Source organism: Staurois parvus, unplaced genomic scaffold, assembly GCF_062004578.1.
Source record: "Staurois parvus isolate SC_StPar_1 unplaced genomic scaffold, SC_StPar_1.0 ptg000425l, whole genome shotgun sequence".
NCBI classification, from domain to species: domain Eukaryota; kingdom Metazoa; phylum Chordata; class Amphibia; order Anura; family Ranidae; genus Staurois; species Staurois parvus.
This window is the reverse complement of record NW_028318221.1, coordinates 463136-941957: the sequence shown is the minus strand read 5'-3', so window position 1 is coordinate 941957 and position 478822 is coordinate 463136. Positions and strand designations below refer to the sequence as shown.

Below are 478822 nucleotides of genomic sequence, written 5' to 3'. Positions count from 1 at the left end.
TTAGACAAATAGTCGTAACAATATTATTTTGGATAGCATGGGGAGAGGTCAGAGCCTCTGTCAGGTTTTTATGACCTGTATGTACCTGGTATGGAGGATTTGCCCTTATGGCCTCTCCTTGTGAAAATGACCATCAAGTGAATGGAAATCTCTTAATGTTATACACAGACAGCAATACAAACCGTTTAATGACCAGAGGTCTTTGAGGCTTAGATGCCCAAACCAAATTTGGCAAACTCTGTATGCTTCTGAATGCATCAGCTAACTAAATGTCACTCATATGCCCACCTAAATAATTTTTTTAAGAAATATAAAAGTTTTATTTGGTTTCCCATTGTACTTATTACCCTACTTGTATTATTTTACATATAACAGTTTTAATGTAATTTTTACACACTGTTAAACTTTGTAACGCTGTATAATTTTCTCTTTGCTTAACTAAACCGCTGTGCAGAATGAGAGGGGCACAGTAAAATCTTCAGGCAGAGAAGATTGTTTGTGATCACCATGGTTTGTTGTCACGGTGATCACATGATTTGGAACCACAAGGATTGTATCTAAGTTGCTAGTCTGCACTGCTAGTTCTTATCTCCAACTCCAATGAATGTTCTTCCAGCATGGGAAGCTTTGCATAAGAACATTTTAGAGGCCACAAACTCAAGCAGCAATAAAAAGCTGTTGCAGCTTCTAACCCTTCACTCTACCAGAACTGGCTGAAGTTACACTTTAAAGCTGAATTCAAGGAAGGTGAAAAAAAAACCCTTGCAGTGAGACTTCCCTGCACTGCAATAGTTTAATGCTTCTTAAGTCTAGGAGTAGAAGAATAAGCTGTAATATATACCTTACTGCTTGCTTCTCCCAGCCACCTGCACTTTCCTTTCTTCTCTGATGCTTCTGGGTTTGGATGGGCCGTCAGTGTCCTCAAATACAATGCAGGGCTGCTGGCCCTTCATTGAACCCACCTATGTCAAAGTGTGACCACTGGGCGGAGCGCCAAAAAAAGGAGCTTTGGGTAACTAGTTGTACAGAATGTCAGAAGCCTGCTGGAGTGAGAATCAAGATGAATATTATAGCTGACTCCTCTTCCCCTATAAGGAAGGGGAGTAGAGGGGGGGTTCTTACTGCAAAGGACATTTTTTTATGCTGCCCAGAGTGAGGCTTTAGGTTCAAAAACACGGTTTGGAAAGTCAGAGCCATGATAGAAAAATTTAAATTGCTTTCACTAAATCACATATGGACATTTCAGTATTTGGTGATTTTACAGAACCTCAGAATAGTTTTATCTGATATTTTGTATTCTACTAGACCTTTTTTGTACAAAAGCAGGAGAATTTATACTAGATGTGCAAACGATCCAAAGAATCTCCTGTAACCTGTCTTACAAAGGATCATCAAATACTGTACTGCAGATTGATGTTGTTTTTTATCTGTTGTATTCAGTTTCATTTTGTATACAATTTGAGAAATGAGGTCCTGAAAATAAAAACTACCGAATACTGGCAATGTTGGCAACAACTACATATATACACTGCAGTATTATCAATTTTTAACCACTTGCAGACCAGCGATATACCCATACACCTCTGGACTTCAAGTAGTTATACCAGGTATCATCCTGATACCATTCTGCGGTCAGCTCTCTTGTAAAAGCAATCGGAGCTATTTCTTTTACAAACAGTGGGAGGGGACACCCCCCTAGTTGCCTTCTGTAGCTCTTTTGGGCTCTCCCCCCCACTGGGAAACCTGATCGACCATCCGGCACATCCACTAGCTAGCTGGACGTCCGAACAACTGAATACTGGCAATGTTGGTGATAACTACATGGCAGGGCTATCAATGTTTTAATTATGTTTTCAACATTAGAAATAATATTTTCACCCTTAGCAACTGTTTTGTTTTTTGTTTTTTTCAGTTTGTGTTTTAATGGCAAGGTCACATGATTACTTTATTTGTAGGCTATTCTAAAACACTAGAAGCCCTAGCTTTAAATGTTAAATGTTTGGTCTGCTTAAAAATATGAAGCGTGAGTGACTCCTCCATTATATGCAGGATATAATGTTCATTCAGTCTCTGGGAACTCCATTAGAGAGGAAAACCTACCTTACCTCACAATCCAGTGGCTGTTGCGTTTTAATGTATGACATGTAGTATAGTTGTCGCTGCCAGAAATGGAAGGAAAGAAACATGCAAGAAGTCCCCTCTACTAAAGTCCCCCTTGGGCTAAATAAAAATTTTATTCTGCATATATGGGTGGGGGACACCACGATTTATTTTTTATTTTTTTTGGCCAGGACTAAGTACTGTATAGTCTTAAACCTAAAGGGACGCTAAAGATCTAAATGCAAAAATATTGTTTGGTGTCTGTATAAAAAATAACATTGATTACTTTAGGCTTCATTTACACTGGCAGTATCAAACCTGAGTTTATATGTGTTAGTGGACATATTTAAATGGCTATAAATTCATACAATGTTTTTTTCACACTGTATTTTTACCTACATTCACGTGTATTCAGTTTAGAAGCATTTTGAGAAAATAGAATTCTGTGCATTTGGGATCCAATTAAAAACTATAAACGCAGCTAAAGCAGGAACATCAAAAACACAAGAAAAAGTGATCTGGAAGGCATAACCTTTGTTTATATTTTCTAGATAAGTTCAGTGTAAATGAGGCCTAAACTCTCTTTTAGATAAATTAAGACAAATACAGCAAGCAAGCTAGATTTACCATGAAGTTTATGTAACAAAACACAAGAATAATACCCTATGAAATGCTGCTGCTATATTGATTTCTATTATTACAGATGTTATCTATGTATAGAAGCAGGCTAATGTGATTGGTCATAGAGTATCTTAGTAGGTATATCCACTTGTCGGCTTTCAAAGACCCAGTGAAACTGAAGACATAACAATTTAAAGGCAGTAACACGGGGTCTTTTAAAAAATGCTGTTTACATTTTTGTATATATAAAAAGGCTGACATACATAGATATGGCAAATGTGTGTTTTTATATATATGCAGATTGGATGTCATCAAGGTTAATGTATACAAAATGCATGTAAGATAAGAATTCCACCAAGCATCATCATGTTTTTCTATGCTTGCCATGCTGTGCTGCTGTCATTATGCAATGTATGATTCATCCATGTAGCAATGTGTAAAAAGTACCAGCCTTGATACTTAGGATCATATGCCATATTTTAGGTTAGAATGACATGGATCAATTAATAGGCAGATATAAAAATGCACCTATATATACAAATATACCGTTATGCCAGGCAGTCCTAGACACATGTAGAACATATTCTGTAGAATAGCTATACAGATATGTGAACTACATGGACTTATCAGCTTTGTCAGTCAATTTTAAAAGTAGTTTGGTGGCCAGAAAAGAACTCTTGTCATAACTATGAAAGACCTTATCAGCCATTACAGTGTAAACTGTATGGTGATTCCCTCGTATTGACCCACCTATTTGCACTCATCATGCAGGCTTGTGGCTGAAGACCTGCATGGCAGATCTAAATATGGCACTGTGCTGTGTGAAATAGAGTAAGAGAGTGCATTATTTTATATTTTAACTCATTCTCTGCTTACAGTCTGGCTTAACAGAGATTCAAAACAATCAAATCAAATGTAAAAAAATATATATACCTTTTAGGCAGAATTATGAGTTTAAAAGATGCCTGTATTTGAAATATCCTTTCAGCTTGCTTACTGAAAGGAGACCCTACTCCTCAGTCTTCCTTTCCTTTCCTCTGCATGTCATTGGGAGCTGCTTTCTCTTTTTGAGCATTTGATTTTAAGGGGTCTCTACCGAAATAGCAGAACTATAAAATATAATTCACAAGTATGAAGCATTAAAGAAAGTTTCAATCATTTTTGTGAGGCGATTGAAAAATCTGTAATAGAGGTCTGCTGCAGTTTAGGATGTATATTGGAAGGATTAGAAAAAATGCTATACATAAAACACTAGGAAAAAATAAAATCCTTCACAACTAAGTATATATATATATATAAAATATAAGTATAAAGAGAGAGCATTAACTATGTACAAATAATCTTTTTTCCCTTATTTGCACGGAAATTTTTTATCACATTATGTGCCTTGCCTTCTGATAAATGATGAAATAACCACTTGCTCATTTGCTGCATGCTCTGACAGGAAATATGAAATGTGTACAGACATTAAACAGTTAACAGTTTCTGATTCCTTATAATTTAATGTGTTTTAATTTTTACTTCTTTTGTTTTTCTTTTTAGTCATACACACACACACACAAAAACACACACACATACATTCACACACACATACATTCACACATACACACCTATAAGAGAGGCTGTTTAGTATATATTTTGCTGAGAAGAATATGTATTGCATCTCCAGTATCCCCTTTTAAATATTATAATGATTATCCTGTCCGTTTGAATGTAAAAACACTAAAAAAGCAAATGGGCGTATTCATAAACTAGGGAATGTGACATCCACTGCAGGTGAATCAATCACTATAATTAAAAAAAATGCATTCACCAGGAAAATTCACCTGCACTGAAAGTTTGATGAGTGTCACATTCTCTGCTGTATAACTATACTCTTCATTTTTTTTCTAGATCCTAGTGTCTTTTTTCCTGTATCCTTATAAATTATGTTTTATTTTCTATTGTATGCATTACATTAATCAGAATATATCACATGTATATTATATATAGTATACTATGCATAACAAAGGTGGAGCAGCAGTTGTAGCTGAATATTACAAACAGGAAATATGTGGTATGTTCTTAGAAAGTTTGTGTCCTATCAGATTGTGCTCTGAGGTTGTGCAGTCTGCGACAATATATAATACTTAATAAAGGCATTAAGGACCCATTTAGATCTTGTACTGCATTAGCGCACGTGTATTAATATGTGTTGCGTTAAAGCGGAACTATACTCACCTCCGATCTAGAAAGGCCAGGTTGAGATGACGTCACTCCTGTGCATGCACAGCAGTTCTTTCATCTCGCAGATGTATATTGGGAACAAACAAATAATAATGTTTTAATGCAGAGAGTCATAAGAGACATAGTTGGGAATTTGTATAGAGTATCTATGAAATTCTGACATGCCCCCACTTGATAAACATCAGTGTGAGAGACAGGATTTGTGTACCGGTTTGAGACAGGTACATTCATCTGGGGCACACACTGAGTATGGAGGTGCACTGAGACCAGTGTGTCCCTCAGTGCCAAGCTGTGCTTCCTACTGTCACGCAGACAGCAGCGGGGAGTTTTGTATCTGGATGAGTGGAGCCCACCCATGTATTCACAGACACTAGTTCCCAATCAGGTCCACTCCCCTTGCGATTGACATCAGGCAGCAGGTGGATCCTTAGTCAAAAGATAGCCTGCTATTGGCTATAGAATGAGAATCCAACAGCGTCCTTAACAATCAGTGACAGGCAGGAGTGGCAAATATGCCACTATGCTACATTGCGTACAGGTAGAGGCACTTTGAATATCTCTGTACACCAACTTTCAATTGGTCCTAATTACCTCCAGTGTTAACATCTACAAATTAGAGGTAATCATTTTTTAATTTGGTGCTTTAACACCACTTTTTAAAAGTGGCGCAATATGAGAAGTGACGGAATAAAGGTACCGAAACTGGTGGCAGGGAATTTTTAATCTGGTGCAGGCCATTTTAAAGGGCGATATCACTCGAAAAGCGTTGGTAGTGATTTATTGAATTCCCCTGACATAATGTCTCTTCTGCATTAAAAGCCTACCTTGCTGGAAAATTTCTTAAGTCACTTTCTACTTTGAAGTAGTGGATTAATTTAAATAGGCTTGCAAATGCACTAAATAAGATGCATGTTACATTTTTGGCCGCAATGAATGTTGCACTGCAGTTCGCAGTAGGTGCATTGGGGTGCCATTCAGAATAATTTTTTTTTTTTAATCCAGATAGTTTGCAAATCACATACTCTGCCATCCTTTTGTATACATTTTTCTTAACAAGCTTGCTGTTTTAACGACCAGCCAATTTAACAGCCTCTTTAAATGCTTAGATCAGATGCATTCAGTTCATTTATATTTCCTTTTCTTGTACAGTGTCTAGGATTACACAATTTATTATACCTTCTGAATTCCTCTGATTCCCTCGTACAACTGATCCCTGTTGTTATATTACTTCATATTGCCATGTTTTACAATGCAACTCATGTCAAAATAATACAGATATTCCATTTTGTATAATTGCTAGACATTTTTTGTATACTTAACATGCTTTTGCTTTTTTATACTCTACACTGCTGATCATTCCTTAAAGTGATGCTAATACTATAATTCAGACAAGTTGCTTTTACTTCATTAGATTTGTAAAATGGGAATTAAAGAATCCTGGCCTTTTTCATCAGTGATCTGATTGCCATGTAAATTAAAGATAAATATAATTGTTACAAGTCTGTTTTACCCTGAAAGTTTATCTATGTACAGTGTCACAAAACATTTGTGAAAAAAACCCACGAAGATAATTTTGTAGTTTTGAGTAGTGAAAGCAGTCAGGCTTAAAAGTTTGTGTTGCATCAATTTGACATCAATTTGAAATGTTTCTGAAATTATTTAGAATTCATTGACAGGTGCATTTAACCTGCAGTTGACTTCCTTCTCACCTGCATTTGACCTACTTCAAGCTGGTTTTGTGTTCCTATTGACTTATATGGGGATGCAAAATCTAATATGAACAAAAGCCCATTGCCATAGGCCCTTCAACATTGTGAAACAATACAGTTTTGCTTGTGCAACAGTTGATGCTCCAAGTTGAAATTTTGCTCTTTGCCTAATGTTAAAGATAAAAAAAAAAAAAAGTTATTACAATCTTTGTAAAAAATAGCTATCAGTAATGTAGAATTGCATATTAAATGCTAATCTGAATAGGCAGCATAACATTTTTTTAAGTCTTGACAAAAAAAAACTCTAATCAAAACTGCAAATTCCACATAATGATAAAAATTTTGACTCACATGCTAAGCTAATTTGTTTTCTTAAAACATTTGAAAACTTGCAGAGCAGAAAATGCAAGCTGCAAGCTCACTGGTCCTCACTAACAACTGCTAACCAATCAGTGTGGTGTTGGATCATGTGATCACCATGACAACTATGACATGGAGGTCATGTGATTTTGGCAGTACACAAATCTCTCCCAGCTTTAGCTGCCAACAATTTATTTATGTGCATTTGCCATGCACTCAAAAAATTAAATGAATACAATGTTTTTAAAGAAAAGTATAGTAGTTAAATAATTATTTAAAAAGTAGATGAAACATGTTTGCATTTTGTCCATTTATCAGCCTACAAGAAAAACCTGCACAGAGAGTTTAAAGTGTTACTACAGTCTAATTTTGTTTTTTTTAATTAAAATAACAAACATGTTATACTCACCTGTTCTATGCAGTGGTATTGCACAGAGTGGCCCCAGTCCTCCTCTTCTCACGTCCCCCGGCTGGCAATCTTAGCTCCTTCTCTTTTTAGTGTGTCCCCATTGCAAGCTGTTTCCTATGGGACACACAGTGTCTGCTTGCTCCCGAGCTGTGTGTCTATTAAGCTGCGCTCCATAGACACACACAGCAGGACTTAGCTCTGCTCTCCACTTCCGCCTCACTGCATTTGATTGACAGCTGCAGGAACCAATGGCTCCTGCTGCTGTTCGAGTCCCTGTGTGAAAAAGAAGAGAGGGGAGAAGAGATGCAGCCATGCACATCACTAGATGTATTCTCCCCTCTCTTCCCCTTCACAAAGGGAAGGGAGAGGGCAGAAAAATAGAAAACAATGCATTAAGGTAAAAAAAACATTTTTAGCTTTAGTATCACTTTAAGTTTGCAGTATAAATCCTTATATGTCCTTAAATAATGAAAATGATATACATAGACAAATAGGTCTTCACTGGATACTGACACTGCTATATTTGATCTGAGCACCCACAGATCAATGATCTGTAGTCATGAAAGGGTTAACCACTTGCCCTACACCCTATAGCAGAAGTACTGCTACAGGGCTGCGCAAAATCACGTTTATATACGCACCCTCCGCCCTACCCGCACTGCTATTGATGTCTAAAGATGTCAATCACCAAGTCCCGGCTGGCATTCACCGATTGTCGGAGAAAGCTGACAGGGGAGAGACCTGTGTGTAAACAACACAGGTCTCCTGTCAGCATGGACATGCTGTTTTGTATCTCTCTGCACAAAACAGCATGTCTCCCTAGTAAAACACACACAGCACACAGTTAACCCTTTGATCACCCCAGATGGTAAGCCCTTCCTGCCCAGTGTCATTAGTACAGTGTAAGTGCTTTTTATTAGCACTGATCACTGCATTAGTGTCACTGGGGATGTCACTGGCAGTCAGTCAGTTCCCACCCAGTGTCAGAATGCCCGCCGCAGTCCGACTATAAGTCGCTGATCGCCGCCATTACTAGTATGAAAAAAATAAACATTCCAGTATATATACCATCATTTATAGACTCTAAAACTTTCACGTAAACCAATGAATTTACACATATTGGGATTTTTTTTTATTAGGAAAGACATTTAGCAGAATACATGTTGGCCTAAATTTGTGAAGAAATTAGATTTTTTAAATTTTTTATTGGATAAGTTTTAGAGCAAAAACTCAAAAACTCTTCTTTGTTTCTCAAAATTGTTGTTCTTTTATTGTTTATAGCGCACAAAATAAAGAAATGCCATTTACGTACCTCATGAAGCCTGACTGGAATACGACCAGGACGTTACTAGGAAGTTATGCCTTGTCATTGCTGCTCACCTCCACCATCACAGAAGTGAGCTTTTCCTCTGGATCGAAGCACCTCACATGCTCTGATGCAGTAGCCCTGAACTCAGTGTCTGAGAGCTTGCTCCTGTGATGGAGGAGGTGAGCCATAATGACTAAGACTCACCTAGTACTGCCCTGGTAGTTTTCCAGTCAGCCTTCATGAGGTACATAAATGGCCTACACTTATAGCAAGGGTATTTCTCAACTATAGTCAGAGATACACAGTTTGTTATTATCCACAGACACCCCTTATCTGCCTGGGCAGATTTTTGGTAAAGGTGAACTATCCCTTTAAGCACTGTTGAGGTAGAATGGTGAGTATTTGGATGCTGCTAAATCTTCTAAGCATGTCCACTAATTGGCTATCAGGTAGGTGGGAAAATAGCAGAGTGGGTGGGAGCAAGTTTCCCCGGGTTCACTGAATACTAGGACTTGTAGAGCACATAAGTGCCTGTCTACATGTTCTCCACAAGAGCCTGGATGGTCACTTAGTAATAATGTAAGTGGCCACCAGTCTAGTTGGTTTTAGCAACAGATTTAATTTAGTTATACCATGGTAAAACCTTAGTGTATTGTGAAAAAAAACATATAGTATTTATATTGCTGATTTGATGTGTGCTACGCTCATTACAAGACTGATTTTTAAAATAAAAGTGCAATTGTCCTGTACCTTTTTTCCCATGTGAGCTTGTGGACCAAATAGTGCTTTTCTCGAAATTATTCATTCTGGTCCATTATCCTTGCTTTTAGTGGTCTGCATAGCAACCCAGCTTAGCCATGGATTTATGCTGCTTTTCAGAGCATTAAGGGCTCGTTCACACTTGACTGTTTTACCAACGCTTGCCAAACGCCCCTATAGCGTTTGGCAAGCATTAGTCCGGCGTTTGTGGAGAGTTTTTTAACGCTCGGCAAGCGTTAGTCCGGCGTTTGCGGAGCGTTTTTTAACGCTCGGCAAGTGTTAGTCCGGCGTTTGCGGAGCGATTTTTAATGCTCAGCATACACCGCATGCGCGGTTTAGCAGCGGTTGCTAGGCATTTGCCGAGCGTTAAAAACGCCCCATAAACGCCTATAATGAAGTTTGAATGGTGTTACCGATCCGCAAATGCCCCGCAGCCGGCTGGGCGTTTGCGGAGCCGCACCATAGACTGGAATAGGAGGCTTCAACGCCTCCTGACTCGACCAGAGGTGTCCGTTTTGCCGCGCCGCTAACGCTCCCGTTAGAACAGCACCATGTGCTGCAATGTGCAGAATTGTCAGAGGCGTTTGGGAAGCGGTAAAAACGCTTCCCAAACACCTCTCTGCCGCCTGCACACAACGCTAGTGTGAACGTAGCCTAAGACAGCCAAGTGGTGTGCACTAATTAAACCACCTGCCCAATAACTGGCACAGGGAGTCTGTGTAGTTATAGGGGCAGTACTGTTGTTGTTTAAGGTTCTGCCGAGACTTGTAGAAGCATATCCTTACATTCACTAGTAAGACATTAAAAGACTGTATAGAAAAGTAGTCCAAAAAGACTGCAGTACAGCACAAAGATAGCAAATATCTCTGCTTGTAATATATTCACACAGGTCAGATTGATTTAAATGTTAACAGCAGAGATATTGCTACTCTTTTGGTTGGACATGTGAAAAGTCTATATTGCACATGCTTGCTGACGTTGAGTGCAGTTTTTACAGGCAATTTGAGAGTTAATTAAAATGCTAGGAATGTGTTAAGACAATATGGATTTTTATTGTATAACAGGCCCACTTTAAAATGTAATAGTATGAGAAATAATTATTTAATCCAGTATTATTTATGGTTTATAGGATAAAACAAAATACTTTCTTTGTTTTTGCCACAGAATGAGCCATGGTCCTACTTTTGTTTATGTACTCTGTTTTTCTGTTTTATACAGATAAAGGAGATAGCAAGCCCTGTGAACTTCTTATCCATAATCTGCTCTAGCTAGAGATGAGAGGTTTTTAATAAGCTATATTTAAAATATCAGTGTATCCAAAATATGCATTTATATAACTGGGAATGTCTGGTGGACCATTTCTCATGATGGTTTCTTATATCTTTTTGGGACTTCAACAGGAAGGACTTTCCACTATAGTTCCTGGTTTAGCCCCCATTCTTACACCTTACTGCTACAACAGGGTTGTTCCACATTGTGCCAACTCCTTGTGTTGCATTCTCTTTAAAGTAAAATACATTAAAAATCCTATGTATTTGGTGGCTTTTCCCCTCCCCCCAACCCATTTTGGTCAGATGTTTACCAGTATACAACCTGTTGCCAAATCCCCACTAAACTCCATCCCAGCACAGTTCCTTGCACAAAACCAGCACAATAGTCAAAAACATGTATGGTACACCTAATCAATGCAAACCCAATGTGTATTCGCATACTATGGTTGAGCAAAAGAATTGTTCCCCAGAACTGGGAGAACTCAAGAAATGGAGGGTGTTATACATTACCCTAGGTTTACACCTAAGCGTTTTCTGCAGAGTTTTGCAGAAATGCAGTACAGTCCATTTAACATGATTTCCTATGGGACGTGTTCATACCTGTGCGTTTTCACCTGGTCCGTTTTTTGGAAAGGGTCAAGGACTTTTTTGAACACAGAAAGTTGCATTTTTGGTTTTATAGACTTCAATGGAAACTCAAAAAAGTATGTATTGCATTTTTGCTGTATTTTTGCCGCTTTTTTTATGTGTTTTGCATTTTAAATCTGCCTAGCAACAAGAAAAAACACATAAAAAAATGCAAAACGCATCAAAAATGCAATTGCAAAAACACAACGCAAAATGCAATGCAGAAACAGCTCAAACGCAACTTACATAGGTGTGAACCTAGCCTTACCCTCAGCAGAATCACTAAACATATACACACTTGGGCTTGCTGAATTGACTACAAATTCTCAAGGCTATACACATCTCTCCCAGAATAGCACTCTTCTTCCTACTTATGTGCCTCGACTCCAAATCCTGCCGGGAAAAGTAACCCTCTAGATGGGGAAGCTCTGTCAGGATCCTAAACCTTTTTTTCCCTACTTCTGGCCTCCACTCTATACTCCTCTCCCCAAATTTTTTTTTCTCCAGTATCACTCTTCCTAATTACCCAGAACCCCTTCTACATGCACCAAACCTCCAATCACTCCTTCTCACCCCTGCATCCTTCACCCCCCATTCACCTCCAAGACACACCCACCTAACCTTAGACAACTATACTAAACACTGGCATTCACTACTCACTATTACTTAATCTGCCACAGGAATAACTTGGTCTCTGAAGACATATGACTTTATGTCACACTGAAACTGGTTGAAAATTGTAAAGTAACAGGATCACATGTATTGTACTTTAATCCTTTACCTGTCAGCTTAGGTGATTCGTGGGCATGCTGAGATTCCTAAACATGACACCAACCAGGGTTTGCATAGTCACTGAATAAAAACCTCCAGACAAAGCCCCTGTGGGCAAGCCAGTGTGACCTAACCTCTTATTCAACCGGCTGTCTCTTCTTGATTGCCTTGGTTCCTCTCATTCCCTGGAGCACAAGCCCATATTCAAGATTAATCCTCCACTGAAACAGGATAAATAGATTCCACATCAGTTTCCCTAACAAGATGTTTGTCTTTACTGAAGAACACTGAATGAATAGTCAGCCATATAGGACCATGGCAGCACCATATTTAAACAGGTTACATCAGTTTTTGTGACAAAGCAAAGAAGAAAGGGAGAGAGAGAGAGACATACCCTAGGAGAGGGTAAAGCATTGTCCCAGTGTTCCTCAGAATGAGGAATGTGGTCGATCTTACCTTAGCAATGAGGAAAAGTTCTTACACTTTCCCCACCTTGAAGGGGATGCTCATGTAGAAAGACTACATGATCCTTACAGGCCAGTTATAGATCAGAAATAATGTTTTTTTATGGCCACAGTTTGAAGGCACACTGCAGTATCCCACCAAACTTTTTATATAGCCCTCCAAGGACATTCCATACTGGCAGGCCATGGATGCTGAGCAGCCTAAGGTAGGGTGCCATCTTACATAGTTACTATGTTTAAAGGCCATTACAACAATTACTGCCCAAGCTACTCATACTTATTGTGGTGGTTCAGGGGAATTACAACAGGATATATACTGCACTCCCTTACACCTTTAAAGCTGAGGTTTAGCTTTAATACCTATAGCTATAGTGACCTACGTTACCTGTAATGATGTACTATATGTCCTATGGCAGGGCTTGAAAAAGCCACTTGCCAAATGCGAGGAGAAATTTCTCTGTGGCAAATGGCGAGCAGCGAGCACAGATGAAGCATGGAGCGACTGCACCTGTGCTCCAAGCCTCATTGTAAGCCGAGTTTCGCTTTACAACTTCCGGTTTCCGGCTTCTGCGGCACCGCCGCTGAGGGGACAGGTGCAGGAGAGGTCCGCTCTCCTCCACTGAGAGGAGACACCCTCTCCACCGCCACGGGGGACTCGGAAGGACTAGGACTAAGTACTGTATACATGTTTTATCACTATAATGGAGTACAGGTGAGCTGGGATATATATTACTCAGTAATGTATATCCCAGCTCCCCTGTACTCCATTATAGTGATATGACATGTATACAGTAATGATTACTGTATACATGTCATATCACTATAATGAAGTACAGGGGAGCTGGGATATACATTGCTGTGTACAGTTTTATATTTTGGACTCTTTATTCTAAAGAAAAATGTAATTTCATAAGCTTTAAGGGGGCGTGGTTGGGGGCAGGGTTGGGGGATGGTCTGGGGGTGGGGTTGGAGACGGACCTGGGCAAGGTTGGGTGGGGCAACTGGTGGAGAGTAAGGTTTGTGCCTGGCTAGTAGGTCTAGACTGGAAATTTTAAGCCCTGTCCTATGGTGTGCAGACAGCTGGATTCTGAACAAATCTTCTGTGCAGGGATACCAGTCCTCTTATAGCACTGAGATGGTTAATAGTTCCAAGTCTTCTATGAAGTTGCAAGCTCTCTTCTCTCTTCCTTCATTGGGAAAATGTATTTCATAGTGTACACTGCATGTAAAGGAGAATCCTACAATTCATCAGATTCTCCTCTATTTACTGCAGCTTCACAGAAGACTTGACGTAATAACCCTTACAGCACCATAGGTTCAACATCAGGAAGAGGACAGCATCCCCCCACAGAAAATTTCTACAGGAATGTGGGACAAATTTAATTACAGGTACGTTAGGTCACTAAAGCTAAAGAGAAGGTTTTTGACTAAATTTTAGCTTTCAAACATGTACTGTTGCTATTTCTTCTGTATTACCTGCTAATTTACAACTAAACGTTCACGTCTGACCTCTGCACTTGTACTTGAAGTTCTGTCAATAAAAATACTATGGAAAAAATACAAAAATTAAGATGGATAGTCGTGGGACTCTTTTGTGGCAACTCCTCAAGGCTGGATATTCAAGCAATAGTATTGTTCCTAGACAAGGAGACAATTAAAACAATTCATGTTTTCATTCACCAAACTATATTATATGCTGAAATAGCTCTTTTTTGTGTTCTGATCTTTTAAAGCTTTATTTAATAGCAATGCGCAAGTAATGAGTGTAGGAAGTTATCCCTTGCAGTGGGGCTCTTATGTGCGCTTCTGTGAAAGAAAAGCAAGGCTTTTTGTGGGAGGGTTAAGAGAAGAGTGAATGACACATTCCTCACACTGTATTATAGTTGGAACTGCACCAGGATAAGAGCACTGTGAGTAATATCAGGCAGGAGCAAACTGTTATGTGTATAGTAACTAGCAGTGTGCATGCATAGGATGCTAATTATTATTGGTAACTTATTTACATTGTGCTGTTTCCAAATAATAGTTTTTCCTGGAGTTACACTTTAAGATTGTTGCTATAGACTTTTTTCGTGTTTTTGTTTATACTGCACAGTATTTAATAGTTAAACCTAGATCATGGTAAATTGCCCATTTTTTTTTTTTTAGAATACAAAGGGCTGATATAAAAATCTTAATGTAGGCCTCTATTTTTGAATTAAGGCCCCATTGATAAAAATGGAGTCTCAGAGCATGCCTGTTCACATAATTACATGGCAATCAGTTCATACCTAAATTGTTTAATACCTACTCCTTCCTCTGTGGTCTTATATTTTTTCTGTATTTTGTGTTTTCTCTTGCGTCTTCCAAAGCTCCTGAATATATGCAATTAGTTGTATTTGTCCTACACCTTGTGGGAGTACAGGGGGAGGGGATATCCACTTAAACTTGTCAAGGATTGTATGTAACAGGAAGGTCATACTCAAGGAAATAGTAATCCTGTATGTATTTTAAGATAAACCAAATCTAGGATGTCCTTCTCCCCTTAATTTTAGTAGGACATATGTTAACTGCAATTTAGTCAAAAGGGGCTGTGAAACATTGTGTCTATGCAGTCTCATCTAGCTGCTGGATGGTTAAATTGTGGAGTGATTTACATTTTGTTGAATCTAAATCACTGAATTTTTAATCTGTATAGTTTTTCATGCATAGAAATCTCCATTCCTTCCATTGTTTGTTTTTGGGGTTCTGGGGCTTGAGGGTGAGAGGAAATGTGTTTCCCTATTTTTTTAAAAGCAAATAGTTTTTTTTGTAAGCAACCAAAAACTAAACTAAAGAAAAATATATAAAAGAAAAACATGAAACCCAAATTTTCTCCTCATTTTTTCTAATTATGGAGAAAGGAAGGTTTGTCTGGTTTCAGTGGATCTGAGTATATGACTTTAAGTGTGAATGAAATTTTGAATGTGTAAAGTGTGATTCTGCATGTGCATATGCCTAGAAGGAGGCTGAAATTTCAATACCTGAATTTAGGCCAATCACCGAGAATAAACTGTGTTAAATAGACAGAACACTCTATGATATGATGCGTGTTGCCCCTTATTTCATTGTCCCATCATTTTTCTCATGTAAGCATACAGGAATGAAAAAGATAATTAAAAATTAATGTCATAGAGAATACACTTATTTAGTGTGTGGAAATTATTTAGTGGTTGAGTGAAACTGTGTGAGATCAAAGATCTAAAACATTAAAAACATAGAATACATTTTCAGTAGTTTGGTTTTTACAAATTGTAAGTTAACATTTTCATGGGCTGAGAAAACTGTGTATGTACAGTATTTCTCCCAAACAATGGCATTAAGTTGCACAGAAAAGTGTCACAGACCAGTCAGTCAATGGGGACCATGGCATTCTGACTGCTCATCAACATCAGGCTCATTGATGGCATTGCAAGCTTCAGAGTAATAAGTGGATGAAAGCTTCCCACAACTAAGGTATGTAAGACATTTCTATTGAGGTGTCACTTGTGTTATTACAATAGTCAAATAGTGGCGAGCATTTTCAAAGGAGGATCTATTTAGCATGGCTTCCATTTTTACAATATGTATTGCTTTGGAAGATGTCTTAATTGTGGATCCCCATACTTCTACACTATTTGCACTGTTTTATTTGCCGTTTAGGAGGCACAAGTTCCTAAGTGATAAGTTAACCATCTTCTGGCATCCTAACTAAAACTTTCTGTGCAAAATCAAAAAGTTGTAAAAATCATTAAAAAAAATTACAAACAAGTAAAATAGTTAAAAGACAGGCTTATGAAAATACCTGGTATTTGGACTACATTTGATGCATTAGACCTCAATTAATATGCAGGCATACATGAACTGTTGTACAACGCTGCATACAATTCTTTTTCTCTATACACTTCCAATTTGACAGATTTAGGTTTTAGTAGTTAATATGTTTTCTTTTTTTTCTGGTATGCCAGTCACTACCTATTTTGAATATATTCAAAACATAAGATAAGTTACTTACAAAGACTGTGCATTGTGTTCAGGCAGTCTTAACTGTGTCTCAGCAGCACCATCCCTAGACAAGACCCCTGTCTTAGTGCAGCTTGGCAATATACATGGTCACATTTTCTGTAAGGACTAAAAAATGTTTTAAAATGATATATTTTAGTCAGGTAAGTATCAGATACGTCATAAGAAAAATATGTGTGTGTGTATGTACGTGTATAACTCTCTCTCTCTCTCTCTCTCTCTCTCTCTCTCTCTCTCTCTCTCTCTATATCAAACCCAACACTCCATAACATAGTAAATGATTTGCGGATGCCACACATCTTTTCTTACAAAAGTTACATCATCTTTGCTTTAAAAATGCTTCATCTTCAATAAACAACAGTGCTCCTTCAGCTAAGAGCCACTGCTGTTTATTGAAGATGGAATATTTTATCATTTGGAATAAATTTTGGAAGAAAAGGTGTGGGGCAGCCTTGAATCATTTACTATATATACTATATTGCCAAAAGTATTGGGACGCCTACCTTTACACGCACATTAACTTTAATGGCATCCCAGTCTTAGTACGTAGGGTTCAATATTGTGTTGGCCCACCCTTCGCATCTATAACAGCTTTAACTCTTCTGGGAAGGCTGTCTACAAGGTATAGAAGTGTGTCTATGGGAATGCTTGACCATTCTTCCAGAAGCACATTTCTAATGTCAGGTACTGATGTTGGACAAGAAGGCCTGGCTCGCAGTCTCCGCTCTAATAAATTCCAAAGGTGTTCTGTTGGGTTGAGGTCAGGACTTTGTGCAGGCCTGTCAAGTTCCTCCACCCCAACTCGCTCGTCCTTGTCTTTATGGACCTTGCTTTGTGCACTGGTGCACAGCCATTTTGGAACAGGGGCCATCCCCAAACTGTTCCCATGAAGTTGGGAGCATGAAACTGTCCAAAATGTCTTGGTATGCTGACGCCTTAAGAGTTCACATCACTGGAAGTAAGGGGCCAAGCCCCGAAAAACAACCCAACACTGTAATCCCCCCTTCACCAAATTTTACACTTGGCACAATGCAGTTAGGCAAGTACCATTCTGACAACCACCAAACCCCGACACGTCCATCGGATTGCCAGACAGAGAAGCATGATTCATCACTCCAGAGAACATGTCTCCAATGCTCTAGAGTCCAGTGACGGTGTGCTTTACACCACTGCGTCTTTACATTGCACTTGGTGATGTAAGGCTTGGATGCAGCCATGGCCATGGGTACCATTTCATGAAGCTCTCTATGCACTGTTGTGCTAATCTGAAGGCCACATGACATTTGGAGGTCTTTAGCTATTGACTCTGCAGACAGTTGGTGACTTCTGCACAGTGTGTGCTTCAGCATGCGATGACCCCACTGTCATTTTACGTGGCTTACCACTTTGTAAGCCTCAAAGTGGTAAGCCACGTAAAATGACAGCAGGGTCAGCGCATGCGTCAGATGCAGTGGTGTAAAGCACACCGCCACTGGACTCTAGAGCATTGGATACCTGTTCTCTGGAGTGTTGAATCATGCTTCTCTGTCTGGCAATCCGATGGGCATGTCCGGGTTTGGCGGTTGCCAGAACGGTACTTGCCTGACTGCATTGTGCCAAGTGTAAAGTTTGGTGGAGGGGGTATTATGGAGGGTTGTTCCCAGTTGCTTCCACTTTGTTATAATACCACTAACAGTCTACAGTGGAATATTTTGTAACGAGATTTCACGGATGGATTGCACAGGTGACAACCTATCACGGTACCACGCTTGAATTCACTGAGATGAGAGCAACCCATTCTTTCACAAATGTTTGTAGAAGCAGTCTGCATGCCTAGGTGCTTGATTTTATAAATATAAATAAACAGCGCAAACATAGACCTCTCTCTCACAACAAATATATAAAGTGCAAACATATATAGAAAATTATATTAGTAGTGAAAGTCCATCATGATAATAGACAACAAAAGTTCAGAAAATTTGTGCAAAAAGATCAAAAATTCTTCTAATGAAAAGAAAAACTTCCACCTTCCACCCGTGCAAACCAACATCAAATACACTCACCAGATATAGGTGAATGAAACGCCTTTTAGGAATTTTTATGGGATCCTAAACCCTCTTTCGTGTCCACTCTATAGGAATCCTCACCTTCAGTATAGGCTCCACCATACAACCGGGGAGAGAAAATCTCAGATAGTGTGATATTGCAAACTACCGTTTTTAAATAAAATCAAGGATTAAGGCCACTCACATTTAAATCACTTTAAAAAGGCATATTTATTGGGACAAGCTTCTTCCAGATGGACAATGAATGTCAGACAACCTCCTCAGGAATCTCACATCACAGCTCCAGGATACAGCAGAAGCTCCACAGAGATCAAACATGCACAGATCCCAAAAGATGGCCGCTGGAACGCACCGCTCAGCGTGCGCTCCACTCACCGGAAGTGACGTCAGACGTACGGGGTAAAGACCGGAAATGCGTCAACGCGTTTCGCCCCTCCCATCGGCCGTTCTCAAGACGTCTTGAGAACGCCCGATGGGAGGGGTGAAACGCGTTGACGCATTTCCGGTCTTTACCCCGTACGTCTGACGTCACTTCCGGTGAGTGGAGCGCACGCTGAGCGGTGCGTTCCAGCGGCCATCTTTTGGGATCTGTGCATGTTTGATCTCTGTGGAGCTTCTGCTGTATCCTGGAGCTGTGATGTGAGATTCCTGAGGAGGTTGTCTGACATTCATTGTCCATCTGGAAGAAGCTTGTCCCAATAAATATGCCTTTTTAAAGTGATTTAAATGTGAGTGGCCTTAATCCTTGATTTTATTTAAAAACGGTAGTTTGCAATATCACACTATCTGAGATTTTCTCTCCCCGGTTGTATGGTGGAGCCTATACTGAAGGTGAGGATTCCTATAGAGTGGACACGAAAGAGGGTTTAGGATCCCATAAAAATTCCTAAAAGGCGTTTCATTCACCTATATCTGGTGAGTGTATTTGATGTTGGTTTGCACGGGTGGAAGTTGGAAGTTTTTCTTTTCATTAGAAGAATTTTTGATCTTTTTGCACGAATTTTCTGAACTTTTGTTATCTATTATCATGATGGACTTTCACTACTAATATAATTTTCTATATATGTTTGCACTTTATATATTTGTTGTGAGAGAGAGGTCTATGTTTGCGCTGTTTATTTATATTTATCACATTTTGTGTTCATCACATTGCACAGCAGCAGGATAGATCCTGTAGTAGTGTTTTTCACTTGGCGCAGGAAGAATTTTTAGCTTGATTTTATACACCTGTGGCCATGGAGGTGATTGGAACACGTGAATCCAATTATTTGGAGGGGTATCCCAATACTTTTGGCAATATAGTGTATAGTTATATATACAGCACTGTGCAAAAGTTTTAGGCAGGTGTAAAAAAATGCTGTAAATTAAAGCTTTCAGAAATCGAAGTGTTAACAGTTTATTTTGATCAATTAATATAATGGAAAGTAAATGAACAGAAGAGAAATCCAAATCAAATCAATATTTGGTGTGAGAACCCTTTGACTTTAAAACATCAATTCTTCTAGGGTACACTTGCACACAATTTTTTAAGGAACTCGGCAGGTAGGTTATTCCAAACATCTTGGAGAACTAACTACAGATCTTTTGTGGATGTAGGCTGACTAAAATACTTCTGTCTCTTCATATAATCCCAGACAAACTCCATGATGTTGAGATTAGGGCTCCATGGGGGCCAAACCATCACTTCCAGGACTCCTTGTTCTTTTTTACACTGAAGATAGTTCTTAATGACATCAACTGTTTGTTTAGGGTCATTGTCCTGCTGCAGAATCAGTTTGGGGCCAATCTCATGACTCCCTGATGGTATGGCATGATGGATAAGTATCTGCCTATATTTCATTATACACTGCTCAAAAAAATCAAAGGAACACTTTTTAATCAGAGTATAGCATCAAGTCAGTTAAACTCCTGGGATAATTATCTGGTCAGTTAAGTAGCAGAGGGGTTTGTTAATCAATTTCAGCTGATTTGGTGTTAATGAAATTAACAGCAACGGTTTTACAGGTGGAGGCCACTGACATTTTTTTTTTCCTACTCATCTTTTCTGACTGTTTTTCACTAGTTTTGCATTTGGCTAGGGTCAGTGTCACAACATCCTCTAGTGGGCCCTGTGATCACTGCCTGGCATCATAGAGCTCGATTGGCATTTTCCATTGAACACCAGAATTGGCAGGTCTACTGGCACCCTGTGCTTTTCACAGATGAGAGCAGGTTCACCCTGAGCACCCTGAGAAGCCATGGAGAATGTTATGCTACTTGTACCTTCATTCAGCATGACCATTTTGGAGGTGGGTCAATGATGGTCTGGGGAGGCATATCTATGGAGGGACGCACAGACTTCTGCCGGCTAGACAATGGCACCCTGACTGCCATTGGGTATCGGGATAAAATACTTGGACCCATTGTCAGACCCTACGCTGGTGCAGTGGTTCCTGGGTTCCTCCTGGTGCACGACAATGCCCGGCCTGATGTGGTGAGAGTTTGCAGGCAGTTCCTGGAGGATGAAGGAATTGATATCATTGAATGGCCCCCACACTCGCCTGACCTAAATCCAATAGAACAACTCTGGGATAACATGTTTGCTGCCAAGTTGCACCTCAGATTTGCCAGGAGCTCAAGTGATGCCCTGGTCCAGATCTGGGAGGAAATACCCCAGGACACCATTTGTTGGACTAGCCTGCTGCATCATTTTTTTACTTTGATTTTCTGGGGGTGTCTTTGAATTCAGTCCTCTGTAGGTTGATCATTTTCATTTCCATCAAACAGTGGGGCATCCTTACATTCCTAAAACCCAGTCCATATCAGTATAGATATCCAGCATGATATTTTTCCCCATTGAGATGTGATGTGTTTTCAAAGTGTTCCTTTAATTTTTTTGAGCAGTGTACTTATTTCAGGATAATGGTCCATATTTGGCATATAGTTTTTTAAAGCTAGTGTTCAATTTCCTATTTTATTTTTACCCACCTCCTGACTACTCACATTAAATATATTGCGAGCGGGCAGCAGGTGCAGGCACGGTCACATACCTGTACATTGGCTGATTCTTCTGGGTTCAGCAGTGCATATGCGGATGCCCTTCCAGCCTGTGCTGTGATTGGACCTAGCATGAGTTTGGCAGCTAATTTCAGCCAATGATTTGTGTTCAATCACACACAGAGTATGGCGTTTACAAAAACACAGAAGTCTGCGTACAGGGAAGAGCGATTTGGCTGTTTCTTCTTACAAAGCAAGGAAAAAAATAGCCATATACCAAAGTAGATGTTAACTCCTTCCTAGTCAGTGTCATTAGGACAGTGTCATTGTACAGTATTATCACTATTAGTGTCACTAGCGTCGTCCGTGTTGGTTAGTGCCTTCCCAGATAGTGTTGTTAGTGTCAGATTTCCCTCCACCCTTCAAGAGGCTCACTTTGAGTTTCTAATCACCACCATTAAAGTATAACTTCTATAGCTTTGTAAGTCCCAGTATGTATACCATAGTTTGCAGATGCCATAACTTTCGTACAAACCAATTAATATACACTTTTTTTTTACCAAAGACATGTAGCAGAATACATTTTGGCCTCAATTTATGAAGAAATTTGATTTTTTTTTTTAATGGATATGTTTTATAACAAAAATGAGAAAATATTGTGTTTTTTTTCAAAATGTTCAGCCTTTATTCATTTATATAATAAAAAAAAACGGTGATCAAATGCCACCAAAAGAAAACTATTTGTGTGACAAAAATGCTAAAGACTTCATTTGTGTACAGTGTTGCATGAGCACGCAATTGCCAGTTAAAGTAATGCAGTGCTGAATAGCAAAAAATGGTCTGGGAGTAAAGGGAGTAAAACCTTCCAGAGGTCCAGTGGTTAATTTAATGCTGGTGGAAGCTCATGGGTGGATCCAAGTAAGATGGGCATTTCTAGTGTGTTCTCCAACAACCAAGTTGAGCAGAGGAGGAAGAATCCCTCTGAGGCTTTTTCATACATCAGCTTCACATTATAAGACTGTGTGCCAGGGCTCAGGCTTGGAGACCAGTAGCTATAGCAGTAGAGAGGTTCTCACTGACTAGTAGTATAAACATACAAGCAAGTCACCTTGGTGGGGTGGCATGGGCTCACCCGAGGCACAGAGTCTAAGCATTAACAGGTATTCACCAGAGCTTCTGATAGTGGAGATAGGTTTTGCTGTGTGATAGAACCAGTTTGCAGTCCTCAGGATTGCCACACCAGGAGGTGAGCAAGCTAGGGTCCTGTAGCAGATAGGCATCAAGCAGAAGCGTAGTCAGTAAACAAGCCAAAGTTCGGCAACGTGGTTGCAGGTTTGGATCAAGTAGAAGCGTAGTCCAGGAACAAGTCAAAAGTTGGTACAAGTGGTAGTGAACATACAGACAGCAGCATGAGTGACAAAAGCAATATATTAGCTGGAGAGTGTACAATAATCTGGAATAGAGGCAATGCAAAGACCAATTGAATAGAAAGTTTGTGGAAGGAGCAAAGAGTTCAAGGTTCACCAGAAATAAAGTTCAAGAAAAGATTGTCAAAAGAATTGTCCAAATTGCTCTCCAGCATACCAGGTGACTCAGCAGGAAGAGATACTGCCAGACAAAGCACGCTCACGTCTGGGTTCAGACACTGTTTTTCAGATCTTTGTCTTGACAAGGGCCCCATAAAGTGACAAAATGGTATCATTCTTGTACTCTACATCGCTGTGCTCCCTCCCACCTCATTAATCAACATTCAAGCTAGTCTTATCTATCTAGCAGTTGTTCTGCACCAAGCTGGAAGACTTTACACATCAGGCAACTACAGATCTGGAGCTGGAGACAACTAAAGACATTGTTGAAGCTGACACTCTTTGGACTCATAAGGTTACTACATTAAGGCCCTCAAGGCAAAAAAATGAATACTCATACAACTTTTTAAGGTCCAGCCCGAGGAACAGAGGCTTTCTTAAGGAGACCACCACCCTTAATTCTGTCTCTGGCTTATCGATTTAAAATTTTCCCTGCAACCCTCCATAGAACTATAATTATTTTTCAGTGACAAGGTAGCCAAAACCCAAAGCAAAGATATGTACTCTATTTTGGTGTCAAAACCAAAAAAATTTAAATAGATAAGTAGAGGGAACATAACTACTTCAACAGAAGCTACACCTTCTATTTCTATATGTACCAATCAGGTCCAGATTAAGAGCATCATGTGTCTGGTGCAAAGGATTTTGGTGGGCCTCTTTATGGAAAGCAGTGGATGCAGCAGAGCAGATTTGCAGATTTAGGAGTGGCAGAGATATGATGATATGATGTACTGTATGTAACCTCATATCCCAGCTCTCTTTTTACTAGCTGCCCTCCTGTGTTTCCAGAAGCCTGTGCTGGCGTGTGTCCAAGCTTGAGAGGGTACAGCCACACAGGCCTAACACTAGAGATACATTTGATTTGCCAGTCTTCTTCCCTAAGCACCATGTGTCAGCATGTGTCCTAAGGTGAAAGCTTACCTCCCAACGTTCAAACTTGACAATGAGGACAAAGAGGGAGATAGAGACCTGTGGCAGCAAAAAGTGGCTGTGGTCAAACTTTACTGTTGGAGGGGCTTAAGGGCATGGGTAAACAAAATTCAGGCTTCGGATATGTGCTGGGGGGGGGAAGGAAGGGTGAAGAATTTGTGCTAGAAGGTTGGGTGAGGGGCCTTTGGGAGGGGAGAGGTGTTTTGGAGGGGGTAGACCAGTATGTACTAGGGGGCACTTTGGTGGGGACTTCTGCTAGAAGGTGGGGTGTGGGAGTCAGATATCTACAGGGGGCACTTTTAAAGAGGAGAGGACTTCTACCAGAAGGTGGGGTGGAGAGGGGTCAGATGTGTACTGGAAGGGTGCTTTGGGAAAGGAAAGGACTTCTGCTAGAAGATGGGGTTGAGGGGTCAGATATGTACTGTGGGGGGATTCTAAGGGAGAGTAGAGGTGGTGTGAAGGGGGATCAGATATGTACTAGGGGGCACTTTAGGAAGAGAAAAAACTTCTGCTAGGAATTGGGGTGGAGGGGGGGGAGGGTTAGGTATGTATTGGGGGGTCACTTTGGGAGTGGAGAGAACTTCTGCTAGAAGGTGGGGTGGGGGCTTCAGTTACTACTGGGGATGTGCTTTGGGAGGGGAGAGGATTTGTGCTGGGAGGGTGGGGGTTCAGATACATACTGGGGGTGCTTTGGGAGGGGAAAGGACATGTGCTAGAAGAGGGGGCAGAGGGATTTAAAACTCCCCTTCTAGCACACATCCTCTCCCCTCGCAAAGCACCCCCTAGCACATATCTTCTTCCCAAAATCACTCCTATTAAGTGTACATCTTTGGTAACAACCCACACCCCCTTCCTTGTCACTGTGTCCCTCTCCCCAACACGTTTTCACTTATATCGTATTTATTACAGACCACAGATCAGCGCGACTCAGACAGAGTAGTGTCCCACCTCCTCCTCCTGTGTACATGTAAATAGCAGAGCTGAGGAGACTGCTTCGGGTGTCCATTTATAATGCAGCATTGAAGGACTGCTGCTCAGTTCTCTGGCATTCTCAGAGGATACAGTTCATAAAGCGGTGGGGAGTGAAGTGATCTACAAACGCTTTGAACTGTAGGAAACGGTTCCTCTTACTGTAATCTCCGAGAGCCGCAAATGGAGCAGTGGTAATTTACCGCTTCTTAGTAAACTAAGAATCTCGCGAGATTACAGTAAGAGATTAGTCAGACACACAGTTTACTAAGAAGTGTTAAATTACCACTGATTCGTTTGCGGCTCTCTCAGAGGAGACCGCTCAGTACCACACTACACTGCTTGCACACACACACGTTTTTCTAACTTGCTCTACCCCATCGGGGGTTGTGAAAGCCAAGGGGGCTTTTCCACAGTCTTGGGGGCTCTGATTGAGGAAGAAGGAAGTCAATAATCTTCCTCCTTCCTCCTCAGTTCTCCCTGGGATTCACTCATCTGGGAGGGAGAATTTACACACAGATTGCCAGTGAAGGGCTGACATCGCTCCTTCATACACTGGTCGTTTCTGTCTCTGTCAGTGACAGATTTTCTGTGTGCAGAGATGATCAGTGGAGAACATGTTCATTTCTGTTTCGTAAACCACTAATGACCTGAGATCAGCAACAATGCTCAGGATCGCCGCTGATCTCAATTTCATAAAAGGACACGTCAGTCTGCTCTGCTGTGAAATAGTGTGACAGGCAGCTGATGTGGAGAGATGCCAGATGCCATACAGAGATGTGATCGCCGAGTGGGACCGCAGGCACCCTGCAAGGGACCCAGGAGTTGCTGGAGGCTGCACTAATGTGCCGTTGCTGGACAAGTTACTGGAGTCAAGAGTCGGAACCTGTCCCTGCACTTAGCTCCTCTCCGGGGCTCAGCCTTAATTGGCAGCTCCAATAGCCCCTACTTTAATCTAGCCTGGTACCAATAATCATCAAGGATCAACATGATAACAAATAATGACAAAATCTTTTCATATTTGACAGAAGACTGGTGATGAGTGAAAATTATTTGGTTCTATTTGCTGGTCATTCTTCTAAAATCAATGTAAATTCAGGAAATTGTGAACTTTAATCCAAATTCCTCTGAAATCAATGTGTGGCAAATCTTTTAAATCAGTTATGGCTATTTTGAAGGCTAAAAGGTATGCAACTGTGAAATGGCATGGGGAGCTGGGCATTGCCCTGGGAGATATGTACCAATAAAAAAAAAATGTTTAGTGGGGAGAGGGCCCTATGCGGTATTTTATGGGTGACATTGGAAAAATACAAATTCTTTAAATTACGTGCTTGGTAGATGCCTTTAAGCTGTATATTGCGGAACAGCATGGTTTTCACAAACAGCCTGAACGACACTGCATGCTGGCATGACATAATTTGCATGTGTAATACTTTTTTTTTTTTTTTAATGTTGGCTGGCTTTAATCTAGCAGCAACAACCTAATGTGATTAATAAAAGCTAGGAAAAAAATAGCTTTCTTAATTGTACACTACAGGGGGTTATATGCCACCTTCTAGTGATTGGATGCTGGCAAAAAGAGATGTTAGCACCCCCCATAACCCATCACAATCCCATCAATCTTCAATTTTTTGCTAGTGTATTAGATGATGGATGTGTCCTCTCTAATGTAGGAGATTGCTGGCTTTATTTGTGATTTTCCTACATGATTACGTGGCTCAAGTACTCAGCTATTCATAGGCCACACTGGCTAATGTCACAGTTGCCTGATAACTGCCCTGGGCATGCAGCAGGGACTATATCCAGACCCTGCTGCAGGAGAAGGTGCAGGACCAGTCTGTAATGTTCCTTTAGCATTGATCCCTACTCTCTGTGCCTTCTTTGACACCCAAGGCAGTTCGTGGAGTCTGCTGCAGTATGAAGTCTAGAACTGTGGCAATCTGCATGGCGTGACCCCACCCCCGATAACCCCTTCAAGTGTACACCAATATGAAATGGGTGAAGCGGGGTTACACCTTTACAACTGAAGTCTATCAGGCCCTCAGGAATGATAAGCACCTGCACCATTAAAGGTTATGTCTGGGTGTCCCCTGGTCACCACTCCCTTGCCCCTTTGGCATTAGTGGAGCATGCACTCACACTTTTCCATCCTACCCCTGGGTTTGACTGCTGGGCTGTGGCATGACTGTCTGACACAGCTTTATATGTGGGCAGTACTTACCCCATATGTTGCAGCCATAGGAGGCCGCTGTGCCTGTTTTTTTTTTTTCACACAGCTACGTACTTTCTCTCCATCAGCACCATCTGGGGTCCTGCTGACTATACTTGTGCATGCCTTGATTTGGGAGCCTTTCCTTTATGGACTCTATGGGGCTGGTCACAGGCTGCTTTTCCCTTTGAGTGTAGGGCAGCACAGAAAAACTTGCTGTAGAACATCAGCAGTTTAGGAGTTCCATCACACAGCTATTAACCCTTTCCTTCATGGCTGCATGAGACCCTATTTCTTCACCCTCACAAACCATGGAAGGTTCCATACGGAGAGGAGATGAGGCAAGAAGGCCTTCAGGTACACTTTTTTGCCAATGGGTCTAAAGGAGTTTCTGTACTCCCCTGGGGACCCTAACTCACATAGTAATGGAGCCTGCTCTATGGCTTACTGCCTTCCCTGCACAGCCTCTTACCTGGCCCCTCAATTGCTCCCCATTCCCCCATTTAAGCAGGGATGAAATGTCCTCTTCCATGGTGGAGTTTATGGGCAAACTTACTGCCCTTTGTGAGAACTTGGGCTGCAAGAGCCATAAACAACCTCTGTCTCTCCTTCATCCTTTGTCTCAGATTCTGACATAACTTACATCTTTATTCAGGAGAGGAAGAAGGTAGCTAAGATGAAGAGGGTTCAACTTCTTCATACTCTGAGTACATGGGAGAAGGCCACTTCAGACATTCTCTCCCCTAAACATAGTTACACAACTTCTATCCTGGTACACAAGGTACAAGCCTGTTTAAAATTGGAACCTTCGGTATCTGTCTTTCCCAATGTCTCCAATATGGGCTCAATATGTTAATATGTCTATGATGGTCCCTGTTGAGAATAAGCCAGTCTTTAAGGCCTGGTTGACTAGAGATTGGATTCACTCTTAAACCCTTTCACTGCCATCAATGTATGGCATACAGCAGCACAGAAGCAATTCCACCTGGCCAGGTCAGTATGTCATACATAGGATGCATTTCCCCTTCTGTTAAAAGCCCATGGTCATGCCACTCCCTAGCCTGTTGCCACTACTGCTCCTGACCTGGGTCTTCCCCCACCATTCAAGATCACTATCTGACATCCCCCCACCACTCTAAATTCCTCCCCCCACAACTTTGATGGTCTCCACACAACTCCAAACCCCTGCCACTCTCCCTCCAGCAGTTCTGTTGGCTATCCTCCTTTTCATCCTGCTGGCTATCAGCTACTGTTACGTGCAGGGGATTCAAAAGGGAAAGCAGGGAGGGGGGTTACACATGTCATATTTCCTTACCCCTTCATTTTTGAATGAACACAATCACTCCTGTGTTCAGTCAAACCTGAAGCATAGTAAACAGTGTTTTTAGTTTCTGAATGAACAGGAAGCCTATGTAAAGAGTGCATGTTCATTAATTCAGTAAATATGCAGCTGAGAAGGAGTTTGAGGGTTCTGTGTCCTCAATCTCTTTCTTTATCTATGTTTAGACCCATGATAGTGTACCAAAGCCCCCAATATGGCTGTTAAAGAAAGAAAAGAAAATTATTAAAAATAAGAAAAAAAAACATAGCTAAAGTGCTTCTAAAAGCTTAAGGTTCTTTACCTTCATGCATTCTATGCATGAAGGGAAATACCTTCTTTGTGCAGCATCCTCAATCCTTACCTGAGCTCCCTGCAATCCAAAAGTGTTCATGATAGCCTTGGTTGTATGGGGATTCTCCCTCCTTTTTGACTTGAGACAGCAGCGGGAGCCCAATGACTCCCTTTGCTGTAAATCACAGTTGTTGTCATATATAAAGGATGAGAAGTGATAATTATAATTATTGTTGTTGAGGCAAGAGTTCTCTAGCTTATATGGAATGGAAAACTCCTCTATCCAAGAAATTAATTTTCCCACAGCAACTTGGTTCATCCAGAAAGATGCATTTATTAGGTTCTGGAACAGTCCAAAAGATAAAGGCTTGGCCAAAGGTTTTGAGAATGACACAAACATTTTTCACAAATCTTTTTGTCAGATGTTACTATGGTATACTGAAGTATAATTAAGCATTTCATAAGTGTCAAAGGCTTTTATTGACAATTACATTAAATGTATGCAAAGTCAATATTTCCAGTGTTGATCCTTCTTTTTCAAGACCTTTGCAATTTGCCCTGCCATGCTGTCAATCAACTTCTGGGCCACAGCTTGACTGATGGCAGCCCATTCTTGCATAATCAATGCTTGAAGTTTTGTCAGAATTTGTGAGGGGTTTTTTGTTCACCTGCCTCTTGAGGATTGACCACAAATTCTCAATGGGACTAAGGTCTGGGGAGTTTTCTGACCATGGACCCAAAATTTCAATGTTTTGTTCCCCAAGCCACTTAATTATCACTTTTGCCTTATGGCAAGGTGCTCCATCATGCTGGAAAAGGCATTGTTCGTCACCAAACTGTTCTTGGATGGTTGGAAGACGTTGCTCTCGGAGGATGTTTTTGTACCATTCATTATTCATGGCTGTGTTCTTAGGAAAAATTATGAGTGAGCCCACTCTCTTGGCTGAGAAGAAACCCTACACATGAATGGTCTCAGGATACTTTACTGTTGGTATGACACAGGATGGTAGAGCTCACCTTTTCTTCTCCGGATAATTTTCTCTGTGTGCCCCAAACAATCAAAAATGGGATTCATCAGAGAAAGTGACTTTACCCCAGACCTCAGCAGTCCAATCCCTGTACCTTTTGCAGAATATCAGTCTGTTCTTTTCTTGGAGAGAAGTGGCTTCTTTGCTGCCCTTCTTGACACCAAGCCATCCTCCAAAAGTCTATGCCTCACTGTGCTGGCAGATAAACTCAAACCTGCCTGTTGCCATTCCTGAGCAAGCTCTGCTCTGGTGGTGTCCCAATCCCACAGCTGAATCAACTTTAGTAAATGTCCTGTCACTTGCTGGACTTTCTTGGGTGCCCTGAAGTCTCAACAACAGTTGAATCTCTCTCCTTGAAGTTCTTGATGATCCAATAAATGGTTTATTTATGTGCAATCTTAATAGCAGCAATATCCTTGTTTCTGAATCCCTTTTTGTGCAAAGCAATGATGACTGCATGTGTTTCCTTTGCAGGTAAATTAATATTTGTGTCATTCTCAAAATGTTTGGCCAGGGCTGTACTTGCAACAGATGACAAAATCTAGCAGAATATTTGTAAATATTACAATGAACAGCAGCCCTCAGAGTCCTGTGTAAAATACTTCATATCAAGCATCGAGACACTACACAATCCAGCATACTGTATGTCTAATCAATAACATGCACCTAGGTACCGTCCATATATGAAATTAGGTGTGTTATGATCTAGACCTGTTCTTCCATAGTGAATAATCTAACAGCCCTACCTTCCCTCTGAAATATCTTTGAGTAAAGCTGGAAGGTATTTCTGATTGGTTGACCAAACACTTGATCTTAATATGATGATTAAAGTCATTACAGTGTTTACCAGGTAAACAAGCTACCCTATGAATGCTATTTCCATGAATACCCTCTCAAGTCTAATTACTATCATTAAATACTTCTTGTTATGGTCAAATCACATTATTTGTCACCCAAAATTAGGGTAAACAACGTACCCTTTGAAAAATGCTATTTACTGTAAGCAAATACTCAATAAATACTTAAGTCCTCTTTTCATGTCATCATTAAATACTGGCCAAATTGCATTCTTACCAAATTGCATTAACTTGGCCCCTATACCTGCATTTTACAATCCCCTATAGATAACTTTCTTTGACCCTTTTGATATGTAAAGTGCAACTTGTCTTTCAGCTGTATGTGCTAGCCTCACATTCAGTACCTATGTACACATTAATATATATATTAATCCTACATTATATCCTACATTTTATATATATATATATATATATATATATACACACAGTGGGGATCGAAAGTTTGGGCACCCCAGCTAAAAATTTATCTTAATGTGCATAAAGAAGCCAAGGAAAGATGGAAAAATCTCCAAAAGGCATCAAATTACAGATTAGACATTCTTATAATATGTCAACAAAAGTTAGATTTTATTTCCATCATTTACACTTTCAAAATAACAGAAAACAAAAAAATGGCGTCTGCAAAAGTTTGGGCACCCTGCAGAGTTATTATCTTGTACTGCCCCCTTTGGCAAGTATCACAGCTTGTAAACGCTTTTTGTAGCCAGCCAAGAGTCTTTCAAATTCTTGTTTGAGGTATCTTTGCCCATTCTTCCTTACAAAAGTCTTCCAGTTCTTTGAGATTTCTGGGCTGTCTGTCACGCACTGCTCTTTTAAGGTCTATCCATAGATGTTCAATTATGTTGAGGTCAGGAGATTGTGAAGGCCATGGCAAAACCCTCAGTTTACGCCTCTTGTTGTAATCCCCCGTGGATTTCGAGGTGTGTTTAGGATCATTATCCATTTGTAGAAGCCATCCCCTCTTTAACTTCAGCTTTTTCACAGGTGGCATCAAGTTACCATCCAAAATTTGCTGATATTTTATTGAATCCAGTTTCTTCTACTCGTGAGATGTTCCCTGTGCCACTGGCTGCAACACAACCCCAAAGCATGATTGATCCAACCCCATGCTTAACAGTTGGACAGAGGTTCTTTTCATTAAATTCTGTGCCCCTTCTTCTCCAAACGTACCTTTGCTCATTCCGGCCAAAAAGTTCAATTTTAACCTCATCGGTCCACAGAACTTGTTTCCAAAATGCATCAGGCTTGTCTATATGTTCATTTGCAAAGTTCAAATGATGATTTTTGTGGTGAGGACGTAGAAGAGGTTTTCTTCTGATGACTCTTCCATGAAGACCATATTTGTACAAGTATCTCTTTATAGCGGAATAGTGTACCACAACTCCAGTGTCTGCCAGATCTTTCTGAAGGGATCGTGCAGTCAAACGTGGGTTTTGAATTGTTTTTCTCACAATCCTGCGAGCTGTTCTGTCTGATATTTTTCTTGGTCTTCCAGATCTTGCTTTAACTTCCACTGTTCCTGATGACTGCCATTTCTTAATTACATTCCGAACAGAGGATATTGACATCTAAAAACGCTTCGCTATCTTCTTATAGCCTTCTCCAGCTTTGTGAGCGTCAACTATTTTCAGTTTCAGTTTTCTAGACAACTGCTTAGAAGAACCCATGGTGCTGATTGTTAAGGCAAGGTCAGATGAGTCTGGGCATTTAAAACCTTTGAGATTGACATCACCTGGTCTACCCAGACGATGATTGAGAACAATCCATGACACTGGCAGGTCTCAGCTTGGCAAAGGGGGCAGTGCATGCTATAAATTCTGCAGGGTGCCCAAACTTTTGCAGACGCCATTTTTTTGTTTTCTGTTATTTTGAAAGTGTAAATGATGGAAATAAAATCTAACTTTTGTTGACATATTAAAAGAATGTCTAATCTGTAATTTGATGCCTTTTGGAGATTTTTCCATCTTTCCTTGGCTTCTTTATGCACATTAATACAAATTTTTAGCTGGGGTGCCCAAACTTTCGATCCCCACTGTATATATATATATATATATATATATATCCTACATTCCCCCACTTGGATCTGTTCTAACTAGAGCTGATCTACAAAACAGGTAATGGATGCTTTACAATGGCTAGAAATAAAATATGTATTTGAAACTGGTTACATCTCTTCACCAGCCTCTAAAATACCCAAGTGAACCAGTTATTAAATAATATAACTTTAGACAATGACTAGCAAAGGGTAGCAAATATCCACAGCCCACGTAGCTGTTAGGCCTTATCGTAGCTTGAAGTTCCACTCAAGGTTATTGTGTATTTCATACATCCCACTGAATGTAATGCTTGGTCCACTAAAAGCAATTGCTCCAATCCATATAAACCAAGGTTTTTCTCTATCTCCTGACTCAGGTGTTTAATTTTTGAACATGATTTATTAAAGCAGAGCTCCACCCAAAAGGGGAAGTTCCGCTTTAGGCCTTTGTCCTCTTTGGGGAGCGGGTACCCAAATTTGACAGGTACCTGTTCCCAATTCCGCTGTGATTGCCTAGGCGATTAGACGCAAAAGTTGTCCTCCCCCCTCTCTCCGAATAATCTTCTGGGACACGTGACAGGTACCAGAAGACTACAGGGCCATTCACAAAGCGCGGCATCTCGCACATGCTCAGTGGGCACCTGGCTGTGAAGCCACAAGCTGTCACAGCCGGGTGCCCACAATGAAGATGCTGGCGTCGGGGAGAGAAGATGGCCAGTGAAACCAGCCGTGGTGAGGACACCGCTGGACCGAGTGTCAGGTAAGTGTCTGTATTTTAAAAGAAAGCAGCTACAGTTTTTGTAGCTGCTGACTATAATTTTTTTTTTTTGCAGCTTTGCTCCGCTTTAACTTTTCATCACCAGTCCAACATGAAACTTCTGCCAGCAAGAATTTTCTTCGGTAATTTTCTGTAGACAGACCCCACATTGCCTTCAATAGAGCAATTAATTGCTCTATTACTCTATTCAATACATAGTTTCACTGAATGGGACCACAAGATGGTTTAGATGCTATCAGTGTGGTCCTAATGCTTGTCAGATCATCGTTCCAGACAAAACAACAGTAAAAATAGTATTTTCACCGTGAAAGGTAGAAAGTACACCCATATATGCCATAGTCTTCTGCATATTATACACTACTGATTCAACAAAATTCAAACTACGACTAGAGTGATAAATTTCACTCACCCCTCTTATAAATTTAGAGAAAGCCACCCAAAGTATTATATCCTCAACTTATGTCATCAATGCAAAAATACTCAGACCCCCATTAAGTTATGCTATGCAAAACAATTGTGTAGCATCACACCTTAGAAATAATGATTATTGGGTTTAAATGCCTTTCTCTGGTTTTAAGATAAAGATCATGAATTAAAACAGAATGAAAATAAAATATTAAAACAAATAGATCAGAAAACGTAGGGAGGTAGAAATTTTTTTTTTTTTAAATCACAATGTAGAGAGTCCATTATTTTTAAAGTCCTTGTAATTCATTGTATTGTGGACTTCTGTAATTCATTTACATTTTTACAGTTCCCTACCCCCACTGCCATAGAGATGTAATTTGCATTCAGAGACACATCTGAGAGACCCCCATCTCGGGCTGTCCCTGCACCTCTGGCATCCTGTAATCTCAATTGTTCTAATAATTTGTCACATTCTTAATTCATTTTATCATATTCAATTTGCAAATGGCCATATTTGTGTTTTAACTGAGAAAATGGTATCCAGGTCTTGAACTTTTGCTTATTATTTTCATTAGCTTTGTTTTGCACATTAAAATCATAAGTCTTTGACCTGGTAAATCCCCCTTGGCTGTTTGGATTAGTTTTTATCTTCTGATCTTTATGTTCAATTTTTGTCTGTCCGGACCAATGTGGCTACATCAACTTTTACAGCCTGATTTTTTTATTTTCTCCATAAATGATCTGCTCTTAACAAAATGTCATTTAATTTACAAGGATTTGGGGTAACCAAGAAAATATTTTCCTGGATATCCTCATGCAAAGCATCTAGAACCATACTCTTATGTATCAAGCAGTCAATAGTCAAATGCAGGACTATTACCAACCAAAAGTTCCATAACAATAGCTATCCTGTGTGACAAATCATAGGGAGATTAAGCCTCCATGCTCAAATGCAGGACTATTACCAACCAAAAGTTCCATAACAGTAGCTATCATGTATGACAAATCATAGGGAGATTAATTCCACAATTGTATGATCTTCCCATGAATGGTAACATCAGACCTTACACCATACAACACACACAATAATTCTAGTAATATATCCCTTGTCCTAAGAGGCTGAATACAGATCTGTTTAATTCGCAACCAAAGTTCACTCTCTATAGCATGGATGTCACTCCACTTCCTCAAACTCAATCTTTCCAAAACTGAGCTCTTAGTATTCCCTCCAGCCCGTGCCCCTCCCCTGACTTCTCCATCAAGATCAATAATACAACCATTAGTTTCTCCCCTCATGCCAGGGTGCTAGGTGTAACCCTAGACTCCCATCTATCCTTTCAGCCCCAAATCCAATCGCTGTCCAAATCTTGTAGACTTCACCTCCGCAACATCTCAAAGATATGCCCGTTCTTAACCTTGGAAACTACTAAGCAAGTTATTCACTCCCTTGTTATCTCTTGCCTTGACTATTGTAACTCCCTCCTCATTGTCCTACCTCATCGCAGGCTATCCCCTCTTCAGTCTATCATGAATGCTGCTGCCAGACTCATCCATATTACTAACCATACCGTATCTGCCACCCCTCTCTGCCAATCCCTCCACTGGCTTCCCATTGCCCAACAGATAAAATTCAAAACATTAACAATAACATATAAAGCCATTTATAACTCTGCCCCAAATTATATCACCAATCTTGTCTCCAAATATCACCCAAACCGCACTCTCCGCTCCATGCACGACCTCCTGCTCTCTAGCTCCCTTGTTTCCTCCTCCCATGCTCATCTCCAGGACTTCTCCAGAGCTTTCCCCATCCTCTGGAACTCTCTACCCCAATTTATCAGACTATCGCCTACTCTACTAACTTTTAGGGGATCTCTGAAAACCTATTTAGGGAAACCTATTCTGCCCTCAGCTAATAATGGAATCTTCTACTCCTCCTACCAGTCCGTCCCCCACAGTTACTACCTTTTGTACCACTAGCCCCTCCCTCTTAGATTGTAAGCTTCCAAGGAGCAGGGCCCTCCTAACCCTCTTGTATTGAACTGTATTGTTGCTGTATTGTCTCCCATTATATTGTAAAGCACTGAGCAAACTGTTTGGCGCTATATAAATCCTGTATAATAATAATAATAACTGTGCATGACTCTTTCTACATCAGATGGATTTAGACTGTACATATCTCTGGCATGCTGCAAGTCACAAAACTTTTTAAAAATCTGTTTAAATCATGTTGAGGAACCATTCCTATTTCTTTAAGAACTGCATCTAATTCTTTCAGTTTCAAAGGTTTCATTACAAGCTGTACTTCACCTATGCTATTAACCGGTTGCCGACCAGCCACAGTACATATACTGTGGCAGGGCGGGACCTCTGCGCAAAATCACATATATAAACATGATTTTGCATATTGGGTAGGGGGCACTCGCCCAACCTACCCGCGCTGCCGATCGCGGCCGCAGGTGTCAATCACCGGGTCCCAGCCGGTCATTACCCTCTGGGTCTTGGGGATTTCCGGAAAACAGTGACTCCCTTGTACTTTATCTGCCGCTTGATACTGACTCAGCTTGTTTGACTCTGCTACATATACCTACCTGCACCTGGCTTACATTATGACGGCTGCCATACTTACCTGCCACTGCACCCTCTGTCCTGCACCTGGCCTGCATCCTGGTCACTGCCATACCTGCCTGCTACTGCATCCACGCTCCGGTGTCTGGTTCCAATCTGCACCCTGATTGCCGCCCTACCTGTCTGCTGCTGCACCTACGTTCCTGCACCCACACCTGGCCTGCATCTCCTGGGTCCCCAGCTACCTGCCACCAGCTCTAGACCCACACCTCACTCGTGCCACTCCTGGCTCCGAGTGGGAGTTGTAAGAGGATGCCCTCTCTCCACATCAGGCTCCCCAACCAGGTACGTGACAGTACCAGAAGGCCATGTCGGAGCCTGAGAGAGGGGCCTCTCCTCTGGAAGAAATCTGCCAGCATATTGCTGCACTGACACAAGCCGTCAAGGGCCTGCAAGAGGGGTACAACCGCCTGGAGGACCGTTTCCAGGCCCTATCTCCACCGGCATCCTCTGCTAGCACCACAGCGACACCCTCTCCAACTGTCACTCCAGGAGCCATGGCAAGGCCTTCTGTGATGATGTTGCCCCCTGAGCCTAGGTACCCTACACCCGAGAGATTTTCTGGCGACCGCCACAAATTCAGGGTCTTCCGAAACGCATGTGAACTGTATTTTGCGTTGCAACCCCGCACCTTTTCCCTAGAGGCAACCAAGGTGGGATTTGTGATCTCACTTCTCCAGAGCGAACCATAAGCATGGGCCCACCATTTGCTGGAGAAAGCAGATGCCAAACTATCCTCCCTAAGCGGTTTCTTTGAAGCTATGGCACAGATTTATGATGATCCCCAGCGATCTGCGTCTGTGGAAGCCGCACTACACTCTCTCCAGCAGGGTCGCAGGGCAGCTGAGGACTATGTAACCGAGTTCTGGCACTGGAGCGCTGATACCAGATGGAATGACGCTGCCCTACATTATCAGTTTCGATTAGGTCTTGCCGAACCCCTGAAAGATGAGTTAGCTTGAGTCAGAGTACCTAATACATTGGAGGAACTTATCAATCTGACTATCCAAATTGACCGCCGACTTAGTGAACGAAGGCTGGAAAGATCCGCAGGTCAAATTTGCCCCACATGGATGCTGCCCAGGGTACCACCTGCAACAAGCATGGCATCAACCAGTCCTGCCACACCCAGTTCTGATGGATCTGAGCCTATGCAAATAGGTATGAGTGTGTACCTATTTGCTATGAACCACACTCACTCCGGAGGAACGGCAATGCCACTGACAGGGCAACTTATGCCTCTACTGTGGAGAACCCGGACACTATGTACGGAACTGCCCTGCAAAATCACGCAGGTCTCTGACCACCCTGCGTGCTAAAATACCCGCTGTCAACCCTGCTCAGCTCACCTTCTCCGTCTCGTTTCAGTTTTTGGGTAACCGCTATAATTGATTCCGGGGCCTGCAGTTGCTTCATTGACGCAACTTTTGTTTAGCAACATCAGATTCCCTTAAGGGCCAAAACACAGAGACTGACAGTATTTCTGGCTGACGGATCCAACATTAAATCTCGGGCAGTCACACAGGAAACGATCCCATTCCCTGTGATAATATCTCCATCTGGTCACAAGGAACTATTACGCCTGGATGTCATTTCATCACCACTATTTCCAGTCATCTTGGGGATCCCATGGTTGCAGGCCCATAACCCTGGTGTAAATTGGGTATCTGGTGAAGTGGACTTTAAATTGGCCTACTGCCATGAGCACTGATTCCCTCAAGGTCCTGCGCCGTCCAGGCCCCTGTTGTGCATGGAAAGCGATACTGAAGTAGGCCAGTTAGTTCCATCAGCATACCATGACTTCCTAGACGTCTTCAGTAAACGTGGTGCAGACAGCCTTCCACCTCACAGGTCTTACGATTGCCCGATTGAACTTCTACCAGGAGCTGAGATTCCCTTTGGTCGGATCTTTCCGCTATTAGAGCGTGAGTTGGAGGCATTGAAGGACTACATTGACGATAATCTCAAAAAGGGGTTCATCCGCCCCTCCACCTGTCCAGCTTGGGCAGGAATCTTCTTTGTTAAAAAAAAAGATCACTCCCTCCGTCCATGTGTGGACTACCGGGAATTAAATAATATTACGGTAAAGAATAGAAACCCTCTGCCACTCAGAACTCAGAACTCTTCCAGAGGCTCGGAGCAACGACTGTATTCACCAAACTAGACTGAAGAGGGGCCTACAATCTCGTAAGGATCAGAGAAGGGGGCGAGTGGAAAACAGCCTTCTGTACCAGGTTTGGCCACTATGAATACTTAGTTATGCCCTTCGGGCTATGTAATGCTCCCGCAACCTTTCAGCATCTGGTGAATGACATCTTCAGGGATATCTTAGACGTATTCCTGATTGTGTATCTCGATGATATCCTGATCTTTTCTGCTTCCGTCGAGCTTCACCGGGTCATGTGCAGAAGGTCCTTTGTCGCCTCCGATTACATGGACTTTATGCTAAACCAGAGAAATGTGAGTTTGAACAACAGAGCATTCAGTTCCTGGGACTAATTATATCCACTGAAGGCTTCAAGATGGACCCCCAGAAAGTTTCTGCCATACTAAAATGGCCTGCACCAGCTGATAAGAAAGAAGTACAGCGCTTCATAGGCTTCGCCAATTTTTATAGAAGATTTATCAGGGGGTTCTCGGCCATCATCACTCCGATCACCCAACTGACCAAACAGGGAGTCCGATTCCGTTGGACACCGGAAGCTCAAGATGCTTTTGAATCATTAAAGAGACTTTTTACATCAGCGCCCATATTAAGCCATCCAGATTCAGTACAACGTTTTGTGATAGAAGTAGATGCCTCGGAGAGTGCTGATGGGGCCATCCTATCACAGCAACAAGGTCTAAAACTTCTGCTTCACCCTGTTGCTTTCTTTTCCAGGAAATTATCCCCGGCAGAGAGAAATTACGATGTAGGGGACCGTGAAATACTGGCCATCAAATCAGCCTTTGAGGAATGGAGGTACCAATTAGAGGGAGCAGCACATCCCATCCTAATCTACACCGATCACAAGAATCTGGAGTACCTGAAGACGGCAAAATGTCTAAAACCCCGACAAGCCAGGTGGGCACTCTTCTTTTCTAGATTCAGCTTCCACATTACCTATAGACCAGGCTCCAAGAATGTCAAACCTGATGCCCTGTCTAGGATGTTTGATGACCCGAAGGATCCACCTACCCCTGATACAGTGCTCTCAACAGGTAACTTCTGCCTCTTACAACCTGATCTTTTCTCGCAGATCCAGCAGGCATCTTTTGGGGCTCCATCCCCTCCAGGAGTAACCCTGTCCTCCAGAGAAGGATTATTATGGTCAGGAGACAGAATCTTTGCACCTGAAGTCACCCGACTGACAGTTTTAGGGCTATGTCATGACCATCCGCTGGCGGGACATTTCGGGGTCCACAAGACCCTAGACTTAGTACAGCATCTGTTCTGGTGGCCTGACTGGGAGGTGAATTGCAAGGCCTACGTGAACTCCTGTCCCACATGCATCCGGAACAAGGGCAATAAGAGCAAGACCTGGGAATTATTGAGGCCTCTACCAGTTCCTGACCATCCTTGGAGGATGATATCGATGGATTTCATTGTAGAGCTGCCACCATCAGAAGGATGTTCAGTCATCTTTTTTATAGTGGATCAGTTTTCCAAGATGGCCCACTTCATTGCCATGAAAGGAGTACCACTTGCAGCGGAAACAGCCCAAGTCTTTATAAAGGAGGTGGTGAGGCTCCATGGTGTTCTAGGGAACATCGTTTCGGATCAAGGGGTGCAATTCACCTCAAAATTTTGGAAAGCCCTTTGTGAGAAGTTGAAAGTTGGACTCTCACTCTCTTCTGCCTATCACCCTCAGACTAAAGGCTAGACAGAGAGAACCAACCAGACCTTGGATCAGTATATTTGATGTTTTGCATCTTTCTCTCAAGATGACTGGGTATCACTTTTACCCTTAGCGGAATTTGCCTACAATAATTCAAAACACTCAGCCACAAGACAATCTCCCTTCTTCTCGAACTATGGATTTCACCCTGCATTTATTTCCAATTTAATACCTGAACCCAGTGATCCCAGCAGTCCAGGATACCTTTGAATTCCTGCAGCAGAATAACAAGATGCTACAGGAGACAATCTCAAAAGCCCAGCTGGATATTAAGAAGTTCTTTGACAGAAAGAGGAAAGGAGACCTGGTCCTGGAACCTGGAGAAGAGGTATGGTTGTCAACAGCCAATCTAAGGTTAACCTGTCCCTCAAAGAAATTAGGCTCGAAATTCGTGGGTCCTTTTCCCGTAAAGAGGAGAATTAATGACGTAGCATATGAGCTCATACTACCAGATTCCCTAAAGATTCATCCTGTATTCCATGTGTCACTGCTCAAGACTACAGTCTCTAACCCTTTCCCAGGTCGGGAATTGGGGCCACCTGAACCAGTAATCGTCGACGGCGAAGAAGATTATGAAGTTGAAACCATTGTTAACTGCAGGAAAAGGAGGAACCAGCTCCAATATCTGATTAAATGGAAAGGGTATGGTCCTGAAGACAATTCTTGGGAGCCGGAGTCTAACATCCATGCTAAAGAGTTAATCGAGGCATTCAAGTGCAGGCACCCAGAGAAGATGGCCCAGTTGGGCATCCGGAGGCTGCCCTTAGGGAGTAGGCACTGTCAGGGATCCTGTCGCCATGCAGCCGTGCGACGGCGATGGATCCCCTTGAGCCACGGTGGTGCGAGAGCACAGGCACGGGAGCATGCAGCCGCGCATGAGCAGTAACGCGGAAACTCGCGCATGCACAGTAAGCGTACACATCACACCAGGTGGGATATTTAAATCTGCAAAATAGTAAAATCAATGCCTTCTGGTCTACAGCATTCCTGCACATATTCCTGATCCTGTTACCTGCATCCTGGTCACTGCCATACCTGCCTGGTACTGCATACACGCTCCGGTGTCTGGTTCCAATCTGCACCCTGATTGCCGCCCTACCTGTCTGCTGCTGCACCTACGTCCTGCACCCACATCTGGCCTGCATCCGGATCTCGTGGGTCCCCAGCTACCTGCCGCCAGCTCTAGACCCACACCTCACTCGTGCCACTCCTAGCTCTGCGCCCTCTGTTCCCACTATCAGGGGTTCCGAGCGGGAGTTGTAAGAGGATACCCTCTCTCCACATCAGGCTCCCCAACCAGGTACGTGACAGGAGAGCAGAGCTTAGCTTTCCGAGACAGCTTGCAACAGTGAAGTACACACCCCCGCCCACTATTAAAACACTCCCCTCACACAGTTAACCCTTTGATTTCCTAAAAACGTTCAGTTTACGTCTAGTGTCAGTGTTTTGTTTTGTTTTTGCACTGATCACTGTATTGGAGTCACTGGGGATGCCAGTGACCCCAAGTCACTTCTCCCCCCAGTGTCAAAATGTCCACCGCAGTCCATAAGTCACTGATCACCATCATAATTCGCTGTTCGCCGCTATTATTATTGTAAAAAAAAATAAAAATTCCAGTATATATACCGCCATTTGTAAACACTATAACTTTCATGTAAACCAATTAATTTACATGTATTGGAATTTTTTTTAGCAAAGACATGTAGCAGAATACATTTTGGCTGAAATTTATGACAAAATTAGATTTTTACATTTTTTTACTGGACATGTTTTATAGCAAAAAGTCCACAATATATTTTTTTTCTCAAAATAGTCATTTTTTTTGTATAGTGCGAAAAATAAAAAACGCACAGGCGATCAAATACCACCAAAAGAAAGCACAATTCATGGGAAAAAAAAGATGGAAATTTAATTTTGATGCAGCGTTGCATGACCGCGCAATTGTCAGTTAAATTAATGCAGCACCGTAACACAAACCGCTTATGTAACCGCTTCCTGACCGCCCTATAGCAGAAATACTGCTACAGGGCGGCAGAGGTGTGCAAAATCACATATATATACATGATTCACGCTCCTGTGGTTTTTATGCCCCTCCCAGATGGCGTCAGATTGCCTTCAGTACACCAGTCATCACATTTAACCCCTTGATTGCCAGGAAGACGCTCATACACAATAAACCTCCATTGCTAGTAAAGTGTCTGAAACAGATCAATACCTTTGATCAGATCAGCGTCCCCAAAAACGCAGCATTAGCGGAATCAGCACCGGCACCTGCCAGCACCTGCGTTTAGCCTCTACGCTTACCCCCCCTTCTCTCCCAGCAAGTGCAGTGTCAGTAGGTCACTGGCACTTGATAGATTGCACACAAAACTGCAGTGCTGGCAGAATCAGGCCTGATCTCTGTTAGCACTTGTCGGTAAATTTTGATGACTCTCATATGCAGCAGAGTGCCTATACTAGTGCCGCGCTACCTTTTGGTGAACTGGCGAGAACCAGCGGTCTAGTACATCCTGGTCTTTCACATACCTCTTAGATTGTAAGCTCCCAGGATCAGGCCCTCCTAACCCTCTTGTATTGAAGTGTATTGTTGCTGTATTGTCTCCCGTTATATTGTAAAGCGCTGAGCAAACTGTTGACACTATATAAATCCTGTATAATAATAATAATACCAGCACTACAGTATGACTTGGCGACGTGGCGATTCCCTTAAGTGTAGTACAAGCTAGTGCAGTGGAAAGCACAAGTATTGTTCAGATTTATGAGGGAAAAGATAGTCACGTGGAGCCCCCCCGATGCCCAGACTACATGGGGAGAAGTGGCAAGATAGTTTGGGTCTTTGCGTCATCCTTCTCCATATGGGGTACCACTTATATGTGGACAGTTTTTATTCAATCATGCCACTATTTATACATTTGTACAATCTTGGAACTGGCGCATGTGGCAAAGTGTGACCTAATGTGTGCCCACTATTAGAAGTGGGTGGATGCAGGGTGGTATATTCCAATGGTGGACATACCACACACTTTTTCTGGCAGAGAATTCTTCTCTTAGTCCACAGGCTGCATACAAAAAAACAAGAACATAGCATATACAGTAATACCTCGGTTTACGAATGCCTCTGTTAACGTAATTTTCGGTTTACGAATGAAAATCCATTGAAAATAATGCCTCGGTTTACTAATTTTTTACTAATTTTTTTCACAATACTAAGTGTATGTCAGTGCTGATTTTTAAATGCAATTGCCATCTTTTTTTTTTCTTCCGTATAGGTCACAACATTAGCTGTCAGTTTCCCAGAGCTAAAGGATACTTTGTATCTTTTAAGAAACTGAAAGGAAACATTGTATCTTTTAGGAAACTGAAAGGAAACATTGTATCTTTTAACTTGGGGAAATAAACTAAAAGAAACTTTCTTTCAGCTGGAGGGGGACAGTGACTGCTGAATTTCTGAACTACTGTATAGTGAAGGAAAAAAAAAATGGTAATTACATTTAAAAACTGGCACGTGACAGCTGAGTGAATTGCCTGCAATTAAAATTTTTTTTTAATTACCAGCAATTCTTTTACATTCATCTGTCAGTGGGGAAGCCATCTGACAGCTGAAACATTAACACATGGTTGTCACTACTAAAATACCGCATGAGTTAATCAAATAACTCATGCGGTATTTTAGTAGTGTTTACTGTTTTTCTGACCTTCTGAACGGATTAATTGGTTTTCAATACATTCCTATGGGAAACAGTGTTTCGGTTTACAAATTTTTCGCTATATGAAATGTCCTGCAGAACGAATTAAATTCGTAAACCGAGGTACTGGTGCATCACTGGACTTTGAATGGTTATACCAGGATGATGCCTACAGCTGCAGGTATCATCCTGGTATCGTTTTTTTCAGCCAGCGATCGGCTTTCATGTAAAAGCAATCCTAGTGGCTATTTAGCGGCAGGATTGCTTTTTCAAGCAGCAGAAGATGATGCGCCCCTCACCCACTGCCTTCCACGGCCTTCTCGGGCAGTCCCGTGCCATCGGGGCAACCTGAGAGTGCAGCCAGTGTTTCTGCTAGCTGACCATAGAGCTGATTGGAACCCAGAATGGTGCCAATCATCTCTATTGCCTAAGAAATCAGAAGCTACAAACATTTAATCACTTCAGTTTCACAGGATATAAACAGCGCCATTTGTAAATTGGGAAAGCATCTGATCCCACCGATCTTGGTTTGATTAGGTAATGTAAGGGCAGAGGAGATATAAGAGTCTGATAGAACCCAGATTTCTGAAAAAAGTATATATGACAATGCCCATTGAAGTTATAGGGGATAATTTCATTCCCTGTGATAGCATTAAAAGTGATAAAATAAATTAAAAAATCAAAATAACTTTAAAAAAAATACCCTCGCCCTGCGCACATCTGCGTTCATGAGCATTGACCCTGTGCCAGTATGGAAACAGCGGTTGCACCATGCATGTGAGGTATCGCCACGAACGTCAGATCAAGGGTAGTAATTCTAATACTAGACCTCCTCTGTAAATCTAAAATGGTAGCTTGTCAAGGCTTTTAAAACGTTGCCTATGGATATTAAAAACGTATGCAGTTTGTCGCCATTGCACAGGACATGCGCAGTTTTAAAGCATGTCATGTTTGGTATCTATTTACCTTGCATACCATCATCTTTTATATTGTACCAAATAATTGGCCAATATTTAGTGTTTTTGTGCATTAAAAGTAAAAAAAGTGTATTTTTTTTAAAAAATTGCGTTTGAAAAATCGCTGCGCGAGTACTATGTGACATAAAAAATTGCAGCACCCACCATTTTATTCACTATGGTGTTTGCTTTAAAAAAATATATAATGTTTGGAGTTTAAATTAATTTACTAGCAAAAAATACAGATTTTTTTCATGTGAACAAAAAGTGTCAGAAAAGGCTTGGTCTTCAGGTGGTTAGAAGAGTAAGAGATGTGTGGCATAAAGTGCCCCCACCCACCAAAACGACCCCTTTTTGGAAAGTAGACACCCCAAACTATTTTCTGAGAGGCATGTTGAATCAATAGAATAATTTATTTTTTTACCACAAATTTTTGGAAAATGACAAACAAAAATGTTTTTCTTTTTTTTACACAAACTTGTCATTTAAATGATTATTGCTCACACATGCCATGGGTATATATGGAATTACTCCCCAAAATACATTTTGCTACTTCTTCTGAGTATGGGGGTACCACATGTGAGAGATGTTTTGGCAGTCTAGCTAAGTACAGGACCCCAAAATCCAAAAAGCACCATCACCTTTAAAAAAAGGGCTTTATTTCCTCATTACACTTCCTGACTACCTATCACAGTTTTGGAGGCCCTGAAATGCCAGGATAGCACCAAACCCCCTCAAATGACCACTTTTTGGAAAGAAGACACACCAAGGAATTTGATCAGAAGCATAGTGAGTATTTTTCAGATCTCGTTTGTTGCCACAAGTTTTTGAAAATTGAAGAAAAAAAAACAAAAACATATTTTTTCTTTTCTTTTTTATATTTCAAAACCTTGTGAGAAAAAATGAGATCTGCAAAATACTCATCATGCCTCTTTTTAAATTCCTTGGGGTGTCTACTTGGGGTGTTCCAAAAAGGGGTAATTTGGGGGGGGTTTGGTGCTATCCTGGCATTTCAGGGCCTCCGAAACTGTGATAGGTAGTGAAGAAGTGAAATGAGGAAGTTACGCACCTTCAGGCTTTCAAAGTGGTCATTGGATTTCAGGCTCCTGTATGTGGCTAGGCTCCCAAAAAGTCTCACACATGTGGTATCCCCATACTTGGTAGAAGTAGCAGAATGTATTTTGGGGTGTAAATCCACATATACCCATGGCATGTGTGAGAAATAAATAATTTAAATGACATAATGTGTAAAAAAAAAAAAAAGTTTTTTGTAATTTTCCAGAAACTTGTGGGAAAAAAAATAAATCTTCCAGGGACTCAGTATGCCTCACAGCAGATAGCTTAGGGTGTCTACTTTCCGCAAAGGGGTCATTTATGGGTGTTTGTACTGTCCTGGTATTTTAGCACCTCAAGAAATGTGATGGGCAGTCAGAAAGTCAAAGCTGTGTAAATTCCATTATCTATACCATAGTTTGTAGACTAACTTTCACACAAAGCAATCAATATACACTTTGTGGGATTTTTTTAACCAAAAACATGTAGCAGAATACATTTTTGGCCTAAATTTATAACTAACTTTGAGTTTACTATATATTTTTTATAGCTGAAAGTAAAAAATATTGTTTTTCTTCAAAATGTTTGGTCTTTATTTGTTTATAGCTTGAAAAATAAAAAGCGCACAGGTGATCAAATACCACCAAAAGAAAGCTAAATTTGTGTGAAAAAAAGGACGTAAATTTTGTTTGGGTACAGCATTGCATGACCGCACAATTATCAGTTGAATTAGTGCAGCACCGAGTAGCAAAAAGAGTCCTGATCATTAAGGGGGGTAAATGCTCAGGAGGGCAAGTGGTTAAAGTGTTACTAAACCCACAACAGTAAAATCAGTCTGTATATGCAGTAAAGCATGCTTGTTATACTCACTGTGGAACCTAAGGGGTTAATCCTCTGCATTGTGTAAAAATACTGTTTGATCCTGACTTCTCTGCTCCTCCTCTTGTTCAAATGTCCATGTCTTATTTATAAGACAGACTGAACCGTAGTCATTCTGCGCATGCTCAGATTAGTGTGTATTGCTAGAGAGGTATATTTTTTTTTCAGAGAGTGCATGTGATCAGCACAGGGCCAATCAGCACTGTCCAGACAGAGATCAAGGGTTTTGCATCCTCCTAGAGCAGAAAAGAGAAGGATTAAAGTGGTGAAGGTTTCTGTGAGTAATTGTTTGCTGCATGGAGGGATAGGTGGTTGAAGAAAAGAACACTGTGAAGGTGATGAGGCTGTGATCAGAGAAAGGAAAGAGGGTGTTGTTGAGATTGTAGGGAGTGCAAAGATTGGAGAAAACAAGGTCTAAGGTATTCCCATCATATCAAACATAAGGGTGTGCTGAAAAAACATGTGCAAGTCCATAAATCAAATAAGTGAAAGTCCAATATATATAACTCATGTGACAAATATATAACACTGTGAGCAATCCACCACCAAATCAATCGAATGCACTCACCAGAGCTAAGTGCTGATCAAATTATAGACCAGCCTTAGCGCTTTGGCTCTTGGAGCGAAGAAAACAGCAACCTCCAGACTTTAGATGTAATATTCTGCAGTATTAGATTCCAGCTGATAGACACCCTTCTATAGTATAGGCAGGAAATGAGGAGGAATACTCTGCAGCCACTCTTCCATGAGTGGGCAATCACCACAGCTCCATGTATATCGGGACCGCATTCAAAAATAAGGAAGAAGGTATTCCCATCAGAGTGAGTGGAGGACTGTGTCCATTTTGTTAGGGCAAAAGATGAAATTAGGTTGAAGAGCTGGGATGTAGCCGGATTGTTAACACTATTGGGGATGTTAAAATCTCAAAGAATGATAGTGGGTATTTCAGAGGAGAGAAAATAGGGTAGCCAGGCAGAGAAGTCATCAAGAAAGCATGACACCAGTCCAGGAGGCCGTTAGATCACTGCAGTCCTCAGAGAAATGGGAGAAAACAGCTGAATACAGAGAGTCTAGAAAGAAGAGAAGGATAGAGAGGGAGGGGTAAGAAGGACTTGAAAGGTGCTCAGTGGGTAGAGAAGCAAACCAACTCCACCTCCTTTCCGACCACTGGGTCTGGGTGAGCGAGTGCAGTGGAGGCCTCCATGGGAGAGGGCTGTGGAAGAAACAGAATCTGATGGTTGAGGCTAGGTTTCTCTAAATGCTAGTAGGTTAAAGGAGTGGGAGACAAAAAGGTCATGGACAGAGGTGAGCTTGTTACAGACAGAGCTGGCATTCTAGAGTGCACATGAAAAAGGGGGGGGGTGGTTATTGCTGGAGGAAGGAGGATGCCTGATGTGGGGGTGAGATACTGGAGGACCAGGGTTCGAGGAGATATCCCCCAGAGGTTAGGAGAAGAAGGGGGGTGAGGAAATTAAGATAGGAGTGGGATGTATATGAGTGCACATGCCTTCCTGTCCTGATGTTTGGGTCACCAGGTGGGTTAAGTATTAGCAGGAGGTGATGAGAGCAGTAGTAGGGCGATGGTAGAAGTGAGGGTGATATGTATAAGCTTTGGGGTGGAGAAGAGGAGTAAAAAAATGGGATTTTGAGAACAGAGGATACCAATATAAGAAGGAAGAGCAGAGGGGACATATAAAGGGTAGATGGAGTGGGACTCAGACTTGTAAGAGTTGCTTTCCAAGGTGACTTACAGTCCATCTAGAGTGGAGTAGAGTTCTTTGTTGTTGCTTCTTTCTGCTTTAGTTATCCTGCTTTAGTTAAGGTGCTGTGTTCAACTGCTGCTGGGCATTCCTGCAGAAGAAGCACTCTCACAGAAAAAATGCGATATCTGTGACTGTGCCCCGTCTGTGACTTCCCCCATGAGCTGATCTTAATTTATAGGGAGATGATCAAACGAGGAATCCTTCCCTGCCCCAATTAGGAACTGTTAAGGAGCACATGAATTGGGGGGGGGGGGGTATTGGTCAAAGCCAGACCAGCCACAGACACAGGCCAAAGTTATAAAGGATAATTGATTATTTGATCACAAAAAATCAAAAAGGAGGTGAGAATCAATCACCACAAACAGACAAACAGACTCTTAGACTAATTACCCTACTTTTTGCAGAGAGCCAGTAGTGAGACAGTTAAGATGGATTTAGACAGCAGACAGCAGCATTTACCTGTGAAAAAGCAGAGGAGACAAGATCATGGCTGTGTTCAACTGCTGCTGGGCACTCCTGCAGAAAAAGCACTCCTGCAGAAAAAGCACTCATGCAAGAAAAATGCTCCATCTGTGACTGTGCCCCCTGTCTGTGGGGTGTAAGTTCATTCGTTGTGTTTGTTAAAGTCACATACATAGCTAGATCACATTTTAATGTATTCATTGTGATTCAATGTGATTTGTGGGTAGCTGTAAGAAATGTGTTCATTGTGTGCATTTGTGAGAGATATGTAACATCAGTGTATGCAAATGTATTGCAGTTTTGCAGAACTAAATTCAGTTTTGGAATGAAACACAATGCTGCTTCTGTCAGTTTTGTTAGCTAGCTGTCGGCTAACCATTAGTAGGACATCACTGTAAAAAGGCATCTGTATACAGGCGAAGATATAAGAGCTTCATAGTAAAAAAGGCATCAGTATACAGATGAAGATAAAGGAGCTTCATTTGAAAGTGAAAGAATCCACACGAAAACTGTATTTGGGACTGTACTTCACCTTATTTCATACATCATGGATCTAGATAGGAGTTTGAACATTCTGCATCAAACGTCAGAGACCAGTTCTCACATGTCTGGCTCCAGATATTCAGTGCATTCCAGCATCTCATGAGGCAGTTCTGCAGGTCTCAGAGCAAGAGCAAAGGCAGCGTATGCAGAGGCCTTATACGCTCAAAAAGAAGCTGACTTGATGAGGCATAAAGCAAAGTTAGAATCCAACTCCTTGAGACAGGAAGGCAAACCATGAAGCAGAAAGCAGAGCTAGAAGCTAGTATGCACATATTGCAGACCAAAAGGGTGGCAGCAGCAGCATTAGCAGACATCATGTGTTGGTTCAGCAGGGGATCTGCTCCAAGATCTTGAGGAAATAGAAACTCTTGATTCAGAGCAAAGGACTCAGAAAATGTCCAGAACCATGCTCCAGACCAAGTTACAATGGAGTATACCTCTAACAAGGCTATTTTCAACACATTCCCACAGTTTCCTGACTTGACATACAAACAGCCCTCTCCGGAAAGGCCTATACTGTCCCCCACTTTCTATTTTACCTCTGAATCTGTTCCAGCACTAAGGGTACACATTCAAGAAAACAAAGATGATGGCAACCCTCAGCATCCATCACACAACACTTTCAACCAGTACTCCTCTGCATCATTCAGATGTTCAGTGGCAAACTTCAGATGGGCCTGGACATGTGCTTTCTTAAGCAGAGGGACCTTGCGGGCACTACAGGATTTCAATCCTTGTCGGCGTAATGTGTTACCAATTGTTTTCTTGGTGACTGTGAGATCATTGACAAGATACTCATGTGTAGTTCTGGGATGATTCCTCACTGTTCTCCTGATCATTGACACTCAACGAGGTGAGATCTTGCATGGTGCACCAGACCTAGGGAGATTGAGAGTTGTTTTGTGTTTCTTCCATTTGCGAATGATTGCACCAACTGTTGTCACCTTCTCGCCAAGCTGCTTGGCGATAGTTTGGTAGCCCAGTCCAGCCTTGTGTAGGTCTACAATCTTCTCCCTGACATCCTTGGACAGCTCTTTGGACTTTGCCATGGTGGAGAGTTTGGAATCTGATTGTTTGATTGCTCCTGTGGACAGGTGACTTTTATACAGGTAACAAAATGAGATTAGCAGCACTCCCTTAAGAGACTGCTTCTAATCTCAGCTTGTTACCTGTATGAAAGACACCTGGAAGCCAGAAATCCTGCTGAATGATAGGGGATCAAATACTTATTTCCCTCATGAACATGCAAATCAGTGCATAATTTGTTAGACATGCATTTCTTTTGAATGTTTTGTTGCTATTCTGTTTCTCATTGTTACAATACACCTACCATTCGATGTTTAGACTGATCATTTCTTCGTGAGTGGGCAAACATTCAAAATCAGCAGGGGATCAAATACTTATTTCCTTCACTGTATGCAGTGTTAGATAATCAAAGTAATCGCTCATTAGCCAAGTCAGAGTTCTTTAATGTGTTTAACATAGGTGGTGAAGTGTTTTCTTAGACACAAAAAACATGCTGCGGTACTATGATAAAAAAAAGGCGTAGAGCATCTAACTTCACTGTTCAGTTTGTTGATGGGAAAACACACATGAAACTTCCCACTCTCATTGAATGTGACATGATGCTGGATGACAGGTCAGAAATACCAACACCTGAAATTACATAGCATTTCCTCCATCTGAAATCCTTAACAGATAAGATCCCCACAATTGACCCAAATGCCCATATACTCCTCTCGCTTTAGAGAGATATTCTCAGGGTGCACAAAGTGCGTGAGCAGATTGACGGACCCCATACTGCTCCCTATGCACAATGTTTAGATTTAGACTGGGTCATAGTTGAAGTATCTTTAGGTGGGGCTCACACACCAGCAGACGTGAACTCATTTTAGACAAATGTGCTGCCAAAAGGGCACGCTTCCCTATTCAGCCCATGCACCAGCTACAGTTGTGTTCAAAATAATAGCAGTCAGACATCACTAACCTGATCAATCACTGTTTTTGGTAGAAATTATATTTCTACATGGCAAATCATTTACTAGCAGGTGTAGTAGAGTAATAGAAATCCAACAGACCCAACAGTCTTGACATGCATGCTGCTGATTCTGTGTAATTGAATCACTAATTGAAAGGGGCATGTTCAAAATAATAGCAGTGTGGATCTTAATCCAATAGAAAACTTGTGGGGTGACATCAAAAATGCGGTTTCTGAGGCAAAACCATGAAATAGAGAAGAACTGTGGAATGTAGTCCAATCATCCTGGGCTGGAATACCTGTTCACATGTGCCAGAAGTTGGTTGACTCCATGCAACACAGATGTACAGCAGTTCTCAGAAACAGTGGTTATACAACTAAATATTAATTAAGTGATTCAAAGGAAAGCAAAATCTTCAAACATTTTTCAGTTTATATAGTGAATGTTTGAGTTTGTAAAGAAGAATACAAACACTGCTATTTTTTTGAACAGTCTAATATTCACTTTTCTTCAATTTGTTTAGAGGAACAACACAAATTTGATATATTTTTCTTCATGTTTTGATTTGGAATAGAATGTGTAGTGTTCCCAAAGCATTTGTGTGTATGGAAATAAAAGCTATTAGAAGGATTTTGAGCTTTATTCACTTTTTTCAACACACTGCTATTATTTTGAACACAACTGTATATGCGAGTAAAAGAGACCTATACAGCTTGCGAACTACAGCCATGCACTCCCTCATTATTATGCCATTCAGGGACCACAGCTCATAGCATTGAAAGTTTAAGTGACAACACCCCAAATGATGAAAGGCCTGCTATGTCCATCAAAGATCATATGTTCCTTGATGTAGTTCAAAAGGAGATGCTTGTAGATGAAGCAAACCACTGGATATCACCCCTACCATTTCGCTCACCATGCCCTATACTACCAAACAACAGGGAGCAAGCACAGAAGCAGCTCCTTGTTCTACAGTGCTCTTTTGCAAGAAAACCTGAAATGAAAGAACATTTTGTTAACTTTATGCAAAAGATCTTTGACCATGACCAAGCAGAACCTACCCCACCACTGAAACTGGGTAAAGAGGGTTGGCATCTACCACCTCAAATACCTATCACCCTCAAATACCAGGGCATATCAGAGTAGTTTTTGATTCTAGCCCTCAGTATGATAGCATCTCACTGAATGACGTACTTCTTAGCGGCCCTGGTTTGAATAATATGCTGCTAGGTGTTCTTATACATTTCCGCAAAGAGCAAGTTGCAGTTACTACTGATGTACAGAAAATGTTTTATTGTTTTGTGGTTAGAGAAGATCACTTTAACCTGAGGTTCCTTTGGTTTCAAGATAATGGCCTCAACAAAGAATTACAGAGTTCAGAATGAAAGTACATGCCTTTGGAAATATTCCTTTGCGTTCCATAGCCATTCATGGTCTAAGACAAATAGCTAAGCAGGAAGCGAGTCCTTGTCCTAGGTGTTGATCCTCTGCCCCTTCAACAGCGTTCAGAAGTAAGTTGGAATCTCCAGACCGATAGTTTTACCTTTCAAGTGTCCAGAGAGGTGAAGCCAGACACACGGAGAGGAATCCTAGCCATAGTAAACAGTCTTTACGACCCATTTGGGTTTTCAGCCCTGATCACTATGCAAGGCAAAGCCTCAGTAAGAGAGCTCTCAATAGATCAATGTGACCGGGATGCCACACTCTCACTAGAAAGATAAACTCAGTGGAGAACATAAGCAGCAGACATGATTCATCTGGAAGATCTTAGTATGTGCCAGTGTCACTAACATCTACAGTGTGAAGAGAAGTATATGTCTTTTCTGATGCTTCCACTGTGGCGATAGCAGCTGTAGCATATCCTAAGGTCATAGACAGTAATGGTCAATGTCATGTAGGCTTTACTATAGGTAAATCTAAACTAGCTCCACAACCAGCCCACACAGTGCCACATTTAGAGTTATGTGCAGCCATTTTGTCAATTGAGCTAGCAGTATTAAGTCTTGCAGAAATGGGCTTTGAGCCCAATGCAGTTAAATATTACACTAACAGCAAAATTGTGTTAGGCTATATTCACGATACCTCCAGAACATTTTATGTGTATGTCTCAAACAGGGTAGTCTGCATTAGAAAATCCACTGAGCCAGATCAGTGGTGGTATGTTACCACTAGTCAGAACCTGGCAGATCACACTACCAGACTAATTCAAGCAGCTCACCTGAAACATACCAACTGGTTGTCAGGCCCAGATTTCTTATGCCATGCAGATACAAGCGAGCCACCTGAAACCATGATATTTGACCTTATTGAGCCAAATTCTGACAGTGAGATCAGATCTGGGCAGCACAGTGGCTAAATGGTTAGCACTTCCGCCTGGCAGTACTAGGGTTGTTGGTTTGAATCCCAGCCACGGCACCACCTGCCCGGAGTTTGCATGTTCTCCCTGTGCCTGCATGGGTTTCCTCCATGTACTCTGGTTTCCTCCCACACTCCAAAGACATGCTGGTAGGTTAATTGAATCCTGTCTAAATTGGCCCTAGTATGTGTATGTATGAATGTAAGTTAGGGACCTTAGATTGTACACCCCTTGGGGGTTAGGAACTGATGTGAATGTATAATATATATATGTACAGCGCTGCGTAAATTGACAGCGCTATATAAGTACCTGAAATAAATAAATGAATAAATCTGAAGTGACAGCCTTGGCAACTAAAGTGTATGAGCACTGGTTAGGCTCACATAGATTTCACGGATGTGAGTTGGTGAAAGGTATAGCAGCACTTATTCACATCAATAAATCCTTTTCCAGGAGCACCACTAAACAATACCTCCGACCTGTCTCAGATTTAGCAGTCCTTTTCAAGAAGAAAGAGTTATCTAGTTAAATGTTACTGTAATTCAAAGATATATAGTAGTGGTATATATTTATACCAGGCAGGGAATGTTCTGTATATCATCATTGTGTTGTGTAGGGAGGCATCAGGCATTCACTGCAATTGCACCTGTTTTAATTATTCCTTTCAACAAGAATAGGGAGTGTCTTGTTAATAAAGAATCTGTCACAGCAAAAGCCATTTTAGAACACTAGTCAAGGTCTCCTCTATTCTCCATGAAGAACACCAGTGAAGGTCTCCTTCAGCTTCTCTTTGACACACATATGCCTGTAAGCTCATTCATTGTGTTTTTTAAAGTCACATACAGAGCTAGATTGCATTTCAATGTATTCAATGTGATTTGTAGGTATCTGTTTTAAGAAATGTGTTCATTGTAAGCATTTGTGAGAGACATGTTTACAAGCATATTTTAACTTCAGGTTATTTGATTGTTTTGCAGTTTTACAGAACTAATCACAGAAGTAAATTCAGTTTTGGAATAAAACACAACGCTGCTTCTGTCAGTTTTGTTAGCTAAGACTCAAAAGAAATTTTAGAAACAGCACTCAACCGTGTAGCATATACAGTGATTAACAGATCATCCAAGATGAACGTCCAATAATAAAAAATGTCCAATAATAAAAACTTAATCCATAATACTGTGTGTGTATCTTCTTTAAAGTGCTCAGTACTCAAATCAGCGTAAGACATGACTAGTGCTCTTCAAAAAGGTGCTTTTTTAAGGTTCTCTTCAGTGACCTCCCTATCAAAACCACACTCACCAGAATTGATGGATCCCTTGCTTGCGCAATAGAGTCATATAACGCTTTATCTGGTGGTGGATTTTCTTTCCTTTTTACTTTCCTTTCATCCTTCCAGCCATACACTTAGTGTATCCTAATACTTTGTGGAAACCAAAGGGAAAGAGGAGGCCCTCATAGTGTAATACTGCTTTTATTTTAAAAATATATAAGTATTGCACTTACAAGAGATTAAAATCAAAAGGCTGTATACACTTGCCAGGCAGCACATTCGCGTGCGTTCCACCGAACAGGACGTAACATCACCAGAAACCAGAAGCTCCGCTAACGTGTTTTACCCCTCCCACTGGGCATCCTCAGAAACAGGAAGTTACGTTTTCTCAAACTCTTTTATATACCTCATATGCTCCTCCTCTTCCTATTACCCAATTCTTTTTCCTGTACTGTATGTGACTCAATTCCTGTGCCTGTCTATAGATTACCGGATGTATTTGCCTCATATCTTAGAGGGTGATAGCACTTCCTGTCTACCTAATATACTAGGAATTCCGACCTCATTGCATATTTAACAACAAATTATAAATCAATGACAATATCTGGTCAAGAATGCCAGAAAAACAAAATATAGATTTACCTCCAAAAAGGTTTTTTTTTTTTTTTTTTTTTTAAACAAAATTTTCCAAAAATAGTTATAAAAATCTGTTTCCATCCTTAGATCATTTAATCTATTAGATATGTTATTCTCCCCAAATATGATATTACCAATTAGAAATGAAACAATTTAAATCTATTTCAATATTCAGCCCTTTTGGGGTCAAGGTCCCCATCTGGTGAATCCACTGTTTAATTTTGTGATATCATTTTTTAAGGTCATTCCCCCTCCAATACTTACATTGTTATAGTTACATAGTTAGTCTGGCTGAAAAAAGACAAACGTCCATCCAGTTTACCCATATAAAAAAAAAGTTATAATCCTACACCCATAGTTGATCCATATTAAGGCAAATAAACCAGCAAAGCATGATCCAATTTGCTGCTTCAGGGGGAAAAATTTCTTCCTGATCCCTCGAGAGGCAATCAGATATTCCCTGGATCAACTTTACCTATAACTGTTAGTAACCAATTATATTCTGTGTATTCAAGAAAAAATCCAGGCCTTTTGTAAAGCAATCCACTGAGCTGGCCAGAACCAACTCTTGAGGGAGTCTATTCCACATTTTTACAGCTCTTACTGTGAAGAGACCTTTCCATATTTTGAGATTAAATTTCTTTTCCCCTAGATGTAAAGAGAATGCCCCCTTATCCTCTGCGATGACCTCAGGGTGAATAACTCTACCCCGAGTTCACTATATGAACCACTGATGTATTTATACATGTTGATCATATCCCCCCTTAATCTCCTCTTCTCTTAGTTCCTCCAATCTTTCCTTATAGCTGAGCTCCTCTATGCATCTTACCAGTTTGGTTGCCCTTCTCTGCACTTTCTCCAGTTCCCCAATGTTATTTTTGTGAATTGGTGCCCAAAACTGAACTGCATATTCCAGATGAGGTGTTACTAGTGATTTGTACAGGGGTAAAATGATATCTCTCTCTCTGGAGTCTATACCTCTTTTAATACAATAGAGGATTTTTCTCTCCTACTCTGCCAATGCAAATGCTACTGTGGGCACAATGCCAACATGGGACAAACAGACACAAAGTGGGGGGAGAGCTACTAGGTTTAGGCCTGACTACTGACCTGCAAAACTGTAGGGGATCTGAGAAGCATGCTTCACTAGGGCAGCCCACGCTCTTTGGCTGCAGCTCCTGGCCGGTCGATGTGCCAATACACTGGGCTCGTATCCTGTATTCAGAGCCTGGCATGCCTCTGTCTCTGCGGGCCTCCAACATTAGCGTGGAGTTTATTCCACGTTTCAGGGCCTCTCAAACTTGTCTCTGTGCGCCTCCGATATTAGCATGGAGTTCATCCCCTATTTCAGGGCTTCGGATGCTGCTGTCTTGGACACTGGTGCTGAGCTTGTTCCCTGTTTCAGACACTGCCCTTGGCACCAAGCTCTCCTCCTCTCTAGAACAGATTATCCAGCGAAACATCCAACCTTTAGAGCACCTTTAGAGGTTACAGGTGAAAGCTTGACTTTCACTTTCAAGAAATCCCAACAAGTAGCCCAAAGAGGACTGTCTAGAAGCAGTCTAGACAGCCCATTGCACAATCTGTCAGTACTCCACTAGGGCCTACAGTGCACCTGCTGTCACATTTATAAAACGGCACCTCTATCTATCCCCACAAATTTAAAGAGTGTAGGGTCCTTATTATGGAATCTCCTAAAATGGTTGGACAAGCTATGATTCTTGTACCCTTTTTTAATGTTATTATTATGTTCTCTGAGGTGTGTCTCCAACTTCCTAGTGGTCCTTCCTCTATACTGCAATTGACATGGGCATTCCAAAAGATATGTTACATATGTGCTCCCACATGCAATACATTTATTGATTTTATAGTTCCCCCTTGTGCACTAGATTTGAATTGTGTAGATTTTCTAATTCTCTGGTGAACCGATCTACAAGCTACACACCTTCCACAACTAAAAAGCCAACCTGATCTAGAAAAGTACTGGCCGTTTTAGGTGGGCTTGTAACATTTTTTTACCAACCTTGTTCTTAGTGTTGGAGGTCTTGTGTATAGGAAATGGGGGGTCTTGAGCAATATTTTTTCCAAAATGACATCTTTCCAAAGGATCGGCCAGTGTTTATTAATTATGCATTCACTTTTTCTGTATTGTCGGTTCTAACCTGTGACAAGAGCTATTCCATAATCCTTTGGGATTATTTTTTTTTTTTTGTGCTCAACAGTTCCCCTCTATTCATTTCTTTTACTTCCCTCTTAGTGATTGAGAGTCCCTCCCTGTGAGAAAGGAGGGAGCCTTTCTCACAGAATTTGTCTATTAAAATATCCGCTTGTGCATTGTAATCTATCTCTTGGTCACAATTTCTCCTGACTCTCATCATTTGATTTTTAGGCATTCCCCTAAGCCACCTAGGGTGGTGGCAACAATTAATGGGTATATACCCATTAGCAGGGTTCAAAATTTAAAGTCCTGAGCTACTAGCCTACTAGGACTTAAGAGTTACTCATCACCAATTGCCCCACCCAACCCCTACCCTGCCCCACCCCTAATCCCGCCCCTAAAAATGCACACATAAATTATCTCATGTAATGGCACTGTTAAACATTTTATGCAGAATGAAGGAAGGAAATGGAAAGAAGAGAGAAAAGGAGGGAGGGGTGGAAGAAAGAAGGAGAGAAGGGTGGAAGAGAGAAGGAGGGGTGGAAGGAAGGGAAAAAGTGAGAGGGGTGAGAGAGGGGTGGAAGGAAGGGAGAAAGGGAGAGGGGTGAGAGAAGGGTGGAAGGAAGGGAGAAAGGGAGAGAGGGGTGAAAGAAAGGGTGAAAGGAAGGGAGGGGTGAAAGAAAAGGTGAAAGGGAGGGAGGGGTGGAAGAAACAAGAAAGGGAGGGAGGGGTGGAAGAAAGGGAAAAAGCGAGGGAGGGGTGGAAGGAAGGGTGGGATGGAAGGGAGGGAGGGAGGAGGGGTGGAAGGAAGGGAGGAAGGAAGGGGTGGAATGGAGGGGTGGAAGAAAGGGAGGGAGGGGTGGAAAGAAGGGAGAAAGGGAGGGAGGGGTGGAAGGAAGAAAGGGAAGGAGGGGTGGAAGCGTATAAGGAAGGGAGGGGTGGAAGGGTAGAAGGCAGGAGTGAAAAGATGGAAGGGAGGGAAAAATGTTAGTATCCAGTTATATTCTGTGTATCTAAGAAAGAATCCAGGTCTTTTTTGAAGCAATCCACTAAAATGGTCAGAACCAACTCTTGAGGGAGTCTATTCCACATTTTCACAGCTCTCACTGTGAAGAAACCTTTCCATGTTTGGAGATTAAATTTCTTTTCCTCCAGATGTAAAGAGTGCCCCCTTGTCCTCTGTGATGACCTCAGGGTGAATAGCTCTACACCGAGTTCACTATATGAACCACTGATCTATTTATACATGTTGATCATATCCCTCCTTAATCTCCTCTTCTCAAGAGAGAATAAATTCAGTTCCTCTAATCTTCCCTCATAGCTGATCTCCTCCATGCCTCGTATCAGTTTAGTTGCCCTTCTCTGTCATTTCTCAAGTTCCCCAATGTTCTTTTTGTGAATTGGTGCCCAAAACTGAACTGCATATTCCAGATGAGGTATAACTAATGATTTGTACAGGGGTAATATGAGATCTCTCTCTCTGGAGTCTATACCTCTTTTAATACAAGAGAGGATTTTGCTCGCTTTAGAAACCACAGCTTGGCATTGCATGCCATTATTAAGCTTGTGATCTACCAGAACTCCCAGATCCTTCTCCACCATTGATTCCCCTAGTTGTACCCCCCCCCCCCAGTATGTATGATGCATGCATATTCTTAGCCCCCAAGTGCATAACCTTACATTTATCAACATAAACCTCATTTGCCACATAGTTGCCCAATTAAACAGTGCATTGAGGTCGGCTTGTAAGTTGCAGACATCCTGTAAGGACATTATTCCACTGCACAGCTTGGTGTCATCTGCAAAGACTGAAATGGGATTTTTAATCTAAGACCATATATTGTTTATAAATATATTAAAAAGTAAGGATCCCAACACTGAACCCTGGGGGTACACCAATGATTACCCCAGACCATTCACAGTATGAATTAACCCCTTAAAGTAAGGAAGGGAGGGAAGGAAGGGTGGTGAAAAGAAGAGAGGGAGGGAGGGTTGGAACGAAGGGAGGGGTGGAAGGTAGGAAAGAAGGAATGGAGGGGTGGAAGGAAGGAAGTGGTGGAAGGAAGGAAGGGAGGGAAAGAAGGGTGGAAAAAAGGATGGGAGGGAGGGGTGGAAGGAAGGGAAGGAGGAAGGGAGTGATGGAAGGAAGGAAGGGGTGAAAAGAAGGAAGGGAGGGAAAGAGGGGTGGTGGAAGGAAGAGAGGGAGGGAGGGGTGGAAGGAAGGGAGGGGTGGAAGGTAGGAAAGAAGGAATGGAGGGGTGGAAGGAAGGAAGAAAGGGGTGGAAGGAAGGAAGGAAGGAAAGAAGGGAGGGGTGGAGGAAAGGGAGGGAGGGGTGGAAAGAAGGGAGAAAGGGAGGGAGGGGTGGAAAGAAGGTAGAAAAGGAGGGAGGGGTGGAAGGGCAAAAAGGGTGGGAGGGGTGGAATAAAGGGACAAAGGGAGGGAAGGGTGGAGAGAAAGGAAAGAGGGGTGGAAGGAAGGGAGGGAGGGGTAGGAGGGAGGGGGGGCTGGAAGGAAGAAAGGGAGGGAGGGAGGGGTGGAAAGAAGGGAGGGTAGAAGGATGGAAGGAAGGTGTGAAAAGCAGAAATAGAGGGAAATATAGTTGGAAGGAAGTGAGGGAGGGAGGGGTGGAATGAAGAAAGGGAGGGAGGGCTGGAAGGAAGAAAGGGAGGGAGGGAGGGCTGGAAGGAAGGGAGGGTAGAAGGATGGAAGGAATGTGTGAAAAGCAGAAATAGAGGGAAATATAGGTGGAAGGAAGTGAGGGAGGGAGGGGTGGAAGGAAGAAATGGATGGAGGGGTGGAAGGAAGGGAGGGGTAGAAGGATAGAAGGAAGGGGTGAAAAGAAGAAAGGGAGGGAAAGGGAAGTGGAAGGAAAGAAGGGAGGGAGGGGTGGAAGCAATGGACAACGGGAGGGAAGGGTGGAGAGAAAGGAAAGAGGGGTGGAAGGAAGGGAGGGAGGGGTAGGAGGGAAAGAGGGGTGGAAGGAAGAAAGGGAGGGAGGGCTGAAAGGAAGAAAGGGAGGCAGGGGTGGAAGGAAGGGACGGGTAGAAGGATGGAAGGAAGGGGTGAAAAGCAGAAAGAGAGGGAATTAGAGGTGGAAGGAAGTGAGGGAGGGAGGGGTGGAAGGAAAAAAGTGAGGGAGGGGTGGAAGGGAGGGGTAGAAGGATGGAAGGAAGGGGTGAAAAGAAGAAAGGGAGGGTAATAGAGGTGGAAGGAAGGGAGGGAGGGAGTGGTGGAAGGAAGAGTGGTATGGGAGGTAGGGGTGGAAGAGAGGGAGGGGTAGAAGGATGGAAGGAAGGGGTGAAAAGATGGAAGGGAGGGAAAGGGAAGTGGAAGGAAAGAAGGGAGGGAGGGGTGGAAGCAAGGGACAAAGGGAGGGAAGGGTGGAAGGAAGTGGGGGAAAGAGGGGTGGAAGGAAGTGAAGGAAAGAGGGGTGGAAGGAAGGGTGGGATGGGATGGATGGAGGGAGGGGTGGAAGGAAGGGAGGGGTGAAAAGAAGAAAGAGAGGGAGGGAGGGGTGGAAGGAAGGGAGGGAGGGGTGGAAAGAAAGGAGAAAGGGAGGGGTGGAAAAAATGTAGAAAGGGAGGGAGGAGTGGGATGAAGGGACAAAAGGAGGGAAGGGTGGAGGGAAAGGAAAGAGGGGTGAAAGGAAGAAAGGGAAGGAGGGCTGGAAGGAAGAAAGGGAGGGAGGGCTGGAAGGTAGGGAGGGGTAGAAGGACAGAAGGAAGGGGTGAAAAGAAGAAAGGAGGGAAATAGAGGTGGAAGGAAGTGAGGAAGGGAGGGGTGGAAGGAAGAGTGGTATGGGAAGGAGGGAGGGGTGGAAGAGAGGGAGGGGTAAAAGGATGGAAGGAAGGGGTGAAAAGAAAGGAGGGAAAGGGAAGTGGAAGGAAGGAAGGGAGGCAGGGGCGGAAGCAAGGGACAAAGGGAGGGAGGGTTGGAAGGAAGGGAGGGAGGGGTGGAAGGAAGGAAGGGAAGGAAGGGTGGAAGGAAGTGAGTGTTGGAATGAAGGAAGGGAGGGAAAGAGGGGTGGAAGGAAGGGTGGTGTTAGGGATCGCCGCGGCGCTGGTCCCGGCGCAGGCGCAGTGGGATGCGGGCACTAGGTCCGGGCCGGCCGCGGCGGCGAACTCACGCATGCACACTGAGTGACACGGGTGCGCGCCAGGCACCAATGACAGCGCAGGGCGGGGTATTTAAATCGCCCTGAGCTGTCACTGGTTGCCGTTTGGTCCCTTTCTGTTCCCTGATCTGTGTACCTGTATTTTGGATAAGTTGCTGACCCGGATTGCTTTGACATTACTGTACTCTCCTGCCCTGACCCTTGGCTTGCCTGACCTCTTTCCTGGATGTCCCGTTTGTTCTGATCTACTGTTGCTGACCTGGCGTGTGACCCGACTATTCTCTGCCCGCTGTTTTGTACCTCGCAGACCCCACGGCTCCCGACCCGGCTTGTTTGACCCTGCACCTGCTCAGCCATCCATCCCGTCGGGATCACCTTACCTCCTCACATCAGGCTCTTACTCTGCGGGAGCCCTCGGCAGATACCTCTACCATTGGTGGGTGTGCCCAGTAGTCGCGACCTGGTCTCGGAGCGCTCCAAGTCCATCCCCACCATCAGGGGCCCTGGTGAACAAGTGCTCCGGGACTTAGACTCCGCGCTCTGGAAGCACCTGACCAGTGGATTGCTAGAGGTACCGCCGGGCGGTCCCTTACAGTACCAAACGGCCATGACTGAGCCTGGAGGAGGGCCCTCCCCACTAGAAGACATATGCAGGCACTTAGCAGCCCTGACTCAGGCCGTGTCGTCCTTACAGGACAAGTATACAAACCTGGAAAGTCGTTTCCAGACCCTAACCGTATCTGACACTACCACGCAGGCCCTGGTTTCGGCCTCCCCGGCTGGGGAAGCCCCGGGGCTGGCCACGGGGGCTGCTGCTGCGCCACCTATGGCCGAACCCCGTGTCCCCCTGCTGGAACGTTTTCGCAGTGACCGTACACGTTTTAGGGCCTTCTGAAACTTCTGTCTCCTGTTTTTTAACTTACAACCCCGCACATTTACGACAGAGTCGGTTAAGGTGGGGTTCATAATCTCATTACTCCAGGACGAACCCCAGGACTGGGCCCATCGGCTAATGGAGAACCAAGACCCACACCTTGGGACAGTAAAAGATTTTTTTGAGGCTATGGCCATCCTTTATGACGACCCACAGCGGGCAGCTTCCGCTGAATCGACACTATAAGCCCATAGACAAGGCCGCCGGGCAGTGGAAGAATATACTTCCGAGTTTAGGCGATGGATGGGAGACACACGATGGAATGATGCCGCCTTGCGCCACCAATTCCGCATTGGGCTCTCTGAAGCACTCAAGGATGAGCTGGCCCGAGTGGGCCTACCTGAGTCCCTAGAAGATCTCATGGCCCTAGCCATCCAAATTGACCATAGATTATGGGAGCGCAGGTCTGAGAGGTCCAGCCAGGGTCATGGAAGTACATGGGCCCCGGTCCAGAGTGCAGGCCAACCTTCCACAATGGATACCCGGACCCCAGCTCCTGTGGACACCCAGGAACCTATGCAGCTGGGTCTGGCTCGGCCTACACTATCCCCCGAGGAACGCCAGCGGAGTCCCCTGTCCCCTGTCCCCTGAAAACGAGTAAGTCTACCTCTTCATTTTCTTCCTTTGCTGTGGGGGATGTTAGACAGTCCAATTACTTAGCTGTACCCCTCTCCTTCCAGCTTCCAGGAAGAATCGTGGAGGTGAAAGCCATAGTTGATTTGGGGGCATGCAGTTGCTGGATATTGACTTCGCTCGCCAGCAGGAGATTCCCCTACAGCCCAGAAAAAGGGGTCTTAATATATTTCTTGCTGATGGCTCCCAGATTAAGTCGGGAATAGTTGATCAGGAGACCTCCCTTATCCCTACCACTATAGCTGGACAGCACCAAGAACTCCTTTGTTTGGACGCCATCGCGTCACCTCTTTTCCCAGTCATTTTGGGGCTCCCTTGGTTGTGGGCCCACAACCCCCAAATTGACTGGGAGACCGGGTCTGTTCTGCTCACCATACTGTCAGGAACACTGTCGCACTTCGGGCCCCGCGATCCCCCAGGTTCTCCTATGCTCTGTAGGGGATACCAATTTAAAACAGGTCGTTCCAGCAGCCTATCATGGCTATCTGGACGTTTTCAGTAAGCGAGGGGCAGATACCCTGCCCCCTCACCGCCCATATGACTGTCCCATAGACCTGTTACCTGGTTTCGAAATTCCTTTCAGCTGGATATTTCCGTTATCTGAATTAGAATTGGGGGCTCTCAAGGAATATATTGATGAGAGTCTCCAAAAGGGGTTCATCCGGCCCTCAACTTCACCAGCAGGGGCTGGGATTTTCTTCGTAGAGAAAAAAGATAAATCCCTGAGGCCCTGCATTGACTACCGTGAGTTAAACAAGGTCACGATTAAGAATCGTTATCCGTTGCCCCTGGTCCCAGAACTCTTTCAGAGCCTGAAGTCCGCAGCTATCTTCACAAAATTTGATTTAGGGGGTGTATACAATCTGGTACGCATAAGGGAGGGGGACGAATGGAAAACAGCCTTCCGCACTCGTTTTGGGCATTTTGAATACCTGGTTATGCCTTTTGGACTCTGCAATGCCCCGGCCACGTTCCAGCACTTTGTGAATGATATATTTAGGGACTACCTGGATGTTTTTGTAGTCGTCTATCTAGATGATATACTGATATATTCCCCCTCACTTGAGACTCATAGAAAGCACGTGGCAAAGGTATTAGAGCGGTTGCGCCTACACGGGTTATATGCCAAGGCTGACAAGTGCAGTTTTGAGCAGCGCAGTTTTGCCTTTTTGGGACTGATCATTTCCACCACGGGGGTCGCGATGGACCTTAGAAGGTCTCAGCAATTCTGGAATGGCCAATTGCTACAGATAAGAAGGGGGTCCAACGCTTCATTGGATTTGCTAATTTATACAGGAAGTTTATTGAGAACTTCTCGGGTCTGGTCTCCCCCATAACACAATTGACCAAACAAGGAACCCGTTTTAGATGGACACCTGAGGCCCAGGAGGCCTTTGAGTCTCTGAAAAAATTATTCACCACGGCCCCCATTCTCGGTCATCCGGACGCTTCACTGCCGTACGTACTGGAGGTGGACACATCAGAGAATGCAGTGGGGTCCATCCTGTCCCAGAGGAAAGGCACCAAGGAACCTCTACACCCAGTAGCATTCTTTTCAAGAAAGTTGACCCCGGCTGAGAGGAACTATGACATTGGCGACCGAGAATTGTTGACCATCAAGACAGCGCTAGAGGAGTGGAGATATCTGTTGGAAGGTGCCACGCATCCGATTTTGATCTTCACCAATCACAAAAATTTAGAATATCTGAGGACAGCAAAGCGCTTACGACCACGCCAGGCGAGATGGGCACTCTTCTTCTCCCGATTTTCGTTCCATATAACGTACAGACCTGGATCTAAGAATACGAAGCCTGACGCGCTTTCACGCATGTTTGAGTATCCAGAGGAAGAGCCTAGGCCGGATACCATTTTATCTTCAGGAAACTTTCTGGCCCTCCAAACAGAGCTTCACTCTAAACTGCAGGACGCATCCGTGGCAATGTCAGCCCCATCCGGGGTGTCCCTCCAGAACAAGGGGGGACTCTTATGGAAGGAAGGGTTGATCGCGGTACCGGAAGGAGTCCGAACACTGGTCCTGGGACATTGTCACGACCATCCGATGGCGGGGCACTTCGGCTTGGCAAAGACTCTGGATCTTCTCAAACGCTCATTTTGGTGGCCAAGCATGACCAAGGACTGCGAGCGTTATGTCAAATCTTGTGCCATCTGCCAAAGAAACAAGTCTCCTAGAAGTAAGGCCTGGGGGCTACTACGCCCGCTATCGATACCCGACCGGTCCTGGCAAATGATCGCCATGGATTTTATAGTTGAACTTCCTCCGTCCCAGGGCCACACAGTAATTCTCGTTGTCATTGACCATCTGTCAAAGATGGCCCACTTCCTACCCCTGAAGAATACCCCATCAGCACTCGAAACAGCACAAATCTTCATACGAGAAGTGGTAAGATTACATGGAGTTCCGGAAGATATAGTCTTGGATCGTGGAGTTCAATTTACCTCCAAATTTTGGAAAGCGCTATGCAAGGCGTTGGGTATCAAACTGTCCCTCTCCTCCACCTTTCACCCACAGACCAATAGGCAGACGGAGAGGACTAACCAGACCCTGGAGCAGTATCTGAGATGCTACACGTCCTTCCTACAAGATGATTGGCTGGCACTTTTACCTTTGGCAGAATTCGCCTATAATAACGCAAATCACTCAGCCACGGGGCAGGCCCCGTTTTTTGCAAATTACGGGTTTCATCCCACTTTTCTTCCCGATCTGGTCACCGAGAGTTCAGTCCCGGCTACTCAAGACACGCTTTCCTTCTTCTCTATCAATAATAAGCTACTTCAGGAAGCTATCTCTAAAGCCCAGGAGGATAACAAGAGGGCCTTTGATAAGAAGCGAAGAGGGGAACTGGTGACAGGGCAACGACTAACTTAAAGATGTTGTGTCCATCGAAGAAATTAGGACCGAAGTTTGTGGGTCCTTTCCGTGTGAAGCGAATGGTCAACAAAGTGGCATTTGAGCTCATCCTTCCGGAAACCTTCAGAATCCACCTGGTGTTCCATGTATCACTGCTGAAACCAATTATCCTGGATCCTTTCCCGGATCGAGAGTCCAGACCCCCGGAAGCCGTAACCATCGAAGAGCAGGAAGAATTTGAGGTAGAAGCAATTCTAAAGTGCTGAAGGAGGGGGGGCCAGACCCAGTTCTTGATTAAATGGAAAGGCTATGGTCCAGAAGAAAATTGCTGGGAACCGGCCCAAAATGTTCATGCCCCCAGACATGTCCGGGAGTTCCTTCGTGACCACCCATGGTGGAGGGATCGGGTGGGCATCCGGAGGTTGCCCGTAGGGGGGGGGCAATGTCAGGGATCTCCGCAACGCTGGTCCCGCCGCAGGCGCAGTGCGCCGCCTCGCACCGGGATGCGGGCACTAGGTCAGGGCCGGCCGCGGCGGCTAACTCACGCATGTGCACTGAGTGACACGGGTGCGCGCCAGGCACCAATGACAGCGCAGGGCACGGTATTTAAATCGCCCTGAGCTGTCACTGGTTGCAGTTTGGTCCCTTTCTGTTCCCTGATCTGTGTACCTGTATTTTGGATAAGTTGCTGACCCGGATTGCTTTGACATTGCTGTACTCTCCTGCCCTGACCCTTGGCTTGCCTGACCTCTCTCCTGGATGCCCCGTTTGTTCTGATCTACTGTTGCTGACCTGGCGTGTGACCCGACTATTCTCTGCCCGCTGCTTTGTACCTCGCAGACCCCACGGCTCCCGACCCGGCTTGTTTGACCCTGCACCTGCTCATTCATCCATCCATCCTGTCGGGATCACCCGACCTCCTCAGGGAGGGGTGGAAGGAAGGGAAGGGTAGAAGGATGGAAGGAAGGGATGAAAAGAAGAAAGGGAGGGAAATGGAGGTGGAAGGAAGTCAGGGGTGGAATGAAAAAAGTGAAGGAGGGGTGGAAGGAAGGGAGGGGTAGATAGATGGAAGAAAGGGGTGAAAAAAAGAAAGGGAGGGCAATAGAGGTGGAAGGAAGGGAGGGGTGGAAGGAAGAGTGGTATGGGAGGGAGGGGTGGAAGAGAGGGAGGGATAGAAGGATGGAAGGAAGGGGTGAAAAGAAGGAAGGAAGGGAAAGAGAAGTGGAAGGAAGGAAAAGTGGGACTGAGCAGTGGAAGGAAGGGAGGGAGGGGTGGAAGGAAGCGAGGAATGGAGGGAGGGGTGGAAGGAAGGAAGGGTGGAAGGAAGTGAGTGTTGGAATGAAGGAAGGGAGGGAAAGAGTTGTGGAAGGAAGGGTGGGGTGGGATGGAGGGAGGGAGGGGTGGAAAGAAGGGAGGGGTGAAAAGAAGAAAGAGGGAGGGAGGGGTGGAAGGAAGTGAGGGAGGGAGGGGTGGAAAGAAGAAAGGGAGGGAGGGGTGGAAGGAAGGGAGGGGTAAAAGGATGGAAGATAGGGGTGAAAAGAAGGAAGGGAGGGAAATAGAGGTGGAAGGAAGTGAGGGGTGGAATGAAGAAAGTGAGGGAGGGGTGGAAGGAAGGGAGGGGTAGATGGATGGAAGGAAGGGGTGAAAAAAAGAAAGGAAAGGCAATAGAGGTGGAAGAAAGAGAGGAAGGGAGGGGTGGAAGGAAGAGTGGTATGGGAGGGAGGGAGGGAGGGAGGGGTGGAAGAGAGGGAGGGGTAGAAGGATGGAAGGAAGGGGTGAAAAGAATGAATGGAGGGAAAGAGAAGTGGAAGGAAGGAAGGGAGAAAGGGGTGGAAGGAAGAGTGGGAAGGTAGGGAAGGAGGGAGGGAGGGATTGAGTGGTGAAAGGAGAAGAGGGAGGGATGGGGTGGAAGGGAGAAAGGGAGTGGTGGAAGGTAGGAAGGGAGGGGTGGAAAGAAAGGAGAAAGGGAGGGGTGGAAGGAAGGGACAAAGGGAGGGGTGAAAGGAAGGGAGGGAGGAGTGGAAGGAAGGAAAGGAAGGGGTGAAAAGGAGGAAGGGAGGGAAAGAGGGGTGGAAGGAAGGGTGGGAGGGATGGGTGAAAGGAAGGAAGGGAGGGAAAGGGGTGAAAGGGAGGGAGGGTAGAAGGAAGTATGGGAGGGAGGGGTGGAAGGATAGGAGAGGTGGAAGGAAGGGTAGGGAGGGAGGGTGGGGTGGAGGGAAGGGTGAGAGGGGTGGAAGGGAGGAGGGGAGTGGTGGGTGTAAGGAAGGAAGGAAGGGGTGGATGGGAGGGGTGGAAGAGAGGAGGGGAGGGGTGGAAGGAAAGAGGGGAGTGGTGGAAGGGAGGGGTGGGTGGGTGGAAGGAAGGGAGGGGTGGGTGGAAGGAAGAAAGGGAGGGGTGGTTGGAAGGAAGGAAGGTGTTCAGTCACAGGAGGAGGAGCATATGAGGTATATAAAAGAGTTTGAGAAACCAGAATTTCCAATCTCTGAGGATGCCCAGTGGGAGGGGCGAAGCGTGTGATGTCACATCCTGTCCGGTGGAACACACACGAATAGCACTATTCCACAGGTGTTGTACTGCCCGGCAAGTGTATACAGCCTTTTGATTTTAATCTCTTGTAAGTGCTATACATATATATATATATATATATATATATATATATATATATTTAAAATAAAAGCACTATTACACTATGACGGCCTCCTCTTTCCCTTTGGTTTCCACGAGGTAATAGGATGAACTAAGTGTATGGCTGGAAGGATGAAAGCAAAGTAAGAAGGAAAGAAAATCCACCACCAGATAAAAGTTATATGACTCCATCAAATCTGGTGAGTGTGGCTTCAATGTGGGGGTCACTGAAGAGCACCTTAAAAAGTACTTGTCATCTTTTTGAAGAGCACTAGTCATGTCTTATGCTGATTTGAGCACTGAGCACTTTAAAGAAAATACACACACAGTATTATGGATTAAGTTTTTATTATTGGACGTTTTTTTTATCAATGGACGTTCAGCTTGGATATGTTCTTGGATATTGGACATTAATCACTGTAATATGTAATATTACACTGTTGAGCGCTGTTTCTAAAATTTATTTTGAGTCTTAGTGGAGCACATTTGAACATCTGCACCGTTAATTTAATGATTTAAAATGTAAAATGTATGTAATATGTAGCCATAGCGGAGTTCTCATTTTATTAATATAGTTTTGTTAGCGAACAGTCGGCTAACCGTTAGTAGGACAGCACACATAACATTACATTTATTAGGTTTAACATTAAACCTCATTTACTATATAGGTTCCCAATAAATAGTGCATTGAGATCAGCTTGTAATTAAAATATGTCCTGTAAGGATGTTATTTCACTGCATAGCTTGGTGTCACCTGCAAACACTGAAATGGTGCACATAAACCATGTGCGCAGGTACAATTTAAAATTTACAAATATTTTGTAATTATCAATTCAATATAGTGATAGCTTTTTGATGAAGTAGGAAGTTTGTAAATTATGTTTGTGTTCACAGTATTGTTTTGATAAACATTTGTGCAACTATCGCAGGACATAAAAGATCAGTAGAACCTTATTTTCATTCTGCCAATCCTTTGCATTCAAAACATTTATGGTGTGGGGGTATTTTCCAAACTCTGAAAACTGTAAGAGAAAACTAAAAAAGGGAAAATGGTCTGCCCACCTGAGTTTGAAAGTGGAGCACAGGGCCTGGCAGTAAAAGGGTTATAGCAATCTACTATTTGCTTCCATGAAGATCTGTTAAACCCTGGTTTGTCTAGATGGATGGATAAGTCCATTCTATGGTGCTTGGAGTTCCTCTCAACTGCCATGAGGTATTGCATGGAAGGTCTAGGAGCCCTCCAGAAAATGTTCTGGATCATATTTCCATTTTTTACAGATGTGTAGACTTCTGTGGCTCAATTACTGGCTGTCAAAACTGGCATGTAAGATGCCCCTAGAGCAGACTGTTTTCTTGGGAGGATGCCTTTTTGGTGTGAATTTGGACTTCTTTTATCAAGGAGATCACCTGTAGTGAGAACACACCTTGCAATAGGGCCACAAAAAAGTATCTGTGGCCAAACTTTGTCTTTCAAATATCGTTGCATCCCTTCAAACCCAACCAGACAATTTCTTCCAAGCTGGCAAAGCCAGACACCAAGCCTTCCTCCCAATGATGGGACATTATTTAAATGGGGGGACCCGTATCAGCCTTTGTGGCTGCCTGGGTAAGGGATGTCAGAATCAACTGGATCTTTGTGCTTCTCCGCTTTCCTGCTTTCCGCCTTTCAATCTGTCCACCTCCTTGCAGCCTGCACTGCATCAGTTGCTTGCCCAGGGGACATTGTCCCTGTAACTTAGAATCTTTGGGGTGTTTACCCCAACCTATTCACAGTTCTGAAGGCAAAGGGCAGCATTTGTCCCAACCGTGAACCTGAAGTGGCTGAATGTTTTTCTTTGGGTCCAGAAGTTTTGCGTTTAATCTGCCAGGTCACTACCTCTCCTCAGCAGGGGGATCTCCTGGCTTCCGTGGACATACAGGATGCCTCATCCTTATTGCACATCACTATTCTCCCTTCCCAACAGTGTTTTTTGCAGTGGGAAAACATCACATTCATGTGTTGCTCTACTGTTTTGGCCTGTCTATGGCCCCATAGGTCTTCACAAAAGTGCTGGGTCTTGTATTGGCTCTGCTTTGCTTTCAGGGTGCTCACATTGTGGACGCTCTAGACAATCTGCTATGACAAGCCTGTTCAGCTCAGACATTCACTAGCAATGTACAATGAACAGCAAAGAAGCTGCATCCTCAGCTTTTAGAAGTCTGCATTGGAGCAGACACACAGCCTGAAATGACTCTGACTAAGTCGGAATCGCACCGATATGACCACTTCAATTGTGGACAATAGGATGCGATTTCTCATGCGATTTGAAACTATCAAATCACATGACAAGACGCACCGGTATGACAGGGCACTTAAGGTGTTAGTGCCCTTTGCGAATATCAGTCCTTTCGATTGTTAGGATTGTTAAAGATCTGGGGCACCCTGAGCACAGTATGTGGAATCATAATGCAGGAAACCACACTATGCTGACAGTGGGAGGAGCTTAAAGGACCTGAGCCTACTCCCTGTATGCATAGCACACATACTGTATGCTGCGGTCTTTGTACCCAGAAAATATGCTTTAAAAAGACCCAGTTACCAGTGCAATCTTTTTTTTATTTAAATGCTTTTATATTGAAGCAAAGATACAGATACATGCATGATATTTCTTAATTGCTTAATTTTTCTTTTATTAATAAGCTCTGCAAGATAAATAGGATTCCAATACTTCTGGTTGTGTTGCATCCTACTTTCTTCCTGGCACTCTTGTAGCTGTCATTGTTCATGCTCACAGTATTTGAGGGGCTTGTTGATAGCACAGCTCTTTAAAGTATCTCTCAAGAGCTGTCAGGCCCACAGAATGAAAAAAAAAACCTCTACTTCATTCATTCATTCATTCATTCATTCATTCAGTAATACAGTCAGCATCTGAAAGCCCCAGTAATTATGCTTAGTAGTGTTTATTTAAACACAGTAACTAATGCCTAGTAGACAAAATGAGAATATGAGATGAAAAATACTGCTTTCGGAGCGATCAGGGGTACACAAAATCACGTATATATACCTGATTTTGATTTCCAAGTATTCGCGGCCTCGCCTTCAATCACCAGGTCTCGGCCAGTGATTAATTGCTGACGCCCGATGATCGACAAGCATTACCGAAGGAGGGAGAGAACTGTAAATAAACAATACAGTTCTCTCCCGTCAGCTCCTGCACACTGCTATGCATGGCTTCGCATAGCAGAGCCATGCAAAGCAGTGTGCTTACAGTGAAGCACACACACACACAGAATAAAACAGGACACAGTTAACCCTTTGATCGCGCCAAATGTTAACCCCTTGCTGCCCAGTGCCATTAGTATAGTGGCAGTGCTTTTTATTAGTGGGAATTGCAGTGACAACAAGTCATTTCCCCCCAGTGTCAGAATGCCTGCCGCAGTCCCATTATAAGTCACTGATGGCCGCCATTACTAGTAAAAATTAAACATAATTAAAATCCCAGTATATATACTGCCATTTATAAACGCTTTAACTTTCACGTAAACCAATTAATTTACAAGTATTGGGATTTTTTTTTAGCAAAGACAGGTAGTAGAATACATTTTGGCCTAAATTTATGCAGAAATTTGATTTTATAAATTTTTTACTGGACATGTTTAATAGCAAAAAGTTAAAAATATTGTTCTTTTCTCAGAATTGTCGGTCTTTTATTTTTTTTATAGCACAAAAAATAAAAAAAACGCACAGGCGATCAAATACTACTGAAAGAAAGCTCTATTCGTGGGGAAAAAAAGGACATAAATTTCATTTGGATGCAGCATTGTATGACTGCGCAATTGTCAGTTAAAATAACATAGCGCCGTAACGCAAAAATGGCCTGGTCAGGAAGGGGGGTAAATCCTCTGGAGGGCAAGTGGTTAATACACAGCTTTCAAGAACCGATCACAACAGTTCATACAAAATTATCTGAAGGGACGAGCTCAAAAATTTTCTCATAAGATAACAGAACGAACAAATTTTGTTTAATCAGTGCAGTATTTTTAAAAAAAAAGCGAGTGACCAAAACCGTGCATGCTCGGAAACGAAAGAATACTATACAATACAATAGATTATGTCATCGTGGGATGTTATATGTTGTCTTACAAGAATTTTCATAACTTTAGTAACCTATTCATTTTTGATATGAGACTAGCATGCAAAATAAATGGATGGTCATTTGTCTGAAATTTTCATGTGTACGAGGCTTGTGCCACTTTGTTAACAGCATCCACATCAGCCAGCAAAATAAAAGAGCCCAAAATATTCTGGCAAGTACATGTGAAGTTTTTAAACATTAACTCTTATCTAAAAAAAAAAACCTAGCCAAAAGATGCAAAACACACACTCTCAGTATAAATATGGACATTTTCAGCAGGGACAGCCAGAACCTGTCTCTGATAACACTGAGTCCCAGTTCACACTAGAATGCAGTGTCGGAACCAAGTGTTCTGTATGGGTTTCCCACACTGCGTTCCAAATGCACTGCAGTTGCAATCTGCAGGGGGTGTCAATGTTAAAGTGATTCTAAAGGCATTACATTAGAAAAAAAATAACAAACATATCTATGCTTACCTGCTGTGTGCAGTGGTTTTGCACAGAGCAGCCCAAATCCTCCTTTTCTCAGCTTGCTATGGGAGTACCTAAGCATGCGCACTCCCCAGCTGCTGCTCCATATGTCCATTCACACACGGAGCCGCAGCTGGGCCACACCCCCTCTCCTTTCTCATTGGCTCACTGGCTGTGATTGACAGCAGCAGGAGCCAATGATGTGTCAGTGACACAAGTGTCAGTTAGAGTCTGCTAGAATCAGACTGTCCTTTGCAATATCGCAGTCCTGCTAGAAGTCGCTGATCGCCACCATTACTGGTATAAAAAAAAAAAAGTATAAATATCATAGTTTGTAGACACTATAAATTTTCCGCAAACCAATCAATATGCACGTATTGGGATTTTTTTTTTACCAAAAATATATAGCAGAATACCTTTTGGACTAAATTTATGAAGAAATTTGATTTTTAAAATTTTTTTATTGGATATGTTTTATAGCAGAAAGTAAAAAATGTTTTTGTACGTATTTTTCGTGTATAGCACAAAAAATTAAAAACTCAGAGTTGATCAAATACCACCAAAAGAAAGCTATATTTGAGCGGTAAAAAAATTATATAAAATTAATGTATGTACAGCATTGCATGACTGTGCAATTATCAGGTAAAGTAATGCAGCGCTCTATCACAAAAAATGGCCTGGTCATGAAAGGGGATTAATCTTCCGGAGGTCAAGGGGTTAAAATACCTGTCTTCCATTCCCTAATACTGCGCTTCCTCTCCTACCAGGCACAGCGTGGAAGTTTTAGTTTGCCTCACCTGCCAGCTGCCTGTAGCCAGTGAGGGGAAGACAGGAATGCATACCCCCCACCATTACATACAGCTGTTGAGGGGAGGGTGGTGGTGGGAGGACACTGGATGGGGGGGGGGAATGCACCTTCACCTGTGCAGACAAAAATCCTTGCACCGGCCCTGAATAAGATCAACCAAATAGGAAATTAAAATGGTTGTAAAGGCTCAAGGTTGTCCATCTTCATGCATTCTATGCATCAGTGCCCACCATTCCTTCCATCTCATCAGTGCCCATCATTCTGTGCACCTCCTCACATTCCGCCATTCTGTGCCCCTTCTCACAGTCCGCCATTCTGTGCCCCTCCTCACATTCCAAAATTCTGTGCTCCTTCTCACAGTCAGCCATTCTGTACCCTTCCTCACAGTCCGTCATTCTGTGCCCCTCCTCACATTCCGCCATTCTGTGCCCCTTCTCACAGTCCGCCATTCTGTGCCCCTTCTCACAGTCCGCCATTCTGTGCCCCTCCTCACATTCCAAAATTCTGTGCTCCTTCTCACAGTCAGCCATTCTGTACCCTTCCTCACAGTCCGTCATTCTGTGCCCCTCCTCACATTCTGCCATTCTGTGCCCCTCCTCGCATTCCGCCATTCTGTGCCTCTCCTCGCAGTCCGCCATTCTGTGCCCCTCCTCACATTCTGCCAGTCTGTGCCTCTCCTCAAATTCCGCCATTCTGTGCCCCTCCTCACAGTCCGCCATTCTATGCCTCTAATCACAGTCCGCCATTCTGTGCCCCTCCTCCCATTCCTCCATTCTGTGCCTCTCCTCACAGTCTGCCATTCTGTGCCTCTACTCATAGTCCGCCATTCTGTGCCCTTCTTCGCATTCCGCCATTCTCTGCCCCTCATCACATTCCACCATTCTGTGCCCCTCATCACATTCCGCCATTCTTTGCCCCTTCTCACAGTCTACCATTATGTGCCCCTTCGCACATTCCGCCATTCTGTGCCCCTCATCACAATTCTGTGCTTCTTCTCACAGTCAGCCATTCTGTACCCTTCCTCACAGTACGCCATTCTGTGCCCCTCCTCACATTCCGCCATTCTGTGCACCTCCTCGCATTCCGCCATTCTGTGCCTCTCCTCGCAGTCCGCCATTCTGTGCCCCTCCTCACATTCTGCCAGTCTGTGCCCCTCCTCACATTCCGCCATTCTGTGCCCCTCCTCACAGTCCGTCATTCTGTGCCTCTATTCACAGTCCGCCATTCTGTGCCTCTCCCCCCATTCCGCCATTCTGAGCCTCTCCTTGCAGTCCGCCATTCTGTGCCTCTCCTCGCAGTCTGCTATTCTGTGCCTCTCCTCGCAGTCCGCCATTCTGTGCCCCTCCTCCCATTCCTCCATTCTGTGCCTCTCCCCCCATTCCGCCATTCTGAGCCTCTCCTCGCAGTCCGCCATTCTGTGCCTCTCCTCGCAGTCTGCCATTCTGTGCCTCTCCTCGCAGTCTGCTATTCTGTGCCTCTCCTCGCAGTCCGCCATTGTGTGCCCCTCCTCACAGTCCGCCATTCTGTGCCCCTCCTCACATTCCGCCATTCAGAGATATGCTAAAAATGGCCCAAGAGACTGGCATGAGTTGGCCAGACAGTCTGCTTATTGCCCTATTTAGTGTCAGATACACACCAAGGGGAGAACACTCCCTATCCCCTTATGAGATTTTGTTTAGCTCAGCCCCCAGATTTGGTTGTTATTTTCCACAACAGTTGCAATTACAATTTGATGTGTTAACTGATTATGTGACTGTATTATCATGTGAATTAACCTGTATCCATGTCCAAGTGTTTTCTCCATTCCAGATCCTGAGTCAGATACAGGAACCCACAGCCTATTACCGGAGATTGGGTATTCATAAAGACATTTATGAGGAAACATTCCTTTGAGCCAAGATATGATGGTCCCTTCCAAGTTCTGCTGACCACAGCCCCTTCTGACACGGTGGCCAGGAAGAACACTTGGATACACACCTCCCACTGCAAGAAAGTCCCAACCCCTGAGGAAAAGGCGTCATCTACACCATGACAACTATGTTGTATATCCTTTTTCTTATAAGTCTGACAGAGGCTCAACAGGTGGATATCACTGAAATAGGTGACACCACTATATTTTGGTACAACTCATCCAACACTCATGTAGCTATATTCACCCTTGATTTCTGTAGTATAGATCCCATGTGGTGCTATGACCATAATCTATATGATCTTGACACAACGAGCATGTTCCGATAGTAGTGACCAGGTATACATATGTGTCATGGATGATTACTAGGGACCAAAAGATTAGAACCAGATTGGAAGGGATTTGGACTGGTGAGTATGCTCTTACAAAGGCCATTATGCCTCTCCACATCCTAGCAGAAAATACCCATGACCCAATGCCTGGCCGTAGGAGGAAGCAAAAAGCTCCTTCTGGCAGTTTTGACCCACATGTGTATAGATGCTATTGTAGTCCCAAGGGACTAAATAAATTTAAAGCCAAAGACCAAGTAAAGCAGGCTTTGAATCCCTGATTCCCATGATAACTGTTAATAAAAATGTAGATTAGATAAATTACATATACTACAACCAACAGAGGTTTGTGAATTACACCAGGGATGCCCTTCAAGGAATTGTTGACCAGCTAGCCCCTACATCCTACATGACATTCCAGAATAGAATGGCTCTGGACATGATTTTAGCAGAAAAAGGAGGTGTCTGTAAAATTATAGAAGGAACCGGAACATGTTGTACATATATTCCTGACAATACTGGCTCGAATGGTAAGGTTACTCTGTCTATAAAGAAATTGGAAGATCTGTCAGTTGAGTTGAAAAAGAATTCAGGGATCACAGACTTGTGGGATCAATATTTCAGTTGGATGAGTGGGTGGCAAAAGATACTTGCCCAAATAGAGGTAACTGTATTAATAATTCTGATTCTCCTGGCCCTGGTTGTATGCTGTGTTATACCATGTGTGAGGAAATTGATGAGCACAGCTGTAGACAACAGAACACCTACCTTCCTGAACCAGGAGCAAGAGGATCTCCATATGATAGATGAAGAAAAACCTTATACCCCATTACGGTCCCTCTCCGCCAATAGTAATTTCACAATTTTGTAGGGATAGCATCTGACTTCCTTATGTACAAAGTCTGTGGCAAGGGGGGTGATGAAATAGTCATCACCTGTCTAACGTACAGCATAAAAGAGTTCCAAGGTACATAAGGACAGATGAGCGAGGCTTTATAGGGACAGAGTAAAATAGTCATTTTAAGGGGGGACTGTGATGGATTTGGTAAAATGCCTATTTAGTTTCCTATTGAATATATATATATATATATATATATATATATATATATATATACGCTATTTCTATAAGTTTTATAAATATTTACTTTTATACTTTAATACATATGTTGTGTGAATATTTTCTGCCTGCTGGGCTTTGTGGTACTATAAGAAATCCTTGCTTAAGAAATGTCTGCTCACACACACAGACCCCCTCCCACCGTGTGATTTGGGAAACAAAGGAATGTTTTTCTTCTCTATCAGATAAGATGGAAGAAGATCACACCTATACCATGACAGAGATTGTTTTCGTGTGGAAATGACCAATCAAAGACTAATATAATGCTTATGCTGTTGTCACATGACTCTTGCATCATTCTGCATATATAACTTCACTTTCTCATTATAATAAACTAGAAGTATTCATAGACTGAACTTGTGTGTCAGCGTGAGTCTCTTCCAATGTGCGCACATTCCAAAGCTAGCGTCATAAATTAGGACAGGAACAGATAAGCACTGGACGATTAAGTCCTCTACTAAAACAGTCTGGGGGGGAGAGCCCACATGGGGGGAGAGCTGCACACAGAAGATTTTTTTACCTTAATGCAAAGAATGCATTAAAGTAGAAAACCTACCTTTATGACCACTTTAAATAGGGATCTAGTACATCACATTGATCTGCCCCTGATGATGGCTTATTGTCCTGAAATTCATATGGCGTGTCCAGAAGTGACATGGGACACTCATCTGAGTTGTGTGTGCCATTCACTAGAAACATGAAAGTGAATTTTTTGAGTCTTTTATAAATACAATCTCATTTGATCTGCATGAACTGTGGCATCTTTTTTTTCTTTGTATGAAGTATATGGGTGCCTGTCAGCGAGGATACCTGATGCCAAATGCTAATTACTGGACGAGAAGAAGGAAGGAACTCTTGGTGATTTGTGGCTGATCTCTGCACAAGCACTGTCTCACCTCGCATGCACTAAGAGGTCAGATTATCTGGTAAGAGGCTTTGTATAGATTTTGATGGTGGTAGAGACACAGCAGTGCTTTGGAATATCATTTAAGAGTTGAGCTACAGGCACCCGGGCGAAATATAAAGAAAATAAGTTATTTTGCTTCACAGATGGGACTGTGCAGACTCATACTGGAGAATGATTATAATTATGTTGTATAGTTATATGAAGTGTATGTCCCTTATTTCCAATATCTGATGGCACTATCAAAGAACCTGTGCCATGGGAGGTGAAGTGATTTCTGGAGGGAGTTGAGAGGATTGGCCAGAGTCAAATGTACAGCACCTAAGAGTGTACAATAAACCTTTCTGGTCCTTCATTTTTAGGCAAAATGTGTAAAAAACACTCCATGGATACTTTTTTTTTCTGTGTTTCATCATACCTCTCAACAGTCCTGGATTGGGCAGGACTTTCCCTCATTTTCAACTTTGTCCCACGGTCCTGGTGTACAGGGGCTTTATCCCGCATTACTTTATTCTTTATATTCTAACTTCCAGCCGAGCAGGATCTGCAGTAGTGTGAACTGTGTGCACCTCTTGCACAGCCAGCGATTGGGGGGCATGCCAGTGGGGCTTGCAGCCACAATGAGAAAGCTTGCAGCTGTTAACCCCATTCTGTGATGTCAGGGATGGCCTGGCCGATATGCGTTTCAGGGGCTACGTCCCCTTTGTCAAGCAAGCACTGCATAGACAAACAGCCGGCATGTATACATTGCTGGCCAGGGAAGATGGTGACAAAAGGCAGTATCAACTGGAACTACTGCATGTGCACCCACAGTGGTGTATAATAAACCTGAATTATACAACGCTGCGGGTACACATGCAGTAGTTCCAATTGGTCCTTCCCCTTGCCACCTTTTTCCCTGTTGGCACTGTATAAATGCTGGCTGCTACACAATGAATGGGGTTTTTAAAAGGGGGCGGAGCCCCTGAAATGCATATCAGCCCTGCCCATCCCTGACATCACAGGTTGGACTTGACAGCTGCACACTCTCTCATTGCAGCCCTGCTTGTTCGCCAAACGCTGGCTGTGCTAGATGTTCACACTGCTGCAGGTTCTGCTCGGCTGCACTCATTTGTTATCAACCTGATGCCTGCATTCTTGCCTCGGCTCCTGTATGCTGTTAATCAAGATTTTAGAATGTAAGTGTATGTTTAATTGGTGTCTTTGTGGTTTAACTAACTTTTGAATCTTGCACTTTGTATGTAATCACCGCTGAATACTGCATCCTGTATGAAACGCACACCTGAATCCTGCACTCTGTACATAATGCATTCCTGAATCCTTCCACACTTTGTGTAACGCACTCTTCCACAGTTTGTGCAAAATTATTTGTAATGGAAGCTTTTTATTCTTTTTTTTTTAAATGATTGTGCTGGGGTTTGTGTACGTTAGACTCTTGCTTGTGGCACAGCAATCAAAGCATATTTTATAGGTACAAGGTAGAAGTATTGTTTAACCACACCCCTTAGGCCCCTCCCATCGTTAAGCATTTGATCACGCCCGTTTTTGCCACTGCGTGCTACGCACACTGCAGGTCGCTTCCTCCCTCAAGTGTCCCTCATGTAAGTGCAAACACTCTGCATAATGTATCTAATGGATGGAGACTATCAAAGAGGCTGACGCAATGCCTGAAGTGACTTACAACTCGCCAACCACTCCTATTAGTCAAAGTGAGGCAGGGAGTATAATCCCGATAACATTAGAGGCAGGACAAATAGTCCTAGAATAGAGTGAAGTCACCCCAGTGAAGACACAGACAGTATGAAAACCCTAATTCCCTACTTTATATACAATTTAAAGAAAGTGTTTTGACTTTAAAACACTTTAACTACTCCTTTTACATGCATATGTAAGAGCGCTAGAAATGCACTAAGAAAAAAAAATGATCCAACTTCTCATTTATGTCAAAGTTTATTGCATATTTAATACAGAATATAGTAGATCTAATAACATAACTATATGCCACAGTATAAACATTATTAGGCATTGTATGAGTTTTAAACCAGCCACAGGGAACTAAATGTAATTAATATAAGAATGTAAAATAATAGAAGTATAACAGTATACTGGTAATTTGTTACTATTTTTAATTACGCATAAAGCTAAATTTAAGTAAATTTCTGCCATTTTAACAAGTAAGGCATATTTTTTAGATATGTACCCATTATGTAATATTTATTTTGAAAGAGTTTTATTCGTTTTAATGTATAAATTCAAGTAGTGTCAACCACAAATACAGGAGTTCCAGTAGATTATTGCAACTTATGTGTACAGAATGAACTACAACCGTACATATGGTTGACAAAGGGAAGGGGATCACTTGAACAAGGAATCAGGGTTGGAACAAGAGTGTTGCATGGAAGTGTCTGGAGGCATGGAGTATCGCCAAAAGGGGATATAAAATCTCACATACAGTAAATTACAAAGCGTGATTTATCTTAAACCAGTAATTTCCTTTTCTCTCAATAACTGAATAGTCTTTTCACTATGCTTAAATTGTATGTAAAGTTTTACATGCTGAAAGTCATATGAAATAACAATGCTTGACAGGTATCTCAGGAATATGCTGATATTTTATGTGACATGCCTGAAACTCCACTTTATTACAATACACAGCAGACAGACTGAGGTTTATTTACTAAAGCTGGAGAGTGGAAAATCAGGCTTACTTCTGTATAGAAACCAATCAGCTTCTAACCTCAGCTTCTCCAATTAAGCTTTGACAATAAAACCTGGAAGCTGATTGCTTTCTATGCCAAAGTAAGCCTGATTTTTTACTCTCCAGCTTTAGTAAATGAACCCCACTATGTCTAACGTATACTTTAGCCAGGGCTGCATTAAGAGCATTCCCAGAGCCCCCCTTACATCAGAGTCCCCACAGTTCCTCTTTACAGTTCAGCAAGGGGGAACTCTGCAGACTCTCATGTGGACTCTGTTGTCAAGAGGAACTTTGATGTAAGGAGGTCTCTGGTCATCCTGTCCTGCCGCTCCCTCTCCTTGCAGTCTATTTCACATTGGTGGAAAAGCAGCCAAGTGCCATGATGTCACAACACAGTGTTCACCCATACCAGCGGCCTGCCCCTGCTGAGCTGGCCCGAGATATAGATGAAGAGATGTAATCTGAAGTGGCCTGGAAGAAGGAGGGAGGATTGAAGAGGGAGGGGAGCCAGCAGCATGATACAGACTGCCAGTGCTCAGCCAATGAGAAATCAGCTGTTATCAGACCTGCAAATGAGCAGTGTTCCTGGCTGGTCCTATATTAAGGTAGAGGACTGGAGCTGCAGCTCCAATAGCCCCCGCGTTAACCCAGCCCTGTCTTTAGCAGTATAGCAACCTGGGCATTTAGTTTAAATGGTGCTATCCTATCAAAATATACTTTGCAAAGACAGTGGAAAAAGCAAGGACCCTAGTGTTTTTAATAGGGAAATTGAGTTTGGGTGTGTAATATTTTGGTATTTGGCAGGAAAAGGGACCCGACTTATTGAAAGTCTGTGATTTTTACAATATTGATCAAAATTTCTGTCTGCACAACCTGTTGAAATATCTATAAAATCTGTCTCTTAAATGTTCTTTCTAAGTTAAGAGCGAAAGAATGGCATTTTCATACAGTTTTTCATTTTTTTTAAGGTTTAAACAAAATTACACAAACCACTGTGTGACAGAACTGTTTATGTCATTAAGGTGAAAAATGACAGTGCATACTCTGTCCTCATTTCCAGAATATGTAGGGGAAACAGAAACTCAAGGAACAGTCTATTAGAAAGCAGTTTAATATTCCTGACAATCCTATATAACTTCTGAAAGTGATATAGTATGTATATATTATAGTATATGAAATAGCACAATATTATATCTTTCTTAGCAGTTGTGCTTATGTGTTATGTTAACAAATATATGACAGTTCCAGAAATACAATACATTAAGTACTTCTTAGTTCCAGAGGCTTTACGCTGTCAGAATAATCTGCCACGACTGGCTTCTTTAAAAGTGATCAAGGAAGGTCGGTGTACTGAGCGCATTGGCGGATTGACTTGTTCAAACAGTGGCAGGTCTCCATATTGTGTCCCGCCTCCATCCATGCTCAAAGTAAACTCACCAGCTTGCCTTTCATTTTCATCTTTAAAACCTCTAGCTGTTCCTTTCTGATCATCAATCTTTGGCCCAAAAGCCCAATCTGTAGGAAAAAAAAAAAAAAAATCCATAGAAAGATATTTCAAACTTAGGTACTATATAATTCCATCACTGCAATAACTATGAAATTCACTCAATATATAACATACAGTAGGTATAAATAAGAATAAGATCTGGGGCCACAGCAAAAATACATATAATACATTACTTTAAATGTCAGTTAAATCTTTAGGATATACTGGAGCCACTGCAAATATCAATAGGAAAACTCATACAAATGAGCGCAGAGAGGCCACTCCAGGTGGAAACATGTGAACAGTTAATCATGAGCTCACCACTGCTGCCTTGTTAATCATATGCATGATGAAGAGAACTGGAAAAAAAGGCGCTGTGGAAAATGCTCTCAGACAAGCACCTTAGTGGAGGTGCATCTTTATTGGGTGAGATAAAGTAGCAAGTATAATAAAATTAACCAGCCTGAAGTGGACAGTGTGATTCCAATGGACGGCCCGTCCGCTCTGAGGGGAGCTGAGATCAAAGAATGCTCCTGTCGGCTTCAAATCACGTGGTGTCAGCGTACCAGCGTCCTGGGTGGTGTCACCATGGCAAACGAAGGCAGTGTCCGGCGTTGGCTTCAGCTGGGAGCATATGTGGGGTTACCAAGACGACATGTTTCGCGCAGTTGCGCTTTGTCAAGTCTCTGGTAACCATGGCCGGCGGCCATTATATAGAAGACCATTAAAGGGAAGGCTGGCTGAGTGTAATTAGCAGGGGATGGGGTGTCAATCAGAGCGGATGGCTCGTCCTGAAGCAATGCTGAATACAAATTTAAAGGTACAGATTGCAAGTTATAAAAAATGATATGTATAAAAACAATAGCATTGGAAAGCATGATATACTTTCATCTTTAGTAAAATAAAGGTAATACAATGACAAAAAAAAAAACACACAAGTTAAAAATGACATCGCTGGTTCATGGAAGCTATGTCAAAAATTGCGTTTACAGTGAGGTAATTATGGGTATATGGGCAAAGAAGGGAGTAGGGAGAAGTGAATGCTAGGCATATGAAAATGACTGTATCAAAGGTATATGAAAATGACTGTATAAAAGGTATGACTAAAAGGAATATAATAAAATCAATCCTGGTATCAAATTAGGTAGCTCATATGTTCATAATTAAATAAATATAATATAATAGATGCGTAATAACATGTATTCGTAATTGAGTGCACAGAATATATACATGGTGACAGTGCAGATTAAAAAACAAGGATTAAAAGAAGACAATACTGTATGTAATAAAAAACACACTGGAGGATCCTAGTTCCGGGGACTAGAAGTCAAACTTGTTAAATAATGCTATGGATTTCAAGATCCTCATTGAGACCATTGGGGGTCATAGAACCTAATTTGTAGATCCAGAACGTCTCTCTCTTACACAAAAACTGTGATCCCCTTCCTACATTTGACGACAGAATTGGTATCTACAGATGCAACAAAAGAGGTTGTCTCACCTGTCAGTCCATCACCCATGGCAGATCACAGTTTTTGGACTCCCAGGGCAACAGCTACCACATTCGTCAGTTTATAACGTGTGCAACTGACCACGTCATATACGTTCTCACATGCCCATGTAAGCTCCTATATGTAGGCCGAACCACACGCCCTCTACGCAAACGCATAGGGGAGCACAGAAGACTTATAAGAGATAGATGCGATAAGCATAGTGTCCCTAGGCACTTTTTGCAATCCCATCAAAATAATTTCAGTCTTCTTGAGGTCTTAGCAATCGAACATATTCCAAAGGGTACATTTACTGACAATGAAAGACTAGCCCGTTTGTGTAAGAGAGAGACGTCTCTCTCTTACACAAAAACTGTGATCCCCTTCCTACATTTGACGACAGAATTGGTATCTACAGATGCAACAAAAGAGGTTGTCTCACCTGTCAGTCCATCACCCATGGCAGATCACAGTTTTTGGACTCCCAGGGCAACAGCTACCACATTCGTCAGTTTATAACGTGTGCAACTGACCACGTCATATACGTTCTCACATGCCCATGTAAGCTCCTATATGTAGGCCGAACCACACGCCCTCTACGCAAACGCATAGGGGAGCACAGAAGACTTATAAGAGATAGATGCGATAAGCATAGTGTCCCTAGGCACTTTTTGCAATCCCATCAAAATAATTTCAGTCTTCTTGAGGTCTTAGCAATCGAACATATTCCAAAGGGTACATTTACTGACAATGAAAGACTAGCCCGTTTGTGTAAGAGAGAGACGTTCTGGATCTACAAATTAGGTTCTATGACCCCCAATGGTCTCAATGAGGATCTTGAAATCCATAGCATTATTTAACAAGTTTGACTTCTAGTCCCCGGAACTAGGATCCTCCAGTGTGTTTTTTATTACATACAGTATTGTCTTCTTTTAATCCTTGTTTTTTAATCTGCACTGTCACCATGTATATATTCTGTGCACTCAATTACGAATACATGTTATTACGCATCTATTATATTATATTTATTTAATTATGAACATATGAGCTACCTAATTTGATACCAGGATTGATTTTATTATATTCCTTTTAGTCATACCTTTTATACAGTCATTTTCATATACCTTTGATACAGTCATTTTCATATGCCTAGCATTCACTTCTCCCTACTCCCTTCTTTGCCCATATACCCATAATTACCTCACTGTAAACGCAATTTTTGACATAGCTTCCATGAACCAGCGATGTCATTTTTAACTTGTGTTTTTTTTTTTTTTTTTGTTATTGTATTACCTTTATTTTACTAAAGATGAAAGTATATCATGCTTTCCAATGCTATTGTTTTTATACATATCATTTTTTATAACTTGCAATCTGTACCTTTAAATTTGTATTCAGCATTGCTTCAGGACGAGCCGTCCGCTCTGATTGACACCCCATCCCCTGCTAATTACACTCAGCCAGCCTTCCCTTTAATGGTCTTCTATATAATGGCCGCCAGAGACTTGACAAAGCGCAACTGCGCGAAACATGTCGTCTTGGTAACCCCACATATGCTCCCAGCTGAAGCCAACGCCGGACACTGCCTTCGTTTGCCATGGTGACACCACCCAGGACGCTGGTACGCTGACACCACGTGATTTGAAGCCGACAGGAGCATTCTTTGATCTCAGCTCCCCTCAGAGCGGACGGGCCGTCCATTGGAATCACACTGTCCACTTCAGGCTGGTTAATTTTATTATACTTGCTACTTTATCTCACCCAATAAAGATGCACCTCCACTAAGGTGCTTGTCTGAGAGCATTTTCCACAGCGCCTTTTTTTCCAGTTCTCTGCAAATATCAATAGAAGTCTGCAATATAATTACAAATTGTAACAAAATAACAGTAGAAATAATTCAAACTATAAAACCTAACATGGCACCTGTATCAAATAGTTCAAGTATAGAAATGGTTAAAGCCCAAAAGCAAACATTTATTATACTGCAGCTTACCATTCCCATCCCCGCAGACTGACAATGCTGCTGTCCATAGGTCCCCCCTTTGTGTGGGCACTCTAATATAGCAGGTGTGTTACTGTCCAGATCACCAGGTTGAATCAGAGGGGGGAAAAAAGCCTAAGAAAAGAAGACTGATGCAGCCACCACATCTAATGATCGATAATAGCTGTATATTACATTACTTTTTTTGATTTGGGGTTTAATACTGCTTTAACTACCCACAAAACATCAAATGGCAAACTATGGAAAGAGTAACAGCTGCAAATAGTGCAAAGCTACTCCTCTGCTACACATAGCCATCCGGGTAAGTATTCATCAGTGTCTTCTGCTCAGAAGCATAGATTGCTGTCTGTATGGATGACAGGACGTATGACTTGGAAATGTGCACATTTCCTTGTAATATAATAGCAGCTGGATATTGAAACTCCTCAAAATGCAATGAATATGTAAGTAACAAACCAGGAATTTTGGTATGGATAGCTAGATATACTGTACAATCACTGTCAATTGAACTCTATATTGAACTCTATATCTATTGTACACAAAACTGAATACTCATCCAAATCATTCACTTCTGTATATGAAGCTTAAATTCTATTTTACAAATGTAGCACCCTCCTAGATAAGTACTAAGATAAAATAGATTTAGTTCTGGCTCACTGTGTTCGGTGGAACTGTATTTTTGTTGTTAGGTAAATTTTGTTTGCCTCACTATAATCAGTGCAGCTGCATGTAATTAGTTAGGTGTTTTCAGTGTCTCACAAGCTGCTGTTTTGATTGCTTCCTCCGTGTCTTTAGAACTTTCTGGTTAGTTCTGGAACATAGGTGTGGGGTAATGTAAGTGGGCAGCATGAGCATTTATATTGTCCCAGCCAATCTTGGTGGAGCCATGCACAGGTGACTGCAGGGAATGGGTATAAATAGCATAAGTGTGAAGTGAAACAACAAGAAGCGCACCAACCTTGTGCATTACCTCAGTAACAAAAATGTATTTAGTAAAAGAATGGTACTCACAAACAGCGAATAAAAACAGGCATGTAAGTCCTCCAAGGGACTTCAAAGGCAAGAGGCCAGCGCGAATCCCATCATGGGGGTAGGCACTCAGAGCTCTGAGGAAGAAGGCATGACCTTCGAAACGCGTCAGCTGTACTGAGTGCCTACCCCCATGATGGGATTCGCGCTGGCCTCTTGCCTTTGAAGTCCCTTGGAGGACTTACATGCCTGTTTTTATTCGCTGTTTGTGAGTACCATTCTTTTACTAAATAAATTTTGGTTACTGAGGTAATGCACAAGGTTGGTGCGCTTCTTGTTTCACTTCACAGTTCTGTTCGGGCTTCCCCAGCCTTGGTTTGGAGCTGCACGACCTTGTATACTCCGGTGGTTGCTTTTTTGGAGTTTTAATTTCATCTACTCACCAGCGGCCTGGGTCCCGGAGCGCAGGAGAAATCGCATTTGGTTCATTATAAATAGCATAAGACCTGGGTCAGAATTGCCTTGACCTGTAGAGGGGAAATCCAGCCTAGAAGGCATGCTGACGTCCTGGGCAGCCAGCGTGTCTTCTGCTTTCTGCTGCTCATCAAGGTCCTGTCCTTGCTGGCATGGGGACCTATTCCAGCCTTTTCAGCCAGGGTGCCTAGGTTACCCTGCGATACTTTCTGGGTTCTTCAGGGGTACCTAAGCAAAATACCTAAAAATGTCTCCAAATTGTCCAATAATTGTGTATAAGCCTGCAGGGTGACTAAGCCTGCTTTTTTGTTACATAAAGCCATTGTACAATATTACAACTGTGGGCACTGAGCAGCCCAGCTACCAACATCCCAACAACCACTTTATTGCTTTCAAAGAATAAATCACCTCTAATGTTGTGTGTCACATGTGTGAATGCAGGTGCCTCGAGATTGTTTATAACTTTAAAGGGCGCCTTAACGAAGGTTGCCAACAATGACTTATTCTACAGTTACTTTACAGAAGCTGACGAAGAGGATTTATTTCTTGGGGATCTAGTCTGGTATCACTGGAAAGGGAGTTTGGAAGATATTGGAAGGAGGCAGCCAATTATCCAAGGACATTAGTGAGTACAGACCGGTATGTGGTATTGCTGTGGAAGGTGTCATTTTTATAGTCAGGTGTGCTGGGAGGGGATTGTGGAGGCATAGATATGCTGCAAAGGTGTGCTGAAGGGGGGTATTAGAGGCAGAGGTCTGCTGGCAAGGGGCATTGGAGGCAGTGATGTGCTTGGGGAGGCACTGGAGGCAGAGATGTGCTGGGGGAGGCACAGGTGTGCTGGGCTAGGCATTGGAGACAGAGGTGTGCGGGGGGAGGGATTGGAGTCAGAGGTACTGTATGCTGGGGAAGGAGGGTGGGACAGTGGAGGCAGAGGTGTTCTGAGGGAGGCAAAGGTTTGCTGGGGGGGGGGGCATTGGAGGCAGAGGTGTGCTGGGGGAGTGAGCATGGGAGGCAGAGGTGTGCTGGGGCACAGGATATGGGAGGCAAAGGTGTTCTGAAGGAGGGATTGGAGGCAGAGGTGTTTTGAGGGAGGCATAAGTTTGCTGTGGGGGGGGCAAGGGCGTATTTGCCTAGGGCGGCACTTTTCAGGGGGGCGGCACGGCGGCAGTGCCACCCCCTTTCCCACGGAAGGGACACTTCCATAGGAAAAAGACAGGGGCAGGGCCGCCATGGCTGAGGTAGCGGTGTAGCAGCAAGATCTGTCCCCCCATGAAGATCTGTCCCCCTGACGCATCTGCGCATGTCACCGGCTGCAGACGAGAACGGAGTGGTGGACGAATCCCCGGTGTGCGCTCGGAGCGCGTGAGGGGCGGGGCCCGCTGTAAGTGCTGGGATGTGCAGGAAGGCCAGAAGGAGGAAGCAGAAGAAGATGAGGTCAGGGGGGCGGAGCCCCCCTGCTCCTTTGCAGCTGCCGCCGCCAGAGATCGTGGGGGAGAAGGCACACAGGCACCTGGTGATCCTGACACCATCTGGAGGAGCCGCTGCTGGACAGGTCAGTGCTTGGAGGACTGGTGCTCCCTTGGTCCTGTCTCACTGTCCCCTGATACACTGCCCCCCATCCATCACACTGCCCCCTGCCCCCACATGTCACCCTGCTCCACACCTGTTCCACTTCCCCTTCCTGTCCCCCACATTGTCCTCACTACCACCCATCTGTCCCCACTGCCCCTCACCTGTCCCACTGCGCTCCTCCTGTCCATCTGCCCCTCACCTGTCCCACTGCGCTCCTCCTGTCCCTCTGCGCTCCTCCTGTCCCTCTGCCCCCCACCTGTCCCTCTGCGCTCCTCCTGTCCCTCTGCGCTCCTCCTGTCCATCTGCCCCCCACCTGTCCCTCTGCGCTCCTCCTGTCCATCTGCCCCCCTCCTGTCCATCTGCCCTGATCCTGTCCCTCTGCGCTACTCCTGTCCATCTGCCCTGATCCTGTCCCTCTGCGCTACTCCTGTCCCGCTGCCCTGATCCTGTCCCATGCCCCCCCGTCATGCTGCCCCCCATCTGTCCCTCTGCGCTCCTCCGGTCCCACTGCCCCTCACCTGTCCCACTGTGCTCCTCCTGTCCCACTGCCCCTCACCTGTCCCAATGCGCTCCTCCTGTCCCACTGCCCCTCACCTGTCCCGCTGCCCTGATCCTGTCCCCTGCCCCCCCGTCACGCTGCCCCCCATCTGTCCCTCTATGCTCCTCCTGTCCCACTGCCCCTCACCTGTCCCTCTGTGCTCCTCCTGTCCCACTGCCCCTTACCTGTCCCTCTGTGCTCCTCCTGTCCCACTGCCCTGATCCTGTCCCTTTGCGCTCCTCCTGTCCCACTGCCCCAATCCTGTCCCATGACCCCTGTCACGCTGCCCCTCACCTATCCTTCTGCGCTTCTCCTGTCCCGCTGCCCCGATCCAGTCCCATGCCCCCCGTCACGCTGCCCCCTACCTGTCACCCTAGTGAGGTCATTCATTCTTTGAAAAACAGGTGGCAATTATTGCCCTTATTTAAGGAAGGTAAGCATCAAATGTTCTACATGCTGGTTGCAGTGCATTTCTCTCTGCAATTCTGAGGAAAATGGGTCGTTCCAGACATTGTTCAGAAGAACAGTGTACCTTGATTAAAAAGTTGATTGGAGAGGGGAAAACATATAAAGAAATGCAGAAAATGATAGGCTGCTCAGCTAAAATGATCGCAAATGCTTTAAAATGGCAACCAAAACCTGAAAGATGTGGAATAAGCGAAGAACTACCATTCGAATGGATAGAAGAATAGCCAAAATGGCAAGGACTCAGCCAACAATCAGCTCCAGGAAGATCTGAGCACTGACAGGATGACCCCCCTTTCCTTCAACCTCTGCAGCAATGCTGCCAGCACTCATACGTCTATTTCCCAAAGACAACCTCTGGATACGAAGCTGAGCACGTACACTCAACTTCTTTGGTCGATCATGGCGAGGCCTGTTCTGAGTGGAACCTGTCCTGTTAAACCTCTCTATGGTCTTGTCCACCGTGCTGCAACTCAGTTTCAGGGTATTGGCAATCTTCTTATAGCCTAGGCCATCTTTATGTAGAGCAACAATTCTTTTTTTCAGATCCTCAGAGATTTCTTTGCCATGAGGTGCCATGTTGAACTTCCAGTGACCAGTATGAGAGAGTAAGAGCAATAACACCAAATTTAACACACCTGCTCCCCATTCACACCTGAGACCTTTTAACATTAAGGATTCACTCCCCTACTAAAACTCACTAATGATCTACTAACTGCTAAAACCAATGGCCACTATTCTGTACTCTTACTACTTGACCTCTCTGCAGCTTTTGATACTGTTGACCATTCCCTCCTCCTCAAAAAATTCCACTCTCTTGGCCTCCGAGACTCTGCTCTCTCCTGGTTCTCATCCTACCTATTGCAGCGCTCCTTCAGCGTTACCTATAACTCTGTCTTCTCCTCTTTACTCCCTCTTTCTGTAGGGGTCCCTCAAGGTTCTGTCCTTGGACCCCTTCTCTTCTTCATCTACACCTCCTCCCTTGGTCACTTGATAAACTCCCATGCCTTTAAATACCATCTCTATGCTGATGACACACAAATCTATCTTTCTACTCCTCACCCCTTCAGTCTCCTCTCGCATTACTAACCTACTAAGCGACATATTGGCATGGATGTCACTCCACTTCCTCAAACTCAATCTTTCCAAAACAGAGCCCATACTACTCCCTCCAGCCCGTGCCTCCTCCCCTGACTTCTCCATCAAGATCAATAACACAACTAGAGATGAGCGAATTATTCAAAAATTCGGTTCGGCTGATTTGCCGAATTCGCGGAAAAAATTTGCTTCGAGCCGAATATATTCGCTGCGAATTTAACTTATAAAAAGGGTGTTTCTGGGCTTCAGAGAGCCTTTATATTAGTGCAGAACACTGTACCTTTAATTTAAATGCCCTTGGAGTCTGCTGGGGAAGAGAAATAATACTGTCAGTCAGTATGACATGCAGATGAGTGCCGTCGATCTTAGAATCACCGCACACTTCACTCATTTGGGCAGTCACGGGGCCAAAACCAGAGTGTGGAGCCACAGTGTGGCGGTGGAGGCAGCAGCAATGGGAGGCCATACAGCACCCTATGACAAAATGGAACCCACCAGCAGTGTGAGGAGACCTGAAAGTGGCACATGGCAGAGTGTGGCGATGGAGACAGCAGCAATGGGAGGCCGTACAGGGACCCATGACACACTCTGGACCTGGCAGCAGCATGAGGAGGCGGTACAGGGGCCCATGACAGATTACGGGCCTGACAGCAGCATGAGGAGTCGGTACGGGGGCCCATGGCAGATTACGGGCCTGGCAGCAGCATGAGGAGGCGGTACAGGGGCCCATGGCAGAGTGGCGGAGCGTAAGCAGCTAAAATTGAAGGCCATACAGAGGCCTATGTTAAAAAGTCCCCCCAGCAGCAGCGTGGGGAGACGACTATCAAGAGTCCAATGGCAGAGTGGCGGAGCAGAAGCAGCTTCAATTGAAGGCCATACACAGGCCTAGGTTAAAAAGCGGAAGCCGTCAGCAGCGTGAGCAGACGACAGAGACACATGGCGCAGGGTGGCGGTGGATGCAGCAGTATTCGGAAGCCAAACACAGGCCTCGGTTAAAAAGCGGAAGCCGTCAGCAGCGTGAGCAGACGACAGAGGCACATGGCGCAGGGTGGCGGTGGAGGCAGCAGCAATGGAAGGCCATACAGCACCCTATCACAAAATGGAACCCACCAACAGTGTAAGGAGACCTGAAAGTGGCACATGGCGCAGGGTGGCGGTGGAGGCAGCAGTATTCGGAAGCCATACACAGGCCTAGGTTAAAAAGCAGAAGCCGTCAGCAGCGTGAGCAGACGACAGAGACACATGGCGCAGGGTGGCGGTGGAGGCAGCAGTATTCGGAAGCCATACACAGGCCTAGGTTAAAAAGCGGAAGCCGTCAGCAGCGTGAGCAGACGACAGAGACACATGGCGCAGGGTGGCGGTGGATGCAGCAGTATTCGAAAGCCAAACACAGGCCTCGGTTAAAAAGCGGAAGCCGTCAGCAGCGTGAGCAGACGACAGAGGCACATGGCGCAGGGTGGCGGTGGAGGCAGCAGCAATGGAAGGCCATACAGCACCCTATCACAAAATGGAACCCACCAACAGTGTAAGGAGACCTGAAAGTGGCACATGGCGCAGGGTGGCGGTGGAGGCAGCAGTATTCGGAAGCCATACACAGGCCTAGGTTAAAAAGCGGAAGCCGTCAGCAGCGTGAGCAGACGACAGAGACACATGGCGCAGGGTGGCGGTGGAGGCAGCAGTATTCGGAAGCCATACACAGGCCTAGGTTAAAAAGCGGAAGCCGTCAGCAGCGTGAGCAGACGACAGAGACACATGGCGCAGGGTGGTGGTGGATGCAGCAGTATTCGGAAGCCAAACACAGGCCTCGGTTAAAAAGCGGAAGCCGTCAGCAGCGTGAGCAGACGACAGAGGCACATGGCGCAGGGTGGCGGTGGAGGCAGCAGCAATGGAAGGCCATACAGCACCCTATCACAAAATGGAACCCACCAACAGTGTAAGGAGACCTGAAAGTGGCACATGGCGCAGGGTGGTGGTGGAGGCAGCAGTATTCGGAAGGCATACACAGGACTAGTTTAAAAAGCGGAAGCCGTCAGCAGCGTGAGCAGACGACAGAGGCACATGGCGCAGGGTGGCGGTGGAGGCAGCAGTATTCGGAAGCCATACACAGGCCTAGGTTTAAAACTGGAACCCAGCAGCGTGAGCAGACGACAAAGACGCACATGGCAGAGGATGGATCTGGCAGCAGTATGAGAAGGCGGTACAGGGGCCCGTGGCACAGTGTGGTGATGGGGGCTACAGCAACTGGATGCCAGAAAGTGGCCGATAGGGCTATATACTGCATGACTACATAGGTGGTTTTTATAGTACCTTATTTTGGCCTCCCTCTCAGCAGGTGTGAAAAAGGCCACCATTTTTGAACGGTAGCGAGGGTCCAACAAGGTGGACAGCCAAAAGTCATCCCTCTGTCTGATGGTTATTATTCGACTGTCGCTACGCAAGCAACCGAGCATGCTATGGGCCATTTGTGCCAAGGAATGCGAGGGACTCCCTGCCTCCATCTCCACAGCATACTGCCACGGTGCGTCTGGGTCCTCTGTCTCCTCCTCCTCCTCTACCAGATGCTCCTGCTCCTCCACTCCTGTCCGCTGAGTGGAAAAACCACCCATTTCACTCAATAATTCCTGAGCACCAATGTCCTCCTCTACCTCCTCCTCTTCTTCCTGTCCTGCCCCCACAGGGGTCATGTGGCATTGAGATCTGTGCGCCACGTCTACCGCACCCTGACCAGCCATTGTTAACAGCATTTGTTCCAGGACGTGCAACAGAGGAATGACGTCGTTCATCCCATAGTCCTGCCGACTCACGAATAGCGTGGCCTCCTCAAAGGGCCTGAGCAAGCGGCAGGTGTCACGCATGAGCTGCCAATGGCTGACATCTAAGTTACACAGGGGAGTACCTTTATCCGCTTGTAACATCAGGAAATCGGTGATGGCCTTTCGCTGTTCGTAAAGGCGGTCTAACATATGTAGGGTTGAATTCCACCTTGTTGCAACGTCGCAGATCAGGCGATGCTGTGAAATTCCGTTCTGCCTCTGCAGCTCAAGGAGGGTGTGCTTTGCGGTGTAGGAATGGCTGAAATGCATGCAAAGTTTACGTGACATTTTAAGGATGTCTTGCAGTGGGATGGTGGATTTTAGGAACCGCTTGACAACCAGATTGAACACGTGAGCCATGCATGGCGCATGGCACAACCTTCCTTGACGCAGAGCAGACACCATGTTCTTTCCGTTGTCGGTCAACAAGGTTCCGATTTTCAGTTTGCGCGGAGACAGCCATCTGTCGATTTCTCTGTTCATTACACTCAGAAGTTCCTCCCCTGTGTGACTACGTTCGCCAAGGCATACCAGGTGCAGCACAGCGTGACACCGTTGCGCTCTGCACATGTGATATGCCGGTCGGGTAATGGGACTTGGCACGGGGGTGGCAGCTGAGGACACGGCGGAAGAAGAGGTGGTAGAGGCGGACATCTTTGCTGGACCAAGGACGTGCAAACGTGGAGGCAAAAGCGGCGTGACCTGTCCAAGTTGCTGGTGCGGCTGTGCCGGCACCACGTTCACCCAGTGGGCCGTAAATGACATGTACTGTCCCTGACCGTAGTTACAGCTCCACACGTCGGCGCTGCCGTGCACTTTGGCAGAGACCGACATGCTCAAAGACTGGCCCACCATCTCTTCTACATGTGAATGCAGGGCTGGCACTGCCTTTTTGGCGAAGAAATGCCGGCTTGGCACTCTCCACTGCGGCTCGGCACAAGCCATCATTTCACTTGGAAAGGGAGGGACTGCAGCACCAGCAACTTGGACAGGAGGATGTTCAGCTTCTGCACCGTCGGGTGCGTGCTCGCAAACTGTTGTCTCTTGGAAACGGATTCCAAGAAAGACTGCTGACGGAATCCGTGAAGAGGAGTAGCAGGAGAAGGAGCATCTGAACGAGCGGAAGATGCCAACGAGCGACAACTCCCCTCAGCAGAGGTGTTGGAGCCTTGACTGGCTGATAGAGGGCGATTGACGTCGGGTGACGGAGCAAGTAACGGAGCGGGTGATTGAGCAAGGGCTGGGGCAGGCAGAACCGCCGTATCTTTATCATGGTTTTCCCAGGCCACCGAATGGCGACGCTGCATATGCTGACGCAACGCTGTAGTCCCAACATTGGCCCCCTGGCCACGCTTGACTTTCTGGCCACATAGTCGACATACGGCTACGTTTACTTCCTCGGCGGCTTGACGAAAAATTGCCACACCGCCGAGTAGGAAACTTTGCCCCCGCTACTCCTCACTGGCTGACTGCTACTTCCTCCGTGCACACCGGCACCACTACTGGCCGTTGTGGTAGGCTGCAGTCGAGCTGGTGCTCTACTCCGTGGCCGTTTGGCTCCACTGACACTGCTGCGACCCTGCTGCCTCCTGGGCAACCCACCGACTGTTTTGCTCGCTGGCAAGCTGGCACCCTCTTCTCCTGATGATGCGGAAGCAATAGCCTGTTGACGACGAGGCTGCCAAGTGCGATCAGCCTCATCATCATCAATTAGGGTCTCCGCGTCACTACTAGCCCCCTCGGCTGCGTGTGGGTCAGGAGACAGACCTGTCTCTAGACCGGCTACCGAGCCACTCTCCTCGCCAGCACTTCTTCGCCTGGCTGCTGAAGAGGCGGATGTCTCCCCCCGTTCCTGACCGCCCTCTGTTAGCTCTTCCTCACTGTACAGTGGGGCTGAGCCCACAGCATGCGATACTTCGCTTGGTGAGGGAACACCAAAGGACAGGGGCAGGTCGAGGACACGTGATTTCAGTGGGCTTGCTCCCGGGCCATGCCAACTAACGGTTGTGTCTGACGTACCCACCGACCGTTGGCTGTAGGTGTCAGAGGTGACCTGGGAAGAGGAAGACGACCGAGTCAACCAATCGATGATGGCAGGGTTGTCGGTGGAGACACGACTGCTGGATGACACCGGGAGCACTGGCCTCTGGCTGCGACTAGTGCTGCCTCGACCCCTTCCTCTTCTGCCACGTCTGCTCGCTCCTGAAACATTGCCTCCTCTGCCACTCCTCTGCGTGTTGTCTGACATACTCTTTAATTCAATAAGCACCCCAAAAATAAAACCGGATTTAACTCTTTGAACGTACAATAGTGGTTGTGAAGCAGAAAGTCAGTTTATTTAGCACAATCGGTCAATTGCAGCTTGCCGTTGGCTGGAAACTGTACGTTTCTGTCACTGGAATGCACTAATCACCCAAAAAATATTACCGCCACCCGGCGTGTATATGGATTTAACTCTTTGAACGTACAATAGTGGTTGTGAAGCAGAAAGTCAGTTTATTTAGCACAATCGGTCAATTGCAGCTTGCCGTTGGCTGGAAACTGTACGTTTATGTCACTGGAATGCACTTATCACCCAAAAAATATTACCGCCACCCGGCGTGTATATGGATTTAACTCTTTGAACGTACAATAGTGGTTGTGAAGCAGAAAGTCAGTTTATTGTACACAATCAGTCAATTGCAGCTTGCCGTTGGCTGGAAACTGTACGTTTGTCACTGGAATGCACTAATCACCCAAAAAATATTACCGCCAGCCGGCGTGTAAATGGATTTAACTCTTTGAACGTACAATAGTGGTTGTGAAGCAGAAAGTCAGTTTATTTTGCACAATCGGTCAATTGCAGCTTGCCGTTGGCTGGAAACTGTACGTTTATGTCACTGGAATGCACTAATCACCCAAAAAATATTACCGCCACCCGGCGTGTAAATGGATCTAACTCTTTGAACGTACAATAGTGGTTGTGAAGCAGAAAGTCAGTTTATTTAGCACAATCGGTCAATTGCAGCTTGCCGTTGGCTGGAAACTGTACGTTTGTGTCACTGGAATGCACTAATCACCCAAAAAATATTACCGCCAGCCGGCGTGTAAATGGATTTAACTCTTTGAACGTAGAATAGTGGTTGTGAAGCAGAAAGTCAGTTTATTTTGCACAATCGGCAAACTGCAGCACCAACTGTGCACGACAGCCACCAAAAAAAAAAAGGGTGTATGTCACTTTAAATTTTCGATTCTTTGATAGCTGTGGCCCTAAGTAACGATTCTGTGTTCCTGAGTAACAATTCTGTGTCCCTGAGTAACGATTCTGTGTCCCTGAGTAACGATTCTGTGTCCCTGAGTAACGATTCTGTGGCCCTAAAGTCTCTGTGGCCCTAACTCTGTCCCTCAATACACAGAGGTCTGTCTCTCTTGAATGACCGGAGGCTAATGGAGAATTCTAAGATGGCCGCGATTTATAGCTCCACCATTACACAGTGCTGGCTGGCTGGCTGCTGATTGGCTAATGCGATCACATGTCATGATTCATGACTCATGAATGCATTATGGGTCAGCGCGCCTTGTCTGCGCGCCTTCCCAGAGATCCCCGCCCCATCTTCTCTGTCCATTTTCTCCTGTCGCCACACATGTCGCCGCCATTTTTGGGAAAATTCGATTCGTGCATCCGAAGTTTGCTAATCTTCGGATTCGTCGCGAATAGAATTTTTCCAAATCTTCGGAACGAATTCCACTTCGTCATGTTCGATTCGCTCATCTCTAAACACAACCATCAGTCCCTCCTCTCATGCCAGGGTGCTAGGTGTACTCCTAGACTCCCATCTGTCCTTTCACCCCCAAATCCAATCGCTGTCCAAATCCTGTAGACTTCACCTACGCAACATCTCCAAGATACACCCGTTCTTAACCTCTGAACTAAGCAACTTATTCACTCCCTGGTTATCTCTCACCTTGACTATTGTAACTCCCTCCTCATTGGCCTACCACATCGCAGGCTATCCCCTCTTCAGTCTATCATGAGTGCTGCTGCCAGACTCATCCACCTTACTAACGGTTCCATATCTGCCACCCCTCTCCGCCAATCCCTCCACTGGCTTACCATTGCCAAACGGATAAAATTCAAAACATTAACAATAACATATAAAGCCATTTATAACTCTGCCCCAAAATACATCACCAATCTTGTCTCCAAATATCACCCAAACCGTACTCTACGCTCCTCGCACGATCTCCTGCTCTCTAGCTCCCTTGTCTCCCCCTCCCATGCTCGTCTCCAGGACTTCTCCAGAGCTTCCCCCATCCTCTGGAAGTCTCTACCCCAATTTATCAGACTATCGCCTGCTCTGCTCACTTTTAGGCGATCTCTGAAAACCTCTCTCTTCAGGGATGCCTATTCTGCCGTTAGCTAATAATGGAATCTTCTATTCCTCCTACCAGTCCATCCCCCACAGTTATACCTTTTGTACCACTAGCCCCTCCCTCTTAGATTGTAAGCTCCAAGGAACAGGGCCCTCCTAACCCTCTTGTATTGAACTTGTTGCTGTATTGTCTCCCTTTATATTGTAAAGCGCTGAGCAAACTGTTGGCGCTATATAAATCCTGTATAATAAATCCTGTATAATAATTGTAGCAAAGTGTCATTTCGTTAGTGTTGTCACATGAAAAGATATAATAAAATATTTACAAAAATGTGAGGGGTGTACTCACTTCTGAGATACTGTATGTAGCAAAGAGAAATCCAGCAATGAGATAACCCCACATATTTAGCAAACAGACATCCCCAATATTTTTAGCAACAAGATACCCTTCATATATCCAGCAAAGAGACGTGCCCCATATACCCAGCAAGGAGATATCCCCCATATATCAAGCAAAGAGACATCCTGCATTAATTCAGCAAAGAGACATCCTGAATATATTTAGCAAAAAGACATCGACCATATATCCAGCAAAGATAAATGCCCGTATATCCAGCAAAGAGACATCTCTGTATATCAAGCAAAGAGAAATTCACCATATATTTAGAAAATATCTATATATCTAGAAAAGAGACATACCTCATAAATCCAGCAAGGAGACATCCCCCCATATATCCAGCAAAGAGACATCCCCCATATATGCAGCAAAGAGACATGCCTCATATATCCAGGAAAGAGACATCCCCTATATACCTAACAAAGATACATCCCCAATATATCCAGCAAATAGAAAAGAGACATGCCCCATATATCCACAAAGGAGACATGCCCCATACATCCAAAGAGACACCCCCCACATATTTAGCAAAGAGACATCCACCATATATGTAGCAAAGAGACATCTAGCAAAGAGACAACCCCCATATATCCAGCAAAGAAACCTCCCCCATATATTTAGCAAACAGACATGCAGTAAATGTCCAGCAAGGAGACATCCCCCATATCCAGCAAGAGATGGCCCTCATATACAAAGAAAAGAGACATCCTGCATATATCCAGTACAGCAACATCCCCCATATATGTAGCAAAGAGACATCCAGCAAAGAGACATGCCTCATATATCCAGCGAACAGACATGCCGCATATATTTAGCAAAGATAAATACTCATACATTTAGCAAAGAGACATCCCCTATATACCTAGCAAGTAGAGATCACCCATATATCCAGCGAAGAGACATGCCCCATATATCCAGCAAAGAGACATGGCCCATATATCCAGGAAAGAAACATCTCCCATGTATCCAGAAAAGAGACATGTCCCATATATTTAGCAAAGAGACACCACCCATATACCTAGCAAATATAAATCCCCCATATAGCCAGCAAAGAGACATGCCCCATATATCCAGCAAATAGACATCCCCCATATATTTAGCAAAGAGACATCCCCATATATTTAGCAAAGAGACATGCCCCATATATCTAGCAAAGAGACATGCCCCATATATCTAGCAAAGAGACATGCCCCATATATCTTGCAAAGAGACATGCCCCATATATCCTGCAAAGAGACATGCCCCATATATTTAACAAACATTCCGAAATATATAGCAAAGAGATATGCCCCATGTATCCAGAAAATATACAGTCAGGTCCATAAATATTGGGACATCGACACAATTCTAAAATTTTTGGCTCTATACACCACCACAATAGATTTGAAATGAAACGAACAAGATGTGCTTTAACTGCAGACTGTTAGATTTAATTTGAGGGTATTTACATCCAAATCAGTTGAACGGTGTAGGAATTACAACAGTTTGCATATGTGCCTCCCACTTGTTAAGAGACCAAAAGTAATGGGACAGAATAATAATCATAAATCAAACTTTCACTTTTTAATACTTGGTTGCAAATCCTTTGCAGTCAATTACAGCCTGAAGTCTGGAACGCATAGACATCACCAGACGCTGGGTTTCATCCCTGGTGATACTCTGCCAGGCCTCTACTGCAACTGTCTTCAGTTCCTGCTTGTTCTTGGGGCATTTTCCCTTCAGTTTTGACTTCAGCAAGTGAAATGCATGCTCAATCGGATTCAGGTCAGGTGATTGACTTGGCCATTGCATAACATTCCGCTTCTTTCCCTTAAAAAACTCTTTGGTTGCTTTTGCAGTATGCTTTGGGTCATTGTCCATCTGCACTGTGAAGCGGCGTCCAATGAGTTCTGAAGCATTTGGCTGAATATGAGCAGATAATATTCCCGAAACATTTCAGAATTCATCCTGCTGCTTTTGTCAGCAGTCACATCATCAATAAATACAAGAGAACCAGTTCCATTGGCAGCCATACATGCCCACGCCATGACACTACCACCACCATGCTTCACTGATGAGGTGGTATGCTTAGGATCATGAGCAGTTCCTTTCCTTCTCCATACTCTTCTCTTCCCATCACTCTGGTACAAGTTGATCTTGGTCTCATCTGTCCATAGGATGTTGTTCCAGAACTGTGAAGGCTTTTTTAGATGTCGTTTGGCAAACTCTAATCTGGCCTTCCTGTTTTTGAGGCTCACCAATGGTTTACATCTTGTGGTGAACCCTCTGTATTCACTCTGGTGAAGTCTTCTCTTGATTGTTGACTTTGACACACATACACCTACCTCCTGGAGAGTGTTCTTGATCTGGCCAACTGTTGTGAAGGGTGTTTTCTTCACCAGGGAAAGAATTCTTCAGTCATCCACCACAGTTGTTTTCCGTGGTCTTCCAGGTCTTTTGGTGTTGCTGAGCTCACCGGTGCATTCCTTCTTTTTAAGAATGTTCCAAACAGTTGTTTTGGCCACGCCTAATGTTTTTACTATCTCTCTGATGGGTTTGTTTTGTTTTTTCAGCCTAATGATGGCTTGCTTCACTGATAGTGACAGCTCTTTGGATCTCATCTTGAGAGTTGACAGCAACAGAATCCAAATGCAAACAGCACACTTGAAATGAACTCTGGACATTTTATCTGCTCATTGTAATTGGGATAATGAGGGAATAACACACACCTGGCCATGGAACAGCTGAGAAGCCAATTGTCCCAATACTTTTGGTCCCTTAACAAGTGGGAGGCACATATGCAAACTGTTGTAATTCCTACACCTTTCACCTGATTTGGATGTAAATACCCTCAAATTAAAGCTGGCAGTCTGCAGTTAAATCACATCTTGTTCGTTTCATTTCAAATCCATTGTGGTGGTGTATAGAGCCAAAAATGTTAGAATTGTGTCGATGTCCCAATATTTATGGACCTGACTGTACATGTCCCATATATCCAGCAAGGATACATGCCCCATATATGCAGCAAGGAGACATCCCCCATATATTTAGCAAAGAGACATAACCCATATATTTAGCAAAGAGACATGTCTCATATATCCAGCAAGAAGACCTGGCCATACATCCAGCAAAGAAACATCTCCCATGTATCCAGAAAAAAGACATGCCCCATATATCAAGGAAGGAGACATCCCCGGTATATTTAGCAAAGAGACATGCCCAATATGTTTTGCAAAGGGACATGCCCCATATATCCAGCAAGGAGGCAGTCCCCATGCATCCAGCAAAGATACCCCCCTTATATTTAGCAAAGAGACATTCCCTATATATCCAGCAAAGAGACATCCCCAATATATTTAGTAAAGAGACATGTCCCATATATTTAGTAAAGAGACATGCCTCATATATCCAGTAAAGAGACATGCCTCATATATCCAGCAAAGAGACATGCCCCATATATCCAGCAAAGAGACATGCCCCATATATCCAGCAAAGAAACATCTCCCATGTATCCAGAAAAGAGACATGTCCCATATATTTAGCAAAGAGACACCACCCATATACCTAGCAAATATAAATCCCCCATATAGCCAGCAAAGAGACATGCCCCATATATCCAGCAAAGAGACATCCCCATATATTTAGCAAAGAGACATCCCCCATATATTTAGCAAAGAGACATGCCCCATATATCTAGCAAAGAGACATGCCCCATATATCCTGCAAAGAGACATGCCCCATATATCCTGCAAAGAGACATGCCCCATATATTTAGCAAATAAACATCCCCAAATATATAGCAAAGAGACATGCCCCATATATCCAGCAAATATACATGTCCCATATATCCAGCAAGGATACATGCCCATATATGAAGCAAGGAGACAACCCCATATATTTAGCAAAGAGACATACCCATATATTTGCAAAGAGACATCCCCCATAAATCCAGCAAAAAGACATGTCTCATATATCCAGGAAAGAGATATCCCCCATATATCCAGCAAAGAGACATGTCTCATATATCTAGAAAAGGACAAGACAAGAATTTTACACATGAGTGTATTATTTTTTTATTGTTCGTTAAAACTACATGTATTGCTAATGGAGATCCCACGCTGCTGTTCTTTTGTTTTTTTAAGCTGTTTCTGGATCTTCCCAGGTCTATTGATAGCTGCAGGATCTTGTTAGAAATTGTCATTCCATCTGCTCCCCATCTCTATAAACTATTGGACACTGGAATTTTCAGGTTGGGACTTGTAGTGCGCGTATGGGTTTGTGATTGTTTTTTATACATCCAGCAAAATTACCCCCATATATTTAGCAAAGAGACATCCCCCGTATATCCAGCAAAGAGACTTCCCCCATATTTAGCAAACAGATATCCCACATATATCCAGAAAAAGACATGTCCCATATATCCAGCAAGGAGACATGACCATACATCAAGCAAAGACTCATCTCTCATGTATCCAGAAAAGAAACATGTCCCATATATTTAGCAAAGAAACATCTCCCATATACAGTTGCAAGAAAAAGTATGTGAACCCCTTGGGATTACGTGGAGTTTTGCATGAATTGGGCATAAAATGTGCTCTGAACGTCATCTAAGTCACAACAATAGAAGAACACAGTCTGCTGAACATAATACTACACAAACATTAGATGTTGCCATGGTTTAATTGCACATAACATGTAAACATTCACAGTGCAGGGAGGAAAAACTATGTGAACCTTTGGACTTAATAACTGATTGACCCTCCTTTAGCAGCAATAACCTCAACCAAACGTTTCCTGTAGTTGCAGATCAGACCTGCACAACGATCTGGAGTAATTTTGGATCACTCCTCTTCACAAAACTGTTTCAGTGTAGCAATATTCTTGGGATGTCTGGTGTGAATCGCTCTCTTAAGGTCATGCCACAGCATTTCAATCGGGTTGAGGTCAGGACTCTGACTGGGCCACTCCAGAAGGCGTATTCTGTGCTATTGCAGCCATTGTTTTGTTGAATTACTTGTATGCTTTGGGTCATTGTCCTGTTGCATCACCCATCCTCTGCGGAGCTTCAGTTGGCAGACAGATGGTCGTACGTTTTCCTGCAAAATGTCTTGATAAACTCTGCAATTCATTTTCCCATCAATGACAACAATCCGTCCAGGCCCTGAGGCAGCAAAGCAGCCCCAAACCATGATGCTCCCTCCGCCATGTTTTACAGTGGGGATGAGGTTTTGATGTTGGTGTGCTGTGCCTTTTTTTCTCCACACATAGTGTTGTGTGTTCTTCCCAAACAACTCAATCTTGGTTTCATCTGTCCACAGTATATTTTGCCAGTAGTGCTGTGGAACATCCAGGTGCTCTTTTGCAAACTTCAATTGTGCTGCAATATTTTTTTTGGACAGCAATGGCTTCCTCCGTGGTGTCCTCCCATGTACTCCATTCTTGTTTAATGTTTTCCTTATTGTAGATGTGTCAACAAAAATGTTAGCATGTGCCAGAGATTTCTGTAGGTCTTTAGCTGACACTCTGGGATTCTTCTTTACCTCATGCAGCATTCTGCACTGTGCTCTTGCAGTAATTTTTACAGGGTGACCACGCCTAGGGAGAGTAGCAACAGTGCTAAACTTTCTCCATTTGTAGACAGTCTGTCTTACCGTGGACACATGAACATCAAGGCTTTTGGAGATACTTTTGTAACCCTTTCCAGCTTCATGCAAGTCAACAATTCTTGATTGTAGGTCTTCTGAGAGCTCTTTTCTGCGAGGCATGGTTCACATCAGACAGTGCTTCTTGAAACCAATAACCCAAAACAGGTGTGTGTTTTTTAAGGGCAGGACAGCTGTCAGCAACACATCCAATATCATCACACTGATTGGAGTCAAGGTTGGCTCACTCCTGGCTCCAATTAGCTCTGGGAGAAGTCATTAAGCTAGGGCCTCACATACTTTTTCCTCCCTGCACTGTGAATGTTTAAATGTTATGTGCAATTAAACCATGGCAACATCTAACGTTTGTGTAGTATTATGTTCAGCAGACTGTGTTCTTCTATTGTTGTGACTTAGATGACGTTCAGAGCACATTTTATGCCCAATTCATGCAAAACTCCACGTAATCCCAAGGGGTTCACATACTTTTTCTTGCAACTGTATGTAGCACTAAGGCATCCAGCAAAAAGAAAACTCAAATATAGCCAGCAAACAGACATGCCCCATATACCCAGGAAGGATACATGCACCATATATATCCAGGAAGTATACATGCCCCATATATCCAGCAAAGATACATGCCCCATTTATCCAGCAAAGATGCATGCAACATATATCCAGCAAAGATACATGCCCCATATACCCAGCAAGGAGACATGCCCCATATATCCAGCAAAGAAACATCTCCCATGTATCCAGAAAAGAGATATATTTACTAAAGAGACACGCCCCATATATTTAGCAAAGAGATATCCCCCATATATTTAGCAAGGAGACATCCCCATATATCCAGCAAAGAGACATCCTTCATTTATTTAGCAAAGAGACATGCCCCACATATCCAGCAAAAGGGACATGCCCCCTATATTCAGCAAGGAGACATCCCCATATATCCAGCAAAGATACATGCCCCATATATTTAGCAAATAAACAATCCCCATATATCCAGCAAAGAGACATGCCTCATATATTTAGCAAAGAGACATCCCCCATATAGCCAGTAAAGAGACATGCCCCATATAGCCAGCAAAGAAACATGCCCCATATAGCCAGCAAAGAAACATGCCTCATATAGCCAGCAAAGAAACATGCCCCATATATCAAGAAAAGAGACATGTTCCATATATTTAGCAAAGAGACATCCCCATATATCCAGCAAGGAAACATCCCCCATATATCCAGCAAAGAAACATGCCCCATAATATCAAGAAAAGAGACACGTTCCATATATTTAGCAAAGAGACATCCCCCATATATTTAGCAAAGAGACATCCCCCATATATTTAGCAAAGAAACATGCCCCGTATATCCAGCAAAGAGACATCCTCCATATATCCAGTATACCTAGCAAATATACATTCCCCATATATTTAGCAAAGAGACATGCCCCATATGTTTATCAAAGAGACATGCCCCTTATATTTAGCAAAGAGACATGCCCCATATATTTAGCAAGGAGACATGCCCCTTATATTTGGCAAAGAAACATCCCCATATAGCCAGAAAAGAGACATCCCCCATATATTTAGTAAAGAGACATCCCACATATAGCCAACAAAGAAACATCCCCATATAGCCAGGAAAGAGACATGCCCTATATATTTAGCAAAGACACACTCCCCATAAATCCAGCAAAGATGCATCCCCTATATATGTAGCAAAGAGACATCCAGCAAAGAAATAACCCCCATATATCCAGCAAAGAGATATGAAATATATACAGTAAAGAGACAGCCCCCATATCGAGCAAAAGACAGCACCCCTATCCAGCAGAGATATCCCCCATATATCCAGCAAAGAGACATGCCCCATATATCCAGCAAGGAGACATGCCCCATATATCCATTAAGGAGACATGCCTCATATATATAGCAAGGAGACATCCCCCATATATTTAACAAATAGACATACCCATATATACCCATATATTTAGCTAAGAGACACTCCGCATATATCCAGCAAAGAGACATGCCTTATATATCCAGGAGAGAGATATCCCTCATATACCCAGCAAAGAGATGTGCCCCATATATTTAGCAAAGAAACTCCCTCCATATATTTAGCAAAGAAACTTATATTAAGCAGAGACATCCCCAATATATACAAAGACACATCCCCTATATATCCAGAAAAGAAACATCCCCTATATAATTAGCAGAGACATCCCTCATATATTCAACAAAGAGACATCCTCCATATATTTATCAAAGAGATATCCCCCATATATCCAGCACGGAGACATGCCCCATACATTCAGCAAAGAAAAATATCCCATCTATCCAGATAAAAGACATCCTCCACATCTGTAGCAAAGAGACATTCAGAAAAGAGAGAACCCCCATATAGCTGGCAAAAATAAATGCCCCATATATCCAGCAAAGAGACATCCCTCATATATCCAGCAAAGAGACATGCCCCATATATTTAGCAAAGAGGCATCCCCATATATCCAGCAACAAGACATCCTTCATTTTTTTAGCAAAGAGACATGTCCCACATATCCAGCAGAGAGACATACCCTACATACCCAGCAAAGCGACATGCCCCCTATATTCAACAAAGAGACAAGCCCCATATATACAGCAAGGAGACATCCCCTATATATCCAGCAAAGAGACATGCCCCATATATCCAGCAAAGAAACATGTCCCATATATTCAGCAAAGAAACATGCCCCATATATCCAGCAGAGAGACATCCTCCATATATCCAGCAAATATCCAGTCGGCTTGTAAATTGGAGACATCCTGTAAGGATATTATTCTACTGCACAGCTTGGTGTCATCTGCAAAGACTGAAATGGGATTTTTAATCCCAGACCCTATATCGTTTATAAATATATTAAAAAGTAAGGGTCCCAACACTGAACCTTGGGGTACACCACTAACAACCCTAGACCATTCAGAGTATGAACCATTAACCACTACTCTCTGAATATGATCTTTTAGCCAGTTTTCTATCCATTTACATACGGATTTTTCCAAGCCTGTAGACTTTACTTTACACATTAGCCGTGTGTGGGGAACTGTGTCAAACGCTTTTGCAAAATCCAAGTATACCACGTCCACTGCCACCCCTCTGTCCAAGGTTTTGCTCACCTCCTCATAAAAAGAAATCAGATTTGTTTGTCTGTCTTTCATGAACCCATGTTGTCTGTTGCTTAACCACTTCCTGTCTGGCCCATGTCTATAAACGGCCGGACGGGAGCACTGCCGAAGCGGGTTGACGTTTCTTAACGTCACCCGTATTCACTCCCTGGGAGTGCGCGGCACCAATTGCTGTACAGGACCTCTGTGTGAGGTCCTGATTCATGTGATCACTGATTGGCCAATCAGTAATCACATGAGCAGTAGTAAACAAGTTGTCACTTCCTGACATCAATGCTTACTACTTGTGAAATATGTGAATGATCACAGAGGTCACATGGTACAAGGCTATTCACAACAGCCTTGTACCATGTGACAAGCTGTGACCAATCACAGCTCACACAGTATTTCTCAATTGCTGCAAGAATGCAGCCAGAGAGAAATAGAAATGATTGCTTTTACAGCCTTTATGGGTGTAAAAGCAATCACTGTAAAAAAAGAAAACAAATCTTCATCACCCCCTACAAGTAGTACAGTGTTACCATGGTGACACTGTACTGCTAGGGTGACAGTATGTTAAAAAAAAAAAACAAATATAAAAAATAAATAAAAATGTAAAAAAAAAAATATAAATATATTATATATTATAATTTTTGGTTATGAACTAATTTGGGTTATTTTGTTTTTACTAAAAAGATAGCTGGATACATTTTGGCCAAGATTTATGAAGAAAGATTATTAATTTTATAAGAAAAACACTTTTTTTCAAAATGCTTGGACTTTTTCATTTATATAGCAAAAAAATAAAAATCCCAGTGATTAAATATCACCAAAATAAAGATTTATCTGTCGCAAAAACATGCTGAAAATTTCATATGGTACAGTGTTGCATAACCGCACAATTGTCATTCAAAGTGTGATAACACTGAAAGCTGAAATTTGGCCTGGGCAGAAAGGGGGTGAAAGTGTCCGGACTTGAAGTGGTTAAAATGTTTTTTTCCATCAAGAACTCATCTATGTGGTCTTTTATTAAACTCTTCAGTATCTTTCCATCTATATATGTTAAACTAACAGGTCTATAATTACTTGGTAAGAATTTTGATCCATTTTTAAATATAGGCACAATATTGGCCTTACACCAATCCAGTGGTACTATGCCAGTCATTAAAGAGTCCCTAAAAATTAGAAACAATGGCTTTGAAATGACAGAGTTCACTTTTTTAAGGACCCGTGGGTGTATGCCATCCGGTCCAGGTGATTTATTCATCTTTATTCTGTCTAAATATTTTTGGATCATATCAATTGTGAGCCAATGTGGATCATCTGGAGCTGTGTCAATACCATTCCCATTATGGAAAAGAGCTCCCCCATTCTCCTTTGTATACACAGAGTTGAAAAAGGTAGTGAACCCCTTGATGCCGCCGTCACACAAATATGTGGCCTCACAGAACTGGGCTTTTTTCCGTGGGGCCGTATATTTGCGTACTTGTCTTTGTGCTGGGAGTGCGCCGCTCTCCCAGCACAGAGACCGCGGTGTCACTGAGAGCCCTGGATCCCGTTCTAACGATCAGGTCACATGATTGCTGTGATAGCCTCTGATTGGCTATCACAGTGATCAGTGACTGTGCAGCCCGGCCCCCTTGTTTTTTTCGCTCTCTATGAATGGGGAAGAGAGATACATTGTATCTCTCTAACTCCTGGCATAGAGAGAAAAAAAAATGTTTGTAAAAAAAAAAGATAAATAAATAAATAAATATAAAAAAATAAAGAAAAATACATAGACCAATGTTTGATCTAGTTCAGTACCAGTATTAGTGTTTGGGTCAAGGTCAGGGTCAAAGGTCAGGATTTAAAAAAAATTGGTGTCAGTTAGTGTTAATGTCAGTGTGTTTTAGGTAAAAAAAAAAAAAAAAAGACAAAAACAAAATGCACACTATTGTTTCTCGGCTGTACTACGGGTAGAAACAACAAATAACACACATATATGGTATCGCTGCGATTGTCAAGAGCTGGAGAATTTCTTTTGGGTTGTTCTTTGGTGGTAGGTTATGGTAGTAACAAGAAACACACAGCTAAATAAAAACAAATATTTTTTTTTACTATTTTGAGCCAGTTTTCCTTTAATAATAAATAAAAAAAATCAGGAGCTATTCATTACCATTTACCACCAAATGAAAGCCCAATTTGTCCTGAAAAAAATCAAGGTATAATCCACCTGGATGTACAAAGTAGTTGTGATGATATGTACGGTTTTACTATCACATGTCAACGTTGCAGAATTGTGCTTAGGCATTTAGATTTGTTTTACCCTTAGGCATGAAGGGGTTAATAAATTTACCATCTCTTTGTCCCCAGTCAGCTTTATTTTGTAAAGGGCCTACATACTCAGACCTGACCTTTTTACTAATATATCTGAAGAATTCTTTGGGGTTTATCCTGATATCTTTTGTAATCTGTCATTCATTTTCAATTTTTGTGGTCTTGATTTCTTTTTTTGTATATTCTGTTATATTCCGCATATATCCAGCAAAGAGACATGCCCCATACATTTAGCAAAGAGAAATCTCCCATATAGCCAGCAAAGAGACATCCCCCATATATGCAGCAAAGAGACATCCAACAAAAAGACAACCCCAATATATTTAGCAAAGAGACACGCCCCATATATTTAGCAAAGAGATACACCCATATATTTAGGAAAGAGACATCCCCCATGTATCGAGCAAAGAGACATGCCTCATATATCCAGGAAATATATATCCCCCATATATCCAGCAGAGACATTCCCCATGTATTTTGAAAAGAAAATTCTCCCATATATTTAGCAGAGACATCCCCAATATATCAAGCAAAGAAACATCCCCCATATACTTAGCAGAGACATCTCCCATATATACAGCAAAGAGACATCCTTCATTTATTTAGCAAAGAGACATGCACCACATATCCAGCAAAGAGACATGCACCATATATCTAGCAAAGAGACATGCCCCATATATTCAGCAAGGAGACATACCCCATATATTCAGCAAGGAGACATGCCCCATATATCCAACAAAGAGCCATGCCCTATATACTGTATCCAGCAAATTGACATCCCCCATATATCCAGCAAAGAGCCAAGCCCCATATATCCAACAAGGAGACATCCCCCATATATCCAGCAAAAAGGCACCACCCATATATTTGGAAAAGAGACATCCCCCATATATGTAGCAAGGAGACATTCAGCAAAGGGACATCCCCCATATCAAGCAAAGAGACATGCCCCACATATCCAGCAAAGAGACATCCCCCATATATTTAGCAAAGAGAAATTCCCCATATATCCAGCAAAGAGACATCTTCCATATATCCAACTAAGAGACATGCCCCATATAGCCAGCAAGGAGACATGCCCCATACATCCAGCAGACATCTCCCATATATCCAGCAAAGAGAAATCTCCAATTTTTCCAGCAAATAGACTTCCCCAATATTTTTAGCAGAGACATCCTCCATATCCAGAAAGAGACATCTACCATATTAGGTAAAGAGACATACCCCATATATTTAGCAGAGACATGCCCCATATATTTTACAAACAGACATGCCCATATATGTAGCAAAAAGACATCCAACAAAGAGACAATCCCCATATAGCCAGCAAAGAGACACCCCTCATATATCCAAAGAGACATCCCCTATATATTTAGCAAAGAGACATCCCCCATATAGCCTGCAAAAAAACATCTCCATATATCCAGAAAAGAGACATGCCCTATATATTTAGCAAAGAGACATGCCCTATATATCCAGCAAAGAGACATGCCCTATATATCCAGCAAAGAGACATGCCCTATATATCCAGCAAAGAGACATGCCCTACATATCCAGCAAAGAGACATGCCCTACATATTCAGCAAAGAGACATGCCCTACATATTCAGCAATGAGACATGCCCCATACATGTAGCTGTCAGGGTAAGGAAGCTTTGTATCGGCGTACATCTATGCGCCAACGCTGGGTGCCCGTCGGCCGTGGCAGTGCACATGCAAGTGCGCACGTCGGCATGCACAGGTGGGCTATTTAAACCCCTGATGCACTTAAACCTATGCCTTCTGGCCTACTATGTTCTGTGCTTGTTGCTTGTATCCTGATTCCTGTTACCTACCTGATTTGACCTGACCACGATTGAACTTTGCCTGCACTGACCCGGCTCATCCCTTGACTATCTGCTTGCTTGCTCCCGGTACCTGATCTGCCCGGTTTCTCGGACGCTGCAACCTCTCCTACCTGTGACCATCTCTGGTTGCCAGCTGCCCGCGGTTGTCCAAATCTTCACTCACCTGCATCCGCAACTGACCTGCATCCTGGTCTTCCAGGTCATCACCTGCCTGCTGTCACCTCAGACCCACCAGACACTCATGTCTCTGCTGGCTCGGTGCCTTCTGTTTACCCTATCAGGGGTCCCGAACGGGAGTGGTAAGAGGATGCCCTCCTCCCCACGTCAGGCTCCCTAACCCGGTACGTGACAGTAGAAAAGAGACATGCCCCATATATCCAGCAAAGAAACATGACCCATATATTTAACAAAGAGACATCCCCCATATATCCAGCAAAAAAAATCCCCATAGAGCCAGAAAAGAGACATGCCCTATTTATTTAGCAAAGAGACATGCCCCATATATCCAGCAAAGAGACATGCCCTACATATCCAGCAAAGGACATGCCCCATATATTCAGCAAGGAGACATGCCCCATATATGTAGCAAAGATACATGCCCCATATATCCAGCAAAGAGACATACCCCATATATTTAGCAAAGAGGCAATCACCATATAGCCAGCAAAGAGACATGCCCCATATAACCTGCCTTGTGGGTTGCAGTACCAGGACTGGCCAGCGGGTGCTCTCAGCAACCAGAGGCTCACTCTTGCAGTCAGCCAAAACACCTGAGGCTGATTGCAGGAGGTGCATATAAGGAATGGCCAGACTTGCAATCAGGGCCTTGGTGTATGTTTCCCAAGAGCCCCTGTACCTGCATCCTGTCTGCTTCCTGTCTGATCCTGCTAGATCCCTGACTCTGATTGCACTCCGCCTGTCCTGACCTCTGCTATTCCTGACCACTCTCCAGTCTGCTCCTTTGGTACCTTGTCTGCCTGATTGTTCCTGACCCGGCCCGTCTGACTACGCTCTGCCTGCTCCTTTGTACCTTGCCTGCCCATTTGCTACTGACCCGGCCTGCCCAACTACGCTTAGTATTGTTCTTTTGTTATCTGTTGGGGGTTTTGGTTTGGTTTGTTTGCACTGTGTTTATGTTTAGTCTTGCACTGCGTTTATGTATTGTTTAGTCTTAAATAAATTATATTGTTTATACTATATCTGAAGCCTGCGTTTCCCCGTGTCAGTCCACACATCTCTGGTCATACCCGGAGCCCTGACAGAGACATCCCCCATATTCAGCAAGAGACGTGTCCCATATATCCAGCAAGAGACATGCCCCATATATCCAGCAAGAGACATGCCCCATATATCCAGCAAAGAGACATGCCCCATATATCCAGCAAAGAGACATTCTCCATATATTCAGCAAAGAGCCCCCCCCCATATATTTAGCAAAGACACATGCCCCATATATTTAGCAAAAAGACATCCCCATATATTTAGCAAAGAGACATGCCCTAAATATTTAGTAAAGAGACACCCCCCATATATGTAGCAAAGCGACAACCCCCATATCCAGCAAAGAGACATCCCCATATATTTAGCAAAGAGACATACCCCATGTATCCAGCAAAAAGACATCCAGCAAAGAGACACCCCCCATATATGTAGCAAACAGACATACAGTAAATAGACAGCCTCCAAATATCCAGCAAAGAGACATCCCCCATATATTTGGCAAAGAGACGTGCAATATATATCCAACAAAGATAAATCTCTATACCTAGCAAGAAAAAGCCGCCATATCCAGCAAGGAGACATGCCCCGCATATCCCACATAGAGACATCCCACATATATTTAGCAAAGAGTCATCCCACATACATCCAACAAAGAAAGATCCCCCATATAGCCAACAAAGAGACATGCCCCATATAGCCAGCAAAGAGACAACCTCCTTATAGTTAGCAAAGAGACACCACCCATATAGCCAGCAAAGAGAAATAGATAGATCCAGAAAAAAGACATCCCCCATATTTTTAGCAAAGAGACATCCTCAATATTCAGCAAGAGACATCCCCATATATCCAGGAAAGAGACATCCCCCATATTTGTAGCAAAGAGAAATGCCCCATACAGTATATTTAGCAGACATGCCCCATATAGCCAGCAAAGAAAGATCCCCCACATGTATACAGTATGTATATCCCAGCTCCCCTGTACTCCATTATAGTGATATGACATGTATACAGTAATGTATATCCCAGCTCCCCTGTACTCCATTATAGGGATATGACATGTATACAGTAATCATTACTGTATACATGTCATCACTATAATAGAGTACAGGGGAGCTGGGATATACATTACTGTATACATTTCATATCACTATAATGGAGTACAGGGGAGCTGGGATATACATTACTGTATACATGTCATGTCACTATAATGGAGTACAGGGGAGCTGGGATATACATACTGTGTACATGTCATATCACTATAATGGAGTACAGGGGAGCTGGGATATACATTACTGTATACATGTCATATCACTATAATGGAGTACAGGGGAGCTGGGATATACATACTGTATACATGTCATATCACTATAATGGAGTACAGGGGAGCTGGGATATACATTACTGTATACATGTCATATCACTATAATGGAGTACAGGGGATCTGGGATATACATTACTGAGTAATGTATATCCCAGCTCCCCTGTACTTCATTATAGTGATATGACATGTTGTATATACAGTATGTACTTCTAGTCCCTCCGAGTCCCCCGCGGCGGTGGAGAGGGTGTCTCCTCTTAGTGGAGTAGAGCGGCCCTCTCCTGCACCTGTCCCCTCAGCGGCGGTGCCGCAGAACTCGGAAACCGAAAGTTGTAAACCGGAACTCGGCTTCACAATGAGGTTTGGAGCGCATGTGCAGTCGCTCCATGCTTCATCTGTGCTCGCTGCTCGCCGCTCACCACAGAGGAATTTCTCCTCGCATTTGGCAAGCGGGCGAGTGGCTTTTTCAAGCCCTGCCCTATATATTTAGCAAAGAGACACCCCCCATATATGTAGCAAAGAGACATGCCCCATATCCAGAAACAGACATCCCCTATATAGCCAGCAAAGAGACATGCCCCATTTATTTAGCAAAGAGACATGCCCCATAAATTTAGCAAAGAGACATGCCCCATATATCCAGCAAAGAGACATTCCCCATATATCTAGCAAAGAGACATCCCCCATATATCCAAAGAGACATCCCCCATATATCCAGCAAAGAGACATCTGCCATATGTCCAGCAAAGAGACATCCCCCATATATTTAGCAAAGAGACATCCTCCATATCCAAAAACAGACATCCCCTATATAGCCAGCAAAGAATCATACCCCATATATTTAGCAAAGAGAAATGTCCCATATATTTAGCAAAGAGAAATGCCCAATATATTTAGCAAATTGACATGCCACATATATCCAGCAAAGAGACATTCTCCATATATCCAGCAAAGAGACATGCCCCATATATTTAGCAAAGAGAAATGCCCCGTATATTTAGCAAATTGACATGCCACATATATCCAGCAAAGAGACATTCTCCATATATCCAGCAAAGAGACATCCATATATTTTTAGCAAAGAGACATCCTCCATATGCAACAAGAGACATCCCCCATATCCAGCAAAGATACATGCCCCATATATTTAGGAAAGAGACATACCCCATATGTTTAGCAAAGTGACATGCCCCATATATCCAGGAAAGAGACATCCCCCATATACACAGCAAAGACATACCCCATAGTTATGGCAAAGAGACATCCTCCATATCGAGCAAAAAGACACCCCTCATATATTTAGCAAAGAGACATGCCCCATATATTTAGCAAAGAGACATGCCCCAAATATTTAGCAAAGTGACATGCCCCATATACCCAGCAAACAGACATGCATTATATATCCAGCAAAGAGACATGCCCTATATATCCAGCAAAGAAACATTCTCCATATATCCAGCAAAGAGACATCCCCCATATATTTAGCAAGGAGACATCCCCATATATTTAGCATAGAGACATGCCCCATATGTTTAGCAAAGAGACTTCCCCCATGTATTTAGCAAAGAGACATCCCTCATATAGCCAGCAAAGAAACATTCCTCATATAGCCAGAAAAGAGATATATATTTAGCAAAGAGACACCCTCATACATTCAAAGAGACCCCCCCATATATGTAGCAAGGAGACATCCAGCAAAGAGACAACCCCCATATATGCAACAAAAAGACCACCCATATATTTAGCAAAGAGACATGCAATATATATCCAGAAAAGATGCATCCCCCATATAATTAGCAAAGAGACATCCCTCATATAGCCAGCAAAGAGACATGCCCCATATATCCAGCAAGGAGACATCCCCTATATATCCAACAAAGAGAGACTTGCCCCATATATTTAGCAAAGAGACATGCCCCATATGTTTAGCAAATGGACATCCTCCATATATCCAGCAAAGAGACATGCCCCATATATCCAGCAAAGATCTATCCCCCATATATTTACAAAATACATTCCCCATATACAGTATCTCCCAGAAGAGAGTACACCCCTCACATTTGTAAATATTTTATTATATCTTTTCATGTGACAACACTGAAGAAATGACACTTTGCTACAATGTAAAGTAGTGAGTGTGCAGCTTGTATAACAGTGTAAATTTGCTGTCCCCTCAAAATAACTCAACACACAGCCATTAATGTCTAAACTGCTGGCAACAAAAGTGAGTACACCCCTAAGTGAAAATGTCCAAATTGGGCCCAAAGTGTCAATATTTTGTGTGGTCACCATTATTTTCCAGCACTGCCTTAACACTCTTGGGCATGGAGTTCACCAGAGCTTCACAGGTTGCCACTGGACTCCTCTTCCACTGCTCCATGACGACATCACGAAGCTGGTGGATGTTAGAGACCTTGTGCTCCTCCACCTTCCCTTTGAGGATGCCCCACAGATGCTCAATAGGGTTTAGGTCTGGAGACATGCTTGGCCAGTCAATCACCTTTACCCTCAGCTTCTTTAGTAAGGCAGTGGTCGTCTTGGAGGTGTGTTTGTGGTCGTTATCATGTCGGAATACAGCTCTGCGGCCCAGTCTCCAAAGGGAGGGGATCATACTCTGCTTCAGTATGTCACAGTTCATGTTGGCATTCATGGTTCCCTCAATGAACTGTAGCTCCCCAGTGCCAGCAGCACTCATGCAGCCCCAGACCATGACACTCCCACCACCATGCTTGACTGTAGGCAAGACACACTTGTCTGTACTTCTCATCTGGTCACCACCACACATGCTTGACACCTGAACCAAATAAGTTTATCTTGGTCTCATCAGACCACAGTACATGGTTCCAGTAATCCATGTCCTTAGTCTGCTTGTCTTCAGCAAACTGTTTGCAGGCTTTCTTGTACATCATCTTTAGAAGAGGCTTCCTTCTGTGACGACAGCCATGCAGACCAATTTGATGTAGTGTGCGGTGTATGGTCTGATCATTGACAGGCTGCCCCCCCCCCACCCCCCCACCCCTTCAACCTCTGCAGCATTACTGCCAGCACTCATACGTCTATTTCCCAAAGACAACCTCTGGATATGACGCTGAGCACGTGCACTCAACTTCTTTGCTCGACCATGGCGAGGCCTGTTTTGAGTGGAACCTGTCCTATTAAACCACTGCATGATATTGGCCACAAATGCTGCAGCTCAGTTTAAGGGTCTTGGCAATCTTCTTATAGCCTAGGCCATCTTTATGTACAGCAACAATTCTCTTTTTTCAGATCCTCAGAGTTCTTTGCCATGAGGTGCCATGTTGAACTTCCAGTGGCCAGAATGAGAGAGTGAGAGCGATAACACCAAATTTAACACACCTTCTCCCCATTCAGACCTGAGACCTTGTAACACTAATGAGTCATATGAGACCGGGGAGGGAAAATGGCTAATTGGACCCAATTTGGACATTTTCACTTAGGGGTGTACTCACTTTTGTTGCCAGTGGTTTAGACATTAATGGCTGTGTGTTGAGTTATTTTGATGGGACAGCAAATTTACACTGTTACACAAGTTGCACAATCACTACTTTACATTGTAGCAAAGTATCATTTCTTCAGTGTTGTCACATGAAAAGATATAATAAAATATTTACAAAAATGTGAGGGGTGTAGTCACTTCAGTGAGATACTGTATTTACCAAAGAGATATCCTCCATATTCAGAAAAGAGACATGCCCCATATATCCAGCAAAGAGACATCCCCTCTTCAGGGGTATACAGGGGTATCTTGGCAGTGTAGGATCCAAACTGGGTTTCGCTTGTCACTTGTGTCCAGCAGCAGGTGAGACAAATAAGGGCTGAAAAAAGAGATTGCTATGGCCTGGGACTCACAAAGCTACCTGAGAGAGAGCTACATGTGAAAATTGCTCTGTAAGAGAAAGAAAAAAGAAGGTTTGCAAAATACTTGTTTGCTTGTTGGTAATTAGAAAAAGCTGTGCTCAGTAGGTGCATCAGTGGTCATATGGTACTGACAAGCCAGCCCGCTCCCAGATGCTCGATTTGATACATTTATCACCAGGAAGTGGCTGAAGCCAAAGTCCTTTGTCAGCACCTAAGATTGTAGGGCGTGGGATCCTGGTCTGCTATCTGCAAGCAATCCCTGCTACTTTAAGGAAATGGGTCAGCCAATGGAACCATAAGACTGAAGACCAGCTAGAGTTCTCAAAATCATATTGCTGGATAGTATTAGATTTAGCCCATGGTAATTTAATGGGTGGACACCTGGGTATAGAAAAAACTAAGAGGAGAATCACCCAGATATTATTTTGGCCAGATTTACATGCAGATGTCAAACAGTATTGTGAGTCATGCCCTGAGTGTCAGTGCTTCGCACCATTGCTCCAGTTTTACAGTTTACTGATACTTTTTCCAATTATTGAAGTGGCTTTTGAAAGAATTGGCATGGATCTTGCAGGACCAGTGATAAAATCTACTCAGGGCCATCAGCACATACTGGTAATACTGGACTATGCCATACATCCAGTACAATATGCTATTCTCTTACGTAGTACCTCAGCTAAGGCTATTGCCAAAGAACTCATCCAGGTATTTAGTCGCATGGGTATTCTGAAAGAGAAATTAATGGATCAGGGCACAACATTTTTCTCTAGAGTCACTAAGGAGTTATTCATAATCTCCTATCTCCTTACCTCTGTCTACCACCATGAAATTGATGATCTTGTGGAGAGATTTATTAAGACACTCAAGAACATGTTAGTGGTGGACAATGATGGGAGAAATTAGGATTTTGTTTTACCATACCTCATGCTAACTATATAAGAGGTGCCTTGGGCATCTACACGTTACTCACCTTTAGAACTAATGTACAGTAGAAATGCCAGGGTATTGCTAGATATTTCATAAGAAAGACCGCACCCTAAATAAGCGCCATTAAGCATATATCACAGATGCAGGATAGAATCATGGCTGTCATGCCGCTTGTATGGGAACATATGGAACAAGCCCAAGAGGCACAAAAAATGATTTTCAGGGTACCAAAAAAAAACCCAAAAGATTTATAACCAGGGTACAAAGATGCGTACCGTTATCCCTGGAGAAAGAGTGCTGGTACTAGTTTCCACAGTTGTGAGTAAATTCCAGGCAAAGTGCTAGGATTCATTTGAAATGATGGGAAGTAGGGGAAGTAGGGGAAGTAAACTATAAAGTCCACCAGCCAGGAAGAAGAAAACCAGAGAAAATATATTATGTCAATCTCCTAAAACCTTGGAAGGACAGAGAGACTTTGCTGGCAGTACTAACCCCCAAAAGAATACAGCCCCCACTGTGGTGCCCATAACTAAAATGCTGTTAGTGGTCCAAAAGAATGAGGTAAAAGACTTTCTAGGAAAGAATAGAGATTTTTTTTTCTCCAATAACTGAACTGGTCACAGGTATACATCATAACAAAATTACAGAATCTGGTGTCCATGCAAATGAAAAGCCATATAGAATACCTAAAGCCAGGTGGGAAGCAGTTGCACATGAAATAAGAAACTTGTTAGAGTTGGGAGTGATAGAGGAGTCCCACAATGATTGGTTAGGTCCAGTGGTGTTGGTCCTAAAGCACGACGGAACCATAAGATTTTGTATTGATTTCAGAAAGTTGAATAGTGTATCAAATTCGATACGTTCCCAATGCCTTGGGTGGGCAAGCTCATTGACAGATTGGAAACTCCCCAGTACATAAATACTTTAGATCTGACTAAATGCTGCTTGCAGATACCCCTAACGGAATCTGCAAAATGGCATTCTGTACCCCAGAGGACTCATTTCAATATAAGTAAATGCCTTTTGGTTTTCATGGTGCTCCTGCAGACAAGACATGAACACTGTACCGCCTGTATACAGCTGCTTATTTGTTCGATGTGGTCATCCACAACCTTGATTGAGAATCTCAGTTGTCCCAGTTTTAATCAGTAGTAGATTTCCTTAGGAAAGCAGGACTGCCAACCCCAAAAAGTGTGCCATAGGCTTGGCAGAGGCCAAATACCTTTGCTACATTATTGGTCGAGGAATGAATAAACCTCAGATAAATAAGATTGAGGCAATTCAAAAGTGGCCCCAACCTATAAATAAAAGCAAGTCTGTGCTTTTCTAGGAATCACAGGATACTATAGGCATTTTATTTCCAAGTTTGCCACCACTGCAGCCCCACTGACAGATATGACAAAAGGTAGAGGGTTGGTCATAAGAATCCTGAGGCAGAGAAGACATTTCAAAAAGCAAGCTCTGATCCCAGTTTCACAAAGGAGTTTGAAGTACAAATGCCTCTGATGTGGGACTGGGTGCTGTACTGTCCTAAATCAGAGATGGAAAGGAGCATCTGACGTTCTAACTTAGCAGAAAGGTTAACAGACATGAGAAAAATTATGCCATTGTTGGGAAGGAAGGTTTGGCTATCATATGGGCCTTAAATGTTCTCAAATATTACCTGATGGATAGACAGTTTAAACTAGTCACTTATCATGCCCTTCTCAAATGGATGTGGGATAATAAAGGTGATTCCTGGCTCTACAAGCATTTAAGTTTACGGCTGAACATAGAACGGGGAAATTTCAGGACAATGTAAATGGCCTCCATTTCGTGTCCATTTCCTTATTGGGAAAGTTCCTCAGGCACAGGAGTTTGAACAGGGGGGATATGTAATATAATGAAAGGCAAGGTGGTTGAGGGACGGTATGTTTCACTTCCCCTGGCATACTTTCTTATGTGGGGAACTTAGTTGGAATCCGGTCTGGGTTTTCCAGGGCACTTTAGCAGTGTGGGATCCAAACTGGGTTTTGCTTACCACTTGTGACCAGCAGCAGATCAGATAAATACGGAAGAGCTGAAGTGAGAGGTTGCTCTGGCCTGGGACTCAGGAAGCTACTTGAAAGCATGCTACAAGTGGTACTTGCTCTGCAATTGCAAAATTCTTTCTTTTTTTTTTTTGGTGACTGGGAGAAGTATGTAGTGCTCACTTCTGTAACTTTCTGTTTTGTTTTAATTGTGGGTAGAACTTGGCTATGGAATAGGAATGAATGGGATGGCCAGAACTGAAGAACTTGGATAACTGTTGAGGACTTGCTAATGTCTCTGGCTACTGTAAACTGACTTCAAATGTGCTGTCCACCCGTGGGAGTGATGGTGCAGTGAACTAGCAGACGTAAAAAGGTGCTGCATCTTGCTAAAATGCCCAACCATCTGGCTACTGCTGTCTCAATTTAGAGAAATGGGGTTGATTCTGGCTGCTTTGCACTGGCACTAAGCTGTCCCCTGGACCTGGACACAAAGTATTGCAACTTTATTGTCCTCTCTATTGAGGTTTGGGGTAGGTTGAGGTGGAGGTTACTCACTCAGTTCCTTTAAGTAAATCCTAGAATCCAAGCGGCTGCTGTAGAGGCACACTGCCATACAGACCTGGACTTGATTTCAGAATGAGAATAAAATCCTATAATGTTGCGCTCCCAAAACACTCCAATTTATATATGGAATCACTTTATCTATGTCCTAAGAACCATATGCAGAAAAAATAAAAAATATATATATAATAAATCAAATGACATAAAAAATATACTGAATTGATATTAAAAGAAACCTCCGTGATTATACTAAAATAATACCTGTGATTAAAGAATGAATATAACTTCACTTATAAAAAATTATTCAAATGATCAATGTGCATAAATAAATTAATAAATGCATATGTGAAAACAGTGTCCCATATAATAAAAGTGACTTTGTGCTGTTAATTAATCTTCAATCCATATTGCATGTGAATCCGTGACTGATTGTGAATCCTCCCATTAGTGCAGATGTACGCTCACCTCCTTCTCTGCCTGTAATTAGGCTATATGCGCTTTTGGTTCTCCTCCTATGGAACCTACTTGACTAGGACTCCCTCCTTTGGAACAATGGATATCCGCCGCTATTAACATATGCTCTGGGATTGATCCCTTCTCCAGAGGATGCAACTCCTCTATACTCTCATCTCCATACGGCTCTCCACATAGGAAAAAGATCTCAACATGGTGTTTTATCCTTTATAAAGATTGGCTTTATTGACTCCAAGTATAACACTCACATGTGTTGTATTCAAAATCCGTATCACAATATGAACCGAGTCCTCCGCTGACTGTCAGAGGCATGCACCCGTAGTCCGGCAAACGAACTGACTCCCTCCGAGTGACGTTACAGTCCCACCCCTACGCGTTACGCCACTAGTCACGTGGCTTCATCAGGGGGATCAAATCCCCCTGATGAAGCCACGTGACCAGTGGCGTAACGCGTAGGGGTGGGACTGTAACGTCACTCGGAGGGAGTCAGTTCGTTTGCCGGACTACGGGTGCATGCCTCTGACAGTCAGCGGAGGACTCGGTTCATATTGTGATACGGATTTTGAATACAACACATGTGAGTGTTATACTTGGAGTCAATAAAGCCAATCTTTATAAAGGATAAAACACCATGTTGAGATCTTTTTCCTATGTGGAGAGCCGTATGGAGATGAGAGTATAGAGGAGTTGCATCCTCTGGAGAAGGGATCAATCCCAGAGCATATGTTAATAGCGGCGGATATCCATTGTTCCAAAGGAGGGAGTCCTAGTCAAGTAGGTTCCATAGGAGGAGAACCAAAAGCGCATATAGCCTAATTACAGGCAGAGAAGGAGGTGAGCGTACATCTGCACTAATGGGAGGATTCACAATCAGTCACGGATTCACATGCAATATGGATTGAAGATTAATTAACAGCACAAAGTCACTTTTATTATATGGGACACTGTTTTCACATATGCATTTATTAATTTATTTATGCACATTGATCATTTGAATAATTTTTTATAAGTGAAGTTATATTCATTCTTTAATCACAGGTATTATTTTAGTATAATCACGGAGGTTTCTTTTAATATCAATTCAGTATATTTTTTATGTCATTTGATTTATTATATATATATTTTTTATTTTTTCTGCATATGGTTCTTAGGACATAGATAAAGTGATTCCATATATAAATTGGAGTGTTTTGGGAGCGCAACATTATAGGATTTTATTCACATTTTTTCACATTGGTAGTTATGTGTTAGATGTTTGCGATCCGACTATATAGAGGACATATATTTTATGTTGTATATTAGGGAGACCTTTTTTTGTTTTCTGGCTCGCAAGACACTTTAAATATTGATTTCAGAATGACTTCAGTTAAGCCTAGCTGAAGCTGGTAAAGTGTGTGAGGCTTCCAACTGCTCATTCTCTCTCTCTCCCTATCGCTCTCTCTCTTCTGGCCTTCCTTCTGCCCAGTCGCAGAGCCCCCCAGCACAGGGTCCCTTCTAGGTGACTGGACTCTGCTCCCCGACTGCGAGGCTTCTGACTATTTATGGAACTGTTCCCCCACCTACTGTGCCCTGTCTTCTCAGGGATTGGTGGGAACTCCATAAATATTCAGGCTGCAGCCTCTGTTCCTCCACCTTAGGTACTAGAACTATCCAGTGAATTCTAGAAGCCAAGAGGAAGTAACAGATCCACAGCCTTGAAGCACTGCGCTATCAACAACAATTAACCCCTGCTTCTCTGCCTACACAGCAGCCAACTAAATTTGCCTCACCTAGTAACTAGGAAGCTGCTACATGTATAAATATCCTGTACTCACACAGTACAGCGCAACTCAATTGAATAAAGAGTGTGCAACTCCTTACTAAAAATATACCAAAAAACAAATGGTATAAAATAAATACCTAATAATAATTCAAACATATTAAGTGTCCATGTGAAGTCCAAAATAAATATTCAAACATGAAATAATCAGTGACAGAAGAAAAAATGTTCTCTTCAGTACTCAAACCATTGTGAAATAATACCTCACGTCCCATTTGAACAAGTGCCAAATCTTGTAATCAAAGCATATGAGCTATACGCCTGCATACAAGGGGCCTAAAGCTGGTCATCACAGTAGAAATTGTAATGTGCAACACAAACAACTCAGGGAAACTGTTCAGAGAATCTTTCTGTCTCTCTCACTCTCCCCCTTCCACCTCCCCCATGGGCACATGTAAACTAGATAGTTTCAGGTATATAACGGTGCTCATATACTATACAATCTGATTGTACAATCTATGTACAATCTCCTTTAGATTGACCAAAACTACATAATAGAATGACACACCTATCTATCCAATCACTCTGTATTCAATCAGGCAGGCCCTTGCACTTCAAAGTTGATGGTAGATCTAAAGGAGATTGTCCAATCAGATTGTATAGTTTTACAGACTTCCACAGACATAATCTCCTGTTTTCAACACTATAGCTCTGCTCCACATTGCCCAGCAATTTCTCCTGCTCTGTTATGCACACTCTGCCAAATGAATGATCTATGTAGGAAGAAGAGGTACAAAATGATCCATCAGCAGAGAAGGACATTGGCTTTAACTGGCAAGTCAAAAAATAACAGCAGGATCAACAGGTAAAAAACCTGTTACTGGAGGACATAGAAAATCAAAAAGACTGCTTTGCTAATGCTAGAGAGAGACTGCATCATATATGTAATTTTTTATTTTGCCTTGAGTAACACTAAGGTTTAACTTCTTTGTTTCGAAGAAAATTTTCCAGGTCCAAAGAAACCATGCTCCTCTCAATATATCAATGCTTATTTTATTGAGAAAGAAGGCCTCACTGATGTGGAATGTATAAACCATACATGGGTCAAACTTTGGCCTGTGCATCAGGGACCAGCTGAACTTTGATCTATGTATGGGCTGTTGTATTTTTCTCCTCAGTCAGTGCTGTCAGCGCTGATCAATGTATTTTTACGATGAGAAGTTTCCCCACTTTCAGAATACAAAGGCACAGCAGGAGGATTCCTGCATCCATCTTGAATGTGTGGATGGAGGAATCAGCTATGGGCTGCCTAATAAGTGAGAATGTTTAACTTGTTGCTATATAATTTTGTACTACCATAACCCGAAGTCTGCTGCATAGACAAATCTTGCTGTCTCGCATAGACTCATATGTCTTGTAGCGGTATTTTTTTTTTTTTTTTTTTTTTTTAATTTAGATATTTATTAAATTTTTCATATTATTACAAAAACCCAAAAAGGGAAAAAAATTTTCATACAAATAAACATTTCTAACATTTCTATCTATCCCTTACTAAAAACTCTTTTCTTTCCCATCCCACTATCCCCCCTTCCCACCGCTCCTCCCCCCTCCTCCCCCTCTGCAGACTCTATCCCATTCTACTCTCTTGAGGCTTATTAAATTTTTTTTTTTTTTTTTTTTTTTGCTAACATCCTGGTTCATATTTTCCTATATTTCTCTTTCAATCCTGCTCTTTCCCATTTTTCCCATCTCCTGAAATAAACTCTCATCTTATCTTCCTGCATATGATATGATCTTTCCATTCTACCTATCTGGTTTACTCTATTAATCCAGTCTTCCTCCTTTGGTACCTCAGCCCTCCGCCAAAACTTGGGTATCAACCCTTTCGCCGCATTCAAGAAATACCAAATACCTGAGTCTTTATATTTATTTACTGATGTCTCTACATTGTGTAGGAGGCACGTCGTTGGGTCTAACCCTATGTCAATTTCAGTTATTTCTTTAATCAATTTGACTATTATCTTCCAAAAAGCCTGGATTTTCGGACATTCCCACCATATGTGAAACACCGTGCCCATCTCTCCACACCCTCTCCAACACTTATCTGAGTCCTCCCCATTCATCTTGTGCTCTACACTCGGTGTAATGTGCCATCGTGTCACACACTTATAATTAACCTCAACCTCTCTCATACTCACATTATCGTGTATCAATCTAAACATCTTTTTCTGTCTATCTTCGTCAAACCCAACTCCCATATCTCTTTCCCATTTTGTGATAAAGATTAACTTTGTGTTTGTGTCTAATTCTGTGAGTATTCTATACACTTTTGAAACACCGTGCTTCCCATCTCTTCGTGTCTCTAACAACCTTTCAAACATATTCCACTCCTGTTTTACTCTCAAGGGTTTCGGAAGATTTCCAATAAAACATTTCAATTGATGATATTTCCACTCATCTATTCTAATAAAAATATCTCCCTTATTCTCCATTAAATCTTTAAGTGGTCTCAATTCCCCCCCCACCAAAACATCTCTCAGTTGGGTATCCTCCTTTCTAAACCATCTCCCCGATATCTTATTTTTTCCCGGAGGAAAGTAATCAGTATTTGTGAGAGGCATTAATATAGAATTAAATTCCCATTTCATGTTTTTGTGTAAATTATCCCATATCCTAAGAACATTTAGAGTGTAGATACTTGTGCTTTCTTTAATTCCCCTAAACTGTGGTGGAACCCATATCGTCTGGTTCAATCTAGTGCCACTAAGATCGTTTTCAATTGTTACCCAACTTTTCCCCTTATGGTTAAATGTCCAGTCATATATTCTTGCTAAGACCACTGCTTTATAGTATCTCTTGACATCTGGTAGACCCAATCCCCCTTTCTCTTTAGTCCTGCTCAATGTTTCATATGCTATTCTAGGTTTTTTATTCTTCCATATGTATCTTGTTAACATTTTTTTCATTATCTTAAAGAAGGCTTCTGGGATTTTAATTGGTACCATTTGAAATCTATACAGTATTTTAGGCATAATTACCATTTTGACTAAGTTTATACGTCCTATCCAGGATGGATTTCCTCCTTCCAGTCTTTTTAGATCTTCCCTGATCTCATTTATCAAAGAGATATAGTTTAATCTATACAGGTGCTTAGATGAGGCAGTGAGTTTTATTCCTAAGTATTTTATCTCTTTTTCTCTCCATATAAAGGGGAATTCTTTTTGTAGTTTTTCTTTTTCGTTCTTTGATATATTAATATTCAGGATCTCTGTTTTCGTTGGATTAATTTTTAAATTTGATAGTTCACCGTACTCCTTCAGAATCTTCATTATATTTGGGAGAGTTATTCGGGGGTTCCCCACATAGAACAATAAGTCGTCCGCAAAGGCCGCTACTCTGTGTTCTATAGATTCTATCTGAATTCCCTTTACCGATCCGCTATTTCTTATTGTTGACAACAAAGGTTCGAGTGACAATACATATAGCAGGGGGGATAGTGGGCAGCCTTGTCTTGTACCATTGGACATTCCAATGGGTTCTGATCTCTCCCCATTTACCGTGATGATTGCAGTAGGCTCCCTATATAATTTACTTATCCACTCTCGCATTCTATCGCCTATCCCCAGCACTTTTAAGTTGTCCATCATAAAGCCCCAGTCCACTCTATCAAATGCTTTCTCTGCATCAATTGACAAGAGCACTACCGGGGCTTTCCCTTTTCTACTTTTCTGAATAAGCATGAGGGTTCTCAAGCCGTTATCTCTACCTTCTCTCCCCGGTACAAAGCCCACCTGATCTCCATGTATCCATTCAGGCATCAAGTCCCTCAACCTGTTTGCTAACACCTTTGCATACAGTTTAGTGTCAGTGTTCAATAATGAGATAGGTCTGTAGCTGGAGCACTGAGATGGATCTTTTCCCTCCTTATGAATAAGCACTACATGGGCCTGTAGGGATTCTCTCCTCACTTCCATCCCACCTCCCAGAGCATTCATATATTTCTCCAGTTTGGGTAACAGTACTTCACTAAATTTCTTATAGTACTTAACTGTATAACCATCCGGGCCTGGGCTTTTTCCCCCCCCTGTGCTTTTTAATGCTGTTTTGATTTCTTCCTGGGAAATTTCTGCGTCTAGGGAGTTCAACTGTGCTTCACTTAGTTTTGGTAATCCCGCATTTTTTAAGTATGTCATCTTTTTTTTGTTAATTACCTCTTGAGTTTGTTTTAGAGGGCCTTGGGGACTAATATTATATAACTTTTTGTAATACTCCGTAAACACTTTAATAATCTCTTTATTTGAGTGGACCAACTCCCCCTTTGAGCTTTTTATCTTTTCTATATAGTTCCTATTTTTCTTTTTATTCAAAGCTCTCATTAAATATCTTCCTGGTCTGTCTCCCCATCTATATCTCTCATTCAAAACCCTGTTGTATACTCTTCTCTTCTCCTCATCCATCAATCTCTCTAGTTCATCTTTTTTATCCAATAACTTCTGTCTCGTATCTTTTGTTATTTTCTTCTTATGTATCTGCTCTAAATCCAATATTTCTTTTAATATCCCACTGACCCTCTCTCTTCTTTCCTTTTTCTTCCTTGCTCCTGCCGCTATCAAGATTCCTCTTATGAATACCTTATGGCTTTCCCAGACTGTGGCTATCGATACTTCCTCTGATTCGTTCTCCTTAAAGTATACCTTAATCTCTTTCTCGATTTTCTGAACTACCTCCTCATCCAGAAGAAGAACCTCATTTAACCTCCACCCTAATCCTCCAGTCCACCTTCTTCCCCATTCCATTTTCATTACGACCGGAGCATGATCCGAGAACGTCCTTGTCTCTATGTCAATTTTAACCAGGTGATCTATAAGTTGATGGTCTATTAAGATGTAATCTAATCTCGAGTATATCTCATGTGCATTAGAGAAGAAGGTATAGTCTCTGTCTTTCATATGCGTTATTCTCCAGGTATCCACTAGTTGACATTCATGCATCACTTTCTTCAAAACTCTCAGAGACCTACTCCCCTCTCTCTGCACAGAAGAGGTATTATCCCTTTGTGGGTCCATACAGAAATTTAGGTCTCCAGCTACTATCAAACGCCCTTTTTTGAATTCCATTAATTTTTTCAACAGACCCTTCATATATATCTCCGGGTTTCTATTAGGGCAGTATATATTGGCTAAAGTACACTCTATCCCCTGAAGTCTACCTTTTAGGAATAAAAACCTCCCCTCCGGGTCGGTTCTTCTATCCTGCAGCTCAAATCTCGTATTCTTTGCCAAACCTATTGCAACCCCTTTTGCTCTTTTTATTGGAGAATCTGCATAGTACCATATTGGGTAGTATTTGGATTTTAATTTCACGTTTGCCTCTATCTCAAAATGCGTCTCCTGTAAAAATACCACTGACGTCGCCCTATGATGTAACTCATTAAACAACCTAAATCTCTTCCCTGGACAACTCAGCCCATTCACATTATAAGTTATAAACTGTATTTCTTCCATCTTTCCCTATTAACTCCATCTCTCTTCTAGATTGCCTCTTCCTCTTTGTCCCTTCTGTCATGCAGAGTATTAACCCAATACCTCCTCCCCTCCCTCCCACCCAGCTCCCGTCCCACCCAACTCCCCTCCCCTCCCCCCTCCCACCCATTTTCCCATCCCACCCCCCTTCCTCCCCCTCCCCTCTTTTTAGGCCTGTTGATTGCCTACCAATCATTTGTGGTAATACTATCCACTTTTGATTTAATCTATAGGGGAAAAACTCCAGCCCTGGACAGCATTCCGCCCCTTCCCCCCCTCCCCCTTAACCCCTAAATCCTACCAAAATATCTCAATAACAGTGGTTTGAGGGCGGAAGGGACAAGGCGGAGAGAGAGAGAGAGAGAGAAAAAAAAAAAAAAAAAAAAAAAAAAAAATGTCTTGTAGCGGTATTAAACCAAAAACAACAATTAATATATAGCAGTCTACCATTCCTTAGTATAAATAAAGAGAAAATGTTTTCTTTAGTTTGGGCTAGAATGGAGAGCAAGTAGAATACCTGTCAGGTTATTTTTGTTTTATGTGTACCTGTTAGGGAGCTTCACAATCTGTATTTGTCCTGTTTGCCATTAATATCCTAACTGAAAGTAATAGAAAATCAATTTTGGGTTGTCCCCAGAACAGTATGTAGTGCTACCCATGTAGGAGCCACTGAATAGAGTGGGATCCCTGTTCCTTGCCATGACCTCCTTAAGAGCCTCAGCCCTTTAGACATGAGGTTGAACTTGTAAACATGCAATGTTACAGAAAATCACTCAAAATTACTTGCCACTCAGCAGTAACTCCTTGTCAAAGAAGCAGGTTCACTTTGTAAAGAAAACCCATTCAGGTGCAAGGAAAATAATTAAAACAGCATTTTTGCTTGCACATGATTGCATGGTGGAAATCAGCGTTCTGATGTTCTGGCCAAAAACATGCTTCCTGTCCTAGGGTGTCTCTAATCTTGATGCACAGTAGAATTGTTCATCTGGGGAGAGGGTAGTTTTTGGATGAACTAACACTTTTTTAAGTAGTTACAGAAACAGTTTTTCCCACTTTTTGGGATAGTTTTACATAAATGAATAAAAGCTGATCATTGTAAGCCCTTCTGTCAGTGGTAAATGGTTTGTTTCAACCCTCTTAACTGCCACTTTTGCTGGACAGCTTGGTCACACATCTGGTGTGATTTCAGATGTGATTTGAGTTGCGCAGAATTTCATGACGATGTAAATCGCATTGGTTTTAATGGTGTCCATTCCCATCAATGCACCTCAGCATGGAGCAATTTTGGAAAAAGTTCCTGCAGTACTTTGGTGCAATTCCAGCATGATTTTGGCCCGATCAAATATGCAAACCATATCCAAGTAGCATCACATAATCTGAAAGTTTTATCTAAATCTGATTGCAGCAGCGTAAATCCAGACTAAAGGAAGTTGAAAAATAACATTTACCAGTTAGAGCAACAGCGAAACAAATAAAGGCCTAAAAAAGAAAACATCTAAGAACTGATACGCTGTAATATGTTTTTTTTTTTTTTGTTTTCGAGTTTAATACTGTTTAAAGGTCTTCGAATGTACTGGATCTTCTGGAGTCCTTAACTTTACTGAACACTGTGAGAGATATCAACAAAAAATCAGATACAGCTGTACTACTGGAGCAGATGCACAGTGGGACCAGGGAGATCAAGGCCTATGCCACAGACTTTTGCCAAGTGAGGCCAAAAATGGCAGTGAATGAATAATGCAGTCGTTTCATTTGGATGATATCACATATTTGCAATAGTAATACGGGCCCATGGGGAAATTAACTCAGTTTTCCAAATTTGTTCGATAATTCGAATTCGAGTAAATTTGTATTTGTAATTGTCACAGTCAGTCAGTTATGTCCCACAGCCTAATGCAATTCTTAGAATTGAAAAATTCGGGGCCGCCGAATTTTGCATTATATTTATTCTATTGCATCTGAAAATATTGAACATGTATAGTTTTGATATATGAATAATGAATCCACCTGATATATCAAAATTGAAAACTAATATAGCAATCTTCTGAAAAAAGTACAAAATTCTTTTAATCCACCCAGACCAATGAAGATACAAAACGAATGCCGAAGATACAAAACAAATTCTGAAAACGAATCGGTTCAACATAACCAATATGACAAAACAAAATTCTTCAATAAACGCATACGAAACTAAACAAAAGTTTGTGGCGTACACGTCTAGTGGCTGTAGCATATACAACATAAAATAATTTGAGAGGTCTGTACTTTTCTTTAAGGCTAGATTCAGGAATTCGGCCACTACAGTCATGTGAAAAGGTAAGTAGAAATTGTTGAGTTTTCTGTTATCATATTTGAACATTACAATTTCATTGAAACAGTGCCTATGGATAAAAAACAAATACAATTGGCACACAAAATTGACACTATGTATTTATTCACATAGTATAAATTTATGAAAATACAGATTTTTAGAAGTACATCCCTACACTTACCACCACTTAAAATCCACAAAATTAGTGTCGCTTTATACAGATTTCCTATTAGGGTCTCCAGGGCAGGGAAGGAAAATATCAATGTTAAACAAAAAACTTGTTTAAACCAGTAACTACTCTATCCAAAACTAAAACAAAAAAATATATTTTCTTTCAAGGATATTCACTAGAGCAGAAAATGTTGGTATAAGACCCTGGTGACCAAGATGCACTCTGCAGGCCCTCTGCGTGCGACCTGCAGGCTATTGGTAACAATAGTTTACAGAAAGGTATTTGGATGCCGAGCACCAGGTCACACACTAGAATGCACAGAAAAAAAGAGACTACTGTGGGTGGAGTTATCTCTTCCTAGGAGAGAAGTAGAGCCCAGGATCCATGACGGGGAGCACCATATTCAGTACTGACAGGTGACTGCACTGCAGTCTAAGTCACTTTTACATAAAATCACAGAGCAGGATAAACAAAATGGCAGCCATGAGTCCTACTGGGTGGCTCTACAGCCACCCAGATCACTTTACATAAAATCTGGAATCCGACTGCAAAAAAAAAACCGGCAGCCACATGCTTGTTTAAATTCCTTTGCTAAAAGACCAATTATAAACATAACCTAGCAGGCAACAAATTAAAGCCCATCCCTGGGCAAACCATAAATGCCCGGCTCCCACTCACTCATCAATATTTAAAAATACTGTCTGGTGCAATCTTATACTTGCACTGTCTGTGTCTCTTGCTGGTGCTGTATCCGGGTGTGGGGTACTGGTAACTGGTAACCAAGCACTGCACGTGCCTGCATTGGTTGCCCCTGCCAGTCCTCTCAATATGACATCATCACAGCAGTCCTGGATCCTGAGGACACCACTGGACAGCCAACAGGAAGTGTCCACATCACACAAGAAGTGATGTGGACACCTAGAGAGGGACCCTATCACCCCTACAAAGTTGAAGATAGACTTTGAACTGGACTGTCACGTGACCATTGATTAAGGTTAGCAAAAGGGGCACAATTTGGTAGTTTGTTTTAAATTTTCAAATAGTTGGGGGTGAAGGGGGGGTTAAAGAATTCTTAAATAAAGCAGAGCTTTCTAGATATCAAATCCTTATTAAAAATAGCTTGTATTTGTATTCATGGATCATTTAAAACACTTCCTAGATAAAAAAACACTGGCCACAGATATAATTTCACAATAAAATAATAATGATATATTCAACCCAGAAGGGTATCCCTTATAGCAGGAGTAGGCAAACTGTGGCTCTCCAACTGTTGCAAAACTACAAGTCCCATCATGCCTCTACTTCTGGGAGTCATGCTTGTGGCTAATAGAGTCCTGCAATGCCTCATGGGACATGTAGTTCTACTACAGCTGGAGGTCCTAAGTTTACCTGACTTATAGGGACGGTACAATCAACCCTACTATCAATTCAAAAACAATATACAAGCATGGGACTTTTTCCAGCATCAATAAAATACACATAAAGTGTCATATAATTTATATATTTATTATGTATCAATAAAAGAGTTTTCTTTCAAATATCTAAGGCTTACATATACACCCTAGCAGATAACATTACTAACCACACTCCATTTATAAATTTCTCCCTCCTGTAATATATAACATAACACAGACTCATAAGTGTGTGAATGTCCAAGGATCTTCAAATAGGCATTACCTCTCTTCATGCATATTCCAATTTGCTTGAGATACACCACTGAAGCAAACCCTCTCTAATTTTAGTAGGTTCATCACAAGATACCAAAGTTACAGTTACACTAAGGTCTTGTGTGGACAGGTGTTGATGTCAAACTCTTCCATTTCAGTGAGATGTAGTGCTACTCAAACACATTCTTTTGAGCACAAAACATAGCATTTGGCAAAGAAAACCATGCACTTGATCTGCTTTGCCTGAACCCAATCGGGCCTTAGTAGAACCCACTGTGTGTGAAGGAACACATGCAACAAAGTGGGTGAAACACAGCCTCTAATATGTCAACTTCACTTCACCACTGAAGTCACTGGGAAGCTGCTGACCTATGTTTGACATGTGTTTTAAACACACCTCAAATGCAAGAAAATGCCATTATGCAACTAATTAATCTAATTCTCCAAATAGTAATGAGTTGCAATGTTTAAAATTAACTTTCTAAACCTAAACATTTCAAATGAGAATTTCTGGACTGTATTCAGAATTTATAGTTAGCCATGAATTCCAGGATATCATTATAAATCATTTATTTTAAAGTGAACCTGTTACTAGTGAAACATAACTAAAAAGTAAAGTCGGTGTTTTATAGGTCATAAGTCACCTATAGGTTTCAAAGTCACTAAAGAGAGCTTGCACATACCTTTAATTAATAACAATAATAATTACCTTTAATTTACAATCTTTCTGAAGCATGACCTGGGAGCTGTGTGAAAAGTTCCATGCATAGAAAGAATGGCCAGCGCCCTACAACTTCCCCCAAGGCAGGGTGGGAGATTGTATACCTAAGTCTATGCAAATTCTGACTTTCAGAAAGTAATTTGTTTTCCTTAGGATTTTTGGGGTCTCTGGTGGCATTCTGAATGAGAAAGGTGACTCTTTAAACATACGATAAGACATCATGGTGCTTTCTATTAAATGCTGGCCTTACTTTGTAGCTTAGCTCATTTGTACAGGTTCTCATTTAGCCAATTTTTCAAGGTTCTGTAATACGTTTCTGCTCATATTTTATGGTATCTCCTGTCTCTAAATTCAGTTTCAAAACTGAAGTCCCTTAGACAGTAATAGATCTGTTTAAATGATGAATAATGGATCTAGAGGTTTATTTTTCAGTAACATTAAGGGTTTGATTAGTTTTGAATAAAAACAATGCTTAATAAATATGTATCTTGCACTTTATAGTTAGATAGTTACACAGGTAGTCTGGCTGAAAAAAGACAAGTCCATCTACAGACACAGCAAAAATGTTTATATGCATCCTTTAATGTCTATTGCTTACCCGCAAAGTCATGCAGAAGATCTTTCATTAAATGGCCCACAATTGCATATGCTACAACTATAACCACAAGTGCTGCCATCAACAAGTACAGGACATACTTTGGCAACTGGATAGCATCTAAAGCAGGAGGTTTATAATCCCGGTACAGTGGTTCCTCGGTTTCTTCTTCCATGTAGTATTGAAATAATAATTGTCCACCATCCATGCTCTGGGACCACAAATTCCCCAAATCTAGGTCATTGTTTACAGAACTCGATTAGTACTTGCTTCTGTAATGTTGGTTTCTTCCAGTGAACAATATTGGCCATTCCTTATTAGACATTGTAGGCATGTGGAGGTTATAGTTTAAATCCAAAGTTTATAGATTCTGGCTCCATAGCTATTCATTTTATTACCTGCTTCTCTCCTGCGTTTCTAATGTAGGTTTAAGTAATACCAATAGATGAAAGTCCCAGAACAGCTTACACTTTCCTAAAATTAGCAATCCAGTTTAATACATTCCTTAGTGAGCCTGTCTGCACCTTCCATTCCTATGTTCTGTGCTCCCATGCTTAGTGTTATTTTAACCTTGTTAAGTCTCTATACCAGAGACTTTGGTTCCCTCCCCCTACTACACTTTAGGTTACCAGAAGATGATCCCATGACATAACTAGTCTTCATGCATACATTAAGGTATTAAGGAGCTAGCACTTCCTCCTAGGAAGTTCTCTGGAGGATTCTTTTCATTGTCATGAATGTCAAGGTTGAAAGTACAGCTAATGCTTAACACCATTCATTAAGCATGCTAGCTTATGCAACTGAACATTACTATGAATATTTTCTAACCAGTTATATATGACAGTCTTTCACCTACAATTTAGTAGTATAGGACTGTTTGTGATGCAAGAGAAACTGCAAATCAGTTGCCATCCAATTTTATTATATTGTTTTATTTTATAGTTTAATTATGCAAATGCATACAAACAAAGGTAAGTCATCGATACATTTGTTTTCACCCCATGTGCTGCAGGCAAATGAAAGGTTAATGAAACACAGGCAGGATCTGAGGGGATTGCTAATCATATAAGAGGATCGGAAGAGAGAGAAAAGGAGATTGCTGAAGGTGACGTTGGACTCTATGTAGACCTTACATGCCTCAAAGATAGCTGGAGATGAGCAAACTGATTTCATGGGAGGTCATGTACTTAATTAGTTTAATTAAGAACATATGATGTACTATAATAGCATGTGCGCGTGTGTTTGTTTCAATTGTGCATGCTGAAATACAGTATATAAACTGTATTGCTTAGTTTTAAATATAATGTTAACGTTAGCATGGGCATGTACATTTGGACATAGAAATATTTGTGATGATTTTGATCTTTTTTCTGGTGGGTCTGAGTAGGGGGAGTATTTCCTATAGACTGAGTACAATATACACAATAAAGATCTGTGAAATATGTAACATACAGAATGCATTGTATAATATAGATAAAAGAGAGTGTACAGCACAGTATGCATAATGGATCAGTGTGAAGTATATAATACAGAGCAGTGTAGAATGCACAGCACATTGTGAAGTACAAAATTTATAACAACACAATATGGGGAAATATGGTTTAAAAGCATTCAACACAATGCAGAAGCAGAAAAACAATCCTTAAGAGCCCATTCACATTTAAGCGTTTTTTCCCAGTCCATTAACATATGTTGCATTAACGCAGGCCATTCGTTATGAAGATATATTTTAAAATGCTCTGTAACCTGTTGGTGCTATATAAATCCTGTATAACAAAATTTTAATGTCACAATATATGATCAAGTTGTAAGAAGATATTATCAACATGTATAAATACATAAGTAGTCCATATAGTGATCTTAATGAAAAGATATTCACCTTAAGGTCACAGCAGAGGACATCTGGGGGAAAATATTTAATCTCCAAATACGGACAGGTTTATTCACAGTAAGAGCTGTGAAAATGTGGAAAACACTCCCTCAAGAGTTGATTCTGGCCAGCTCAGTAGATTGCTTTTAAATAAAAACTAGATTCTTTCCTAGATACACAGAATATAACTGGATACTAACAGTTATAGGTAAAGTTGATCCAGAGAATATCCGATTGCCTCTTGGGGGATCAGGAAGGAATTTTTTCCCCTGCAGGAGCAAATTTGATCATGCTTTGCTGCTATGTGCCTTACTCTGGATCAACTGTGGATATAGGATTATAATTTTTTTTCCTCCTTTTATGGTTGAACTAGATGGACTTGTGAAACCACCCTGGAGCGTAGAACTGGAAGTGATGTCATGAGGGCAGGCTGGTAACCATGGCAGTCCCAATCCTTGGAAAAAAGGGCCAACAATGGGTATACGAGGAACAACTGGCACACAGATAGATAGGCATTACTAGTGAGTGACGTCTCAGAGGAAAGGCAGATTTCATAATGAGATGTCCTTTATATGCATAGGTCTTGTTGCCATAACTCTATTTCCCCACTCATTACTCCAGGTCCCCTTGTATCTAACTGGCCACAGATGCCCACAGTAAAGATGGAAGCTTACAGGATCATGAGGGGCCAGTGAGTAACTTTGGAAATGCAAGGAACACAAAGGATTACATTGCAGCTTATGCCTATTTGCATGGCATAAGCTGCAACTGTGACGGCGGTGCTTAAAAAAAAATAAAATGACTGGCTTTTATTCCAGACTCCTTTAAAGTGTAACTAAACCCACTGCAACCAATTTTGATGTATCATCAAGAAATTAAACACTAAAAACAACAGTATATACATTTCATAAAAATAATATTTCTAATTACCTTATGTGCATATTTCTGTGGTCATGTGACATTCTTTTCTTTCTGCATAGCATATTTTAATAGGGCTGGGTGCAGCAACACAGAAAGCTCAGCATAGCAGGGAGTAGGCTTTGTCAATCATCCTTGCTAAAGCCACCATGCATTGTCCAGTGAGCAGAGCCTGTGATGTCATGTTAGGGGCAAAAAGCACAAAAACACACAATCACTTCCAGTGCTTAGAGTTCTACTGCAAAGTCTCAATATACAACAGACCATCAGTGGCAATAGGTAAACATCCTTCAGGTATGCTCTGCAGGTGCAGCCCTTCTCAAATCAGGGAATCTATTGAATGACTGTAAGCACCTAGTGCTTTACCATAAACATATCTTTTGTAAAATAGCAAAATGAATACTCACAAAACTGGAGGATCTGTAACAGCAATATAACACTAAACACTATCCAATGTGGGAATCAAATAGCCTGACATGCAATACCATTGCACTGGCAAGCTGATGCGTTTTGGGGACGCACCCCCTTCCTCAGAGTTAAGCTTACCAGCATACACATCATATATATATATATATATATATATATATATATATATATATATATATTCAACTGAAGTATGTACCATCCACAAAATGGGGCAGTTATCCAGCCATAGACAGGGTCAGAGGTTAGTCTCTATAGTAATTAAAATATGCAAGGAATGCAAGTCCATCCATCTACTAAACCCGATAACTACACATAAATCACCAATCACATCAAAATGTGTCATGATCAAATTTAAATGAATTATACCTCATATCATAACTCATGTCATAGCAAATAGCATCGCTACTATATCTTGAGCCTATGTGACCATAAAAGGTTATAGGGCTCCCAAAAGAGTATAAAAGGTGGCCAAAGGCCGCTGGAGCACAAGCCAGTAGTAATTAGCACCATTGGCGGCCTGGAAGTACATTGTCTTCCAAACGCCGACAGGAAGTGGAGCACTGGAAGTGCATCGCTACCCATACAGAAACACAACAGTCTGGAAGGGACACTTAAGAACTGCACTGCCGACTGTGTGTGTCTGCATATTATGCCTCCATATGAATGAACAAATGTGCATACAATATGGTTGCTTCATGGATGGAGAAAATAAATAATAATCAATTATAATTTATTATTATTATTTTTCAGTGTCCTGGCTGCATTTGTGCAGCAGTGCCCCACAGACTTCTATGGGGCTGTGTTCCAAGACTGAAGATGCTCAGAAACAGTAGACAATAGAGCAGTAATACAAGGGTGCAGCCAAAGCAATGGAGATTGAAGATGTTGGGATGAAGGGCCCTTCTCCTCGGTCCAGGCAACAATGGCTGAGTTAACCCACCTTCCAACTGTCCACACCTGGGATATGAATAGCAAAGGGGGTTGGACAGTGTTTCTCTACCAATTATATGATCAGAATTGCTTCAATTAAGACTGCCTGGCTCCTGGTACCCTGTTGGTGGTTGATATAGGCCACATCTCATATAGGCTGGTATCTATTACCTACATGAATGTGGTAGAAACAACTTCCCCAGTGTCAAGGCTGGATTGGAAATCCATCAAGCTAGGGAGTTTCTTGCTTGGCTGGAGAGGTGCATAGGGATGTTGAGAGAAGGAGTGTGCATACGATGTTGCATTGGAGAGACAGTGAATGGAATTGAGCAAAAGGGTATGACCTCCAATGAAGCTACCACAAGGTTCAGAACCCTCAGAGAATCTCAGCAATGTCTCTTTGATCTTTATATCTGAGCATGAAAGTTTGTGATCTGGAAGAAACACTTTGGCCTGGGCTGTGTCCAGAAAGAGGGCTAAGTATTCTAGGTGTAGCACCACCCTGTAGGAGCTGCTGGTTAAGATGGGTCCTCTGTTCCTTGCACCGACCTCCTTGAGAAACTTCAGCCCTTCTAACACACTAGTTTTAGTGTACAAAGCATGCAATATCACAGAAAATCACTGAATGTAATACTTAATAACCAGTAGTAATACAATAATAATGTCAAAGAAAACAGGTACTGAACCAGTTATTAAAGGCAAACTTAATATATTGTAACCCAATATGGTTGGTAACAAGGCAAGCATAGAAATGGATTAAAAATGGTAATAACACAATTTAGCATAGAGTGATTATTGAGAAGGACTAATCATGCGATGAGATTTGGCATCCAGATCAGCATAAACAGTACCACAGTCACCTATTGTGCAGTAGTGATCAGTGATAAAGCTTGAGTTACTGAAAACAAGAACTATTCTGCCAAAGTGCGTTGATGGCAAATACTGTATGCTAAGCGTAGACCTACTGGATGTGCACTGTCCACAGAAATTACAGAAAAGGGAGAAGGAAACAAAGGGGACTTGCAGGATGGTTTTACAGGATGGCAGGCCTTTATGTTGCTCTTCTGCTGGCTATCGATGGGGCCCTTTAAGATGCATTGGTGCACTTAACAAGTTTTAGTAAATCAGTATGAAGTATAGGTGTGGTAAAGGTGAAGTATACTTTATACTCTGCCTTCAGTAACTCTGTCCCTGCTAGCAGTCTGAACAATGGACAGTGCCCTCTCACCAGTCCCAGTGGTGCAGCTGTGAACTCTCATTGTAGAAAGGGGGGCCCCCACAGTTTCTCCACCGAATGCCTCCAGAAATTCAGTGGTGGGAGGTAGAGGATTGCTCTGGTCTCCCTGTAGCAATAGTGGAGATGCAGTCTATGCTATGCTGCCTCGGGTGTCTCCACTGGTCTGGCCTCTCAGCAGTCTGGTCAGATGTGTGCTTATTGCTTCCCTTGGCCCCAAGAGGAAGACGTTTCCTGGGCAGTTCGATAAAAGCCATCTCCCCACTCCTCCTACTTCACAGTGTCTCTTGGGAGCAGTAGTGTAAAGTTAATTTGCCCAATTATTTGGCTACTGTCCTGAACTACAACTCCCATGTCTCTCAGCATTCTCCAGTTCATATGCTTTCTTGGCTATAGCTCTCCTCTTGCTATCTGGAGGACAGTGCAACACAACATCAAGTATAGCAGTAAAAAGTGAAAGTAAACAGAGGGCAATGTTTCCTTATCCATGTTTCTACAGTCTAGCAACTGGCTTCATAGGAAATGGAAAGGTTGGAGAACAGACCCTTTAAAAGTTTATTATCCAAACTTATGTGCCATTGCTAGCCCCTGCGTGGGCGTACCTTTTGCCTTGTTGGGAGTTTGAGCACTGTTTTCTCTATTATGCCCCTTTTTTTTTATCGGTGCAATTGATAGCCCCTGCGCGGGCGTGTTTTGTTGCCTCTGTTTTATACTGTTTAAAATTAATAAAAACCATTGAAATATAAAAGTTTATTATCCAAATGAAGGCTGAGTACTTGAGGAGATAGAAATACCCAAGGAAAGCAGTTTAGAAACCTTCCATTGTGAAATAAATATTTTTCCTCTGACGTCCGCCATGTAATTAAAGTGATTTTTTAAAAGTGTTTCAAATTTTCTATCAGCAGAATCTTTGAATGAAGGAATGTCTTTTATAGGCACCATAAGAAGTGTGTCTAAGATTAATACTGCAGTGTGTACTACTGGAACAGACCACGTTTTAGTGAACTTTTTTTTTTCCAGCAATGATTCTCGGGGGGGGGGGGGGGGGAATCTTTTACAGTTCAACTCAATCATCATAAAATTGCCTATTCTATGTGTTCATGAATGGGGATTGTCTTTTGAGAACCAGATCTCTTAGTACCCAAGGGGGCATGGCAAGACAGAGAATGGATGTAGGACAATGCCGAGGCTTTTGTACACAGCAAAAGCACGTGCCTTTGGATCCCCTTACCCTTAATGTCTGCATCCTCTAAAGGAGGCATTTCACTTTCCAACTCTGGAAGAGATGGTGGCAGTGGAGGAGGTGCTTAGCACTTTGTGCTTTGGAAAGTGAAAGCTGTGTTAACCAATTGATGACCAACGATGAACTGGTACCTCAATGTATTGGAAGGGTGATATCTTGGTCATCACTGCAGCTAACAAGCCGCTATATTACTTTTAAAGGCAACAGAAAAGAGTCCCACCCTCCTCCATCTTTCCCATGCTCTCCCAAGCAATTGGAGAGCCTGGTAAGCTTGTGTGACGTCAGAAACCAAAGCAACAAGGATTTCATGACTTACGTTTTTAGTTCCTTTGTTTACAAGCCATTGCCAGCTTGTGTAGCAGCAGATCAAACTGATCTTGGTTTTATCTGCTGCTTTGGGGGCCAAAGGAGAGATCTGGGGTCTCACAGATACCAGATCTCTCCATAAAGAGGGATGTTGTTCATCCCTTGTAATAGCAATAAAAATTATAAAAAAGTAAAGGTTTAGTGTAACAAAAAATATAAAATTAATAAAGATAAGAACTTTTAAAGTGCTCCCATGCCCCTGTGCAAAGGCAAACACACATGGTGGTCCCGCACGCATGCATAAATAGAGATCACATCCCACATATGAGGTGTCACCACGAATGTCAGAGCAAGACTAATAATTATAGCACCAGACCTCCTGTATAAATCTAAAGCCATAGCCGTAAATACTTTTAAAGAGTCACCTAAGGCTAATTTAATGTACAGTAGCTTGTCACCATTGCACGTGTGCAATTTTAAAGCATTACAGGTTTGGTATCTATGTACTCAGCGTAACATCTTTTATATTTTACCCCAAAATTGGGTATTATATTGTGTTTATGTGCACTAAATGTAATTAACCACTTGCCTACTTGGCACTCCTATTCCCTTCCTGCCCAGACGATTTTCAGCTTTCAGCGCTGTCGCACTTTGAATAACAATTGTCTGGTCATGCAACACTGTACCCAAACAAAATTTTTATAATTTTTTTTTTTTTTTTAGACAAATAGAGCTTTCTTTTGGCGGTATTTAATCACCACTGGGGTTTTTAATTTTGCTGAACCACCAAAAAAAAAAAAAAAAAATTCTGTTCTAAAGTTTTGTAAATAAGTGATTCTTCTCCTTCACCGATGGGCAGCACTGACAGGCATCACTGAGGAGGCACTAATAGCCAGTACTGATGGGGCTACACTGATGAGTAGTGTCCTGATGATCAGTGTAGATGTCCCCCTGAGAAATGCCACACTCAGCTGCATATTTGGCACTCAGAGGAGAGGACTGCTGATAACCGGCATTTCCTATTTACACTGTGATTGGACACAGCTGGTCACATGGTAAAAGGGGGCTTTGATTGGCCCCTTACTTGAACACATTATCCCCCCCCCCCCCCCAAAAAAAAAATTGCATTTGAAAAACTGCTGCACAAATACAGCGAGACATAAAATTTGCAACACCCACCATTTTATTTTCTAGAGCATTTGCTTAAAAATATATATGTTTGGGGCACTATACAATTTTTTTTAGGAAAAAAAAATGCTGCTTTATACACGTTGCAGAGGAATGTCAGAATTGGCCGGGGGGCTCAAGTGATTAAAGCCAACAGTGGTCCAAGAAAGTGCGACATGGTTGCAGAAAAATACTGCCTGAGCTAGAATCAGATGTTAAAATAGGGTCCTACTCTGATGCAAGGGAAGCATCATCACTGAGAGGTTTGTTTTCCAAGCCTTTGGCAGAGTGAATGTTTTCCTGAACTTTTGTTGCAGCTTCCTTGAGCCTAGTTTCCACCAGTGCAATCGATGAGGGTATTCTCTCATGGGGTACTCAGTGTAGGGTGTGGAAATGGGGTATATTCATGAAGGAGTAAAGAACAACCCCAGTGTAGACCATTTGGGTTCAACCTGTATGCTAAATATCGTTTACACCTAAATAGAGGTGGGTCTTGCCGAGTCAGGGGGATAGGTTTAAGAGAAGGCTGGAGGAGTATTTAAATTAGGATTGGGGGAGGGGAGATTAGAATATAATGGAGCAGACAAGTCAGACACTAATGGAGGGTAGAATGGAGAACAATGGGGTGGGGACTATGACAGGGGTAAAGGAGATTCCAATGTTAAAAATATTGTCAATTACACAGTACTATTTGTACAAAAAAAATATATGCAAAGCACCAGTGCAAAGTGCAACAATGTTTTAAAAGTGTTTGTTCACCAATGCCAAAAGTCTGCCAAGCAAAATAGGAGTTGGATGCTTTGGTGAATGAAGACAAGCAGGATTTAATTGGTATTGAATTCCTTTTCCATCAGGCTGAGAGGACAACAGGCCCCCAATGCTGGGTTCTTGTTCAGAGATCCCTCTTCTTGGTAAACCAGGTGCTAAAAGAAGTTGGGGTGGGGAAAGAGAGGTGCACCTGTACCATATATGAACTTGGTTTCCAACTAATTAGCAGTTTTGATTATAATGGAGATTGGTTATATCATTGTATACAAGCATACTGCAAGGATTCTTGTATAACAGAGCAACTAACTGTTGAGGTTCCCTCATCCTGAAGAAGCAGGGTAAGCCCAAGAAACATGTTGACAGATGGAACACAGGTTTATGATGTTGTATCTGCCTATATATTATGGTTTCTTTATCGTATGTGGTGTTATTGATCTACACTTATTTAACATACAAGTATAGGTTTATTTCATAGATCCTTAATCCAAATTTGTATATATGTTTTGTTTTGTGTTTTTTTGGCTACCGAGATGAAATCCTCAAGTTTCAAGATATTCTTTAATTTCTGAATTACCACAATTACGCTCAATAGATTTGTTCAAAAAAATTTGCAGGTGGTAAACAGAGCAATAAAAAAAACTTTTATTGCGGTATAGATCACCTACAAAAATATACAGATTGAAGGACTCCCCCCCCTCCCCCCAACCATAAAATCTGTATAATTTCTGGCTTAATTCTTCAAATAACCAGGCTATTAAATTCCCGGCTATGCTCTCATTCAGAGAAAGAGGGTAAAAGGAAAAGGTAGTGGTATCTGTCTATGTGAGAAACGATCTCAAAGTTTGCGTGAAAGAGGACTTTGTTGATGGAGTGTGATGGTGCTGCTGCACTAGTGTGTGCTACTTCATAAAGTTAAATATTGCAGTTTTTTTTTTCTTCTTCTTCAGGGTCTCCAATGTTAAAGTGATTATAAAGCTGAACCTCCTCCCCTGGGCACAGCTTGACTAAGTGTGTCCAGAAGCTATCACCACAGGCAATCGCTGGCTATGCAGAGAGCCCCAAACAGCTGTGGCCGCTAGCATCCTGTCATAGTGAACGGGGCTGGCAGCCAAACTTTAGCTGCCGAGAGGCCTTAGCAGGAATCGTATATTCCTGCGGCTACTATTCACACCTGCCCTAATTGCCAGTGTGAATACAGACTTACCCGCAGTAGGGAAATTTTCCAATCACCTACAAAGTAATTGCCCTCAAGTGTAGATAGGAAGTGAGGAGAAACTGGTACAAACCTGCACATTTTACAAATTTTTGCTGCTTTTCAAGAAATCTTATTTGGCATCTAATGTTTGCAAAAAACCAAAACAAATTGGATTTGTGTTTGTCTGCCTTGATGGAATTTAAATGTACACTATGTTGCCAAAAGTATTGGGACACCTGCCTTTACACGCATATGAACTTTAATGGAATCTCAATATTAGTCCAGAGGGTTCAATATTGTGTTGGTCCACCCTTTACAGCTATAACATCTTCAACTCTTCTGGATAGGCTCTACACAAGGTTTAGGAATGTTTGACCATTCTTCCAGAAGCACATTTGTGAGGTCATGCACTGCTGTCGGATGAGAAGGCCTGGCTCGCAATCTCCGCTCTAATTCATTCAAAGGTGTTCCATCAGGTTGAGGTCAGGCCAGTGAAGGCCAGTGAAGGCCAGTCAAGTTCCTCCAATCGAAACTCGCTCATCCATGTCTTTATGGACCTTGCTTTGTGCACTGGTGGTCAGTCACAGAAAGGGGCCATCCCCAAACTGTTCCCACAAAGTTAGGAGCATGAAATTGTCCAAAATGCCTTGGTATGGTGACGCCTTAAGAGTTCCCTTTACCAAGCCCAATTTCTGAAAAACAGCCCCACACCATAATCCCAAACAAAACTTTACACGTGGAATAATGCAGTCAGGCATGTACCGTTCTCCTGGCAACTGCAGACACAACCATCAGATTGCCAGAGAAGCATAATTCGTCTCTCCAGAGAACACATCTCCACTGCTCTAGTATTAACAAAAATAAGCTTCTCAGATCACTTTTTCTGTGTTCAGATGTTCCAGCTTTAAAGAAGTTTTAACTGAGTGTAGTTGTGTTAGGACATATTCACCATGCACTTCTAAGTGGGCGTAAACAATTATTTTTTCTCTAAATGCCCTAAATGAAGATAAAACACAGTGTAAATAGCAACATTGAAAAAAATGTATTTATTACAGGTACTTCTATAGCACCATCAATTTACACAGCGCACACACACCTCAAAAAAAAAATTAAAGGAACACTTTGACAACACATCAGGACTGGGTAATGTGTTAGAAATGTAAGGATGCCCTGAAAATCAAAGTGAAAAAATTATGCAGCAGGATAGTCCATTTTGCTGAAATTTCATTGCAGCAACTCAATATGGTATTCAGTAGTTTGTATGGCTCCCATGTGCTTGTATGCATGCCTGACAACACTGGGGCATGCTCTTAATGTGACGACGTATGGTGACCTGGGGTATTTCCTCCCAGAGCTGGACCAGAGCATCACTAAGCTCCTGGCCAGTCTGAGGTGCAACCTGGCGGCGTCAGATGGACCAAAACATGATATCCCAGATGTATTCTATTGGATTTAGGCGTGGGGGCAATTCAATGGTATCAATTCCTTCATCCTCCAGAAACTGCCTGCATACTCTCGCCACATGAAGACAGGCATAGTCATGCACCAGGAGGGACCTAGGACCCACTGCACCAGTGTAGGGTCTGACAATGGGTCCAAGGATTTCATCTCGATACCGAATAGCAGTCAGGGAGCTATTGTCTAGCCTGTAGAGGTCTGTGCATCCCTCCATAGATATGCTTCCCCAGACCATCACTGACCCACCACCAAAACGGTCATGCTGAACGATGTTACAGGCAGCATGTTTTCCATGGCTTCTGCAGACCCTTTCAAGCTTGTCACATGTGCTCTGGGTGAACCTGCGCTCATCTGTGAAAAGCACAGGGCGCCAGTGGCAGATGTGCCAATTCTGGTGTTCAATGGCAGGGCCACTAGAGGACATCGGGCCCTCAGGCCACCCTCATGAAGTCTGTTTGTTTGGTCAGAGACATTCACACCAGTGGCCTGCTGGAGGTCTCTGGTAGTGCTCATCCTGTTCTTCCTTGCACAAAAGGAGCAGATACCGGTCCTGCTGATGGGTTAAGGACCTTCTACAGCCCTGCCCTAGAGTCAATGCCTGTCTCCTGGAACCACTTCCATGCTCTTAAGACACTGCTGGGAGATACAGCAAACCTTCTGGCAATAGCACATATTGATGTGCCATCCTGGAGGAGTTGGACTGCCTGTGCAACCTCTGTAGGGTGCAGGTATCACCTCATGTTACCAGTAATGACACTGACCCTAGCCAAATGCAAAACTAGTGAAAATGGTCAGAAATGATGAGTAAGGAAGAAAAAAAATAGTCAGTGGCCTCCACCTGTAAAACCATTTCTGTTTTGGGGGTCATCTCATTGTTGCCCATCTAGTGCACCTGTTAATTTCATTAACACCAAAGCAGCTGAAACTGATTAACAACCCCCTCTGCCACTTAACTGACCAGATCAAGATCCCAGGAGTTTAATTGACTTGATGATATACTCTGATTAGAAAGTGTTCCTTTAATTTTTTGATATGTATTATTGTACATTCACATACTAGGGACAATTTAGACAGAAGCCAATTAACCTACCAGAGTGTGGGAAACTGGATTACTCCGAAGAAATGCACACAAGCACAGGGAGAACATGCAAACAGTGCCATGGTTTGGTCTCGAACCAATGACCCTAGTGCTAACCATTTAGCCACTGTACTGCCTCTACATGCATATATATATATATATACACATACATACACACACATACATACATATACACACATATACACACCCAGGTTTGACATAGCGTTAATGACGCCTAAGAAGGAACTGCCCTCACTATGAAAAGATTTGCTCTTAGTTTTGTCTCCAGGACAAGTAACAAAGAGAAATCTCCCTTAAAGGCCGATGAAATAAGCCCTGACAGGTTTCAATTAACTGCCACTCCATATAGGAAAAAAAAAAGGCTCCATTCTTTGATCTGGTCCAGACTTAACAGCACTTTTGACCTCAAACAAATCATCATTACAAATCACTACATAGAAACATTTTTCTGATGTTGCAAAGTTTAATTTCATTAGTTTATATACTTTTGTAAGAGTTGATAGCCAGCTTAAAATTTAACAGACATGTGGTCTTGAATTAAAATTTCATATTTATATACATCTAATATACAAGAAGTGCATCTTGTCCTAAATTAGCTCTACAGCATATCTAAGGTGAAACATGTTTTTCTTATTTTGGATGACGTAGGGAATGTTTAAAATCAGTCAGGTTTTTTCCAACCATATGTGTCCCATTTATATGAATTACCATCACTTCCTGTCCCATAGACAAAACAGGAAATGAGGGGAAATTTCTAAAGTAAGGGAAACCCCTTCTTGAACAGTTGTCACCTGAATAAATGTCTCTGCTGAAAGATTTCCCCTCTATTCCTGTGCGATAACTAAAATGTTTTATTTTTCCCTCACCTGTAATACCTGTTACAATAGTCACCAAGACAAGCAATAAAAACCTGACAGATGTTCTAACCCCTTACAGCTTTGTTCAAAATAAATAAAAATTGTTTTGACTTAGTAACACTTTTTTGCCTTTTGGTTATACCAAAAATAGGATTTTTGTGCTAACCGGAAAATCCTTTTCTTAAGAGTTCCATGGAGGTATGCAGGTTTCAGAGACATCTAGGTTATACTGCGGGCAGACAGCAGAATTTTGACACGGACGAAAAAAAAACAAAAAAAGGGACCAGCCTGGTGTAATTCTTTGGGTTGATGTAGTATCCTATTCTGTAGCATTGTAGTAGTCTATGCCACATATAGTGAGATATGAATGGCTTCCACTCCACACACGGTTCGCAGGGGATTGCTCGCTCAGCACAGACAACATTCAAATGCCTTGCATTTTTCTCAATGAATGCAAGTTGTTCCCTTATTGGACACAATGAAAATTACATCACCACTACACCTTCCTCTGCACCTTGAGAGAAAAAAAAAAAAAAAAAAAAAAAAAAAAAGACATTCTCTGAATGGAGGCCACATTTAGAGAGTAAACCCTGTGATTACTAGGCAGACGGGCAGCCACTTGATGTGGCACCCAGCAGACTGCTGTTATCACTGCAATCAAGGCAGCTTCTACAGAGGCAGTTTTGTTACCACATATGCATAATTACAAATATGCAAAATATATAATTGCTCAAATTCAGCTTTAAAGCATTAATAAAGTCTGAATTTTTTTAAATAATTTAAATAATCAACATGTTATATTCACCTGCTCTGTGCAATGTCATTGCAGAGAGCGACCCCAATCCTCCTCTTCTCAGGCCCCCTCCCTCGCCAGCGATCTTGACTCCTCCTCTTGTATGTCCCCATAGAAAATCACTTGCTAGTGGGTACACGGTGCATGCTCATTCCATAAACCATACAGCAGGACTTGCGCCCCCCGACACTTCCTCCTCACTGAACCTGATTGACAGCAGCAGAAGCCAATGGCGCCTACTGCTGTTCGAGTCCCTGTGTGAGGAAGAAGCCAGGGGAGAAGAGATGCAGCTATGCACAGCACTGATTTCTTCTCCCCTCTTCCCTTCAGAGAAGGGGGAGCACAGGGAAACTGAAACCGTTTTTTTTACCTTAATGCACGCAATACATTAAGGTAAAAAACATTTTTAGGTTTAGTATCACTTTAAGCCCCGAGGCGTGAATAATAATTTGTTTGAACCATAAAAAGTGGTGCAGGGGAAGCTGGTTCCCCTTTGCAGTGACAGGCAAAGTGGGTCTTCCCACCCTGAGGCCAAGGGCTCCTACTGATGTGGTGGAGCTCTTACCCACAACATCCCTAATGAGACATTGACTCTTGAAGGGTGAAAAATTTGCTTTTTTTTGTGCTCTTCAGACCTGACATTTCAACCAAGGGTTTTCTGCAGGTCCACCAATAGACTCACTCTGGAAATAAGACAGAAGACATTCACTAACCTGCCAATGCAGTAGTGCAGGGCATGCACACTTGAAGTGTTACTAAACCCACAACAGTAAAATCAGTCCGTATATGCATTAAATCATGCATGTTATACTCACTGTGGAATTTAAGAAGTTAATCCTCTGCATTGTGTAAAATGGTGTTTGATCCTGACTTCTCCCCTTTTTCCAGTGCCCCCCTCTTATTTCCTGAGTGTGGAGTCATTCTACACATGCTCAATTTGGTGTGTATTGCTAGAGGTTTTTTTTTTCTTGGGAGAGTGCATGTGATCTGTACAGGGCCAATCAGCACTGTCCAGACAGAGGTCAGGGGTCATTTATCCTCCTAGAGCAGAATGAAAACTCCACCTACAAGCTTCAACAATTGCACTGCTGGACACGGATAGAAGTCGCAAGACTGCTCTAACTGCTAATGAAAAAAAGTATTTAGCAGTTTATATTTACTGAAACAATTGTATTTTCATATTCTGTGTATTGTTGGCGACCAGATATAGTGAATTCAGGGTACTGGGTTTGGTAAAACTTTAAGGGTGTTATGAATAGAGGAATCAACATGAAAAGAACATGGATTAATTTTATGAGTTCAGTCAATTCTCTAATGTTTGACAACCTACCAACACAGCTTTGGCAGGCTGCAAAGCAGAGCCTGCCAGAGAAAACCAGGATTTTGAAAAAAAACTTCCAAACATACGGGTTCCTAAAACACTGGCACATCCTCTACAAGAATGACCAGAGCTTTTATAAAGAGGTATTGAAGTAACATGAGCATGGGAACAGTTTTTGAAGTCTTAGGGCCCCTAAGAGGTCCCAGACTTGTTACACCACTAAAAAAAAAACAAAAAAAAACTGTCTGCACTTTTAAAGTGACACACACTGCATCAGAGATTAAATAGCCTCTCTAAACCTTGGAGCTTTCGCAGATACATGTGAATCCTCCGAAGCAATATCATCAGGCAAGGATTTTTAAACACTCTTTGGCAGATAGAGCCTCTGCAGCAGAAAGCTCAGAGGCTGCTAAAGCTGCTGGCAGGTTAGAGAAGGATTCTGGAAGGTGTCGTGTTGAGGTACACTTATAGCCTCTGCAGATAGTCAACACTCAAAGTTGCAATTTGGTCTTTACAATGCTGCTTAACTGCAGTAAAATCCTCATGGGATAAATTCAAGGTTGGGACCACACATGGCAGATAATGAAGACTGAAGAATGTAGAGAACCCTAGCAGGAGACAACATTCCATGTCCTTGAGAGGGAGCACAGCAGGCTGCCACAGAACTGTTGTGTATTGGATCCTATGTATTGCACTGCGTGGCAGGGACAACCTCAGAATACCAAGGAACTAGCAAACTGGTTTCTAAAAGCAGGCGTTTAAAACAGCCAGGGGTGATGACGTCACGGCAGCAAGGACTAACCTAGATGGAACAGCACTCTTGTGATTATAGTGGCAGCAAGGTGCTACCCTATGCTGAATGGCGGGAACAGAAGGTATGCTACACTGCACCTATTAAAGCTGCACGCAATTCCTCAACATTTTAACCCTTTCTGTGGAAATCAAAAGTAAAAAAAGGGAAGTGATGGTGCTCTAGATCTAGAAAGTGTTCTGCAGCTAACAGGTCAGAAAGCACCACAAGGCAGAGCCCAGTGCTCAGAGGTCACATTTCAGACAGGTTCTGCAATGCTTTTGCTCATGATATGCTGGTTCTGCACAAATAGACTAGCTCAAGTAGCAAATAGTGCAGTCTTGTTTGAAGAAAAAAATAAATAAATGGCTAGTTCTTATTCCTAAGAAAGGTGGGAGCGGGAGAGGTAATACCAGACTGTTATTTTTTAGTGTCCAAATCCTCCTGTAGACGGCAATATAACCCAGATGTCTGAGTCCATTGTTCTTCAGTGGACAAGAAAGAAAATGCAACACATAGGATAAACTATGTTAAGGTCAAAGATACGCTGGGAATGAGGTTTGCAAGCTCTCTGTGCAATAATGTATCCTGCCAGTATTCTTTTTTCACGGACAGACAGCTGTGAAATTTCATGAAATAAATATGACAAAGCAGCAATGCACCTTTAAGAAAAAAAAAAAGGAGTAAAAAACTTTAACTTAAGTCAGCTCCTGGATTTGGTTCACACTGTATGCATACTGAAAGTCCCCGCTGTTCTCGTAGTTGTACATATCCAAAGCCACCTCACAGCTCTCTCTCACCACTTGCTCCACATCATCCATATGCTCCCTAAGTGCATTTAAACAGTCTTCTCGGGCAATAGAGCCCAAAGCTTCAGCACACTCATGGCGCACCATAGGATTCTCTTCCATCAGATCCAATGCTGCCGCAAGCCCTGGGACTGCTGCTTCATGCTGCATTTGACCCAAAACATATCCGATTTCATGGCGGAACAGAGAGCCACCACACTTTAAGCCTGGACAGGGAAAAAATAAAAAAATTTAAGATCAAGTCACTCTGTATATTCCTTCTACGAGAAAGAAAAGAAAGAAAAACTGTATTAATTTTTGTTTTTCAATTTAAAGGATTAGAAACTGGGTTTTCACAATTTTTAATTTGTATAAAAATTTTAAAAATTTCTGTGAATCCAGTATCTAAAATTAGCTAAACAAAAGACACCATATGACATGACTTACAGGAGTGCAAGCAGACAAAATTAACGTAAGATTTTATGTATGATTTAATACATTAGCGAATATATAAAACGCATTAAACATCAGTGAAAGTGTTAGTGTTGCATTTGATAAACAATTTGGAGTGCGAGTAAGCTGGCTTGGAATTACAACAGATTGAGTGAACAGAATGTACAACCCCTGGAAAAACGTATGGAAATCCCAATCTTGGAAAATGTTCATTCAATTGTTTGTGTAGAAAAAAAATGAATCACTTAAAAGGCCTCAAATCTATAACATTCCAACCTTCTGGCTTTTAGAAACACTTAAAATAAAAAAGAAAGAAAACTGTAGTCAGTTGCAACTGTTTTTGAAGAACAAGCAGAGGAAAATAAATATGGAATCACTCAATTCTGAGGAAAATATTATGGCATCATAAAAAAAACAACCACTACAGTACACCACTAGTACTTTGTTGCACCACCTCTGGCTTTTATAACAGCTTGAATTCTCTGAGGCACGGATTTATCGACAAACAGTATTATTCATCAATCCGGCGCCAACTTTCTCCTATTGCAGTTGAAAGGCCAGCTTTGCATGTTGGAACCTTGTCATGGTCCATTTTCTTTAATTTCCACCATAGATTTTCAATTGGATTGAGGTCAGGACTATTTGCAGGCCATGCCATTGACATTATGGGGTTTATTTACTAAAGCTGGAGAGTCCAAAATCAGACTCACTTCTGCATAGAAACCAATCAGCTTCCAGGTTTCATTGCCAAAGCTTCATTGAACAAGCTGAGGTTAGAAGCTGATTGGTTTCTATGCAGAAGGGAGTCTGATTTTGGACTCTCCAGCTTTAGTAAATAAACCCCCATATGTCTTTCTTAAAAAGGAAAATTTTCATGGATATGCCCTATGGCAAGATGCATTATCATTGTGAAAAATGATATCACCAAACATCCTTTCAATTGATGGAATAAGAAGTGTCCAAAATCTCAATATAAACTTGTGCATTTATTGAAGATTTCATGACTGTTATCTCCCCCGTACCTTTACCTGACATGCAACCCCATATCAACAAAAGTTCCAGCATCATTACCCTGCCCAATGCAGGCTCGTGATTCATCACTGAATATCACTTTCATCCAGTCATCCACAGTCCATGATTGCTTTTCTTTAGCCCACTGTAATCTTGGTTTTTCTTTTTAGGTGTTGATAGTTTTTGTTTGGCTTTTTTGTATGTACATACCATTTCTTATGATATCTTACACTTCGGTCACAGCCTACCGTTTCTACCCATTTTTTTTTGTTGGCATTTTCTTTTTTCAAGGCACAGTTTTCTATCTTGATGCTTTGATGTCTTCCTTGGTCTACCAGTACACTACCCTTTTACAACCTTCCCATTTAATTTGTACTTGGTCCAGATTTAAGACAAAACTGACAGGGAACAACAACTAACATCTTTTGCAACATTCTGTGATGATTTACCCACACAATCTTTTTGAAGAAGTTTTATAATCCTCTCCCTTTGTTTCAACTGACATCTCTCTTGTTGGAGCCATGATTCATGTCAATCAGCTTGGTGCAACAGCTCACAAAGTTGTGTAAGCACTCTTTTACCTACAGACTAATTAGAAGATGTAATCTGATGCTTTAGAACTGAAAAGTAAAAAGGGTGATTGCATAATATTTTCCTGAGAATTGAGTGATTCCATATTTTTTTTCCTCTGCTTGATCTGCAAAAACAGTTGCAATTGACTACAGTTCTTTCTTTTTTATGTGTTTCTTCATGCCAGAAGGTAGAAATGTTAAATAAAAAATAAATAGTTTTGAGGCATGTCCTTGATGGTTTTATTTTTCTCTACACAATTAAACAATTGAATGAACATTTTCCAAGAGTGGTGATTCCATACTTTTTGCCAGGGGTTGTAAATCAAAATTATTACAGTTATGCCTTGAAGAAAACTTGAGGCGATTGGGACAACAGGAAGGAAGGTATCAATCCTGAGTTAGTCTATTCCATTGTTAAGAGCAACCAACAAGCTTTAAAAAAATTCTACTGCCAAATGATTTAGAAGATTGCAAGATCAAGGTAAAAAACAAGCACATTCCCTCAAAGAGTAAAGATAATACAGGGCTTGGTGCAGTTTTAAGTTGTAAGCGAAGGATGGGTGGCCTCATATCACTGCAAACCCGCTAAGTGGACTGTTATAAAAGAACAAACCCACATTCTAGAACACAGACATCTACTTAGATCATAGCCCTTTATGGAGGGCCCCATGCACTCATCCCAGAAACTATAGGGGGGGGAAAGGGAGTCAGAGCTCTGCTCTTACTTTAGGAGTAGGATATGGACAGGAAAGCAATGGCAATTTTTCCTCTTCCTTTTAAGAAGGCAGACAAGCTGTCTGGGCTGTCGTGGAGAAGATAAAAAAAAAAAAAAAAACAACCGTCAGACGGTAACGGCATTTCTATGAACCTCCCAGTACAGCACACCTGAGAGATGAGGGGCTCCTCCCTACAGTAAACACAAACAATTTACAGCTGTTATAAGTTCCCTCCCTTCCCCTCCAGTCTGTAATAAAATAACTACTGAAACCGGTCCACAAGGGGAATCATACACAGGCACTCACCAATTACAACTTTTAGGGGTTTTGTCCTCTCTCTTACTAGGATGGTAAGTAGGCCTGCCATCCTGGAAGGTTCGTAGAAATGCCATTTCTGGTAAGTCTAATGGTTGTTTTTCTCCTATCATCTTCCAGGATGGCACCCCTGAGAGGATAATCAAGTAGCCGCAAGCCTACCTTAGGCTGGGACCACAGCCTGTAGCATCTTCCAGCCGAAGGCCAAGTCTAACTGCGACAGCACTTCAATCCAGTAATGTTTAACCCCTTCACGTCGACATCACACAAATATGCAGCCTCAGAGAACTGGGCTTTTTTCCATGGAGCCGCATATCTGCGTACCTGTCTGTGCTGGGAGCGCGTCGCAAAGCGCACTCCCAGCACAAAGACTGGGGTGTTGCTGAGAGGCCCGGGTCCTGTTCTAACGATCAGGACCCTGGACTCCTGGCCACATGATCACTGATAGCCAATCAGAGGCTATCACAGTGATCAGTCACTGTGAAGCCCACCCCCATTGTTTTTTCTCTCTGAATGGAGGAGAGAGATACATTGTACCTTTCTATCCCTTTGTAAACAACTGTTCGTACATTAAAAAAAAACAAAAAAGGAAAAAGATAAATACATTAAAAAATAAAAAAAATACCTAGATCAAGGTTTGATCTAGTTTAGTTGTTTGGGTCAAGGTCAAAGGTCAGGTGTCAAAAGTCAGGATTTTTTTTTTTTTTTTTTAAATGGTGTTAGTGTCAGTGTGTTTTAGGTAAAATCCCTGGTATTGCTGGCTTTTGGGTACAGATATTAGCACCAATTGCGCCACCAGCTCCTGAACTCCTTCCAAGAGATCTTCCAGAGGAAGCCATGTTAGGGTGATCATTTGTGGGGGCCTTGACGAGAGCTTCAGGCGATAGCCCTCTCGTACTAGTTGGCAGATGTAGGCACCGAGATTTTCTCCCATTGGGAAGCAAAGTGTGACAGGCAGCCCACAACCCTGATTCTGGCGTCACTTGATTTCTTTTGTGCCGACTCCTGGGGAGGAAAACAGCAAATTTCTCCTTTGCCTTCCCTTTGCATTGCCCTGATTCTTATTCAGTTCCTTTTTGGGGACCTACTGGTTCTGCCCTAAGCTCGACGAAAAAAAAAAATCTCTTATATTTTTCCACTTGGGATTAACTAGGAATTTCATCCCCTTCTCAGAGCACCTGGACAACACATTGCCCAACCCTAGGCCAAACAGCAGCCAGCCTTCAAAGGGGAGATCACATAGTTTACCCTTCGAAGTGATGTCACCTTCCCATGCTTTAACCCAGAAACCCTTCTGGCTAAATTAAGAAGTGCGGCTGTTTTGGCTGAGGCTTTAATGGCTTCAACCGCAGCATCCACCAGCTAGGCTACTACCTTCCCTATCACTGAGAGGGAATCTAGCACTTTATCTGACTTGGTCCCCTGCGACAGGTGTTTGAGCAGTCTTTCCATCGAAAAGTCTGTACTTCTGGCAATGCAGGTTGCTGCCAGAGCTGGGGCCATGGCAGATGTGTTCGCATCCCATGCCTTCCTTAGGAGGGATTCAGACCGTCGGTCCATCAAATCCTTAATGCTCCCTGAATCCTCGAAGGAGATCATACCTATTGGTAACATACAACATCGCGGCATCCACCCTGGGAAGCTTAATTAATTTATGTTCCTCCTCCTCCTCTTTAAAGGGGAACCTTCTTTCCAAGTCTTAGGTCTGACCATTCTCCTTTGAGGATCTTTCCATTCCTGTAAGATTAAATCCCCTTAAGGATTGGTGGAAGGGGAGCAAGAAAGCATGGGCCTCAACCAGGCTCCTAGACATCTTTATCCTGTGTTGAAGTGTCTCTGGGATTTCTTCAGTGGTGTACACCACCTGAAGGAGCCCCTCCAGCAGGAAGAGGTGCTGCCAGGCTTAACCTCCTCCCCTGCTTCACTACCCAGATCTAGGTTCACCTCCTCCCGAGCTATGGTCTGATCTAGGCTGACAATCCAGCTCTCCCTTACTCTCCTCCTCATCCCTGGCTTGGGCTGGAGGAAGCATCTGGGAAAACAAAAAGAAAAAAAAAAACTGAGGTCAAGGCTTTCCTGTGAGGACGGGCCTTCTTTAGGAGTTCGCTCCTTTGGGCCTGGGCCCTGTGGCTGTACCACCAAGGTTCGAAAAGACTGGATGGTGGCTACCATCTCCGCTTGCATAGATGCTAGGAAGTCTTTCATCAAGCTTGAAGCCTCTTTCCCTGCCAGCTTGTTAATGCATCTATAGCAAAATGGTTTATCAAGGAACCTAGCTAGCTTCCCCCCACAATAACCACATTTCCTAGAGGAGCTAGAGCATGCGGGTACAGAAGGCGGTCTATCAGTGGACTTCTGGATCCTGCTTGGGGATTCTGAAAGAGAGAAGAGGACCACCAATTGTTAGTTTCTCTCTCACTTCCTATCCCAGGCCGCCTGCCAGGCTTTAACATATAATTAGGGGAGGGGATTGGGGTACTCACCCAGCCTGACCAGATTGACCTGACATGGTCCATCTAGACCCCCTCTCTCCCCCTCAAGTAAGGCACTTACCAAGTCCCGACTTGAACTTGCCTGCAGTCACCGGTGCTGCCATCCCTTCCTCCTGTTTCATAAGGTGGTTTGGCATGGTCTCTGCTGCAAAAGCCAGGTGTGCCATCCTGGAATGTCAGCTAACCGCTCTCAGCCACCCTGCTGTCCTCCTAACTCCCCGGTGTCCTATGGCGTCTCTCAGACCTCTTGCGAGCCACATTCCTGACACCGCCCACTTCCAGTCACGCAGCCGGAAGATCCTGTGGAGCCAGAGGCTTGGAGTGCACACCAACCTCTTCATGTTACTCTGCTAGCCGATGGGTACTGAAGACCATGTGGGGGAAAAGGAGACAGCAGCCAGGCAGTGTTTTTGTACCTTACAGCGGCGGTTCACACTACCCTGTGACCGGAGCGCTGGTGCCAAGTGGGGGCAACCTATGAGAAGGAACAAGCCTGCAGATTAGTTCAGCCCTCCCCAGCCTCCTTATGCCTGCCTCACCGGGGTACCATGAGACCCTCCCCAGTCTTCTGGTCACAGAAAACAACAAACGTTCCGATGTAGGGAGAAACACAAATCAATAATGGAGGGGTCTTATAACAGCTGTAAATTGATTATTTCCTGTAGGGAGGAGCCCCTCATCTCTCAGGTGTGCCATCTGGAAAGGTGATAGGAGAAACATACTTTATGTAGTAAGTAGTGGTGCACCAAATTGAAAATTCTGGAGCGGAAACCAAAAATTCAGGGTGCACTTGGCTGAAAACCATACTGTGGGGAGGCTCAAATACTCAAATTTTTTTGTATTTTCTTTAGTTTTAATGTGCATTTTTATTTTTTTAAACGTATAAATTTCTCTGCTATCACATAGGGGACCAAGAGTCCCCTATGTAATAGCATATAAGCGACAGATCCTCTTTGTAGGGGCCAAGGGGTAGGCAGTGTACAAAGTGAGGGAGAAGCGTACACAGCCTCCCTCACTTGCTGCCACTAAATATCATTGCCGGTTTTTGACAATTTCCAGCTTTATTTTCCCTTCACTTTATAGCTCCGAGCAGGAGCTATCATTTGCCCAGTCGCTAAAGTAAACAAAGGGGCAGGGTCACTGGGTAATGTCACCGGGGTGAATGACAGCTCTTCTCGGAGCTATAAAATTAAAAAATTAAAAAAAAGCCAGCAATTGCATTTAAAAAACAGCAATGATATTTAGCGGCAGCAAGTGAGGGAGCCTGTCTATATACACTGCTCACCTCATCTCCTTTCTTCCCCCACCCCGCCCTCCTCTCCCCCCTCCTGCACTACACACAGGCCCCCAATCCCCCGGATAGTCAGTCTGCCCCTCTGCCTGCAATTATCTGTAGCGACATTTTCCTATCGCCAAAATGCTGATAGTGCTATTTTCAGCCGATAAGTTTCAGCCTCCGGAATTTCGGTGCATCCCCAGTAGTAAAACTTACCATCTGTCAAAGCAAGGACTGCCTCCTGGCCCCCAATATTGCGAAGTGCAAACATTGCACGATATCTTTCAAATAATGGCAATGTATCATCTAAAAGGGCATCACGCAGAGAAGGAATATCCCTTTCTGTAGAGGGTGGTGCAGGGTCTATTGAAAGGTAAGGATTGTCATCATGGGTATCAGGATGGTCTTGAAGCCACTCTATCCTGCGTATAGCCAACTGACATGTTTCTGCTACCTGGAGAGAAAAACAAAAATGATCTTTTCCTGTAAAATGACAGGCTGATAGGCACAGTATTTATACTGACAATATTTACATAGTAAGAGCGGATTAACAAAAAAAACAGAAAAAAAAAAAAAAAAAAAAAAAAAAACAGTCCATATAGTTCAACAAATGGAAAAAAAAACCTTTTAAAGCACAATCCAATTGCAAAATGCATTAACTCACAATCATCTGGTAGGCTCTCATAATGACCAAGGTGAATAGATGAAAGCCCATCTCCAGACAAAAACATTTTTTTGCCATGCAGTGGGGCTGTGCCTGCACTGCACGGGTCAACTGCTTGTTTTGTCTAGGGGGTGAGCAGAAAAGCTCATACTCACCTGATCCTTTGGAAAAAAGGCGCTCTCCTCCCCTATGGTCCAGCGGTGGACTGTTCCTGGTCTGTGGAACCTGCTCTGGGCGTGACATCAGGAACAGTCCGCTATTCAAGACTGATGGAGCAAGGGGGAGCCAGACCAGTCCCGTGCTGGGAGGATCAAGTAAGTTATCTCCACTCTCCTCTTCCCTAGAAAAAAGAACAAGCAGTTAACCTATGCAGTGTGGACACAGCCCCACTGCATGGGAAAATGTTTTTTTGCCTGTAGTTGGAGTTTAAGTATAAGATTAAACTAGTGGACCTAGAAGATTAATTCAAGGAAACAATATAACAATGAAGGGATTCATGAACCTGTTTCAGAACCTAAGCTACGACCCCATAAGTACAGAACTCTTACCTGAAATAAACTTGAAAAATGTTTAACACACAGGTGTTGAATCCTAAAGTAGCCTTAAAGTGTATTTACAAACCTATAGTCTTTATGAGCATTTTGGATATGTTGTACAGGCATCCATGTTGCATCAAGCAACACTCCTCAAACGCCCTGTGCGATGTAAAAAACCCCACAAGGCTAAAATGAGAAATTATCACTTCTGATGCTTTGCAACTGCACCTCAAACATACTGTAAACTCCATATGCGCATTTACAGTGCATTTAAGGCACAGCTGTGGTGAGTTTCATTAGAAGTGAATTGAGGCAGTTGAAAAGTGTCAACACCTGCCAAACTCTGCAGGCAGCGTTAATTTTGCCTTTCATTAAAGAATTAAAGTGAACCTTCTCCACCTTCCTTAAAACCCACAATGGCATGCATCTCTGCAGAACACTCTCAGAAACAGAACAAAAAACGCTTAAAAATTAAGAAAAAGTCACAGACATAAGTGTTTTGCATTTATTTCCATCTTTAGATATTACTGAATATTCTATGGGGAAGGGGGAAGTAAAACAGAGGGGGAAAAAGATCCCTGAAAGAGAATTAAACGGTCTCAGAGCACAAAAACGTAAAAATGGCAAGGTGCAACAAAGGCTATTCTTTCAAGCGCCTACAGATGAAAAGCCTATAACTTAAAACAAGTGATCAAATAAAATTCCATACCCCTCAATTAAACACTGTGCTGCCCTCTAAATTAGTTTTTTGTTGTTTTTAATTACAGACCAGAGTGATGCTGTGGAGGAAGAACACATAATGCACAACTAAAATCATAAAAAGATCTATAATCCTTATAATATTGTGCTTACTGTATCACTTGTTCAAGAAAGACACAATTAGCTAATAGAAGGATATTACAGCTTGTGGCTTGAACACCCTCTGCTTTATTCTTTTCTTCTATCCATAGGGTACCCTAGCAGACATTACATAAAATCAATCGCTGTGTACGGCCCTGTGTATCATAGGCCACAACATTATGTTTGCTCTGTAACTCTTTCTTAGGAGAAGTTCAGGCCTCGCAGAGTGAGCCAGTCTTCTCATTCTAAACCCAATTACTGCAGGAGGAATGCCTAGGAAGTAAAGCAACCTTCCTGTAGCTCTGTAGTTCAAAATTGACCTACTGATCACAAACTGTATATTTGGCTCTGGACTCTCCAACAAGGCTATAAAAGCAATATGGCTACTGCATTCTAAATCGTTCTCTCATTCAAATGTGTTCTGAACCTCTAATTTTATAAAACGAAGCCAGTGGTCGGCAAGCCGCGGCTCGCGAGCCACATGCGGCTCTTTACACACTTTAGAGCGGCTCTTCTGTGTGCCGGGCGCCCCCTCCCCTCCCTCCTCTCGGGCGGCCGCCCCCTCCCCTCCCTCCTCTCGGGCGGCCTCCCCAAAAGTCAGGACTCTGCAGCTGTCAGGATGTAGGCGGGGCAGCCAGGATGTAGGCGGGGCAGCGTGACGAACTCCTCTCCTCTCACAGTCCGCCCTGAAGACCAGAACGGCGCGGGAACACGGCGAGAGGAACGCGCGGAGCAAAGGTAAGTGAATTGACACAGGGGGGACTTACTATATGGGGGACTTACTATATGGGGGATGAATTGCTATATGGGGGATGAATTGCTATATGGGGGATGAATTGCTATATGGGGGATGAATTACTATATGGGGGATGAATTACTATATGGGAGATGTATTTTCAGTTTTAAAAATGTGGCTCTCAAAATAAATTTCAATCGTGGTTTTGGCGAGATTTGGCTCAGTTGAAAAAAAAGGTTGCCCACCACTGAACTAAGCAAACAACAAACATATTCAAAGCTATAAAAGATAATTTTATTATAAAGATAATAATTATGCAGCATAACAAATGTCAAGTTTGTACTGTTAGACATTTTGAAAAGGAGAGTTACCTCAATAACAGGATCTTTGCTATATTCTTTAAGAAGTTCAATCATTTCAGGATCTCCAATGGCACCTAAAGCTTCTCCTAGTGAGTAAAAAGCAGGAAAAAAATTAATATACCAAACTAATTGATGACAACTTCTATGATGGCTAAAATAGGGAATAATTGGGATGATTTGTAAAAGCTAGATCAAAGTGTGTGTTGTCAGAAGCTAGCAATCAGCTGTCTGTTTTATATAATGGCTGTTAAGGACATATAAATGATCATACCGATATTGTTCAATGATCTCTCAGGAGGTCATGCAAGTATGGAATAACCTCCGTGCTATTCAGAGCTGAATTGTATCTACATGGCTTTCATTTCTGCTGGACAAGTGTGACTATACGTGTGCAGCAACTGAGAGGAATGTGAAATCACATGGGCAAGGTAATCAAATTACAGTCTGTTGGAAGGTTGGAAAGATCCTAGTTAGGGTTATCTATAACTGCTTGTGACTAACAATCTGGCAATTTTGATATTACTTGGCCAACAAACAGAACAACACATGGGCAAAAGCTGGGGCAACAGGTGCAAGTTAGTCAAACCAATTAGCCAGAGCCTTTGATTAAAATATAGGGCCTTTCTTGCCATGGTTATATGCAATCAGATTGCAACTTCCTAACTGTGGAATGACAGTGTGAGGGAAAAAAAAAAAAAGAAAACCGCAGAGGTCAGATTCTGGAGGCCCCTAAAGACATTCTTATTGGCCAAAACGTACTGGGCAGAGCTGTAACACAGACATCACACCGCTGCATTGGGTTCCAATTAGTGGCCTTACATAGGACTTCTATATGCTGGATTTCTTTCCTTGAAGCCATTTTATTGCTTGAATTTTTTTTTTTTGTGTTTTATAAACTACACTGCACAATGGTTCTACCTGGTTTGCTGTGTGTGTGAACTTTGCAGCACAACTACCAGTCTGTACATAGATTGCTGGGAGCAGTAGAAGAAGAAAGGATCATGATCAGCTTTATGGTTGCAATCACAATATTCCCTACAAATACATTCCTGAAATTTGCGGTTTGGGATTGCTGGGTGCTGCAGTGGTCACAGGCTGGGAACCATGAACACTTAATGTGAAGAAATGTCACCAGCACACCTAGGATTCCTCAAACAGGTCCAAAAATGTATTCCGTGGTCACATACTTAAAACAAAGGCATTTGTTTGCACTATGTGACCACGGAATAAAACTTTGGACCTGTTTCAAGGAATCCTTGGTTTGCTGGTGACATTTCTTCACATTCAGATTTATATTGCATTCCTGCTGGCTGAGGATTAGATTAGTTTGATGTGCTCTCTATGCTTAGATTTCTGGTGAGTGTGCAATTCACTTCCTGGTGTAGTGTGTGACCACAGAAAGAATATCTTCTAATAATCTATTTAGAAGTTGTTTCCTCTACACTTGGATTTGCACATTGTGTGACTAGACAATTAAAAGGATCAGTACACCTTTAGACAAAACATAATACACTTTTTTTTGCAGGTAAATGTGTATTTATTATTTTTTGCTTCTGGAGCCTCTAAAGCACTGCACCAGTGATCAGCAGATTGCTGGTGCCATGCATGTTTCCTGCAGATCTGTCAGTGTATGTGTTCCCATACATCTTGTACTGGAAAGCAGATACTGATAGGAAGACTCAATGAACTATCATGGTGCTCTACAGAGCCATAGTAGTTCATTCAGAACTACAAGCCGAAAGCCGCAAAAGCTGTCAGAACGTGTAATGTTCTCGTTCACAGAATACTGTGAATGAATGATGCAGCCAGGTGGTTTTTTAAAAATAAGACAGCTAGTGGGGATGGGGGGGCCAGTCCATTCGTAACATGCAACACCTAGAATATGGGTGTAACAGGTTAGGAAAGGTGAACTTATTATTTTTTTTCTGGATTGCTTTGTGAGCACCTTGGTGTATTGTGAGAAGCACAGCACTTCAATTTTTGCATGAACAATGAAACTATGCTGATTTATTTGAAGAGTAACCCCACTTTCGTTAAGAAAAAACCTTTTCTTCTGTGTGATCTATGTACAATGCAAGGATTTTAAAGGTTAGGTCCACCTTTAGGAACACGTTCCACTTGTTTTTACACATTCACTCCCTGTGACAGCAATACATGGAGAAGTTCCCCATAGCAGCTTTCACTTTTTAAAAACAGTACAGCAGTGCAGGGCTCGGCCTAACGGCCATGTCATTCATTCACAGAGTTCTGTGAATTAACTACAAGTCCTGACAGCCTTAGCGGCTGTCAACTTGTAGTTCTTTGATTCTTCTTGTCAGTATATCCTGTTTGCCCCTACATCCCATAGGGACAAGAGATATACTGACAGGTCTGCAGGAAACCTGCATGGCACCAGCTATCTTATGATCGCTGGTACAATGCTTTACAGCTCCTGCAACAAAAAATAAACATTTTTTTACCTGCTAAAAAATGTGCATTTATTTTTTGTCAAAAGGTGAACTTATTCTTTAGCAGACTCCTACCTTTTGTTATTCTGAAGGAATAGCCATTTGTTTTTCTGGATCTATGTGCAATCTGTATGGGAGTGGTTTTATCAATCAGCTACTACACCTGCAGGCTCTAATGAGGAAAATTGAAGGGTCTGCATACCTTTAGACCTGGTTCAAACCAATGCGGTGCGGGAAACATTGTGAATCCTGTGTGTTTCCCACACCGCATTGCAATCACATCGTGTTCATGTGATCTGGTGCGGGTGTTAATGATAAATTAATGACACCCCAAAACAGACTGCAAAAAAAGATGCGATTGCCAGAAAGAACACCCATGCAATGCGATTCAGGTGAGGATTTAAAAAAGCGTCCTGCACCTTTTTTTAGTGCAGATTCGATTTGAGCTAAAGTGTATGGCTCAAATTGCACAGACAGTTGCCTGTAATTCACACAGGAATGAAGCGCGATTCCTGTGCACAATACATGCGGTGTCCCGCACCGCATAGCATGAACCCGGGCTGAGATGCGATTTCCCTTTGGGAGTATCTTGCCAAAAATGACATGTAAAACATGAATATAAAAAAATCTGATCTCTCTTATGCTAGCCATATACTAGTAAAAAAAAAAAAAAAAATTCAACACTCTTTCGAAAAACATACACAAGGTTGTGAGGCCAAGTGATATTGTCATCATGTAATGACCGATTTCAAATAATAAATCGTTCAATGGGCATAAATTTATCAGTTTTTTGTTCCTTTTGTCACATACAGTTGGGCTCAAAAGTTTGCATACTCTGGCAGAAATTGTGAAATTTTGGCATTGATATTGAAAATATGACTGATCATGCCAAAAAAATGCTCTTTTATTGAAGGATGATGATCATATGAAGCCATTTATTATCAAATAGTTGTTCGGCTCCTTTTTAAATCATAATAACAGAAATCACCCAAATGGCCCTGATCAAAAGTTTACATACCCTGGAATGTTTGGCCTTGGTACAGACACACAAGGTGACACATACGGGTTAAAATGCCAATTAGAGCCACATCTGTGGCTTTTTAAATTGCAATTGGTGTCAGTGTATAAATAGTCAATGAGTTTGTTAGCTCTTATGTGGAAGCACTGACTAGGCTAAATACTGAGCCATGGGGATCAGAAAAGAACTGTCAAAAGTCCTTAACGTAACGGAACGTTATAAAGATGGAAAAGGACATAAAAAGATGTTCAAAGCCTTGAACATGCCAATCAGTACTGTTAAATCACCTATTAAGAAGTGGAAAGTTCAGGGATCTCTTGATACCAAGCCAAGGTCAGGTAGACCAAGAAAGATTGCAGCCATAACTGCCAGAAGAATTGTTTGGGATTGTCTAGTGTATGGGCACCATTAGTGCAGACTTCTGGGAAAACCAGTGAGCCAATCACTCGCAGAAAATGACATTTTCAGGGGGCATTTTGTACATTATCTGGGAACAGAACACCTCCAGAAAGCCACATTGCATTTTACAGAAAATTACAGCACTGCAAATTGAAAAGCAAAGGTCATTTTAAACATCCAACAGTATTTTTTTTGTATTTGCTAATTTTTCTTTAACAAAAGTGGAGTTACCCTTAAAGCAGAGCTCCACCCAAAAGGGGAAGTTTTGTTTTAAGGACTGTTCCCCTGCTCCCCATCAAGGATTGGCACCTTTGAGGGGCAGGGGGGAGCGGGTACCCAAATTTGACAGGTACCCACTCCCAATTCCGGTCCGATCACCTAGACGATCGAAAGCGGAAGGTATCCTGCCTCCCTGTAGTCCTTTGGGACATGTGACAGGACCCAGAAGACTACAGGGCCATTCATGAAGCGCAGCGCTACTCACACATGCGCAGCGGGTACCCGGCTGTGAAGCCGCAAGCTATCACAGCCGGGTGCCCACACTGAAGATGCCGGCCTCCAGGAATACAGGACGGCCGGTGAAACGGGCTGCGGGGGACACACCACAGGACCGAGGGACAGGTAAGTGGCTGTTTTTTAAAAGTCAGCAGCTACAGTTTTTGTAGCTTCTGACTTATTTTTTGACAGGGTGAGTGGAACTCCGCTTTAAGTTGTTGCTTTTATCTCATTTAAAATTTTAAGCATGGTTGTATGTTCATGAATATTTGTTCCACATTGTGTAATATATTGAAGGCACAAGCGCTGCAATCTACGTCAGATAGCGTTTAGTTTTCTATCCACTCATTCTGTGGCTGCCTTTTAGCACTTAGCGGACTATTGTTCTGTTTTTTTTATTTTAACCAAAGTCATATAGCCAACAAACAATTGTGAGAATATGGGCAATAGCTGGGCAATCATTACATAGTGTTGCATGATAACCAAATTAATTAGCCAGAGACAACCAAAAGTTGAAGAGTTCCAGCTGTTATCTAAGACACCCTAATATGAGAAGTTAAAGACAACAGGGGACACAAGATCATGCCCTACATATACAAAGAATTGGTAAAATCATCTAAAAACGTTTGATAGGTTTCGTTTTTTCTAATAAAATGTAGCCATGGCCTGTTAAACCGGCGTGAGTCCAGTAGGGGGCAGCTCTCACCTGCCTCATGGCGCACCATAGGCTCCTGGCTCCGATCTCTCAGCACGGCGCACAGTACAGGAAGCGCGCTCCGGTCCCTCATCTGCCCCAAGCAGTAGGCCAGTTCATGCTTCAGTAACGCCGACTTATCGCTGAACCCACGGCCGATCCACTCCACAGCATTCGGGCCACCTATATTGCGAAGAGTAAACAGCGCCCGGAACCGCACTGGCAAAGGTCGGCTTGTGTCCACCAACACCCGACCCACACTGTCAGTATCTCCCTTAGTGGGCGCCATGTTACAGGAAAAGCGGAGGGTGGGTGACGTAAAGGTAGGAAGAGGCGGGGCTAGGAAAGACGTTGCGTGCACGGGTTTGTGACGAGCAGTACGTTGTGGATTATTCTGAGTTTCAGGAATAACTTTGTTATGGTAATGTAAGATTTTGCAGGTTTGTAGACAGCTTCACCGTTTATGGAAGTTGTTTTGTTTTTATTTTGTAAATTACCTTTGTAACATTACAGCCTTTGTTCTTCTCAGCTCAACTCCTGATTCGTCATTCTGGTGAAAAGATGGGTAAAAAGGTGCACACAATTTTTTTTGAGGGTGTGCCCCTTACAATTTTTACATTAAAAAAAAAAAAAAAAAAAAAGACTCAAGAGGGGCAGAAATGGGGTCTTAATGTGCTCAGATGTCCCCCCAATGCCCAGTGGATGCAACAATTCTTAGAATGGAAAAAAAGGTGTTAAAGGCCCACTTATGGTTTTGGTGATGTCATGCTTGAGGAGTAAGAAAAAAGCCAAGAAAAGGCTTAGTTGTAAAGTGACAAAATGTGGAAAATTTCAAGGGGTATGAATACTTTTTCAAGGCACTTTATATTCAGCAAAGAGGCAGCCCGATATATTCGGCTATTGTATACCTCTGGTCATTCTTTGGTAAAAAGAAGCCACATTGGGCAAAAAGGCACAACCATTTTTTTAGGCGGTTGTACCCCTTTTCAATTTAAAAAAAAAAAGGCTCAGAATAGGTGTCATAATGGTCTCATACGTTCCTCAAACAGATGCAACTATGCTTAAAATGCAAAAAAAACAAGGAATGCGGTGTTAAATGGCAACTCCTGATTTTGGTGACATAACCAGGGCAGCCATCAAACATTTTGGACCTCCTTGCACAGCTTTAGGCCTGCCCTCCCAACGGGCTTAACCACCAATATTTCCCTTATATTCAGCAAAGAGACATCCCAATCCAGCAAAGGGACATCCCCATATATTCAGCAAATAGCCCAATCCAGCTAAGAGACCCAAATTATCAGCAACGAGACATCCCAGTATATTCAGCAAACAGACATTCTTGTATATTCAGCAGAGAGACACCTCATATGTTCAGCAAAGAGACAGCCCCATATATTCAGCAAAGAGCCATCCCCGTATATTCAAAAAAGAGACAGCCCAATCCAGCAAAGCAACCGTCCCAAATATTCAGCAAAGAAACAGCCCCAAATTATCAGCAAAGAGACATCTTCATATATTCGGCAAAGAGACATCCCCATATATTCAGCAAAGAGAGCCCAATCCAGCAAAGAGACTTCCCCATATATTCAGCAAAGAGACACCTCATATATTCAGAAAAGAGACAGCCCCATATATTCCGCAAAAGGGCATCCCAATTTAGCAAAGAGACAACCCCACATATTCAGCAAAGAGCCCCAAATATTCAGCAAGGAGACATCCCCATATATTCAGCAAAGACAGCCCAATCCAGCAAAGAAACATCCACCATATATTAAAGAGACAGCCTAATCCAGCAAAGAGACATCCCCAATTCAGCAAAGAGACATCCACATATATTCAGCAAACAGACAGCCCTGTATATTCAGCAAAGAGACACCTCATATATTCAGCAAAGAGACCAAATATTCAACAAAGAGACAGCCCAAATATTCAACAAAGAGACAGTCCTATATATTCAGCAAAGAACCCCATATATTCAGCAAAGAGACAGCCCCACATTCAGCAAAGAGCCTAATCCAGCAAAGAGCCCAAATATTCAATAAAGAGTCCCATATATTCAGCAAAGAGACAGCCCCATATATTCAGCAAACAGACATCCCTGTATATTCAGCAAAGAGACTTTCACATATATTCAGCAAAGAGACACCTCATATATTCAGCAAAGAGCCCAAATAGTCTGCAAAGAGACAACCCCAAATAGCAAAGAGACAGCACAATCCAGCAAAGAGACATCCCCATATACTCAGCAAAGAGACATATCTTCATATATTCATCAAGGAGACATATTCATCAAAGGGACAGCTCAATCCTACAAAGAGACATCCCCATATATTTAGCAAAGAGACATCCCCATTTACTCAGCAAACAGACATCCCTGTATATTCAGCAAAGAGACAGCCCTATATATTCCACAAAGAGTCAGCCCCAGATTATCAGCAAAGAGACATCCCAATTCAACAAAGAACCATCCCAATATGTTCAGCAAAGAGACATCCCAATCAAACAGACAGCCCTATACAGCACAGAGGCAGCCACATCCAGAAAAGAGACAGCCCCAAATATTTATCAGAGACATCCCCATATATTCATAAAGAGACAGCCCAAATATTCAGAAAAGAGAGCCCAATCCAGCAAAGAGAAATCATATATTCAGCAAAGACATAGCTCCATATATTCAGCACAGAGACATCCCAAGCCAGTAAAGAGACAGCCTCAAATAGTAAGCAACGAGACAACCAAATCTAGCAAAAAGACATCCCCATATATTCAGCAAAGAGAGAGCCCAATCCAGCAAAGAGACAGCCCAATCTGAAAGGCATCAACATATATTCAGCGAAAAGACAGCCCAATCCAGCAAAGAGGCATCCCCATATTTTCAGCAAAGAGACAGCCCAATCCAGCAAAGAGGCATCCCCATAGATTTAGCAAAGGGACTGCCCAATTCAACGAATCAACATCCCCATATAGGAAAGATACAGGCGGACTGAAACCTGGACACATTACTCAAAACCTGTACTGTCTGGGTGAGTCTCAAGTGGCGACACTAAGTGTCACTCCCCCCTTCATAATACAGGGGCCCTGCACAGAGACCCCCATTAAATCAGAGTCCCTTTTTTACAGCACCACCCCCCCTCCCGGGGCTGTCTAAGGGAATTGCCAGGGGGTCTGATATAAGGGCACTCTGATCTAAGGGGGGCTGATATAAGGGGACTCTGATCTAATTGGGGGCCTTTAAGGCGGAATGCTAATATAGAGGGACTCTGATCTAGTGGGGGGGTCTCGGGGGGGGGGGGTTGCTGACTGCTGATCTAATGGCTTGTCGCCAATCATTAGATCAGTAGTCAGCACCCCCCTTTAGAGATAAAAATCAAAAAATGTGGCGCTACTCATAAAAATCAAAAAATTATTTTAAAATCTATATAACAAATATAATACACCTCGTGAAATAAATATATATATAATAATAATCAAGTGGTCATAGTGATCAAAAATATATAATAAACTAATATCATAAAAAATATAGTGTATAAATACTGTGTAGTAAGAATATTAGTGACAATTTCTAACACATGAAAGCAATAAACAATTATAGTAATTAAACTGTGATCAATCATGCAAATAAAGTGCAAAAAATTTCACACTAAAAACACAAATGAAAAATAAAATGTGTAGACAAATGTCCAATGGGTGGGTGACACCACTACTGCAATTGCAAGCACACGTGATCGTAAAGTGACTCCAGGTGCAGAAACTCCAACACACGGCTAGATTAGCCTCTCACCTCCAAGCTTCGACCCGTGAAGGTCAAAGCGTATAGTGGGATCAAACCCTCAAATCCTCTCAGCATCTACTGATATCCACTGATCCACTTTCCCCATCCATAGATATCCTTCTCTAGGGGTCGATAATCAAGCAGTGGCTCCTCTTATGGGATATGGGTATGTGCCAAAAAAATAAACACAATCTCCCATAGTGTAGCAAGTAAACTTAATGGAAAACAAACCATAGACATATGGAGACGACTCACATCCGTCCTCAAAGATGACAGCTTTACAACCCTATGCTTTTGGGTGTAATCTGCATGGGTGTACAGGAATCAAAAAAGGTGCACCAAGATGGCCACCACGCCGGAAGTGCGTCACCACGTCAGGCCGACGCGTTGCGTCACAATATCATGTGACTTCCTCAGGGCTCCCCCCTTTAGAGACCCCCCATTAGCTCAGGGTCACTTTATATCAGCACCCCCCTTACAGAACCAGTTAGGTCAGAGTCTCATGCACCCCCCCTACCCATTAGAGACCTCCATTAGATCCCCCTTACAGAAGCAATTAGGTCAGAGTCTTCTCATATTAGCGACTCCTGCCCCTAAAGACCCCAGTTAACCCTCTCTACCGGTGGGAGGCGCTGCGACCAAGGAAAAGTGGAAGCTGTAGTTTGGGGGGCAGAGCTGAGAGGTGGAGCAGCTTTACTATAGCGCTATATTCCTCCCACTGTGCAGGGGTAGAGAAGGGGGAGTATGGGCAGGTGCTGCTGTGCTGGGCTGAAACAGGATTGGAATCCTCACTGGTGTTGTGGTGCACTGAGAGCAGAGCACCTGGCACTTGCTTTGGCACTGGCACATGATGGTTGGTCTGGAGATATCTGTGTCCAGGTTTCAGGCAGACTGAAACCTAGACACAGATGTCAAAACCCAGGCTGTCTTGGTGGCCAGGTCTCTCGAGAACATCTGGTTTCAGGAGACGTCACTTCTGGTTTGAGGAAATTACCATTTCCAAGCCCTTTTATTGGCTTTTTAAGGCTGAAATCAACTCTTGTTTTATCCCTCTCTTCATTCTATGGTAAGAAGATGCTGCAATAAGTAAAAAGGTGCATAAAATGTTTTTGAGGGGGGCGTGCCCCTTTAAAATGTTCACAGTTTTGGAAGAAGGCTCAAAAAGGCAGAAAAGTGTCATAATGAGTTTAAAGATCCCCCAAACAAATTAAACAATGTTTAAAACACAAAAAGGTATGTGAAAAAAGCTGTTAAAAGGCCATTCGGGGTTTGTGACGTCACTTCCGGTTTGAGTAAATGGGCGTTTTTTAGCTTTTTTTCCTTGACTTTTTAAGGCTGAAATCAACTCATGTGTTATCCCTGTGGTCATGCTTTGGTAAAAACACACTGCAATGGGTTAAAAGTCACCAAAAAAAAAATTTTGGGAGGGGGTTTTCCCCCTTTAAATTTTAACATTTTTGAAAAAAGGCTCAGAGAGGCAGAACAAGGTGTCGTAACAGGTTTAAAAGTCCCCCGAATGGATGCAACAATGCTTAAAACGCAAGAAGCTCCACTTCCAGTTTCGGTGACGTCACTTCCAAGAAAGAGTCTGTTTCTATTGCTCACCATCTAGAAGCTTTTGAGAGCACGATGTCTGTTTTTGTCTTGTATGATGATCAGTGGAGAATTGATTTCTTGCCAGAGTGTTTGTGTTTGGCATTGTATTTACAATCAATTCTTTGAGTCCTTGAAAAGCATGTACGGTGCTTTTTGGCAAAAAATGAAACACCGCTGTCATCTGGAATTTGGGCCCTTTAAGAACATCACAGCCTCAAGCGCCGCTGTTTATAACCTAAAATGTGGGCATAACCAAAGTCCCACTGAATTTTTCCCTGTTCGCAAAAGTGCTTACCAGCTGGCAAAGAAAAAACCTAATTATGACCAACAAGAGTTTAAATCCCTTTTCTATGAAGCATTACCCACCAACAATAAGGTGAGGCTAGCTAGACTACCAAACGGCGTGTTCACATGACTGGTTGGTAAAGATGAGTGATAATGCTTGCTCTATCCATCAGGCTAGTGAACATGGAGTGAAACAAGAGCAAAAGTTAGGCTCCAGGATTGTGGCGGAAGCTACCATTTCCCCTCAATCATTACATTTTGAAACTAAGAGAAAAACCGAGGTAGTAAGGTGAAATAGGCCAAATAGATCCCTTAGAGTGACACCTGCTATCCCACTAGTCAGAAGGGGGGCATAGGTCACCAGATAATCATGAGAGGGAACAGGGCCAAGGTTTATAAATAGCCAAAAGGAAGATATCGAAAGGCCCAGGGTTACACAGGAGAGTTGAATTTCAAACTCCACTAGGTACCCTCAAAACCAGGGATCCCCACAAGTAAATAGGGGTCCACCACAAAGACCGAGACCACCAAGTCTGAACACTGGTTCTGATTCTGACATGTCCAATCAGTCTAGGCTAGGGGTTAACAGGACTCACAGGAATCAAGACCATAACCAATCTGATTCTAACAGTTTTGATTGGAGCGATTGGCTGGACAAATACAGGATTTTGTCACCCCTGGATGCATAATAATTCTTTTTTAGGGTCAAATCCAGTGGCCAATCAAGGGTCACAGAATCCCGAAACTCCCAGGTTGCAACTGATCAGAGGGATACAATGAATGAAATAGCAGACAAGTTCTAATGCCAGTTTCTCCCTAGACCTTGATAAGGGGGAACATGATTTCCTGGCCAGGGAATCTCAGTCATTGGATATTACCCTCTCTCCTTTCTTTCAGTGTTTGCCTAATCCCTCTGATATAAGCAGGTTGCTAAACGCAACTGAATGTCAGGATATCACCTCAGGTCATAATCCATACAGGAAGCCAACCACTAAGTGCAATGCAGTACTCAAGAGGCCACAAAGTCCTTGTATTCTGGTTAAAAATTAGAATTCATCAACACAAGGTAGATTGTCACAAATCATTTCTGGAGATGCCCACACAGATCCTAGAACATGCTAATGTCATGAGCGAACTCTTCTAATCTGATGGGAGATATTTTTTGTGTCTGTGGAGTTCCAGGATTCAGTCAGCAGCCCTGTTTCAGGACTAGTGGATATTGGTTCACAAGTGACCATTTTATCACAAGAACACTACCTCTAGGTAATACAGTCTGTTGGAAGGCAACATGTTTTTATATCAGACATTTATGGATTCTTACTGCCTGGTTAGCAAAGAACCATTTGGCGTGCTGGAATGTCAGTAAAAGAAGAATTTACAATGGGTCATTTGTAACAAAAGATTGCATACCAAAATCTTGGTCCTGACAGTTCACACATACCCCCTAGTGGTGGGGCATGGAGAAAAGAGCCTCAGCCCAGATTCCCTGGTGACATGAAGATTAAAATGACAGATTACATGGCTTCTAGCCAGAAGGGAGAAACTGGATGTGGACTAGAATGTTGACCTGGGTCAAAGCATTTTTGACAATCTAGCAGTGCCCCCTGGTGGAAGCAATGACATACTTCCAGGAGGATGGCTGGGGTAATACTATACTTCCTAGTGATTAGGATAGCCCCTTATATGTTATGGATTGTCACTGATTGGACGGAGGACTACATCGGGCAGGTTGAGGGTGTTTGGGTGGTGTCTGTGAGTGCTTTAAATGCAAGGCCTGGCCATGCTTGCGTCCCTTTTCTATCCAGAGACCAGCCAGATACTGCTTAGAGGACAAATTTACATATCATATCATCTTTGCTCTTTCATCTCTATATGCTCTGTAATTTTCGCTTAAGTTTCTCTGTTACTGTTTTACTTTCTTTGTAAATAAATAGGACCTTTGCTTCTTTGAGCATTGTGTTTATTTTTATAGCTAATATCATAATGCATTATTACCATCAATATTGTCAGAGCTTAGACATACTAGCTAATTAGAGGGATTGACAAGATAGTACAAATTTTAATATAAGTAGGGGGAAATCAAAAAACAACTTCCTATTTATTTATTTATTTATTTCACAGTCCCTACTTAACGAGCCAAAACTTAAAAGTTTTGATGGCTCATTAGTCAGTGTTGGTGGGATCCTCTTCAAGTAATGGGTACTGTGTGGCTTAAGCTGAAGTTAGGAAACAGTTATTAGACACCCTGTCACTATTGTCACATTACCTAGCAGTCATATTATTATCAAAATAGATCTTCTAAGGAGACTAAATACAATCATTGATTATGTCAATCAAGTACTGTGGTCACAGGTTACACCACCTATAAACTATCAGAAATTGTACTTGCCCCACTCCAGGCATAACTGCCATCTAATTGAAGAGTAGACTAGCTGTATCAAAATTAATTTCAGGAACAGTCACTTGCCCGGTGTCAGCGTACTTGGAACCAATCATCATTGCCTCAAAGGGGATGATGATCATACTGATAGAGTTCCTCTGGATAAAATAAAGTGTATCTCTATATAAGACAATGTCTTGACAATTTTTCTCTTTTGGGAGGGCCCTCTAAAGGGAAGACCATTCCCAGTATCTAGCAGGAATCAAAAGGGTAAAATGTATTTGTCCCTATTAAAATCAATGGCATTGGCAAAACTTAGTATGCCCTGCTAAAGTTACAACCAGAACATAATTATGTGAGCAACGAACTTATAAAACAAATAGCTGACCCAGAAATAATTTGATTTCTTACACTCTACGCTGGATTTCAGACCCCAATGATGACTGAAGATTATAATTCAACTGCTAGGTGTTTATCTGTAACCATAGAAGGTAAAACAACAAAGCATATGTTTCTTGTATTGAATAATCCCCAGAAACAAGTGTACATTTGCAACTAGTTGCTACATCGTTTCACTATTCAGATCCATTTGATCAATGACTGCATCTGAAGTAGACTAAAAGGGGACCCTGAGGGATGCAGCATACCAGCTCACAGAGGGGGGCGTATCTTGGCTACAAAGCCGAGTGGACGGAGGTGAGCTGGGCTCCATGCCGTCCAAGCGGTGCTGCTTGCTCCTAGGGTAGTACTAACTGCACGGGCGATACACACATGCCAGCACAGAGTTACATAATTACATATAGTTACATAGTTAGTCTGGCTGAAAAAAGACAAAAAAGTCCATGCAGTTCAACCATAGAACACAGAGAAAGTCTAAATTCGGTAATCTCAGCAGGACCTGTGGGGATATCTACTACATACATCTCAAACCTTTCCTACCACTGCTCCTCAGCTATTGTGCCAGCTAAGATGGCTCCTAAAGCAGCATCAAAGGAGGATCCGGTGGCTTCCACGCCGAAAAGCCCAGCTATTATGGAGCACTTACAGCAGCGCTCTCTCTCATACCTCCACTCCTGCCTGGCCTCTGTAAGAAAGTCTTCCTCATTAGTAGGAATTTGAGACCTCAGAGGTTGTGATGGTCTGCAGAGAGAGCTGTTTATTTTGAGTAAAGCAGGATACAAGGAATGTCTAGTATTTCAGAAGGAGAGTGACTAGATGATAATATTCTTTCCAGAGTGCAGAGATCTCTCTGAAAATATGTCCATCTCTAGTCCTCTTATGTATGAACATGACATAATACAAGTTACGCATTATCCAAGTATAGAAGTAACAACCCATTGTCGCATATATGGTTTGGATCTATAGTAAGCCACATAACTCCTCCCAACCTGCTGATAGAAAGTCTTTTTTGAAAAAAAGAAATCCATGCATGACAAAATGGCCTCTTTGTTCTTGACAAAGACATATAGCAATAACGTTCTGTTACATTATGGCATTAATATGTAGTTTCAGAGACTTTTATTATTTAGAATAACATTGAACTTTGATACTCAAACATCTGTCCCTCAATCCACTATAACCAAAAAGTGCATTCTTCTAATACATTTTTGTAACTGATTTATCATCTTTTAAAAAAAAAAAAAAATTGATATTGAAAATATGACTGATCATGCCAAAAACTGTCTTATGTAAGTATAGTGATCATATGAACCATTTATTATCACTTAGTTGTTTGTCTCTTTTTTTTAAGTCATAATGATAACAGAAATCACCCAAAGGGCCCTGATCAAAATTTACATACCCTGGAATGTTTGGTCTTGGTACAGATACACAAGGTGACATACACGGTTTAAAATGGCAATTAAAGGTTAATTTCCCACATTGTGGCTTTTTACATTGCAATTAGTGTTTGTGTATAAATGGTCAATTATTTTGTTAGCTCTCACATGGAAGCACTGAGCAGGCTATATACTGAGTTATGGGAAGAAGAAAAGAACTGTGAAAAGACCTGCATAACAAGGTAATGGCAAAAGATATAAAAAGATATCCAAAGCCTTGAATATGCCATTTAGTACTGTTCATTAACTTAAGAAGTGAAAAATTCAGAGATCTCTTGATACAAAGCCAAGGTCAGGTAGACCAAGAAAGATTGGAGCCACAACTGCCAGATGAATTGTTCTGGAAACTAAGAAATGCCCACAGGTAACCTCTGGAAAATAGAGGGTGTAGTTGTTTCAAGGAGTACAATATAATACTTGAATAAAAATGAGCTGCATTGTTCAAGTTACCAAAAAGAAGCCTTTACTGCACCAATTTCCGGTTACAATATACCCCACAGCACCTTGACATGCCTCACAGTTTCTGGCACACTGTATTCTGGAGTGAGTCAAAAATAGAGCTTTTTGGTCACAACCATAAGCGTTATGTTTGGAGAGGGGTCAACAGCAACAAGAATACCATCACCACTGTGAAGCATTGTGGTAGCTCACTGATGTTTTGGGGAGGTGTCAGATCTAAAGGCAAGGGAAATGAAAATACTCGCAGACAATTTGCATTCTTCTGCATTAAAGCTGTGCATGGTACGCTGTTGGACTTTCCAGCATGACAGTGACCCTAAACACAAAGATAAGTTGACCCTCCAGTGGTTATAACAGAAAAAGGTAAAGTTCCTGGAGTGGCCATTACAATCTCCAGACCTTAATATCGAGCCACTCTGGGTAGATCTCAAATGTATGGTTCAGGCAAAACAACCAAAGACTTTGCATGACCTTAAGGCATTCTGCCAAGACAAATGGGCAGCTATACCACTTGCCAGAATTCAGGGCCTCATAGACAACTATTACAAAAGAGTACATGCTGTTACACTGTTCAACAGGTAAAAAGTTTTGGGCATAAAATTAGCTAATCTTACATAATTTTGGGGTGCTGAAATGAAAATGACCCTAAAAAATGTTGATTGGCTCTAGTTTCCATGATATATTCACCCATCTAATGACGTAAGCCATTCAAAATTATGATGCAACTTCAGCTGCATATTGCGCAATTGATACTGGTGACCAATAGAAAATTGCATGTATACTGAGATGATGCAATATTATCCTTTAATTGCATCACTTCACTGCATAAAAGCTGCAGTATCTGTAGCTGATTTACATTTCGTTTTATGCTTATATAGGCTACTCAGTAATGCCTCGAACTTGTGTGAATAAAGCAGATAATTTCTGCTATATCTGCGGTGAAATAACTTTTATCTCACAAAAAAGGAGGATAACAGGAATGATTAAGAAAGCCTACAACTTGTATTTTGGCTGCAAGATAGGAGACCAGGACAAGAGCTGGGCACCACATATATGCTGCAATTCTTGTGGGACGGCACTGGAGCAATGGTTGAATGGAAAAAAGGCATCTATGCCTTTCGCTGTGCCAATGATTTGGAGAGAGCCAACAGATCATGTTAGTAATTGTTACTTTTGTATGGTGCCTCCAATTGTAAAAGGGCTAAATAAGAAGAAAAAGTTATCTGTGCACTATCCAAATATTCCATCGGCAATACGTCCAGTTCCTCATGGAGAGGGGCTACCAATTCCTAAAGCACCAGAATCCTTCGTGGTTGAGTCAAATGAGGAAGAACCTGAAGCGTGTAGTCATCAACCGTCAACCTCACTTGCTTTATATTTGTGGAAAGACATCTATCTATATAATTATTGTGCATTATGTAGTCATTACGCTTATAGTAGAAAACTTTCCGTTTACAGAAAAACTAGAGCCAATTGACAAATTTGATTGTTATATTTGAACTCAGAATGTGAAATTCATTAAGAAATGGATCCTTTTGTTTCCAAAACTGGCAAAAAATAAAAATTTGTTGAACAGTGTTATTGATGCTAAAGAGGACAACACACAGTATTAGAAAATAAGGGTATGAAAACTTTTGAACAGGGGTCATTTCATTTGTTTACTTGTTGCCTTGTGTTGGGTTTTTTTTTTTTCATAAATGATTTATTGATAGTAAATAGCAGTGATAACATATATAATTCAAGAATTACATAGATGTAATCACAACAAGAAAATACATTTATGAAAGAAAACATGAATATTGATAAAGAACAAAGTACAAGTCAGATATGAACTGTTATGGTCATCCCAATACAGAAATAAATGTGCAAGCCCTACACTGCACTGAAATGCTTAAGTCTGCAGGATGGACAGGGTGAAAGCACATGGATCCTCTGCTCTGAAAATATAAATACAAAGTGCATCCAGCTTTTCATTTTTCCTATAAATTTGTTTTGCAGAAAATACAAATATATTGGGATTAAGAATAAAAAAAAGGACGGGAAGAAAAGAAAGGAAAAAGAGTGGGAAGGAGAGAAAAAGAAGAGAGGGAGAGAGAGAGAGAGAAGAGGAAAAAAAAGGGGAGGTTAGGAGAGGAAAAACGTGTTTCAGTCCTCCTCTCCAACCTGAAAGAGCCTCCGAGCTCCCCACAATCAAGAAAAAAAAAAAAACTAAGGGAGCTAGATCATCTCTTAATGATGATATCCGTGGGGGATAACTAGGACAAATCCCCCAGAATTGTCTGTCTGCAAACCAAAAATCCAAAAGAACGCCTTCCAGCTAAACCACTTAGGTAGGTCTCAGGTAGTCGTCAGAAGACTTAAAATGAATCCAGTTAAACCAAGTAACATGAAATATCTGTATACGTTCATGCAAAACATGAATAAGCTCTTCCATTTCCTCTATTTTGTTAATTCTCAGAAACCATTCTCTAATTGTTGTGATTGTCTGTGAGTGCCAGTGAACTGGTATGCACATCCTGGCCGCATTCACCATATGCATAGTGAGGGATTTGAAATATTCATTTCTGGGGCAAATTGAATGATGTAGTAGATATTGAGATGGCATAAAATCCAGAGGTAACATCGTGATCTGACAGATTATTTTATGGACAGAGGACCAAAAAGATTTCAAAAGGTCACAACTCCACCAGATATGAAACATGGATCCCTCCGCTCTGCTACATCTCCAGCAGAGGTTGGATACCGAGGGGTAGCATTTATGCGGGATCGTTGGGGTCCTATACCATCTGCTCCTGACTTTATAGGAGTTTTCCTGGATCGCTACATTTAGTGAACCTTTATGTATATACTCATTAAGCTTTTCCTAGTCCTCATCTGTGAGTGAGAGATCTTTTTCCCAAGCCCATCTTGCTCTATCCGGTGCAGCTGGAGAGTCCACTAGCAGTAAATAGTATATTGTAGAAATCAAATGCCGTTGGGGGCGTTTTTGAGTTCCCAAAGACTCGAAAGCCATGAGAAACCTAGCCCATGGAGATTCCCCATTTGTGGGTTGTAGATAATGTTTGATTTGCCTGTAGGTCCAAAATGAAAAGGTTTTTGCAGAGGAGATAGACTCAAGGTGTGCAAGTGTGACAAATTTACCCCCGAAGAAAGAAATGACTTCTTGAAACTTCTTCGTGGGGCCACTTTAGCTTCAGGAAAGAGTCTGACAGCCCAGGAGGGAAATCATTGTTGTTACAGAGAGATGTTAAGGGACTAAGGACAGACAAGAAAGATGGAAATTTACAGGCCTCCTGAAAAGCTTTTAAGTGGGGGACCTGTAAGGGGATGAGTTAGAAAGTTTTTTGGCCAATGTTTGGGAGGAGTCTAGGGCAGGAATCGCGTAGAGATTGTTGGGCCAGGTTTTTTTCCAGGTCTAACCAAGATTTTCCTGGAGTATGGATGCTTCTATCCACAATGTGAACTAGTTGGCAAGCCAAATAGTATTTATGGAGGTCTGGGAGGCCAAGTCCACCTTTTAATTTTGGGAGAGTGAGTCGGGAGTATTTAATGCGGGGCGTTGAGTTTTTCCAAATAAACTGGGAGCAAGAGCTATTGAAGATTTAAAAAAATAATTTTGAGAGAGTTATGGGGATGGTTTACATTACGTACAGCAATCTTGGAAGTACGTTAATTTTAATTAGCGCTGATGTTCCGAACCATGAGAGAGTAAGATTAGCCTATCGTTTAAGGTCTTCCTGAATTGTATGTAGAATCGATTGTGAATGGGAAGTGGTCCTTACATTAGGTCACTACAGATTGCGGCAGAGATATTGAGGACGTGAGATTTATGATAATTAATCTTCAGATTGGAGAGGGCATTAGAGTGTTCCAATTCTCTGGGCAAAACAGGCAATGAGATCTGGGGCAGTTGCAGGAACAACATGAGGTCATCAGCAAATGCAGCCACTTTGTACTCCTTACCTCCAACAAAGAGGCCCTTTATATCTGGGTTCAACCGGATTCTATTCAAGAAGGGTTCTAGTGTTAGAAGGCATAGTGGGCAACCTTGGCGGGTGCCGTTGGTAGTAGAAAAGGCCTCTGGCAAGTGACCATTAGCTTGGACACGTGTGGTCAGGTTGGAGTATAACTCTAAAATGCTAGCCAACATCCTGGGAAGTAACCTGATAGCTCGGAGAACTTCCTGCATGTAAGCCCAAGCCACCCTATCAAACGCCTTTTCGGCATCAACGGATAGGAAAAATCCCTGGGTCTTGCTAGATGTGAGCAAATGATGAAGGTTGAGTGCTCTAATAGTATTATCGCGAGCCTCTCTTCCCAGGACAAAGCCCACTTGGTCTAACCCAACCAGAGAGGATAGCAATGGAAGCAGTTTGTTTGCTAACATTTTTGCATATAGCTTTATATCTACATTAAGAAGCAATATTGGTCTATAGTTTTCAACCCTGGATGTGTCCTTTTCTTCTTTAGGGATAACAGTAATATGTGCTTCTAGAAACCTTTTTGGAAGGAGACCAGAGTCTCGTAGTGAGTTAAGCATTTCCAGTAATCGGGGGGCCAGCACCCCTTGGAAACATTTATAGTATTGCATTGTCAAGGCATCTGGACCTGGGCTTTTCCCCGTTTTCATCTGTTTCAAAATCTTGAGGCACCTGTTGGGAAATGGCCTTCGGGCCGTATTTTGTCAGGAACTTCCTGATAGGTATGGGAGTCAGGAGTAACTTGAGTTCCCGAACGTAAATTTTAGAGCTTATAACACCTCAGAGTAAGTAGGAAATGCAGACAGGATCCCAACAAAATGAGGGTCAAAACTCCACAATAGGTGGAGTCATGAGAAAATGCCTTGGAATCTCTTCACAGTATGGAGTAGGGAGGCTAACGTCCAGCGTATGTGGGGTCTATAGCCACTAAGCAAATACTCAAGTTTCTTTAGTCTGGGATCCTATCTGCAACTTCCATTTCGGAGAGAAAACATGCATAATAATATGAACATAGATATCAGGTAGCAATAATAAAATAAATAAAAAGGGGGAAGGGCTATTTGCAGAGAGAAGGGGGGAAAAAGGGGGTGGGGTTGAAATGAGGGGGAACGAGAACTGCTAAAGTTCACAATCAAAGTCTGCTGCAGTCAGGTGAGCTTGCTAAACAGGTGTACTCCGATCAGCATGTAGTTACTAGTTAAAACAGAGGCAGTCACTTACAGTATCTCCCAGAAGTGGGTACACCCCTCACATTTTTGTAAATATTTTATTATATCTTTTCATGTAACAACACTGAATAAATGACACTTTGCTACAATGTAAAGTAGTGAGTGTACAGCTTGTATAACGGTGTAAATTGCTGTCTCCTCAAATAACACAGCCATTAATGTCTAAACCGCTGGCAACAAAAGTGAGTACACCTCTAAGTAAAAATGTCCAAATTGGGCCCAATTAGCCATTTTCCCTCCTCAATGTCATGAGACTCTTTAGTGTTACAACGTCTCAGGTGTGAATGGGGAGCAGGTGTGTTAAATTTGGTGTTATCGCTCTCACTCTCTCATACTGGTCACTGGAATTCAACATTGCACCTCATGGAAAAGAACTCTCTGAGGATCTGAACAAAAGGATTGTTGCTGTACATAACGATGGCCTAGGCTATAAGAAGATTGCCAAGACCTTGAAACTGAGCTGCAGCACGGTGGCCAAGACCATGCAGCAGTTTTACATTACAGGTTCCACTCAGAACAGGCCTGGTCATGATTGACCACAGGAGTTAAGTGCACGTGCCCAGCGTTATATCCAGAGGTTGTTTTTGGGAAATAGACGTATGAGTGCTGCCAGCATTGCTGCAGAGGTTGAAGGGGTGGGGGGTCAGCCTGTCAGTGCTCAGACCATACGTCGCACACTGCATCAAATTGGTCTGCATGGTTGTCGTCTCAGAAGGAAGCCTCTTCTAAAGATGATGCACAAGAAAGCCTGCAAACAGTTTGCTTAAGACAAGCAGACTAAGGACATGGATTATTGGAACCATGTCCTGTAGTCTGATGAGACCAAGATAAACTTATTTGGTTCAGATGGTGTCAAGCCTGTGTGGCGGCAACCAGATGAGGAGTACAAAGACAATTGTGTCTTGCCTACAGTCAAGCATGGTGGTGGGAGTGTCATGGTCTGGGGCTGCATGAGTGCTGTCGGCTCTGGGGAGCTACAGTTCATTGAGAGAACCATGAATGCCAACATATACTGTGACATACTGAAGCAGAGCATGATCCCCTCCCATCGGAGACTGGGCTGCAGGGCAGTATTCCAACATAACGACCCCAAACACACCTCAAAGACTACCACTGCCTTGCTAAAGAAGCTGAGGGTAAAGGTGATGGATTGGCCAAGCATGTCTCCAGACCTAAACCCTATTGAGCATCTGTGGGGCATCCTCAAAGGGAAGGTGGAGGAGCGCAAGGTCTCTAACATCCACCAGCTTCGTGATGTCGTCATGGAGGAGTGGAAGAGGACTCCAGTGGCAACCTGTGAAGCTCTGGTGAACTCCATGCCCAAGAGAGTTAAGGCAGTTCCGGAAAAGAATGGTGGCCACACAAAATATTGACACTATGGGCCCAATTTGGACATTTTCACTTAGGGGTGTACTCACTTTTGTTGCCAGCAGTTTAGACATTAATGGCTGTGTGTTGAGTTATTTTGAGGGGACAGCAAATTTACACAAGCTGCACACTCACTACTTTACATCTTAGCAAAGTATCATTTCTTCAGTGTTATCACATGAAAAGCTATAATAAAATGTTTACAAAAATGTGAGGGGTGTACTCACTTCTGTGAGATACTGTATCTGTGTAAAACAAAGAAGGAGATCATAAAGATCAATCTTTCCGAGGAGCAGGTGAAGATCCTAGGCTGTATCTGTCCATCTTGCTACGAGAAGGGTGAGGGATCGGCAAGGTGGGGTCTAGGCTCCATCGGTGGGTATGTGATCTTTGCACTTTGGGCGAAGGATTGCTGGAGACCATCTCCAATGGTTCCGAAGGGAATAGAAGGCGTTCCATTCCGAAAGTTCCATCAGGGAGATATCAAGTTCATTGCAAAATGTGAGGAGATCTTCAGGGGTGCGGAGGAGAGCAGCGCGCCCCCTGGAAGTTGCAGACAAGCAAAATGAAAATTTCCATCTATATGGGATGCCCCTGACTCTAAGAACATCCAGAAGAGGTTGCAGGGCTGTATGATTCTGCAACATGATCTGGGATAGATCTTGAAAGCGTTTTATCTGAAAGTCGTATGTAATGCGGCTTTCTGCATTTCCTCTTAAGTTAACTAAGCAGCATATAGTATCCCTCGGAGGTTCCGAGTTTCTGGGTCAGGGTCGCAGGGCTCTATGAGCCTTTTCCATTTCTATAGGGGTATCCGATGGTCGACCCATTAAGTCATTAATGATTGTGCACAGCGTAGATTGTAAAGCCTCTGATTCCACTGCCTCTGGTATCTCCCAATTTCTAATGTTATGGCGTCTGCCTCTATTATCCAGATTTTCAATGTGCCTGTGTACAGTATGTCCAGGAGATGTGATAACTGGGCATCATTGGTACGCTGATCTTGATGGATAGCATCTGTGTGAAGATGCAAGGTGCTTTCAACCTCATCAATCCGCGAGGCCATAGCCTGTATGTCTGCTCTCAGGTCACTGAGTGCCATTGTGACCGTGTTCTTATTCAAGGTCAGTGAGGCTCACACACTTGTTCGGGAGAGTGTGGGGTGCATCACCTGTTGTTGCTGGCGAATCCGAGCAGCTACCCGGGGAGCCGGAGGTCCCAGTATGAGAGACTGCATGGCCATCCGAGGCCTGTGTGCAGAAGAGCTCTGGGATATGTCTGGTGAGTTGCATACCTGGGTTATTCAGTGCCCAGGAAGTTGGGGCACTCCGCTTGATCTTTCCCATGCTCAGCTGATATGTAGGGCTGTCAGGAATGGACTTGCCAATGGTGGTGGGACTCACATGCCTTGTGGGCTGCAGTACCAGGGCTGGCCAGCGGGTGCTCTCAGCAACCAGAAGCTCACTCCTGCAGTCAGCCATTAGCTGAGGCTGATTGCAGGAGGTGTATTTAAGGAATGGCCAGACCTGCAGTCAGTGCCTTGGTGTATGTTTCCCATGAGCCCCTGTACCTGCATCCTGTCTGCTTCCTGCCTGATTCCTGATTCTGCTTGATCCTGACCCTGAATGAACTCCGCCTGTCCTGACTTCGGCTATTCCTGACCACTCTCCAGCCTGCTCCTTTGGTACCTTGTCTGCCCGATTGTTCCTGACCCAGCCTGTCTGACTACGCTCTGCCTACTCCTTTGTGTCTTGTCTGCCCGATGATTCCTGACCCGGCCCGCCTGCCAGCCCTGACTGCTCTTATCTGTGTATATTCCGTTATCAGTTGGAGGTTTGGTTTTGTTATATTGTGCGTTATATTTGTGTATAACCCTTAATAAATTATATTGTTACACCATACTTGAGCCTGCGTTTCCCTGTGTCAGTTCACGCATCTCTGGTCTTACCAGGTGCCCTGAAAATGGCTCTCTGAAAGTTGAATGCCCCCATTGTGCAGGAGCTCCAAAGTTACACAACCATCTTGGTCAATGGTCAAGTACCCCCCCCCCCCCGTGTTGTTTTATAATTGTGCCATTCTGTTGTTCTGGATGTTAATTCTGAAATTTTAGGCAACTCCTACCCTCATATTGATTAGTGGTTCAAAATTAATAATAACTACTGCAGTAGGGAACAGACACAAAAAGATACACTCAGCATCTTTCCAAATAACTGTTCTGTTTGTTCAGTGCATTTTACGTTTTTTTTATATACATGAGTATGTCGGTATCACATTATTGTTACAATTGTACTTTTATGGTAAGAGGGGACATTACATAGGCAGGCTAATTTCTAATCAGGATTGCAAACGTAATGAAAACATTAGGGCCGTGTGCAGTGGTGTATTTAGGTTTTGTGCTGCCCCAGGCATCACAAAAATTGGCACCCTCCCACCCCACAGAAAGAGCCTGACATTGACCAAGAAAACCCCTGCCCTCCACCTGAGTCTTCCACTACCACTGACCCCCATACACCAGCCACCATCCCCCATGGCGACAGAGAGAGACACTCACCTTCACAGCTCCGGACATCCCCAGGAAGGAGAGTAGGGCTGTGCATACACAGTCATGAAACCCACAGCATCTCTTGGAACCCACCAGGTCCCCATGCCACATGTGTCCCATCTTCCATCCCTTCTTCCAAGGGGCAGTGCTGGCCCCCCTGAAAAATGCCGCCCTAAGCAAATGCCTTGTTTGCCTTGTGGTAAATACACCCCTGGCCATGTGTACAGTGAGTGCAGATTACAATACACAGGCAAAACATACAAAATAGAACACAATTTTATACAGAATTTACACATTTCCTTTACATTGTTATGACCTACAGTTGAACATAAATCCCATACAAAATAAGAGTTTTGCCTGCTCACTCATGTTTTCTTTAACCACTTGCCCTCCAGAGGCTTTACCCCCCTTCCGGACCAGGTAATTTGTTGCGTTATGGTGCTGCGTTACTTTAACTGACAATTGTGCTGTCATGCAGCACTGCACCCAAATTAAATTTACGTCATTTTTTTCCCCACGGATAGAGCTTTCTTTTGGTGGTATTTGATCAGCTTGCAAATGTTATTTTTTGCACTATAAAAAAAAGGCCAACAATTTTGAGAAAAAAAAAATATTTTTGACTTTTTGCTATTAAACATTTCCAGTAAAAAAATTTTAAAAATCAAATTTCGTCATAAATCTACACCAAAATGTATTCTGCTACATGTCTATAGTGGGACTGCGGCGGGCATTCTGACACTGGGGGGAACTGACTTAGTGTCACTGACATCCCCAGTGAAACCAATACAGTGATCAGTAACTAATAAAAAGCGCTGACATTGTACTAATGGCACTGGGCATGAAGGGGTTAATATCTGGGGCAATCAAAGGGTTTACTGTGTGCTGAGTGCCATTTTACATGATGTTCTGTGTTTGTACTTCACTGTAAGCACACTGTTTTGCATGGCTGTGCTATGCACAGTCATTCAAAGCAGTGTGCATTAGCTGACAGGGAGGACAACTGTTTTGTTTACTGTTTTGTCTCCCCCCTGTTGGAGATCCTCAGCAATCACCAGGTGCCGGCGAGTAATCACCAGCTGGGACCCGGTGACTGACAGCCGTGGCCATGAATGGCGGCGTGGGTAGGGCGCGCCACGCCCCCTACACAGAAATGCAGAATCACATGTATATGTGATTTTGCACATTGCTGCCGCCCTGTAGCAGTATTTTTGCTATGGGGCAGCGCTAAAGTGGTTAAAAATGGTACTGTATATTACCAATCCTCCAAGGGTACGCAAAGGTTAGAGCACAACTGTATCTAGAGCAGGGGCGGACTGACAACTCATGGGGCCCCCGGGCAATAGGGGATCATGGGGCCCCTGTGTCCTTGCCCAAACTCAAAAAAGCCTATGAAAAAGGTACCAGGGGCATCTTATGGGGACCCCTACTGACCCCGGGCCCTCGGGCAGTGCCCCAGTTTCCAAATGGTCAGTCCGCCCCTGATGTAGAGCAGGAAATAAAAAAAACAAGTATAACGTTCTTGATTATATGTTTCACTTAAGTCATTTACACTTATCAACATGAACCATTCAGGGCTCAGTCTTTTCTGCGTTTCTTTCCAAATCACTTGCCCTCCTGAGGATTTACCCCCCTTCCTGACCTGGCCTCTTTTTGCTATTTGGCGCTGCACTATTTCAACTGGTAATTGCGCAGTCATGCAATGCTGTACCCAAACGAAATTTACGCCTTTTTTCACACGAATAGAGCTTTCTTTCAGTGGTATTGATCACCTGTGCGCTTTTTATTTTTCACGCTATAAACAAAAAATGACCAAAAATTTTGAACAAAAATAATATTTTTTACTTTTTACTATAAAAAATATATAGTAAACTCAAAGTTAGTCATACATTTAGGCCAAAATGTATTCTGCTATATGTTTTTGGTAAAAAAAATCCCATTAAGTGTATATTGATTGCTTTGTGTGAAAGTTATAGCATCTACAAACTATGGTGTATAGATACTGCAATTTACGGCATTTTTTGCTATACAGAGCCGCACTAGTTTAACTGACATTTGCACGGTTATGCAATACTGTACATAAATGAGTTTTCTTTCGGTGGTATTTGATCACCTATGTGCTTTTTTATTTTTCATGCTATAAACAAAGACCAAAAATTTTGGAAAAAAAATTATATTTTCTCATTTCTGTCATAAAAAATATCCAAAAAACTCAAATTTCTTTATAAATTTAGGCCAAAATGTATTCTGCTACATGTTGTTTGTAAAACAAAAATCCCAATAAAGTGTATATTGATTGCTTTGTGTGAAAGTTATAGCATCTACAAACTATGGTATAGATCAGCAATGGGCAAACTACGGCCCGGCGGACCTTTTAATCCGACCCGCGGAGCGTGATAAAAAAAAACACAGCCAGGGCAGGCAAACATTGGCTGTCAGGATGTGTGTAGGCGGGGCAGCGTGACGAACGTGAAGGGAGCTAGGCTCCTCTCACAGTCCGCCCTGAAGACCGGAACGGCGCGGGAACACGGCGAGAGGAACGCGCGGAGCAAAGGTAAGTGAATTGACACAGGGGGGACTTGGCTTACTACTTGGGGGGGGAATAGTACTGTGGGGGATGAAATACTATATGAGGGATGAATTAATATGGGGGATGAATTAATATGGGGAATTAATTACTATATGGGGGATGAATTACTATATGGGGGATGAATTACTATATGGGGGATGAATTACTATCTACTCTTAGTCCGGTCCCCGGGTCCAATATATGAACCCATTGCGGCCCTCAAGTCAAAAAGTTTGCCCACCCCTGGTATAGATAATGGAATTTACACAGCTTTTACTTTCTGACTCATTTCTTGAGGTGCTAAAATACCAGGACAGTACAAACACCCCAAAATTACCCCTTTATGGAGAGTAGACACCCTAAGCTATCTGCAGAGAGTAATATTGAGTTCATGGAAGATTTTTTTTTTCCCACAAGTTGCTGGAAAATGACAAACTTTTTTTTTTTTTTTTTTATCCACATACAGGAGCCTGAAATCCAATGACCACTTTGAAAGCCTGAAGGTGCGTAACTTCCTAATTTCACTTCCTCACTACCTATCACAGTTTCGGAGGCCATGAAATGCCAGGATAGCACCAACTGCCCCCCCCCCCCCATATTACCTCTTTTTGGAAAGTAGATACCCCAAGAAATATAAAAAGAGGCATGGTGAGTATTTTGCAGATCTAATCTTTTCTCACAAGGTTTGAAAAAGAAAAAAAGAAAAGAAAAAATATGTTTTTGTTTTCTTTCATTTTCCAAAAACGTGGCAACAAAGGAAATCTGCAAAATACTCACCATGCTTCTTATCAACATCCTTGGTGTGTACTTTCCAAAAAGTGGTCATATGGGGGGGGGGGGGGGGATTGGTGCTATCCTGGCATTTCAGGGCCTCCGAAACTGTGATAGGTAGTTAGGAAGTGTAATGAAGAAATAAAGCCGTTTAAAAGCCTGAAGGTGCTTACTGGACTTTGGGGCCCTGTATTCACCTAGAGTCTAGACTGCTAAAAAGTCTCTCAAATGTGGTATACCCATACTTGAGAGAAGCGGCAGAATGTATTTTAGGGAGTAATTCCACATATACCCATGGCATGTGTAAGCAATAAATCATTTAAGTGACAATTTTGTGTAAAAAAAAAAAATATTTTTTTTTTGTAATTTTCCAAAAACTTGTGGTATAAAAATAAATTCTATTGACTCAACACGGCTATCAACAAATAGTTTGGGGTGGCAACTTTCCAAAAAGGGGTCGTTTTGGGGGGTGGGGGCATTTTATGTCACACATCACTCACTTTTCTAACCACCTGAAGACCAAGCCTTTTCTGACACTTTTTGTTCACATGAAAAAAATCTGTATTTTTTTGCTAGGAAATTACTTTGAACCCCCAAACATTTATATATTTCTTTAAAGCAGACACCCGAGTGCGCATGCGTGGGCGGCCGGTATCCATGTCCCAGTATTAACTCCTCACACCCCCGGCACTAAAAGCAGCCTATACACGGGCACCAAGCCCCCACTGCTCCTGGGACTCACCCCGGACCTAGACCAGACCTCGGGGACCCGGACAATTGCCAGGACAAATAGCAGGGAGGAGAGGTGGCTGCTCCCAGCTCTCGATCCCTGCGGGGAGCAGGGGATCCAAGATGGCACCTGGGTTGGCGTCCACAGCCCCTGCCACCTCCTCTGCCTCCATCAATCCAGCACCTCTCCCTCAGAGGGCAAAATCAGGCCCTACGCTCGCTACTGGCCTGGACCAGACAGCTGCGGCTTCACCATCTGGGGTGAGTGACTCTCCATGGCCCCCCCAGTCACCTTCCAGCCCTGCACTACCCGAGTCCCAGGCTTCGACCTGTTCACTAGGCCGCGATTCCCCTGCCTCCTCCCCATTGGATAACGAGATGGCGGCCATCTTTTTTTAGCCAAAGTAGTGGCCTAGAACCTGAATCTGACAACCCTGCTCCCTCACAAGCAATCCTTCCAGATCCACCACAATACTCAGGTGATGCAACCCTAATAGCTCGGTTTGCAGATTTACTGCAACGCAAATTGGGTAGAGCTACAACAAAATTGGCGGCTGACCTTAAACAAGATTTTCAGGATTGGGCCAACGCCTGGACAGTATCGAACCTAAAGTTGATGCGACAGTCCATAGTGTATCCCAAAATTCTAATATGATTACCGACTTGCAAGATCGTTTAGAGGAGGCTTATTCTAAAATTGATCATTGGGAAAATCGGGCTAGGCACTACAATTTCCGCATTTGAGGGCTCCCTGAGTCAGTTAAAGAGCTCACTATCTGCGCACAAACCCTCATGCGGTCCGCATTACCCGATATCGACAATCTTCATACAGAAATTGATTGTATACATAGAGCATTGATCCCCCCTAGACAGGGAGGGCCTCCTAGGGATATCACTGTTAAGCCACACTTTTTTCAGGTCAAGGAAGCGGTTATGAAGTATAGTAGGGAAACTCCAGATTTGGAATTTCGGTACATAAGATACAAATATTTGCAGATGTCTCTACGACCACTATCCAGAAGCGGCGATCTCTTAAGCCACTACTTTCCCACTTAGTGCAGAAGGATATACGGTATCAGTGAGCCTACCCTTTTCGCCTACAATTCAATTTCAATGGAAAACCTTACGGGTTCTCTACATTCCAGGATGGCGAAGAACTGTTACTTCAGTTGGGCATTATTTCCCGTAGCCCTACATCCCATTCCCCAGCAAGATCTGCTTCTCGGCCTCCGCCGCTTTCACCATTGTGGACTGCTTAAGTCTAGGAAGACGAAGTCACCGAAACCACCCAGAAGACTTCTTGAGGTTAACATTTCATTCTGTGGGTTTTGTTGTGTGATTTCTTGACATGTGGTGGCTTTTCAGTGGTTCCTTGGGAACACAGGCTACCACTGCTCGGGTGCTTTGAGAGGATTGGGGGGGGCCATAAGGTTACATCAGATCCGTCTGCTGACTACAGTATAAGAGGGTTCGGGTTTTTTTCCTTTATTGCACTATGTTATTAATAGGTTATTGTTCTTGTTGGTGCCACGGAGTGTCTATGGGCCCTGCTTGATTTGGAAGACTCTCCCCTGAGTTGTTTCTCTGGGTAGATACATTCCTTTACAGGGCTATAGCTCTGATACTACAGGTATATTGTTTGAATTGATTATATTATTATGTATATTACCATCGGTTACTCGACACAAGGATTTTTATATTCCGAATGTCTCTTTTTACTTCCTTTTTTTGTTTGGAATCTTTTTTTTTTTGTTTTCTTCTTTTTCAAGGGTCAGCCGTCAGTATCCCTGGATTCTTTGGACCATTCCTATGCTCCGAGAGTGGATAGTTCCCATCATACATAGTTCCTTAGTTGTTGATTATGTCTTCTCCACGGTCTAACAGCGGAGCTATCTGTTTACTTTCTCACAATATTCAGGGGCTTAATTCCCCCTCCAAACGTATAAAGGCCTTTAATTCATACTACTCTTTTGGGGCGGGCATTGTTGTCCTGCAGGAGACACATTTCCCCCCTTCATTCACCCCACAATATGTTCATAAAGATCATCCTGTTTGTTATTTTGCCAATGCTACAGAGAAAAAATGGGGAGTTGCCCTTTGCTTGTCTTGCCATCTTTCGTTTGCCGAATCTAAAATTATCCGTGATAGGGAGGGACGATATCTTCTGGTGAAAGGCCACTTAGGAAGACACCTATTCACTTTTTTTAATTTACTACACTCCAAATACCAATCAGGTGGAATTTTTTCAATCCTTATTGAGCTCCATGGCCTCGGAATTTGAAGGCGATGTTATTTTGGCTGGTGACTCTTAATTATTCCCATTACTCTAGGGCTCATAATTGCTACTTTCATATCGAGCATATATTCCTTCATACACACTCACTCCCCAGATTGCTTACAGCTAAAATCCTTTCTACACCTTGGTCTGACCACGACCCGATTTCTATAACACTCATCCTGGATTCATGGTAAGACTGCTTATTACTGGCGCCTTAATGAATTTATTTTGGGCAATGCCTCATATTGTCTGGACATTTCCTCACATCTACAAATATACTTTGAACTCAATAAAGCAGAGGATACGAACCCGGCTATTAATTGGGAAGCCCATAAGGCCTTGGTTAGGGGGTTTATCATTCAACTCTCATAAAATACATATATAAGAAAAGTGCAGCGCTAAAAGGTATATACTCCAGTCTGGTAATAAAATATAAAATAATAAAATTGGTGACAGTTCGTGATACGTGATCGGTACAGGAATTGATAGTGACTTCACGTTTCAGTGGTGTGTTGGTAAATAGTAATAATACGCACTCACCAGACGCAAACCAGCGCCCTCCTCTGGACTGATGTCATATATAATTCAGCTCCTGTATCTTGAAATTTGGGTTCTGAAAATGAATGTTAGCTCACTGGGGAGCCAACTAAAAAATGGCCCATAGTGTAGTATTTTTAAAAATTAAATGTATTAATCCGCATGGTTAAGAACATAAAAGGTGTACAAGCAAATGGTATACTGACCATTTAAAATAAAAAGATGGCCGCCGGACCTGTGATAGGTGCCGACGTCACGGCGTAATGGCCCCTTTGACGCGTTTAGTGCTACTTCACTTCTTCAGAAAGGAATGGCCACCCTTTATGTTCTTAACCACGTGGATTAATAAATTGAATTTTTAAAAATAAATTTCAAGATACAGGAGCTGAATTATATATGACATCAGTCCAGAGGAGGGCGCTGGTTCCAGTGTAAGCTGATAAGCATCCTGCACATCCATTAAAGAGGCCTCTACCTGGATGCTTATCTACATACACCACGGGAGACGATCGTTTAGCTGCCTACCACCCAGAGGGAGGAGAGTCCGTTAAGATGGGCCAGCTCATCCATCCCATCCGAGGGACCTCTGGTCTTATTGATTATATGCGTATTGAAAGATACACATCTGGTGAGTGCGTATTTTTACTATTTACCAACACACCACTAAAACGTGAAGTCACTATCAACTCCTGTACCGATCACCTATCACGAACTGTCACTTATTTTATTATTTTATATTTTATTACCAGACTGGATTATATACCTTTTTAGCGCTGCTCTTTTCTTTTATATGTATTTTGTGAGGTTTTATTTTGGTTACCTTTTTATGTGCTACAGCTGCTACATCATTGAGCGCTCACTGATTGTATTTACTATATATCATTCAATTCTCCTCGCGACTTAAAAAAGCTCGAAATAATCTACTTTTCACTAAAACTCAAGTATACAGTTGCAAGAAAAAGTATGTGAACTTGGGATTATGTGGAGTTTTGCATGAATTGGGCATAAAATGTGCTCTGAACGTCATCTAAGTCACAACAATAGAAGAACACAGTCTGCTGAACATAATACTACACAAACATTAGATGTTGCCATAGTTTAATTGCACATAACATGTAAACATTCACAGTGCAGGGAGGAAAAAGTATGTGAGGCCCTAGCTTAATGACTTCACCCAGAGCTAATTGGAGCCAGGAGTGAGCCAACCTTGACTCCAATCAGTGTGATGATATTGGATGTGTTGCTGACAGCTGTCCTGCCCTTAAAAAACAAAAAAGTTGAGAAAGTTTAGCACTGTTGCTACTCTCCCTAGGTGTGGTCGTCCTGTAAAAATGACTGCAAGAGCACAGCGCAGAATGCTGCATGAGGTAAAGAAGAATCCCAGAGTGTCAGCTAAAGACCTACAGAAATCTCCGGCACATGCTAACATTTTTGTTGACACATCTACAATAAGGAAAACATTAAACAAGAATGGAGTACATGGGAGGACACCACGGAGGAAGCCATTGCTGTCCAAAAAGAATATTGCAGCACGTTTGAAGTTTGCAAAAGAGCACCTGGATGTTCCACAGCACTACTGGCAAAATATACTGTGGACAGATGAAACCAAGATTGAGTTGTTTGGGAAGAACACACAACACTATGTGTGGAGAAAAAAAAGGCACAGCATACTAACATCAAAACCTCATCCCCACTGTAAAACATGGTGGAGGGAGCATCATGGTTTGGGGCTGCTTTGCTGCCTCAGGGCCTGGATGGATTGTTGTCATTGATGGGAAAATGAATTCCAGAGTTTATCAAGACAGTTTGCAGGAAATCGTACGACCATCTGTCCGCCAACTGAAGCTCCGCAGAGGATGGGTGATGCAACAGGACAATAAACCAAAACATACAAGTAAATCAACAAAACAATGGCTGCAACAGCACAGAATACGCCTTCTGGAGTGGCCCAGTCAGAGTCCTGACCTCTGTCCGATTGAAATGCTGTGGCATGACCTTAAGAGAAAGATTCACACCAGACATCCCAAGAATATTGCTACACTGAAACAGTTTTGTGAAGAGGAGTGGTCCAAAATTACTCCAGATCGTTGTGCAGGTCTGATCTGCAACTACAGGAAACGTTTGGTTGAGGTTATTGTTGCCAAAGGAGGGTCAACAGTTATTAAGTCCAAAGGTTCACATACTTTTTCCTCCCTGCACTGTGAATGTTTACATGTTATGTGCAATTAAACCATGGCAACATCTAATGTTTGTGTAGTATTATGTTCAGCAGACTGTGTTCTTCTATTGTTGTGACTTAGATGACATTCAGAGCACATTTTATGCCCAATTCATGCAAAACTCCACATAATCCCAAGGGGTTCACATACTTTTTCTTGCAACTGTATCTACCAGTGTTGTATAATGAGTGTGTGCTCAGGTCCTTGCTAAAGGCATTAGAATAGTTTCATGAAAGGTACCTACTTTGGGAGGGTAAATGTCCCCTAGTCTGTTTTCTAGTAAACCTGGTTAACCTCTCACTGGCTCCAATTTAGGGGTACATTTAAATATGGAAGTAATTGCCCATGTTGTTCCCATATAGGAACTGGAGACAAGGTGCATTCAATAAGTAAGGGTAAGGATTTTAAAATACTCTCCTTTATTAATTTTAACACAAGAAACTTGGTTTATGTCGTCACTTGCACACTTTGATAAGTTCAGTATTTGGGTCGTACAACCCGTAGATTGAGGGATTTGCTATATGATCACCTTTATGATATTTGTAAGGAGTATTCTACAAATGTAGTGAATCATTTTAATGAATGTCATGATGGCATTGTTTCTACAGTGCAGATTTAAGGTATGGAAAGGGTTGTAGTCCCTGTGAGGGGGGGAGACAGGTTCAGAATACTGTGTAAAAAAGACGTCTTTTGGATTTTTAGTGTGGGCACTAGTAAATCTTGGGTTAAATCATGAGTCGGATGTGTCATACTATAATGAATAGAATATTTTTTGATGGAATATAAATTTTTACATACATCTTCAAATTATGTGTGCCATATATAGGGTTTTTGTTTCTTTTTTCAAAATATTTGGTACTGTGTTTTTGATAAATTTTTAGCAACTAGTTTGTTTCAATGAACACAGCAGTTGCAGCTGAGTAATTGGTAGCCACATCTCACTTGTTAACTCAGGTGTTTTTCAGGAGTGTTTTCAATTAGTAATTATTTTGTATGTGTGTATATATATCTGTATGCGACAATGTATCTTTGAGCTATGACTAAGCGCTAGTGGAACGTGAAACTAATATTTGTGGAATATGCTATAAGAAGAAATAAAGGTGATTTTACTGTATGTGCGGCCATCGGCTATTGGTTTGTATATTGTAGTCTGCTGCTTACAGTGCCAGCACCTGAGATTTAGTGTGTGTATGGTAGTGGAAGAGGGAACTGACCTGGAGCTCTGTTTGTTGTTTTATAATGAAAACATTGCTGAATTCCTAAAATTGCACACAAGGCCTTCCTTACCTGTCCTACAAAATGAGGGCTATTGTCTGATTCCATGGTCCGGAACCAGCCCCAATGGGATATAACATAAGTTTACAACAATTTAGCTGTTGTTAAAGTACTATTATTAGTTGCTGGAATTACCTCGACCCAATTAGAGAAAACATCAACTACAACAAGAGCATTGTTGTATCCCCCCTTTTGAAGGTGGAAAAGGACCTATATAATCAATCTGAATAGCCTGCTAACATACATCAGCAATAGACACTCTTTGTACTTTAGGTTTTTCTTTTCCTTTGGGACTGTTTTGTAGACAAATTAGACAAGACCTTTCATGACAAAGGGCTCTAGGATGAGGATGCCATAGTTTGAATTTCATAAGCTCAAACAAAGAATCAGGTCCTGGGTGTGCAATAAGGGAATGATTGAACTGCAAAAGAGCACTGGCCATCCTTGTTGGAATATAAGGTACCAACTAACCTTCAATATTTCTGCACTGATTATAAGTTAGACAAATTTCAGGGTCCCCCTCTTTGTGACCAAATCAAATCTTGTAAAGGAGTAGCCTTATCAAATTCTTTTTCTTTGATTGCTATGTTTACAATTTCCTTTTTCATGTCAGGGTATCTATCTATGCCTGTCAAAGTAACTTTTTTGCAGCTTTGTCAACACAGGCATATCCTATGACATATTCATCAGTAGACAACTTCTGATGTTAGGAACTAGATTATAGGTCTTGACAGTTGATATTCATATCTGCACCACATCCTTAAAGAGTCAATACATAGAAAACAGAATTACTGGGGTACTTTAACGGTGCTTTAACACAAATATATATAAACAAAATTGTTAAAATTTTGTTTCACAGTTTATTGGATTACATGAATAAAACATTTAATAAAAACAGTGTAATGATGTAACATGGTCTGATTGTCCTCGTTTCAAGATTATGAATGCTCCAACATGTTTTGTCCACAGGGCTTCTTCAGGGAGAGTTTACTATTTAGAAATATTGGAACTGTGTAATAAAACAATCCATAAATATCAAGCAAGAATAATACAATCCATCATTCATTTTTTATCTGCAAAAAGTAAGCCATGGCATATCTTACTAAACTACCAACGAGTCTTGTATTTAATAGTTAATCAGTAACATAAATATAGATGTCAATCTCAAGTTAATGCCCAAGAGGAAGGTCTTTAGTGGTCGCAGGAGGTACAATTGGACCTGACTACACAACAAGAAAAGACAACACCTCAATATAAGAAAAACTGAGAAGACCAACAAAGCGTTGAATGCTGCATATGTTTAACTGATAACCTACAGGGGAGGTTACAAAACAAAAGCACAAAGGGGAGCCCGTATACAATAGATGGGGTACTATCAGCGCATAGCACACTATTAAAAAAGGCAAACAATTATCTAAAAGGGTTTGCAGTGTGCAAATTCCATAGCCAAAATATTACTTATTTACCCCAGTTGGACTAAAATAATCAAAAGTCTCCATCCAGGCTAAACCCTATTTAACTTGCAGGCATTCAAACTATATTTTATACAGCAATAGCCCAAAGTTCACTATAATGCCAAGTATATTAATTGATTCAGGTTAAGTAATAGTCTGAGATCTCAGATACATAGTAAAATAATTGGGTGTACCTAAAGAAACTTCTGAAAATGTCTAATCTTACCATAAGAGCTGGAGGATCTGGAAAGCTGAGTGGACCACATGGCTCCAGCAAAATGGCCTCTGGGGACATTGACCTTTTGTACCCCCCATCCCGCTGGTGTGTGACATCACCGGTGGGGCATGGGCGCAGAGGAACGGCACCACACATGCACTGGATGGCGCACATCCACCCAGTGTGTGGCTGGAACTGCCAAAGGATCCAGAAAGAAAAACCAATATGGTTCACTAAAGAGGTACAGTAAGTAGGATAGTTAAGGAGAAAAAACAACACTTATGCTGAGGGAGACCTAGATGCGGCAAACCACTTAACAATTACTTTAATTCAGTCTTCTCAGAAATAAATTGTACAAGGGGCATTCAAATCAAACTAGGACTGTTGAGTTTATGTAATAAAAACACATTTCAAGGAGTGGAAGCTTAATTTATTTTTCAACTTACTACCCTGCTACATTCATACACTTATCCCAGCATTTTACTAATGCCTGGAAAGCTTCGGCATAAAAATATTTTCAGTACGCCTGAACAATCCGAAGTCTGCTTCATTTCGTTATCATTGTGTTCACCGTTCCCACAGAAAGATTTGTCTCTTGTGCAATTTCACAACAGGTTATGCGTCAATTATCCAGGATCCAATGTTCCACACACTGAATGTTCACAGGAATGACTGCTGTAGGCTGGGAACCACAACGGCTGGGTTTGTCACTGACAAACGTACGGCCATCTTTGAAAAGTTTACACCATTCAAATGTCTTACTGCGGCTGCGCATCTCATCACCCTACTGAGCTTGAAGTCTCTTGTAGATATCCTCGGGTTTTACACCTTAATTCACAAGAAACTTAATAACCCCACATGCTGTTCCATGCATGCACTAACACTGTTGTCTGCCATCCTGACTAACAGTCTCTGGACTTGCCTGCAACATGTGCGCCGCCTATCAGTAATAGGACACACTTGCTACTTACTACTGCGTGGAGTACCACCACGCTGGCATCCCTTTTTATACTTATAAAATTAAAAGTCCCGGTTTGACTTGAACACCTTTCATACTAGCAATAACAAGATGGGGAATCTGGTTCTAATAATGACTGTTCATTTTTAGGATTTTTGGAGACAGAGGTAGCAGAGAAACTGTCTCAGTTAAAGCCTAATGGGCCCTGATGGTATTAATTTTAGAGTTTTAAGAGAACTTTGAGGTGTAATTGTTGGACCATTGACGGGTCTTTATAATAATCTCTTGTAATTTGAGAAGTTCCTCATGACTGGCAGGCAGCTAATATTGTACCTATCCACAAGAAGGGCAGCAAGGTAGACAATTGTCAAACAATTCTTTGCCTACCTCTGAGGCAGCCAGTTGCACCGGCGAAACTGGTCAGGAATGGGCTATTACCATACTCCCAGGCACCCCAGTGAACTCTCAATGGTCCTCTACAATGTGATAAGTACTCCATCTCTACCTCAAATGCTCTTTTCATGCTTTAACTTTACCAACTTTGAAAGGAACTTCTTTGCCAATATTTCAATATGTATTCAAGGGGACTGCCTCTATTGTTACCTAAAATACTACTTTGATGTTTCGATGTTCCAATTTCGCTAACTTTGGAAGAGGTTTATGCACTTAAAAGGGACTGCCTCATTGTTACTAAACTCTACCTAAAAACATAATTCTCACGTTTCTACTCCATCAAATTTGGAGGAACTTTGTTTCAGGATCACTAATTAAACCTAATTAAAGCATCTCCCATGGATGTGTCATGGACAAGAATGTCATCCATCAATGTATGAGGGAGGCTTCCCTGGTTTATGTCCTCTGGATGGTGCCCCAATATCAGGCACCTGAGGGAGGTGAAGCCATCATTTTTACATAGTTGTCACTACAGATATCCTCCTCTGGACTACATGTGTATGATGATGCTTTGTCTGGGACACCCTATTTCCATCCCCAATATGATATGTCTGACTGACAGTTCAGTGTAAGAGGGAGGCTTACACATTTTGCAGCATCCTCCCCTGGATTACACAACCTTACTCATCTACGGGATTCTAACAATTATACCCTTTATCCATGGTGATTTTGATTGGCAGACACATACATATATGATATGGAGCATGTTCCCTATAAAGAGGACTATGAATGATCAAGTTCTGTAAATTTACACATAGCGCATATGCATTCTTTATGGAGAGAGATATTAATGTTACCAACTGATTTGTCTGTTGTTTTGATGGGTACTCCCCCTTTGGGGGATGTTACTTGGGACCTGTGAAGTGTGGTATGATTTTTTTTCTGTTTTTAGAAATGTTTGTTAAATAAAGAAACCATTGTGTGCCATTGACCACCAGCCCTTTAATTATTGTTTTTCAATATGAATACATATACACAAACCCAATATTCTGGTTGAGTCCATAACTAGTTTTGTTTTTATGCAGTTTCTCAAGGTAGACAATTACGGGCCCTTGTGTTTAACATCTGCTGTAGTCAAGTTAATGGAATCACTCCTGAAAAGAAGGATCATTGATCACTTAAAATACACAACTTGCTGGACCCAAAGTAGCATGGCTTTACTGACAGCAGATCATGGCAGACCAATCTGATTTTTTGACCGTGTTACGAATGTTTTGGACCAGGGTGGTGCTGCGTGAACATAGCATATCATGATTTCAGCAAGGCATTCAATACAGTTCCACATAATGAACTAATACAAAAGTATTGGATAGATACCAGAGTATGGTAGTAAATGGGGTTCACTTGGAACAGAGACCAGTCACTAGTGGTGTACCACAAGACTCTGTACTAGGTCCTGTTCTATTTAATCTATATGTAAGTGATATAACTAAAGGTTTGTTGGATAAGGTGTGTATTTTTGCGGATAATACAAATGTTTGTAATATGGTTGATATCGCTGGAGTTGTCTAACATGGAACATGATTAGGTATTGCTGGAAGATTGGTCAAAGAAATGGAAACTGCAGTTCAATGTTTCTAAATGTAAAATAATGCATCTAGGGAAAAATAATCGGACATTGGGGGTACAGTGTTGGCCAGCACCACAGAAGAAAAGAATTTGGGGGTACTTTTTTCAGATGAGCAAACAGTGTTACCAGGCAGTAGGAAAAGTGAATAGAATTCTAGGATGCATCACTAGAGGGATCACCAGGAGGAGGAAGGAGGTCCTGATTCCCCTGTATAGATCTTTAGTGAGGCTTTATTTAGGATATTGTGTCTAGTTCTGGAGATCTCAATTACAAATAAAATATTGGTAAGAAAGAACGGGTCCAGAGACAAGTAACAAAAATGGTAAAAGGTCTGGGGGATAAAATATATCAGAAGAGACTTCAGGAACTTAATATGTACAGTCTGGAGGTAAGAAGGGAAAGGAAAGACATAACTGAAACCTTTAGTTTCAGGGAATTAATAAGATTCAGGTGGGCAGTATTTTCAATATGAAACCAAAATCAAGAACACGGGGACATGACCTTAAACTAACAGGAGGAAAGTTCAAAAATAATCTTAGAAAGTATTATTTTACTGAAAGGGTAGTTGATGCTTGCAATAAACCTTCAGCAGAGGTAGTGAGCCAGTCAGCAGCAAATGGCTTCAAACATGCTTGGGACAAACATGGATCTATACTCAGACAAAAAGTTAACGAAAACAAAAAAAAAAACTAGCAGACTCGATGGACCACTTGGTCTTTTTTCTGCCGTCATTCTATGTTTCTAGTTAGTTCCAACAAAGAATGATAGCTTAGACATCAAGCACCAGCAGCAACAGCACCACCATAGACTGGAGGATAAATTACCCTCAACAGTAATAGCACCTGAATACCAGCACCAGGCAATCCGGCACACCACCATAGAAGGGGGAATTACCACAGTGTACAAACACAGGGAATAATCCAGACAGCCTAAGAACTGATAAAAGGGAATATGAAAGGGAAGATATACAGCCATGGCCAAAAATACTGGCACCCCTGCATTTCTGTCAGATAATGCACCACTTTGACCAGAAAATGTTTGCAATGGCGACAAGAAATTGCATCCTGGCACCAGGGTTCACACACACTGCCTCCCATAGACTTCTATGGGAAGTCGTGCCCCAGAGACTTCTATGGGAAGTTGCGCCCCACAGACTTCTATGGGAAGTTGCGCCCCACAGACTTCTATGGGAAGTTGCGCCCCACAGACTTCTATGGGAAGTTGCGCCCCACAGACTTCTATGGGAAGTTGCGCCCCACAGACTTCTATGGGAAGTCGCGCCCCACAGACTTCTATGGGAAGTCGCGCCCCACAGACTTCTATGGGAAGTCGCGCCCCACAGACTTCTATGGGAAGTCGCGCCCCACAGACTTCTATGGGAAGTCGCGCCCCACAGACTTCTATGGGAAGTCGCGCCCCACAGACTTCTATGGGAAGTCGCGCCCCACAGACTTCTATGGGAAGTCGCGCCCCACAGACTTCTATGGGAAAACGCCTCCCATAGACTTCTATGGGAAAACGCCTCCCATAGACTTCTATGGGAAAACAGCTCCCATAGACTTCAATGGGAAAACAGCTCCTATGGACGTCAATGGGAAACTGCTGCCCATAGACTTCAATGTGAAAACTCCTGTCTAAAGCAATTCTATGTGAACACTTATTTCTGCATGCCACTCTACTCTATCACTTGCGAGCCTGGAACTTCACAAACACAAACTCGAACAGGACCCTTTTCTTAATGGAGCTCAAAACACAATGCATGTAGACAGGGCTGCTGTTAGATATCATGAGGCCCCATACAGCCTACCTGACAGCCCACCCCCCCACCGCCAGAGAAAATATCAAAATTATATTTATGGTAAAAACTAAAAACATTATTAATTCCTGTTAAATCTAAATGATATAGCTGTACTGAGTTAATAAATAAAGCTGTGTGTGTAATTGAGGTCTTGGGGCTCATTCATATGGGTGCTGTGGCCTGTAATCAGTGGCTTGTTTATGTGGCTGGAGCCACAGGCAATCTATGCTACACTATGGAAATGCTGCAGGTCCTAATTGGACAGGCATATGGGTGCAGGTGTACAGCCCTGAACACAGACAGTGAGCATTCAGGGCCACTTCCCCATGCCTTCACAGCTGTCAGATTAAAACCTGTGTTCATACAGCTGCTGTGTCCCCAAAGTGTAACAGGTGGCTCCAGCCACATGAACAACCCACTCATTCATGCTGTATAGCCCAGAGGACCTGTGTGAATGTGGCATTTTTGACAATGTTTTTTCCTCAGCCCATTAATTTTAATGGGCTGCCTAACGTGTGGGAACATGGAAAAAAACTGCAGGCATAATATTTTAAAAGTGTGTTGCACCTAACCACACAGTAGCGTGGTCGCATGTGTTTTGGTGGCTGTGAATGCATCTGTGTTTACTAGACATGTGGAGGTACAATTAAGTATTCATGGCTTTTTTTGTTGTTGTGCAGGAAAATGCATGCCCTTGCATGCGTTTCTGCACCACAAATAGTGTAAACAAGTCCTAAGGGCCAGTTCACACTATAGAAACGCAGAAACGTCTAGATGTGTTCCGGATGCATTTTTGCATGCACGTTCTTTATGTGTTTTTAGCGTGTTCCGGTGCGTTTTTATGCATTTTTGACATGTTCCAGTGCATTTTTTATGCATTCCAGTTAATTTTTTCCTCTCTTTTTCTTCAATTTAATTAGGGACATGTGCATTGCAGTGCATTTTTGGTGCGTTTTGGTGCATTCCCGTTGTGTTTTTGATGCGTTTTACCGTGTCACAGTACAGTTCTGTGCAGAAAAAATGCAGCATGTTCTACTTTTTTTTCTGCAACTGGAACGTATTGAAACTGCAAGAACTGATGTGAACTATGACATTGACAACCATATAACCTACTTAGTGTAGTGTGAACTGTAGTGTAGTGTAGTATGAACTGTAGTGTGAACTGGCCTTGAGGGCTGGTTCACACTATAGAAACATTGTATAGATGCGTTCACGGATGCGTTTTTGCATGCACATTTTCGGCGCTTTCTGGTGCATTTTTTACGTGTTCCAGCGCATTTTTTATGCATTCCAGTTCATTTTTTCTCCTCTCTTTTTCTTCAATTTAAATAGGGACATATGCATTCCAGTGCATTTTTGGTGTGTTCCAGTGCGTTTTACTGCATTCCAGTACAGTTCCGTGCAGAAAAAATGCAGCCTGTTCTACATTTTTTTTCTGCAACTGGAACACACTGCAACTGCAAGCACTGATGTGAACTATGACATTGACAACCACATAACATACTTTCTGTGCATTTTGGATACAGAAAAAAGTAACTGAAAGGCATGTCGTGTTAACTGGCCTAATGGTTATTATAGGTAAGGGAATAGGAATTGTGAAGGCAATCGGACTAGTGGTGAGATTCAAGTAGGAATCTTATAATAATGCTAGATTTGAGCTGTAGGTGATAGGAAATGGGACACATTAACTAGATCAATAAATAAATAGGTAAATAAAAAGAGTTGAGCAGTGATATATATCTTTGCAGAGGGAACAAGGGATGACAGGGGGATGGGGGGGGGTCAAGTTATATAAGGAGAGAGGTTTGTAGTAGTGAACAGAAAGGGATCAGCAGTGTGGAGGAGAGGAGAGAAACAAAGTTGCAATCAAATGTAAACAGAAGGAAACTTGAAATTGTCAAACCCCTGTGAAGCAGTGCAGGAGCACAGCTAACATTCACAACACTGAGCTACTGTGTGATAGAATGACAGGAGGCTAACAATGGAATTTAGCAGCTGCAGATGGGCTTGTTAGCTGCCCGGGCCCTCCCTCTGCAGCTGATGGGGCCAGGCCCCCAGCAGGAGGGCCCAGGGTACCCCCTTATCAGCGGCCCTGCATGTGGATCGCATCTGTGTGAACCACCTCAATAGGAATACAAACTATCAATGGAGTCTGACCTGAAGCATTGTCCAATGCACTCCTAACATATTTTTCATACAAGGCGAATGACCATTTTCAACTGATGTCAATAATCTAGAATAATAACATATAGCATGTAATTTAGTATCCAAGCCTGGACACGGTTTTGGCCATTTTTGTAACAGTACTGATGAAATTGTCTCATCACCCACATACACTTGAATGTAAAATGGTTAAGAGGAATTTGTATTGAAAATGTAAAACGGAAATACTGAGTTTATAAGGTTTTTCTTTAAATATTCAAATTGTAGGTCCTCTCCTATTATTGAAAGTTGTGTCCTCAGTATGTCTCAATAGTTCTTAAAGATGTTTTGCTCTTTCAGCAAGGTCCTCAATAAATTCTCAAAAAAAAAAGCCCAAAAATCTTAAAGTAGTTACAGTAGTAGGCAATGGCACTTCTTGAAAAGCTTTTACTCTTTCTTCCATTGCCAGATATTTTTAACACCTAAGAATTTTACTTCAGGCTGCATGATTTGAACCTTGTTCAAATCCATTTTTACTTTCAATAGTATTTTATTAAGGTTTTAACAGAATACAATGAATAGCCATCAACACTTCCAGTAATAAGTAACATAGGATAACAAAAGACAAGAAGCCCATAATGAATGCAGAGGGTTACTTACAATCAACAAATGTCTGGTTATAACATCTAGATTCAAAATAAAGCTAAAGGAAACTATGGTCAACATCCCCTAAGCATCACTTAATAATCTCCCTAAAAAGGAACCGCTGGTACCAGACACCTCAGGTCTCTGCTTCAAATACTCATTGTAACAGACTACCAGAAAAAGAAGAAAGGAGAAGAAGAAAAAGAGTCATATAGATAGAAAGAAATGTCTGGAGCAAGATGATCAAATGACATACATACCCTGTCCCCACCAATCAGTTATAAAGTAATTTTCATAAAATCAGCCCAGGTTCCCATGTACTTTCAAATCTAGCAACGGTATCATAAAGTATACTAACAGCATTCTCCTGAACCATAATCCAAGTGATCTTCTTCTTCACTTGGGCAACCAAGACAGAGGGTTGCTTTCATGCCCTAGCAATAGTCATCTTTGCCCCCAGTAGAACAAAGAAAATTAAGCGTTGTAGACGTCGAGGGGCATCCTCCACTCCTGCATTAAGCAAGGCCACTGATGGGGTCAGAGGAATAACTATGTAAAATAGCGAATACGCCATTCCAAAAGCCTATTAGCCATGGATATTCCCACCATACATAAATCATGGATTCAGTCATGTCACTTCCTCTAAAACAGAGAGGAGAAGCCAAGGGATACATTTAGCTAGCCATATGGAAACCAAGTACCAACGGGTAATTAATTTAACATTAGCTAAAGATACATTCATAATACCAGAGTATGATCTTAAAAAATGTTTGTGCCAACTCCCAACCTCAACCTCCTCCCCTAGATCTTGTTCCCAGGCAAACATATAAGAAAATTTGGAAGAAGTGAGTAGCAATCCGTATATGAGAGAAATACCTCCTCTCTGGCCAGTGTCCTGTGTGCACCATTTTTCATCTGGAGAGTACTTGGGTATGAGGGACCGCAAAAAATGCGAGATTTGAAGAAAACATTTGGTTTGGGGTGTTTCTAAAACCTCGACACAATAGCGTAACGGAAAGGGCCCTCCATGGGTAAAAACTGTCCAATCTGATAAATCCCTTTGTTAAGCCACCATTTAAATGCTTTAATATCCCATCCCAGTGAAACGTTTGGATTATTGAAAATATCGGCTAGCGGAGAAAATGGGGAGACCAAAGCGAAGTTAGCCTTGAGCCTGTCCCAAAGTGAAACCGAGTGGGATAGGGTTGGAGCCAATATTGGCAGACGATTCTGAAGGGGACACCAAAGCAAATCTAGCGTAAACCCTGGGACTGTCACTCTTTCCATATAGGCCCAATCTGGTTTATCCCTTCTCCTGTAGGCCAATGAAAGTTGGGCCAATTGAGCTGCCTGATAATACCTATAAAGGTCCAGGAGACCCAGCCCACCCCTGGTCTTGGGACAGAAAAGGATCTTTTTAGCAAAATGATGGCCCTTATTGCCCCAAATAAATCTAATTACTGAAGATTGGAATTTCTCCAATACTACACGTGGAATAAGAATGAATGGGGAGAGACCGGAAGTAATATAGAAGTCGTGGGAGCAAGGTCATTTTAATGGAGGGAAAGAGGTAACAAGAGGGTAGAAATTAACAGTAGAACTAAAGCAGTCAACATGCCTTCAGGTTTATACTGCAAAAGAGGAAAGTATCAAACGTGTACGTTACATCTAGAATTGCATAACCATGAAACTCAAGAGTTATGAAATCTGTGATATAAGATAGTGAGAATCTTTTTTCCATTTCACATTGGGTATTCTAATCCTGGATCACCCTGAAAAGGGATGGTATTACCATTGATTTCCATAATCGTGTTATATTATTTTTTGCTGCGTAAAGAATGTGGATAATGACTATACGTGTTTTAGGGGGGAACTTGTCCAGACCAATGTGGAACAAGGCTAATGCTGAATATGGTTTTACTATATTGCCTATTATTTCCAAAATCACTTTAAAGACATTGCTCCAAAAAGATGTTAAGGATTTACAAGACCATATTATGTGAAAGAGGGAACCAATCTCTCCAGCATAGTGAAGAGCAAGTACAGTACAGTTTGGATAGACGAACTGGGGTCAGATACCACTGGTGCAATAACTTAAGATATAATTCCCAGTGGGAGGCACAATGGGAAGCTTTGTAAGTTATTTTGAAAGCCGTATACCACATCTGATCTGAGATGGGTTGAGGCAGGTGAAATTCCCAGTTTTTTAGAGATGATGTTTTGGAGTTGGGTAATAAGTCTATCAGGAGAGAGTAAAATAATGATATTCCTTTTCCTGTATGTTTGGTTTTATTGAGGAAGAGAAATAGTTCTATTGGAATTGTTACAGTACAAGGGATTTGTTCACTGGTTAAGCAGTGTGTAATTCTGATATAGTTGAATCTCTCATTGGAGGGTAATGAGAATTTGTTTTGGAGAAAATGGAAAGGAGCCAAGTTTTGTTCCATATAGTTGAGATAAAGATAGGGAATGAATACCTACTTTTCCCCAATTGGTTAAGTTAATGTCGGGGATTTGATATTGATTTGTAGGTTGGGAATGTGTGTGATAGTAGGGTTGACCAGGCTTCTAAACAGGGGTGTGTGTGTTGGGAGGGTCTGGTAGGGGTGGAGCGTAAAAGAAGAAGAGTTTGTGGAGTGTTTGGGTAGAACAATGAGAGTTCCATGTTAGTCCATATTTTTGCCCTAGTTAGGTGCCACCAGTAGTAGATCTGATCAAGGAGTGCTGCTAAATAGTAAGTGTGTAAGTGCGGGAGGTTGGCTCCTCCTCTGTGGTAGGGGAGGATTAGTATGTTATTGGTACATCTGGGTCATATTGATTCCCATATGAATCATGAGAACTGTCTTTGTTTAGCTTGGAAGAATTGTATAGGAACGGGTATAGAAAGAGTTCTGAAGATATAAAGTAGTTTGGGTAAAATGAACATTTTTAGAGCAGCAATATGTTCCAGTTTAGATAGACCAAATGTTCGAAAGGATTGGAGTTCTTGTGGGAGAGAATGCAAAAATACTTTGTGATTTAGAGCATAGAGGCGTGATGTTGAGGCGGAGATATTAATCCCCAGATAGGGAATAGAGTTTTCCACCCATGTGATCAAATCCATGAACGGCCTCACAGAACTGGGCTTTTTCCACAGGGCCTCTAATTTGCATACCTGTCTTTCTGCTGGGAGCGTGCCACATGGTGTACTCCCAGCACAAAGAATGGGGTGTCACTGAGAGCTCAGAGTCCAGTTCTAACGATCAGGATTCCTAATTCCGGATCACCTGATCGCTGTGATAGCCTCTGATTGCCTGTCACAGTGATCAGTCACTGTGAAGCCCACCCCCCTTGTTTTCTCTCTCTGAATGGAGGAGAGAGATACATTGTATCTCTCTCTGTCCTTTCAGAGAGAGAAAAAAAACACAAGTGTGTGTAAAAAATAAATTAATTAATACAAATTAACAAATAAACAAAAATACCCAGATCAAGGTTTGATCTAGGTCTGTGCCAGAGTTAGTGTTTTGGTCAAGGTCAGGGTTATTTTTTATTTTTTGGGGTGGCAGATTTTTTTTTCTTCATTTTTAAATTGGTATCAGTGTCAGTTAGTGGCAGAATAAAAAAAAATCAAATTGCGCACCACGGTTTCTAGGCTGTACTACAGGTACAAACAACAACTAACATACACACATGTGGTATTGTTGCGATCGCCAGGAGCAGGAGAAATTATTTTGGGTTGTTCTTTGGTGGTAGGTTATGGTAGTAGCAAGAAATATACAGCAAAATTTTGAAAAAGTTTTTTTTTTTTTTTTTTTTGGGCCAGTTTTCTTTTGGTAATAAAACAAAATCAGGATATATCCATTACTGTTTACCACTAAATGAAAGCCCAATTTGTCCTGAAAAAAAAAACATGAAATCCACCTGGATGCACAAAGAAGTTGTGATGATATTTATGGTTTTGCTAACACATGTCAAAGTTGCAAAATTGTGCTTAGACGTGAAGATTTGTTTTACCCTTAGGCGTGAAGGGGTTGAGGAAAATCTCTTGATGTTCCTCTTTTGTAAGGGGTTTAAATCAAAATGTCATCCACATATCGCAAAACCTAATCACCATACTGTAGTGGATCCACTACTTGGGAAGAGCTTGATGAAAATAAACAGGTGAACTATGGAATCCTCTGGCATAATCTAGCAAACATATATGCCTTGTTGTCAAACATGAAACCAAAACTCAGAGCAGACTGAGGAGTTATTGGGACACTAAAGAAAACATTTGCAATGTCAAGTGAACACTGAACAGTCACCTTTCAACTGACCCATAATTATAGAAGCACCAAATGAGCTACTTGAGGCGTGTACTTATTAACCATTCGCAGGTTTAAAACTAAACACCACACTCCTGATTTCTTTCTTACTGCCCACACAGGAAAGGAACAAGAATTACCTTCCACAATTACCCTTTGCTCTAGTAGTTCACTGATTGCCACTCTAATATAAGGTATTGCCTCTGCTGGTAACTTATATTGTCTCTGGTATGGAGGCAATACATCATCCACAACATGTACAGTATTGTTCATTTTACCATAATCAGTGCTTTTTGTTATCCAAATCTTTGGAAACCTCAGTTGCAACTGACTTTTTAAATTACTGGCATTAACAGCTGATACAGTAAATATTTCATCCCTGGGTTCTGAGAAAGAAATCACTTCACAAACACATCTTTGTCAATCTCTCCACAAAGTAAGGGTGATTAACTCAACAGTGTTTTGCCTAGCCCACTTGTGGCAGGTAACAATATAAAAGGAACAGAAGATTTCTTTATCTAGGACTGATGCTTTGTTTTTAAAGGATAAGTTCACCTTTGGGAACATGTTACAGGTTCCGCTCGGTTGCTGCCGTCGCTCGACACCCTCCCTCTGACAGATGTTCCCTCATACTATATGTCACATAAAACAGTGCGGCCGTGTGGGGCTCCGCCCACACGGCCACATCATTCTTTCACGGAATTCCAAGAATGAATGAACTGCAAGTCCCGACCGCTTTAGCATAGTTTTCAGTGAACTACCACGGTGCTGTGGAGTGCCATGGTAGTTTATTGATTCTTCCTGTCAGTATAGCTGCATACTCGTAGATACCATGCCACAAGCAGATATGCTGACAGGTCTGTAGGACACCTGCATGGCATCAGCAATCTACTGATTGCTGGCGCAATGTTTTCCATGCTCCTGTTGACAAAAATAATAAATGCACATTTTGTTTTACCTACAAAAAAATGTGCATTTATTATTTTTGTCCTAAAGGTGAACTTATACTTTAAATGGTAATTTTACTAGAAAACTTTGATATGCAGCTATACCTTCTCTAGTAAAACCAGTTAACTTAATTTTCTTGCCAGAAGCAGGCTTCAGTTTGTGATTACTACAGAAGATTAAATCACCTGTGTCAATTAGGTGGAAGCAACCGCCTGTTCCCTCTGCTGTGAAACGTCTCAAACAAGCTGGGTCTCTTAGGTCTGTGGGCTGTTGGCAGTTGAAGGATGAAAGGGCTTACCCTCAATTTCAGGATCTTTAAATGGAGCATCTCTCTGAAAATATGTCTCTCTCTAGTCCTTTTTTTATGTACTGTATGAAGATGATGTGACACAAACAGTAGTAAACTAAATTTAAAAAGTAACAATCCACTGTCGCATATATGATATGGATCTATAGTAAGCCACATAACTCCTCCCAACATGTTGACAGAGTCTTCTTTGGAAAGGCTTTCAGACAGAAATCCATGCATGCCAAAATGGCTTCTTTGTCCTTGACAAATGAATATATTAATAACATTCTATTACATTATGGCATTTATATGTAGTTTCAGAGACTTTTATTATTTAGAACAACATTGAACATTGATGCTCCAACAGCAGCCCATCTCTCTGCAGCTAGCATTGGCTGATCTTTGACACTCAGACACTGCATTGGCAGTGTCAACACAGGAGCACCAATCAATGCTGCAGTCTCTCCCCGCTAAAGCTGATATGAGCTCATGGGCAGCAGTGATTAAAGAGGCATTCAGGCAAGAGGTAGATGTTATTAAACAGCAGGTCAATGGCATAGCAACCACGGTAGAACATCTTTCTACCTCTGCAGTACAAGTTTCTATTGGAAACAAGAGAAAGTGCAGGCACATCACCATCTCTGATAGCTATACGGTTGAGAAATGAAGATGCAGAAAACCGCTCTAGAAGAAATAACATCATATTGCGAAGCATCCATGAGGCCATCCCTGGCCCTGATCTTTATGCTATCTTGAATAAAGTATTGGAATAGAAACTAGATGACCCTATTGAATTAGATAGGATATGCACAGAGTAGCAGGACCCAGGAACCCCTCTACCAATGGCATGTGTTGTGCAGGATGCACTACTATCGCATTAAAGAAGATATCCTATGGAGAGCATGGCTAATGGGCCCAGTAGAATATGACAGGGCACAGATAACCTTCTATCAGTTCTATCTAAAGCTATGATTGCCATGAAGAGAGCAGTGAAGCCCCTTCTTGACCTCATCTGGACCCATGGGGCACTGTACAGTTGGGGACACACATTTGGCATGCGGATAAGAAAGGAAGGAGTGACTTTTCCAATTGTCAACACCAGATCAGATACCAGCTCTCTTTGCTTTCCTTGGAGCTAAATCTTACTGATGTGCCTGATTGGCTGGATCTCTTCAGGAAGACTGATACTAGACCAGCTAAACGGGTCTAATACAGAAATTAAGGCTCCTTTGACTCCAATAAGAAGAGGTCTACCATACACCACCTCTAACTTGGGGATGTTAACTTGAACCCTGCAGGGATCTTATGAGAACAGAATAGACTGAAGTGAACTGTTTGAGGGTCTCCTGTGAGTAGCGTTTAGTATGAGTACCCGATTAGAGACTGTCTACCTATGCTTATTATTGAACTTCCAGAATTTCGATTGTATTTTTTGTGCACAGCCATTGGCGACTATAGGTGCTGTTTTTAATTTTTATTTAATCCTTAATAATACATTCCCTTTTGTTATAAAGGGCAATATTCTGGGTACAGTACTAGTACTAGCTGGAGGGATAGGTGCAGATATCATCATTAACCCCCACAGGGTTTGGAAGGAACAATCCTCTGGTCTGACTACTTAATAAAGGGAGGTTTAGCCTCTCCTCCCTTAGTCAAACAACGGCATTCATTATCTTTAGTGAACATATGGGAGGGTACCAATATATGGCTTTGTATTTTTTTTAACATTATCCCTCAACAATTATAAACGTTTGGTTGTAGGAAATGCAGAATATTTCACTTAAAACATAAATAAATACTTTCCTTTGAGATCACAGAATTACATACAAGGCTATTGCTGTTAGTTTGGGGGTTTTAGGACTACTGACTGAGGAGTAATGTCTATCTAAAGAACACACCCTTTTTTTGTGTGGAGTTTTTACGATGTATTATCTCACAATACTTGGACGTTCCTTATTGGGCATGTTACCTTAGATTATTTATAAATCATTTTATATTTATAATATTAATAGAATAAATTGGATATAGCTTGTAAACGCTTGTCTCTTTAACAAAAAGAATATTTGCACCGGTCTTCTATTACTTTTTTCTCTTTTTATTTCCTTCTCTTTTCATTGTTCCTATGCATACTGAATGAAATTGCATGTTCCCTGATAACTGATACAGGCCAGCGGGGTTCTCTCACTTAGTTTTTACATCATTCCCGGGCTAAGACATTGTGATCAGAAATCAAGGGCTTGTTGGCCGTATTGATTTCTGAAAGTGGATATGCTATCTATCTGAAAGATTTCTGAAAGTGGATATGCACAAAGGGGGTTTTCTAATCTGTGGCCCAATTCAGGCTTCAGTGTAGGAATTCACTTTTAATGATACATTGGATTGCTGAGATGTTTTGCCTGTTCTGGTCCACAAGGGTGTTCTTTCTCTCAGCGATGCGCAGATGGCACTCTTTCTATAACCACATTTTTATAGTGGTTTTCCTAACCTCAGGGATCTTGGCAGATGATTTATGATAAATTAACCTTCCACTTTCTTACTAATCTTCTTCCTCTTTTTGTTTGTATTTTCACCTTCTGCTTTGGTGTTAGGGTTTTTTTTTTCCTGCAGTCGGGCATTGGGCTGTAAATTCTTATTTGTATAGAAAAAGGTGTATTTAGAGCTAAAGCTCCTTTTAATGCTAAGGGCCGTTTACTTGCTTCTGTAAAGCCAAATACTCAGGAAGAGAGCAGATTTAAACAAAATTTCTGATGTTTTGAATATATTACATATTTGTTGTGATAATCCATATTGATAATTTATATATATATATATATTTTTTCTTGACAATACAATTATTACGATTAACCACTTCAAGTCTGGACACTTTCACCCCCTTCCAGTCCAGGCCAATTTTCAGCTTTCAGAGCTATCACACTTTGAATGAGAATTGCACGGTCATGCAACACTGTACCTATATGAATTTTTTAGCATTTTTTTGAGACAGATAAAACCTTATTTTGGTGATATTTATTCATCACTGGGAATTATATTTTTTTTTCTATTTAAATGAAAGTCCAAAATTTTGAAAAAAAAGTATTTTTCTTATAAAATTTTGCAAATAATCGTTCTTCATAGATCTTGGCCAAAATGTATTCATCTATCTTTTTAATACAAAAAAATAATAATCCAGATTAGTTTATAACCAAAAATAATTTGTCAACATTTTTATTTTTTTTATATTTTTTTTTTATTTTTTGTAACATACTGTCACCCTAGCAGAACAGTGTCACCATAGTGACACTGTACTACTTGTGGGAGGTGATGAAGATTTTTTTTTTTTTACACGAATTGCTTTTACACCCATAAAGGCTGTAAAAGCAATAATTTCTCCTTCTCTTTGGCTGGATTCCTGCAGCCATTGAGACATATTGTGTGCGCTGTGATTGGTCACAGCTTGTCACATGGTACAAGACTGTTGTGAATTGCCTTGTACCATGTGACCTCTGTGATCATTCACAAATTTCACAAGTAGTAAGCAATGAAGTGACATCTTGTTTACTACTATTCATGTGATCACTGATTGGCCAATCAGTGATCACATGAATCGGAACCTCACACCAGGGAGTGCGCACAAGCAGTGGATGCGGGGGCACGTTTAGAAACATCCCCCCGCATCGGCAGCGCTCCTGTCTGACCGTTTATCGACATGGGCCGGATGGGAAGAGGTTAATACTGGCCAATTATGTACAAGGAAGGGTTTTTTTTTATATCTTCTGCATGCATTTTTATTTAATTTGTGGAATGAATCTATGGTGGGCTTGCTCAGCCTGTGTCGCTTGATCTGGTGGAGATCAAGCTGGGGGCTTCTCTCTCATCTCTTGTCCAACACCCCTGGTAGTGATGACAGGTGGTTGATGACACAGAGTGGCACAAGGGCCAGTGTAACAGGCAGTGCCAGCTGATGTTTGCAGGAAACAGATGACAGTAGACCAGGCAGGAACCAGGAACTGGAACATGGTAACACTTGATTGACAGACAGGAGCATGGCCAGGACACAAGCCAAAAGGTCATCAACAGTCAGGCAGTGAGGTAGAGGAACATTAGGCAGAGCACAAAGTCAGGGTAGGTACACAGCCGGGCAGCGAGGTACAGAAGCACAAAACAGGAGCAGAGTCAGAATACAAGCTGAGGTCACAGAGGAACATTAGGCAGAGCACAAAGTCAGGGTCGGTACACAGCCGGGCAGCGAGGAACAGAAGCACAAAACAGGAGCAGAGTCAGAATACAAGCTGAGGTAACAGCAGGCAAGCAAAAATCCAAAGAGGTCAGTGGCAAGCTGAGTCATGCATGGTTAGATAGGTATAGCAGGTCAAGGCTCAAGATAGGTAAGAACTAGCTGAAGACCACTCAGCAATCCATTCATGTCATAGTCCAGCCTAAATAGGCTGTTTGGCGCCAGTACTGGCCATGTGTGTGCATCTGTTTTCAGCACACGTTAATACGTAATAAACTGCAGACTGTCAGCTTTAATTTGAGGGTATTTACATCCAAATCAGGTGAACGGTATAGGAATTACAACAGTTTGCATATGTGCCTCCCACTTGTTAAGGGACCAAAAGTAATGGGACAGAATAATAATCATAAATCAAACTTTCACTTTTTAATACTTGGTTGCAAATCCTTTGCAGTCAATTACAGCCTGAAGTCTGGAACGCATAGACATCACCAGACGCTGGGTTTCATCCCTGGTGATGCTCTGCCAGGCCTCTACTGCAACTGTCTTCAGTTCCTGCTTGTTCTTGGGGCATTTTCCCTTCAGTTTTGTCTTCAGCAAGTGAAATGCACGCTCAATCGGATTCAGGTCAGGTGATTGACTTGGCCATTGCATAACATTCCACTTCTTTCCCTTAAAAAACTCTTTGGTTGCTTTTGCAGTATGCTTTGGGTCATTGTCATATTCCCAAAACACTTCAGAATTCATCCTGCTGCTTTTGTCAGCAGTCACATCATCAATAAATACAAGAGAACCAGTTCCATTGGCAGTCATACATGCCCACGCCATGACACTACCACCACGCTTCACTGATGAGGTGGTATGCTTAGGATCATGAGCAGTTCCTTTCCTTCTCCATACTCTTCTCTTCCCATCACTCTGGTACAAGTTGATCTTGGTCTCATCTGTCCATAGGATGTTGTTCCAGAACTGTGAAGGCTTTTTTAGATGTCGTTTGGCAAACTCTAATCTGGCCTTCCTGTTTTTGAGGCTCACCAATGGTTTACATCTTGTGGTGAACCCTCTGTATTCACTCTGGTGAAGTCTTCTCTTGATTGGTGACTTTGACACACATACACCTACCTCCTGGAGAGTGTTCTTGATCTGGTCAGCTGTTGTGAAGGGTGTTTTCTTCACCAGGGAAAGAATTCTTCGGTCATCCACCACAGTTGTTCTCTGTGGTCTTCCAGGTCTTTTGGTGTTGCTGAGCTCACCGGTGCGTTCCTTCTTTTTAGGAATGTTCCAAACAGTTGTTTTGGCCACGCCTAATGTTTTTGCTATCTCTCTGATGGGTTTGTTTTGTTTTTTCATCCTAATGATGGCTTGCTTCACTGATAGTGACAGCTCTTTGGATCTCATCTTGAGAGTTGACAGCAACAGATTCCAAATGCAAATAGCACACTTGAAATGAACTCTGGACCTTTTATTTGCTCATTGTAATTGGGATAATGAGGGAATAACACACACCTGGCCATGGAACAGCTGAGAAGCCAATTGTCCCATTACTTTTGGTCCCTTAACAAGTGGGCGGCACATATGCAAACTGTTCTAATTCCTACACCGTTCACCTGATTTGGATGTAAATACCCTCAAATTAAAGCTGACAGTCTGCAGTTAAAGCACATCTTGTTCGTTTCATTTCAAATCCATTTTGGTGGTGTATAGAGCCAAAAATGTTAGAATTGTGTCGATGTCCCAATATTTATGGACCTGACTGTATATGTGTGATTTTGCGCAGCTGTGCCTCCCTGTAGTCGTACTTCTGCTATAGGGTGGAGGGCAAGTGGTTAAAGGGGTGGCCATTGGAAATTAGATACAAACAAAACAAAAAAGTCCTGTAGCCCAAGGACTTGTTGAGCTTCATGACTGGTCTACTCTAGATTCCTCTGAGAGTACTAGTGAGGATTACTTAGAACAAGTATTCTCTCCCTACAAAATGCACAATGAGGTATTTAGTCAGCAGTTGCCATGCATGTATGTTTGGATGACTGTGCCTACCAGGCTACTGTCGGTAAGGAACGCCAAATAGTGGCAGGTATAGGAATAGTCTGGATGCACCTCCAGTAACCATCGGATACTGGATTGAGCCTAGAAGCAGCTAGGCAGCAGAGTTGACAGCAATCTTCAATATTATTGAAATGGCAACATTAAAGAGCTCACAAATGTAACTGATTCCAGTTTCAAACAGTTTCTTAGAATATTTGCCAAGCTGGCCACTCTCTCCCATATTATTCATCTTGGCTTTGGAGCCCCTGGCAGAAGCTATCCGTATGCATCCTGATATTAAGGGGCTGGATGTAGCCGGTTCCCAGCATAAGTTGTCGTTGTTTGCGGACGATATATTGTTGTCAGTTACTAATCCGGGGGTTACTCTGCCCAACCTATTGGCGGTCCTAGATTCCTTTGCTGCTCTTTCAGGCCTTTATGTAAATCCCGCTAAATCTAAAGCCATGTCTAATACCCTTTCCCCCTTGCTGCTGGCAACACTGAAAACAATCGTTTTCTTTTCCATGGCTTTCAGCCTTGCCATACCTGGGGATTAAGATCACCTCATTTTACAAAGGACTTTATCAGGCTAATTTCCCCTCTGTCATTAAGGATTTAATGGAAATGTTGTCTTCTTGGGCTTATCTCCCGCTTTCGTGGTTCGGTAGATTTAATGCAATCCGTACGACTTATCTCCCTAAATTATTATATGTGTTTTGGGTTTTACCGATTCCTGTCCCTTTGCATATCTTACGCATTCATCAACGAAAGCTTCTGTCTGTCATCTGAGGCTCCTCACGCCCTAGAATTAATAAAATAATTTTATTTGCCCGTAGGACTGAAGGTGGACTGTCTGTCCCAATTCTTGATGCTTACTACCTAGCGGAGAATACTGCTCCACTAGCCCATCTTCACACGTCGCACAATAGTCCCTTGGACCACAGTAGATCTGATGGACTCCAACCCGACGCCACTTTCTTTGCCGTGGCTCCCCCGTTCGTCACCCTTTGCTTCATAGGCCAACAGTGGCACGCGCTTCAACTTTGGGACTCCATCAACTATTCTGCTGGTCTCATTTCTGCTCACTTACCTTTGATGTGCTTACTCCACAACCCATTGTTTCCCCCAGGCCTTGACAATCCTAGACAGTTTGCGTGGTGGCCAGCTCATGGCTTCAATGACATACACTCCTTGCTCTCTCCTACTCAGATACTTACTTTTGAGACTCTGCATTCTTCTCATGACATCCCGTTGAGGGAGCATTTTAACTACCTCCAACTCTGTCTCTTGTCTTAGCAACAGTAAAAAAATAGTATAGATATAAAGGAGCCTTGATAGGGGAGATAAAACACAAAGTGGCAGCGTATGCGGATGATACACTGTTCTATGTGGCTAACCCTAGGTTGACATTACCCAACTTGGTGAAAATAATGAAATACTATGGAGATATGTCAAAGCTAAAAATTAACCTGGTAAAATTAGAGATATTAAATATTAACGTCCTGATAATGGGAAAAAGATTTTGTAAAAAGAATTTTTCTTCTCATGGCGGGAAAGAGAATTAAAATACCTGGGGATTAAACTGACCTCATCCTTAAAGAACTTATACAAACTAAATTATATCCCACTAATAAACGATATAAGGAGGAATTGAGAAGATTATCGGTAGGACCATCTTCTTGGATAGGATGAATAAATTTGATAAAAATTATAATCGTCCCAAAAATACTATATAAATTCCATATTGCCTATACAACTTCTGGGAGCCTATTTTAAAATAATGAAAAAATTATATTGAGATATATTTGGGGAAATAAAAAAACAAGAATAAGCTATGAAGTGTTATGTAGGGACAAGGATAAGGGGGGTTTAAGTGTGCCTGATTTTAAGAGATACTATTATGCAGTGTTACGTATTTTTGATTGAACATATACTGCACCAAGAAAAAGTTGGGTGACTATAGAAAACATATTAAGTGGGATACAATTGGATAAGATAGTATGGATTCCACATCAATATTGTATATTAGGAGATAGTACAAGCACTTACAGACGAATTGCAATTAGGGTATGGGATATGATTCATAAACAAATGGGGTGGGAGTTTAACTCTATGTTTATGCTGTTGGTAGACATAGGGAGGGAAGATATCTCAGGTAAATGGATAAGAAAAGGGAAAGCACAGTTAAAGGATAAAATGGATGGGGGGAAAATTTGCTCCTTTCAGGAGTTATAAAAAAAAAAAAAAAGAGGAGTTGTTTTCCTCGTTAAACGAATGGAGATATCTCCAGTTAAAACATTTTGTTAGCTCGCTCCCTAAGTCCTTAAGACCAATGATGAATTTGAATTTACTAGAACAACTTTATACAAATAAAACATATTGAAATGATGGGGGTTGCCCCGCCTTTGTACATGGAAAAATGGGAAAAGGGAACTTGGAATAACATTTGACGAGCAACAGAAAAAGAAAATATTTACATTAGTACACAGATTGATAGATGTGTGGCACATAAACAAAAAATGGATAAATCACCTTTATGTTGGAAAGGATGTGGGACAAAAGGCACAGTGGCACATATATGGTGGGAGTGCCCTAAAATTCAGGAGTATTGGGAAGAAATAATTTATTTAATTCAGGAGATAATTGGGGTTGAGGTCCCGAAAGATCAAGGCACATGCTTATTCCATAAAACTGAGTCTTTAGTAGAAAAATATAAGAACTCGTTGATATTTCATCTGATAATTGCTGCAAAGGGGTTGATACCTAAATTTTGGCAAGAGAAGGAAATAACAAAAAGAAAAGACTGGATAAGAAATGGGATAAGTTGAAAGAGCAATTTAAAGAAAAATAGAGAGGAGATAAGAAAGGAAGAGAGAGAAGGGAGCCTGGAGAAGGAAGAGAAAATAGGAGGAGCAAGGAGATAAGGGGAATAAAATTAGGGAGCAGAATGGGGAAATGGGGGTGGGGTGGGGTTTTTCTTTAGAATAAATAGGTATAAGGGAATTGTGTAATGTCACATTTTTTGGAAGTTTAATGGTGTAATGTGATATATTGAAAATCAATAGAATATTTATAATAAAAAGATCATATATACTGTATATTGACCAAAATACTTAAAATGTTAGCAAAAATCACTTATAAATATGTACCTGTCTTTTTCACTGAGTCCATGAGTCCATTTTCCTTCACAGAAACAAGTCATGGAGCTGGTCAGTAACCGCCAAGAGGCCAAAGTGTCTGAACTATCCAAAAGGGGGAGTGGGTGGAGGCTCATTGGATACTCCTGATGGCGAGTCTACAAAGATAGCCAGAGATCATCGCCTGGGTGAAACTGGGTCGGGACTGCCAGGCCGGATGTTATCCATCCCTACAGATGTTATACATTTCAAAAATGGACCCAGCTAAGGTCACAAATAGACAAAATAAACTTTGCAATCTTTAAAGTGATAGCGCTGAAAAAAATACAAATACAATATTAATATTCAGTCCCAACATGTGAATAATTGGTGCAATGGTGCTGTATCTTTAACGGTGATACTCCATATTGAAATGACAAGTGCTTCACTGTGTTCACACTGGTGCCCCACATAGATGCAAACTCACCGTCATTTCATGACCACCTATCTCTAGGTAAGTCACACTCGGTTTTTGGGACTATCCCAGTTTGCAATTCGGTCCTGATGGCAGATATTCCTTCGTGCCCTTATAACCGTGGTTGCTGGTAGTAGCCAGTAACTTTCCACTAGATCTGCATCAATGTTATTAAACTCCTCTCCTCCACAGGCAGTGTTTCAGCATAAATCAAAACAAAACCAGACATCCATAGTGTAAAACTGTAGAAAACTTTAATATGGGGTCAAACAATAGAAATGCCACTCACAAAAAAGTGCCTTTCCTGGCACTAGGTGTATTCAGCTTTGTATATTATGAATGGGAATTAAGATGGCAGCCACATTCCAGCATGTGTTCCAAATCCCGGAAGTGACATCAGCGGAAGTTGTGTCATGAGCCCTCAACTAGTTTCGGCCAATAGATCGTCCTTTTTGTACTTCCTGAGGACGATCTATTGGTCGAAATCAGTAGTTTGCTGATGCCATGGAGGTCTCCTGCAGGCCTGTCAGAATATCTGCTTGCGGTACAGAATGTATGGTCAAGTAGATAATCTGACAGGAAGCTTCAATGAAGTACCACAGCGCTTCACAGTCCATGAATGAATGATACTGCTGTGTGGGGCTCCGCACTGTTTTCAAATTTGACATAGTATGGGGTTAAGTTTCTGTGTACTCTGTCAGAGGGAGGGAGGCCGTGGGCACGGATGCAGCTATGGGAACATGTTACATATTGCACCCTAAAAATGTTCTAAAGGTGAATTCATCCTTTAACCCCTTTACGCCTAATGGTAAAACAAATCTAAATGCCTAAGCACAATTTTGCAACGTTGACGTGTTCATAAAACCGTACATATCATCACAACTACTTTGTACATCCAGGTGAATTATACCTTGTTTTTTTCAGGACAAATTGGGCTTTCATTTGGTGGTGAATGGTAATGGATATCTCCTGATTTTTTTTTTTATCATCAAAGGAAAACTGGCCCAAGGGAAGCACTGGAGAAGTCCTGGAGACGAGCATGGGAGGAGACAAGGGAGCTAGAGAGCAGGAGGTCGTGCGAGGAGCGGAGAGTACGGTTTGGGTGATAATTTGGAGACAAGATTGGTGATGTAATTTGGGGCAGAGTTATAAATGGCTTTATATGTTATTGTTAATGTTTTGAATTTTATGCATTGGGCAATGGGAAGCCAGTGGAGGGATTGGCAGACGGGTGGCTGATACAGAACGGTTAGTAAGGTGGATGAGTCTGGCAGCAGCATTCATGATAGACTGAAGAGGGGATAGCCTGTGATGAGGTAGGCCAATGAGCAGGGAGTTACAATAGTCAAGGCAAGAGATAACCAGGGAGTGAATAAGTTGCTTACTAGTTTCCGAGGTTAAGAACGGGTGTATCTTGGAGATGTTGCGGAGGTGAAGTCTACAAGATTTGGACAGCAATTGGATTTGGGGCTGAAAGGACAGATGGGAGTCTAGGATTACACCTAGCTCCCTGGCATGAGGGGAGGAACTAATGGTTGTATTATTGATCTTGATGGAGAAGTCAGGGGAGGAGGCACAGGCTGGAGGGAATACGAAGAGCTCAGTTTTGGAAAGATTGAGTTTGAGGAAGTGGAGTGACATCCATGCCGATATGTCACTTAGTAGGTTAGTAATGCAATAGGAGACTGAAGGGGTGAGGTTAGGGGTAGAAAGATAGATGTGTGTGTCATCAGCATAGAGATGGTGTAGCAATCCTGCACAGAGATGGATGCAAACCTCCATTTTGGCAAAGGCCTCCATCTTCTACCATTTTCTACTCCCAAATCAGCTTCCCTCATTCCCCCCTCCCTCTCCGTTGAGTGACATGTGGTTCCTGGTTGCGGAGTTCGAAAAGGCATCAAGGCCCAGCGGGGAAGCTCATGACTATAAACCCCAATTAGCCTGGCACCCCAAAAGTGGGTTTGCGAGACTCTTGCTGGAGAAGGATCGTAAAGCCATAAACCAAGTCCTTCACTGAATTCAAAGACATTCCAGATAAGCCATAAAGCAGACATCACATTCAAGACCCACTGTCCCCTATGATTACATATCTTGGATTATGAGAGACTTACATAGAAACCAGGCATATATTCAGACCGCTCACTTTAATACAAGTCGCCTGATAGGTTACACCCCCTAGCTGACAGCTACAGGAGAGCAGAAAATGATATCTCCTCAACCATCCCAGCAGGTATGTCATATTTCATATCTAGATGTTCAGCAGATGATTCTGCGTATTAATCTACTCGTGGATAGAATGTTATATGTATCCAGGGAAAGTTGTTACCCTGATTTCAGCTTGTGAGGGATTTTGGTCCTGGCTGGGGCCTCCACCCACAACTCCCTCCCCAAATGAAGCGATTGGTTCTCTGCTTCAAGGAGACACCCTGCTGAGTTGCTAGAGAAGCTGTTATGCTTGGAGCAGAAAGCTAAGCTGAGTTGAAGATTCTTCCTTTTAACATCGGAACCAACTTTTGGAGATAAAGCACCCTTTTGGCTCAGGAAACTTGAAAGCTGCTTAAACCAAGGCTTCTGGCAAGTACTTTATCTAAATTCCTTTCTGTTATCGCTTTGCTGTGTTATTGCTCTCTGTGTGTATGTACAGTGGGGATCGAAAGTTTGGGCACCCCAGCTAAAAATTTGTATTAATGGACATAAAGAAGCCAAGGAAAGATAGAAAAATCTCCAAAAGGCATCAAATTACAGATTAGACATTCTTATAATATGTCAACAAAAGTTAGATTTTATTTCCATCATTTACACTTTCAAAATACCAGAAAACAAAAAAATGGCGTCTGCAAAAGTTTGGGCACCCTGCAGAATTTATAGCATGCACTGCCCCCTTTGCAAAGCTGAGACCTGCCAGTGTCATGGATTGTTCTCAATCATCATCTGGGAAGACCAGGTGATGTCAATCTCAAAGGTTTTAAATGCCCAGACTCATCTGACCTTGCCCCAACAATCAGCACCATGGGTTCTTCTAAGCAGTTGTCTAGAAAACTGAAACTGAAAATAGTTGACGCTCACAAAGCTGGAGAAGGCTATTAGAAGATAGCAAAGCGTTTTCAGATGTCAATATCCTCTGTTCGGAATGTAATTAAGAAATGTCAGTCATCAGGAACAGTGGAGGTTAAAGCAACATCTGGAAGACCAAGAAAAATATCAGACAGAACAGCTCGCAGGATTGTGAGAAAAACAATTCAAAACCCACGTTTGACTGCACGATCCCTCCAGAAAGATCTGGCAGACACTGGAGTTGTGGTACACTATTCCACTATAAAGTGATACTTGTACAAATATGGTCTTCATGGAAGAGTCATCAGAAGAAAACCTCTTCTACGTCCTCACCACAAAAATCATCGTTTGAACTTTGCAAATGAACATATAGACAAGCCTGATGCATTTTGGAAACAAGTTCTGTGGACCGATGAGGTTAAAATTGAACTTTTTGGCCGGAATGAGCAAAGGTACGTTTGGAGAAGAAGGGGCACAGAATTTAAGGAAAAGAACCTCTGTCCAACTGTTAAGCATGGGGTTGGATCAATCATGCTTTGGGGTTGTGTTGCAGCCAGTGGCACAGGGAACATCTCACGAGTAGAAAAAAAAATGGATTCAATAAAATTTCAGCAAATTTTGGATGGTAACTTGATGCCATCTGTGAAAAAGCTGAAGTTAAAGAGAGGATGTCTTCTATAAATGGATAATTATCCTAAACACACCTCGAAATCCACGGGGGATTACATCAAGAGGCGTAAACTGAAAGTTTTGCCATGGCCTTCACAATCTCCTGACCTCAACATAATTGAAAATCTATGGATAGACCTTAAAAGAGCAGTGCGTGACAGACAGCCCAGAAATTTCAAAGAACTGGAAGACTTTTGTAAGGAAGAATGGGCAAAGATACCTCAAACAAGAATTGACAGACTCTTGGCAGGCTACAAAAAGCGTTTACAAGCTGTGATACTTGTCAAAGGGGGCAGTACAAGATATTAACTCTGCAGGGTGCCCAAACTTTTGCAGATGCCATTTTTTTGTTTTCTGTTATTCTGAAAGTGTAAATGATGGAAAAAAAAAATCTTACTTTTGTTGACATATTATAAGAATGTCTAATCTGTAATTTGATGCCTTTTGGAGATTTTTCCATCTTTCCTTGGCTTCTTTATGCACATTAATACAAATTTTTAGCTGGGGTGCCCAAACTTTCGATCCCCACTGTATATATAAGCTACATCTTTTTCTGTAAATATTTTTATTGCACCCTTTTGACCTTTTAGTAATAAATCTTACTTTCTGAAAGTGTTGAACTGTTTCTAAAGCTCTTTAATGAAAACTAACAACCCGGCCTCTGAAGAGCGCTACTGTGTGTGTGTTTTAAACTTCGGTATATCTCTGCCTGCGGTGACAGTGGTATACCGATGCTTATGTAAACATCATAGTGTTATTGCTGATTTTGACTAATTTCCTCTTTCTCTGTACAAAAAGGAGGTGGTGGCAGTGTGAAGGATTAATTGCGTAATTAACTTGACCCAGTAACAATCGCTCCCAGGCTGCAAGTACACAGATTGTGGTCCATTAGCTGGAAAATCTTTGTGCAGGGTGCAGCTGGGCATGGCATTGTTACGCACATGACAGCGCGGTTGGCTAGTCCTTCGGTCACGAGTTTGGTGAGAAGGGCTGGGGTCTGACGCTGCTATCGTCACAGATGGTACTTAAAGCCATGGGAATTTATCAAGTGACCAAGGGAGGAGGTGTATATGGAGAAGAGTAGGGGTCCAACCTTGAGAGACCCCTACAGAAAGAGGGAGTGAAGAGGAGGTGCCAGAGTTGGAGTGCCAGGAGAGAGCAGAGTCTCAGAGGCCAAGAGTGTTTTTTTTTTTTTTTTTTAGGGGATGGTCAACCGTATTAAAAGCTGCAGAGAGGTCAAGTAGTACAAGTATGGAGTAGTGGCCATTGGTTTTAGCAGTTCGTAGATCATTAGTGAGTTTTAGTAGGGCAGTTTCAGTGTGGTGTAGTGAGCGAAAGCCAGACTGTAAAGGGTCAAGAAGGTTGTTGTTAGTGAGGTAGGAACTCAGGCGATTGCAGACTAAGCATTCTAAGAGTTTAGAGGTAAATGGGAGCAAGGAGATGGGTCTTACGTTGTTCAGGTTGGTGGGGTCCAGGGAGGGCTTTTTAATTATGGGAGTGATGTATGCATGCTTTAGAGGGGAGGGGGGGGCACCGTTAGAGAGGAAGAGATTGAAGATGTGAGTGAGGGAGCATAGGATGGAAGAAGAGGGTGACCGTAGTAGTTGTGAGGGGGCAGGTAGTGAGACGGGCTTCTGAGAAAACCTTAGTGACCTCTTCAGTAGTAGCAAGGTCAAAAGAGGAAAGTGTTGAGGGTTGTTTAGTATAAGGTATGCTAAGTGCGATGGATGTCTGTGCAGTGGCGATGCCCCTACGAATTGCATCAATCTTGTTTTTTTAAATGATTTGCAATCTCGTGAGCAGTGAGTGAGGTACTGGGTGGAGGTGAAGGTGGAGAAAGTAGAGAGTTAAAAGTAGAGAAGAGACGACGAGGACTGGATGATAAGCTATTGATGAGAGTGACAAAGTAGGCTTGTTTGGCAGCATCAAGGGAGGAATTGTATGTGAAGAAAGCAGATTTATATAGGGTGAATGCTTGGTGAGATTTGGATTTATGCCACACTCGCTCCAGTGCACAACTACGTCGTTTAAGATTTCTGGTGTTGTCAGCCTGCCATGGTTGTAATGGTTGGGACCTGATGCTTTGTGGTGTTAGAAGAGCAAGTGAGTCTAGTGTGAATGAAAGCAAACTGTTGTAAACAGAAGTGGCCAGGTCAGGGCAGAGATTCTGTCATAGAGTTGGTCAGTTGCAGAGTGGAAAGGAGCAGGGTTAACGTTGTGAAGGTTTCTGTGGGTAATTGTTTGCTGCTTGGAGGGATAGGTGTTTGAAGATGAGGACACTGTGAAGGTGATGATATTGTGATCAGAGAGAGGAAAGGGGGTGTTTGTGAGGTTGTAGGGAGTGCAAAGATGGGAGAAAACAAGGTCTAATGTATTCCCGTCAGAGTGAGTGGAAGACTGTGTCCATTGTGCTAATGCAAAAGATGAGGTTAGGTGAAGAGTTGGGATGTAGCTGGGTTGTTGACATTAATGGGGATGTTAAAATCTCTGAGAATGATATTGGGTATTTCAGAGGCGAGAAAGTAGGGTAGCCAGGCGGAGAAATCATCAAGAAAGCACGACACCGGTCCAGCAGGCCGATAGATCACTGCAATCCTCAGAGAAATGTAAGAAAACAGCCAAATGCAGTGAGTCTCGAAAGAAGAGAAGGATAGAGGGAGGGTTAGGGAGGACTTTGAAAGGTGCTCGGGGGGAATAGAAGCAAACTAACCCCACCTCCTTTCCAACCACTGGGTCTGGGTGAGTGGGTCCATAGAAGGCCTCCATAGGAAAGTGCTGCGGGAGAAGGAGAATCTGCTGCTTGAAGCCAGGTTTCTGTAATTGCTAGTAGGTTAAGGGAGCGGGAGACAAAAAGGTCATGGACAGAGGTGAGCTTTTTACAGACAGAGTGGGCATTCCAGAGTGCACATGAAAAAGGGAGGGTGGTTTTTGGGAGCGCGGGGACTGATATTAAATTGAGGGGAAAAGGGTGCCTGGTGTGGGGGTGAAATAGTAGAGGACCAGGGTTTGGGGAGATATCCCCAGAGGTTAGGAGAAGAAGGGTGAGGAAAGTAACATGGGAGTGGGATGTACACGAGTGTACATGCCTTCCAGTCCTGGTATTTGGGTCAGCAGGAGAGTAAAGTATCAGCAGGAGGTGATGGGAGCAGTAGCAGGGAGATGGTAGCAGTTTGAGTGATATGTATAAGTTTTGGGGTGGAGCAGAGGGGTAAAGAAATGAGATTTTGGGAACGCAGGATAGTAATATGAAAAGGAGGAGTAGAGACAGCATATTAAAAGGTGGAGTGGGGCTCAAACTTGTAGATGTTTCCCAGGGTGTTTTCTTGCAGTCCATCCAGCATGCGGCGCTCTCCCAGCACAAAGACAGGTACGCAAATATGCGGCCCCATGGAAAAAAGCCCAGTTCTGTGAGGCCGCATATTTGTGTTACGTCGGCGTCAAGGGATTAAGGATAACATTTATCCTGTAAAGATTGAATGCAATAAATACATTTTATTCCCAAAACCCTAATCTAGGGATCTTTAGTCTCAGATTGCCATCTAGTAAATAAACTTAGTTATATAATTAGGGTCATATTATCCATTATTTGCTTACATAATCAATAACTATTGATTATGTAAGCAAATAGTTAATTGATAATATGACCCTCCAGTTAGGAGTAAAGAGTACCACCTACACCCACTGGTAGGATCCCTGAGTTACATTTTTTAGTGTGTGTGTGTGTGTGGGGAGGGAAGGTAGTAAATAAACAAGTAAGCACAGAGTAAGCAAGAGATCTTCCATCCTGATAGACATCTTCCAGCTTGAATAGACATGAGAAACCACACACACATCATCCACCTCTCGATCTCCACTCATCAACATTCCTGTTCACCATTGATGCTCATCTGAGATCAACTCCATTTCGAAGGACAGACTCTATATTACTTGATACAGCTCCATCAGTAGCCATTTTGAGGATTTGGTTGGAAGCCATCTTACGTAAAACTTGTACTCATCATCACTATCCAAAATCTCAATGTTCCCCCTCACTTGTCTTTTGTACCCACTCCATCTATCCCCAGTCCCTTTTGCCTTTCCTACTCCCCTTCCCTATTTTATGCTATTGTTGAGTTTAGTCCTGGAAGGTGTACAGAATATACTGTATATTTGAAGTACAGTTTTTTTCATAAATGTTGATTTTGCAATGTATGACCTGATCCTATAAATGTACTGTATGGTTAATGTACAATGCATTTTCCTACTTTTTCATTTTTCATTACTTCCCATCCTACAACGATTTGCCGAATTTAAGATCTGGACTGTAACTATTGCCTTTTTTTTGTGGAATTGTACAATTGCAAGTGTATTCATCTGTGTGTTCTCCTGGATTGACTGTATTTTTGTATGCTTGTACAAATGAAAAATTATATATATATATAAAAAAAAAAAAAAAAAAAAAAAAAAAAAAAAAAGAAGTGTGCCAGTGACCCCCTATATACAGTGTATAAAAGTACATGAGCCAATGTCGAAATGCTTTCTTTGTTGAAAAATAACTTGCTTTGACAATTGTAGTAAATACTTTAATGCACAAAGGTGGTTAAAGCTAATTTATTATAAAGTACAAACAAAAATAATATATGCATAGAAAATTTGTTCATCATAGCACCTACTGAACATGACAAAGAGAGCTGGTGTACAATATGCTGAAATTCCATCTTGTTATATAGCTGATTATTTGACCATTTACAGATCAGTAGCTGGACCGCCCCATCCATACTCTTCCTCCTCAGAGCTTGTACTTATTGCACGGGTAAACTTCCTGCGTAAAGCATCATGCTCATAATCTCTACTGTGAAGCAACAAAAAAAAATCATAGTGGCCAATTATTCTTAACAGAAGTATACTGCAGTAAATTAAACTTTTATCAAATGTTTTTAGTTCTCTTTTATATTCAGGCAAATTTTATGTGGGGACGGTTTTCAAATACGAAAAATAAACATAAAAGATATTCAAGTAAACCGCAGCTTTCTGAATGTGCTATTTATAGAACTGAACTCCTGTCTAACATTTGTCTCACTTAATCTGGAATTCTGCACAATTGGTTAACAGGCTAAGGATGTATTAGCAGCAATGAAGATGAGGGTTGGTGTTATAAAAAAAAGCAAAAATAACATTAATACTCACCTATATCCATGTGATGCTGCAGCTGTCCCATGTTGGCTTTAAGCACAAGAACTAAGCAATCACATGACCAATGATCGCTCAATTCTTGGAGTTGACAGCAGTGCCTTTCAGTGACTGCTTTCTCTGCTCTGCCCCTCCAACGGTCACTGGAGAAGGGACAGGTACAGCTGGCTTTGATTTTCAGCTCAAAGGAGGAGTCAGATGTCCATCAAGCAGATTGGTAGTGGAAAAACAGGTTTGTGCTCATATTACCAAACTAAATATATCCACAATATCTAAATATATGAATCATAAATAGTGTCCAATTTGTGGAAAAAAAAATGTATATATATATATATATATATATATATATATATATATATATATATATATATATATATATATATATATATATATATATATATATGCGCCAACTACAGTCCAAACACCAATAGAGGATGATCTTTTTCTTTGTATCTTTAAACGATAATTTCCAAATCAATATCCAGTGTCCAAACAAATGCACCGTGAAAAAATCCACCACCAGATAAATTGAATGTCGGTAGACCCGACAACTTTGTCGGGATCCTTCCTGAGTCTGAAACAGCTCTGCCACAACTCTGGGTCACAGGAGTGCAAAAGTAAATGCACTACTGTGACCCACAAGATAAGTATGGTCAGAAAAGCTTTTAAGATAAACTTACAAAAGCTTAAAAATAATATTCTGGTAGAATTAGCTTTTTTTATGCAAGTATTTATTTAGAACAAAATTTATTTTTCAAAACTTTTGTTTTCCCATCACAAAGTGTCAGAGCATCTATGAATTAAAAAGTATGACATGATTTCTGTGTTTAAAGCGGAGTTCCACTCAACCTATCAAAAAATAAAAGTCAGCAGCTACAAAAACTGTAGCTGCTGACTTTTTAAAAACAGCCACTTACCTGTCCCTCGGTCCCGTGGTGTGTCCCCTGCACCTCGTTTCACTGGCCGTCCTGTATTCCAGGAGGCCGGCATCTTCAGTGTGGGCACCCGGCTGTGATAGCTTGCGGCTTCACCGTCGGGTACCTACTGCACATGCGCAAGTAACGCTGCGCTTCATGAATGGTCCTGTATTCTTCTGGGACCTGTCACGAATCCCAAAAGACTACAGGGAGGGAGGACACCTTCTGCTTCTGATCGCCTAGGTGATCGGACCGGAAGTAGGAGTGGGTACCTGTCAAATTCGGGTACCCGCTTCCCAAAGGTGCCAATCCTTAATGGGGAGCAGGGGAGTAGTCCTTAAAGCGGAACTTCCCCTTTTGCGTGGAGCTCCGCCTTAACTATGAATTGGTCTAGATGTCACTTAGGCCGAAATCTTAAAGGTCACATTAATGTTGCACAATATCAAAGTTACAAGACAGGAAAATGGGTTTACAACCTGGAAAATGTGTTCTGCAAACAAATTTTGTATGAATCAATTAAGGCCAGGGACTCTACAATGAAAAAATTGGCTACCCAAACAAGTGAAATTAGTTGTACACGAATTCTATTGTCCAACTGACACTGCATTGTTCTGGGCAATAAGAGAAACCAACAAGCTGAAGAGAACAAGCTATTTTATTCAGAAATTTCTGTGTACACAGGTGGCTACTGTTCTCAATGTTTGGAAGAATAAACAAGAGACAAACATAAGTAACCAAAATGAACAGTGGGAAGGTTTCTATACATGGGGAAAAAAAAAACAGACAAAAACCCCCCCAAAAACAAAAAAAACGGGCAAAATCAATGTATCACTTGGTCTTTTTTCGAACGCCACTTTCTCTGTTTCTAGATTCATGTTTCTATGAAATAGGGACCCTCTATATTCCAATAGTAGGAGGACAAAATATATCAAAATATCATGAAATTTAATACGACTATTAACTCTAGAAATATGCAGACACTTTTCAATGTATATACTTTTTGTAAAGGTTGCAACCACCTATAAACATAATAAGTTTGTGCATTCCATTTACTCCTGCCTACCTCCAATCTGATCTGCTTAATAATAAAAAAAAAGGGGGGGGGGGATCTGTCCCCTTCCACATGGGTGGAATGGAGGGCCCATAGAGTAGAGCAGGCTGTGTCTACTCTTCATATGAAGCGTGGACATGGACCTGTCATCCGTCTGCTCACTGTGGCTTGTGACCAGTTGCCAAGTCGCTTAATAGGCCCTCACTCTTCAAAAAGGCTGGGCACCCCTTGTTTACAGGGATTCAAAATTATATCTTCATATCCATCATCAGACATCCTGGGACTCGCATCTTCCAGCCACCATTTTGGGAAAAAACATCACCCATTGATCAGCAGCCAACTTTGACGGTCTGGTCAGCAGCCATTTTAAACAGTACCTGTTTTAACCAGTGATTCCCTACATTCGCTTTTGGAGGGTAACTATAGTGTATAATTCTCATGGTGATTTTTGTTTGCCTAATTAATAGGGTAATTGCAATAATCTTTGCTTTAATTTTATTAATTCTTCACTAAATAACATAACAGATTTTCTTTTTTTTCTTCTTTTTCTTTGGCCGTATCGGTGCATCCCACAGACGCATTTAAACCTTTATTCTTTCTGCAGGAGACCTAAACTGCTCTCCAATCACCTCTATGGTATTAGAAACCGGAAACTACCTCTATACGGCACTTCCACTTGCAGTGTTTTGTTTACCAGCTATTACTAGCTCGTACAAGCATTGAATCAGACCGATCTTGGTCTGATCGGATGCTGTTAAGACTAGAGGAGACATCTGGGGTCTAATAGACCTCAGATGTCTCAATAAAGAGGACCTGTCATTGCTGATTGTTGTCAGAAAGGATGTTTACATTCCTTGTGACAGCAATAAAAGTGATAAAAAAAAACATTTTAAAGAGACAGTGTAAAAATAAAACAAATAAAATAAACTAAATAACAAAAGAAAAAAAAATAAAGCGCCTCCATCCCCGGAATGCATGTCAGCCCTGCGTGCATACGCAATTGATGATCGTACCACATAGTATTTTTGGGAGTGATTTGCTAACAGAAATCACACCACAGCACTTTTGGGAGCGGTTCTCATAACACGCGGCCGCTGGCAGCCTTAACAACCAGTGAACAGCATCAGCGGTTCCCCCACTAAAAGCTTAATGTAAACAAAAGAATTACAGGCAATTAAAACTAGCGTGGGAAATCCCCCTCAATCCAAATCAGACCATTCAGGTCTGGTATGAATTTTGTGGGGAACTCCAAGTGAAATTAAAAACAAAAAGGCACGGGCCTTTCCCCCAAAATTCATGATCCCTTATCCGAGAATGTAGGTTGCTTCTCCCTTTCTCCTGAAGGCCAGGATGGCCTTCATCCTGAGCCACCTGGAATGCTGGACAGCTCCCTGAACAATTTCTTTAATGATCCTGCCTTGACCTTGTTTAGCGTGAACCTTGAACCCTTTTGCTCCTACCAAGAACTTCCCGATTTAAGCCATGTCTCTGCACTTCCTGTTTGCCAGATTATTGTGCCTCCTCTAGTCAGTATCTCTCTCTGGCCTCTCCTGCTGCCATCCATACCTTCACTACCACTTATTACCAACCTTTGGCTTGTTCCTCGACTATGCTTCTATTTGATCCCTACCTGCTACAGTGGATATAAAAACGCTTGTTATTTTATGGAAAACACTATGTTGTTCTTAAAATGTATTTTTGAGCACTAATCTCTGAATATATGGCAATGTGTATGTAACCATGAAGAGAAGATACAGAATTCCAGCAACCTTACACATCAAAATTATTACTCCTAAAGGCGCATTTTGACCGAATTGATAGTTGGTCATAATTTTGAGGTAAGCTGCTACATAGTGGAAGAGGGCATACACACGATGAATTAAAATTTCACACAAGATTGTGAAGACACACACAGTTCACAAATTGCTCAATATGGGCACTTTTTTTTTATAATGTGGACTTTTGGATTGATTATTGTTTAAGAGATATTCAATTTTTCATTTTGATGGACTTTTTGAATTGTATTTCTAATTTTATTCACTAATGGGCATTTAATTAATGGTGTTTTTATGAATTAGTTCTTTACTTTTTTTTGGGAGCAAGTGAATAGCAGCACTGGGTCACTCATTATTCAAGCTGTATAACTAACTGTGACAAAACAGTCAAAGTGAAAATAGCATTCCCACCGCGAGGGAAGTTATTAGTACCCTGCCTGTGATCTAACATTTGGTCATGTGACGGCAGGGGGAGGCAGCTGTGAACATCCAGATCTGAGGGTCTCTCACCATGAGGGGGGTTTTCATCACCCTGCCGGTGATCCAACCCTCAGTCATGTGATGAATATCCATATCTGAGGGTTTGGTATGACGCCTAGCTGCAGAAGGTAGGACAGCGAGAATGCGAGAGGTCTGAGAAGGCATCTGACTGTTGCTGGAGTGAAAATCCAGGATTTGGTGATCTGGTATGAAAACAGCAATCAACAATGTATAGAGGAATTGTCTGTATAAAAAAATGAAAACAGCCGAACTGAAGATGTCCAACCTTCTCACGAGAATAAATTAAAGTATAACCACAGGCAAAACTTTTTATTTAAGTTTTGGATAGAGTGGAGAGGGATTAGAACCTCTGTCAGGTTTCTATTGCTGTCATTGCTATTACCGTTAGGGAGAGTCAACCCTCTCTATTTGTCCTGTTTACCATTATCATCACAGTTGAAAGTAAAAGAAAATACCAAATTTTGGGTTGTCCCCAGAACAGTAATAGAGGGGACATTATCCAATTGGGACACGAGTTCTGTGACCGTTTTGCCTTAAGTTCTACTTTAAATTGTGCTTTCTGAGCAAGTTCAGGGATATAGCCACCAGGGCACCTGGAAATGCATAGTGCTCAAACGTTCTGCTGGTGGCAGCATACTCCATACAAGAAGTAAAGGGTTGTGCTCCCCAGTGAACCCCACAGTAAATTAGTTAACACAAGCATACTAACCATGCTGTTTTTTGGGGTCCTGAGAGAACCAGAGCTTGTCACAAAGTGTATGTAGTGTGCCCAATTATGACCAAATGAGGGTAATAATTAGGTAAAATATCAGTAATGGGTGAATGGGTAGAAGGACAACATGCTCTTCTGACTGTACCTGTTTGTGGTCTCGCGTGACAGCTGGTTATCGGGAGGCTGCATCTCTGTTTCCTAAAAAAGACAAACACATATTTTCTATTTGTAACAGGCAGACAAAATCAATACAAGATAATTAGGTAAAACAAAGTACTACAGTTTTGCTAATCCAAAATGTAAAATACTTTCACTGTGATAGAGGTTGAGAAAATTATTGATAATAATTTTCTCTTATTTGCACAGAATAAATGCTAAAATTGTGTGTTGTCAGGCTATCTGCATTGGTATACCTCCTACCTACCTTTATGTGCTACCCAAACTTTAGTATATTAGTCAGAGGAGTTTTATCAAATTGTTGACATGACTACTGAAATTAAGATTGATTGATTTCTCAGAAAATATATTTGTCTACTTTCCCCAGGGTGAAATGCTTTCCAAACATATTAAATAGGCGTTCCAGCTCTTCCTCCCAAAAATTAAAAGTCAGCAGCTACAAATACTGTAGCTGCTTTTATTTTTAGGGCGCTTACCTGTCCAGGAATTCAGTGGTGTCCTAACCCCATGCTGGTGCGCCATCTTAAGTAAGGGAAACCAGCAGTGAAGCCTTGCCGCTTCACAGGCAGTTTCTTACTGCACATCCATGAATCGCGCTGCACTCTGTGAATGGGCCGCAGTCTTCTGGAACCTGTGAAATGTCCCAGAGGGCTGCGGGGGGAAGGATGGGAGGGCAAAGTGAGCTGGAAGTGGGATCCTGTCAAAACCAGGTACCCGCCCCCCTCCTCCCCAAAAGGTGGAACACCACTACATAAGTACATACAGGTGAAACTCGAAAAAGTTGAATATCGTGCAAAAATTCATTTATTTCAGTAAGGCAACTTAAAAGGTGAAACTAATATATGAGATAGACTCATTACATGCAAAGCAAGATAGTTCAAGCTGTGATTTGTCATAATTGTGATGATTATGGTTTACAGCTCATGAAAACCCCAAATCCACAATCTCAGAAAATTAGAATATTACATGCAATCAATAAAACAAGGATTGTACATAGAACAATATCGGACCTCTGAAAAGTATAAGCATGCATATGTACTCAGTACTTGGTTCGGGCCCCTTTTGAAGCAATTACTGCCTCAATGCGGCGTGGCATGGAAGCTATCAGCCTGTGGCACTGCTGAGGTGTTATGGAAGACCAGGATGCTTCAATAGCAGCCTTCAGGCCTTCTGCATTGTTTGGTCTTATATCTCTCATCTTTCTCTTGGCAATGTCCCATAGATTCTCTATGGGGTTCAGGTCAGGCGAGTTTGCTGGCCAATCAAGCACAGTAATCCCACGGTCATTGAACCAGGTTTTGGTGCTTTTGACAGTGTGGGCAGGTGCCAAGTCCTGCTGGAAAATTAAGTCAGCATCCCCATAAAGCTCGTCTGCGCAAGGAAGCATGAAGTGCTCCAAAATCTCTTGGTAGACGGCTGCGTTGACCCTGGACTTAATGAAGCACAGTGGACCAACACCAGCAGATGACATGGCTCCCCAAATCAACAAGACTGTGGAAACTTCACACTGGACTTCAAGCATCTTGCGGTGTGTGCCTCTCCATTCTTCCTCCATACTCTGGATCCTTGGTTTCCAAATGAGATGCAAAAGTTGCTCTCATCAGAAAAAGAGGACTTTGGGCCACTGAGCAACAGACCAGGTCTGTTTTTCTTTAGCCCAGGTAAGACGCTTCTGACGTTGTTTGTTGTTCAGGATTGGCTTGACAAGAGGAATAAGACATTTGAAGCCCATGTCCAGGATCCGTCTGTGTGTGGTGGCTCTTGATGCACTGACTCCAGCCTCAGTCCACTCCTTGTGAAAGTCCCCAACACTTTTGAATGGCCTTTTCCTGACAATCCTCTCCAGGCTGTGGTCATCCCTGCTGCTTGTGCACCTTTTTCTTCCACATAACTTTCTATTAATGTGCTTTGATACAGCACTTTGGGAACATCCAACTTCTTTTGCAATTACCTTTTGAGGCTTTCCCTCCTAATGGAGGGTGTCAACGATGGTGTCAGGTCAGCAGTCTTTCCCATGGTGGTATTTCCTACTGAACCAGACTGAGAGACCATTTAAAGGATCAGGAACCCTTTGCAGGTGTTATGGCTTAATTAGCTGATTAGAGTGGGACACTTTGGGACTAGAATATTGCACCTTTTCACAATATTCTAATTTTCTGGAGATTGTGGATTTGGGGTTTTCATGAGCTGTAAGCCATAATCATCACAATGATGACAAATCATGGCTTGAACTATCTTGCTTTGCATGTAATGAGTCTATCTCATATATTAGTTTCACCTTTTAAGTTGGATTACTGAAATAAACAAACTTTTGCACCATATTCTAATTTTCGAGTTTCACCTGTATTGCACCTTTTCACAATATTCAAATTTTCTGAGATTGTGGATTTGGGGTTTTTATGAGCTGTATGCCATAATCATCACAATTATGACAAATCACGGCTTGAACTATCTTGCTTTGCTTGTAATGAGTCTATCTCATATATTAGTTTCACCTTTTAAGTTGCATTACTGAAATAAATGAACTTTTCAACGATATTCTAATTTTTCGAGTTTCACCTGTATCTATCATGGCAACACAAAACAAATTATAAACCTGTTACTTTTTTGGCAGGGCAGAAGACCTGATTTTTCTCTGCCTCAGTTAAAGTGATTCTAAACCTTTTTTTAACTTTTTAAATAACAAACATGTTATAATTACTTGTTCTTTGCAATGGTTTTGCACAGAGCAGCCCCAACCCTCCTCTTCTGGGGTCTCAGGATGGTTCTAAGACTCCTTACCCCAGCTGAGTGCTAAGGGGGGTGCAGGTTCTCTCCCCAGCCCTGCTGTCAGTGTCCATATACACAGACAGTGGAGCTTCTCTCTGCCCCCGCCTCTTTTTCATAGGTTTTGATTGACAACAGCAGGAGCCAATGGCTCCCACTGCTATCAATCTGCTTTGTGAGGAGGGAGAGAGCTGCTGCTCTCGTGTACAGCGCTGCATCGAGATCATGTTTCAGGTAAGTATTGAAGGGGGGGGGGGGGTCCTGGACACAGGAGGTTTTTTGCCTTAAAGTGGTTGTAAACCCAAATATAAAAACAATTTCCTTTTTTGCCATAAATTAATACATTTTAATGTAAACATACATACAGCTCTGAGTTTACCTCAGAAAAATGCTCCCTTAGCTTGTCCCAGCCCTCCAAAAACCGCTGGTCTGTGGGCATGGCTTAGGACCAGAGAATAGTAGGCGGAGAGTCACACAATCCCTCCGTTATACACAACCCTTCAGCCTCGGCTCAAGAACATGCACAACTATCTGACATCTCTATGCCTGCGAGTATGCCTCCTGAGCGCATTCAGGGGAATAGACAGGTGCCAGTGACTATGTCAGGTCTGCTTACAGCACAGGATCTGTGTTAATCAGGAGAAAGCTGGTAAGAAGGGGTTAATGTTAAAAATCCTAGGAATCCTCTTTAGCACAGCCTGTCACTCACAGAAGAAGGGGAGTGGCAACACCATTTTTCTGCTTGTGTCGGATTTATTCTGTTCAGAAGAGCGGGGGGGGGGGGGGGATTTCTGGTGAATAGGATTGCTTCAAAATACCAAACTAAGTTCAAATGCTTAGTAAAAGGTAAAATCTATTCAACTGTAGGATTGGATTGAATTGTGTTTTATAGGTTTACAACCACTTTAATGCAGAAAATGTAAATAATGTAAAAAAACCATAAGGCTTCAGAACCACTTTAAGTGGGCAGTACAGTGGCTAAATGGTTAGAACTTCCGCCTGGCAGTACTAGGATCGTTGGTTCGAATCCCAGCCACAGCACCTCCTGCCTGGAGTTTGCATGTTCCCCTGTGCCTGCGTGGGTTTCCTCCGGGTACTCCGGTTTCCTCCCACACTCCAAAGACATGCTGGTAGGTTAATTGGATTCTGTCTAAATTGTCCCTAGTATGTGTGTATGTATGAATGTGAGTTGGGGACCTTAGATTGTACACCCCTTGAGGGTTAGGGACTGATGTGAATGTACACATGAAGGCGCTATATAAGTACCTGAAATAAATAATAAAGTAACAGTTTGCTGATTAAAGAATTGTAGTAGGCTGATACGAAGTCAAGTTTAGGTATCTACGGGCGTGTCCAAGATGGCAACGGGACAAGTCACATGAGCCGGAGCTCCGACGGGGTGCAAGGCAATCCGGTCGGAGGCACTGCGGCAAGCGAGGGCACCAAGCGGAGGTGAGACGGGTGATTATTGCCCCCCTCCGTGGCGGCGATTCACTTAGGCCCACAAGCCCACTAACCTCTGCATCCCTGCAGCTGGGGAGCATAGAAGGGGCCCGCTGCATCCCCCCTGGGGACACCTGAGGTTCTACCGAATCAGACATCAGCTTCTCTACCTGCTGACCTACTGTTGTAATCTGAGACCTCCACTGGGGCCCTTAATCTGTTTGATTTGAGAGATCCTTGCGCAAGTTTATATATACTGAGGGGCCAGGAGTAGGCTCAGAGAATATGATGGCCTAGTTACAAAAGCCCTGACACAAGGTGGTGGATTAATTAATACTATCAAGGAAAGACACCGCTGCTATGGGGAAAGCGGATAGGAAGCTCTCTACCCCACGTTCCAGATCCCCCTGCCGGCCGAACGATCCTACAAAGCGCAGCATTCCAGAGTTATTCCGGTCCCGGACGCCAGAACACATAAAGGCTTCCCATCCTGCTTCTCCCACAGAGTCGCCCCGCAAAACGCTTCCCGCGCAAAGTAGGACACCAGCCACTCCATCCACGGCCCATCATCTTGATACACCACCTCTCAATATAGAGGACTTGAAAGCGGTTGCATCAGATATTAAAGAACCCTCTCTGCTGCAATAGCAGATTTACACGTCGACATGCAGGCAGTAGCCCAAAGGCTCAAAGCGGTGGAAGATAAAGTTATCACACAAGACCTTGCCATTCATGATATGCGCACGCTGGTGGATACACATACCATGCAACTAAGAGAGCTTGATCGCCACATTGAAGACCTGGACAACAGGGGTCGACATCATAATTTGAGGGTACGAGGTGTTCCTGAAGCAATCGAACCCGGTCAACTCACTCAAACGCTCTTAACCATTTTCAATGATCTATTAGAAAGACCACAAGAGTCTTCTATTGAGTTTGAACGCCTCCATAGGGCGCTGCGTCCGAAAGGTAGAGAGTCTGACCCCCCAAGAGACATAATTTGTTGCTTAGTTGATTTCCGTCTTAAGGAGGAAATATTGCGTAGAGCGCGGGAGCGCAATCACGTGCTATATAATGGTGCAGATATAAAAATTTTTCAAGATCTATCCCACCTTACCCTGCAACGCAGAAAAGATTTACATCCTTTACTGGGTTGCCTATGTTCAAGGGGTATTGCCTACCACTGGAGATTCCCATTTGGCCTCTCATCAACACACATGGGGAGATCGGCGCTCCTGAGATTTCTGGAGGATGTAACACCGTTCTGCGAGGCCCTTGACATTCCAAAAGTAGATATACCCACTTGGTCTGGCAACTCCCAACTCCCACCCTAGGAAGCAGAGGAAGAACCAATGGAGGCCCACTCAGCTGGTTATCATGGAGGAACAAGGCGTCGCAGACTCTTCCACCACACCTCCTGCAAGCCGAAGGCTCAACATTGGGGACAATCCTCCAGCCTCTCCTGCTCACCATAAGGCACGTCATGAATGACACTTTTCCTTTCGCCCTTCACACCATACTCGTGCAGTATAGTTTAGTTATTTAATGGCTTTTTCTGCAATGGGGCTATGATCTCAAGTATTTCTCTTCCAAACCCTGCCTCCTTTTTATATGTGAAGAGAATTCCAACCCCCTGGAGACATAACGCTAAGGTATATGTATTACATCGGACTGTCCTCTCTTTCATGAACAATATCTGCTTATTATATGTGTACACCGATTTTGACTGTGGACACCGAAACCATAGTGGCGCTTGCTCTCTGCGGGCTGTATGCTAGCGGTGCCCACGGAGCGGTTTCCTGAGATGACCGACTTTGAAGTTTGTAGGATTGATCAATGATGTCCTATCACACCAGGCTGGTGACCTCAGCTGAGGCAGAAACATGTTACTGTTTTGAGATCCAGTGACGTAGACTGTTTATCGCCCCAGGCATGTGTCTGAGTCACTGAATCTTAACATATTTCGCAATTAGTCTCCCTAGTTTGGGCAATTCTTGCGATTGTGATCTCATGTTTATCTTCATTTGGTATACTGCAGCCTTCTTGAGTTTCCAGTCAGATACGTTTTATGATCCACGAGCTATTCCGGAATGAGCCATATATTTGTAAGTTCTTATGTAATATTATAGTTCGTGATATTGCTGATACAGACCTATGCCTTGCCTAAGCACGTTCCTCGCCTATTATGTTTATCGTCAACAGTCTTGATTACCTATGTAGGCTTATAATGCCTCCCCATACGCACACATACGCATTCAGATTCATGCAGTCCCAAGCGTGAAAGTGCAGATAAAGCACTACTGCCCTTTCCCCTTTCTCCCAGTATCTAAACAATACTAACCCCCCCCCCTTATAGCTTGACTGTCTCCACATCGTTCCCAATTGTGGGCATAATTTCCCTAGCAATCTAGGTTCCACCTTACTCCCCACCACTAACCCTTTATCTGCCATTAGACATGATGTGGCACCATGTATACTAAATAAGATTTCACTGAAATGGTAGGCACAATATCAATGTGCTTTGAAGTTGTGTTACTTTTTAACTATGTGTTTTTGGATTATGTTGGACTACGCTCTAGACCGGCCACAACCACAAGCTACTTATTCAGTGGGGGGGGTTTTCTCATCCGCGATTAGCCGGTGTTTAACTACATATCAGGTTGTGGACGGTAGTACAGCGTACGACGTACTGGTTGAGATCAAGATTTCTCCTATTTCAGGAATATAAAACCTCAGTTTAGCTTGAGGGTAGGCTCTTGGCTTACGTTTTAGATTGTTACAATGTTATGTACCTGTTATTACTATGGTTTCTTGTGCAACTAATGATTTCTCAGTCTACGACATGTTATAAGAAACCGTCTCATGCTGTCTTCTTTGGCCATACTATATGACGTAGGACCAAACACAGATTGGAAAAATCACTACTAGTATCTAATGCGTATCTTGGAATATTCTAGTATTATAACTGTACAATTACACCACATCTTGTGTCATAGTAGCACCTTATGCCTCCCCAAGACAGTATTACACTTGACTAAAACACATTAGCAATGACCCTCAGACCATATTCCCTCTATACCCACGAGAGCCCATCTTGATTCATACACACAAACTTTCACGGTCTTTTAACTAACACACCTTTATATGTCTTAGTTCACACCTTGTCCCCCATGCTTCCACGCGAACCTCTCTCCTTAACAACTAGCTGAAATCCACCTATCTCCTTGTGTCATGGCTGTTTTATTAAACGTTACCTTATACATAATTTTCATCTACCCGATACAGGGCGGGCCTTTGATGTCTTTGGTGGGTCTGCCCTGAGGTACCTCACGGAGGCCACCTCTGGTTCAGACACATTTCCGACCACTTCTATACACCCATACACAATATACTAAGTAGCTTTTCCACACATAAGACTACTTTTTTAGGACGGCGTAGCTGGACTACTCTGTCCCTGGAGTTTATTTCACTAGAGAAGTATTGGAATCACACGGCATCACAGCTTTTGGTTTTTGAGTGTGAATATCTAATGCTTCGCACCTCTACTGTTCTCGGATTCTCTGCACCTTTTTTTTTTTCTGTCTTTCATTCTATCTCTCTCCTCTATCTTGGCCCTTCTCCCAACCTCCTCACCCCAAGGAAAAGGGTTTTTTTTTTTTTTTTTTCTCCTCTTAAAACAAAATGTCCACTACACGTACACCAGTACGAACTCAGCATACACTCACTGTAGCATCTCTCAATACGAGAGGCTTAAATATACCGGAGAAACGTTCTCAACTCTTAACATACATGAAAAGTTTACGAGCAGACGTGCTTTTCGTGCAAGAAACACATTTTCGTGCTGATCATACCCCCAAGTTTGCTAATGTCCACTATCCCACAGCGTACCATTCAGTTAATACAGAGGTAAAAGCAAAAGGAGTATCCATTTTGATCTCCAAAACACTCCCGATCATAATTACCAAATCTCTTGAGGATCCAGAATGCAGATTCCTCTTCCTTAAAGGCAGCTTACACAACAAACCGCTAACTCTAGTAAACATTTATAGCCCTTATACAGCGCAAGTGAGTTTTTTTTCCACAAAATCTCCAAAATTCTAGCAGCATTTCAATCGGGTATCTTAATTCTTGGAGGTGATTTTAATGTGGCACTGAATCCTTTAGTAGATACGTCGACAGGCCTCTCATCGAAACCCTACCGAGCTCTTAAACAGATTAAGATCGAATTGAACGACCTTCTTCTCCATGATACATGGCGTACACTACATCCCTCTGACAAAGACTACACTTTTTTCTCAGCGCCACACAAACATCACTCCAGAATTGACTACCTATTTCTGTCGCAAAAAGACTTACATACATTGAAGTCAGCCTCCATTGAACCAATGATTCTATCTGACCACCATCCCATTACGATGACTTTGCAGCTTCACGATGCACCTCCTACTTCTAAAACATGGAGATTAGATCCCTTTCTTCTTACGGACTTACCAGTTATCACTCAAATACGCAAATCTTTGACCAATTATTTTAGGGAAAACTCGTCCTCGGAAACGACTCCCCTTACTCAATGGGAAACACACAAATGTGTGATTCGTGGACTCTTGCTTTCCATAGCTGCCTCTCAGAAACGTAAGGCTCAGGCGTCCTTTACCTCCATACTTCAAAAAGTACGTACACTGGAATGCTTAAATAAACGTTCTAAGGCTCTCGATTCTGCGCACAAACTCGACCTAGCCCGCAAACAACTTCGAGATATAGTGGAAAAGAAAACAAAGCGTAATTACATTTTAACTCAGAAACTCTTTTACCAACATGGAAATAAGAGCGGCAGGTTCTTAGCCCGGGCCTTGCAATCCAAAAAAGCGCCTCGTACCATCTCTCACCTTCACTCTAAACAAGGTCACTCACTTACCACCTCCAAGGATATAGCAGCTGAATTCAAAAACTACTATACCTCCCTGTATAATCTGCCTTTACCACCAAAACCAACAGGGGACGCCAGGCCATGTAAGGCCATTATCCAGTCTTTTCTTGCTCAATTCCTCCCTAAACCCATCTCCCAGTCACAAGCAAAAGACTTGGAAGGTGCTTTGACGCTGGAAGAATTGCAACAAGCCATTGCACAATTATAACCAAGCAAAAGCCTGGGACCTGATGGATTTACGACCACATATTATAAACCTGTCATCGACGTCCTAGCACACCCATTCTTAAAAGCTTTCAACTTATTAGATACCCCAGGACAGTCCATGCGCCATCTATCAGAAGCCCATATCACACTAATACCTAAAGAAAATAAAGACCAGACTTTACCAGCAAACTATCGCCCGATATCCTTACTGAATGTCGATCTCAAGATTTTTGCTAAGATATTGGCCAATCGCTTACTGCATATCATAGACTCTACTATTTCCACTGACCAGGTGGGGTTTGTTCCCGGTAGAGAGGCTAGAGACAATACGATCAGGGCAATCAACATACACCATTGGTTAACACAGAAGAAACAATCTGGCTTTTTTCTCTCTTTAGACACTGAAAAGGCCTTTGACAGATTGGCATGGGACTACATGGAAGCAGTACTGGTTAGCCTTGGGCTCCCTCCCCGTCTTTTGAACTTTATTATGTCTCTATACACTGCACCGACGGCTAAAGTGAGAGTCAATGGTCTCCTTTCAGAAGCCTTTTCCATAAGAAATGGGACCAGACAGGGCTGCCCACTATCCCCCCTCCTATTTATTCTCACGTTGGAACCCTTTTTGAATTGTATTAAACAGAATGAAAATATTAAAGGGATTTCTATCAATGGCAATACTCATAAAATAGCAGCCTTTGTGGATGACATCTTACTCTTCTTGACACAACCACATACTACACTACCTAATTTATTGCAAGACTTCAATCTGTTTCAGTATCTGGCCAATTTTAAAATAAACTTTAACAAATCACTTAATGTTTCAAGCACTTAATGTTTCCCTAACCCAGGACCCGATTAGACAAGCAAAATCTAATTTTCCCTTCACGTGGCAATCAGAAGCCATCACATACTTAGGAATTCAATTGCCAACCCATCTCACAGAGCTTTACGCCAAAAACTTTCTACCCCTTTTGCGCACCATCACTAAAGATCTGCAACAATGGGATAAACCATTTTTCTCTTGGTTTGGCAGTCAAGATGAATGTGCTTCCAAGACTTTTATACCTAATACAAGCAATTCCAATTAAATTGCCCAACTCCCTCTTTAAGTCTTCCAAAACATTATGTACCTCGTTTCTATGGTGCAATAAACGCCCTAGAATTCGTTCTGACCAACTAACCATGCCTAAAACGGGTGGAGGTATAGGGCTACCTGACATCTCCCGATATTACCAAGCTTGTCAAATGGCAAGAATAGTTGATTGGTCCACGAACCAAGCTCGTAAGGCCTGGGTTGAAGTGGAAGCTGCTTTTTCGGAGACCCCACTCGCCACTTCTCCCTGGCTACAAAAATCTCACATTCCATGTGAGCTCAAGGAACACCTTCTTATAGGCCCTACTTTGTCCTGTTACCACCAGATCGGCAAGAATACAGCATTCTCATACACCCCGGGTCCACTCACTCCTGTCAGAATGAATCCAGACTTCCCCTCGGGTATGTCGCATGCCTTTCTGGTGGGATCTGGCCCCACAGATGGCTTGAGTCTGCACCAATTCTTTAAAGACGGAGTGCTCTTATCCAGAGACCTCCTGCTGAATAAATGGCCTACCCGGATCTTAACGCAATGGATGTATAGACAACTCCACCATTTCATCCACAGCTCCCCACATCTAAAAGCTTACACTAGAAGTTTGACTCCCTTTGAGAAACTTTGCGCAACGGACTCTCCCCAGAGACATGTTATTTCCCAGCTTTATTCTTGTCTAGAAAACACCAATGACCTCTCAACGAGGAAAGCTTGTAAAGCCTGGAGCGCGGACCTACAACTCCAACTATCGCCGGAAGACTGGGACCACATATATGAACACCTACACAAAGGGTCTATATGTGTTTCCACGCAAGAAAATAACTTTAAAGTGTACTCTAGATGGTATAGAGTTCCATCATTGCTTCACCACTTCAGCCCCAACGTATCAGATTTGTGTTGGAGATGCCATCAAACGACGGGTACACTCCTACACATTTGGTGGGACTGTCCATTGTTGCAACCCTTCTGGGAGAAAGTCCAATACACAATTGCACAAGTTACTACGTATGCCCTAGACCTTTACCCCTTCTTTACCCCCCCTTTTTTTTTCCCTTCCCCCTCCAACCTCTCTCTTACTGTCTTTCTTTCTAACCTTTTTTCACACCTGTTATTTACTTGTATCACTTAGTCTCTACCAGCCAAATAGAGCATTTACCTACACACAGTTATGACTAACTTCAACCATAGCATATACTCTAGTTATGAATATGTAAACAATGAACGTCACAATTTACAATGCTTTCCACCACCCCTATCATCACACTACCTCACCATTAAAAATTTGACGAGAGTCAAGACGAGATAACACTCACCAACACTACTTCACCCATTTGCCTCATGTTATCCACCATTTTGCATTGTATGATTGATGTAATGTTTTACACCACTTGGTCTTGTACTACTGTTTACAATTTGCCCCGCCTGCAAAACGGGAAGCAACATGTTATGTCGCTGTTTTGACTGATCTATGGCTGTACATGCTCTAAATGCTTTTTTTGTCTTCTCTTATAAAAATAAAATATTTTTGGAAAAAAAAAAAAGATTAGGTATCTACACTGGTGGCATTAGATAAAATTCGTGTTGTGAAAAAAAGGAAATCTATGGTCACGGCATACACTTTTAATTTATAACACCAGTCTTGTAATTGCAATAAAAACAAGTTATATTTGAAAACCCAATATAAGCTTACTTGAAAAATCCCCTTTCAAGAGAGATTTGTTTGTCTGATGGCCATCTTTCCAGAACTTCCCTTCTCCTCTGCGGTTTACTTTCCATTTGTAAGGACCATATATCCCAAGGTACCTTGCTACCTGCATCAGTGATTCCAGTACTGACCCTGCTTTCTAAAACCCCTCCTTTAAGCACCTCTGTAGTTCAGTATGTAGGCTCTGTGAAATGTGTGACACAGCAGTGTCTGCCCACAGAATAAGTAAATGTGTGGGGATCTTCACGATTCAAGTTTACAAACGTCAAGATCAGACCTGGGAAAACCGAGGTCCCTGGGCCACACCCAGACCTTTTTTCTGTCCCTATTCAGCCTCCACTTTCAGCATGCCTCTCTGATCCTCTCAGCTTCCCAAGAAAGCTGAAGGGCTCAGAGACACATGCTGACAGATGCCTGTATGGAGAGCTGCAAGAAATGGAAGGAGAAAGCCTGAGGAGTCAATTGGTACATTTGCATAATGCGTTTTTTTTACGAGTGGTACACACAATGAGAAAATTGAATGGAAAAAAAAAACGCATTTGGAGTGATCATTTGGTAATGTATTCATTAGTACACAGTTTTTGAGAGCCAATCATGACAGTTCATGCGAAAATATCCTAAGGGACAAGCACAAAAATGTTTCTCGTAAAAGAATACGTATCTCATCTAATTAAAGAATGCTTTGCATTAATTAGAAAAAAATAAACATTGACGGGGCAAAATGTTCAAAAGGGGACTGTAAAAAGAGGGTAGGACGGTGGGTACTACTGGCACAAGGTGTGTGGAGGGTAGGTTGGGGGAAAATATAAGTAGGAGAGGAGTAAGGTAGGTATGACAGCAGGCAATATGTGTAGGAGAGAAATCCAAAGATAATGATAGCTGGCAATGTATGTGCAGGAGAAGAATAGAGAAGAGTAGGTAGTATGTGCAGGAGAGGAGTGCAAACAATGGACAGCATGGCCAGAAAAAAGGTACCAAGGGTATGATGGGACAATATGTGCAGAGATAGTTACAGAACTCAGTGTGTGCAGAAGGGGCAGCACAGTGGCGAAATGGTTAGCACTAGGGCACTACCTTCCTGGAGTTTACATGTTCTCCCTTTGCCTATGTGGGTTTCCTATGGTGACTCCAGTTTCTTCCTACACTCCAAAGACATACTGGTAGGTTAATTTACTGCGCTCTAAAACTGGCCCTAATATGTGCATATATGAATGTGAGTTAGGGTCCTCAGATTGTAAGCTCCTTGAGTGCAGAGACTGATGTGAATGTACAAATATATGACTTAGTACTTGGTGGCAAATCCCTTGTTGGCAATCACAGGGGTCAGACGTTTTCTGTAGTTGGCCACCAGGTTTGCACACATCTCAGGAGGGATTTTGGCTCACTCCTCTTGGCAGATCCTCTCTAAGTCTTTAAGGTTTGGTGGCTGGCGCTTGGCAACTCGAATTTTCAGCTCCCTCCACAGATTATCAATCGGATTAAGGTCTGGAGACTGGCTAAGCAACTCCAGGACCTTAATGTGCTTCTTCTTGAGCCACTTCTTTGTTGCCGTGGCTGTGTGTTGTGGGTCATTGTCATGCTGGAACACCCATCCACGATCCATTTTCAATGCCCTGGTTGAGGAAAGAAGGTTCTCACCCAAGATTTGATGGTACATTGCCCCTTCTATCGTCCCTTTGATGCAGTGCAGTTGTCCTGTCCCCTTAGCAGAAAAACAACCCAAAAGCAGAATGTTTCCACCACCATGTTTGACATTTGGGATGGTGTTCTTGAGGTCATAGGCAGAATTCCTCCTCCTCCAAACACAGCGAGTTGAGTTGATGCCAAAGACCTCGATTTTGGTCTCATCCGACCACAGCACTTTCAACCAGTCCTCTTCATCATTTAGATGTTCAGTGGCAAACTTCAGACGGGCCTGGACATGTGCTTTCTTGAGCAGATGGACCTTGCGGGCACTGCAAGATTTCAATCCTTGTCGGCATAGTGTGTTACCAATTGTTTTCTTGGTGACTGTGGTCCCAACTACCTGGAGATCGACAAGATCCTCACGTGTAATTCTGGGATGATTCCTCACTGTTCTCATGATCATTGACACTCCACGAGGTGAGATCTTGCATGGTGCACCAGACCTAAGGAGACTGACAGTTGGTTTTTGTTTCTTCCATTTGTGAATGATTGCACCAACTGTTGTCACCTTCTCACCAAGCTGCTTGACGATAGTTTGGTAGCCCAGTCCAACCTTGTGTAGGTCTACAATCTTGTCCCGGACATCCTTGGACAGCACTTTGGTCTTTGTTATGGTGGTGAGTTTGGAATTTGATTGTTTGATTGCTCCTGTGGACAGGTGTCTTTTATAAAGGTAATAATATGAGATTAGCAGAACTCCATTTAAGAGACTGCTTCTAATCTCAGCTTGTTACCTGTATGAGAGACACCTGGTAGCCAGAAATCCCGCTGAATGATAGGGGATCAAATACTTATTTCCCTCATGAACATGCAAATCAGTACATAATTTGTTATACATGCATTTATTTTAAATTTTTTTGTTACTATTCTCTCAATGTTACAATACATCTACCATTTGATTTTTAGACTGATCATTTCTTTGTGAGTGGGCAAACATTCAAAATTCCTTCACTGCTTAAAATTACTGCAATATATACCTGTAATACATAAATAAGAGGAGTAATGAGCATACTTAGGGGAGAATTACATGCAGAAGAGCATGGAAGGAAAAAGACAAAAGTCAGTTTGTGCATGAGAAAACTGTGGACATTATGGCATCAAAAAATTTGTGCTGAAGAGGAGTATGGAGGGTATGAAAGCATGAAAGCAGAAAGTGCAGCAGAGCTGACAGCATGAAGCATGTGTGGGAAGTATGATGGGGTTAGTAAGTGCAGGGATATGACAGCAGGCAGTACGCCTGCTGTCATACAAGTGTGAAAGGTATTATGATGCAAGCAATATATGCAGGAGAGGAATGTGAATGCCATAACAGTGGACAGTGTGTGTAGGAGAGAAGTACAGTGGGTATGACAGCAACCAGTAGGTTCAGGAGAGAAGTGAGGAAGATAAGACAGTAAGCAATGTGCTCTGTAGAGGAGAATAGAGGTTATGACAGAAAGCAGTATATGCAGGAAAAGAGTACAGAGTATTACAGGGGGCAGTTTATGTGCAAGAAAGGAGTTTTAACAGTAATGATAAAGGGCAGTGTGTGCAGGATAGAAGTGCAGTGGGTATGACAGCAGGTTGTATGTGCACTAAAGAGTACAGAGGGTATGACTGCAGGCAATGTGTTCAGGAGAGGAGTGTGGAAGTTATGTTTTGGGGCAATATGTACAAGAGAGAAGATTGAAGGGTATGACTGCAGGTAGTATGTCCCAGAGGAGAATGTGAATATTAGTATGGGCGTATATATTTTCAAGACAGAAGTGCAAAGGGTATGACAGAAGGCAATATTTGAATGAGAGTAATGTGGATGGTACTATGAGGGGGGCAGTATGTGCAAGAAGGCCTTATGTGCAGTAGAGGAGTTTGGTAGGTATGAAAGAAGACAATGTGAGTAGCAACTCCTAGATTGAAAGCTCGAAAGAGCAGGGCCCTCAATCCCCTCATGTTTTGCATTGTATCGGTATTGTTCTGTCACATGTTCTGTCCCCCTTTGTAATGTACAGCGCTGAGCGAACTATTGGCACTTTATAAATACTGTATAATAATAATAATGTGCAGGAGAGTATGCCTGCAGGCATTGTGTGTTGGAGAAAAATGCAGTGTATGATGGGGGCATTATGTGCACTAAAGGCGTGTGGAGGGTATAGACTGGAGCATATGTTGAAGAAAAGTGCCAAAGTTATCACAGCGGGCAGCATGTGCAGGATGGGAGTGTGGTGGGAACAGGATACAGAGGAAAAGATCAATGGGCATCCTACACATACACACTTACTGAGAAGCACTAAAATTTAACTTTTTCAATGGCAGAAAGTAAACAAGGCAAAAATAGGTTTAGCAGAGAAAAAGTAAAGATCAGGGCATACTGGAACCAAATCACTACCAGGACTTAAGCTGCATCTGCCATCGTGTCTGAAGATACATCTATCCAGAGTCATGTTGAACCAAGAAATTAGCAATCAACATTCATCATCCCCAAGTGCAGACATATAGAACATCTCTTAATGGAGAGAGGATCCCACCAATATCCAGAGGTTGTCTGTTGAGAAAATCTGCCTGCCAAATTTCCACCCTGGGAATATGCACTGCAGAGACTGCCGAAACTAGAAACTCCCTCCAGGACAGGTTAGACTTAAAGTATAAGTTCTCCATTTGCACAAAAATAATAAATGCACATTTTTTTGCCGGTAACAAAAAATGTGCATTTATTATTTTTGTCTGCAGGAACCTGTAAAGCATTGCGCCAGCAACCAGCAGATCACTGGTGCCATGCAGGTCTACTGAAGACCTGTCAGTTTATCTGCTTGACCGTACGTGATGTATGGGCTAGCTAGATATACTGAAAGGAAATTTCAATGAACTACCACGGTGCTCCACAGCGCCGTGGTAGCGCATTGAAAATTACAAGCCAACAGTCGCGAAGGCTGTCAGGACTTGCAGTTCATTAATTCACAGAACTCTGTGAATGAATGCCGTGGTCGTGTGGGGGAAGCCCCACATTGTTGCGCTGTTTTCAAATTTGACTGACAGTACAGGGAACTTCTCCCTGTACTTCTGTCAGAGGGGGGGAGGGGGTGGGAGGTGGGGGCCAAGGGCGGCAGATGCAGTATTGGGAACATCGCAGATGTTGCACCCTAAAAACGGGTAGAACATGTAACATGTTCCCAAAGGTGAACTTATCCTTTAACTTTCATTGCAGCTAAACAGTTCTGGTGCCCCCTAATGATGCATGCCACAATTGTAGCCTTTTCTGACTAAACAAGGACTAGGTGATTAATTAGAATGGGGGTCTAGTGATTTAACCACTTTCCATCTAGGCATAGTACAACGGCCAGACAGGAGCAGCGCCAATGCAGGTAGATTTACCCGAATGTCTCCCCACATCAAAGGATTACAGATCACATTACTAACTAGAGGACACATGAATTTGGTCCTGTACCATGTGATTGCTGTGTTTGATCACAGCCGTCTTATCGTAAACAAAAACTGAAAGTAAACACCGGTTCTCTCTCCTCTCATAGAGATCACCTGTGAGAGGAGAGAGAACCATTACTGCAGCCTGCAACACACAGCCCATCACACAGTGTTAACATACACAAAACAACAGTGCCAGCCTGCCCAGTGTCCGTAATCACGGCTTCCAGTAAAATGCAAATAAACAGTGCAGCCAGCCCCCCAGTCACAGTCACACCTGTCCTAGTGCTGCCAGTAATACACCATACCAGTGTCCATATCACTACCATACCAGTGCCCTGATCACCGCCACACCCCATACCAGTGCCCTGATCATCGTCACACCCCATACCAGCGTCCTGATCACCGCCATACCCCATACCAGCATCCTGATCATTCCCATACCAGCGTGTAGTGGATTGTGATAGACAGTCCACGTTCTATTAGATGATCAGTAAAATGACAATTTTATAGTCTTGCTACTTTCTGTTTCTTGCTCTTTAAATTCCTTCCTCTCTTAAGTAAACAATCAGATATAGGTTGACAGAACAATGATGATAATTAAGATGGCGCCTTCATCCGGAGTCTCACCCGAGGTGACTCATTAGGAGAAAAGTATCTTTTAATGTAAACAACCCCCATAAAAGGGAATGAGTCTTTTTGGGGAAAATGATTGGAAGATATCAACACGGATGGAAGAACACGCAGAAACCCAGTGGACTTGTCACCCAATCAATGTATATGCTTTGCCTGCATCATATGCCCTATAAATGATACGGTTAGTTCCTCAATAAAACAGAATTTTAGGAAGTTGGCAAACTGCGAAGTGTCAGTGTCTTACTTCCACATGCACGTATTCTCACATTAATTTGGCTCACTGGTAGATCACGGTAAATGGTCTGTAAGTGACCGAGTCCACAACAAGCGTCCTGATCATTGCCATACCAGAGTCCTGACCGCTGTACTTGTACCAGTGTCCCCAATTGTTTCCTCTGTCCCGGTGCTCCAAAAATGTGAAAGGTAGTTAGTAAATTAGATGCATAATTTATGCCCCTAGGAAGCTTTAAGCCTGGTACACACAGTGCGTTTTTTTTCCCGTTAAATCCTGGTGGCCGAACAATAAAAAACAGAATTCTGTACTAAGCAATGTTAGTGCAGTGATCTCTCCCAAGGTGCCTATGTGTTCTGACAAGGGCACTGTCGCCCCTCCTTTCCCCGCCAGAACACACTAAAAAGAACTTACAGCCATTGGCCATCAGATGCTGGTATTCCAGTACATCCAGTCAACAAAAACTGGTCCTTAGACCAGCTTCATTCAAACTGACAGTTGTACGCATGGTCAGAATGTCAACCGGTTCCTGCTGAATCAGCCAATATTTGGACTGTGTGTACCCAGCTTTAAGGTGCTCCTTGGATTTTGTATCTCTCGGTGTGGCTAGGCTGTGAAAAAGTCTCACACGTGGTATTTCCATACTTGAAAGAAGTAGCAGAATGTGTTTTGAGTTTCTAATTCTAAGAATGCACATGCTGTGTAGAAATATGCACACCATCCTAGAGCATTAGAGTGTAGTGATCAGTTGCTGGCAGCAGACAGCAGCGGAGGGAGCAAGAGCCGCATAAGCAGATTCCTCTGTAGCGCAGGCTCCTATCCCAAGCAAAGTGATACCAAGTACACTTCACCTTGGACTTTTCTAGCAGCCTGGAGAGCAATGCCAGCAGTAGCTGCAAGAGGAAAAGAAGGTCAGTGTATAAAACACATACACTGGGCATAATAGCTGGAGTTCTGACTACGTCCCCTGCCTGGGAATCCATTCAACATCCTCCCTATTCTCTCTGTACAAGGTCAACTACCCCCCATTATTTAAAAAAGCTAGAAGAGGATTTTCGGGTTTGTGTGACTCATGATCTATCTTGGTTAGGCAGGTTCCATTTGGTTAAAATGACTTTACTGCCACGCATCTTATATTATTTCTGCTCATTACCGATTGCTATAATCCCTTCGGAATTGGCTAAATTTCAAGCCAAACTTATTCATTTTGTCTGGAATGGTAAGGGGCACAGGCTATCGAAACAGGTTCTTTTTGCACATAAAACAGCTGAGGGGTTGGGTCTTCCCAATTTGCTATGCTATTACCAAGTTGCCCAAGTAGCTAATTTTTCAGCTTATGAATCTTGGTGCACACAGGAGGCAGGCCAAAGGGGAGGGATATCGACAATTTACAGGCTGCTGCTTACTTCCACTGATAAGTTCCCTATATGAGGGCTTGGGACTCAATCTTGCTTTTGAGAAAAATAACGAGCATTGGCATTCCACTCTCCACCTGGCCTATAAAATAATTCTTAATATCTCCCTTGTGGAAGCAAATATAAAGGTAATGACCAGAAGGTATATGGTACCTGCTCGGCTTTCAAATTTGTATCCGACTTCCTCACCGTTGCTTTAGTGGTTGTCAGTTACTGGGTATGATGTAGCATGTCTGGTGGGAGTGTCCAAAACTACGGGGCTCTGAATCGTAAAGTCACTGGGACTCCGGTCCCTAAGTCACCCCAAATTGCTCTGTTGAATGAGCCGGTGGAGGACTTGCCTCACTCCACAAGAAACCTGTCTTTCATATTTCTAGCGGCCAAGCTCACGATAGCTCGATTGTGGAAAAAAACCTTCGGTCTTTATGTCACTATATAGGCATAAGGTCTCCTGGATAATGTTGAATGAGCAACTTACTAGAGTGAACCTTGGGCAAAATATGTTCATGTGGACCTGTGGTAATGCTTCCTCTCCTGCCTTCAAATGGGAGCCATATCTCTTTCCCTCCTCCGGGTTTCTGCCCCCTTTCTTTCATTTCTTCTCTCTTTTTTTTTCCTCTTCTCTTGTTTTCTGTCTCTTCATCTCTCGGTCTTCTTGGACTATACTAGTTTGTTACAAAGGACCGAGCCGTGTTTTATATAGGAACCTCAGCCTGAGCTTAGTCGCCAGGACCGAAGCTAATCCTACCAAGTACCACTCCTTATGTAGGAGGTTCCTGACATGTTTATGCATCGTTTGTTTGCTTTACACATTAATTTGCCATTGTTACTGCTTTTGCGTTATCTGTATATATATCAGGGCCCTGGCCCTGCACAACTGTACCTTTTATCATTGTACCATATTTTGGTCTTACTGAATGTCTTTCTACTTTCGTACAACTAATAAAAAAGATTGAAAGTCAAATTTAGCTTTTCTCCTAAAGACTTTCATTGTATTCATTTTTGCAACATGGTCTTGAGTGATTTTGTTAGGAAAAATACTTTTTTGTGTGTGCATTTGTGGGAGTATTTTCTAGTATAGTGACCCACAGGAAATGTTGATTCTGAAAGGAAAGTAAAGGTTTTCTGACAAATTTGTTGGGGTGTACTAATTTATGCTGAGCGCTGTATATGCGGCTGATTCGAGCGGCCACATGTATGCGGCCTTTTTAAAAATTCTTACCGTGCTGAAAGCACACTCCATGTAAGGTAGCTGGCTGTGATCGGTAAGCTCCCAATGTATATTTGCAACTTTCCAATTATGTGACCGCCAATCACAGCAGTCACATGACCCGAAGGCCCACCTCCGCCACCTAGCTGTTAGAACCCTTAAAGAACCCTGGGAGCAAAAAGGTTAATAATTCCTGGTTAAACAATCCTTGAATAGCAGAATAGTCCACAAATCTCTACATCCCGCACACGTCAGCTAAGCGAGCTTCCCAAAATCTATGAAAGCCATTTGGTGAACCTCTTTGAGGAAACTGGTTGGGGTGGACCAGTATGCAGTGGTGGATGCTTGGCAGATTTGGATAGCTTGTTTTGCTTAGTACATGCAAGACTCATGAATTAGAAAACTGGAGCAAGGAACATTGTGATGCAGGATAGAAAGGTTTACCCCAATGCATGTTTATTGATTTTCCAGTGCTGAAAAGACAGTATCCCATAGAGGATAGGTTTAACAACTGTTCTGCTGATCGCAAGTGCGAGTGTCCCATGGATCTGAACAGAACAAAGGACCCTCCAAGACACAACTTGGATAGCATGTAGTGCTGTGGCACACAAAGTAGAATGTGACAATCATCTTTTCTGGAACACAACAACAAAAAAAAATGAACAAAAAAATCATTAAATAGAGGATGGTGGCCAACAAAATTTGGTGGAATATTAGGTCTTTGAGTACCAGAACTATGATTTCTTCTGTTTTAGAGAAACATCAGCTGGCTGAAATTCAGCTGCCGGAGTCTCTGCTTCTAGATGTCCAACATTCGAGGAGCAAGTGCTTCCTGTGCTAAGCTTGATTAGGGCAAATTTGGTACTGAGAAGATGGGTCATCTGCAATTGCCCTTTCTTTTGGTGCCAGACATGGTTCAATAGCCAGAATGTTATGTACCCTTAAAGAAAAGGAATGACCAAAATCAAAAGCAATAGAAGCCAAGTGTGCATTATCACTGCATGTGATAGGGTAATATCACCAGGAACATACCCACTGTTGCAATGCTGCATGCTCTGCACCAAAGAGGCTGCTGGACTGTATATTAGGAGTAAAACTGCAGAATCGCTATCCAGATGGTGCTTGGTTACTACAGGTAACTGCTACTCTATGCAGTGATCCAGTTATGACTATTCAACCAAGACATGTTCTTCTTGGCTGCCAACTGGAGGATGGTTAGACAGTAGCACAGATCCCCAACAAAATATGATATGTGTGCACAACAGCATTATAAATTATATAGTTCTAACAAACTGCATCTGTCCTGTCAAATAATAGAGGCACTGGGTCAAGAGAAAAGTGTGCTGACCCGCAGGCATTTACACACAGCCGCACTTACAAGGCCATTGAAACTGCATCAGAGTTCCGGTCGAGACCAGTAAGGGTAGTTCTAGACTGTAAGCTCGAAAGAACATGGCCCTTGAATTCCTCATGTTTTGTTACTATATTGTCTCATGTTCTGTCCCCCACTATAATGTACAGCGCTGAGCAAACCTTTTAGCGCTATATAAATACTGTATAATAATAATAATTAAATGGCGGTCTGGGAAAACTGTCCAGGAACCAAGTGTAAAATGTGCAGCTCCGAAGGCTACAATAAATTGTTGGGTTAACTTACAGAAAACATCTCAACTAAGCTTGCAGCAATGGTTCAGGCCAGCAATGATAAATTAGCCCTGTCTTCAGAAAGAGGTACAGGGCGAAAACTGCCACAGCTCTGGACCTGGAAACACAGAAAGGAATCCCTATATAAACATCAGTGTACTAGTGAACTGAGAAAACCTGTGCTCATTAGCTAACTGGAAAGACGTCCAGGATTTTCAGTATCAGTTGCTGTTAATAGTAGAAAACCTTCCAATACAGAAAAAACTATATCAGAAAGATAGATATCCATTCTCATGAATGCATTATACAGAATTGGACAAGTGTAATGTGGGAAAGATAATACCCTTATGGAGGCCAGCCTTCAGTTTTCTTGTGCCTAGTGTTCATTTCTCCTGTAAGCAGCAGTTATAGCCCTACATTGCTTAAACTGATTCTAAATGTTGTAATTTTAAACTTTAAAAAAAAATAACAAACCTGTTGTACTTACCTGCTCTGTGCAATGGTTTTGCACAAAGCAGCCTCGATCCTCTTCTTTTTGGGTTCCCTGCCAGCAGTCCTGTCTCCCCCCCCCCGCTGAGTGCCCCCAATAGCAAGCTTCTTACTATGGGGGCTCCTGAGCTGCGCTCCTGTGAATGAACATTGTCCATAAACAGAGCGTGGTTTGGCTCCGCCCCCTGCTCTCCCCTCATTGGCTGACTGGCTGTGAGTGATAGCAGCAGGAGCCAATGCCTCCCGCTGCTGTGTGAGCCAATAAGCAGAGAGAGACCTGAGAGAGACTATGCTCTCATCGCTGGATCGGGATGGGGCTCACGTAAGTATAGGGGGGTAGCTGCACCCTGAAGGTTTTTTACCTTAATGCATAGAATGCATTAAAGTAAAAAAAACCTTCTGCTTTTAGAACCACTTTACCATCAAGCGGTGTCCCCCAGTGGATGATAGAGTAATTACTATAAATTTGAGATTCCACAAGCTAACGTCACAAAAGGCTGTCCAGTATGGAACCATTCAAAATTTCAAACGGCCATCTATTTGACTGTGCAAAGACAAAATATATATAGCATAGATATATAGACACATCCCAACTATCAATTATCTTTCCTTTCTATCTAGGTATACTCTCTGAACCTTGTACCTGAAGGTAATGAGCATGGTGAAATTGCAGAGAGTCTGATACAGCAGAAGGGATAACACACAAACACACTACATTAGATGATTGAGAACAGGTGACCTGGAAGTAAACCTGTTTGATGTACATGAGGCGATGGATAGAGAAGATATAATTTTATAATGGTCATTAACAGTTTTGAACAATATAAAAATATATGTTTTTTGTTATGTTGACACCACATGGTGGTTTTATATTATCAACATGGCAGTTGTAAGACTTTTTTTCATGGCTATAGTACTCTCATAGTAGGATGTATAGGTCTTTTTTTCCCCTTGTAGTCACTACCAAGAATCTCCATGTGATTTTTTAACATTATTAGCTTTGTAGCTTGCTGACAGTTGTGCTTTCTTGCAACATTTTTATATTAGACCTTTTTCAAAAGTACCTGTGAAGGGCTGTAAGTGTTGTGAGATGGTGAATTACTTCTGAAATGGGAACGCTGTCCATCTGGTGACTGGGGTCCACTGTACAAAGCATCTTCAACAGGTGAGTGGGATCTGTAATTATAGGAAGGATCATACGGGGAACTGATGTTATGGTAGGAAGGATGATATTCAAGTACTGGTTCAGAAGACCGGGCTAATGCAGGCTCTTGGAATTCCTCATCCAGTTCATGGTCAGTGTAGGCTCCACCTTCTGCATCAGTCTCCTCATAATCACTGTTGGCACGACTGTCACAGCTCAGGTAATCTGTAGATTTAACTGACGATTCATTTAAAAGGTCCAGTGGTTCATCTCCTGAAGGCTCAGCCTTAATATAAAAAAAAGCAAAAGAAAAAAAAAAAGCAAATGTTAAAGAATCATTGACATCACAGCATCTCTGTAAAAATGTTTCCGAGTAATTTTGTACCTTATCCTCAGTAGTCCATATTGCTCTTGCTTGCTCAGTTTGAATTATTTCTTTCAAGCTTCGAAACCAGGAATCACTTGCGCCACTCAAGTTAATAACGGCTAAAGTAAAGAGAAAAAAAAAACGTGATTTATTTTGTACTCACTGTAAAATCCCTTTCTCGGAGTTCATTGACTGACACAGTTTTCTCCTTTATCCATAACCAAGAAGGGTTTTATAGCTTCACCTACAGGAGTAGGACACTAGGTAGAAAAAAAAAAAAAAAAAACTTGGCACCTCCTATAGGCAGTCCTCTCTGGGCATAAAACCCCCTCTCTGCTATAGGTCTCCAGTCAGTCACAAGCAGTGTCAAAGGAGAAAACTCCCTAGAGGGGTGGGACACCTTCCACTGAGGTGGAGTGCATCATAACAGGGAAGGGAGGTTCCTGCTCCTTGCTGGCATATGCCTACCCAGTTATCTGCCTAATCCAACAGGATACAACGGCAGAAGAGGCCAGGCTTTTCTTCGGACCTTCTGGGGGCACAGAGAGAGAAGCAGACCTCCGAAAAGAAGCAGTCACTGCAAGGCACATGCAATTGCACGTACCACATCCAGGGGGCACAGAACCATCTCCTTAGGGTGTGACAGCTGAGGGCACAGAGAAGGAAGGACAAAGCCCTCATGCGAGTGAAAATCCGACACCACCTTTGGCAGAATGGAAGGGAAGGGTGAAAGCACCACCTTGTCCTGTTGTAGAACCAGATAAGGTGGCTTACAGAACAAAACCTCTAACTCTGACACCATCCAAGCCAAAGTAATATCAACAAGAAGGCAGCTTTCTGCAAAAGTGTAAGGAAGGGAATATCCCAAAAGCACAAATCCAAGGCCCATGGAGGCAATGGAGAGCGGACAGGGCCACCACAACGAACCCACTGAAAGAAAATGTGAATAAGAAAAGCAGGGCCTAGGACACTGAAAGAAAAACAGAGTAGAGAGCAGACCCAGAGTGTGCGAAATGCAATCCCCTTATCAAAGCCACAGAGAAGGGAGGCCAACCCCCAAGCCACCAAGAAGAGCGAGGATGGAAACCAAGCTATCCGAGTGCGATGAAAAATCTGCCACAGGATAGACTTACGAGTATGTAACATAGTCAGAATCACCGATCCAGACAACCCCCCCGGCCACCAGAAGCTGGCATGCAATTAGCCACTCCATCAGGCCAACGGCGGCAAAGCAGTGGGGAACACAGGCCCCTGAGATAGAAAGGTCCTCCCAAAGAGGCAGCTGCCAGGGAGAGTCAACCCCCAACCGCACCACATCGACATACCAAGGATGGTGAGGCCAATCCAGAGCAATCAGGCTAACCAGGAACCTTTCAACCTCTATCACGTGTAGTAGACAAGGATCAGTTCGAGGGGGGTCGCAGGAAGTACTGATCCCACTGCGCCACTAACGTATCCGTCCTGACTGCCTGAGAACCCAATGATCTCGCCTAAACCATGGAAACCTCCAGTTAAGGAAGGGTGCCAGAAGGTCCACAACCAGCATCCCCCCAAGCGAAGGCAGAACCCATGGAATATCTCATGGTCCATGGACCACTCGCACTGATCCAGCATCTGACGGCTGAGATAATCTGCCTTCCAGTTCTTGCCCCTAGGAATATGTATGCCAGACAGAGCCAGGAACTAACCTTTTCGCCGATCTCAGAATGTGAGATGCCTCCAGTGCTGCTGCTGCACCTCTCGAGATTGCCGGACAAATTATATATACAAATCTGGCAGCGTTGTCCGAAGTATCCAAAGCAGCAGACCCTATAGATGATCCAGCCAATGATCCAGCCCAAAGCTCTCGGACAGCGATGGGTAGTCGTGTCTCCTCCGGAGTCCAGTGACCCAGAGCAGAGTCCATTTCAAGACTCCACCCTAGCCCAACAGGCTGGCATCCATTATGACCACAGTCGAAAGGGAAGGAAGGACTTTTCGTTCCAAAGAGCCAGAGACTGCAGCCACCAGAGCAGAGAGGCCTTCCCTGACTGCTTCAGGCGAAGCCAAATTTCCAAGGAAGCAGGTGAACTTCCCCTCTGGAAAGGATTTCTACTTCAGTGTTCTCATATGGAAATGGGTATATAAAACGCTTTGAAGGTAGCCACTATCAGGCCCAAAAACCTTTCTGCAGTAGTGTGTACGATGGGAGGAAGACCTTGACCTGCTCTGATAGAGAAGCAGCCTCAGGTACTCCAAGCACCCAGACATTGTAAACACAGACTTCCTAAGTTTCACAATCCGACCCAAGTCCGTTGTGAACACAAAGATCTCCACACTGTCTGTCAGGAACGAAGAAGTCTCTTCGAGGAGGAGCAACTCGGCCAGGGACCTGGCCAAAGCATCCCTTGTCATCAAAACAAGAGAAGGCCTGGGCCCAAAACTGTGGAAAAGCACATGGGAGCAGAGACCAGACCAAGAGAAAGCACCGCCAGTATATAGAGTGCAACTCCGAACCAAAAACAGAGGAAAAGCTGATGCCCCCTCTCAGATGGGAATGAGCAGTGAAGCGCTCCAGACAATTATAGAAACCAGGTAATCTCCCAGAGAAGAGAGGTCATCACTGAGTGCCCAGATTCTACACTGGACTAATGAACCCGCATCAGAAACCGATGAAGCGCTATTGCACAACCAGAAAGAATGATCCTGTGAACCCACTGGTCAGGGAATAAGACGAGTCAGAAAAAACATTTATGCGAAACCCTTCACCCAGGTAATGGGTGTTCACAAATCAACGCGTTAACGAGGACCTATTCATTATAAAACAAATCAATCCCAGCTGATGAAGATGGGACACAAATTCACGCATGCAGAGAACAATGGATTAGCAGTCTATCGCCCTACACACTCGGCCACCTTGTCACAACCGTGGGGGCTGGAAAAAGGGGATGAAAATATGCTGTGAAGATGGGCCCAGTTTCCAGACACAGTCCCTGCCGCATCGTGACCTGAAAGAGGATGGGACTCCTACTTCCCGTAAGGTACCAGATACTGCCATCCAATACAGCTTCACACAAATGGTCGCCCCAAAAGGCAGGTCCTCCAGAGCCTGATTGACGTTCAGGTAACTGCCCACCATGGTTAGCCAAGGGAACAGCCGAGGCCCCACAGCTGCCACAAATTAGGATAGAAACTGAGCCGCATGAGGGATGCGCCATAAAGAATGAATCCTCGGACTAGTGCCACGTACACTATGGGAACAGGCCTTAAAATAAAGTGTATCGCAGGACCCAGGCCCATGCAGCCGGTGACTAGAAAAACCCAGGCCGTGGCCAACACAGGCTGCAAGACTAACCCCGCAACGATGAACACTACAATGGATCACTGCCTCTGCACTGCACCTGCAGAATCCCTAAAGCAGGGGAATTCCTCAACCGTTGGGACACTCATATTGCAACAGACCTGATGCAATATCACGGTTCTCACAGCAGACACTGGAGGTACTAGGGCCTGGGCCAACACTGGCTGCAGTGCCTTGACATAGATAGAAATCCTGACCCGGGTGACCACTACCGCCGGACAACCTGGAAGGTCCCCAAAAGGCAGGGACCCATCAATGTTAGCCATAACATTATGTAATGCATCAGCCATCCCATTCATGCTGCATACGGGATGTTTTGGAATAGCGATAACCAGATGGGCCCACCCCCCCAGCAGCACAGGAAGAACCAAGCTTCCACAATAAACCTCGGGTTCTATATAACAGACGGATACATGACCCGGTCTGAAGGGAGTGGAAATTGTACTATCACCATGCACCATGGGAGCGTATTAACTGGGAACGCAAAGAGGACCCCAATAACACCAAGGAGAATGGCTATTCACTAAGCCACTGCACTTCACTGGGGAAGCTAGCCGCAGAGAGATCTTTATTCTGAAGTTGCACTGTATTCCTTTCATGGAATGTACACCTAAAAAGAGCAGCTGCGGTCAGCCAACAGCAGGACATGAAATGCCAACCGCTGGCTCAGGTATCCTGGGCACCACTGCAGTTACAGCCAGATGATCATGGTTGGGAGGTAGGGGAGAGCGAATTACCCCCACCAAACATAGCAGGGCAGCAGGCTCTACAAGCATGAAACACTGGGCTTATTGATATGCCTTGCCGGCATTTGCACAGCTTCAGCAGAGCATGGGCAGAAATGACTAAGGGCCGGGTGCCCACATACAAAACCAAACAAGCCATAAATCCCCGGGCTAAATTTAGAGAGGGCATGACCGCGAGGTGCGGACACCCGCTGGTCAATGAGACAGTCACCCAGACCAGGAAGAGGGATCCAGAACTGTCCCTTTCCACAGCAGCCATCAGTAGAAACATCTCCCAGGACTGCATCGCTCCCAGATCTCGCTGAGACTAGATGTCCTCCTGGCCCACAACCGACTCAGAGAGAGAGGCTTGAATGTAGCATACACACCAGGGAAACAATAGGACAACCTGACCACAAGAGGCACCACGGTCCCGGGGAACACCCCAGCATAGAACACCCACTGCCCCGCACCCAACACAGCGTGGGGTGGGAGTGTAGTAGTACAGGAGCCCAGGCCTGTAGGGGAGGTGGGGAACCCCACAGGCCGGTCCACCCAAGGTAGTACCCGCACCCCAACACACATCCACTCTACTTACCAATCCAGCAGAGTGTACGGGTAAGGCTCTCATGACAGATCCTCCTCGCCACTGAAGTGGGGGGCTGTCGGACAGGGTAACACTGTGACACGGACTATACAGTAGGCACCTGGTCACGTGTGTTCCCGCAAGACATTTAACTCACTGGCCAACCTGTCCAGGATGGGGCATAGTCATGGCCGGCTATGCCCCAGCGGACATAGTCCACGCTTGCTGGTCAGACTGGGGTGACCACTTGATCTGGATTATCCAGCCCGTCGCCCAGCCCGACAGTTAATAGAAGATCTCCGTGAAAAAAATTCCAAGAAAAATAAAAAAAATAAAAATAGAAAAGTCATGGGACCCCAAGTCCCAATAAAAATTCACGTCCATACTCCTGAAGATACTAGGCAGAATGACTGGAGGTCTATAAAAGATAGGGTGTTTTATGCCCAGATAGGACTGCTGGTGCTGAGTTTTTTTCTACCTAGTGTCCTTCTTCTGTAGGTGGAGCTATAAAACCCTGCTTGGTTATGGATAAGGAAGACTATGCTATGCCTGTCAATGAACATAAAAGAAAAAAAAGAACTAAAATACAAGGGATAAAAAGAAAAATGAACATAAAAAACACAATGAAAACAATCTGCAATCACCAGTGAAAAGATGAGAATAATTCTTCCGCATTTTGACAGCCTGTGAATACAACCGGCGTGAGCTCTTCTTGGACTCAGGGAGCAGCCACTGTCTCATTGCCTTCACTCCCTGTCTGTTTTCTGGATTGCAGAACACCACAATAGGGTAAAACTGTACATAATTCAGATGTTCCACTGCTGTAGGTGTAATGTCTAATAAAGCATGCTTGTTCTAAAACAAAAGAAAGACAAAAACAGTTAGCTTATTGGAAACCCTGAGTGGTCCCTTCCTGCCATTTTAGCATGATGCAATCTGAATTAATATCAATAAAGTTAAAAAATGCAATTGAGAAGCAGACGTGAATGGACATGGTTTTAGATAAAGGAAATGTTTAATTATTAAATTTGTTTCAGTAGGTAATGTGGTCAAGTTTTACATGTGTAAATGCATGGAGCAGTAGATACATTAATGCAATTTTTTTAATCCAGTATTGATTATAAGTAAGCTCAGTTCTGTAAATAAAACTAAGTTTACTTTTTCCCCAGAGCATTGAGTCACATCCCTTGGCTCAGCCCCCCCTTGGTGAAGTTTATTCTAAATTGGTATACACGGTTTTCATCCTTGCCATGGCAAGTGGTTGGTGATGCTGGTACACTCTACAGCAAAGTAGGAAGTGATTAGTCTGGTATCTGTGACCCTTGATCTGCCCCACTTCTGAGCATGAAAAGGTTGTGGTCCACAGTTGCCATGCTGTTCCTTCAGAGCCCTGTGCCATATACAGTGACTCCCCCCCCCCCCCCCCCCGCATCACTGCAGCTCAGCCATTCATACCGCCGAAGCACACAAACCCCATGCGGTGCATACTAGCACATTAGAACTTAAACTGCCCGGGCCCAATTTTTTTTGTTGTTGCTGCGGTTTATTGGCGCTTTAAGGGGCAAACTGTGGCAACATATTGGGCACATAAGCCTTATCTAGAACTTTTTTAAAATGGCATATATTAGGGAGAATATAAAAATGGCACGTATCTCACAATGAACACATTATTCATAACAATAATTAAATAGATAAATATAATTTATACATACTGGCAAACAAATCTCTTTTTCTGTTTTATCAATCAGGATATGTTAACTTTTTATTATACAGTGCCTTGAAAAAGTATGCATACCCCTTGAAATTTTCCACATGTATCATATTACAGCCAAAAAACGTAAATGTATTTTATTGGGATTTTATGTGATAGAGCAACACAAAGTGACTTGCCTATCTGGTGTGTTCCTTGGCCTTCATCATGCTGTTTGTTCACTAATGCTCTCTAACAAACCTCTGAGGACTTCACAGAACAGCTATATTTATACTGAGATTAAATTACACACAGTAGGACTCTATTTACTAATTAGGTGACTTCTGAATGCAATTGGTTCCACTAGATTTTAGTTAGGGGTATCAGAGTAAAAGCTGAATACAAATGCACGCCACACTTTTCAGATATTTATTTGTAAAAAAATGTAAAAACCATTTATCATTTTCCTTCCACTTTACAATTATGTGCCACTTTGTGTTGGTCTATCACATAAAATCCCAATAAAATACATTTAAGATTTTGGTTGTAACATGACAAAATGAGGAAAATTTCAAGGGGTATGAATACTTTTTCAAGGCACTGTACATGCCGAGAGATAATAAAGTCTACTTGCTACTAGATACACTAACAAGTCAAGGGCAAACTCCAGCTCACATTGCAGTCACAGTAACAGTCATGGGGGGGAGGGGGATTGAATAAAGGTTTTACATGCATAATTAAAAGTTGATCCTTGTAAGCACCCCCATCAGTGATAAATGGTTTGGCCTCAACACTGATACATTTGCAGGGGAGCTTGTTCTGTTGAAAAAGCGCAGACGTACTGGCTGGATCACCAGATAAAATTAAAAGAAAAATAGCCTAAAAAAGAAAACAAATGCAGCCATCAGATCTATGAATTGGAGATCTGCAAAATAATATATGTTTGCTTTTGTATTTAATACTGCATTAAACTAAATTATAATTTATTCATTGCGAAATAATCACCCTTCTTTGAAACTTCTATATACACCTATTTATTCTCCTCAGTACATGCCAATTGGTTTGTTCTAGCTAATGCCATTTTTTGTGCTCCTAGGGCAACTTGCATCTAAGCACTCTACACTATATAAAAAGTGCCTTCTCTATCTGGACAACACAAGGTAGTCCCCTCAGGGGTCAGGCTGAGAAAGGCAAAGAGTGTTTCACTAAAATATGTACCATGACCTTTTCCAGAATGTGACTGGGCAGAGCCAGGACTATTAATACTGGACTATTTTCTCCACTTTGCTGCACTGACCTGTGAGGAGCGACGTGTTTTTATCATGACAGCACCCCTAGCTATTGGACACAGCAGGGACTAGGAGGATCTGTAAAGACTAAGTTGAGCATAATGCTCATACATGCCTCACATCACAAACATTTGTAAGTATATTACTTATCTTTTTTTTAATTTCGATATATGTATACGTACACACACACACACACACACACACACACACACACACATATATACATACACACACACACACACACACACACACACACACACACATACACACAGTGAAGGAAATAAGTATTTGATCCCCTGCTGATTTTGAATGTTTGCCCACTCACAAAGAAATGATCAGTCTAAAAATCGAATGGTAGGTGCATTGTAACACAGACAGAATAGCAACAAAAAATTCAAAAGAAATGCATGTCTAACAAATTATACACGGATTTGCATGTTCATGAGGGAAATAAGTATTTGATCCCCTATCATTCAGCAGAATTTCTGGCTACCAGGTGTCTTTCATACAGGTAACAAGCTGAGATTAGAAGCAGTCTCTTAAAGGGAGTGCTGCTAATCTCATTTTGTTACCTGTATAAAAAACACCTGTCCACAGGAGCAATCAAACAAGCAGATTCCAAACTCTCCACCATGGCAAAGACCAAAGAGCTGTCCAAGGATGTCAGGGACAAGACTGTAGACCTACACAAGGCTGGACTGGGCTACAAAACTATCGCTAAGCAGCTTGGTGAGAAGGTGACAACAGTTGGTGCAATCATTTGCAAATGGAAGAAACACAAAACAACTGTCAGTCTCCCTAGGTCTGGTGCACCATGCAAGATCTCACCTTGTGGAGTGTCAATGATCATGAGAACAGTGAGGAATCATCCCAGAACTACATGTGAGGATCTTGTCAATGATCTCCAGGCAGCTGGGATCACAGTCACCAAGAAAACAATTGGTAACACACTACGCCAACAAGGATTAAAATCAAGAAAGCACATGTCCAGGCCCATCTGAAGTTTGCCACTGAACATCTGAATGATGCAGAGGAGGACTGGTTGAAAGTGTTGTGGTCAGATGAGACCAAAATCAAGCTCTTTGGCATCAACTCAACTCACAGTATTTGGAGGAGGAGGAATGCTGCCTATGACTCCAAGAATATCATCCCAACTGTCAAAAATGGTAGTGGAAACATTCTGCTTTGGGGGTGTTTTTCTGCTAAGGGGACAGGACAACTACACCGCATCAAAGGGACGATGAAAGGGGCAATGTACTGTCAAATCTTGGGTGAGAACCTTCTACCCTCAGCCAGGGCATTGAAAATGGGTCGTGGATGGGTGTTCCAGCATGATAAGGACCCAAAACACTTGGCCAAGGCAACAAAGGAGTGGCTCAAGAAAAAGCACATTAAGGTCCTGGAGTGGCCTAGCCAGTCTCCAGACCTTAATCCGATTGAAAATCTGTGGAGGGAGCTGAAAGTTTGAGTTGCAAAATGTCAGCCACCAAACCTTAAAGACTTTGAAAGGATCTGCCAAGAGGAGTGGGCCAAAATCCCTCCGGAGATGTGTGCAAACCTAGTGGCCAACTACAGGAAACATCTGACCTCTGTAATTGTCAACAACGGATTTACCACGTATTAAGTCATGTTTTGTGAAGGGGATCAAATACTTATTTCCCTCATGCAAATCAGTGCATAATTTGTTAGACATGCATTTCTTCTGATTTTTTTGTTGCTATTCTGTCTCTCAGTGTTACAATACACCTACAATTTGATTTTTAGACTGATCAATTCTTTGTGAGTGAGCAAACATTCAAAATCAGCAGGGGATCAAATACTTCTTTCCTTCACTGTACAAATAATTGTGGAAGAAAATGGAAAATTTACATACATAAAACAGCAATTCATATTATAAATATATGGTAATAATGATAATATCAGGTATTTATATAGCTCTAGAATTTATGCAGAGCGTGACATATACATTTTACATTCACATCATTTCCTGCCTTCAAAGAGCTTATAATTTTGAGGCCCCAACCCCACATACATACACATACGAGGACCAATTCAGACTACAGCCAATTAATCTACACGCATGTTTTTGGAGTGTGGGAGGAAATTGTATTAACCAAAAGGAAACCCACACACACACGCCATACAGGTAGTGTTGGGGCTGGGACCAACAATGAACTGACAACCCCAGCTGCTGCCAGGCAGAAGTGCTAACTGCTATGGCACTGTATTTGAACAGATGTATCAAAATACATTTAACTCATAGCTGATAATTAAAAGACCAGAAGTCTGCAAGTACACCATAATAACTTTAGCTAATAACAGACTGCAAGTCTTAAGAATCCGCTATGAACCAAATCTATTATGATTTGTCTATTCCTAAATATCCTGAACAGCCATTTTAACAGCCATTTGAACAGCCCTCAGCTACTAATCTAGTTTCAAAATACCAATCAAATTGTTCTCTTTCCGCCTCCATGGATCTCCTGCTCTATAGCTCCCTTGTTGCCTCCTCCCATGCTCACCTCCAGGACTTTTCCAGAGCCTTCCCCATCCTCTGGAACTCCCTACCCCAATCTGTCTATCTCCTATTGTTTCGACTTTTAGGTGAGCCCTGGACTGGATATATACTACTAGGAAATGTTTGGGAATTTTAGGTTTCATCCTACTCATTAAATGGGTACACTTTTGCCAGTTTTATGTACCGGTTCTACTTATAAGATTTTGATTAAACCACCCTCTATCTGTAGCAGTTACAGCATTGCAGACCTCTAGCAATCTAGCCGTTAGCGTTTTAATATATTCAGGGAGAATTTCCAAACCACCCCTTCTGTTGTTATGGCTCACAAATATCCCAGCCCCTATTAACACTACTAGGGCTTCTCCCTTTGCAAGCAGGACATAAAAGCTCAATAGTCTGTTCAATGTTTAATAATACCAGGCTATACACTTCTGGTCCTGCCCTTGTACAATCTTCTCACACTATGCAAGTCCTGTGTCATCTAAGATAGAACACATCACATCTCTTTACAGAGTTCTAATGGCAAGAACCAGGTTTAGGGGAATGACTACAGCACAAGTGTGTTCCTATTACCTTTGCAGGAAGCTTCAGCAGCACCACTGTCAAATCAGACTTATTACTATTTTTTTTTTTAATAGTGCGCTTTTCAAATGTATGTTCATAGGCTTATTGGAATGGATAAATAAAAAGTAATATAAGGTTTGTAATACTTACCTTTGCTAACATAATGCTATTATCAGGTTATTTTCAGTGATGTAACATATAAAAAACATAAGAATTTCCATCTATTGCAGCGCACTTTTAGTGTCACGTACAATACCATCTCCTCCACTCCTCTTCCTGTTGGGGTACCCCAAGGCTTGAGCCCCTCCTCTTCTCTCTCTATACCTCTTCCCTGGGCTGGTTGATAACCTCCCATGGCTTCCAGTACCACCTCTATGCCGATGACACCCAGATCCCTTTCTCAACTCACCCCCTCAATCTCTTTACGTATCACAAATATACTGAGTGACATATCCTTATGGATGTCACACCGCTTCCTCAAACTCCGTTTTCCTAAAACTGAGCTTATAATATTTCCTCCTCCCTGATCCCCTCCCCATAACTTTAACATTGAGATCAACGGCACAACCATTGGTCCCTCCCCACATGCCAGGGTTCTAGGTGTAATCCTAGACTCTGACCACTCCTTCAGCCCATACATCCAATCACTTGCTAAATCCTGCCGCCTCAACCTCCGCAACATTTCCAGAATTCGCCCTTTCCCGACTAGTGACACCATAAAACAGCTTATTCACTCTTTGGTCATTTCCTGCCTTACACAGACTATTCCCCCTTCAGTCTATTATGAATGCTGCTGCTAGACTAATACACCTTACCAACCAATCCGTGGCTGCTGCCCATCTCTGACAATCTCTTCACTGGCTTCCACTAATTCAAAAATTCAAAATACTAACCACAACATACAAGGCCATCCACAGCATCACCCTCAGTTACATCACCAACCTCAACTGCAGATATCGCCCAAACTGCCCTCTCCACTCCTCCCAAGACCTCCTGCTCTCCAGTTCCGTTGTTACCTCCTTCCACACTCGCCTCCAGGACTTCTCCAATCCTCTGGAACTCCCTGCCCCAGTATGTCCGGTTAGCTCCTACCCCGTCCGCCTTTAGATGATCCTTGAAAACTTATTAAATTCAGGGAAGCCTACCCCACCTCCACCTGAGAACTGTACTTGAGTCACCTCCATCAGATCATCCCTTGCAGCTATTACCTTTGTACCTCCTCCCCCTCCCTTTAGATTTTAAGCTGCATGAGCAGGGCCCTCCAGTTTCTTCTGTATTGAACTGTATTGTAATTGTACTGTTCCCCATATACTGTAAAGCACTGCGTAAACTGTTGGCGCTATATAAATCCTGCATAATAATAATAATGTGATATTCAGTGTACCTCAGCTGATCTTCCCTTTCAACAGAGATAATTCAACCAAAGGATAGTCTTTTAAAAAGGAGATCAACCCTAGAGGAAGTATGCATGCCTAATAACATATTTATTGTTTCTATTGCTCTATTAATCCATATTAGCAACACTGTTCAGCAATGCTTGGCACTGTCCCAGACAGGTACGTACTATAAATATTATTTAGCATAATAACCGATCCCTTCAGAACTCTGAGTATATAGTAGTCTAATTTATTCCGACTGAAGAATATGCAATCTCTATTTTAGTAGTTATTTTAATAGAAACAAGAGACATTACACAGAGGTCATCCATAAATATCTGACTAATTACATTTACAAGGTTTTTTGTTTTTAAAAAAAAAAAAAAAAAAAAAAAAAGCAGTTGTAAACCTAAATTTTTTCCTTATAATAAAAAACATGTTATACTTGCCTGCTCTGTGCAATGGTATTGCACAGAGCGGCCCCAAACCTCCTCTTCTGGGGCCCTCAAGCAGCACTTGGCTCCTCCTCTTCTTTGTTCGCCCCCAAAGGAAGCGGCTTCCTATAGTGGCACACCTGCAGGCTCGCTCCTGAGCCAGGCTGTGTGTGTCCACAGACACAAACAGCGTGGCTCGTTTTCACCCCCTCCTTACAGGATTTGATTGACAACAGCAGGAAGCAATGGTTCCAGCTGCCTCCGTGTTCTGTGAGGAGAGAGAGCAGGAGAGCACTGCTACAGATGGGCACACTGCTGGATCAAAATAGGACTCAGATAGGCATAAGGGGGGTGAGGGGGCAATACTACTGCTGGGACATTTTTTACCTTAGAACAGGGAATGCATCAAGGTAAAAAAAAAAGTTGTGCATTTACAACCACTGTAATCTGACTGGTTTTTATTTACGTAAGGTTTGTACATAAACAAGCAAGTGATGTATGAGTGATGAATTGGGACAATACCCAATAAAGTATTTATGATATTCAATGGAATTTACATTTATGAACATTTTCAACTTGGTATTTTAAAGCTCAGATGTCTTCTGCATACTAATGTTTTGACACCCTTTGCATCTCTAGAATTTTCCAGCAGCTAAAGAGATATATTTATATCTAGAAAATGACCTTTGAGGGCAACTGTCCATTGCAGCTGTTAGAACACAATAGATATTTTTACTCATTTATTTTGTTATCCGTGATGGACACCTAGCACCCTGGAAAAATTAGATCACTGCAAATATAACAATTGAAAATTGTGATCAAATCCTCCCTTAAAAACAATTTGTCTGTTTGGACTATGAACTGTTGATGTGGTATAGAACTGGTGCTCCGACTAGCCATTTGGGACAAACAGAAAGGTAGGATATTTGGGAGAACCTAATAAACAGAAGATGGAAGATTCTTTGACTGACGAAGCTCCTATTTCCTGCAAGTGCTCATGAATGAGTCTCGAAGGTTTCACTTGCTCCAGGAAAAAATACTGAAGGAACTTCACTGTCACAAATTTTTAGCACAAACCAACTACTGTCGATCAGAGTACTAATTTGATCAATATAGTGTATTTTGTGTTTAGACTAAGATAGCCTTGTCTTGTACATATCTATATTCAAATGTATTGAATATTTGTACTGTATGCATTTTTGATAAGATATTTTAAGAGACGATCAATTTCTTTAGCATTATTGAAAATTAATTTTAAAATGATTGGATTAAGCATTATACTGTATATGATCTTTTATATTTCAGCTTTTCTTTTCTTACCCTTTCAGCGATCTCTCTCACCACATGAAGTCTTATGATTTTGGATTTTCCATCATCACGAGCAACACTGTCTGCAAATAGAGTATCAGACTTTCTAAGGCATACTTAAACGATATTTGTGGTCAGAATGTTAACACAATAAAGGAAACAAATTATTTTTAAAAAATTCACAAATGATAATAAATAAAGAACAGAGGTCAGTCAACTACAGTGGACAAATTGTATGACCATGTACCTGTTCCTGTAGACCATGTTTGTTATAAACTTAACATGGTCTTTATATATTTAAATTTTTACAGAAAAAACATCTTGTTAAAGAAATTCATAAAGAAACAGAAGGATAATCTATATCTATCCATTTATACAAATAGAATAAATTAAAATACAAACAGAACTGCATCTCCCCATTTAACAGCAACAGCTTTAAAAGCATAACAAGTCCATAGTGTACATTGAGAACCTGAAAGAACCAATTCTTGAAAGGAGAAGTGACCCATTTTCAACTGATAGTCGGCTGAAAGATGACAGTCCCGCTCTCTGCTCAGAGTGACTGTGAGAACACAGCATTCATGTGATCGCTGAGTTCTCACCCTTGTGGAGGACCAATGCTGCATCCACCTAGGTAAGTATAACTGGGCAAAAAAAACAAAAGCCCATACTACTCTTTTAACCCCTTCGTGCTTAAGGGTAAAACAAATGTTAACGGCCAAGTACAATTTTGCAACTTGTGTTAGCAAAATCGTACATATCACAACTACTTTATGCATCCAAATGGATTATACCTTTTTTTTTTCCAGGACAAATTGGGCTTTCATTTGGTGGTAAATAGTAATGGATACCTCCTGATTTTTTTTTTTTTTTATTACCAAAGGAAAACCGACCAAAAATCGCAAATTTTATTTTAAATTTAGCTGTATATTTCTTGCTACTACCATAACCTATCACCAAAGAACAACCCCCAAAAATTGCTGCTGCTTCTATCGCAGCGATACATGTGTTATTGTCTGTACCCATAGTACAGCCTATAAACAATTAGTGTGCAATTTGCTGTTTTTTTTTAATCCTACCACTAACGGATACTAAATTAAAAAAACCCTGACCCCCCCCACCCCCACCCAAAAAAAAAACCCCAAAAAACTGACCCTTACATTTCACCCTGACCTTAACCTAAACACTAACCCTGGCACAGACTTAGATCAAACCTTCATCTAGGTATTTTTTATTTTTTGCGCACACTTTTTTTTTTCCTCTCTGAAAGGACAGAGATATACAATATATCTCTCTCCTCCATTCAGAGAGAGAAAACAATGGGGGGTGGGCTTCAGAGTGACTGATCAGGAGTGCAAGGTCCTGACTGTTAGAACGGGATGCAGGGCTCTCAGTGACACCCTGGCGCACTCCCAGCAGGAAGACAGGTACGCAAATTAGCAGCCCAAGGAAAAAAGCCCAGTTCTGTGAGGCTGCTTATTTGCATGTGGTCGTCGTCAAGGGGTTAATCAAGCCTTATGGCAACAATATAGTCAACAATGGAAAGGTAGGTGATGACACATTTTTTGAGAACATTTTGTCCAACACCTGTTATTCCCCTGTTTAAAATAATATGTAACGCAAATTTTGCATGTTACACAGATATATTCATGTTACATAGATGCATACATTAAAAATTGTTCCACGCAAAAGTCATCAGAAGGGGATATTTGTCAAAAAGTCCCAAAATGTGCAGAACTGTCACCAAAAGAAGTCAAAATGAAATAGTGGGCATGCGCGGCCGACACCGAGATGACAGCTCACTGACGAGAGCTCCGTCTCATCGCCAGCCACAACCCGGCACACACTGGACCCAGCGGTAAACCTCACCTCTCCCCGATCACAGGGGACGCAGGAAAGCACCGAACCCTTTGGAACATGCCTTGCTGCCACCAGGGCAGCCAGGGAAGCTGACGAGCTTCTTCCCAGCCCTCAGCCCCTGCAGCCAAGATGGCGCCGGCTCCTCACAGCACGATCTCCTCACACAGGCAGAAGGGAACACAGACCAGACTACGGACACCAGGCTCAGGGCACCACTATACCCAGGAGACCCGGGTAAGTCCTCTCCGCCCGTCTCCCTCCACTAGCAGTCCTGCTAAGTCCAGGCCCAGGCTGGACATAGAATCTATTTCTGACCTGCAGCCTTCCTATCCTCCTACATTCACTGCTACTACTTCTACTCCATCTTTGATTGAGAATTTTCCTGCTTCTGACCAACCTATCACTGAAATCTCAATGAAAAGTATGCTTCTCTCCCTACAACAAACACTACATGACGACCTGACAACAACTTTATCTCAAATTTCAACCGCAGTACAAAAACAAGACCATTGTATCTGCCACATTGAAAATAAAATGGGGGAAATGTTCACGGCACACAATGACCTAATAGACGCACACGCAGACCACGGAGCCGACATAGAACAAACTAACCTCAAATTGGCAGACCTAGAAGACAGCTCCAGGAGGAATAATATCAAATTCCGCGGAATACCGGAATCTATCACTATGGACGCCATAGTTCCAAACATCCAATACATGAAGCACCTCATCCCTTCTCTAACAGATGTGGAGCTTGCCATAGACCGCACACACAGAATACCAAAAACAGTCGTACCTACCGGCCGCAATACCTAGAGACATCCTAGCGCGCGTACACTTCTACCACATGAAAGAAAAAGTAATGATAGCTGCTATAAGCCCTACCTCAATACCGGCAGCTCAGGCGAATATAAAACTATTCAGACCTATCCAAAGCCACACTCCTCAACCGCAAGAAACTTGTCACCATAACAAAAGCTTTGCAGAACCACGGAATTGGCTACCAATGGGGTTTCCCCACGAAGGTCATTGTTAAACATCATGGAAGGCCCTATACAATCAAAACCCTAGAAGCAGGCATCAAACTCCTGAAAACATGGAACAGCATACCAGTGGATTCCCACCAATCCACCTCTACTCGACCACAACCAATGGACGCAGAATGGTCTTGAACCAATAGTCCCTAACATTATTCATCACCCAACATGCTGGGTAACACCTCACAAAACACTAAAGGCTGGCAGACGGCCCAAACATTTTAAAGTTTTTCGTCAACATGACTTCTTTCACGAGTCATGCATGTTCAAATTCCACCATTATACAGTAGCAAAATGTGCTACACATGTCACTTGTATTTTCCACAAGTTCTTTTTATCCTCCTACCCTCCCCACACAACCAGTCGCTCAAGTCAACTCCTCTTCTCTCAAAAACCCGCATTACAAGATGAAACACCCTCCTCAAACCAGCGACCAAATCAAGCGCACTACTCCTTCCCTATGGAAGCTTTACACTTACGACAAAGGGAAACCTACTTTTCTCCACAACTTATGAACCATCTCTACTACTCCATACAACCCGTCTACACCCAGCAACATGATTAACGTATCATCCTTGAATGTCCGTGGCCTTAACTCTCCTTACAAGAGATCCCTACTACAAAAAGAAGCTCACTCTTTACAAGCTGATGTCCTATTCCTCCAGGAATCCCACTTTGCCTCCACCAAAATCCCCAAATTCAATATACACCACTTCTCATTGATATATATGGCAACCAGCTCCAAGAAAAAGAATAGCGTCATCACAGCCATAAGAGACTCCCTCCAATTCCATTACATCTCAGAAGCAGCAGACCCTCAAGGCCGCTACCATATCCTGATATGCAAAATAAACGGAATCCTATATACCCTGGTCAACATTTATGGTCCAAATACCAACCAACGCCAATTCTACAACAAAATCAACTCAACCATCTCCACCCAGACACAAGGCAAGCTACTCATAGGAGGAGACTTCAACATCATAGGCAACCCACTCCTTGACTCTTCTTCCAGTAAAAACTCCTCCAAAACATACCTTTAATCACTTTCTACACAACAATGATCTCTACGATATATGGCGATGCCAACACAGTACGGAAAAAGATTACACCTACTATTCCCCATCCCACCTCTCCTACTCCAGAATTTACTTTTTCACCACAGACAAGTGGACTTTACAACATATCACCTCCTCCAAGATCGGCACCATAACGTGGGCAGACCACGCTCCAATTTCCATTACTCTAGACCACAATCAACATTCTACGATCCCTCGAATTTGGAGATTGAACTCGACCCTATTGAAAAATCCAGACCACAAGAAACATATATTGGACACACATAATATGTTCTTTGAAATGAATAAATCACCTGATAGCTCTATACCTATATTATGATCCACTTACAAGGCATACATGAGAGGTATTCTTATAAAACTAAATTCCCGTATCAACAAAGAAACCAACAAATTGACGAACTCCTCATGTCAATTAAAACAAACAAAAAATCCCCAAATCCCACAACTTCTGCTTCCCCCACCACAGACAGAAACAAACTCAGAACCCTCCTACTTTGTAAATATGCCCTCAACCTCCAAAAAACGAAAACTAAACTTTACTCCCTTAGCAACAAAGCCAACTCCCTATTAACCAAAATGATTAAACAACGCCATAAAATCCAAAATATCCTCAGTTCAACATCCAACCTCACATACCTTAACCACAAACCCACAAGAAATAGCCAATGCTTTTGCGACCTATTACCAACAACTATAAAACCTTAAAAACAACTCTGACACTATCCAACCAACACGAACATCCATACAACAATTTCTCCACACAACTAAACTCCCCCAACTCTCTCCATCCCAACTTGACGCTATATCGACTCCAATATGTCCCAAAGACTTAGAAATAACCATCAAAACACTCCCTCTTAACAAATCTCCAGGAAACGACGGATATACGAACTAATTTTACAATTTGCCCCTAACCTATCACCATACTTGACCAAACTCTTTAATCATGCAGCCACCACTGGTGTATTCCCCAAAGACATGCTGCAGTCCAAAATTATAGACCAATTTCCCTACTCAATACAGACATAAAGCTCTATGCAAAAAGTATAGCTAGCAGATTACTCCACTATCTTCCTACCTTGATATACGCAGACCGAGTAGGATTCATACCAGGCCGCCAAGCACCTGACGCTACCAGAAGACTTATATCTCTTCTTCACCACATAGAACACACCAAACAACCCTCATTACTCGTATCCTTAGACGCTGAAAAAGCATTTGACCGAATACACTGGCTATTTATGCAATTGACCCTACAGAAATTTGGTATTACAGGATGGATGTTAACAGCCATCTTATCACTATACTCCCTCCCATCAGCCAGAGTATTAACAGACGGAACGTTATCGGACCCTTTCGATATCACCAATGGTACTAGACAAGGCTGCCCACTATCACCCATCATATTTTCACTGCTCATTGAACCCTTAACCTCTAAACTTAGAGACGACCCGATGTTCACTGGCATCAAACGCCTTAACATTGAACACAAAATGAGTCTATTTGCAGACGACATCATATTGATGATTACCAACCCAACCAAATCCCTCAAAACAATACGCACGCACCTTTAACAGTACGCGACAGTCTCTTACTATAAACTTAATGAACCTAAATCCTCAATCCTAAATCTCCACACACCACACCAAACCCAGATATTACTTGCTAAACAATTCCCCTTCTCCTGGGAAAAAAAACAACATCCCCTACTTAGGAATCAAACTCACCGCAACAGACCACATATTTACCTCAAATCACAAAATGCTACTCAAAACTGTACCCCAAGAAATTGCCACCCTTCGCACCTCAGAACTTTCCAAATTAGGCCGAGTTGCGACCTTGAAAATGTACATCCTACCAAAAATTCCATACATTTTTCGCACACTTCCCATACCAGTTCCTAACACCTTTTTCTCCAAATTACAATTGATTCTCGCCAGATTCTTATGGAACTCTAAAAAACCTAGATGCACCACCAATCTCTTAATACGACCATCTTCCAAAGGAGGCGCAGGCCTCCCACATCTAAAATCCTACTATAATGGTACTCTTCTGGACCAAATATATTTTTGGTCGAACCCAACCAGAGAAAAAAATCTCATCTACAATGGAAACCTTACCCTTTCTCTCACTTAAACCCCAAAATTCCATCAATGTCACAAACAGACTACCAACTAAAACACCCATGTATCCAAGCCGCTCTTCAAGCCTGGTGTGATCCTCTGACCATGAAATACACAGATTCCAAACAAATCCTTACCCCAATGGACATACTACATTCCATAACACTGTCAAGGTCCTACCTTTCTTCACAGCTTGTGCATCTCCATGCTGACATCCATCTTGGATTTCTGCAAAGCATGGTGGGAACCTTTATGCCTTCAGGCTTCTGCGGCTCCTCCTCAGAAGGGTATGGTTGAGCACATTTAAACCTCCTGTCTGCAAGTGCTCGCTGCACTCGTGTCCTGTAGGTTTCCTTGTTGCAAGCTCTTGTGTTGTTCCTGTTGCTCTCCTGGTAACCGACTCGGCTTGAACAAGACTATTCTTTGCGTTAACCCTTTACCTAATCTCCCGTTGCTGAACTCGGCCCGTGACCTGAGTATTCTTTGCCTACCGTCTAGCACTGTCTGCTCCGTTGTTATTGACCCGGCCTGTCTGACTCCTCTACTCCTGTTCCCATCTAGCTCCCACCAGCTGTACGCCATTGGCGGCAGTCGTTACCGCAGCTGGGGTCACTAGGGGGCCGCGACCTGGTCTCAGGCTGCGTCAAGTCCATCCCCACCATCAGGGGCCCTGGTGAAGGGTAGCCTGGGGCTTAGACTCCGCGCCCTGAGGGACTCTGGTCTGTGGGTAGTGGCTGTCGTCAGTCGCGGCGTGACCGTGCATAGGCCTGCCTGCCCATTCCAGCGCCCCTGCCCTGACAAACACCCTCTCTGGGCCTATCTCAATGGGAAAAACAAAAACATACATAAAATAAAGACCACACCCTACACTCATTTCAAAATCTCCAAACCAAATTCAATCTCCCTACCACTGAATACTTCACCTACTTAAGAAACATCCACTATATGCAAACAAAAAACATACCTCATAACACAAAGATTCCAAATACCGCCTATCTTTTCTTTAGCAGACCACAATAACCAGGTAAAGGCATTTCCACTTTCTACAAGTACATAAGGAACCTGCAATTCGCTCTAAAATCTATCTCCCTATTCTATTGGGAAAAAACCCTTTCAGAAACAATTACGGCACAAACATGGAGCACAACATTTAACATTACCTACAAATCATCCTGATGCAGCTCGCATTGGGAATCATACTTAAAAATCCTCCACCAATGGTACCTAACCCCTGTCAAACTAGCCATCTATTACCCAAAACACCCCTCCTCTTGCTGGCGACAATGCGGAGACATAGGCTCAACACTACACATATTATGGTCCTGTAAATCAATCAAACCGTTTTGGAACAGAGTCTTCCAATTAATCTCTGAAATATCCAAAACAGTGATAACCCCAAATCCTTCACTCGCGCTTTTACACATTGGGATTGAAAAATTCCCCTATAATTCTTGTACCACCATTGTCCACACATTTTTTGCAGCAAAAGTCAATATAACCCGATTTTGCAACACCACCACTGCTCCTTCCCTCACTAATTACAGATCTTAATTTCCAATGCGAAATGGAAAAAAGATCGGCATTTAACAACTCCACCCAACACAAATTTAATTCTTAATGGACTAGCTGGTTACAATATCCTAACTGTTCAGTACAATCCTGATATCTTACAAACAATTGAGCTACTGTCAGACACCGCCTGGTGGTATCTCTAGCAACCCACAGCACAGGGTTCCTCAGGGCACAGGGTCTAAGTCCCAATCTGCTTATTCACCAGGGCCCCTGATGGTGGGGATGGACTTGGAGCAGACTGAGACCAGGTCGCGACCCCTGAGTACCGTCAGTGGTGTTGCGGGAATAGAGTCTGACATGAAAAGGCTGGTAGGCCTGGCAGCAGGGACTGATCCGTGCGGGATGGATGAACAGTCAGCGTAACGTAAGGCGTAGTCAGGCAGGTCGGGTCAGCAACGTGTGGGCAGCGAGGTACCAGAGGAGCAGGCAGAGAATGGTCATGGTCACGAGCCGGGTTCAGCAACTAACGGGCAGCGAGGTACCAGAGGATCAGGCAGGAGAGTGGTCAGGTCAAGCCAGGGGTCAAGCAGGAGACAATTATCAGGGTCAGGAACAACAGAGGTCGGCAACAGGAAACTTCAAAAATCAGATCACAAGAACAGGACAATAAGACCAAATGGCAATTGCACATACCATCTGTCCTGTTTAAATAGCGCGCCCTGCTCTGTCATTGGTGCCATGCGCGTGTCCGCGATCACAAGTGCGCATGCATGGCCGTCGCCGCTGTCGCGATCGCCCAGGTCCCGCTGCCCGCTGGCTAGAGCGTGTCAGTGTTCTGTGCATGCGCCGCCCGGCGTATCGCTGCAGAACACCCGACCCCTGACAGCTAGACACCTATTTTAGACTGGTACTCCTTTTCCACCCCATTACATTTACCCCCCACCCTCTCCCTACCCTCCTCCTTATCCCCCCTTGTTTAGTACCCCTTCACCATTTCCTACACCTCACCAAGGTTCACTATATATCCAAGTCTACCTCTGATGCTAATGCCTTAAACCCCAATTTTAATCCCAGCCAAATGGTGGGGTAAATCCTTACCAATACTATACTCTTTACTGAAGCAATTGCTATCACTTTGTTCTGTTATTGAAAAATGATTGAAACAAAAAATGAAATAGTGATTTAAAAAACACTACAAGGCACACACTACACATTTCTAGGCTAGCGAACACCTAATCCATCTTAGAAGAGAATCATTGAATATGTGAGCATGAGGAATATCTACAAAATTCTTGAATATCTGTCTGCTGATGTAAACTGTAAGGTACAGATATATCTATCTATATCTATCTATGTGTATCTATATCTATCTATGTGTATATATATATATATATATATATATATATATATATATATATATATATATATATATATATATATATATATATATATATATACATATACATACATACATACATACACACACACACACACACACACACACACACACACACACACACTAAGCCAGATAGATCCTTGCAAACATAGTATTAAAGTAATGGACTGCCAAATTCACTTACTATTCAGAGAATAGACCAGAAATAGAATTAGGGGACCATACATACGAAGAAGCAAATACAGTATTTGCTTCTTCCTATGAAGGAATGCTACTGTTTACAGTATTAAACAGTAAAGCAGAATATTTTCCCTCTAACAGTGGCCATATGCACTTCGATTTTATCTGATCGATGAAACAGATTGATTGAATAACCATAATTTCCATTCTAATCAATTTAGAGTTAAGTAGAACTATAAGCAAAACTTTTTTTTCCCATTTTGGACAGGACATTTGGACATTTTATAACCCCTAACAGATTTTTTTTTTCATTCGTCTGTCCTATTGCAGAGATTTCCCTTCATTTCCTGTTCCATAGCCAAACAGGAACTGAGAGGAAAGCCATACAAATTAAGGAAATTCCTTGGGGACCCCAAAGTCACCAGAACTAGTGTCCCCATTTGAAGATTTCTGGGGACAACTCAAAATTTGGGATTTTCTTTAATACCTTCATTTTCAATGATAATGGTAAACAGGACAATTGACAACAGAACATTAAGAGAGTGAATCTCCTTAACAGGGTCACAAAAATCAATAAAAAATGGCAAGCTTTCTAATCCCTCCACACTCTATCCAAAACTAAAAAAAAAAAAAAAAAAAGTTATACTTTAGTTTAGATCAGACTGGATCAAACGGAGTTGAATGGCCAGGATGGAAAATTATGAATTGTTTTGCATTGATTGGCAATAATGTATGATTGTAAACTCAAAAATCGACTAAATTCCATTTCCCTGTGTGTGGCATATGGATCAAACAGGGTGTTGATTATAGACTGATTATTCCTATCAAACGAGATCGATCGAACAATCATTTATCGAAGAGTGTATAACCATCATAAAACAAATTAGTTCTTGGTAATGGAAGCATTCACATTTCTTTTAGTAATACACTTGTGTCACCAATGTAATTAACATACGCAGAAAAAATAATTTTAATGAAGACTAGTTTATGAGAAAGTTATTTTAGGACCCCTGTAAAATGATGTGTAATGTTAATAGTTCCATTCCACAACATTAATTTAACACTTAATTCAGTACAATTCTGGAGCTATATACACCACTTCCAATAGGTAAAATCAATTTTATTGTTCAACACGAGCACAGGCAGTCCCACCCAGAATCATCCCTCTAAAATGTTTTACCCTCCTACTGAATGATTAAGCATGATGATTAAACCTGTGTAGAGGGCAAAACATGTTAGAACAGGGGTGTCATCGGTGGCCCTCCAGCTGTTGCAGAACTAAAATCCCATGAGGCATTGCAAGCCTGACAGTTAAAAGTGTGACTCCCAAAGGCAGAGGCATGATGGGACTTGTAGTTTCTCAACAGCTGACACCTTTGTGTTTGAAGGATCCAAGGTGGAATGCTTGTACTGGACAATAAAGTTCATTATTCACAAGGTTTGCTGAATTGTGTGTGGGAATTTTAGGCCTCATGCATACTGGATATTTTTCTATATATCCTAGATGCCTTTCTTCCTGGCAGTGGCATCTTGGCAAAAAAAAACAAACAAAAACATTTGACGCTTGTAAAAGTGTGTAATGCATTTAGCCAAGTCAAATGTTTGGGTGTTAATTTAATTGGCCAGAATAATAATTTATTCTGGCCAGTGCAATGATTTAACGTTCAAGCGCTAAAAGTGTTTGCTTGCATCAAGTGTTTTCTCTGCTCATGGACGCACTGGCAGCAGTGTTTTTTTTTTGTGCCTCTAAACTCCTCTAAAAGTCTACGTGTGCATGGACACATAGGCTAAAATGAAGGGGTGTTTAGAGGCAGGAAAAAAAGCCAGATGCCCCTAGGAGCAGCTGTATAAAATCCAGTTAGGCTTCAATGAGTAACATGAATTTACCAATAATGAGGAAGAGGATCAATGTCTACAAATTATGATAACCATGCTGCTACTGAGACTACAAATTTTGTCAGACAGGAAAAAAAAGTAGTTCCCCCTGCATAAAAACTTTGGTCTTTATAAGTCATTATGTGACAACAGTAATATGGATGTTGCCACTGTTGATTTTTTTAAAAACAGACAGTCAGCATGTTCTGAAAAATCTATACCCTCTGTCAGGTCAGTGACTAGGTAGTGCAGCTAGGATCAGGATGATAGACCCTGAACCTGTACTTTTTAAAAACAAAGAAGCAATGGCAGCTCACATATTATATCCTCACACTTAATTAGATATATGTCTGATGGGTCAGATCAATTTTTAAGGATATACTTCACCTGCAGACTCAAACTCATGTGGCAACTCTGAACAAAGCTTCATGTGCGCAATGTCTGAAATAGGGCCCAGTACCACAACTGGTCGTTTGAAACTTGCTGCATTAAAAGATAAATACAATAATTATGTTCAAAATATGAAACAATAAAATAACATATTACAAAAAATGGCAAAGCAGCAAAATATTAAGATTTTTTTTTACAGTTTGTAGTCATACATGTTCATGGAGGCAGCCATACTTACATTGCTTTACTGTCCCTTTTCATATAACTGGTATATAAGTAATTGAAAAAAAACACTCCCTCTGTGGCAGATAGCCGAGTATAGCTAAGGCTTTCCAGAGCATTACAAAAACTGTAGCTGCTGACTTTTAAAAAACAGCCACTCACCTGTCCCACAATCCCGTGTTGCCCCAGCAAGTTTCGCCGGCTGTCCTGTATTCCAGGCGCCGGCATCGTCAGTGTGGGCATCTGGCTGTGACAGCTGCGCTTCCTGAATGGCCCCGTCGTCTTCTGGGACCTGTCACATGTCCCACAAGACTTCGAGGAGGGTAGGAGGACAACTTCCTTTTCCGATCGCCTAGGCGATCGCAGCAGAAGTGGGAGCGGGTACCTGTCGAATTCGGGTACCCCTTCCCACCCTGCTCCCCAAAGGTGTCAATCCTTAGTGGGGAGCGGGGGACCAATCTTTAAAGCGGAACTTCCCCTTTAGGGTGGAACTCCGCTTTAACTAGATGTTATTCAGTTAGGGTTTACATCTTCAAAATGTAATATTTTACTACCTGACTAAAATAGGTTTGTTTTTTTTCTATAGAAATTTAATATGTACAAATATATTACAATAATTACAACAATAGTAATAACTTAAAAATAGGCTCACTAGCAATACACTATACCTAAACTTTACAGCTGTATTCCTAACTGCTTCAAAACCGGGCACTTTTACCCTCTTCCTGCCCAAGCCAATTTTCAGTTTTCAGCGTGGTCACACTCAGTGACAATTGCAGTCAGGCAACAATCTACCCAAATTAAATTTTTCACACAACTAAGACCTCTTTTGGTGGCATTTAATCAACAATGTTTTTTTTTTTTTTTTTGCTAGATAAATTTTGAAAAAAAAATGTGTTTTTCTTTGTTTCGGTTATAAAATTTTGCAAACAAATAATCTTTCTTCAAAAATTTAGGCCAAAAAAATATTCTGCTACATTTCTCTAGTGCAAATAACCCAAATCAGTGTTTACCTTGAATCATTTGCTCCTCCCATGAACTTCCTGATTTAAGCCATAACTCTGCACTTCCTGGTTGCCAGATAATTGTGCCTTCTCCAGCAAATATTTTGCTCTGGTTTCTCCTGCTGCCATCCATACCCTCGCTACCGACCTTTGGCTTGTTCCTCGACTATGCTTCTGCCTGATCCGAACCTGCAAACACTTGTTACTGACCTTTGGCTTGTTTATTGACTACACTTATGTTTGATCCCTATCTGCTATATCCTCTACTGGACCCTGGCTTGTTCACACACTGGTGGGGTAGTCCAGAGGACCGCAACCTGGTACTAACACGCAGCAAAACCCATCTCCACCATCAGGAGCTCTGGTGAATACCGGTTAGTACTTAGACCCTGCGTCAGCTGCCAGGGTGACCTGCTGGTATACCTATCCTGCTGGTTGGTGGGAGCCTCTGTGCTGCTATAGCTACTGGTCTCTAAGCCTGACACCTGACCGTAACCTTAAGGTTACAACCTCCTTTCCAACTGTTCTGTGTGGCTGCATGTCTTCTTTAGAGACCTTAGGTTAAGTAGTTTCCTCCCAATGCTAGAGCCCCATATAAAGATTTGTGTATTGAGATTGTATGCCCCTCTTAAGCACCCCTTCTCCAGGGAAAAACAGTTTTAATGCTTGTAGTCATTCCTCATAACTGAGGTCCTCTAGTCCACTAATTAGCTTTGTTGCCCTTCTCTGGTCTCTCGAGTTCAAGCACATGATTGGTAACCAAAACGGGACAGCATAATCAAGTTGTGGCTAAACCAGAGTTTTGTAAGGTGGTAGAATTATAGTGTTCTCTTGAGTAAATACCTTTTTTAATGCATGCTAAGAGTCTGCTAAGCCTTGCTTTCTGTAGCTTGGCATTGCATGTTATTACTGAGTATGATCTACTAGGACCCCCAGAACGATTTCCAGCCTTGGTTTCCCCCAAAGGTTCTCCCTGTAGTGAGTAACTTGCATTCATATTTTTAGATCCCAAGTGTATTACTTTTTTTCAATGTTAAACCCACCTGCCATATAGCTGCCCACATTTTAACTAAGTATTCTTGTAAAATTGCTACATCCTGTTGTGAAGTTATTGTCCTGATTAGCTTTGTACCATTAGCAAACAGAGAAATTTAACTATTTATTTACAACCACTAAAATGTTTATGAACAAGTGACACAGAACCCCACATGGTACTCCACTTAGAACTCCAAACCATTCAGAAGATATGCTATTTATCATCACCCTCAAAACGCCCTCCTGTAACTAGTTTTCTATCCAGGTACATACACGATCATCAATGACAACACAACTCAATTTGTAAATTAAGTGTTTATTGGAAACTGTATCAAATGCTTTGGCACAATACAGATACAACATGTCCACAGGCAGTCTTCTATCCATATACATACAGCTTACTTCCTCATGGAATGTAACAGGTTGGTCTGGCAAGAACGATTATTCATGAATCCATGCTGGCTAATACTATTGATATCCTTTTCATCAGAAAATTCTTGGATATAGTCCCTTATCCCCTCCCATAGTTTACATACTAATGTTGGGCTGACTGGTCTGTAGTTTCCAGGTAACTCCCCCCCCCCTTGCCACCTTCTGCTACTTGCTTGGGGTCTTCCATACTACCAGGAGACAGAGTGACCAGCCAGCTTTGTACGGCTCCCTGCTATGATAACTCAGGAAGCAGTGACCTGCCATCACTTCCGTTTTTTTTGTTTTTTTTTAATGCCTTTAAGTGCAGAGGAGCGATTTTGGGTCTTATAAATGCCAGATCCCTCTATATAGAGTATCTGTCATGTGCTTATTGCGTTTGAAAAACCACTGCCCAACTACCGTGTAACATCAAAAATTGCAAAACCCACCAAATTATTCTCTAAGGCCTCTGCTTTAAAAAAACAAAAAACATATGTTTGGGGGTTCTAAGTAATTTTCTAGCAAAAAAAAAAAAAAATAAGCAAAAACTGAATGCTACATGTGAACAAAAAGTACCAGAAAAAGTCTGGCCATTAAATGGATATTGGTATTATGTTAGCTTTTTGCCAATCAGTTGGTACTATTCCTGTCTTTAACCATTTCCTGTCTGCCCTATAGCAGAAGTACTGCTACAGGGCAGCACGGGTGTGCAAAATCACATATATATATATATATATATATACATACACATACATATACATATATATATATATATATATATATATATATATATATATATATATATATATATATATATATATACACACACACACACACACACACACACACACACACACATGCGTGATTTTGCATTTCCAGGTACGGGGCGTGTGCGCGGGCTACTAGCGCCACCATTCGTGGCCACGGCTGTCAGTCACCGGCGCCTGGTGATTGGCGAGTATCTCCGACGGGGGGAGGGGGGTTTGTTGGGGGGGGGTAGAACTGTTTGGAAGCAAAACAGTTCTCTCCCCTGTCAGCTCCTGCACACTGCTTTGCAAAGTACAGCCTTGCATGCAAAGCAGTGTGCTTACAGTGAAACACAAACACACAACCCCATAGTAAAAAACACACAGCACACAGTTAACCCTTTGATCGCCCCGCATGTTAACCCCTTCCTGCCCAGTGCCATTAGTACAGTGTCAGTGCTTTTTATTGGTACTGATCACTGTATTGGTGTATAGCACAAAAAATAAATGCACAGGCAATCAAATACCACCGAACGAAAGCTCTATTTGTGGGGGAAAAAGGACGTATATTTCATTTAGCTGCAGCGTTGCATGACCGCACAATTGTCAGTTAAAATAATGCAGAGCCATAATGCAAAAAATGGCCTGGTCAGGAAGGAGGGTAAATCTTCTGGCGAGCAAGTGGTTAAACTGTCCTTAACCATTAGCCGCCCGGCCAATGGCCGATTGGCGGCTTCAGATGTGCCTCTTCATTCCGGGTGCACGCCATTTGGCGTGCTCCCGCACATGCGCCGTTTGCGGTAATGCAGAGCGGCGCAGCAGCGGGATCTGTCACGGGCCGTGCACCTCGGACACGGCCGATGACAGATCCGAGTACCGGCTCCCGTTGCTGGTACCATGTGACCTGCTGTGACCAATCACAGCAGGTCACATGACAGTTGTATACAATGGATGGCTTCATTCATGATGCCATCCATTGTATACTAGTGCCTAGCTGTGAATGGTCACAGCTAATCACATGCACATGTCATGTGATTAGCTGTGACCAAATCACAGCTAAGCACAAAAAAAAAAAAAAAAAAAAAAAAAAAAGCTGAATGAATCGATTTCATTCAGGTAAATGCTTGCGTATAGCAAAGTAATTCTTTGCTATAAGCAAATTGTGTAAAAAAAAAAAAAAAAAAATACTGATCACTTCCCCAAAGTAGTACAGTGTTACTATGGTAACATTGTACTACTTTGGTCATAGTAAAATATGAAAAAAAAAATCTTAAAAAAAATAAAAAATGTAATAAAAAATTAAATATAATAAAAAAATAAAAAAAATTTAAAAATATATATATATTTTTTTTTTCCATACTGTCACCAGTCAGTGTCCCTGTTAACCGCCATGCCAGTTATATGACGACGCTGTACTGCACTGGTGACAGTATGTAAAAAAAAAAATAGTGAAAATAATTTTTTTAATTTTTTCATTTTCCGAAAAATACAACTTCAAAAAACTCGCCATTCCTCTTATGAAGTTCGTCGGACTGTCTACTCTGCAAAAAGGGGTCATTTGTGGGATATCTGTACTGTTCTGACATTCTTGGACCTCAAGAAATTAGATTGGCTGTCAGTACTTCAGGATTGATCAATATTCAGATCTATACCATAGTTTGTGAACTCTATAACTTTCCTACAAACTAAAAAATACATCCTAATTTGGGTCATTTTCACCAAAGACATGTAGCAGAATACATCTCGGCCTAAATTTATGAAGAACAATTATTTATTTGTAAACTTTTATAACAGAAACAAAGAAAAATGTGTTTTTTTTTCAAAATTTTTGGTCTTTTTTTGTTAATTTAGCAAAAAATAAAAACCCCAGCGGTGATTAAATACCACCAAAAGAAAGCTCTAGTTGTGTGAAGAAAATCATAAAATTTTAGTTTGGGTACAATGTTGTATGACCGCGCAATTGTCATTCAAAGTGTGAGAGCGCTGAAACCTGAAAAATGGCCTGGGCAGGAAGGTGTAAAATTGCACGGTATTGAAATGGTTAAAGATTAAGAAAAACAGTCTGTCAGTAACATGGCTAAGTTCTTTTAGAACTCTCAGGTGTAAGCCATCTGGTTCTGGTGACTTAATCACATCACGTTTTTCAACTCTCTTTTGAACACTGGCTTCTGTTAGTAACAAGGGAACATTCCGTGTTGTGTTATTAACAATACAGTCTGGCTTATTATACTCCTCCTTTTCCTTGGTAAAAACGGAGGAGAACAATATATTTAATACAGTTGTCTTCTCCTTTTCACTTGTAACACATTTCCCCAATTATCCTTTATGGGGCAAATATGCTCTGACCTCACGTTTTTAATATTAATATATTTAAACATTTTTGTGTAATGTTTTTACTCTCCTCCACTATGTGTCTCCCCAGCTTAATTTTAGCTGTCCTGATCATGCTCTTACATTTCTTTTTGCATTCTTTGTAGTGTTGGAATGTCAAAGGTCACCCCCAGGCTTGTATTTTTTTGGAAGACAGTTATTTGACGACCGGGCTATAGCCCAATCAGCAGTATATAGCAGTCTTTTGACTATCAGTGTCCAGCCGAGCACTGGTTAAAGCTTGTAGGAGGAGTTTTCTTTCTGCTATAGGAGAATGCAGAACCCTGACCTCTGTCTGGACCATGCTGACAGGGCCGTGCTGATCACATGCACTCTCCCAAGAAAGAAAAAAAACTCTCTAGCAATACACACTAAACTGAGCATGTGCAGAGTGTCTCCGCACAATATGTCTTATCAGGAGATAAGAGTGGGACACTGGAAAAAGGGGAGGATCAGTGAAGTCAGGATAAAACAGCATTTTTACACAATGCAAAGGATTAACCCCTTAAGTTCCACAATAAGTATAACAAGCATGCTTTACTGCATATACAGACTGATTTTACTGTTATGGGTATAGTAACACTTTAAAACCAAATGACAGATGGAACAAGTACAGTGGGGGACAAGCAGGTAGATGAGTTTCATGCTGAAGTTAGCGTTTATTCATTACCCAGTGGACCCAAGTAATACACACCATTTTTCTCTTGTATTAAAAGCGGTATAGACTCCAGATAGAGAGATATCATATTATCCCTGTACAAATCATTAGAAACACCTCATCTGGAATATGCAGTTCAGTTTCGGGCACCAATTCACAAAAAGAACATTGGGGAACTTGGGAAAGTACAGAGAAGGGCAACTAAACTGATACGAGGCATGGAAGAGATCAGGAGATCATGAGGAAAGATTAGAGGAACTGAATTTATTCTCTCTTGAGAAGGAGGAGATTAAGGGGGGATATGATCAACATGTATAAATACATCAGTGGTTCATATAGTGAACTCGGTGTAGAGCTATTCACCCTGAGGTCATCACAGAGGACAAGGGGGACCTCTTTATGTCTGGAGGAAAAGAAATTTAATTTCCAAACACGGAAAGGTTTCTTCACAGTGAGAGCTGTGAAAATGTGGAATAGACTCCCTCAAGGGTTGGTTCTGGCCAGCTCAGTGGATTTCTTAAAAAAAAGGCCTGGATTGTTTCTTAGATACACAGAATATAACTGGATACTAACATTTATAGGTAAAGTTAATCCAGGGAATATCTGATTGCCTCTCGGGGGATCAGGAAGGAATTTTTTTCCCAGCAGGAGCAAATTGGATCGTGCTTTGCTGGGTTTTTTTTTGCCTTCCTCTGGATCTACTGTGGGTATAGAATTATAACTTTTGTTTTTTTTCTATGGTTGAACTGGATGGACTTTTGTATTTTTCTTCAGCCAGACTATGTAACTATAACAACGGTCTTTCATCACAGGCAAAGGGTCCACCTCCTACTGCAGTGAGCCAGGTTTTTTTTAATTTTTAAAAGAAAAAGGTTAACCTCTGGAATCATTTTAAGACAGGTCCACCATAGCAACTTCACCATACACTTTTTTTTTTTGTTGTTGCGTGGCACAACAGCAAATCAGACATTGGTATAACCATCATCAACCGCTTCAAAATAAAGAAACAACTGGGAAGATATTCCCTAAAATAACACTGCAAGGTCAAAAAGTCAATCCATGTGAACCACAATTCCTGAAATTTGGTAAAGCTCTCATTGGCATCAGCCAGTGCTTCTTCCATCCTCTTGCTGTTATTTAGTTCAGTAAGCCCTTTCCTGATAGTGGGGACAGTGGTGGGCTTCCGATGCCAGGGGATCAACACATGTCCTGCCAGAATTAAGAAGCAAAACATAACCTTCTTTATCGTTTTGATAGACCCAGGAAACAGACAGCAGAGACATTTTTTGTGTCTTCAGCCACGTTCTGCCTGTTATTAGGAGGCGGAGCATGACCACCACAGACGGAGATGCGCACCCGTTATTAAATGGCTCAATTGAAATATGGACTTGCCATACACCATTTCTTGTCAGTAATCCAGAGGACCTCAACGACTCTTTTACAGGGAGAGAGTGTTGGTAAAAAGAACTAGCATATTGTGGATCATTAAGAAAATGCATTAGAATCTCAAAAGAGCGTTATACATAATGGCACATGGCAAAGATGTCCTCTATCCCCATTGCTTTATGTTCTGGGACAAAAAAAAACAAAAACACACACACTCACTTAGGTTGAATTGGATGGATCGGTGTCTTTATTCAACCTTACCAACTATGTGACGTTTTGATGTGCCGTTGTTAAGAATGAACTTAGGATGGTTGGGGTTAATGTGTGCTTATATTACATTAGCTTAGAACGGCACTGCAAGTTATACCTACATCACCTTGACAAAGCTTCGATGAGCCGAGACATGGATCTCCCTGCCGGTTACAGTGAAGGGAGCAGGCGCCTATGCACCATTCAGGGGTGTAGAAACATCATCGGAGAAAGGGAAAAGCACAGCTCACCAACCAAGCGCATGAACAAGCCCCAGTGTATGGGCAAAACAGGTTAGAGGGTCTGGCTGGAGCAACACTGACTACACTCATCCACATATTCATGCACTGGGTCGGTGAGCGGTGCTTTACCAAGGTGAGACACAGTCAATCACAGGAGGTATTGACCATCACTTGACAAAATCCTCTGCAAAGGCATAGAGTGCCAAGTGCTGCTTAGGGGTTGATGAGGGAACACCTTTCTGGAACATTCAGGTCTATAAGTCCAGACACCATGCTAGGTAAAGGAATACGTCTGTACCATACCCTGGAACATTTGGCCATGGAACAGACGCACAAGGCAACAACAGGTTAAAATGGCAATTAAAAGTTAATTCCCCACATCTGTGGCTTTTTAAATTGCAATTTGTGTGTGTGTATAGTGAGTTTGTTAGCTCTCACGTGGATGCACTGAGCAGGTTAGATACTGAGTCATGGGGAGCAGAAAAGAACTGGCAAAAGACCTGCGTAACAAGGTAATGGAACTTTATAAAGATGGAAAAGGATATAAAAAGATATCCAAAGCCTTAAGTAGTACAGGCTTCTCTGTAAAAAGATGGTGTGGATTTGTTTAAGAAGCACAATACAATTAAACAAAAAAACTGTATGGTTGCCAGATGCCACAAAAAAGCCCAGTTATGCCTCACTGGGCTTTTTTGTGGCATTGGCACAGTAAAGGCTTCTTTCTGGCAACTCGACCATACAACACATTTTTGTTTAAGAATTGTTGTAATGTGCTCCTTAAAAAAAATCCACACTGTCTTTTTTCAGAGCAGCCTGTATTTCTCCTGAGGTTACCTGTGGGTTTTTCTTAGTATCCCAAACAATTTTTCTGGCAGTTGTGGCTAAAGTCTTTCTTGGTCTACCTGACCTTGGCTTGGTATAAACAACTCACGACCCTCCAATTATTTTGACAGTTTGTCCTACTGTATCATGAACTGATTATTATCCTCTTGTACTCATTGTATAAACATAAGTTTTTGCAATACATGTATTGTTGATGTTACGTCTGCGCCTGTGAGACAACATCTAAGCAAATAGCATTTCCAGGAGAAAGTCAGCAATGGCAGCTCACATATTTTTTCTTATTAAAAGCACTTTTAATCAAGGACAGTGTCGGCTGATGTCACAGACCAGGAAGTGCTGGCTGAAAGCCTGAGCCTGCTGATTCCGTACCCTCCACAGTTTGGCACTCGAATGCATGCTGGAGAAGCCAGTCACAGAGCGGTGACTGACAGTATGCTCTAAAGGGACCTGAGAACTAAGTGATCATAAGCTCAGTTATGATCTGCAAGTGATTGCTCAGTTTTTAACGTAAATCCAGCGGGGGCCAGCTGTAGCTCGGATCAATGCTGCAGCCATCTAGGTGAGTATGCATGTTTGTTATTTTGGGATTCTGCTGTTCTCTTTTAAGATACAGTAGACTTCTCCACAATTCCTACTATACCCAGCTTTTTAGTAAGTTCTCTAAAAAAAAAAAAAAAAACAAACACAATAGGGTATTTTATGATGAGCCAACACTGCTTTAAAAAGTACACTAAAATTATCCTGCTTATCATTTAGAGAAGCATCCTAGTTTTCCTCACTTCTCTTTCAAGAAAACATACAAAAGTTTAATGTTTTTTTTTACCTTCTCGGAGCACCACTTTTTCATAGGGTGGATATTTGGCCTTGCTAGTTATAGCAGATAGATCCTCTCGACTTTTCTTCAGTATCTTTTTGGCCCCCCTCAAACCTCGCAATTTCCAAAATTCGGCTCTTGGTGCTGAAGATGGCTGAGGTTTGAGTATGTTCTCTAAGCTAGCATATTGCTCTGCCCTAAAGAAATTAAAACTGTAAGCAAAGAAATACTACTGTGGGAAGAGGCATGCAAAGGGTAACTCCACTTTTATGGGAAAAATATAGCAAAGACAGACAAATAATATAGCATTTATAATTGTAACACAAGCCATATTGTAATTTGAGGTTATTAAAATTACCTTTCCTTTTCAATCTGCAGTCCTCCTTTGGAGGAGTGTGAAGATGCAGTTGAACACAGCAGTTTAACTAAAGCAGGGTAACTCAATCAGCAGGAATATGCAACAACAGGAAACTCTACTGCATGCTGGATAAGGCTGCAAGCAAACACCCTGGGAAACATCTCCTACAAGTCTGAGTCCCACTCCGTGTACCTTTGTAATATGTTTCCTCTACTCCTCCTTTTCATATTACTATCCTGCGTTCCCAAAATCTCATTTCTTTACCCTTCTGCTCCACCCCAAAACTTATACATCTCATCCTCACTGCTACCATCTCCCTACTACTGCTCTCATCACCTCCTGCTGAACCAAACACCAGGACTGGAAGGCATGTGCACTCGTGTACATCCAGCTCTCGTTACTTTCCTCACCCTTCTTCTCCTAACCTCTGGGGATATCTCCCCAAACCCTGGTTCTCCATTATTTCACCCCCACATCAGGCATCCTCTTTCTTCCAGGAATAGCAGCAATCCCCTCAATTTAATATCAGTCCCCATGCTCCCAAAAACCACCCTCCCTTTTTCTTGTGCACTCTGGAATTCCCGCTCTGTCTGTAATAAGCTCACCTCTGTCCATGACCTTTTTGTCTCCCGTTCCCTTAACCTACTAGCAATTACAGAAACCTGGCTTCAAGCAGCTGATTCTTCTTCTCCCGCAGCACTTTTCTATTTAGGTCTTCTCTGGACCCACTCACCCAGACCCAGTGGTCGGAAAGGTGGTGGGGTTGGTTTGCTTCTATCCCCACTGAGCACCTTTCAAGTCCTCCCTAACCCTCCCTCTCTATCCTTCTCTTCTTTCAAGACTTGCTGCATTCGGCTGTTTTTTCCCATTTCTCTGAGGATTGCAGTGATCTATCGGCCTGCTGGACCGGTGTCACGCTTTCTTGAAGATTTCTCCACCTGCCTACCCTACTTTCCTCTGAACTACCCACTATCATTCTTGGAGATTTTAACATCCCCATTAATGTCAACAACCCGGCTACATCCCAACTCTTCAACCTAACCTCATCTTTTGCCTTAACACAACGTATACAGTCCTCCACTCACTCTGATGGGAATACATTAGACCTTGTTTTCTCCTGTCTTTGCACTCCTTACAAACTCACAAACACCCCCTTTCCTCTCTCTGATCACAATCTCATCACCTTCACAGTGTCCTCATCTTCAAACACTTATCCCTCCAAGCAGCAAATTACCCGCAGAAACCTTCACAACTTGAACCCTGCTCCTTTCCACTCTGCAACTGACCAACTCTGACAGAATCTCTCCCTGGCCTGCCCTGACCTGGCCACTGCTGTCTACAACAGTTTGCTTTCATCCACATTAGACTCACTTGCTCCTCTAACAACCCGAAGCACCAGAAATCTTAAACGACATAGTCGTGCGCTGGAGCAATTGTGGCATAAAAAGAAATCTCAGCAAGCATTCACCTTATATAAATCTGCTTTCTTAACATACAATTCCTCCCTCCATGTTGCCAAACAAGCCTACTTTGTCACTCTCATCAATAGCTTGTCATCCAGTCCTCGTCGTCTCTTCTCTACTTTTAACTCTCTACTTTATCCACCTCCAACCAGTACCTCACTCACTGCTCACGGGATTGCAAATCATTTCAAAAAACAAGATTGATGCAATTTGTAGGGGCATCGCCACTGCACAGACATCCATCCCACTTAGCATACCTTATACTAAACCTCCCTCAACACTTTCCTCTTTTGACCTTGCTACTACTGAAGAGGTCACTAAGGTTTTCTCAGAAGCTTGTCTCACTGCCTGCCCCCTGGATCTTGTCCCCTCACAACTACTACGGTCACCCTTTACCTCCATCCTATGCTCCCTCACTCACATCTTCAATCTCTCCCTCTCTAATGGTGCCTTCCCCCCCCCCTCTAAAGCATGCACACATCACTTCCATACTTAAAAAGCCCTCCCTGGATCCCACCAACCTGAACAACTTAAGACCTATCTCCCTGCTGCCATTTATCTCTAAACTCTTAGAACGCTTAGTCTACAATTGCCTGAGCTCCTACCTCACTAACAACCTTCTTGACCCTTTACAGTCTGGCTTTCGCTCACTCCACTCCACTGAAACTGCCCTACTAAAACTCACTAATGATCTAACTGCTAAAACCAATGGTCACTACTCCATACTCTTACTACTTGACCTCTCCACGGCTTTTGATACGGTTGATCATCCCCTCCTCCTCAAACAATTCCACTCTCTTGGCCTCGGAGACTCTGCTCTCTCCTGGTTCTTCTTCTACGTATCACAGTGCTCCTTACGTTAACTATAACTCTGCTTCCTCCTCTTCACTCCCTCTTTCTGTAGGGGTCCGTCGTGGTGCCGTCCTTGCTCTTCTCCATCTACACCTCCTCCCTTGGTCACTTGATAAACTCCCATGGCTTTAAGTACCATCTCTATGCTGATGATATACAAATCTATCTTTCTACCCTTCACCTCACCCCTTCAGTCTCCTCTCGCATTACTAACCTACTAAGCTACATATCGGCATGGATGTCACTCCACTTCCTCAAACTCAATCTTTCCAAAACTGAGCTCTTAGTATTCCCTCCAGCCCGTGCCCCCCCCCCGCCTTCTCCATCAAGATCAACACCACAATCATCAGTCCCTCCCCTCATGCCAGGGTACTAGGTGTAACCCTAGACTTCCATCTGTCCTTTCAGTTCCAAATCCAATCGCTGTCCAAATCTTGTAGACTTCACCTCCGCAACATCTCCCAGATATGTCCGTTCTTAACCTCGGAAACCACTAAGAAACTTATCCACTCCCTGGTTATCTCTTGCCTTGACTATTGTAACTCCCTCCTCATTGGCCTACCTCATCGCAGGCTATCCCCTCTTCAACCGATCATGAATGCTGCTGCCAGACTCATCCACCTAACCGTTCTGTATCAGCCACCCCTCTCTGCCAATCCCTCCACTGGCTTCCCGTTGCCCAACGGATAAAATTCAAAACATTAATAATAACATATAAAGCCATTTATAACTCTGTCCCAAATTACATCACCAATTTTGTCTCCAAATATCACCCAAACCGTACTCTCCGGTCCTCGCACGACCTCCAGCTCTCTAGCTCCCTTGTCTCCTCCCATGCTCATCTCCAGGACTTCTCCAGAGTTTCCCCCATCCTCTGGAACTCTCTACCCCAATTCATCAGACTATCGCCTACTCTGCTCACTTTTAGGCGATCTCTGAAAACCTGCCTCTTCAGGGAAGCCTATCCTGCCCTCAGCTAATAATGGAATCTTCTACTCTTACTACCAGTCCATCCCCTACAGTTACTACCTTTTGTACCACTAGCCCCTCCATCTTAGATTGTAAGCTCCAAGGAGCAGGGCCCTCTTATCTCTCTTGTATTGAACTGTATTGTTGCTGTATTGTCTCCCGTTATATCGTAAAGCGCTGAGCAAACTGTTGGCGCTATAGAAATACTGTATAATAATAATAATAATTCAAAATGGCAACCTGCAGGCATTCTGTAAACAGCGTGTGTATGGAATGCTTTCAGAAAAGCCATTTGCTGCTTGTGTGATTAGCTGAATGATTTTCCCACAAGTCTGCACTTAGATACAAGTCAGATTTAAGGCATCCTCTGCAATAAATAACTAATTTTTGGTGAGATGCCCCCAAAGGGTTAATCACTTCTAAAGGGATGCAGACCTTGCTTCTTTCCTCAAAGCACTGCAAGTGCATCAGCTGATCAATAATGAAAATTCACTTCCATTCAGAATCAGAATCCAAAAGACAGAAGAACGAACAGCTTTTCCTTCAAAGCAGGCGCAGGAAGGAATCTGCAACAAAGTTTGTTAAAATACCTGCAAAGCACATTAATCACCCACAGGGGATGTTTTTTTTCACAACAAAAGTGGAGTTACTCTTTATTACTTAAAGAAGAATCCCAGGTATGGCATTTTAAACATATTTACATTGATCTAGCTTGGACCAATGTAACTATATATACACACCATACCTGTGGGATTCCCCTAGAACCTGGAAATCACTGTAGTAGACAGCGCTATTCCAGTGATCTCCATAAGCTTCTGGATCCTATGCTGCGCAGCCGCCCTGCTGTGTTCTGAACACAGGAGGTTGGCTGTTCAACACTGGCAACATTCAGAGATTGTTTTACAATTTCCCAGTGAATGCAAGGCTTTCTTTGATTGGACAGTACCTGCCCGACTTCAACTTCCACTTTGTTCAATACAAGAACCCTTTAAATTTGTTGAGAAAATGCAAGGAATTCTCTGAATGGTGTCCACACTAGCGTTTGCCCTCCTGTGTGGACAATGCAACAGAGCAGGCACTTGGCATGGGACCCAGAAACTAGTGGAGATCACTCAAGTATCAGTAATCCCCAGCTTCTAGAGGGATCTCACAGGTATGGTGTAAGGAAATATGTCTTATTACGGTCATCCATTTTGTATAATGCCTCCATTTCTAGATGTGTGAACAGTTAGTTTCGATTTTGTAACTTCTCTCTCATTTCCTTAGACTAGTTTCATTTCTCTAAATGGAACTACCTTATATGGATTCCCTCAACTATTTGCAGTTTCTCTTCTTCACATAACTATATTGATAAGAATAGAATGTTTCATTGGTCATCCTGAGATTAAGCAACGCCTACGGAGTTCTGTATAACTGTTCTTGTCATGCATTAAACTTGCAGAGATTTAGCTTGCAGACTTCGGGGTCTGAGCTTTATTTCTCCCAGGCCTGGTGGTGAAAATAACGAGGACAGGGGTCCACAGACATAGGTTGAATCCTTGCATATGGTATATGCAAATTTACATTGGTTCCAGTCAGACCATAGTAACTATGTATGAAATGCCATACCTGGAATTCTCATTCCAATATAAAATGTAAAAGGTCAGAGTTATGAAACTCAATTTACCTGGATCTATTTGGGATAATTCCTTTTTTCATCTCCTTCAAATCTTTTCCAACACGAGTGGCAAGCCAAGTGCCTAATTTTCCACGGTACATTGTGTCCAAAACATGGAATATCTCACCCCGTGTAAAACTCAGACCAGATGGGGTATCTGCTTCATACTCAAAGTGTGTACGAATATAGAAGGAATCACCCAAATTAGACTTTATCATTTTTCTGTAAACTAAAGCAAATTTTGATTCAGAAAATATGAAGTGGCAGGGACATACTATATACAACACAATAGCAAGCAGGTCTGAAGCTGGCTATAAATGGATGATTTTCTTCATTCCGTTAGCGGCCTGAATAAGAAAAAAAAAAAAAAAAACACAACAGATTCTTACATCCACACAAGCGAGGTTGATGCAGGTATTCCTCCCCCACCCCCCCTTGCTGCCGGGACATTGTACTTTGACAGCGGGGACTCCCCACTGCCAGAATACACTGATCAGTGCTGCAGCTGCTCAAATTAAAATTTTCCAGCATCACCATAAACCAATCTAATGATCAGCTTCTGTTGAATGTGGAGGGATTCACACAGATCGAAATTCAGCTGGTCCCTCCCGAACTAGCCAAATTTGTATCCATATGTACCCAGCTTTACATTACATAAAATGGACCTGGTGACAGTGCTGTATTCAAAAGAAAAACAAAAAATACACATGATGTCCTGCATTATTTTCCTGAATGTACCAGCGCACAATACAATTATGTTTCTAATTTGATTCACTTATTAGATTAATTCATAGTGCTTACAGATTTAATAACTGAAAAATGCAAGACAAAAGCCACCTCTTATCTCTCCATAAACATGTGGCTAACAGTAAGCATTCATTCAAAACATCCAAATCAATTTGGAAACAACAAATTAATTCAAACAGGTTATATGCCAAAACGCACAGAATCGTACTTGCTGCAACAGTATTTTTTACATGAAAAGCCAATGCTTATTGTAAGAAAGGCAAAATTGCAGTTAAACCTCAAGTGTCCATATTACTTACTGTCTTCCTTGCCCTGTGTCAACAATACAATTTCTTCATTCTGTGGGATGTTCATTACATACTGCACTGCATCTTCACGTGTCGTGTTGTGGAAACTTGTTTCATTGACCTGTAAATGGCAACAATTTTCTAACACATTTCTTTCAACATTCTATTTTATTATAAGGAAAAAAAAAACTACCTTCAGAACTCTTAACCATCAAACATTCAGTTATAACATATCACAAATACTGTACATACTATACAATACATCAAAACCATGGAGCCTGTGCAAAAACTTGAAAATGTATTCCTACATGTGGGCACTTTGTATAGCTGAGTGGGTAGAGCTTGAGTGAAACTGGTCATATTCTGCAGCCATGATACCCTTATTACAGGTAGCAATAAATTTGTGGCATCCGTGGCACCTGCAGTAGGAGAACAGTGGGGTTCAGAGGTGATATGACCTTCCTCTTTATGGGTAAATTGATTCCTACTTGATGGCAACAGGCAAACTTTAGCTACGTGTAGACACTCTCTTGCACCTGCACTTAAAGCAGAGCTTCAGTTGAATAAAAAAAAATAAATAAGTCAGTAGCTAGAAAAACTGTAGCTGCTGACTTAAAATACAGACACTTACCTGTCCCTCCAGCGGTGTTGTCGCCACAGCTGGTTTTACCAGCTGTCTTCTCTCCCCAGTGTCGGCATCTTCAGTGTGGGCAGCCGGCTGTGACAGCTTGGGGCTTCACAGCCGGGTGCCCACTGCGCATTCACGAGTATTGCTGCACTTTGTGAATGGTCCCGTATTCTACTAGAACCTGTCATGTGTCCCAGAAGACTACGGGGAGGAACGGGGGAAGACAACCTGTCAAATTGTGGTGCCCCCTCCCCCAAGGTGACAATCCTTAACGGGGAGTGGGGGACAAAGCCTTAAAGGGAAACTTCCCCATTTGGGTGGAGATCCACTTTAAGAACTAATATTATTATTAAAAGATCTACATATAAATAGGAATGAAAGGGCACAGCATGAAAAGGAGTATGCAATGACCATGTCAGAGGAATGATACTAAAAGGCACATGGCAAGGCTAATGGCACATGGCAAGGCTAATGGCACATGGCAAGGCTCTAACCACTGACAGAGAAGGAGAGCTGGCATCTGTAGCAATCCCCAATATTATACCAGTATTTACATTTGAAAAGACCCCAGAACACAAGGAAGAACTTGCTGTTGCCTTTAAAATATAAAGCTAGCCACTCCCAAAAGATGCTTTGCGTAAGAAATGATGAATTTTGACTAACCTGTAAATTCTAGATCTTGGAGTACAATACAGAACACAGGCAAAGTGGCCAAATATCATGGGTTATAGTTATGTACCTTCAAGCAATTGGACACGGGCAAAGCTATAGGGGACACACCCTACTGGGTGCATCCCCTTTAACCCTACCCCACTCCATATGTTCTCTGTTCTGTGGCAAGCAATTGAACCAAGGAATGGATGGAGGTTGACTTGTGTCCTGTACTGTACACTAAGATATGGGATTTACAGGCAAATCAAAATTCCTCTTATCTTATTTCACAGTACAGGACACAGGCAGAATATTCATACACCACGGGACAGCCACGAGCAATGAAAATGAAGGATGGGCAACAATGTGGTAAACAAATGTGTCAACAGGCCCAACAAGGGTCAAAAGACCCAACCTTAGAAAGTAAGTATCTTTCAGCAGGATATGACTGGATAAGACCTTGTAAAAATATGAAAAAAGTTAAATCAGAAAACCAGGTGACATCATAACTGGGCTATCAAGGCTTGGTGCCAAAATGTCCATGATACACCCACTGATCTGGTGGAATGGGCATGTAGAAGTGCAGGAGATTTCCTTTTGAGAACGCAAGTTCATGCAACTAGATTTCATATATGTTGTGGGCTTTTGAAGCAGGGTGTCCCTTACAAGGTCCAGAGAAAATGACAAAGAAAGAATTTGTCCTTCTGATTGGAGCAACAGCCTTGAGGTATACTCAAATGTCTCTGACTATGCTTGGGCAATATAGACAGATTTCCTTAGGATGCTTAGGAGCAGGGCATAAGGATGGGAGGACATTGTCCTCTGAGGTGGAATGCTGAGATCACTTTCGAAGGACAGCACAGCACTGGAAGTAAAACAATTTTGTTGTTGTGAACAATGAGGAAAGGCTCTTTACAGGAAAGGGCTGAAGTTCAAAAACACAACATACATGATAGTGACCAAGAAGGCTACTTTTCATGAGAAATCCTTTGATTCAGGGCAGAGAGAAGCAAGCTAAGATGCCAAGGAAGCACAGGGTACTACAAGGTTTGCTTAATACGAGATATACCTTGAAGAAAGATTTTTTACAAGGGAGAACGAAGTCAGAGACCTTTGAAAGGGAATGGATAAGGCTGAGACCTGACCTTTAAGGGTACTTAAGGCCAAGTTCTGATCAAGACCTGATTGTATAAAGGCTAGAATGCAAAGTATAAAATAAAAAAAAAGTGTAACAATATATTTTCCTGAGGTTTTTCTTGCTTTTAGCAAGACAGGAATCACAGATTCAGAGACCCCTCAACACTTTGGTTTCAACATCCTTGCCGTTAAAGCCACAGACTGAGAAGCGGGATGGGATAGAGGAGACAGCAGATCTTTTCTGCTTGGAAGAGATCAGGGGCCATAGAAACATAAAAGAGTGACAGCAGAAAAAAAGACCAAATGGTCCATCAAATCTGCCTCCCTTTTTTTTTATTACACATATTTTGTTTTTTCTTTTTTTGTTTTTTTCTCTCCGAGTATAGACCTATGTTTTTCCCATGTATGTTTTAATCAACTCACTGTCAAGTGACTCACTACTTCTGCTGAAAGTCTATTTGGAGCATCAACTACCCTTTTGATAAAATAATACTTTCTAAGATTAGTTTTGAACTTTCCTAAATCATTTTCCTCTTTAGTGATGGCCAACACTGTACCTCCAATATTGTACTATGTCAAGGGATTCTTTTTCTCTGGGTGCATTATTTAACATTCACAAACATTGACTTAAAGTTTCTACTGCTTTGACCAATCTTCCAGCAATGCCAAATTGTGTTCCATGTTACAGGCACCTCCAGGCATATGAACCCTATTGCACACATTTGTGTAATCAGCACTTACTGTACATATAGAATAAATCTGAACAGAACCTAGTACAGGATCTTATGGTAAACCACTAGTGACTGGTCTCTGTTTTGAATGAACCACATTTACAACCAAGCTCTGGTATCTATCCTTTAGCCAACTGTAGAACCCAAAGCAAAAAAAGTATGGAATCACCACTCTTGGAAAATTTAATTGTGTAAAAAAAAAAAACTAATCACAGACATGCCTCAAAACTATTTTCATCTAACTTTCCAACCTTCTAGCTTAAAGACACAATTAAAAAAAATAAAAACAAAAGAAAACTAATCACTTGCAACGGTTTTTGCAGATCAACCAGAGAAAACAAAAAGGAATCACTCAATTCTGAGGAAAATATTATGGAATCACCATGTACTTCGCAGTTCTAAAACAAACATCTACATCAGATTACATCTGCTAATTAGTCTGCAGTTAAAAAAAAAAAAAAAAAAAAAAAAACATTAATGGCTGTGTGTTGAGTTATTTTGAGGGGACAGCAAATTTACACTGTTATAGAAGATGTACACTCACTACTTTACATTGTAGCAAAGTGTCATTTCTTCAGATATAATAAAATATTTACAAAAATGTGAGGTGTGTACTCACTTCTGTGAGATAATGTATAGCATCTACAAACTATGGTACAGATATTGGAATTTACACAGCTAAAATACCAGGATAGTACAAACACCCCCAAATGACCCCTTTTCGGAAAGTAGACACCCTAAGCTATCTGCTGAGAGGAATATTGAGTCCATGGAAGATTTATTTTTTCCCACAAGTGTTTGGAAAATGACACTTTTTTTTTTCTTTTTACACAAAGTTGTCATTTAAATTATTTACAGTATTTCTCACACAGACCATGGGTATATGTGGAATTACACAACAAAATACATTCTGCTACTTCTACCGAGTATGAAGATACCACATGTGTGAGACTTTTTGGAAGCATAGCCACATACAGGAGCCTGAAATCCAATGACCACTCTGAAAGTCTGAAGGTGCGTAACTTCCTCATTACCTATCACAGTTTCAGAGGCCCTGAAATGCCAGGAAAGTAGACAACCCAAGGAATTTAAAAAGAGGCATGGTGAGTATTTTGCAGATCTAATTTTTTCTCACAAGGTTTTGAAATATAAAAAAAGAACAGAAAGAATATGTTTTCATTTTCATTGTTCATTTTCCAAAAACTTGTGGCAACAAACGAGATCTGCAAAATACTCACCATGCTTCTTAACAAATTCCTTGGGGTGTCTACTTTCCAAAAAGGGGTCATTTGGGGGTTTGGTGCTATCCTGGCATTTCAGGGCCTCCGAAACTGTGATAGGTAGTCAGGAAGTGTAATGAGGAAATAAAACCCTTTAAAAGCCTGAAGGTGCTTAGTGAATTTTGGGGTCCTGTACTTGGCTATACTGCCAAAAAGTATCTCACATGTGGTACCCCATACGCGGGAGAAGTAGCAGAATATATTTTGGGGAGTAATTCCACATATACCCATGGCATGTGTGAGCAATAAATGTGACAATTGTGTAAAAAATTTTTTTTTATTTTTGACATTTTTCAAAAGGTTGTGGTAAAAAAATAAATTCTTCTATTCACTCAACAAGCCTCTCAGCAAATAGTTTGGGTGTCTACTTTCCAAAAGGGGTCATTTTGGGGGGTGGGGGCATTTTATGCTCAGCATTAGAAATTTATGCCACACCTCATTCACTCTTCTAACCACTTGATGACCAAGCCTTTTCTGACACTTTTTGTTCACATGAAAAAAATCTGTATTTTTTGATAGGAAATTACTTTGAACCCCCAAACATTATATATTTTTTTTAAAGTAGACACCCTAGTGAATAAAATGGTGGGTGTTTCAATTTTTTATGTCACAATTGTGCCGTCATGCAACGCTGCACCCAAATGAAATTTACGTACTTTTTTCCTTACAAATTAAGCTTTCTTTCTGTGGTATTTGATCACCTGTGCGGTTTTTATTTTTTGTGCTATAAAAAACAGCCCGACAATTTTGAGAAACAAACAATATTTTGGACTTTTTGATATAAAACATGTCCAGTGAAAAAATTTAAAAATCAAATTTAATCATAAATTTAAGCCAAAATGTATTCTGCGACATGTTTTTGCTAACAAAAATCCCAATACATGTAAATGAATTGGTTTACGTGAAAGTTACAGCGTTTACTTATAGCAGGACTGCGACGGGCATTCTGACACTGGGGGGAAACTCACTTGGTGTCACTGACATCCCCAGTGACACCAACACAGTGATCAGTGCTTAAAAAAAAAAAAAAGCACTGACACTGTACTAATGGATAGAGAAAAACAAACAGAGGGCGCACCAGCCTAGTGCATTACCTTAAAAAATGTTCAATGAATGTAAATAAGTATTGTACTCACAAATGATCAATAAATAAAAGGCACATCATAAAGGAACAGCTCTGTCCAATTCTCAGCAACCCAGAGCAGTGTGCCCAAACTGACAGGGAAGAGGGCTGTTGGTAAACAATGCAGCCCTCCTCCTTGTCGGTGATCGCTGGTAATCACCAGGTGGCGGCGGGGAATAACTGACCGGGACCCAGTGATTGACACCCGGGACCGCGATCGACGGAGCGGATAAGGTGAATGCGCCCCCTACCAGGAAATGCATCAACACGTTTACTGCTACAGGGGGCCGCCCCTGTAGCAGTAAATTTACTGTGGGCCGTCCTTAAGCAGTTAAGCAACTGACTGAACATTTTCCAAAAGTGGTGATTCCATACTTTTTACCAGGGGTTTTATATCCACTGAGCCACCCAAGGGATAAGTCCCAGCTTGTACAGCTTTTTTTTATTAGATCATTATGTGGAACTGTGTCAAATACTTTGCTGAAATCAATATATGCTACCACCACAGCACCACTCTGGTCTAAAACATTAGTGATATAGCCAAAAAATGTAATCAGATCGGTCTGATATGATCTGCCCTCCGTAAAGCCATGCTGCTTTGGGTCCAGCAAGTTGTGTGTTTAAGTAATCATGAGCTCATGAGCTATCAGATCACCTGTGTCCCCTGGGTACAGCGGGGGGATCACCAAGGAGGTGCCTGATAAGGAATCTGTTAACCTGTGAAGTGGTTCCAGCCGATCATGGGAATGACAGGCATGGAGATTGGAGGATAAACAGAGAGGAGTGTAACAATATTGGTTTTGGTTGTTTTCCTTTACATTTGGATTCACTTTATAAGCGATTCTAGAAAACCATGAGAATGGGGGGCATGGCTATTCGGTGAGCAGATACCCAAAAGGGGGAACGCCATCCTTTTGCACGTGGCGATTTCTTTTTTGGGAATTAGAAGATTCATTTGGTGGAAAGGACTTTTTAAGGACTTTTAATTGGTTTTTCACTAATGTTGAATGATCACTTATTTATTTATATGCATTTTTTTTCTCCTTAACCACTTCCAGTCTGGACACTTTTACCCCCCTTCCTGTCCAGGCCAATTTTCAGCTTTCAGCGCTATCACACTTTGAAAGACAATTGCACAGTCATGCAACACTGTAACCATATGAATATTTTAGCATTTTTTTGAGATAAATAAAGCTTTATTTTGGTGGTATTTATTCACCACTGGGATTTTTATTTTTTTTTGCTATGTAAATGAAAATGTCCAAAAATTTTGAAAAAAGTGTTTTTCTTGTAAAATTTTGCTAATAAATAATATTTCATCATAAATCTTGGCCAAAATTTATTCCGTTATCTTTTTAGTAAAAAAAATAAATAACCCAAATTAGTTTATAACCAAAAATTATAGTTTTTAAACTTTTTTTTACATTTTTATTTTATTTTTTTTGTGTTTTTTTTTTTTTTTTACATACTGTCACCCTAGCAGTACAGTGTCACCATGGTGACACTGTACTACTTGTGGAGGGTGATGAAGATTTTTTTTTTACAAATATATGTTGCGCTCCTAAATACTTCTCAATAAATAATAATTAAATTATTACCATTAAATTAATTCAAATTATGATACAAATAACTAATAAAAGTGTATAAATACCAAAACATATTTAAATCGATAATTTCAACTAATCAATCTCCTCCAAATAAATATCCAAATAATTCCACATGAATTACTCCTTTAAAAAAATATTTTACCAAGTGCTCATAAATCATCTATTAGTGACATGATGTACTTACCAATACCCTCAATTTTATTTATATTCATAATACCCTCATTTAATATAATAAAAACCTATCAAAACACCCTGATGAAGCCACGTGATTGGAGGCGTAACGCGTAGGGGAGGGGCTACGTCATCACTCGAAGAGGAGCTGCACAACACGATAGACGGCAGGTGTATGACTCAGAGGCCAGCAGAGGATTTCCAATGGGATATTGCGTTATTTAAACCTGTCTAATGTGAGTTTAATACTTGGATGGTGGGAATAAAAAGTTTTAAAAGGTAAAGCACTATGTCCTCTATTTCTTCCTGCATGCGGAATAACACAAGGAGAGGATAATTAGGAGGTCTGAGATAACAAAAGGAGTGTATAATCCCTGAGGGGATAATCAGCCACCAGAGGATACATCCATTACTCCTAAAGGAAGGATCTCCCAATTTTACCAGCAAAAGTATATGTCCAGCAGGTTCCAGGGAAAGTGAACCGAAAGCGTGTATAGCCTAATTGCAGGCATCAAAGGAGGTGAGCGCACATCTTCACTATTTGAAGGATTCACAAAAGTCACAAATTGAAGAACAACAAGCACCAAGTCACTATATATAAACAATTGTTTATTCAATGGGACTATTATTTTGATGATATTTGGATTCATACTAATCACTAATTATTTATGAGCATTTGGTTATTTTTATTTATGGGGGATCATTTAAATGCGTTTTAGTTGAGTGTTATTAGTTGGTTTATTATTTTTATTATATTAAATGAGGGTATTATGAATATAAATGAAATTGAGGGTATTAGTAAGTACATCATGTCACTAATAGATGATTTATGAGCACTTGGTAAAATATTTTTTTAGAGGAGTAATTCATGTGGAATTATTTGGATATTTATTTGGAGGAGATTGATTAGTTGAAATTATCTATTTAAATATTTTTTGGTATTTATACACTTTTATTAGTTATTTGTATCATAATTTGAATTAATTTAATGGTAATAATTTAATTATTATTTATTGAGAAGTATTTAGGAGCGCAACATATATTTGTAGATATTTCCAACACAGTTGTAGTTATGTTTCATGTTTGCGATGCTCTAGTAATTATCACACCTGTGGCTCGCAAGTCACTCTGATTCATCTATACCTGTTGAAGATTTTTTTTTGTTTTACACTGATTGCTTTTACACCCATAAAGGCTGTAAAAGCAATCATTTCTCCTCCTCTCTGGCTGCATTCCTGCAGCCATTGAGAACTACTATGTGAGCTGTGATTGGTCACAGCTTGTCACATGGTACAAGGCTGTTGTGAATAGAATCTGATCATTCACAGATTTCACACGTAATAAGCAATGATGTCAGAAGTGACATCTTGCTTACTACTCTGCATGTGATCACTGATTGGCCATTCAGTGATCACATGATCGAGACCTTGCACAGAGGTCCCGTCCGACGATCAGTGTTCCACTGTGTCCTGAGGACACAGCGGGCACCGGATCGCGGTGCTGCGTGCTCCCAGAGAGCGTGCACAAGCAGGGGGCAGGGAAGCTGTTTATAAACGGCCACCCGACCCTGCACTGCCACCGTCCGGCCGTTTATATACAGCGGCCGGACAGGAAGTGGTTAACGCCCTTTTATAATCAACTGTCTGCTGGACACCTGATTAATGAATAATTAGACAAAAGTCCATCCAGTTCAACAATTAAGAAAAAAAAAAAGTTAGACTACTACACCCACAATTGATCCAGAGGAATCAAGTTGAATTCTTGTTAATTAGCATTTAGTTGTCTAAAATTTAGCTTTGCTCCTAGAACTTTATTTGCGGTGTATTCATTTTTGCAACATAGACTTGAATTAATTTGTTAGGAAAAATACTTTGAGTGTGCAACTTAGCAAATCTTGTTTGCAATCAATGGCCCGTATTTGCGGGAGTATTTTGTAGTATAGTGTCCCATAGAAAACTTTAAATCTGAAAGGAAAATAAAGGATTTCTGACAAATCTGTAGGGGTGTACTCATTTCTGCTGAGCACTGTACATATACACTCACCAGCCACTTTATTAGGTACACCTGTTCAATTGCTTGGTAACACAAATTGTTAATCAGCCAATCACATGGCAGCAACTTAGGCATCGACAGTAGACGTGGTGAAGATGACTTGCTAAAGTTAAAAGCCAGCATCAAAATGGGGAAGAAAGGGGATTTAAGTGACTTTCAACGTGGCATGGTTGTTGGTGCTAGACAGGCTGGTCTGAGTATTTACAAAACTGCTGATCTACTGGGATTTTCACGCACAACCATTTCTATTGTTTACAGAGAATGGTCTTAAAAAGAGAAAATACCCAGTGAGCGGTAGTTGTGTGGATGAAAATGCCTTGTTGATGTCAGAGGAGAATGGGCAGACTAGTTCAAGATGATAGAAAGGCAACAGTAACTCAAATAACCACTTGCTACAACCAAGGTATGCAGATTATCATCTCTGAACGTATAACACATTGAATCTTGAAGCAGATGGGCTACATCAGCAGAAGACTACACCGGGTACCACTCCCGTCAGCTAAGAATAGGAAACAGAGGCTACAATTTGCACAGGCTCGCCACAATTGGACAACAGAAGATCGGAAAAATGTTGCCTGGTCTCATGAGTCTGGATTTCAGCTGCAACCAGAGGCGTCCCTAGGGTTGATGTCGCCTGGTGCGGTAACACTTGGTGTCACCCCTCCGACGATCCCCGCAGGATGTATCGGATCTGCGGATTGAGCATAATGGATCGGAGTCCAATCCATAGATTCGATCCATCTTGAGGGGATCGCTGGCTTGCAACCTATGCGGGGTTAACTGATCTTTCTACACCGGTCCGGTCTGCACAAGCTCAAGAAGTGATGTCAGATGGAGGAGGTTCCTGTTATCGTGGCCGCATTTCCTGGTTACAGACAAGTCCCGGATCTTGCACAGCCTTACCTAGATCAGTTAACCCCGTATAGGCTGCAAGGCGACGATCCCCGCAAGATGGATTGGATCTGCAGATTGGGGAGCATAATGGATCAGACTCTGATCCATTATGCTCAATCCGCAGATTAGATCCATCTTGCGGGGATCTTCGGCTTGCCTTTAAAACTTTCCATTTCATGGAGCTCGTGGAAAGGGTCCGGTAGGGACGCCACTGGCTGCGACATTCAGACGGTAGGGTCAGAATTTGGCGTAAACAACATCAAAGCATGGATCTATCCTGCCTTTTATCAACGATTCATGGATGTGCAGCCGACAAATCTGCAGCAACTGCGTGATGCTATCATGAAAATATGGACCAAAATCTCTGAGAAATGTTTCCAACACCTTGTTGGATATATGCCATGAAGAATTAAGGCAGTTCTAAAGCGAAAGGAGTACCAACCAGATACTAGCAAGGTGTACCCAATAAAGTGGCCGGTGAGTGTATAAGTCACCTGCTGTAGGCAACAAAATGCCCTCAGATGTACTGAATAGCCTTTTTTTTTTTACGCAATTAACTGAAATATTATGGTTCTCACATCTGTCTGAGGTTTTTGTAAACTGATTATTTATTCAATGTGACGTGGCATTGATGTTTTCGTTACTATTGGCTACTGGGTATTTTTTTTTTTTAAATGACCCTGAAGAGGGTATATTGTATTGCTATAGAGATGTACTTATGTTTTTTTCTAGTCCTGATAAAGTGAGCACTTTTGGACCCTCTGAAACACAGGCTACTTTTTGATTGTCCCCCTGACCATTATTGGAATAAAGCTGTATCTGGACTGCTTTGCAGTGGTGTGGTGCTTCAGTTTTCATTTTTGTTACATTAACCAGCTCTGGAGGGTTTCCCCCCCTTCCTGACCAGGCCATTTGGTAACAATGGAGGAGCTGCAGAGATCCACTGCCCAGGTGGGAGAATCTGTCCACAGGACAACTATTAATCGTGCACTCCACATACCTGGCCTTCGTGAATGAGCGGCAAGAAGAAAGCCATTGTTGAAAGAAAGCCATAAGAAGTCCCGTTTGAAGTTTATGAGAAACCATGTGGGGGACACCAGTAAACATGTAGAAGAAGGTGCTCTGGTCAGATAAGACCAAAATGGAACTTTTTGGCCTAACAGCAAAATGCTATGTGTGGGGGAAAACTAACACCGCACATCACCCTGAACGCACCATCCCCACCGTGAAACATGGTGGTGGCAGCATCATGTTGTGGGGATGCTTTTCTTCAGCAGGGACAGGGGAGCTGGTCAGAGTTGATGGGAAGATGGATGGAGCTAAATACAAGGCAATGTTAGAAGAAAACCTGTTTGAGTCTGCAAAAGACTTGAGACTGGTGCGAAGGTTCACCTTCCAGCAGGACAACGACCCTAAACATACAGCCATAGCTACAATGAAATAGTTTAAATCAAAGCATTTTCAGTTGTTAGAATGGCCCAGTCAAAGTCCAGACCTAAATCCAAATGATGATCTGTGGCAAGACTTGAAAATTGCTGTTCACAGACACTCTCCATCTAATCTGACAGAGCTTGAGCTATTTTGCTAAACAAATTGGCCAAAACTTCACTCTCTAGATGTGTAAAGCTGGTAGACATATACCCAAAAAGACTTGCAGCTGTAATTACAGAAAAAGGTGGTTCTACAAAGTATGACTCAGGGGGGTTGAATACAAATGTATGCCACACTTTTAAGATATTTATTTGTAAAAAATTTTGAAAATCATTTATAATTTTCATTCCACTTTACAATTATGTTGCACTTTGTATTGGCCTATGACAGTGGTCTCCAAACTTCCTAAGCAAAGGGCCATTTTCCAACCCCCAGACTTTAGGGAGGCCGGACTGTAGCCAGTGGGAGTAGAAAATTTCTTGGCTTCAGTGGGAGTAACGAATGCCCCGTATTTAGTATTAAGGGGAGGAATAGTGCCCCATCCTTGGTGTCAGTGGGAGGAATAGTGCCCCACCATTGGTGTCAGTGGGAGGAATAGTGCCCCACCATTGGTGTCAGTGGGAGGAATACTGCCCCACCATTGGTGTCAGTGGGAGGAATACTGCTCCACCATTGGTGTCAATTGGAGAAATGGTGCCCCCTCAATGGGTGTCAGTGGGAGGAATAGTGCTCCATCCCAAAGGACACAAATGTCAGTGGCAAGAATATTGCCCCATTATTGGTGTCAGTGGGGAAAAATAATGACCTTTTGTTGGTGTCAGTGGCAGAAATTTTGTCCTATTGCTGGTGTCAGTGGGAGGAATATTGCCTTTTTATCAGTGAAGAATGGTGCTCCAAGGGCCGATTAAAGATAACCAAAGGGCCACATGTGGCCCCCAGGCTGCAGTTTGGAGATCACTGGCCTATGACATAAAATCCAAATAAAATACATTTATGTTTTTGGCTGTAACATGACACAATCTGGAATATGTGAAGGGGTGTGAAAACTTTTGCAAGGCACTGTATGTGGAATAACACCCCAAAACACATTCTGCTACTTCTCCCGAGTATAGGGATACCACATGTGAGAGACTTTTTGGCAGCCTAGCCACATACAGGCCCCCAAAATCCAATGACTACCTTCAGGTTTTCAAGGGACATATTTCCTCATGTCAATTCCTCACTACCTATCACTGTTTCGAAGGCCGAAAATGATAGGATAGTACAACCCCTCCCCCCCATGACCCCTTTTTGAAAAGTAGAAACCCCAAGGAATTTAATAAGAGGCATGGTGAGTATTTTACAGAGATTGTTTGTCACAGGGTTCTGAAAAAGAAAAAAAGAAAAGAAAAATAAGTTTTCATTTTCCAAAAACTTCTGGCAACAAATGAGATCTGCAAAATACTCACCATGCCCCTTAGCAAATACTTTGGAGTGTCTACTTTCCAAAAAGGGGTCATTGGGGGGTTGCTTTTACTACAGGGTCAATAGAAGCTTATGCTACACACCACCCACTCCTCTGAACACTTGAAGACCAAGCCTTTTCTGACATTTTGTTTACAAGAAAAAACATTTCTTTGCTAGAAAATTACTTTGAACCCCCAAACAGAGGCCCTACAGAATAAAACGTTAGGTGTTGCAATATTTTTTTAAGTCACATAATATTTGCGCAGTACATTTTTAATATTCATATGCGATGCTTTAAAAGTCTTTAAAGGTTACCACTTTAGATTTACACAGGAGGTCTAGTGCTAGAATTACTGCCCTCGATCTGACGTTCGCAGTGATACCTCAAATGCATGGTTTACATACCGACACGGAATGAACGCTTGTGTTTGCCTTTGCGCACATGAGCAAGAGGATGGGGGTGGGGATTAATTTTTTTTTCTGTAATTATTTATTTTGCTTTTTATTTTGTTTTATCACTTTTATGGTTATCACATGGAATGTAAATATACCCTGTGATCTCAATAGGCAGTGACAGGTACTCTTTTCTGAGAAATCCGGGGTCTATTAGACTTTAGATCTCTCCTCTGCCTTTAAAGTATCTGATCACACCAAGATCTGTGTGATCAGATGCTTTCCCAATTTTAAAATGGTGCTGTTTTTTTCCAACAAAAATTAAATGATGAAATGCTCGTTGCTTCTGGTTTCTTAGATAATTGGAGCCATCCCGGTCTCCGATCAGCTCTATGGTCAGCCTATGGAACTGCAGGCTGCATTCTTGGGTTATCAAACACAAATGCTCCTGCGCTTGGGGATGGACTCTATGCAGGCTACAACCACATTAAGAATGTCCTGGAACATGCACACCTTGCTGCCCTCAAATAGACCGGGGAAATCCAAATATACTGAATGAGGAAAGAAAAAACAGGGGGCGCACAGGCCTAGTGCATTACCATAAAAAATGTTTAATAAAAAATAAAGTAGGTGTTGTACTCACAAACAACAATTTAGTCAAGGCACATCATAAAGAGCGGCTGGGTCAACACCGCAATAGGGAGTGTAGACATCTAATAGGCTGACGCGTTTCGAGGACTTGCTCTGGCTCTGAGGGACAGGAAAGTCCTCGAAATGCGTCAGACTATTGGATGTCTACACTCCCTATTGCGGACTGTTACTCAGCGCGGTGTTGACCCAGCTGTTCTTTATGATGTGCCTTGACTATATTGTCGTTTGTGAGTACAACCCCTACTTTATTTTTTATTAAACATTTTTTATGGTAATGTACTAGGCCTGTGTGCATTCTGGAGTTCCCTGGTGGGACGGGAGAACCCGAGAAAGCCATGAAGGCGGCAGTAGGGGGGAGGGAAATGTCCCTTCCCGCTGCTTGTTAAAGCGATTGAGCGGCTAATTAGCTGCTAGGATTGCTTTAACATGAAAGCCAACCACCAGCTGAAAAAAACTATACCAGGATGATGCCTGTAGCTGCAGGCATCATCCTGGTATATCTACTCAAATTCCAGTGACATACCAGTACATTGATGTTCCTTGTTGGGCATATATGTAAAAGCAGAGAAAATGGGCGTATGTTGAATCAGGTCTGTGGACCAATATGACCGCAATTCATTCTTATTTGTAATGCCCATGTTGATGGTAAGGCACAAAAAATTTAAATAAGGAATATGTTTAAGGAGAGCCGCTATCAACCCAAACAGGGCAACCAACCAAAGCAATAAATATCAAGACAGCGTTCTTCCAAAAAAAATCTCTTATAATACAAAAGTGCTGAAAAACTATAAAAAACTTGAAATAAAGTGTGGGAAAGTATCTAAAACTCCAATGTGTGGAAAACTATTCAAAAACATGACATATTATTAATATATCCTAAAGTGATTAACATCAACAAAAATAAAAAAAGTATTTAAAATTAATTACAAAACAAACAATTCGTGAACCAAATTGGTAAACCGATGGAAAGAAATGTATTATACCCAAACAGGGCAAACAACCAAGGAAGTTTATAGCACTCTACCCAAAAATAGTAATGCTAAAAGTGCTAAAAAAAACTTGTAATAAAAAAGTGTGGGAAAGTGGCCAAAACTGAAATGCGTGGAAAACTGTTCAAAAACATAACATACTAATATCCTAAAATAATTAACATCAAACCATAAACAAAAGTGGCAAGAAATATTGTGAGAAAGTGTACAAAAGAAAAAAAGTCAATAAATTGGTGAAACAATAGGTGAAACAATCAGTGAAACAATGGTGAGGTGCTCCAATCTTCAAAATTATTTAACTTGTATGATGTTAACCCAAGTGAAAATCCACCACCAAATAGATTGAATCCACGCATCAGAGCTGCATGCTGACAAAAAATACACCAGCTATAATCGCTTATGCTCTGAGAGCAATACTCTGTGGCAATGGACTTCAGCTGATAGAAAACCTCTCAATGGTAATTAATTCATCATATATTCAGAGTATGACATGGAGGAGAAATAAGGAATTGCTAGTTTTTGGGAAGAGCGCTGTCTTGATATTTATTGCTTTTATACTGACACTGTACTAATGGCACTGGCTGGGTGACCAAAGTGTTAATAGGGGCTATCAAAGGGCTAAATGTGCTAATCTAAAGTGTGTGTGATCTCTGGTGCCATGCAGTTCTCCCCGCCTTGTCAGTATATCTGCTTGCTTGTACATCCCATACGGGCAAGCAGAAGCTTGCTGACAGGAAGGCTCAATGAACTATCACGGCGCTGTGGTAGTTCATTGAAAACTACAAGCCAACAGCTGCAAAAGGCTATCAAAACTTGTAGTTTTCACATTCACAGAATACTGTGAATGAGTGACGTGGCCAGGCAGGCAGGTGGAGCGGAGAAGATCCCCTGCTTGCTGTCACAACAGGGATCGGGGGGGGGGGGGTGCGGGGGCTGATCCGATCGTAACATGTTACATGTTGCACCCTGAATATGGGTGTAACATGTAACGAAAGGCTAACTTATCCTTTAAAAAAAAGAAAACAAAAAACATCTCAAACTTATTTTTTTTTTTTTTTCCATTTTAAAAACAAAAAATACTTTCATCAGAGTAGTTCAATGTTACCATAGTAACATTAACATACTAACATTGTACTACTCTGATGGGGGGGTGATCAGGGATTTTCTTTTTCTTTTTTTTACCTTTGCATTGCAGGAGCAAAAAAGATTATTGCTCCTGCAATGCAATCTTTGCTTTGAACTGTAATGAATTGGTTACGTTCATGACAGCGCAAAATAATAGTGTTCTGTGATTGGCTATAGCTAATGACATGGTACAGGGTGCTGTGATTGGTTCATCTACCATGTGAGAGCTGTGGGCCAATCACAGCTCACCAGGAAGAGAAGCAAAGATTTTATGAATCAGATTGATTCAGACCTTCAGGGAAGCCTATCCTGCCTCCACATAACTGTACATGTATTTTCTCCATTAGCCCATCCCCCACAATTACTACCTTTTGTATCACTTAACCCTCCCTTTCTAGATTGTAAGCTCTAATGAGCAGGCCCGCTGACTCCTCCTGTATTTAATTGTATTGTACTCTTTGCCCTCACATTGTAAAGTGTTGCGCAAACTGTTGTCGCTATAGAAATCCAGTATAATAATAATAACTGCTTTGCTAACATTGTGATTGTATAGCAACCACATGATCACAGGGTCCAGATTACCAGGATCCGCATTCCGCAGGGAGGTTGCCATCCTGTGTTGGTACAGCCACAGCAACATACCAGTACGTCACTGTGCCTGTAGCTGACGCCCGCTCACATTGTACTGCGCAAAGTGGTTAAACTACAAACCAAGGAGACCGTGGAGATCCTCTGGAGTGTAGAAGCTACCTGCCTGGGAACCAGATAATTAACAACATCAATACTTTAAGATAACCCTATGGGTCCAGCACTATTTTTCCCACTTTCCTAGACTGTCTAGCTAGCCTGTGATCCTCAATCTGAACAGGGAAAGCAGAAGTGTTAAGGCCCTTGTGAACACTTGGGGGGCAGAGGTTATGCTAGAGGGCACTACGACAAACGGAAAGTGGTTGTCTGCCACTGTAAAGTGCAGAAAGTGCTGATGAGGTGGGTAAATGGGAACATGCAGATAAGTGTCTTGAATGCCCACAGATGCCATGTATTTTCCTTGTCTCAAAGAAGCAATTACTGGCCTTGTAAATTCCATGCAACATTAGTTACGTGAGGAATTTGTTGAGGGAATTTAACAAATGATCAGTACAGACAAGCAGTGGGGGCATTGCTATATATTGGCTGTAGTGATCATTAGTAGGAAGAAGATGCAAACACTACAAGTCCAGACATCGCAGCTGCCATGCCGTTTCTTTGTAGACGCTTGAGTGAACCACATCAAAGACACTGGACATAAAGAGAGTCATGAGATATTGCAAACGAAAGACTTGGTCTGAATCTGTCTACAATTGGCGACTTGAACCTTGCAGGATATGTAGACTTTGATTGGGCAGGTGACCTAAGCACTTGCAAATCCACAAGTGGTTACTTTTTCAAATAAATAACTAATAATAATAAATAGGTACTATATATTGGTCCAGCAAGCAGCAGATCTCTGTAGCTTTGTCTTCTACAGAGGCAGAATACATTGCTGCTGTCTATGCCCATCAAGAAGCTGTGTGGTTACATCAATTGCTTGAAAAAAGTATATCGATGTCAGACATCATTACATTCATGATCTGGTTGAACAAAATCTAATTGTGCTTACGTATTGTGAAACTAATAACATAATTGCAGATGCTCTGACAAAATTGCGTACAAGAAACAGATTTATAGAATGGAGATCCGAAATGGGACTAATATTAGGAGTAGTAGTTGTGTGGGGATGTTGGAATACAGTGTTCATGTATTCTGTGCAACAACTGTTGTACATCAGCATTCAGTAGAGAGATATTCTTTAGCCTACAGATGCAGTGTTTATAAATTTGTAGCTGCATCTACACTATATTGCCAAAAGTATTGGGACACCCCTCCAAATCATTGAATTCAGGTGTTCCAATCACCTCCATGGCCACAGGTGTATAAAATCAAGTACCCAGGCATGCAGACTGCTTCTATAAACATTTGTGAATGATAGGGTAGTTCACAGCATCTCAGTAATTTCAAGCGTTTTACTTCATCAAGTCCGTTCGTCAAGTTTCCTTGCTACTAAATATTCCATGGTCAACTGTCAGTGGTTATATAACAAAGTGGAAGCAACTGGGAACAACAGCAAATCTGCCACAAAGTGGTAGTCCATTTAAAATGACAGAGCACAGTCAGCGCATGCCGTCGCCATAAGTCACCAACTCTCTGCAGAGTCAATAGCTAAAGACCTCCAAACATTGTGTGGCCTTCAGATTAGTGTGTAGAAAGCTTCACAAAATGGGTTTCCATGATCAAGCAGCTGCAGCCAAGCCTTACATCAACAAGTGTAATGCAAAGTGTCAGATGCAGTAGTTTAAAGCACTGGACTCTGGTGCAGTGGAGACCTGTTCTGTGGAGTGATGAATCACGCTTCTCTCACGCTTCTCGCTGGTAACTGATGAACGTGTCTGGGTTTGGCGGTTGCCAGGAGAATGATACTTGCCTGACTGCATTGTGTCAAGTGTAAAATTTGCTGGAGGGGGGATTACGGTGTGGGGTTATTTTTCAGGGGTTGGAGGCTGAAGGGAACTCTTAAGGCGTCAGCAACACATTTTGGACAATTTCATGCTCACAACTTTGTGGGAACAGTTTGGAGATGGCCTCTTCCTGTTCCAACATGACTGCGCACCAGTGCACAAAGCAAGGTCCATAAAGACATGGATGAGCGAGTTTGGGGTGGAGGAACTTGACTGTCCTGCACAGAGTCCTGACTTCAACCAGATAAAACACCTTTGGGATGAATTAGAGCATAGACTGCAAGCCAAGCAAACTCGTCCGACATCAGTGCCTGACCTCACAAATGCGCTTCTGGAAGAATGGTCAAACATTCCCATAGACACACTCCTAAACCTTGTGGACAGCCTTCCCAGAAGAGTTGAAGCTGTTGTAGCTGCAAAGGGTGGGCCAACTCAATATTGAACACTATGGACTAAGACTGGGATGAAGCAGCAGATAAACACATGTGGACTGTGCACTGTTTGTTCTGTGGGGCTATATACAGAATTTCTAACAGTTGCCGTAAATAGATTTGAGTGAAATTGTTTTTAAATAGTCTTGTGGCGATATTGGCACAACAACTCCAGGGACAAGGGTGGCTCAGGGCATTCTGCAAGGCTAACTGGCCTTCGTCAGCTTCTAGCTGATTTGAAAGAAGAATGCTGGGGTGGTAGAGTTTTGAACTCTTTTTTTGTACCCCTTTAAAACCCACAGATCTAAGATGTCCCCCACTATTTAAGGTGAGAGTGCCCCTTCATTGTGAAGAGGGCTTTGGGGAAGGCTTGGTGGACTTGATGGGCCAAGGCTTGCACCAAAAGGAAGGGCTGCACTTAGGTTTTGAAGTTGAAGCCTGGTTAGATCGGACAGGTGCTCTGTGCTTAGGGGAGCTAGGGGCTCCTGAGCAGGGTTTTAGGACCTTCCACTGTGGAAGTAGAACGTTCCCATCTTGAGTTTGTCAAGTGCCTCATCGAACAAACATTTTCCTTGGAAAGGCATACGTGTGAGGTGCCTCTTGCAGGCAGGCTTCAGCTGTCCAAGCTTAAGATTCTTCACATGTGAATGAAGATAAGACTCATTCCGTCTAGGACCATTCTGTCTTTTGTCTAGAGCATTCACACAAAAAAGCAAAACAGAAGGCAACTGCTGTAATTGTGTCGTTTAACAGCATGATCCTAAAATACAAGGTCTGTTAGTTGTTCATTGTCCTAGTCCAGCTAGCTGCAGTTTGAGATAATGAGATTCCAAGGAGAGCAGGGCTGGACCTGCTAGATTAAGGAGCGTCTCAAATTTTCTATCCTCAAAATCTTTGAAAGAAGGAAGATCTTCAATAGGTACAGTGAGATGTTTGTTTAGGACAGAGGTGGCAGGATCAGCCCACTTCTCTGGAAATTTTTTTTCAGCAAAGATTTTGAGGGAGTGAAAATTATTTCAGGAGTGACTCAAACACCATAGACTTCATATTCTGTGTGTTCATAAACCAGGAATGTTTTGGGGGTCTTTTTGTACCCAGAGAGACATGCGAGGCAGAGGGGAGTAATGCTTCAAAATGCCAAGGTTTTTGTGGACAGAAGCAGTACGTTTTTCAATGTTAGCAAGTATGTTGCATGAAGATCCCACTTCAATATATTGACAATATGGGGAAGAAAAATCTTCTGCAGCTTCATCCAATTTTGCATCAATATCCTCTTCATTCTCTAAGACTGGCATAATGGGATGGGAGAAATGGTGTGGCATTACTGGGGCCTGTACAAAGATGGCTGTATTAATCTCCCTAGCAGTCTGATTATGTCCATACTTCTGTGCTCAAAGCGGTACATTTTTTTTTTTAATGGAAATATGCATTTTTTTTATTGTAGGCCTGTAATTTTTAGGAATAACTCACTGAAATCTGTCCGAACAAGAGTCTAGTAAACATCCTGGGTATGATAAAATTTGAAACACGAAATCATAAATTATAATTTATTAATCAAAAAATAATATAATAATAATAAATTTAATTCAATAATATAATCAAACCAAAAACACTGAAATTTGAAATATAGTGCCAAGTTCGCACATCACTGAGCAAAGTCACAAAATCGTTTTCAGTGTCTGATGACGAATTTCCCCACAAATCATTATCACTCAATTCTGCAAGTGGTTCTAATTTACTATCGCTGTTCTCTAGCTGGTCTAAAACCGATTTTGACCTAAAGGGACACTTTTTGGATGCCATGGACGTTTCTCAGTTTCCAGGCAATAAGAACAGAAAAAATGCAGGCAGGGCACAGGACAAAGCAGTAGGGACAAAATGTATGTGAAATGGTTTGATACAGTAATGTTTTACTATGTGATTTTAGTGTATTTAGTGAATGTCACTTTTTGTCATTTTCAAATTTCCCGCCGTTCCATCCCCCGTACATCCCGACGCTCGCAGGGGACGGAACCCAGATGACGGCATCTGCCGGATTACATTTTCGGGGAAACTGCAGGAGGGACATCGCGGGAGTGCAGGACAAGGTAAGTGAAGAACAGATGCCGGAGCAGCGCCGCATGGTAAACCCGAGTGTAGCTCGGGGTTACCGCTTTTGGTACTGAAACTTTACCCCGAGCTACATTCGGGAATACCGCCAGGGAGGCTACGGCTGTAAACTGTCCAAGGAATGCAACATAGGTGAATAGAAGTTTGCTTCAGTCAAATAGGCCGGTCGTTGGGGACCTGAAACTGAGCTAGATACGGATGCCGAAATCGGTGTTAGAGTTGGCTCTTGCTCCAGAACAGGGAACACATTTGTAGATCAGGGTTTCTCAACCTTTTTTCAGTCAAGGCGCCCTTGAAAAGTATTTTCAGGCTTGAGGCACCCCAGGTAAGCCTTGGTTCAAATTACTGCATGCCGGGAAACACACATGAAATCACATAAAAAACCCAACATGCAAACGCACTGCTCTTTAGCAGATGCACAGTTGTGTCATTAATTTATAATGGTAATGTTAATGGTACATTAGCAAACGCAGTGTGTTTTTGGCATGGCGCAATGTAAAAAGAGGGTCCGGGACTAGGGCCGGTTCATACAAGAACATGGTGCTGGAAAGACACGCTCCATGAACCTTTCCAGCACTGCAGGTGATCACACTGCCCTTGCAATCTGCACGTGGGTGCCATTGCATTGTTAAAGGCATCCCAAACACAGTGCAGTGAATTTGAAGGCACAAGCTGCATTGTACTGTAGTATCATGTGGTTTGGTGTTGTACGCTCTAATAGATAAAAAACAATAGTGCATGAAGTGTGCCAGTGCGATTTGCAGTCTATTCAAATGAATAGGCTGCAAAATCACATGACACATTCCCCTCTCTTTTAACCTCACCCCAATCCCACTCTGCTCACATTTGGACCCCAAACCCCCCTGCTACTTTCTGCACCCCAGAACCCTTCTGCTCACCTCTGTACCCCAACTCCTGCTATGCTCACATGTGTACCCCTGAGCCCCCTCTCTCATCTCTGTACACCCCCCCCCCCATCTGCCCACTGCTGTACTCCAACCCCCCCCATCTGCTATCCCCCAAACCCCCTCCCTGTCTGTTCACCTCTGTACACCCAAACCCCCGTCTGCTGACCTCTGTACCCCGAAAAACCCCCTCTCTCCTTCTATCTGTACTCCACCCCCCCCTCCTTCTTGGCACACTATTGTACCCCACTCTTACTGCCAACCCCTGCAAGCCAACCTCCACCCTCCCTTCATGGCAGGATCATTCTTTCACAATCCATAAGGTTGTGGGGCAGTGCAGACCCAGTGATCTGTATTCATTAACCCTTTAGTGCCCAGTCCCCAACTCATGTGTGTTAACCCCTCAGCACCAAGCCCTCAGTGTTTAAGTGATAACTCCTCAATTCCCAGTCCTCAGCCTATGTATATTAACCCTTAAGCACCGAACCATTAGCCCATGTGCATTATCTCCTCACCATACAGTCCCCAGTGATGTTCAGTACACACTTTATGTATATTAACCCCTCAGCATCATGAGCCATAACAACTCAGTACTCAATATCCAATGTATTTGCTTCAACTTCTCAGTACCTAGTGTAATCTGGGGTAGCCCTGGAATGACCACCAGCCAGTTTGGTGAAAGCAAAACAGTTAATTTATTTGGATCACGGACAAACAAAAAGACAGCTTACTTCAGCCAAAGTCTATAAACAGTCCAAAACGTGGTATCAGAAGCTAAACCAAAAGCTCACCATTAATCTTCGGTCCCATACAGGGGTTAGGGTCCTCCATAGTAAGAGTGCGAGGCAGGCCACATTGGGGGGTCAGCAGCCCATACCCCCACACTTGCCACACAGCTTGTGATTCTCTCTCCCATTCACTTCCCTGACACACCTGCTGACTTCCCTCTGCTTACCCCCTTTGGGACCAAAGTCCTGGTAGTCAGGACCCTAATACAAATTTAACCATCTAGAGAGTACTGCAATTGTCCCCCTTAACGAAACCACACCCCAAATATCGGGGAAATGTATCTGCCATCCAGGACAAATTCCCGGTGTCCTGTACATTAGGATAGGTGGTTAGGTGCATTAACCCTCAGCAGCCAGTCTCCAACAAGAACGACAACCCATCAGCACCCATTTTCCAGCATTTGTGGCCAGGCCCAAACTCATTTTCAATAACCCCTCGGATCCTTTAGGATCCAATCTCCAATGCATGTGCAACAATCCCTCATTTATTCAAATTACATTGTCAAATATCACTTTCATCTGCTGGGACCCTGGTCTAATATATAATATAAACTACACTGTAATTTCCTGCATATACATTCCCTAGCAACAAAGCCCCATCTCCAAGGTCTCCAGATCCAGCCCAACAGTGTCAAGACTTCATGGCAGAGTTCTTACTAATAACCTACTTAAATTTTGGTGTGTTGTGTGATGTAGTGTGTTACATTAAAAAAAATTTAGTTTTTGCTTGACATTCAAAATAAATGGGCTGCTTAGCACAAAGTACGTTAAACACGTGTGTTACCGCAACCCAGTAGCGTCAAGAGGCGCATTGGAAACCTCACAATACAAAAGCTAGTAGTAGTTAATTAAATTCCCCTGGACTTGATCTTTATAGCTGAACATATATTACAGCTACCCCAATTAGTAAAACTAAAAACGTAGCTTGCATAAGTTGTGAAATATCCTCTACATCACAAAAGCAGTCCAGATGAATGTGACTGACTACTATTAGCAATACCATGACATGAATAAATGAGAACTTTCATAGACAGCTATGACATCACTGTCAAATAAAGAGAATCATTTTTCAGCTATGATGCATATACTGATTACTATACAAATAATTTAATATAACACAAGATTATCTGTTCTTTGAAAAAGTGACACATACATGTTTTTGCCTGTCTATAAAAAGCTAAGTATTATTGTATATTGTAGTTACCTGCAGGATCTGGTCACCTTCCTTCATTCCCTCTACTGCTGCAGGGCTCCCTTCTTGAACAGCAGCAACAAATATTCCCACATCATTTCCTCCTGCAAGGCGCAGTCCAATACTTTTCCCTTTTGTAAACTGTATTAAGCGTGCATCTGGGCTATAACTAAAGATGAGATATGAGATTCAAGAATTTAAGATGGGCTTGAGGTACCAGAGGGTATAAGAAGAAATCTGCCATGGAATATATTTAAATTTAAAAAGTGGATATAAGAGTAGTTAGATAGAGGCTTGTAAACATACTGCAAGATTTTTAACTAAAAATGAATATTTTTATATCTCATGCTGAGCTAGAGGTTTTTATATAAGCATGCGCTAATTAACATTTTTTACTAAAGGACACTTAGTACCCCACTCGTGGATCATCTTTCTGCTGGTCATCAGCTTGCTCAGGCAGTTCCTTGTATTCACTAAGCACTTGAGGAGATACACTGGGATCTGATATAAAAAAAGAGAAAAAATGAATACAAACAAAAGAAAAAAAATGGTGTCCGCTTTGTCTACCTAAAAGCTAGCCATAGGATAAGTTTAAAAATCATTTTTAAACATCATAATTCTTAAATGACTTTCAGTATTTTAGATTTTACAACAATTATTCATAGAATTAAAAGCTGTTCTCAGAGATTTCTGAACTTTTTAGTAAAAATTATATCTATTTTACATGGCCTCTGGTCTGTGGATTTATCAGCAGGCTTGCAGATTTCGTGCTGTACATCATCTCTCTGTAAGGAGTGTGTTCCATTAATTTCATGACTGAAAAAAAAGAATAAACAGCACATAACAGCAAAATGCCAGAAAGAAATACAATAATAGGTTGTTTGTACACACGGTAAACATTTTTCCCAAAGTCACTGATGGACACAGCAGTGCATTTGAGGAAACATATGGTTACATACTGCCAGCTGCAGGAGGAACAGAGTAGAATGTGCAGTTTAGTTTTGGGCACCAGTTCACAAAAAGGATATTGGAGAACTAGAAAAAGTGCAGAGAAGGGCAGCCAAACTCCAAAAAAGGCATGAAGAAGCTGAGCTATAAGTAAAGATTAGTTGAACTAAATTTATCCTCTTGAAAAGGGGCATTTATGGGGGATTATGTTCACCTGTATAAATACATAACACAGTAAACTTTGTGGAGAGTTATTAGCTTTAAGGTAATCACAAAGGACATGGGGCATTCTTTACGTCTGAAGGAAAGGAGATTGAATCTTCACATACTGTATGGAAAGGCTTCTTCACAGTAAGCTGTGAAAATGTGGAATTGGCTCCCCCAAGAACTAGTTCTGGCCAGCTCAGTAGAATGTTAAAAAAAAAAAAAAAAAAAAAGAGCTGGATAGGGGCATAGTCTCAACCTGAAGGAGTCAGGGTACTGCTGAGCTCCCAGGCCTTTATACCCTTAGCAGCCTTACCGTAGTCACTTACTGATCCTAATTTGCCTGCCCAGGGGAATGACTTGAAGGAGGAAGCCTCCACAGCCTAGTACTGCTGTTGCCGTGGATTGCTTTCTTTCCAAATGCAGCCAACAGCTTCCACTGTTGGTGCCGGCAGCAGGTCCTGGAACCCCATGTGAATTACCTGTCGCAGCTCAGACAGTACCTTTGCTGCTGCAGACCGGAGGGAATAACAGCAGAAACAGCATGCATCTTTTCTCCCCACTTAGCGGACTGTCACCCTGCCTCCTGCACTCTTACTCTGTTGCTGGACATCACCTATAATGAGGAAGAACAGATCCACATAAATGCAGGCAGATGTGTGAGCAGTGGATCCCCTGCCTCAGCTGCAGGTGCTGACACACTCTGAACACAGGGATACCTCTCTCCTCTCTGATCAACTGGAACCCACAGTGAGTACAACTCCACTTACAGTGACAGAAACAGCCTATATGGCATTGTGATCCCTTTTTTTTTATTCTCTTCCTCAAAAGCATAGACCCGTTACCCTTATCCTTTTAACATGACACTTAAGAGTTGTGTCATGGAATGTGAAAGACTTAAATTCACAGGAAAAGCAGACTATGTGCATTAGTGACCTCCAAAGACAGAGAGCTCACATTGCTTTTCTGCAAGAAACACATTTCTGAGTAGACAGAATTCCCAAAACTGAAGAACAGTAGTTTTTTTTTATAGTACATCATAGCCCTTCCCAGTTTTCCAAATCTAAAGGAATGAGCATCTTACTTTCCAAGTCGATAGCATGGCAGTTCCTTGCCTCAGACTCAGATGCGGATGGCAGATTCCGGTTTGTATAAATATTGTGACTTTCACCCTGGCAAATGTCTATTTCCCCAACACCTACCATATTTTATTCCTAGATACTTTGCTGGCTAGGTTGGAGGAGGAGTTTGTTAAGGTCTTAGGTGGCAATTTTAACATTAGACCATACCAAGGATACTTCTGTTTGTCTGTCCCAGATGTCTTCTGCGGCAGCCAGAAAAGTTTGCATGCACATCAACTCTTGGATGTTTTGCAACTATTGCACCCCCAAGACAGGGGTTTCCCTATCAACCATAATATTACACATACATTGTCTGTTTGCCTTTAATAATTTTGTACCTACCTCATTTTGTAGCCAGAGGATGCTCTGTGTAGCATCCTTCATGCTTTAGCCTCCATTCACCACATATACTATATTCTGCTGGAGCTAGACACACTATGATTTTTGTTTTACCTATCTGATGTTCGTTCATCTGTTACGATCTGCACAAGTTTTGGATTTGCAAGATGTAATATGGATCAAGTCACTGTGTGCCAAGTTACTGAAACTGTACAACGCCTTGAAAAAGAATTCATACCCTTTGACATTTTCCAAATTTTTTCATGTTACAATCAAAAACGTATATGTAATGTGATAGAGCAACACAAAGTGGTTTTCAAAATTTTTTACTAATAAATACGTGTGGTGTGCATTTGTATTCAGCCCGAGTCAATACTTTGTAGAACCACCTTTTGCTGCAATTACAGTTGCAAGTCTTTTTGGGTATGTCTGTACCAGCTTTGCACAACTAGAGAGTGAAATTTTTGCCCATTCTTCTTTGCAAAATAGCTCAAGCTCTGTCAGATTGGATGGAGAGCATCTGTGAACAGCAAGTCTTGCCACAGATTCTCAGGTCTCCATTGTAGCTCTAGCTGTATGTTTAGGGTCGTTGTCCTGCTGGAAGGTAAACCTCCACCCCAGTCTCAAATCTTTTGCAGACTCGAACAGGTTTTCTTCTAAGATTGCCTTGTATTTGGCTCCATCCATCTTCCCATCAACTCTGACCAGCTTCCCTGTCCCTACTGAAGAAAAGAATCCCCACAACATGATGCTACCACCACGTTTCAAAGTGGGGATGGTGTGTTCAGGGTGATGTACAGTGTAGCTTTCCGCCACAGTTTTGCTTTTAGGCCAAAAAGTTAAATTTTAGTTTCACCAGAGCACCTTCTTCTTCCACATGTTTGCTGTGTCCCCCACATGGCTTCTCGCAAACTGCAAATGGGACTTCTTATGGCTTTCTTTCAACAATGGCTTTCTTCTTGCCACTCTTCCATAAAGGCCAGATTTGTGGAATGCACAACTAATAGTTGTCCTGTGGACAGATTCTCTCACCTGAGCTGTGATCTCGGCAACTCCTCCAGGAGTTACCATGGGCCTATTGGCTGCCTCTCTGATTAATGCTCTCCTTGCCCGGCCAGTCAGTTTAGGAGGATGGCCATGTCTTGGTAGGTTTGCAGTTGTGCCATACTCTATTTTCAGACTATGGATTGAACAGTGCTCTGTAAGAAGTTCAAAGCTTGGGATATTTTTTTCATAACCTAACCCTGCTTTAAACTTCTCCACAAGTTTATCCCTGACCTGTCTGGTGTGTTCCTTGGCCTTCAAGATGCTGTTTGTTCACTAATGTTCTCCAACAAGCCTCTGAGGGTTTCACAGAACAGCTGCATTTATACGGAGATTAAATTACACACAGGTGGGCACTATTTACCAATTAGGTGACTTCTGAATGCAATTGGTTCCAATAAATTTTAGTTAGGGGTATCAGAGTAAAGGGGGCTGAATAAAAATGCACACCACACTTTTCAGATATTTATTTGTAAAACATTTTGAAAACCATTTATCATTTTACTTCCACTTTACAATTATGTGCCACTTTGTGTTGGTCTATCACATCAAATCCCAATAAAATACATTAACGTTTTTGGTTGTAACATGACAAAATGTTGGAAACTTTAAAGGGTATGAATACTTTTTCAAGGCACTGCAAGTTGAAGCTATCTCACCATAACTGGATCTTTCAGTGCTTAGATTTTGGAAGCAGACCAGTCAAAAAATTATTTAGCCCCAGTCAAAAGAATCAGTAATAGTTCTGGCATATACGGTGAGATGTGATATTGACTCTGGGTATACAGCAGTATAGGACGCTGCAGCCATTGCCATATTAGCCTATAAATGCCTAATAGGATTGTTATACAAGTCATTTGTGCATTACACATGTATACAGTGGAAGCGGTCGACTTTACTACATGCCACTGATTTCTGCTTATAATACCTTCTCAAACAAGTGAGATAAAAAGCAGTCTGTGCTCCACAAACTGATACATTTCTCAGAGACTGCTGGTTAACTCTTTCAATGTCACAGCAAAACACTGCATTTCCTGTGAGAGCAGATACACAGCAAGAACCAGAGTTCCTTCCAGATCTAGAACTAAGAAGACAAGGTAAAGGCTTGGTTAAACCAACCTGGAAGGCTTAACAGAATTTTGAGTCTGGCAAAGAACTGCTGTTTAATGTTGATTACTTATAGGACCCATAAGCAGAGGGAGTAAAAACAAAAGAGTACCAAAGGTTGGAAAGAAAAACAAGGACAGAAGGACCCAGAGCCATACTATATTATGACAGAAGGGGGAGCCGACTATCCACCATATTACACGGAGGACAATTTAGCCTCCACATTTGAAAGGGGGAGTGCACCCAGTAACCCTGGGATTATGAAACTGTAAAACTGGTATGTGTAGAAGAGGAGGGTAGCAAAGCTTTAAGGGCATCTGAAGATGTGAAGTGCATCCATATGGACCACAAAACCAGAATATATCATAAGAACCTGATTCTAAGGCTAGCATTTCCTCCATTCTCATAATGTCGTTAACTATCGAGATCCACATTATCTGAGGAGGGGAAGTAGAGGATTTCCAAAATATCGGTATAGTCTGCCTGGCGGTTAAGAGCAAAAAACGAAGGAGGCACTGCTTTTGGGATTTGATCAAACCTGGGAGGATGGAGAGGAGGGCAATGTCGGAGGAAGGGGATAGAGATTTGTCATACTTTTTTTATATACTGTGAAGATTGTGAACCAAAAAGGTGGGATCTTACTATACTCTGACCAGATGTGAAGGTACATTCCTCTCTACTGTCCATATCTCCAACATTCTGTAGAGGCAGAAGGAAATACCGTGTGTAGGGAAAAAGGGTCCCTGTACCACCTAGTAAGCACTTTGAAGTTTTTCGCTTGAGCAATAACTAGAGATCAATGATTTTTGAGCAAAGAGAAATGAGGTAACCCAGGGCTTCACAAATTTGCTTTGAATCTATGAGCCAGCTAAAAAAAAGTTAGGAGCCAGTTTTTTTAACCACTTGCCTACTTGATTACTTTCGCCCCCTTCCTGCTCAGGCCGATTTTCAACTTTCAGCACTGTCACACTTTAATTCTTGGTTCACATCTGAGCGGTCGTGCAGGCCGCGATTTGTGTGGACACAAGAACCCATTCATTTGAATGGGCTCCCGTGCCGTTGGACACGCAGGGAAGATGTCCCTGTACTACTTTGGAAATCGCAGCCCGCATGGGAACCGAGGTTACCAGTATGGTTGTGATTTCCATTCCGTTAGAAAGAATGGCACCCACCTGCATTCCTCTGTGTGGGTGGTGCAACTGCAGGAATTTGTGCAGGTTCCACAGCGGCACCACCCGCATTGAGGGTAAAGAACAATTGCGCGATCATGCAACACTGTACCCGAATTACATTTTTATCTTTTTTTGAGAGAGAGATAGAGCTTGCTTTTAGCCATATTTAATCACCACTGGGGTTTTTATTGTTACTAAATACACAAAGAAAAGACTGAAAATTAAAAAAAAACCAAATACCTCTCTCTTCAAATATGTAATTTTTCTTCACCGATGTACTTTGATGAGGCCGTACTGATGGGGCACTGATGGGGTACAGATGAGGCCACTGATGAGGCGGCACTGATAAGGCTACACTTATGGGGCCCACTGATGTGGACACTGATGAGGCTGCGCTAATGGGGCAATGATAGGTGGCCACAGTGGCTGTCACACCACCGGTTCCTGCTCCGAGGTGAGGCTGAGAGTCTCCCTGGCGCGGTAGGTGTCACTGAGATCCACAAAGGGGACACTTCCTGCCAGCTCTGCTCCTCCTCTGACCCTCCCCTCCCCTCCTATTACTCAACAGCCCCGCTCCTCCCTACCCCCCTGGCCTCACACACGTAGCAGTGACAGCTGCAGGCTGCCCGGCAATGTTGTGCCTGGCTGCGCTCCCCTATGCTTTACCACTGGGGCTGACAACAGCCTGGGTGTGAGGCCATATTTTCTAGTCACCATGGCGACCTGCCGCCCAGGATTTGTCGAGCCCTGAGGTAGCCCATTCCTCAGGGGCAATCTCACATCCCAAATCCATGGCCCACACCTCAGTAAATGAGGGGAGAGACATATGAGATGAGGGGGCGATGGATGGTGTTTGACCGTTTCAGTTGGGAGGTGAAAAAGGAAAGATGAGAAAACGTAAGCCAATCTGGATTAAGAGTACCTGTGGTAGGGGAAAAAATGGGTAGGCCTGAGAGCGGATGTATCGAGCACTTGGCCGTTGGCCACAGAGACTGATGAAAAGGTCTTAGGGAAGTCACAAGTAGACTAAGAGGGGAACATTGGGTTATCGAAAAGGGATAATGGGCACAGGTCAGAAGAAAGGATGGATTGGTGAGATGATAGATACCTCTTTTAAGAAAGGCTATCATCAGCGGGGAGGCATCATCCAGTAAGGAAAGTTTTGTTTTCCAACCCAATGGTAATGCACAGAGGTCAAATGGAGAAAGATCTTTTTCAATCATAATAGAGGCCTTAGGAATGGGTTGTGGGAACCAGTCCGTAATACAGTATATTAAGGCTGAAGTATGGTATCATGGTATCAAATTACTATACAGTTTTGTGGTTTTTACCACAAAACCGCTGAAAATGCTCAGTAAATACCACATGAAAAGGTGTTGAACTCAATTCACAGAAGGAAATAATTAAATGCATGTGGTAGTTAAGTAGTGGTCTAGAAAAAAATTGGCGGCATTACAAATTGCTGAACACAAATTTCAGTGAGCGTACTCCCAAACCAAAACAGGCCACATGCCCTCAACATGGGGGGATGGTGTTGATGAGGACAAAGGCCTCTGCCCCACAACCCAGGGCTGTGGTTGTGGGGTCTGCAGAGGGGTGACTTATCGAAATCTGGAAGCGCCCTTTAACAAGGGGGCCCCCCCAAGTTCCCCCCTACCATGTGAATGAGTATGGGGTACTCATTTACCAAAAAAAGTCAAAAGTGAATAAAAACTCAACAGCTTTTGACAAGTCCTTTACTAAAAAAGTAAAAGAAAAAAAAAATTGTCCCCCTGAAGTAGATCCAATGTCAATCACAAAAACGCCACCACCATGGCTGACCCAAAAAAAAAAAAAAGTTCCACTTCCAAACAAAGGCTCGCAGTGTCTGACAACTCATAAATAAGCCATGGGGCAGAGCCACCTTGTGACCCCGTCCCCTTTTAATGTCATGGACATCACTGGATATCTTCACCCCTTGGCCTATTTAAGAGCTGTCAGACGGCAGGAGCTTTCCTTGGGAGCGGAACTTTTTTTTTTTCCAGGTCAGCACTTTTTTTTTTTTTTTACTTTTTTAAAAAATAGGACTTGTCAAAAACTGTTGTTCAGTTTTTGTTCACTTTTGATGTTTTTTGGTGAATGAGTAGGGTTTTTTTTTCCCTGAAATAGTGAACCCCGCTGAAAGGTGATGACTCATTGGTTAAGGATGCAGCAGACTCCTGCTCCTTGACAACCAGCTAAAGTCACACAAAGCACAAAATGCAAAACGCATTAAAAAAAAACACATCAAAAAGGAATGTGAAAAAAACATAAAATGGACCCAGGAAAATGCATTAACCGCAATCTGCATAAATGTGAACCTAGCCTTAAAGACAGTCCCACTCCGTCTACAGGCAATCCTTCCAAGCCCAAGCATGGCATAAAATGCGACAGTGATAATCACGTGCAAGCACTTCATCCATTTAAAAACAGTCTCACTCCCTCTACTGGCAATCCTTCCAGGGCAAAGTATCGCAGGGAGCATGTTGACTGACTACATGTTCGCAAGGCCCTGCAAACTTTCTACAGACAGCTGTGTTAATAGGAAAGACCCAGCCTAGAAACTTAGAAAAATGCACCCTGAAGCAAAAAGGGCAGAAGAAAAGAAGCTAGTGCTAGTACCGTTTGGTGAAAAGAAACTAAGGGCCTTAGGACTGTTAATAAAAGCTAACACAATATATGCTATCTGGCCTGTTACTACAATCAACTTGCTTGAATGAGGAATTCTGAGAAAAGCCTTGATCCATTATAACAGGAGAAAAGTTGACACTAGAAAATACTAGGACTCTGTAGTGGTTGTGGTACCAGATGGAGCTGTCCCACTCCATTTCTTCTTTTTTCTCCAACAACCTGTGTATTTTTCTTTTGTAGGTAGCAAACTAAAGCACATATCTTTAATTTGAGAGAACTGTGTCCTTCAGTGAACAATGGAAAACTAGAAATGGTGTTTCATGTTGCCAAGATACTTACACTGGGTTTTCCAAGCTATCTAAGGAACTCTGCCATATCTGTCCAGCTGGTGGAGGAGGCGGCTGAGAAGGAGGTGGTGACAGATCTGAACTTAACTCAGAAATATCTGCAAGAGAATAAAACCAACTCTATGTATTAAAAGAACAAAATAGCTAAACTCTAGAACGGATTTAATATCTGACACAATGAAAGTGTAATTTACAGATAATGTAGCATTCATTATCACTGTACAAATTTGAATGCAAGTTCAGTCTAAGTGTATTTAAACATTAAAATATAACTAAAGCCAACCTTTTTTAATTTTGGGAGAAGTGGAGAGGATTTCAAGCGAATGTCAGGTTTTTATTGCTTTATAACAAACCCATCTAGCACCAAACGCTTATACTCTTATTTCCACTTTCTTCCTGTTAGGTTTGCATGGCTAATGGTTATACTGTCAAGTAACCAAAGCGAAAAAAAACAGAATGCAACCCAGAGACATCACAGGTTTAATAAGGTAATTTTGCTATAATACAAATGACAGCCTGTCACCTTGAGAAAGGGATTCAGCTTCGGCCCCAAAATGTCAGTGTAACAGGTCTGTTTTTGCACATTTTTGTATAATCATCACAAAAGGACTTATTGCTGTGTCTCTAATTGTCCTGTTTACCATGATTACTGACACTATCCAAAATGAAACGAAAAAAGGTTTTGCCTTTTGTTCAACCTTAAATGATAGGTTTATTTAATAATATGATTTTTGATTAGAACACAGGATCTTTAGTCTTTGCCATAGGTTATATATGCAGCTACTTTCAGGTGATTGGGCACTGGCAAAATAAAGCTGCTGTGACATCCCCTATATAACTACTCCCACTCCCAGCTAGCCTCAGTTTTGTAGCAAGTAAAAGGGAAATCATAAGAACTCATATAAAAAAAAATCATAAGAATATGCATACATCATACATACTGGGGGGTGGGGGGAGAAGGATCAGGGAGTTCAGGTAGATCGCAAGTTTAATAATGGCATGCAATGCCAAGCTGCGGTTTCTAAAGCGAGCAAAATCCTCTTGTATTAAGAGGTATAGACTCCAGAGAGAGAGAGAGAGAGAGAGAGAGAGAGAGAGATCATTTTACCCCTGTAAAAATTAGTAAGACATCATCTGGAACATGCAGTTCAGTTTTGGGCACCAATTCACAAAAAGAACATTGGGGAACTGGAGAAAGTACAGAGAAGGCAACCAAACTAATAAGAGGCATGGAGGAGCTCAGCTATGAGGAAAGATTAGAGGAACTGAATTTATTCTCTCTTGAGAAGAGGAGATTAAGGGGCGATATGATCAACATGTATAAATACATCAGTGGTCCATATAGTGAACTCGGTGTAGAGTTATTCACCCTGAGGTCATCACAGAGGACAAGGGGGCACTCTTTATGTCTGGAGGAAAATACATTTAATCTCCAAAACACGGAAAGGTTTCTCCACAGTGAGAGCTGTGAAAATGTGGAATAGACTCCCTCAAGGGTTGGTTCTCGCCAGCTCAGTGGATTGCTTTAAAAAAGGCCTGGATTCTTTCTTGGATACACAGAATATAATTGGATACTAACATTTATAGGTAAAGTTGATCCAGAAAATAACCAATTGCCTCTCAGGGGGATCAGGAAGGAATTTTTTCCCCTACAGTAGCAAATTGGATCATGCTTTGCTGGGGTTTTTTTGCCTCTCTCTGGATCAACTGTGGGTATAGGATTATTTATTTATTTAAACCAAGCATATACTAACATCTGGGCAACAAAAAAACATATCACAAAGCATCCACTGAACACCCTGGCGGGACTTATGTCGTCACTGCATTAGCTCTGCCCTACACATCTTGTCAAGGGCTTACAGAAATAGCGGTGAAAATTAGTTTTCAAGACTAAATAGGCTGCAAATCTTTATCACTTAAAACTTAAAAGAAGTGCAACTGATAGCCAAACATTATGGAAAACAGTATATACAAAATGTATACCAGGGGTGAGAGCACCATCTAAAGTGGGAAAAGCTATTCCTCTACAGAACAGGTTTGCACCTCTTACCCTGGAAGTATACACCCCCAATTACAGGTCAGGGACACCTCCCCATGGCGGAAGGGGGAGGGATGGACGGACATCAATATGATCATTACCCTATGCGCTGCAGAGCACCCACGTACCCTCATAGAAGAGATAACTACCCTTCTTTTTTGGATGGGAACCCAAGGGCCAAAGGAAAGGCAAAAGAAGCAGGGATGGAAAGCAAAGCAGGAGCAAAAAGGAGAACATTTTACAAAAGCAGTGGCATTTTTTTTTTATCTTAGTTCAGTTGAGCTTACTCGTTCTGAGTCAGGTTTAATAAAGGTTTGAAATTTGCTCCTCCCTAGAAGCTAAACAAATTTGACACATTTATTTATTGATATCCATAAATATATGTGGAAGCCAAAAGCTAAAAGTCCTTTTTAAAAGTAATCCTGTTAAAAGGAATAATAATGCTGCAGGGGAAATAATACTTTCACTTTTGGCTAACGCCTCTTTGTTTAATCCTGCTGGAGCATGGCCGCCTATTCTTGCTGTGTTTAAGGAATTATTGCTAAAGGATTTGGAGAATTTAAAAATTAGGAATAGTTCTGACATTTGTGCTCAACGGTGGTAAATCTTTGTTTGATAAAAATGAATTGGTTATCCGTCCTGATAAGGGGGGGGTGGGATTGTTTTGTAAGATAAATCAGAATACAAAAAAGGAAATTAAACATTTATTAGCTGATGAAAATACGTATCAGATGCCCTCCTAGGCATCCAATAGTCAGTGGTATACAGTCAGTGACAGCCAGAGCTGGGAAGCACAATAATTTTTTTTCTCCAGCCTATTTAAATGACACCTAAGATACTATTAATGCACTGAAAGTGGTTAGAGTGGAAGGTGAATATCTGCTTGTCACAACAAACTTATCATTCACACCATTACAATTCACGATAGGACAATGTCAGCTACAGGTTTTATCCTTAACCACTTGCCTACCAGGCACTTATACCCCCTTATTTACCAGGCCAATTTTCAGCTTTCACCGCTGCCGGACTTTGATTGACAATTGCGCGGTCATGCAACATTGTACCCATATGAAATTTTGATCATTTTTTTCTCACAAATAGAGCTTTCTTTTGGTGGTATTTAATCGCCACTGGGCACTTTACTTTTTGCGCTATAAATAAAAAAAGTGCAAAAAAATTGAAAAAAAAAGTTTGTTTCTATTATAAAATTTTTCAAACAGGTATTTTTCTCCTTCACTGATGTGCGTTGATGAGGCAGCACTGATGGGCACTGATAGGCGGCACTGATGGGCACTGATAGGCAGTACTAATGAGGTGGCACGGATAGGCGGCACTGATAGACAGCACTAATGAGGTGTCACGGATAGGCGGCACTGATAGGTGACACTGATGATGGGTACTGATAGACGGCACTGACTGGCATCACTGCTGGGCACTGACTGGCGGCACTGACTGGCACAACCCCTGGGCACTGACTGGCAGCACTGCTGGGCTGCACTGGTGGGTGGCACTGGTGGGCACAGGTGGGTGGGCACAGGTGGGTGGCACTGCTGGGCACAGGTAGGTGGCACTTCTGGGCACAGGTAGGTGGCACTGCAGAATGGCACAGGTGGGTGCACTGCTGGGCACAGGTGGGCGGAGCTAGTGGGCGCACTGCTGGGCACAGGTGGGCGGAACTTGCGGGTGGCACTGCTGGGCACCGATCATCAGGGCACTGATGATCAGTGCCCTGATGATCGGTGCCGATCCCCGCTCTGACAACTGCCGGTTCTCGGCAGTACTTTCCCCACGATCTGACAGCGTGAGGAAAGTGCAGCCGAGAACCGGCACTTGCATTTCCCTCTGATCAGCGTGTCATTGGACACCGCTGATCACGTGGTAAAAGGCCGCTGTGATTGGCCTTTTACCACATCACGTGATCAGCTGTGTCCATAGGACACAGCAATCACGGAGATCGCCGGATGCGTGCCCCCTGGGGCGTGCAGGAGAGCGCGTTCTGGGAAGACGTCATATGACGTCCACTCAGAACTGGCCGGCCGCAGTGCAGCCGTCATTCGGCTATCTGCGGTCGGCAACTAGTTAAAGCGGAGTTCCATTCACTCTGTAAAAACAAAAAAGTCACCAGCCACCAAATCTGTAGCTGCTGACTTTAAAAAAAAAAAAAGCCACTCACCTGTCCCACGATCCCGCGTTGCCCCCGCCACAGCCCGTTTCACTGGCCGTCCTGTATTCCAGGCACCGGCATCTTCAGTGTGGGCACCCGGCTGTGACAGCTTGCAGCTTCACAGCCGGATACCCACTGCGCTTGCGCGAGTAGCGCCGCGCTGCCTGAATGTCCCCGTCGTCTTCTGGGGCCTGTCACGTGTCCCACAAGACTTCAGGGAGGGAGGGTAGAAAGACAACTTCCAGTTCCGATCGCCTAGGAGATCGCAGCGGAAGTGGGAGTGGGTACCTGTCAAATTCGGGTACCTGTCCCCATCCCCCTCCCCCCGCTCCCCAAAGGTGCCAATCCTTAATGGGGAGCGGGGGACCAATCTTTAAAGTGGAACGTCCCCTTTTGGGTGGAACTCCGCTTTAATAAGCATAATTCCTTACCACAGGTACAGAGGAGTTTTGTTTTGGAATTACTTACTTTCTATATGCATCACAGTTATTTCTGGTATGGAGGGCAGTTTTATCTGCAGAAAATGTGAGTTGCAATGAGTGCCAATTTTCTCCTAGAGTATCCAATTTATTTATGGCACAGTGGGAGGAGAGCATTAATATTGGCACTCGACAGGAGGTCTTATTCTGGCACTGCTATAATGACGATGTCCTGCTCATCTGTTAGTGGTTTTCCCCCAAGGTTCAGTGTTGGGACCCTTACTTTTTAATATATTTATAAATGATATAGGGTCTGGGATTAAAAGTAACACTTTAGTATTTGCAGATGACACCAAGCTATGCAGTGGAATAACATCCTTACATGATGTCTCCAATTTACAAGCTAAACTCAATACACTGTTTAATTGGGCAACTATATGACAAATAAGGATAAATGTTGATTAATGTAAAGTTCTGCACTTGGGGACTTATGCAGGCCATAAACGGGTCGTTTATCTGCCGAATTTTCGTTCGCACGAAAAATCAGCCGATATTCACGCCGTTAGTGTGACCAGCCTGTCGGCCGTTGTTCGTGGATCTCCTCATTTATTTTTATCGGTCATGCTGGAAAATATGTGAAAAACGGACATTTTTCGTGGACATGGGTGGAGCATCTGCAACGGGCCGACCGATTTTTCGTTTATCGGCCGATTAACAGCCCGTCTATGGCCTGCCTAAGAATAAGCATGCATCATACATACAAGGGGGAGTCGATGGTGGGGAAGGACCTGGGTGTTCTGATAATAAGCATAATAATGAGGAGCTCAGCTAGGAGGAAACATTATAACGGAATTGAACTTATTCTCTCATGAGAAGAGGAGATTAAGGGGCATATGATCAACATGTATAAATACATAAGTGGTCCACATAGTGAACTTGGTGTTCACGATGATTTAAAAAAAAAAAAAAAGGTCTGGATTCTTTCCTAGATACACATAACATACAGTAACTGGATACGAATATTTATAGATGAAGTTGATCTAGGGAATATCCGATTGCCTCTTGGGGGATCACAAAGGATTTTTTTTCCCCTCCAGGAACAAATTGGATCATGCTTTGCTGGTATTTTTTTGCCTTCCTCTGGATCAACTTTTATGGTTGAACTAGATGGACTTTTTTCAGCCAGACTAACTATGTAACTATCTCCATATTATTCAGAGAAGGGATGATGGCTTCATAACCAAAATTTTTTTTGTCTTTTTTTAAGATTACCGAAAGAAACAGATATATTTCGTCTCACAGTTACCATCAATCTTTATGGTTGTGTGAAATTCCTAAGGGAAAATTCCTTACGATTCAACAGAACTGTTCTGAACTAGACAATTTTGTGCTTCAGGTGAATATCATCAAAGTGCTAGTAAAACTCCCCAAAAAAATTCTAAAAAAATCTCCCCCCAATCTAAGAGCAGATAGTGCTAGTACTAGCACATTATGAAAGACTTACCTGAAAACGAGTCCTCCAACTGAGCACCTTTATGGCTCCTCAAGGCTTCCAACTTCACCCAGTCTTCTTTACGGGTTTACAAGCTGCAGCCATCTGATTGGCTGAGCAGTGATGTTATCAACCCCGCAAATGCGCAAAGGGAGTTTTGGCTGTGGCACAGCTTTTTCAATGGACAGCATGCTGTTCACTGACAGTGCAGTGCGTATGCATCGATGGCATCACCGGCGCTTCTACAGTAAATATCTCCTAAACAGTGCACATTTAGGAGATATTTACAGTACCTACAGGTAAGCCTTATTAAAGGCTTACCTGTAGGAAAAAAAGTTACCAAAGTGGGTTTACTTCCACTTTAAGCAGCGACTTGTTGATAAGGGCTATTCTGCCCAATCTTTGGACAAGAATATACATCCTCTTTGGATAGAGGGGAGTTACTGGTATCCAAGGTTAGGGGTCAAAATTGAACAGGTTTTAAGTGGTCTTTTCTTACTACTTTTTCTGACCAGCATAACTCCTTAAGAAACAATAGAATATTTAACAAAAACAACAGTATTCTGAATCCAGAATTACCTGGTGACCCTAAAGTAATTTTTTAAGAGAGACCCTACTTTGTGAAATTAGGTAGCTTCTAACACAATTCAACAGCCCAAATGACCTTCCCTCTTTGGGGGTCTGCGGGGGGTTTTCGTTGTAGGAGATGCCCAGTCTGTAAATGCTGTGGGCATAACATTGGCAGTGCAAAGGGTTTCCATTCTGAGATCACTAAAAAGTTTTACAAAACCAATGAATTTATCACCTGCAGTGCCCTCGTGGTCTGCAGTATGTTGGCAAAACCAAGAAGGCGCTGCAGGTGAGGATTGGGGAGCATTTGACCAATATTAGGAAAGGCTTTCATGGCCATAGTGTATCCAAATATTTTGCAACTGAACAACACCTGGCTAAAATTGATTGGAATTGATAAGATTCGTACTCCACTGGAAAGGCAGTAATAACGTCAGGGAAATATTGAGGCATGAAATGCGCTGGATATATTATTTGAAAAATTACTGTCACTTAGGGCCAAATAATCAATGGGACATAATTTGCTTTACAGCAGTTAGGAGAAAATTTAGAAATTACCAGTAGTATTTTCAAATAGATGGAGTGTATAGGGGGATTTTATTCAGTTTTCTGATAAATATACTGTTTAAATTGTCATTATATAAATTTTTTGATGAGATGATGAGCTATGAATTTTATTCACAGTTTTGATCATATCCATTAGGGTGTATTTAGCTTTTCCCATTTTGCATAATGCTTGCAAAGATTTTACATTTTTTTTTAAATATTACTTTTTGATAAAATTTTATAACTCTTGATTTTTAATTGAAATGCTTTAATTGTGGCTTGCTCTGTGAGGTTGTTTCCATCTGCAGTTTGACTCCGCAGTACTTTGGCACCTCTACATATCACTGCATATTGTTGCTGATTTTAACACTGGTGGGTGGAAGTGCTCTCTGGTGGTAAAGATTTGTAGCCTAGTCTTCAATACTCACCTTCACCACTATCTCTGTAAGCCCCTGTGAAGACTACCTTAAGGATGAAATGCGTAGGGAAAAACTAACAAGTGACGTCATTATGCCCGTCAGGGCATTCAGTGGATACTTTGTGGTATGTGGTTTTTTTGTTGTCCAGATGCGAGTATATGCCTGGTTTAAATAAATGGTGTTTATAATACTGTACTATGGCGATTCTCTTTCCTCTGTGTGAATGCTTGCTATTGGGACTGGTGGCCTGAGTAGAACTGCATTTGAGTGCGAGGAACGCATCTCTGCTTTTAGAGATTATCATCCTTCATCCATCCACTGGGGTGTTCGCCTATAAAGCGCTGTAGACATCTTTGTGCCTGAGGTCTAACTTTTTGGTAAACGAGAGAGTGGATTATTGGTGCTTTGTTCATATGTCGGTGGACTGGAGGAAGATATATACTGATGGTGAACTCTTTCTTTCTGTGGGTGGATTTCTGTTTTGTTGCACTAAGAAACTGATTTAAGGACTTTATAAACTTATGACACTTTATTTGATGGACGTAATTATATTTATATATAGATTGGTGGATTTTTATATTTATTGACATAAATTTTCATAGGAATATATTTATTTATTGATACATGAATTTTCACATTTGAATGGATTATTTTTTCTAAAAGGGACAGCGCTACACGTTAATGTAATAGATTTTTATTGATATTTGTGTGTAAATATCAGTGAGATCAGCTGTCTTAGATCATATATTGTGAGCACTCTTAGCACACAGTTTATTTTTGTTTTTTGACTGAGAAAGCACATCTACCAATTTTCCAAGCTTCAGATGTGGACAATGGACAGGGCCAGGACATACAGTTCTGCCCAAGAGAGAACCAAATATTCCTTTTGAGTGATTCGACATCTGGTGCCCCCTTGATGATTGACCATAGCATTGTCCAGCTGGATTCTTGTTGGATATGCTCAAAATTGAGGGGGACAGCATTGAAGGGACATCTGAATTGCTCTTAGCTTTAGGTTTTGAAGACCAAGTCCTCTGTACAAAGACAGCACCCAAGACTCTTTTCCAGCCCAGTAGCCTGGCATCTCTTCTAAGAACCTTCCATGACTCCAGCACTGGGATGGTAGTCCAACCCACAAGGGAGAGTCTGGCCTTGTAGCGGCGATCCAAGGGCTGAGTCAGTCTAACCCACATTGCCACTGCATTGCAATGGTCTGGAGTGAAGCTGGGCATGCAGTACAGCCTTAGAGAAAGCAGCATTAGACCCCAGAGCTTAATAAGACACAAACCAAGGATCTTCTCTAGGGCACTAGGGTAGGGCATGAAAGTCAAGGCACAGAAGTTTGTCATGGGGCAGAAAGATCCTGGACACAGCTGTGTCTAAGGTCTGGCCCAAGTACTCTAATCTGTGAGATTATTGCAGCAATGACGTCCATAGATTGAGGATCCAATATACGCTCTGCAGTGTCTGCTGGACACTGGCTGACAGAGTTAAGTGAGGAACGAATCTTTCATCACTAGACCATCCAGGTATCCCACAATATGAATATTCTGCAAGGAGCAGAGTTAAAACTGGGGCAAGCCCGTTCAGAAAAACCAGGGCTCGTTAACAGGCCAAAAGGGAAGGGTGACAAACTGGCAATGCTGATTACCCACAGCAAAACAAGTAGTGATAATTGGAAGGAAAGATGTGCAAGTAGGTATCCAAAGTGTCCATTGCAGCCAGAAAGTCTCCTGGAGGGAGCAAGGCAATGATTGATCTGGCAATTGCAATGCAGAACTTCTAAAACCTGTACAAATAAGTTGAGAATATTTAGATCCAGAATGGGTTGGACTCCATTTGCTTTGGGAATCATAGAAATATTCAAATTGCAGCCTTAAGCGTTCTCCTTTTGATACAGGGGTAATGACCCCAGGACAAAAGCTGCTGAATGGCAGTAAGAAGAGTTGTTCATCTTTGTGGGGAGATTGGCAAGTTTAAAACCATGAACTGGGGAAGAAACACTATTCAAAATACTTTATGAATGCACTGTGTACATTTTTGGAGTTTTGGAACACATGATAGGACAAGTTGGTTGCTTAACAGATTAGAATAGGCTGTGTGGGAAATTATCACAAGCATCGGAAATAAGGAAGGACTTCCCCAACTCAATAGCAGCGTTCCTGTGCTACCAGGCCATAGACAACTAGTCCTTGGTGGTACGTGAATCGGTTTTTCCAGAGAATTAATCAATTGAAATCGAAATGGCACTGCCTTGAAAGAGGCAACATTAGTCCCGGGACCTACATGCAGAAACAGAGAGTTGGTCCACTCTTGCGCAGAAGAGTACAATTTTGGCAGGGAATAGTTTATAAGCAAAACAAGGCAAGCACAGGAGCTAGAACCTTGATGAAGATAGGAGGAGAAAAAAGAACAAATAGCACTAGCTGAAAACCCACTGCAAAGTGAAGGAATTGCTGTGTTGGAAAAATAGGGATACGCAATTACATGACTTTGGTGTCTACAGAAAACCTTTTTGATTAGCAGTTATGACAGACTTGGTAGCTTCAAGATGGGGCAGATGCCCTCTTTTGGCTTTTGAACTGTGATTTTAGAATAGAATACCTAAAACCTTTCCAATACCTGAACTGGTAACTTGCTCCAAAAGACCCACAAAGGCTACACAGAGGTCTGCTAATCTGAGCAGTGACATGGGAAGACTGAAAGACATTAGAGAGGAGTGGGCTAGAAGCAAAATTCTAGTCAGGAGTACTTTTACCCTTAGTGACATTCATGATCAGGGTGTTCAAGACAGCCTTGAAGCGGTTCCTCAAAAGGCATGCAAAGTAAATGCATTAAACAAGTCCCTTATAGGCCCTGCGCAGTATATGCTTTTCCAGGCCTGGTGTGCAGCCCATCAATTCAACCACAGAGTTAACCTCAAGTTAACTAGTAGGAGACTTACATGGAAAATATTAGATACCATACACTAATCCATCTGCACAGTACTGCAGTGCTGTCCACATAAACTCCTATTGCTACAAAGTCTGGAAGGAAGCTTGGTCCCTCCTCATGAGGTTTGTCCAGTCACATATATTTTGACAGACTATTACGACACTGCAGATAGCAATGCAGGGCTTGTAAAAGAAAATAAGGTATTGGAGAGTTTCTCCAGATGTGTTTTAGAATTCTGAAATACTGGTACATCCTCCCTAGGTTTCCTCTGTGTTCTATTAAGGCGGGATAGTGTGAGCAACTGAGGTAACAGCCCATGTCTTAATAAATGTCTTCCTCAAACTTTTATTGCACAGAATAAAATTTAAATGGTGTAAATAGGTTAAAAGGAATTCCCAAGTTGGCATACAGAACATCTAGGAAGTGTGTGTGCATAGGAAAAGTTATTGTAGTATTTAGGCCTCTAGGGGATCCTACACTAGTAGTAGCACTGTAGGCTACTCTTCCATCTTTAAGCTGGCAAGCACCACATCAGTAAGTGCCAAGATGGTCTCCCCAAGCCTGGGAGTTTTGGCGCCTGCCTACAACCTCTCTGGGACATCATCAGGCAAGGAGAAGATTCTTCATCAGACAGAGCTTCTGCAATTAAAGACTGAGAGGCAGCAGGCAGGTCAGATAATTCTGCAGTGGAAGGTGTTAAAAGGTAAGGTTTTGGCTCTGGGCTCAAAATCCTGTGTGACATCTGTGATATCCTCCCTTGTTAAAACCAGGAAAAGGGTCACACCCAAAGAGCCAAGGAGGACTCAGAAAAATGCAAAAATCCAAGGGACAATGTTCGAGACAGTCGGTATCAGGCTTTTGAGAGGGAACACTGCAGGCTTTCCTGAAGCGGTTAGTGAATTGTGAGCCAGAGGCACATGACACAGTGGACTACGCTTGTGTTTTGGATCGGACATCTTGCCCTTCAAACTGGAAAAAATTTGCTCTAAAACTTACGAACCAACTGTTAGAAGCAGGAGAGGTTCAAATGGCACGAGGTGACCAGTCATTGTAGACAGTAGTAAAGACTAACAAAGGTGAACCCCCATGTCTCTTTGTAAGGAACAGCAGTAGGAAGTTGCTGCCTCATGCTGAATAGCAGGAAAGGAGCACTGAGTGTGCATCCACTAAATTTCCAGTAATGACATGGCACTCAGTTCCATAGCATTTTAACCTTTGCTATAGAAAGCAAAAAAAAGGTTCCCAATGCCAAGCCCACATGGTCTATTTATTGAATAATTAGACAAAGGGTCATAACAGAGGCTATGCCAAAGCTCTGGACCTGGAAAGTGCTCTGTGGCAAAGAGGTCTAGAAAGCATCAAAAGCAGAGCCTGATGGTCACATTCCTGGCTGCGCCCAGATATTCCAGACCAGCTTACAAAGCTATTGCTGAGAATATGACAATCCAGATATCTCAACATGAGACCAGCTCAAGCAGTGTGTAATTGAAGTCTTCTTTGAAGAAAAAAAAAAATCTTGAAAAAAGAAGAGAAAAGACATCCGTCATACAAGGACACTAGCAAAAAGGAAACATGCTGGGAGCAGAAGTTATACCAGGCAAAACCCAAATCCTGCTGTAGGCAGCAGTATAACCAAAATGTCTCTGAATTCTATGTCCCTCACTGAATAAAAAACTTGTATTTTTATACATCTGTCAGCCTATATTTAACCACTTCAGTTCTGGAAGGTTTTATTCCCTTCATGACCAGGCCATTTTTTGCTATTTGGCACTGTGCTACTTTTACTGGCAATTGTGTGGTCATGCAATATATGCAAATGAGATTTATATTATTTTTTTCACACAAATAAAGCTTTCTTTTGTTGGCATTTGAGCACCACTGGGTTTATTTTATTATATAACTGGAAAAAGACATAACATTGTGAAAAAAACTATATTTTCTACTTTGTTATAAAACCTATCCAATTAAAAAAATAATCTTCATTTAAATTGTATTCTGCTACATATCTTTGGTTAAAATAAAATCCCAATAGGTGTATAGGTGGTTTGTGTGAAAGTTATAGCATCTACAAACTATGGTATATATATATATATTTGAAAATTCTAAAGTACTGATGGCCTAATTTCTTGAGGCCCTTAAAATGCCAGGACAGTACAAATACCCCCACACATTTTTTTGGAAATTGAATAAATCAAATTTGTTTCCACCTATTTTTTTTTCACTGTTACATACTGTCACCAGTGCAGTACAGCATCATCATGTAACTGGTGTCGAGGTGAACAGAGAGACTGACAGGTGACAGTATGTGTTTAAAAAAAAAAAAACACATTTGTAAATAATTTTTATTTTTTTTCTTTCATACTTCTATCACAGTGTGTAGTTCAGTAACACCATAGTAACATTGTATTACTCTGGGGGAGGGGGTGATCAGGGATTTTTTTTTTTCTTTTAACTTTGATTGCTGTCACAATGATAATCACTGTAACACCTGTGATTATTAGTGATCCGTGATTGGCTACAGGTAATCACAGGGTACAGTGTGTTGCGACTGGCCCAGGTACCATGCGATAGTTGTGGGCCAATCACAGCATCACTGCGTAAGGAGCATAGTGTAATGAACGACATCAATTCACAACATATTTGTTGGCATTGTGATCATGTGATTGCTATGTGATCACATGATCCCCAGGCAGGTCAAAGAGGCTGGGTACCAGGAGTAGCAATCCACTGTTTTTGGTGGACACAGCAGTCGAGGGAGCGGCACACTGTGTGCCCCTTGCTGGATGACATACAGGTACATGTGTGCAGCAAGTGGGTAAAAACAAAGCAGGAACAGTGTATCAAATAATATACTTAAGAAAAAAAACAAAACATTCTTTAGGTATGAAAAAAGTTAAAGAATTATTATTAACTTAAACAACATATGCTGAAACTGCTACATTATGCCAGGGCATTTAATCTACAATGTCCTCTAGTCACAAAAGGGTTAAGGAAAGACTGGTAATAAACAAATGATTGCTGCACAGCATTATCAATTAAAGAACAGTATTAAAGTACTGAACAGTATTAATTGTTTAAACCCTATATGACAAACATTTAGTTAGCACTTAACTAATAACCGAAGGTTTGTATGATAAAATCAAATACACTTTATTTCTTTATAACTGCTACTTTAAGTTCATGTTCCTTACATTAGAAGTTGTTTAAAACTATTACTTACCATCCTGAATGGAGTTTCTGTCCTCACTATCGCTGTCATTTACTTCAGGAATGTTAACCAGAAATTGCCGATTATCCCTCAAAACAGTGAGTGTAAGTTTTCCTTTTGACTTCTCAATAAGCCGGCGAGTATCAGCCAAAGACATATTTTCACTTGTAACTCCATTAATCTAAAAAATAGAGTTTTTTTGTTATTTAGAATTGAACAGACTTTATAGTAGCTCACATCATTCTTGCTTTGCCATCTAATAGTACCTATGTATAGAGGAGGTTGCAAGCTCTTTATTACACCATCCCGTGTGAAAATTTTCTAGCAATCCCTAGATAGCAGCTGGAAAGCTCTATTGTCTATGAGGTATGTTTGTAAAAGAAAGAATAGAAATGTTATCTTATCTGTAAATACCTCATCTTTGAGTACAGTACAGGACAGCTACCTTCAGGTAGCTGAAGGTAATTGTCAAAAAACTTGCTAGGGCCTCCCCCAGAGCACACACCCTATAACCCCTACCACTCTGTAAGACTCTATTATTTTTTAGTAGGTAATATGTAGTGACCTGTCTCCTATACTTTACTCCACGAAATTTACAGTTAATTCAAAATGCCTGTTATCTTAATCGTACAATCCAGGGCACAGACCTTATATTCTTACACCAAAGACTGTACCCAAGCAATAAACTGAAGGGTGGGCAAACAAAATTGCCAACAAGCCGACAAGAAAACAAGGGTTAAAGAACACAAAAAAAAAATAGATGACAGCTTTAAGCATCTTGTGACTGAAGCTCGCATCAAGGCCTGACCTTGAACTTGGAAAAAGTGTGAATACAAGAAAAGATGGTGGCCTTGCAAATCTGAGAAGTACATGCTTGATGCTGAAAAGCCCAAGAAACTCTAACAGCCCTGGTGGAATGGGCTCCGATAGGGGAAGGAGAAACTCTGTCCCAAGGGTACTTGCCCTGGAAATTAGTTGTCTGATCCTCCTAGCAATGGCAGCAGAAAGTAGGATGCCTATTTGGGGGCCCACAGTCTTGTGAAAAGAAGCTGTGGCTTTCAAGAAAAACATGACAGAAAAACAATGGCTGCAACAGCACAGAATACGCCTTCTGGAGTGGCCCAGTCAGAGTCCTGACCTCAACCCGATTGAAATGCTGTGGCATGACCTTAAGAGAGCGATTCACACCAGCCATCCCAAAAATTTTGCTACACTGAAACAGTTTTGTGAAGAGGAGTGGTCCAAAATTACTCCAGATCGTTGTGCAGGTCTGATCTGCAACTACAAGAAATGTTTGGTTGAGGTTATTGCTGCCAAAGGAGGGTCAACCAGTTATTAAGTCCAAAGGTTCACATACTTTTTCCTCCCTGCACTGTGAATGTTTATATGTTATGTGCAATTAAACCATGGCAACATCTAATGTTTGTGTAGTTTTATGTTCAGCAGACTGTGTTCTTCTATTGTTGTGACTTAGATGACGTTCAGAGCACATTTTATGCCCAATTCATGCAAAACTCCACGTAATCCTAAGGGGTTCACATACTTTTTCTTGCAACTGTACATACATACATACACACAAACATATTTTAAAGTTTGCCTAGAGACCATCATATCTACCTTGGGAATATTGAGATCCTTCATAAGTATAACGGTGGGTATCCCCACCTAGTCATTTTTTGGCTTTTTATCATGTAGTTTATTTATGTAGATATATTTTTCACTATTTAAATTCTCTCTCTGTAGTGAACTGGGTGGCCCCTGTGTTCCGCTTAGGTGGGATTCTCAGGTGTCTAGAGCCCATGGTGCCTTGGTCGAGAGGTGCTGACAATCTTGGAGTTTATTTTTATGATTGAAAATTTTTAGTTGATTCTCTCATATTGTGAGTATATTTATACATTTGGAACCATATAGATATCTTATTTTGCGGTTATATATGACATGCAATAAATAATTGTATTTTCAATCTGACAGATTATATCATCCTCATGCAGAGTATCTGCTATCCTTGAGGAAGGCGCTATATTGCTTTGAAACGCGTTGGATTTCTGCAGAATCTCTGTAATGGAACAGCATCATTGCTCAACAATTGTATGATATTCTTGACTGGTGATATGTTAATATGTACAATATGACTGTTTTGTACTAATGGCGTGTTATGCCATAATTTTATGGTATTTTTGACAAAATACACTTACATACAGTGGGGATCGAAAGTTTGGGCACCCCAGCTAAAAATTTGTATTAATGTGCATAAAGAAGCCAAGGAAAGATGGAAAAATCTCCAAAAGGCATCAAATTACAGATTAGACATTCTTATAATATGTCAACAAAAGTTAGATTTTATTTCCATCATTTACACTTTCAAAATAACAGAAAACAAAAAAATGGCGTCTGCAAAAGTTTGGGCACCCTGCAGAATTTATAGCATGCACTGCCCCCTTTGCCAAGCTGGGACCTGCCAGTGTCATGGATTGTTCTCAATCATCGTCTGGGAAGACCAGATGATGTTAATCTCAAAGGTTTTAAATGCCCAGACTCATCTGACCTTGCCCCAACAATCAGCACCATGGGTTCTTCTAAGCAGTTGTCTAGAAAACTGAAACTGAAAATAGTTGACGCTCACAAAGCTGGAGAAGGCTATAAGAAGATAGCAAAGCGTTTTCAGATGTCAATATCCTCTGTTCGGAATGTAATTAAGAAATGGCAGTCATCAGGAACAGTGGAAGTTAAAGCAAGATCTGGAAGACCAAGAAAAATATCAGACAGAACAGCTCGCAGGATTGTGAGAAAAACAATTCAAAACCCACGTTTGACTGCACGATCCCTCCAGAAAGATCTGGCAGACACTGGAGTTGTGGTACACTATTCCACTATAAAGAGATACTTGTACAAATATGGTCTTCATGGAAGAGTCATCAGAAGAAAACCTGTTCTACGTCCTCACCACAAAAATCATCGTTTGAACTTTGCAAATGAACATATAGACAAGCCTGATGCATTTTGGAAACAAGTTCTGTGGACCGATGAGGTTAAAATTGAACTTTTTGGCCGGAATGAGCAAAGGTACGTTTGGAGAAGAAGGGGCACAGAATTTAATGAAAAGAACCTCTGTCCAACTGTTAAGCATGGGGTTGGATCAATCATGCTTTGGGGTTGTGTTGCAGCCAGTGGCACAGGGAACATCTCACGAGTAGAAGGAAAAATGGATTCAATAAAATTTCAGCAAATTTTGGATGGTAACTTGATGCCATCTGTGAAAAAGCTGAAGTTAAAGAGAGACATTAACATCCTTGGCGGTTTTCCCGAGTGTAGCTCGGGGTAGAATTTCTATACCAAGAATGGTAACCCCGAGCTACACTCGGGCTTACCATGCAGCGTTCTCTGGGGGTCCCTGCAGCACTTACCTTGTCCTTCGCTCCCACGATGGGTCCCCTGCAGCGTCCCCGTCCATCTCCTCCGGCGGATGCCGGCATCTGGCTTCCGTGTTCCGGTCCCCGTGACGTCGGAACGTTCGGGCGGCGGAACCGGCGGGAAATTTGAAATTTTTAAAAAATGACATTTTTGCTGTCATTGCTTTTTCACTGCATTTCACATACATTTTGTCCCCACTGCTTTGTCCTGTGCCCTGCCTGCATTTTGACTGTTCTTTCTGCCTGGAAAGGTCCATGGCGGCCAAAAAGCATCCCTTTACGTCAAAAGCGGTTTTAGAACAGCGATAGTAAATCAGAACCACTTGCAGAATTGAGTGATGATTTGTGGGGAAATTCGTCATCAGACACTGAAAACGATTTTGCGACTTTGCTCAGCGATGTGCGAATTTGCCTCTGTATTTCAAATTTCAGTGTTTTTGGTTTGATTATATTATTGAATTAAATTTATTATATTATTTTTTATGATTATTTATTAAATTATAATTTATGATTTCGTGTTTCAAGTTTTATCATATCCGGAATGTTTAATAGACTCTTTTTTGGATAGATTTCAGTGAGTTATTCCTAAAAATTACAGCCTACAATTAAAAACTACATATTTCCATGCAAAAAAATGGTACCGCTTTCAGCACAAAATTCCTGACATGATCATACCGCCAGGGAGGTTAATACAAATTTTTAGGTGGGGTGCCCAAACTTTCGATCCCCACTGTACATACACTTTTATATATGTATTATGTCTTCAAAGTCCCATTTAGTGTAGAGGGGTTTTCCACATCTTCAATCTGTGATGACCTCAGGGTGAATAGCTCTACACCGTGTTCCCTGTGAACCACTGATGTATTTATACATGTTGATCATATCCCCACTTCCTCATAGCTGAGCTCCTCCACGCCTCTTATCAGTTTGGTTGCCCTTTTCTGTACTTTCTCCAGTTCCCCAATGTTCTTTTTGAAAATGAGTGCTGAAAACTGAACTGTATATTCTAGATGAGGGATTACCAATAATTTGTACAGGGGTAAAATGATCTGTTGGGCAAGGATGCTGAATGTGAGTTTCCACCAAGAATGTATTAGGGTAGTCACAGTTATGGAGTGCAGAATGGATGTGGTTGTCCGGTAATGGGAATCACTATAACCCAGGTGCTAACTGTGTTCCTTTGGTTGTATCTCTGTAGAAGATGGCAGCAGGAGTGCAGCAACATGCTCTGGGCTCCATGATGGGATGGCAGAGGCCAGGAAAGGCAGCAGCAAGCAAGGAAGAGGTGGAACCCTTCAGCCACCTGTTAAAGTGATTGAGCAGTGGTATAGCCGCTCAATCACTTTTACATTAAAGAGAAATGTCAGCTGAAGAGAAAGGTACTGGGATCATGGCTGTAGCTGCAGCCATGATCTCGGTTTAACCACTTCAATATGAGACCGCATAAATATGTACAGTGATATTGAGGTGGTTAAATTGTTCGTGCCAAGAAACGTTAGTTTAGAAATGGCAAACGTTACCACAATCAAGTGAATAATACCCAAATCCTCTGCCATAATGTGCCAGGCTCGGGGAATAGTATAAGCCAGGAATCAGAAACCCCGTCTTACCTCATCTACAAAGCTGGACCTATTAGAGGTTAAGGCTCCACCCAGCACTGTGGGCATGTCCCCTAAAGGGGGCTTCAGGATCTGGGAACCATATAAATGGACTATGGCCCTGGACCTGTATAGTACCCTGCAGCTAACGACACAAGTTGCACTATGTGCCAAGGCGAGCACCTAATAAAGGATCCAGTGCTTTAAGCAAACATTACAGTCTGGCCACACACAGTGGAGCATGGCCCTCAAGGTACACACCAAAGGTAAAAGATCATGTAATCACTTAATAGGCCAGAGCAATAAGCACTCAAATCATGATAGATTCTTCCTAGAAAAATTCAGAGAGAAATTGATGGTTAGAATGGTTAGCTCCATGATGCATACCACCAGTGACAGATGTAAACAGGTTGACATTCTGGAAACTCACATTAGAGAACTGGAGGACCAAATTGCAACACTGTGCAGAAAGGAAAACCTTGAAAGGAGCTTTTCTGCTCAATGAGCAGGTGGTTAATGAGGTCGATGTGGAGGGTGGTGGAGTAAGTCAAGATTACCAGTTAAGGAGATGTGCCAGTGTAGCTAGGGGGAGTGGTAGAGGCTCACAGAAAAAAGGCAAGCCGTGTTTGAGCACCAAAACAAATTTGCCAAGCTGGGTGAAGATGTGGAGGTGGCAAACCTAGAGGTGACAGCCCTAGATGTCACTGCTACCCCTAACAGGTGGGAGAGAAGCCCATCTAGTAGAGGTGGTGAGGGCAGTGCAGGAAGGTCTAGACAGCTGGTAGTAATAGGAGACGTTTTAACCAGAAGGACTGATAGAATAATTTGCTGCCAGGAACGCCTCAACTGAATAGTTTGCTCTCTCCCTGCTCCCAGGGTTTGGCATGTGGTGGACCAAGTTGATAAATTACTGGGAAGGGCTGGGAACAACCCAGCTGTCTTGGTCCATGCTGGAACCAATGAAAGAATACATGGAGGATGGAGGATCCTTAATTTAAAGAAATAGGCTGCAAGTTGAAAAGAAGAACCTCCTTCTCAGGAATATTACCTGTGCCATGTGCAGGCAGGGGGAGCTTTAATAAAAGACAACATATAGGAGTTTTTGCTGGAAAAAAATATTTTAAGCAATAGACAGCATGGATTCATGAAAAACAGAAGTTGTCAAACAAATATGATTTATTTTTATGAAGCAAAACCTTGGACAGAGGGGTGGCTGTGGACGTGGTATACTTGGATTTTGCAAAAGCGTTTGACACAGTTCCCCACACATGGCTAATGTGTAAGGTAAAGTCTACAGGCGTGGAAAAATCAGTATGTAAATGGAGGGAAAACTGGCTAAAAGATCGTATTCAGAGGAGTAGTGGTTAATGATTCATACTCTGCATGGTCTAGGGTTGTTAGTGGTGTACCCCAAGGTTCAGTGTTGGAAACCTTAATTTTTAATATATTTATAGAATGATATAGGGTCTGGGATTAAAAAATATAATTTCAGTCTTTGCAGGTGACACCGTTTTTTAGTAGAATAACGTTATTACAGGATGTCTCCAACTTACAAGCCAACCTTAATGCATTGTTTAATTGGGCAACTATGTGGCAAATTAGGTTTAATGTTGATAAATGTAAGGTTATGCACTTGGGGGCTAAGAATATGCATGCGTCATACATACTAGGGGGAGTACAACTGGGGGAATCAATGGTGGAGAAGGATCTGGGAGTACTGGTAGATCACAAGCTTAATAATGACATGCAATGCCAAGCTGCAGTTTCTAAAGCGAGCAAAATCCTCTCTTGTACAGTGGGGCAAAAAAGTATTTAGTCAGCCACCAATTGTGCAAGTTCTCCCACTTAAAAAGATGAGAGAGGCCTGTAATTGGCATCATAGGTAGACCTCAACTATGAGAGACAAAATGAGAAAAAAAATCCAGACAATCACATTGGCTGATTTGGAAAGAATTTATTTGCAAATTATGGTGGAAAATAAGTATTTGGTCAATATCAAAAGTTCATCTCAATACTTTGTTATATATCCTTTGTTGACAATGACAGAGGTGAAACGTTTCCTAAGTCTTCACAAGGTTGGCACACACTGTTGCTGGTATGTTGGCCCATTCCTCCATGCAGATCTCCTCTAGAGCAGTGATGTTTTGGGGCTGTCGCTGGGCAACACGGACTTTCAACTCCCTCCAAAGGTTTTCTATGGAGTTGAGATCAGGAGACTGGCTAGGCCACTCCAGGACCTTGAAATGCTTCTTGCGAAGCCACTCCTTCGTTGCCCGAGCGGTATGTTTGGAATCATTGTCATGTTGGAAGACCCAGCCACGTTTCATCCTCAATGCCCTTGCTGATGGAAGGAGGTTTGTACTCAAAATCTCATGAAACATGGCCCCATTCATTCTGTCCTGTACATGGATCAGTCGTCCTGGTCCCTTTGCGGAGAAACAGCCCCAAAGCATGATGTTGCCACCTCCATGCTTCACAGTAGGTATGGTGTTCTTTGGATGCAACACAGCATTCTCTCTCCTCCAAACACGAGTTGTGTTTCTACCAAACTGTTCTATTTTGGTTTCATCTGACCATATGACGTTCACCCAATCCTCTTCTGGATCATCCAAATGCTCTCTAGCAAACTTCAGGCGGGCCCAGACATGTACTGGCTAAGCAGGGGGATACGTCTGGCACTGCAGGATCTGAGTCCCTGGCGGCGTAGTGTGTTACTGATAGTAGTCTTTGTTACCTTGATCCCAGCTCTCTGCAGGTCATTCACTAGGTCCCCCCGTGTGGTCCTGGGATTTTTGCTCACCGTTCTTGTGATCATTTTGACCCCACGGGGTGAGATCTTGCGTGGAGCCCCAGATCGAGGGAGATTATCAGTGGTCTTGTATGTCTTCCATTTTCTAATTATTGCTCCCACAGTTGATTTGTTCACACCAAGCTGCTTGCCTATTGCAGATTCAGTCTTCCCAGCCTGGTGCAGGTCTACAATTTTGTTTCTGGTGTCCTTCGACAGCTCTTTGGTCTACACCATAGTGGAGTTTGGAGCGTGACTGTTTGAGGTTGTGGACAGGTGTCTTTTATACTGATAACAAGTTCAAACAGGTGCCATTGATAGAGGTAATGCGTGCAGGACAGATGAGCCTCTTAAAGAAGAAGGTACAGGTCTGTTAGAGCCAGAAATCTTGCTTGTTTGTAGGTGACCAAATACTTATTTTCCACCATAATTTGCAAATAAATTCTTTCCAAATCAGCCAATGTGATTGTCTGGATTTTTTTTCTCATTTTGTCTCTCATAGTTGAGGTCTACCTATGATGCCAATTACAGGCCTCTCTCATCTTTTTAAGTGGGAAAACTTGCACAATTGGTGGCTGACTAAATACTTTTTTGCCCCACTGTATTAAAAGAGGTATAGACTCCAGAGAGATATATCATATTACCCCTGTACAAATCATTAATCCTCATCTGGAATATGAAGTTCCATGTTGGGCACAATTCACAAAAAGAACATGGGGGAACTGGAGAAAGTGCAGACAAGGGCAATCAAACTGATAAGAGGCATGGAGGAGCTCAGCTATGAGGAAAGATTAGAGGAACTGAATTTATTCTCTCTTGAGAAGAGGAGATTAAGGGGTGATATGATCAACATGCATAAATATATCAGTGGTTCATATAGGGAATACGGTGTAGAGTTATTCACCTTGGAGGTCATCACAGAGGACAAGGGGGAGCTCTTTACGTAAGGGGGAATGTAAGAAATGTAATCTCCAAATACGGAAAGGTTTCTTCACAATAAGAGCTGTGAAAATGTGGAACAGACTCCCTCAAGAGTTGGTTCTGGCCAGCTCAGTGGATTGCTGAAAAAAAAGGTCTGGATTCTTTCTTGGATACACAGAATATAACTGGTTACTAACATTTGTAAGTAAAGTTGATCCAGAGAATATCAGATTCCCTCCCAGGGGGATAAGGAAGGATTTTTTTCCCCTGCAGGAGCAAATTGGGTCACGCTTTGCTGGGTTTTTTTTTTTGCCTTCCTCTGGATCAACTGTGGTTATAGGATTATAACTTTTTTTTTTTCTGGTTTAACTGGATGAACTTTTGTCTTTTTTTTATCCAGACTGTGTAACTGAAGGCACCGCTAAAGACCTGGTATAGAATGGAAGGATTTGGGTTTCAAGAGAACTGACTTTTCATTGGGGTGCAACCTATATGTCAAAGATGGTTTTGCACCTAAATGAAAGGGGGTTTGCTGTGCTTGGGAAGAGGTTTATGTATAGGCTGGTAGTGTATTTAAACTAGGACTGAGGGTGAACTAGAATTCAATGGGGCAGACAGGTCAGTCAGGGGTTAGATATTATTGGAGGGTGGAATGGGGAAAGATGGGGGGAGGGTTATGGCTGGTGATAAAAAAGTTCCCATGTTACAAACAACCATTGGAAATTATAGCACTATTTGTACTAGTAAAAAAGATATGCAAAACACGAGCAACATGTGACAATTAAAGTGTTTGATCACCAATACCAAAAGTCAAGCAAAATAGGAGAGTTGGAAGCTTTGGTGCATGAAGAGAACTATGATTTAATTGGTACTGCTGAATCTAGGCTTCATTCGTCACATGATGGGGCTATTAATATTCCTGGCAATGCTCTATTTACGAGAGACAGGGTAAAACGAAGAAATGGCAATGTCTGTCCCTATGTAAGAAGTGATCTCAAAAAGAGTATGAAAGCGGACCTTGTTGATGGAGAGTGTGATGATGCTTAAGCATAATGGGAGGAGCTGCATATGGGCGTGTGTAGTTTAAAGTTAACTATTGGAGTTTGTTATAGGTCACACAGTGTTAATGAGGAGGTGGAAACTCCGCTCCTTTCATATATAGAAAGGGCTGGCACAGTGATAATAATGGGGGATTATAACTACCCTGAAATTATTGAAGTAATCTGGAACAGTAAGAGGGTGGAAATTTATAAAACTATTACATGACAACTTTATGGTACAGTTTGTAGAGTCCCCCAACTAGAAATGATGCTCTACTGGACCTGGTAATCTCAAACCATGCGACGTTGATTACTAATGTTCAAATAAAGGACATATAGGTAGCAGTGACCATAACATAAATTACTTCAATGTAAGCTATAAACAAAAACATAGTAAAAAGATTCAAAACACTTAATTTTAAAAGAGCAGATTTTCCAAAGTTGAGGGCTGCTCTCCAAGACCTAGACTACGTGGAAATGTTTTTATTGAAGAACACAGAACAGAAATGGGACTGTTTCAAATCTAATGTATACAAACACACTGCAAAATTAATTTCCATTAGCATTAAGTTTCAAAGGCTATGAAAAAAAAAAACAAACCTATGTGTGTCTCACGTAAGAAGTGAGCATTTGAAAAATATATAAATGAATAAACACTATCATCATTTAAAAGTTACAAAGACTATAACAGAATATGTAAAAATGAAATCTAGGCTGTAAAAATGGAAAATGAATTACAGGTTGCAAAAGGGAATAGAGCAAATGCCCAAAAATTCTTCAAATATATTAACAGTAAAAAGGTTAGGTCTCAGCATGTAGGTCCTTTACAAGATCTTTTTGAGTTAGTGACTGGGGAAAAAGAGAAGGCAAATGTATTAAATACCTTCAGCGCTGTGCATACAAAGGAGAATGAGGGAGCTCAGCTCCTTAATGAGAATGTTACTGACATAGCCCCAAATGATCCACAAAGGCTTATAATTGACACGGTCCAGAAATATTTAAATAAAATAAAAAGGCGATAAAGCACCTGGACCTGATGGACTACACCCGCGGTCCTCAGTGTTTAGCTTGGTTATATTTAAGCGATTGTTTCTAATTTTCAAAGACCCTTTAAAAACTGGCATGGTATCATTGGATTGGTGTAAGGCCACTGAGGTGCCTATACTTAAAAAGGGATCAAAGTCTTTACCAAGTACCTACAGACCAGTTTGTTTAAATTAGGAAGATACCTAAGCGTTTAATAAAAGACAACATAGAAGAGTTTTTGCTAGAAAATATTTTAAGCAATAGTCAGAATGGATTCATGAAAAAATGAAGTTGCTAAGCAAATCTGATTTATTTTGGAGAGGAGGTAAGCAAAAACTTAAACAAAGGAGTGGGGGGGCGTGGCTTAGCCAGCCATGTGAGTGGACACACTGTTCCACAACTTCCGACTGAATCCAGTCTATTCTCCTGTATAGCAACTTGGAACTAGGCGGTACCGCTAAGATCTATTGCCACGGCTGTGTAGTGACTCACCCTGCCTTCCTCTCCGTTGCTCCGCGGCTCTGTGAATATGACCAGGAGAAAGGAGGAGGGCGTCTCTTTGGTGCGCCTACTCAACATGGCGGGACCCCACTCTCTCAGCGTGCTACAAAAGACCGACATGCAGATGCAGCTGCAAAGCTGGGGAAGTACGCACACATGCCACAGGGGGTACACACCTCCAGAGCCTCCATCCTCTTCCCCACCACTTCTTTCTGAGGTAGACCGACCGGCTCAGGAGCTTCCCATGCCCTCTTCCCCCCGGTCTGTGGTGAGCACATTGCGGCCTTCCTCACCCTCACCCACTGAGAATACAGAGGAAGACCATCCAGAACCCATACTGAAAGAAATCCTTACAGTGGTTCACAATTATGGCTCCTCGCTCACTCAATTCACATTAGAATTTAAGGGCATGAAGGAGGACATACTCCATATCAGTCATGACATGCAGAAGATAAGGGAAAGAGCTACTGCATTGGAGGGTAGGGTGAGCACCTTGGAGGATGAGTTGATCCCTCTGGAGCAAACGGTCTGCACTATTTCTGCTAAAACATCCGAGCATACAGCTAGAGTTGAGGATATGGAAAACAGACTCCAACGCAATAATTTGCGAATTGTGGGTATGCCTGAAAAAGCTGAGGGTAAGAGCCCTGTTGACTTTATTGAGTCTTGGCTTTCTAATACTTTTGGCAAAGATAATCTGACGCCATTTTTCTCCTTGGAAAGAGCACACAGGGTGCCTCCCAGAGCTCCGCCACCAGGGGGCCCCGATTGACCCTTCCTGTTGAAACTTCTTCATTACAAAGATAGAGCTGTTATCCTACACCTGGCTAGGCAGAAAACAACTATGGAAATCCAGAGCTCTAAAGTGTCTATATTCCGGGATTTCTAGCTGAGGTCCAGAGGAAGTGGGCCAAATTCTTGGATGTTAAATGGCGTCTGCGCTCCATCTCAGTGGCATACCCCATGTTATACCCTGCAAAACTGCGTGTCGGTGGCGAATGGCTCGGTTCAATTTTTTTATTCTCCTACAATGGCATCCCACTGGCTGGATTGTAATGAGCGCACCTGATTGGTTTATTGAGTGGTACCAGTAAATCTGCTTGAATATGCTCTTATTTTGCTTCTACTGGCGCTTGCAAAGAAAGTCCTGATGGCTCCTAGTTGTCATTATGGATGCTTACATGGTTGATCATTTGACACTGTTGGCTCTTGTTTCTACCCAACTTCTGACCCTCTGGGGCGTTCTTGAGCCCAACCTGCTGAGTTACGGAATGGACCTTGACTTTTTTGTGTTACAGGGGTTTTTTTTGTGTATTTTCTCGCTGCCTTCGTATGTCCATTAAGTTCTGCCCTCTGTGCATGCCACTATTTATGGTTCTATCTGAACTTCTGCATGGCCTCCCTAATTTCTGGTCCTTAGGTTCCCCTCCACTGTGCCCTCTCCTGTCTGCCTGGGAGTGGTTCTTGATCCGGAACTTTTTCTCATCTCCGATTTATAGTAATGAGTCTTAATTCGGATACGGTACTCTCCTGGAATGTGAGTGGATTACATGACCCAAAGAAAAGAACAGCCATTTTCACTACGGTTGGCCATCATAAACCTGCAATACTATGCTTGCAGGAGACTCATACCCCTCCCTCCTAGATTGTAAGCTCCAAGGAGTAGGGCTCTCAAATCCCTCTTGTACTGAACTGTATTGTCTCCCACTATAATGTAAAGTGCTGAGCTGTTGGCGCTATATAAATCCTGTATAATAATAATTTGACCGAGGACTCTATTCACTTATTGCAACGTCCTACATTCCCTGTTCAATTCCACTCTACATATATGCACTACTCCCGAGGGGTGAGCATATTGATTTCCCGCAATACTCCTCTACAGGTGAATTGTTTGAAGATTGACTCCAAAGGAAGATTCATTTTTCTTTTGTGTAACTGGGACTCATATGTCTGTATTATAGCTAACATTTATATTCCGCCTCCCTTTCATCCTGAGGTTTTACAGTGCCTACAGTTGCAAGAAAAAGTATGTGAACCCCTTGGGATTACGTGGAGTTTTTCATGAATTGGGCATAAAATGTGCTCTGAACGTCATCTAAGTCACAACAATAGAAGAACACAGTCTGCTGAACATAATACTACACAAACATTAGATGTTGCCATGGTTTAATTGCACATAACATGTAAACATTCACAGTGCAGGGAGGAAAAAGTATGTGAACCTTTGGACTTAATAACTGGTTGACCCTCCTTTGGCAGCAATAACCTCAACCAAACGTTTCCTGTAGTTGCAGATCAGACCTGCACAACGATCTGGAGTCATTTTGGACCACTCCTCTTCACAAAACTGTTTCAGTGTAGCAATATTCTTGGGATGTCTGGTGTGAATCGCTCTCTTAAGGTCATGCCACAGCATTTCAATCGGGTTGAGGTCAGGACTCTGACTGGGCCACTCCAGAAGGCCTCTTCTGTGCTGTTGCAGCCATTGTTTTGTTGAATTACTTGTATGCTTTGGGTCATTGTCCTGTTGCATCACCCATCCTCTGTGGAGCTTCAGTTGGCAGACAGATGGTCGTACGTTTTCCTGCAAAATGTCTTGATAAACTCTGGAATTCATTTTCCCATCAATGACAACAATCCGTCCAGGCCCTGAGGCAGCAAAGCAGCCCCAAACCATGATGCTCCCTCCGCCATGTTTTACAGTGGGGATGAGGTTTTGATGTTGGTGTGCTGTGCCTTTTTTTCTCCACACATATTGTTGTGTGTTCTTCCCAAACAACTCAATCTTGGTTTCATCTGTCCACAGTATATTTTGCCAGTAGTGCTGTGGAACATCCAGGTGCTCTTTTGCAAACTTCAAACGTGCTGCAATATTCTTTTTGGACAGCAATGGCTTCCTCCGTGGTGTCCTCCCATGTACTCCATTCTTGTTTAATGTTTTCCTTATTGTAGATGTGTCAACAAAAATGTTAACATGTGCCAGAGATTTCTGTAGGTCTTTAGCTGACACTCTGAGATTCTTCTTTACCTCGTGCAGCATTCTGCGCTGTGCTCTTGCAGTCATTTTTACAGGACGACCACGCCTAGGGAGAGTAGCAACAGTGCTAAACTTTCTCCATTTGTAGACAGTCTGTCTTACCGTGGACACATGAACATCAAGGCTTTTGGAGATACTTTTGTAACCCTTTCCAGCTTCATGCAAGTCAACAATTCTTGATCGTAGGTCTTCTGAGAGCTCTTTTCTGCGAGGCATGGTTCACATCAGAGAGTGCTTCTTGAAACCAGTAAACCCAAAACAGGTGTGTGTTTTTTAAGGGCAGGACAGCTGTCAGCAACACATCCAATATCATCACACTGATTGGAGTCAAGGTTGGCTCACTCCTGGCTCCAATTAGCTCTGGGAGAAGTCATTAAGCTAGGGCCTCACATACTTTTTCCTCCCTGCACTGTGAATGTTTACATGTTATGTGCAATTAAACCATGGCAACATCTAATGTTTGTGTAGTATTATGTTCAGCAGACTGTGTTCTTCTATTGTTGTGACTTAGATGATGTTCAGAGCACATTTTATGCCCAATTCATGCAAAACTCCACGTAATCCCAAGGGGTTCACATACTTTTTCTTGCAACTGTATTTCAATTTATGGCATGCCATCCTCAAATACCAGTCATAGCGGCTGGCGATTTTAACAACGTACTAGATGTCTCACTCGATTTATATAAACAATATTGTCCGCAAGGTTCTAGAGCCTTGACTCCTTTTGCCCAACACATAGCTGAACTATGATTGGTGGATCTTTGGCGGATTAAACACCCAACTGTAGCTCAATTCTCATGCCACTCTGATTCACTCATCTCTTTTATGTACAGATCTTGTTCTGGGCACGGAATTGACTCTTAACCCCCATGTCGAGTATTTGGCTAGGGGTCTGTTTGACCATTCGCCAGTTAAGTTCTTTGTTGGTACTTCATTCTCGTTTCCCCATATTGTGGAAACTTAATCCCTTTTGGCTAAATCTTTTTCCCAATATTGACAATATACAATCGCAATTGCGAGCCTTCTTGCTTGATAACACTGTTCAACAGGTAAAAAGTTTTGGGCATAAAATTAGCTAATCTTACATAATTTTGGGGTGCTGAAAACGAAAATGACCCTAAAAAATGTTGATTGGCTCTAGTTTCCATGATATATTCACCCATCTAATGACATAAGCCATTCAAAATTATGATGCAACTTCAGCTGCATATTGCGCAATTGATACTGGTGACCAATAGAAAATTGCATGTATACTGAGATGATGCAATATTAGCCTTTAATTGCATCACTTCACTGCATAAAAGCTGCAGTATCTGTAGCTGATTGTAGTTCGACAGCGTCTTTACATTTCGTTTTATGCTTATATAGGCTACTCAGTAATGCCTCGAACTTGTGTGAATAAAGCAGATAATTTCTGCTATATCTGCGGTGAAATAACTTTTATCTCACAAAAAAGGAGGATAACAGAAAGCCTACAACTTGTATTTTGGCTGCAAGATAGGAGACCAGGACAAGAGCTGGGCACCACATATATGCTGCAATTCTTGTGGGACGGCACTGGAGCAATGGTTGAATGGAAAAAAGGCATCTATGCCTTTCGCTATGCCAATGATTTGGAGAGAGCCAACAGATCATGTTAGTAATTGTTACTTTTGTATGGTGCCTCCAATTGTAAAAGGGCTAAATAAGAAGAAAAAGTTATCTGTGCACTATCCAAATATTCCATCGGCAATACGTCCAGTTCCTCATGGAGAGGGGCTACCAATTCCTAAAGCACCAGAATCCTTCGTGGTTGAGTCAAGTGAGGAAGAACCTGAAGCGTGTAGTCACGTGCACTTGTAAGAGATAGCCCTTTCCTCGAATACAAGAGAAAAGCCAAGAGAAGCAAAACCGACACAAACTGAAGACAAAACTAGTGAGAATCCTAAGTATTAAAATGATCCAACTTAGCTTATGGCTATAATTTTTCTTGGTAATCCTATGCAATATATTATGCCATTTAGGCTTTGTTATGTAGTCAATATCACTTGCTTTATATTTGTGGAAAGACATCTATCTATATAATTATTGTGCATTATGTAGTCATTACGCCTATAGTAGAAAACTTTCCGTTTACAGAAAAACTAGAGCCAATTGACAAATTTCATTGTTATATTTGAACTCAGAATGTGAAATTCATTAAGAAATGGATCCTTTTGTTTCCAAAACTGGCAAAAAATAAAAATTTGTTGAACAGTGTAATAGGCACTCAACCTCACCTATGATGTTATGGGATGCTCTGAAAGCTTATTTTATAAGCTTATGTATTCAGGAGATTTCCCTAATTAAAAATAATACTAGACAATGGGCGAAAGATGCTAGTACAGCTGTTGATAAAAGAACAGGAATATCGGTCTAATCCTACCCCTACTACTGAAAAAGCTTGGATTAATGCATAACAATTTTATCGCTCTCTACAAATGCAACAGGTGGAAAATAAACAATTTTTTTCTTCTCAGACCTTTTTTGAAGAGGGAAAGAAAATAGGTCACTTGTTAGCGATCATAGCTAAGTCTCAACAGCCATCAACCTATGTCTTTGCACTAAAATTGTCATTTTACAGGGCTTTAACTCATATTATACTTCCTTGTACTGCTCTAGAGCCTCCTACCCATGGATAGGCTTGCTGATTTCCTTGCTGGGATAAGTCTTCCGACGTTTTCGGTGGCAGATAGAGAGCCTGAATGCTCCGTTATCCTTGGAAGAGTTACAATCAGCAGTGAATTAGTTCCGCAATTCCAAGTCCCCAGGTAGCGATGGACTGCCAATAGAAGTTTACAAGGTGTTCGGAGAAGTACTTCTTCCAGAACTATTGCAGACAATTAGGGCTGCTATGACTCAGGATTCCCTCCCAGCCTCTATGAATGAGGCAATTATTGTAGTTCTATTGAAACCAGGAAAGGACCCTACCCAGGCTGAATCCTATCGCCCTATTTCCCTATTGCCTACAAATTTAAAGATTATAACAAAAAGGTACTTGCAACACGGCTTTCCAAGGTAATTGCCAAACTTATACACCCGAATCAATCGGGATTTATCCCCAATACATCGACGTCCATCAATCTTCACAGGTTATACCTTAATTTACAATTACCAACGGACAATGCAGGCAACAAAGCCATTCTCTCACTTGATGCTGCAAAGACATTTGATAGTGTGGAATGGCATTACTTATGGCAGGTTCTTGACAAATTTGACTTGGGGAATGAGTTTATCTCTTGGCTTCAATTGCTTTATAAGGCTCCCAAAACTAGAATACGGGTAAATAATGCCCTGTCCGTACCCTTTACGTTGCATAGAGGTACGAGACAGGGATGTCCACTGTCACCCCTGCTCTTTGCTTTGGCAGCGGAGCCATTGGCAGTGGCCATCAGGGAGGATCAGAATAATATAGAGGGGTTTATACGAGGTGAGGTTGAGGAAAACATAGCTTTATATGTAGATGATGCTCTATTGTTTCTGGGCAATACGTCCTTTTCCCTTACAAAATTGATGTCCCTTATTGATACATTCGGATCCTTTTCCAGTTTTAGGATTAATTGGGATAAATCCGCCCATCTTTGATTTGGAAAAAGTACTCTCCTCGTATAAAATTGGAAACTTTACAGGAATCTAGAGAGGCTGGGGGGGTTGGCGGTGCCTAATCCATTTATTATATGGCTGCACAACTTCAGCATCTCACTGCCTGGCAGGATGGTGATCTTGTTGACACCATTAGGCCGCTCCTAGTGGGTGTTTTATCTAATGATAATTTGATAGAATGTCTGGAGGAGGGTGAGTTTGGAAATATGTCCCAATACCCTACCTTAGCATTGATTGATAGAACTTGGTCTAAAGCTAAACGGCTTTTCCATTATTCGGGTTATACTTCATTCACTCATATCTTCCATAATACTAACTACTCTGAGTTGCAGAAGTTGCAGGGTTTTGCTGGCTGGATGATGCTGGGAATTAGATATATTCCACAACTGCATCATGGTCAGTTGTTGAAAGATTTTCGTACCTTGCAGCTTGAATATGACTTGCCTAAACAGTTTTTATTTCAGTACCTGCAGCTTAGACATGCTATTTCTGCGCAATTTAAAACCCTCTTCATGGTCATTTACTGAACCGGTAGTACTTAATCGAACTATATGCTCGACCACAAGAAAGGGTCAAATATCCTCTATGTACCAATCCCTTATGCACAGGGTTTCAAAAGGTGATGTCCCTCAATTGTAGGGCACAGTGGTCGGTTGATTTAGATACTATCTCAGATGAGGAATGGTCCACCATATTAAAAAATGTAATTAAAGTCTCTTTGTCTTCAGCCCAGAAGCTTACCCAACTTTTTATCATCCATCGTGCTTACCGCACTCCTCAGGGGTTATATGATTGGAGTAGGAGACACTCTCCTCTCTGTCCTAGGTGTGAAATTAATAATGGCACACTTATTCATATGTTCTGGAAATGCCCCAAATTGGTAAGATATTGGTCTCATATTATAACAATGATCAACATGATCTTGGTCTTAAATTTACCATAGATCCCAAGATCTGCCTATTGGGAGCTATAGATGAGGAGTTATACACTCCACATGTCTATATAACCATCCTTCGAGTGCTGTTTGTTGCTCGGAAGCTCATAACTCAGAAATGGTTGTCTCCCCAACCCTCCTTCCCATATCCAATGGATTAAAGCTGTTAATGATACCCTAATCAGAGAGAAACTAGTTTATCAACAGAGGATGTGCCCGGAAATTTACGACCATTTGGGATGCCTGGTTAGCTACGCCGGGATTAGCACTAACCCAATTAGTTAAGGATAGACTATTAAGCGGCGGAGTCTATTCAGGTCTGCTTTGATCTAATTAGTGTCCCATCAGCTGCTGGATAGGTATTAAGGACATATATATGTGCTAAAAATTTGCTTCTGGCACGAATTGAACTTCTATTTACTGTATTACACATGGATAGGCTGAGGCAACTTGATTTTCTGAGTTTAGTTCGGTGGAATGGTTTGTTTAGATTATTTTGGTTTTGTATTTTGTGCTTATCCTTTTTGTTTGTTCTGAAGTTTTATAAAAAAACGGAAAGAAGCATTGTATGGAAAATGTTATGGTTTGAGATCTGTACTTATATCTTTTGTATACATGGCTATGTACACCTTTTGTATTGCTACATCCTGTTGGAGATTGGGGTTATATGACTGCATTTGTACATGGATCCAAACTTCAATAAAAAAAAAAAAAAGATCTGATTTAAAAAAACAAAAAAACAAACAGAGTGGCTGTGGATATAGTACACTTGGATTTTGTCAAAGCGTTTCACGCAGTTCCCCACAGACTGTATTCAGAGAGTAGCGATTAACAATTCATACTCTGAATGGTCTAAGGTTCAGTGTTGAGACTCCTACTTTTTAACTTATTAATAAAAGATAAAAAGTACTATTTCAACATTTGCAGATGACCAAACTATGCAGTGTGATTACGGCCTTACAGGATGTCTGAAACTTACAAGTCAATCTCAATGCACTATTTAATTGGGTAGTAAGTGAGGCTTAATGTTGATAAAATTATGTACTTGGGGGGGCTGCAAACATGCATTCATCATACATTCTAGAAGTAGAACAGCGGGGGGATTCAATGGCGGAGAAGGATTTGGGTGTTCTGGTAAATCATAGATTTAACACAAACATAATACTGTCTTGTTTTAAAAGAGGTATAGACTCCAAAGAAAGACATAATTTTGCCCCTGTACAAATCATTAGTAAGACATCATCTTGAGTATGCAGTTCAGTTTTGGGCACTTGTTCACAAAAAAGGATATATCGGAGAAAGTGCAGAGGGCACCGAAACTGATAACAGGCATGAAGTAGCTCAACCATGAAGAAAGGTTAGCTGAATTTAATTTATTGTTGCTTGAGAAGAGGTGATTAAGAGGGCTATCAACATGTATAAATACAAAAGTGGTCCATATAGTGAACTTGGTGTAGAGGTATTTACTTTCAGATCATTACAGATGACATGGGGGCACTCTTTACATCTGGAAAACAAAGATTTAACTTTTACAAACAGAAAGGCTGCTTCACAGTAAGATTTGTGTGTGGAATAGACTCCCTTAAAAACTGGTTCTGGCCAGCTCATTGGATTGTTTTAAAAAAGGCCTGGATGCATTCCTAAATGCACAAAATGTAACTGGATATTAATATTTAGAGGTTACACTGAGGGTGTGTTGCTAGGAATTAGTTGATTTTTTTTGCAGCTTTTTTTGAAGCTTAGATATGTGTTTTTTAAGTTACATGTGTTTTGCTTTAGAAGCTAAGCCTTCCATATGCAAATTAACCAGGTTACTGAACTCAGCAGAGGAAGTCAGGTTACAGGATATTGCGTAACAGGAAATGGGGGAGGGGATTAGGACTTTAGAACAGGCATTTGGCTCATCAAAGAGAATTAATAGAGTTCTTGTGGAAACCAAAGGAGGACACTCATTCTGAAGACGGATAAAGCAGCAATTGGGCTCAAAGAACCACAAAGATGATTCCATCAGCTTTGTGCATGTTGTGAGCATATTTTAATATCCTTTCCATGCTATGACTTGTGTATCCTGCAGTCATATGTGCAGCTTTTTTGTTTAGTAAAGCACAATATTACACTACAGAGTTTTAATTGCTTCCATGATTTGTACCAAAAAAGAACCATGATAGACCAAGCAAAACAGTGGGTTAGTTCTTCCAGGGAATATTTGATTGCCTCCTGCAGATCAGAAAGCAATTGTTTCCACCACTGGAACAAATTAGATAATGTTTTATGGGGACGGGGGGAGAAGGGGGGTTTCCTTTTTTTTTTTTCTATGTTGGTTGCGCTAGAAGGACATGTTTCTTTTTTCAACCTCACTATGTACAGTGGGGCAAAAAAGTATTTAGTTAGCCACCAATTGTGCAAGTTCTCCCACTTAAAAAGTTGAGAGAGGCCTGTAACTGGCATCATAGGTAGACCTCAACTATGAGAGACAAAATGAGAAAAAAAATCCAGACAATCACATTGGCTGATTTGGAAATAATTTATTTGCAAATTATGGTGGAAAATAAGTATTTGGTCACCTACAAACAAGCAAGATTTCTGGCTCTCACAGACCTGTACCTTCTTCTTTAAGAGGCTCCTCTGTCCTGCACGCATTACCTGTATCAATGGCACCTGTTTGAACTTGTTATCAGTATAAAAGACACCTGTCCACAACCTCAAACAGTCACGCTCCAAACTCCACTATGGTGTAGACCAAAGAGCTGTCGAAGGACACCAGAAACAAAAATTGTAGACCTGCACCAGTCTGGGAAGACTGAATCTGCAATAGGCAAGCAGCTTGGTGTGAACAAATCAACTGTGGGAGCAATAATTAGAAAATGGAAGACATACAAGACCACTGATAATCTCCCTCGATCTGGGGCTCCACGCAAGATCTCACCCCGTGGAGTCAAAATGATCACAAGAACGGTGAGCAAAAATCCCAGGACCACACAGGGGGGATCTAGTGAATGGCCTGCAGAGAGCTGGGACCAACGTAACAAAGGCTACCATCAGTAACACACTACGCCGCCAGGGACTCAGATCCTGCAGTGCCAGACGTGTCCCCCTGCTTAAGCCAGTACATGTCCGGGCCCATCTGAAGTTTGATAGAGAGCATTTGGATGATCCAGAAGAGGATTGGGAGAATGTCATATGGTCAGATGAAACCAAAATAGAACTGTTTGGTAGAAACACAACTCGTCGTGTTTGGAGGAGAGAGAATGCTGAGTTGCATCCAAAGAACACCATACCTACTGTAAAGCATGGGGGTGGCAACATCATGCTTTGGGGCTGTTTATCCACAAAAGGGACCAGGACGACTGATCCATGTACAGGACAGAATGAATGGGGCCATGTATCGTGAGATTTTGAGTGCAAACCTCCTTCCATCAGATGAAACGTGGCTGGGTCTTCCAACATGACAATGATCCCAAACATACTGCCCGGGCAACGAAGGAGTGGCTTCGTAAGAAACATTTCAAGGTCCTGGAGTGGCTTAGCCAGTCTCGAGATCTCAACCCCATAGAAAACCTTTGGAGGGAGTTGAAAGTCCGTGTTGCCCAGCGACAGCCCCAAAACATCACTGCTCTAGAGGAGATCTGCATGGAGGAATGGGCCAACATACCAGCAACAGTGTGTGCCGACCTTGTGAAGACTTACAGGAAACGTTTGACCTCTGTCATTGCCAACAAAGGATATATAACAAAGTATTGAGATGAACTTTTTGATATTGACCAAATACTTATTTTCCACCATAATTTGCAAATAAATTATTTCCAAATCAGCCAATGTGATTGTCTAGATTTTTTTTCTCATTTTGTCTCTCATAGTTGAGGTCTACCTATGATGCCAATTACAGGCCTCTCTCATCTTTTTAAGTGGGAGAACTTGCACAATTGGTGGCTGACTAAATACTTTTTTGCCCCACTGTAACTATACAGGAAAAAGAAAAAATTATCCAGAAGAGAACAGGTCCATCAGCTAAGAGCACTAGCACTAACACTGGAGTCTCAAGGAGTGGGCGAGGTTATATGGTTCACTCTGTTAGCGACCCTAACAAGTTTTTATTAGTGTTGGTGATGGGAGTCACTTTGAGTGGGGGGCCCATGGAACCCAGCTCACTTTGGTGTAGACATGTATAGGTAGGGGTTGGTCATCGTTTACTGCCATGTGGTGCATCCCATTGTTCTATTGTGTGGTGGGGGGTGTTTCCGGCAGCCCTTCCCTCTGATGAGGTTGTCTGCTGATGTGTCTCTGGTTGCTAGATTTGGTTTTCCCCGCCCTGTGTCCATATGCAGGGAGGTGGGTTGTTCCCTTGAATGTGTATATATCTTGCATATATTGTGTATATATCTCCAAACAAGCCTACTTTATTACCCTCATTAGTACGTTATCCTCCAGTCTTCGCCTGCTCTTCTCCACTTTTAACTCTCTACTTTCTCCGCCTCCACTCAGTACCTCACTTAACGCCCACGAGATTGCCAACCAGTTCAAAAACAAGATGGACGCATTTCGTAGGGACTTCACCACTGCTCAGACACCCACCCCACTTAACACTCCTCACACAATAACCCCCTCAACACTTTGCTCCCTTGACCTCACTACCACCGAAGAGGTCACTAAGATTTTCTCTGAAGCCCGCCTCATCACCTGCTCCCTGGACCCTGTCCCCTAACAACTCTTGCAGTCCCCCTCCTCTTCCATCCTATGCTCCCTCACTCACATCTTCAATTTTTCCCTCTCCACCGGTACCTTCCCCTCCCCTCTAAAGCACGTGCACATCACTCCCATACTTAAGAAACCCTCCCTGGACCCTTCCGACCTGAACAACCTAAGACCCATCTCCCTACTGCCTACCTCTAAACTCCTAGAACGCTTAGTCTACAATCGCCTGAGCTCCCATCTCACCGACAAAACCTTTTTGACCCTTTACAGTCCGGCTCTCGCCCCCTACACTCCACCAAAACTACCCTACTCAAACTCACCAATGACCTACTAACCGCCAAAACCAATGGCCACTATACTATACTCCTACTACTTCACCTCTCTGCGGCTTTTGACACAGTTGACCACCCCCTCCTCCTCAAAAAACTGCACTCTCTTGGCCTCAGAGACTCCCTCTCTCCTGGTTCTCCTCCTATATATCGCAGCGCTCCTTCAGTGTTGCCTATAACGCTGCCACCTCCCCTTCACTCCCTCTCTCTGTCGCGGTCCCTCAAGACTCTGTCCTCGGACCCCTCCTCTTCTCCATCTACACCTCCTCCCTTGGCCAACTGATAAACTCCCACGGCTTCAACTACCATCTCTATGCAGACGACACACAAATCTATCTCTCTACCCCTCACCTCACCCCCTCAGTCTCCAATCACATCACCAGCCTACTAAGTGACATATCGGACTGGATGTCACTCCACTTCCTCAAACTCAACCTTTCCAAAACTGAGCTTCTAGTATTCCCCCCAGCCCGTGCCCCCCCGACTTCTCCATCAAGATCAACAACACTACCATCAGCCCCACCCCTCACGCCAGGGTACTAGGTGTAATCAAAGACTCCAATTTGTCCTTTCAGCCCCAGGTTCAATTGCTGACAAACTCATATAGACTACACCTCCGCAACATCTCCAAGATACGACCGTTCCTAACCTCGGAAACCACTAAGCAACTCATTCACTCCCTTATTATATCACGCCTTGACTACTGTAACTCCCTCCTCACCGGCCTACCTCATCGCAGGCTATCCCCACTCCAGTCCATCATGAATGCTGTTGCCAGACTCATTCACCTTACTAACCGCTCTATATCTGCCACCCCTCTCTGCCAATCCCTCCACTGGCTTCCAGTTGCCCAACAGATAAAATTCAAAACACTAACACCGACGTATAAAGCCGTTCATAACACTGCCCCTAATTACATCACCAACCTTGTCTCTAAATACCACCCAAACCGTACTCTCCGCTCATCGCAAGACCTCCTACTCTCTAGCTCCCTTGTCTCCTCCTCCAATGCTCGTCTCCAGGATTTCTCAAAGGCTTCACCCATCCTCTGGAACTCCCTACCCCAAGCTATCAGGCTGTCACCTAATCTGCTCACCTTTAGGCGCACTCTGAAACCCATCTCTTCAGGGAAGCCTACCCTGACCCCAGCTAATACTGGAATCAACTACTCCTCCTACCTCTCCATCTCCCACAGCTAATTACCTACTGTACCACTATCCCCTCCCTCCTAGATTGTAAGATCCAAGGAGCAGGGCCCTCTAATCCCTCTTGTATTGAACTGTATTGTTACTGTACTGTCTCCCTCCATAATGTACAGCACTGAACAAACTGTTAGCGCTATAAAAGTCCTGTATAATAATAATAATCTTGTATCTATGTTAAAATAAAGCAATATATCTCCTGGTTTCTTTCAAGTAAGGTGCTGTCTTGTCTGGCCAGCGGTGGTGTCCGTGGATCTGTGTTCGGACAGGGAAGCGGGAGGCTAACGGAAATACCCTAGTGCAGTCGGGGTCCGGTTCCACTTACCGAGGGCTTTTCTTCAGCTGAAACGTGGTGGAATTCTGTTCTGGCACCTCAGGCACTAGCCCTGTGCTCTGCTCACTGCTGTCAAACAGATGGGCAGCTTTTGTGTTTATAACTAACAGCTCACCTCTCCCAGTTATCAGTGCTGTTTCAGTATAAAAAGACCATGCTTGCCACTTTTCTTGTGGATTACAATTTATTTAATGGAGCTGCTGTTATTTTGAATATAGGAACCATAAGATCTGTGGGATCTACATCAATTCCACATGAAAAAATAAATTATACATACATATATATATATATATATATATATATATATATATATATATACACACATATATATATATATATATATATATATATATATACACATATATATATACACACATATATATACACACATATATATACACATACACACACACACGAAACTCGAAAAATTGGAATATCGTGCAAAAGTTCATTTATTTCAGTAATGCAACTTAAAAGGTGAAACTAATATATGAGATAGACTCATTACATGCAAAGCGAGATAGTTCAAGCTGTGATTTGTCATAATTGTGATGATTATGGCTTTCTGCTCATGAAAACCCCAAATCCACAATCTCAGAAAATTAGAATATTGTGAAAAGGTGCAATATTCTAGGCTCAAAGTGTCCCACTCTAATTGGCTAATTAGGCCATAACACCTGCAAAGGGTTCCTGAGCCTTTAAATGGTCTCTCAGTCTGGTTCAGTAGGAATCACAATCATGGGAAAGAATGCTGACCTGACAGTTGTGCAGAAAACCATCATTGACACCCTCCATAAGGAGGGAAAGCCTCAAAAGGTAATTGCAAAAGAAGTTGGATGTTCCCAAAGTGCTGTATTAAAGCACCTTAATAGAACGTTATGTGGAAGGGAAAACTGTGGAAGAAAAGGGTGCACAAGCAGCCTAGAGAGGATTGTTAGGAAAAGGCCATTCAAAAGTGTTGTGACTTTCACAAGGAGTGGACTGAGGCTGGAGTCAGTGCCTCAAAAGCCACCACACACAGACGGATCCTGGACATAAGCTTCAAATGTCGTATTCCTCTTGTCAAGCCGCTCCTGAACAACAAACAACATCAGAAGCATCTTACCTGGGCCAAAGAAAAACAGACCTGGTCTGTTGCGCAGTGGTCCAAAGTCCTCTTTTCTGATGAGAGCAACTTTTGCATCTCATTTGGAAACCAAGGACCCAGAGTATGGAGGAAAAATGGAGAGGCACACACTGCAAGATGCTTGAAGTCCAATGTGAAGTTTCCACAGTCTGTGTTGATTTGGGGAGCCATGTAATCTGCTAGTGTTGGTCCACTGTGCTTCATTAAGTCTAGGGTCAACGCAGCTGTCTACCAGGAGATTTTGGAGCACTTCATGCTTCCTTCCGCAGACGAGCTTTATGGGGATGCTGACTTCATTTTCCAACAGGACTTGGCACCTGCCCACACTGCCAAAAGCACCAAAACCTGGTTCAGTGACCATGGGATTACTGTGCTTGATTGGCCAGCAAACTCGCCTGACCTGAACCCTATAGAGAATCTATGGGGCATTGCCAAGAGAAAGATGAGAAACATGAGACCGAACAATGCAGAAGAGCTGGAGGCCGCTATTGAAGCATCCTGGTCTTCCATAACACCTCAGCAGTGCCACAGGCTGATAGCTCCCATGCCACGCTGCACTAAGGCAGTAATTGCTGCAAAAGGGGCCCTAACCAATTACTGAGTACATATGCATGCTTATACTTTTCAGAGGTCCGATATTGTTCTATGTACAATCCTTGTTTTATTGATTGCATGTAATATTCTAATTTTCTGAGATTGTGAATTTGGGGTTTTCATGAGCTGTAAGCCATAATCATCACAAATTATGACAAATCATGACTTGAACTATCTTGCTTTGCATGTAAAGAGTCTCTCTCATATATTAGTTTCACCTTTTAAGTTGCATTACTGAACTTTTGCATGATATTCTAATTTTTCGAGTTTCACCTGTGTGTGTATATATTTAAAATTTCATGTGCTCATTTAACTATATTACATTTATGTTGTAAAGCACTGCATAAACAGTTAGAGCTATATAAATCCTGTATAATAATATTTGCTTTACCAGAGGATAGTATAATACATGATATAACAAGTTAGCTGGCTATGCTTCACACAGTGTTTAACCCTTTCTCTGCCAGATCACTTTGTGTTTTTTGCCTATATGTTTTAAAAAATAATTTTAGTGCTGAAGATTAGTTAATACCCAAAAAGAGTGTACATTTTCTGAAAACAGACACCCTGGAAAATAAAAATGTAGTAGTTCTAGCTTTGTATGTCAAATAATATTTGTGCAACAGTTTATGAAGGGCAAAGGTTTAGTAAAAAATGCAATGGAGTTAAATGTAGGGCACAAAAATGCTAAATATTATCCAATTTTTCGGTAAAACATTAAAGATGAGTTTACACCAATTACTCAGATGCCTGATATGGCAAGCTGTAAATTTATACATGCTCGCAAATTGACATCAAACTCTGGTACTCTACATTTTCCTTAGGCAACTCTTTAAAAGCCCCTACCGGTCTCGAGTTTGGAGAGAACTATGAAAATTATCCCTAAAATTATTGCTCACACTCTCAGCGTGCATGGTGATATGTAACATGTGCAAGAAATGTTTTCGTATGTAGGCTCCAGCAACAGATGTGTTGACAATTGTTTGTGCATGCACATGGGGGCAGGGCAACGGGGGGGGGGGGGGGGGAGAATTGGCTATTAATAGAATTTTTGCTGGAATCTTCCTGTGGATGTTCAGTTCAGTGGTTTAGTTTTAATTTCTTCCCTGGATCTGGGTTTGCTTGGCGAGGCGACAGGTCTCCAGTGCTTGGTGTGTGATTCTGCAGAATCCTGAGCAGAGGATTACTTGTGGTTGCAAAAGATCGCTTTGCATTCTCCAACTCACTGGGAGTATTAAGTGCGTACTGACCTCTATAAATGTAGTGAGGTCTGTGTTTTCAGTGAATGCACATTTTGATTATTATGGTGGTGGCTTTGCAAAACTAAATCGTATATCTCTGCCACAATTGGAACATATATATCACTTGCGTTTCTTGATCTCTTCTACTGTCTGAGGCCATTCTATCTGTTGAGTGGTGGAACTGAATGTGTGTGAAAGCAGGACATTTTCCAGAATTAGGATTGAGAAAAGGAGGTCTCACTCCTAGCCCTACAACTTTGTTATACAGTTATTTTGAAGGGTTTTTTAAATCAGTTCTTTGTTGCAAGTTGCATACATCCTAGAGATGACATATGCACAAGCGTGGACATTTTTTTTTTTACATAGTTTCCTTTGGGAGCTAAAGAGAATGGCACAAAAATAGCAGGACTTTGTCTTCATTGAGGTTGCAAATAGATAACACTTTAGTACGGTCTTGGGAATTAAAAATGGATCCTTAGAAGAGAGAGACATTAACTCAGACACCTCTCAGACATGGGAACAACCAAGAAGGCCACTTGACAAGAGAGCATATCAGTGGATTTCCCTGTTGGGTACAAAGGGTGGTTTCCTCAGGATAGAGAGAACTGGATTTAAGTCCCAAAGAAGCACAGGGTGCTGTCACAGAGGGATGTGTCTTTGACCTTAAGTTCAAAGCATGAGCTCTGAGGGAAAGTAATTTATTTTCTGAAAGGAAGACTATTGATTGGAATACATATAGGTCTAGACCCAAGTATTCCAGTGAAACTTGGAGGGTGGCTTTTTGGAAGTTGTTACCCAACTGGAAACCTAAAGCATTGTCCTGTAAACAGTTGCAGATAGCTGGAAGGAAGATAAGTCTTTCCAAAGGAGTTTGTCTAAATGACCTGTAACCTGGATGCCCTGAGGTCCTAGAAGGGCAAGACTAAATGTAAGACCTTTAGGAATACTCTGGGGGCAGAGAATAGTTTCAAATGGCAGTGCGGCAAAGAGTGTGTGTGATCTTGGATGTTCATGGATGCCAATTATTCTCCTTCTCTCAGAGGAGAATAAGTAGCCTATTATAAAGGGGTACAAGCAACTTCTCCCTGGGACAAAAGATGGTTCAGGGCATTCTTCAAATCTCACTGTACTCAGATTTTGTTTTAGATGAGAAAAGGAAGCAGTGAGGGGGTAAAGTTTCAAACTCTATTTTGTACCTTTTTGAAACCAACTGGTTGAACCCACAAGTCTGGGACATCTGTAACCCAAAAAGAAGCAAAATTTAACAGACATCTCCCCATTCTTAGGAGTAAGGGTGTCCCTTCATTGGGAAGAGGACTTTGGGGAAGACTTGGTGGGCTTTGTGGGCCAAGTCTTTCCCTGAAATAAAGGACTAAACTGAACGGAACAGATGAACCCTGGGTAGAATGTTGAGATACTCTGCAACTGAGGAGCAGTAGAAGCTCCTGAGGGATTTTTTCACTTTCCACTGTAGAAGAAGAACCTTTGCTCCTGTGACATACATTTGTTAAGTGCCTCACCAAAAAGATGATCTCTTTCAAAGAGCAAAAGTGTGGGAGGCATCTTTTACAGGTTAGCTTCAGCTGACCAGGCTTTGAGCTACAATGTTCTGTGCATGTGAATGGAAATTAGAGCCATTCTGGAAAATTGTATCATTCCTTGTTCTAGGACATCCATACAATTGAGCAAAGAAGTTTAATTGTTGTAAAAGTATGGTCTAGAAATACATGAGCATTATGGTTGTTAATTGCCCAGTCTAGTTTCAGACAGATTTTGCAGCAATAGCTGGTTGCAGAGCTGAGCCTGCAAGTATAAAAGAGAGCCCGTAGGAGCATCTCAAACTTCCTATATGCAGAATCTTTGAATGAAGGAGCATTTTTACTTGGTAAAATTAGATGTTCAAGACTGAGGTGACAGGGTCTATGACCAGAACATACCACTTCTAGTAAAACCTTTTTTTCCACTTGATAGAGTTTGGCAATGATTTTCAGTGGAGTTCAAATCTTTTTTGGATGGAACAAATTATCAAAATTGTCCATTCTATTTCTTCATGAACAGGAAATTTTTTTTGAGATTTTGCAGGTCTAGTTGTTCCCAAAGGGGAATGGCAAGTCAAGGGAGATTCAAATGCGACAATGCAGAAGCTTTTTCACACAGCAAGCATGAGCATGTTCACACTGGCAAGCATACTGCATGAAGCTGTAACATCAGGTGTATAGAAGGTTACCTTCAACTATTATGTGGCATAACCCAGAACTTTAGTTCAAATAAAAATGTATTTGTTGTGTCAAAATGACATTAGTGAATCATCAGTTGTAATAAAATAAAACATCCATCACCAATAAGACAACATTCTTTTCACCACATAAATCCCTTAAAAATGGTAAAGACAACGTTGTCTTATTGATGGATGATGGATGTGGTTTTATTTTATTAAATTGATGATTCAATAATGTCATTTTGGATGCAATACATTTATACTTTAAATTTACTGATTATGCCACAATCTCTGAAGGAAACATCTTTTTGATGGCTAAGATCCTTGTGTCTATCTATCAATATTCTTGCAGTTTGTAGCTTGGTTGCAAGAGATTGCATACAAAGTGTGAGATCGACTGTCAGATATTTTATTGCTCCTTAATTTAACCCTATTAAGAACTGGTGTGTAGGAGCCTGGGGGTGAGAAATCGCACATTACTTCCTCTAACACTTCAGAGTCCACTTCATTTCCTTTTATGTCTGCTCCTTCTAGGACAGGTATATTGGGATCCAAACACAAATAGAGATGGTGAAGCTGGAGAAGGAGCCTGGCATTTTTGAGCCTAGGACAGCAATGGCTTTATTAAGGCCTTGAGTTTTCTGAGGAATTGTGACATAGTTGCAGAAAGTCTGTCTTAGGTAGGCCACCTGTTGTGGGCCTGAGATATAGCTAGAATCAGTAGCACAGACTGGTGTTAAAGTCCTGCGCACTAGTGCAAGGGAAGCATTGTCACTCTGAGGTTGAGTGTCGTGCAAGCTTGGTTGAGCTTTTGATGCATCTCCCTTTTGCCTGGTTTCCACCGTAGGTACAGGGTGGGAGGAAGCGCCTTAATACCTTATAAGGGGCTCTAGGCGGAAGTGGCTGTAAACTGTGTGACCTGTGGTGCGATGTAAAATCTGGTCATCCACCTGAGACTAAGCTCTGAGTGGTTGAGTTTGAAACATTTACACCATACAGTGTAAAATTAATTCCATACACAGTTCTGGTTTTTACAGTAACAGTTAGAGATACAGGGAGACTCTGTCTTACATGTCCATGTCACTGTCCCCTATGTAGGGTTCGGGGTTCGCTCACCTCTGTGGGCATACGCCCCGTCTTCAGGGTCTGGGTTCCATAGGGATGAACCAAGGCCCTCGACCTGTATAGAACCTTGTGGATAACTACACACGTTGGTGAGCACCCATGCAGGATCCAGTGCCCAAAGCAACGTTATAGACCCTTCACACAGGTTTTTCCAAGGTTGAACTGAACCGGGTGCACTGCTTCTATTGTTGAATTTAGAAGGCAGTGAAGTTGACTTAAGAGATGATTAAAAATCCAAAAGATTAAATAATAAAACAGTTAGGATTAAACTAATTTATCCATAAATGAGGTCAGCCACCTTCGTAAATTAACAAAAAATGATGGACTCATGAAGTGGGGTAGGCGCTCAGGGAACATCCTCAAAAGCTTGCCAGTGTCCAATTATCTGAAGGTACCAACTGACAACCTTGGCTCTCCAAATATTCAGCCTGTATCCTGTACTGTACAATTAGGATATACATTTTTGTCATTTCAGCGATTGTTTTGTTGTTGGTGCCATGGTGACTGACAAACCTTACCTTTACACTCATATCTAGTTTCTGTTTCATAACATGTTAATCTCCATCATAGATTTTTCTATTCTTTAGTATACTATACCACTCCTAAGGGTATCCCCACACCCTTAGGTCTGGTCTATTTTTATAAAAGTCTTTTCTTCTTTATTGGAAACTTGTCATAAAATAAATATGTAGGTTGTCCTTACTGAAAACAACTGTCTCACCGTCAGGCTGATTCTCAAGCATAAATACTCTGAGTCATTGTCCCAAAGCAATTACGCAGCCAATGACACAACCCATAATCTGCATTTCTGTTCTTGGTCAGTCGCTGATTGTTAAAACGAGGATCAATCTGGCAGCCAAGTAAACAGAATTTTCCGAAGTCGGTCAGCAGTGGCAATCTACGGATTTCTCCAAAGACAGATCTTTTTTTAAATAAGATTGCACTGGCAAAATAAATTTGGGCTAATTCTGCATTTACCTGATTGAACTCTGACATACAAGATCACCAAATAGTGTTGCATACAAAAAAGAAAAAAAAAAAAAAAAAAAAAAGGATTGGTTTTAATTACCTTAAGAATTAGATCTCCCTCCTGTAGAGATTTTTCATGAGCAGCCAGTCCTGTTTCTGTAATATGTTTAATGAAGATTTGACTACCAAGCTTCAAGCCATATTCTGCAAAAGCACAACAAAAAAACAATATATTGAGGCAGACTGTATGAAAGAGCTTGTGGCAGCTCTCTAAGCTGCGAAACAAAAGATCACCCTGCCGGTATTGAAAAGGGGAGCAGCTTCTGTGAAATATTCCAGTAACTTGTAAGCAATAGAGGAATGGACGCTGCTCAGACCAGTCGCTGGAGTTCGGTGTATAGGATGGCCTCAGCAGCCAATCTAGCCACACCCTCTGTACCGCTTCGGCCCGCTCACCAGGGCTTGATCACAGAGGCAAACAAGTAAATGCACTGGGTTTTAATTTTGGGTAGTGTTAATGTAACTATGCTTAAAAAAAAAAAAAAAAAAATCACCTAATAAAAAGGTATAAAATTACTTACCAGCATGGAAAAACGATGTAGTGGTAAAGTAGACTTATGTCAGCAAAGTGGAACATACCTTGGTTTTCTTTTTGTTTCACTAATATAGTCTTTACAGGTTTGGATGGTACATCCTGAATTGGCAGTCGCTTGAAACCAGACACAAGTTCAAGGCCACTATATGGCCTTTCTACAATATCACTTCCCAAGTCTGTTCTTGAATAGTCTGCTGCATCACTTCCAGAGTACCGCCTGCCACTACTAGTCTCTCTCCATCTGTTTGAGCCAACTGACTCCCTGTCAGAGACTTGTTTCTCCTTCCCATTTCTCCTCCTTGAATAATTTCCCACTCCACTTCCACCACTCTTTATCCTGTGCTGTCTCGAGTGGTAAGAGGAACGGTGAGTAGATCCACCTGAGCTACGTCCACTGGAAGAATCCCCTTCATAGCCTCTTGCTGTATCCTCATGTGGCTCCCTGCTGAAACTCTCATATCTCTCTCTCCAGGTTACAGAAGAATCTGCTTCTTCTCCTCCTTCTTTGTGAAGGGAACTTGAATACATGCGCTCTGATGTGTGAGACAATGTGGAGCTGTGATAGAGGCCTGTGGAAACTGGGGGTATGGAGTTACTTGCAGGAAGTTGAATTTTTCGAGGACGTTTCACAGTCTGTGGTAGGAATGTGCAAGATGGAAAAATGTGAAGCTTAAAATGGTTTTCTTGGTTTAACAAAATTATTATGAATTACTAACTTATAATATTTTCATAATAAAGCATAGAAACCAAGTTATACATCTCTGCAAAAAAAGTGTCCACTAGCAAAATAACATTGAGCTACTATCCAGTTATACTCAAAAATCAGTAAGGAAATACATACAAAAGGGACGCAGTACCTCTATAGGACTTTGTATTTTAAAGAGATTCTAAAGGAAAGATTAAATAAAATAAAAATAACAAACATCCTCTTCTTTTTGGATCCCCCACCTGGCTCCTTCCCCTTGCCGAGTGCTGACAATAGCAAGCCTCTTGCTATGGGGGCACGCAAGCAGAATCACTCTTGAGCAGGAACACGGAGTGCGGCTCGGCCCCAGCCCCACCCCTGCTCTCTCCGCATTGGCTCACTGGCTGTGAATGACAGGAGCAGGAGCCAATGGCTACCACTGCTGTGTGAGCCAATGAGGAGAGAGATACCCCAGTGTCTCTGTAAAGGGCATTGCTCTCCCCTCACAGCCAGCAAGAATACATGACACTTCCAGGTAATGAGAAATGTGACCTGCTTTCCTGTGACAGTGCTCGGGCATAGTAGCCAGACGTTAGGTCAATCGCTGTCACCACTTCCAACACAGGCATTTTTATCTCCAGCTGCGGAAGAGTAAAGCGTTGTGAGGGAGTGCTGGCATGGTTAGTATCTAGGGATCAGGAGATGCCCTCTGCAGACACAATGTTACTTTGACCTGCATGGGCAAGGTGTCAGTGTCTCTTACGTGAATCTGTCAATACAGAAATACTAAAAATACACTATACTAGAATGTTAAAGGATAAATAATTCATCTTTAAAAATATAAATAAATGCACCTTTTTTGCAGGTAAAAAGTGCATTTATTATTATAAATTTTTTTTTTTTTTTTTTTTTAGGAGCCTGTAAGGTATTGCACCCGCGATCAGCAGATCTTGGGTGCAGTGTCAGGCTCATGCAGACTTGTCTGTGCAGCTGTCTGCTCGTACCTCTGATATGGGCAGGCAGTTAACTGCAGTTGAGGGAAAAAAAAAATCAATCAACTATAAGAATGCTCATCAGTGCCCCATAGTTTATTGAGAACCACAAGTAATCAGCCGCAAAGGCTGTCAGTACTTGTAGTTCTTTCATTCACACAAGTGGGGGAATGAACAAGACAGCCCACACAACTGCGCTCTTTCTACATTGTGACAGCGGGTGCAAGGAGAAGATCCCTAGGCCCAATGTTACAGGGAGGGAGGGATCAAGGGGAGAGCTGCAGGAGAGGAAACATGTTACATGCTCCACCCTTAAAATAGGTGGAACATGTAACATGTTCCCAAAGGTGAACTTATCCTTATCCTAAGTGCGACTTAAAATTCACCAAACAGATATCCATTATTGTGAATATTTAATTGCTGCCTAAATTATTTGTTTCTTTTAACAGAACTTCATTTTTAATAACCATGTTTTCAAGTCAGGTTATGTGTTGAAACATGTAAAACAATTGCTTACCACATTGGCCGTCTTCAAACAGGACTTCAGAGTGTGAATTGCAAATGATGAGGTCATATTCTCCAATGAAACCCCATTCACCATCACAATGCGATCCCTTGTCCTGCAGAATTCAAAATATATATCAGAAAATCAATGACCCCAATGAAAATTATGTGGAAACGGTATAATAATTTTGCTTACTGTAATCTACCATCAGCAGGTCCCCCAGGAACAACGTCTGAAACAATGACTGAATGATCGCCATCTTTGCTAACTGAATGGTCTCTGCCCCCACCAATAGCAATACCAAAGCCTTTTCGAGGGTCCTGCAAGTAATTTCAATACATGGAAAAAAATGTAAAGTTGTTTTGTCTACAACACTAGTAAATAGTCTGTACAAATTATATGTTGAGAATGTTGCTTCATGCAATAAAATCAACATAAAACATCTGCAAAACAAACACCTTTTAGAGGAAAAACTTATACTAGCAGATTAGCAAACCTACTAATTCTAGAAACTATATGCATCCCCTGCACATTGTTTGCAATGTGCCCTACCATGACTGCTTCTTCAGAAAATGCTATTTGACCGACTTTCATGCTGATCTGCCTGAGAAAAGTAGGGAGGTTCTTATCCACATAGATACTGGGTTTACTGAAATAAAATTATTCCTGACTGCATGGATTTTGGAACAAAGTCTCCTAAGACATATGATGCATGAGTTAAAATAGAAACTACCAGCCCATAAAATCCAGTGCTATCTTAGCAGCCGATTCTTCTCAGGTGCACAATTTTCCAATGCAATGCATTGGAAAACTGTGCACCTGTGGAAGTGGGTGGTAGTGATCTGCTGGAAGGGGGGAAGACAGCCACAGGTGTGTGCTAATGAGGTTAGCTGATGAAATCCTTCCAATATCTTACTGGGTTTTCTGTGCCAACTACATATCCGCAAGTGATGAAGCTTTCTAAGAAATTCAGCAAGGGCTAAGGAGCCCCTTTAATCCTTGCAGCCCTAGTGATCCCTGTGTCAGTTCCTGTGGAGGCTTATCCAGATTGATACTTCTCTGACCTGCTGGACCACCTTTTCACCACATGAGGGCGTAGGATTACCATCTTTCCCAGCCATTTCTCTGACCAGACCTGAGAGGAGAGGGGGAGTCTTCAGGATATATATATATACATGCGTATTACCCATACGCTTTCTGGTTAGTTTGAATTTCTACCATTTGCACTGGGAACCACGGAGCACTGTTTTCACCGGACTGTGTCTATTGTTAATTTTCTTTAAGAGCGCTGCATTCTGTCTATATATGAATTGTGGGACTTTTTATGTGTTTTCCTTTAATGTTCAGCTGCTTTAAATTGTTGAGGAGCGCTTACTATATATTTTATTATCTTCTTAAGTAAATATCATTCCTAGAACATTGAGATGAAAAATCCCTATAAATGATGGTTTAATGGACAAAGAATCAGTGGATGAATGGTTCACCTTTATTGAAAAAGGGTGGAAGGTTTGAAGTTTCTACTCAAAAGAAAACAAAGAAAGTTGAGAAAAATAGAGCAAATTGGAGAATTAAAAGATGAAATGGAACCATTAAAGGGGACCACAGAATAAGGAACAAGTATGACACAACTTAATAAAGATCTGTCCAGTAAGGATAAAGAAGCATAACTAAGGAAAAGTAAGAAATTTCAACGAGATATGGGCGATTACAGGACCTATCAGGTCTTTAAATGGCAAACCAAATTAGGTGAAACAGATCTTATATCCACATGTTCCACCCCAGAGAGGGGAGCAAGGATCAAAATAAGCAAAGAAACATCAATGTCGGTAGCCAGAAATTACTGTGTGAAAGAGGACTATACCCCAAGAAAACGGGGTCAATACCAGAAGAACCCTCAGTGGAAACAAACACCTAGAACTCCATGGAGAAAACCCTAAAACAAGAAACAATATAAAAAACAACATGTATATTGGAATAGGGATGAGCCGTATCAAAGGAATAGAGGAAGACCTATGCAAGATTACAGACCTTATAGACCGTATGAACAAAGTCCGATTCCCACATACAATAGGTATGCTCCTTTAAGAGAAGAAAGGGAACCGGAACGTTGCCATAATCATCATCAGGCTGATTATGGACATAATAGATCTTTTTTAGGGAGAACGAGAGAGGACTATTCACCCAGAAGAAGAGCACAAGATGGATGGATAAGAAGACGCCCACCAAGCAGAGAGGCTGTACAGCCGGAAAAAGAAAACAAAAGAAAACAAGAACAATAGGAGAGGGTGTGTTCAATCTCAGTGGTAAACCTCTAACTATTGAAGAATTGCAGGTATTGGATAAAGGATTAAAGTATGCCCCTAAAAAAAGATTAAGCAAATTTGAGACCTACAGTTAGGTCCATCTACAGTTGTGTTCAAAATAATAGCAGTCAGACATCACTAACCTGATCAATCACTGTTTTTGGTAGAAATTATATTTCTACATGGCAAATAATTTACTAGCAGGTGTAGTAGAGTATTAGAAATCCAACAGACCCAACAGTCATGACATGCATGCTGCTGAATCTGTGTAATTGAATCACTAATTGAAAGGGGCATGTTCAAAATAATAGCAGTGTGGAGTTCTATTTGTGAGGTCATTCATTCTTTGAAAAACAGGTGGCAATTATTGCCCTTATTTAAGGAAAGAAGGCAGCAAATGTTGTACATGCTGGTTACAGGGCATTTCTCTCTGAAATTCTGAGGAAAATGGGTCATTCCAGACATTGTTCAGAAGAACAGCGTACCTCGATTAAAAAGTTGATTGGAGAGGGGAAAACATATAAAGAAGTGCAGAAAATGATAGGCTGCTCAGCTAAAATGATCGCAAATGCTTTAAAATGGCAACCAAAATCTGAAAGACGTGGAAGAAAGCGAAAAACTACCATTCGAATGGATAGAATAGCAGCCAAAATGGCAAGGACTCAGCCAACAATCAGCTCCAGGAAGATCAAAGAAGGTCTAAAGTTACCTGTGAGTACGGTTACAATTAGAAGACTCCTATGTGAAGCCAAGCTATCTGCAAGAAGCCCCCGCAAAGTCCCACTGTTGAAAAAAAGACGTGCTGAAGAGGTTACAATTTGCCAAAGAGCACATTGACTGGCCTAAAGAGAAATGGCGCAACATTTTGTGGACTGATGAAAGTAAGATTGTTCTTTTTGGGTCTAGTGGCCTGAGACAGTTTGTCAGACGACCCCCAAACACTGAATTCAAGCCACAGTACACTGTGAAGACAGTGAAGCATGGTTGCGCAAGCATCATGATATGGGGATGTTTCTCATACTACGGTGTTGGGCCTATTTATCGCATACCAGGGATCATGGATCAGTTTGAATATATCAGAATACTTGAAGAGGTCATGCTGCCTTATGCTGAAGAGGAAATGCCCTTGAAATGGGTGTTCCAACAAGACAACGACCCCAAACACACCAGCAAACGTGCAACATCTTGGTTCTAGACCAACAAGATTGACGTTATGGAGTGGCCAGCCCAATCCCCGGATCTTAATCCAATAGAAAACTTGTGGGGTGACATCAAAAATGCAGTTTCTGAGGCAAAACCATGAAATAGAGAAGAACTGTGGAATGTAGTCCAATCATCCTGGGCTGGAATACCTGTTCACAGGTGCCAGAAGTTGGTTGACTCCATGCAACACAGATGTACAGCAGTTCTCAGAAACAGTGCTTATACAACTAAATATTAATTAAGTGATTCAAAGGAAAGCAAAATCTTCAAACATTTTTCAGTTTACATAGTGAATGTTTGAGTTTGTAAAGAAGAATACAAACACTGATTTTTTTTTGAACAGTCTTCCCTTTTCTTCAATTTTTTTAAAGGAACAACACAAATTTGATATATTTTTCTTCATGTTTTGATTTGGAATAGAATGTGTAGTGTTCCCAATGCATTTGTGTGTATGGAAATAAAAGCTATTAGAAGGATTTTGAGCTTTATTCACTTTTTTCAACACACTATTATTTTTAACACAACTGTATATTTGGACACAGACACAATTTAAAATACTTTTCAGGTATTTAACAAAACATATTCAAGGTATAATTATATAATGGATATGGGCTGAAAGTGCACACTCTCAGGTTTAATTTGAGGGTACATCCAAATTGGAGGAAGGGTTTATGAATTACAGCTCTTAAGAGTAGCCATCCCCCCTTTTTCAAGGGAACAAAAGTAATTGGACAACTGAATCAAAAGCGGTTTCATGGCCAGGTATGGGCTACTCCATTATTTCTTCATAAATTAAGCAGGTAAAAGGTCTGGAGTTGATTCTAAGTGTGGTATTTGCATTTGGAATTTATTGCTGTGAACCTACATCATGTGTTCAAAGGAACTGTCCATGCAAGTGAAACAGACCATTGTAAGGCTACAAAAACAACACAAATCCATCAGAGAGATGGCAGCAACATCAGGAGTGGCCAAATCAACAGTTTGCTACATTCTAAGGAAAGAAGAATGCATTGGTGAGCTCAGCAACATAAAAAGGCATGGACATCCATGGAAGAAAACAGTGGTGGATCCTCTCTATGGTAAAGACAAACGCATTCACAACATCCAGGCAAGTGAAGGACACTCTCCAGGAGGTGAGGGTATCATTGTCAAAGTCTACAATCAAGAGAAGACTTCACGAGAGCAAATACAGAGGGTTCACCACAAGGTGCAAGCCATTCATAAGCCTGAAGAATAGAAAAGCCAGATTATACTTTGCCAAAAAACATCTAAAAAGCCAGACCAGTTCTGGAAAAGCATTCTTTGGACGGATGACACTAAGATTAATCTGTACCAGAATGACGGGAAGAAAAAAAAGTGTGGAGAAGGCTTGGAACAGCTCATGATCCAAAGCACACAACGTCATCTGTAAAACATGGTGGAGTCAGTGTGATGGCATGGGCATGCATGGCTTCCAGTGGCACTGGGTGTTTATTGATGTGACAGAAGACACAAGCAGCTGGATGAATTCTGCAGTGTTTTGAGATATAGTGTCAGCCAAGATTCAGCCAAATGCAGCAAAGTTGATTGGACGGCGCTTCACAGTACAAATGGACAATGAACACACTGCAAAAGCAGCCCAGGAGCTTTTGAAGGAAAAGAAGCGGAATATTCTGCATTGGCTGAGTCAATCACCTGATCTCAACTCAGTTGAGTAAGGATTAAGGAACATATATAAAACTGCATAACAAGGATACAACCCATCTTGGGTTCTGGGGTATTGAAAGTTATAGGAAACACTGGAGAGGCAGTCACAAAACACGTACTATTAGCCAACATGAGTTTAGCTTGATTCACACTTTTGATACTCTGCCCCCTAGTGGTTCGAATAATAGATTTAAATTGTTTTACCAGTGATTTTTAATCCAATTCTTTTACTTACAGTGAGGAGCAGAAGTATTTGAACACCCTGCGATTTTGCAAGTTCTCCCACTTAGAAATCATGGAGGGGTCTGAAATTCACATTGTAGGTGAATTCCCTCTCAGAGACAGAATTAAAAAAAAAAATTCAGGAAATCACATTGTATGATTTTTAAAGAATTTATTTGTCTTGCACTGCTGAACATAAGTATTTGAACACCTGAGAAAATCAGTGTTAATATTTGGTACAGAAGCCTTTGTTTGCAATTACAGAGGTCAAACTTTTCCTGTAGTTCTTGACCAGGTTTTTACACACTGCAACAGGGATTTTGGCCGACTCCTCCACACAGATCTCCTCTAGATCTGTTAGGTTTCGGGGCTGTCGCTGAGCAACACGGAGTTTCAGCTCTCTCCAAGGACGTTCGTTTGGATTTAGGTCTGGAGACTGGCTAGGCCACTCCAGAACCTTGATATGCTTATTACGGAGGCACTCCTTGGTTATCCTGGCTGTGTGCTTTGGATCGTTGTCATGTTGGAAGACCCAGCCACGACCCATCTTCAATGCTCTGAGGGAAGGAGGTTGTTGCTCAAAATCTCACAATAAATGGCCCCATTCATCCTCTCCTTAATACAGTGCAATCATCCTGTCCCCTTCACAGAAAAGCACCCCCAAAGCATGATGTTACCACCCCCATGCTTCACAGTAGGGATGGTGTTCTTGGGATGCAACTCATCCTTTTTCCTCCAGACGACGAGTGAAGTTTAGACCAAAAAGTTCTACTTTGGTCTCATCTGACCACATGACTTTCTCCCATGCCTCCTTTGGATCATCCAGATGGTCATTGGCAAACTTCACACGGGCCTGGACATGTGATGACTTGAGCAAGCGAACCTTCCGTGCAATGCATGATTTGAAACCATGACGGCGTAGTGTTCTACCGACAGTGAGCTTTGAAAATGTGGTCCCAGCTCTCTTCATGTCATTGACCAGCTCCTCCCTTGTAGTTCTGGGCTGATTCCTCACCTTTCTTATCAGTGATACCCCACGAGGTGAGATCTTGCATGGAGCCCCAGTCAGAAGGAGACTGACAGTCGTCTTTAGCCTCTTCCATTTTCTAACAATTGCTCCAACAGTTGATCTATTTTCACCAAGCTGTTTGGAAATTGCCCTGTAGCCCTTTCCAGCCTTGTGGAGTTCCACAATTTTGTCTCTGGTGTCTTTTGACAGCTCTTTTGTCTTTCCCATGGTAGTAGTTGGCGTCTGACTGACTGTGGGGTAGACAGGTGTCTTTAAAGAGCTCAGACAGGTGCTACTAAGTTAGATAAATGAGTGGAGTAGAGGTAGACTTTTTAAAGGGCACAGTAACAGGTCTTTGAGAGCCAGAATTCTTGCGGTTTCTTAGGTGTTCAAATACTTATGTTCAGCAGTGCAAGACAAATTCTTTAAAACTCATACAATGTGATTTCCTGAATTTTTTTTTTTTTTACATTCTGTCTCTGAGTGGGAATGCACCTACAATGTGAATTTCAGACCCCTCCATGATTTCTAAGTGGGAGAACTTGCAAAATCGCAGGGTGTTCAAATTCTTATGTTCCTCACTGTATGAGTATTTATGCTTCACTTTAGGATTAGTCCTGAATTCTTTGTTATATTTTGGGAGTTCAATTTTTTATTTAAATTTGTATTCATTTGTTATTACCCTGTGTTCATTTTTACAGTATATATTTACTCAAACTTGGGATTGGGGTTGGGATATCTTCATTGGGTTAGTTTCTTTTAAGTAGTGCCTAGTTTTAGGTTCAATGTTTCTGATATTGTTTTTGTCAGTCTGGTACCTTGCATCACTTGCTACTATCTGGTTCATGTTGCTTGGAGACCAAGTTGTTAATGGCAGCTTTATTTATGAGAGTAATACTATGTAGCCATTATCACCCTGTTATCTGTTAATGTTAGTTGATGCTTCTATATCATTTAGATTCTAAGGGAAGATAGTCATCTCAGGATGTTCTAGTATTTAGAATGTTGTAGTATGGCCGCTATTTAACTATGTTTCCTGAGACTAAGGGAAAATGGCGGCCGGAGCACATTGAACTACTTTAAAATGGCCATCGCTTGTTTACTATTTCCCGAGACAAACAAAAAATGGCCGCTATTGTGCTATATGAGGACTTCGGCAAAATGGCCACCGCTTAATTGACTTTTGGAACACTATATAAGTATTCTCCATCCGCCCTCTACCATCCCTCTGATGAAGTCACGTGGGCGTGATGTAACGTGTGAGGGCTTGGTCATGGGAAGACATGAACTGTGTCTAACACTACCTGGAAGTGCAGCTTATCTGGTGATGTTTCTTACCTGATTTATGGTGTTTTTACTTATATTTACATGTGAGTGCAATACATTTTAACATAATAAAGATACCCTTGTTAGTACATACTGCACCATTAGAGTTTCCTTTTGTCTCCTTCATTAACAGCGATTATCTCAGACCTCCAACACCCTCCCCCCCCCCCCCCCCAAAGGGACCAGATCCCATATCTGGCTTGATGCGGTTTTAATGTTTTAAAGTACAAAGATGTTTGATCATTTCTACGAGGCTAATGATCAAGAGAGTGAAGGAATCCTTACTGATATGGCATTATTATGCAAAATTTGATTTCCTCTGAGGTGAGAGTTCTGTGAGCACTGAGGAGACACTGCCTACATGGTTATAGCACTTATCTAATGGTGCAGGTTTTGAGCACACGAAAAAGCAAATGAGCTGTGAAGAGCTGGATTGTTCACAACATCACTGATTATTTCACATAATAGAGACTTGTTTTATGGACATTCATTTAATATTTAGTATATACTACAAGCTATACACCTTCATATATGCTTTTTGTTCATTTGCTTGCAGCACAGCATTGTTTTATTTATGATGATTTTATTTGCTCCTGCAGGGGAAAAAATTCCTTCCTGATGCCACAAGAGGCAATCGGATATTCCCTGGATCAAAGTTACCTATCATTTTTGGTTGCCAGTTATGTTATGTGCATTTAGGAAAGAATCCAGGCCTTTTTTAAAGCAATCTACTGAGCTGACCAGAACCGGCTCTTGAGGAAGTCTATTCAACATTTTCACAGTTTTTACTGCAAAAAAACCTTTCCATATTGAGATTAAATCTCAAAGGTTGCCCCTTGTCCTCTATGATGACCTTAAAGTGAAAAACTCTACCCAAAGTTCACTATATGGACCACTTATGTAATTGTACATTTTGATCATATCCCCCCTCCCCATAATCTCCTCTTCTCAAGAGAGAATTCAGTTCCTCTAATCTTTCCCCATAGCAGAGCTCCTCCATGGGTCCATTGCCAAGCCCTAGGTTTTCAGGTCAGGGCATGGCAAAGGGGACATATAGTCACAATGAGAGTGATAAAGTGATATGTTCAGAGTGTGAACTCAGGAAAGTGCTGCTGAGTGATTATAACCAGAATGTGTAAGAACTTTCAAACATGTTTAGGGTATACTGAATATAGTTTTTTTTACAGGTAGATATAAATATATTAATGGTAAAAACAAAAAACTTTATTACTAACATTTTCACTCATTAGGTTGGGACAGTTGCGTGTGTGTGTTTACTGCTCTAGATTTTTTTTTCCTGTAAAGTCACAGTGCCGTTTTTGTTCAGCAATACTACACTCATTTCCTCCAGACCTGTCTCTCAGCCAAAGAGGAGGGAGAGACCCTAGAGCAGTGATGGCGAACCTTTTTGAGCCCGAGTGCCCAAACTGCAACACAAAACCAACTTTTTTATTTCAAAGTGCCAACACTGAAATTAATCACTTGCCTACCGGGCACTTCTACCCCCTTCCTGCCCAGGACAATTTTCAGCTTTCAGTGCTGTTGCACTTAACAATGACAATTGTGCGGTCATGCAACACTGTAACCATATGCAATTTTTATCATTTTCACACACAAATAGAGCTTTTTTTGGTGGTATTTAATCACCACTGGGTGTTTTATTTTTTGCACTATAAATGAAAAAAGAGCAAAAAATTCAAAACATAAAAGGTTTCCTTTGCTTCTATTCTAAAATTTTGCAAACAGGTAATATTTCTTCTTTGATGTGCGTTGGTGAGGCTGCACTGATAGTCAGCAGTGATGGGCATTGATGAGGCGGCACAGATAGGTAGCACTGATGAGGCGGCACTGGTGAGCATTGATGAGGAGGCACTGGTGATGCACTGATATGCAGGAAATGATGGGCACTGATAAGCGGCACTGACTGATAGCACCAACTGGAGGCACTGACAGACGGCACTGACCGGCGGCACTGCTGGGCATCATTGATGGGTGGCACTAATGAGGTGTCACAGATAGGTGGCACTGATATGCGGCACTGCTTGGTGGCACTGATAGGCGACACTGATAATGGGTACTGATAGACAACACTGATAGGTGGCACTGACTGACATCACTGCTGGGCACTGACTGGCGGCACTGCTGGGCACTGACTGGCACAACCGCTGGGCACTGACTGGCGGCACTGACTGGCAGCACTGCTGGGCTGCACTGATGGGCACTGGTGGGTGGCACTGGTGGGTGTCACTGGTGGGCACAGGTGGGTGGCACTACTGGGCACAGGTGAGTGGCACTACTGGGCACAGGTGAGTGGCACTACTGGGCACAGGCGGGCACAGGTGGGTGCATTGCTGGGCACAGGTGGGCGCACTGCTGGGCACAGGTGGGTGCATTGCTGGGCACAGGTGGGTGCATTGCTGGGCACAGGTGGGTGCATTGCTGGGCACAGGTGGGCGGAACTTGTGTGTGGCACTGCTGGGCACCGATCATCAGGGCACTGATGATCAGTGACGCTGATGATCGGTGCCGTTCCATGCTCTGACAACTGCCGGTTTTCGGCAGTACTTTCCTCACGATCTGACAGCGTGAGGAAAGTGCAGCCGAGAACCGGCATTTGCATTTCCCGGTGATCAGCGTGTCATTGGACACAGCTGATCACGTGGTAAAAGGCCGCAGTGATTGGCCTTTTACCACGTCACGTGATCAGCTGTGTCCGTAGGACACAGCGATCACGGAGATCGCCCGATGCGCGCCCCCGGGGGTGCACAGAAGAGCGCATTCTTCCTCTTCTTCATGGCGTGCCCACTGAGATGGCTCTGCGTGCCAGCGTGCCTGCGTGCCATAGGTTCGCCATCACTGCCCTAGAGAGTTGGGGCTCCCGTGCATATCGCTGGATCAAGATGGGGCTTGGGTAAGTATTGGAGGGGAGGGGAGAGTTGCACACTGAAGGTTTTTACCTTCAGCCTTTACAACCACCAAAACATTATCTATGCTCGTCTGAACCTACTTTATGATCTCTGGATTGAATATGAAATGAGAAAGAAGGCATGATGCTCCTAGGAAGGCTTGTGATTTGGAAAAGACATTTAGGGGAATAAAAGTTCAACATGTAGTGGCTTTGGTGTGCAGAGTATTCAAACCACTGAAGATGGAGATCCGAATGATAGATGTCTAGCCCTCAATGTACAGAATTGTTAAAGTTAAACTCTGGGCAAATTTAAAAACACACAGATTAATACATCCCTATGGTTGTACAGTAATACTTCAGTTTACAAATGCCTCGGTTAACAATTTTCGTTTTACGAATGAAAATCCATTGAAAATAATGCCTCCCTCTGACATCAACAATGGGGCATAATTCCTGCCGCTGACATCAACCATAGGGCACTATCATTCCAATTGACACCCACAATCTGGCACTTTTCCTTCTACTGACACCAATGAGGAGGCACTATTCCTCCAACTGACACCAACAATGGGGAACAAAAGATGGGACATTGTTCACTCCCATTGGGCACAGTCTGGTCCCCCTAAAGTCTGAAGGATGGTAAACTGGCCCTTTGTTTATAAAGTTTGGAGACCCCAGGTCTAAATGATCTTGAAGTCTGTAAACTTACATTGTGCAAAATATCACACATTTACTTCCTTGAATTATGTGACATTTACTGTGCCCTTTGAGAAGGCACTACTGTGACACACATTTCACAGAATATTTATAGAGAAAATTGACAGCACTTTAAATATAAAAGCATGCAGTACACGGCAAACTACATGAAATAAATCACTATAGAGAATAAGGGCAAACATGAAAATAATCCCAATGAATTTACATACAAAGTCCTTTATAATGAAGTGCAAATATGAAGCAAAAAAACTCTGATACTGTGCACAACATCAAAACGTCTGTCTGTGGCAATATAGTGCTTAACACACGTGCAAACCATAAAGTCCTTTCAAATAAATCATGGGTGATTCAGTTCTTTTCTTTTAGCATGCATTATCATGAATATTAAAAGCATATAAAGTGGGGCTTGTCCTGGTGCAGCATGGAGGAAGCCTCTGTGAAGAGAGCTCTGTTCGCTAATCATCCTGTTATCCCTGATCCTGCAATCCCAACGATCTTGCTTCGCACCTTGGTGTGCCCCCTGGTGACCCTGCTCTACCGTCACCTATATCGCTGTCTCGCAAGGTCTCTAAAGCCAGCTCTAAACTTGACAAATTTTGGTGGCAGGACAAGGAGGAGCTAAAGGAAGATGGAGGAACAGACAGCGCTGGACACAGCAAAGGTGCTGCCACTCTGCATTCACAGCCAAAATAGACTAGGTGAAAATCAACATCACCCTCATCCTTCAAGACCTTCAGAAAATCCAGAACCAAGTTAAGGAATTTGAACAGACTTGGCAGCGTGGAGGATGCCCTCCCCACCCCCCTACAAGATATCTCCAACCAGCTGCAGCAACAGGTGCACCAAGTACTGCATAAACAAGACAATTTGAAAAATAGATTGCCTGCGGCAAAAGGATTCATCGGATTGCCAGAGGGAGCAGAGGGTTCATATCCACCTGCCTTCTTGGAAAACCTCCTTACTACCATCTTTGTAAGAGAAGCTTTTGCCTCATCTGTTGCTGAACAAGCTTACCACATGGCAGCAAAGCCCCCTCCCCAAAAAAGCACCACCTTGCACCTTCATTGCGAAACTTCGTAATTACAAGGATAGAGATACGGTCCTGCAGTTAACACCTTTCATGCACATATAAAATTCTACTGGTACTTCATTGACAATCTCATCTTCATCGGTACTTGTGATCTGGGATTGATGGATAACTAATTATTTGAACAACAACAGTCTTAACCTAAGATTTATGGGACAGATGGATGTGAGCTCCATGAATTTTCTGGATGTAACAATGAACCTTAGTGATGAACAAATTGTGACCAATTTATACAGAAAACCCCTATCAGGCATTGGTTTGTTTAGAGCAGATTCAGTACACCCTGGGCATACAGTGAGGGGGATCCAGGTAGGTCAGTTTCTCAGACTGAATAGGATATGCAGCAGAGATGATATTTTTGAAAGAGCTGGATTCTATGAGGGACTGCTTCTATAAACAAAAATAACCTGGCCAAGTTATCAAAAGAGCGGTTAGCAATGTAAGAAGACAGAAAGGCGTAAGTTAAGAAAAAAAAAAAAAAAAAACTACAAGCAATTTGAGCAAGGGTGTGTTATAAAAAAGACAGTATTTCATAAATTGTTTGTACACAAGTATGGGATGTTAATTTATATATGCAAAGATAAATGTGACTTGTAATGATATTGAGTGTATTATGGGGTAGCTTGAACATACACAGATTACTTTTTTAATAATTACAGATGCAAAGTGGGTGTGTGATTCGGGCAGAGACTGAGGGAGTTTCCGTCACCCCCCTCTGCCAATCCCTCCACTGGCTTCCGATTGCGCAACGAATCAAATTCAGAATCCTAACACTGACGTACAAAGCCGTCCACCATACTGCCCCGAACTACATCACTGACCTAATATCCAAGTACCGCCCAGCACGCACACTCCGCTGCTCACAAGACCTCCTTCTCTCTAGTTCCCTGGTCTCCTCCTCCCATGCCCACCTCCAGGACTTCTCCAGGGTGTCACCCATCCTCTGGAACTCCCTGCCCCAACCCATCAGATTATCACCTACTCTCCTCTCCTTTAGGCGCACCCTGAAAACCCATCTCTTCAGGGAAGCCTACCCCACCCCCTGCTAACTTGCCGACCTCCTCCACTCTTCCTACCACTCCATCCCCCACAGCTATCTCCTCCTGTACCACCATCCCCTCCCTCTTAGATTGTAAGCTCGAAAGAGCAGGGCCCTCAATCCCCTCATGTTTTGCATTGTATTGGTATTGTTCTGTCACATGTTCTGTCCCCCTCTGTAATGTACAGCGCTGAGCGAACTATTGGCGCTTTATAAATACTGTATAATAATAATAATCATCTGTTTTTTGTATATTCAGTGGAGCTGCCTTTTTTAACGCGCACTTTTTGTGACTATCCAGCCGAGTTAAACATTTTCTTGATTAATCACATATTCATTCCACTGGGTGGCTGATTGTTCAGCCAGGCATTTATTTTACATAATTTTATACTGTTTTTGTTGATTTTCACACTTTATGCTTTAGGTCGGCCGGGTGTTTGTTACAGCTCAGCCAGGTGTTTAGTGCCATTGTGATCTGTTTTATTTCTAATATGCGTTTCACATATTTCACTGTTTTTGTTGTTTTTTACACTTTATTCTCCATCTCAGCAGGGTGTTTATTATAGGCTGGCCAGGTGTTTATTGCTACTTGATTTTGGTTTATTTTTGATATATGTTTACATATTTGGATTTAGTGGCCAGTTTTTGTTTTTCTATTGACCTTGTTTCACAGATTTATTCTATTACACATTGGGTATAATGCACAGGAGAGTGTTTATTATTAGTATATTTTCTTGGGTCGCTAGGGGGCAGCGCAGCACTATTCTTGGGGAGTATATATACCGCCATTTGTAAACCCGATAACTGTCACGTAAAAAACAATTTACATGTATTGGGATTTTTTTTTTTTTTTTAGCAAAGACAGGTAGCAGAATACATTTTGCCCTAAATTTATGATGAAATTATATATTAATTATTTTATTGGACTTTTAATAGCAAAAAGTCAAAAATATAGTTCTCAAAATTGTCTCTTTTTGTTTATAGCGCAAAAAAAGAAAAAAAACACAAAACAAAAACACACGCACAGGTGATCAAATACCACCGAAAGAAAGCTCTATTTGTGGGGAAAAAAGGACGTAAAATTTCATTTGGGTGCAGCGTTGCATGAACACGCAATTGTCAGTTAAAGTAACGCAGCACAGTAATGCAAAAAAATCACCTGGTCAGGAAGGGGGGGGGGGTAAATCCTCTGGGGGCAAGTGGTTAAAAAGTAAGAGCTCAAACACTGAACCTTGGAGTACACCACCAATCTGTGAAGAAACTATATATCCCACAATCCTTAGGTCTCTCAATATCACGTTCTTCAGGTGAAAGCTTACAATAAATTAGATCTGACACAGACCAAGCTGGCACAGCAATTGACAGACATATCACCATATAGTATTTCATCACATTAGTACTACCACATTTGTAATGCTACGCAGAGGAAATGGTGAGGCATGGATTTGATCCAGAAAAAGAAGTTGCCTGTTCCTTTATATAATAGGGACAAGCTAGGTGAATACATGGACATAGGGGGGGATCAATCAGCCATGACAGTACAAACTACAATGTATGAGCCTATCATTGCACAGTAAGGCAAACAAAGAACATAGGGAATATAAATATATAAGACCTATATAAAAAAAAAAACAAAAACAAATTAAACGTGTGCAATGCCCCTAACACAGCAAGTTAGTCCAAACCAAAACTCATCCTGTAAACTACTTACACGGTTGAGCGTAACAGTATACTGCTCCCATATTGTCATCTCCTCCATCTCAGGAACCTAAAAGGAAACAAAAAGTGAATGTCATTTTTGAAGAAAAATAACATATTGCATTAAAGCAAAGAGTTGTTGAAACAATCAAACAGTATTCTTTTACCAGTCTAATACATAACATTCCAAAGATTTTATGCATGGCCCCACCCCTACTTGACTGATAAGACCACTTATATGAAAGCTAAATCGCCTGCCTAATTCAGACCTGTTGAGCTAGAACAGTGGTCGGCAAGCCGCGGCTCGCGAGCCACATGCGGCTCTTTACCCACTCTAATGCGGCTCTTCTGTGTGCCGGGCGCCTGCTCCCCTCCCTCCTCTCGGTCGGCCGCTCCCCTGCCTCCTCTCGGTTGGCAGCCCCAAAAGTCCACGCGGACCTTTTAATCCGGCCCGCGGATGTGGCTGTCAGGATGTGTGTAGGCGGGGCAGCGTGCCGAACGTGAGGGGAGGGGAGCTAGGCTCCTCTCACAGTCCGCCCTGAAGACCCGAACGGCGCGGGAAGACAGCGAGAGGAACGCAAAAGGTAAGTGAATTGACACGGGGGACTTGGCTTACTAGAAGGGGGGGGGGATAGTACTGTGGGGGGTGAAATACTATATGAGGGATGAATTACTTTATGAGGGATGAATTACTATATGGGGGGATGAAATACTATATGAGGGATGAAATACTATATGAGGGATGAATTACTATATGGGGGGATGAAATACTATATGAGGGATGAATTACTTTATGAGGGATGAATTACTATATGGGGGGATGAAATACTATATGGGGGGATGAAATACTATATGGGGGGATGAAATACTATATGAGGGATGAATTACTATATGAGGGATGAATTACTATATGAGGGATGAATTACTATATGGGGGATGAATTACTATATGAGGGATGAATTACTATATGAGGGATGAAATACTATATGAGGGATGAATTACTATATGGGGGGATGAAATACTATATGAGGGATGAAATACTATATGAGGGATGAATTACTATATGAGGGATGAAATACTATATGAGGGATGAAATACTATATGAGGGATGAATTACTATATGAGGGATGAAATACTATATGAGGGATGAATTACTATATGAGGGATGAAATACTATATGAGGGATGAAATACTATATAGGGGGATGAAATACTATATGAGGGATGAAATACTATATGAGGGATGAAATACTATATGAGGGATGAATTATTATATGAGGGATGAAATACAATATGGGGGGATGAAATACTATATGGGGGGATGAAATACTATATGGGGGGATGAAATACTATATGAGGGATGAAATACTATATGAGGGATGAAATACTATATGAGGGATGAATTACTATATGGGGGATGAAATACTATATGAGGGATGAAATACTATACGGGGGATGAAATACTATACGGGGGATGAAATACTATACGAGGGATGAAATACTATACGGGGGATGAATTGCTATGGGGGATGAATTACTATATGGGGGATGAATTACTATGGGGGATGAATTACTATATGGGGGATGAATTACTATGGGGGATGAATTACTATATGGGGGATGAATTACTATGGGGGATGAATTACTATGGGGGATGAATTACTATATGGAGGATGAATTACTATATGGGGGATGAATTACTATGGGGGATGAATTACGATGGGGGATGAATTACTATATGGGGGATGAATTACTATGGGGGATGAATTACACTATGGGGGGTGAATTACTATATGGGGGATGAATTACTATGGGGGATGAATTACTATATGGGAGATGTATTTTCAGTTTTAAAAATGTGGCTCTCAAAATAAATTTCAATCATGGTTTTGGCGAGATTTGGCTCAGTTGAAAAAAAAGGTTGCCCACCACTGAGCTAGAACATGCTGAAATGAAGTGGCAACAACCAGATCATTTCTGTAAAATTTTTTGAAGCGTGCCTGAGAAAAAAACAAAAAAAAAAAGACAAAAAAAACACATCTCTCTTTTCTTGAACGTTTCACAGGAAATAACCACCTCAATAAACAGTTCAAAGATGTTGTAAACAACCAAATGTCAATGCACAGTTTGGGCATTTTTTTGTATAGTTTAAAAAACAAAAATGGGATTATTTGAAACATGATCTCATTTTCAGTTAGTACACATTCTGAGCTTTTATGCTTATACTTACCTGAAAGTAAAACTTAACATTTACATATTTGTCTTCTGATCAGATTTTGATAATTACATTTCATGTATACATCTGTAAATTTTTCCTTCCTATTCATCTTTATTTTAAGGAGAAAATATAGTTAAAGTAAACACACGTTTTAATTTTTGCAGTATTTACCTTAATGTATTACTAAACCCACAACAGTAAACTCAGCCTGTACAGTATATGAAGTAAAGCATGCTTATTATACTCACTCTGGAAGCTATGGGGTTAATCCTTTGCATTGTGTAAAATTGCTGGTTGATCCTGACTTCTCTGATCCACCCCTTCTTCCAGTGCCCCCCCCTGTCTTATCTCCTGATAAGACATATGTATGGAGACGCTCTGCACGTGCTCAATTTAGTGTGTATTGTTAGGGAACTTTTTTTTTCTTGGGAGAGTGCATGTGATCAGCACAGGGCCAATCAGCACTGTCCAGACAGAGGTGAGGGATTCTGCAATCTCCTACAGCAGAAAGAAAACTCCTCCTACAACCTTTAACCAGTGCTCTTCTGAACACTGATAGAAATCACAAGCCTGCTCTAACTGCAGATGAGAAAAGGTATTTAGCAGTTTATATTTACTAAAATAAATGCATTTCCATATAGTGTGTACTGTGGGAGACCAGATACATTGAATGCAGGGTCCTGAGTTTTGTAACACTTTAAAAGTAATTTAAGGGACATTCACATTTTCATACTCTTTGATGTTAAGTTAATGGCAAATATTTCAAAAGCATCCACTAGAAGCAGGGTACATAAGCTGCTACAATTACTCTGCCTGTTTAAAGCTGTTAACATAGGATTCCAGTTACCGTATATGCAGAGTACACTGTTTTCAGAGAGTTGCCTGACTAATCACAGATAATGATTATACATACTTTATTGTTCCTTTTGTGGAAGAAACATTTTCTATGATCTCCACTGTGAGTGGCAAGAACGTAGTCTATTGCCATTTCTGTATTCCTGACACTAATCTTTGGAGCTTTAAAAAAAAAAAAAAAAAAAAAAACCACACCATCATGCTTACTACTCTTCCTATGCTACAAAAGCAAGTATTCCAATTGATCACATAGCTACAGGCTACTGTAGACATGTCTAGGTGAATAAATCAGGCAGATTTGTGTTCCTCTGGATGTGGAATCTGCAATAGAGCCTACCACCATTTTCCAATAAATATCTAAAGTTCACTACTCCCCCACTGATTTTTGAAACTTACCTTCACTTCACTCCGCTCCTAAATCAAGTTGACAGAGATGCCATTCAAGTTGTGTTCCAAATGAAAAGGCTCCAGGTACCAATGGCCTACCTACTGAAGTAAACCTCTTCTAAAATGTCACTACTAACTACCTTTCTTAAAGCCAAAGGTGTAACACTGTTAAAAAAAAAATTAAAAAGGCAGATTCATTAAACTGCATACAGACATTAACCACTTGCCTGCTGGGCACTTATACCCCCTTTGTGCCCAGGCCATTTTCAGCTTTCAGTGCTATTGCACGGTCATGTAACACTGTACCCATATGAAATTTCTCTCTTTTTTCACACAAATAGAGCTTTATTTTGGTGGCATTTACTCGCCGCTGGGTGTTTTATTTTTTGCGCTATTAACAAAAAAAGAACAAAAAATAAAGTTTTTCTTTGTTTACATTATAAAATTTTGCTTTGCCAGAGATTGTTCTACTCTCTATATTACTCACTGGCAATACAAAAGAAAAGTCTGTTGCGCTTTTTTCTTATGGAAAACGGCCAACCCCCCACCTCTTCTGATGTGGGTTTCTGTGCTTAATGATATCATGTGTATGGAGGAAATGCTGGCATTTGCCAACGATACCTATGATAAACATAAGTTACTGTGGTCGGTTTGGCTCCATTTCTCCTCCTCTTCGACTCTGCGTCATATGTGTTCCCCTGTCATGCCCTGATGAAGTTGAGCTTTGCTCCCTCAATTCATTTTCTTTTTGGAAGGTCAGCCGTGTGGCTCTGCAGCTCACGCCAGGTGCGGTTGGAGGGATCACCCTGGTGGGATACTGGTAGAGGACAGCCTTGGTTCTGCTTTTTCCCGTTCCCGTCTCCCAACCCCTCTCGTATCATCTTTCTCTATCTCTACAACGGACTTCTCTTTTTTCTCTTCTCCTTATATTTTCTCCTCTTTTTTTTTTTTTTTCTTGATCATGCGGAGCTATCTTATTTTGTTCCTTACATCTCGCTGGGGATGCCCCCCTTAACACTCGGTTTATTCATATCTCCGTAATATGTGTTACTGTTTTATTGATCTTTCGGTTGTATGGACTCATTTTCACCTACCCACATGGATCATCGTCACATCTGTGATGTGTTTTTTTTATGTTTATCTACTTGTACTTGTTTTCATTATTTCTCATGCCTTGTTTTGTTAATTTGCTGAAAATGTAATAAAGACAAATTTGCCTTTATAAAATTTTGCAAACAGGTAATTTTTCTCCTTCACTGATGTGCGTTGATGCTGCACTGATAGGTGGCACTGATGAGGTGGCATGGACAGGCAGCACTGATGAGCTGGCACTGATATGCAACAGTGATAGGCACTGATAGACGGCACTGATCCATCGCTAACAATTGCCGGTTATTGGCAGTACTTTCCTCACGCTGTGACAGAGTGAGGAAAGTGCAGCCGATAACCGGCAACTGCATTTACTGTTTTTCTGCTGTGTCATTGGACACGGCTGATCACGTGGTAAAAGGCCGCTGTGATTAGCCTTTTACCACATCATGTGATCAGCTGTGTCCGTCGATACGCGGTGATGTCATTACGGCGGCAGCCATCTTGGTACACCCGGATACATGTGAATACACCCAGACTATGTGGTGTAAATGCCTGAATGATACTACATAAATGTGAGTATATACTGGCCTTTTTTCTTGGATTTACTTTATTAAAAGCATTATTGCACTATGGAAGTGTTTCTCGCTTCTCTTACGAGCTACACATGATCTTATTGGGAGCCATGCAAGGTCTTACTGAGTAAGTTGGATATAGCAAGGCCCTCTGCTTACCTCTCGAGGAAGGGGAACTATTGTTATGCTGTATGCGGAACCCTGTGTGTCGAGGTCGGCTAATAAGGAGATCTGTATCGTAGGATCTTGGTGTGATCCGAACAGCATATTGGTCCATAGGGTCATTGAAAGGAGGTGAGGGGGCACTTTAGCCACCACAGGATTTGTTTGGTGTTCCTTATGATTAGTGAAGCACCTTTAAATGTGGAGTATTCGGTTTGCGCTTTATTGGACTTGATTGGACATTCGCTGTTTGTGGGTTTTGGATTTTTCACAGCGTATATATGTATTGATTATCTCACTATATACATATAAATTGTTTTAGATTTCATATATATTTTTACTACACATTTTTTATGGATATTTCTGTTGTCACTGTATGAGTTGTGAAAGAGCACCTGTCACTTTGGTATTTGATATAGGATTATCCCAGTACTGGGATTCACTTTGTTTACACGTTTGGTGTGTGAATATTATCCCAATTTTGGGATCGGGTTATTTATTTTTCACTTTGTATAAGGATCTTATTCTGTGACCCATTGGATAATTTTCACCATTTGCACTATTTTTGATCCCCACAGGATCTCTTATAGTTTCACCGTGTTATATCTATATATCTATATTTATTAATTGTTTAGATATTTAAGCATTTCTAGCGCTGCACCACATTTTATATATTTTATGTCATTTATTCTTTTGGGTAAAGGATTTGGGTGCTGGCAGCTTTGGTAGGGCAGAGTTCATCCATTTAGCACAGGAGGAATAATACATATGCTGGGGAGTTTACTGGCTGTAGAAAAAAAAACATCAAAAGCCAAAAACAGCAGCTGTAAAAATGTCCAGTGTGCATGAGGACTAAAGAACTCACCCCACATAGTGAAAGGTTTCAGGAACACAAAACATCGGTGAGTAGAGGTAATGGAAAAAAAATGATACCAAGAATAGGAGTGGAGAGAAAAATGTAGAAGGAGTTGCAGAGGAGGAAGGAAGAGTGAAAAGAAAGTGGCAAAAGTAGGAGTTTTTAACTTGAGCTCTATCAAAATAACACAAGAGGAACTTAAAGTATTTGATTTGAGCCTCAAATTTGCACCTTATCAATAAAGCAGGAAACTATGGAATTAAGGATAATGATGATTTTATAAATAGTGGCTTGTGTAATGCATCTATTTTTATTCCTAAGAAAGAGAATGACTAATATTTGGATGTTTTATTAAATCATTGAAAATATTTAAAATATGGAAACAAAAGCTTGGATTGGAGTACCAGACATCAGAGGAGGCATAAAGAAATCAAAAACTAGGACTGATATTGTATTCAGGCCAGCAGATAAGAGGGGGGGGGGGGGGATTATTGTCCTTAATAAAGCAGATTATGAACAAGTAATGGAAAAAATACTGGGGGAGGAAAATACTTATGATGTGTTACCTAGCAGCCCAATTAAAAAAGCTTTGGCCCAACTAAAAAAAAAAAAAAAAAAACTGAAAAAACTATTTAAAAAAGGAAAAAAGCAAAGTATATTGAACCAGAAAATGTTAAGTGATATTATACCCCAATAATAGATAAAAACAAAGAAAAGCCAACAGGGAGGCCGATAATTGGTGGTATTAACTCAGCCTTCAGTAGGGTGTGGGAGAGGAATGACTTCTTAAAAAAAAAAAAAAAAAAAAGTCAAATAACGTCTACTTGGAAGATAATGGGGATATCATCATACTGCTGAAGGACATCACTTGAGAAAACATTCCAGCTACCACTGATGTCAACAGTTTGTACATCAGAATCAAACAAGAAGATGGTATTGAAGCAGTAAAATGGGCACTAGAAAGTGATGAAAATTTAAAAAAGGAACAGAGGAAGTGTATTCTGGATTGCCTGGATTTGACGATGAAAAATAACTTTTGGTATTATAACAACTACAGTGGATAGAAAAAGTCTACGCACCCCTGTTAAAATGTCAGGTTTCTCTAATGTAAAAAAAATGAGACAAAGAAATCATTTTGAACATTTTCCAACTTTAATGTGACTTATAAACTGTACAACTTAATTGAAAAACAAAGTGAAATCTTTTGGGGGGAGGAAATAAACATTAAAAAACTCAAATAATGTGGTTGCATAAGTGTGCACACGCTCTTATAACTGGGGATGTAGCTGTGTTCAGAATTAAGCAATTGCATTCAAAATCATGTTAAATAGGAGTTAGTACACACCTGCCATCATTTAAAGAGCCTCGGGTTAACTCCAAATAAAGTTCAGCTGTTCTAGTAAGTCTTTATTGACATTTTCTTAGTCGCATCCTACAGCAAAAGCCATGGTCTGCATAGAGCTTCCAAAGCATCAAAGTACTAGCATTGTTAAAAGATATCAGTCAGGAGAAGGGTACAAAAGAATTTCCAAGGCATTAGATATACCATGGAACACACTGATGAAAAGACGAGAAGAAAACGGGTCTGGGAGGCTGCCAAGAGGCCTACAGCAACATTAAAGGAGCTGCAGGAATATCTGGCAAGTACTGGCTGTGTGGTACATGTGACTACAATCTCCCGTATTCTTCATATGTCTGGGCTATGGGTTAGAGTGGCAAGACTGAAGCCTTTTCTTATGAGGAAAAAGATCCAAGCCCAGCTAAATTTTGCAATAACACATCTAAAGTCCCCCAAAAGCATGTGGGAAAATGTGTTATGGTCTGATGAAACCAAGGTTGAACTTTTTGGCCATAATTCCAAAAGAAATGTTTGGCGCAAAAACAACACTGCACATCACCAAAAGAACACCATACCCCCAGTGAAGCATGGTGGTGGCAGCTTCATGCTTTAGGGCTGTTTTTCTTCAGCTGGAACTGGGGCCTTAGTCAAGGTAGAGGAAAATATGAACAGTTTCAAATGCCAGTCAATATTGGCACAAAACCTTCAGGCTTCTGCTAGAAAGCAGAACATGAACACATCTTTCAGCATGACAATGACCCAAAGCATAAATCCAAATCAACAAAGTAATGGCTTCACCAGAAGAAGGTTAAAGTTTTGGAATGGCCGAGCCAGAGTCCAGACCGAACTTCATTTAAAAATCTGTGAGGTGACCTGAAGAGGGCTGTGCACAGAAGATGCCTTTGCAATTTGACAGATTTGGAATGTTTTTGCAAGGAAGAGTGGGCAAATATTGCCAAGTCAAGATGTGCCATGCTGATAGACTCCTGCCCAAAAGACTGAGAGCTGTAATAAAATAGAAGTGTTTCAACAAAGTATTAATGTAAGGATGTACACAACACTTATGCAACCAGATTATTTAAGTTTTTTATTTTTACTTCCCTCCACCTAAAAGATTTCATTTTGTTGTTCAACTGAGTTGTAGTTTATAGGTCACATTAAAAAGTGGGAAAAGTTCTGAAATTATTTATCTTGGTCTCATTTTTTTACATCACAGAAACCTGACATTTTAACAGGGGTGTGTAGACTTTTTATATCCACTGTATTATGTGTTGCAATGGGGTCCAAAGTATGTCCTCAATGTAGCTAATCTACGAATGGCTAAATGGGAGTAAGAGGACATTTTTTAAAAACAGGAAAGAAGAATTACTTTATTATAAGCGTTTGGATGACATAGCGGTTATCTGGAAGGGGATAAAGCAGCCTTCAAATGTTTTTTGGAAGAGATCAATAATATTTATGGTTTGACATTTATATCTACCTGGAGCCGCAAAAGAGTTGATTATCCTGAACTTACGTTTGTGAATGGAAATAAAATTTACACCAAAACAATAACAATGTAAAAGAATATGATAGTAATAGTTTCCTAACCACCAGTAGTTATCCTATGTGGGTGGGAAGGTCAAATAATTGAGGATGAAGAGAAACTGTAATCTTGAGAGAGATTTTGAAGAGCAGAGTAATAACTTAATAGAAAGATTCTAGGGATGCCCCGATATATTGGCGGATGAAATGCATTGGCCAAAAATCTGCGTTTTGCCGATAGGAAAAATAATGGCCGCAGATAAACGCACGTTTTTTAACTGCGATTTTACCATGTTTAGGGTGCATTTTTCATAGGTCATGTGACTAAAACTCATAAAAACACAACACGTGTGCATTTGTGATGCAGTTTTGCTGCATTTTCAATGCATTTCAGGCCTGGTTCATACCAATGCAGCTTGTGTTTTGTCTGTTTTGCAGTTCTTTTTGCATTTTTGAACTTGAGTTTTGACACGTTTCTTTGATGCGTTTTGCTTTTTTTTCCCAGCCAACCTGTTGCTGTGCATATTAAAAAAACACGAAATGCATCAAAACTGCACTAAATGCGTTTTCTGCAGAGTCTCCATTGAAGTCTATTGAACCAAAAATGCAATGTTTTACGTTTAAAAAATTCCCTGACCCTTTTCAAAAACACAGCAAAAAAGCAAAGATGTGAACGTGTCCCATGGGATAGGGATGTATTTTTCCTTTTTTTTCTCCTCTCTTTTAAATGCAAAAGCGCTTCAGTGTGAAAGCAGCCTATTGTCCAAAAAGGTGCTGAAAATAAATTCATATTCAGTTTTTGGCCAAATCCATCCTAAATTTTCAGTTTCGGTTCAGAATTTTTCATTTTAGTGCACCACTAAAAGATTCACCAAAAAAGGTTATAGAAAAAAAAGTGAGATTGGAGCATGTAAAAGAAGAAGATAAACAGAGACCAAATATTTGAAGATAAAAAGAAAACCCAGGATAATAAAAATAAATGTATGGAATATGCATTTGTTACAGAGTTTAATAGAAATTATAGAAAATGATCAAAACCACTGGCCCAGTTTACTGAAAGATAAAACATTGAGTAAAGAATTACCCGATCGCCCCAGATTTATTTATAGAAAGGCTAAAACTGAGAAACATGATAGTTAAGAATGTAGTAAACCCACCCAAAAGAGGGAATACTTTTGAACATACAGGGGTTTTTCTGCTGCCAAAAGCGTGTGGTATGCAGAACAAGCAAATATAAAGACAGAATGACAACACACTTCCAATCTAAAAGTAATAAAAAAGATTTAAGATAAAAGTAATATCGTGAAAGAGCACACATCACCTATGTACTGGAGTTTCCGTGTCACCTCCTGTACATAACAAAAAGTCTCCCAAACCGAGACTAAATGGACATATATATATATATATATACACATATACATACACACATATATATATATATATATATATATATATATATACACACACACACACATATATACACATACATATATACACACACACACATACTTGATACATTAACACTACAGGGTCATAACAGACAGATTTGAACTGCTTTATTGTTGATTTTGATTTTTTTATATCATTTTTTCTTATTAATATTATTTAGTAATTGGGGAACCACCCAATGGACATCCTCAGTCATGGCCAAAAACACTGGCATCCCTGCATTTCTGTCAGATAATGCACCACTTCGCCCAGAACATTGTTGCAGTTACAAATGTTTAGGCATTCTCATGTTTCTTTTGTTTGTATTGGTACGACACTAAAATTAGAAGAAAAAGCCAAAGCTGACACATTCCACAGAAAACCCCAAAAATTGACTGGACAAAATTATTGTCCTCAAAATTGTAAGAAATGACTGCATTCTAAGTTTTTGATGCTCCTGTAATTTGTAATTAAACTCAACTGTATTAATTAAAAGGTGCTGACAATATAGAAATCACTCCGGCAACCAGATAAAATGGTGAAAAATTGACTCAACCTTTCTGTTGTGTGTCTCGTGTCCCACAAGGAGCACGGAGAAGAGAAAGAGCAACAAAGAATTGTCTGAGGATTTGAGAACAAAAATTGTGGAAACACATGGACAATCTCAAGGTTACAAGTCCATCTCCAGAGATCTTAATGTTCCTGTGTCCATAGTACAAGAAGTTTACAGCCCATGGCACTGTCGCTAATTTCCCTGGACGTAGACAAAAGAGAAAACCTTGATCAAATTCCAGACAAATTCAAGCTGACCTTCTGGCACAGGATGCAACTGTGTCAGCTTGCACTATACATTACCATCTGAATGAAAAAAGGAGGCTATGGCAGGAGGACTCCACTGCTGATACAGAAACATAAAAAAGCCATATTGGAGTTTGCCAAAACTTACCTGAGGAAGCGAAAATCCTTCTGGGAGAATATGCTGTGAACAGACAAATCAAAATTACAGCTTTTTGGTAGAGACCATCATTCTGTTTTCAGAAAAAGCAATGAGGCCTTTAACCACTTCAAGTCCGGACACTTTTACCCCCTTCCTGTCCAGGCCAATTTTAAGCTTTTAGCACTATCACACTTTGAATGACAATTGCGCGGTCATGCAACACTGTACCCATATGGATTTTTTAGTATTTTTTTTTTAGACAGATAAAGCTTTATTTTGGTGGTATTTATTCACCACTAGGATTTTTATTTTTTTGCTATAAAAAATTAAAGTCTAAAACTTTTGAAAAAAAGTTTTTCTTATAAACGTTTGCAAATAAATAATCTTTCTTCATAAATCTTGGCCAAAATTCATTCAGTTATCTTTTTAGTAAAAAACAAATAACCCAAATTAGTTTATAACCAAAAATTATAAATTAAAAAAAAATTATTTTACATTTTTATATATTTTTTTACATACTGTCACCATGGTGACACTGTACTACTTGTGGGGGGTTATGAAGATGTTTGTTTCTTTTTTTACACCGATTGCTTTACACCCATAAAGGCTGTAAAAGCAATTTCTCCTTTCTGGCTGCATTCTTGTTGCTGCCGTTGTGAATAGCCTTGTACCATTTGACCTCTTTGATCATTCACATGTAGTAAGCAATGATGTTAGAAGTGACATCTTGCTTACTACTCTTCATGTGATCACTGATTGGCCAGTCAGTGATCACATGATCGGGACCTCGCACAGAGGTCTCGTACAATGATCGGTGTTCCACTGTGTCCCGAGGCACAGCGGGCACCGAATAACGGTGCTGAGGGCTCCCAGGGAGCACGCACAAGCAGGGGGCGGGGAGGCAGTTTATAAATGGCCACCCGCCCCTGCACTGCCACCGCCTGGCCGTTTATATACAACGGCCGGACGGGAAGTGGTTGAAGAGAAAAACACATTCCTTACAGTCAAACATGGTGGAAGTTCGCTGATGTTTTGGGAATGCTTTGCTGCTTCAGGCAATAAATGTCTAGACCATGTGCATGACATTATGAAATCTGAAGACTAACAAAGAATTCTGGGGTACACTGTAGAACCCAGTGTCAGAAAGTTGGGTCTCTGTCAGAAGTCATGGGTCTTACAGCAGGACAATGACCCAAAGCAGATATCTGAAAGCACCCAGAAATGGTTTCAGACAAAGCACTGGAGAGTACCGAGCTGGCCAGCAATGAGTCCACATCTCAATACCATAGAGCACCTGTAAGGAGATCTCAAAACAGCAGTTGGGAAAAGGAACCCTTCCAATCTGAGAGCTGGAGCAGTTGATGAAAGAAGAGTGGTCCAAAATTCTAGTAGAGAGGAGTAAGAAAATAATTGATGGTTACAGGAAATTGATTTCAGTTATATTTTCCAAAGGGTGTGCTACAAAATATTACAGGATGCCAATATGGAGGATGCCAATAAATTTTGTCCAGTCTATTTTTTCAGTTTTGCTTGGATTGTGGCATATTTTGCTTTTTGTTTCTCCACTTTTTTGTGTCATACCAATACAAACAAAAGAAATAAAAATGCGAATGCCTAAACATTTGTAATTGCAACAATTTTCTGGGCAAAGTGGTTCCTTTTCCTGACAGAAATGCAGGGGTGCCAATATTTTGGCCATGACTATACTTTGTACAAAAAATTTTAAAAGCACTCAAAACTGGCCAATGTGATTTTGCTTTGGAATCAGTATAAATGGTGATCGGATTTGTAAACTGGGAACAGTAACCAAGTACTTGTATTTAGTAATGGTATAGTACCAGGTATGGATGTGAAGTGATGGGCTCCACAATAAATTAGAATAGTCAAGCTGATTTTTAAAGTTGTTGGATTATAAGTATGTAAATGGTTAAATTCCCTTTATAAAAGAGCAGTGAGACTAGAACTTTCTGACATCATTACGACGAAACATACGTCAAGACAGCTACAGGAAGTGACATCGTTTCTGCTGGGGAGACCCAAAAGTGGTGAGACCAGAGTAATCGGGAGAGCAAGCCGAGATCGCACTTGTTACAGTGGAGCTGAAGCTGTGCAACCCAGGTGCAGGGCGGAATGCACCTATTAATGTGAGCATAATAGTTAATGGTTTTATAGCTGTATGAATTAGTTTTCTTAAAAAAAGGTTGTTGTTTGTTTTATTTTACCCTAGTGGAGCCTTTTCACATTTGATTTTTTTGGAATCCATGATGGTATTACGAGGAAGAAGTGGTAGTATCCTGGATATTAAACCCCTTGGGAACAGCACATATAGACCTACACCCCCTATTGTGTGTGTGTGGGGGTGGGGGCAATTTTGTCTGAGTTTTCGAGTGTGGTGGCTCACTGTGGTGCAGTGAAGTACTTTAACATGGAAGGCATGATTTTGCACAATCTGCACAGAGCACTTTAAATAGTATTGATTGCAGCAGAAGGAAGACAATAATTGAAAGATGTAACTGAACGGACAGTTACACTATTATAGTGTAAATTATAGTATATAATTGATGTTTGGAGCTCTGTGATTTGGAATAGCGTTAAACGCTAAAATTAGAGTCATGTAGGGCCAACTTAGGTAAGTAGCACCAAGGGTCTGATATCATCCATACACTCTCAATTGTTGGTCAAACATTTACATAAATACGGATTACATTTAAAAGCAGATGGAGACAGATCTCTGCACTATGACAGATGAAGGTTGGAAATGGTTCACAACTATTTACAAAGATTCCAATTATCCCAAACCAACAGACTAATTGTTTATTCTGCAGAGGATTTATCACAACCCTAAAATACTTCATCATATGGGTCTGCAGGACGACCCAACATGTATGAGGTGTGGAAGGGCCTTGATTATTTGCTACATCACCAACAACCTTCTTGATCCCCTACAGTCTGGTTTCCGCCCACAACATCCCACTGAAACTGCCCTATTAAAACTCACTGAAATACCTACTAACTGCTAAAACCAATGGCCATTACTCCATATTCATACTCTTAGACCTTTCTGCTGCCTTTGACACAGTCGACCACTTGCTCCTCCTCAGTAAACTCCACTCCATTTGGCCTCCGTGACTCTGCTCTCTCCTGGTTCTCCTCTTACCTTTCTCAGCGCACTTTCAGCGTCACATACAACTCCTCCTCCGTTCCTCTCCCTCTTTCCATTGGGGTACCCCAAAGCTCTGTCCTTGGGGCCCCTCCTTTTCTCTCTCTACACCTCCTCCCTGGGCCAATTGATAACCTCCCATGGCTTACAATAGCACCTCTATGCTGATGACACCCAGATCTATCTCTCCATTCCCCAGCTAACCCCCTCAATCTCCTCATGTATCACAAATCTACTAAGCAACATATCAGCATGGATGTCACACCATTACCTTAAACTCAATCTTTTCAAAACCAAGATTGTAATATTTCCTCCTCCCCGATCCCACTCTCATGACTTTACTATTAAAATCAACAGCACAACCATTAGTCCTTCCTACTCATGCCAGGGTGCTGGGTGTAACCCTAGACTCTGATCTCTCCTTTGGGCCCCACATCCAATCACTGGCTAAATCCTGCCGCCTCAACCTTCGGAACATTTCCAAAATCCGCCCCTTTCTGACCAATAACGCCACAAAACAACTTATCCATGCCTTGGTTTTTATCCTGCTTTGATTACTGCAACTTTCTCCTCACTGGTCTACCGTTACACAGGTCATCCCCCCTTCAGTCTATTATGAATGCTGCTGCTAGACTTATATACTTTACCAACCAATCAGTGACTGCTGGCCCTCTCTGCCAATCCCTTCACTGGCTTCCACTAAACCAATGTATAAAATTCAAAATACTAACCACAGCATAGAAAGCCATTCACAACACTGCCCCTAGCTACATCACCAACCTCATCCGCAGATATCAGCCAAATTGCCCGCTCCTTGCAAGATATCTTGCTCTCTAGCTCCCTGGGCACCTCCACCTATGCTCGCCTCCAAAGCCTCTCCCATCCTCCGGAACTCCCTACCGCAGTATGTTCGGTCAGCCCCCAGCCTGTCTGCCTTTAGTCGATCTTTGAAAACTCACTTATCTAGGGAAGCCTACTCACCTCCACCTAAGAACTGTACTTGAACCACCTCCATCAGAACATTGCCTACAGCTATCAGCTTTTGTACCACCTCCCCCTTCCTTTAGAATGTAAGCTCCATGAGCAAGGCCCTCCTATTCCTTCTGTACTGAAATGTATTGTAATTGTACTGTCTTCTTTATATTGTAACGAGCTGCACAAACTGTTGGTGATATATAAATCCTGTAAAATAATAATAATAATAATACTACTACATCTCTTTTGGAGATACCGCAAAAATTTTTGAGACACTGTAAGGGAGTTATTAGTACTATTAATATAAACTTGGAGATTTACTTGATTTATGCTTCTCTCACCTGTGTTCTCAGGTACCTGGACTTGAGCACCCTTAGCCACCACAAACTAATCACGGAACCAGTTAAAATGTGTACATGGTCTATGTTGGCTTTGTTGAAGTTTTTAAAGTGCCCTTCAGTTCCAGTTTGTAAATATTGTTCTCAGATCCAAATGGGAATGTTGATGCCACTTTAAGCAAGCCGCTAGAAGGATTCAGCAGGCTTTCAACAAGCTTCAAGAAGTTGTGAAGCCTGCTAGCAGCATGTTTAAAATGGCAATCAACTCTCCCAGTAGAATCTGTGTGCAACATTTACAAACTGGAGTTGAATGGTACTTTCAAAGCTTCAACATAGCTTTCAGAAAGCTCTGCAAATGCTTAGTCAAAGCATACTGTTCACACTGCTCTTATACAAGCTGAAGCCCATGTGAAACAAGTCTTAGATTGTCAGCAGCGTCAACTCTGTCACATACAGTGTAACATTGCTAAGTACCTGGCTACAATTTTATTTCAGTGACACTCTCTCACTATGCCTGGGGAGTAGGCACTGCTGTGGCACAGCCTGCCTTTTGAACTACAGAGCTTAACTGAGGAAGAGGAGCTTCAAGAGGCACAGTCAGGACAGGAATCAGTATTTACTAGACAACATGGTATAATATATGTATTCCTTAGAAATAGAAAGTTTAGCAGCAATGTAAAATCTGCAAAGCGTGCAAGAAATCCACAAAGTTGTGAAAAGAGATCAGCAGACATGTAGCACCGATAACATGACAAAAGATTTTTCAAAGTTGAAGTGTCAAAAATAACTATTGTGTGTGTTGCTTATAGAACGCTGATGTTATAAAATTAAACATATGTAAACCCAACATTTCATATTCTTGATATGTGCTTGCTGTACCATGTACAGTACTTGTATGGAAAAGTATCCTGTTCTCTTTGTATTGCTTCCTAGGCAGGACAGCGTAGTGTGTTCAGTTCTCTAGCTATGCTGGGAACTCAATGTGCCCTCCTCCAACGATCAGACTTGTCCTGAAACTGCTCCTGTACATCCTTTCACTGAGTAGATCAGTGTACTGCTGTTTCACCTTCCCCAGCTCTTATGCAGCTGAGAACAAAGATTATGTGATCACTTATAAAAAAAAGGGAAGAAGTATTTATAATGTCTTTATATCTATACACAAATGCTTTGCCTTTGATTTCTATTTTTAACTGTATGGATTGTTTTACAAGGTGAGGGTTTACAAACACTTAAAAAGAATATGCTGTGACTATAGAATGGGCAGCACACTGGCTAAATGGTTAGCACTTCCGCCTGGCAGTGCTAAGGTTGCTGGTTCGAATCCAAACCACGGCACCACCTGCCTGGAGTTTGCAGGTTCTCCCTGTGCCTGCGAGGGTTTCCTCAGCTTACTCCGGTTTCCTCCCACACTCCAAAGACATGCTGATAGATTAACTGGGTCCTGTCTAAATTGGCCCTAGTATGTGTATGTATGTATGAATGTAAGTTAGGGACCTTAGATTGTACACCCCTTAAGAGTTAGGGACTGATGTGAATGTACAATATACAGGTGAAATGCGAATTAGAATATCGTGCAAAAGTTCATTTATTTCAGTAATGAAACTTAAAAGGTGAAACTAATATATTAGATAGACTTTATAATGGAAAGTGCTGGCTGGGGCATTGCCAAGAGAAAGATGAGAGACATGAGACCGAACAATGCAGAAGAGCTGAAGGTCGCTATTGAAGCATCCTGGTCTTCCATAACACCTCAGCAGTGCCACAGGCTGATAGCTTCCCTGCCACGCCACATTGAGGCAGTAATTGCTGCAAAAGGGGCCCAAACCAAGTACTGAGTACATATGCATGCTTATTCTTTTCAGAGGTCCGATATTGTTCTATGTACATTCCTTGTTTTATTGATTGCATGTAATCTTCTAATTTTCTGAGATTGTGGATTTGGGGTTTTCATGAGCTGTAAACCATAATCATCACAATTATAACAAATCATGGCTTGAACTATCTTGCTTTGCATCTAATGAGTCTCTCTCATATATCAGTTTCACCTTTTAAGTTGCATTACTGAAATAAATTAACTTTTGCACGATATTCTAATTTTTCGAGTTTCACATGTATGTATGTATGTATGTATGTATGTATATATATATCGCTGCGTAAATTAATGGCGCTATATACAGTCAGGTCCATAAATATTGGGACATCGACACAATTCTAACATTTTTGGCTCTACACACCACCACAATGGATTGGAAATGAAATGAACAAGATGTGCTTTAACTGCAGACTGTCAGCTTTAATTTGAGGGTATTTACATCCAAATCAGGTGAACGGTGTAGGAACTACAACAGTTTGCATATGTGCCTCCCACTTGTTAAGGGATCAAAAGTAATGGGACAGAATAATAATCATAAATCAAACTTTCACTTTTTAATACTTGGTTGCAAATCCTTTGCAGTCAATTACAGCCTGAAGTCTGGAACGCATAGACATCACCAGATGCTGGGTTTCATCCCTGGTGATGCTCTGCCAGGCCTCTACTGCAACTGTCTTCAGTTCCTGCTTGTTCTTGGAGCAGTTTTGACTTCAGCAACTGAAATGCGTGCTCAATCGGATTCAGGTCAGGTGATTGACTTGGCCATTGCATAACATTCCACTTCTTTACCTTAAAAAACTCTTTTGGTTGCTTTTTCAGTATGCTTTGGGTCATTGTCCATCTGCACTGTGAAGCGGCGTCAAATGAGTTCTGAAGCATTTGGCTGAATATGAGCAGATAATATTGCCCGAAACACTTCAGAATTCATCCTGCTGCTTTTGTCAGCAGTCACATCATCAATAAATACAAGAGAACCAGTTCCATTGGCAGCCATACATGCCCACACCATGACACTACCACCACCATGCTTCACTGATGAGGTGGTATGCTTAGGATCATGAGCAATTCCTTTCCTTCTCCATACTCTTCCCATCACTCTGGTACAAGTTGATCTTGGTCTCATCTGTCCATAGGATGTTGTTCCAGAACTGTGAAGGCTTTTTTAGATGTCATTTGGCAAACTCTAATCTGGCTTTCCTGTTTTTGAGGCTCACCAATGGTTTACATCTTGTGGTGAACCCTCTGTATTCAGTCTTCTCTTGATTGTTGACTTTGACACACATACACCTACCTCCTGGAGAGTGTTCTTGATCTGGCCAACTGTTGTGAAGGGTGTTTTCACCAGGGAAAGAATTCTAAGGTCATCCACCACAGTTGTTTTCCGTGGTCTTCCGGGTCTTTTGGTGTTGCTGAGCTCACCGATGCGTTCCTTCTTTTTAAGAATGTTCCAAACAGTTGTTTTGGCCACGCCTAATGTTTTTGCTATCTCTCTGAGGGGATTGGGTTTTTTTTTTCAGCCTAATGATGGCTTGCATTACTGACAGCTCTTTGGATCTTATCTTGAGAGTTGACAGCAACAGATTCCAAATGCAAATAGCACACTTGAAATGAACTCTGGACCTTTTATCTGCTCATTGTAATTGGGATAAGGAGGGGATAACACACACGTGGCCATGGAACAGCTGAGAAGCCAATTGTCCCATTACTTTTGGTCCCTTAACAAGTGGGAGGCACATATGCAAACTGTTGTAATTCCTACACCGTTCACCTGATTTGGATGTAAATACCCTCAAATTAAAGCTGACAGTCTGCAGTTAAAGCACATCTTGTTTGTTTCATTTCAAATCCATTTTGGTGGTGTATAGAGCCAAAAATGTTAGAATTGTGTCGATGTCCCAATATTTATGGACCTGACTGTAAGTACCTGAAATAAATAAATAGAAGATCTCTAATTACAAGCGCCAATCCTCAAACTGTCACTAAACTAAAAGAAAAAAAACCCTTCTTGATAAGTAGAATAATGTGCCTGTGCCTTTTGTTAAGCTAAAAAACATCTTTATTAAAGAAAAAAAAAAAGTTACCGTTTCTGCCTGCAGTCACTTATAGTGTGTGGCAATGATCTATAGGCTCACAGAGCCTCAGCACCATTGCCACACACACTACACATGGTCACATCCTTGAATGCAAGTAAGCCGTGTCTACATACAGCTTACTGTTTAGGAAGTCCTACAAATAAACTCTCTGGGGGGGCACAGCCCACCACAGCACCCCCCCCCCCCCCCCAATATCTGACCATGCAGAATTTACTTATCTGCCATTCCCTGCTGCCAGAGCTATTGCAAACATGGCAAGTCCAGCATCCCTCTAGGCAAGCATTTTCCTCGCTAGCCAATGTAGGCTGCTACAGCTGCTAGGTTTGCACGGCAACCCCAGCTTCCCTACAGTTATGCAGGTCCCAGGCTTGTCTGTGTCGGTCACCATGGCTGCTCTGCTTGCACAGCATCCCTGGGGTCCCTCCAGATGGAACAGGACCGCATGCTAAACTCTCTGGGACCACATGCAGCCCATGGGTTGGACACCCCTGGTTTAACCACTTCAGATCTTGTATCTTTATACCTTTTATGCAAGTTTTACTTTTATGTTATGGGCCCGTTTATGCAGCCATAACTGTGTGATTCAATACCAAATTAAAAAAGAAAAAAGCTCCACTTACAAAAAACACCAAAATGGCAGCAGCATATCCCACCCAAAATAAATTTTGGCAACAATAATCCTAATTAAAAGGTATGCGCTAATAACAAACTTATACAAAGGTGTATATCATCATCCAAAAAACATTAGTGTTTTAAATAAATATAGTGTCCAAACATAAATTAGTGTCCAAAAAAAAAAAAAAAAAAAAATATATATATATATATATATATATATATATATATATATATATATATATATATATATATATATATATATATATATCTTCAGTGACTTGAACCAATTGTGAAAAATCCTTGATGACGTCGGTGTGACTAAACTGGTTGGGCGTAGCCTACTCGATGTGGACGTTAGAGAGCCTTGCTGTTCTGTGCTGTATGGGAGAGATCCGCGGTGAGCGGTAACTGTATCTCAACCCTTTTTTGCGATTGAAGCTGGTGTCTGTTGGACACCTTGTTTGCGAGTTTCCTTATACCTTTTTTATTAAAGAGATAAATGAAAAAACGTATTGCACCATTATGTTCTCTTTTTTGTCCCTGAGTGTACTGCATGCTCTCATGGAGGTATGAGAAAGAGTGGAGAAGTTCATCATAAGAGCTTGGGCTGCAAAGTTGTTTGTCTGTGATTATTATTATCTGGAAGTATCTGAAACATCACCATATCTATTTGGACATCGGGTTCATTGCTCCCAGAGCACAAGCGCTGTTGCTGGTTTATAATCTGACCAGCCATTAGCTCTGGTGAGTTCATTTAATCTCCTTTGGTGGTGGATTTTTCACAATTGGTTCAAGTCACTGAAGATATATATATATTTTTTGGACACTAATTTATGTTTGGACCCTATAATTATTTATTTAAAACACTAATGTTTTTTGGATGATATACACCTTTGTATAAGTTTGTTATTAGCGCATACCTTTTAATTAGGATAACTGTGTGATTACTTAAAATAATAACGTAATGCTGTGCAAATTATATAGCAATCCGTATTATAAGCAATAAACTGGATGGTTACATAGTTAACCGTTTGCCGCCCGCCCATCATGTCCTGCAGATGAGCAGCAGCGACAGGCAAAGCAACATACGGGTCCGTCGCTCTGGCTGTACAACCCAGGGGTGCTGGGCGCCCTAATATATAGAATTTTTCACTGTTTCACTGATCACTGCCACTAGAGACATCAGATAGCGTCAGGGTCTGTAAGCTCCTCTCCCAGCCAGGGTTAGCTAGCATTAGATTGACCACACACTATCACACTCACACTATAGGTTGCTGATCACCACCATTACTAGTATAGTGTTTGTACAATTCAATATATTCATCACAAACAGAACTATACTAGTGCCTCCTCTGTATAGTGTCCTCAAAAATGCAGTGTAGGCAGGAGCATCCCCGTTCACTGCGAGCACTAGCATTTAGCCCCTTCACTGTTTTTCACAGAAGATTTGTACCAGTTGATTGTGGGCCAAAGCAATTTCTACACACAACAATACATTGTCACCCACCCAAATTCAGTTCTTTCCAGACAATTCGCATTGCGGTGTTGTGTTAGTGTACAGTGCATTGTGGTCTCCAGTGCATTACAGAGTACAGTGCATTGCGGTGTCCAGTGCGTTACAGTGTACAGGGCATTTTGATGTCCAGTGCGCTACAGTGTACTTTAAATATTGTATTTTTTTTTTTTGCACTACAAATAAGATATGTGCCATGTGCATAGGAATTTGTTCATATTTTTTCGAACCATAGTCCGGCCCCCCCAACAGTGTGAAGGTCAATGAATTGGCCACCTGTTTAAAATGTTTGAGGACCCCTGTTCTACATCTTGACTGTGCTCAAGGAAGAAGATTGATCATCACTGGCCCTCACTTTTTTATAGCACTCACAAACACCAAACACAGGGATGCCCCCGGCATAGTCCTCTTATGAGCAAAAGGCAGCAAATTATCAGGAAGTATGTTGCTGTCCTTGATATCTTCCACCAGATGGAATTGTTCTACCACAAGCACGTTCTTTGGTCCAGGTCAGCATTCCTACACTAATCTTATTGAAAGCAATCAATAATTTTAAACTCTACATCACCAGGTGGTTTGAGGCAATGTGTTCTTATCTCCATGCCCCACCACTAGGGGGTATACGTGAACTCTCTTTCAGGACCAGGATCCTGGTATGCAATCTTTTGTTACACACGCGCTTCTGTATAATCCAACTGTACTAGCATGATTTCCAGTAGTGTAGGGCTTAGTTATAACCAAGCCTTAACAGTCCAGAAATGTCTGATATTAAAAAACTCCTTCCGACAGTATACGTGCTCTAGCAGAGTTTAATAGGTACATCAGTAGGTAGCATTTGTAATGTTTTCTGGAAAGCGGACTGGGATGTAGTAGCCTGGCCTGTCACCCTTTGATAGCTCAGTAAATTCTTGTATATTTCGCATACCACTAGCCAGAAAGGCTGCACCAATGGGCATGAACAGAAAACTTACAAAAGGATACTCTCCTATTCAATGCACCTCCAACAGATAGGGAAGACTGAATAGAACATATAATGTAGTCTAGCGGGGACCCTAAACCACCTGGTCAATAATATATATTCAAACTCCTGCAGTCTACTTGAGACTGAGGATTTATATGCAAAATATAGCATGTGTCCACATTGCTCCTGAGTAAATTGTTGACTGAGGTCCCCTTCCCACTTAAGAAAGGGGTGCATAACCCTCTGATGATTTAGATTTGTATTGGAGACCGAAGGGGCAGGTCTGAAAAGAGTCATATCATTACAGATATTTTCAAATACTATAAGTTGTGAAAAGTTCGGTCTATGCAACATCAGGGAGAGGAGAAAATGTTTTATTTGCATTGCCTGGAAAAAAAAGAAGGAAGGGTTAATCAGATTATATTTTTATTATAACTGTTTTTCACTGTCCAAGGAGAGGAAATCCTGCAACCTGAAAGTTATGTGAATTCATTTTAACTGTCAAAAGAGTCACTCTTGTGTGATTCATACACCCTTCCACACTGCATAGAGTGATCTCACATTTCATCATTAAAAGATTAGTAATATAGCTCACCATCCCCACCCTGCTGAATGGATAACAAATGAGCATCACCACACAAAGTAGATCATAGCTCTGCTCTCATGAGCAAGCAATAATGCCAAATTTCAACCATAGTACTAAGAAAGATAAATGTGTCATTAACAAAACGGTAAAAGGGTGATATTTAGTTTATATCTATCGAATTTGATAGTCTGCCTTCAAGTCCCTGTCCTCCAAAGTAAGTTTATAAATGTTCTTGTGGTCAAAGGGTTAAAGATAAAGTGAGCTAGTCCCCCTCTTTCAGGTTCAAAGCTGTCATTCCTTGGATACTATAGGCACAGAAGCCACTGATCAAGCATGGCCCATGCTTGATTAGCTGCAGTGGAGCCACCATGGCCTATTAGACCCCTGATTACTCCATAAAGAGGACCTATTTCCTGCCCAATGCTATCACATATGTTGCTTGGGTAACCCCCTTTGTGATAGCAATAAAGTTAAAATTTGAAAAAAAATGTGTTAAAGCTGAAATCATGAAAAAAAAATTAAAATTGTAAAAGCTCTCATTGTCTGTAAATGGCAATTGCGCCACATGTGAGGTATCGCCACAAAGCATGAAAAAATGGGTATTCTATTCTTGTGTTTGTATGCAGTAAAACTCATTTTAGTGTATTTTTTTCCTGAAAATGTATTTGATAAATGGACCAAATTATGCATGACATATAAAATTGTAACGGTCACCATTTTATTCTTCAGGGACTCTGCTTTCAGAATATATATAATTGTTGGCAGGTTTTCGAGTAAAAAATTCCGATTTTACCATGTGTGCAAAAAAAATAAAAAATTGCCCTGGTAGAAAAGTGGTTAAAGGAAACAAGATTCTGCTATCCTACAATAGCTCTCCTGTCTTTGGTTCTACCAGTCTTTATGAAACCACTAAGAGCTAGTTTTAAAATGTCAAGGCACAAATCTTCTATTGTTTAAACAGGTATGATGAAAAAGTAAAAACGTCATGTTCATCAAATGTGCACATTACTCAAGGAGTGCGACAGCATACTTTTCAAACATACTACGCAACACTTTATAGAGTCGGTAGAAGCCAGTTATCGCAGTCTCTATTCCTTATAACACAAAGCTAATACTATACTCCTACAAGCACCCACACACAATATCCATTTTAGCCAAAGACCAGTTGAAATCAGAACGTTTTTAGATTGTAATAGACCTGAATGTTGCAAATTGCACATTTTCCAAATTTCAATGTTACGATAATTGTGGCTTCATATGTTTTGACTTCATTGCAAGGTAATTCATTTTGAACTGTGCAGCACTATGAAGTTGTGCATAACTAGCATTAGACACTAGATGGGAGACACACTGCATACACAATCTGGTGATTGAATGATCTTTCTAATAAAAGATCTTCTAGAATCAAATTTGCATCAGTTCAACTGGCTAGGGAGAGGGAAGAAGACTTCGGTGTTGGCTTGCCTCGGGAGGAAAAAAGAAATCCATCCTAAAGATCGTACTCATTGTAAAATCCATTTCTGTGTTAATTTGCAAACAAAAAACTGCTTTACATAATTATAGTTGGTAAAGTTGCATAAAGACACATCACCATTTTTCTCTGTAAATATATTACTAAAGGTGCTATTGAAATTTTCACCACGTCAGTAACAATCCATACATACAAAGTAGGGATGCTGTTGTGTTACACGATTTGATTTATTATTATTTCTCTGTGACCATCACTTGTTTTATATTGCCTCCCTCCTAGATTGTAAGCTTGAAAGAGCAGGGCCTTCAATCCCCTCATGTTTTGCATTGTATTGGTATTGTTCTGTCACACGTTCTGTCCCCCTTTGTAATGTACAGCGCTGAGCGAACTATTGACGCTTTATAAATACTGTATAATAATAATATTGCTCTGTGTCTAAGCTGTCTCCTTTTGTCTAAGCTGAGCTCTCTCTCACTGTACTTGTGTATACTCCTCCCCCCTGCCTCTCTCTGCAATCATTCCACTATATCCTGTCTACCTGAATGCATCTCTCATGAGGCTACAACAAACGTTTTTCTACCTATGATATTCTCCATTAAATGGAATATTCAAATGGGTTTGCTCATCTGACTTCCTCAAAATGTGAGTTTATTCACCGAATTAAACTATCTGACCTGATGCAAGGGATAAATACAACACCACGTGGTATAGCTATATACATTGCTGGAGATAACGTTTAATGTCCGGTAGTTGAGTCAGAATAGTAGAAAAATGGAGTTACAGCCTAATTAAAAGATTCCTGGGTGACAGTACTGATACAGACAAGATTTATTGCTCTCATTGCAAAGCAAGAAGACTGCACTGTGTAAGCCTCCATAACTAAACCCACTTGTTTATCTCTCAGTCATTATCTGCTTGTGTCAACGTGAGTTACAAGGGCTCTGTCTGAAGAGAGATCACACACAGCAGAACAAGTCTCTGATCTAGCTGTGTTACCTAAATGCGCAGTTAAACCAACTTGGAAAATTATGGCAAATTATGAAACTTTAAAAACTGAACTAATAAATAGCATGAAGTTATGGGAAAAGATGGTTACTCAATCTAACACACTGTCTGTTGAACAGGAGGTACGCCCACTGGAGGGCACCATCCAACAACTTTCTGCCTCATATGAGCTTTATCAGTTTACCAGCAACAAGTTCAATAATATTTTACAGAGTAATCACATGGAAGATTCATTAAAGGAATTATACAGCTTCCAGGTTCTTAATCTAGAAAGACAGTTTTATCCAGCAAACCAAACTAATGGCAGAAGCAAAGATAATGCTGCTACAAGGCACTGCATCTCACAGATCTTTTTCTATAAAACATTCTAAAAAGTCCTCTAAATCCCATAGTTCAAAACGCTCTACACTCAGTGAGAGACTCATTAGTGCCCGTGCTGAAGTGGAAGCCAGCAAGGTGCAGACTGTATATGCAGAAAAGAGAGCAGAGTCAGCAACTCAGAGTTGGAAATTCAGTCAGCATGCCGAAGAGCAGAGTTGGAAACTCAGTCAGCACGCCAAAAGGCAGAAACAGAAATCTTAAACGAACAGTGTAAACATGATACAGCTATGGCAAAACTAAGGGTCCTAGAACAAGCGATCAATGCAGACGGAAGTGCAAGTGAGAAAGACAGCATTAACCTAAACATAATGGATATGGAAGATCCCCTCAAGTGCACTACAGACTATGTTATAAGCCACTGCAATGGACACTATCATCTCCAATGCTCCAGACAACATAGGGACTTATTTTCAGCATCAAGTTAAAGAGGTTCCAGCAACTTCCTGCATGCAAAATCACTCCAACACCTTTCCTGCCTATCTACCTAACCTTCCTTCATACGTCACAGAGCAAGCTGCAAGTCACCAATTTCCTGTCAACAGTACAGCCTTAAATAAATATACCATTGGAGCAACTGACTTCAAGCAAGAAGCTCACCTGAATGCATCTGCTGCACCATATTTCCCTGTCTTATAACAGCGATGTCAAAAGATAGTGCAATCAGCACTGTTCAGCCAACATCTTACATAAAGTCAGAGACAACTGAGACAGCAGAGTTTATGAGGTACATACTTCACAGAGAGCTCACAAAAACTGGTCTTACAAGTTTTGATGACCAACCTGAAAACTACAGAATTTGGAAATGTGCTTTCAGAACTGCAACCAATGACCTTGGTATTACAGCTGCTGAAGAGTTGGATCTGATCAGATGGCTTGGTCCTCTATCTGCTGCACATGTTAAGCCATTAAGATCAGTTTTCATGGACAATCCTACAGCAGGTCTCACAGCTGCATGGGATTAATTAGAGCAAAGTTATGGCAGTCCAGAAGCTATAGAAAATGCTCTGTTCATGCGTCTGGAAACTTTTACAAAGATATCTGGTAAGGACAACAAGGAGTTCCAGAGACTGAGTGACCCTCTTCTTGAGCTTCAGCTAGCCAAGGCAGACCCAAAACTACCTGGACTCAGTTACCTGGATACTGCTAGAGGGGTAAACCCAATAGTCTCCAAGCTCCCGTATTGGTTTGCAAGAAAAATGGTCCGCACTAGGGTCATGATACAAAAAACAGAACAGTGTTTCCTTCCCTCCTTCTGCAAATTCATCAGGAACATTGCAGAGACGAAGAACGACCCAAGTTTTTCCTACGGTGAGTACTGTCTATCTTCATCCTTTCCTAAGAGTATCAGTCTTCAGGCCAACTATAGGAACTGTAGAGGCCCAGTATCCGTGAAAAAGACGGGCATCCTTCCCACTCCTACCACAGTTGTGGCTGTAAATAAATAGAGTAGGAAGATTGAAAACCCTAACCGAGCATGTCCCATTCACAAGAAGCCACACCCCCTCAAAAAATGCATCAGCTTTAGGAAAAAGCCTCTTGAAGAGCGTAAGGAGCTTTTAAAGTCATTTGGGGTATGTCTCAAGTGTTGTGCTTCTACCGAACATTTTGCTAAGGACTGTAATATGTCCATCAAGTGCATAGAGTGTGGCTCAGAAGAACATGTGCAAGCCCTCCATCCACTTGAGCCCAGCTCAGCACAACCCGTAAACTCTCCTCCCAGGTCAAGGCAAGGCGGGGGAGAATACAGACCAAGTGCCTGATTCCACCATAATTTCTTCATTGTGCACTGATGTTTGTGGGTTAGACCGCTGTGATAATTTGTGTGCTAAAATATGCCTGGTGAACATATACCACGAAAGTAAACCAGAAAAGACTCTAAAGGTGTGCGATCTTAGATGATCAGAGCAATAGACCACTTGCAAGATCCGAACTGTTTGCTCTATTTGAAATAAAGGGTGAAGCTCATCCTTACACTTTGGGTACTTGTAGTGGAACTACAGAGGTTTTTGGAAGAAGGGCTCATGGACTCATGGGATCTCCTCTCAAAAGATAACCTGCAATTACTCCTACCTACAATTGTTGATTGCAACCAGATACCTGATATCGGAAGAAATCCCTACACCAGCTGTTGCCTTCTATCACCCTCACCAGAAGGTAATAGCAAGTGAGATACCACCACTTGACATAGATGCTCAGATCCTTCTGTTAGGACGAGACATTCTAAAAGGTTCACAAGGTACACAGAGAAGTCAGTGGAGCCACAGATGCCTCATTTGCCCAAAGCACAGATCTAGGTTGGGTCATCATAGGCAGCATCTATATAGGCAAAATGAAGAGACCCACCGTTTCATCATTAGAGACAAAATACTCTGCCAAAAAAATGAAGGCAAAAAAATGAAGTTGGTGACGGAAGAGCTCTATAAACTGGAACAACTACATAAAAAGGACAGGTCAGATATATATTAGAAGATAATATTGAAAAGAGATGAGCTAAAAGATCTGATACAGCAAGAGTCAAGGAGGATATTTAATAAGGTGTCAAAGGAAAGATATCAATGGGGAAATAGACCCGGGAAACATTTAATGAGAAATCTTAAGACGACAAAATCTAGAAACTTCATAGAAAAAATAAGATATGGAACGGGAGTAGTGTTTAATACATTGGAAATTGCTAGGAGGTTTTATAAATATTATAGTGAACTCTATGAAGTGGGGGGGGGGGGCAATCAAAGAGATAATGAAGAGGAGAGGAAAAAAAATCGAGACAGAATTTATTTAGCGAGATAGAATTGCCACGATTATCAGAAAGATTAGAGACTCGAGAGTCCTATTACCCCGGAGGAAATCAACATAGCCTTAAAAAATATGCCCGTAGGTAAAACCCCTTGTCCAGATGGGTATACAGTGGGATACTATAAAAAGTTTAAGGACCTATTGGTGCCCAAATTATGTAGATACATGAACACAATAATAGAGGGTGCGGAAATGAGGGAAGAGTCATTGCAGGCCCATATTACGCTTATTTTAAAAGAGGGGAAGGATGGGTCACAGTGTGCAAGTTACAGGCCTATATCATTAATAAATACAGACACTAAAGTATATGCAAAGGTTTTGGCGACAAGATTGAAGGATTTGATGCCGGAATGGGTTCGCTTTGATCAGGTGGGCTTTGTACCGGGGAGAGAGGGGAGGGATAATGGCCTGAGATCCTTGATTCTTGTACAAAGAGCTAAAAGAGAGAAAAAATACCAGCAATATTTTTGTCGATTGATGCTGAAAAGGCCTTTGATAAGGTGAATTGGAGATTTATGTTGGACACCTTAGAAATATTAGGTATAGGGCCTAGAATGCTGAACTGGATAAGGGGACTATATAAATATCCATCTGCGGCGGTTAAGGTGAATGGTTCTTTGTCGCAGTTTTTTAGAATGCATAATGGTACTAGACAGGGATGTCCCCTTTCCCCTTTGCTGTTTGTTCTATTTCTTGAACCGCTTCTGGAGAGAGTAAGAAAATGCACTGATATAAGGGGGATAAAAGTAGGAGGAACTGAGCACAAAGTATCCGCGTATGCAGATGACATGTTATTCTATATTGGAAATCCCAGAATAACCTTGCCCAATTTAATGAAAATCTTAAAACAATATGGGGAGATATCTAACTTGAATATAAATCCTGTAAAATCTGAAATTTTAAATATTAACCTCTCAATAGCAGAGAAGATGGGCCTACAAAAAGAATTTCCATTTACCTGGAGGAGAAACAAAACAGGCCATCTTGGAGTAAAATTAACCCCTTCTATGAAAAGTCTATATCAGGCAAATTATATCTCGTTAAATGAAATAAAGGAAGAGTTGAGAAGATTTATAAAAAAGGAAGAGCTTCATGGGTCAGACGAATAAAGTTGGTTAAGATGGTGATACTTCCAAAAATTATATATAAATTTAATATGCTTCCAATCTCACTACCAGGGTCTTTTTTTGGATAATTAAAAATATGATTACTAAATTCATTTGGGCAAATAAGAAACCAAGAATTAGCCATGAAGTTTTGTGTAGAGCAAAGAAAATGGAGGGTTGGGTTTACTTTATCTGAGGTGTTATTATACAGCAATAATTTTATCACGTTTGGTGGATTGGACATTTAATGCACAGGGGGAAGAGTTGGGCAAATATGGAAGGGGTTTTAAGTAAAACTCAACTAGAGAAGAGTATTTGTATATCACAAAGGTTTCGTAAATTGGATGGGGATATTAGTTCATTAACCACTTCAATACAGGGCACTTTTACCCCCTTCCTGCCCAGGCCATTTTTCAGGTTTCAGCGCTCTCACACTTTGAATGACAATTGCGAGGTCATACAACATTGTACCCAAACAAAAATTTTATCATTTTCTTCACACAATTAGAGCTTTCTTTTGGTGGTATTTAATCAACACTGGGGTTTTTATTTTTCGCTATATTAACAAAAAAAAAAAAAAAATTTTGAAAACAAACACGTTTTTCTTTGTTTCTGGTATAAAAGTTTGCAAATAAATAATTGTTCTTCATAAATTTAGGCCAAGATGTTTTCTGCTACATGTCTTTGGTGAAAATAACCCAAATTAGGATGTATTATTTAGTTTGTAGAAAAGTTATAGAGTTCACAAACTATGGGATATATCGGAATATTGATCAATCCTGAAGTACTAATATAAAAGATAGTGAGCGCTCTCATAAATATCAGCAGCTAGAACACTTAAGGCAACCACAATGCCTCAAAAATGTCAATATAATCTTAAAACAACATAGTGCAGCGCTTAGCAAGGTGAAAAAGTCAATAAAGTAATAATCGAGCATCCACAGTGATTCACTGGAGAAATACGAATTCCCACAACATCCACTCTGTCAGATAACAGAAATGCGCACTCACCAGAAACGCATGGAATATGCGCATGTGTGATCATGCATCACAGGCAGTGGGTACATCAGAGGTTAGGCAGCAGGCATCTCCCTCACGGTGGGTCATCACAGACTTTTTAATCTGGTCCAGGGGTCCCCTTAAGGTCAGCCAGGTGTTCCATACAAAAAACCTCCTCTCAGGATGGCAAAGTGCTTTCTCTGTGGGGACGATAGCTCCAAGAAGAAGCCCCAGAAAACAGATGCCAGAGATAGTGTAGTATTTCCAGAAAAGTAATCTTTATTCATATAAACAGGTCAGTGTGCATACTAAACATCTGGTGAAAATAAAGATATGCAGCAGTACTGACCCCAGTAATGGTGACCGCCGGGCTTCCTCGTGGCTCCGTCGGTGGAATGACGTCACGCTCTGCACAGCTCCTCCTTAGGCCTTTCGTGCTACAGGCACATCATCAGAGGGGAGGCTGTACCTCTGCACCGCTGGGCTGTGATTGGCCCAGCTTTTGCATGTGATCGCTGTGACCATTCACAGCTAGACACACTAGTATACAATGGATGGCATGAATGAAGCCATCCATTGTATACAACTGTCATGTGACCTGCTGTGATTGGTCACAGCAGGTCACATGGTACCGGCAACGGGGCCGGTACTCAGATCTGTCATCGGCCATGTCCGAAGCAAACTGCGTATGGCGTCCACCTGATATGGTGAGGGTTTTTGCCAGCCACCATTCAGCCATAGGCTGGGCGGGAACCGGTTAACTAGGATAGTTTTGAACACGAGGATAGAATACACAGAGAAAAAAAATGGGAGTTTAATTCACCGTTGATCCCATTAGTAGGAGTATTTTACCCCGGGGGAAGATAAAATTAGTGGGAATAGGATAAAAGATAAGAATTGAACGTTTGAAAGATATTGTAAAGGATGGGAAAGTATACACTTTGAGATTTAAAAGAGTAAGGATTTGTTTTTTTAGGTTGGATGAATGGAGGTATTATCAGTTGAATCACTTTGTGACAAGTCTCCCACAACCGCAGAGGGCATTGGAAGATATGTATCCGTTGGAAAAATTATTAGGTGGAGATATGATTCCAAAACATGTTATCTCAAAGATATATAAGATACTTAAGGATACAGAAGAAGTAAATCACCCTGGGTCTTTAGGAAAATGGGAGAAGGAATTGGAAATAGAAATTAATGCACAGCAAAGGAATATTTTATTTAAACTGACACAAAGTGATAAATATGCGCACAGTGGAAATGAATTATAAGTGTATAGCTAGACGGTACATAACCCCAAAGATAGCACATAAGCAGCAAGCAGAGAATTCTCCATTATGTTGGAGAGGATGTGAAGATAAAGGTACAATGGCACATTTATGGTGGAGCTGTCCAAAAATACAAATCTCTTGGAGAGATATAATCCAACTTATTCAGGTAATATGTGAGACAGATTTTTCAGAGAGATCCCTGGAAGTGTTTATTTTATTATTTTGAGTCCTCTCTAGAACTAAACCAGAAGAAAATACTGTATCATTGAATTAGTGCAGCGAAGGGTCTAATACCTAAGTATTGGCAGGAGAATCAGATACCAAAATTCAGGGACTGGATAGAGTAGAGGGTATCTATACAATGGAGGAATCATACCATCTGGAAGAGGATAAAATTTAAAAGTTTGGGAAAATATGGTGTAGTTGGAGAAAATGTAAAACCTTGGAAATTTATATAGGATTATTGGGAAGGGGGAAGTTTAAGTCTGAAGATAGTGACATAAGAGAAGAACTCGAGGGATACAGATAGGTTAGGAGAGAAGATTGAGATTTGTGGCGGAAGAAAATATGAGTAGGAGGGGAGGGGAGGGAGGGAGGGTTTGGAGACATGGTAGAAAAAAATAAAAATAAAACTTTTTTTTTTAAAAAAGGGACAGTGCAAAAAAACCCCCCAAAAAAATCACATTAAATAAATAGATAATAAAAAAAAAAGTTTACGTAGTGGCGAACGCATACGTAGGCCATGTCGACATATGTAAATGGTGTTCAAACCACACATATCAGGTATCACCACGACCGTCAGAGCAATAATTCTCACACTAGACCTCCTCTGTAACTTGACACTGCTAACCTGTAGAAATTTTTAAAGCATCACCCATGGAGATTTTTAAGTACCGCAGTTTCATGCCATTCTATGAGCAATTTTAAACCGTGACATGTTGGGTATCTATTGACTTGCCGTTACATCCTCTTTCATATTTTACAAAAAAATTGGGGTATATATAGTTTTTGTTTTTTCTAATCAAAGTGTATTTTTTTTCCAAAAACACACTAGTGACAATGCTGACCAATCAAAAGCTCTCTAGCCTGGTCATCCATGCAAGGAGAGGAGAGAAAGCAGTGGACTTCAAATCCTCGCTACTTTCTTTCCTCTCCTACCGCTGAGAATATGGAGCATTTGCTTCAATAGTATACATCCCCACATGCCCACTTTCCGCTTAGCATGGGATTCCTGCAGGGAGGTTTCCCACACCGCTCCTGTGTGAACTCAGACTATGACAAGCCTTGTTTCACACAGGAGCAGAGGGGAACCACATGAGATTTGTATTGATGCAAATCGCACCGCAAAGTATTGGTTTCCGATATTGGGAGAATTTTTACAACTAAATGTACTCATGAAAATACTCAGTATCGGTGCATCCCTAATACAAAAAAACCCAAAAACAAATAAGTTCAGAAATTAAAGTTATTTGTAATAAAATGGAATGACACAGGGAAAAAGTACTGAACACATTAACTGAAATGTATTTAATACTTTGGTTAAAATATTTTGTTGGTAATGACAACCTCATTCAAGTCAGGTGATTGGCTGGGCCATTCTAGCAGTTTTATTTTCTCTCTTTCTTTGAAACCAATTGAGAGTTTCCATTGGCTTTTTGTTTGGGATCATTGTCTTGTTGAAATGTCCACCTCCGTTTCATCTTCATCATCCTGGTAGACAGCAGCAGATTTTTATTAAGAACGTATTGGTATAGTTTTCTATTCATCCTTTCGTCAATGACAAAGTTTGCCATACCATATTCTGAAAAACAGCCCCACACTATGATGTTCCCACCTCCATGCCTCACTGTTGGTAGAGTGGTTTTGGGGTGATCTGCAGTGCCATTTGACCTCTAAACATGGTGTGTATTATGGTATCCAAAGAGTTCAATTTTGGTCTCATTTGACCAGACAATATTCTCCCAGTATTTCACAAGCTTGTCTACATGTTGTGCAGCAAACTTTAAACAAGCTTCAGCATTCTTTTTCTTCAGCAATGGAGTCTTGTGTGGTGAGCAAGCATACGGGCCATGGTGGTTGAATGCATTACTTATAATTTTCTTTGAAACAATTTTACTTGCTAATTCCAGGTCTTTCTGAACTCTAATTCTTTTCAATTCTCTGTCAGAAATCTTGTAAACCTTAAAATCTTGGTAATGAACCAGCTGATGTTAATTTGTACTGACAAGGGGCAGTATTGCTAGTTACTAATAGATTTCAGCTGGTGTCTTGGCTTTCCATGCCTTTTTGCACCTCCCTTTCTTCATGCGTTCAATACCTTTTATGTCATTGTATTTTATTACACATAACTTAATTTCTGAACTTGTTTTGGTTTCTTAGTAAGTATGGATTACATGGGTTGTTACTGACGTGATAATTTCAGCACCTTCAGCAATATATTTACTGAGAAAATTGCTGACACACACATACATATACTCACATACATACACAGCCCAGGAGGCGGCAATGAAGAGAGCGTGAGAGAGAGCACGAGATACAGTAAACCGCTACGCCCAGGACAGCCGACCCCCCTGCCCACCCTTTGTTCCGGCCCTGCTTGTCCATGAAAAAGCTGTTTCTAAATCCAGACCCCAGAAGGAATTATTAGACATGCGAGTCTATGTTTAATAGTTTACTATTGTTGCCCATAACGTCTACTGTGTGCATGCAGCGGTCACCTTGCTACATGTTAGTAGGTGAACCTACTTAACTATTTACTGCTAAATAGTTTATGGGCAGCTCTTGTTATTTTAGTTCACCCTGTCCCTTCTGGTCTGGGATTCGATAGCTAGTCTTTAGCTCAGGTCTCAATAGCAGGTTGGGCACTTCTAGTAGTTAAAGGTCTGGTTGCATGACAGATTAAAAGCTATTAGGGACGAAGACGCAAAGTAGATAAGTAAACTGAGTTCCACTGTCACAAAACTGTACCTACTGATGAGAAGCTACATTCCAGGCTGGTTGGACAAAGATTGGAGGATCTCCCTATTATTGCTGATCTGGTCTTCAGCTTCAACATGTATGGCGTATCACACTCATCCTCGGGGGTCCCTGCAACTGAACCTCTTTGCAAAATTAATCTGTGGGTATCTTTGTTAACTATAAATACCAGTGAATATGTGCACTATCCCAACAGAACACCACTTGGGCACTTTATGGATAATAGTTGCTTGTACATTGGCTGTATAAACTATTAATATTTTTGTTATATCAAGATTTTATTATTCCTATACTAGTGTGCATCAATATATACTGAATATATGGTTAATGTTACATGCTGGTTGCAGTAGTTTATTTGCTTCCAATTACTTTGATTAGCTTGCTGGTTATTTTCCCATGAGGAGAATCCCCTGTTTCCAGCATACCTGTCCTGGGAGGAGGCAAAGACAACTTTATTATCAAACTACTCTTCCACTAAGCAAAGGTTATGGTCTCATATTTACCTTGCTTGGGGGGGCATTTGCCATAACACCCTAAAAAAGTGCTGTTATACACACACACACACATATACTGTATATCTATCAAGTATGTGAATTGGTATTTTACAAGCATTCAGAACGCTAATTCATGAATTAAATACACATTTTTAGTGTCACATATTCGATCACAAATGTTAAATTACTCAAAAGGGTGTTAATATAGTGATTACAACAACTTGGGTATAAATTTCTGATGCTAAACACTGATGGAACAATCAGCTTTGAATAGGCTGTGGGCCATCAACCCAAGGGATCACAAGACATTGGTGATAAAAACATATTGCACGGGGACGCCCACTTACTACAATATGGCAGGACCAGAGACATCTTGCCCCCCCCCCCCAAAAAACCCCACCAAATCTGAACACTAGTATCAAAATTCAGATGGCAATGAGGGGTGTTTTTCCTTACCCTGCGTACGAGGGGGTGCTCTGATTCTTGGTAGATTGGCATTTTCACCATCTCCTTTATCTCCCTTTTGTCTTTTTGGGCTCCCCTTCTCTCTCTTCCCATGACTTGACAGCACTGCCCTATTCCATCATGGCGTTTTTAGGCTCTCTGAGTGCCGGGATGCATCTACGCCGGCGCCGCTGTGTGTGTGATGCCATCAGACATTGCAAACATGCGCAGCGGGGATCGTAGTATTAGGACAACATTTTGAAAAATCTTTTTTTCATGTGTTTCAATGGTGTTTGCCAACACTTGCCATCATTATTTGCTGATTTATTTGATTTGATGGCCATTACTATTCTTACCTGGTGCACCAGCAGTTCAGTGGGGACTTTTGATCCACTTGATATTTTCACATTGGCAGCACTAAGTGATTATTAAAAGAGCCTTATATGCTGGCTGTACCATAATATACTTGAATGGTCTACTTGAAACCTTTGCTTTAGACGCCTACTGTATGTATAGTTTCTCTTTTATAATGTATATACATTGATCCTTGCAATTTTTGGGCCTCCACAGTTCATCTCAGTGGGCGACCTTCTAAGACCTCGGTCACACCAATCCAATCTGTAAATCGTGTGACTTCAAAGCAGAATGTCAGTGTGACTTCAGGTGCGATTTGCAAGATATCTGTGCACAAATATCTGTGCAACTCGCACCTGAACTGGCAAAAAGTAGTGCATGCACTACTTTCAAAAATAGGTGCGAATCCGTATCGTACCGTTACGACCGATTAAATTGCCGGCATTGCGGTGCGCCTTGTCATGCAATTTTAAACTATCAAAATCGCATGACAAGTCACATGACCGGGCACTTATGGTTAAATGACTTTAACATGTGTTAAGGCATCTTCTTATATGCCCTTATATATAACTATAGTGTACATGTCAATCTAGACATCCCCGATACGTTTTTTGTTGATTAATGGGTAAGCCACTGTCCTGATACCCTGATTATATGGAAGGATTTTGGTATAATAATCAATTATATATACTAATAATGCTGCGCTCCTACTATAAATTCTTAATCACATATTATGTGTCACTCATCTAAATAAATAAATAAACTAAATAGTGATAATAAATAATTAATTAAATGTGACATATAGATCAATATATAAATCAAACCAATATTGTGCTAAATTAAACCATATGTGCTTAATCAATAATATCAATACACTGAATTGTGCAAATATAATTCATAAAGTGCATAAATAAATTAAAAAGTCTTTTTTATATAAATTAGTGCAATGTGCAGGTGAACTCCTTAATCCCTCTTGCCAGGTGCCGTGTAGTCTCAATATGCGATCACCTTAATATTTGCCCAAATAAATTTAGGCAAATAAACTTTTTGTCCTTCCAGGACTGGTGGGATGATGCTCCTATATATGGTGTTCCAAATGGAAGTGAAGGCCTGCTCAGATCCTCTTTTTATCTCCTCTTACTCCATAGACATAGCCACTCATGGATAGACCTTTTGGAGCATATGTGAAAATCTCCTATTTCCCCTCCTGGGGACACCTCCTCCTCATATCCACCTTTCCTCAGTATTGGATATATAAATCAAATGGAGAAAAGAAAGACCATGGTGCCTTATCCTTTTATGTAAGAGTGGTTTATTGCTGCCAGAAGCGGTGATATAGCAGTTTATGGCACTTATCTGGTACAGATATGCAAAGCTTGTAATGCTCACTGCCTCTCTGTCTGCCTCTGCTGGAATCGCCGAGCCTCTCCGATGCATAGATCATAGACTTCACAGCAATGTCCGCACTCACTGCTGCAACCATAGAAGCTCCATCAGTCATCTCTTGGTCCAAGAAAGGAGACTCAGCCCAAGAGATGACTGATGGAGCTTCTATGGTTGCAGCAGTGAGTGCGGACATTGCTGCGAAGTCTATGATCTATGCTTTGGAGAGGCTCGGCGATTCCAGCAGAGGCAGACAGAGAGGCAGTGAGCATTACAAGCTTTGCATATCTGTACCAGATAAGTGCCATAAACTGCTATATCACCGCTTCTGGCAGATATAAAAACCACTCTTACATAAAAGGATAAGGCACCATGGTCTCTTTTCTCCATTTGATTTATATATCCAATACTGAGGAAAGGTGGATATGAGGAGGAGGTGTCCCCAGGAGGGGAAATAGGAGATTTTCACATATGCTCCAAAAGGTCTATCCATGAGTGGCTATGTCTATGGAGTAAGAGGAGATAAAAAGAGGATCTGAGCAGGCCTTCACTTCCATTTGGAACACCATATATAGGAGCATCATCCCACCAGTCCTGGAAGGACAAAAAGTTTATTTGCCTAAATTTATTTGGACAAATATTAAGGTGAGCGCATATTGAGACTACACGGCACCTGGCAAGAGGGATTAAGGAGTTCACCTGCACATTGCACATTGCACTAATTTATATAAAAAAGACTTTATTTATGCACTTTATGAATTATATTTGCACAATTCAGTGTATTGATATTATTAAGCACATATGGTTTATTTAGCACAATATTAGTTTGATTTATATATTGATCTATATGTCACATTTAATTATTTATTATCACTATTTAGTTTATTTATTTAGATGAGTGACAGATAATATGTGATTAAGAATTTATAGTAGGAGCGCGGCATTATTAGTATATATAATTGATTATTAGACACACAACCAAGTGAGTTTGTGAAAGTGTCAGCGCACTCAGTATAATATTTAGGTAGTTTATTATCACTAATAATATATTGAATACCTCAGTCATAGTAGCTCACAAGTATTCACTTTTAAATTGAGGATTTTGGTATAGTTATAAAATTTTTGGTACTAGTATTCATATTTGGTTGTGGTTTTTCTTTGGGGCTTATTATTTTTTCCTTTTAGTATTCTTTCTGAGAGTGGTCTCTGTGATTCTGTCAAGCAAGAAATCTCTGGGCCTTCCACATGGTAATGGGTGGGCATCCCCTTAGCGCGATGTGTTTTATCATCAATGTCTTATTCTCCCTTGGGTTGTAAGTGTACAATATATTGCAACTACTAAACACACCTGATTCAGGACCAAGTTATATCAGTGGAAACCACAAATCATAAGGAAACCAAAATATAAAACTTTATTAAAAACCATGACTATCCTGGCCTTACCTCATGTCGGTCCTTGACCATTTTGGCTTTGGTCCCTCATTCCTGCGTTGGATTTTGTCGCTGTATACGTGTCCCCAAGCAAAACTCAAATACTATGGTTTTGAGTCCTCGACGTTTCCGATTGGTAGAGGACCTAGGCAGGGCTGCCTGCTCTCTCTCATATTATTTATCTTGGCTTTGGAGCCCCTAGCAGAGGCTATTCGTATTTATCTCGATATTAAGGGGCTGGATGTAGCCGGTTCCCAGCATAAGCTGTCGTTGTTTGCGAACAACATATTGCTGTCTGTTACTAATCCGTGGGTTACTCTGCCCAACTGACTGGCAGTTCTGGACTCCTTCGCTGCTCTTTCAGGCCTCTATGTCAATCCCGCTAAATCTAAAGCCAAGTCTATTTCCCTTTCCCCCACTCTACTGGCAACTCTGAAACAATAGTTTTCTTTTCAAATGGCTTTTGGTCTTGCCATACCTGGGGATTAAGATCACCCAGTCTTATGAAGAACTGAATCAGGCTAATTTCCCCTCTGTCTTTAAGAACTCGACAGAAATGTTGTCTTCTTGGGCTCATCTTCCGCTTTCGTGGTTTGGAAGAATTAATGCAATCCACATGACTTATCTCCCAAAATTATTATATGTGTTTCGGGTTTTACCGATCCCTGTCCCTTTGCATAACTTACGCATTCACCAACAGAAGCTTCTGTCTATCATCTGGGGCTCCTCCCACCCTAGAATAAAATTATTTTATTTGCCCGTAGGAACGAAGGTGCATTGTCTGTCCCAAATCTTCATGCATACCATTTAGCGGCAAATATAGCACCACTAGCCCATCTTCACACATCTCACAATATTTCCTCGAGGGCCACAGTGGATCTGATGGACTCTCAACTGATGCCACTTTCTTCTTTGCCGTGGCTCCCCCCTGTTCATCGCCCTGCACCTCTTAGTCTGATATTAACACATACGCTTCGACTTTGGGACTCCATTAAATATTCTGCTGGTCTTATTTCTACTCACTTACCCTTGATGCACCTATTCCACAACCCACTGTTATCCCCGGGCCTTGACAATCCTGGCCAGTTTGCGTGGTGGCCAGCCCATGGCTTCTAGGACGTACACTGCATGGCCTCTCCTACCCGGATACTCACTTTCGCGACTTCACGATATTCCATTGAGGGAACGTTTTAGCTATCTAACTCCATCACTTTCTTACTATTATTATTACGAGCCCATTCGGGTCCCTATAGGCTGACTCCCTTCAAAAGTCTTTGCAGGCACAGGTCTCATGCGCCAGGCTTGATCTCCCTTGTCTACGCCGCTATCATTTCTTATAGGACTCCCCCTGTTCGCTCCTATCATCAGCAGTGGCAATCGGAACTTGGGGTTGTCTAGATCAGCAAGACTGGTGGATCATGACTCAAGCATTGTCTAAATGCTCAAGGAATGTTATTATACTAGAAAATGCCTACAAGGTCCTTTATAGATGGTACTATACACCTGCCCGACTGGCTCATTTTATTCCCTCATATTCTCTGACTTGCTTTCAGGGTTGTCAACAAATAGGTACCATGGCCCATATTTGGTGGACTTGCCCCAAGGTATGCAGACTATGGATTAGGGTCTATGCTCTTCTCCGCACTATGCTACACACAGATATTAAGTGTAACCCATATGAGGCACTATTATTTAAACCACTAGTAGGCCTAGTCCATCCTGAGAGGCAGTTAGCATCGCATTCTATTTATGGCTACCAAATTGACGATCGAGAGAGCTTGCAAAACCCCTCTTCTTAGCTTTGAAGCCGTTAAAAATCGGATGAATTTTATATTGGTTAATGAGAAGCTAACAGCTATGCTGTTAGACACCCACACTAAGTTTCTGCAGATCTGGCGTCCTTGGACTGATGTGGCTAAACAGTCTAGATTTGACCAGACCCTCCTGTCGATATAAGATTCTCCTGTTGCGATCCCCTGGAGCCCTTTCTTTGTCTTTACTATTTTTGTTTCTTTCTCCGCTTTTCTCTTTTCTTTCACTTTCTTTTTTTTTTTTTTTTGTCAGTTTTTATGTTATATGCACTGATTGCGATACCCCTAGAGAATTGTGCCTGTAATGTCTTATACACCGGTCAGACTTTCTCGGAAGTCCTTGGTGTAGATTTCCAATGTGCGTCCAGTGAGACTTCATGCTCAGCTTTTCCTATGATCTGTATGCGACTTTGGTGACTATCCTTGGTCATTGCCCACCAGCTCATTGGTTACTATTAGCTGTTAACGCAAATTTATAGGGTTTCATTCCATCCCTTTAGAGATTGTGTCTTTGTACTCCGCTTCTCTCCGTGTCAATATTTCAGTGCATTTGTTATGTCCTTCATCAACAGAATTGTACACCTTACTTTTTTTGTGTCAATGAGCTTGTCCCTGACTGTTTCTTTGTTGTTGTGCTGTCTATAATAAAATTCATTGTAAAAGAAAAACCATGACTGGTCCATACATGTTCATAGATAATAGAATTATAAAAAAAGAGAAAGATACATATATATTCTTGAAATAGGTCACGGTGTTTCGCAGGTTTGTCCTGACCAACAAGCAAACTAATGCATAGCAAGTTGTGCAGAACCTGGTTGGTTCTGAAGAAATGGGACAAAGCTGCAAAATGCTTTTACCTATTTCAATGATATAAATGTATCTTTTTAGAATTATTTTATCTATGAATATGTATTGACCATTCATGGTTTTTAAGCAACTTTGTAATAATGTTTGATTGTTTTATATTTTGGTTTCCTTAAATATGATTCGTGGTTACCAATGGTATAACAAAGTCCCATATCAGCTGCATTTAGTAGTTGCTATATATTTACGGGATAATACGGTGGTCATACAATGAGTGATCCCTAGTGATGCACTACATCCAGTTTTATTTATTGCCTTGTACAATAGAATGGTGAAAGCTTTTGTACCTTTTCTGTTTCCTTGAAGAAATGTTGATCTCAAAATGCACTGGATATGAGAAAATTATACCCAAAGTTGTTATGCTCACGTAGAGCTGATTCACACATGTGTGATGCGGATTGAAGCTCAGGTTTCGCAGCTAATTGACACAGTAGTTGTTCATCGGTTCATGTCAGGTTTACATCAACTTCAAGACAGGATTAGGTCAGAATCGGGTTCATACATATGCAGTTTAGAAACGGTTCCCCTAGAAGTCAATAACTTGTAATCCGCACCTGAACCTCAAGGCACTGCACAGAAATCATACACAACTTTTTCAATGAACAGCTAACACAAATGCTCCTGCGCTTGGGGATGGACTTGATGCAGGCTGCAACCACATTAAGAATGTCCTGGAACATGCACACCTTGCTGCCCTCAACAGACCGGGGGAATCCAAATATACTGAATGAGGAAATAACAAAGAGGGCGCACAGGCCTAGTGCATTACCATAAAAAATGTCTAATAAGAAATAAAATAGGTGTTGTACTCACAAACGACAATAAAGTCAAGGCATATCATAAAGGAACAGCTGGGTCAACACCGCGCTGAGTAACAGTCCATAATGGGGAATGTAGACATCCAATAGGCTGACGCGTTTCGAGGACTTGCCTCTTCCTCAGTGGCTCTGAGGAAGAGGCAAGTCCTCGAAATGCGTCAGCCTACTGGATGTCTACATTCCCCATTATGGACTGTTACTCAGCGCGGTGTTGACCCAGCTGTTCCTTTATGATATGCCTTGACTTTATTGTCGTTTGTGAGTACAACACCTATTTTATTTCTTATTAGACATTTTTTATGGTAATGCACTAGGCCTGTGCGCCCTCTCTTTGTTTTTCTCATTCGCAACTTTTTCAAACCACACTGAATCCGCACCGCCAGTGCACTGGACATATGTGAACATGCACCATAGGAAGCAATGTTATTTTACTTGTCGTGCGAATTGGATACGGTTCAAACTGCATCCAATTTGCATATATGTAAACCGGCACTTACTATTTTAACACCCTTTTGTGTCATTTTCAACATTTGTAATATAAATGTGACAATACAAAATTGTATTCTTATGAATTATTACTTTGAATGTCTGTAAAATCCCAATCCACATACCCGTTTGCTATATACTGAATTTAAGGCATTATTATTATAATACAGTATTTATATAGCGCCAAAGGGTATGCTCAGCGCTGTACAGTAGCAATGGCTTTCCTTGGAGGACTGAAAAATACCCAACGCTCTTTGATCCTTTGACTATGCTCCAGTGGCCAGAACAAATGCATCAGAGTGTGTGGTTGGGTGGAAATATGTAGGCTGAGGCCGCTCTTTATCGTTTATTCACCTGGGCTGGTCAGGAGTACCAGTGATTTCTTATCTCTGCACATTTACTAGCTCCCTGGCTTGTAATTAGGACAAGCCTGCACCCATGTTCTGGGACAAAGGGATATTCTTTCACCGCTACTTTGAGCGGCACCAAAAGCAATCAAACATGTTGCTCTTTGAACACACACATACATACACTGTACATGAGAATGTATGCAGTTACATGTGACAAGACAAGCAATTTAGTAACAGCTGGACCTGCATTTACACATTAAAAAGGAAAATACCCAAGACAGAATAGAATCAGCAGACTCTTCCAATGCCAATTTTTTTAAAAGGCAAATGTTAAGCTGGGTATACAGATTGAAATTTGGCCCATTCAAGCTTTTGTTGAAAGGGACTGCTGAAAAACCTGCATTGGATCAGCTGCTGCAGAGCTGATCAGTGTATTCCCCTGTCAGAATACAATAGCACACCAGGGGGGATTCTGTATCCACATCGTTTATGTGGATGTAGTAATCTGTTACCTTTTTTTTTCCTTTCAGCCTGCTTGTTGAATAAAAAAAAAAAACTCACTCATTTTGTACCAGGCTTTACTGTAGACCAAATGGCAAACAGATACTTGTTAATTGTTTACTATAATACAAACTGCCTTAGGTATTTCAAAGGGTAATTTGTTTATAGTAAACATGTGAAGGACCTAGAGTTATTTCAAATGGTAACTTGTTTACATATTTAAAGTTCACCTCTAAGTTAAAAAAAAAAAATATATATAATAATAATAAATGTACATATTTTTAGCAGTTAAAATGTGCATTTATTTGTATTAATTTATTTTACACAGGACCTGCAAAGTATTGCATATGGGATCACTGGATTGCGGTTGCAATGACAGGCTCCTACAAACTCTCCCTCCAGCTTTCTGCCCTTACCTCCATAGGGCTTTCACTTCAAGAGCTGGGGGAACAGTCAATAGACTAAACTTTAAACTCCTAACCCTGACCTACAAAGCAGTTCACAACACTGCCCCTAACTACCTCACCAACCTGATCACCAAGTACCACCCTACCCGTACCCTTCGCTCCTCACAGGACCTCCTTCTATCCTGCTCCCTGGTCTCCTCCTCCCATGCACGACTGCAGGACTTCTCCAGGTCCTCCCCCATCCTCTGGAACTCACTGCCCCAATCCATCAGACTGTCGCCTTCCCTATTCACATTCAGGCGCTCCCTCAAAACCCATCTCTTCAGGGAAGCCTACCCCACCCTCACCTAACGGCCATCCTCCCTCATTCCTGCCACCACTTCATCCCCCTCAGCCACTTCCTACTGTACCTTTATCCCCTCCCTCCTAGATTGTAAGCTCGTAAGAGTAGGGCCCTCTTACCCCTCGTACGTTGTTTGTTGTTGTTGTACTGTGCCATGTATTGTCCCCCCTATTGTACAGCGCTGAGCAAACCCTTTGGCGCTATATAAACTCGTAGTAATAATAATAATAATAATAATAATAGTAATAATAGACTATGAGTGGGCTGGTCAGCAGCAGCAGATGGCATTTGTAGCATATTCATGCACAGATCTTTGTAAATTAGTGACACCCACACAACTGCACCGATTTTAAATGTGATAGCACATGCAGAGGAAAGAATCCTGGATGGGGGCCTCAGGGTGTGGGACTGTTTAATCCTCAGCAACCTGCTAAACCCGAAATATGGATGTAATCTGTTGCTAGAAGTGAATACTATCCTTTAAACTGGTTGTAAAGGCTCAAGGTATTTACCTTCATGCATTCTATGCATGAAGATAAAAAAAACCTTCAGTGTGCAGCAGTGCCCCCAGCATCCTCAATACTTACCTGAGCCTGATCGCGTTCCAGCGATGTGAACGACAGCCTTGACTGTCCCAGGTCTCTGCCTCCTCATTGGCTGAGACAGCAAGCAGGAGCCATTGGATCCCGCTGCTGTCAATCACAGCCAGTCAGCCAATGAGGAGAGAGAGAGGGGGTGGGGCCAAAGCACGGTTCTGTGTGTGAATGGACACAAGCTGCTTACTGTGGGGCACCCGACAGGAGGGAGGGGACAGGAGCGCCAGCGGGGGGGACCTGAGAAGAGGAGGATCCAGGCTTCTCTGTGCAAAACCACTGCACACAATAGGTAAGTATAGCACGTATGTTATCCCCCCCTCAAAAAAAAATAACCTCAATGGGTAGCTCGTTTACATATGTACAAAGGTGGTGGAAAATTCAATTTTAAAGGATGTTAGGAATTTCAAAAGGGGACCTGTGTGTGCAGTGGTCTTAGGCCAAGAACCATTATCAAAATAAAATCAAAAGGGTTTGCTTAACTAATCAACTTCCTCTACATTCTAGTGGATGAGGAGTAGGTATATATTTCTCGATGGTGATTTGGCTAAAAAAAAAAATTTAACAGAGGGAAGTTTTACCTGCTATTAGAAGATGATGGGAGAAATGACCTAGGGTATATGGACGAAAACCCTTGCATGAAAGACACATAGATGCATGCAAAGACTGAACATATATGCTGGATGTGTGGCATGTCTACATCCTTTCTTTCTAAGATATTAACAGAAGGACTAAGGCTTCTGATTATTGTATTATTTGCCATATTATCTATTGGACTTGTCATCTGTTGCTTGGGATCCAATAAATGTTACACTCTCTGGAAAAGAACGGAGGTTGACAAAGTCGCTTGGACGAGGTTGCATTCTACACCTGCGCTATCGGTTTCCACAATAATTTATTAATATTAACAAATCTAGTTTAACTTGTAGCCCCTGTAAACTGTGCTTTATACTCAGGCATCAAAGCTGCTTTCTGATCAGGTATTCACAAACGTCAACAGACATCCCCTCACTTTGAAAAATGGAGGCGTATCTTCATGCTAAAGAGGACTAGTCTTCAGGTTTGGGAGATTTTAGAGTCACAGGACTTATGGTTGATTTGGTTAACTGGTGAGGGTCTGGTCTTGGGAGTCTAAGGGCTCATGTACACTGCAGCTCATAAACGCACGTTTGAACGCTGGAAATTGACAGCAGGTAAATGCAGGTTTAAAAAAGTCTGTTTTTACGCGTTTGCATACCGCGTTTATATTTAGAAGCGTTTTTTAAAGATAAGCATAGGAGAACCTCCCAAATTCCCAGAATGCACTGGAAAGTGGTACATTATTAACCATTTCAGACTGTTTCAGAGAAATACAGAGAGTAGAAGCAGAGAGAGAGCAGTATGTGTTGAGATTAGTTTAGGCGTGAGTTGCTCATTAACATTTCTTTTGTTTCCAAGTGTGGGAAAGGTGTCTGGTGGAGTGAGTCATTAAGGCCACCTGGCAGGGGGTCTTCATGAGGAATTTGAGGCGTGAATGGTCATTAACATATCTTTTGTTTCCAAGGGTGGGGAGGTCTGAGGTGTGAATTGACCATTACAATGTGTGACAAGCCTGGTAGGAACATCCTGTGTTCAGTGTTTTGTCCATTTTAGTACCTTGAAAAGGATTTGCATGCATTTTTGATGATGAAAAAAGGCTCTGGACAGCATCTGGAAATGAAAGTTAAAAAAAAGTTTCCAAACATTTGCAAACGCTGTTAGCCGCGTTTACAAGCATTCGGCGTTTGAAACACTGAGAAAATCTACTGCGGAACGCAAATTATCTACGTTCAAAAAAACGACTGTAAACTGAACTGCCTGTAAATGACTGTAAACAACATACTGTACATGGACACATAGGAAAACATTAGGGTGAGTTCAGGGGCTGCTGAAAAAAAAACACTGAATAACTCCTAAACGTGAGTTTATCAGCTGCAGTGTACATGAGCCCTAAAGCCTGGAAGTAACAAAGGGAACTCCTTTTGGCCTCAGAGGGGGGAGGAGTTTTCCCAGCTTGAAGCTTGGGCATCTTCAGTTAGAGCAAATTGGTACTTTTATCACTAGTGAAATCTTTTTATTAGGGTGTCCAAGACAACTTCAAATATACATTCCCCCTCAAAAGGCATGTGCAGCAGGCGCTTTATTGGATTGCTGTTCCACAAACATATAATATTCCAACTAGTTCTCAGCATATTCAATGTTGGCAGACTCATCCAGGAAATAAAATGGACAAAATCTACTAACACATCTAAAAAAAAAAGAGTAGGGCTTTCGGCACTGCTCTTTAACAGATCAACATTTCAACTAGTTTGCCACATATTTAATCAAAGGAGCCTCATTTTGGAAATAATACAGGCGATATTAACTATGATAGCCCCATAAAAGTGATTTGGTGACTCTAGAGCTATCCAATTACTTTCATCAGGGAGCCTTTCGTCGGCTCTTATCTTAAAGCCGGTACCCAGCTCACAGCTGCAGTAGAAAGTACCTTCTATTGCTCTCAGTCTCTTCCACATCCCCAAATTTCTTTGTGAAACAACTTCTTAGGGTGGCTAGGTTCATTCTCCATGGTCCCACTCCCGAGATGGATTAGGGTCTATAGATTTGTAGTGCACATGACCATTCCAAACCAATGGAAGCAAGAGGGAGAGAGGTTTAGGAGCTCACAGAGGATGTTTTTCATTAAAAATTAATTACAGGACTACTAAGCAGCGGATCTGTTTTGATTGTTTTGGATAGTAAGGATATAGTTTGGTGTCACTTTAAGCAAAAATGAAAAAAAAAAAAAAAAACACAATACTCACCTACAGTAGGTAGATGCAGCATTGATCCAAAGCTGCATCTGTTCTGCACTGAGAACTGAGCGATCAAACACATGGATTTTCAGGTTTCCCCCCCACTCTGAGCAGAAAGCCGTGAATGTCAGTTTCTGACTCTTTGCTCCTACAATGCTCACTGGAGCGCTGGGCCGTGGAGGGGCTGGCTCAGGCTCTCGGATTCAGACCATATGGTCAGGATCTTTTCAGAGCCTGGATCGGCTCTGTGACATCAGCCAACAGTGGCTTTTAGCCCACTGTTGGCTGAAATCGGGTCACAGGAGTTCAGAACAAACTGCACTCCTGTGATACACAGCAGTATAGCCAAAAAAGCTTTGGATATGCTTCTCCTTTAAGGGTGTAGAAGTGTAAAAGGGTTCCTATTAAGCCTCTTAAAGGAGCTATTAAAACTTTATAAATAAACTTTTCAGCACGATCATAAACCCTGCTCAGCCAGAACCTGCACAGCTGTCCATGGTAAAATCTGAACCACTAACAGCAATTAACAGGATATTTGACAAATAGAGCACTGACAGCAGGATGTTAATTAGTTGGTTGAAAAAGACCAATGACATTAAATAAGCAATAAAATAACCTGTGCAAACAGACACTCTTTACAGCAGATGTAAACCAATCCCCCTTTGGGTCTGACATTATCCAACACAATTAAAACACAGGTAATTAAAGCCATTAGACACATATCCACAAAGCCAACAGCCTATCAGCAGAGGCTTTATGACATGCTGTAAACATTTAGCAAGCAGTGAACAGCCAGTCAAATCTCTAGCTGTTTATTTCTCCAAAGTTGAGTCATAAATCATGGTATAATAAAGCCACATTGATAAGGTTAACAAGAATAGATCCAAAATGTATCAGAAAAAGACTAGTAGCAGAGCTGCAGAGAGCTAATGTGCACATTACTCTCTTAGGAAGGTGTATATGAAAGATATATCATGTATGTGTAGTCAAAACGTAATTTTATGTTGGACGATAAAATATGGATTAGATTTTAGCATTTGATCATAGGAAAATATTGATACATTTAGGAGCATTTTTATATGAAAAAGGGTCTGCTGACTGCCATAAAGCATTTCCACATCCCTCAGCCCTTCTGACTGGTCATTTGATTCTGGTAAACACCCTCTTAAGGGGCCACAAAAAGCTGTTACAACTGCAGCTTAACGACTCTCCATATTCCACCAAAACACACACATACCAAAAAACATTCTGAGGGCCAATGACTGATACGGAGGATCAGAGTTGTGCTTCATTGAAATAGACTCGAACTACAGAACAGGCAACACCTTGTTAAGTACTTTTTCTGTTTTCCCTAACATATTTTTTGCTATTGCTTCTATTGTCGATTTTGTTTATTATAATTTAATGCAATATTTAGCATGTATCATTTTTCCATTTCTTTTATTAAACAATATTTTTAAATCATTAAGTTTTATCTTTAATGCACTAAATAAGAACTAAAAAGGCAAATTTTTATTTTTTTTTAATTTAAACAACAAACATTTTATTCTCACCGGCTCTGTGCAATGTTATTACACAGAACGGCCCAATCTTCCTCTTCTTGGATCCCCCGCAGGAAATCCTGGCTTCTGTTCATTGTGTCCTCCCATAACAAGCAACTTGCTAGGGGACACGCTGCGTGCTCACTCCCGACCTGTGTGTCTATGGAACCACGATAAAGAGACAGACATACACAGTGGGATTTAGCCCCGCCCCCCACTTCCTCTTTACCGAATTTGATTGGCAGCAGCAAGAGCCCATGGGGGGGGGGGGGGGAGGGGTGTGGAATTGGAAAAAAAGGTTTTGCTTTAACCCCTATTAGTGCCACTATTAAAAGGTAAAACTTTTTTTTGTAGTTTTGGATAGAGTGCAGAGGGATTAAAACCCCTGTCAGGTTTATTATTAACTGTGCCCGTGTCAAGGAGATTCACTTTCTCTAGATTTGTCCTGTTTACTATTATCATTGAAAGTAAAAGAAAATACATTTTGGGATGTCCCCAGAAAAGTAATAGAGGGGAAACCTTCCAATGGGGACACTAGTTCTGGTGACCTGGGGGCAGGATATGAAGGGAAATCTCCCCATTGAGACACAGATGTCAAAAAAAAAAAAAAAAAAACCTGAACGGTGTTATAAACCTTCCTTGATCTAATCAAAAGGAAAAAGTGTTGCCTATAGTATTACTTTAATACAGCTTTTCTATAAAAAAAAGTCAACTCAAAAAAGTTACAAATCTGATTTATATGTAGACTCACTGCACTTCGTGTTAAGCACTAGACGGATCTTAAGCTCAGGCTAGGAGGGTTACCTCATTGTAATCTTTTACCTCAAAGAATACATCACAAAAAGCGAAGTAGATACAGGGCCGGAACAAAGATGGGGGGGAGGGGAAGGAGCCTGGGGTGCAACAATTTGGGGGGAGGGGGGGGGGGGGCTCAGGTAAAGTGCAGTGTGTATTGGCAAAGTGTCTGCGGGCAGTGCGGGCTAATGTCTTGCGGTTGAAGGTACACAGAGCTGCATACATCAGCACCACTGCCCAGAACAGCAGTACCCTTTGTAGAGCTGCAGCAGCGTGCCTAGTGCTCTCCTGCACTCGGCACTAGTCTAAAAGGCATTCGTGCATTTCTCTGCATGAATGCCTCTCGTAGTCTTCTGGTACACGTGACAGGTCCTAGAAGACTAAAGGGACCATTCACAAAGCACAGCACTACTCTCGCATGTGCAGTGAGCACCCAGCTGTGAAACCGCAAGCTGTTACAGCTGGCTGCCCACAATGAAGATGCCGACACCGGGAAGAGAAGACAGATGGTAAAACCAGCCGTGGTGAGGACACCATTGGACCGAGGGACAGGTAAGTGTCTGTATTTTAAAAAAGTCAGCAGCTATAGTTTTTGTAGCCAATTCCTTTTTTTTTTTTTTCTTTTCCAATTCACCTGAAACTCTGCTTTAAATGTACTGTCCCTGATGCATTAGTGACCAGTGGCAGTAAATTAACCCCTTTGGGCTGCATTAGTGGCAACTGTGTTAACCACTATTTGCTGTAATATAAAGGGGTTAATAAACACTGCCACTGGCCACTAATGCAGTACAAAAGGAGTTAACACCACCACTACCTACCAATGGGATGTTTGAAATAGCATCACTAGTGACCATCGGTGCAGAAATTAAAGTAGAATTCCAGTTTAAACCTAACTAGTCCCTCCTAACACCTACGCTGACTAACCTATTTTCAAAGAGAGCCAGTCAGGTCACATGATCTCTCCTGTGTTAGTCAGCGGTGTATGCAGGGGAGAGGAGGGAATGCGGACAGTGGCTGGGACAGGGAAGCCTATGGGTCACGGCTCTAGGCTTTACTAGCTGTTGTCAAGTGCTCTTTCCTGCAGCCACCACTGACTGTCATAGGGAAGATCACATGACCGGACCGAGGCGTGCTGAAAATGTTTTTTTCACAGGTTATTAACATAGGTGTTGGGAGGAGGGGGATGGGACATTTTTAAGGCCAGTTAGGTTTAGGCTGGAATTCTACTTTTAGAGGGGTTTAAATAGCATAGGCTGGGGATTATTATTGCAGAAACCATCACCAATGCTGGAGGTTATTAGGGAAGCTGGCACCAATGCTAGGGTTTAATATTGATGCTACGGACACCAATTCTGTGGATTATTAAGGAAACTGACATTTAAGCTGGGGTTATTGTGTAAACTGGCACCAGTGCTGGGAGTTATTATTGCAGAAGCTGGTTTTGAAAAACTAATGGACTCATTCATAATAAAGGGGGGGGGGGGGGAGATACAGTTTGCTATTTTCACCCTGGGCACCAGATGAGAAAACTGAAAAGCCAGTTTCTTCTGCATTAAACAAACCCTCTGGAGCCCCTCAAGCTGTTTAGTTTAGAATCCCGGGATATAAATAGTTGTTTGCGCGCCTATAGAAAAAACAAATTAAAAAAAACACCCATGACAAGTGTGTTAATCAAAAAAGTAATAAACAGTCCAACAATATCAAATATTTAAAGACAGTCTTCTCCTCTCATTTTTCTTCATATAGTAACTTGGATAGTGCGTGACCTCTATCTTCAATAAAAATGTACAAAAATACAAACGCTCTCTACTGCTGTTTCACGCAAGCGCATCACCAGGGCTCCTGATGATGAGCGTTTGCACCAAACAGCTGTAGAAAGAGATTGTATTTTGATACGCCAGAGGCGTCTCATGTGAGTTTAAACATGTAAGTGAATTCCTTGTGGTCGGATGTTTTAACATAAGTCCATTATATTTTTGGCTGTAGATACTCATTTTTAATAAAATTACACTATAAGACCTTTTTTTATTGTTGATGGTCTTCTGTGGTATCAACAGGCTAAGATAGTGGTGAAGACAGATTGATTCGTTTGGAGCACCTTTTCCTGGAGAAGAGCTTTAGCCCTCATGCACACGGGACATTTTGATAATGCTGGTAACGTTAGCTGTGTAAAGTCATGTTAAAAACGTGCATTTTTTAGCATTTTTTAGCGTTTTTGCATTAGCGTTGCGATGTGTTTTGGAGTTTTTTGACCTAAAAAAAATGATTTTTTTGGTAAAAAAAAAAAAATCCAAAAAACACAGCGTTTTTCAGCTAAAAAAACTCCTCTAGAAACCCACTAGTCCTGGGGTTTTTTCCAGCCAAAAAAACGTTGCTTACAGTCTATGTGTGCATGGACAGATAGGATAACATGTTGGGGGGTTTACTGGCTGTAAAAACCGTCAAAAGCCAAAAACAGTAGCTGTAAAAACGTCAAGTGTGCATGAGAACTAATTGTTTAACAAAGCGCTGTTTGCTGTTCTATTCATTTAGACAGCAATTGTGTCTGGTGAGTGTGCATTTTTATTTAAGGTGGAGGTCAAGCACTATCCAAGTTACTATATGAAGAAAAGACTGTCCATAAATATTTGATATTGTTGGACTGCTTATTCCTTTATCACACTTGTCAAGGGTGTTTTTTTTTTGTTTTTTTTTTAAGTGCTGCAAACAATTATATTTATGTATTATTTTGGTGTTTTTTTTGTGTATGAACACTTTTTGCTAGGGGCTAATCTTTATTACTGAGCGCTGACACTTTTTATAGATAGAGATCTAATCTTGACAATGTGATTAAAAACAAAAGAAATACACTTTTTCTTCAGGACAGCATCAAATATATAATATATAATTTATTGTAAGCAGCACTCAGTACTATTAGGTGCCTAAACCGCCTGGTAAGTCTTCGCCAAAAAAAAAAAAAAAAATAGATATTAATGTTACCAAAAAAATATGTGTTAAAGTGCATAAATACGGATTTGGGCTTTTGATAAAAGAGCAAATGAACAACAATTATAAGTATACTAAAAAACGTATAGTTGCTACTACATATTCTCTTACAAAGGATTTTTTTGTTAAAATAATTGAGTACTGTCATTTTTATTTTAACAAATTGCTTGAGGTGATTGTAGCCGTATTAGTGCATTTGCGACAGAAACAATTGAGTACTGTCCGTGATACTTTTTTTATTTGCACTAACATACAATTTTGAGGACAAGCTTTTGGGGTATGTCCCCTTCTTCAAAGTCCAAGCAGTACTATACAAATCACAAAGTTTAAGCAGAATGTTAGAAGGGATTGAGAAAAAAAAAAGGGCTACAGATAAGATACATCAAAAGCGAGGGGGGGAGGAGGGGATACAACACTCACACAGAGGGGGTCAAGTTTTAGCTGATAGTCATAAAACTGTCGGATAATGGTTGAGGAATCCCACGTCCAAATTAAGACCGTTATCCTTTGTGTCAAATAGAATTATCATTCTTAGTTCAAATGTTTTTCTTTCCTGGATGGATTTAAATTTTCCTTTCAAAACTAAAATATTGAGGTCTTCCATATTGTGGCCTGGTTGTGAGAAGAAGACCTCAATATTTTAGTTCTGAAAGGAAAATTTAAATCCATCCAGGAAAGAAAAACATTTGAACTAAGAATGATAATTCTATTTGACACAAAAGATAACGGTCTTAATTTGGACATGGGATTCCTCAACCACTATCCGACAGTTTTATGACTATTAGCTAAAGCTTGACCCCCTCTGTGTGAGTGTTGTATCCCCCCCTCCCCCCCTCGCTTTTGATGTATCTTATCTGTAGCCCTTTTTTTTTTTTTTTTTTTTTCTCAATCCCTTCTAACATTCTGCTTAAACTTTGTGATTTGTATAGTACTGCTTGGACTTTGAAGAAGGGGACATACCCCGAAAGCTTGTCCTCAAAATTGTATGTTAGTGCAAATAAAAAAAGTATCACGGACAGTACTCAATTGTTTCTGTCGCAAATGCACTAATACGGCTACAATCACCTCAAGCAATTTGTTAAAATAAAAATGAGGTTATACTGTACTTATCACAAAAAGCAACTAAAAATCGGGATCCCCAAGAACAAAAAGATTTTAATGGATAATAAAATTTATAGATGATGCCGACTCACCCAAAATTGGAAGGTGGTGCTCTCAGGACCAGATGCATGCAATAGAAAAGATACCAGTGGGTATAGTCCCATTGAGAAGAAAAAAAAAAAAAGAGGTCCTCAGGAGAACAATCTGTGGCTAAAACATCATGTTTATTGACATTGTAATAACAAATGACATACAGTTAGAGCACCCTCCACCTGATACTTGTAAAAACAATGACAACATTGCCATAAAATGAAACACCTGTACCAGGATCCCGGTCAGACCACAGATCCACATGCACTCGCCATGCAAAAAGCAGAGATGCCAAATAGCATGTCAAATACCAAGGGGTCATACAGGCATAGTCATATATAGTCAAATTTGCTGACATATCATGAAAAAGCCTGATAATGAGAATATCATATCAAAATCACCAACAGGTATCATAGAGATCATCACAAAATCACAGCTGAGGATGTCCCCAGTATGAGCATATATATATTGCTTAAAGCATATGGAGAGAGCATAGACCTTGTTAAAGTAGGCATAGATAATGGTGCCATATAGCCATATATTGTAGTAGGACAGTCCCATCAAGTATTGCAATAGTACCACCTGTATAGGGCCTTCAGAGCAAGATGAAAAGCATTCAATATCCTATTACTTATAAATTGTAGATGGAGTCAGGGCCCATTGACCAGCCTGGTATAAAAGTGTACATGGCCCCATAGAGTAATCTTGTATTGCAGTATGGTATTCCGGTATAGTAATAGGAGCCCAGTATAGGCCAAAAAAATCAAAAAAAGACAATCACTGTCCTGTAGATAATGATATGTGGAATCAAATCTGAATCAACAGACCAGTAGGTATAGATGCAAATGGCTCAGATGACCATGATGAGACCCAAGACTTATTATTCCATAGGTTGTATTATTCCATAGGTTGCATCCTCAATAAGAGTAGTAAATATATATTCCAAAATAAAACTGAAGCGGACAGATATAATGGCATCAAAGTCCCAACAGTAGTGGGTGTACTGGTGATAGAGGAAGTGTACTGACCATAGTAACCCCGTCTAGTAAAGAAATGGTGATATAAATGAAAGGCAGAATGGCTCAGCTGAGCAGATATCCTCTCACCCAACCAGATTACGGTATCCAGGATTGTCCGCTCCCGCTCAGTATTCAGAGCCCCACATGGCCACGTTTAGCAGGGAGGAGAAGAACCCTTGCTAGCTGTTGCAATGGGGAGCGAGGAGGAGCAGGGTCCGCACTGAATATGGGTGTAACATGTAATATGTTATGAAAGGTCAACTTATCCTTTAAGACCTGGGTTTCAACAGGCATGCCTTGAAACATGAGAAACAGGGTGGAATAGAGAGCTCAGTGAAAGAAGGTCTGGCCTGTTTGGCAGAGGCCAAGGCACGACAGCCAGAAGTCTGTGTATCAAGTTCTCCTGGGTCATTTTGGAGTGATGAAGATTATGGGAATCTGTTGCTCCTCTATCTTGCGGAACAGTCAAGGGAAATTATTAACTAGAGGGAATGCATACACTGGTCTGAACTGTAACAAAAGTAACCACCAGAGCATCCACCATAAAAGCAAGGGGATCCCTTGATTTTGACACAAACCTGTCCACATTTTTGATGCATTTGGAGGCCATGATGTCCATTTCCATTGTTCCCCATTTCTGAAAGAGCATCATAAAGATCTCAGGGTGGGAAGGACTACTCCACTGAGACCAGGCCTTGTTGACTCCAGGAGCTGGAATATTTTTCTCCACCCAAGAGAGAAAACAGGCTTGCTTTGTTTATGGCTGCTTGATTTCTGTTTCCCCCATGATGGGTTATGTAGGCCACAGCCATGGCATTTTCTGACTGCACCCTGACCATGTAGGAGAAGGGTCTAGCATTGGAGAGTCAGTCTTATGGCACTCAGTTCCAGCTTTCCTCAGACACTGGCCAGATGTAAGGTAGGACCAGCAACGGGAAAGGCTGTCTTCAGTAGGGTTTCAAAACATCTATCAGCGAATCCACAACAGGAACAGTGGGATGGTTGTTGAAAACAGAAATGGCAGGATCCACTCCTGGGAGAGAGTTTTTTTTTTCAGGAATTCCTTTTCCATAGGCTATAGTTCAGCAAAGAGTTGGGGGGGGGGGGGGGGAGGTACCTTTTCACGATCTGGACAATCCTCATGCAAAGCACAGTTAAAGTGCAACTAAAGGCAAAACTTTTTTTGTAGTTTTAGATAGAGGAGGATTACAACGTACAATGCCGGTCACTTTCCATTGCTGTCTCTGCCTGCGCCCCCCCCCTTGTTATGACGGTTCACTTTCTCCATTTGTCCTGTATACGGTTATTAATAGTTAAAGTAAAAGAAAATCCCAAAAATTTGGGATTGGCACCAGAACAATAAGAGGTGAAATCTTCCAATGGAGACAGTAGTTCTAGAGGCCCTGGTGATGCCCTGGGATTCCCTTAGTTTGGAGGGATTTTCTCTCACTTCTTCTTTGGCTATGGCATTAAAACAGATGGCAAAAACAACTGACAGGGTTTATAACACCTCCCTTACTCTATTCAAAATGAAAAATAAGTTTTGCCTTTAGTGACAATTTAATATGCGTGTACAAGGGAAAGGTCTTCCCTAGCAGTTTAGTGTCAACTGCAGCTTCTTTATGCGGAGGAGATTCTGGTTCAATTAAGCAAAGGCTATTATGCACTACATCAACAGGTGAGTTCACAGTAGAAAGCATGTGGCGTTAAACCTTAGATTGTGCCTCAAACTGCAGGAGGTGAAATCTCCCCTACAGGATCCTCTTTTACATCCACCTCACCTTTCTCCATATCCTTGAAAGGGTTGGGGGTCATACTCCTGAAATGGTGAAGAGGGCTCTGCAGGTAAAAAAGTTCTAGAACAGCAGAGAGTTCCCCAAACAAATCAGACATATCTGCAGTGAAATTTGCCCTAGGTAGAAGACAGACGCGCACCTGAGAGGGAGCCAGAATCAGAGGAAGGAAGCTGTGTCTGTATAGGACTTTGCTGCAGTGCATTTTACTGGCTTTCCTCAGTGCTGTCTATAGCATGAGTGCTATTAGGTCCATTATTTTTAGCACCTCTGTGCCTCATCTTTGCCATTGCTAAGCTAGGGGAACCCCTGTGGGGTACTCATGAAATGGATGTGGAATGAGAGGGATTTAGTGTGTCCAGGAAGGGAGCCACGATAACTCGAGCACTGACCATTGTACTGTGGATGTTTCTCTTGAACAGCTGGTAGCAGGGTGACCAGTAGATATGCTTCTTGCATTCTCGGTGTAAATGGCATAACATAACATCTCTTATATTCCATCAAACAATTGGGTATTGTGTTTTTGTGCATTAAAATCCATTAACGTGTATTTTTTTTAAAAAAAAAAGAATAAAAAAAATATGGGTTTAAAAAAAAAAAAAAAAAAAAAACTGCTGCGCAAAAATCATGTCAAATAAAAATATGCAATGATATTTAATCCTTCAGGGCCTCTGCTAAAATATATACAATGTTTGGGGGCTCCAAGTCAGTTTCTAGCAAAAAAAAAAAAAAAAAAAAGATACAGGAGAGGAATGCCAGACTTGGCCCACACTGGAAGTGGTTAACTCGGGTAAAATAAACTGGGTCAAAATACCACATGCAGCTAAAGCACCAAGGCATATTACATAAGTGCACATACAAAGAATCCGTGCCATAAAATTTAGCAACATTTTTGGAGCCAAAAACTCCCAAACAATTCATTAAATTTTAGAAGACAAAGATGAACTCACCACATTATTCTGTATTAACCGGTATACTGTATAAACCAATTACTAAAATGCATATCATTTGGTTGCAGAGTATTAGGAACATGTATCAAGCAAATAGGCAACAAAGGCAAATCAACTTTTCTGTCAGAGTTTAACAGTTTTTTTGTGCATTTGTGACCTCTGTCACTTTAATTCTGGACAGCCGACTAAAACAGATTTGCACTCAAAACAGAAGCACAATTCCTTGAACGGGGGAAGGTTTTATTCTGTCAAGGTGCCACTTTAGTGCAGCAGAAGTGGGAATTCATCAATGAAGCTTCCAACTTATCATACATCTGCTGCTCCTGGTTAGCACTGCCTTGTGAGAGACTTGATAAAATGTCTCCATATTTTGTTTTACAAAAGTAGAATGTGGCTAAGAAGGTGATATAAATATGAAACCAATATAAAAATAAAGCAGAAAAAAGTCAGGTATCCAAGAACCGTGGCCAAGAGAAACTGCCTCCCAAGCTGGTTTGACTGGTTGTTTTTTCAATGATTAACATTTCATCGAAACTGTCCCTGCAGCCATGGAATGTGCAGTCTTTAAAACTGACTTGCACTGCTACTGAAAGTTACAATATATGGGACAGAGTAACTGGTAGCAATAAAATGTCAAAGTAATTTTCATAAATTTTCGTAAAAAAACTGATGTACAAGACAATGAAAACACTGGGCAGAGAGGTAGTAAAGGAGGCTCTTGAAAGGTACTTCTAACCCAACCCATAAAATCAACTTAAAGTGATTGTTATAAAACAAGAATTATTATGACATTACTGACTTGTTATAGTTGCCTGCTCTGTTTAATGAAATTGCACAGAATGGCCTCGATCCATCTCTTTTGGGGATCCTACATCCATAGATACACGCACCGCCCCCCACTCCATCACAGGATTTGACTGACAGCAGCAAGAGCCAATGGCTCCTGCTGCCCCAGGACAGCGCACCCACCGGCCTGACTGTGCTGTGATTCGGTACAGCACATGCCAATTGCCAGGACCCGCTGATAGGCTCAGTCTTTCACTGAACACAGCTCTGTGAGTGTAAACAATACAGAGCTGTGTTCACCAACAGGGGATCTTGCCGTTTTTCATTCCCTGCTAAGCAGGGAATAAAAGCAACAAGATCCTTAGTAAAAGCATCAGGTATTACACAAAATTAGACAGTTAACCCATTAATTGCCCTAGATGTTAACCCCTTCCTACTCAGTGTCATTAGTACAGTGACAGTGCATATTATTAGCACTGATCACTGTATTAATGTCACTGTTTATGTAATTGGCACTTAGTCCAGAACAGCATCAGTTAGTGTCAGATTGTCACCGCATTACCACAGTCCCTTTATAAGTCACTGATCACTGCCATTAGTAGTATAAAAATAAAGAAATAAATTTTCCAGTATATATTCCATAGTTTGTAGAAGCTATAACTTTCACACAAACCAATTAATAATGTAGCAGAATACATTTGGTCAAAATTTATGAAGAGATTTGATTTTTTTTTATTAGATTGTTTTATAACAGAAAAGTAAAAAATATTTTTTTTTTCAAAATGGTCTTAAAAATTGTTTAATATCACAAACAATAAAACACCCAGAGGTGATCAAATACCACCAAAAGAAAGCTCTATTTGTGTGAAAAAAAAATTATATAAATTTCGTTTGGGTACAGCATTGCATGACTGTGCAATTGGCAGTGAAAGTAGCGCAGTGCCGAATAGCAAAAAAATGGCCTAGTCAGGAAGGGGGTAAAACTTTCTGGAGAGCAAGTTGTTAACCCTTTTTTGCAGCCTCACAGAACTGGGCTTTTTTTCATGGGGCCGCATATTTGCGCACCTGTCTTTGTGCTGGGAGTGCGCCACACAGTACGCTTCCAGCACAAAGACCGGGGTGTCACTGAGAGCCCCGGGTCCTGTTCTAACAATCGGGACCTGGGACTCCCGATTCCGGGTCACATTATCGCTGTGATAGCCTCTGATTGGTTATCACAGTGATCAGTCAATGTACAGCCCGCACACCCCCCTTGTTTTTTTTTCCTCTATGAATGGAGGAGAGAGATACATTGTATCTCTCTCGCCTTGCGTAGAGGAAAAAAACTGTAAAATAAATAAATATTAAAAAAAGAAAAGAAAAAATAAAGAAAAAGTACCTAGATCAAGGTTTGAGCTAGTTCAGTGCCAGGGTTAGTGTTTGGGTCAGGGTCAAAGTTCAGGATTATTTTTGTTTTGTTTGTTTTTTTTAAATTGGCATCAGTGTCAGTGTGTTTTAGGTAAAAAACAAAATGCACACTATTGTTTCTGGGCTGTACTTTGGGTACAACAAATAACATACACATATATGGTATAGCTGCGATCATCAAGAGCTGGAAAATTTTGGGTTGTTTTTTGGTGGTAAATTATGGTAGTAACAAGAAACACAGCTAAATTAAAAAAAAGTGATTTTTTTTTTACTATTTTGGGCCAGTTTTCCTTTCATAATAAAAAAACAAAATCAGGAGATATTCAACACCATTTACCATCAAATGAAAGCCCAATTTGTCCTGAAAAAAACAAGGCATAATCCACCTGAATGTACAAAGTGATTGTGATGATATGTACAGTTTTACTAACATATGTCAAAGTTGCAAGATTGCGCTTAGGCGTTAGGATTTGTTTTACCTTTAGGCATGAAGTGATTAACATGCAAATTAAATTTTAAATAATTTTCAGTTTTCATTACACACTTTGTTTTGGACTCAGGGATGTCATCACTGGTTTCTGTGCTACTCTATGCAATGTAGGCAGATTACGGATGATAGGATTGGCCAAAAGGATGCTGTACATTGTTTGATGAAAACATCACAGCACCCCTCCTTAGTACCCCTCTCAAGAGCCCTCAGCCCTAAGGCAAGCAATAGGCTGGCTCTTGAGAATAATTAAAATCAAAGTAGCAGGCCAGTATCTGTCAGGCTGGGGAGAGTGAGGAAAGATGATGCTGGATACCCTCCAGCCAGGAAATGAGGCAGGTTTCATCTGATTTGCTGCAGCTTACAAGCACAGTGAAATCAGAGGAGACAATTTTAATATAGGAGTGGAGCCTATGCAGCTGTGCAAGACTGAAGAAAAGGTATTGGAGTTCAGCTTTAAATTCAGTGGGGGCTAAGTACACAGCTGTCTGGTTGGTAGATGTGGCCTTGAAAGTGACCCACTTTGTCCTGTTGGAACTACCTAATTGTGCCCCTATCGCACTGTCGACGCTTCTATGGCTTCCCCCTGCCCTGCGCCCTAGGGCATTGAGTCCGATGTTACTTCATGGCCTACATGTTTGGGACTCGGTACGTTATTCTGGTGGTCTGATGTCACCTTTTCTGCCTTTGCTCCCAATTATTAACAACCCTCTTTTTCCGCCGGGTTTGGATCACCCAGGGGCGTTTTCTTGGTGGGTGACTAATGGTTTTTCGCAGGTGCGACACTTTTTGATTTTTCGGTCCTTTCCCACCTGGGACTCTCTTCGGGAATCCCGGAATATCCCCCCGGCGGAATTTTTTCGATATCTTCAATTGCGACACTGGCTGCTCTCGCTGCGGGGTACTTCTGCGTTCCCGTACCAGAAATCTGCCTTTGAACAGCTTTGCCAACAGCGTCCGGGCCTTATATCCCTTCTTTATGCAGCTCTGAACAGACGCTCGTCGCATACTTCTCTTTCATATGTTGTTCAGTGGGAGCGCGACCTGGGAGTGGCTGTGGATCCGGAGGACTGGAATAAGGCCTGGTCACTCATAGCTAAATGCTCATTTAATACGACCACACTGGAGGCAGCCTATAAGGTATTGTTTCGTTGGTACTGGGTTCCGGCTCGGTTGGCCCGGGCTAACCCTGCCTGTAGTGATCAATGTTTTCGGGGTTGTGGTCATCGTGGTGATGTATTACATATCTGGTGGTCATGCCCGAGACTGTTTCGTTTTTGGTCTCGTGTATTTGGCCTCCTTTTCACCTTGTTCCATCTCTCCATACGCCGGGATGCTCGGTATGCTTTGCTTCATTGCCCCATACCGGGCCTCTTGGCTCACCAGCAGAAGTTGGCTTCCTATCTGTTTTTATCCGCCACTAGAACAATTGCTCAGGCCTGGAAGAGTCCGTTTGTCCCTCTTCAGGAAGTGCGGGATCGTATGACCACTATGATGCTCAACGAACAGATGTCGAGTATCCGCAACGACTCCCAACGTAAATTTTTAAAAATATGGGAGCCGTGGTTGCAATATGCCCTTCCCTCACTCCCCCCGGCTAGTCTGGGGATGTAATTGCGTTCGGTATTGGCGGTCTTGAATCCCTGCTCTTTGCCCCCCCCCCTTTTTTCTTTTCTTCTCTTTTCCTTTTTCTCTCTCTCTCTGTTTTTGGTGTGACTGGACAGCTGCACTTAGTTGTTATAATCAGTTACATTAATGTTTTGTAACTTATGTGCCATTGATAGCCCCTGCGTGGGCGTACCTTTTGCCCTGTTGGCATTAGAGCATTGTTTTTCCCTTTTTTTTTTATTTTGCATTTTGTTTATCTGTGCAATTGATAGCCCCTGCGTGGGCGTGTTTTATTGCCTCTGTTTATACTGTTTATAAAATTTAATAAAAACCATTGAAATAGAAATAGAAAGTGACCCACTTTAAATGATTCTCTGAAACAAGCAGAATCGACTATCATCCAATTAACATGGGTTAATTTTTATATTGTTCTTCACCCAGAACCTTCATGAATAGTCAAAACATTCAAAAATAATGTAAACATTTTATTACTAACATGTAGTACCTATGTATAAGTATACTGCCAACACTGTGCAGTATGTTATTTATGCTAAAAATGTATAGTATGGAATTGTGTGTTAGTACCTTTCTAAAAACTGTGCTTTGGCAAAAGTATGTGAACACACATTCTGTTAACTGTACTATTTGCATATACGGGGTGTGTTACAGAAGAGGTCAGAGCTACTGCCCACACAAGATGTATGGGAAGGGAGGTTACCACTTACTGCTCTAAGCCAAGTTTGGCATCACAGTCAATGTCATATTCAGGCTCCATGCACACTGGACGTTTTAATAACGCTGGTAACATTAGCTGTGTAAAGTCACGTTAAAAATGTGAGTTTTTCAGGGTTTTTGTATTAGCGGTTTTTCACGTTTGCGTTTTTTAGAGTTTTGACAAAAAAATAAATTTTTTTGGCAAAAAAAAACATCCAAAAATGCTGGTTTGCCGTGATTTACCACGTTTTGCCATGTTTTTCAGTGTTAGAGCATTTTTACAGCTAAAAAACTCCTCTAGAAACCCCTAGTTCTGGTGTTTTTCCCATCCAAAAAACGTTGATTACAGTCTACGTGTGCATGGACACATAAGATAACATGTTGGGGAGTTTACTGGCTGTAGAAAAAAAAAAAACCGTCAAAAGACAAACAGCAGCTGTAAAAACATCCAGTGTGCATGAGGACTCAGGCTTAACATATCACTCAGATGGAAAACAATACTATTCATTCATTATTTGCTTTATGAGACCAGAACAGCTGTAAAATTATAGTTGATAGTTAAGATTAAACCCATTTTAAGAAAATAATGCAATGTGAATATAAGTGCTGTAACCAGTTTTCCAATCAGGGAGAGAGCAGATTCACACTTGTGCGGTCTGGCTAGAAGCTCAGGATTCACAGCCAATTGATATAGCACCTGTTCACAGGTTCACATCAGGTTTACGTCAGGTTCAGGACAGGATTAGCTCAGGATCTTATCCTGTTCATACATATGCGGTTTAGGAACAGTTCCCATAGAAGTCAGCCTGTAACCCGCACCTGAACCTACTGCTCAGAAATCGGACATAACTTTTTAAAGCCTCACGGAATCCGCACCAGCCATGCACCGGACATATGTGAACAGGCAACATAGGAAGCAATGTTTTCACACATGTGATGTGGATTGGATGTGGTTTGAACCGCATCCAATCCACATAACATGTGAAAAAACATTGCTTCCTATGGTGCCTGTTCACATATGTCCGGTGCACTGGTGGTGCGGGTTCAGTGTGGTTTTTAAGAGTCACGTCCGATTTCTGAGCAGTGTGGTCCGGTTCAGGTACAGATTACAGGCTATTGACTTCTATGGGAACTGTTTCTAAACCGCCTATGTGCTGAAAAAGATAAGACGCTGAGCTAATCCTGTCCTTATGTGAACAACTACTGTATCAATTGGCTGTGAAACCTGAGCTTCAATCTGCACCGCACATGTGTGAATCAGCTCTATCTCCTTACATTTGCCCTGCTGACCATTCTGTCTAGGACCAAATGTCAGAAAATGCAAAGTTTTTGAGCAGTCACTAAAATTCTTCCTATAGGACTTCAACAAATGTGGTTTAACAAAACACAAACACACATGACCATGGCTACATTCAAAAAGCCAAACACCTGTAGCTAGTTTGCAGTGTTCAGAGGTGGTCAAATGCCATCTATAGATGCAGCAACACTGTGCTATGGCCACATTCAAACTGTTTGATTACCTATAGCCAGTTTGTGTGCAGCCAAAACTCTGCATAAACACCAACCCTGAATGGTCAATGGTTGTGCACAGGGTCAGTGATTGCATAATACAGCTTGTATGAGCAGGTTACACTGGGAGTACAGATCTAACAACCATCGCTGACAGCTGCTGCTAGTCATCCACACTGATTCTTGCCAGTGGAAGCTCTTGGCTACACACATGCAGCCATCTGAATGCAGCCTAAAAGCAACAATTCTTTTTCTTTCCCCCTCTTTTATACACAATTGCTGTAAAGATAATATGTCCGATAAATAAAATGTAAACAATGTTGCTGCAGTGCAGTCATGATGGTGATATGAGAATGCCTACACCTACTATTCAACAGTTGCTACATAGGTAACTCTTTTGTTGTCACAAGTGTACTTTAACACTTGCCCTCCAGAGTATTTACCCCCCTTCCTGACCAGGCCATTTTTTTCAATACGGCGCTGCATTACCTTAACCAGTTGCCGACCACGGATAGCCAAATGATGGCTACACTGCAGCCAGCCAGTTCTGGGAGGGCGTCATATGACGTCCCCCCAGAATGCGCTCTCCTGCGAGCCCCCGGGGGTGCGCACCCGGTGATCTCCATGATCGTTGTGTCCTACAGACACAGCTGATCACGTGGTGTGGTAAAAGGCCAATCACAGCAGCCTTTTACCACGTGATCAGCTGTGTCCAATGGCACGCTGATCACAGGGAAATGCAATTGCCGGTTTTCGGCTGCACTTTCCTCACACTGTCAGATCGTGAGGAAAGTACTGCCGAGAACCGGCAGTTGTTAGAGCGGGGATCGACACCGATCGTCAGGGCACTAATGATCGGTGCCCAGCAGTGCAACCACCTGTGCCCAGCAGTGCCACCCACCAGTTCCGCCCACCTGTGCCCAGCAGTGCACCCACCTGTGCCACCCAGCAGTGCCATCCAGCAGTGTCACCTGTGGCCAGTAGTGGCACACACCTGTGCCCATCAGTGCAGCCCAGCAGTGCTGCCAGTCAGAGCCACCAGTCAGTGCCCAGCAGTGATGCGAGCCAGCGCCACCTATCAGTGCTATCAGTACCCCTCATCAGTGCCACCTCATTAGTGCTGCCTATCAGTGCCCATCAGTGCTGCCTCATCAACGCACATCAGTGAAGGAGAAAAATTACCTGTTTGCAAAATTTTATAATAGAAAGAAACTTTTTTTTTTTTTTTCAAATTTTGTGCATTTTTTTTGTTTATAGTGCAAAAAGTAAAACACCCAGGAACGAGTAAATATCACCAAAGGAAAGCTCTATTTGTGAGAAAAAAAATGATAAAAATTTCATATGGGTACAATCTTGCATAACCGCGCAATTGTCAAAGTGCAACAGTGCTGAAAGCTGAAAATTGGCCTGGTAAAGAAGGGCGTATAAGTGCCCAGTAGGTTAACTGGCAATTGCTCGGTCATGCAACACTGCACCCAAATTAAATTTAAGTCCTTTTTTCCCCCATGAATAATTGGTTTATGTAAAAAAGGTATAGTGTTTACAAAATGGCGATATATATACACTGAGATTTTTATTTAATTTATTTCTTTTTTTTACTAGTAATGGCGGCAATCAGTGACTTATAGCGGGATTGCGACGAGCATTCTGACACTGGGGGAACTGTGCTCCCCCTAAACCAAAACTGCAAAAGCACATATCTATATATACACACGTGATTTGCGCACCCGTGAAGCTCTGAAGCAGTATTTCTGCTATAGGGCGGATGGGAAGCAGTTAAAAGTGTTAGTATTTCATTATCAACAGGAACCATAGTAAATCAGCTAGTCTAGCTGGAAAAAAAAAAAAAGATAAAATTCCATCTAGTTCAACCAAAAAAAAAAAAAAAGTTATAATCTTATACCCACAGTTGATCCAGAGGATGGCAAAAAAACCATCAAAGCATAATCCAATTTGCTCCTGCTGGGAAAAAAATTCCTTCTTTATCCCCAGGCAATCGGATATTCCCTGGATCAACTTTACCTATAAAGGTTAGCATCCAGTTATATTCTGTGTATCTAGGAAAGAATCCAGGCCTTTTTTTTAATATCATATTGCCCACAAAAATGCTGGACAAAACACTTTATACAAAAAACCCATGTTAAAAGTATGGTGGGTTTCATACCCATTGTCTTCCTGCTAAAGCCTTGGATAGAGTTATTTTTAAAGATTTATTTTTTTTCAACATCTTATTTTAGCAGCATTTACCTTAATTTTTGATGTGACTACAGTTTAAAAGGAGAACTATATTTTCAGGGAATTTGTTAATCCTTTAAACTGCCCCACTCCATTCATATTAACCACTTACACTCCTGAGGATTTACCCCCCTTCCTGACCAGGCCATTTTTTGCATTACGGCGCTGCGTTACTTTAACCACTTGCCCTCCTGAGGATTTACCCCCCCCTTAATGACCGGTCATGCAATGCTGCACCCAAACAAAATTTACAGCCTTTTTTTCACACAAATAGAGCTTTCTTTCGGTGCCATTTGATCATTTGTGCGCTTTTATTTTTCACGCAATAAACAAAAAAAGACCAAAAATTTTGAAGAAAAAAGATATTTTTTACTTTCAGCTATAAAAAAATATATAGTAAACTCAAAATTAGTTATAAATTTAGGCCAAAATGTATTCTGCTCCATGTTTTTGGTAAAAAAATCCCAATAAGTGTATATTGATTGCTTTTTGTGAACGTTATAGCGTCTACAAACTATGGTATAGATACTGCAATTTACGCCATTTTTTTTGCTATACAGCGCTGTGCTAGTTTAACGGACAATTGTGCGGTCATGCAATACGGTACATAAATGAAATTTATGTCCTTTTTTTCACACAAATAGAGCTTTTTTTCGGTGGTATTTGATCGCCTGTGCATTTTTTATTTTTTGCGCTATAAAAAAAAAAAATCTGGCAATTTTGAGAAAAAAAAAACATTTTCTACTTTTTGCTATAAAACATGTCCAGTAAAAAAAAAAATTTAAAAATCAAATTTCGTCATACATTTCGGCCAAAATGCATTCTGCGACATCTTTGCTAAAACAAAACCCAATACGTGTAAATTAATTGGTTTACGTGAAAGTTATAGCGTTTAAAAATCCGAGTATCTTTCCCGCCATTTGTAATTTTTTTTATACTAATAATGGCGGCGATCAGCAACTTATGGCGGCAATCAGCGACTTATGGCAGGACTGCGGCAGACACTCTGACACTGGGGGGGAACTGACTTAGGGTCACTGACATCCCCAGTGACACCAATACAGTGATCAGTGCAAAAAAAAAAAAAAAAAACACTGCCACTGTACACTAATGGCACTGGGGAGGAAGTGGTTAACTTTTTTGCACTGAAAGGGTTAACTGTGTGAGGGGAGTGTTTTGCTAGGGGGCGGGGGTGTGTACTGCAGGGAGACAAGCTGATCGGGACAGAGAAACTCTTTTCTCCTGGTCAGCTTGTCAGGAACTGTCAGGGAACTGACAGAAAGCAGAGCTACTGCAGCCCTGCTCTCTGTCACTGATTGCCGCTAATCGCCGGGACACAGCTGATATTAACCGGCTGTGACCTGGTGACTGACACCCGCGGCTGAGATTGGCGGCGAAGGTAGGGCGGCGGCACGCCTCGCGCGTCCCCTACCTGTTTTAAAACGTGCTTTTGCCCAGCCGTGCCGCCCTGCCACCATTTTTATACAGTGGCTGGGCAGCTAGTGGTTAACTGACAACTGCGCAGTCATGCAATGCTGCACCAAAATGACATTTGCATCCTTTTTTTCCCACAAATTGAAATTTCTTTCGGTGGTATTTGATCGCCTGTGAATTTTTATTTTTTGCGCAATAAAAAAAAAATGTAAACTTTTTAAAAAGACAAACAATTTTGAGACAAAACACAATATGTTTGACTTTTTGCTATTAAACATGTTCGATAAAAATTAAAAAAAAAAAAATCTAATTTCGTTATAATGCAAAATGTATTCTGCTACATGTCTTTGCTAAAAAAAAATCCCAATACATTTAAATGAATTGGTTAAAGCAGAACTAGAGGTAAAATTACTTACCTTAGTTCCAATGGTCTGTCGCCTACCACGCCTCTCACTGCCACCAGCATCTTCTCCCCAGCTTCTTCTGGATGCCATCTTTATTGGCTTTCACGAATGTTTGTAGAAGCAGTCTGCATGCCTAGGTGCTTGATTTTATACACCTATGGCCATGGAGGTGATTGGAACACCTAAATTCAATGACTTTCAGAGGTGTCCCAATACTTTTGGCAATATCGTGTGTATATATATTTTAGTTTTAACTTTTTTCTAATATACTGTCAAAATATGAGCATGGCTAGCAATAGAAAACATCTCCAGAGACCCCAAAGTTCTCCCTTCACATCAGAGTCCCCATCAGAGTTCCCAGGCAGTAGAGCAGAATGTGGAAAGTGGATCACTGGCAACCAGTCTAGTGGAGAAGTTCCACCCTCCTCATCTGAATGCTGTGGCAAGCATATCATTGGTTGCTAGGATGCTGGGTGGTTCTAGCAACCAACACCGTGTTAATGACAGTGGCAGGATTGGTGGAACCTAGGACAAATCAAAAGGGCAAGGTGAAGAGAACTGGCTTAAGTCTACTGGGCAAACTGAATAGGGGAGATGGGGGGGGGGGCAGGGTATGCAAGTATGCATGAAGAAAAGCCCATACCTGAAGGACTGAGCTATTTCATCCTGCTTCTTGACAATTGCAAAACCAGTAAGCCTGTGATTCTTCATAAACAGCAAATAAGCCCCTCATCACCTATGTATGTCTCCAAGCCACATTGACTTTATAAATGCATAGATAATGTATAGTTTCCTGCTAGGCTAGATGATGATTCAACTCTGGCCCACACCCTCTCACTGCCTATTGAAACAGGGACCCTGGCCCTCACCCAACAAGGAAAAAACATCTCAAACTTGTATGTTCTCTTCCCAGATTTTCTTTCATCATTAAAGAAAAAAAAGGGGGAGGGACATCTTGCTCAAGACCCACATCATGTAAATGGACCTGTATATAGCGTATCCTCATGCTATGGTCGGAGATCAGCACTCTAAAAGTGTTGGTCCAGCCATGGGTTTCCATGCAAGCCTGAACAAGGATGCCACATACCAACACCGCAATAAATCTCACATGTGGGATTTAGGCAAAAGGAATTTGCTAAGCGTACCAGATTGGACCCCTTCCCAAACACCTCCCACTGGGTCCAGAGGGCAGCACCTGACAGGATGTGTTCTACAGTTCCATCACGAAAGTCTCTGTGAGTGACCAATCCACCTCTGGGAAGGAAGCATATATGTGAATATCAACAGTGCAGGGCTTCCGGAATAAAGACAACCCTGTAGCTGAGCTGGTGTAGTAAGTGGACCCTGTCTCCAGCTGCATTTTCCATCTGGTGACACAGGAATCAACAAAGTATCAGAAGAGGAGAAGAAAACCCCAAAAAGGGGATCAGGTCTGGGTTTGGCCATCAGCAACTTACATATCCCAAGTGCAGATTTAAGGCTAACTGGTCCATTGGTTATGTGCAACCCGACGTGACTGTGGAGAACAGAAGATCCTGCTGTGGGAGGCTGGTTGCATCTTCCACTGTGGGGGAACACTCTTGGAGCTGTGTAGTCAGTCCAGAACAGAGATGGGTTCCAAGTCCAGGAATGCCTGGTCTGGTAAACCTGTAGGGATTTCAGCAGGAAAGATGTCGCTGATCATTGAATTTAAAGGAAAGCCCGAGTTTGCCCAGGGGAGGCCACAGAAGAACTCTCCACTGAAGTGTGGCACACAAGAGATCTGTGTAATAAGTGAATGAATGCACCTTTAAAGTCCACAGGTTCTTGAGTCAAAGCAGTGGACCCTGAAGATGTTGTCTCACAGCTTGGTGGGATCCGCATATTTGGTGCTCAGGGCTCTGTGTACACAGTCTAGCTCAATTACACTAAATGAAGGAATTCTCCAAGATCTTGTTGAAGACGGCAATGGTAGTTTTGCTGAACCGGTGGCTTATGGGATACCACAGAGCTCCAAAATTGTTCCAGCATCCCCTATGCTCTAGATCAGCTTTTTTCCACCAGGGTGCCCAGGCAACCTGGGGTGCCCTGGCAAAATGTCTAAAAATTGCCCAAAATTTGTATACAAGCCACCGGGTGGAACAAGCATGCCTTTTAGTTACAAAAAACCAGGAGGTTTTAATTGTGAACCATTACGACCTTCTACCTGCTGACATCCTAACATCCAATGACATCAGTATAGGAGGAGGATGTTGGTTGCTTGCACAGCATCTTTGTTTGACCCTCCCCTGTCTCTCTCTGCTGGGGTCACATTAGCTGAGTGATGGTGAAAAATGGATAAGAGAAACATTGGAATACTAGTCAGTACCAGTGTGCAAAAGTATTTGTTTTGAAAGAATAAATCACCTCTAACGTGTGCATTTTGTGGATGTTGCTGCGTCATATAAACCTATTTGAATTGATTTTTTTACATTTCAGAATGGAGTGTCTCCATGCACCGAAATTCTGGTGGCAGAAACATATCGGTCTAAAATAGTCCTATCAGCAAAATGCAAATAGGAAAATTTTAGCCAATACAGGTGCCGATAGGAGGCTATGTGTACTGCATGGGGGGGTTAGTGGAGAATGGCAAGAGAGGAGCAGGGTATATAGTGATTTACCACTAAATGTCACTGCCAATTTTTAAATGTAATTACCGGATTTTGTTTACCCATCACTCTAGATCAGTGTTTCTCAACCTTTTTTTCAGTCAAGGCACCCTTTAAAATTATGTATAATTTCAAGGTACCCTATTCTAAAATGTAAAAAACTATCCTACCACATCCAGTACACCCAACGTTAGAAATGATTAATTCTTCCAAAGCAAAGCACACTGGTACCGACTAGTATTCCAGTGTCTCTGTTTCTCTCCCTCACTCTGCTAATGTGACTCCAGTGCTGATGGGAAGGGGCATACAAGGATGAAATGCATGCACTTCAAGTCCTCCTTATCAACTGATGATGTCATTGGTTGTTAGGATGCAGATAGCTAGAAGGTCATAAAAGTGCACAATGTAAACCTGTGGCTTTGTGTACTAAAAGGCAGGATTGATCCACTTGCTGGCTTGTATACAATTTAACATTTTGCCAAGGAACCCCTGAAGAAGCTTGAAGGCACCCTGGTTGAGAAAGGCTGCTCTAGATCTTACATGTGTAGCTGGAGGGAGGACAGATGTTGTAGGTGGACAGTCTGGGGTTGATTGGAAAGTGCGCAATCTGATGCAGCTCTGCATAGAAAGCAATTGGATTCCCAATTTCTTTGTCAAAGGTTTTCATCAGTTTACATATCAGTTTAAGTTTAAGGTAACAGATTTTCTTCTTGGACACATTAGTTCCACTGTCCTCCATTCTAATCAGACCAATTGACACCGAGGAGTCAAACACCAACATCAAAGTTTTATATCTGTTCAACAAGTGGAACAAATAACTGTTCATCCAGCTAGATTCTGGCTGATAACTTCCTGTACTCTGGCTCTGGAATATTATCCAGTTAGCATTGTTCCCTGATATCGCCGTGCATTACAAAACACCCTCACCTTCCCCATTATGGAGAAGAGAGGGAGTTGTTATGCATTTATGTTTAGTCCTAACACACTACGGTTGTCACCCTAGGACAGGAAGTGTGTTAATGACAGATTAATAAGAGCAGTGGGAGCAGGTGCTTGTGAGAAATAGGTACCCACTTCCACAAAAACACTTTCCAAAAGTGGAATTTTAGGTGAAGTTCCACTTTAAGGCTAGGTCCAGACTTCAGTGAGTTTGCAACCTGCACTTGCGTGGGCACAGGAGCCCATTCATTTGAATGGGTTGTTGTGCCTGCATTTTCCGCAAAAAAAAAAACACGCCTGCACCATTATGAAAACATGTCCGGAGAGATGTTTTTGCACAATATGATTTCCCTGTGGTTCCCACACCCGCAAACACGCTGTGGGTTGAGATCCGTGGGGGTGGGATTAAAAATGTCAGCGTGATTTGGTTGCGGGTCACTGTGGGTACAGCTGAAATTCCCGCACCCACCCACTACAGTGTGAACCTAACCTAAAGGGACATTAAACACGAATACCACCCTATAGCAGATATACTGCTACAGGGCAACCGGTCTGCGCAAAATCATGTAAGTATACGTGATTTTGCATAACCTGGTAGGGGGCACGCACGTGTGCCACGCCTTCATTCGCTCCTGCAGATGTCAGTCGCCGAGTCCAGGCCAGCGATTCATGGCTGGGACTCAGTTATTGCTGGAGCAGCTGACAGGGGAAAGATCTAAGTGTAAACAACACAGATCTCTCTCCTGTCAGTGAGGATGTGCTGCTTTCCATCTCTCTGCAAAGCAGATTGATAGAAAGCAGGACATCACCTAGTAAAACAGCACACAGTAAGCACAAAACAATACACAGCTAACCCTTTGACTGTCCCTGATGTTAAACTCTTCCTGCCCAGTATCATTAGTACAGTGATCAGTGCTTTTTATTAGCACTGATCACTGTATGAGTGTCACTGGAGATGTCAGTGGCAGTTAGTCAATAAAAAAATCCAGTATATATACACCGCCATTTGTAGACATATAAAACTTCCATGCAAACCAGTTAATATACAATTATTGTGATTTTTTTTTTCTTTACTGAAAAAACATTTTGGCCTAAATTTGTGAAGAAATTTTATTTTTTAAAATTTTTTACGGGGTATGTTTTATAGCAAAAAGTAAAAAAAAAGAAATATATTTTTTTCATTTATAGCCCAAAAACTAGAAAAAAACCCAGTGATGATCAAATACCATCAAAAGAAAGCTATTTACGTGAAAAAAAATTATTTTGGTGTAGTGTTGCATGACCGCTCAATTGTCAATTAAAGTAGCTCTGCGCCATATAGCAAAAAATGGCCTGGTCATGAAGGGGGGGGCAAATCTTCCGGAGGTCAAGTGGTCAAACACAGAAAAAAGGTAATCAGCGTACACCCTGCCCATCACCCTGGTCCCCTCTAACTCTGCTTTCGCGATTCTGAGCTGTCAGAGCCCATGCAGCCGCTTAAGCAGTTTGGGAATTTTAAATTCCACTCTTTTCTGTGCAGCACTTTTGGGATGGACCAGAGCAACTCTGATTGGTCAGCGCTACCACAGTGAATTGCTCTGGCTAGTCCTCGTAGCACTGCCTAGAAAAGGAGGAAAAAAGCAGAGATTTTAAATTCCCAAGCTGCTGGAGCAGCTGCGAGGACACTGACAGCTCACAAACCCTGGAGGTAAGTACAGGGGATTCGTGGACACAGAATACAGTAACATAAGAACATGCAGTCACATAATCTGGCCAATGAGGATTTTTTTTTGATCAAATAGCTGTTAAAAAGTATTTCCCCTTCCACATATTCAAGGTGGATGGAAGAAACCTCTCCGCTGTGCTACTGTATTCTGACAGCAAGATAGCTCTGCTGTCAGTATACAATGATCAGCGCTGCAGCTGATTGGCTGCATGTGCTGATCGAACACAAATATTCCAACAGTCCTGTTCTAAAACAGTTGATCGCTAGGTTGACTCCTCCTCAACTGGAACGGCCATACACTGGATATAAAAAGTCTACACGCCCCTGTTAAAATGTCAGGTTTCTGTGATGTAAAAAAGTGAGACAAAGAAATTTCTGAACTTTTTCCACCTTTAACCACTTGCCTACTGGGCACTTTTACCCCCCTCCTGCCTGAAGTCCACACATATGAGAAGACAAACACTGCCCAGGCAGCTTTCTGCGCTGTCACACTTTGATTGACAATTGCGCAGTCACGTGACACTGTACCCATATGACGTTATTTTTTTCACACAAATAGAGCTATCTTTTGGTGATATTTACGCGCTGCTGGGTGTTTTATTTGTTGCATTATAAACAAAAAAAAGCAAAAAAATTTGGACGTCATCCCAGAACCAGGCAACAGCGATGTAGCCGTCTTTCAGCTATAGTGCAGTAGGGAACTGGTTAATGTAACCTATAAACTGTACAACTCAATTGAACAACAAACTGAAATCTTTTAGGTGGAAGTAAAAATTAAAAAACTAAAATAATATGGTTGCATAAATGTGCACACCCTTAAACTAATACTTTGTTGAAGCACCTTTTGATTTTATTACAACATTCAGTCTTTTTGGGTATGAGTCTATCAGCATGGCACATCTTGACTTGGCAATATTTCCCCACTCTTCCTTGCAAAAACACTCCAAATCTGTCAGATTGCAAGGGCATCTCCTGTGCACAGTCCTCTTCAGATCACCCCACAGATTTTGGATCGGATTGAGGTCTAGGCTATGGCTGGGCCATTCCAAAACTTTAATGTACTTCTGTTGAAGTCATTCCTTTGTTGATTTGGATGTATGCTTTGGGTCATTGTCATGCTGAAAGATGAAGTTCCTCTTCATGTTCAGCTTTCTAGCAGAAGCCTGAAGGTTTTGTGCCAACATTGACTGGTATTTGGAACTGTTCATAATTCCCTCTACCTTGACTAAAGCCCCAGTTCCAGCTGAAGAAAAACAGCCCCAAAGCATGATGCTGCCACCACCATGCTTCACAGTGGGTATGGTGTTCTTTTGGTGATGTGCAGTGTTGTTTTTGCGCCAAACATATCTTTTGGCATTATGGCCAAATAGTTCATCTTGGTTTCATCAGACCATAACACATTTTCCCACATGCTTATGGGAGACTTCAGATGTGTTTTTGCAAAATTTAGCTGGGCTTGGAAGAAAAGGATTCCATCTTACCACTCTACCCCATAGCCCAGACATATAAAGAAAACGAGAGATTGAGGTCACATGTACCACGCAGCCAGTACTTGCCAGATATTCCTGCAGCTCCTTTAGTGTTGCTGTAGGCCTCTTGGCGGCCTCCAAGACCAATTTTCTTTTCATCAATTTTGGAGGGACATCCAGTTCTTGGTAATGTCACTGTTGCGCCATATTTTCTCCACTTGTTGATGACTGTCTTCACTGTGTTCCATGGTATATCTAATGCCTTGGAAATTCTTTTGTACACTTCTCCTGACTGATACCTTTTAACAATGAGATCCCTCTGATGCTTTCAAAGCTCTCCACAGACCATGGCATTTGCAGTAGGATGCGACTAAGAAAATGTCAGGAAAAACCTACTAGAACAGCTGAACTCTATTTGGGGTTAATCAGGCACTTTAAATGTCAGTTGTGTACTAACCCCTATTTAACATGATTTTGAATGTGCTTAATTCTGAACACAGCTACATCCCCAGTTATGAGAGGGTGTGTATACTTATGCAACCACATTATTTTAGTTTTTTTATGTTTAATTCCCCCCCCCCCCCTTAAAAGATTTCAGTTGGTGAGTTATAAAGTTTATATGTCACATTAAAGGTGGAAAAAGTTCTGAAATGATTTATCTTTGTCTCATTTTTTTACATCACAGAAACTTGACATTTTAACGGGTGTGTAGACTTTTTATATCCACTGTAGATGGATCAAAATGCAGTCGGTCCGTGCTTAGCCAGCCGAATTTCGATCCATCTCTGGCCATAAAACAGCACAGACTGGTTGGATTAAGTGACAGGTAAAGTTGAGGTCACTACTTGCATCAAAGACTGATGAGAGAAATGATAAAAGCAGCTCTTCCCTAATTCACCTGTGAACAGGAACAAATGCAGGTTTCTTCAAAATGAAGAAACAATCAGCCACATAAGGAAAGCACCGATCTGGCCTTGTCTCCCCAATGACACTACAGTACACCCAGTGGAAAACCTAGCAGCTCTCACACAGGTATAGCTCCCTCTCACAGGGGAAGTGATCATCACACCATGAGGGGGCACCACACACATAATAAGGAGTATAGACTAACAAAATTAACTTTCCCGACTACTTTTGTTCCCCTTGTATTGTCCTGAGGGCTCCGCACCCTACGGAACGTGTACGTCTGCCCCACCGCAGAACCTGGAGGGGCCCTCATGGAGAGCCTGCTAACAAGGACGATGTCAGGCAGTGTTGGTGTTGTAACAGCTCCCTAAACACACGCTAACACTGGGTGTCCGGTAACGTAGCCCCATACAGCGGGTGTCCTTACCTGGTGGTGGCCGGGCGGCTGCAGTAGGCGCGCTCCTCCTTACAGGTGTATGCAGGCTCGCTCTGTGCATTTCCTGGTACTGCACCTCACCTTCAGTGTCGCTTAACCCTGTCACTGCCAATGGTCCCACCCTCCAGTCTCTGGGGCTTTCTGCTTCTGGCAAGGAAAGGTAAACAAACCGAAGAACATTCTTACTGCATTCTACACAAGAGGGAGGACACACATAGAGGTTGATTTTACTCACAGGTAAGAGGTCGTTCATTAACCACTTCCAGACCGGACACATTTACCCCGTTCCTGACCAGGGCAATTTTAAGCTTTCAGCGCTATCACACTTTGAATGACAATTGCGCGGTCATGCAACACTGTAGCCATATGAATTCTTTACCATTTTTTTGAGACAGATAAAGCTTTATTTTGGTGGTATTTATTCACCACTGGGATTTTTATTTTTTTTGCTATGTAAATGAAAAATTCAAAAAAGTTTGAAAAAAAGTGTTTTTCTTATAAAATTTTGCAAATAATCTTTCATCATAAATCTTGGCCGAAATGTATTCCATTATCTTTTTAGTAAAAAAATAAAATAAACCAAATTAGTTTATAACCAAAAATTATAATTTTTAAACATTTTTTTTACATTTTTATTTTATTTTTTTATATTATAATTTTTTTTTTTTTTTTACATACTGTCACCCTAGCAGTACAGTGTCACCATGGTGACACTGTACTAATAGTGGGGGGTGATGAAGATTTTTTTTTTTTTTTTTTTTTTTCAGTGATTGCTTTTACACCCATATAGGATGTAAAAGCAATAATTTTTCTTTCTCTCTGGCTGCATTCTTGCAGCCATTGAGAAATACTGAGTGAGCTGTGATTGGTCACAGCTTGTCACATGGTACAAGGCTGTTGTGAATAGCCTTGTACCATGTGACCTCTGTGATCATCCAGAGATTTCACACGTTGTAAGCAATGATGTCACAAGTGACATCTTGCTTACTACTTTGCATGTGATCACTGATTGGCCTATCAGTGATCACATGATCGGGACCTCGTACAGAGCTCCCGTCCGACGATCGGTGTTTCACTGTGTCCGGAGGACACAGCGGGCACCGGATCGCGGTGCTGCGCGCTCCCAGGGAGCGCGCACAGCTAGAAATGGTGGGTGCCGTTTATCATCGGCAACCCGCCCCTGGAGTGCGACTGTCCTGCCGTTTATAAACAGCAGGCGGACGGCAAGTGGTTAAGCAAAGTGAAAGTGACCCCTCAGCCACCCTACCTTTTTGCCCATTAATTCCCCCCTACCCTCTCACCATTAGATATGTAATATTATTATTATTTTTAAAGTGGTAGTAAACTCCTTTTTTAACCACTTGCCCTCCAGAGGATTTACCCCCCTTCCTGACCAGGCCATTTTTCGCTATACGACGCTGCGTTGATTGACAATTGCGCAGTCATGCAACGCTGCACTCAAATGAAACGTCTGTCCTT

General features: G+C 41.8%; 2 protein-coding genes and 1 pseudogene across 4 annotated transcripts; all 3 read right to left on the bottom strand.

The window, feature by feature from the left end:
• Positions 1-81085: 81085 nt before the first annotated feature.
• DOHH (deoxyhypusine hydroxylase) lies at positions 81086-168091 on the bottom strand. Of its 2 annotated transcripts, XM_089687407.1 has the most exons (5): positions 167781-168075; positions 162725-162801; positions 159794-160031; positions 152653-152969; positions 81086-83367 (listed from the first exon to the last, which is right to left on the bottom strand). In XM_089687407.1, the coding sequence occupies exons 1-4, from the start codon at positions 168055-168057 to the stop codon at positions 152653-152655; spliced, it is 909 nt and encodes a 302-aa protein (XP_089543533.1). In that variant the 5' UTR covers positions 168058-168075; the 3' UTR covers positions 81086-83367. The 2 variants fall into 2 exon arrangements, with proteins under 2 accessions (XP_089543533.1, XP_089543534.1); XM_089687408.1 differs by lacking the exon at positions 81086-83367 and having other exon boundaries at positions 148637-152969; positions 167781-168091.
• Positions 156894-157622, bottom strand: LOC149454500 (lamina-associated polypeptide 2-like; annotated as a pseudogene).
• A 62384-nt stretch (positions 168092-230475) lies between the features above and the next one.
• On the bottom strand, positions 230476-477423 carry TJP3 (tight junction protein 3). Of its 2 annotated transcripts, none has more exons than XM_089687405.1 (21): positions 477335-477423; positions 399840-399896; positions 384824-384948; positions 384641-384743; positions 382491-383079; positions 381952-382055; positions 349158-349326; positions 335348-335453; positions 327149-327240; positions 326838-326925; positions 326437-326593; positions 302169-302277; positions 301132-301351; positions 295833-296020; positions 285841-285936; positions 274404-274474; positions 265857-266067; positions 260580-260680; positions 260115-260480; positions 236172-236224; positions 230476-230729 (listed from the first exon to the last, which is right to left on the bottom strand). In XM_089687405.1, exons 2-21 carry the CDS (start codon positions 399885-399887, stop codon positions 230627-230629), a joined length of 3099 nt encoding a protein of 1032 aa, XP_089543531.1. In that variant the 5' UTR covers positions 399888-399896; positions 477335-477423; the 3' UTR covers positions 230476-230626. The 2 variants fall into 2 exon arrangements, with proteins under 2 accessions (XP_089543531.1, XP_089543530.1); XM_089687404.1 differs by having other exon boundaries at positions 230476-230732; positions 477335-477422.
• Between the last annotated feature and the right edge of the window lie 1399 nt (positions 477424-478822).

Coding starts and splice junctions, on each gene's coding strand:
- TJP3 (XM_089687404.1), bottom strand. CDS start 399,887: ATGGAGGAGATGACAATATGGGAGCAGTATACTGTTACGCTCAACCGT. Junction 383,080..384,640: donor GTTTGAAGACGGCCAATGTG/GTAAGCAATTGT, acceptor TTCCTACCACAG/ACTGTGAAACGTCCTCGAAA. Junction 266,068..274,403: donor TGAGAGAGATCGCTGAAAGG/GTAAGAAAAGAA, acceptor CTTTTGTTTTAG/AACAAGCATGCTTTATTAGA.
- DOHH (XM_089687408.1), bottom strand. CDS start 168,057: ATGGCGCCCACTAAGGGAGATACTGACAGTGTGGGTCGGGTGTTGGTG. Junction 162,802..167,780: donor TATGGTGCGCCATGAGGCAG/GTGAGAGCTGCC, acceptor TTTACTCACTAG/GAGAAGCTTTAGGTGCCATT. Junction 160,032..162,724: donor GCAAAGATCCTGTTATTGAG/GTAACTCTCCTT, acceptor TTTTCTCTCCAG/GTAGCAGAAACATGTCAGTT.